At 38.7% G+C, this 576,716-nt stretch overlaps 7 protein-coding genes and 2 long non-coding RNA genes across 20 annotated transcripts; 4 read left to right on the top strand and 5 right to left on the bottom strand.

The window, feature by feature from the left end:
- Nucleotides 1-25,730: 25,730 nt before the first annotated feature.
- Nucleotides 25,731-69,161, top strand: LOC126469975 (serine-rich adhesin for platelets-like). Of its 3 annotated transcripts, none has more exons than XM_050097419.1 (3): nucleotides 25,731-25,742; nucleotides 57,062-57,122; nucleotides 65,769-69,161. In XM_050097419.1, the coding sequence occupies exon 3, from the start codon at nucleotides 65,795-65,797 to the stop codon at nucleotides 68,603-68,605; it is 2,811 nt and encodes a 936-aa protein (XP_049953376.1). In that variant the 5' UTR covers nucleotides 25,731-25,742; nucleotides 57,062-57,122; nucleotides 65,769-65,794; the 3' UTR covers nucleotides 68,606-69,161. The 3 variants fall into 3 exon arrangements, with proteins under 3 accessions (XP_049953376.1, XP_049953375.1, XP_049953374.1); XM_050097418.1 differs by lacking the exon at nucleotides 25,731-25,742 and adding an exon at nucleotides 25,795-25,966; XM_050097417.1 differs by lacking the exon at nucleotides 25,731-25,742 and adding an exon at nucleotides 25,795-26,102.
- A 65,428-nt stretch (nucleotides 69,162-134,589) lies between these two features.
- Nucleotides 134,590-158,132, bottom strand: LOC126469977 (uncharacterized). Of its 3 annotated transcripts, none has more exons than XM_050097423.1 (3): nucleotides 158,014-158,132; nucleotides 152,070-152,155; nucleotides 134,590-135,347 (listed from the first exon to the last, which is right to left on the bottom strand). In XM_050097423.1, exon 3 carries the CDS (start codon nucleotides 135,004-135,006, stop codon nucleotides 134,653-134,655), a length of 354 nt encoding a protein of 117 aa, XP_049953380.1. In that variant the 5' UTR covers nucleotides 135,007-135,347; nucleotides 152,070-152,155; nucleotides 158,014-158,132; the 3' UTR covers nucleotides 134,590-134,652. The 3 variants fall into 3 exon arrangements, with proteins under 3 accessions (XP_049953380.1, XP_049953379.1, XP_049953381.1); XM_050097422.1 differs by lacking the exon at nucleotides 158,014-158,132 and adding an exon at nucleotides 157,899-157,953; XM_050097424.1 differs by lacking the exons at nucleotides 152,070-152,155; nucleotides 158,014-158,132 and adding an exon at nucleotides 157,899-157,953.
- Nucleotides 155,636-326,565, bottom strand: LOC126469976 (uncharacterized). Its single transcript, XM_050097421.1, has 2 exons — nucleotides 324,491-326,565; nucleotides 155,636-155,735 (listed from the first exon to the last, which is right to left on the bottom strand). The coding sequence occupies exon 1, from the start codon at nucleotides 326,429-326,431 to the stop codon at nucleotides 325,688-325,690; it is 744 nt and encodes a 247-aa protein (XP_049953378.1). The 5' UTR covers nucleotides 326,432-326,565; the 3' UTR covers nucleotides 155,636-155,735; nucleotides 324,491-325,687.
- On the top strand, nucleotides 190,921-573,869 carry LOC126469971 (uncharacterized). 6 transcript variants are annotated; one of them, XM_050097412.1, is made up of 3 exons: nucleotides 190,921-191,054; nucleotides 561,692-561,752; nucleotides 570,390-573,869. In XM_050097412.1, exon 3 carries the CDS (start codon nucleotides 570,416-570,418, stop codon nucleotides 573,248-573,250), a length of 2,835 nt encoding a protein of 944 aa, XP_049953369.1. In that variant the 5' UTR covers nucleotides 190,921-191,054; nucleotides 561,692-561,752; nucleotides 570,390-570,415; the 3' UTR covers nucleotides 573,251-573,869. The 6 variants fall into 6 exon arrangements, with proteins under 6 accessions (XP_049953369.1, XP_049953368.1, XP_049953367.1 ...); XM_050097411.1 differs by lacking the exon at nucleotides 190,921-191,054 and adding an exon at nucleotides 364,478-364,611; XM_050097410.1 differs by lacking the exon at nucleotides 190,921-191,054 and adding an exon at nucleotides 375,586-375,707.
- Nucleotides 191,357-408,400, top strand: LOC126469972 (serine-rich adhesin for platelets-like). 3 transcript variants are annotated; one of them, XM_050097413.1, is made up of 4 exons: nucleotides 364,905-365,076; nucleotides 372,970-373,173; nucleotides 396,220-396,280; nucleotides 404,912-408,400. In XM_050097413.1, the coding sequence occupies exon 4, from the start codon at nucleotides 404,938-404,940 to the stop codon at nucleotides 407,758-407,760; it is 2,823 nt and encodes a 940-aa protein (XP_049953370.1). In that variant the 5' UTR covers nucleotides 364,905-365,076; nucleotides 372,970-373,173; nucleotides 396,220-396,280; nucleotides 404,912-404,937; the 3' UTR covers nucleotides 407,761-408,400. The 3 variants fall into 3 exon arrangements, with proteins under 3 accessions (XP_049953372.1, XP_049953370.1, XP_049953371.1); XM_050097415.1 differs by lacking the exons at nucleotides 364,905-365,076; nucleotides 372,970-373,173 and adding an exon at nucleotides 191,357-191,522; XM_050097414.1 differs by lacking the exon at nucleotides 372,970-373,173.
- Nucleotides 191,358-238,576, top strand: LOC126469974 (serine-rich adhesin for platelets-like). The gene is made up of 4 exons (XM_050097416.1): nucleotides 191,358-191,658; nucleotides 202,012-202,141; nucleotides 225,702-225,762; nucleotides 234,403-238,576. Exon 4 carries the CDS (start codon nucleotides 234,429-234,431, stop codon nucleotides 237,246-237,248), a length of 2,820 nt encoding a protein of 939 aa, XP_049953373.1. The 5' UTR covers nucleotides 191,358-191,658; nucleotides 202,012-202,141; nucleotides 225,702-225,762; nucleotides 234,403-234,428; the 3' UTR covers nucleotides 237,249-238,576.
- On the bottom strand, nucleotides 296,926-297,988 carry LOC126470768 (uncharacterized). The gene is made up of 3 exons (XM_050098773.1): nucleotides 297,826-297,988; nucleotides 297,338-297,766; nucleotides 296,926-297,275 (listed from the first exon to the last, which is right to left on the bottom strand). The coding sequence occupies exons 1-3, from the start codon at nucleotides 297,986-297,988 to the stop codon at nucleotides 296,926-296,928; spliced, it is 942 nt and encodes a 313-aa protein (XP_049954730.1).
- LOC126469981 (uncharacterized) lies at nucleotides 302,813-327,211 on the bottom strand. Its single transcript, XR_007586104.1, has 4 exons — nucleotides 327,015-327,211; nucleotides 326,653-326,873; nucleotides 320,825-320,910; nucleotides 302,813-304,148 (listed from the first exon to the last, which is right to left on the bottom strand). It is a non-coding gene; the product is annotated as an uncharacterized LOC126469981 (long non-coding RNA).
- On the bottom strand, nucleotides 473,057-497,632 carry LOC126469980 (uncharacterized). The gene is made up of 4 exons (XR_007586103.1): nucleotides 497,434-497,632; nucleotides 497,072-497,292; nucleotides 491,243-491,328; nucleotides 473,057-474,536 (listed from the first exon to the last, which is right to left on the bottom strand). It is a non-coding gene; the product is annotated as an uncharacterized LOC126469980 (long non-coding RNA).
- Nucleotides 573,870-576,716: the final 2,847 nt, after the last annotated feature.

Raw genomic sequence — 576,716 nt, 5'->3', positions numbered from 1 at the left:
GAGTCGACACATTTTGCTCGTAGTTTGTTTCTCTGTTGTTTCACACAAACAAACCCCCTCTGATATCACGATGTTAACATGAGAATGATCGACATGTAATTATTAAAACCAACTGCTGCTTTAAGTAGTACGGCACTTGTGACCAGATCTGACTAGGTGGACAATGCTAATTCTAATGTCATTTCATATTGGAGACTTTTGAAAAGGCTTAATAATTCTTTCAAGGTAGTCACTGTGAACATCAACTTGTCACTTGAAATAACTGCTCATCGGCTTTGTTTAGCTGAGGAGATGAGAGTTATATAAATAGCGTAAAATGGGAAGGACAGACAAACATTACAAAAGAACAGGCACCACATATATATAATTAATATGCAGATGACCAATGATCCCTTCAGTGTAGATGCACAGCAAGCTCGAACTCTTACGGGAAACGGTGAAATACAGCGAGTAATGAAGATAATGTCCAAACTACATCGGTAGTGTCTTGATGCGTTGAGAATTTGGGTCTGACAGGAGGCGTGCTAGGGTAATCCGTGCAGTTGTATTGATCACTGTGTCTGGACGGCATAGTGCTCGGCGCATCCGCCTAGTAAACAGGAGACCTGGGCTGGAATCCCAGTCCAGCTTAAATTTTCAGCTTTCCCCACTGATATAAATAACTGCTCACTGGCAGTTAATGTCATTAATTCCTTTGTGCGCTGAAAGAAGGTTGCTGCTTTGGTTAATGCACCAAATGTAAACCTGTCATGCTGATGTATTTGGTGCCAAGACACTCCTGAATTCTGTGGATCGCACTAATTGTTTGAGGCTATGTATTCAAAACATTTTTACAGCAATGAGACTGCTGCAACTATTACCCACTGTAATAATGCATCTGTAGTAACTAGATATCCATTTTTTCTAGCATCTGTAAGATCATCGAACACCAACGAATCGATTATTTAATATTTATCCAAAGTTGTTCCTCCCCTTGTCGCTTGTTTCCTCCACTACAACTGTTTTGTACTTGTGTGCCTGTCCACCCATACACATCCCAGTACAGAGTAACACTTTCCGAAAATCCAACAGTTAACAGTTTTTGTTTGTATCCAAGAAGCCAGTAGCAAATTTGGTCCTCGATTCCTAGACATAAACCAGTCAATGGAATGGCGTCATACTGTGTACACAACAGGACAAAATCTGGAAAGCTCACAAAAGATACACATCATCAGTTCCTGGACAAAGTTTTGTGATCTTACATGAAAATGGAGCCGTTTCGGTTCAGTAACGACTCATGGGATGGGAAAGGCTTATCCCTTCTTATACAATGGCGTGGTTGTCGATGAAATTGGAATAGCAAAGTGTTCATTAAAAGTAATTTTGTCAATGTGTGCACCTTACTGTCAAAACTATGACGTAATTTTTACTGACAGGTGAAAAAGTACATTCGCCCTTTACAAAAGTACCCTATTCTCACCCCACAGTAAATGGAAAGCACAAATAAAAATTATGAAATTGATAAAACATACCTTGGGTCCATAATGAATTGGAAGCTCAAGCTTTTGAGAAACTGTTTTGATTTGTTTGGTTTCCCGACAAATTATCACAAGATTGCAAAGTATTTAGAACATTAACGAAGTTGCTTTTTGTAATGACATTCACATTCAAGAATATGATTGTGGCATATATGTCTTTGCATGTTGTTGATGGTGCTTTGATTTATTATAATTTGAACGTTTTTATGATAGACATCATCCTACAGAATACACTAGTCCTCTTGAAGCTGTGGGTTTAATACCAGATGTAGTTATATAATTTTTGCAAAGTTGTTCCTTCTCTCCATTTTTGAATGTGTTTCATCCTCTTCCACTCATGTTGAGAAAACCAATATATCAACCAAGTAACAAAAACAGAACAGAAACTCAACTATTACTGAGCTGACAAAACACTGCCATGTCTAGGCTGGATTTTAACCGATAAGGCATTCACATCAATTCGAAAAGACCAGTGGGTGTAATAACTGCCGTTTTTGGAATGTCATTTGGCGTCACTGGAATCTGGTGTAGCCCTTTATGCAATATATCACAAAAAACGTAGGGGGCATGGGGTATCTATCTGGTGTAGTACAGAAGTTAAGTGATCCGTAACATCTGCTCAGTCTATAAGAACTGTCTTTTTTACGTACTAATGGATCGGTGATGCCCAGCTACTAGCAAAAGGCTAGAGTGCAAAAGTCCGTTTACAATTCGTTTAGCTGCCTGATGTTGATCTGGTGCAAGTCTCGTTGCACTGTCGTTGAATGAGGGACCTTGTAATGTAAGAATGTAACGCTTTCTCCCTTGAGCAATATCTCGAATTTTGTCCGTATTTTGTATTGACCAAGTGTTTCCTTTTGCCGACATAATCAGGTAAAAACTTGGTGGTTTGCACTTCACTGGCCTGCGCATTTTGTCTCTTCCTACTTAGTGTGTCGATATACTGCTGCACCTGAGGTTGAAGCTGCTGCTAGTAATGCTGCTAATCTACTAGTCTCTTGTGTATGCTGTGCAACTGTTCTTAACGATTGCTTGTTGCTTCCAGTATCTCTGAATTTTCTTGACATAGTAATGCTTTCTGCTGTACCACCTCCTGTAATGTGATGTGAGTCCTGGCTGTCTCCTCTTCAAGATCGGCAATAATTTTCGTCAATCGTTTTATTTTATGTGCCCGTACTGTTGTGCCTAAATTGTCCATCTGCCTCTGCACTGAGTGTCCAGTAATAGAACGATTAATCATACCGCTTGCTAAGTATAGAGAAAGTTTGTGGTGGCCAAGAAAATGTGCCCCTATAATTGGCACAGATACATCTGCTATTACAAAATTCCAAAAAAATGGTTCAAATGGCTCTGAGCACTATGGGACTTAACATCTGAGGTCATCAGTCCCCTAGAACTTAGAACTACTTAAACCTAACTAACCTGAGGACATCACAGACATCCATGCCCGAGGCAGGATTTGAACCTGCGACCGTAGCGGTCGTGTGGTTCCAGACTGTAGCCGCGCTAGAACCGCTCGGCCACACTGGCCGGCTACAAAATTCCAGTTAAAAGTGTACCGCAGTCGAAAATGTGTGAAGTGACGTGCTGCACAATGATGCACTGTTGTGTCGTTAATGGCATGTTCCAAAGTCCATATTTTTTCTGACTGAGTGGGAATATTCCTATGGTACAATGCTTACTGCAGAACTAGCAGTAGTACGTTGTTGCTGATATGTGAAATTTCGAGGGGAAACACATTCACTTGTGGTTGCTCCAAATTCCTTATGAAATCAACATACGTCCTTCGGCGATGAGCCGCCATTATGCGAAGTGTTGATATGCTCTCCACTCGAGGTAAACAACCTTGAGTCAATGACACAAGTGACACCCCTCTCACGATGTCTAATGACTACTGAGGTCGCTGTTATCGAGCACCTGGCAGCAGGTGGCAGCACAATGCCCCTAATATGAAAAACGTATGTTTGGGGGGGGGGGGGGGTCCGGATGATATAAACATGCCATTGTGAGCAAACGTCCTGTGGTAGTCCAACCTCGAAAAAAGTTATGAGAAATTCGCGAAGTTGCAGTTACTAGGGTCGAATTACTTATATATACATAAATCTGAACAATCACATTATCACAAGTAATATCAGCATTAACAATTCCAGAGAGCAAGTGCGAGAAACTTCGAAGTTCCACGCCTCGATGCATTTATAAGGAAAAGTCTGCCTGTCGAAAAATCGTTCCCACTTGACTCTGTTATTTCCAACATTAAATGTTATTGCCACTGCAATTGTCACAGGTGTACAAAGTACATATAACTTTGTAAATGTAAAGCATACATTATGCTACATATCTGGTCCTCAAAGGAATAAACACATTAATCAAAACAGGGTCAAGAAACAGATAAAATGCAATAACATCATACACCATTTGACATATTCACTGGGTCGCAACCAATAAACACGTTTCCATTTCTTCGCTAAAATGTGAATACTACAGTATGAGAGCACCAGACACATGGAGCCACACTAACTTGTCACTATATTCACACTTGTTATAAAAATATTCCGTGACATGCATGGCTCACTCGTTTCGACCACGAGTCCCAATGACAGTCGACAATTGCGCATGGCTGATTTTTATACGTCATTTTGAAGACGCATGAGAGGATATGAGCGTCTGAGTAACGCTATCAGTTTAGCTGGTTCTCCCTTTATGATAACAAAATCTTGGGACATTGTGCTATTTGCAGCTGTCTCCTCTGGCTGAAACAAAGTCTCTCCAATTTTGAGAAGGCTTTTAAGAACAGCTAAACGACGTTTTCTCTTACCCTCATTACCTATAATATCCTAATTGTCGTCAAACTTAGCCTGATCCTCAGGCACACAGTCCCGAAAGGATTCAGTCTTGTCAGCTCGATTTTTAGCCTTATAAGTATTTCTCGTTTTTTTCTCTTCCTCCCTCCGGCCTTTGGAGATGGTGGTGACACCCCAAATGGCGACCACTCATCGTTCTTATGTGTCTATACCACATTATTATCCAAACGTTCGCAACACAACTAACATCATTAGTAGTTTCCTGTGCATTCTCGACAGTACCTACCTTGATTCTACCTTTTGCAGTTCTAGTCTGCATGTTATACAAATCAGTGGCACATATACACTCCTGGAAATTGAAATAAGAACACCGTGAATTCATTGTCCCAGGAAGGGGAAACTTTATTGACACATTCCTGGGGTCAGATACATCACATGATCACACTGACAGAACCACAGGCACATAGACACAGGCAACAGAGCATGCACAATGTCGGCACTAGTACAGTGTATATCCACCTTTCGCAGCAATGCAGGCTGCTATTCTCCCATGGAGACGATCGTAGATATGCTGGATGTAGTCCTGTGGAACGGCTTGCCATGCCATTTCCACCTGGCGCCTCAGTTGGACCAGCGTTCGTGCTGGACGTGCAGACCGCATGAGACGACGCTTCATCCAGTCCCAAACATGCTCAATGGGGGACAGATCCGGAGATCTTGCTGGCCAGGGTAGTTGACTTACACCTTCTAGAGCACGTTAGGTGGCACGGGATACATGCGGACGTGCATTGTCCTGTTGGAACAGCAAGTTCCCTTGCCGGTCTAGGAATGGTAGAACGATGGGTTGGATGACGGTTGGATGCACTATTCAGTGTCCCCTCGACGATCACCAGTGGTGTACGGCCAGTGTAGGAGATCGCTCCCCACACCATGATGCCGGGTGTTGGCCCTGTGTGCCTCGGTCGTATGCAGTCCTGATTGTGGCGCTCACCTGCACGGCGCCAAACACGCATACGACCATCATTGGCACCAAGGCAGAAGCGACTCTGATCGCTGAAGACGACACGTCTCCATTCGTCTCTCCATTCACGCCTGTCGCGACACCACTGGAGGCGGGCTGCACAATGTTGGGGCGTGAGCGGAAGACGGCCTAACGGTGTGCGGGACCGTAGCCCAGCTTCATGGAGACGGTTGCGAATGGTCCTCGCCGATACCCCAGGAGCAACAGTGTCCCTAATTTGCTGGGAAGTGGCGGTGCGGTCCCCTACGGCACTGCGTAGGATCCTACGGTCTTGGCGTGCATCCGTGCGTCGCTGCGGTCCGGTCCCAGGTCGACGGGCACGTGCACCTTCCGCCGACCACTGGCGACAACATCGATGTACTGTGGAGACCTCACGCCCCACGTGTTGAGCAATTCGGCGGTACGTCCACCCGGCCTCCCGCATGCCCACTATACGCCCTCGCTCAAAGTCCGTCAACTGCACATACGGTTCACGTCCACGCTGTCGCGGCATGCTACCAGTGTTAAAGACTGCGATGGAGCTCCGTATGCCACGGCAAACTGGCTGACACTGACGGCGGCGGTGCACAAATGCTGCGCAGCTAGCGCCATTCGACGGCCAACACCGCGGTTCCTGGTGTGTCCGCTGTGCCGTGCGTGTGATCATTGCTTGTACAGCCCTCTCGCAGTGTCCGGAGCAAGTATGGTGGGTCTGACACACCGGTGTCAATGTGTTCTTTTTTCCATTTCCAGGAGTGTACTTACTTCTGCACCTGGCCCTCAAAACAACAACCATTATCATCCACTTGCTTAGATGCCACTGTTCCTAAATCAGCATCATCCATGTTGCTACTCGAAAAATTGCAGTCAAGATATATAATGCTGGTACTGAAGAACTCATCTCTGATGTGCTGAAAGTAGAACTCGCAATAGCTAAAAAATATATGAATGACATCGAATCGTTAATTAATTCTTTGAATGCCGATTTTAATCCTTGTGTGAAAAATGTACAAAGTGAAACCTACAACACTCTCAAAGAAACCGTTAATGAAAGTCAAAGTGCTCCAATATCTGCTATAGTTACGAAAAACTTGTTTGCGCCCATCGCACAAGAGAAACACCGACAAATGAAATTATTGAGAGAAGACGAAACAAAACCAGAAGTTTGCCTCTTTGCAGACAGCCATGGACGAGATTTAGCCCCTATTCTTATGAATATGCAATCTAAATTTTCCGTTACTGCCACAGTAAAACCCAGGGCCCCTTTCCAGCAAATAATTAAAGATTTAAACCCTCAACCAAACAATGTTTGCGTAATTATTGCTGGAGCTAACGATGTTTATAAAAATGAGTCGAAAAATTCTATCACAGCATTGCAAAATGCACTGGAAAGAATCTCGCCAAGAAAAACAATCGTCGTTAGCATCCCACACAGACATGACCTAATAAACAGTTCATGTGTAAATAATGAAATCAAATTCACAAACAGAATGTTTCAAAAGGTATGCAAGGCATTCAAGGACGTGAAGTTTTTGGACAGTAATTCCGAAGAGAGAAACCATTTTACTCGACATGGAATGCACAGGAACCGGCTGGGAAAACGTGTACTCGCTAAAGAACTATTAGCAGAAACATTCAAACTATTTGGAAACACCGCTCCTCCAATCATTCTAAAAGCATCTGTGCCCATTGAAACTGTACCATTGGAAGAAATACAGACAGTGTCATCAAAATATTCCTTCAAACCTAATGGAACAGCTGAAGGGAAGACTTCATATGCAGGAGCACCTGTATGTCAATCAAAACAAACAGGTCTTTTATGCAAAAGCAAGACAGCACCAGCAGTTACAACTCAAGTGGGAAACGTTAATCCACTACCAGCTTGTGAAGTAGCAGCATTTAAGGAGGAAGAACAGTCATCAATAGCAGAATCAGCAACACCAACCCCCACAGGATCAAGTGTAAAAGCTGACAGTGTAGAAACCTCACCAACAGGAGATCCCCCCTCTATGGCAAAAAGGAGCACAGTAGTGACTGCAGCTGCTCCACATAGGATGTGCCTGAGATCAAGAAAGTCTTCAGCTGCAAATGGGGATTTTTTTATGGCACTGGGGCAGAAGGGGGAAGGTTCCAATCAGAATGTAAGTAATGTAGTTAATAACAACAAATGTGGGTGTTACCAGCACAAAAGCTCCCTCTTCCCTGCAGAAAACTATTCCTGTAATACTGGTATGTCAAACCAGTCATGTAATTAAAAATAAGCTCAAAATTTTTCACCAAAATATTCAAAACCTGCTCTGTAAGTTAGACCAATTTATTGTAAATATTGATGAACCAACAGGCGCAAATTGTGGTCATATTCTCTGTCTGACAGAACACCATGTCACTTTTGGTATCGAAATGCTCAATATTCCAAACTGTGTTTTAGCTACCTCATTTTGTAGAAACCATATGTGCAAAGGTGGGGCAGTTATTTATGTGAAAAACAGCCTGTCTTTAATAGAATAGATATGGAGAAATATTGTGTAGAGAAAGACTTTGAGGCATGTGTCACAGAAATAGTACAAGCTAACAAGGAACTGGTAATAGTAGCAGTATACAGGGCTCCATCTGGTAACTTTAAAGTAGTCATGAAACAATTAGATTCTGTGCTATTGTATCCCACAAGAAAAAATAGGGACATTATAGTGACTGGAGATTTTAATATAGGTTTCCTAGAAAGCTCATCTTCTAAGACAGAGTTTGCAAATTTAATGCATACCTACAACCTTGTCTCCACTGTCAGTTTTCCCACAAGAACTACTGCCACTTCCAGCACTCTAATAGACAATATCTTTATAGATATGAGTAAAACTCATCACATCAAAGTTGAAAAAGTCATAAATGGTCTCTCTGATCATGATGGGCAAATACTCACAATTGACAACTTTAATACAAATCAGAACAAAGCTAGTGCACAGTGGAAAACCATTAGAAACATGAATGAGGAAAATGTCCAAAAATTAAAATTATGCATTTGGGAGACTGACTGGAGGTATGTTTATCTTGCAAATGATGTTAATACAAAATATAATTTATTTACTGATGAATTGGCAGGTATATTTGAAAGTGTCTTACAAAAAAAGGTCTGTAGACTACAGAACAGGCAATCAAGCAAAAAACCATGGCTCACCAAGGGCATAAAAATATCATGCCAAAGAAAAAGAGAGCTGTATATAATATCCAGGCAATCCAATAATCCCCTCCAGATGAAATATTATAGGACATACTGCAAAATCTTAACTAAAGTCATTAAAAAATCTAAAAGTATGTGCATACAATCTGAAATTAACCGTTCAAATAATAAAATCATAACGATTTGTAATGTAATAAAGAGGGCAACAGGTACTGCACCATCTGACAATGAAAAAACTGCTGTCCTAAAAATGAACGATTTGAAAATAACTGATAGTAAACAGATAGCACACACATTTAACAACCACTTTCTAAGTGTCACCTCTGAAATAGGTTGCACTGGTGACCTAAGGGAAGCTGCAGATATTCTGAAACTTAACCTCCCACAATGTTTTAATGATATTAATGATATTAATGTAACACCTATAACTGTTAATGAAATAAAAGAAATTATTCGCTCATTGAAAAGTAAAGGATCTTCAGGTATAGATAACATCTCTAGTAAACTGTTGAAAGCCTGCACTAATGATGTAAGTGTAGTACTTGCTGACATTTGCAACACGTCTCTTTATGAGGGAGTTGTTCCAGAGAGAATGAAATATGCCATTGTAAGACATCTTTTCAAGTCTGGCGATGCTACAGATGTCAAAAATTATCGTCCTGTCTCTCTCTTAACAACATTTTCAAAGGTTCTTGAAAAGGCAGTGTATAACAGGATTGTGGCACATCTTGATAAACTTAATATTATTAACCACAGACAGTTTGATTTTCAAAAATGGGTTTCCACAGAGCGTGCCATATATTCACTCACAAATGATGTATTGGAGTCTATTAATAGTAAGAAGTTACCAGTTGGTGTCTTGTGTGATATTTCCAAGGCCTTTGAATGTGTAAACCAAAAAATACTCTTGGAGAAGGCCTATCATTAAGGAATCAAAGGGCCTACAGGTAGCTGGCTAAAATCATATCTTGAAGATAGGAAACAAAAGGTGGTTCTAAACGGCTGCAACAAAGGATCTTCCAGTCTAGTGGATTCTGAATGGGGCAAAATTCAACATGGAGTTCCCCAGGGATCTGTCCTTGGACCCTTGCTGTTTTTAATATATGTTAATGATTTACCCCTGTCCATTAATAAAAATTGTGAATTCACAATGTTTGCTGATGATACAAGCATTGTCGTGGATGGTAAGTCTACTGCTGATCTGGAGACTGGTGTTAATGATATACTCAGAGAAGTTACAGCTTGGTTTTCAATTAATTCTCTTTCAGTTAATATTTAAAAAAACTAATTTTATACAGTTGCACACAAAAAATAAAACTCTAGAAAATATAGTAATTGCTCATGACAACCAGGAATTAGAACAGGTGCAATTCACTAAATTCCTGGGGGTTCACATTGACAGTAGGCTCAACTGGGAACAGCATGTGTCCCTTACTCTAAAAAGGCTTTCATCAGCAACTTTTGCTCTAAGAATCATTACTCATTTTGGGGACATCAACATTTTAAAATCAGCTTAATTTGGGTACTTTCACTCATTAATGAGTTACGGGGTAATATTCTAGGGTAATTCACCAGCCTAAAAAAAATCTTAACTGCTCAGAAGAGAGCTGTCAGAATCATGCGTGGGGTTCCTCTACGAACCTCATGTAGAAAACTATTCACACAGTTAGGTATTCTGACCACAACATGTCAGTACATATACTCTCTGATGAATGTAGTTAATAAAGACTATGCTCAGTATGAAACAAATTGTTCATACCATAACTACAATACTAGAGGTAAAGATGATCTATATGTTGAACTAAAAAATTTATCACTTGTACAGAAGGGAGTAAAGTATGCTGCTATAAAGACTTTTCATGCATTGCCTAATTATATGAAATGTACAAGAGAAAATGAAATGCTGTTCAAAGGTACGTTAAAAAAATACCTACTTGACCATCCACTGTACTCCTTAGATGAATTCTTTTCCAGAAGTAATGCCCTCCCTTAATAATAGATGTATTTAGTCTCTTAGTTATTAGATGGACAATACAATATTATGTTAATGTTATAGTTATAATGTTATATTGTGAATTGCTATACTAGTTAAATGACAGCTTGTAAATGAGAAAAAGTGATACTTATTAATATCTGTATCATTGTATTATATTACTATTCTGTAGCATTAATTGTATTTCTACAATTGTATTGACATGTTCCACATCCAGGCGGATCACTCGCATGTACGGATCTATGGAATATGCGTACCAAATGAAAATAAATAAAACACACTCATTTACTTCTATACAGCACACTCTTACTTTGCCTAGCACTTCAGATACTTCGTACTTTGCATTTTCTCAAGGTATTCGAGGTGAGTTAAGCATATTCCTAGTGCTTCCAATTTGCTCTGCACTGCTCTCCTGTAAATGAACTACTCTAGCTGAAAAAATTCTCAGTGTTTCCTTGCAGACAGCTCTCTATGGAATACTAGCTTGTGCATATGACATAACTGAAAATACTTCTTATGCATGGAAGTTTTACAGCCAAACTGTAACTTAAATTTCAGAATTGTCTGCTATTTTATGTTGATTTTAAAAAGTGACACAAACAAATGGAGCTTCCCTATGACTTAATTTTTTCAGAGGTGCACCACTTGCTTAAGATTTTTCTTTTACATGGATTGTGATTGCTGAAAATTTCAAATCTCATTCATCATACCAGATGAAATGCTTCATTGTAATTAATGTGATGTAGCAGTTCTGATTACACATTTGTATTTATAATTTTCTTTACATCTTGTGTGTGTGAGTCACATTAAATTGTGAATTCCCAAAGAATTATCAGAGTTCTACAATTAACCATCTCTATCTGACTAAAGCCCATGAGTTTACGCCAGCCTTATACATCAGTACATTCCACATTGCTCCTGACTCTTTGTTCTACATTCAGTATAACATGTTCATTTGATGTGCATTGAAACTGAAGAAAACGTTTAGTTCATCTGACATGTTGTGTAACTTTGCTGACTTACACCCATCACACACCACTAAAAGACTGAAGGATACTAAAATTGTTCTTGTTATCAATTCTGTCGATACATAATCTGACTTCTAAGAGTAATAGAAAAAGTTTCTCTTTTAAAAGCCTTCAGTTTTAACATCTATACAGGAAAATGTTATTTATTTTATATAACGCAAATATTTACACATTAGAGAACTGGAGTCTTGTATGACTATGGGCTGCAATAGTATTTTAACATAAAGTTCCAAATACTTTTGCTACAATGGCAGAAGCATATAAATTCTAATGACTCTAACATTTTAGTGAATTTATTAAGAAAAGGAAATGTCTACCAGCTTTTTACTAGTGGTCAACAGTTCAGGCTTCAGAGTTTGAAAGAAAGTGAATTTTATATGCACTGGTATACTGTCCTCGCTGCACGGGGTAGCTGCACAGTCTGAGGTGCCTTGTCACTGTCCGAACAGCTGCCCCCATCGGAGGCTCGAATCCTCCCTCGGGTATGGATGTGTGTGTTATCCTTAGCGTAAGTTAGTTTAATTTAGATTAAGTAGTGCATAAACGTAGGGACCGATGACCTCAGCAGTTTGGTCCCATAAGACCTTATCACAAATTTCCAATACTGTCCTCACGTGCATTTGAGTATTTGATGGAAAAGAAACAACAACAACATTATTCACATTTGGATTTCGAAATATTAGGACATTTTCAACTGAATATACTAAATTACAGGAATAAAGCTCTGGAACTTGCATAGACATATTTAGACAAAAACTATGATCCAATATATACTGATAAAAATTGTGACCACTGCCTGATAGAAGATCGAATGTCACCTGGTGGCAATGTGGGCGAGAAAGGCGGAACAGAAACGAATGGGGAATCATTCTAGCAAAGAAACGGACTGTAAATGGGGAAACCCACCGACATAAACCTCACTGACAAAGGGTAGATTGTTATGGCTCAGCGCCTAGGAACAAGTGTCTTGGGTGCTTCTGCCACGAGCATCTATGGAAAGTGGTCAAAGGACAGTGAAACCACGAGAAAGCGACAAGTTAATGCATATTTGCATCTACATCTATGTACATACTCCACAAGCCACCATATGGTGCATGTCAGATGGTACCTTTTATCATTAATAATTATTTCCTTTCCTGTTCCAATCACAAACAGCAAGGGAAAAGCGATTGTCTATATGCTTCTGTACGAGAAGTAACTTCACTTATCTTGTCTTCGTGATCCCCATGCGTAATTTACACTGGAGGTAGTAGAATCATTCTGCAGTCAAGTCAAATGCTGATTCTGTAAATTTTCTATGTAGTGTTTCCCGAAATGAATCTTGTCTTCGCTCCAGGGATTCGCATTTCAGTTCACAAAGCATCTCTGTAACACTCATGTGATAATCGAATCTACTGGTAACAAATCTAGCATCACACTTATCAATTGCTTCGATGTCTTCCTTTAATCTGACCTGACAGGTATCCTAAACACTCGAGCAGCACTGTAAAATGGGTTGCACCAGTGTTCCATATGCGGTCTCCTTTATAGATGAACCATGCTTTCCAAAACTTCTCCCGACAAACCAAAGTCGATAATTCACTTTCCCTGTTACTGTCCTCAGTCTTGCTTCATTTCATATCACTTTGCAACGTTACGCCTAGATATTTAATCCACGTGACAGTGTCAAGCAGCGCACTACTAATGCTGTACTCTAACATTATGGGATTGTTTTTACAACTTATCTATATTAGCTCGCATTTTTCCATATTTAGAGCAAGCTACCATTCATCACACTAACTAGAAATTCTGTCTAAGTTATCTTACATTCTCCTACGGTCACTCAACGGCGACAGAATCCGCCTCACCACGTCACAATCAGAAAACAGCCACTGAGTGCTGCTTGCCCTGTGTGTCAGATCATTTATGAAATAAGAGCAGTCCTATAACACAATAGCAGTCCTATAACACTGTATGTCACTCCTTGCTACACTGTTGCCTCTGATGAACACTCACCATTGAGGACAATGTACTGGGTTCTATTACTTAAGATGTCTTTGAGCCACTCAGAAATATTTGAACCTATTCCGTATGCGCCTGCCTTCATAATAGTCTGCATTGGGGCTCTGTGTTAAACGCATTCCGGAAAATGCTTTCTGTCCACACTTTATCATTGACAGTGGATGCTAAAGGCTTGCTCAGCCTTGAAAAGAGGGTAGACAGGAATCTGTAGCAGATCTGACGATATTGTATAATACTAGTCCAGGCACAAATCTTTCAAAGCACTTTGTTCAGCACACATGGTCGAACATGAGGCCCTGTAGCAGAAGATGCCCATGTTAAGTCGACTTCATCAATTACGAATGCAGTGAGCACATGATCGTCGAGATTAGACCATGCATGATTTGAAACGCATTACCTGATTGGATGAATCACGTGTATTGTTACACCAGGTCTATGATCATGTCAAGGATACACAGTCATCCAAGGAAATGTCTGCTTGAAACATGCAACACGCCATGGACACAGGGCAGTGGGGGCGCTATTATGCTATAATGGGCAGTCATTTGAGCTGCCATGTGATGTGTGGTAGTAATCGAAGGGACAAGGGAGCTGTGCGCCACATGAGAATTATTGTGGACAACTTGTGTCCTTCAAGCACGATGTCTTCCCTGACAGTACACCGATCTTCCAGTAGGATAACCGTTGATGTCACAAGGCCATAATCGTGCTACAGTGATTTGAGGAGCATGATAGTGAACTGACGTTCATGTCTTGGTCACCAATTTCGTCTGATCTGAAACCAATGGAAAACGTATGTCACCTTTATTTATTTATTTATTTACGTCCTGAATCTTTGAGGTATACATATACTATATGAGGTATACATATACTATACCCTTGGATGTTGGACAAAATGACATTACATTAATATACTGTTACATTGATTGTATACATAACATTTATAAATTGTTACATTGTTATATTGCTATATTGTTACATTACATTTTTATATTGTTACAACAGAAATTAACTTATTTTTCAAGATACTGTGTTACTGAGTAAAAACAGTTTTCCAAGAGATATGAAGTTACAGTTTTTTTAAAGCTATGGATTTTGCTTATGGCCTTTAAGTTACTTGGCAGCTTATTAAACAAATGTGAAGCTGAGTGATATACACCTTTCTTGCACAGTGTGGTATAACAGTGATGTCTGTGTATGTCACTATTTGCCTTGTATGGTGTTCATGTACAGATTTATTTTGAATAACTTTATTTCCATTTTTAAGCATGCTTTTTTTAGGTACATGACAACTTCTAGTATATAGATACATGGTAGGGGTAGAATCCCCGGTTCTTTAAAGAATGGTTTGTATGATTTTTTCAGCTGTTAGCATTTTTCATTATCCTCACAAACTTTTTTCCTTTCTGGAATGTTATTATGCTATGAGGAGAATTTCCTCAGAATATTATGCCATATCTCAATAGGCAGTGTACGCAAGTATAATACACTGCTCTAACCATCTCAGGACTTGTGTTGTTCCATATAATCCTCATCGCATAAGTCATTTTCGATAGTTTACAATTTAATGACGTGATGTGGGAATCCCATTTAAGATTGTCTTGTAAGTAGATGCCAAGAAATTTTGTTTCAGTGACACTGTTAATTCTTTGGTTTTCCATGGACATGTTTGGTTTTAATGGGTTTTTATTTTGTTATGTATGTTTATTCCTCATAAACCGCTCTGGACATTTTCATTTGTGACTTTAGCATTTAAACTTAGAGCCATTTCGTTTTCACCTTCAATTAATATGCTTGTGTCATTTGCAAATAGCACTGGTTTGGTGTGTTGAACGTGTAGGGGGAAGTCTATTATGAAAATTAAGAAGAGAAAGGGGCCTAAAATTCAGCCTTGTGGTACACCGTGCGTTAATGTGGAAGGTTTCGATTGATAAGCTTGGAGTTCGTTTTTTACAATGTGTTTTACATCTGTTATCTGAGAGCAATTTTCTAGGTAGGATTTCAGACACTAGCGTGGCAGGCCTCTTACACCATACCACTCTAACTTTCTTGGGAGAATTTCATGGTCTGTTAAACCAAATGCTTTTGTTAAATCCAGGAAAATCCCCAAAACATTTCTGTGTTATCCACTGAATTTAAAATACGATTTATGAGGCTAAAAGTGGCTGTTTCAGTACTGCACTGAGGCCTTAAGCCATGCTGCCATTCTGAGATCATATTTTTTTGTTACAGAAATCAGTTAATTGCGACAGAACTAGTTTTTCAATGATTTTTGAAAAACCTGAGAGGAGTGACATAGGCCTATAGTTGACCATCTGCTGCCGCTCGCCCCTTTTGTAAAGGGGTTCAACTTTTGCAGTTTTTAACTGTTGTGGGAAAATACCTCTTGATAGTGAAAAATTGCATATGTCTAGCAGTGGTGCGAGTATCTGTTCAGCAGATACTTTTATAATATAATCTGGCACATTGTCATTGGACGAAGGAACATGGATGTATTTGTTAAACTATTTCCAGAAATTTCCTATAATATTTTGTTTGATGTTTTTCCCATTTGTTCCTTCACTAGCTCACCAGCAATATTGGTGTAGTAAGTATTGAAGTGGTTAGCAATTAATTTTGGATCAGTGATCTTGTTGCCTGCCTGTGACAACACAATATTCTTGTGTGTTTCCACCTTTCCAGTAAGTCTCTATACCGTGTTCCACATTGTCTTAACTTTGTTTGAGGATTCCATAATAAGTTTGTCATTTTCCCTTAATTTTGTTTCCCTTATTACACGACTCAAAGTTAACTTGTATTTTTTTGAAGTAGTGAGCAAATTCAGGGCTGCTATCTGTTTTTGATAGTGCAAAAAGTTCTCTTTCTCTTCTACACGATACTTTGATCCCTGATGTAATCCAAGTTTTGGGTTTGCTGGGGCCTTTACAAATTATTTTCTTTTTTGGAAATGCAATTTCAAAGCAATGCCTGTAAATTTCCATTCAATTATCCAGATTTTCATCTGTGTTGTAACTGTTGTAGGTTTTATTCCACGAGTGGGTACTTAGCATATGTTTGAAGTGCTCAATATTTTGCATGCTGCATTTTCTCTTGTAGATAACACTTCCATTCCTAGACAAGTCAATACTTCTGCATACGACAAGAAGCTGTGCATTGTGGTCACTGTAGCCAGTATTAAAGTTTTCTGAGGTGTGCATGTTTGTGTTTACAAAGATCTGAGCACTAAGTGTAGCACTACTTTTTGTTATGTGTGTAAGGGAGTTTATTTTAGTGCACAGGTTATATTCGTGAATAATATTAAGAAATTTTTCTCTTTGGGAGCTGTGTGTTAAGAGGTCAATATTAAAATCGCCACACAGAACTATAGTTTTGCAAGAATTTTTAAGTTCCCTAGTGCAAGGTCAAGTATTTTAAAGAAAATGTTTACATTGCTGTTGGGTGATCTGTAAACACACATTATTATAGCTTTTCCTGATGTTATTTCAACATCTGAGGCTTCAAAGTGTTTTTCGCTTCCTAACTGATTTACACAGTCTATTCTCTTATAGTCTATGTTTTCTTTTACATTAAAGCAGCTTCCTCCAAGCTTTGATATTGATCTGCAAAAGTTGTTTGCCAGAGTGAAACCGGTTATGTTTGAATGCTGTAAATGGTCCTTCTCTAGCCATTGCTCACAAAAACATTAAACTGATACCTTCTTCCAATCATTGCTAAGAAGCACATTTATTTCATCAAGTTTGTTTGGTAGGAACTGTACGTTTTGCTGAAAGACTTTTAAAGTGTATGTATAAGTTTGTTCTGTAACACATTCCCCTGAGGAACATGCACTCTTGGTGACCTCTGGTTACATTGTACACTACCAGTGTTTTGTTTGACATGTCATGTTGCCATATGACACACATCATTGGTTGTTTAGAGGTAATATAAACTGTTCCAGCGAGCAGTGGGTCTATAGAAAGCACACGAATTACTACGTAGAGTTAATCACAGACTTGGCTCGTGAAATGGCAGTGTACACAAACGGAGAGATGACAGATGCCCATTTGATGTATGGATTAGCTGAGGGCAATGGCGGTCGCGCTCAACGTTTGTAGCGGGAGATGTTTCCTGTGTGAAGGTGCCGTGACAGGAAAACGTTTAAAGCCATTGTGTGTCGAGTTAGGGTATGTGGGGCTAAATGCCTGATACTCGCGACCGGTGGAGGCCTAGACATATGAGGATACTGCAACAGGAGGTAGTAATTCGTCATGAAGTTGACGACGACCCTATTGCCACTACAAGACATGTAGCTGCAGCACTGAATGTTGACCACATGACTGGTGGGTGTTACAAGAGGACTAGGTGTATCCATACTATTTACAGCATGTCCAGGCACTGTCAGAAACTGATTTTTCTGCCTGGTTACTCTTCTACGAATACTTTATTCAACAAAGTGTCAATCTTATTTTTTGTGTAACGGTGGTGTTCACAGATGAGCCGTCGTTTCAACGAAATCAGATTGTAAATTTTCACAGTCGGTACGTATGGGCAGAAGTCAACCCAGATGCAATTGTTGAAAGCTAGTTATCAACACAGATTTTCTGTGAATGTTGGGGCTGGCCTAGACATATGAGGATACTGCAACAGGAGGTAGTAATTCGTCATGAAGTTGACGACGAACCTATTGCCACTACAAGACATGTAGCTGCAGCACTGAATGTTGACCACATGACTGGTGGGTGTTACAAGAGGACTAGGTGTATCCATACTATTTACAGCATGTCCAGGCACTGTCAGAAACTGATTTTTCTGCCTGGTTACTCTTCTACGAATACTTTATTCAACAAAGTGTCAATCTTATTTTTTGTGTAACGGTGGTGTTCACAGATGAGCCGTCGTTTCAACGAAATCAGATTGTAAATTTTCACAGTCGGTACGTATGGGCAGAAGTCAACCCAGATGCAATTGTTGAAAGCTAGTTATCAACACAGATTTTCTGTGAATGTTGGGGCTGGCCTAGACATATGAGGATACTGCAACAGGAGGTAGTAATTCGTCATGAAGTTGACGACGACCCTATTGCCACTACAAGACATGTAGCTGCAGCACTGAATGTTGACCACATGACTGGTGGGTGTTACAAGAGGACTAGGTGTATCCATACTATTTACAGCATGTCCAGGCACTGTCAGAAACTGATTTATCTGCCTGGTTACTCTTCTACGAATACTTTATTCAACAAAGTGTCAATCTTATTTTTTGTGTAACGGTGGTGTTCACAGATGAGCCGTCGTTTCAACGAAATCAGATTGTAAATTTTCACAGTCGGTACGTATGGGCAGAAGTCAACCCAGATGCAATTGTTGAAAGCTAGTTATCAACACAGATTTTCTGTGAATGTTGGGGCTGGCTTTGTTGGTGAGTGTTTGGTAGGGCCTCACTTTCTTCCACCTAGGCTCAATGGACAAAGCTATCATACTTTCGTAGAGAATATTCTACACGATTTGTTAGCAGATGTGCCTCTAACTGTATGACAAAACAGGTACTTCATGCATGATGGAGCACACCCTATTTTAGCGTTAATGTCAGTTGGCTTCCAGATTCGGTAACAGATGTGTATGAAACCCCAGTACAAGACGTTCGGAGTCTCTGTGCCAGTATTATGGACAGCTGCGAAACCATGCAAATGCTCCAGGTATACATCAGTGCATCTGAGATTCACTATTATGGCAGAGTGATGCTTGTGTAAATGCCCATGGAAAGCATACTAGTTTGAAAAAGAGTTGCATGTGTATGCTGGTGCATTCTGTTTGTGTATGTTTCCCATGTTTAATGAGTTGGAGAAAATGAGTTGTAATGTAGAAACAAAGTTATTCAAGACCCTTTTCATATAACATTATTTCTTCATCTACATGTGGGGAATTTGACCTGCAATTTGTGGCACGTATTTTTGTTGCAACCTGTTTACATATATAAAACATAAAGAAAGTAGGAGAGGATATGACAAGACTCGGGAAGGAAGCACTATCCCACCACACACTTTAGTAAATTGGGAAAACTGTGGGAAACTCAAGTCTGGGTGGCCAGACAGGGAATGAACACCACTCTACCCAAACGCGAGCCAACTTCATGAAGAGTGTCAAAGCCACCTCACTCATTTCATGGTTGGAAGGAAAATTACAAATTCACAATCTACATTGCAACTGCATCATACACGAGAAGTAAATCAATGACATAACTAGGACATGAAATTTTGATATAAAACACCGAAAAAAAATAATAACATTATATAACACTGCTGAAAATTCAATACACAAGAATTTGCTGACATTATATCAGCCATAACTAATGTGGCAGCAGAGCAGGCGCTCTGAGGAGGATATTGCACACCCTTTGAAATGCAGAGATCAGAAAACATATAGCACAAAAGTTCTTTTTCAAACACAAACACAAACACAGTATAGATGGGAAGGCCTAGTGTTCCTATAAGCTAACATATTCACCTACAATGTAGAAACACATTTCAACAAGAAATGATTTTAACTCTGTTGTAAGAGCTGTTTCCTTCTGCAATCTCTTTATGTAAGGTGGCAGGCTATTATCAAGAATGACACCAAAGTGGCTCACATGTCTTTGGGTATGAGTTGTTCCAACTTCTGTATGGAGGAACCCATATTTCTGTGTGTTGTGACTAGCGTAATCATGGTTGGTTTGCAGGTCATCAAGTCTAGCTCTTCTCATCAACACACTTTTGTTTATGAACAGGGAGCATACAGTAAGCAAACAGAACTTTTTAAATACAGGCTTCCAGTGAGACCTAGTAGTGCTGTGTGACAAGATTCAAATACCCCTTTCATGCAATGTAAAAATTTCGTTGAATTGATCATCGATTTTACCCCAAAAACTATTCCATGAATTACAAAGGACTGTAAACAGCGAAAATAAGCTACTATAGCTCCATGTGAGATGCAAACTTTAGAAATAATTCTCAAAGCAAAACAAGCATGAGTTTAGTAACATGATCTTTGGAGTTTAAATCTTGATGAACATGTATCCCTAAAAATTTTGTGCATCATGCCAATTTCTACCCAGTACTAGTTGGAGATCTTGATTTTGATTCATCTTTACAAATTGAATATAATTTGTTTTCTTAGCATTATGGTCGGTCTTTTAACACTGAATGCAAGAACTTGAGGACTTGATCGTTTATTATGGACAGAGATTCCTTAACATTGCTTACTATTCCACTAGCTTCAGTTGCAAACAATATGATCTTGGCTGCAGTTTCTGAAATGTGTATATCATTTAAATAAATAAAGAACAAAAGGGGACCTAACATACAAGACTGTGGTACACCTATTTCGACTTTGTTTGTTTCAGATACTAACCTGATTTTATGATTAGAATCAGTAGATGTGAGCTCCCTAACCAGTGATCTATTTTGCAAATATGACTGAAACCACTTGTTTTATATCCAATTTATCCCCATTGTTTCCAGTTTATCCCAAATAATTTCATGACTAACAGTGCCGAAAGATTTAGAAAGCTCTAAATTAACTCCTACAACAATATTGTTGTTATCCATGTTTCTAGCTGGTCGTCTATGTAAACTATTACCACTCTTTCTATGCTTCTACCCATTCGAAAGACATGGTGATAATTATTCAGAAGACTGTGATCGTTTCAGTTACTTTAGAGAATGCTGAGAGGAGTGAAATGAGTCGATAACTTCCAATCTTATGCCTACTACCACTCTTGAGTAAAGGTATCGCTTTCGATATTTTTGCTCTGTTAGGAAACATTCGCTAACTGAATGATGAATTAACAGTTGTGAGCAAAGGGCTCTGCAATTTGTGAAGGAGTACCGATTATGTCACTGGTACATCATCCACAACCACTGACATTTTGCAGTTCTGTCTTTTAATCACTGTTACTACTTCATGTTAACAAGCTGGAACTAACCTCACGCTGTATGCAGGAGTACGATTTCTAAGTTTGTCCTGATTTCAGAAATTTAAGCTAAGTGTGTGGAAAGCATTTGTTAAGCAATCATTTACGTTATCTGGCTGCTCTGTTTTGCCAATTTTGATATTATCAACGTTTGTAAGTGTTAATTCCTGTTCTTCATGTATCTCACCTCTTTCACTTGGTGCAATATCTTGTACAGATTTTGATTTATTGCCCAACATCCTTACTACACTATTGTTTCTAAGTAGTTTTGGCTTTTCAGTTACCTGTGATATATTGGTTATAAGTCTTTATCTATTTTATAAAGTGGAGCTCTGGCTCTTTTCATTTGACAAATGAACGTTTTTAAACTAGATGTAGTAATCCAGCATGAATGGACTCTAGTCAGTTCCTTTGGAAAACACAATTCAAATTTGACATGAATGTTTAAAAACAATCGTTAGTACATAAGTGTAAAAAATGTCTAAACAGGACTCATTACTCAGATTAACGACAAAGCTTAAGAAATTTTCTGCAGAAAAATCACTTCTGTTGTTTTAGAAAAAAGTATAGTCATTTCCTTCATGGGTTACTGCTGGCTTTTTAAGGATGAGAGCATTATGATCAGATAGCCTTATGTCAGCATTAATAATTTCTCTCTCTGTGGTGTCCATATTTGAAAACGTGTTGTTCCATCTGTTATTCTTATGGAAGTTTGGCCACTGGGTTGCAAGTCTTATTTCAGGTGACGCCACACTGGGTGACTTGCATGTCGGTGATGATTAATGATGATGAGGGCAACACAACATCCAGTACACAAGTGGAGAAAATCTGTAACCTGGCCACAAATCTAAACTGGGCTCCCTGCCTGGGAGGCAAAAATGTAACAACTAAACTAAGCAGGTGGACTTATAAGAGGAAACTCGTTGACAGTCTGCAGTTAATTAAGAAACAGCTTTCTTGATGAAGAATCATTAACAAGGTTTATATTAAAGTCCCCACAGACATTTATAGCGGTTTTTTCAGTAAACATAATGTCCAGCTGAGGCCCCCGTTTGGTAATGATGGAGTCTACATACCCACTAGGTGCCCTATGTACTGAATTAATTATTATGTAAATCAGTTGCCCATGAAACTGAATGGCAGAAGCTTCAAAATGTTTTTCAGTACTCAATGTTGCTGTCTCACACTTCATTTCCTCTTCCACATTAGATTTATGAATAATACAAACTCTACCACACTTTGTATCCTTCCTAAAAATATGACTGGCTAAATAATCATCAGTGTTCCACCGTAAACATACAGCAAGTATTTGCTTCATGAACTGCAACTTCAAGTTCAAGAGATTTAGTTCGCAGACTCTGGATATTATTGCTTAAAATATGGAAACCTCTAGGATATAGACTGGTACAGCTGCACTCAAACTTTGCTGTCAAACAGCTGATGTTGTTTTGAGGTGGGGTACCAAAAACTTTTGAGCACTATGGGTTTTTTGCACCTTGTTTGTCTTTCTTTTGGCTGTATTGAAATGCTCTCTGCAGCAGTTACTGGTGTGAGTGGACCGACTGCTACCAGCAAAAGGTATCCTCCTACTATTGCTAGTGTCTGAATGCTAGCTGCCAGAGAAGCCTGCAGTGAAGTGTCTCCCACACTACTGGTGAACTGCCCTCTGCTGCCAATGAAGTATACTCTGGTACTGAAGCACGGTCCTCCTCCACTACTGATGAAGGTTCCTCTGCTAATTAGGCAGGGTCGTCCGCTGCCTTCTCCAGGATCCTCTGCTGCCAATGTAATGTCTGCTGCTAGAGATGTCCCTGCCTGTCCTGTAGGTGATATGGCCTCTGCTGTGGATGATCTGAGCCCTGCTGCAGGTGTTCTGACATGTGTGTGTGGCCTCACCTCTGCCACAATGGTACAGGATTTCAGAACCCTTAGAATTTAGACTGCCATAGCTTCTTCCCATTTCTATTCCATCGATGTCATGTTAACGCAAATAGTAAATATGCTGTACACTCCTTATTAAACATAGTGGCATCATTACTTAAATGTTTAGCTCTTTCTTTAATTAATATTATTGGAATGTCACTATATATGAACACGTGAATTCACATTGTAACCATGATATCTGTGTGTAGCGTTCTGGGTTTATTGTCAGTTTGGAGCCTTAGATTCCTGTGCCTTGTAGCTATGTACAATGTGACAAAAAGTGAGTCTTGTCTAATAATTCAGATTGTATTTAATGTGCACTATTTTAACTGAACGTCACCCATTGGGATATTTTGTGATCTCTCAAAGGCTTTTGATTGTGTGAATCATGAAATTCTTCTAGATAAGCTTAAGTATTGTGGTATGAGTGGGACAGTGCACAAATGGTTTCATTCCTACTTAACTGGAAGAATGCAGAAGAAAGAGATTAACAGTACAGATAGTCTTCAAAAACCAGCAGAGTCCTCTAACTGGGGAAGTATCAAGAATGGTGTCACACAGGGTTCAGTTTTGGGTCCCATATTGTTCTTAATATATATTAACGACTTGCCACTCTATATTCATGAAGCTGCAAAGCTGGTTATTTTTGCTGATGATACAAGTATAGTAATCACACCCAACAAGCAAGAATCAGCTGAGGAAATTGCAAATAATGTCGTTCAGAAAATTATTAACTGGTTCACTGCAAATGGGCTCTCACTAAATTTTGAGAAAACACAGTTTATACAATTCTGTACAGTAAATAGCATTAAAACCATTGATGAATATATACTATGAACGGAATTCTGTTGGTAAGGCAGAATATTCAGAATTTCTGGGTGTGTGCATTGATGAGAAATTGAATTGGGAGAAACATATCGATGATCTGCTGAAACAGTTAGATTCAGCTACTTATGCAATTAGGGTTATTGCAAATTTTGCTGATAGACGTATCAGTAAATTAGCCTACTATGCCTATTTCCATTCATTGCTTTCATATGGCATCATATTTTGGGGCAATTCGTCATTAAGAGAGAAAGTATTCATTGCAGAAAAGTGTGTAATCAGAATAATTGCTGGAGCCCACCCAAGAGCACCTTGCAGACATTTATTTTAGGAACTCGGGATATTCACAGTACCTTCGCAATATATATATTCACTTATGAAATGAATCATTAATATCCCATCCCCATTCAAAAATAACAGTGAAGTGCATAGCTACAACACTAGAAGAAAGGATTATATTCACTATGTTGGATTAAATCTCACTTTGGCACAGAAAGGGGTGAATTATGCTGCCACAAAGTCTGACAGATAGCCAACCAACATTTAAAAGCTTATTAAAAGAACTTCTGAATGTCAACTCCTTCTTCTCAATAGATTAATTCTTATATATGTTGCAGTAACTGTAAAAAAATAATTAGTTATTTTGTGCAAAGAAAACTTATGTTAAAGTGACACGTTCCATATCATTTCGAAATGTCGTATTCGTGATCAATGGAACAAGGATTAATGTATGTATGTATGTTACAGCTTGTTAAGGATTTATCTTCGTCAGTTTAAATGTGTATACATAACATTTCATTTCCCTACTCTTTTCCAACCACCCTTCTTTGTTTGGAAGTAATGTCCTCCCTATTTTTCAAAATTCGTACCTCCCATTTTCTCCCCTTTGCATAAATACGTAAAGAGATCGAACCATCACAGGATTTGATTGAATAGTCCAGAGAGTACCCGAATGACGGATTTGATAAATAATGTAGTGCTCCTAAAGAGGATGCGTACAAATAAAAAAAAAGCTAGTGAAAACTTTCTTAATTTCGATAAGATAATGGTCTGTTTCGTCTTGTAAAGGGATCTAAAACTCTCCTCAAAACTGGGCACTATTTTAGTACCTTAGGTTTTTCTTCTTTGCTGATTTCCACACAGTTGAACTCTCTGTTTGCTGAACATTACTTCTCGGCAAAGATCGTGTCGAGGGCAGGCGACATTTATGTTAGAGCGAGCTGTGATGATGGTATTTCATATCATTGAAATAATGCTATAATTAGTTGCACTTAAACAAGGGATTCGTCGCAGTTGAAGAAATACGTAGGTAAGAAAAGTTAACATTTAATTTTTTTTTAGGATTTATGTTATGTTAACGTACGTGAAAATCAGGTTTTGGGCTGATCATTGTTGAATACGTTCATAAAATGTTAAATGTGAGTAAGGAAACCAGTTCCGTAATAGTATGGTATGTTTTGTACGAACACATTTAACACATATTTCAAGACTGTGTGTGTAATGTGTGTATGTACGTGCGTGCATTTTGTAATGGCCACCATTACCCGAAGGTTATTTTACATTGCTAATGTTTTTTTTTTCTTTTTAATGGAACTAAATAAATCTGTGTTTGGGGATCTGGTGGCTAATGGTTTGCATCAAAATAGCTCCGTTCCGAACACTGGAAAAATCCTATTAACAAATCTTCACGGTTTTGTGTTGTAGGCGTAGCTTCGGGTATACGTTGCCTTGACTGTCGCTGGATTTGCAACGTTTGAATGACGCTTTGCTGAATGTAAATACGTAGTATGGCTGCTTTAAATGCAGTTGTTTGTGGTTTTGTATCAGTTTAGTAAGCTGTAGCTTTGAAAGCTCGTTTCCTGTATGCGGGATCTTCGTTTTTCGTAAAACTGTGAAGGAAACTGAAAAAAGTGCGAGTATTATTACTGTTAAAAAATAAGAATGTTAAGTGTTCGTCGTACCCATGAAATTCTGTTTGGACGTGGGTTAATTCATTAATGCTTTGTTCCTCTTATTTGTTAGACATTAATTGTCGTTCCTGTCTTGTGTCTTTCACACTCACGAAAATGACGTTGGTCGTGAGTTCTGTAATACCACGAAAAAATTATTTTGCTTTATTTCTTCTTTTCACCGGCGCAGTTGACGCTTGATTACCATATTGTCCAGCATCTATTTAAAGTTGGAAAGACGATGTTTTCTTGTCGTAGCAATAACAGTAATAAAGGAAATTAAAATTTACGTTTATTTATTTATTTATTCACCCATCCTTGATCGTTGTTTGGAGCGGTATTGGATACATAATTAAGCATTTAAAATTTCATGAGCTGTGTAAATTACAGTTTGCGCACATATATTATTTTACAATAGACTTACCCATATATGTAAAATAATTAATGAAAACGTAGGCAAAGCCATTTCTTAATATTAATTTTAATTTACAACATATTGGCAACCAATTACAGTTTCTGCTGCAATGAATGACATAATATATGAAGCACAGTCCTGAAGATATTGGTTTAGTACTGCAAAATCTAATTTTTTTGGAATGGTGCCTGGCGTTATAACATTATTTAATACTTTACAATCATGCTCTTTTGAAGCACATTCTTTCTTTGGTTTTTAAACCTGCTAGTGTGTTAATATTTTTTTAAACTGTTTGCTAATCTGTTGTATAGTAAGCACCCTGCTCTAGTAGAAACTTTATTGGCAAGTTGTAGTTTGGTACAATTGATGTAATAGTCATCTTTTATTCTTGTGCTATAATTGTTTCAATCACTGTTTAGCATTGGTGTATAATTTGTGTTCTAGGAGTGCTGCATTAATTATGTTGTGTGTTCCTGATTGATACGATCGATGCCCAAATCAATCTTTCCCTATGTAGTGATATTACTTGGCATGTAAAAAGAAAAATAAGTTTGTTTAAATATGTCTTAACTGTATCATGTATATGCATATAAGTTACGGTCATAAGTCTATATTCTGTGAATTTAATTTTTTAGGGTGTCACACAATTTAACCAGTAGGCCAAGCTCCAGCTTATAAAAATACACTAGTCAGTTGTAGGGACAGGTTAATGTGCTAAAGTTGATCAAAAGTATGTGAAACTAATAAACATACTGATTTTTTTCCCCTTTACTTGAATATCATGCTGATGTGTTCTTTACTATTCTTTGCATTGGTTGTTACCTGTTATGATGCTAGACTTAGATACTGCCTGTTATTATTCATCCTTATCAATTTTTTCTCCACAGTTACACAGCCCTCTCTTGCACATCACTGCCATAACGATGTTGTCTAGTTTCTGATTATTTGATTGTAGGACTGGCATTTCAGTTATTCCAGAAAATTGTGGTTTCGTTTTACATTACATCTTATTTATTGATGACACGTGAAAGGCCATACAGAACCTGATATATAGGTTTCCACCTATCATCACTAGTCTTTAAGAATTGAAATAGCTTATGCTTCTGAAGTCTAATTTTAACTAATTCAAATAGGGGGTCTCTCTCCTCCGAACTACAATTTTGTCACAAGCTTATCTGACTTCCTGGGCATAAGCATTTTTTTTGTCTCAAAATATGCTATGAATGATTGAGGGTGAGAGGGATTAGTTCTTGGTACTGCATACAGTATCTGCAGAATGAAATGTCCAATGAGCTTTAAGTTACATTATGTCATCATGCTTGTTGGCTAGTTTACTAATCAGGCATAGTATACTGTAAAGCTCGCTGAGAGAACACCCAAATTAAACTATTGCCTCAGTTTATCCTAAATTCTCTAATTTAATGACTCTCAACAATTTTTCAGTTATTAGTGATGTGTGATATATTAAGATATTCACAGAGGATCTCTTTTGGGTGACAGAAATGTGAAGCTGGCAAAAAAGGGCAAAAAGTGATTTTCCAATCTAACATCTGTAAAGTTAGTCACATTTACATGCCCATTGTGACAATGGCAGGAATGTGATTTTGAGGATATGGTGCCAACATTCTTCTATGGAAAATGAATGTTTATTCCTTGTATACGTTTCTCCCATATAAATATTCATTGTCCACTACATGAATAATTCCTTCATCATTCTTCCAGCCTTGAAATTTTGACAAGTAGTGGCACTACACATTACCATTAGTGAGGAAGAGGGGAGGGGGGAATGGAGCAGTTAGAGAGATATGCAACAGGACTGAGTAGCTGTTGTATCCAAAGTTGGCCTAACTTTTTGTGAATGTGAGTTGACTTTAAAATTTATCTTGCAGCTCGATCAAATTTAATTTTTTTGTTGCATTTTTTGCTTTTCTTGTTTGTGAATTACTAAGAAACATCTAACAAACGGATAATCTTTATACTCACTAGCACACTGAACACTGCAATGCTCATTAAGGTGAGAGTTCAGCTCTAGCTTTTATTAGGTGGTCCACACTTACAGACTTATTCTTAAAAAAAAAGATGTGTTTCTCTTACCCTTCTACTTCAGAGCAAATTCATTGGAGGCACATTTAGTTAGGCTACTATCAGATTAATGTTGTTGCTAATTCACCGATGCATATCCATCATATATTGGTTAACACTGATATCCACTATTCATTGTGCCTTCCTTCCGAGTTTCAACATTACTTGGTGGGATGCTGCATCCATATTTGATTGGATTGCATTTCAAATTCGTGTTAAGCCATCCTTACATAAGTTTTTTGTGGTTTCCCTAGGTTTCCTATGACAAATGTCATTTTAAAAGGACTCAACTATTTTCATCCTAGATCGAAATGTTTGCTCCATATCTAACGTCCTTATCATCAGTGGTATTTTAAACTCGCATTCTTCCTTCTGTTGAGATTGATAGTGGAAAAATTCCCCATGTTTGTCATTTACAGCACCACGGTTTTCTGAGAAGTCGTCTTAGTGAAAATTTATGAAGCATAACGAAAAGAAACTGCCACTTATGTGTCTCACAGTAGTATAGAAGATCATTTATTGCTGTCTATAGTTTCCTGTATTTGTATTTCAAATGAAGTTGGTGGATAGTTTTCCGTGCTAATTTCTTGTCACCTGCAGGATACTGAGAAGTTTATTCTTGACAGCTTGTGTATCAACACGTCAGTGTAAAACACCATTCTTTAATTTGGATTCACTAAAATGTAATTTCTACTGCAATCATCTCCTATCTTCTCCATTGTTTGGGGAAAGAAAATAATGCTGAGACCCAGTTTTTGTAAAGAACAAGAGTTTACAACTTTGTGGTATTCTTGAAGTGCTGAATTAATTAATATAGGGTGTTCCAGATTGAGATGATTGATGCCCAAGCAAATCTTTCCCTCTGCAGTGGTATGCCTTGGCATGACCCTCTCTCATAAATATTAAGACAAATAATTTTTTTGTAAATCTATCCCCTAAACGTATCGTATCCCACAGTACATAACAGTTGCTTTATGTTGTGTGTTGTGATCATATCCCCATCATGCAGGCTAAGCGATTGAAACTATTGGGAACAAGCTAGAATTTACGCAGTACAGTCATCAGGTTTTCCACAGGAGTCTGTATATCATTATAAAGTAATTTATATATAAAAAAAAGTGGAAATGAAGTATTACATTAGAAGAGAGAACCACCCAAGAATATATACTGTAAAATTATGAGAGAGAATTGCTGCCTAGTACTTTCCTTCAAGGGGTGAGAGCTAGTTAGTTTAATTTTCCATGGGTCATGTGCACAATAATTAGTAATGATGTGGACTGAGTCTTCCATATTCATATCATTAAGTATTTTCTAAATAGACCTGATCATTGACAACAGTCTTTCTTTTCTTTCCAAAATAATAAAAAGATGACTTAGAGATGGGAGTAATCACCAGCTTTTACAGATTACAATAGCAGATATTATTTCACAGAATAGGAGGAATTAACAAGGTGAAACTTTTTCATTTATTTTCAAATTAAACTTTGTTGTGTGTCGCACACATTTTACATCACTGGGTAAATGATAAAAAATTTTGGGTGCAGCATTGTACAACCCTTTCTGTACTAAAGATAGCCTTAATGTGGTGTATTGAATGTCATTTTTGTTCTGGTACAGTAATTGTGTATATCATTGCTTCTTTTCAACTGCAGTGTATTATTTACAACAAATTTCATGAGAGAATAACTATATCCTGAAGCAGCAGTCCTTAAACAGATGTCTACAGGATAATCATGGGTGAGCACCACACATTATTCTTACAGCCTGTTTTTCAGCAATGAAGGCATTCTTTCATAAAGATGGCAATATTATGAAAAGGATAGGTTGCTATTCCCCATAGAGAGGAGACACTGAGCTACAGGCAGGCACAATGAGAAGACCTGCTATATTTTTAAGCTTTTGGCCAAAAGGTGTTCTTCTGAATTAGAAAACACGCACACATTCACACAGGCACAACTTGCAGGCACATAACTACTGTCTCTGGCCCCTGAGGAAAGTGGGATAGCTCGTGAGAAGTTCAAAAAGGAAGGGTAGGTAACTGTTGCCAACAGGTAGGTCCTTCTTATCCTGGAGTCTGATATACTAACCCTTCATAAATATTTTGGAAATGTAGTATAGTTGTCTCATGTTGTTGTTGTTGTTGTTGTCTTCAGTCCTGAGACTGGTTTGATGCAGCTCTCCATGCTACTCTATCCTGTGCTAGCTGCTTCATCCCCCAGTACGTATTGCAGCCTACATCCTTCTGAATCTGCTTAGTGTATTCCTCTCTTGGTCTCCCTCTACGATTTTTACCCTCCAAGCTGCCCTCCAATACTAAATTGGTGATCCCTTGACGCCTCACAACATGTCCTACCAACCAATCCCTTCTTCTAGTCAAGTTGTGCCAAAAACTCCTCTTCTCACCAATTCTATTCAATACCTCCTCATTAGTTATGTGATCTAACCATCTAATCTTCAGCATTCTTCTGTAGCACCACATTTCGAAAGCTTCCATTCTCTTCTTGTCCAAACTATTTATTGTCCATGTTTCACTTCCATACATGGCTACACTCCATACAAATACTTTCAGAAACGACATCCTGACACTTAAATCTATACTCGATGTTAACAAATTTCTCTTCTTCAGAAACGCTTTCCTTGCCATTGCCAGTCAACATTTTATATCCTCTCTACTTCGACCATCATCAGTTATTTTGCTCCCCAAATAGCAAACTCCTTTACTACTTTAAGTGACTCATTTCCTAATCTAATTCCCTCAGCATCACCCGACTTAATTCGACTACATTCCATTATCCTCGTTTTGCTTTTGTTGATGTTCATCTTATATCCTCCTCTCAAGACACTGTCCATTCCATTCAACTGCTCTTCCAAGTCCTTTGCTGTCTCTTACAGAATTACAATGTCATCTGCGAACCTCAGCGTTTTTATTTCTGCTCCATGGACTTTAATACCTACTCAGAATTTTTCTTTTGTTGCTTTTACTGCTTGCTCAATATACAGATTGAATAACAACATTGAGAGGCTACAACCCTGTCTCACTCCCTTCCCAACCGCTACCTCCCTTTCATGCCCCTCGGCTCTTATAACTGCCATCTGGTTTCTGTACAAATTGTAAATAGCCTTTTGCTCCCTGTATTTTACCTCTGCCACCTTTAGAATTTGAAAGAGAGTATTCCAGTCAACATTGTCAAAAGCTTTCTCTAAGTGCACAAATGCTAGAAATGTAGGTTTGGCTTTCCTTAATCTATTTTCTAAGATAAGTCGTAGGGTCAGAATTGTCTCACGTGTTCCAACATTTCTGCAGAATCCAAACTAATCTTCGCCGAGGTCGGCTTCTACCAGTTTTTCCATTCGTCTGTAAAGAATTCGCGTTAGTATTTTGCAGCTGTGACTTATCAAACTGACAGTTTGGTAATTTTCACATGTGTCAACACCCGCTTTCTTTGGGGTCGGAATTATGATATTCTTCTTGAAGTCTGAGGGTACTTCGCCTGTCTCATACATCTTGCTCACCAGATGGTAGAGTTTTGTCAGGACTGGCTCTCCCAAGGCCGTCAGTAGTTCCAATGAAATGTTGTCTACTCCCGGGGCCTTGTTTCAACTCAGGTCTTTCAGTGCTCTGTCAAACTCTTCACGCAGTATTGTATCTCCTATTTTGTCTTCATCTACATCCTCTTCCATTTCCATAATATTGTCCTCAAGTACATCGCCCTTGTATAGACCCTCTATATACTCCTTCCACCTTTCTGCTTTCCCTTCTTTGCTTAGAACTGGGTTTCCATCTGAGCTCTTGATATTCATACAAGTGGCTCTCTTTTCTCCAAAGGTCTCTTTAATTTTCCTGTAGGCAGTATCTATCATACCCCTAGTGAGATAAGCCTCTACATCCTTACATTTGTCCTCTAGCCATTCCTGCTTAGCCATTTTGCACTTCCTGTCGATCTCATTTTTGAGATGTTTGTATTCTCTTTTGCCTGCTTCATTTAGTGCGTTTTTATATTTTCTCCTTTCATCAATTAAATTCAATATTTCTTCTGTTACCCAAGGGTTTCTACTAGCCGTCGTCTTTTTACCTACTTGATCCTCGGCTGCCTTCACTACTTCATCCCTCAGAGCTACCCATTCTTCTTCTACTGTATTTCTTTCCCCCATTCCTGTTAATTGTTCCCTTATGCTCTCCCTGAAACTCTGTACAACCTCTGGTTCTTTCAGTTTATCCAGGTCCCATCTCCTTAAATTCCTGCCTTTTTGCAGTTTCTTTAGTTTCAATCTGCAGTTCATAACCAATAGATTGTGGTCAGAATCCACATCTGCCCCTGGAAATGTCTTACAATGTAAAACCTGGTTCCTAAATCTCTGTCTTACCATTATGTAGTCTATCTGATACCTTTTAATATCTCCAGGATTCTTCCAGGTATACAACCTTCTTTCATGATTCTTGAACCAAGTGTTAGCTATGATTAAGTTATGCTCTGTGCAAAATTCTACCAGACGGCTTCCTCTTTCATTTCTCTCCCCCAATCCATATTTACCCACTATGTTTCCTTCCCTCCCTTATTCTACTCTCGAATTCCAGTCACCCATGACTATTAAATTTTCGTCTCCCTTCACTACCTGAATAATTTCTTTTATCTCGTCATACAGTTCATCAATTTCATCATCATTTGCAGAGCTAGTTGGCATATAAACTTGTACTACTGTTGTAGGCATGGACTTCGTGTCTATCTTGGCCACAATAATGCATTCACTATGCTGTTTGTAGTAGCTTACCCGCACTCCTATTTTTTTATTCATTATTAAACCGACTCCTGCATTACCCCTATTTGATTTTGTATTTATAACCCTGTATTCACCTGACCAAAAGTCTTGTTCCTCCGGCCACCGAACTTCACTAATTCCCACTATATCTAACTTCAACCTATCCATTTCCCTTTTTAAATTTTCTAACCTACCTGCCTGTTAAGGGAACTGACATTCCACGCTCCGATCCGTAGAACGCCAGTTTTCTTTCTCCTGATAATGACGTCCTGTTGAGTAGTCCCCACCCAGAGATCCGAATGGGGGACTATTTTACCTCCGGAATATTTTACCCAAGAGGAAGCCATCATCATTTAATCATACAGTAAAGCTGCATGCCCTCGGGGAAAAATGACGGCTGTAGTTTCCCCTTGCTTTCAGCCGTTCGCAGTACCACAACAGCAAGGCCATTTTGGTTAGTGTTACAGGGCCACATCAGTCAATCATCCAGACTGTTGCGCCCGCAACTACTGAAAAGGATGCTGCCCCTCTTCAGGAACCACACATATGTCTGGCCTCTCAACAGATACCCCTCCGTTGTGGTTGCACCTACGATACGGCCATCTGTATCGCTGAGGCACGCAAGCCTCCCCACCAACGGCAAGGTCCATGGTTCATGGGGGTAGGAGTTGTCGCATACCAGGTACAATTCCTACGGTAAAGACAGTTCCATTTCACTGTTACTCAGTTTGAGATATTTACCAAATTGTTCAGTTCACAGTGCTCTGTTTTATGATATATAAATTGCTCTTCAGACCCAGATACATTTCCATCACCAACCACACATCATCTTAAAAAGTAGAGTGGATTGGAGATTTTTGTAGTCGTTTTAATAATTAATATGTTGGCCTTAATGGGGAACAACTGTTCTTGTTAAACATATCACTCCACTCTGGTTAAGCTAAATAAATAACCGTACAAGAAGGAAATCTCTCTCTCTCTCTCTCTCTCTCTCTCTCTCTCTCTCTCTCTCTCTCTCTCTCTCTCTCTCTCTCTCTCTAACACCCGCTGTTGGCTTTGGCTTGTTGAGGGAGAGGCCAGTGTCTTAATTACGTATTTGGAACACTTTTATGATTCACAGAAAACTGGTTTTGCTTCCTATTTCAAATTAAATAACATGCCATTCACTTTAACAGCAGTGGGTAATCAATTATTTCATGTGATGGAATTCCCTTTGTGATTTCTCCCTGGCAAATTGTTGATGTCACTCTGCAAATTATTTTTTATTTCTGTTCATTCATCCAAGGATCATCTCGCAATGATACAGGGTTTGTCGAGGTAATACAGTGCCAATCAGCAGAGCAAAATACATCACACAGCACGTATAACATGCTTTAAGAGGATAGGCAGGTAGCATATGGGAATAGGACAGGTGAATGACAGTGGCCTAGTTTAAGGAACCATCATGGCATTTGCCATAGGGATCTAGGAAAACCACATAAAACCCTAATCAGAATGGCTGGACAGAGCAGCTCCATCATCATCAATATGAGGTCAGCATCCTAACAGCTGTATTGCCTCATTTGGCAGACGTAACTGTTATGCTTTATACAGCTTCACACATGATCCTTGTGAAAGCGGTAAACCCTAACCCTGTATTGAAATGTGACAAGGCACCATTCATTACTATCCACTACTCTGTGTCCTCTAAGTAATCTTGAATTGTGCAATATGCATTACTTGTGAAGAACATTTTAGCTGCCTTGTTAAACAAATGTGTTTTAGTAATCTTTTCCGCTACCTTTGGCAATTTGTTACACAATTTTATGCCCTGGTTCACTGCTTTGGGTTTTTGGTTGTTTTTCCTGTTTGAATTTAACTCCAAACTAGCTCTTGTTCCATGATTAGGAATAGAACTATTAGTGCAGTATTTATTAATATTTTGTCCGATATGCGCCACAGATTGATGTACACACTCAATTGGTACAGTAAGGATGCCTAATTTTTTAAGTAGCTCTTTACTCTTTACAGTGGGCCCGACTGCTACTTTCAGTTAAAATTATTATTATTATTATTATTATTATTACTATTATTATGGCCTTTTTTGCAATTGGAAAAACTTGTGTCCTTGTTTTGTGACTTCGATCCCCACAAAAGAATCCCATAGCTAAGAACTGAGTATATGTAGACATAATATGTCACAACATTGGCTGTTACGACCTGACGCTAACACCCCAAAAACATAATATGTTGATGACATTATCTTTGCCAGTATCCTTGTACATACTATAATAGCTGACAATCAATGTCCATCCCTAAAAACTTTGTTGTTTGCTACACAATCTACGTGTTTATTATCCTTAATGTGACAAGAGTTGGTTCCTCTCTTTATGCTCAAATGCATACTGTTTGTTTTCGTTTTGTTGTGCAATAATTTATTACATACTGCCCAATTGTAAACATCATTTAGCATTTCATCCACTTTCTCTAACAGGCGTTCTCATGTCTTATCAGTGACTACGATGTTGATGTCATCAGCAAAGAGAACTTTTTTTCCATGTCTTGCTTATGTGGAATGTGATTTATGTATCTTATCTGAATGTTGTTTTACCAAACATTTATCATCAGCAGATGGTTGAACATTCTTCACCTTTTGCATCTTCTTTTTGAAGTGAGACTAAAACCAGTCATTCGCTGTCCCGCTTATACCTAGCTTGCTCAATAGTATTTTATGGTCAGAGGTGTCAAAAGCCTTGGACAAGTCTAAGAAATTGCCTGTAACACAATCATTGTTTTTGAGAACATCGGGTACCATCTTCATGAATTCTGCAATGGGTGTTGTTATACTTCTTCTACTTCTGAATCTAAACTGTGCTTCATTAAGGATGGTTTGTTTATTCATATAGTTCATCAGTCTATCTTTCGTGATTGTTTCAGTTATTTTTGAGAATAGTGAAAGTGGCTATTAGTTTCCAGTTCTCTCCGCATTACCTTTCTTTAGCAATGGCTCCACCCATGCTTGCTTTAGTTATTCTGGGAAAAAACTCCTGAACTAAAAGCTTCATTTATTGTGTTTGTTAACGGGTGTTGTATGCACACCTTCAGAACAGAGACGGGAACCTCATCTATGCCTGCTGACTATTGTTGTGCTGTATTCCTAACTTCAAAATCTGTTGAGGTAAACATCATGATTGTGAATGCTGTGGAAGCCTTTGTGGGTGCTAAATGTGTTTTAGAAAGATTTTTCTGCACCGTCTTTGCAATGCCAGAGAAATAATCATTTACAAACATTCCTAATTGCTGCGGACTTCCTGTTATTCTGTCCTCATTTTTGATGTGTGTACTATTATCCCTGTGTCTGCCCTCTCAAACTTCATGGTTTATAACCTTCCACACCACTTTGCTTTTATTTACTGAATTACATAATAACTTGTCATTGAATGGTTTTTTCTTTGTTTTTTAAATATAATATATTTTTTAAATACCTGTGATAGTGTTTAAGGATATGTGGGTTAGTGCAATGCTCTTGCAAGGAACTAAGAAAATTGAGTGTCTGTGAGAACTTTCTAAAACCTGCAGTTACCCATCTGTTTTCCTATCTGCAGCAGTAGGAATGTCTACTTTTGTAAGTGTCACCTCAAAAATTAATTTAAATAATGTGCAAAATTTAGAGGTCTTAGCATCTACATTGCTTTCCGTATACATTTCATCTCAGGTTAGATTTGCCAGTATATAGAAAAAGTATCTACCTTATGATTTGAGACGATCCTCTTGTAGGCCTGCAGTTTCACAGGTTTCATTGAGCATGAGATTTTCACTCTGCAGCGGAGTGTGCACTGATATGAAACTTCCTGGCAGATTAAAACTGTATGCCGGACCGAGACTCGAACTCGAGACCTTTGCCTTTTGCGGGAAAGTGCTGTACCAACTGAGCTACCCAAACACGACTCATGCCCGGTACTCACAGCTTTACTTCTGCAGGAGAGCTTCTGTAAAGTTTGGAAGGTAGGAGACGTCGATACTGTCAGAAGTGAAGCTGTGAGGACGGGGCGAGTCGTGTTTGGGTAGCTCAGTTGGTAGAGCACTTTCCCGCGAAAGGCAAAGGTCCAGAGTTCGAGTCTCGGTCCGGCACACAGTTTTAATATGCCAGGAAGTTTCTTTGAGCATGTTTTTAGCTCTATTATCTGACAGTAATAATTTGAAATGCCATGCTCTCTTATAAATACCTTACAGTTTTCCCTGTCAGTGCCCATAAGTACGTGGTCAAAAATTGAAACTGAACTTTTTAAAATCATCGTTGCAGTGTTTACCATTCTTCTCACACCGAAAGTGTTCAAAATGTTTAGGAAGCTGTTGCTAATTTTGCCCTGATCTTCTGTGTTGACATTCATGTCTCCACATATTGTTATGCTAGTTTTCGTGATTGAGACCCTCTCCAGGATTACTGTTATCTGAGGTTTTTTTTTTAAAAAGCAAGCTTCTTACACCCTATATTGTGTGTTTGTTTGCAAGACAGTAAATTGGATGAAGCAGATATTTCACTAGAAAATTGAGAACACGTATTAGAACACATGCAAATTGCTGTATGGCTGTGGACACTTATTAAAACACTATAGATTAAGGTTTGTTTTCCACTCACAGGCTCTATATGGTAATAATTACTGCAAATGCAATTTATTAGTAGTGTAATGTTATCTTGGCAGCCATTGGGGGAATGGTGTTTACAGGGATGAATGATATTCCTAGATTCTTTCTTGGAGTTTCCCAAGTATGTTTCGCGTGAGTTATTTTTAGTATATGTTACCTGAAGCTTCTATATATTTCTGCCATGCTGCAGATTTCATGTTAGTCAGACTTGATGAGAATCTATTGAAATTGAGCTGTGTGCCAGTATAGGTCACTGGGTGACCCACTGATAAACTGAAGCCTGGTCTTTGCTCTACCTCGTATTGAAATTACATGACCCATTGCTCAACTAAAGCCTGGTCTTTGCTGTACCTCCTATTGAAATTACATGAGCACACATTTATAATTAACTGTGAACAATTTCCCTCCAATACATTGTTTGCTCTATGTTTCAGTATGGCCCTGAATGTGCGATACTAGTATCATTTTCAAATGATGAAAAATGGAGTTATCTGTTGCACTGAATAGTGAATTATTGATATGTGTATTGGGAAAACAAATGGAGCAAATGCAGTGGTGGTTCAGTGTTAGACAGACTACTGGGTTAGAAATAGCTAATGAAACATGGCCAGAAATTAAAAACATAGAAAATTCTTTATGGATAAGCTTCTATGAAACAATCTATCCCACTCCCCAATAGTGTAAAGAGTTTGTTACTGACTCATTCATAGTAGATTACAGTGCACTTTGAGGTTTCTCTCAATGGAGAACACTGTACACCTGAGACCTCAGAAAAAAATATAATTTCTTCAGGGTATAGAAAGACATTCATTTACTAAAAGGCTCCTGAAAATTATTTTGACTAGATATCTTAGTTTTACAACAGCACTTGTGAGAGTTCTAAACTTTTTACTCATTTGGAGTATTTAAAGCTCTATTTTCATCTTACCACATTCCAAGGAGGATATATTTCAAACTGTGTGCCGCACTGAAACTTGAACTCAGGACCTTCGTCTTTTGCAGGCAAGTGCTCTACTGTCTGAGCTACCCAAGCACGACTCAGCCCCCCATCATCGCAGCCTTATTTCTGCCAGTATCTTGTCTCCTACCTTCCAATCTTCACAGAAGCTCTCCTGCAAACCTTGTAGAACTGGCACCCCAGAGAGACAGGATATTGCGGAGACACGGCCTAGCCACAGCCTGGACGATGTTTCCAGAATGAGATTTTTACCTCGCAATATCCTTTCCTCTAGGAGTGCTAGTTGTGCAAGGTTCGCAGTAGAGGTTCTGTGAAGTTTCCAAGGCAGGAGATGAGATACTGGCAGAAATCAGTCTGTGAGGATGGAGCGTGAGTCGTGCTTGGATAGCTCAGACTGTAGAGCACCTGCCTGCAAAAGGCAAAGGTCCCGAGTTTGAGTCTCAGTCCGCCGGTGCACAGTGTTAATCTGCCAGGAAGTTTCATAGCAGCGAACACTCCACTGCAGAGTGAAAATCTCATTCTGGAAGGATGTATTTCGTGAGACCTCTGTAGCAATATGTATGGGAACCTTTCAAAGTTGTATACCGGGCAGTGATTAGGTGGCTTGTGAAGTACAAGCAGTCATGAACCTGAGTGAGAATTGTATAACTCTTTTTCACAGCTGCCATTTTTAGAATTCCATGTTTCTGTGCCTATTTATTGATGGGATGCAGCCTCTTTCTGAATGTGGAAGTTTTGGCAATGATATGGAAATTTTGCCAATAATGGTATCTCATATACCTTGTACAGCTGTTTTAAAATGTTAGATCTTTTTATACTGTCATGAATCAATAGTCTAATGAGTTGTACAGTATATCAGTGTGTGATGTGATATGATAAAATACAGACAACCAAAGTTAAAATGATGGTGGTTGTAATATTAGATAGCACCTTCTTATGATTGTAATCATAATAGTTTGTTGAGATGAAAGCTGGATTTTCTCTGTGTATTCTGTAAGTGACTATTTTTGTGTTCAGTTAGTATTATTCTTGATTTGAGGCTGCATTTTGTGTTGGACACATCATAGTTCACTTAGAAGAGCTGGGGAATGGGAAGTAGCTAAAAATCTTACTGATGTCAGTAAAAAAAAAATATTATGTCTGTGTTATGATTATGGTCATAACTTCAAAAATAATGAGCATGTCTATAGTGCTATTTAAGAGGTGTCTGGTTGTCCGAATGATGACCACTTGTGACAGCTACACCATTGTAAATCTGATAAATAAATTTGCCTAAAATATCCAGATTAGCCAGTAAAGTTTCAAAGGGATTTTTCTAAGGCATGGCACTCACAAGAGTGAGAAAAGTTGAAAATCTTCCTTTAGGTTTACACTCAGGGAAAACATATTGTATAAATATGACAAACTGTGAAGTTCTGGAAATCTTTCTAACTTGTTCATGGTAAACACAGAAGTAAATCATTCTGAATATTTTTCAAAGTACCATTTCAACTAACTTCTGTTTATATTTCTTTTATTATACATGGGCACAAACAAGTAAGCAAAATAACATCCATTTTTCAGTTACAGATTCCTCCAAATTGACAATTCTGTCATGATTCACTTCCTAAATAACTTAGCTTCTGGCATTGGTCAGTCAAAGTGTATGACGAGGATCTTGTCTTTGAGCAAGATTTAAGTTAAGTTACTTTACCTAAACAACTGCATTGAATTTTCACACCCCTAAACAACTGCATTGAATTTTCACACTTTTAATCACATGCTAGACATTGCACACATGAAAAATTGTGTTTTCCAACTCTGAAACTCCGTTAAAAAAAAAAATTTGCTCGTGCAAGTTTTGGTGACTTCACTGACACTAACAACAGTAACTCATGTCCATCATTGTAGATTGGAAAATTGTATCATATGATGTTCCTTTCTGCTCGATATTTAACGAATGGTGGTTCATCCTTCGCTGCAACGGGTTAATGAAACCAAATTGAAACATTTGTTCTTGAGAAAATTTGGCACTACATAAAGACTGTAATGTGCTTTTATTTTTTTTCTGTACATTATTGGAAAAGCACTCTCATAAAATTTGAAAATGTCTACAGCAGTGCATTGAATTCACCATCAACAATATGTGCTCTATAAAATCTCTCTTTTTATAATGTTTGCTTATTTTTTATTCTATGAAAGAAGTTCTTAGAACAAGTCAGGCCTCCTCTAGAACTTATTAGCAGAAAAAAAATCACAATAATAAAATATTGAGCTGTGAATTTTTAATATGAAAATTCAATGCAATAATAAAGAAATTAATGCAGCAAAAGAATTTACTGTTTTCGCAACTATTAATAGTGGGCAAGAAAAGAACACTGTAGGGAGTTGATTTATTCCACGCACTACATTTCAAAATATATCTTCCATCTGTGTGTTTAGATGAAGTGTTTATATAATTTCTGTTAAAAACACGTGCAGTTGGAAGGTACCTTCTGAAACATTTATTGTTAGCGGTACGAAGGTGTGCTGAGAAGTAATGTCTCAGTTTTTTTTTTTTATGTGAAAGCCCTTTAAGGTTATTAAATAAAACAAACTTCATTAACATTCTATATCTTTATTCATCATGTCTACATTTTTAGTTTTCACTGTAGTCATCCTGGCAACAAACACATTTCACCCAATGAGAGACCAGTTTGATGATACTCTCACTGTAGAATGTTTGACTTTGTTGGAACCACAGTCTCACCTCTGCTTGCACTGCTTCATCCCTGTCAAAGTGAAGTCCTCCAAGGTAAGGTTTGGAAACAGATGAAAATCAGATGGGGCCAAGTTGGGACTGTACGGAGGATGACAATGAATCCAAGGCATCCAATTGTTGCAGATGTCGCAGTGCACTTGTGTGGTCTGGCATTGTCATGCTGAAGGAGATGGTGCACCATGTGTGAACAAACTCTTCTGCGGTTAGAAATTCAACTACAGAATGCTGTTTCTCACACACCGACATAGTTATGTTAAACGCCACCATGTTACACACTATAGTTGCAATTTGTGTCAGTGAAGTGTGAAAGTTGACAGAGTAAGGTGCATGACATGTAATACCTCAACCAAAATTGCAAACAGAATAAAAAATTCAGAGACATTAATTTTCAGCACACACTAGTAAATCAACCCTAGCAAAGGTTGGACATTTTATCATTGCATACTCATGTTGCCATGGTCATCACCATTTCGTGTGAAGATGGACACGTGTCTAAAGAGGAATGTGTCACCCATGGCCATGACTAAGAACTATTGTGGCATTTGCATGGAATAATTTGAAATTTGAATAAACCTTCAAAGATCCAAATCAGGATGGTCAGATCAAGTAAACACATCTGTATTCTCTGTAAATGCACTTCTTTAAATACTTTTTCACACATTAAAATAAGCTGAAATAACCATAATACAGTTAAGTGGACTCAAAGTAGTAATACGTGCACAATATTATGTAATGCTACATGAGAATTTACCTGTTTCTACAAATCTTATTAGTGTGCTAGGACACAGGAACGTAATTAATAACTTACTTTCTCATAACACAATGAAGCAGGTCTAATGAGTTCCTACAGAGACTAATTTTAGTGGTTTGTAGGAAGTTGAATGGGTAATTCTGTTTCAAATAGCAGGGTTGATCTAATTTCTTGTGTATCTGTGTACTCTTATATCTGCCTTTATGCCATCCATTGTTAAAACCTGTACATAATGAATTGGTAACCCATTTTTAATGTCTGGAAGAGTGAACACATCTACCTAAGAGGTATAAACGAAAATATTTTCTGCTACTGTCCTGTTATTTTCCAGTTGGGAAATTCAATGTGGGAGGCAAATGGAATCCAGAAAGAGGATGTTGGATTTATCTCTTCTTATCATAATCGTAGCGCTAGGATTCTCACATACAACTACAGTCTAGAAAGTCTGCTCATAAATTTTATAAAGTTAAAATTAAGGGTTGTATAATGATTCTTCTTACAAGCAAAAACCCAAAGACAACCGTCATCAGTTATTTTGATCCCCAAATAGCAGAACTCCTTTACTACTTTAAGTGTCTCATTTCCTGATTTAATTCCTTCAGCATCACCCGACTTAATTTGACTACATTCCATTATCCCTGTTTTGCTTTTGTTGATGTTCATCTTATATCCTCCTTTCAAGACACTGTCCATTCCGTTCAACTGCTCTTCCAAGTCCTTTGCTGGTGCTGACCGAATTACAATGTCACACACACAATAAAAACAAATGTCACACCTAAGAATGTATGGTACAGCCTGCATTTATTTGCTCTCAAAGCAAGCTTCCACAGTTCTCACTCCCTTGCAGTTTTGTTCTAGAAACATGTAAATATGTTAGAGAGAAACAAAAACTTTAACATAAATGAGCGTGATACCAGGCAGCCTCTGTGTGGAGTCAGTAAGGACATCAGCCTGTAAAACCTTTACTACAAATAGTGTTACAGAAACTCCAGATAGGAATATCAACAATTTAGGAAAAGACATTGTTACTTAGTTTAAAAAAGACACATGAAGTGAAGTGACAGACAGTTAACAATTAAGACACTTACATAAAGATTTTGGTCACAGCCTTCATCAGCTAAAGAGAAACACACACCATTCATATGCACAAGCAAGCACACCCTATGCGGGCATGACTGCCAACTCCAGCATTCCGGCCAGAGATGATGGAGTCGGCAGTCTTTTGTGCGTAAGATGTGCTAGCTTGTGTGTATGAGTGGTGTGTGTTTCTCTTTTGCTGATAAAGGCTTGTATGTGAGTGTCTTTTTAATTGTGCCTGTATGCAACTTAATGTGTCTGCTTTTTGCTAAGTAGAAATCTGCCTTTTTCTATAATGTTTGTAGAAGTGGACAATGGTCTGCCACAAAAAATAAGTTATTAACCCATTTTCACTTTTTATAAATCTCTAAGACCATTTTTATTAGATCGTGGCTTTTAGTCAGTGACAGAATTTTCAGACCATGTTAAGTGCAGCAGCCCTGAAGCAAGAACATGCAAAAACAGCTAATGCTGCTAAAGCAAGATGTAATAGAATTAATTATGGGAGGGGGAGGTTGGCAAAGCTTATAGGTGACAGCATAGGTGGGGTTGGTGGGATCACTCATGGGAAAATTCCTGCAGTAGTGGGTGTTAGAGCTGCACCTTTTTTGGATTGAAGTCAGCTGATAGGTATTCCTGCTTAAGGGAAGTCTCTCTAACAAGGGAATCACTTTTGACAAAGCTTAGGTATCCGAGTAATGAGGGAATTAGTATATTTCATCAAAATATACAAGGTATTAGAGATAAAGTTAGTGAACTGCTTATAGATGTTGACTCTGAAATTATTGGTATATCTGAACACTTCTTAAATAAGGAGATAATTCAGAGGCTTCCTTTACCAGGATACAGGTTGGCTGGCAGCTTTTCGAGGAGCTCTTTGCTGTGTGGGGGAGTAGCCATGTATGTGAAAAATGGCATCCCATTTGAGTCAATTGACGTTTCAAAGTACTGCACTGAAAAGGTGTTTGAATGTTGTGCAGGTGTGGTTAAATTTAACAGAGCTAAACTTCTAACTGTTGTTATTTATAGATCCCCAGACTCCGATTTCACAACATTTTTGCTAAAGCTAGAGGAGGTTCTTGGTTCACTTTATAGGAAATACAAAAAGTTAGTTATATGTGGTGACTTCAATATTAATTGTATAAGTGATTGTGCAAGGACGAGGATGCTGGTAGACCTCTTTAATTCGTATAATCTTATGCAAACCGTATTCTTTCCAACGAGAGGGCAAGGGAACAGTAGAACAACCATAGACAACATTTTTGTTCATTCCTCATTACTAGAAGGCCATTCTGTTAGCGAAAAGGTGAATGGCCTTTCAGATCATGATGCACAAATTTTAACTTTAAAAGATTTTTGTGCTGCAACACGTGTTAAATATAGTCATCAGCTGTTCAGGAAAGCTGATCCAGTTGCTGTAGAGACCTTTGTAAACCTTATAAAGGAACAAGAGTGGCAAGATGTTTATAGCGCTGATACAGTAGACTATAAATATAATGCTTTTCTCGAGACTTTTCTCATGCTCTTTGAAAGTTGCTTTCCGCTAGAATGTTTAAAACAGGATACTGGCACAAACAGGCAGCCTGGGTGGCTGACTAGATGGATAAGAACATCTTGTAGAACAAAGTGGCAGTTATATCAAAACGTTAGAAACAGTCAAAATCTAAATGCAGCAGCCCATTACAAACAGTATTGTAAGGTGCTTAAAAATGTTATTACGAAGGCAAAAAGTAAGTGGTATGCAGATAGAATAGCTAAGTCTCAGGATAAAATTAAAACCATATGGTCAGTCATAAAGGAAGTTGCTGGTCTGCAGAGACAGGTCGAGGATATAGAATCAGTGCGTAGTGGGAATGTCCGTATTACTGATAAGTCGCATATATGTACAGTATTTAATAATCACTTTCTGAATATAGCAGGTGAACTAAATAGAAACCTAGTCCCAACAGGGAATCATATAGCGCTCTTAGAAAAAAGTGTTCAGAGACTGTTACCTGAAATGCTCCTCCATGATACTGACAAGAGGGAGATTGAGTTAATAATTAAATCACTAGAGACCAAGAACTCTCACTGATATGACGGGGTGCCTAGCAGAATACTGAATTATTGTTCTATGTATGTTAGCCCAGTTCTCAGGCATATCTGTAACTTTTCCTTTAGGAGTGGTCGGTTTCCTGACTGATTAAAGTACTCGGTAGTGAAGCCACTTTATAAAAAGGGAAACATTGATAATGTTGACAATTTTAGACCTATTTCTATTCCATCGGTGTTTGCTAAAGTTATCGAGAAGGTTGTATATTCAAGGTTACGGGAGCATTTAAATTCACATAATTTGCTGTCAAATGTTCAGCTTGGCTTTAGAAATGGTTTAACAACTGAAAATGCTATATTCTCTTTTCTCTGTAAGGTTTTAGATGGATTAAATAAAACGCTAGGTGTTTTCTTTGATTTAACGAAGGCTTTTGACTGTGTTGACCACAAAATATTACTGCAGAAGTTGGACCATTATGGAGTAAGGGGAGTAGCTTACAATTGGTTCGTCTCTTACTTTAAGAACAGAAAGCAGAAGGTAATTCTCTGCAATATTGAGAGTGGTAGTGATGTTCAGTCCCAATGGGGCACTGTTAAGTGGGGCGTTCCCCGAGGGTCGGTGCTGGGGCCACTGCTGTTTCTTATTTATATAAATGATATGCCTTCTAGTATTACAGGTGATTCAAAAATATTTCTGTTTGCTGATGACACCAGCTTGATTGTGAAGGATCTTGTGTGTAATATTGAAACAGTAACAAATAATGTAGTTCATGAAATAAGTTCGTGGCTTGTGGAAAATAATTTGATTCTAAATCACAGTAAGACTCAGTTTTTACAGTTTCTAACTCACAATTCAACAAGAACCAATATTTTGATCAGACAGAATAGGCATATTATAAGCGAGACGGAACAGTTCAAGTTCCTAGGCGTTCGGATAGATAGTAAGCTGTTGTGGAAAGCCCATGTCCAGGATCTTGTTCAGAAGCTTAATGCTGCTTTATTTGCCATTAGAACAGTATCTGAAATAAGTGACACTTCAACACGAAAAGTAGTCTACTTCGCATATTTTCATACGCTTATGTCGCATGGTATTATTTTTTGGGGTAATTCTTCTGATTCAAAAAGGGTATTTTTGGCTCAGAAACAGGCTGTTCGAGCTATATGTGGTGTAAGTTCGAGAACCTCTTGTCGACCCCTATTCAAAAATCTGGGAATTCTGACATTGCCCTCACAGTATATATTTTCTTTAATGTCGTTTGTTGTTAGCAATATTAGCCTATTTCCAAGAGTTAGCAACTTTCACTCAGTTAATACTAGGCAGAAATCAAATCTGCATGTAGAATGCACTTCCTTGACTCTTGTGCAGAAAGGAGTGCAGTATTCTGCTGCATCCATTTTCAATAAGCTACCACAAGAACTCAAAATCTTAGCAGTAGCCCAAACTCTTTTAAGTCTAAACTGAAGAGTTTCCTCATGGCTCACTCCTTCTATTCTGTCAAGGAGCTCCTGGAAGAGCTAAAAAACTAAGCAAATTCCAGTGCTACATTGTTGATTTTCTTCATTTAAACTTAAGACTTCTCCTTAATTTGGCCCCACGGAACAATAAATAAATAAATAATACAATGTATTCTGATTTCTGATGTTACTTAACGTGTGTGTGTGTGGGGGGGAGGGGGGGGGGGGCAGGCATGTGCACGCTAGTGTGCATGCTCTTGCTCAAATGACATCCCACAATCTGTAAACATTTACTGGATTAATAAAGAATTTTAATTTGTACCGGCAAGAATATGCAATGGCAGCATTTATATACAAACAATCATAATTCACATCTGTGTGGCTTGCAGCTGTAGCATTGTGGATCAAATCAGATCAGTAGATTGTAGCTATTCATGTAGATAACTTTGGCTGATGGCATGATATAATTTTCCTGCTAAAATCAGAGATTCATTTACTTCAGCAACAGTTCCGTGGTATCAAAAGGTCGTTGATGGCACTAGTAAACTGTGCTGTGTATCCAGCAGAATTTGGTATGTTGTATGTTTTAAAGTTACTGTTGAATGTCTTCTTCCATCTGCTGAATTGTCCATAGCATATTTATGATGGTTAATGGGTACTGTGAAGAGACTTTAATATCTGGAGGTGTATAAAGACAGCAGCCTACTTCTCTTTAGATATCCCATCAGTGTGGCTTTTCACCAGTTACAAAGTGCAGTGATCCTTTGCAGGAGGACTGGACACATGGTCAGGATGCATATGTTCAAATTCCAGTCAGACTGACCTGTTGCATGTTGTCTGTTTTTGCTCTTACCAGTGCAGGTTAAGTCTGGGACCCTGGGTCAGAGAAAGTATAGTACAAGAAATCTTATACATCAGATTTTATTTTAAACAAGCCATTTACTAATTTTTATATGATTTGTTTACATTCATAGGTCTAAACAGGAATGTACTGTCAGCTGCTCAGTAGTTTACCCTGGCAGTGTCTTTATGAGTTGACTTCCAGATGAAATTACTGTCTTTGACAAAGGAATCTGTACAATCCTAAAGGAGCAGATGATGTGCATTTGTTGGAATAATTTACTCATTTGCTGTGATGCCTTGGGTGATATATAGATCATTCAGCAAATGTACCCAGTAAACAAAGGAGTTAACACATACAAGACACCTTTCACTTAGTACAGTAGCAAGGGAATGAAGTATTATTCGTCTGGGTGTCAGGCCGTGCAGGAATCCATGGAAATGAGCAAGCTTACATGGCAGCAAGGGGTGATGGCAAGTAATCAATGTACTATCCCATGCTGTCCCCTTGGCTGCTGTTACCCATTGAGTAGAAGAGTTAGGTGTCAAAAGGAGACTGAGTGGTTGGCAGTAAAAAGTACAAATTAAGCCTGATAAAGCCAACAATTTTGCCATGATGAACATCGTTGCAGTCACACAGGTAGAAATTAGTGGCCTTAACATGACTGAGAATAGGGCGCTGTACTCTGACACAAAGGCAACTCCAGGAGGACCCACCAGGGTGCATTGCTTGTTGTGTACCAGTGGTGCTATGCCACATTTTCCTTGATTGCACTTTATATTCTGAAAAAAGGGCAGCAGTTTGTCTTGATAATGATTTGTCCACTTAAATACAATGAGATGAGTGTGGAAAAGGGTTTAAGGTCTTGCATGTTGTGTAGATTCCTGTCCAAATTACTGAGTAGATTATTTTAATGTATCTGGTTCATCCTTTTAGAGTTAGTGATCAAAGAAGCAACAATTATCTGACAATAGTTTTACAATTTTTCCTATATGACCATTTTGAGCCACACTTTCTGTCTATATGATCAGACTAATCCCAGGAACCACTGTACAAGATTTGACCCGGTTTTGATCCATGTTGAGCTTGGTGGTCTATCTGACCTAGCTTTCACATTTCAACAATGTAGAGGTGTGCTAGGAATGAAATGTAGATTAGGCTCCTTTCCACAGTAGGATACCTAGCCAGGGACATGCAGGTTTCTGAAGTGATGTTAAATTTGAAGCTCCTACTGCGCTATATGCACATTAGATACCCGTGCAGATGCCTATAAATGAAGTTACTGTTACACCCAGACAACTCATCCATGGTGTCCCTCCTAAGAGTCGTCATGTAAATTTTCTGCTGTGTTTCAGCAGACATTTGCAATTTTGTTTTTGCAGTGTGTAGCTGGAGTCAGCCAAAGCAAATACTGCTCATCACATCTTTCATACAACTCCCTGCATCAATGAAAGCATTGGTTTGTTTCCCTGTTACAAACAAAATTATGTTTAAAGTGAAATTTTACATGCATGTTCAATAGAGTGGTCCCAAATTAGTGTAGCGCAGTACTTATCAATTTGTATTGACAGAAACATTAAAAAATGATGAATAACCAGTACTCCGGCAATGGGGATACACTACACATGGCCTGCACCTGAATAGGATGGGGAAAATATGTTAGCTTCTGTATTACCAGAAACTGTAAGGGGGTCCACAGTCACACAAGGAGTGATACCTGTGGTTAATGGGTCCAGGCAGACAGGTTTTTTAGGTTAAAGCCAAAGTCCAGACAGATGACAATCAAGATAAATAGAATAAAAGAAACTTCATGTACAGTAAATAGGGGTAAAGCTAAGGGCAGTATCAACTTATTTCATCAAAATATCAGGGCAATAAAACATAAAGCCGGCCAGAGTGGCCGAGCGGTTCTAGGCACTACAGTCTGGAACCACTCGACCGCTGGTTCGAATCCTGCCTTGGGCATGGATGTGTGTGATGTCCTTAGATTAGTTAGGTTTAAGTAGTTCTAAGATCTAGGGGACTGATGAACTCAGAAGTTAAGTCCCATAGTGCTCAGAGCCATTTGAACCATTTAAAACATAAAGTAGATGAGCTATTAGTGTGTTTAGATGACCTCAAAAATAAGAGTGATATTGATATACTCTTGTCTGTCTGAACACCATGTAACTGTGGGCATGGATAGTGTCAATATAAGTGGGTATAATTTGGCATCTTACACTTATAGATCTAGGATGGATAAAGGAGGAGTTGCCATTTTCATAAAACAAGGGTATAAATGCAAAACTGTATAAGTAAGCAAATTTTGTGTTGATCGGCACTTTGAGGTTTGTGCATGTGAACTTCTGCTAGATAATGTAGTACTGATATTAGCAACAGTGTATAGGTCCCCATTAGGAGACTGGGAGCTGCTCATAAAAAAAGTGTGACTCCCTATTATGCTGTCTGTCAGACAAAAAGAAATTATTAATCTCTGGTGATTTCAGTGTAAACTTTCTAAGTAACAGGGTGTATACGACCCGGGACTACTGGGAGATCCGGGAAAAACCCGGGAATTTTTTCATCCGGGAGAGAATAAGGATAAACCCGGGAATTTTTCATTGTTTTGGCTTTTGTTTTCAGTTAAATTTTTGTGATTTTGACGGGTAAGAACCAATACTCTAACAAAGGATATTACTGTATCCCGCTTCTGCAGTATTATATTGCAGCAACAAAACATGAACGTGAGAAAAAAAACCGAAAATAAAGCTTAAGTCGCAAAAGAAATACGCCATATAAAACACAGTGCTCATACAAGCGTTTGCCAACTGCAAAGTGTGTCAAAGGCTTTGGGAAGACTATGCAATTCTTCCTAACAACAAATTGCCTCCGATGAGCGTGACGTCACAAGTGTTTACTTTGGATTTGTTTGAGCAGTTGTGGACCGGCCCTTGTGCGTGTGCAGTTTAGTCACGTATGAGAAGAACCAGTCCCCGCTTCTTCGCTACAGACGTGTGGCTGGGCGCTACTATCTAATATTGCCCCGGTTCGGAAATATCGGAGATCCGGGGCTGATTCACAGAGCGGTCTGAGTTCTAGTGGGGAGTCTCCACGTGACCCGTGTTTACGTTTAGTGATTTTGCTGTTTCCTCTTCATTTATTGCTCTCACATTAAACGAAAACAAAACGGATATCTATGGCCGTGAGCTATCAAATGAATTAAAATATGTTCTCGTAATTACGGAAGGCTAAAATGTGTTATTAGTTTCAGGTTTTATCTCCACCTTTCTGACAGTCGGGCATTAATCGCCTTGCAGAACAATGAAGTTATTTTTGTCGGTTTGCTAAAGAAATTTGGCTTTTATTAATCTTTTCCGCTGGGGCAGGCAATTTATTTGAAACGAAGTGCTTAAATCCATACTATGGGCTAGTTTCAACTGTTCGCTGCATTTCAAAAGTGCATGTTTTCATCTTCTAGCACGTATGGCATTATGCCATAATAAAGAACCAAACATGAGATAATACAGTACCGGTACTCAAGATAATTTACGCCCAAATCTGGACATACGAATGTGCACTTTAAGCCGAATTACGCATTGTAGTATGGTTCACGAAATTCCGATGTTCTTGGAGTATCCTGATGATGTTTTGTTTCTTTTATGACACAGTGTAAGATCTTTTAATGTTTTACACTTACGAGCATACGGGCTTCGTGCATAATCGTAGATGCGCAAGCGCGGTGACGCCTGTTTCTGGCACTCTCTGGCAACTACTGAAACGAACCTATTTCTAACAGGTCACGTGATAATATTTCGAATGGTTGTTTGAAAAGCGTTACTTTCAAAGTAAATGTCCGTTTATGCAAGATGAATTATGTGCGAGAATGTACGATGAATTTTTTAAATCGCGGAGCGTTTGACTCTCATTTAAAAATCAAGTCTTTGAGGACATACATTTAGAAAAATTTCGAGCTCAGAAGATCATACATTTATGTCTTTATTAAAAATTTTACTGACGCATTTGTGTGTTGTACCTTAAAGTGTAACACGCGCAAAAAAAATCAACATTATATGTGAAAGCTTAGCTGCTCTTGCAGCTTACTAACCTCAGAGACCAATATTGTATGTGAAAGCTTTGCTTTTCTTGTAGTAACGCTGTGTACGTTAATTTAAACCATTAACTTTTCCTATTTGTGTGTACGCGCTACTTAACACTGATTTTGATATTGGCTGACTATATCACGTATCCTATGCTAGAAGATCCGCTGTCATCGGCTGGTGAGATCCCGTGACGAGCTAGGACTGGCTACAAAAGCGCATTGCAATCTTGATTTCAATGCTTCGGAAAGTAACATGCGGCGTTTGGTGGAATTTAAATTTACACTTTCGTAATATGCAGCGTACATGTTGCTGCACATCAAAGATCTTTCCAAAACGTGTTTTTTTTTTCTATAACCATTCAAAATATTGATAATTTTTACAGTTCTGAGGAAAAGTATACTGTCACTTGACAGGGAAAAAGTGTATTTTCACCTGGGAGAAAGTGTAATTTTTTTTCTTGTCCGCGTATACACCCTGAAGTAATTCTGATAGGAAACGTGAACTAGAAGTGTATATATAACTATAACTTAGAATCAGCGTTCAGTTCCCCTACACATATAGCCCAAGACAGTAGCACACTAATAGATAATGTATTTGTACAGAAAGAGGATGTAAAACAAACACATGCTTTTCCTGTGGTAAATGGATTGTCAGACCATGATTCACAACTGATTAATTTACAAAACCTAACAAGGTTTACAGTTCGGAAACCATTAAGTGTGAGGTCGCTCAACCCGGTATCTATAGAGCACTTCAGAGAGAGCTTAAGAAATGTTAATTGGGGAGATGTATATAATGAGCCAAATGTTAATGATGAATGCAACATATTTCTTGATCAATTTATATTCCTTTTTGAACATTTTTTCCCCAAAGAAAATTACTAAATGTAACACCACACGCTTTTCAAAGAAACCTTGGATTACTACAGGCATTAGTGTCTTCAGAAAGAAAAAGAAAACTGTATGAGACAGCAAGAACTAGTAAAGATCCAGAAGTAGTTTTACACTATAAAATTATTGTGACATACTGAGAAAAGTTGTAAGGAAATCAAGAAATATGTATGTTAGAGAAGAAATTAACAACTCCAGCAATAAAATCAAATTAATATGGAATGTTGTTAGAAGAGAGACAGGAAAAGTAATCACTGGGGTGGGATGTATTACTTCACTTCCGGAAGGTGTTAAATACAGTTCCACGCTATTGCCTGATAAACAAAGTAAGAGCCTACGGAATATCAGACCAGCTGTGTGGCTGGATTGAAGAGTTTTTAGCAAACAGAACACAGCATGTTGTTCTCAATGGAGAGACATCTACAGACGTTAAAGTAACCTCTGGCGTGCCACAGGGGTGTGTTGTGGGGCCATTGCTTTTCACAATATATATATATAAATGACCGAATAGATAGTGTCGGAAGTTCCATGCGGCTTTTCACGGGTGATGCTGCAGTGTACAGAGAAGTTGCAGTATTAGAAAATTGCAGCGAAATGCAGGAAGATCTGCAGTGGATAGGCACATGGTGCAGGGAGTGGCAACTGAACCTTAACATAGACAAATGTAATGAATTGTGAATATGTAGAAAGAAGGGTCATTTATTGTATGATTATATGATAGCAGAACAAACAATGGTAGCAGTTACTTCTGTAAAATATCTAGGAGTATGCGTACGGAACAATTTGAAGTGGAATGATCATATAAAATTAATTGTTTGTAAGGCGGGTGCCAGGTTTAGATTCATTGGGAGAGTCCTTAGAAAATGTAGTCCATGAACAAAGGAGGTGGCTTACAAAACACTCGTTCGACCTATACTTGAGTATTGCTCATCAGTGTGGGATCCGTACCAGGTTGGGTTGACAGAGGAGATAGAGAAGATCCAAAGAAGAGTGGCGTGTTTTGTCACAGGGTTATATGGTAAGTGTGATAGTGTTACGGAGATGTTTAGCAAACTCAAGTGCAGACAAGAGAGGCGCTCTGCATCGCGGTGTAGCTTGCTGTCCAGGTTTCGAGAGGGTGCATTTCTGGATGAGGTATCGAATATATTGCTTCCCCCTACTTATACCTCCTGAGGAGATCACGAATGTAAAATTAGATAGATTCCAGTGCAGGCTTCCAGCAGTCGTTCTTCCCACGAACCATATGCGACTGGAACAGGAAAGGGAGGCAATGACAATGGCATGTAAAGTGCCCTCCACCACACACTGTTGTGTGGCTTGCGGAGTACAAATGTAGATGTAGATGTACTATTAAAGAGAATGAGACCATCCTAACCAACAGTACACAAGTAGCTAATGTATTTAACAACCATTTCTTAAGTGTAGGAGAAAAAATTGGTGGGTGAGAACAGTTCAAAAGAAAACGCCAGGTAATACATGGAAGGGTCTGTTCTGAAAAAATTTTGGCAGATTTTCACCTAAAGTCCCCTTGTGAAATAAGTAAAATTATTAAATCTTTGAAAAATAAATGTTCTGTTATAGTAGATGACATCTCTAATAAGATACAAAAACAATGTAAAACAATTAAAGCTGATATCATATATGTAATGCATCACTAACTCAAGGTATTTTACCAGACAGGTTAAAATACGCCATTGTCAGGCCTCTCTACAAAAAGGGAGACACCACAGATGTCAATAATTATCGGCCAGTATCCTTGCTTACACCATTTTCAAAAATCTTTGATAAAGTAATGTAGTCAAGAGTGGTTAGCCGTCTCAACAGTAATGGGATACTTCGTAAATCACAGTTTGGATTTCAAAAATGCTGTTCCACTGAGACAGCAATGTACAATTTCACTGTCCACATAATAAAGTCTTTAAATAGTGAATTGTCAACAACAGGAATTTTCTGTGACTTGTCCAGAGCATTTGACTGTGTGAACCATGACATTATGTTACAGAAATTACAATTCTATGGTATAAATGGAGTAGCATATGAGTGGTTCAAGTCATATCTACAGAACAGGAAGCAAAAAGTTTCCTTATATGGGTCAAGTGATTTAAATAAGTTTGCCAGTTCATCTAACTGGGGTGAAATTACATTAGGTGTTCCACAGGGTTCAATCATGGGTCTCCTTCTGTTCTTGATATGTGAATGACCTCCCTTCCTATCTGAAACAGGAAGCTGAACTAAATACAACACATCAACAGAAGTCAGTAGACAGGGTAGAGCATTCTAAGTTTTTGGGAGTATGTATAGATGAGAAACTTAATTGGAAAATTTATATTTTGGTTCCTCTAAAGCAAGGTTCAGCAACTTTTGTAATCAGAATAATTGCCAATTTCTGAGGATATAGAAATTCGTAAGCTAACACACTTTGCATACTTTCATCTCTGATGTCATACCGAATAATATTTTGGTGTAACTCAACATTTAGACAAAATTATTCACTGCTCAAAAGAAAGTGGTTAGAATAATGTGTGGGGTTCATAGTTGCACATCTTGTAGGCATCTTTTAAAAAGATTGTGAATTCTTATAACAGCTTCACAGTACATTTACTCACTAATGAAATTTGTTCTCAGCAACATGGACCAGTTTGAAAACAGTGACATTCATGATCATAATACCAGAAAAAAGAAAGATGTTCACTATCCTTTATTCAACTTATCTTTGGCACAGAAAGGGGTAAAATATGCTGCTGTAAAAATTTTTGACAAATAACCAGATGAAATAAAATGTCCGACAGACAGCAGTAACAGCTTCAGAAATTAATTGAAATAATATCTCTTTGACAACTCCTTCTATACCATAGATGAATTCTTGAATAGGAATAAATAAATCTATAAATATAGTATATGCATTTTGTGCCATTTAAGGGAATGGGGTAAATAATAGAAATATTAATCTATGTATTGTAATATCTATATATTAAAAAAATCTTGTTTCATATGTGCATTTCTTGTGCACTTGACATGTTCCACATCATAACAGCTACCGTACCATGCGACTGATCAATGAAACACGCAATCAACTAACTAGCAGTGCTGCTGCATGGTGGTATCAGTCAACACTGGCTAGGGCGATGCGTGAATTACTGTTGGAGTACTGATACTGCTGCTAATAGTTGCACAGCTGACTGAAGATAAATGAACAAGTACTACACACATGCGAACAGAATATTTTAAGTTATTTATCAAAAACAGCTGAATATTTGGTACTAACTTCTATACATGTCTTCCTATATGAGTACTGAACTGCGTAATGCAATTTTCCTGCACTTCGTTTCATTGATGATGACCGCAAAAGAATCCTCTATGGTAGACTGTCTCCTTTTCACATCAGAAAGCAGGCTATGTGAAGGTGTTGAACACAGTTTCGTTGTATTACTTTACTCCTGTTCCCATTTTCTAGGACTAATTGGACATTACAAGTGGTTAAATACTTGTATATCATGTGTGAAGAAAGCTCACTCTCAAGATGATAGATCCTTAGTGCTCTGTTAGTGTTGTTCAGAGATGAACATGAAGATAATGTTGAACAACTCTGCTGACTCACCCTGTTGCTTTCCTTTGTGGGGCATATTTGATTGATTTTACAGGAGAGAAACTGTTGTATAGTTCCTCTCCCACCACCTCTAATACTATTCTGCATGATAAATAGTATGAAATTCACCTTAAAGTTTCAAGTGTGTTTCCCTTCCTTCTGTGGCAAAGTACAGTTATGTGAGAAACTACTTATCACTCTCATTCCAATATTTTCCTTATTCCGAGGTGTGGAAGCGGTGTGTGGCTCAGTGGCTAGATGTCAGATTAAATATCAAAAGGTCCAGGTTTTAATCTGCAGTTGGTCCTTTTCCTATCACTTATTATTTCTTTCACATCTGGCAATGATTCGTTAGTTTGAAAAATGTTGAGATTCACCATGGCTTGGAGTCCACAGTAAACTGTGGGTTGTCGTGTAGTTGTCTGCATACGTCAGCTCAGTGTCAGAGGAAGCAAGGGGATACCACTTCCATTGGGACCATATCCAGTAATGCACTGCAGTGTTCCAAATAACCTTTGGGTTGAGGACAGCTTTATTATGTGGAAATGTCAAAGTGATTATCTGAAAAGTTAACCAAAGCTTGTGTTATCAGCAAACTGATAAATATTTTGAAATTTATGTTTGTTTTTAGGTCATTTACATTTAGGAGGAACGTCTGACTGGTGCTCGGGAACAACATATTTAATCTCTTGGTAAGCTGAGTGTTGGTCTGTAATTGTGTTGCATGCAGTGTGTTGTATTTTCACTATTTGTTTGTGTCTGTAAAGGTATGACATGACCCAACAGTAGGTGTGCCTCTTAAGCCTAGTTTATTTAATTTCTGTAGTAGTGCATCATTATCTATTATACTGAATGCCTTCAACAAGTCAAGGAATCCTCCAATATTATATTCACCATTGTCCACTTTCTGGTAAATTTCACTCAGAAATTCATAGGTAGCAGTGCCGGTCGGCTGTTCATTTTAAACCTGTGTTGCGCTATGAACAGAATTTGATATTTTTGCATAAAGCATGTCAGTCTGTTGTGGAAGACCTACTCAAAAAATTTTGAGAAGCAGGACAATAGGGCAATTGCCCTGTAATTGACAACTTCCTCTGTTTTTTCCTTTTTTTAAATATTAGTTTCAGTTTTGCATTTTTTTGATAGGAAGAGAAGACCTTGATGTCAGTAAACTATTGCATAAATGTGTCAATGGTTTTACAGTGATTCCACTACATCTCTTTATTATTTTATCAGGTATACTATCAACTCTAAATGATTATTAATTTCGTTTTTAAAGTTTTTATTACAGTAAAAATTTCTTCTTTATTCATTTGGTACAGATGTAATGAGGTAGCAGTGTTGTTGATCTTGACTGATGTTGCTGTTGCATTTTGGTTACTTGGGTTAATCTTACTGATTAGTTGCCTACATATGTTTATTAATAGTTGTTGACGATTTTTGCTATATTCCTTGTGTCAGTTATTTTCTCATCATCTTGACATAGCTTGATATTGGCATTTCTGTTAGTGACATTACCTGTCTACTGTTTCACAACTTCTGATGTAGCTTTTGTCTTGTGGCATGTAAAGGTCATTTTCCTTCATTTTTGCTTCTGTAACAACTATTAAAATATTACTTGTATTTTCTGCAGTAAGCATGAAATTCATCACACACCCACAGTGTCCTTAATACAATATAGATTTTCTTTTTTTCTGTGAAAGATTAATTGCAGCTAGACCTGTTTTTATTATTAGACCATAGCCTGTGTTCATTCAGTGGGAATGCAGTTTTATAGTAGTTACTACATATTTCCACAGATTTGTCAGACTTTTGACATGTTCTGCCATGCTGATATACTGCATTCCATGTTTCCTCACCTAACAGTTGTCTGAAGGTATCTATATTTTTTCACTTAGCATTCATTCTTCTGTCATTAATTCTGTTTGCATTGTGGTTTGTGGTATAGAAAACATTACACCGTCCATTATGGGCACAAAACCCTGTATTTATTGTTCTAGCCTGGAATTATTTTCTGCATTTATAATTTTTTTGTTTGAGTTTTCCTGGAAGTTCAATTAATCATCACACACCATTAGATTTTTCTTATTATCTTTAAGCTTATTGAATGCACTGTCTTAGTTTCTATAAGAATATAAGCTAAGATCACATTTGGGCTTCTGTACAGGCAAATTGTAATTGTTTTTAGTGAAGTATAAATTTAGTATAAATTTTGAAGTTTTGTTTTCCTTTCCCATGATTTTAAACAGCAGTGTCTCGTGTTACTTCTAACAAAAATGCGTATCTCACCATGCTCAAAGGATATTGTACAGAATGAGGAGGATTGTGTAAACTGGCAACAATACAGACCTTTATCAGTGTTCACCTAAGCATATAAAAGAAGCTTCCTTCAGATGTTTCTGGTTAATTTTTTTCCTCACTGTGGATCTTTTTTTTTCTGTATCTGTATCTGTATCTGTATCTATCATTTTTGTTTTGTCACCTAAAAATGTCTCTTCTGTTATATTTCTGTGTTTTTGGTAGTTGCACAACTTTCAACACAAACAATTTCTGAGTTTGGTGTTTCAGGTTTGCTCAGCCCGATCGCAATGTGGCTTTTGTCGAAACTGGTTGTTTTTATTTCAATGAGGTCATCTATGTGTATTAATTTTGTTAGTATTTTGCCAATGTATGACTTCCCAGTGTTGTTGTGATGTCTGTGTTTCATAAACAATTCTATTGAAATGGAAAGTTCAAAGAATTTTACATTAGGATAGACCTTGCTCTTTCTTTTTTTTTTTTTTTTTTTTTTTTAAAAAAAAGCTCCAAATTTATGACCGAGTCATCCTGCAGGTCCTATCTGTGAGGCATGCTAGTACTAGTGATGTTGGGCACTTTAAGATCAAGTAGTGTAGAAAAGCGCTGTGTAGTATGCCTACCCTCCTTTCAGTATTCATCATTACTTGCACCCATGATTATGAAAGTATCATTCTTAGATAATTCTCTGAGTGAGTTTGGTGTTTTTTGTTATTTCAGTCAAAGGTGCACTCAATTTCATCATTCCTATAGCCATATGTGATGTATTATACTCATTTATTTTTTCAGATTTCTCATGGTGTGGATGTCACCGAGCATCACAACTCATTTTTTATATTCCTTTGTTTATTGCTTGAATACATTCTCTTGACTTTCTGCACAGAGGTGTTTATAGTGCAGCTGAAGTTAGATTATAATTTACAGAATTTATTTGTTGGCTGTCAGCTTCTTCTGCAACTAATACATTGTAATTATTTTTTGTCACAACTGTTACCGATATATTGCCTGTGTGTGTATTTTCATTTTGCTGTTTGGCACACATACTTCTGTTATTATTGTTTGTATTTGTTTTTAATCTTTTCAGTGCATCTTGTAAGCACTATATATTGTTTAATTGTGTTGCAGTAACTAACTGTTCAGTACCTAAACCTTGGTTTGTAACATCTGGGATATAGGGATGCACTGTTTGTTATCACAAAAACATAACAATTTTTTTGTACTGAGCCACTGGATACAGAAGGGATGAATCTACAGTTGAGATTCTGTGAAAATTTGAAAACATTTTATCACTGTTGCACCACATATATCACTATAAACACCCATGTTTCTGTTCTTAGAATGGAAGCTTACAGGATGACTGCATTGGTGCAATGCCATGAACAGTCTAAATTTTTGTCAGCATGCACACTTAAAAATTAGGTTACAGTTACGCTCTGAATTTGTTTATTTTGTATTGTGAGGTCCAGGTCATGAACTACTCCATCACTGTGCATTGTCTTTTCTTTAATCACTTTCCCATGAATTTTCTTGTATGTCTTATCATATTCTGTGAAGTTGTCTTTTTTGAGGTGATTGAGATGTTTAGTTTCACTAGATACTGTGATAGTAAATGATATCCACTTCATATTTTTCCTTTGTTCAACATTGATTTTTGTAAGGGTTTTTCTTCCTTTTGTGGAAAATGCATCACAACTGTGACACAAAAAGTATGAGAAAAATGCATAGAATGAATTATTGGTTGTTGGTTTTGAAACTATATTTCCCCATGTTTCCTTTGCTAACATTTGTACAAGAATATTCATCTTTTCTTTGTTGAAGTGCCTTTCATATTCCCACTTTTTTTTTTTTTTTACTACTTGCAATATAGAAGAATTTATTAGTGTCAGTAGTGTGTCATGATCTGAAAGACCTAAGTTCACATGTATAGCTTTTAGTAACACAATTTTCAGTATATGTGAAACAGGGAAGATGACACCTCTGTTTTTCTAGTATGGTCTGAATAAAGTTGTTTTCAGATAAAACTGCTTAAAAGTTTTCTTATTTCTCTATTTTCAGTTATCAGGTTATTCCTTTTTCTTCATTTTAAGGTACATGTTTTTATTTTTATTTTTTTTTTTTCAGTTTCAGGTTAATGTTAAAATCAGCATATAATAAATACACTGACAGAAAAAAATGCAACACCAGCAAGGGGTTGTGTGAAATAAACAAAAGTTGTTAGGCATGTTTCTACTTTTGATCGGTGATGTCTGTTTGCAATTTTGTGCCAGTCGCATAAGAGTGGCGCTAGTAGTGACACTATGGGGATGCAAATCAGGTTTTCTTTAAATGCACTCTGTATCATTCATGAGTGTTAATTAGCCTTTAGATTAGACATGGTGAGCTGATGTTAGTCAAGAAAGCCTTTACAGCAACAAAGATGCCATTATCACACCTTACTGAGTTTGTATGAAGTTGTGTAATATGGCTACGAGAAGCTGGATTCTTCTGAGAAAAGTGACTTCCTTCACCACCAGCACTGCTTGCTTTTCAGTTTACAGTCTGACTGTACCTCCCCAGTGTTTCATCTGTGGTTCCCTGATGTAAGTAGACAAAATAACTTCACTGATGTTGTGTTTATATAGTGGAGGTATTTTCAGTTCATTCAGTGAGTACTTCATTGCAGTTGTTAAGTGAGCTTTTATGTAAAATGGATTCCTATAAACAGTGGCTGAGAAATGCTTCATTTGTAAGTATGATGTTGTCATTGGCATATGTGGTGCTAGTGGGAAACAGACTGGATTGGTAAATGTGGTATCTTGCTACTGCTTGTTGTTGGCAACATATTCTAAAGTTGTGTAACTATGTTGTAGTCACTTGCTGGTGAATTAATGATTGACCAGAAAGTTACTGCACTTCCCTCAACTTTGTGTTACTGGTATAGCTAGCACTTGTAATAGAGTGGGCTGCAGTGACTGGAGCCACTTACCATATCTTGCAGGGTGGGTGTCCATATCTCTGATGGAAAAGGACTTACATTCGAATTTAGGACAGTAATGTGCAATAATGCATTGCTTGACTTGTGTTGAAATCTCTGAAGTTCCATAACATTCAGGTGACATACTTCTGTTGCAGAAGGAGGCAGTTTGAGCCTCTGGGCCTCATCAGATGCTGGAAGAGCTGAGGCTGAGGGGGTGCATTTGATACTCCTCATGCTCTGAAAAGTCTTCATCATTGATAGCAGAAACAATATCAACATTGTCAAACACATATTGCCAGCATGCTACAGCTAGGATAGGTTCTTTGATGTGTACACAGTTGATAGCTCTAGCTGTGGACCTTTTTGACATAATAGCTCACTTAACAATTGCAAATAAATACTCGTGTAATAAAACTGAAAATAACTATATAAACATGGGCCCAGTGAAGTTATTTTGCCTGCTCATATGCACTACATGATTGAAAGTACCCGGACAACCCAAAAACATATATTTTTCATATTAGGTGCATTGTGCTGCCAGGTACTCCATATCAGTGACCTCAGTAGTCATTAGACATTGTGAGAGAGCAGAATGGGACACTCCGCGGATCTCACGGACTTCAAACGTGGTCAGTTGATTGGGTGTCACTTGGCATATGCCTGTACGAGAGATTTCCACACTCCTAAACATCCCTAGGTCCACTGTTTCTGATGTGATAGCGAAGTGGAAATACGAAGAGACATGTACAGCACAAAAGCGTACAGGCCGATCTTGTCTGTTGACTGACAGAGACCGCTGACAGTTGAAGAGTGTTGTAATGTGTAATAGGCAGACATATATTCAGACCATCACACAAACTGCACGAGGATCCACTGGAAGTACTGTGACAGTTAGGCAGGAGGTAAGAAAACTTGGATTTCATGATCGAATGACTGCTCATAAGCCACACATCATGGCAGTAAATGCCAAACAATGCCTCGCTTGGTGTAAGGAGCATAAACATTGGATGATTGAACAGTGGAAAAACATTGTGTGGAGTGACAAATCATGGTACACACTATAGCGATCCGATGGCAGGGTGTGGGTATGGTGAATGCCCAGCGAACGTAATCTGCCAGCGTGTGTAGTGCCAACAATAAAATTCGGAGGCAGTGGTGTTATGGTGTGGTCATGTTTTTCATGGAGGGTGGCTTGCACCCATTGTTGTTTTGCATGGCACTATCACAGCACATGCCTCCAATGATGTTTTAAGCACCTTCTTGCAATTCTGTTAAGGCGATTGCATGTTTCAACAGGATTGAGCACCTGATCATAATGCACGGCCTGTGGCAAAGTGGTTACATGAGAATAACATCCCTGTAATGGACTAGCCTGCACAGAGTCTTGACCTGAATCCTATAAAACACCTTTGCAATGTTTTGGAATGCTGACTTCGTGCCGGGCCTCACCAACTGACATCGATACCTCTCCCTAGTGCAGCACTCTGTGAAGAATGGGCTGCCATTCCCCAAGAAACCTTCTAGCACCTGATAGAACACATGCCTGCAGAAGTGGAAGCTGTCATCAAGACTAAGGATGGGTCAACACCATATTGAATTCCAGCATTACTGATGAAGGGTGCCATGAACTTGTAAGTCATTTTCAGCCAGGTGTCAGGATACTTTTGATCACATAGTGGAAATGCTGGGGGAGGTATAGTCTGTCTGTAAACTGAAAAGCAAGCCATGGAGTTGTTGCCTTTGCCTGCAGAATGCTACAGTGTCATAGAGGGTGAATAAGAATAAATTTCCCTGTAGCAGTGTAGAACAGTATGCAGAGATTTACATACAGTTTGCCCATATATATTTCTTGTGTTACTATTATTAGAGAGTCATATCTGTATTCCATGTAGTGACATAGTGGGATAGAGAGTTGGGACTCGTCCACTCGCTGTTCAGTTGGCAGACCTAGAAAGGAGGGAAGTGCATGACCACGATCTGGTGACCTGCCTCATCCATCATGCATTCACCCTCCAGCCCCCATACTCCCTCTCTCCCCTCCCCCCTCCCTCTCTGCACAGCCCTTCAACTCATCACACCCTCGTATCTCAGATTATCCCTTAATACAATTGTATGTAGTTAAGACACTGTTTTTAATAATTGCTATTTTTCCATCCCCTGTAATGTGGTAATTATCAGTCCTAGAGAAAAAATGAAGACCTTTCATGTAGGAAATTTAATGTAGTTTAAATTCATACTGGGAAACATTTTTGCTAGAAATTGCAATTTTTGAGATATTCAAGAGAACCATGAAAACGTGACCTTTAAACGCCCCTTCATCCCCACACTCACACCACACTGGTCACAATTTTTGGGACGTTGTTCATGTCACTTCCTCCTACTACTGTACAAAAAATGGTGACAGCACAATTTTTTTGCCAAATTTTGCTTCACTGACTTGGCTACAAGAATAATATGCAGATACGGTGTACATTTATGACATTTGCATTGGTAGTGCTCCTGCTACTGTTGAAGACTACAGGCAGCACTTTTTAACCAGTCACGTTACTGATTGTAGAGAGTTTTCAGCATATTGTGAAACAGGTATTCTTCCAATAATTATTCTTCTGACCATGTGAATTCTTCTGACCTGTGCAGGAACGGCAACACATTGTTGAAATGGTTCAGTGTAGTCCTACTGCCAGCACATGGCAGCTTTTTGCACGTATCTGTGACCCACAAACACACATTTGGTGAAATTAGATGTGGGAAACTTATGTCCACATTCTTCACATTCGTTCAGTGCCACACTACTTGAATTTAGTTACTGGTTAAATATCAACTGACCATTAATACTGTTCACTGGTGAAGCCACATTTATGTGCTATGGAATCAACAACATGCATAATAATCATCGATGTTCACAGGAAAATCTATATGCTACTGTGGAAACCAATATCCAACTTTATTTTTTGATCAGTGCTTGATGTGGCATGGCTGGTAACCTGTTGATAGGTCCAGTCATTTTAGAAGAGTGAATTATGGGACAGAATTACTTGCATTTTTTGGAAATTTGATTCCTTTGTTCCTTAAGCCACATGGACTGCAGTGTACTTCCAGCATGATGGGGCCCCTCCACATTTTACCTGACATGTTAGGGAACATCCCAACCACACTTACCTGAATCACGGAACTGGTAGAGGTAGAAGAATTAACTGGCCACCAAGGTCACCAGACGTTGCAGCATTAGATTTTTGTTTACGGGCTTAGATGAAGTTGGAGGAGAACAAACAAATGATGAATATGGAAGATGAACTGCTTGGTCTTAATCATGGACATTGATGCTCTCATTGCAAAACGTGTAGAGGCACTCAGACAAACAAAATAATCTATTTTCCTAAAAATGCGCAAATTCATTGAAGTTGGTGGAGTATCCAAGTATTTTTTGTGAATTGTACAACAGCTGTAAACAGACATGTGTGGTAATGCTTAGAGGTGAATGTGTTAAAAATGTTATTTTTCAGTTGATACTTTTAAATCAAATATTGTTTTTATTACTAACTGTTGTGCATGTGCATGTTTAACCTTAACAATGTATTGAATAATATACAAAATAAATAACAGTACACATTAAATGTGTGCTATCTATGAAACCATTTGGAATAGGGCATATATACATATGCAACTTTTTGCTTCAGACAATTGTTCCTTTCGTTTCCCTGACTATTGACCATTTCTCTTGGGACACCCTGTGTAAGTACATATGTGAAGTATCACTCCATGTTTTTACTGATCTGAGTACAGGAGTATTACAAGTACACTGAAAAGTGAAAAGGCACGGGGGGGGGGGGGGGGGGGGTTTGCAGAGTTTTTCTGAATCACTATTTATTAGTTTGACAATTTCATGGTTCTGTTAAACTTGGTTGGTTGTGATGAATATGACATCTTTTTGATTGTAAAAATTCCTGGCATTTTGTGCATATTCCACGAGGGTTTATTATTATTTTTTTTCTTTTTAAACTGAAATCTGTTGCAGTTGTTTTAAGATTTGTTTGTTAATAGTGCTTCTGGCTCACATGGTAATCTGATATTTAATTTGTCTTTACAGAGTCTGCCTGAGAGTGAATAGCCAGCATGAAAACCAGATCTAGTAGCAGAGGCAGAGGGGAAAGCTGTTCACTCAAGAGGACGAATGAATCAAGAGGATGTGCATCAGACACCAGTCAAAGTGCACAGCATGATAATACAAATTCTAATAGAAGTTTTATAGAATTGACCAAAAACAGCAGGAAAAGAAGGCATTCTGATGTTACTTGTAGCAGTAAGAAGGCAGCGACTAACTACCACGAAGAATTGGAACATTCCAGTAAGCAGGACCAGCTTACAAATGTTCTAAATAAAACAGTGTCAGTGGTGCTAGAGCCATTTGATATGGAGAAGCATATGCAGGCTAAAGTTTCAAATCGCAATAAAAAGAAATGCATCAGAGATGTCAAAATAACTACTAAGAGTTCAAATGGTTGCAGCACAAAAAATCAAGAGAACTCGACAACAAGAAGCAGACAAAGATGCTTGCAGAAATCCACTCATCATGATGGCAAAGAACTACATAATAGTGATCAGAAGAATGTAGCATCCCTCAGCTTGAGTCATGATGATGACCAGGGGTTGTTGGAGAGTTCGACCCATCAGAGCAGAAGACAGTTGTGGGATGCTTCCCACAAAATGAGTTCAGAATTTCGTCAAGAACGCCGTAAAATATATAAGAAGTCAGTTTGTATATGTTGTGTAGGAAAAGATAACAACAGTGGAAATGAAATAAGAGTTCCATGTGATGGCTTGAAGGCAAAACATAACAAACATATGGAGAAGAGCATCAGAAATAGTGATGTAAATAGAGCAGCCAGTAGTACCCAAAAAAGAAAAGCTGTTGTGGGTGCTTCTCACAGCGAAGTAAAAGATGCTGATTATCAGTATGGAGGCAGACCACTAACTACAGAACACAGCAGTACAAGCTCTGAAACTATCACAACTCTCAAGATGATGAGTGAAGTATTTAAAGATGGCCAGTCATCCAGAAACAGAGAGATTATTAACAGCCACGGTAGTAGGAGGTCATTCACACCAACTTCATGTTCTGTAGCCACAGCACCTTTGCAGATGAGAGACAATGCAGCTTCACAACCTGCACATGCACTTACGCATTTAGAAATGCACCCATACTTGCGTCGACGGTCAGCATCAGCGCCTCCTCAGTTACAGTTGGGTGACACTTTTCGAAAAACTGTTGATGAGTTTGTGCATGTACTTCAGGATGTGGCAGCACATCTGCAGAAATGTGCTAATAGAGTTGGTGATACATTAAGTGACCAAAGTTTTGAGCATATGGTAGCTAGCGTTTCTCACTCGGTGTCCAGCTGCACATGCCATTCACCTATCGGATGTTTACTATGTAGCATTCATATTATGAATGCATTAAAAAGTAGACTGTCTGCAGAATTAAATGTGATTTCACTATCCAATGGTGATGCAGTACAGCCAGCAGCAGCAGGCATGCAATCAAATGGGAATTTAATGGGAAGATTCCATCTAGAAGCAAGCATCAAAGAGAAGACCAATACAGAAGCCAGTGTAGAAGGAGGTAGTATATCTGAGTCTGCACCACAGTGTGATGCCACAACATTAACAACGAAATCCAGAAACGTATTGTCGACTGCTGAGACCTGCATAAGCACATCACACAGCACTTCTCTCACTGAAGAGACAAACGTCACACCATCACCAGTAGGTAGCACTGATAATGCACATATTGAAGCAAGTATCAGAGAAACAGCCCAACTGGAAGCAAACACAAAAGAGAGTACCAGCACGATAACATGTATAACAGAAGACAGTGTCTCAAAGTCAGCACCAGAATATGGTGCAACGTCGTCATCAGTTGAGCCCATAATCATGATGTCAGCTGCTGGGACATTTACTAGTACTAGTTCTTCACCCACTGGAGGCCCAAAAGAAATCCTGGACCTACATGAAGTGGATACTGTAGTTTCTGATCAGAATAATGTAAATGACGGAGTGGATGATAGAACAGGGTGTGCCAGCTCCAAGAGTAATTTAATGTGTGGGAGTGCAGAACGAGAACAAGATGGTGAACAGAATACTTTTGACTCTGTCTCTCTCTCTATGGAAGAGATTGAAATAAAGGAAGAAGTTGAAACCTCAGAAAGTGACAGTGAATCAGAGTTGTCTGAAAAACAGTACTCACAAAATGGGACAGAATCTGACGCTGCTGGATTTGGTCCTGAAGGGGATGAGACAGATAGGGATGAAAATATGGTTGAAGTTGAGTGTAACGTTGATGTGGTCTCAGATCTAAGTAACCACACAGGAAGTGTATCACATGAGGTAGATCTGGGATTAGAGGCACAGTATGAACATTACGACGACAGCACTGGGAATGTCGCTGAGGATGCTGCTAGTAATGCAGCCAGCATTGGTCCTGTTGTTGACTGTAGGGATGACACTTGTGGAGTCAACAATACTGCATGCAATGGAAATCAGGACATTGATGGTGACATGGGTTATGGTGGCAACAGAAATGAAGATGGTGTTGGGGACAACACTGCTGAATCTACTCAAGACCACAGTAATGAAGATGCTGGTGCCACCAAGGAGGGTGACAACAGAAATGAAGAAAACGTTGGAGATGCCAACAAGAATACTGGTGCTCGGAGTAATGGTTATGCATGGCTCTTTGAAGGGCAGCATTCTGGTCCAGGCTTTGCAGGGCCTGACTACCGCCTATATCGGGACCCAAACATCATCCATGTCCAAGCTTTGATATGCACTGTTCGATCAATAAGATATGGTGGACGTAAGGAGACGAATGTAATTTATGAAGTAAGAACATTCGAGAATGGTGCCTGGCAGGTGGAGCGCATATGATCATTTTAAATGTACCTTCTTTTTGTGAACATTCTCTTGAAGCAGAAAAAGATGTTTGCAGAAATCCTCTCATCATAACAGCAAAGAACTACGTCATAGTGTTCAGAAGAATATAGCATCCCTCAGCTTAAGTCATGATGGTGACCAGGGGTTGTTGAAGAGTTCGACACATCAGAGCAGAAGACAGTTGTGGGATGCTTCCCACAAAATGAGTTCAGAAATTTGAGGAGAGTGCCATGAAGTATATAAGAAGCCAGTTTGTATATGTTGTGCAGAAAAAGATAACAACATTGTAAATGACATGAATTCTGTGACAGTTTCAAGTGGACAGTCTGTGTTTCTAAGACAGTCTGTGAATATCCTAATACATTCCCCTCTCTGACCTCTAACCCATGTTATGCTTGGCTTTTTATTTGTAGTCACATAATAATTATCTAGCTGTGAAAAGGAGTAGTGGATCATGATGTGCAAAACATACTTCTGCTATGCTAACAGTGTCAGAAAATACTGTATTGTTTCTAATGCAATTAAAAAGAATTTCTATAAATTAAAACATTATGACAACAAGTAATACATTATAGTGAATTTGAAGATGTATGTATTTTACTGACACATGAACATAGTTACTAATATTGATTCTGAATATTTGTATGCCTTATTTGAATATATCGGTACTTGATACCTATTACAACCCTACAAAATGATTGCATACATTTAACTTAAATAAAATCTTTACAATTTTTTTAGAAATGAAATTATAATAAAGGCTTTGACTTTCACAAAGGTTCTAGAAATTTAAAATGTAGACAGGAGGCTGAAATACAGCACAGGATAAATAGTGGATGGATGAACTGGAGGAAACTGAGTGGAGTACTATGATAAGAAGGTTAGCTGCAGAATGAAAGGAAAGCTTTACAAGTCTGTGGTGAGGCCTGTGATGCCGTATAGTGCAGAAACTTGACCAATTACAAAAGCCCGAGAGAAAAAGACGGAACTGGCAGAAATGAGAATGTTAAGGTGGATAAGTGGGGTGATGCGAAAGGATAGATAAAAATGAGTACGTCAAGGAAACAGTGAAAGTGGGGCCCATAGGGAAGAAGATCCAAGAAAGTAGGCTAAGATGGTATGGACATGTGCAGAGAAGAGGGGAGTACTATTTAGGGAGAAGACCTGGGAATCGAAGGATCAAGGAAAAGAGGGAGACTGAAACTGAGATGGAAAAACAAGGTAACAGGGGACCTACGGGAGAAAGGATGGCTCAGAGGAGAAGCACTGGGTAGGCATTTATGGAAGAGTAGGATGCAGCAAAGCAACTCCGAGCCCACATGACGTGGGAAAAGGCTGAAATGGTGATGAGGAGGAGGAGGAGGAGGAGGAGGAGGAGGAGGAGGAGGAGGAGGACGACGATGATGAGGACGAGGAAGACGACGTGCCTCAGCAAACAACAGAAATTTCTTATTTTGATACATTTACAGCGGGCAAAACATCAGTGCATCATGTGACCAAGCAGTGCTCATTTGCCGTATAACCATCGGATGCAAAATAAAACCATAGGATTGTGCAGTTGGCCAACTGATGCAAAATTTAATAGTTGAGGTGAAGTGTTCGGTACTTGGTTCAGATTAACTTCCTGTCAAAAAATCGACCACACTGATGTCAAACAATTTTTTTGTGGATAGTTTACACCTTAACACACGACTGGATGCAAAAATCTGAAAAAATAAAAAAATCATACTTGGTCAATTGATGCATAACACTATCCAATTGTGGATGTCTCTATCCATTACATTCAGTTAATCATTCTCTTTTACAAACATAATTATCTTAAGAACATACAGTGAATGAACAGTCAGTAAATTATAATTTTTAAAGTAGTGTCTACATAATTCACATTTACTTATATTGGGAATTATCATAACTGATCTATTTCGAAGCCTGAATTTCCTGCCCATGTACACTTTGGGGGCTCCTCCCGAAATTTCAGTCCCATATTGCAAATGCAAGTGAATTAATCACTGTACACTTGTGTAAGTCCATGTAAGATGTTTGTCAATCACAACGCCGAAAAACTTATATTTAACAGATGTTTCAACAGAAGAAAGTGATTCAGTATGAAATTGGTTATAATTTAACTAGAACTTCATTACAACGGTCTTGTCCTTATTCGATGTAAGTTTGCTTATTGTTGGATATTCCATGATCAGTACAGAGTTCTCTTTATTGCTTTATGATGCTAGCTGCTCAGTATGACCCCAGCTAATAAATACTATGTTATCATCATAATTCACTAGTTTTGAGGTTTTCAGCTTGTTATGTCATTAATATATACAATAAACAAAAATCGTCCAAGAATACTTCATTGGGGAATTCCGCAGTTAAGAGTTTTGTATGCTGATTTTACTGTTAAGATTTTTACTTACATTGTTGCGACAGTTTAGTACATGGTCTTGTATCTTGGTGACACAGACTGAAGTACTTTAGTGCTACTCCTCTTAGGCCATAAGTTTCTAATTTGGATAATTGTACTGCATCATTCATAGAATTGAAAGCCTTAGACAAATCAAGGAAAGTCACAATGACTTTGTTTCCTTTGTTCAGTCTGTTTAACAGTTCGTGAATAAAAGTTGCTACTGTGGTCTTTGCGGATCTTCCTTTTTGAAACCCATGCTCCTAGTTATTTGAACTACTCATTTTTACTGAGTTTATTTGTAGTGTGGTTCAGTTTCTTCTTTACTTCTCTTATCAAAATGTTTTATGAAGGCCTCGCACACTGTCTTTTGCTCACTCACCAATTTCCTTCTAGTGCTATATTACTGCATCTTGGATTCTCTTTATTTTCACATTCTTTGCTTACTATATTCTAAGCTGTTTCATTAACATTACTGGAGTCACTTATCTGTTCAGCATAATATTGTGCTTCTAGAATCTCCAGGGATTTCTTGTATGTTTTTCTGGTGTTTATGTACCTTAGGAAGTACTGTGTACCTTAGGAAGTACTGGTATTTCGTATCTATGAACAGCACATATAGGTTTTTTGTATTTTCCTTTTATTTGTGGATTTCTGGCTCAATTTTAAGATTCTTTGTGTACTTTGATTTCACTAGTTTATTACTAGACATGTCTAATTAAAACTGTGGTTAAAAATTTCATAGAACTGGCTGTACTTTTCATTAATATCAGCTGATTTGTTTATCTTGTACCAGTCTCTGCATGCAATGTCCTCCTCAAGTTACAACACAGTTAGTACCAGATTGTGGGTCAGGTGTTATTATCATTGGTAACAAATTTATATGGATATGGCTGTAGCAATGTAACAAGTCAGAATACCGAAGATAATTTACATTATAGTTTAAAGAGACTATGTTGACATCTCCTATTATTATAATCTGCTTTTTGTTTGTTAATAGTTGTAAGTCATCTACACCACTATTTGGTGATCTATATAGGCTTATGATTATGAAGTTGATTTTGCCTGTCTTTATTTTTATTGCTGGTGATTGAAAGGACATCTCCACAGTGAGTTCACGAAGATGATCAGTGTTTTCACACTGGTTGTTATTTCTAGCATCGTGCCTGCACCACCACCCTTGTACATCTTACTCACAGATTTGTAATTATTGAAGTTAAAACTATGAATCTCTTTCATCTTGCATCCAGGTTGATTCACAATATATAAGTAAGGTTTACTCTCTCCTAGAAATTCATCAACTTGTTCTATTTACTTTGTGGTGTACTGGACATCCTGGAATATTATTTTAAATTTTTCATCGTTTTTAGTTCTGTCTGTGGTGTTTTGCTTTTTTGTGTGCACACTGGAGGCTGATTTGCACTAAAAAAGTTCACTCGCTGTTGAACTATTTTCACATATTAAACTACTCAGTTCAATCTTTTCTGTACTCAATCTTTGTAATTTTTCACAAAAAAAAAAAAAAAGTTTACTCTCATAGTTCAAATGTAATCCATGTTTAGTGTGCATGCTTGTATCTAATGTATCAATATCCAGAATCAAACATTTTTCATATCTTGATCATAATAACTTAGTTCTTGCAACTGTTTTTCTTATTTCTTTCTTAACACACAATTTGTGTGCTAAATCATGAAGATGTGGAACTGTAGCAACAATGGTATTTTTGTGTTTGTTTTGTTCTAGAAACTTAGTCAGACCTCCAATACAAATATTGGCTTCACTACATGCCACTTCATTTGTACCTGTTATACTAACAACAAAATCATGGTCATGCAACATTGTGCATCTAAATCTGTGTCCACTGTGATGTTTTTCATTCTCACACCTGGCTCCACCACACTGCTAACTTGGATGTTATGGTTCAAGCTTTGTACACCATCAGCTAGCTTTCTTCCATTTCTATAAGCTAACTAAAGTACATTGCACTTCATTGTTGATTTCCAAGTAAGTTGCCATTAAATTCACATTGCTTACATGGTTTGTTGACTTCGCTGATTCTCTTTTTTCCATCTGATTCTACAACTTCACTACTGTTAGGCGCCGAATATTGATTTCAGTTGTATTATTCTTTTGTGGACTGGTTTGTTCTTCTATTCACACACTATTTACAAAGTCTGTCATCCTTATTGTAACCACCACTATTTGTTGTCAGTACATTGTACCTGTTTATATCTGTGAACATAATTCCATTTGCTAAGTTTGTTACCTGTTGGACACTTTGCTTCAGTTACTCATAACTCTCCAGATTATCATTCTGCAATTACCGTGTTTTATCGTTTGTAACATGATGGAATTTCTTCAGCTTACAGTTTTTATTTGTTAGTTGCAAAATGTCATGCCTTAGGACATACATGATTTTTTTTGTAGACTTGAAAGGTCTTTGTTTAGTTACACAATTTCAGTATTACAGTTCCCACAGATTCCTTTTTTCACAGCAGAACTGTATCTTTTATTGACTCAATTACTACTTATAACTTCACTAGACGTCATCTTGAACTACATGATTATTGGTTTTCCTGTATGTTAATGGTTTTGAGTCTGATGAAGACACCCATAATCAGCGTCGGCACCAGATCACATTAAATGTTATTTCAACCGGTTGGCTATATTATACAAATCATATCCTTGTATGATTTCTGGCTCACAGCCATGTTTAAAATTGTAAAAAAATCATAATTTGAATGTTAGTAACATGTTGGAAATGTATGGTGCTGAAAATAGGAGGGGACACCAAAAAGTAAGTTACATATTTGGCAGGCCAAATATCTGTTATTGACTGTTATTCTTCAAAGTGATACAGATACATGACAATATTTTTCAACATAGTCATAAAAATTACATAAACAGTAATTGGAATGTTCTACCAGTCATTCAGTTCCTCGACAATAGGATTTTGCACGTTGGTCATGGAGACATTCGAGAATCACTGTGTGAAAGTCTTCATCATTGGAAAATCTCTTTCCTTCAATATGTTCTTTTCGCTTGCCAAAAAGATGGAAATCACGTGGTGCAAGATAATGACTCTACAGTCGGCGTCATCCCATCTGTGTGGCCATGGTTAAATAATTGGTTTCATTTCACTGTGGCTGGGTGTGACATTGACATTGCATTTGGTCTGTATACAGCCTGAATTTTGTGCTGAATCTATGGGCAGTTTAGACATTTTGCTCGTGATTATTGCACTGTCCAGTGTGCTTCAAATTTTGAATACATTTATAGTTGCTGTACCACTGCTGTACTACACCAAGATTCATCTGTTATCCATACTGCAAGAGACCCAGAATGTTCGCTCTCTTCTGACAGTGCACCAGTTTTGGTGCACAGTGGTCTTTGCGTTGGTTGACATGTGTAACTGACTTTCCAAAGTCCCTGTGGACTGTGTTAATGTGCCAACTAAAAACAAATTGTTTAGCTCTTCCATTTTTTGTGATGCACACAACTAAATTTCTTCAACTTTTTAAAATGTGGCATTCATATGGAACTTAAATGGAACATTATATGAATTCTCCTTCCTTGGACAATAATCTCCTCACATATTTTCTGTGACAGTCTTAGCTTAATGTTATATAATACCCATTCTGCAACAGTTTTCTTGTATTCTAAGTATTGTTTCCTCTTCAGTTTTTTCAGCAGTCATTTGAAACCACATGGTTTTCATTGCTTTGTTTAACTTCTGGATATTGTATTGAATATGAATGTTATCCATTGTTGTTGGATTTGAAACATGTGCAATATAACTTCCCCTCTTCTCCCCTCCCTCCCTCCCTCCCTCCCTTGTCACATCAATGAAACATGGCTCTTACAGATCTTTGATTGTTTCTTTCCATTACTGAATGAACTTCAGTTTTGTATGGCATTTTGTTTGTCTCAACAATCATGCATCTCGGTATTGTTGTAAGGTGCTGTGACACTCAATGAGAATTTCATTTACTTATGTTCCAGGTATTCATATTGTTTACCGTGGGAAGAGACCAGTTTCCATATCTTTCACAATCTTTATATTAAATCATAACTTACTGAGTTTCACAAATAATGTGATGCTATAATAATTTACAAAATTGATATTTCCTATATACTTATTTTTTTTATACTCCTATTTTTGGTGCCATAAATATTTCTCCTTTTTATTTTGATTTCTCATTTTCTTTCCATACAATACTAAAGTAGTGTTCTCTCAGTGTCACTTGGAAGAAGTCTTAAAGAAGTTTCCACAACAATTGTCACAGCCAGTAAAATTCTTTGTTTATTGAAAGAAGTAAGCAATTCATGAAAATATAAGGAACAAATACTTAGACAGATGCATATATATTTATGAAATATCTGTATCATATTAGTGTGTTTTTTATTATTACATGTGTCACTGTTCTTTACCAAAAATGTGAATAAATCGTAATAAAACTGATTTATTGTAAGAAAAATTATTCTTTCCAATGATTTATCTCAAATCTTGGAAAAAAAAATCAATAGTTTTTATGATTACTATAATTTCCAAAGTATTGTTTTATTAAACACTTTGGGTCTAATCATTGATAAAAGGCTGCTAACTATTAAAATTGTCAATCGGACATTTTATGTCATTGGATAAGTAATGAAAAATTTTGATGGCAGCATTGTGCATCACCATATTTTACTAGGTATGGTAGCATCGGAGATGGTATGATCTAGACCTTTGAAAGGGCTGATCCTGCCACTCATGCTGGGACCTACAGTTTAACATGGATTCTGAACCATGATGCAGCTTGGCATTTTTCATGCTAATGTATACTTGGCAGTGCTGAAAGAAGTAAGAGAAAACATCTTAGGGCTGACTGTGAATTGTAGCCAGGGCCTGACATCTGTATTCTGGCATTAACCTACTGAGCCACGAAGCTGTTATTCAGAATAAATCTCACTGAGAATTTACTGCAGATATTTTGTAATAGTTGTACACTTCAATATCTGTGATAATTTCCATCACTGACATTTCAGTTTATTTTTGTCCTTCAAATAATTGAGGCTTAAGATCAATTATTTAAGCTGTACAATAGCACTTGGAAATATCTTAGTGAGTTGCTAAACTTCTACGTTATTTGGCACTTAGTACACAATAACCAAACATTCTGCTGTGTACCATAATATGATGATTCACTGGAGAATGCGAAAAGAACAGTTCACTATATGGGAAACAGGAGTTGGCAGATGACACATATTTAATCAGTGTCCCAAACTTAACCATATTAGACAGAACATAAATGTAGTGTTTTGGAGCAATGCAGTTACTCAGTAAAACATTTATTTAGCAGAAGTGACCAATGCGAATATTGTGTGAAATAGACAGTTGCACATCATGCTGAGACAAGAGGAATTCTTACACTTACTCCTCAATACATTTACTTCTTGAGGGTGTTGATAATTAATAATAAATTAATTTCTAGTGGAACTGAAACCCACACAACAACACTAGAAAAATACAGAAATAATATCAATGTAGGTTATGTTTCCTTGCATATTATCAACTTCATGCTGATTGAACATTCACTTTGAACTTATTTTGTCCCTCTGTCATACTGGAAATCAGCATGTAGACTTAATCAGAATTGTGGAAGTGTGTTCTAATGTCTTTTAGTTTAGAAGTGGATGAAGTTCAGAAATATTTTGAGATAGTATGTCTTTTACAAATTTTGTTTTAATTTGAGAATTATCAGTTTTGAAGAACTGCATTAGCTGAACATTATTAAAATGCAGCTCTACGCTATTTACTGGCAGATTTTAGTTATCTTTTGATCTGTTATTTTGTAGTAAAAATGTCAAATGCAAAACACTGTTGTTGGACTTCTTGTTTAGGTGTTGTGATGAGAAAACTTAGCTGTAATCCTTGAATTTATGTTGGCAACATCCTTGGTCATTACTTATGAATAACAACCATGTTGAGTTTACAAAGCAATAGCTCACTGGCTGAAATCTACGTGGGACTGCAATCCACAGCAGGCATCAAATCAGGATTCTGTTACTGCTGTGTTGTTGGATAAATTCCTGTTCCATCGCAAAAGTATGCCAGCTTTGTCCTTGTGGAGCACTGCTGCATTCAACTGTTGTGTTGACCAAGAGAAATGTAGCTTTTGAGGAGTAGTAAAATGGGACATATAATACTGTGCGAACATTCATACATGCTGCTCTCTGGCAGTGAATGACAAAATGTCTAGTGCAACAGTAAATGAAAATTCAAACTATGATGTGTAAAAATTATATGCAATAAGTTTTGGATAACAGAATGCTGATTTTAAGGAATATCATCTTTGAATGCTTTCAGTGTTACCTATCATTTAGCTTCCACTGTGGTCATTTCTCAGCAAGTGTTCAGTTGCCTGTGTTGCCTGTCCAAACAATAAGCTCTTTTAACATGTGTGTTTTTGAGTTAGTGCATAAGTCTGATGAGGTAGTCCAGACACTTCAAGAATGCTTAAAGTGTTTTTTTCCTCCTGCGCCACCACATTTTTGATGAATACATAAGTAAGTTGGATTATGAACGTTTCTGATGAATGCCTAAATAAGTTAGATTACTATGTGTTCACAATGTCCAGAGAAAAATACAGCAGTTTGATTTGTCTCTTAACTGAGTGCAAGAACACACTCCAAAAGGAATTCTGATCACCTTCAATTTGGCTGTTCACATTTCAGTAGAGTTGTTCTCAGATGTTTGTCATAAGATGTGGCAGCAGATGGAAGTTTCAGATTGTTATTTTGCAGCCATTCAGTGTCAGAGCCTTTAACCCACCCCCTTGCTCTAGTGACTTCAGTTGCCTAATGACAAACAAATATTTGCAAGACAGGCACCTAAAAACAATGTGACCATTTGTGTGATAATAGAAAATGTGCAGGTGGATGTTAAAAACAATAAAAGTTACTTAAATTTTGTGTTGTTGATGTAGAATTCTACTTTGGTGGGTTGTATAGATCGATTACCTTGCTTCCGAAGAGAGGAATGGGTTGCTGTCTTTGACATAAGTACTGTGAAATTATTGTATGGTACAAAACTCTGTTTTCACTTTAGATGTTATGTTCCACATAACATCAACAAAAACATTTCCCATGAAGTAAATTACAGAAATCAGTATGCAGTACAGCTTGTCATGGCTGCTTGTATCTCATTCTATCTTCATTGCACTGCCCCAGGCTCAAGACTTGACCATAGAGTATGTACTCAAGAACTTGTTCTACAGTTCTGCACACAAATCAACAAGTACAGTGATACAGGAAGCCACAGTTCAGAGATTTTTGAATACATCGATCTTTCTTGTTACAAAGATATGTGTACAGTATCAATATGACCAAAATTACTTCCAAAGAGATACAGTCACATTTAATATTTCATTATCAAAAGCATCAGATCTCTTTTTGAATGATTATAAGAATAATGACAGTTATATAAACTGTGTATCAAGAAGGTGAATACTTATGCATTTGATGTATCATACTTTGTGAAAAAACAAGGTGTCTTTCCCCCATTTCACAAATGGGATTACTGATATGGGATTAAAAGTTGTATACTACATAGTTTACACACGGGGGGGGGGGATCAAGCAATATGATGTAGTGGCAAGGCACTGGACTCATATTTGGTAGGATGGTGGCTCAAATCCTTGTCTGGCCATCCAGTCTTAGGTGATTTCCCTAAAAGGAAAAACGATGGGCTGGTTCCTTTGAGGATGTCAGGAACAATTTCCTTCCCTATATTCTACAATCTGAGCTTGTATGTCATTTCCATTGACGACATCATCAATGGAACAATTTATCATAATCTTCTTTCCTTCCTTTTATCATCATAGATGTATTATGTAACATTTTAGGAAGCCTCTAAACCACTCTCTGGTATATCAAGATCATCTTCAAATGGTACCATCTGTGGTACATTATGACCAACATTCCCTAACTGAGTACTGTGTGTGTTCTAATTTTACAGTAATTCTGTGTCTCAACACATTTTATCTAATAATCATACCATTTCCTGATGGCTTAGGCAATTATTGTTTGTGCCTTCCAAACTCCCTGGAATGATCTGTTGCACACGAAGTTTCATCAGCATACAAAAATCCATCCACTCTTTTGTGTGTATCTTATGTTCCTTGAGAACTAACCACCGTTTTGCTGTTACCTGTTTATTTTCCATAATGTAACTTTCTTTGAACTTTTTCTACATTAATTTCAGTTTTAGAATAACATGTGAAAGGAGTGTTTCATTTATACCAAGGAAATCATTCATTTCTGTTCTCAATGTTTGTAATATATCAGGGATGTCATTCCAGTCACCTATTGTTTTGTTGTATTCAGTTTTTAAGGGTCTTGGTGTCTTATATCTTGTTGAACAGAAATATTGTATTGAGAAGTGATGTCAAGTAAGAGAGATCCAAATGCTGTGAACTACACACAAAATTAGTTTTAAAGGTTGTTCATTCCAAAATATTTACACTGTTTCGTAGTTGGTGGCCAGTTCCAGTTCTGCAGTTCTCAGTATGTACAGGTAAATGGGAGCACATTTCATTCTGTGTGATCTTGTAAGGAAGGAGACTCACCTGACTACTAAGCAGTGTCACAGACTTGGTTAAAGTTCAAAGTAGCAGAACATAGAATGACAGAAATATGATTGCATCAGTCCACTTGAAAAGATTTACAGTATGGTTACAAGTATACATAACACTATCCAGCACACATAGTTTGCAGATCATTAACACTTTCAGAATGGATGTCATCTAGTTCACCTGAGATTCATTTGATGCCACCATAAATTCCACAAATTTCGTAATCTTTACAGACATATTAGTCACTTGTATTATTTTGTGTCACAGGATTTCACTGTAAGCGACCCAAACTTGTGATGGTCAGATTAACAATATTCAGATTTTCAGCCAAGCCAACACTTTAATGTTCTCTCTGTGCTTGTTGGCTCCAAACTTTTAACATGAACTGACACATACATGTTGTCTGTGCACTAGTCTAATACAAGCCAACATAGAGATCTTACCAGTGTACTGTTTAGGGGCGGACTGCAGATTTTGGGGTAGGGGTAGCTATATAAAGAAAGGTGAGAGAATATGATGTGGATTCTGAAATTACATAATGCTTTGAATTTCTGTAAGGTTAGATTTGACTGTTTGGCATGGAGCTTAAGACTTTACTATTCTTTGGTTTGTAAAATATGTTTCAGGTTAATAATCCACAAAAGTATCTGCAACATTATTACATGGTTTCTGAAATCCCCTAATTACTAGAATGGCATACATCTTGAAATACATATTTTATGATTCTGAATCATTTGACATCTTAATTACTGATTGAATTAAGTAGCGAGACTTGTTGTCTCATTCACAAAAAATACTGCAGTAAACTTATATTTTCAAAGTTCAGAATCTTGAAGTCATTAAAGCAAAACAGGTGACTGAAATTTTGTGGGTCTGAGCTTTTAATGTTAATTATATCTCGAGTGAATTAATTTGAGATAATTCTAAGAATGTTCTCAGAAAGTTGGGAGTGTCTGATTTTGAAAAAAAAAAAAAAAAAAAAAAAAACCACCACTGCTGCTTGTTAGTTCACCATGTTTTTCCTATTATATGACCTTGTCATAACTTTGATTAGGTGTCAGTTTGTTTTTTTCTTACAAACTAAGGATGGGATAGTTAGAGAACAGAGTGATTGTAGGAAGGAAGTACAGAATCACTCATCTCTTGGTAGCACTATGTGCCATATAGTGTGCTCAATAAAGTGTAGTGAACCCCCTACTGACTGGTGGATTCACTGTGAATCTGAGCCAATGCTCCATCATCTATTTTTACCCCTTGATGTGTAATTTCAACCGCCTACTTTAAAAAATTTGCAATTTAAGACTTCATAACAAAAACAACTGTTGTCAGTTTTTTTCATTTTCACGATTTCAGCTCAATCTTGTAGCCGTCCCCAAGACTCACAATTTGTTCAACTGAGACACGGCAGAAATGTCCCTTGTACTGAGTTATTGCGGCTCAGAAATGTGATGGTTCTACAAAAACAGCCTTTAGCGAAACAAAATAATTTACGATAAAAACAGTCTTTGTCATTTGACAAGGGCTATTTTTGTATGAAAGCAGGTGACAATGCAACCTGAATGTTCATTGTCACCTTCGTAGAAATTGTTGGATTATTTCTACTCTTTGGCAAGTGACAGTTCTGCGTCAGTAAAGAATTCCAAAGACTGTGTTCAATAGCATAAACATCAGAAACACCAAGAAAGAATCAAAAAGGTAATGAAGAAGAAAAATCTGATAGGCAAGGAACACATGAAAGTGTTGGTTAAAGTGTTATCGTGAAATAATGTTTTGGAGAAGATTGCAGGTAAGCACTGTTTACATTCTTTATTTCCACCAGTAAATTTTTCCATCTGCTTTTCTTTATGGGTAGCTGGGTATGTGACCTTTGGTTGCAGATGCAAATGACTGCAGTGCTTTCAAACAACAACAACTGAACAAAGCAACAGCTTTTCTCAGACCTTGTATAGCAAGTAGTCAAAAATGCACAAGACTCCTATTTGGCTGGTCTTATCACTATTAATAATGCGAAACAAAGAAGATCACACAAAGTAGTGTGTGAAGAGGGTGCAAGTTGTGATGATGGCATTTGTTCACTGTCCAGTACCCCTTTTAGACACACAATTTCCTTTTATTATAAAGTCTGACAGACTGGTGATGTTACTACAACAGAGTTATCTGTTTGTAGAGAGGTATTCATGGCTTTTCACACTATCTCTGAAGGTTGACTATGCACTTTCCAATGGCATCTGCTCACAAACAACAGTTCTGCAAAGGATATTAAAGGTAGGCATCAGAACAGTCCTTGTGCAGTTCATGGGCTACTTGGAGTCCTTGTTGAAAATTACATACCTTTATTTAAACCAATGGTTTCTCATTACTCATTCCATAAGAATTTGTCCAATAGGTACCTGCCTGAAACCTTGTGAAGAAAACACACTAAGTTTTTCTGGACGAACATCATAATAATGTATCCCATAAATTCTACTAAGAAGTGTTCAGTACCTTCAGTATATCATTTGGGTATCCTCAGTCTGACACTTCTTCTATCTGTGATGGTTTAGAGAAGCAGATACCTGCTGCTACTCGAATCCACATTGATAGTTCAAAAAAGAAGTTCACTTCAGAAAAGTGAAAGCCTTTTATGTACTAAAAGACGCTTCATGCAGAAATCTCAAAAGGGGTTAGTGAAAGTTGTATCTTTCAGTAACATGCAAAACATTCCTGTACCTCAGCTAACAACTAATGCAATATTTCATGCAAAACAGCTATGGTATTATGTTTTTGGCACTTGCAACCTTGACAATGATGAAGTAATAATGCTTACATGTCACGAATGAGTTACCAAGAGAGGGCAGAATGAAATGACCTCTTAATTGTTTCGTTACTTGAACAGCAAGCAACATCTGAAGAGAGATTCAGTTTTTATTTACGTTTTTTCGCTCTCCTGAAAAATGAAGATTTTTGACAAGGGTCGTTTTTGTTATGAAGTCTTCAATTGAGGAGTGTGATGGACTATGAGCCTAATTGTGCTTTACACACTTTTTTTCTGTCAAAGTGCTAAATTGATACCCCCCACATTTGAATTACTGACTCTGAAAATTTCGTCTCACAACTTTCGGGTAAGCTGAGGAGTCATCTTAAGAAGGCAGTGCATAACAGGCAGTTGTCACCTTGTTTACTGTGTATAGCTCATGTGTCGACTGTGAGTTGCATTGATTGTTAAGTTGTATGATATAATGAGTGAAGTGAGTGGTAATGAAGTTGAAAATGACTTTACAGACAAAAAGAAGAGAATAAACAATGTGGAAAGCTATAGAAACAAGAAAGGAATGGTTGTGGGAGCAAAAAGATTTAAGCCTGTAGATCGGTGTTGTCCAAAAGAGTGTAGTGCAATAGTGACGGATGAGATCCAAGGAACATTATTAAATCTCTTTTATCATTGTGGTAATAAATCTCAACAGGATGTGTGGAGAGAAAGGATGTTAAAGAAATAAAGAAGATGCCCAGAACCAAGAACAGAGTAAATGTATGGGTGTATTCATTTTATGACTGAGGTTGTAAAGTGCCTATGTTCAGAAATTTGCTCCTTCATGTGCTGAACATTTCTGAAAAGCGTTTAAGGATTGTGCAGAAGAAGGTTCTGCAAGGTGATAGCTTTGAAGAAAGAATGGGTAAGCATGAAAATAGACCCCATAAAATAGGGAAGGAGATTTGGGAATGTATTAAGGAGCACTCTGTAACAATTCCTTACACAAATTCACATTATGCAGCATCAAAATTAAGCAAGTTGTATTTTGAGAACCCAAATTTAAGTATCAGTATATTATTCACCCTCTTTAAAGAGTACAACTGGGCAAAATACGGTAGTCAAGTTAGTATGAAGTATCATGCACATTATAAGTTCTTCAAAACATTGAACTTTGCATTCAAACAACCTAGGTCAGACATTTGTGACATTTGTTCTGAAACTACTACAAGGCTTAAATGTGATAAAAACAAGGAGCTTGAATGTAGATTAGAGTTGCACAAACAATATGTTGAGGGCTATTATGCAGAAAAAAAGCAGCTTATAGCACATTGTAAATCAGATGACTGCTGTGCTTAGAATGTGATTATGCACAGAACCTTCCATTACCAAAACTGGGAGTAAATCCACAGTTTCATAAATGACTCCTCTGGATGTTTGTTCTTAAAGTACACTGCCATAATGAAGGTTCAAGTGCTTATTACTATTTTATGGAGTTCTAAGGAAAGAAGGATCCAAACTAAGTTTGCTCATTAATCCATGACTTTATGTTCAAGAAGCTTGAAGTCTTCAAGAATATTATGAAAACATTATTTTTTCTGATGCTGCAGGAGGGCAAAACACAAACTTTGTTATGATCACTTTTTGCACATGGTTAGCAAAATCACTTTGAATATGTTTCTCACACATTTTGCTGAAAAAAAGTTGAAGAAGAGGGAAACTGTACATTCAAAGGAAGAGAATGTCCTAGTCATTAAACAATGCAGGGAGAAACCAGAGCCATTTCAAGTCATTGGCGGAAGTGAGATTATTAAAGATTGGAATTAAAGTTTAATGAACTTCTCATCAAAGCCACAAGGGAAATTTCGTTTCCAGTTGCAGTCATTTGTGAGGATGCACTTTGGCAGTGATGGGTCAATCAAAGCTTCAAAATCATATTTTAAGGTCTTTATACTCTTTAAGTTCATTAAAAAATCAACAAGACTCCCTGAAGATATTTCATTTTTGTCAATAATAGAGAAACCAACTGTAGCAGCAGCAAACTTCTAGAGAGACTTAAACAGTGAAGAAGCTACTGATCCTGAACAGGAACATAAACTATAATGGTCATGAACACATATTGTTTGTTACTATACAGCTTAACAGGATTATAAAATAATAAAAGCAATAATTCAACTCAGCTCTCAATGAGGTCCTATTACGTCTTCGAATGTAACGACTAAATTCACAATTTCCAGAGATTTATGGTGCTATACGACAAGCTCGTTTATTTAGATAGATGTGTATGGGGGCTGAAGATAGCATAATGAAATGCAGAAACTGGTAGTCTTCACAATAAAATAAAATAATATCTTAAAGTACATGGTGTTGGTGAATTTTATTGTCATTGGAAATTACTTAACCAGCCAATTTCCCCTGGCCATGATGGACCAACAGAGATTTAATAGCATCTGGCAATGCTAAAGAAGGGAATTGCTTCCTGTGAATTAGTTTTGTAGTTTGCAATTTCCTTAATGCAGAAAAACAAAAATATCTATGACATTTGTTAATGAGGGTAACCGATGAAATAATTTTCTCTGGTCTCCGTTTATGATGTTCGAGATGCGATCAGTATATCTGGATATTATTCATAACTATGGTTTAGTCCCAAATCATAGTTACAGATATGCAAATAAATCTCATTAACCTATACTTGGAATTTTGGCTGCCAGTCAATGCAATAGGAGTAAGTGGCACTGCATCTCCTAAAGGCACACTTCTCCGATGATAGCCAACTCAAGATTTGTACCAGCTGAGCTAAAGTAGTCTGCCTATCACTAGTCTAATGGAGAACTGGCAACATTGTAGAACATATTTGACAACTATACAACTGTCAGTTTACTTCCTGGGTTGGTTCAGAATTATCCTGGTGAAATAACTCGATATTTCCTTGTAATTTAAATTAAATATTCTGAATTATTCTCACTTAAGGGATGATATAGAGGTAGCAGATTTATGGTTTTCTGTCCAGGAAGCTCTTTCCAAAACGAGCTGCAGCTTACTTTGCCGGGTACATTTTGCATTCTTTGTGTTAGCCATTAGTGGGGTGACAATGGAGCACTGCATGATGCACGTGTGTGCTAACTTAGGGGTAAAGTGTACACCCTTTAAGCTGAAGAGTCCATTAGTTTTCAGTTCTAATCTCACTGGAGATAAAATTTTTACCTCTTCTGTGAAAGAACCACTAGCATTCAGAGGAACCATCAGTAAAGAAATCCTAGGATAAAATCTGCCCCGTAAATTGTGACGCTACCTTGATTTTGTACCCTTTACATCTAAAGATGAGAAATTTGATCTGCACTCTTGTTAATGCCTGCTTTCTTTGCTTTTGTCAATTGTATTGACTTGATTGTGGCACTGAATGTTTTGTTAACTGGATTTTGTTATGTATCTACACCTATTGCTTGCTACTTTTGCATACTTTTATGGTAATCCTGTAATGCTCCTTCAGTACAACTGTGGACTGAATGTAGACACAGACCATTTTGACTCTAAAAGTGCATTTTATCCTGCTAATTCATGAGAATTATGGTTATTTTGTTTTATTAAAAAATACTTGTTTTGTAGTGTCATCATTTTAAGACGCAACTCATTTCTATTAGTACAGTGCATACTAAATAGTGTTTTTTCTTTAGTTTATTGACATAGCAGATAAATGTAAGAGATAAATAAATCATCAGCAGTATTGTCTCCCATGTTATCTAAAACAGTCTCACAATTTTCTGGTAATTTTTCGACTTCATGCCTATAGACAATGCTTTGGTGGCAGTTCGCCTCATTGCATGTCATGCTGTTTCAAGAGACAGCAGCACCAGAACTGTTAGAACTGTGCAGTTCAGCATAATAATGAGTCAGTTGGTCTCATGAATTCTGTAACCAATTCCACAGAGTGTAGAAATAAATAAAGTCAACAACAGTTTGCAAAGAGTAGTATTTGGTGAGGACATCAAAAAGGATATTGAGAGTATACAATGACAGTTTCCATTACTGGGGTGGAAATTAAAGTTTTCAGTGAGAATGTAGCAATAATGTCAAGGGAATAAACTCCAATGTACAATGATGAGACAAAACATTATGACCACTTGCCCCCCCGCACTGTTGGATGCTGCCTGGTGACGTTGCGGGCATGTGACGTGCAGCGAAAAGTATGTAAGCACAAGAGAGATGGATGGGGATCACCCTAGCAAAGATATGGGTTCAAAATGGGAAAACCCATTGAGATCAGGGGCTTCACAAAGAACAGATTATTATTACACAAAGCTTGTAAATGAATATCTCAAAAACGGCGAAACTGGTCAAATGTTCATGTGCTACTTCATGAACATCTATGAAAAGAGGTAAAAGGATGGTGAAACTACCACTGCTTGAACATTCATGACTCTACACAAAATGTGAGGTTCAGAGGCTTGTCTGCTCTGTAAAGTTGGCTAGATGGTGATCTGTGCTGAAAGAGCATAATGCTGGTGCACACACAGGTGTTTCGGAGCACACCATTCATTGTACACTGTTGAACATGGAGTTCCACAGCAGACCATCCCTATGTGATCACGTGTTGACCCAACGACATGGTCAGTTACATTTGCAGTGGACACAGGACCATCGGGATTCAACCATTGATCATTGTAAACGTGTCAGCTCTTTGACTGAATCACCCCTTAGCGACATCAGGCTGATATTCGTCTCCACAACTGCTTAAATCAAGGTGCATGGCAGCTCGAAACATGCAGCGTGACACAGATGCAGGCTAGTGAGGTCGGTTTTACACTACAGGAGACATTTTCCTGCACTTGCATGGGACCTGTGGCAGTAATCAAAGACACGCTGACAGCTGTGAGTCACTTGCAGCTCTTCATGCTTGATGTCTCCCCCGATGGCTTTGTCATTTTGCAACAGTATAGTTGTCCTTGTCTTGGAGCCAGAACCGTGCTACAGTGGTTTGAGGAGCATTATAGTGAATTCACGTTGATGTCTCGGCGACCAAATTAGCCAGATGTAAATCCTATGGGACCTATCTGGGTGATCACCGGGCACCATCACCACACACGCAAATCAGCGTCCCGTTATTTACATGAATTATGTGACCTGTGAGTAGCCATCTAATGCCACTTACCTCCACAAACCAATCAACAAACTGTTGGATTCATGATCTGCCAAATCAGTGATGTATTTCGTTCCAAAGATGGAGAAACAAGCTATCAAGCAAATGGTCATAATATTTTTCACTCATCAGTGTAAATACAATGTGTAAAGTAATTGTATTTGGTTGGGCGTCGAATATTCAATGATTTTGTCATGTTCTTTAGTTAAATTGAGGAGTTTGATGGACTTTGGGCATAAATCCGAAAAATGCATTTCCGGTAAAAGTGAGTTGAAGATTTGTGTATTTATACCATATTGAAAAACGATGATATTTGAATGATGTAATAATTCTGTCTTAGACCATACTTTTAACATATAGAATCATTCCCTGCAACTGAAGATATTTCTTCTATTTGTGATAAACTATCCAAAATGTAATTAGTGGTTTATGGTCTTTTTCCATCAGACCATGTTACCTCCGTTGTTTCACACAAGCGAACGCCCTACGATATCACAATGTTAACATGAGAATTATCGACGTGTAATTATTGAAACAAACTGGTACTTTAAGTAGTACGGCACTTGTTGCGAAATCTGACTAGGTGGACAACGCCAATTCTAATGTCATTTCATGTTGGAGACTTTTGGAAAGGCTTAATAACTCTTTCAAAATATTCACTGTGCACATCAGCTTGTCACTTGAGTCAACTGCTCATCAGCTCTCAGTAAGCTAAAGAGATGACGATCATATAAATAGTGTAAAATGAGAGAGACAGACAGATGTGCAAAAGAACAGATACAGCATATATATAATTAAGGTGAGGATGGGCAATGATCCCTTCAGTGTAGATGCACACCAAGCTCGAACTTTAATGGGAAACAGCAAAATAACATGGGTAATGAAGATAATGGTCAAGGAGCACTACATCTGTAGTGTGTTGATGAGTTATGAATTTGGATCTGATGGGAGGTGTGGTAGGGTAGCCCATGCAGTTGCATTGACAACTATGTCTGGATGGCTCAGTGATTGGCGCATCTGCCTAATAAACAGGAGACCTGTGTTTGAATCCCAGTCCAGCACAAATTTCCAGCTTTCCCCATTTATATAAATCATTGACCACTGACAGCTAATGTTTTTAATTCCATTACACCTTGAAAGAAGGTTGCTGTTTTCAGTGTTTCCAATAAAGCATGAAATGTAAACCTATCATTCATGCTGATGTATTTGCTGACAAGATGCTTCTGCATTCTGTGGATCGCACCAGTTGTTTGAGGCTATGTATTCAAAACCTTCTGGCAGCAATGAGGCTGCTGCAACCATTACCCACTGTCACAATGCTTGTGTAGTAACTAGATATCCATTTTTTTTTCTAGTCTCTGTAAATTAATCGAACGCCAATGAATTGATCATTTAATATTTATCTTTAATCATTTCTCTGCTTCTCACTTGGTCCCTCTACTGTGATAACTGTTTTGTAATTGTGTGCCTGTGCACCCATACCCATCCCAGTACAGAGTAACACTTTCTGAAAAACTAGCAGTTTTTGTTTGTATCCATGAAGCCTGTGGCAGATTTGGTCTTTGATTCCAAGACATAAATCCGTCAATGGAATGACATCATAATGTGTACACATCAGCACAAAGTATGGACAGCTGACAAAAGATACACATCATCATATTTGGAAAAAGTTTTTTCACCCTAGATGGAAATGGAGCCATTTCTGTACAGTAATGACTCATGGGATGGAGATGGCTTATCACTTCTTATACAATGGTGTGGTTGTTGATGAAATTGGAATACCAACGTGTTCATTACAAGTAATTTCGCTAAAGTGTACTCCATTCTGTCAACCATACAACATATACTTTTTCTGACAGGTAAAAAAAATAACATTCACGCTTTACAAAAGTGCCCTATTCTCATCGCACAGTAAATGGAAAGCACAAGTAAAAGTGACGAAATTGATAAGACTTATACTTGGATCCATAATACAGGCCAAAAATGTTTTTTGGAAATCTTTTTGTACTATATTGATTTTTTATGAGCTGAATCCAAATACAGCCTCAGTTTTTTTGTAACACCCATAGTTTTTTATCAATAAACTTTTTATTATATAGTATGAAAAACCTATGCTGTATGGTCAGTGGGGAAATTAATGAAACGCTTTGTTAAAACAAAAGCACGGTTTGTATTTACAGCCCACCGTCGCCCATCACAGCAGCCATTGCTGAGGGGCCTACGCCGTGTACCAGTCAGCACAGCATCGCCTGCCGCGATCGCATTGGCCGCAGCCTGTGGATCCAGCAGCCGCCAGTCTGTACTGATGACCACCGCCGGCACGTCACCCGCTGCCGCCACTCCACACACCGTCGCCGCCACCAATGCGTTGCACCAACCCCACTACTATGTAAGTCACAGCGTGGCTTCAAACAGTAATGTCATGAGTCATCCGCCGCTGGATTAGCAAAACTTTGTGACCATTATTTTTTGTAGCAATTATGTTTTCTTTTGGTCAGTAGCGTCCCTTAAATTTGTAAACATGCCAAAGGAAAAACCTCAAGGGAGAGATCCTCCTGAAGAGGCAGCTGTCTCACAAGACCCGCTCAAAGCCATAAATGCACAAATGCACCAATTGTTCACACAAAATCAAGAATTACTTGAGCAAAACCGCGTCTTGAAATAGACACTGGAAGCCAGTACCTGTGGCTAGTTCCACGCCTGTAACCAATGTGCCATCAGTGACACCTAATACTGACTCTGTCACTAATGTGACTGCGACAGTCTCAGCTAACATGGCAACTGTAAGTAATTTTCCTGCAGCTGATTTCATTCCCACCTTTTCCGTGAAGTCCCACAAAAATGTGGCTATGTTCATACAGAACATTCGTGATGTGGGTCACACTTGTGCCTGGCCAGATGATCTACTGCTCAACATAGCCAGATTAAAGTTGATAGGGGAACCCTGAATGTTTATAGAAACATTGCGCAATACGCGTGGCTTTGAAGTTTTGCCTATGGACTAACTATGCATTATACCGATACCAGAGGTACCGGATACTATAGAGATCAATCATCAACCCTTAGGCAGAAGCCAAATGAAGATTTTGATGCCTTTGCAGATCACATACGAGCCGTATCTTGTCGTACCTACAAGCCAGGTGAAAATGCCAGTGAAAATAGAATATTGCACTCAGAAGCAGAAGTGCATGCAATTGATGTGTTTGTTCGCGGTATTGATCCCCACATCGGAGGAGAAGTTAAAGCAGCCTCCCCCACCTCACTGTTTGAAGCTGTTTGTTTCCCAATAGTGCACAAAGATGTATTGCACTTCTGTGCTGCTGCACTGCATCCGCTGGACCCAGTACCGGTTTCAGCAAGGGAAGTATTTTGTTAGCATTGTGGGAGACCCAACCACATGGCAGTGCACTGTCATGCACCTTTCTGCACTATGTGCCAGAGTGTAGGCCATACCAATAATGTTTGCCCCACAAAGTCACTATTTTCTCAAAAGATGCACAGCCAATGCCGCAACGAGGGCACAAGCTAGGGAAATGCGTGGGGGGCAGGCTTCGCCACCCACCCATGCCCCTGATGAAAATAATACACCTGGTGAGGACCGGAAAATGCCAAGAGGTGGCATATGTTAGTTTAAATGGCATACTCGGGAACAAAGTAGTTAGAATTTTGGTTGATACTGGTGCACAAATTAGTGTATTATTTGTAGATAAAAACGACCAAAGGGTGTTACAGCCACCCCGATTCCATATCAGTGGCCTTGGAGAGGAAGTAATCGTCCCTGCAGGTTCGTGTGTAGTGAATCTGCAAATAGACAAGGGTAAATACAGTCAAGAAATGGAAGTAGTAAGGTTAAAGAAAGGTGATTTTGACATCATATTAGGGAATGACTTCTTGCACCGTTATCAGGGGACAGTGAATTATTGAACGCGCTGTTCACTTTGGTGAAGCAATTCATCATTTCGGCAGTGCACCATCCCAACAGCCATGAGGAAGCTGTGAAAGGCACCGTTCACAGTCTCCCATAAAACCTCGGACGTGGACGATAAAAATCACTGACCCTGTAATGATAAGAAGTGGAAGCAGAAAGATTCTTTGGATAGATGTCAAAAATCGTATGCAACTGAAGACAGACATTCTGGTGGATCCGCTCACCCAGAATGATGTATTAGATCATCAATCAGTACATATAAATAGAATTATTTGTTGACTAGAAAGAAAACAGAAAGGTTTTGCCATACTGGTGAGTACAGATAATTTTGGTCTGAAAGATGTTGTGATACCAAAAGGTACTATTGTTGCTAGTGGACAGGAAATTTTTGAAGAAGTAGAAGGAGCTGAGATGCAGCAAAGTAAAGAGGAGAAGGGACGGAGGAGAAGGAAGTATTCAGTTAGAGAAGTGTGCTATGTCGTGTCATCATTAGGGAGTCAATTGTCAGAGAAATTAAGTCATTTAAATGTTGAGGAGAAGAAGATGTTACAGCCAGTGTTAGAGGAATTTTCTTGGTTGTTTGAAGAAAGGCAATTCTTACCGGCCATGGATTTGGTTCAGCATGAAATTCCAACCAGTGAAGCACAGCTGATTGCACAAAAACCATATTGTATACCATATCATTTGCAATCTGTAGTCAAAGATACAATTCAGCAGCAATTAGCTGCAGGAATCATTCAGCCTTCCTCAAGTTCGTGGGTGTGCCCCGTGGTCATCATGCCAAAAAAAATCAATGAATGGAGAGTAAGCCTATTGTCTGTGTGTCGATATGTGGGCAGTTAACCAAGTAATGACACCAGACACGTATCCGTTACCACACACTGATGAGAAATTAGACCGCCAAGGCAAATGCAAGTATTTCACCACTCTTGACTTACGCTCCGGATATCATCAAATCCCTGTTGCACCCCATAACCACCATAGAACTGATATTGGTGTACCTACAGGGCAATACAAATTTGTAAGAATGCCTTTTGGTCTGAGGAATGCGCCCACGTATCTCGTGGTCGTGCGGTAGCGTTCTCGCTTCCCACGCCCGGGTTCCCGGGTTCGATTCCCGGCGGGGTCAGGGATTTTCTCTGCCTCGTGATGGCTGGGTGTTGTGTGATGTCCTTAGGTTAGTTAGGTTTAAGTAGTTCTAAGTTCTAGGGGACTGATGACCATAGATGTTAAGTCCCATAGTGCTCAGAGCCATTTGAACCATTTGAATGCGCCCAACTTTTCAAAGATTTGCAGATTTCTTGTTGCACGGATAGAAATCCACTACATGCTTGGTATAATTAGATGACATTGTTATTTTTTCTAAATCTATCAAAGAACATGCAGAAAGGCTGAGGGATGTTTTGGAAAGGTTGAAAGGAACTAACTTGAGTGTGAAACTGGAAAAGTGTGCCTTTGCTCAAATGTAGGTACAATATTTGGGGCATATAATAAGTGAAGAAGGTGTCAAACCAGATTCCCGTTTGACCACAGCAGTAAAGGAATATCCAACACCAACAAATGTCAAAGAATTATAGTTATTTCTAGGCCTTGCAAATTATTACAGATGTTTTGTGAACAATTATGCTACCATTGCGAAGCCCTTCACTAAATTATTGAAAAAAGTAGCTAGTTTTATCAGGACCAAGGAATGTGATGAAGCAATGCAACAAATCCAACATGTTTTAACTAGAGCCCCTGTACTAGCATACCCAGATCTTGAAAAGCCATTCATTCTGTCAGTAGAAGCCTCTGATTATGCTGTAGGAGCCATCCTGTCACAAGAAATGGATGGAGAAGAACGACCAATTGGTTACGCATCTCGGCAGCTTAACAAAACAGAATCGAATTACAGTACCACTATGAAGGAGCTTTTAGCGCTCATGTTTGGTGGAACCTATTTCCGATGTTATTTGTATGGGAGAAAATTTACTGTCATCACTGATCGTGCCACATTACAGTGGTTGCTAAGCTTAAAAGACCCAAGCAGCAGGTTAAACATAGGTAAAACACAAACCTGACAAGTTGTATCAAAATGCCGATGCATGAAGTTGGAAAGTCAGAGTGATTGTAACTAATGATGTTTCTATTGAAGATTTGAGGGAAGCACGGCAAAGAGATGTTGAATATCAGAATTATGAAGCTTTGCCTGAATTTTCTGTTGAAGATGGAATTTTATATCGAAGGACCCCCTTGGGTAAATGAGTGGTAATTCCGAAAGAACTATGTCCCAAAATAATAGCACAATGTCATGATAGTCTGCAAGCATGTCATAATGGTTTTCATGCCACGAATTGCCGAATAGCTGCCCATTACTTCTGGGAAGGCAGACGACGAGACGTGCAAAGGTATATACAAAATTGTTTGCCTTGTGTTAAGAGGTCATTGCCACCATGGACGAAAGTGCCCTTACAGCAAGTACCAGAAGCCACTTGTCCTTGGGCTTTAGTAGCCACAGATATCATTAGTCCTTTCCATCTGAATCCACAGAATAACAAATATATATTGTCCATCATAGATCATTTTTCCAGCTTCTTAATTCTAGTTCCCATACCGGATATGTCCGCAGAAACAGTAGCTCATGCATTTGTCACCCATTTGGTGTTACGCTGTGGAAGTCCTGAAGCTGTACTTACAGATCAAGGCACAAATTTTATGTCCACATTGTTCACAGTAGTCTGTCGATTGTTGCAAATCAAAAAGTGGAGAACAACACTGTTTCATCCAAAAGCGAACGGATGCCTGGAGCAGGTCCATTGCACCATTACATGCATACTTTCTTACTATGTCAATAAAAATCACACTGACTGGGACAGGTATGTTCAGTAGGTCACATCAGCATATAATGGTCATGTCCATGAAGCTATAGGATATTCCCCTTATGAATCAGTATATGGCTGCCCTATGAATTCGCCTTTTGAGATTGACAAAGTGCCCCCTGGAATTAAATCGAAAGGCGTGAGAGGTTTGGCCCAATGTCTAAAAGCCATTTGGAAAAAAGTGAGAGGGAATAATGCAAAAGCCAGTGCTCAACAGTTAAAGAGGGATAATCTGAAAGCAAAAATGCCCACATACAAGGTAGAAGACTTAGTTATGTTGAGCAATCCAGCAGTAAAAAAGGGACGAACCAAGAAGTTTACACCTACTTATGAAGGACCATACCATATCATCTGGCTTACTTCACCAGTAAATGCAGAAATTCAGTTAGCAGGATGTACAGTGATCATTCATTTCGACAGGTTAAAGTTGTACAAAGGTTCCGAGCCATCCCCACCCGATAGTGAAACAGGGCCTATTACGCCAGTAGTTCCACCCAAGACATCAAGAAAGAAGGTAATACAACTGCCTAGACCACAACGTAAATATGTTCTAAGGTCAAAACACCCCTGTGATTTACATTCCAGGAGTTTGATCTGAGTTGACATGTAAACAGTTGGAAAACTCCTGTGTGCAGCAAGAGAATTAATTAACGGAAAACACCATTGTTACTATATATTTATTTAAGTTCTGCATGTTAGTTATAAGTAGACATAAGAATTGGCAATCATTGGTAATAGAATTTAGGATATCACATGTTAATGCAAGAGATTGAAGTTTTTGTAATCATTTTGCCTTGTGCCAATTAATGCTTCCAGTAATATTGTCTTAGCAGCCAAGAACTGAAAACACAAATACTTATTGGTAATGGAATTAAGGGGAAAATTGTCCTTGCCAATAGAACATGCTGAGCTAAGGATTAGTTAATCTTCTATACATAAAAGGGATTCACACTTCCTCTGTTGATTTAGTGACTACTGTTAAAGCTTTACCATAAAAACATGATAGTAACACGTGTTCATAAGTGCCAGTAGACCAGTGACAATATGCTGCCATCTACCTGCTATTTCAAATATGCCCTATTACATGTATGTTTTGCTAAATGATCACACAATGATAATAACAAGAATATGTGTGTCCAAGTTAAACAACAAATATGTTACTCTATAGTCACAAGAGTCTTCCTTAAGTGCTATTTTATTGTTTTCATAATGCGATGTTGAAGAGACAACAAGGTAAGTTTTTATGATGATACGTGCTTCAGTATATTAAATTATTAAATGCCAAAGAAGAAATCGCTCAGTTAACGCCAGTCGAGGTAGTCGCTGCAGTTTGTTTACATACAGGAGGCCCTGCCCCCACTCCTCTTTCTACTCCCCACATGCCTTCTCACTGAGTGAGCGGCCATTACAGTTCCCCTTCCCCAGCCCCCACCTCTGCCGTTGGCACAAACAGTATCTGCACCTCTCCCCTTGCCCCCCCTCGCCACCCTCCTTCGCCCTGCAGGCCCTGTGCCTCAGCCATGCTGAGTCCAGCACCTGCACTACATTCATACCATAGCAGCGTAACCAGTAAATCCAAGAAGATAGTTATGAAAATAAATCCACCAGCCTATTATTGCTCTACAGACTTTACTGGTCTTACCCAATAATGGAAATCTATTCATGACGTTTATTTGAATCTTCAGTAAAGAATAAAACCTAGGGTGAAAAGAAAACTTTTTCCTTATAAACACTGTACACAATGCCAAAAGGTTGGAGACATTGAAATTTCAGACTGTCTCCAGCTGTGTTGTATTACCACTCTTGTGGTTAATAAACAGGTCTATATGGCGTCAAGGAAGCCGGCCCTTGCTGTGATATTTATTCTGTGAGCAACCACTGTGTGGGAAACACGTCAGTCAAAGGATCGAATTCGAAATGCCAATGTGCAATACAGTAAAGTCAAGTAACAACCAAGTCAATGTTAGTTCCAAATAAGAACCCTAACATTAGTGTCCAGTTCAGAAGTTATTGGCCACTAGTTTCGAGTAAGTGATCTCTAAGAGAGCCAAGTCATCTTCACAATTCATACAGAAGTGTAAAAATTCATAAATTACGTACATTTTAGAAAAACAGAGTATCCAAGCAAATTAATGAGTCATCATAATTTTGCGAATTTTAACAATTGAGTTATCTGAGTTCCTTAAAAACATCCTCCATGAATAACTGTCATGAACAACATAAGCTATCTCTGGAAGGAACTTTTTGTGACCGTCCCGAAGAACTAAACTCAACGCATAGCAAGAAGACCACCCAGGCACCCACATACAAAGGCCTATTCAGTTCTATGCCACCGTCGCCACCCCTGACCTGGACCAGGCCTGGCCATGTGCATTGTCTCCAGCTGCAGGCACAAAGAGACAACAGCTGCACCCTCTGCATTCCTGAGGCATGTGACCGTGTCACTTAGTGCAGTATACGATGATAGCAAAAGCGGGAAGTAACTGAAATATCTACACTAAATAAGGGATCATTTTTACTTTCATTATCACTACTACTATTGAAATTAAGGTTTAATCTGTTGTGACAGCAAGATTGGGAATACTTTATGTACGTGTTAATCAGAAGTTATAAAGAAGAGAGAAATAAAAGTTCTATGACCTGTAAAAGAGCTACTTAAGAAGCCATCTACGCCTCTATTTAAGATATTAAGTACATGGCACATTGGTAGCTGCAGTAAGTGCCATAAAACAATCACTGAACTCAACTTCCATAAGGCTTAATTCCACCCGCAGCATAGTGCAGTAGCACTGACAAATGTGGGTGAGGATGTCAGCATTGCTGCCGAGCCAGTTGGAACCAGTTGCAACCGCTGTGTCAGCGACTTACAATCTCATGAGTGCGACACCTGTCGCCTCTTACCACTCCAAGCAGCACTGGATCTCAACACAGAATTCTTAACCATTATATAATGAACAACTTTATACACATTTTCAATACTAAGGAACTTACTTTCCTTCCTCTACAGTTTACACATGACAACTGGACTCTAATTTTATTAAAAACAAAAGTGCCAACAGGTAAGTAGTATCGACGTCTTCGAGATGCAACTAGCTTCGTCGAGCCGCCAGAATTAACAAAAGGAACAACAACCATAGCCTAGAACAATTGACTGGGAGACTGATAACCACCAATATTAGCAATTAGGAGAAAAGGAGTTCAAATCAACACAGGGAATATCATGCAAAATGTTTAATGATTATTGGTCTGTTACCTGAAGGAGACATAAAACTACTTTAAATTAAACCACACTAAAGAGAGTATTAACGAAACACTGCATTCTTCCACAGCATTGCTCGTAACGTTGACATAACTCGACAACAGTTTTCCTGTAGGTAGACATACTAAAGCCATGTCAATCTGTATGGAAATATAAACAAGAGCATAAGGGAATAACAGAGAATACTTACACTTATTTTGCTGTGAATTGTAACTGGAGAATAGAGGAGTTTTGTTTAAGGGAAATGATATCTTGTACTTCGCTTCTGTCGCAGTTTTGCTACCGCTTGGGTCACTATGATGGGTTCCCAATTACTTATGTTGATGTGTTATTTTTACTATTCTTCATTTTGTCCCTGTCTTATTTATGTTATTATCAGTTTATTGGAGAGACTTGCTAGAGTTTTGCCAGCACAAGTAATTTAGTATTTGTATCAACGTAGTTTTCCATGTGTCACTGTGTTACTAGAATGATGAGAATAATTATTTTTGTGGGATTTCAAGTATGCTAGAATAAGTTCCTGAGTATTGCCAATTATTTAAGTGTTTAGTAATAATGATGTCTTAGGTAAGAAATGATTTTGGAAGTGTAATTTAAGATGTAACCATGCTTTATTTCATTTGTATTTGAATGTTTATCTGGAGGGACATGCCACATACCTACCCCTATGATAGATAACATAAACAGAATGAATCACACCCACAGAACGAGCAAGCTTTGGCCATATACCTAGTCTGTTGGATGAACCACACCCGCAAGGGCACGTACCTCACATGACGTGGCTGGCACCCGCACGGACCCTTAGCTGTCTGTGCCATTCCTTAACTTTAAGTTTCGCGGCATAGTCCATCCTACCCACTTTCATCTTTCTTCTCTCAACAGAACAACACATGAAGAGTCATGCAACTGCTGCAAGGGTACGCACCTGGCATAACATGATGCAATCGCTCGGACCCCTAGCCGTCTGTGTCATTTCTTCACTTTTCACTTTCGTGACATAGTCTGTTCTACCCACTGTTATCTATCAACTTTCAGCTGAGCAACATTTTTTGGAGTTTATTATCCGGGCATATTCTAACACAAAACTATTCAGCCCATGTGCACTAACACAGTTAGACTTTAATCTTTCATGTCAAAGAAGAGTTCACAAGAACAGTGTTCTGTGCTCTCTGACGACAACTTATCAGGCATCATCAGACGCAAACCACGTCTAGCCCACAGCTAAACCGCCAGTAAGTGGAAATCTCTGTTCAAAACCTGTGCCTTCTTTGATATTATTCTTCCATTGTATTTTCTGAAGGATCTCTGACTACTGAAGTAGTATCATTTAACTGTATGACGTCTCGCAGGACACTGCGATATACCCAAGAATAGATGGAGTCTTAAGCAACAAGCTGGGCCCAATGAAGCTAGCACCTAGGAGCTACAGAGATGGTGAGTTTAGTTGCAAATGGTGAGAGGATGAAGATGGCAAATTTGGTCATACAGTTAAGTTTCTTTTATGTGAGAGACGTCGAGTTTTAAGAAGAAGTAGGTATCAGCTATCTTGGAATTGCAGAATTGTCGTATACACAGTTAAGTAGGTGATACCGTCGTATCAACGATGTGCTGTATACTCTACCTTCATAAAGAAGAAATCCCTCAGAAATTACACTCAATGTACTTGTTTCTAATTCAATTCCTTATGCTTTCTGTGTCCACTGTGGAAATCTCTAGACTCTTGTCAAGTTGTGTTTTCCTCCTGTAGTTATCAACAGCATTGATGTTGAATGACACAATCTATGTATCTGAGAATAGGAACCCAACTCTCATAGTCCCGGGCAATGAGATGCCCCACCTGCACCAAACTGGTGTCATTTTTCTTCGACATTTTCACACATGACTTTATGGTGTTTAGCAAATATAATGATGCATGAGAAACTTCTTCTCACAAGGTGAACGTTATTACACTTGAATGGTCAGCCCAAAGAGGCATTTAACTTTGTTTACTTATTGATATAGCATATGCAGCAATGTAATATGATATTTGTGTACCTCATTTTTATATTTTCATGTTTATGCAACAATTATGTTTGAGCTAAAATGGATTTCATAGGAACTTTTTTATGAGATGTAACTGACATTATGTTAAAAACTTTAATTACTTTGTCTTGAAGAATGTTAATTGTTTACCCTTCATTGATCAGTTAATAGGGAGTGTTGGGGTTAATTTTCGGGTGACTGGGAAGGTGAAGCTGTGGCAAGTCTGTTCTGTAGGGAATGCTGAACACACTTCTCCCTCCAGCACCACAGTGAAGTACTGGAACAGTAGGGGATCTTGGGGTGGGGGGTAGGGGGATTTTCCTGTCTTTGGGGTGTCATCTTTTCTTCTTCAACTCCAACATTCCGAATCATCTACTTCATTTCTTACTTCTCGTCAGAGTACCAAGCTAATCTTCCCTCTGTCCACATGCATATGTCTCTATTGCTGAGACCCTTCTCAATTACTGTGTCAACACTTGTCATTGTTGACTGAAGCCTATTATACAGGAGGATCTGGATAACAAGATAACACTCCTGCACTAGTGAAGATATTGAATTTATTTGAATATGTTTTATGTATAACGCCTAACTACGTAATTGTTGTGACGTACCTGTCACTTATGAACCAATTTACTAATACATAACATAATTTTAAACAGAACCCACTGTAACAACGCATCTAGCATGATGTCACGTGTAAACTCACATCTGACGCATGCCGCTCTGACGTAGCACCATAATTATTGTTTTGTTGATCATCGTTGAGTAAATGATATTGATTATGCACTTCTATTCCCCTATATTCAGTAATGCTATACCCCCTTTTTGCGACATTTGTATTCATCACTGCCCATTCTGAATCCCATAAATCTCTAATCAAATCCAGAAGTTTTTGTGCAGCATTGTGTTGTGCTCATCGATCTTGCACATTCAGTAACAGTGTACCCCCTTTGTGACATTAATATTCGTCACTTCTCACTTTGAAGCACATAAATACGCTCATTGGACGCAGAAGCCCTAGAACGTGTGGAGAGAGTGTAAAGTAGAGACAGCACAGTGAACAGCGTCGGTATGCTTTTTCTCCCCCTCGCTCTTAAACCTGACACTTGCTTCCTGCGCAGCGCATGTGTGCACTGCGCGCCGCATTTGACAGTTGCAGCCAGTTCAACTCCACTTCTCAGCTACCACGTGCTGCTCTGATGTAGTGTGGCTCTGAAGTTATCTGCCACGTGCCTTTCTGACATAGCTCGAGATTCGGCCTTGCAGCCAGCTGCCGCCCTGACATAGCATAGCCTTGAAGTCATCTATAGTGCACCGCTCTATCGTAGGCGCCACGCTGACTCCTGCTGCATTAGTAGTGCTACCACGATAATAATGCTTCATCCTAGAAATCTGAAACAGTAGATTTCTAGCAAACCATTCTTATTGTGATATTATTACACCACTAATAACCTTTCATGCCACTATAGCACATTTGTAATTCACTTGTCAACTGATTTGCCTGCTTTATCCAATATATCAAATGATCACCTTTTAACATCAATTGATGACCTTTTAAAACATGAGCAAGGACAAATTTCTTACGATTGCTTGTTAGCACACCTAAATGAATGGCAAACGGCCACTAAACTATATGCAACCATTATACCCAGTGCCACAGTAACCCCGGTCACTGTTATTCTTATTTTTGTACTGATATGGACCTAAAAAAGAAGAGGAAACAAAGAACCTATCAGGCATGTGCCCTCCCTTCGTTTTAAGAGTCCAGTTGTGATACCAACAAATGTGGAAAAACTAGTGTAGTGTAGTGAAGTGCTCCCCGAGTGTTAACTCCCTTTTTAAATGTGTTTGAAACGTGTGAACCTCCCCTAATACCCCACTGTGCTGAGTTGCAGTGAACAGGCTTGGCCACAGCCACGCCCCCTTCTCGCCTGCAGCTTGCGCGCTGCCCGCTGAGGACAACACACCATGCCGCCTCGCACCACTCACCCTGCATGTGACTCCTTTGGTGATACGAATATGTTAATTTTATTTAAAAAGAGAGAGAACATTTGGCATGTATGCCACATTCAAACCACACTTGTGCGCTCATTTAATTATGTTCTGATGTTTTGCAACTAATGTGATTTTGTTCTGATGTTTTGTAATGTTTATGTCTTGTTTTTGTATGCACACAATATTGTTGACATGTGTAAGTCCTTTTGTGACCCCTAGGAGGTCTTTAGAGTCTCTACACCCTCCCTTAGGTTATGGCCCCTGCCGTCTTCTGTGGGTGCTTTTAATAATCGAGTAATGACTACTTTGTTTGTTTTGCAACCTAAAATGATCTACATCTAAATAACTCACTTTTTAAACGAATTCTCTTACATTCTTCACTCCCACAGAAGGTGAAGGAGTGTAAGGATGAGCCATGCAGTAGGGGATTTTACTTTATTATATTAGCTTTCAAAAGGAAACTTTATTTTTCTTGTTATGGCCAAGCGTCAGCTGGCAGCGTCGGCTACCCATAATTTTTCCGTTCCCTGGTCCAGCAACAGGAAGTCAGCACCAAGGTAGGCAATCTCGATCACAGGCCTCCCTCGTGTGCTGACGAAGTAACATCATCTCTGTGTCACTGACCAGAGCACACACTGGAAAGTTCAATTGCCACCCCCCCAGGTTTCTCAGTCCTGACCAATTAGGGCAGAGGAAGCCGCATGGCGTGTTGAATGTATCTGACCGCCCGCCATTGGGACCCCTCTCTTGGATGTGTGCCTTGTAACAGTGAACATCTTCCGCTTCTCCCGGTGCTGCGGCAACATGGACTTAGTTTTTGCAGCTGGCATGTCACTTTAACTTACCCGATTGGCAGACACCAACTTTTGTTAGCTTCACGAACTATGTTTCGCCAAACTCTACACTCTGGCTCACCCTCACCTCCCTAGGCCTGGCTATGTGACCCCTTTTTAACACTCTTTCGCCTTTAAATGGCCTTTGTCTAAATATTATCCTGATGATTTAATTACACCACCACATTCCCATCCGCCCATCCTGTACAACAGTAAGCTACTTAAAACAATGATATATGTTAATAGCGGTTTCACTTGTCAGATGGAATTGGTTTGTATTTTCTTTCTCTTTTTTCTTTGAAGCTTCTTGTGTAGTTTTATGTACAATGAGTCACTTGCTGAACTTCTCGGTGAAGTGACCAACAGTAATCCCCCATCGTGTTGGTATTCCAGCAGCCTTGGTAGCGTTTTTCCACCACTTTAATGTTCTGGTGAAAATGATCTCCTTGCACATCACTATCATCTCCCATATTGTCCGTGAAGTAACCTAGGTGACTGTTCATAAAGTGAACTTTCAGGCTCATTAATCATCCTAAAGTTTTAAGCTTCTTTAACATTGTAGCTATAATAGAAACATATTCTGGGTGTTTTTCATGCCCTAAGAACTTTGTAACTACTTGCTTGTATGATACTCATGCTTCCTTCTCATTTAAGGTCATTGTGGATTCAAAATTAACATCAAACATCAATTTTCTAATGTCAGGTCCGACAAAGACGCCTTCTTTTAGTTTAGCTTTTGAAAGGTGTCGAAACTTTTGGCAGAGATACTTAAGACATGGTCCATCTTTAAGCAAAGCCTTTACTAACTGTTTCATTGGGCCTAACTTTATATGTAAAGTTGGTAGGAGTACGTTTTTTTGGATCTACAAGGTTTTTGCATAGTATCTTCATGTCACCAGGTTTTAAAGACACGAAAATTTGGTAAAGCCACCTTGCTGACCAAGGAGCATGCATGTTACTTTTAGATCACCACGTCATCCAACTATGAGCAGAATAGCTTATTTTATTTAGCACTATTTCTAGGTTTTCATTGCTTTCTTTCATATGCACAAATGTCCAACAGGTATAGATGCATACATGTTACCATTGTGTAATAATAGAGTGTTTAAACTAGTTTTGGATGAATCAATAAATGGCCTCCAGCATTCCTATTTGTATTCAATACCAAACTCATTCATCAGACTGGGAATGTCTGAACAGTACGGCACACTAAATCACCTTCTTGTTGAAAAAGCTTGGAAAATTGCTGCTCTCTCTTTCTATACATGTATATGCTGGTTCCAACTGCCAATAAGTTCTTTTCTTTTAATCTAGAACCAAGCATTTCAGCTTTTTCTTTCATTACGCCCAGATCCCTAACCAAATTGTTAAGCTTGGTCTGAGTAAACAATTTGGGCTCTAGATTTTCTGTATTACAATGGAATTCATCATCATCTGGTTCATCTAAATCACATTGTACACCAGAAAATACTTCTATTGAAATAGAATTTAAATCATCTGGTGGTTCAGGAACTGGCAAATCTACACCATGCCCTACCGGTCAGATGGTGGATGGAAGGTTAGGGTAGCTTATTACCTTTTTGTTTTTCGAATTATGACCAGTAATATCAACACTGCAAAAGTGGCAATCATCGGAATGGTTTCTTGGCTCCCTCTATGTCGTAGGACAGCAAATCTAAAGGCTTTTCTCTCCTTTTTGGACCATTTTCTCAGATCTTCAACACACACATAACATACCTCACGCGGCACCCAAGTTTTATCTTGATCACGAAGTTTAGATCCAAAGTATGATAGATAAGTCTTTTTCACAAAGTCTGTAATGTTTCTTTGGTGTTTTTTAGTCACAAATTCACTACAAATGTAACAAAAATTGTCAGCAGAGTTTTTAGAACCGTGATTAGACGTTGTACTGAGCACATGTGTAGGAAACGAGAAAGTCAGGTTAGGTTGACAGTAAACAAAACACCATATGTTAACACTAAAATAGAATCAATCTTTTTTGCCAGCAAATGTTTTCAGTAGTGCTACTAATGTCATCTACACTCGTTACACCCCCTTTTTAAATTATTTTAAATATATAAAAGCTGTTAAATTCTTTAAAAAATTGCTTAATTTAATAAATTGAACTGAAAAATGTGAAGAAATGGTGGGTGATACAGTTTTTTAAGTATCATATTTGGATTTCCCACCCTAAAAAACATAAGAATAAAGGTGAAACTTCCTGGCAGATTAAAACTGTGTGCCCGACCGAGACTCGAACTCGGGACCTTTGCCTTTCGCGGGCAAGTGCTCTACCATCTGAGCTACCGAAGCACGACTCACGCCTGGTACTCACAGCTTTACTTCTGCCAGTATCTCGTCTCCTACCTTCCAAACTTCACAGAAGCTTTCCTGCGAACCTTGCAGAACTAGCACTCCTGAAAGAAAGGATATAGCGGAGACATGGCTTAGCCACAGCCTGGGGGATGTTTCCAGAATGAGATTTTCACTCTGCAGTGGAGTGTGCGCTGATATGAAACTTCATATATGAAACTTCATATCAGCGCACACTCCACTGCAGAGTGAAAATCTCATTCGGGATAAGAATAAGGTATTTTCAGCAAAAAAGTTTTTCCATCATTGGCCTGTGTGAGAAACTCTTTGATTTGCTTCGTTTGCCGACAAATTACCACCTGACTGTGAAGTATTTAGAACATTAATGAAGTTTCTTTTTCTAATGATATTCACATTCAAGAATATGCTTTTAGCATATGTATCTGTGCATGTTCCTGATGGTTCTTTGATTTATTATGCTTTGAACGTTTTTATGATAGACATCATCCTACTGAATACACTGGTTCTCTTGAAGCTGTGAGTCTAATACCAGATGTAGTTACAGAATTGTTGCAAAGTTATTGCTTCTCTCCATTTTTTAATGTGTTTCATGCTCTTCCACTCATTTTGAGAAAACCGCTATATCAACCAAGTAACAAAAACAAAACAGAAACTCAACTAATACTGAGCTGACAAAACACTGCCATGTTTAGGCTACATTTTTAACCCATAAGGCATTCACATCAGTTCAAAAATATCAGTGGGTGTAATAACTGCTGTTTCTGGAATGTCATTTGGTGCCACTGGTAATTGATGTAGGCCCTTTTGCAATCTATCACACAAAACATATTTGCGTTCGATGTAGTACAGAAGTTAAGGGATCCGTATTCTCTGCTCAGTTTATAAGAACTGTCTTTTTTACATAATAAATGGATCAGTGACGCCCAGTTCCTAGCTAAAGGCCGAACTATATCTGAGTGCAAAAGTCCATTTACAATTTGTTTAGCTGCCCCATGTCCATCTGGTGCAAGTCTCGTTGCACTGGCATAGATTGAGAGACCTTGTAATGTATTAATGTAATGCTTTTTCCCTTGAACAACATCTCAAAATGCATTTTGTCTGTATTTTGTATTGATCATGTGTTTCCTTTTGCTGACATAATCAGGTAAAAACTTGGTGGTTTGCACTCCACTGACTTGTGCATTTTGTCTCTTCTGACCTAGTATGTCGATATGCTGCTGCACCCGAGGTTGAGGCTGCTGCCTGTGATGCTGCTAAGCTGCTAGTCTCTTGTGTATGCTGCCCAACTGTTCTTAATGATTGCCTGTTGCTTCCAGTAACTCTGAATTTTCTTGACATATTAATACTTTCTGCTGTACTGTGGTGGCCGCACCGTTCAAACATGCGAAGGGCTGAACTATAGCACAGCGGACACAAGTAAGCAACGCTCGGCATTCATGAGTGCAGCTATACCGTTACGTCAAATTTTGGCAACGGTGCATCGCGCACCAGACCGCACGAGACAAAGCAGGCAGACAGTGCTAGCTGGTCAACATGACGCAGCACACGTCTCCGATTTCTCCCACTGCTGACCATGTGCGTTGAGTTAACATGACTCCCCTGCAAACGCATACGTACACTCTTAAAAGTATTCGCCTGTTTCGCGGTATCCACCCTTCCATTTGGCAGTGCCTTTCTCCCTTTTGCAGACACTGCGGCACCTCCAGTCACGCCAGGAGCTGAAAATTTGGCAACACGGCTTTTGTCTCGCTCAGTCCACGTGGTTGCCCCACAGCTCATCACTGGAGTGTATACCCTTCGGGGTCAGTGATAAGCCATGCTGCCAGTGCAATGTGCCTGTACATATGAGCATTAGTGATGAATTGTATTTGTAACTTAGTGTAAGACTTGTGAAGAATAAATGTGTCACGACCAAAACTGCTCTAGTCGTTTCTGCCACAAAGCCTCCCCCTTGAACATAGTGCATGGGCACAGCAATAAAGCTGGTTCGCTGCACATTAATGACTGTAAGCGGTAATACCACATGTCTCCGCTTCAGTGCCACCACCTGTGATATGGTGTGAGACCTGGCTGTCTCCTCTTCAGGATCGGCTGTAATTTTTGTCAATTGTTTTCTTTTAAGTGCCCATACTGTGTCACCTAAATTGTCAATGTGCCTCTGCACTGAGTGTACAGTAATAGAACAACTAAGTATATCATCAGCTAAGTATAGAGAAAGTTTGTGGTGGCGAAGAAAATGCACCCCTATAATTGGCACAGATACATCTGCTATCACAAAATTCCAGTTGAAAGTCTGCTGCAGTCAAAAATGTGTGAAGTGTCGTGTTCCACAATGATGCATTGTTGTGTCGCTAATGGCATGTTCTAAAGTCCTTTTTTTCTGCCTGAGTGGAAGTATTTCTATGGCACAGTGCATACTGTAGAACCAGCAGTAGTATGTTGTTGCTGATTCATGAAATTTCAAGGGGAAACACATTCACGTGTGGTTGCTCCAAATTCCTCATGAAATGTATGCTAGATGGGTCAGATCGCTGTTGTAGATGCAGCAAAAAAAAGTATGCCAAATTTAAAAGATTGCAAAATCCCCAAGACTGGCAAAGTTTTGCAGAAGTTCAAAATATAGTGCGTACTTTAATGCGAGATGCTTTCAATAATTTCCACAATGAAGCTCTGTCTCAAAATCTGGTGGAAAATCCAAAGAGATTCTGGTCAAACATAAAGCACACCAGTGGCAAGAAGCAAACAATACCTTCACTGTGCAATAACAACAGCGAAGTCACTGATGACAGTGCCACTAAAGCAGAGTTATTAAACACAATTTTCCGAAACTCCTTCACCAAAGAAGATGAAGTAAATATTCCTAAATTCCAATCTAGAACAACTGCCAAGATGAGAAACATAGAAATAGATATCCTCGGTTTTGCAAAGCAGCTTAAATCAGGTAATAAAACCAAGGCTTCTGGTCCAGATTGTATACCAGTCAGGTTTCTTTCAGGGTATGCTGATACAATAGCTCCATATTTAGCAATTATATACAACTGCTCGCTCACAGAAAGATCCGTACCCAAAGACTGGAAAATTGCTCAAGTCACACCAATATCCAAAAAGGGAACTAGTAATAATCTGTTGAATTTCAGCCCATATCGCTAATGTCGATTTGCAGTATGGTTTTGGAACATATACTGTATTCGAACATTATGAAGTAGCTTGAAGAAAATGATTTATTGACGCATAGTCAGCATGGATTCAGAAAATATCATTCTTGCAAAACACAACTAGCTGTTTATACTCATGAAGCAATGAGTGCTACTGACAGGGGATGTCAAATTGATTCCATATTTTTAGATTTCCAGACGGCTTTTGACACTGTTCCTCACAAGCGTCTTCTAACCTAACTACGTGTCTAGGGAATATTGCCTCAGTTGTGTGACTGGATTCGTGATTTTCTGTTAGAAAGGCCGCAGTTCATAGTAATAGATGGAAAGTCATCGAGTAAAACAGAAATAACATCTGGCGTTCCCCAAGGAAGTTCCTCTATTGTTCCTGATCTATATTAATGATGTAGGAGACAATCTCAGGAGCCGTCTTAAGATTGTTTGCAGATGATGCTGTCATTTACCATGTTGTAAAGTCATCAGATGACCAAAACGAATTGCAAAATGATTTAGATAAGATATCTGTATGGTGCAAAAAGTGGCATTTGACCCTGAATAAAGAAAAGTGTGAAGCTATTCACACGAGTACTAAAATAAATCTGCTAAATTTCGATTATGCGATAAGTCACACAAATCTGAAGGCTGTAAATTCAACTAAATATTTAGGGATTACAATTACAAATACCCTAAATTGGAATGATCATATAGATAATGTTGTGGGTAGAGCCAACCAAAGACTGTGATTCATTGGCAGAACACTTAGGAGGTGCAACAGGTCTACTAAAGAGACTGCCTACACCACACTTGTCTGCCCTATTCTGGAATATTGCTGTGCAGTGTGGGATCCGCATCAGGTGGGACTGACAGATGACATCGAAAAAGTACAAAGAAGATGAGCTCGTTTTGTATTATCACGAAATAGGGGAGATAGTGTCACAGACATGATATGTGAATTGGAGTGGCAATCATTAAAACAAAGGCATTTTTCATTGCGATGGGATCTTCTCATTCTTTATACCAGATGGGACGATTCATTGTAATTGATGTGATGTGATAGTTCTGATTACGCATTTACACATTTGTATTTATAATTTTCTTTACATCTTCTGTCTGTGAGTCTCATTAAACTGTGAATTTCCAAAGAATTATCAGAGTTCTGTAATTAATGTCTCTGTCTGTCGAAGGCCCATGTGTTACATCAGCCTTATACATCAGTATATCACAGACTGCTCCTGACTCCTTGTTGTGCATTTAGTATAATTAGTTCATTTTTATATACATTAAAATCAAACAAAACTTTTAGTTCATCTGACATGTTGTATAACTTTGCTGACTTATAACCGTCACATATCACTAACAGATTTAAGGATACTAAAATGTTTCTTGTTATCAAGTCTGTCAATACATAATCTGACATCATAAAGTTCCAAATACTTTTGCTACAATGGCAGAAGCAAATAAATTCTTAATGACTCTAACATTTTAGTGAATTTATTAAGAAAAGAAACTGGCTACCTGCTTTTCACTAGTGGTCAACAGTTCAGGCTCCAGAGTTTGAAAGTAATTGAATTTTAAATGCGCTGGTATACAGTCATGAGATAATTTGAATATTTGATGGAAAAGAATCAGCAAAAACATTCATATCTGGATTTCGAATTTTCAGGACTTCTTAATCTGAATTTAGCTAAATTACAAAGTATTGAGCTCTGGAGCCTGCAGAGGCATACTTAGACGACAACTATGATCCAGTATGCACTTGACTTATCTTAACATTATGACCACTTGCAGATACAAGACTGAATGTCACCTGATGACATTGTGAGCAAGTGAGGTGGAACAGAAATGAATGGGAATCATTGTAGCAAATAAACGGACTGTAAATGTGGAAACCCACTAGCATAAATGACACTTACAAAGGGCAGATTGTTATGGCTCAGTGCCTAGGAGAACTGTCTTGTGTGCTACTGCCATGATCATCTATGGAAAATGGTTGAAGGACAGTGAAACCACAAGAAAGCGACAAGTTAATGTATGTCTACATCTACGTTTATGTACATATGCTACAAGCCACCATATGGGGCATGTCTGAAGTTACCTCGTATCATTAATAATCATTTACTTTCTTGTTCCGCTCGCAAACAGAGCGAGGGGAAAGCAACTGCTTCTATACAAGAACTAACTTCTTTCATCTTGTCTTCATGGTCGTTATGCGAAATTTGTGGTGGTGGTAGCAGAATTAGTCTGCAGTCAACTTCAAATGCTGGTTCTGTAAATTTTCTCCATAGAGTTTTGTGAATCCCTTCAGAGATTCCCATTTGAGTTCACAAGTATCTGTAACACTCCTGTGATAATCGAATCTACTGGTAACAAATCTAGCATCACACTTTAAAACTGCCTCCATGTGTTCCTTTAATCTGACCTGACAAAGATTCTAAGCACTCAAGCAGTACTCAAGAATGCGTCACACCAGTGTTCCATATGCGATCTCCCCTTACAGAAAAACCACTCTTTCCTAAAATTCTCCCAACAAACCTAAGTCGATCATTTACTTTCCCTGCTACAGTCCTTACAGTCTTGTTTCATTTCATATCACTTTGCAACATTATGCCTACGTGACAGTGTCAAGCAGTGCACTACTAATGATGTACTCTAACATTATGGGATTGTTTTTTACAACTTACCTGTGTTAACTTACATTTTTTCTACATTTAGAGCAAGCTGACATTCATCACACAATTAGAAATTTTGTCTAAGTTATCTTTTGTCCTCCTACAGTCACTCAATGGTGATAGCTCCCACTCCACCATGACACCAGCAGCAGACAGCCACTGACTGCTGCTCACCCTGTCTGTCAGATTATTTATGTATATAGGAAATAAGAGCAGTTCTATAACACTTCCCCACGACACTCCTAGCTATACCGTTGTCTCTGATGAACACTCACCATTGAGGACAACATACTGGGTTCTATTACTTAAGAAGTCTTTGTGCCACTCAATATTTTAACCTATTCTGTATGCTCCTACCTTCATAATAGTCTGCATTGGGGTGCTGTGTCATACAATTTCTGGAAAATGATTTCTGTCCACACTTTATCACATAATGCAGAGGTTGAAGACTTGCTCAGTCTGGAAAGTAGGGTAAGTGGAAATCTGTAGCAGATCTGACAATACAGTCCAATGCTAGTCCAGCCACAAACCTTTCAAAGCACTTTGTTTAGCACACACAGTCAAACATTAGGCTCCATAGCATATGACCCCTAAGTGTTCCAATGTTGAGTCGACTACATCATCAATGATGAATGCAGAGAGCACAGGATCATTGAGGTTGGGCCTTGTATTAATTAAAATGTATTGCCTGATTGGATGAATCATGTTTATTGCAACACCAGATCCATGATCATGTCAGGATACACAGTCATCCAATGGAATGGCTGCTTGAGACATGCAATGTACCATGGACACAGAGCAGTGGGAGCAGTATTATACTATGATGGACAGTCATCTGGGCTATCATGTGATATGTGGTAGTAATCAAAGGCACAAGAGAGCTGTGCACTACATGAGAATTATTGTGGACCACTTGTGTCCTTCAAGCTCGATGTCTTCCCTGACAGCGGATGCATCTTCCAGTAGGATAACTGTTCATGTCACATGGCCATAATCGTGCTACGGTGATTTGAGGAGCATGATAGTGAACTGATGCTGATGTCTTGGCCACCAAATTCGTCTGAACTGAATCCAATGTAACACATATGACACTTCCAGGCACTAATTCTGCGCCCACAAACCATTGACACGTAATTTACACTGTGTGACCTGTGCATAGAAGTCCAGTGTCATACACAGCTAGAACCCTATCAAGAACTTTTCGAATTCATACCATGCAGAATTGCTAATTTATTGTGTTTCAAAGATGTACCAACATATAATTAAACAGGTTGTCATAATGTTTCGGCTCATAAGTGAATGTGGTGTATTAGAAAGATACCGACAAACTTTGAGAGATTGCAGAGGATGGCTTGAGAGTGGGAATCCCCTTCCAGAACCATCATCTGGTGACAGTGAAGACCAGAGAAGTTACGTGGGCCAACACTTGCTTCTAGGCCAACCTTTCACTAGTAACTGTGAGTTAGTATGCTCTAAAGTTTTTTAGAGAGAGGGTTGGATGCTTTCATTGCTATCTAACATCTTAAATGCTTTGCTTGCAGTACACCAGTGTACAAATTACCAAAGTGACTAATTTTGATTGCCATGCTTTTAGCTGTTCAGCGTCAACATTTTGGTGAAACAATCTCTTTCTTCAAGAATATCTGCCTCATTAATCATTTTTTAACCATGAATCCAATAGATTCAAAACCCTTTGTCCAGGTTAGAGCTAGCTGGTGTTGTGTCACTGTAATATGGTTTTCTATTGTTTAGTAGAAAATCTAATACTTTATTTTTATTGTATTTCATAATTAATAATTCATCTTTAGACCCTTCAGTACAACAGTATCAGAAATGTCAGATACAGTACAGAAATAATATACACTATGTAACAAAAATGTATGGCACAAATTGCAGGATAAATTCCTCACACAAAGACAAACAAATTATGTTATAGGAACAAGAATCTGAAAACTCTTTGTTTTCATGGTAAAATTCATTTTCTTCAAGTCATTAATCATGAGAAACACACAAGAACAGAGCGTTAGAATTGTGGAGAACATGCACTCTTGGTAACCTCTTGTTACATGTGCACTGCCAGTGTTTTGTTTTACATGTCCCTGTTGACATGAGACATACGTCATAGCTTGTTTACAGGTAACATCAACTGTTCCAGTGATAAGTACGACCATTGGTGCCACACAGATTGCTACATCGAATTAATCACTGACTTGGGTCATGAAATGGCCATGTACACAAATGCAGAGATGGCAGATGCGTGTTTGAAGATTGAATGATGGCAATGGTGCTGGCATTTGACGTTTGTACTGGGAGAGATTTCTAAAGTGAAGGTGCCCAAACAGGAAAATGTTTGAAGCCACTGATTGTCAACTTAGTGTACTTGGTTCTAAATGCCTGATACTCACGACCAGTGGAGGCCTAGAAGGACGAGGACACTGCAACAGGAGGCGGCAATTTGTGATGGTGTTGACGACAACCCTAATGTCAGTACAAGACATATAGCTGCAACACTGAATGTTGACCACATGACTGACGGGTGTTACATGAGAACCAACTATATATTTTACCAGATATGTGAAAAGACATGCCTCTAGCTGTATGATTAAACATGTACTTCATGCATGATGGAGCACCCTGTCTTTTAATGTTAATGATCATTGGCTTCTAAATAACATATTCGGTGACAGATGGATAGGTAGAGATGGACCAATTGCATGGCCTTCACGCTCTCTGGGCATAAAACCACTGGACTTTTACTTGTTGGGGCATTTGAAAGCTCTTGTGTATGGAACCCCTATATGAGATGTTCAAATTCTCCGTGCCAGTATTATGGAAGGCTGCTGAACCATACACATACTCCAGGGATACATCAACGCATGCGACATTCACTGTGATGGCATGTTGATGCATGTATGTATCAATGCCCACGGAAGGTATACTCCTTTGAGAAAGTGCTGCATGTGTATGCTGGTGCATTCTGTTTGTATGGGTTTTCACATGCTTGATGAGTTGGAGAAAATGAGTTAGTACATCGAAACAAAGTGTTTCAAGACTCATGTTCATATAACATAATTTCTTTGTCTACATGTGAGGAATGTGTCCTGCTGTTTGTGCTGTACATTTTTGTTACACCCTATGTATGTGTATAGAACACAAACAAAGTAGGAGAGGATATGGGGAGAATTGGGCAGGTCGTGAGCCATGGCCTAATCAAAGCACTACTCCACCATTCACCTTAGCAACTTAACAAAACTGTGGGAAACCCAAACCAGCGTGGCCTGAGGGGGAATGAATTCCACTCTTCCCAAATGTGAGTCCACTTTATGAAGACTGTCAAAGCCACCTCGCTCAGAACATGGTTGGAAGGAAAATGACAAATACAGATTTTACATTGCAACTGCAACATACATGAGAAGTAAATCAATGACATAAGTAGGACATGAATTTTTGATATAAAACACTGCCAAAAAATAAAATGAAAATATTATATAATGCTGCTGAAAAGTACAACACAAGAAAAATGCTGACATTATATCCGTCACAACCAATGTAGCACCAAATGCCTCTTCCGAGGACCGTATTGCACAGCGTCTGAAAAACAGGAAACATAAAACCAGTAGCACAAACATTCTTTTGCAAAGACATCTACATCTGCATCTACATAGATACTCTGCAAGTCACAGTATAGATGGTACATCAGTTAACAAAATCAGAAGAACACAACAGTAAATGAAGGGCTAGTGTTTCTGTTATGGCTATGGTAATCACGATTGGTTTGCTGTTCATCAAGTCTAGCTCTTCTCATCAACACACATTTATGTATGAACCCAGAGGGCACAATAAGCAAACAGAACTGTTTAAATAGGGGCTTCCAGTGAGACTTAGTAGAGCTGTGTGACAAGATTCGAATAGCCCTTTCCAGTAATGTATAAATTTCACTGAATTGATTATCAATTTTACCCCAAAAAACAACTCCATGACTTACAAGGGACTGGAAACAACAAAAATAAGCCATTATAGACCCACATGAGAAGCAGACTTTAGAAATAATTCTCATATGATCAAATTAGAGGTTACACATTTTTCTACTACATTTAGTCGTGATCTAGCACCCCCCCTCCCCCCCGCCATTCCCACCAGCCCTAGAATGCTGCACGAATAGTCACGTGACTCTGTGTAAGAAAATTGTGGGAAAGATAGGACACTTGTACTCACCTCAGCCACTTCCTTCCTTCCTTCTAGGATCCGGCGCCAAGTGTGAAATCTGCCAGTAAACAAAGCTCACTTGCGTTTTCTCTACAAATGTAAGAAAATTGCTACAAACGTAGCTCACCACCACCACCAACCTAAGTTGATAGACCGCCACCTCATCCTAGGAGCAGGTGGTAAAAGGACTCAGTCCACACTAGGCTGATGGAGAGAGGAAGGAGTGTGCTTCATTTATTTGGGAGCAATTTATTTAGGGATGGAGTATATATATCACAGAACACATGCTCTGACATGCCTCACAGCATACAGACCTGCTAACTGCTCTGACATAACTCATGTATAAGGCTCTACACACACACTCTTGCTAATTGTAAACCATCAAAAGTAACACATTTCACAACCTATAGACATGCCAACCACTCATAAACAACACAGGGCATTCACGTCCAAATTGCCAAACAACTCGTAAATTGTCAAAATAATAATCCATGTAAAAGACTCTGCTTGCAAATCGCCAACTGTCTGAATCATACACCAGCCTTTGTTTAAACAATTAGAGGCACACCACCACCAAGTGTATTCGCCACTGAGTCTATAGCCCAATTGACTTAGTTCATATCGATGTCACTAGAGGATGCTGTAGTGACGCATGTACCGTAATCTAAGATGGCTGCACCTAGTGGATTCACCACGAGCTCCAGACCCCAACTGGCTTAGTACATTTCCCCACCATCAGAGGACGCCACAGTGACACCAACTGATGATGCAAGTACAGTTGTCCATGACTGCAGCAAACCGTGTGTTCTCCATGAGGTCTAATACTCAGTACAACCAGCAGAGGACACTGTCGCCCGTTTCGTGACATAAACCAAGATGGTGAGAGAAAATGACTCAGCCTGCTATGGGCTGCTGGGGAGAGTAAGGATGGAGTGCACTCTATTTATTTTCAAACAACTTATTTAATGATAGAGTATATCTATCACACTGATACAATAGATCCACCCTAATGTGCTTGGCGTCATGTTACACAGCCCACAGACACACAACCAACCCTTAATTTCATTACACAATAGCAAACTGCTCCTAAATAATACAGCACAGTGATGTGTAGACACGCTAAGCACTCATAAACTGTCCAAATTGCACATATCACAGCTCACAGACCCACTCCCGAAATAATGCAATCAACGCGTGCAAGCACAGTCCACCGCCCCCTGTCCATTAGAGTACATAGGAGGTAGCGATAAGTAATGTATCCCTCAGATGTCAAACCGCCCACAGGCCCCTGCTGGGCTTCTGGAAGCAAGAGGTGGCGGCACCCCCATTCATATGTAACACCGATGATGATGCGTCAGCCGTCAAAGCTCTCACAGACCTCCATTTAGGGCCACTTGCCACAGCACCCGCAAAGTGAGGCAGTCGCAGCTCGAGTCCCACATCGTCGTTGAACGCCAGTGAAAGCTAAATGCCTCTATACAGTCACCATTGTACTTTCATAGCATTCCAGTTCACGTTCACGACAGTCACATATTCAAGGCATCTCCAGGTGCCACTTGTCTTTACCATTGAAGGCATGATGCACTAAGCCTGTTGGGACACGCGTTCAACTGCACGTATCTGACCCCAGATTGACTGACACATCACCATCTAAAATGTTCTCAATCTTATTCTTATGTCATATCGCTTTGTGAAAAATAACAGCAAACTTCAGCTCTCCATAATTTTATAGTGCCCCAGAAATAGTTAACGCTTGCTTTCTTGTTGTCTCAGCTTGTATCCACCAAAATTCCTGCCCTAACAGAACCTGTTTACCAAAATATCGCCCAATCCAGTCTTCCTCCCGGACATAACGTGATAGCCTTCCTACTCCCAACATACGCAAATGTTCTCATGCTCCTATACCGCACCACAATCAATCAAGCATTATTATTTGCTCTTATCGAATTTTCCCTTCGAATTATTGATACGTCTGATATCGAAGCACTGTCCGCCTTCTCTTTCTCGGGCTTCCTGTCATTATTTTGCACAGATTACTAAATTGCACTGACAGTTAAACACGCAAAGTTGCCTACAAATTATCAAATACATACCAGATTCACAAGAATCTTGGAAGTGAGGAATATATTTACCAGTTTAACTAAATTTAAAAATATTACCATTGCTGCTACATTCTGACACCAGACAATGTACAGTTAGTGTCTGCTCTTGACGACTGTGCCTCAGTATCTATAGCACATATAACTTTCCATGTAAAAAATCGCTCACCACCATCGATGTATTCAATCTATACGTCCCTCATGATAGGACACACACTCATCCTCTCTAGTCACCCCATAACATAAACAATATTAACTTTACAATCCAATATATAGACAATTTACACAATGTAAGCCACACTAACTTTAAAATACAGTATATGCACATTTTACACAAACAACGTAATTATCTTTTGTATCTGAACAGCACCCAAAAATCTTATTTTATGCCCACACTCCCACCGCCTATATGTCATGATGCTCTCCCAGTTGTAGGGAAGCTCTGTCATCCTGTTCTTTCTCTCTACAGATGCTACACTCAACCATAATAAACTATTTTACACTGATCACCATTTTACACTGACAACTAAACGTCACAATATTGTCTACAGGTCATCAAATACATACCAGACTCACAGGAATATTGGTGTGTCAATCCGATCTCTCACCAGGGAATATATCACCGAGTACCATCTCAATCTACTAAGCATGCAGTTCATATCCCCCACCATACCAGATCATCCTCTTTACAACAGCGAACCGAAGTCACTCCCAGAACTCAAGTGCAAAGAGAGGCTCATCTCCCTCGGCACAAACCCGTTACTCTTTCCGCTTTCTTGCTCGCATTTCTAAGTATTAGTTTGCTATTCATTCGTCTAGAAGATGGTAAAGTTAACTCTAATACATTCCTACATTCCAACAGGCCTCTGCGTTCGGAAGACTGCTACAATTAACATGGGAACCCAAATCAATACCACCACAGACTTTGCATACACGGACACAGTCCAGAAAACCCCACACATATATCGTCTATCATTAAACGTACAATTAAATCTTACAACCACAGTCTCAACTGAATGGTATTCGGCAATGACTGAAGTATCAGAAATACACTCTGTTAAATGCTGTGGCTCTGGAAATATGTGGACCTTCCTTACCTCTAGACGTACTCCTCCCTTCACTATCACAGTACCCCAAGTCAAATCCATACCCTCCCTACAACAGCACATAGACATTTCCTTTACGCAAACAGATATACTTTATAAGCCTGATTCTCAAATTCGAACATATCACACACCTGGCACTAATATTAAGTATAATAATACCTCCTCAATAACTGGATGCACACGACACCAAATAATACTGACCGAAAATCAACGACAGGTGTGCATGTCTCTTACGTTCTTCCTGCGAGTCATATCACCGTGTCATAGGCGTAATCAAGCATATGTTAAAGAAAAAATCCCGATCCAACAGCTACTGCATGTTACTCTCAGAAGCACTCATCGTTCTACAGGTATCCATGTTAAAAGTTATATACTTGCTTTAGAAATCTAGGTATGAATGAGGTGGTATTTTGGCCAGACAAATACCGAAACCGTAATCGTAGGAATGTGTATTATCAGACCAACACGTAGCCCACAATACAACCTCATGATAAAATTGGTGAATTTGGAAAGTTATTCGGCTAAGGAACGCAGAATGTGATGGGTATTTGCAACTCACTCAAGCCACTAGATATTTATCCAGTATGTGTAACGTATTCTGTCTCGATATCATGTCACAGGTTCCATTATATATCCACTCAGTTAAATGCGATGACTGATTGAGAAGGATCACAGCCACAAGTGAATCATATCTCTAAACGAGTCACCTTTCTCGAACCTATCTGCTACAGTGAAAATCAACATGGTCTCAATTGGTCCCTACACATCTTGCAACCGATTCCATTTCTACAGCTTTGCGCATGTGATAATTCCATTTTAAGACGGGACTGAGCAGAAGTCAGACAAAGCCATATCCACCACCTTCTACAACCCGTCTAGAAACAAAGCGAATTTTCTGCATAGCTCCCTTAATTTCCTCACTTGGATCAGGTACTTATATCTCCAGTCAATTATATCCGTACTCTCTACCAGAATCTTTCGTTTACTTACAGATCTTTTCCAGGTAAATCCCATTTCACACAGTGCCTTCTGTAAAACATCTTTCTGCCAAGGAAAATCTATTCTTTGTTTCATGGCAAACAGATATACTTTATAAGCCTGATTCTCAAATGTGAACAAATCACACACCTGGCACTAATACTAAGTATAATATTACCTCCTCAATAACTGGATGCACACGACACCAAATAATACTGACCGATAATCAACGACAGGTGTGCATGTCTCCTACGTTCTTCCTGCAAGTCATACCACCGTGTCATAGGCATAATCAAGCATATGTTAAAGAAAAAATCTTTCATTTACTTACAGATATTTTCCAGGTAAATCCCATTTCACACAGTGCCTTGTGTAAAACATCTTTCTGCCAAGGAAAATCTAGTCTTTGTTTCATGGCAGTAAGCAAATTCCGTAATGTCGGCACTAGTTTTTGGTTTGTCCTCCATCGTTTGTCGTATGACCGACTTTGTGAAACTGTCTATAATGATGGGTTTCCTCCCGAAATTATTAGTTTCCTTTTGTGGCGATTCCAGTAAACCATTCGCGTTCCTTCTTTATGTGTTCTATTGTGGCGAGGCTGACGTTTGCATAAATTGCAGTGCTTTGATTGGGACTGGTAAAATTAGCAAACAGTTCATTTTGTGTCGCCTCCTTTACACACGCTGTTATAACATTAGAGACAACTGAACTCTCATTACTCTACAGATACCTCCTCTTTGTATTCTGCACGTTTTATTGCAATAAAGGGCAATTATCCATCACTTCCGGATACCTAAGTATATCAGTGAGTATATAAAGTTAACTGACTGACATTGGAAACTACAATCCCCAAACAGAAACAACGTATATCACTGCACACCGATCTACACTGCTGGACAGGTAACGGGCAACTGATTTTGGGTGCCCCTGTAGGCCAGTGACAGGGTTCTTCCGGGAAAGGCCACTTCCCCCACCAAACGCGCTGCTCGCTCGTGAGTTTACAGACAGACTATAAACGGTCAGTTATGCCCCGGGTCTGCCCCAGGCCTGGGGCTACCAGCCATTGGCATTGGCTAATGCCAATTCCTGATCACCTCCCAAGCCCAATCTAATTTGTTCAGTAAAGTTAATGAGAGCTAATGACTGAAAACAAAATCAGTTGAATTATGTATTTTAAATGAATATAAAAAATCAAAAAATTTCATGCGCAAAAAAAGAAAATTAGGACTGAGAATAAAGGAATAAAAATAGTTCGTATATCAGTGTTTGATTTTTTTGTTTTTTATGACTCCTAGTATTGCTTTGTAGTATGTCTTTTTTCCAAAATTTATTTTTAAAAGTAAAAAAGAATTGTTTTTCGTTATCAATGAGTGCTCAAATAAAAATCTTGTATGAGGTTCGAGAATACTTTAAAAAAATCTCTCCATACTGGTCCTTGAGAATATTGTAAATTAAATTATTTAAAAGGGTGTTATAAATTAAATAAAAATGATTTGATTGCATAAATAATGAAATACTTAATAAGAAACAAAATAAAGTCAAGAAACATTACTTCATGATAAAATAGAAAGTAATAATGATGTTTTTAAAAATGACAAGGATGAACCATTAAAAGAAATATTCCAATTTTCTGCCAATATGTTAATGAAACAAGAGGATCAACCATTAATAGGAATATTTCCATTTTCTACCAATCTCTTTAAGGAGCAAAAAATAATGAAGATAATCCGTTTAAAAAATGTTTCCATTTTCTGCAAATGTGTTGGGGAATTTAAGAAATAGAAACACAGTTTATGGACTTTTAGTTGGTACAACATTTAAAAAAAGACTGCAGAGATTAAGTTTCGAAAATAATAAAGGATTGCTCAATCCGAGTCATTTCTTAAACACAACAAAACCGAAATTATGAAAGTAGTTAAAGAAAATCTTAAATTATTTATTTGTTTGGAAACAAGTTTTAATTTATTTCTTGAGTACACAATACAGACAAATATTAAAATTATAGAATATGGACTTCAAACTGAAAATTTTAGGATTCTTAGAGAAAAAAATTTAGGAATGGGGAAAAAGTTATTTTAGTAAAAATCACTAATTTTCAGACTGAAAGATCAGGATGGACATTAAACAGAATTATTGGATTGCAATCAACAATTAATAAATATGTTTCATTAAGAGTTTTGTCTTCAACAAACTGACAGAAACAAGAAAAGAAAGCTTGCATTAATGCGAAAAATGATCATCAAAGATGCTTCCTATAGGCAGTACTTCTTACATTAAAACCAGTAGATAGTCAGAACTGTAAAAATGGCAACACAGTGAGTACTTACAAAGATTTTGCTAACAAACTTGAAGAAAAAATACTGGATATTTTGTTCCCTGCTGAAATTAATGATATCTCAAGAATCCAGACTAAAACTGATGTGTCTGTTAGTGTTTATTCCTTTGAAGAAACAGTTCTGCCAATGATGTATATTATGATGTATATCCATTAAAAAGAAAAAAAGAAAAAATGTATTAATTTACCATATCTTAAAAAAAATAAATTACCATACTCTGTGATAAAAGATTTGTCTCGACTAGTATCTACTCAAATTAATAAGAAACAGCATGAAAAATTTATTTGTGTTTTGTGTTTATTACACTTTAATAATAAAAACTTAGATGAGCATGAAAATAATTGTTTAATTAATAAGCCATCAAAAGTAGAACTATCAGAAAAAGGTCACTAAACAGGATTTAAGAATTATAAATTTACTCAAAAAGTTTGTTTTGTTATTTACACAGAATCTAGACTCAATAAATCTAAAACATGTTATTTATGTAAGAAATATTATCAACAAAAATAAAAAAGTTTGGCATCATGATCATTTAACAGCAAAATACATAAATCCGTTATGTAATAAATGTAATTTACAATTAAATTACCCTAGTTCTGTACCGATTTCTATTCTAAATTTATGAGGATATGACTCTCATTTGTTCGTGAAAGAATTCAGTTATGATGAGGGGAGAAGAAAAAAAAAAAAAAAAAAAAAAAGGTAATTTAAAATTGAGATTTATTGATACATTTCAATTAATAGCTTTAAACCTTTATGTTCTTTCTTTGAATTTAAGCAAGAATCAAATGAAAAACATTAACAAATCGTTTCCACAACAAGAGCTAAAAAATTTACTAACTTTAAAAGGAGTTTATCCTTATGATTATTTTGATAATTGGGAAAAAAATCTGAAGAAATAATACTTCCAGCAAAAAAGGAATTTTACAACAAAATGGAAGATTATGAAATTAATATAATCACACTAAATTAACTAGACAAAAAATTAATGTAAAAATGGCGGCAAATATTGTGATTTATGCAAGTGTATCAAAAAGAATCATCTGATTTTTAAAAAATCATAACTATTATTTTATTTGAGATATGTGCCTGAAGAATGTACTGTTGGAAAGAGCAAACTCTCATGGTTCCTGCTAAGCAGCAGCTGTCTGCACCCACTTCAGTTCTAGTAAAAATGGTGTCGACACAACAATAAGCGTTTTGTGTTCTACATTTTGCCCAGTGCGGCTCAATAATAACTGCTCAGTGTGACTTTCGTACCAGGTATGGTGTGGTTCCTCCTACAGCTGAAAGCATTAGATGATGGCATGAATAACTCCAAGAAACAGAAGTGTACAGGAAAATTACCAGACCGTCCCTGAATGTCTGACACAGACGTTGAATGTGTCCACCATAGTTTCAGAAAGGAGCCTGGAGAAATCCATTTGCTGTAAAGTAAGACAGCTTAATATTCCCCCGATGTTCATCTGGCATGTGTTATGATGATGTTTACACACGAAACCAATTAGCTTTATAATCCCTTAAGGTTACTAATCCTGGCCTCATTACCAAATTTATGTTTAGGCTTATCATTAGATATAAAGCCGGCTGGCTTAAAATTTTTGTCATGAACTTCGATTGGCTTCATTTTTATTGTTGTATGCTTTCTATTATTGCATTCATTGACTAATTTTGGGACCATATATACCCATTTATAATGTCCTTGACACACACATCTATTCCACATTTATTCTTTTAATGTTTCAATCTTTTTACCACAAATGATGTTAATTCCACAGAAATAAATTAGTGGTTCATGATATGTAGAGTTTTGGGTGGTATTGAGTCACATAAACCAACTTCTTACAGCACAATAACGATTTATTCAGATAATATTCACAGGTTAACATCACAGTACAATAGTAAACACTTGACTTCTCTCACTCTCAGGCAAAGCAGACCCAAAGATCTTAAATATAGGAAAGACATATACAGGGTTATTACAAATGATTGAAGCGATTTCGCAGCTCTACAATAACTTTATTATTTGAGATATTTTCACAATGCTTTGCACACACATACAAAAACTCAAAAAGTTTTTTTTAGGCATTCACAAATGTTCGATATGTGCCCCATTAGTGATTCGGCAGACATTAAGCCGATAATCAAGTTCCTCCGACACTCGGTGCGGCATGTCCCCATCAATGAGTTCGAAAGCATCGTTGATGCGAGCTTGCAGTTCTGGCACGTTTTTTGTTAGAGGAGGTTTAAACACTGAATCTTTCACATAACCCCACAGAAAGAAATCGCATGGGGTTAAGTCGGGAGAGCGTGGAGGCCATGACATGAATTGCTGATCATGATCTCCACCACGACCGATCCATCGGTTTTCCAATCTCCTGTTTAAGAAATGCTTCTGCTTTAGCCTTTTCCGTAAGATTTTCCAAACCGTCGGCTGTGGTACGTTTAGCTCCCCGCTTGCTTTATTCGTCGACTTCTGCGGGCTACGCATGAAACTTGCCCGCACGCGTTCAACCGTTTCTTCGCTCACTGCAGGCCGACCCATTGATTTCCCCTTACAGAGGCATCCAGAAGCTTTAAACTGCGCATACCATCGCCGAATGGAGTTAGCAGTTGGTGGATCTTTGTTGAACTTCGTCCTGAAGTGTCATTGCACTGTTATGACTGACTGATGTGAGTGCATTTCAAGCACGACATACGCTTTCTCGGCTCCTGTCGCCATTTTGTCTCACTGCGCTCTCAAGCGCTCTGTCGGCAGAAACCTGAAGTGCGGCTTCAGCCGAACAAAACTTTATGAGTTTTTCTACGTATCTGTAGTGTGTCGTGACCATATGTTAATGAATGGAGCTACAGTGAATTTATGAAATCGCTTCAATTATTTGTAATAGCCCTGTACATAGGTATGCACGGAAGTCCAGGTTATTACTGTACCATCGCTACAGAGGCCCCCCCTCCAGCACGGAGTGAGAGGAATGCCAGAGAGTGACATACAGAACAAACAAGAGAAAAAAATACATGTACATTAAGAAAGCAAAAGGTACACATCGGTACATTGTGAAAAATGTCAAAATTAGTGGTAATCAATGCACAGTCACTGAGTGTCAAGTAATGCTGAAAAGGATAGTACAAGAAATATACACAAAAAACTGTCTAATTGCAGTCATAATCCTCTAGGTAGCGCGGGGGAACGAGGAGGCGGCCAGCCCACGATCGTCGTTTGGCATCGTGCACTAGGGAGGGGGAGACATCGTCACATGCAGTATGGCCTCCCGCATGCATCATCATTGTCACATGCAGTATCATCACCTGAATACTCATTACACACATCATCGTAGGTCGTGTCAGAGTGAGCAACAGGCGAAGTGTGCAGGGCGGCAGCTGGGACAGGTTCATCCGATTGTTCGGAGAGTGTCCAGGCTGGTTTCATGTGATGTGTCGAAACAGTAACTGTTTTATGATTAATATCAATGTCCATGGTATTTACACCCTGTAGGACCACCCGGTGTGGGCCTGAATAAGGTGGATGTAAAGCTCCGCGAATTGTGTCGTTGCGTAACATGACATGTGTGCAGGTTGCCAACTGTCTGTGGACGAAAACTCGTGGCGCCGAGTGCGTCATGGGAGCTGGCACGCTGAGTTTCGAGATAACGGATCGTACTCGCTCCAATAAAGGGGGTAAGTCAACAGTTGGCAACGGAGGTGAGTCGTCGACGTATTCGGCGGGGAGGACGAGTGGTTCCCCGTACAACACCTCTGCAAGTGAAGCATTTAGATCCTCCTTGACTGCAGTTCGCAAGCCCAGTAAAACCCACGGGAGGGTTTCTATCCACTGGCACCCATGTGCCATGATTGCTGCTTTTAAGGTGCGGTGAAACCTCTCCACCAGGCCATTGCTCTGAGGGTGGTAAGCTGTCGTACGGAATCTGTCTACACCACACAGTTGACAGAGCCGTGCAAAGAGGTTCGCTTCAAACTGGCGCCCCTGGTCCGTTGTTATAGAGGAGGGACAACAAAAACGTGAGATCCACGACTCGATAAAGGTGCGGACTATTGTTGTGGCGGAACCGTCGGTGATGGGCATGGCCTCGACCCAGCAGGTCGCTCTGGCTATCATTGTGAATAAGTAGTTAAATGGGCCCGCAGGGGGTAGGGGTCCCACGATGTCAATGTGGACGTGGTGAAAACATCCAGTACGTACATCAAAGGGGGCGAGAGGAGGGTGGGTGTGACGGGAAACCTTGCTACGTTGGCACGCCACACATGCTTGTGCCCACCGTTTGCAGTCCTGATGTACGTCAGGCCACACAAAACGTTCAGTCACAAGGCGGATCGTGGCCCGGATGCCTGGGTGTGCTAAATCATGGAGTGCATGGAAAATGGGTTGTTGCATCGATGGCGGGACACATGGTCGAGGTTGTCCGGTTGAAATGTCACACCTTAGTGTAAAGTCTGAGTCCAGGAGCAGACAGTTTTCAAATCAAAGAGTTGAGGTTGAGCTATCAAACAGCATGAGTTTCATGTTCAGTCTGCTGGTGGTGTGCAAGTTCGGTGAGGGATATGTCAGCTGAGACCACTGCGATCCTTGACCAAAAATCAGCGACCACATTATCGGAACCGCGAACATGTCATGCATCGGTTGAAAACTGTGAAATGTGTGGAGTGCATTGGCGCTCAGATTGCGGATCGCCTCTGCAAGGGTTTTGTGGTTGGTATAAATGACAATGGCACGTTCCTTGAGGTCATCCTGAAAGTGGCGAATGGCGGCGTAAACCGCGAAAAGTTCTCTATCAAAAGCTGACCATTTAGTCTGAGCAGGTGACAGTTTTTGCGAAAAGAAGTGTATCGGTTCGACAGAACTGCCTAAATGTTGGTGGAGCATGGTGCCGACTGCTGAGTCACTTGCATCTGTTGTAAGCGAAAGCTATGCATCCAGCATAGGGTGTGAAAGAGTCACTGCTGTCTGAATGGCCGTTTTGAGTTTGTCGAAAGCCGTCATCGTTTCATCTGTCCATTGAACTTTGCACGTGCCTTAAGTATTCTTCCTGCGAAGTGCATCGGTAAGCGGAAGTTGTAATGCTGCGGCATGGGGAATGTGTCTTCTATAAAAATTAACCATGCCAAGGAACCGTCGTTACCCTTGAAAGTCATTCGGTCGTGGGACGTTGGTAATTACCTCCACGCGAGGGGTGGTGGAGCGATACCTGCAGCGGAAACCACATGTCCAAGGAAAGTTACTTGTGAAAGCCCAAGTTGCGATTCGTCCTGGTTGATTTCAACACTTGCACTTGACAAAGCGGCTGTGACAGCAGGTAGATGGGATTGATGATCCTCGCTAGAGGGTGAGAAGATTAAAATGTCATCTAAATATGCATATGCAAAAAGGAAAGGTCGTAACACCTCGTCAATAAATCTCTGCCCGGTTTGCGCGGCATTTTTTAACCCGATGGGTGTGATAATTGCCGTCTTTTCGATATCGTCTGGTGCCGTCGGCATCTGGTGGTACACTTTTTTTACAGTCTATCACTGAGAAAACCTGAGAGCCATGTAACCACTGTGTGAATTCCTGAATATGTGCCACCGGATAGTTATCCATGATTGTTCTGGAATTCAAAGTGTGGTAGTCACCGCAAAGTCTGTACGTGCCATCAGGTTTATCTACTAAATGAATAGGAGACGACCAATTGCTACTAGAGCATCTGATGATGTTGGCGTCTAAGAGTTAGGATATGATGGCACGAGCACTCAGGAGTTTTTCTGGATTAAGCCTGCGGGCTTTGTGTCTCATCAGCGGTCCCGGTGTCGTGAAAATATGATGTACAGTACCCGTTGTTACTTTGCACACTGACGTGTGGAGTTGTTGACCTGACCGTCCTCGCGGGGCAACACAGGGAGATGCTGGACTGACCTGTATGTGGCGCCCCGAGGGCGTCGGTGTGGATGTGGTGGCGGCGGCAGCATGTGTGGCAGCAGAGCTCAGAACGGGCGTCGTTACTGCAACCGCCGCCTCGTAGGTCAGTGGTGGAGGCGTTGTGGTGACAGCTACAGGCAACGAGGGCATGTGTAAGGCATGTCCGGTGTTGTGGCAGTGTGGTGGGGTTTTGGTGGCAACCGGTCGCCGCTCGATAACCCTTGGCACCGTGGCGTCATGCTGGGTCGGCGAGGTGTCAGCCACGGGCGCTGCGTCCGTGGCATTGGTAGCTCCAGCGTCGTGTTGAACACAGCAACCAGAAAAGGAGAGGTCCGGCGGAAAACAACGTTGTGGGGCAGAGTAAGAGATGCAATTGTGCAGTCACAGGAGTCGATTTCAGCCTGTAATTCACAAAGATGGCGCCGAAGAATGCTGTTGTCAACGATGAGGGCTGAGGATTCACGTTGGAGGCGGTTGAGAGAAGACGTGGTTGTAGCCAAATCGATGGAGAGTGCTGCACAAAGGCAACATTCCTCGATGATAGAGGATGAGGTGTCGGTGGTGCGTGTCGAGAATGGAATGCGAATGCCTGATTTTGAGAGTAAAGAAGAATCGTCAATGTCCACTGATAGCTTGTAGTGACGGAGGAAGTCTATACCAATGACGGGTTCATCAACTGAAGCTACGCAGAAGGACCATGGGAATGAAATCAAGCTGGACGAGAGCTGTGCCGGTGACAGGAATGCGTGTGCGGTTAGCCGCAAAAAGCTTAACAGGTGGAGCAGAGTCAGTGGCAGGGGTCATAGAGGCACGTAATATACTTATGATCATATACATACCGGCGTGCAGATGGCGTTGTAAGGCTCGAAAAATTAGAGCATAATTGTAGGCGCAGAGGCTCATTAGGACAGAGTGGCGCACCTAAACCGCTCCGTCCGCGGAGTTTTAAGTGTAGCAGGGCGTGCGGCACTTCGTGGCTTTATCACCGAATGTTGCATGGTACCAGCAGATTGATGACAGAGCCCTGTTGCTGTTGGTAGAAGCCGTGGAGTCATCTGTCTGCCGGGCGGATGACCCGGTACCGGGCGCGGTCGGTTTGGTGTGTGGTTTAATGCTGGCACATGTAGCCGGTTGTGTGGCTGCGTGTGCAGAGTTCCCAACCTCAGTTGGCGAAGAGTGCATCACGTCCTGTAGGAAGATGTAATGATTGTTCGATGAAACTCTGTTGGAACCAGCAACTGGTTGATGGGATTTGAATAGGACATAAGCTTCATCTGCTAGGAGCAGCTTAGCATCTAGGGAAAGGTGTCTCTGTGGCAAGAGCATTAACTGCAAGGTTAAAGGGAATTTATCAAACCAATAGTCCAAAGGGAGTAGTCTGGCAGGGCTTCTTTAGGAACCATAGCTCGTAAGTATCGCCAGTACTGGGACAGCGACTGGTCTCCGGGTGGTTTGTGATAAATTGCTTGGCGTAACAATTCATTTTTGGAGCATGCAGCACGCTCACTAATAGCTTGTTTAAGTGCAACATATTTGTCATGTGCAGGTGGGTCAAGTATAATGTCAGAAAATAACTCCGTGAAATTATGGAGGTGACTGACGAGGAGAGCAAATTTTGTGTCATTCTCGTGAATTCGGAGAAAATGAAAAATACTGTCCACAATGGCGAACCATATGCATGGGTTAGCCTGATTAAATGGCGGTAAGTCAGGCTTTTGAGCTGGTGGATAGTACAGTGCAGCAGCAGACAAGGGTGGGCCACAGGATGGGGGTACCATAAACTGGGCTGAGGAAACGAGGGCAGAACCCACGTTAGCAGTGGGCAATGACTGACCTGTACTCAACGGCGCAGAGATGTGTGAAACAGGTTGGTTGTAGAGCCACTTGAGACGTTGCTGCGGTGCAGGAAGAGCCGTTGAGGCGATGTTGTCCCACGTAGCCAGGCTGGAGTCCGACACGGCAGTGGTGACCGATTGCAATGGAATTGTGGGCGGCGGTGGGGATGCATGAAAAGTACCCGAGTCAGGCACAAAATACACTGAAACGTCACCGCCAAAGCGCGGCGCAGTTGCAACCGTCACGGTTGTCATGTTAGCGGGCGGAATCGTTCCCCGAACACGCGGTGCAGCAGGCATGGCAAAAACCATGGTTGGCAGTTGCAGCGGGAAAGTTTGGTCTTGAATAGCCTTCTGAGCCATACAGAACTGGTTTGGCATTGAGTCCAGTGAAGGTAGTGCACTGCACTGTCCACGATCAGCGGTACACACAAATTGGTCCGTTGAGCACATTGTGCAACATTTAGTGATATATCACAATTCGGTTCAAACAGCGAAAAATGTTGTACCATGGAGTCAGGAAAACCGCAGAACTGTGATTGTGACATGCCTGAGTTGAAAGCACTGTCTGTAGCACTGTTAACACTGTAACGATTAATGGTCACACGAGGCGTCGAAGAATTCCATGTGGGTAAACACACATTCGGAGCACTATTATGCGGAAGCACTGTGGAAAGAAAACCTGATTCTAAGTCAATTAAAACGTCCGTAGAAGGCGGAACCGATAATCTGGTGGTTGGCACAGTATTGTTGTTCGGATGCATTGTCGGTAACATACTTTGTTCAAAAATTCCGTAACTGAGCGGCAATAACTCGCGTTATGCGGAATTAACTTGTCTGGGGTCACCAATGTAGAGTTTTGATAGCTATTGAGTCTCATAAACCAACTTCTTACAGCACAATAACGATTTATTTGGATAACGTTCACAGGTTAACATCACAGTGCAAGACTAAACACCCAAGTTCTCTTACTCTCTGGTGAAGCAGACCCAAAGATCGTAAATATAGCAAAGACATATATATAGGTATGCACGGAAGTACAGGTTATTACTGTACAATCGCTACAGATACATATTTTTAAGTTCTTGAAAAATCTATATTACAAAATTCTTTATCTCTTTGTAAAATTTTTAGAATTTGGTCTCTAAATGTTTTTTGAAAATCATCAATTACATTTCTGCCTGTCTTGTCTTTAGCTGGAATAGCCAAAACAAATTTTGAAAAAAATCTCATTAAAGATCAATATTTATATCCTTTGTTTATTTTCCAAATTCCTTTTATTTTTCCAGAATCCATTGCCACTAGATCTGCTTGCCATAAATCATCAACTCCAAAAGAAACATTTTTTATCAATTTATTGTATTTAATACATTACTTGACTTTATTTGATTTGGATTTTTATCAGAATATAATGCTCCTGAATGGCACAAATAATATGCATAATTTGATAAATCAACATCATCAAATTTTTCACCCATAACTCCCATACTAATCTGTTTTTTTAAGAGATTCATTTATCCATTTGTACCTCCATATTCTTATGCTTATTTTATTTCTATCACATTTTAGTGTTAATTTACTAACAAAATTAAATGTGCCAACAGGTCTTAATCCAAAAACTTGATCTTCACTATGATTAATATATTCTATCATTCATTCACTTATGTTTACATTTTTAGTGGATTGCTTGTCTCTGTTTTTAACCTCTTCTTGATATTTTTTCAATAAATCTTGTATTTCTTTTTTTGCTTAATATTTAATGTCTTTTATCAGTATCATAGTGTCAGTTGCTAGTATGTTATTAAATTCTTCAAAATATTTATAAGGAACCATCTGCTTTTCGACTTACCTGTTTTCTTCTATAGCTTTCAGAATATCATCATCTAAACCTTCAATCATTGTTTTACTTTTTAGATTGAATCAATAACCGGCTGATCTTTTTTATTGTTTTCGTATTCTGTTCTGGGATGCTTCTTTGATTTTTTAAATTTGTCTTTTATTTGCTCATTTATCTTTCTATTTCCTTTAGCCTTTTTAACAACTTCTGGATCATACAGGACCGTTGTACTAAGTCCTTTCGGATGATTATATTTAGCAAACGTTTATTAAGGTCAAAAAACATTAATAATATATTTTTTAATTTCTAACACTTACCTTTAACGTTTATTGTTATGTTTAACTTTTATTTTTTATGCCTATGTTTTCAAACAATTTTTATCTTATCTCTGTACTTACAATGATTAATTTTTCATGTCATATCTATTGTAATAAAACCAAATTTATCTTCATTCCAGCATTTACTACACATTTCTTTAAAAACACATTTCTTTAAAAACTTGAAATCACCACCGACAACTTGTGATAAATATGATTTAAATTTGTGTCATCTTGTCTAAAATTATTTTTAAAAATTCTATTGTATCTTACTAATTCTTTTGATATCTTTGAGTATGATTGGGCTAAATAAAAACAATCTATTCTTTTGTGTTTTCCTCTAGTAAAATATTCTCTAACTACATCCTGATTTTCATGACTCAAATCATCTAACACTACAACTGAAGTATCGTGATATCCATCCAGTGGTTTAATTTCATCATTATTTTTGATAAATTTGTTGAGCTTCTCATTATTTTTCTCTTCTGCTTTTTGTTCACATTTTTATAAATTATGAATATTTTGGTTGATCCAAGATTTCAGAATAAACATACAAATGAGTTATTTTATTCCACTTTGGGCATCCTGGAGCTAGAATATAATTGTAATTCATCAGTGTTTTCCCACATTTGCTTAGACCTATTATTGCACATTGAATAGAGCCAGGCAAGAGCTTGCCACGCTTATTCTTCAGTTTCTTCTCTGCTATTCTTATTTTTGGATCCCAGACAGTTTATTCACTTAATTATTTAATTTTTTTTATTCATATAAATGAGTCTCCTATTTAAGTTGAGTAGTATGTCATCTGCACTCAAAACAAGACTGTCAGTACCTATAGCTATGGTAATGTGTCACTAGTTGGTTTTTATACAACATTTCTAATTACACATATCACATCAGAAAATAATAAAATGTATTGTGAGGGGGAAATGATATAAATTCCCATTGGACAATATAACTTGAAAAATTTAGAAAAATTTACTTACACAAAAAAATCCTATATTCACATTAAAGCTGATGAAATTTTAAATAAAGTTATTATTGAGAGTGATGTGAAATAATATATGGACATAAAGGATAGCATTGAAGTGTATTAGAATGCAACAACTAATTTATTGAAGCCAATGAAAAAACTATTGGCAATTATGGGCCTAAAATTATTCCATTCTATTCCAAAATAAATTTTAATTTGGCTGATGGAATGCATGTAAACAGAGTGGCCACTTTTATAGAAAAACTAATATTATTGTTTCATTGAAACCCAATACAGAATTTGGTGCACCATTATTTCACAACCCACATTATTCCGTACATATGCCAATTTTTGATTCTATACACAATTTAGAAATAGCTGTAACAGAAGAAAATGAAAATTTGATTGACTTCCATGGTGATTATGTAACAGTTGTTTTAGAAATGTCTTAGTAAATTTTATCCTTTATAAATGAATAAGATTGAGACCCACCAATTTTACTCATTCCCTGTAGATGAGAAGACTAAAAATAATTTAAATATTCGTAGTAAGGAGACAGAGATTTATATTCATATTGGTGATGGTTAAAGTCATCTTAATGGTGCAAAGTTGTATAGGAACTTCAGTATTAGTGGAGCTGATGGTACAGATTATCCAACATATGATGAAAAATTCAATAAAAAATTGATTGATGGCTATGTGGCAAAGCTATTCCATGTTATCACCATAAAGAAAGGTAACATTATTTTGTCTAGGATGGACTACCCTTTCTTTTCTTCATCTGTTCTTATCCAGTTGACTTCATCTCTAGCCCATGAGTTAACCATGGAAGGTCATATCCTCAATAATGGGAAGATAAAGAGTAAGAAAAATGAACTACTCTTTCCACTAGATTTGTTTGGTGGGTTCCTTAAAGACTGCAAGGAAGTTATGTGGGAAGGAGCTTTGGCTGTACTTTTTCCCTGGAGTTCTAGTGCAAACAGTACCATTCTTTGATGGTCTGACTGAAATCAAGCTGGAGTTGAAATAAAAGATACAACTCCTTAGGAAGGTGAAAATGTTGTGGAATCAATGGAAATTCATGTTTCTGTAGTCAGGTACGAGCCAGAGTATTCACTCGAGTTGCAACAAGAAAGAGTAAAAAATCCAAAAATTCTAATTTCGTTCTTTTAATCATGAACCACCGAAATTGCAGGATTAAGTGCAAAAAGAAATTTTGAATAAATATCACCAGTTACCATAATTCTGAAGAATTTGATATGCATTATTTTAGGTTTGTGATTTTTCAAACTAATCGAAAAAATAATCAGCTGACTGATTCTTCTTTATTTGATCATGTTAAATTACAGAATATCTCTATAAAGAATGCTAAAAATGAAGTTTCTACTCAAGTAATGTGGAATGTAGGTCAACCAAATCATTTTCTAAATGCTTATGATGTTTTCCAAGATTTTAAGTAAGTCACACAACTAAACAGCAATGTCGATGTAAATCCATTCATTTTCATAGAGAATTATCCTATTTTTGATATAGATATGTCTAGGAGAATGAATGTGTTAGCTATCCAAGAAACTAGTATGAAATTATGTTTCACATTAAGTGATAAAATTTCTAATCATACTATCATTTATAAAATAATGTGTGGCAAGAAAAATATAACATTTGATACTCAACACAGGATATTAACTGAAAATCATTAAATCAATACAAAAATTATCTTCTATTTTTTGGTTATTGAGTGAGAAACTTGTAAAAATACTATATAAAATTTTATATAATCTTTAATTACATTTGCAAATCACAATATTCACAAGAGTTTTTGATAAACAAATATAATTATCACAATAAATGTATAATAATAAATCACCAATATCTTTCTGATAGTTCTCAAATTCTTTTAAAGTTACAAAAAAGAAAAAAAATTGATTTTTCTCGTGTTCACAAATATCTATAATACATTCTTTATAATTAAAAACAAATTCCTGATCTTCATACCAATTATCATCACTATAATTTAGTATATATTCAGTACTCTGTGTTCCTTGCTTTTAAAATATTCTATAATTAAAGATGGTTTAAAAATGGTTTTGTAAATATTAGTTTTGACTTTTTTCTCTCTTGGTTTGTTAAAAATATTTTTCCCTCATTAAAAATATTTTAGTCAAACTTAAATTCTTATCATATGTTAGTCATATTCTGTGGTTTAATTTATAGGAAAAGGTTTTATTACATTTTTAAAAAGTAAGAATATTTTTAGAATTTTTTAAAAAATTTTATCCCTTTACTCACAAATCTAAATTTTTTCTCATGCTTGAGATTTTATTTTTATTTTATTTTATTTCTTTTATAATCAGTTAAAATATGTAATTATTTTGATTTCCTTTTCAGTCATTACATTTGGTTAAATTTGATGAATAAATTATATCAGGACTGAGGAGGTGACTGGGAATCAGCTTCAGCAGATGGAGATGGCTGGTATTCACAGGCATGGGGTAGATTCAGCCATTTCCATCTACTGGGTGCATTCAAAATATATCCAACACTGGAAATGGAAATGAGCGTATGGCATCAGTGGCCGGGAGTTCCCAGTCGAGAAGTTTGACTGCCAACTGCAAGTCTTATTGAGTGCAATGCCACATTGGGCGACTAGCACATCGACAGTGGGCATGAAATGATGATGAGGACAGCACAACACCCAGTCTCTGGGGGGAGAAAATCTCCCTCCCCAGCCGGTCACCAAACCCGGGCCCCTGTGTGTGGCAATCCAACGTGCTGACTGTTCAGCTATTGGGCCGGATATGTCCAATACTTTGATGTTGATAATGTTAATTAAGGTATCAGACTTGATGGCATCATTTTGGACCATTAATTATCGTAATATTGGCTACCACTTTTAACTTTGATGACATTCCAACACACATAATTACCATAAAGGAGTGGAAGAACAAATGTTTTCCACCCCTTGCAGAATGTGCCATGACATTATAAAATGCTAGTGAAACAGTTACACACTGTAACATCAATTTTATGTCATAAATTACGTTAAAATTAACCACCATTTTGCAGACTATGCCATAATGTCATTAATTTCTACACATAGTGTAACATCAAAATGTCATTCCTCATAAACACTGGTAATGTTTGCCGCCGTTTTTGAGAAGAATGACTCTGCTGATACTGATGGGTCTCTCACTACAGCATACAGACCTGGAATGATGAAACTCAAGTAATTGGAATAATAATGAAATTAATTTTTATTACTATTGAATATACCATGTAGCATTGCACGGTCAGGATGAATGGCTCCCACGGGGAGGGGAAGGGGGGGGGGGGTAAGGGGCAAGACAATACTGATTATACACATAGAATCTGCTTAAAAATAAGTACAGGCATATCCCTAGTTGGGAATAGATCAAAAAGTCAAATATGACCCAGGTGTGTCTGACATCATTGCAGGTTATGATCTCTGGATAAATAAATGGCTACTACTACTACTACTACTACTAGCACAACTATTTCTGCTACTGAATCATCCTGAAAGCCATGGACCAAGGGTGTCAAGGAGGGGCAATATTTCTTGATCCCCAAAAAGCAACTGACCATGTTGAATAATGCTTTTTGTGCAGCCACAGGGCATCGTGTTACGACTCAAACTGTGCACAATAGGCTGCATGATGCACAATTTCACTCCCGACGTTTAGGGCAAGGTCCATCTTTGCAACCATGACATCATGCAGCGCAATACAGATGGGCCCAACAACATGCTGAATGGACCGTTCAGGATTGGCATCACATTCTCTTCACCAATGAGTGTTGCATATGAATTCAACCAGACAACCATCAGAGATGTGTTTGGAGGCAACCTCATCAGGCTGAACGCCTTAGACACACTGCCCAGCGAGTGCAGCAAGGTGGAGGTTCAATGATATTTTGGGTGGCATTATGTGGGGCCGACGTATGCTGCTGGTGGTAATGGAAGACATCGTAATGGCTGTACGATACATGAATGCCATACTCCGACCGATAGTGCAACCATATTGGCACCATATTGGTGAGGCATTCATCTTCAGGGATGACAATTTGCGCCCCCACATCGTCCACATCTTGTGAATGACTTCCTTCCTGATAATGACATCGATCCACTAGAGTGGCCAGCATGTTCTCCAGACATGAACCCTGTCGAAAATGCCTGGGATAGATTGAAAAGGGCTGTTTATGGACAATGTGAGCCACCAACCACTCTGAGGGATCTACGTCGAATCGCCATTGAGGAGTGGGACAATCTGGACAAACAGTGCCTTGATGAACTTGTGGATAGTATGCCACGATGAATACAGGCATGCATCAATAAAAGAGGGTGTGCTACTGGGTATTAGAGGTACCGGTGTGTACAGCAATCTGGACAACCATCTGTGAAGATCTCGCTGTATGGTCGTACAACACATAATATGTGGTTTTCGTGAGCAATGAAAAGGGTTGAAATGATGTTTATGTTGATCTCTATTCCAATTTTCTGTACAGTTTCCAGAACTCTCAGAACCAAGATGATGCAAGACTTTTTTAGATCTGTGTATAAGTAGAAATGGAAGCAAAATGTAGACAGACTGCAACAAGGCATGTATATCAGCTCAGGAAGCGATGGAGTGAAGATGCCAAAGCTAGAACATGTTCCTGGAGCCTAATTGGTGAATGTAAATGATACACAGGCAGAAAAAAGAAAAAAACAGAGAAGGATTAGTTGTATGTAGGGCAAAATGCCATTTGGAACATACTAAAATTCCTCATTCTTTACTCATCCAGTAAATCCCTACAGACTGTGGGATGTTAACAAATTAACTCTATTTGGTCTTCCATTAGCAGCAGTGGAAATTGTCTTAGTTTTGCTTGAAGGCTCTGTGCCCGGCTGTGGTGGCCGAGCAGTTCTAGGCGCTTTATTCTGGAACTGTGCGACCGCTACGGTCGCAGGTTCGAATGCTGCCTCGGGCATGAATGTGTGTGTAGAACCTTAGGTTAGTTAGGTTTAAGTAGTTCTAAGTTCTAGGGGACTCATGACCTCAGATGTTAAGTACCATAGTCCATAAAGCCATTTGAAGTCTCTGTACTACACGCCATCTAAAAATTCTGCCACTGAATAAAAGTAGAGATCTACTAACAACTTAGGGATTTATAAAACAATGAAAATGAGAAAATAATTTTCATTTTAAGTGGGAGACCATGGTACATGTCTATAGCACTTTTCATAATGGATATTTTAAACATTGTTGTCTACAGTGGCTGGACATGGGGTTTGCCTTTTGGCTGGTATAATGTTCATGACATTAAAGTTTTTTATCTCTTTTAAATTCTCCCTCATACATTTAAATGTTTCTAGAATAAAAATACAGGGGAGAGAGCAAAAACTACTGAAAGAGTGGCCTGCAGGAATCTGTTTGTCACGCTTGATGCACTGTTCTTACAGTTCGTTTTTGGCTCAGGAAGATGAGTTGTGTTACACCACACTGTGACCCCATACTGTAGAATGCTGTGGAACTGGATAAAGTACGCAACTCCAACAGTGTGGAAGCTTGCTTTGTGTAAAAGTAAATGTAGGCTGTGGCATACTTTCTTAAGTGTCACATTTGATTTTGTTATGTGAGTCTGCCATTTGAAATCATGTTGAAGCCACACGCCTAAAAATTTTGCTTCCAGTGAGAGTGTAATTCTACTGGCGTTTGTGTCACAAAGGTGTTGGGTGCTACCCTATTTAAACAAAAGCATAGAAAAGTTATTTTGGATGGATTTATTCTTATCTTATTTGCTTCAAAACGGTCATTTAGCTGATAGGTGGCTTTATTTATGTTTGCTTGTAGTTGTCTTGGGCCATTTGCTCCAAGAAAGATATGAGCGTCATCTGTAAATTAGGTATTTATTTGTGATTCAATGCTGAGATTTATGTCATTTATTTCAGAAGGAAAACAATAGGCTCAAGAATGGATCCTTGGGAGACTCCACATATTATTGCTGCCTCTGAAAAATATGTTCCAGTACTATCATTTAGTTCATGTGTTAATACTACTTTCCGTTTCCAATTTGTGAAGTACTTTTGAGCTTTTCCCACAGGATTCTGTGGTCCAAGATGTAAAAAGCTTTGCTAAACTCTAAGAAAATATTAGCAGCATTTTGCTTTATGCTCATTGCTTCTAAGGCATTTTGTAAAAAATTATAGATGGCATTAATAATGGATTTATTTTTCTGGAAACCATACTGGATATCAGATAGGATTTTCTTCTTGTCCAGGAATTTCATTAATCTCTTAGACATGAATCTTTCAGTGAGTTTGCCAAAAGCTGATAATAAAAAGAAAAGTCTATAATTTCCTAAATTAGCTTTGTCACCTTTTTTGTGAACAGCTGTCATTTTTGTAGCTTCAGGACAGCCAGCAAAGCTTCCTGTTGAATAGGATGAGTTGATTATTTCTGCAAGGAGTGTTGCAGTGTTTATAATATATTCCTTTATGATGAAGTCTAGAATCCCCTCAGTTCCCAAGGACTTTTTTGAAGATTTTTGCTATATGACTGATTTCATTCAGGGTAGTATCAAAGAGATAAACAGAGTGGAGGTAAGAATTTACTTTGCTCTGTTGATTGTTTTTGCTGTCTTCTCATTATTGATTGTTATATTTTTTGTGTTGTTTGCATAGTGCTGCCTGAAGAGATTTTCAGTCTGCTGGGGGTCAGTAACTACTTGTTGTCACAGTTCAGGGTGATATTTTCCTTTCTACTATTTCCTCTCTACGCTATTACTTTCTTTGTTGCCCTTGAAAGATATCACTTCTGTTACCACACACTTCTTATTCACAGAATTAAACACATCACTTTTGTTGTTGAGAGGTAAGGCTTTTGAGATGTCATACTTCAGATTTAATTTTATACCTATGGTTTTTAAACTCTTGTAAGTAATAAATTTCTTTCTCACTCTGTTGAGGCTAGGCCATGAGTAGTGTGAAACCTTCTTCCATGTTCACTTATATCCACGAATGTTGCATTCTTAAATTGGAGGAGATATTTTGAACCTCTTTGATTGCTTTTTGTACTTCTTGATTTATAGAGTACCATTTTGGTAACCCATGGCAATAAGCCATCTTTGTTCTTTTGTATTGTTTGTTCATTGCTATATCATGTGCTCCAATGAGGAAAACATAAAAATCATTTGTGTTCAGCACCAATAATTTTCCATGGCTGACTTCAGTCACAACTTTCAAATTGGTGTTTCAAAAAGCCGTTGAATTCATAAACACTTCTGTTGCTTAATCCAGTGACTATTCCTCATCCTTAACTATCCATAAAAAATAAATTTTAGCTGTGCTTGTTAAAAGAAGTTTACATGTTCCAAATATACTATTGTGGTGTGTTACATTTTCTCTTGTACTAGTGTCCCCAATCACTTTTCCCATGAGGTTCAACAACATCCCAGTTTGATTACTGGAGGTCGGCACCTTTTTATTGTTCACAGTCACTTTTGTCCATTTTCTTTTTACAGTGCAGTTAGCCTATCTCCTTTGCTCAGTCCTTTTTATCTCCAGATGGTTCATTAGTAACTTTACCAATACAGGTCTTAACTAAAAGTACTTCATATGGATTTTCGTGCACAAAATTTACACTGTTCACACGATCTATCACTATGTGAATACTGTGTTTGTTTGAAAGTTTAATCCACTTATTTGCAGGGTATATGATTTCTTGTGCATATCTCGGCGTGTTTTTATGTGGCATCAGTTAATGATTTCATGATTTAAGTTGATTTATTTCCATACGTTGTGTACTGATTATGAATTGCATACTAGATAAGCATTCCTTCAGTCTCATAGTTTAGACATTACATTTTTGTCATGCTTTTTTACCACTGAAATTAAAGCTTTCTTTTCCACTTGCCACCATGTTTGCAAACAACTTAATTCCTAAACAGAGAATAAGGGTGATCTGGAAATACATTCAGATGGCTCATTCCCAGTACAGCTTAGAAGAACATATAAAAACAGGTAACAGCACTCCTAGATTCAGAATGATAGGTTCTTTTTTAAGGGAGGAAAGATGAATTGCTTGGAAAGGTTAGTCCAGGAAATGAGGGACCACTGTAAGAACCTTCTGTTTGGATTTTCCTTGCTTTCCTAGAGAGCGTTGCGGATTCTCCGTGAGCGCACTGCTAGCACACCCGATGGGAGGAGGCGCTGTGTGCCATGCCGAGGGCGGATAGAGGAGTTGGACGAGTGTTTGGTCCTGGACAACCGTTCTGCAGCGGAACGTTCGGTCCCTCTATGCTAAGTCTGGATGGGCTCAAAAACCTGGGGCGTGAGGACACAAGAGACCGTAAATCTGTGGACAATGTTTGGTTTCCGTTCATGGACTGGGGAAGCTATGAAGTCCATCTGCGGCTGCCAGTAACCTCCACAAGGTGGTGTCATCAATTAAAGTAAGATTTTGCATCTAGTTAGTGCAATGGTCGTCGTCTGGCAGGGCCAATCTCCCAGTGTTGTGGGAGCTATTAATAACTGTGCGGCAAAGTTTCTCTGATTTGAGTTTGTGATCGGAAATTACTGCCCTCTTCCATGATCGTGCATTTGAAAGCCATGCTGACTTGCTTAAGGTGGGCGTCAAAAAGAAAAAGAAAAGGAAAAAAAAGAAAAAAAGGAAAGGAAAAGGAAGAAAAAGAAAAAAAGGGGAAAAAAGGAAAAGAAGAAAGAAAAGGAAATAAGTAAAAAAGGAAAAGAAGAAAAAAGGAAAACAGGAAAAGGAAATGGAAAACGAAAACGCCGCTGTTATTGTGTACGTATTCTTGTGTTAAGGAGCTTGGTCCCCGTGGCATTTAAGTGCTCTATTTAGTTATATTTAAGGTATTGCTAGAGGTTCTATTTGGTAATACACCTATCCACGACTGATGTCGGTTGCTTGGTCTGTCTGAAATGTTGGGTCTATTGGGCAGAGACCGTTGTTGACTTGCTCTCCTCAGTCCCGAATTACTGTGTTGATACTATTGCGGTAGTTCTGCCGGAATCTCATTTGCAGAAGTTATCTGTTCTTGTGAATACAAATATAGCTACCTTTGGCTCTGTAATTTTCATCCGCTTGCCAGCAAGCTTTGGGTAATAATTCAAAATCGCCAACCGGTCTTCGTCCAACTTAGTGGTTCGTGTTAGACGAGTTCCGTTTCCAGTTCGGGTAAATGTTTCCACCTCCTGGTGGAGCCATCCTCTTTCCTGAGCTGCGCTGGGGTAAGAGTTGCTTCTATTGCCTCTCAATGTTCCAGGAGAATGAAGTAAGAGGTTAATTATCCACTCCACCGTTATGCCCAAGAAAGGCGAATTAGAGTAGTTGTGGATAAGGATTGTACACTATTAAGATATTTCTAGGTTTGGAGAAATTGCTGTTTGGTAAAATTTAGCCTTCTGTGTCGGTAGTCCAGCGTATCAACGATCCAACATTGTTATAGAACTGAAAGACTTGGTTTTGATGCATTTGCTGAGAGGTGACTTAATTATTTGCTATTGACGTTAATTGCTTTAGATGAACTTTCTTTAATCTGTGGTTATAATTCTTAATGACTGATCGTCCTTAACGGTGTAACACTTAATGTACGTCTGATTGTCCCATATGTCACATACCGACTTCATTCGGAGACTGAAAAGGTGATCCTTGCTCTAGTTCTATGGGACCTTATTAACTGTTGATCCTTATCGTTTATGGTCTTAAATATGTTTATTTAAAGGAGTAATCATTGATTCCTAGTGTTTATTAAGTAATTCATAAGTTATATACCAAATATTACGAGTGCATATAGTCTCTCATTGTCACACTTGCGGGTTCTGTGGTTTGCACTGAAGGGTGTGATAATAAATGCAATATCTCAAGTGAAGCGTTCGGGCGAATTAATCCTTTCCCTTATCATTACCTTTAAAGATAACTAATTGTTTGTCGTTTGTTATTGAAATTGGTTGGGAGAATAGTTTATTGATAGACCCCGTATAAACACTATATCAGTATGGAATAGAGAGCCCTCCCTATCGAAGAATATTTGCGGTGCCTGTACAGTGGTGTTCGTGGTGCTACACCGCAGCTGTTGCATATGGTATGGCAAACTAGTATTTGATGGACAGGACACGAGGTGTACACTGTGCTGCAGCCTAAAATCGGCCTGTCACCTCATGATGATAAAAGGGCCATTTGTGATGACGGGACTGAAACTCTCCCATACTCACACTACCCACCTGTAGCGAGAAAAGGGGTGGGGGACTCTGATTGAATGAGAAGGAGAGAATGAGAGAGAGAGAGACAGAGAGAGAGAAGCGTGTTATGTGTGACTTAAAGCATTAGCTACCTGCGATCGTTGACAGAAAACCTCTCCATACCACAGTCATCAGGGGACTTCCAACTTATGTGTGATGAAAGATGTCCATCGGTGGAAAATGTGTTTCAGTACCTCCTCTAGACGAACGAAGATGTAAGTGATGTAGCCCATTTCTCTGCTACATCTTGGGCTTAAATCGAGTCTCCAGTATAGGGGAGGAGTGCAAGTCTCATACATCTACTGTAAGCAGGCAGTGCAGGCAAGAGAAACTTGTGTTTTGAACTTCCATGAGCTCCTGCTAGCCGGTTTCATTTTCCAAACTGAAGTAAAAGGTCCCCCTGTGATGTGCCAGCTCCAGATTATCAGTCATTTTTGAAAAATCACAATGAGAATAGCGCTACAAAACAGACAGTGAGAGCACAGCTCAGCAACAAAGCAAACGAACACATGACAATGCAGTCAAGACCGGCTAATGGTAGCCGCACAGTTGGCAACAAACATCTGCAGATCACTACGTCACGAAGTCTCCTGACTGCTGCTGACTATTACCAATCATGTCAATTTATAGTTCCCACATAGTAAAGAATCGTTTATAATCAAAACTGCGCTCGAAAACCAAATATACACAGGGAAAGACGTAACAGCATCCAAAAGAGTATCTTCTAACAGGGTTGCCAACAGGAAAAATCTTCGTGTAGTATATCTTTCTCGAATGGGAGTCGAATGATAACATCTGGTGTGTGAAAACAGCAAAACATGGGTTTGATGCACACCGAAAGATCTTTAAGTAGGTTTTTGAAAAAATTCCAATGTACAATTCAATTATTTTTGCTACCATTTACAAGCAAGTGTCTTAATGTGTAACGCTTATTGATCCAACGTCTATTGTCCTCACTTTTTGTCTTCAGGAACTGTGCTTCTGTACTATCTGTATTAAGTTCGATACAACCTCCAACTGTCGTTGGCCTTTCACAACATCATCTGTCTATTATTTCCTGTTCTACCAAGCGAATGTGTTTCAACCTTCACATCACAGATTCTACATCTACATTCATACTCCATAAACCAATATGAAGTGAATGGCAAAGGGTATATCCCCTTGTACCAGTCGTTAGAACTTTCTCCTGTTCCAGTCAAGTATGGAACATGGCAAGAAATGTTGCTTAAATATCACTATATGCATTGTAATTAATCTAATCTTGTCTTCACTATCTCTATAGGAGCAATACGTAGGTTGTTGTAATATATTCCTAAATTCATTACTGACAGTTGGTTCTAAAAACTATCTAAGTAGGTTTTCAGGGAATAGTTCACATTTATCTTCAAATGCCTGTCACTTCAGTTCTTTCAACGTCTTCGTTACACTTTCCCACAGGTTGGACAATCCTGTGAATATTTGTGCTGTACAATGGAAATGCCATGTGGCTAGGGCCTCCCGTCGGGTAGACCATTCGCCTGGTGCAAGTCCTTCGAGTTGACGTCCCTTCGGCAACTTGCGCCTCGATGGCGATGAAATGATGATGATATGGACAACACAACACCCAGTCCCTGAGCGGAGAAACTCTCAGACCCAGCCAGGAGTAGAACCCGGGCTGTTAGGTATGACATTCCGTCGCGCTGACCACTCAGCTACCAGTGGCGGACATTTGTGCAGTCATTATTTGTATCCATTCAATATCCCCTGTGAGTCCAATGTAGTATGGGCACCGCACTCTTCAGCAGTATTCCAGGATGGGCTGCACAAGTAATTTGAATCCATTCTCCTTTGCAGATTGACTGAAATTCCCTAGCATTGTACCAAACAATCGCAGTCTGCCACCTGCTTTACCTATGACTGAGACTATGTGATCGCCCAATTTACTATTCCTCCAAACTGTTACACCCAGGTATCTGTATGAGTTGGCCAATTCCTGCAGTGATTCAGTTATATTATAACCATATCATAACATGCGTTTTCGTTTAGTGAAGTGTATAATTTTACATTCATGGCCATTTAAAGCAAGTTGCCAATCTCTGCACTACTTTGAAATCTCATCAAGATTTGACTGAAGCAGCTTCTTTTAGACAATACTTCACTACAGATAGCTGCATCATCTGAGAAAAGTCTCGTGTTGGTACTAATATTGTTCACAAGATCATTAATATAAATGCATCATAAACGACAATGGTCCCAACACACTTCGCTGCAGCAGACCCAAACTCATTTCTGCATCTGTCGATTCTGTAGAAGAATTCCTATCCTCATGATGGGTTAAAGGTGATGGGTAGGGATTACTAACAGCTGTATATTTAATAATAATAATAAATAAATAAAAGAAATAAAAATCAAAAATAACTTATAACTGTTCAGCATGTAGCCATATTTACAAATTAATTTGCGGTATGAATGTAAAACGGTTCGTTCCACATTATTATGATTTATCGTGCAAATGATCCATGGAACATGAAACTACGTGTAAGACACTGATAGATAGCTACCTAGGAACGTGTTCCTTTTTAACCAGTGCAAAAATGAGAAATTTTTGACCGAGAAAAGTAAATGTTCAGTTTAAGAAATGTAAAAAGATTTTCATTACTATCGGCACTATTTCAGTGACAACAGATTTTGCTTCTTTTCGCTTTTAGTTACTGTAAACAGCGCGTAAAATTTCTGCAGCTTCCAATTTTTGCATCACGAGTGAAAAATACGGACAAAATACTTTAATTAAAATGAAGATGCAAACAGATGCGTCAGAGTCCAGCTATGGAAGTGCAGTAACACTTGGATATGAAAACAATGTAATGTATACTCCATATCAGATGAGAAAATACGGTCAGGATCCATACCATTGAAATATAACACATAAAAGATTTATGTTTACGACTACAGAGGAAAATCGAACAGAAAATCATAATCTAAAGCGAATGAACGAAGAAGTATTATGTCTCAAATATTTACACTCCTGGAAATGGAAAAAAGAACACATTGACACCGGTGTGTCAGACCCACTATACTTGCTCCGGACACTGCGAGAGGGCTGTACAAGCAATGATCACACGCACGGCACAGCGGACACACCAGGAACCGCGGTGTTGGCCGTCGAATGGCGCTAGCTGCGCAGCATTTGTGCACCGCCGCCGTCAGTGTCAGCCAGTTTGCTGTGGCATATGGAGCTCCATCGCAGTCTTTAACACTGGTAGCATGCCGCGACAGCGTGGACGTGAACCGTATGTGCAGTTGACGGACTTTGAGCGAGGGCGTATAGTGGGCATGCGGGAGGCCGGGTGGACGTACCGCCGAATTGCTCAACACGTGGGGCGTGAGGTCTCCACAGTACATCGATGTTGTCGCCAGTGGTCGGCGGAAGGTGCACGTGCCCGTCGACTTGGGACCGGACCGCAGCGACGCACGGATGCACGCCAAGACCGTAGGATCCTACGCAGTGCCGTAGGGGACCGCACCGCCACTTCCCAGCAAATTAGGGACACTGTTGCTCCTGGGGTATCGGCGAGGACCATTCGCAACCGTCTCCATGAAGCTGGGCTACGGTCCCGCACACCGTTAGGCCGTCTTCCGCTCACGCCCCAACATCGTGCAGCCCGCCTCCAGTGGTGTCGCGACAGGCGTGAATGGAGGGACGAATGGAGACGTGTCGTCTTCAGCGATGAGAGTCGCTTCTGCCTTGGTGCCAATGATGGTCGTATGCGTGTTTGGCGCCGTGCAGGTGAGCGCCACAATCAGGACTGCATACGACCGAGGCACACAGGGCCAACACCCGGCATCATGGTGCGGGGAGCGATCTCCTACACTGGCCGTACACCACTGGTGATCGTCGAGGGGACACTGAATAGTGCACGGTACATCCAAACCGTCATCGAACCCATCATTCTACCATTCCTAGACCGGCAAGGGAACTTGCTGTTCCAACAGGACAATGCACGTCCGCATGTATCCCGTGCCACCTAACATGCTCTAGAAGGTGTAAGTCAACTACCCTGGCCAGCAAGATCTCCAGATCTGTCCCCCATTGAGCATGTTTGGGACTGGATGAAGCGTCGTCTCACGTGGTCTGCACGTCCAGCACGAACGCTGGTCCAACTGAGGCGCCAGGTGAAAATGGCATGGCAAGCCGTTCCACAGGACTACATCCAGCATCTCTACGATCGTCTCCATGGGAGAATAGCAACCTGCATTGCTGCGAAAGGTGGATATACACTGTACTAGTGCCGACATTGTGCATGCTCTGTTGCCTGTGTCTATGTGCCTGTGGTTCTGTCAGTGTGATCATGTGATGTATCTGACCCCAGGAATGTGTCAATAAAGTTTCCCCTTCCTGGGACAATGAATTCACGGTGTTCTTATTTCAATTTCCAGGAGTGTATTTAACAGCTCCAGTAGTGACTTAATGTTTTGGAAGAAGATTTCTGTCATGTGGATTTTCGCAACCATTGCCATGGTCTTATAAAAATACAGAACAACACCAGATTAGAAAATGAGGAGTTCTATGACAAGTACGCCAGTCTGAAACAGCCATAACACATGCTTGGAAGAAATGACGAAATTCGATTGCCGAAGACTATAAAACCCAAGGACGTATACCGGTACCGAGACTCAAACGAAGCGAATCCGCTTAAACAAGATGAATAAAGCTTGTGCCCAAAATGGGTAGTACTTTCACTAAGCGACAATCGTGGTAGCAGTGCACAAAGCTTCTGAATAATATTCTAGAAAAGAAATATACAGTGACTTCAGTTTTAAAACAAGGTTCACATAATTCCATAGTTCAAAAGTGACGTGCCGCGCGGAGTGGCCAAGCGATTAGAGGCGCCATGTCACTGACTGAGCGGCCCCTCCCGCCTGAGATTCGAGTCCTCCCTCAGGCATGGGTGTGTGTTGTTCCTGGTATAGGTTAGTTTAAGTTAGTTTAAGTAGTGTGTAAGTCTAGGGACCGATGACCTCTACAGTTTGGTCCCTTATGAACTAACATACATTTGAACAAAAGTTACATTAATGAAAAGACCAAACACTGCAGTGAAACCTACAGTCTAGTAGTCATTGCCGGAACAAACGACAGCTATAAAGAAGAGAAACCGTACCTATTTCGAAAATCTGTTCATAAAGTAAAACTAAACATAGTTCACACGAAATTATTATTTTTTGCAATCCCATACAGATACGACATTCAAAGCAAAAACCACATTGTTTGTAAATTTAACAGCCAAATAATAAAAGCAACAGCTCAGCATGATCATGGTACAGTAATTGACTTAAACATATTCCTCATTGGAAATGACTATACAAGGGGCAGGCTGCAAATTGTATTAAAAGGAAAAATAGCTTTATGTAACAGTCTGAAAGCACAACTGATGAGTGAGACAGAGAAAAATTCATTATCAGGAGCAACAAACATACCTATGGCAGACAAAATTGTTATACAAGTTTATCTGAGAATAATCAGCTGGACAATGATATCCTCACAGTAGAAATGATGAAACCAAACCAAAATCCAAATTCTGTTCAGGAAGAAGACGTCCAGGAAGTCCAGGAAGAAGAAACAACATCACTGCAAATTAATCCAACAGACAAACGCAGAGATGAAGAGCAGTAACAAATAGCTATTACCTAATGAGACTGAGCTGAATTGTAACACATCACCAATAGAAATGGAGACATAAATAAAATCGCAGAACTCTCTGCAGAAGAAGAGCATATGTTACTGGAAGAAAGTCCAAAAAACAAAAACAAAAAATCTGATGAGGAGCAGCAAGCAGCAGTTGCACAAAGGAAGAAAGAAAAGCCACCTGAAACAGTGCCTACTAGAACTTTAATATGAAAAAGAACGACATCTCAACATTTGCCCTGTGATTTCTTATGGTATAGCCAGAGAAAGAAAAAAATTGGAAGTTAAATATTAGAGGCAACATATATGACAATGATAATCAAATAAAGACTAAGAACTATATCATTAAGGAAAAAGAAATAAAGTTCAGAATTCTGCATAAAAATATGCAATATATGAGCAATAAAGAATTAGAAGTACTTACAAATGAAACACGCCCAGACATAATGTGTATAAGTGTACATGGATTTGAAAAGAATGAAATATGCAGATTTGCTGTAAAAGATTATGTTCCTCTAATTACCCCTGCAGATCGGAATATAAAGGTGGAGGAGTAGCAATATTTGTTAAAATAGAATCATGACAGCAGTATGCATGATACATAAAAAAATTTACCCAGAAGTAAAGATAGAGATTTTGAAACTACAGACATTGTGCATAATGAGTTAAGCATATTCTGTGTGCACTGATCATCAAGCAGCAAAACAATATTTTCCTTAAAAAACTTTCCACTCTACTAGAAAAAAAGAAAGATTGTGTAATATGTGATGATTTTAATATTGATATGGAAAGAGAAACACAGAGAAGGAAAAACTTTGAGGAGATGCTAATACAGTACAACATGAAGGCAACTGTAACGGAACTTACATGTGTAACTTTGGAAACTGAGTCAGTTATTGATAATATTTTCAGTAATACAGACAGCAATGAACATACAACAAAGGTTCTACAAACAGGATTTTCTTATCATTTTCAATAGCTAAATGAATTAGATGGAAATCTAAGCTCACAAAAGGAAAGAAAAACGTAGAAAGAGGTATTAGGCTATTTGACCGATGAAACATCAACATAGTTAATCGCAATATTGAGAAAAGAACACTTTGCAGATGTTCCTCAAGCTCAGGGAACAGATGAAACATACAACGATTTTCAAGAAACCATAACACATACTCTTCAGTATAGCATTTCCAAAAACCAAGAGGAAAAGAAAAATCCTTTAAAACAAGCACTGGATCACAAAAGAAATAATAGAACAGAAGGCTACCCTAAGCATGACGAAACAGAGGGAAAGTATTGAAATGTACAAAAAGCACCAATAGAAGTACAGGCAGTTGATAAGATAAGAATGAGCTAAATCAGATAAGGAGATTATTTCAAAATCAACAAACAAGATGAAAACAGACTGGGAAAAAACTTAAATCTGAAAGCCACGGCAAAAAGCACAGTGTAAACTAACGAAATAGAAAGTACGAATTTCAGTTAAGAAATCATTACATACAAAACAGAAATTGTCAACATCCTGAATAATAATGACATAGATGCTGTAGAAAATCTAAAGCCTACATGCAATAACCAAGGAACTAATCAGTTCACAGTAACACGTAAGCCAAGCCACTCTATGTTCCTGAAGCCAGCATTTAAAGAGGAAGTGACAAAGGTTATTAAAAAGGTTAAGGGGAAAAACGTCTGCTGAATATGATGATGCGTCAAATTACCTAATCAAACAAGTGGTAGCACAAATAATTACACCACTGTTGGATATTGTCAATTGCTCATTTCAAGAAGGAATACTTCCCAATCAACTTAAAATAGTGAAGGCAATACTTGTATAAAAATGTAAAAGATGATTATCTTAAAATTGCAGATCAGTATCCTTAGAAACAGGCTTCTCCAAAATATTAGAAATACTCATGCTCAACAGACTAACTGCTTATCTAGAAAAGCATAATACACTAACTCCAGAAAGCACAGATACCAGAAAGGGAAGTAAATGAAAACAGCAACTGAATCTTTCATAAAATTTATTGTACAGGCCTTAGACGACCTCATGATAGTGTCTGGGGTTTTACTTGACGTATCCAAAGCGTTGAACACAATTAATCATTCAGTCCTGGTAAAGAACCTAGAGAATACTGATATTCGTCGACAAGCAACAGATTGAATAACATTTTATCTCTGTAACAGGAGGCAATATGTAAACATTAACAACTGAAACAGATCAGGTGATGGTGTATCTCAAGTATCTGTTATAGGTCCTATTATTTTCAATTTATTTGTAAATAATGTACAAACATTGTTGTTGTTGTTGTTGTGGTCTTCAGTCTAGAGACTGGTTTGATGCAGCTCTCCATGCTACTCTATCCTGTCCATGCTTCTTCATCTTCCACTACCTACTGCAACCTACATCCTTCTGAATCTGCTTCGTGTATTCATCTCTTGGTCTCCCTCCACGATTTTTACCCTCCATACTACCCTCCAATACTAAATTGGTGATCCCCTGATGCCGCAGAACATGTCCTACCAACCGATTCCTTCTTCTAGTCAATTTGTGCTACAAATTTCTCTTCTCCCCAATTCTATTCAATACCTCCTCATTAGTTATGTGATCTACCCATGTAATCTTCAGCATTCTTCTGTAGCACCACATTTCGAAAGCTTCTCTTCTCTTCTTGTCTAAACTATTTATCGTCCACGTTTCACTTCCATACATGATTACACTCCATACAAATACTTTCAGAAACGACTTACTAACACTTAAATCTATACTTGATGTTAGCAAACCTATCTTCTTCAGAAATGCTTTCCTTGCCATTGCCAGTCAACATTTTATATCCCCTCTACTTTGACCATCATCAGTTATTTTGCTCCCCAAATAGCTAAATTCATTTACTATTTTAAGTGTCTCATTTCCTAATCTAATTCCCTCAGCATCCACCAATTTAATTCGACTACATTCCATTATCCTCATTTTGCTTTTGTTGATGTTCATCTTATATCCTTCTTTCAAGACGCTGCCTATTCCGTTCAACTGCTCTTCCAGGTCCTTTGCTGTCTCTGACAAAATTACTATGTCACTTTTTATTTCTTCTCCGTGGATTTTAATTCCTACTTCGAATATTTCTTTCGTTTCCTTCACTGCTTGCTCAATACACAGATTGAATAATATCGGGGATAAGCTACAACCCTGTCTCACTCCGTTCCCAACCACTGCTTCCCTTTTATGCCCCTCGACTCTTATAACTGCCATCTGGTTTCTGTACAAATTGTAAATAGCCTTTCGCTCCCTGTATTTTACCCCAGCCACCTTCAGAATTTGAAAGAGAGTATTCTACTCAACATTATCAAAAGGTTTCTCTAAGTCTACAAATGCTAGAAACGTAGGTTTGCCTTTCCTTAATCTATCTTGTAAGATAAGTCGTTGGGTCAGTATTGCCTGACGTGTTCCAACATATCTACTATCCAAACTGAACTTCCCCAAGGTCGGCTTCTACCAGTTTTTCCATTCCTCTGAAAAGAATTCATGTTAGTATTTTGCAGCCAGGACTTATTAAACTGAGAGTTCGGTAATTTTCACATCTGTCAACACCTGCTTTCTTTGGGATTGGAATTATTCTTCTTGAAGTCTGGGGGTATTTCGCTTGTATCATGCATTTTGCTCAGCAGAAGGTGAGTTTTGTCAGGGCTGGCTCTCCCAAGGCTATCAGTAGTTCTAATGGAATGCTGTCTACTCCCAGGGCCTTGTTTCGACTTAAGTCTTTCAGTGCTCTGTCAAACTCTTCATGCAATGTCATATCTCCTATTTCCTCTTCATCTACATCCTCTTCCATTTCCATAATATTGTCCTCAAGTACATTGCCCTTGTATAGACCCTCTATATACTCCTTCCACCTTTCTACTTTCACTTGTTTGCTTAGAACTGGGTTTCCATCTGAGCTCTTGATATTCATACAAGTGGTTCTCTTTTCTCCAAATGTCTCTTTAATTTTCCTGTATGCAGTATCTATCTTACCTGTTGTCGATTGGCAAGAGAGCCAACCCGGTTTTGAGAGGAAGCCGAAAGGCATGCGTTTTAGCTCACGCAGGCTGGCGTGAGGTCTGGAACAGGACAAGGAAATTAGACTAGCAAAAAAGGACGTAGCTGTGGAATACTTAAGTTTAAACCATAAATGGTGAACATCGCTCTTGATGGTACATTATTCATAATCTCAATAGTAACTGGCAATGGCGCCTTGCTAGGTCGTAGCAAATGACGTAGCTGAAGGCTATGCTAACTATCGTCTCAGCAAATAAGAGCGTATTTTGTCAGTGAACCATCGCTAGCAAAGTCGGTTGTACCACTGGGGCGAGTGCTAGGAAGCCTCTCTAGACCTGCCGTGTGGCGGCTCTCGGTCTGCAATCACTGATAGTGGCGACACGCGGGTCCGACGTATACTAACGGACCGCGGCCGATTTAACGGCTACCACCTAGCAAGTGTGGTGTCTGGTGGTGACACCACATTACCCCTAGTGATATATGCCTCTACGTCCTTACAAACACATGAAAATAAAAATAAGATCTGTGTGCAGATGATATGGCTATGCTAAATCTTTCCAACAACTTCGAGGCGTTTGAGAAAAACACTTTCATATCAGCCAATAAAGCAGCACAATGGTTCTTGGACAATGCGTTAATTATTAATCTGAAAAAAAAAACGGTGTGCATGGTTTTCAACACTAAACAAAAGGAAGAACACATAGACACATCGCTGACTCTATTTCAATGGTTCAGAAACTAACATGCTGTGTTGGGTTGATTTCGTATTTATACTTCTTTAATACCAAAAATGCAATGTATTTGTTGCTGCAACTCAAAGATCTGACCAAAATGTGTATTTTTTGTTGTTGTTGGTTTCATTTCCTAAAGTGCCGAGGTGTTCTGTGCCAATGTATAAAACATTTATCATTCAAAAGACTGAAAAGTTTCCTTGATCTGAGGGAAAGTATACTGTCACTTGAAACAGAAAAAGTGTCTTTCCACCTGAGAAAAATTGTTTTCTTTACTGAGTTATCTGAGAAAAAGCCAGGAATTTATTTTTCCTTGTCTACATATAATTCCTGAAAGACAAATTTCCTATATTAGTGCTATAGCAATTCTTATATTTAAATCTGCAATAAAGATGCTTTCTCATTAGATACACATTTCTTACTCATTATGGATTTATACAATTAGTAGTGTAACAGAAAAAAGAGAATTTATAATGAAATATGTAGAGAACGAAAATGGAAGCTCTTTGATTTATTCAATTGGTCATCCATGAACTTTGATCAATATACTTGGTTCAAAAATGTAAAACTGCATTAGTGAAATTGTCAGCAATTTCTAACTTCTGTCAGAAAAACAATCACACTACATTAGATGTAAACAGTGCAGTGTCATTGAAGTAAACATAGCAGCAGTTTATATACATCAAGTTATTACATAAATTAGCATTTCATTTAGCTTGACTAAGTAATTTTCCAACAGACTTCAACACTATTATCATTTTTCTTCAAAACATCACATTGTTACTACATACAGTATCATATTTCTAGGTAGTTTTTCAGTAGGTTACATCATATTACTTGTGTGAGTCGTTACAACAAAACACAACGCTCTTGCACATTTTCAAACTTTACCATTTATCAGTGCCTCTTATTCCACTTGCTTCTCTCCATACAAATATGTTCACTGAATAATTACATTCACTAAAAGGAGCTACTATGAAGATAGGGTCGCTAACCGTTGCTGTCTCAAGTATACCATTTAATATTCCCTTCAGTTTGTCATGTAATATCCCTCTCTGTGCTCTGTCAACTCATTACCATACACCTTACCATTGCATAACATGTCACTGCTTCTCATACTTCAGTATGTTACTAGTTACACATCAAAATTCCTGCTTTGCTTATTCACAAGAAATGACTCTACTGATTGACACTCAACATCAACAAACCAAACTACTGACAAGACCTTACCTTCTATTACACAACAGGCAAAAAACTTATATAAATAAACATTTAACTTTTGTTGTGCCTGAAAGGCAAATCCATGACATTTTGTTCTCAGTACACTTTACTGAAAACAACAATATTTTCTTTTTAATGCAATGTTCTTTAACTTGGCCCAAAAGGCTTATAACATGGCACATACTCACAAAAATATGAACATTTGAACTTAACACCACATCAAACTAAATCAATGACTTTCTCAATACCATATAACCAACCATGCAGTTGGAACTAAATTACACATACTCTAAAGATCTTCCATTATGTTTGATATTTATATTTCCTCATTACTTTCTGACAATTAGTATTTTCTTATACCTACCTCTTACTTTAAATTTCATATTTACCGGAAATACATAAATTATTATTGATATACAAATTTCATTGTTACAGAGGATCACAATATATCACAGGACACTTCATTATAAACTTTATCAGAGCTGGTTCACTTTCCCATTCTCTTATCTTCTATCAAAATGCATTAATATACAATGCTTTTAACTTAAAAGCACATTAAAATTCTGACAATTGACATAATGCATTCATATTTACGTTTGTGGATAGTAGGAGGTAACTGCCTTTTTCTTCTTACAAACTAAGGGTGGGATAGAGAACAGAGTGATTCTAGAAAGGACATACAGAATCAACCATTTCTTGGCAGCACTACATGCCAAATAGCGTTCTCATTAAAGTGTAATGAACACCCTACTAACTGGTGGACTCACTATGAAGCTGATCATCATCTATTTTTGCCCCTTGATGTTTAATTTCAACCTCATACTTCAAACATTTGCAAATGAAAACTTCATAAAAAACAATAGTTATCTATTTTTTTTTTTTTGTTTTCGCAGCTTCAGCTCAATCTTGTAGCTATCCCCAACACTCACGATTTGTTCAAGTGAGATATGGCAGAAGCGTCCCTTGTTCTGAGTTATTGCGGCTCAGAAATGTAATGGTTCTACAAAAACAGCTTTTATCAAAAAATTTATGATAAAATCAGCCTTTGTCAATTGACAAGGACTATTTTTGTGTGAAAGCAGGCAACAATGCAACCTTAATGTTCATTGTCACCTTCATAGGACTTGTTGAATTCATTCTATTTTTTCACAAGTGACAGTTCTGTGTTAGTGATTAGATTAGATTAGATTTTCTCGTTCCATAGATCCTTGCCGAGGAGATCCTCGTGGATGTAGAACATGTGTTTTTTTTAAGCTCAAACAACAATACTCATAGTATGAATATGTACAATACATCATTTGTTTCTATTAAAAAATTCGTCAATGGAGTAGAAGGAGTTGGCCACTAATAAGTCTTTCAGGCTCCTTTTAAACTAATCTTTATTTGTAATTAATTTTTTTATGTTTGCTGGTAAATTATTGAAGATGAGCGTTCCTGAGTAGTGGACCCCTTTTTGAACTAAAGTAAGTGCTTTTAAGTCCTTGTGCAGATCATTTTTGTTCCTGGTATTGTATGTATGAACTGAATTGTTTGTTGGAAAAAGAGATATTATTTAATACAAATTTCATTAAGGAGTAAATATACTGAGAGGCAGTAGTTAGTATACCCAGTTCTTTGAAGAGATTTCTACAGGACGTCCGTGAATTTACTCCACAAATAATATGTATTACACGCTTTTGGACTCTGAAAACTTTTGTTTTACTTGAAGAGTTACCCCAAAATATTATACCATATGACATTATGGAATGAAAGTAGGGAGAGCATGCAAGCTTTCTCATTTTTATGTCGCCTATGTCTGCTAACACTCGAATTGCAAATATAGATTTGTTAATGCGTTTCTGCAGTTCTGTGGTGTGCTCCTCCCAACTGAATTTATTATCAAGTTGTAATCCAAGGAATTTAAGGCTGTCAACCTCTTCTATCTGCTCTTCTTCATACTTTATGCATATGCTGGGTGGAAAACTCTTACATGTTCTGAATTGCATATAGTGAGTCCTTTCGAAGTTTAATGTCAGTGAGTTGGCTTTAAACTATTTATTAATATCCATGAAAATATCATTAGCAGATCTTTCTAGAACTACACTCGACATACTATTTATTGCAATACTTGTGTCATCTGCAAACAAAACGAACTCTGCTTCTGGCAGTGTAACTGATGAGAGATCATTAATGTACACAAGAAAAAGCAATGGCCCTAAGATGGATCCTTGAGGGACACCACATGTAATTTCTTCCCATTCTGATGATGACTGATGACTTAATTCACTAGCACCTTGCACTGACACCCTTTGTTTCCTGTTAGCGAGGTATGACTTGAACCATTTTGCGGCACTGCCCGTGACACCACAGAATTCTAATTTATTTAAAAGGATGTTGTGGTTCACACAATCGTATGCCTTTGACAAATCACAGAAAATACCTGATGCTTGTAACTTGTTATTTAATGAATTAAGTACATTTTCAATGTAGGTGTAAATAGCCTTCTGGCAGTTTCTGATTACTTTCTGTTAAACATTGTTTAAATGGAGGCTGTATGCTAAAATCTGACTCCTGTTCATCTGTTTTCTCAAACTGAGTGTGTCTGCCAATCTCTCTTAAAACTAGTTTTCTTTCTCCCTTCCCTATCGTAAAAAAGGCATCCCTCTGACACCCGTGAGCACTGGTATTTTACTACTTGTGACAGTGTCCCCCCTTAAGTTTTCTGCAATCAACCCGGACAGTTTTCCCTTTCCTATTGAGGTGAAGGCCATGCCTAGTGTAGTCCCACCTATCAATAGCATCCACAGGAATCAAACCAATATGGGATCCTATATCCGTCCTAAGCAGCCACTCCAACTCCAAGTTCACTCTCCCTACAGAAGAGTTCAAATGAGGCCGATCATGGTGTCTCAAGACGACACAAATCCAACACTCGTATGCTTCGTTGCTGATGCTATCTTCACCAGGTCACTCTCTTTGGAATATTCAGAGTCTCTGTCAATGCTATTTCCAGGACCACCCACTATAACCACGACATCCTCCTTTGTGAAATCCTTGCATAGAGAACCTACATCCTCTGTTACCTGACCCAGATCTGCACTAGGCTTGAAAAAGTTTCTGACCTGGTACTCTGGACCTACATTTTCCTGCAGTAGTTGGCCAACACATCTACCATGGGAACTACCTAACAACAGAACTTTCTTTCTCTTTACAAATTTCCCTACCTTTTTCAAGTCCTTGAAAGCTTGTTGTGCCCTTTCTACAGCTTCAGCTACATGAGGCTCATCCAATTCTGACTGAGGCAACAGGTCAAATCTATTTTCAAGATTTATGACAAAGCTGTCTGATGCTCTCCTTTGCCTGTTCCCCCTATTACCTGTTGCCACTTCCCACCTCTGTTCACCTTTCTCCCTCTTTAAACTGTCCAGATCCTCCCTTGCCTTGTCTAGGTCAGCTTGAAGAGCTGCAATTTTCCCTTCCTGTTCCAATATTTTCCTATCTCTACTGCAGATCCTACAATACCACTGGTGAGCCTCATCTATGTCCCCATTTCCCACGCCACTACATTCGCCCCAATGAAAGAAACCACAGCACCTATCACACCATACCACAGAACTAACGATCCTACGGCATGTCACACACTTCTCACTCATGCTAAAAACAGAAAGGGCATAAACTGATTTAAGTACTGACTAAAACGTAAACGAAGGACCCTAGAAACTATTCAAGCAGATATAAATAAATTGAGAGATTACTGAATAAAAAAACTGGTAATTACGTATAAGTTTAAGTCACTATTTACTTATGATACGCGCGCGTGAAATTAAGCCTAAAATCCGTGCTATAGGCGCGAGAAGGAAAATAAACTTCTTACCCCGTTTAATCTTGTTTAACACTTCACTAACACTTCCACTAATGTGACAACACTTTTATTATATTTATACCAACTGGAAATGTTTGCCTATAAGTTTAATTCACTGCTTACTTACGATTCGCGCGCGTGAAATTAGGCCTAGGATTCGTGCTACAGGCGCGAGAAGAAAAATACGCTTCTTACACAGTTTAATCTTGTTTTATACTTCACTAACACTTCCACTAATTTAACAACACTTATATTATATTTATAACACCTGCAAACATTTAAAAATAGCTTAATAACAACACTTTTTATAATTATTTAGAGCAGCAAATACTCGAAGAGTCCGCGTCGGCGCAATGTGTGTGTGTGTTGTACTCGCCTGTTCTGCTGCAGGAATTCCAAAGACTGTGTTCAATAGCCTAAACAGCAGAAACGTCAAGAAAGAATCAAAAAGGTAATGAAGAAGAAAAATCTGATAGGCGAGGAACACATGAATTCCTTGGTTAAAGTGTTATCGTGAAATAATGTGTTGGAGAAGACTTCCAGTAACCACTGCTTACATTCTTTATTTCCACCAGTCAATTTTTCCATCTGCTTTTCATGACGGGTAGCTATGTAGGTGACTTGATCTCCACTCCCTTGGGTTGCTGATGCAAAAGATTGCAGTGGTTTCGAACGACAACAACCGAACAAAGCAACAGCTTTTCTCATAGCTGTATAGAAAGTAGTCAAAAATGCACAATACTCCTATTTGGCTGGTCTTATCACTCTTGATAACGTGAAACAAAGAAGGTCGCGCACAAGTGTGTGAAGAGGGAAAAAGTTGTGATGACGGCACCGGCTCACTTTCCAGTATCCCTTTTAGATACAAAGTTTCTTTTTATTATAAAGTCCGAGAGATTCGTGATGCTACTGCAACAGAGTTACCTGTTTCTAGAGAGGTATTGGTGGCTTTTCACAGAATCTCTCAAGGTCGACTATGCACTTTCTAAGAGCTTCTAATCACAAACAACAGTGCGCCAACTGATATTACAGGCAGTCTATATAAAAGACCTTGTTCAGTTCTGGGGTACTCGGAGACCTTGTTGAACATCGCATATAGTTATTTAAACCAAGGGTTTCTCATTACTCATTTCCCAAGAATTTATCCAATACGTATCTGCCTGAAACCCTGTGAAGAAAATGCACAAAGTTTTTCTCGGCGAATATCATATTAACGTGCCCTAAAAAACTCTACTTGGAAGTGTTCAGTACCTTCAGTAAATCATTTGGATATCCCCGGATGACACTAGTTCTATCTGTGACGGTTTAGAGAAGCAGATGCCTGCTGCTATTATCCGTTAATCATAAGAATAAACCTGATGTAAACATTGCACTATGTATTCTTCCGCGTTTGCTGGAACATCATTGAATTTCAGTTTCACGTTGGACTGCAGCCAAGCTTTCTCGAGTACTGTCAAGTACGATACACAACCACAGGTGGACGCACAAGCGGCCAAAGACACTGCTAGCTAGGGCATAGCCACCTATGGTAAACTAACATACGCAAACAGCGACAAACGTCGGTAAGCCACTGCATATCAGCAACACTGACTGGCAACTACCAGCTGCTATTAGAGCCGACCAACAGGCCACAGCAGGGACACCGACGAGCTCGCCCACAGACGCACAAACAATCTGCCAACATTCCGTCACACTGTGCTTCCGGTATATGACCTATCGGACACAAGATCGATAACAAACCTAACTGTTGCAGGTTGCTGACGCTGAACGAGGACTCTGCACCAGCACCCAGCGCCAGCCGCCGAGCAGCACAAACGCACGACGTCAAGGTATCGACATGCATGATACCCACTACTAACAAAGCCTATCCTTGCACAACCTATCGCAGGCAGCAAGACAACCGCTACTGCTCTTTCCACCCGACCTAACTTTCGCAGAGGTTTTTTTCCCTTGGCTCTTGCCTTGGCACTTTTTTTCCTCTGCCCTTCAAACCGCTACCCTTCGTCAGATTTTGACCAATCTATCTCCAGATGAGCGCGTATTAATGGTTAATCCTAACCAGACGTACGCAAACATCGCAGTACCCAGATCCCGCGACACCTCACTTTAGTGAATACTAACCCTTATGCAGAGATGGCAGTAGACCATTTGTGTTGGCCATCATGCCGGTGTGGCCGTGGAGGGGCTCCACCTCTATCTAAAAAAAAAAAAAAGGTACGATAATAAGGGTACGTTTTGTGCTCAGCGTTACGCGCACATCGACTTAGCGATAATACGGGACAACAGCTTTATCGGCGCATATAACTTGGACAGCATTGGCCGGTCAGCTGGTACAGCTAGCTTGCAGTGACGTGGCCAGCTGCAGTTCACACGTAAAAAGAGACGAGCAGAGGAGCAATACAGCTTCGAATGTTATTTAATTTTTAAGCAGAACGAAATAATAAACTGCAAGTCTCCCACATTCGCTCCTTAGACGACTAGACGAAAACCGAACCACGTTATCGTTTTTAGCTAACGTACTATTGTAATTAAAAACAAGGATGATGAAAATTCTTGACTTAACCACAGAGTAATTTTTCTGCATAAGCTATGTGTAACGTAAGAGGGTATTGAAGGATTTCACCGTATAGTTAAATATTGAAGCCACTGAAGGTATAAGCTACAGGCTGTCGTCTGGTAATCTCTTAGCTCCTTCCTTATTCGAATCCGAGAAATACATTTCAGTTCTGGAAGTATCACCTGCTATGCTGATAACGAGCCTATCGACAACAGAATCCACGAAGCCAACCAGGTGCAGCATTTTCTCTTCTTCTTATATGACGAGACGTGCTATATCCCGGTAGCGTTCGGCAGTGACGTGTGAAAAAGCTGCGTGTGTTAGTTTCAGTACGTCTGGCAATCTTGTTACTTCTCTGTCCAAATCCCGCAACTTGGCTCCAGATCAGTTCTGTTGGGTTCATACTGTAATGGTACAGTAGCATATGTAAAAATGTATCATTTGTATGATGTGGTCGATGCTGTCAAAATGATTGTTTTTCATGTTTCTACGATACTCATCTACCTCTATGGTATAAAACAATGGACATAGTCCAAATAAAGAGGATTTGGTTTTTCATTTTTGCCCTAAAAATTAAATTGTTATGTATCCTTAATTTAAACAACTTTTATGAACAGTCGTTCATAAAACATCGATAATTAAGAATTTGTATTTGAAATGGAAATAGGAATTTCGCGTCCAATATGTACTTAGAAACAAGAAGACGGGCATTAGTCATAAAAAAGATGATGAGTTTTATAATTACGAGATGTAGGTATTTCAAATTGAACGAGGAAAAAATTGACACTGAGGAAGAATGAACCACCTCACGATCACAGTCCAATACGCTACCTCCTATACTACACGTTCAATCGAGATTTGTGAGTCAACTGGATTATATACGAAGCTGGGAAAACTTCAAAGCCGACTATCTCCATAAATTTACGAGAAACATTAAGAACAGCCTACTTCTCGGCACTTTTTAACCGTGTTTCACTACGGAACAGAAAGCAGCCTCAAACATTTTCATACTGCGCATTAACAGTGCGACAATCAGAGCACAACGCTGTAGAAGCTGTGACGATTTTTGGAATAAAAACTACGTAGCTAAAGCGTGATTAAGAAAAATGTTGATGGATGTTAATATATTTGAATATCTTAAAATTTCATTTAACGTAACTTAGTAATAAGACATCTAGTACGTAAGTAGGACCTGCTTCCAAGAGCGTAACAACACCAGTGTACATGTGCTACGGCTTCTAACCAATCATCATGTTCGTGTTTGTTTACTTCAGGTTTATTCTTATGATGAACGGATTATATTGCAAGTGACACATCCGGATTAATTGTTCAAAATCACTTAAGAAAAGCGAAAGCCTCTTATGTACTAAAAGACGCTTCAAGCACAAAACTCGAAAGGGGTTAGTGAAAGTTGTATCTTTCAATTACATGCAAAACCTTCCTGTACCTCAGCTAAGAACTAACGCAATATTTTATGCGGGACAGCTATGGTATTATGTTTTTGGAATTTGCAACCTCGCCAGTGATGAAGTAGTAAAGTTTACATGTCATGACGGAGTTGCCTAGTGAGGGCAGAATGAAATGACCTCTTTATTGTTTCATTACTTGAACAGTAGGCAACATCTGAAGAGAGATTTAGTTTTGATTTACATTTCTTCGCTCTCATGAAAAACCAACATTTTTGACAAGGGTCGTTTTTGTTATAAAGTCTTCAATTTCAAGAACACAACAAAATCCTTGAATATTCGACCCCCAGCAAATAGAGTTACTTTACACATAATATTTACTCTGATGAGTAAAATGTTATGACCCCCTACTTAATAGCTTGTTTGTCCGTCTTTGGAATGAAACACAGCACTGATCCTTCAGATCATGGATCCGACAGTTTGTAGGTAGTTTTGTGGTGGTACCTGGCATTAGATGTCTCATCATTTAAGACTGATTATGCCTTTCAGCGTTCAGTCTGGAGCATAATCCCCTTTATAAAATTCCTCCATGATCCCCTATTCAGTGCTAACATTGGCGCCTCTTCTGATGTTAAGCCTGTTACTTCAAAATCATTCTTAACCGAATCCAGGTACCTTCTCCTTGGTCTATCTCGACTCCTCCTACCTTCTACTGCTGAACCCATGAGTCTCTTGGGTAACCTTGCTTCTCCCATGCGTGTAACATCACCCCACCATCTAAACCTGTTCACCCTGACTGCTACATCTATAGAATTCATTCCCAGTTTTTCTTTGATTTCCTCATTGTGGACACCCTCCTGCCATTGTTCCCATCTACAAGTACCCGCAATCATCCTAGCTACTTTCATATCTGTTGGTTGGTTGGTTTGGGGGATTAAAGGGACCAGACTGCTATGGTCATCGGTCCTTTCATATCTGTAACCTCAACCTTATTGATAAGGTAACCTGACTCCACCCAGCTTTCGCTCCCGTACAACAAAGCTGGTCGAAAGATTGAACGGTGCACATTACATGTCTACCGGCCGGCCGAAGTGGCCGTGCGGTTAAAGGCGCTGCAGTCTGGAACCGCAAGACCGCTACGGTCGCAGGTTCGAATCCTGCCTCGGGCATGGATGTTTGTGATGTCCTTAGGTTAGTTAGGTTTAACTAGTTCTAAGTTCTAGGGGACTAATGACCTCAGCAGTTGAGTCCCATAGTGCTCAGAGCCATTTGAACCATTTTGAACATGTCTACCTGCACGTAATTTGCGTAAATAACGGCACCCGCCAGCGACCCAGATAGGTGACACAGGATTTACATCGGGCGAATTTGGTCCTCGAGACATCAATATGAGTTCACTGTAATGCTCTTCAAATCACTGTAGCACAGTTCTGGCTCCGAGACACGGACAACTGTACTGCTGAAAGATGATATCGCCATTGGGGAAGACATAAAGCATGAAGGGATGGAGATGGTTCGCAGCTGTCAGCGTGTCTTCGATTACTGCCACAGGTCTCATGCAAGTGCAGGAAAAGTCTCCTCTAGCATAAAACCGATCTCACTGGCCTGCATCTGTGTCGCGTCGCACGTTTCGAGCCGCCATGCACCTTGATTTAAGCGGTTGTGGAGACGAACATCGGCATGATATTGCTAAGGGGTGAATCAGTCAAAGAACTGACACGTTTACAATGATCTATGGTTGAATTTCGATGGTCCTGTGTCCACTGCTGATGTAAGTGACCATGTCGTTGGGTCAACACGTGATCACATAGGGATGGTCTGCTGTGGAACTCCATGTTCAACAGTGTACAATGAATGGTGTGCTCCGAAACACCTGTGTGTGCACCAGCATTATGCTCTTTCAGCGCAGATCACCATGTAGCCAGCTTTACAGAGCAGGCAAGCCTCCGAACCTCACGTTTTGTGAAGAGTTGTGAACGTTCAATCATTTAGTGCTTAGTGGTAGTTTCACTGTCCTTCTACTTCTTTCTATAGATGTTCATGAAGTAGCACGTGAACATTCGCCCAGCTTCGCCGTTTTTGAGATACTCGTTCACAAACTTTGCCTAATAATAATCTGTTCTTTGCGAAGCCCCTGATCTCAATGGGTTTTCCCATTTTGAGTCCATGTCTTCGCTAGGGTGATCCCCATCCGTCTCTGCTGTGCTTACATACTTTTCATTGCGCGTCACATGCCCGCAATGTCACCAGGCAACGTCCAACAGCGCGGTGGGCAGTGGTCATAATGCTTTGTCCCATCATTGCACATTGGAGTTTATTCCCATAATATTATTACTACATTCTCATTGAAAATGGTTATTTCCACCAAAGTACTGGACACTGTCCTTGTATACTCTCAATATCCTTTTTGATACCCTCACCAAATACTATTCTTTGGAAACTGTTCATTACTTTCTTTATTTCTACACTCTGTGAAGCTGGTTACAGAATCCGTGAGACCCATCGACTCATCGTTATGCTGAACTGCGCAGCTCTGCCAGTGCAGGCTCTGCTGTCTCTTGAAATAGCATGATATTCAAGGAGACGAAGTGCTACCAACATATTATCTATAGACATTAAGTCGGAAAGCCATCAAAAAATTGTGAGACTGTTTTAGATACTGCGGAAGACAATACTGCTGCTGATTTATTTAGCTCTAACGTTTATCAGCTGTGTCACCAAACTAACGAAAATACTAATATACATGAATTACATCTTAAGATGATCACATTACAAAAAACGTATTTTTTTTAAGAAAACGAAATATCAGAAATTGTCACGAATTAGCAAGATAAAGTGCACGTTTAGATTCAAAATGGTCTGTGTCTACACTCTGTCCGCTGTCGTATTGAACGAGCGTTACAGGATTACCACAAAAGTATGCAAATGTAGCATGCAATAGGTGTAGATACAAAACAAAATCCTGTTAACAAAATATTCAGTGCCACCATCAAGTCAGTACAATTGACAAAAGCAAAGAAAGCGGGCACTAACAAGTATGCAGTTCACATTTCTCACTTTTGGATCCACAGGGTACAAAATCAAGGTAGTATCAAAACTTATGGCGCAGATACTGATTTTCTCTCTAAAAGATAGTGGTTCTTCCACAGAAGACGTAAAAATATGGTCCCCAGCTAGATTAGAACCGAACACAATGGCCTCTTCTACCTGAAGGGTGGACACTTTACCACTAAGTTAGGACACAGCTGCATCAAACAGCGCTCCCATTTTGCCCCACTAACGGTTAACACAAAGAATGCACAATACAAATGGCAAAGTAAGCTGCAGTAGCTGTTGGAAGGAGCTTCCTGCACAGAAAACAGTAAATTTGCTACCTCAGTGTTATCCATTAAGTGAGAATAATTCAGAATATGTATGTAATCTAATTTTAAAGGAAATATAGAGTGATTTTACTAGGATAATTCTTAACCAACTCAGGAAGTAAGCTGATAGCACATAGTTGCCAAATATATTCTGCAATGTTGCCAACTCTCCATTAGACTAGTGATAGGTAGCTCAGTTGATACGAATCTTGAGCTGGCTGTAGCGACCCACAGCAGCCTACTGTTGTGTGTGTGTGTGTGTGTGTGTGTGTGTGTGTGTTTGTACAGGTACATTTTTACTAGCGGCATGGCAGAATCGCAGGACCTAATTTATTTACACTGCGGCTAAATGGCTATCACTGGAAAAGCTTGCCTTTTGAAGATGCAATGTCGCTGACTGCTAGTGCATTGACTGGGAGAAAAAATTCCTAGTATAGGCCAATGACTTTTATTCACATATCTGTAACTATTATTTGGGACTAAAGTTTAGTTATGAATAATATCCAGATATACCGACTGCTTCTCGAACATCATAAACGGCAGCCAGATAAAGTTATTTCATCAGTTAAAATACTCTATTCACAAAATGTCATAGGTACAGGTATGACCAGATGCTATTAAAGTTATGAGTCAATAGCATTCGTTTTAATAATTGAGCTTTCCTTATGAATGCTCGCATTGTTACCACCTTTAATACTTAATAACACAAATAAAAAGAGACATTGCACTGTTGATGAATGTTCACCCTTTGTAATCAGACTTCGTGCACTGCGTATAACATATAGAAACAAAACACAAAAGCAAACCGTGCAAGGAAATTTTTCTCAATGATCAAAAAATAGGATTCAAAAAAAGCGAAGATAATTAAACAAGTGATTCATTACAAAGTAAGGTCGATTCCAGTGTCTGATAATATGACAGAAGAAGCAGTTGTGACGAGAATGTGAAACAATGAACAAAAAGTGCTAACAGTAATGTGTCAAATACATCATTCTCAATCAAAATTATCTTCATTCCCTAAAAACCAATGAGTCGAGATGTATTGTCTGCTCGTAATGATCACAATATATATGCTCGTGGTGCATTTTAATAACAGTGAAAAGCACCTGATGAATGAAGACATAGGGGAACCGAAGTAACAAGAAAAGGTTAACCCTAGATGAGCAGAGGACGGAATTCCTGTGCAATATGTTTGAGTCGACACATTTTGCTCGTAGTTTGTTTCTCTGTTGTTTCACACAAACAAACCCCCTCTGATATCACGATGTTAACATGAGAATGATCGACATGTAATTATTAAAACCAACTGCTGCTTTAAGTAGTACGGCACTTGTGACCAGATCTGACTAGGTGGACAATGCTAATTCTAATGTCATTTCATATTGGAGACTTTTGAAAAGGCTTAATAATTCTTTCAAGGTAGTCACTGTGAACATCAACTTGTCACTTGAAATAACTGCTCATCGGCTTTGTTTAGCTGAGGAGATGAGAGTTATATAAATAGCGTAAAATGGGAAGGACAGACAAACATTACAAAAGAACAGGCACCACATATATATAATTAATATGCAGATGACCAATGATCCCTTCAGTGTAGATGCACAGCAAGCTCGAACTCTTACGGGAAACGGTGAAATACAGCGAGTAATGAAGATAATGTCCAAACTACATCGGTAGTGTCTTGATGCGTTAAGAATTTGGGTCTGACAGGAGGCGTGCTAGGGTAATCCGTGCAGTTGTATTGATCACTGTGTCTGGACGGCATAGTGCTCGGCGCATCCGCCTAGTAAACAGGAGACCTGGGCTGGAATCCCAGTCCAGCTTAAATTTTCAGCTTTCCCCACTGATATAAATAACTGCTCACTGGCAGTTAATGTCATTAATTCCTTTGTGCGCTGAAAGAAGGTTGCTGCTTTGGTTAATGCACCAAATGTAAACCTGTCATGCTGATGTATTTGGTGCCAAGACACTCCTGAATTCTGTGGATCGCACTAATTGTTTGAGGCTATGTATTCAAAACATTTTTACAGCAATGAGACTGCTGCAACTATTACCCACTGTAATAATGCATCTGTAGTAACTAGATATCCATTTTTTCTAGCATCTGTAAGATCATCGAACACCAACGAATCGATTATTTAATATTTATCCAAAGTTGTTCCTCCCCTTGTCGCTTGTTTCCTCCACTACAACTGTTTTGTACTTGTGTGCCTGTCCACCCATACACATCCCAGTACAGAGTAACACTTTCCGAAAATCCAACAGTTAACAGTTTTTGTTTGTATCCAAGAAGCCAGTAGCAAATTTGGTCCTCGATTCCTAGACATAAACCAGTCAATGGAATGGCGTCATACTGTGTACACAACAGGACAAAATCTGGAAAGCTCACAAAAGATACACATCATCAGTTCCTGGACAAAGTTTTGTGATCTTACATGAAAATGGAGCCGTTTCGGTTCAGTAACGACTCATGGGATGGGAAAGGCTTATCCCTTCTTATACAATGGCGTGGTTGTCGATGAAATTGGAATAGCAAAGTGTTCATTAAAAGTAATTTTGTCAATGTGTGCACCTTACTGTCAAAACTATGACGTAATTTTTACTGACAGGTGAAAAAGTACATTCGCCCTTTACAAAAGTACCCTATTCTCACCCCACAGTAAATGGAAAGCACAAATAAAAATTATGAAATTGATAAAACATACCTTGGGTCCATAATGAATTGGAAGCTCAAGCTTTTGAGAAACTGTTTTGATTTGTTTGGTTTCCCGACAAATTATCACAAGATTGCAAAGTATTTAGAACATTAACGAAGTTGCTTTTTGTAATGACATTCACATTCAAGAATATGATTGTGGCATATATGTCTTTGCATGTTGTTGATGGTGCTTTGATTTATTATACTTTGAACGTTTTTATGATAGACATCATCCTACAGAATACACTAGTCCTCTTGAAGCTGTGGGTTTAATACCAGATGTAGTTATATAATTTTTGCAAAGTTGTTCCTTCTCTCCATTTTTGAATGTGTTTCATCCTCTTCCACTCATGTTGAGAAAACCAATATATCAACCAAGTAACAAAAACAGAACAGAAACTCAACTATTACTGAGCTGACAAAACACTGCCATGTCTAGGCTGGATTTTAACCGATAAGGCATTCACATCAATTCGAAAAGACCAGTGGGTGTAATAACTGCCATTTTTGGAATGTCATTTGGCGTCACTGGAATCTGGTGTAGCCCTTTATGCAATATATCACACAAAACGTAGGGGGCATGGGGTATCTATCTGGTGTAGTACAGAAGTTAAGTGATCCGTAACATCTGCTCAGTCTATAAGAACTGTCTTTTTTACGTACTAATGGATCGGTGATGCCCAGCTACTAGCAAAAGGCTAGAGTGCAAAAGTCCGTTTACAATTCGTTTAGCTGCCTGATGTTGATCTGGTGCAAGTCTCGTTGCACTGTCGTTGAATGAGGGACCTTGTAATGTAAGAATGTAACGCTTTCTCCCTTGAGCAATATCTCGAATTTTGTCCGTATTTTGTATTGACCAAGTGTTTCCTTTTGCCGACATAATCAGGTAAAAACTTGGTGGTTTGCACTTCACTGGCCTGCGCATTTTGTCTCTTCCTACTTAGTGTGTCGATATGCTGCTGCACCTGAGGTTGAAGCTGCTGCTAGTAATGCTGCTAATCTACTAGTCTCTTGTGTATGCTGTGCAACTGTTCTTAACGATTGCTTGTTGCTTCCAGTATCTCTGAATTTTCTTGACATAGTAATGCTTTCTGCTGTACCACCTCCTGTAATGTGATGTGAGTCCTGGCTGTCTCCTCTTCAAGATCGGCAATAATTTTCGTCAATCGTTTTATTTTATGTGCCCGTACTGTTGTGCCTAAATTGTCCATCTGCCTCTGCACTGAGTGTCCAGTAATAGAACGATTAATCATACCGCTTGCTAAGTATAGAGAAAGTTTGTGGTGGCCAAGAAAATGTGCCCCTATAATTGGCACAGATACATCTGCTATTACAAAATTCAAAAAAAATGGTTCAAATGGCTCTGAGCACTATGGGACTTAACATCTGAGGTCATCAGTCCCCTAGAACTTAGAACTACTTAAACCTAACTAACCTGAGGACATCACAGACATCCATGCCCGAGGCAGGATTTGAACCTGCGACCGTAGCGGTCGTGTGGTTCCAGACTGTAGCCGCGCTAGAACCGCTCGGCCACACTGGCCGGCTACAAAATTCCAGTTAAAAGTGTACCGCAGTCGAAAATGTGTGAAGTGACGTGTTGCACAATGATGCACTGTTGTGTCGTTAATGGCATGTTGCAAAGTCCATATTTTTTCTGACTGAGTGGGAATATTCCTATGGTACAATGCTTACTGCAGAACTAGCAGTAGTACGTTGTTGCTGATATGTGAAATTTCGAGGGGAAACACATTCACTTGTGGTTGCCCCAAATTCCTTATGAAATCAACATACGTCCTTCGGCGATGAGCCGCCATTATGCGAAGTGTTGATATGCTCTCCACTCGAGGTAAACAACCTTGAGTCAATGACACAAGTGACACCCCTCTCACGATGTCTAATGACTACTGAGGTCGCTGTTATCGAGCACCTGGCAGCAGGTGGCAGCACAATGCCCCTAATATGAAAAACGTATGTTTGGGGGGGGGGGGGGGTCCGGATGATATAAACATGCCATTGTGAGCAAACGTCCCGTGGTAGTCCAACCTCGAAAAAAGTTATGAGAAATTCGCGAAGTTGCAGTTACTAGGGTCGAATTACTTATATATACATAAATCTGAACAATCACATTATCACAAGTAATATCAGCATTAACAATTCCAGAGAGCAAGTGCGAGAAACTTCGAAGTTCCACGCCTCGATGCATTTATAAGGAAAAGTCTGCCTGTCGAAAAATCGTTCCCACTTGACTCTGTTATTTCCAACATTAAATGTTATTGCCACTGCAATTGTCACAGGTGTACAAAGTACATATAACTTTGTAAATGTAAAGCATACATTATGCTACATATCTGGTCCTCAAAGGAATAAACACATTAATCAAAACAGGGTCAAGAAACAGATAAAATGCAATAACATCATACACCATTTGACATATTCACTGGGTCGCAACCAATAAACACGTTTCCATTTCTTCGCTAAAATGTGAATACTACAGTATGAGAGCACCAGACACATGGAGCCACACTAACTTGTCACTATATTCACACTTGTTATAAAAATATTCCGTGACATGCATGGCTCACTCGTTTCGACCACGAGTCCCAATGACAGTCGACAATTGCGCATGGCTGATTTTTATACGTCATTTTGAAGACGCATGAGAGGATATGAGCGTCTGAGTAACGCTATCAGTTTAGCTGGTTCTCCCTTTATGATAACAAAATCTTGGGACATTGTGCTATTTGCAGCTGTCTCCTCTGGCTGAAACAAAGTCTCTCCAATTTTGAGAAGGCTTTTAAGAACAGCTAAACGACGTTTTCTCTTACCCTCATTACCTATAATATCCTAATTGTCGTCAAACTTAGCCTGATCCTCAGGCACACAGTCCCGAAAGGATTCAGTCTTGTCAGCTCGATTTTTAGCCTTATAAGTATTTCTCGTTTTTTTCTCTTCCTCCCTCCGGCCTTTGGAGATGGTGGTGACACCCCAAATGGCGACCACTCATCGTTCTTATGTGTCTATACCACATTATTATCCAAACGTTCGCAACACAACTAACATCATTAGTAGTTTCCTGTGCATTCTCGACAGTACCTACCTTGATTCTACCTTTTGCAGTTCTAGTCTGCATGTTATACAAATCAGTGGCACATATACACTCCTGGAAATTGAAATAAGAACACCGTGAATTCATTGTCCCAGGAAGGGGAAACTTTATTGACACATTCCTGGGGTCAGATACATCACATGATCACACTGACAGAACCACAGGCACATAGACACAGGCAACAGAGCATGCACAATGTCGGCACTAGTACAGTGTATATCCACCTTTCGCAGCAATGCAGGCTGCTATTCTCCCATGGAGACGATCGTAGATATGCTGGATGTAGTCCTGTGGAACGGCTTGCCATGCCATTTCCACCTGGCGCCTCAGTTGGACCAGCGTTCGTGCTGGACGTGCAGACCGCATGAGATGATGCTTCATCCAGTCCCAAACATGCTCAATGGGGGACAGATCCGGAGATCTTGCTGGCCAGGGTAGTTGACTTACACCTTCTAGAGCACGTTGGGTGGCACGGGATACATGCGGACGTGCATTGTCCTGTTGGAACAGCAAGTTCCCTTGCCGGTCTAGGAATGGTAGAATGATGGGTTCGATGACGGTTTGGATGTACCGTGCACTATTCAGTGTCCCCTCGACGATCACCAGTGGTGTACGGCCAGTGTAGGAGATCGCTCCCCACACCATGATGCCGGGTGTTGGCCCTGTGTGCCTCGGTCGTATGCAGTCCTGATTGTGGCGCTCACCTGCACGGCGCCAAACACGCATACGACCATCATTGGCACCAAGGCAGAAGCGACTCTGATCGCTGAAGACGACACGTCTCCATTCGTCTCACCATTCACGCCTGTCGCGACACCACTGGAGGCGGGCTGCACAATGTTGGGGCGTGAGCGGAAGACGGCCTAACGGTGTGCGGGACCGTAGCCCAGCTTCATGGAGACGGTTGCGAATGGTCCTCGCCGATACCCCAGGAGCAACAGTGTCCCTAATTTGCTGGGAAGTGGCGGTGCGGTCCCCTACGGCACTGCGTAGGATCCTACGGTCTTGGCGTGCATCCGTGCGTCGCTGCGGTCCGGTCCCAGGTCGACGGGCACGTGCACCTTCCGCCGACCACTGGCGACAACATCGATGTACTGTGGAGACCTCACGCCCCACGTGTTGAGCAATTCGGCGGTACGTCCACCCGGCCTCCCGCATGCCCACTATACGCCCTCGCTCAAAGTCCGTCAACTGCACATACGGTTCACGTCCACGCTGTCGCGGCATGCTACCAGTGTTAAAGACTGCGATGGAGCTCCGTATGCCACGGCAAACTGGCTGACACTGACGGCGGCGGTGCACAAATGCTGCGCAGCTAGCGCCATTCGACGGCCAACACCGCGGTTTCTGGTGTGTCCGCTGTGCCGTGCGTGTGATCATTGCTTGTACAGCCCTCTCGCAGTGTCCGGAGCAAGTATGGTGGGTCTGACACACCGGTGTCAATGTGTTCTTTTTTCCATTTCCAGGAGTGTACTTACTTCTGCACCTGGCCCTCAAAACAACAACCATTATCATCCACTTGCTTAGATGCCACTGTTCCTAAATCAGCATCATCCATGTTGCTACTCGAAAAATTGCAGTCAAGATATATAATGCTGGTACTGAAGAACTCATCTCTGATGTGCTGAAAGTAGAACTCGCAATAGCTAAAAAATATATGAATGACATCGAATCGTTAATTAATTCTTTGAATGTCGATTTTAATCCTTGTGTGAAAAATGTACAAAGTGAAACCTACAACACTCTCAAAGAAACCGTTAATGAAAGTCAAAGTGCTCCAATATCTGCTATAGTTACGAAAAACTTGTTTGCGCCCATCGCACAAGAGAAACACCGACAAATGAAATTATTGAGAGAAGACGAAACAAAACCAGAAGTTTGCCTCTTTGCAGACAGCCATGGACGAGATTTAGCCCCTATTCTTATGAATATGCAATCTAAATTTTCCGTTACTGCCACAGTAAAACCCAGGGCCCCTTTCCAGCAAATAATTAAAGATTTAAACCCTCAACCAAACAATGTTTGCGTAATTATTGCTGGAGCTAACGATGTTTATAAAAATGAGTCGAAAAATTCTATCACAGCATTGCGAAATGCACTGGAAAGAATCTCGCCAAGAAAAACAATCGTCGTTAGCATCCCACACAGACATGACCTAATAAACAGTTCATGTGTAAATAATGAAATCAAATTCACAAACAGAATGTTTCAAAAGGTATGCAAGGCATTCAAGGACGTGAAGTTTTTGGACAGTAATTCCGAAGAGAGAAACCATTTTACTCGACATGGAATGCACAGGAACCGGCTGGGAAAACGTGTACTCGCTAAAGAACTATTAGCAGAAACATTCAAACTATTTGGAAACACCGCTCCTCCAATCATTCTAAAAGCATCTGTGCCCATTGAAACTGTACCATTGGAAGAAATACAGACAGTGTCATCAAAATATTCCTTCAAACCTAATGGAACAGCTGAAGGGAAGACTTCATATGCAGGAGCACCTGTATGTCAATCAAAACAAACAGGTCTTTTATGCAAAAGCAAGACAGCACCAGCAGTTACAACTCAAGTGGGAAACGTTAATCCACTACCAGCTTGTGAAGTAGCAGCAATTAAGGAGGAAGAACAGTCATCAATAGCAGAATCAGCAACACCAACCCCCACAGGATCAAGTGTAAAAGCTGACAGTGTAGAAACCTCACCAACAGGAGATCCCCCCTCTATGGCAAAAAGGAGCACAGTAGTGACCGCAGCTGCTCCACATAGGATGTGCCTGAGATCAAGAAAGTCTTCAGCTGCAAATGGGGATTTTTTTATGGCACTGGGGCAGAAGGGGGAAGGTTCCAATCAGAATGTAAGTAATGTAGTTAATAACAACAAATGTGGGTGTTACCAGCACAAAAGCTCCCTCTTCCCTGCAGAAAACTATTCCTGTAATACTGGTATGTCAAACCAGTCATGTAATTAAAAATAAGCTCAAAATTTTTCACCAAAATATTCAAAACCTGCTCTGTAAGTTAGACCAATTTATTGTAAATATTGATGAACCAACAGGCGCAAATTGTGGTCATATTCTCTGTCTGACAGAACACCATGTCACTTTTGGTATCGAAATGCTCAATATTCCAAACTGTGTTTTAGCTACCTCATTTTGTAGAAACCATATGTGCAAAGGTGGGGCAGTTATTTATGTGAAAAACAGCCTGTCTTTAATAGAATAGATATGGAGAAATATTGTGTAGAGAAAGACTTTGAGGCATGTGTCACAGAAATAGTACAAGCTAACAAGGAACTGGTAATAGTAGCAGTATACAGGGCTCCATCTGGTAACTTTAAAGTAGTCATGAAACAATTAGATTCTGTGCTATTGTATCCCACAAGAAAAAATAGGGACATTATAGTGACTGGAGATTTTAATATAGGTTTCCTAGAAAGCTCATCTTCTAAGACAGAGTTTGCAAATTTAATGCATACCTACAACCTTGTCTCCACTGTCAGTTTTCCCACAAGAACTACTGCCACTTCCAGCACTCTAATAGACAATATCTTTATAGATATGAGTAAAACTCATCACATCAAAGTTGAAAAAGTCATAAATGGTCTCTCTGATCATGATGGGCAAATACTCACAATTGACAACTTTAATACAAATCAGAACAAAGCTAGTGCACAGTGGAAAACCATTAGAAACATGAATGAGGAAAATGTCCAAAAATTAAAATTATGCATTTGGGAGACTGACTGGAGGTATGTTTATCTTGCAAATGATGTTAATACAAAATATAATTTATTTACTGATGAATTGGCAGGTATATTTGAAAGTGTCTTACAAAAAAAGGTCTGTAGACTACAGAACAGGCAATCAAGCAAAAAACCATGGCTCACCAAGGGCATAAAAATATCATGCCAAAGAAAAAGAGAGCTGTATATAATATCCAGGCAATCCAATAATCCCCTCCAGATGAAATATTATAGGACATACTGCAAAATCTTAACTAAAGTCATTAAAAAATCTAAAAGTATGTGCATACAATCTGAAACTAACCGTTCAAATAATAAAATCAGAACGATTTGTAATGTAATAAAGAGGGCAACAGGTACTGCACCATCTGACAATGAAAAAACTGCTGTCCTAAAAATGAACGATTTGAAAATAACTGATAGTAAACAGATAGCACACACATTTAACAACCACTTTCTAAGTGTCACCTCTGAAATAGGTTGCACTGGTGACCTAAGGGAAGCTGCAGATATTCTGAAACTTAACCTCCCACAATGTTTTAATGATATTAATGATATTAATGTAACACCTATAACTGTTAATGAAATAAAAGAAATTATTCGCTCATTGAAAAGTAAAGGATCTTCAGGTATAGATAACATCTCTAGTAAACTGTTGAAAGCCTGCACTAATGATGTAAGTGTAGTACTTGCTGACATTTGCAACACGTCTCTTTATGAGGGAGTTGTTCCAGAGAGAATGAAATATGCCATTGTAAGACATCTTTTCAAGTCTGGCGATGCTACAGATGTCAAAAATTATCGTCCTGTCTCTCTCTTAACAACATTTTCAAAGGTTCTTGAAAAGGCAGTGTATAACAGGATTGTGGCACATCTTGATAAACTTAATATTATTAACCACAGACAGTTTGATTTTCAAAAATGGGTTTCCACAGAGCGTGCCATATATTCACTCACAAATGATGTATTGGAGTCTATTAATAGTAAGAAGTTACCAGTTGGTGTCTTGTGTGATATTTCCAAGGCCTTTGAATGTGTAAACCAAAAAATACTCTTGGAGAAGGCCTATCATTAAGGAATCAAAGGGCCTACAGGTAGCTGGCTAAAATCATATCTTGAAGATAGGAAACAAAAGGTGGTTCTAAACGGCTGCAACAAAGGATCTTCCAGTCTAGTGGATTCTGAATGGGGCAAAATTCAACATGGAGTTCCCCAGGGATCTGTCCTTGGACCCTTGCTGTTTTTAATATATGTTAATGATTTACCCCTGTCCATTAATAAAAATTGTGAATTCACAATGTTTGCTGATGATACAAGCATTGTCGTGAATGGTAAGTCTACTGCTGATCTGGAGACTGGTGTTAATGATATACTCAGAGAAGTTACAGCTTGGTTTTCAATTAATTCTCTTTCAGTTAATATTTAAAAAAACTAATTTTATACAGTTGCACACAAAAAATAAAACTCTAGAAAATATAGTAATTGCTCATGACAACCAGGAATTAGAACAGGTGCAATTCACTAAATTCCTGGGGGTTCACATTGACAGTAGGCTCAACTGGGAACAGCATGTGTCCCTTACTCTAAAAAGGCTTTCATCAGCAACTTTTGCTCTAAGAATCATTACTCATTTTGGGGACATCAACATTTTAAAATCATCTTAATTTGGGTACTTTCACTCATTAATGAGTTACGGGGTAATATTCTAGGGTAATTCACCAGCCTAAAAAAAATCTTAACTGCTCAGAAGAGAGCTGTCAGAATCATGCGTGGGGTTCCTCTACGAACCTCATGTAGAAAACTATTCACACAGTTAGGTATTCTGACCACAACATGTCAGTACATATACTCTCTGATGAATGTAGTTAATAAAGACTATGCTCAGTATGAAACAAATTGTTCATACCATAACTACAATACTAGAGGTAAAGATGATCTATATGTTGAACTAAAAAATTTATCACTTGTACAGAAGGGAGTAAAGTATGCTGCTATAAAGACTTTTCATGCATTGCCTAATTATATGAAATGTACAGGAGAAAATGAAATGCTGTTCAAAGGTACGTTAAAAAAATACCTACTTGACCATCCACTGTACTCCTTAGATGAATTCTTTTCCAGAAGTAATGCCCTCCCTTAATAATAGATGTATTTAGTCTCTTAGTTATTAGATGGACAATACAATATTATGTTAATGTTATAGTTATAATGTTATATTGTGAATTGCTATACTAGTTAAATGACAGCTTGTAAATGAGAAAAAGTGATACTTATTAATATCTGTATCATTGTATTATATTACTATTCTGTAGCATTAATTGTATTTCTACAATTGTATTGACATGTTCCACATCCAGGCGGATCACTCGCATGTACGGATCTATGGAATATGCGTACCAAATGAAAATAAATAAAACACACTCATTTACTTCTATACAGCACACTCTTACTTTGCCTAGCACTTCAGATACTTCGTACTTTGCATTTTCTCAAGGTATTCGAGGTGAGTTAAGCATATTCCTAGTGCTTCCAATTTGCTCTGCACTGCTCTCCTGTAAATGAACTACTCTAGCTGAAAAAATTCTCAGTGTTTCCTTGCAGACAGCTCTCTATGGAATACTAGCTTGTGCATATGACATAACTGAAAATACTTCTTATGCATGGAAGTTTTACAGCCAAACTGTAACTTAAATTTCAGAATTGTCTGCTATTTTATGTTGATTTTAAAAAGTGACACAAACAAATGGAGCTTCCCTATGACTTAATTTTTTCAGAGGTGCACCACTTGCTTAAGATTTTTCTTTTACATGGATTGTGATTGCTGAAAATTTCAAATCTCATTCGTCATACCAGATGAAATGCTTCATTGTAATTAATGTGATGTAGCAGTTCTGATTACACATTTGTATTTATAATTTTCTTTACATCTTGTGTGTGTGAGTCACATTAAATTGTGAATTCCCAAAGAATTATCAGAGTTCTACAATTAACCATCTCTATCTGACTAAAGCCAATGAGTTTACGCCAGCCTTATACATCAGTACATTCCACATTGCTCCTGACTCTTTGTTCTACATTCAGTATAACATGTTCATTTGATGTGCATTGAAACTGAAGAAAACGTTTAGTTCATCTGACATGTTGTGTAACTTTGCTGACTTACACCCATCACACACCACTAAAAGACTGAAGGATACTAAAATTGTTCTTGTTATCAATTCTGTCGATACATAATCTGACTTCTAAGAGTAATAGAAAAAGTTTCTCTTTTAAAAGCCTTCAGTTTTAACATCTATACAGGAAAATGTTATTTATTTTATATAACGCAAATATTTACACATTAGAGAACTGGAGTCTTGTATGACTATGGGCTGCAATAGTATTTTAACATAAAGTTCCAAATACTTTTGCTACAATGGCAGAAGCATATAAATTCTAATGACTCTAACATTTTAGTGAATTTATTAAGAAAAGGAAATGTCTACCAGCTTTTTACTAGTGGTCAACAGTTCAGGCTTCAGAGTTTGAAAGAAAGTGAATTTTATATGCACTGGTATACTGTCCTCGCTGCACGGGGTAGCTGCACAGTCTGAGGTGCCTTGTCACTGTCTGAACAGCTGCCCCCATCGGAGGCTCGAATCCTCCCTCGGGTATGGATGTGTGTGTTATCCTTAGCGTAAGTTAGTTTAATTTAGATTAAGTAGTGCATAAACGTAGGGACCGATGACCTCAGCAGTTTGGTCCCATAAGACCTTATCACAAATTTCCAATACTGTCCTCACGTGCATTTGAGTATTTGATGGAAAAGAAACAACAACAACATTATTCACATTTGGATTTCGAAATATTAGGACATTTTCAACTGAATATACTAAATTACAGGAATAAAGCTCTGGAACTTGCATAGACATATTTAGACAAAAACTATGATCCAATATATACTGATAAAAATTGTGACCACTGCCTGATAGAAGATCGAATGTCACCTGGTGGCAATGTGGGCGAGAAAGGCGGAACAGAAACGAATGGGGAATCATTCTAGCAAAGAAACGGACTGTAAATGGGGAAACCCACCGACATAAACCTCACTGACAAAGGGTAGATTGTTATGGCTCAGCGCCTAGGAACAAGTGTCTTGGGTGCTTCTGCCACGAGCATCTATGGAAAGTGGTCAAAGGACAGTGAAACCACGAGAAAGCGACAAGTTAATGCATATTTGCATCTACATCTATGTACATACTCCACAAGCCACCATATGGTGCATGTCAGATGGTACCTTTTATCATTAATAATTATTTCCTTTCCTGTTCCAATCACAAACAGCAAGGGAAAAGCGATTGTCTATATGCTTCTGTACGAGAAGTAACTTCACTTATCTTGTCTTCGTGATCCCCATGCGTAATTTACACTGGAGGTAGTAGAATCATTCTGCAGTCAAGTCAAATGCTGATTCTGTAAATTTTCTATGTAGTGTTTCCCGAAATGAATCTTGTCTTCGCTCCAGGGATTCGCATTTCAGTTCACAAAGCATCTCTGTAACACTCATGTGATAATCGAATCTACTGGTAACAAATCTAGCATCACACTTATCAATTGCTTCGATGTCTTCCTTTAATCTGACCTGACAGGTATCCTAAACACTCGAGCAGCACTGTAAAATGGGTTGCACCAGTGTTCCATATGCGGTCTCCTTTATAGATGAACCATGCTTTCCAAAACTTCTCCCGACAAACCAAAGTCGATAATTCACTTTCCCTGTTACTGTCCTCAGTCTTGCTTCATTTCATATCACTTTGCAACGTTACGCCTAGATATTTAATCCACGTGACAGTGTCAAGCAGCGCACTACTAATGCTGTACTCTAACATTATGGGATTGTTTTTACAACTTATCTATATTAGCTCGCATTTTTCCATATTTAGAGCAAGCTACCATTCATCACACTAACTAGAAATTCTGTCTAAGTTATCTTACATTCTCCTACGGTCACTCAACGGCGACAGAATCCGCCTCACCACGTCACAATCAGAAAACAGCCACTGAGTGTTGCTTGCCCTGTGTGTCAGATCATTTATGAAATAAGAGCAGTCCTATAACACAATAGCAGTCCTATAACACTGTATGTCACTCGTCTTTGAGCCACTCAGAAATATTTGAACCTATTCCGTATGCGCCTGCCTTCATAATAGTCTGCATTGGGGCTCTGTGTTAAACGCATTCCGGAAAATGCTTTCTGTCCACACTTTATCATTGACAGTGGATGCTAAAGGCTTGCTCAGCCTTGAAAAGAGGGTAGACAGGAATCTGTAGCAGATCTGACGATATTGTATAATACTAGTCCAGGCACAAATCTTTCAAAGCACTTTGTTCAGCACACATGGTCGAACATGAGGCCCTGAAGCAGAAGATGCCCATGTTAAGTCGACTTCATCAATTACGAATGCAGTGAGCACATGATCGTCGAGATTAGACCATGCATGATTTGAAACGCATTACCTGATTGGATGAATCACGTGTATTGTTACACCAGGTCTATGATCATGTCAAGGATACACAGTCATCCAAGGAAATGTCTGCTTGAAACATGCAACACGCCATGGACACAGGGCAGTGGGGGCGCTATTATGCTATAATGGGCAGTCATTTGAGCTGCCATGTGATCTGTGGTAGTAATCGAAGGGACAAGGGAGCTGTGCGCTACATGAGAATTATTGTGGACAACTTGTGTCCTTCAAGCACGATGTCTTCCCTGACAGTACACCGATCTTCCAGTAGGATAACCGTTGATGTCACAAGGCCATAATCGTGCTACAGTGATTTGAGGAGCATGATAGTGAACTGACGTTCATGTCTTGGTCACCAATTTCGTCTGATCTGAAACCAATGGAAAACGTATGTCACATTTATTTATTTATTTATTTACGTCCTGAATCTTTGAGGTATACATATACTATATGAGGTATACATATACTATACCCTTGGATGTTGGACAAAATGACATTACATTAATATACTGTTACATTGATTGTATACATAACATTTATAAATTGTTACATTGTTATATTGCTATATTGTTACATTACATTTTTATATTGTTACAACAGAAATTAACTTATTTTTCAAGATACTGTGTTACTGAGTAAAAACAGTTTTCCAAGAGATATGAAGTTACAGTTTTTTTAAAGCTATGGATTTTGCTTATGGCCTTTAAGTTACTTGGCAGCTTATTAAACAAATGTGAAGCTGAGTGATATACACCTTTCTTGCACAGTGTGGTATAACAGTGATGTCTGTGTATGTCACTATTTGCCTTGTATGGTGTTCATGTACAGATTTATTTTGAATAACTTTATTTCCATTTTTAAGCATGCTTTTTTTAGGTACATGACAACTTCTAGTATATAGATACATGGTAGGGGTAGAATCCCCGGTTCTTTAAAGAATGGTTTGTATGATTTTTTCAGCTGTTAGCATTTTTCATTATCCTCACAAACTTTTTTCCTTTCTGGAATGTTATTATGCTATGAGGAGAATTTCCTCAGAATATTATGCCATATCTCAATAGGCAGTGTACGCAAGTATAATACACTGCTCTAACCATCTCAGGACTTGTGTTGTTCCATATAATCCTCATCGCATAAGTCATTTTCGATAGTTTACAATTTAATGACGTGATGTGGGAATCCCATTTAAGATTGTCTTGTAAGTAGATGCCAAGAAATTTTGTTTCAGTGACACTGTTAATTCTTTGGTTTTCCATGGACATGTTTGGTTTTAATGGGTTTTTATTTTGTTATGTATGTTTATTCCTCATAAACCGCTCTGGACATTTTCATTTGTGACTTTAGCATTTAAACTTAGAGCCATTTCGTTTTCACCTTCAATTAATATGCTTGTGTCATTTGCAAATAGCACTGGTTTGGTGTGTTGAACGTGTAGGGGGAAGTCTATTATGAAAATTAAGAAGAGAAAGGGGCCTAAAATTCAGCCTTGTGGTACACCGTGCGTTAATGTGGAAGGTTTCGATTGATAAGCTTGGAGTTCGTTTTTTACTATGTGTTTTACATCTGTTATCTGAGAGCAATTTTCTAGGTAGGATTTCAGACACTAGCGTGGCAGGCCTCTTACACCATACCACTCTAACTTTCTTGGGAGAATTTCATGGTCTGTTAAACCAAATGCTTTTGTTAAATCCAGGAAAATCCCCAAAACATTTCTGTGTTATCCACTGAATTTAAAATACGATTTATGAGGCTAAAAGTGGCTGTTTCAGTACTGCACTGAGGCCTTAAGCCATGCTGCCATTCTGAGATCATATTTTTTTGTTACGGAAATCAGTTAATTGCGACAGAACTAGTTTTTCAATGATTTTTGAAAAACCTGAGAGGAGTGACATAGGCCTATAGTTGACCATCTGCTGCCGCTCGCCCTTTTTGTAAAGGGGTTCAACTTTTGCAGTTTTTAACTGTTGTGGGAAAATACCTCTTGATAGTGAAAAATTGCATATGTCTAGCAGTGGTGCGAGTATCTGTTCAGCAGATACTTTTATAATATAATCTGGCACATTGTCATTGGACGAAGGAACATGGATGTATTTGTTAAACTATTTCCAGAAATTTCCTATAATATTTTGTTTGATGTTTTTCCCATTTGTTCCTTCACTAGCTCACCAGCAATATTGGTGTAGTAAGTATTGAAGTGGTTAGCAATTAATTTTGGATCAGTGATCTTGTTGCCTGCCTGTGACAACACAATATTCTTGTGTGTTTCCACCTTTCCAGTAAGTCTCTATACCGTGTTCCACATTGTCTTAACTTTGTTTGAGGATTCCATAATAAGTTTGTCATTTTCCCTTAATTTTGTTTCCCTTATTACACGACTCAAAGTTAACTTGTATTTTTTTGAAGTAGTGAGCAAATTCAGGGCTGCTATCTGTTTTTGATAGTGCAAAAAGTTCTCTTTCTCTTCTACACGATACTTTGATCCCTGATGTAATCCAAGTTTTGGGTTTGCTGGGGCCTTTACAAATTATTTTCTTTTTTGGAAATGCAATTTCAAAGCAATGCCTGTAAATTTCCATTCAATTATCCAGATTTTCATCTGTGTTGTAACTGTTGTAGGTTTTATTCCACGAGTGGGTACTTAGCATATGTTTGAAGTGCTCAATATTTTGCATGCTGCATTTTCTCTTGTAGATAACACTTCCATTCCTAGACAAGTCAATACTTCTGCATACGACAAGAAGCTGTGCATTGTGGTCACTGTAGCCAGTATTAAAGTTTTCTGAGGTGTGCATGTTTGTGTTTACAAAGATCTGAGCACTAAGTGTAGCACTACTTTTTGTTATGTGTGTAAGGGAGTTTATTTTAGTGCACAGGTTATATTCGTGAATAATATTAAGAAATTTTTCTCTTTGGGAGCTGTGTGTTAAGAGGTCAATATTAAAATCGCCACACAGAACTATAGTTTTGCAAGAATTTTTAAGTTCCCTAGTGCAAGGTCAAGTATTTTAAAGAAAATGTTTACATTGCTGTTGGGTGATCTGTAAACACACATTATTATAGCTTTTCCTGATGTTATTTCAACATCTGAGGCTTCAAAGTGTTTTTCGCTTCCTAACTGATTTACACAGTCTATTCTCTTATAGTCTATGTTTTCTTTTACATTAAAGCAGCTTCCTCCAAGCTTTGATATTGATCTGCAAAAGTTGTTTGCCAGAGTGAAACCGGTTATGTTTGAATGCTGTAAATGGTCCTTCTCTAGCCATTGCTCACAAAAACATTAAACTGATACCTTCTTCCAATCATTGCTAAGAAGCACATTTATTTCATCAAGTTTGTTTGGTAGGAACTGTACGTTTTGCTGAAAGACTTTTAAAGTGTATGTATAAGTTTGTTCTGTAACACATTCCCCTGAGGAACATGCACTCTTGGTGACCTCTGGTTACATTGTACACTACCAGTGTTTTGTTTGACATGTCATGTTGCCATATGACACACATCATTGGTTGTTTAGAGGTAATATAAACTGTTCCAGCGAGCAGTGGGTCTATAGAAAGCACACGAATTACTACGTAGAGTTAATCACAGACTTGGCTCGTGAAATGGCAGTGTACACAAACGCAGAGATGACAGATGCCCATTTGATGTATGGATTAGCTGAGGGCAATGGCGGTCGCGCTCAACGTTTGTAGCGGGAGATGTTTCCTGTGTGAAGGTGCCGTGACAGGAAAACGTTTAAAGCCATTGTGTGTCGAGTTAGGGTATGTGGGGCTAAATGCCTGATACTCGCGACCGGTGGAGGCCTAGACATATGAGGATACTGCAACAGGAGGTAGTAATTCGTCATGAAGTTGACGACGACCCTATTGCCACTACAAGACATGTAGCTGCAGCACTGAATGTTGACCACATGACTGGTGGGTGTTACAAGAGGACTAGGTGTATCCATACTATTTACAGCATGTCCAGGCACTGTCAGAAACTGATTTTTCTGCCTGGTTACTCTTCTACGAATACTTTATTCAACAAAGTGTCAATCTTATTTTTTGTGTAACGGTGGTGTTCACAGATGAGCCGTCGTTTCAACGAAATCAGATTGTAAATTTTCACAGTCGGTACGTATGGGCAGAAGTCAACCCAGATGCAATTGTTGAAAGCTAGTTATCAACACAGATTTTCTGTGAATGTTGGGGCTGGCTTTGTTGGTGAGTGTTTGGTAGGGCCTCACTTTCTTCCACCTAGGCTCAACGGACAAAGCTATCATACTTTCGTAGAGAATATTCTACACGATTTGTTAGCAGATGTGCCTCTAACTGTATGACAAAACAGGTACTTCATGCATGATGGAGCACACCCTATTTTAGCGTTAATGTCAGTTGGCTTCCAGATTCGGTAACAGATGTGTATGAAACCCCAGTACAAGACGTTCGGAGTCTCTGTGCCAGTATTATGGACAGCTGCGAAACCATGCAAATCCTCCAGGTATACATCAGTGCATCTGAGATTCACTATTATGGCAGAGTGATGCTTGTGTAAATGCCCATGGAAAGCATCCTAGTTTGAAAAAGAGTTGCATGTGTATGCTGGTGCATTCTGTTTGTGTATGTTTCCCATGTTTAATGAGTTGGAGAAAATGAGTTGTAATGTAGAAACAAAGTTATTCAAGACCCTTTTCATATAACATTATTTCTTCATCTACATGTGGGGAATTTGACCTGCAATTTGTGGCACGTATTTTTGTTGCAACCTGTTTACATATATAAAACATAAAGAAAGTAGGAGAGGATATGACAAGAATCGGGAAGGAAGCACTATCCCACCACACACTTTAGTAAATTGGGAAAACTGTGGGAAACTCAAGTCTGGGTGGCCAGACAGGGAATGAACACCACTCTACCCAAACGCGAGCCAACTTCATGAAGAGTGTCAAAGCCACCTCACTCATTTCATGGTTGGAAGGAAAATTACAAATTCACAATCTACATTGCAACTGCATCATACACGAGAAGTAAATCGATGACATAACTAGGACATGAAATTTTGATATAAAACACCGAAAAAAAATAATGACATTATATAACACTGCTGAAAATTCAATACACAAGAATTTGCTGACATTATATCAGCCATAACTAATGTGGCAGCAGAGCAGGCGCTCTGAGGAGGATATTGCACACCCTTTGAAATGCAGAGATCAGAAAACATATAGCACAAAAGTTCTTTTTCAAACACAAACACAAACACAGTATAGATGGGAAGGCCTAGTGTTCCTATAAGCTAACATATTCACCTACAATGTAGAAACACATTTCAACAAGAAATGATTTTAACTCTGTTGTAAGAGCTGTTTCCTTCTGCAATCTCTTTATGTAAGGTGGCAGGCTATTATCAAGAATGACACCAAAGTGGCTCACATGTCTTTGGGTATGAGTTGTTCCAACTTCTGTATGGAGGAACCCATATTTCTGTGTGTTGTGACTAGCGTAATCATGGTTGGTTTGCAGGTCATCAAGTCTAGCTCTTCTCATCAACACACTTTTGTTTATGAACAGGGAGCATACAGTAAGCAAACAGAACTTTTTAAATACAGGCTTCCAGTGAGACCTAGTAGTGCTGTGTGACAAGATTCAAATACCCCTTTCATGCAATGTAAAAATTTCGTTGAATTGATCATCGATTTTACCCCAAAAACTATTCCATGAATTACAAAGGACTGTAAACAGCGAAAATAAGCTACTATAGCTCCATGTGAGATGCAAACTTTAGAAATAATTCTCAAAGCAAAACAAGCATGAGTTTAGTAACATGATCTTTGGAGTTTAAATCTTGATGAACATGTATCCCTAAAAATTTTGTGCATCATGCCAATTTCTACCCAGTACTAGTTGGAGATCTTGATTTTGATTCATCTTTACAAATTGAATATAATTTGTTTTCTTAGCATTATGGTCGGTCTTTTAACACTGAATGCAAGAACTTGAGGACTTGATCGTTTATTATGGACAGAGATTCCTTAACATTGCTTACTATTCCACTAGCTTCAGTTGCAAACAATATGATCTTGGCTGCAGTTTCTGAAATGTGTATATCATTTAAATAAATAAAGAACAAAAGGGGACCTAACATACAAGACTGTGGTACACCTATTTCGACTTTGTTTGTTTCAGATACTAACCTGATTTTATGATTAGAATCAGTAGATGTGAGCTCCCTAACCAGTGATCTATTTTGCAAATATGACTGAAACCACTTGTTTTATATCCAATTTATCCCCATTGTTTCCAGTTTATCCCAAATAATTTCATGACTAACAGTGCCGAAAGATTTAGAAAGCTCTAAATTAACTCCTACAACAATATTGTTGTTATCCATGTTTCTAGCTGGTCGTCTATGTAAACTATTACCACTCTTTCTATGCTTCTACCCATTCGAAAGACATGGTGATAATTATTCAGAAGACTGTGATCGTTTCAGTTACTTTAGAGAATGCTGAGAGGAGTGAAATGAGTCGATAACTTCCAATCTTATGCCTACTACCACTCTTGAGTAAAGGTATCGCTTTCGATATTTTTGCTCTGTTAGGAAACATTCGCTAACTGAATGATGAATTAACAGTTGTGAGCAAAGGGCTCTGCAATTTGTGAAGGAGTACCGATTATGTCACTGGTACATCATCCACAACCACTGACATTTTGCAGTTCTGTCTTTTAATCACTGTTACTACTTCATGTTAACAAGCTGGAACTAACCTCACGCTGTATGCAGGAGTACGATTTCTAAGTTTGTCCTGATTTCAGAAATTTAAGCTAAGTGTGTGGAAAGCATTTGTTAAGCAATCATTTACGTTATCTGGCTGCTCTGTTTTGCCAATTTTGATATTATCAACGTTTGTAAGTGTTAATTCCTGTTCTTCATGTATCTCACCTCTTTCACTTGGTGCAATATCTTGTACAGATTTTGATTTATTGCCCAACATCCTTACTACACTATTGTTTCTAAGTAGTTTTGGCTTTTCAGTTACCTGTGATATATTGGTTATAAGTCTTTATCTATTTTATAAAGTGGAGCTCTGGCTCTTTTCATTTGACAAATGAACGTTTTTAAACTAGATGTAGTAATCCAGCATGAATGGACTCTAGTCAGTTCCTTTGGAAAACACAATTCAAATTTGACATGAATGTTTAAAAACAATCGTTAGTACATAAGTGTAAAAAATGTCTAAACAGGACTCATTACTCAGATTAACGACAAAGCTTAAGAAATTTTCTGCAGAAAAATCACTTCTGTTGTTTTAGAAAAAAGTATAGTCATTTCCTTCATGGGTTACTGCTGGCTTTTTAAGGATGAGAGCATTATGATCAGATAGCCTTATGTCAGCATTAATAATTTCTCTCTCTGTGGTGTCCATATTTGAAAACGTGTTGTTCCATCTGTTATTCTTATGGAAGTTTGGCCACTGGGTTGCAAGTCTTATTTCAGGTGACGCCACACTGGGTGACTTGCATGTCGGTGATGATTAATGATGATGAGGGCAACACAACATCCTGTACACAAGTGGAGAAAATCTGTAACCTGGCCACAAATCTAAACTGGGCTCCCTGCCTGGGAGGCAAGAATGTAACAACTAAACTAAGCAGGTGGACTTATAAGAGGAAACTCGTTGACAGTCTGCAGTTAATTAAGAAACAGCTTTCTTGATGAAGAATCATTAACAAGGTTTATATTAAAGTCCCCACAGACATTTATAGCGGTTTTTTCAGTAAACATAATGTCCAGCTGAGGCCCCCGTTTGGTAATGATGGAGTCTACATACCCACTAGGTGCCCTATGTACTGAATTAATTATTATGTAAATCAGTTGCCCATGAAACTGAATGGCAGAAGCTTCAAAATGTTTTTCAGTACTCAATGTTGCTGTCTCACACTTCATTTCCTCTTCCACATTAGATTTATGAATAATACAGACTCTACCACACTTTGTATCCTTCCTAAAAATATGACTGGCTAAATAATCATCAGTGTTCCACCGTAAACATACAGCAAGTATTTGCTTCATGAACTGCAACTTCAAGTTCAAGAGATTTAGTTCGCAGACTCTGGATATTATTGCTTAAAATATGGAAACCTCTAGGATATAGACTGGTACAGCTGCACTCAAACTTTGCTGTCAAACAGCTGATGTTGTTTTGAGGTGGGGTACCAAAAACTTTTGAGCACTATGGGTTTTTTGCACCTTGTTTGTCTTTCTTTTGGCTGTATTGAAATGCTCTCTGCAGCAGTTACTGGTGTGAGTGGACCGACTGCTACCAGCAAAAGGTATCCTCCTACTATTGCTAGTGTCTGAATGCTAGCTGCCAGAGAAGCCTGCAGTGAAGTGTCTCCCACACTACTGGTGAACTGCCCTCTGCTGCCAATGAAGTATACTCTGGTACTGATGCACGGTCCTCCTCCACTACTGATGAAGGTTCCTCTGCTAATTAGGCAGGGTCGTCCGCTGCCTTCTCCAGGATCCTCTGCTGCCAATGTAATGTCTGCTGCTAGAGATGTCCCTGCCTGTCCTGTAGGTGATATGGCCTCTGCTGTGGATGATCTGAGCCCTGCTGCAGGTGTTCTGACATGTGTGTGTGGCCTCACCTCTGCCACAATGGTACAGGATTTCAGAACCCTTAGAATTTAGACTGCCATAGCTTCTTCCCATTTCTATTCCATCGATGTCATGTTAACGCAAATAGTAAATATGCTGTACACTCCTTATTAAACATAGTGGCATCATTTCTTAAATGTTTAGCTCTTTCTTTAATTAATATTATTGGAATGTCACTATATATGAACACGTGAATTCACATTGTAACCATGATATCTGTGTGTAGCGTTCTGGGTTTATTGTCAGTTTGGAGCCTTAGATTCCTGTGCCTTGTAGCTATGTACAATGTGACAAAAAGTGAGTCTTGTCTAATAATTCAGATTGTATTTAATGTGCACTATTTTAACTGAACGTCACCCATTGGGATATTTTGTGATCTCTCAAAGGCTTTTGATTGTGTGAATCATGAAATTCTTCTAGATAAGCTTAAGTATTGTGGTATGAGTGGGACAGTGCACAAATGGTTTCATTCCTACTTAACTGGAAGAATGCAGAAGAAAGAGATTAACAGTACAGATAGTCTTCAAAAACCAGCAGAGTCCTCTAACTGGGGAAGTATCAAGAATGGTGTCACACAGGGTTCAGTTTTGGGTCCCATATTGTTCTTAATATATATTAACGACTTGCCACTCTATATTCATGAAGCTGCAAAGCTGGTTATTTTTGCTGATGATACAAGTATAGTAATCACACCCAACAAGCAAGAATCAGCTGAGGAAATTGCAAATAATGTCGTTCAGAAAATTATTAACTGGTTCACTGCAAATGGGCTCTCACTAAATTTTGAGAAAACACAGTTTATACAATTCTGTACAGTAAATAGCATTAAAACCATTGATGAATATATACTATGAACGGAATTCTGTTGGTAAGGCAGAATATTCAGAATTTCTGGGTGTGTGCATTGATGAGAAATTGAATTGGGAGAAACATATCGATGATCTGCTGAAACAGTTAGATTCAGCTACTTATGCAATTAGGGTTATTGCAAATTTTGCTGATAGACGTATCAGTAAATTAGCCTACTATGCCTATTTCCATTCATTGCTTTCATATGGCATCATATTTTGGGGCAATTCGTCATTAAGAGAGAAAGTATTCATTGCAGAAAAGTGTGTAATCAGAATAATTGCTGGAGCCCACCCAAGAGCACCTTGCAGACATTTATTTTAGGAACTCGGGATATTCACAGTACCTTCGCAATATATATATTCACTTATGAAATTTATCATTAATATCCCATCCCCATTCAAAAATAACAGTGAAGTGCATAGCTACAACACTAGAAGAAAGGATTATATTCACTATGTTGGATTAAATCTCACTTTGGCACAGAAAGGGGTGAATTATGCTGCCACAAAGTCTGACAGATAGCCAACCAACATTTAAAAGCTTATTAAAAGAACTTCTGAATGTCAACTCCTTCTTCTCAATAGATTAATTCTTATATATGTTGCAGTAACTGTAAAAAAATAATTAGTTATTTTGTGCAAAGAAAACTTATGTTAAAGTGACACATTCCATATCATTTCGAAATGTCGTATTCGTGATCAATGGAACAAGGATTAATGTATGTATGTATGTTACAGCTTGTTAAGGATTTATCTTCGTCAGTTTAAATGTGTATACATAACATTTCATTTCCCTACTCTTTTCCAATCACCCTTCTTTGTTTGGAAGTAATGTCCTCCCTATTTTTCAAAATTCGTACCTCCCATTTTCTCCCCTTTGCATAAATACGTAAAGAGATCGAACCATCACAGGATTTGATTGAATAGTCCAGAGAGTACCCGAATGACGGATTTGATAAATAATGTAGTGCTCCTAAAGAGGATGCGTACAAATAAAAAAAAAGCTAGTGAAAACTTTCTTAATTTCGATAAGATAATGGTCTGTTTCGTCTTGTAAAGGGATCTAAAACTCTCCTCAAAACTGGGCACTATTTTAGTACCTTAGGTTTTTCTTCTTTGCTGATTTCCACACAGTTGAACTCTCTGTTTGCTGAACATTACTTCTCGGCAAAGATCGTGTCGAGGGCAGGCGACATTTATGTTAGAGCGAGCCGTGATGATGGTATTTCATATCATTGAAATAATGCTATAATTAGTTGCACTTAAACAAGGGATTCGTCGCAGTTGAAGAAATACGTAGGTAAGAAAAGTTTACATTTAATTTTTTTTGAGGATTTATGTTATGTTAACGTACGTGAAAATCAGGTTTTGGGCTGATCATTGTTGAATACGTTCATAAAATGTTAAATGTGAGTAAGGAAACCAGTTCCGTAATAGTATGGTATGTTTTGTACGAACACATTTAACACATATTTCAAGACTGTGTGTGTAATGTGTGTATGTACGTGCGTGCATTTTGTAATGGCCACCATTACCCGAAGGTTATTTTACATTGCTAATGTTTTTTTTTTTTTCTTTTTAATGGAACTAAATAAATCTGTGTTTGGGGATCTGGTGGCTAATGGTTTGCATCAAAATAGCTCCGTTCCGAACACTGGAAAAATCCTATTAACAAATCTTCACGGTTTTGTGTTGTAGGCGTAGCTTCGGGTATACGTTGCCTTGACTGTCGCTGGATTTGCAACGTTTGAATGACGCTTTGCTGAATGTAAATACGTAGTATGGCTGCTTTAAATGCAGTTGTTTGTGGTTTTGTATCAGTTTAGTAAGCTGTAGCTTTGAAAGCTCGTTTCCTGTATGCGGGATCTTCGTTTTTCGTAAAACTGTGAAGGAAACTGAAAAAAGTGCGAGTATTATTACTGTTAAAAAATAAGAATGTTAAGTGTTCGTCGTACCCATGAAATTCTGTTTGGACGTGGGTTAACTCATTAATGCTTTGTTCCTCTTATTTGTTAGACATTAATTGTCGTTCCTGTCTTGTGTCTTTCACACTCACGAAAATGACGTTGGTCGTGAGTTCTGTAATACCACGAAAAAATTATTTTGCTTTATTTCTTCTTTTCACCGGCGCAGTTGACGCTTGATTACCATATTGTCCAGCATCTATTTAAAGTTGGAAAGACGATGTTTTCTTGTCGTAGCAATAACAGTAATAAAGGAAATTAAAATTTACGTTTATTTATTTATTTATTCACCCATCCTTGATCGTTGTTTGGAGCGGTATTGGATACATCAGTAAGCATTTAAAATTTCATGAGCTGTGTAAATTACAGTTTGCGCACATATATTATTTTACAATAGACTTACCCATATATGTAAAATAATTAATGAAAACGTAGGCAAAGCCATTTCTTAATATTAATTTTAATTTACAACATATTGGCAACCAATTACAGTTTCTGCTGCAATGAATGACATAATATATGAAGCACAGTCCTGAAGATATTGGTTTAGTACTGCAAAATCTAATTTTTTTGGAATGGTGCCTGGCGTTATAACATTATTTAACACTTTACAATCATGCTCTTTTGAAGCACATTCTTTCTTTGGTTTTTAAACCTGCTAGTGTGTTAATATTTTTTTAAACTGTTTGCTAATCTGTTGTATAGTAAGCACCCTGCTCTAGTAGAAACTTTATTGGCAAGTTGTAGTTTGGTACAATTGATGTAATAGTCATCTTTTATTCTTGTGCTATAATTGTTTCAATCACTGTTTAGCATTGGTGTATAATTTGTGTTCTAGGAGTGCTGCATTAATTATGTTGTGTGTTCCTGATTGATACGATCGATGCCCAAATCAATCTTTCCCTATGTAGTGATATTACTTGGCATGTAAAAAGAAAAAGAAGTTTGTTTAAATATGTCTTAACTGTATCATGTATATGCATAGAAGTTACGGTCATAAGTCTATATTCTGTGAATTTAATTTTTTAGGGTGTCACACAATTTAACCAGTAGGCCAAGCTCCAGCTTATAAAAATACACTAGTCAGTTGTAGGGACAGGTTAATGTGCTAAAGTTGATCAAAAGTATGTGAAACTAATAAACATACTGATTTTTTTCCCCTTTACTTGAATATCATGCTGATGTGTTCTTTACTATTCTTTGCATTGGTTGTTACCTGTTATGATGCTAGACTTAGATACTGCCTGTTATTATTCATCCTTATCAATTTTTTCTCCACAGTTACACAGCCCTCTCTTGCACATCACTGCCATAACGATGTTGTCTAGTTTCTGATTATTTGATTGTAGGACTGGCATTTCAGTTATTCCAGAAAATTGTGGTTTCGTTTTACATTACATCTTATTTATTGATGACACGTGAAAGGCCATACAGAACCTGATATATAGGTTTCCACCTATCATCACTAGTCTTTAAGAATTGAAATAGCTTATGCTTCTGAAGTCTAATTTTAACTAATTCAAATAGGGGGTCTCTCTCCTCCGAACTACAATTTTGTCACAAGCTTATCTGACTTCCTGGGCATAAGCATTTTTTTTGTCTCAAAATATGCTATGAATGATTGAGGGTGAGAGGGATTAGTTCTTGGTACTGCATACAGTATCTGCAGAATGAAATGTCCAATGAGCTTTAAGTTACATTATGTCATCATGCTTGTTGGCTAGTTTACTAATCAGGCATAGTATACTGTAAAGCTCGCTGAGAGAACACCCAAATTAAACTATTGCCTCAGTTTATCCTAAATTCTCTAATTTAATGACTCTCAACAATTTTTCAGTTATTAGTGATGTGTGATATATTAAGATATTCACAGAGGATCTCTTTTGGGTGACAGAAATGTGAAGCTGGCAAAAAAGGGCAAAAAGTGATTTTCCAATCTAACATCTGTAAAGTTAGTCACATTTACATGCCCATTGTGACAATGGCAGGAATGTGATTTTGAGGATATGGTGCAAACATTCTTCTATGGAAAATGAATGTTTATTCCTTGTATACGTTTCTCCCATATAAATATTCATTGTCCACTACATGAATAATTCCTTCATCATTCTTCCAGCCTTGAAATTTTGACAAGTAGTGGCACTACACATTACCATTAGTGAGGAAGAGGGGAGGGGGGAATGGAGCAGTTAGAGAGATATGCAACAGGACTGAGTAGCTGTTGTATCCAAAGTTGGCCTAACTTTTTGTGAATGTGAGTTGACTTTAAAATTTATCTTGCAGCTCGATCAAATTTAATTTTTTTGTTGCATTTTTTGCTTTTCTTGTTTGTGAATTACTAAGAAACATCTAACAAACAGATAATCTTTATACTCACTAGCACACTGAACACTGCAATGCTCATTAAGGTGAGAGTTCAGCTCTAGCTTTTATTAGGTGGTCCACACTTACAGACTTATTCTTAAAAAAAAAGATGTGTTTCTCTTACCCTTCTACTTCAGAGCAAATTCATTGGAGGCACATTTAGTTAGGCTACTATCAGATTAATGTTGTTGCTAATTCACCGATGCATATCCATCATATATTGGTTAACACTGATATCCACTATTCATTGTGCCTTCCTTCCGAGTTTCAACATTACTTGGTGGGATGCTGCATCCATATTTGATTGGATTGCATTTCAAATTCGTGTTAAGCCATCCTTACATAAGTTTTTTGTGGTTTCCCTAGGTTTCCTATGACAAATGTCATTTTAAAAGGACTCAACTATTTTCATCCTAGATCGAAATGTTTGCTCCATATCTAACGTCCTTATCATCAGTGGTATTTTAAACTCGCATTCTTCCTTCTGTTGAGATTGATAGTGGAAAAATTCCGCATGTTTGTCATTTACAGCACCACGGTTTTCTGAGAAGTCGTCTTAGTGAAAATTTATGAAGCATAACGAAAAGAAACTGCCACTTATGTGTCTCACAGTAGTATAGAAGATCATTTATTGCTGTCTATAGTTTCCTGTATTTGTATTTCAAATGAAGTTGGTGGATAGTTTTCCGTGCTAATTTCTTGTCACCTGCAGGATACTGAGAAGTTTATTCTTGACAGCTTGTGTATCAACACGTCAGTGTAAAACACCATTCTTTAATTTGGATTCACTAAAATGTAATTTCTACTGCAATCATCTCCTATCTTCTCCATTGTTTGGGGAAAGAAAATAATGCTGAGACCCAGTTTTTGTAAAGAACAAGAGTTTACAACTTTGTGGTATTCTTGAAGTGCTGAATTAATTAATATAGGGTGTTCCAGATTGAGATGATTGATGCCCAAGCAAATCTTTCCCTCTGCAGTGGTATGCCTTGGCATGACCCTCTCTCATAAATATTAAGACAAATAATTTTTTTGTAAATCTATCCCCTAAACGTATCGTATCCCACAGTACATAACAGTTGCTTTATGTTGTGTGTTGTGATCATATCCCCATCATGCAGGCTAAGCGATTGAAACTATTGGGAACAAGCTAGAATTTACGCAGTACAGTCATCAGGTTTTCCACAGGAGTGTGTATATCATTATAAAGTAATTTATATATAAAAAAAAGTGGAAATGAAGTATTACATTAGAAGAGAGAACCACCCAAGAATATATACTGTAAAATTATGAGAGAGAATTGCTGCCTAGTACTTTCCTTCAAGGGGTGAGAGCTAGTTAGTTTAATTTTCCATGGGTCATGTGCACAATAATTAGTAATGATGTGGACTGAGTCTTCCATATTCATATCATTAAGTATTTTCTAAATAGACCTGATCATTGACAACAGTCTTTCTTTTCTTTCCAAAATAATAAAAAGATGACTTAGAGATGGGAGTAATCACCAGCTTTTACAGATTACAATAGCAGATATTATTTCACAGAATAGGAGGAATTAACAAGGTGAAACTTTTTCATTTATTTTCAAATTAAACTTTGTTGTGTGTCGCACACATTTTACATCACTGGATAAATGATAAAAAATTTTGGGTGCAGCATTGTACAACCCTTTCTGTACTAAAGATAGCCTTAATGTGGTGTATTGAATGTCATTTTTGTTCTGGTACAGTAATTGTGTATATCATTGCTTCTTTTCAACTGCAGTGTATTATTTACAACAAATTTCATGAGAGAATAACTATATCCTGAAGCAGCAGTCCTTAAACAGATGTCTACAGGATAATCATGGGTGAGCACCACACATTATTCTTACAGCCTGTTTTTCAGCAATGAAGGCATTCTTTCATAAAGATGGCAATATTATGAAAAGGATAGGTTGCTATTCCCCATAGAGAGGAGACACTGAGCTACAGGCAGGCACAATGAGAAGACCTGCTATATTTTTAAGCTTTTGGCCAAAAGGTGTTCTTCTGAATTAGAAAACACGCACACATTCACACAGGCACAACTTGCAGGCACATAACTACTGTCTCTGGCCCCTGAGGAAAGTGGGATAGCTTGTGAGAAGTTCAAAAAGGAAGGGTAGGTAACTGTTGCCAACAGGTAGGTCCTTCTTATCCTGGAGTCTGATATACTAACCCTTCATAAATATTTTGGAAATGTAGTATAGTTGTCTCATGTTGTTGTTGTTGTTGTTGTTGTCTTCAGTCCTGAGACTGGTTTGATGCAGCTCTCCATGCTACTCTATCCTGTGCTAGCTGCTTCATCCCCCAGTACGTATTGCAGCCTACATCCTTCTGAATCTGCTTAGTGTATTCCTCTCTTGGTCTCCCTCTACGATTTTTACCCTCCAAGCTGCCCTCCAATACTAAATTGGTGATCCCTTGACGCCTCACAACATGTCCTACCAACCAATCCCTTCTTCTAGTCAAGTTGTGCCAAAAACTCCTCTTCTCACCAATTCTATTCAATACCTCCTCATTAGTTATGTGATCTAACCATCTAATCTTCAGCATTCTTCTGTAGCACCACATTTCGAAAGCTTCCATTCTCTTCTTGTCCAAACTATTTATTGTCCATGTTTCACTTCCATACATGGCTACACTCCATACAAATACTTTCAGAAACGACATCCTGACACTTAAATCTATACTCGATGTTAACAAATTTCTCTTCTTCAGAAACGCTTTCCTTGCCATTGCCAGTCAACATTTTATATCCTCTCTACTTCGACCATCATCAGTTATTTTGCTCCCCAAATAGCAAACTCCTTTACTACTTTAAGTGACTCATTTCCTAATCTAATTCCCTCAGCATCACCCGACTTAATTCGACTACATTCCATTATCCTCGTTTTGCTTTTGTTGATGTTCATCTTATATCCTCCTCTCAAGACACTGTCCATTCCATTCAACTGCTCTTCCAAGTCCTTTGCTGTCTCTTACAGAATTACAATGTCATCTGCGAACCTCAGCGTTTTTATTTCTGCTCCATGGACTTTAATACCTACTCAGAATTTTTCTTTTGTTGCTTTTACTGCTTGCTCAATATACAGATTGAATAACAACGGTGAGAGGCTACAACCCTGTCTCACTCCCTTCCCAACCGCTACCTCCCTTTCATGCCCCTCGGCTCTTATAACTGCCATCTGGTTTCTGTACAAATTGTAAATAGCCTTTTGCTCCCTGTATTTTACCTCTGCCACCTTTAGAATTTGAAAGAGAGTATTCCAGTCAACATTGTCAAAAGCTTTCTCTAAGTGCACAAATGCTAGAAATGTAGGTTTGGCTTTCCTTAATCTATTTTCTAAGATAAGTCGTAGGGTCAGAATTGTCTCACGTGTTCCAACATTTCTGCAGAATCCAAACTAATCTTCGCCGAGGTCGGCTTCTACCAGTTTTTCCATTCGTCTGTAAAGAATTCGCGTTAGTATTTTGCAGCTGTGACTTATCAAACTGACAGTTTGGTAATTTTCACATGTGTCAACACCCGCTTTCTTTGGGGTCGGAATTATTATATTCTTCTTGAAGTCTGAGGGTACTTCGCCTGTCTCATACATCTTGCTCACCAGATGGTAGAGTTTTGTCAGGACTGGCTCTCCCAAGGCCGTCAGTAGTTCCAATGAAATGTTGTCTACTCCCGGGGCCTTGTTTCAACTCAGGTCTTTCAGTGCTCTGTCAAACTCTTCACGCAGTATTGTATCTCCTATTTTGTCTTCATCTACATCCTCTTCCATTTCCATAATATTGTCCTCAAGTACATCGCCCTTGTATAGACCCTCTATATACTCCTTCCACCTTTCTGCTTTCCCTTCTTTGCTTAGAACTGGGTTTCCATCTGAGCTCTTGATATTCATACAAGTGGCTCTCTTTTCTCCAAAGGTCTCTTTAATTTTCCTGTAGGCAGTATCTATCATACCCCTAGTGAGATAAGCCTCTACATCCTTACATTTGTCCTCTAGCCATTCCTGCTTAGCCATTTTGCACTTCCTGTCGATCTCATTTTTGAGATGTTTGTATTCTCTTTTGCCTGCTTCATTTAGTGCGTTTTTATATTTTCTCCTTTCATCAATTAAATTCAATATTTCTTCTGTTACCCAAGGGTTTCTACTAGCCGTCGTCTTTTTACCTACTTGATCCTCGGCTGCCTTCACTACTTCATCCCTCAGAGCTACCCATTCTTCTTCTACTGTATTTCTTTCCCCCATTCCTGTTAATTGTTCCCTTATGCTCTCCCTGAAACTCTGTACAACCTCTGGTTCTTTCAGTTTATCCAGGTCCCATCTCCTTAAATTCCTGCCTTTTTGCAGTTTCTTTAGTTTCAATCTGCAGTTCATAACCAATAGATTGTGGTCAGAATCCACATCTGCCCCTGGAAATGTCTTACAATGTAAAACCTGGTTCCTAAATCTCTGTCTTACCATTATGTAGTCTATCTGATACCTTTTAATATCTCCAGGATTCTTCCAGGTATACAACCTTCTTTCATGATTCTTGAACCAAGTGTTAGCTATGATTAAGTTATGCTCTGTGCAAAATTCTACCAGACGGCTTCCTCTTTCATTTCTCTCCCCCAATCCATATTTACCCACTATGTTTCCTTCCCTCCCTTATTCTACTCTCGAATTCCAGTCACCCATGACTATTAAATTTTCGTCTCCCTTCACTACCTGAATAATTTCTTTTATCTCGTCATACAGTTCATCAATTTCATTATCATTTGCAGAGCTAGTTGGCATATAAACTTGTACTACTGTTGTAGGCATGGGCTTCGTGTCTATCTTGGCCACAATAATGCATTCACTATGCTGTTTGTAGTAGCTTACCCGCACTCCTATTTTTTTATTCATTATTAAACCGACTCCTGCATTACCCCTATTTGATTTTGTATTTATAACCCTGTATTCACCTGACCAAAAGTCTTGTTCCTCCGGCCACCGAACTTCACTAATTCCCACTATATCTAACTTCAACCTATCCATTTCCCTTTTTAAATTTTCTAACCTACCTGCCTGTTAAGGGAACTGACATTCCACGCTCCGATCCGTAGAACGCCAGTTTTCTTTCTCCTGATAATGACGTCCTGTTGAGTAGTCCCCGCCCAGAGATCCGAATGGGGGACTATTTTACCTCCGGAATATTTTACCCAAGAGGAAGCCATCATCATTTAATCATACAGTAAAGCTGCATGCCCTCGGGGAAAAATGACGGCTGTAGTTTCCCCTTGCTTTCAGCCGTTCGCAGTACCACAACAGCAAGGCCATTTTGGTTAGTGTTACAGGGCCACATCAGTCAATCATCCAGACTGTTGCCCCCGCAACTACTGAAAAGGATGCTGCCCCTCTTCAGGAACCACACATATGTCTGGCCTCTCAACAGATACCCCTCCGTTGTGGTTGCACCTACGATACGGCCATCTGTATCGCTGAGGCACTCAAGCCTCCCCACCAACGGCAAGGTCCGTGGTTCATGGGGGTAGGAGTTGTCGCATACCAGGTACAATTCCTACGGTAAAGACAGTTCCATTTCACTGTTACTCAGTTTGAGATATTTACCAAATTGTTCAGTTCACAGTGCTTTGTTTTATGATATATAAATTGCTCTTCAGACCCAGATACATTTCCATCACCAACCACACATCATCTTAAAAAGTAGAGTGGATTGGAGATTTTTGCAGTCGTTTTAATAATTAATATGTTGGCCTTAATGGGGAACAACTGTTCTTGTTAAACATATCACTCCACTCTGGTTAAGCTAAATAAATAACCGTACAAGAAGGAAATCTCTCTCTCTCTCTCTCTCTCTCTCTCTCTCTCTCTCTCTCTCTCTCTCTCTCTCTCTCTCTAACACCCGCTGTTGGCTTTGGCTTGTTGAGGGAGAGGCCAGTGTCTTAATTACGTATTTGGAACACTTTTATGATTCACAGAAAACTGGTTTTGCTTCCTATTTCAAATTAAATAACATGCCATTCACTTTAACAGCAGTGGGTAATCAATTATTTCACGTGATGGAATTCCCTTTGTGATTTCTCCCTGGCAAATTGTTGATGTCACTCTGCAAATTATTTTTTATTTCTGTTCATTCATCCAAGGATCATCTCGCAATGATACAGGGTTTGTCGAGGTAATACAGTGCCAATCAGCAGAGCAAAATACATCACACAGCACGTATAACATGCTTTAAGAGGATAGGCAGGTAGCATATGGGAATAGGACAGGTGAATGACAGTGGCCTAGTTTAAGGAACCATCATGGCATTTGCCATAGGGATCTAGGAAAACCACATAAAACCCTAATCAGAATGGCTGGACAGAGCAGCTCCATCATCATCAATATGAGGTCAGCATCCTAACAGCTGTATTGCCTCATTTGGCAGACGTAACTGTTATGCTTTATACAGCTTCACACATGATCCTTGTGAAAGCGGTAAACCCTAACCCTGTATTGAAATGTGACAAGGCACCATTCATTACTATCCACTACTCTGTGTCCTCTAAGTAATCTTGAATTGTGCAATATGCATTACTTGTGAAGAACATTTTAGCTGCCTTCTTAAACAAATGTGTTTTAGTAATCTTTTCCGCTACCTTTGGCAATTTGTTACACAATTTTATGCCCTGGTTCACTGCTTTGGGTTTTTGGTTGTTTTTCCTGTTTGAATTTAACTCCAAACTAGCTCTTGTTCCATGATTAGGAATAGAACTATTAGTGCAGTATTTATTAATATTTTGTCCGATATGCGCCACAGATTGATGTACACACTCAATTGGTACAGTAAGGATGCCTAATTTTTTAAGTAGCTCTTTACTCTTTACAGTGGGGCCCGACTGCTACTTTCAGTTAAAATTATTATTATTATTATTATTATTATTACTATTATTATGGCCTTTTTTGCAATTGGAAAAACTTGTGTCCTTGTTTTGTGACTTCGATCCCCACAAAAGAATCCCATAGCTAAGAACTGAGTATATGTAGACATAATATGTCACAACATTGGCTGTTACGACCTGACGCTAACACCCCAAAAACATAATATGTTGATGACATTATCTTTGCCAGTATCCTTGTACATACTATAATAGCTGACAATCAATGTCCATCCCTAAAAACCTTGTTGTTTGCTACACAATCTACGTGTTTATTACCCTTAATGTGACAAGAGTTGGTTCCTCTCTTTATGCTCAAATGCATACTGTTTGTTTTCGTTTTGTTGTGCAATAATTTATTACATACTGCCCAATTGTAAACATCATTTAGCATTTCATCCACTTTCTCTAACAGGCGTTCTCATGTCTTATCAGTGACTACGATGTTGATGTCATCAGCAAAGAGAACTTTTTTTCCATGTCTTGCTTATGTGGAATGTGATTTATGTATCTTATCTGAATGTTGTTTTACCAAACATTTATCATCAGCAGATGGTTGAACATTCTTCACCTTTTGCATCTTCTTTTTGAAGTGAGACTAAAACCAGTCATTCGCTGTCCCGCTTATACCTAGCTTGCTCAATAGTATTTTATGGTCAGAGGTGTCAAAAGCCTTGGACAAGTCTAAGAAATTGCCTGTAACACAATCATTGTTTTTGAGAACATCGGGTACCATCTTCATGAATTCTGCAATGGGTGTTGTTATACTTCTTCTACTTCTGAATCTAAACTGTGCTTCATTAAGGATGGTTTGTTTATTCATATAGTTCATCAGTCTATCTTTCGTGATTGTTTCAGTTATTTTTGAGAATAGTGAAAGTGGCTATTAGTTTCCAGTTCTCTCCGCATTACCTTTCTTTAGCAATGGCTCCACCCATGCTTGCTTTAGTTATTCTGGGAAAAAACTCCTGAACTAAAAGATTCATTTATTGTGTTTGTTAACAGGTGTTGTATGCACGCCTTCAGAACAGAGACGGGAACCTCATCTATGCCTGCTGACTATTGTTGTGCTGTATTCCTAACTTCAAAATCTGTTGAGGGAAACATCATGATTGTGAATGCTGTGGAAGCCTTTGTGGGTGCTAAATGTGTTTTAGAAAGATTTTTCTGCACCGTCTTTGCAATGCCAGAGAAATAATCATTTACAAACATTCCTAATTGCTGCGGACTTCCTGTTATTCTGTCCTCATTTTTGATGTGTGTACTATTATCCCTGTGTCTGCCCTCTCCAACTTCATGGTTTATAACCTTCCACACCACTTTGCTTTTATTTACTGAATTACATAATAACTTGTCATTGAATGGTTTTTTCTTTGTTTTTTAAATATAATATATTTTTTAAATACCCGTGATAGTGTTTAAGGATATGTGGGTTAGTGCAATGCTCTTGCAAGGAACTAAGAAAATTGAGTGTCTGTGAGAACTTTCTAAAACCTGCAGTTACCCATCTGTTTTCCTATCTGCAGCAGTAGGAATGTCTACTTTTGTAAGTGTCACCTCAAAAATTAATTTAAATAATGTGCAAAATTTAGAGGTCTTAGCATCTACATTGCTTTCCGTATACATTTCATCTCAGGTTAGATTTGCCAGTATATAGAAAAAGTATCTACCTTATGATCTGAGACGATCCTCTTGTAGGCCTGCAGTTTCACAGGTTTCATTGAGCATGAGATTTTCACTCTGCAGCGGAGTGTGCACTGATATGAAACTTCCTGGCAGATTAAAACTGCATGCCGGACCGAGACTCGAACTCGAGACCTTTGCCTTTTGCGGGAAAGTGCTGTACCAACTGAGCTACCCAAACACGACTCATGCCCGGTACTCACAGCTTTACTTCTGCAGGAGAGCTTCTGTAAAGTTTGGAAGGTAGGAGACGTCGATACTGTCAGAAGTGAAGCTGTGAGGACGGGGCGAGTCGTGTTTGGGTAGCTCAGTTGGTAGAGCACTTTCCCGCGAAAGGCAAAGGTCCAGAGTTCGAGTCTCGGTCCGGCACACAGTTTTAATATGCCAGGAAGTTTCTTTGAGCATGTTTTTAGCTCTATTATCTGACAGTAATAATTTGAAATGCCATGCTCTCTTATAAATACCTTACAGTTTTCCCTGTCAGTGCCCATAAGTATGTGGTCAAAAATTGAAACTGAACTTTTTAAAATCATCGTTGCAGTGTTTACCATTCTTCTCACACCGAAAGTGTTCAAAATGTTTAGGAAGCTGTTGCTAATTTTGCCCTGATCTTCTGTGTTGACATTCATGTCTCCACATATTGTTATGCTAGTTTTCGTGATTGAGACCCTCTCCAGGATTACTGTTATCTGAGGTTTTTTTTTAAAAAAGCAAGCTTCTTACACCCTATATTGTGTGTTTGTTTGCAAGACAGTAAATTGGATGAAGCAGATATTTCACTAGAAAATTGAGAACACATATTAGAACACATGCAAATTGCTGTATGGCTGTGGACACTTATTAAAACACTATAGATTAAGGTTTGTTTTCCACTCACAGGCTCTATATGGTAATAATTACTGCAAATGCAATTTATTAGTAGTGTAATGTTATCTTGGCAGCCATTGGGGGAATGGTGTTTACAGGGATGAATGATATTCCTAGATTCTTTCTTGGAGTTTCCCAAGTATGTTTCGCGTGAGTTATTTTTAGTATATGTTACCTGAAGCTTCTATATATTTCTGCCATGCTGCAGATTTCATGTTAGTCAGACTTGATGAGAATCTATTGAAATTGAGCTGTGTGCCAGTATAGGTCACTGGGTGACCCAATGATAAACTGAAGCCTGGTCTTTGCTCTACCTCGTATTGAAATTACATGACCCATTGCTCAACTAAAGCCTGGTCTTTGCTGTACCTCCTATTGAAATTACATGAGCACACATTTATAATTAACTGTGAACAATTTCCCTCCAATACATTGTTTGCTCTATGTTTCAGTATGGCCCTGAATGTGCGATACTAGTATCATTTTCAAATGATGAAAAATGGAGTTATCTGTTGCACTGAATAGTGAATTATTGATATGTGTATTGGGAAAACAAATGGAGCAAATGCAGTGGTGGTTCAGTGTTAGACAGACTACTGGGTTAGAAATAGCTAATGAAACATGGCCAGAAATTAAAAACATAGAAAATTCTTTATGGATAAGCTTCTATGAAACAATCTATCCCACTCCCCAATAGTGTAAAGAGTTTGTTACTGACTCATTCATAGTAGATTACAGTGCACTTTGAGGTTTCTCTCAATGGAGAACACTGTACACCTGAGACCTCAGAAAAAAATATAATTTCTTCAGGGTATAGAAAGACATTCATTTACTAAAAGGCTCCTGAAAATTATTTTGACTAGATATCTTAGTTTTACAACAGCACTTGTGAGAGTTCTAAACTTTTTACTCATTTGGAGTATTTAAAGCTCTATTTTCATCTTACCACATTCCAAGGAGGATATATTTCAAACTGTGTGCCGCACTGTAACTTGAACTCAGGACCTTCGTCTTTTGCAGGCAAGTGCTCTACTGTCTGAGCTACCCAAGCACGACTCAGCCCCCCATCATCGCAGCCTTATTTCTGCCAGTATCTTGTCTCCTACCTTCCAATCTTCACAGAAGCTCTCCTGCAAACCTTGTAGAACTGGCACCCCAGAGAGACAGGATATTGCGGAGACACGGCCTAGCCACTGCCTGGACGATGTTTCCAGAATGAGATTTTTACCTCGCAATATCCTTTCCTCTAGGAGTGCTAGTTGTGCAAGGTTCGCAGTAGAGGTTCTGTGAAGTTTCCAAGGCAGGAGATGAGATACTGGCAGAAATCAGTCTGTGAGGATGGAGCGTGAGTCGTGCTTGGATAGCTCAGACTGTAGAGCACCTGCCTGCAAAAGGCAAAGGTCCCGAGTTTGAGTCTCAGTCCTCCGGTGCACAGTGTTAATCTGCCAGGAAGTTTCATAGCAGCGAACACTCCACTGCAGAGTGAAAATCTCATTCTGGAAGGATGTATTTCGTGAGACCTCTGTAGCAATATGTATGGGAACCTTTCAAAGTTGTATACCGGGCAGTGATTAGGTGGCTTGTGAAGTACAAGCAGTCATGAACCTGAGTGAGAATTGTATAACTCTTTTTCACAGCTGCCATTTTTAGAATTCCATGTTTCTGTGCCTATTTATTGATGGGATGCAGCCTCTTTCTGAATGTGGAAGTTTTGGCAATGATATGGAAATTTTGCCAATAATGGTATCTCATATACCTTGTACAGCTGTTTTAAAATGTTAGATCTTTTTATACTGTCATGAATCAATAGTCTAATGAGTTGTACAGTATATCAGTGTGTGATGTGATATGATAAAATACAGACAACCAAAGTTAAAATGATGGTGGTTGTAATATTAGATAGCACCTTCTTATGATTGTAATCATAATAGTTTGTTGAGATGAAAGCTGGATTTTCTCTGTGTATTCTGTAAGTGACTATTTTTGTGTTCAGTTAGTATTATTCTTGATTTGAGGCTGCATTTTGTGTTGGACACATCATAGTTCACTTAGAAGAGCTGGGGAATGGGAAGTAGCTAAAAATCTTACTGATGTCAGTAAAAAAAAAATATTATGTCTGTGTTATGATTATGGTCATAACTTCAAAAATAATGAGCATGTCTATAGTGCTATTTAAGAGGTGTCTGGTTGTCCGAATGATGACCACTTGTGACAGCTACACCATTGTAAATCTGATAAATAAATTTGCCTAAAATATCCAGATTAGCCAGTAAAGTTTCAAAGGGATTTTTCTAAGGCATGGCACTCACAAGAGTGAGAAAAGTTGAAAATCTTCCTTTAGGATTACACTCAGGGAAAACATATTGTATAAATATGACAAACTGTGAAGTTCTGGAAATCTTTCTAACTTGTTCATGGTAAACACAGAAGTAAATCATTCTGAATATTTTTCAAAGTACCATTTCAACTAACTTCTGTTTATATTTCTTTTATTATACATGGGCACAAACAAGTAAGCAAAATAACATCCATTTTTCAGTTACAGATTCCTCCAAATTGACAATTCTGTCATGATTCACTTCCTAAATAACTTAGCTTCTGGCATTGGTCAGTCAAAGTGTATGACGAGGATCTTGTCTTTGAGCAAGATTTAAGTTAAGTTACTTTACCTAAACAACTGCATTGAATTTTCACACCCCTAAACAACTGCATTGAATTTTCACACTTTTAATCACATGCTAGACATTGCACACATGAAAAATTGTGTTTTCCAACTCTGAAACTCCGTTAAAAAAAAAATTTGCTCGTGCAAGTTTTGGTGACTTCACTGACACTAACAACAGTAACTCATGTCCATCATTGTAGATTGGAAAATTGTATCATATGATGTTCCTTTCTGCTCGATATTTAACGAATGGTGGTTCATCCTTCGCTGCAACGGGTTAATGAAACCAAATTGAAACATTTGTTCTTGAGAAAATTTGGCACTACATAAAGACTGTAATGTGCTTTTATTTTTTTTCTGTACATTATTGGAAAAGCACTCTCATAAAATTTGAAAATGTCTACAGCAGTGCATTGAATTCACCATCAACAATATGTGCTCTATAAAATCTCTCTTTTTATAATGTTTGCTTATTTTTTATTCTATGAAAGAAGTTCTTAGAACAAGTCAGGCCTCCTCTAGAACTTATTAGCAGAAAAAAATCACAATAATAAAATATTGAGCTGTGAATTTTTAATATGAAAATTCAATGCAATAATAAAGAAATTAATGCAGCAAAAGAATTTACTGTTTTCGCAACTATTAATAGTGGGCAAGAAAAGAACACTGTAGGGAGTTGATTTATTCCACGCACTACATTTCAAAATATATCTTCCATCTGTGTGTTTAGATGAAGTGTTTATATAATTTCTGTTAAAAACACGTGCAGTTGGAAGGTACCTTCTGAAACATTTATTGTTAGCGGTACGAAGGTGTGCTGAGAAGTAATGTCTCAGTTTTTTTTTTTTTTTTTATGTGAAAGCCCTTTAAGGTTATTAAATAAAACAAACTTCATTAACATTCTATATCTTTATTCATCATGTCTACATTTTTAGTTTTCACTGTAGTCATCCTGGCAACAAACACATTTCACCCAATGAGAGACCAGTTTGATGATACTCTCACTGTAGAATGTTTGACTTTGTTGGAACCACAGTCTCACCTCTGCTTGCACTGCTTCATCCCTGTCAAAGTGAAGTCCTCCAAGGTAAGGTTTGGAAACAGATGAAAATCAGATGGGGCCAAGTTGGGACTGTACGGAGGATGACAATGAATCCAAGGCATCCAATTGTTGCAGATGTCGCAGTGCACTTGTGTGGTCTGGCATTGTCATGCTGAAGGAGATGGTGCACCATGTGTGAACAAACTCTTCTGCGGTTAGAAATTCAACTACAGAATGCTGTTTCTCACACACCGACATAGTTATGTTAAACGCCACCATGTTACACACTATAGTTGCAATTTGTGTCAGTGAAGTGTGAAAGTTGACAGAGTAAGGTGCATGACATGTAATACCTCAACCAAAATTGCAAACAGAATAAAAAATTCAGAGACATTAATTTTCAGCACACACTAGTAAATCAACCCTAGCAAAGGTTGGACATTTTATCATTGCATACTCATGTTGCCATGGTCATCACCATTTCGTGTGAAGATGGACACGTGTCTAAAGAGGAATGTGTCACCCATGGCCATGACTAAGAACTATTGTGGCATTTGCATGGAATAATTTGAAATTTGAATAAACCTTCAAAGATCCAAATCAGGATGGTCAGATCAAGTAAACACATCTGTATTCTCTGTAAATGCACTTCTTTAAATACTTTTTCACACATTAAAATAAGCTGAAATAACCATAATACAGTTAAGTGGACTCAAAGTAGTAATACGTGCACAGTATTATGTAATGCTACATGAGAATTTACCTGTTTCTACAAATCTTATTAGTGTGCTAGGACACAGGAACGTAATTAATAACTTACTTTCTCATAACACAATGAAGCAGGTCTAATGAGTTCCTACAGAGACTAATTTTAGTGGTTTGTAGGAAGTTGAATGGGTAATTCTGTTTCAAATAGCAGGGTTGATCTAATTTCTTGTGTATCTGTGTACTCTTATATCTGCCTTTATGCCATCCATTGTTAAAACCTGTACATAATGAATTGGTAACCCATTTTTAATGTCTGGAAGAGTGAACACATCTACCTAAGAGGTATAAACGAAAATATTTTCTGCTACTGTCCTGTTATTTTCCAGTTGGGAAATTCAATGTGGGAGGCAAATGGAATCCAGAAAGAGGATGTTGGATTTATCTCTTCTTATCATAATCGTAGCGCTAGGATTCTCACATACAACTACAGTCTAGAAAGTCTGCTCATAAATTTTATAAAGTTAAAATTAAGGGTTGTATAATGATTCTTCTTACAAGCAAAAACCCAAAGACAACCGTCATCAGTTATTTTGATCCCCAAATAGCAGAACTCCTTTACTACTTTAAGTGTCTCATTTCCTGATTTAATTCCTTCAGCATCACCCGACTTAATTTGACTACATTCCATTATCCCTGTTTTGCTTTTGTTGATGTTCATCTTATATCCTCCTTTCAAGACACTGTCCATTCCGTTCAACTGCTCTTCCAAGTCCTTTGCTGGTGCTGACCGAATTACAATGTCACACACACAATAAAAACAAATGTCACACCTAAGAATGTATGGTACAGCCTGCATTTATTTGCTCTCAAAGCAAGCTTCCACAGTTCTCACTCCCTTGCAGTTTTGTTCTAGAAACATGTAAATATGTTAGAGAGAAACAAAAACTTTAACATAAATGAGCGTGATACCAGGCAGCCTCTGTGTGGAGTCAGTAAGGACATCAGCCTGTAAAACCTTTACTACAAATAGTGTTACAGAAACTCCAGATAGGAATATCAACAATTTAGGAAAAGACATTGTTACTTAGTTTAAAAAAGACACATGAAGTGAAGTGACAGACAGTTACAATTAAGACACTTACATAAAGATTTTGGTCACAGCCTTCATCAGCTAAAGAGAAACACACACCATTCATATGCACAAGCAAGCACACCCTATGCGGGCATGACTGCCAACTCCAGCATTCCGGCCAGAGATGATGGAGTCGGCAGTCTTTTGTGCGTAAGATGTGCTAGCTTGTGTGTATGAGTGGTGTGTGTTTCTCTTTTGCTGATAAAGGCTTGTATGTGAGTGTCTTTTTAATTGTGCCTGTATGCAACTTAATGTGTCTGCTTTTTGCTAAGTAGAAATCTGCCTTTTTCTATAATGTTTGTAGAAGTGGACAATGGTCTGCCACAAAAAATAAGTTATTAACCCATTTTCACTTTTTATAAATCTCTAAGACCATTTTTATTAGATCGTGGCTTTTAGTCAGTGACAGAATTTTCAGACCATGTTAAGTGCAGCAGCCCTGAAGCAAGAACATGCAAAAACAGCTAATGCTGCTAAAGCAAGATGTAATAGAATTAATTATGGGAGGGGGAGGTTGGCAAAGCTTATAGGTGACAGCATAGGTGGGGTTGGTGGGATCACTCATGGGAAAATTCCTGCAGTAGTGGGTGTTAGAGCTGCACCTTTTTTGGATTGAAGTCAGCTGATAGGTATTCCTGCTTAAGGGAAGTCTCTCTAACAAGGGAATCACTTTTGACAAAGCTTAGGTATCCGAGTAATGAGGGAATTAGTATATTTCATCAAAATATACAAGGTATTAGAGATAAAGTTAGTGAACTGCTTATAGATGTTGACTCTGAAATTATTGGTATATCTGAACACTTCTTAAATAAGGAGATAATTCAGAGGCTTCCTTTACCAGGATACAGGTTGGCTGGCAGCTTTTCGAGGAGCTCTTTGCTGTGTGGGGGAGTAGCCATGTATGTGAAAAACGGCATCCCATTTGAGTCAATTGACGTTTCAAAGTACTGCACTGAAAAGATGTTTGAATGTTGTGCAGGTGTGGTTAAATTTAACAGAGCTAAACTTCTAACTGTTGTTATTTATAGATCCCCAGACTCCGATTTCACAATATTTTTGCTAAAGCTAGAGGAGGTTCTTGGTTCACTTTATAGGAAATACAAAAAGTTAGTTATATGTGGTGACTTCAATATTAATTGTATAAGTGATTGTGCAAGGAAGAGGATGCTGGTAGACCTCTTTAATTCGTATAATCTTATGCAAACCGTATTCTTTCCAACGAGAGGGCAAGGGAACAGTAGAACAACCATAGACAACATTTTTGTTCATTCCTCATTACTAGAAGGCCATTCTGTTAGCGAAAAGGTGAATGGCCTTTCAGATCATGATGCACAAATTTTAACTTTAAAAGATTTTTGTGCTGCAACACGTGTTAAATATAGTCATCAGCTGTTCAGGAAAGCTGATCCAGTTGCTGTAGAGACCTTTGTAAACCTTATAAAGGAACAAGAGTGGCAAGATGTTTATAGCGCTGATACAGTAGACTATAAATATAATGCTTTTCTCAAGACTTTTCTCATGCTCTTTGAAAGTTGCTTTCCGCTAGAATGTTTAAAACAGGATACTGGCACAAACAGGCAGCCTGGGTGGCTGACTAGATGGATAAGAACATCTTGTAGAACAAAGTGGCAGTTATATCAAAACGTTAGAAACAGTCAAAATCTAAATGCAGCAGCCCATTACAAACAGTATTGTAAGGTGCTTAAAAATGTTATTACGAAGGCAAAAAGTAAGTGGTATGCAGATAGAATAGCTAAGTCTCAGGATAAAATTAAAACCATATGGTCAGTCATAAAGGAAGTTGCTGGTCTGCAGAGACAGGTCGAGGATATAGAATCAGTGCGTAGTGGGAATGTCCGTATTACTGATAAGTCGCATATATGTACAGTATTTAATAATCACTTTCTGAATATAGCAGGTGAACTAAATAGAAACCTAGTCCCAACAGGGAATCATATAGCGCTCTTAGAAAAAAGTGTTCAGAGACTGTTACCTGAAATGCTCCTCCATGATACTGACAAGAGGGAGATTGAGTTAATAATTAAATCACTAGAGACCAAGAACTCTCACTGATATGACGGGGTGCCTAGCAGAATACTGAATTATTGTTCTATGTATGTTAGCCCAGTTCTCAGGCATATCTGTAACTTTTCCTTTAGGAGTGGTCGGTTTCCTGACTGATTAAAGTACTCGGTAGTGAAGCCACTTTATAAAAAGGGAAACATTGATAATGTTGACAATTTTAGACCTATTTCTATTCCATCGGTGTTTGCTAAAGTTATCGAGAAGGTTGTATATTCAAGGTTACGGGAGCATTTAAATTCACATAATTTGCTGTCAAATGTTCAGCTTGGTTTTAGAAATGGTTTAACAACTGAAAATGCTATATTCTCTTTTCTCTGTAAGGTTTTAGATGGATTAAATAAAAGGTTGCAAACGCTAGGTGTTTTCTTTGATTTAACGAAGGCTTTTGACTGTGTTGACCACAAAATATTACTGCAGAAGTTGGACCATTATGGAGTAAGGGGAGTAGCTTACAATTGGTTCGTCTCTTACTTTAAGAACAGAAAGCAGAAGGTAATTCTCTGCAATATTGAGAGTGGTAGTGATGTTCAGTCCCAATGGGGCACTGTTAAGTGGGGCGTTCCCCGAGGGTCGGTGCTGGGGCCACTGCTGTTTCTTATTTATATAAATGATATGCCTTCTAGTATTACAGGTGATTCAAAAATATTTCTGTTTGCTGATGACACCAGCTTGATTGTGAAGGATCTTGTGTGTAATATTGAAACAGTAACAAATAATGTAGTTCATGAAATAAGTTCGTGGCTTGTGGAAAATAATTTGATTCTAAATCACAGTAAGACTCAGTTTTTACAGTTTCTAACTCACAATTCAACAAGAACCAATATTTTGATCAGACAGAATAGGCATATTATAAGCGAGACGGAACAGTTCAAGTTCCTAGGCGTTCGGATAGATAGTAAGCTGTTGTGGAAAGCCCATGTCCAGGATCTTGTTCAGAAGCTTAATGCTGCTTTATTTGCCATTAGAACAGTATCTGAAATAAGTGACACTTCAACACGAAAAGTAGTCTACTTCGCATATTTTCATACGCTTATGTCGCATGGTATTATTTTTTGGGGTAATTCTTCTGATTCAAAAAGGGTATTTTTGGCTCAGAAACAGGCTGTTCGAGCTATATGTGGTGTAAGTTCGAGAACCTCTTGTCGACCCCTATTCAAAAATCTGGGAATTCTGACATTGCCCTCACAGTATATATTTTCTTTAATGTCGTTTGTTGTTAGCAATATTAGCCTATTTCCAAGAGTTAGCAACTTTCACTCAGTTAATACTAGGCAGAAATCAAATCTGCATGTAGAATGCACTTCCTTGACTCTTGTGCAGAAAGGAGTGCAGTATTCTGCTGCATCCATTTTCAATAAGGTACCACAAGAACTCAAAAATCTTAGCAGTAGCCCAAACTCTTTTAAGTCTAAACTGAAGAGTTTCCTCATGGCTCACTCCTTCTATTCTGTCAAGGAGCTCCTGGAAGAGCTAAAAAATTAAGCAAATTCCAGTGCTACATTGTTGATTTTCTTCATTTAAACTTAAGACTTCTCCTTAATTTGGTCCCACGGAACAATAAATAAATAAATAATACAATGTATTCTGATTTCTGATGTTACTTAACGTGTGTGTGTGTGGTGGGGGGGGGGGGGGGGGGGGGCGGGCATGTGCACGCTAGTGTGCATGCTCTTGCTCAAATGACATCCCACAATCTGTAAACATTTACTGGATTAATAAAGAATTTTAATTTGTACCGGCAAGAATATGCAATGGCAGCATTTATATACAAACAATCATAATTCACATCTGTGTGGCTTGCAGCTGTAGCATTGTGGATCAAATCAGATCAGTAGATTGTAGCTATTCATGTAGATAACTTTGGCTGATGGCATGATATAATTTTCCTGCTAAAATCAGAGATTCATTTACTTCAGCAACAGTTCCGTGGTATCAAAAGGTCGTTGATGGCACTAGTAAACTGTGCTGTGTATCCAGCAGAATTTGGTATGTTGTATGTTTTAAAGTTACTGTTGAATGTCTTCTTCCATCTGCTGAATTGTCCATAGCATATTTATGATGGTTAATGGGTACTGTGAAGAGACTTTAATATCTGGAAGTGTATAAAGACAGCAGCCTACTTCTCTTTAGATATCCCATCAGTGTGGCTTTTCACCAGTTACAAAGTGCAGTGATCCTTTGCAGGAGGACTGGACACATGGTCAGGATGCATATGTTCAAATTCCAGTCAGACTGACCTATTGCATGTTGTCTGTTTTTGCTCTTACCAGTGCAGGTTAAGTCTGGGACCCTGGGTCAGAGAAAGTATAGTACAAGAAATCTTATACATCAGATTTTATTTTAAACAAGCCATTTACTAATTTTTATATGATTTGTTTACATTCATAGGTCTAAACAGGAATGTACTGTCAGCTGCTCAGTAGTTTACCCTGGCAGTGTCTTTATGAGTTGACTTCCAGATGAAATTACTGTCTTTGACAAAGGAATCTGTACAATCCTAAAGGAGCAGATGATGTGCATTTGTTGGAATAATTTACTCATTTGCTGTGATGCCTTGGGTGATATATAGATCATTCAGCAAATGTACCCAGTAAACAAAGGAGTTAACACATACAAGACACCTTTCACTTAGTACAGTAGCAAGGGAATGAAGTATTATTCGTCTGGGTGTCAGGCCGTGCAGGAATCCATGGAAATGAGCAAGCTTACATGGCAGCAAGGGGTGATGGCAAGTAATCAATGTACTATCCCATGCTGTCCCCTTGGCTGCTGTTACCCATTGAGTAGAAGAGTTAGGTGTCAAAAGGAGACTGAGTGGTTGGCAGTAAAAAGTACAAATTAAGCCTGATAAAGCCAACAATTTTGCCATGATGAACATCGTTGCAGTCACACAGGTAGAAATTAGTGGCCTTAACATGACTGAGAATAGGGCGCTGTACTCTGACACAAAGGCAACTCCAGGAGGACCCACCAGGGTGCATTGCTTGTTGTGTACCAGTGGTGCTATGCCACATTTTCCTTGATTGCACTTTATATTCTGAAAAAAGGGCAGCAGTTTGTCTTGATAATGATTTGTCCACTTAAATACAATGAGATGAGTGTGGAAAAGGGTTTAAGGTCTTGCATGTTGTGTAGATTCCTGTCCAAATTACTGAGTAGATTATTTTAATGTATCTGGTTCATCCTTTTAGAGTTAGTGATCAAAGAAGCAACAATTATCTGACAATAGTTTTACAATTTTTCCTATATGACCATTTTGAGCCACACTTTCTGTCTATATGATCAGACTAATCCCAGGAACCACTGTACAAGATTTGACCCGGTTTTGATCCATGTTGAGCTTGGTGGTCTATCTGACCTAGCTTTCACATTTCAACAATGTAGAGGTGTGCTAGGAATGAAATGTAGATTAGGCTCCTTTCCACAGTAGGATACCTAGCCAGGGACATGCAGGTTTCTGAAGTGATGTTAAATTTGAAGCTCCTACTGCGCTATATGCACATTAGATACCCGTGCAGATGCCTATAAATGAAGTTACTGTTACACCCAGACAACTCATCCATGGTGTCCCTCCTAAGAGTCGTCATGTAAATTTTCTGCTGTGTTTCAGCAGACATTTGCAATTTTGTTTTTGCAGTGTGTAGCTGGAGTCAGCCAAAGCAAATACTGCTCATCACATCTTTCATACAACTCCCTGCATCAATGAAAGCATTGGTTTGTTTCCCTGTTACAAACAAAATTATGTTTAAAGTGAAATTTTACATGCATGTTCAATAGAGTGGTCCCAAATTAGTGTAGCGCAGTACTTATCAATTTGTATTGACAGAAACATTAAAAAATGATGAATAACCAGTACTCCGGCAATGGGGATACACTACACATGGCCTGCACCTGAATAGGATGGGGAAAATATGTTAGCTTCTGTATTACCAGAAACTGTAAGGGGGTCCACAGTCACACAAGGAGTGATACCTGTGGTTAATGGGTCCAGGCAGACAGGTTTTTTAGGTTAAAGCCAAAGTCCAGACAGATGACAATCAAGATAAATAGAATAAAAGAAACTTCATGTACAGTAAATAGGGGTAAAGCTAAGGGCAGTATCAACTTATTTCATCAAAATATCAGGGCAATAAAACATAAAGCCGGCCAGAGTGGCCGAGCGGTTCTAGGCACTACAGTCTGGAACCACTCGACCGCTGGTTCGAATCCTGCCTTGGGCATGGATGTGTGTGATGTCCTTAGATTAGTTAGGTTTAAGTAGTTCTAAGATCTAGGGGACTGATGAACTCAGAAGTTAAGTCCCATAGTGCTCAGAGCCATTTGAACCATTTAAAACATAAAGTAGATGAGCTATTAGTGTGTTTAGATGACCTCAAAAATAAGAGTGATATTGATATACTCTTGTCTGTCTGAACACCATGTAACTGTGGGCATGGATAGTGTCAATATAAGTGGGTATAATTTGGCATCTTACACTTATAGATCTAGGATGGATAAAGGAGGAGTTGCCATTTTCATAAAACAAGGGTATAAATGCAAAACTGTATAAGTAAGCAAATTTTGTGTTGATCGGCACTTTGAGGTTTGTGCATGTGAACTTCTGCTAGATAATGTAGTACTGATATTGTTGTTGTTGTTGTGGTCTTCAGTCCTGAGACTGGTTTGATGCAGCTCTCCATGCTACTCTATCCTGTGCAAGCTTTTTCATCTCCCAGTACCTACTGCAACCTACATCCTTCTGAATCTGCTTAGTGTATTCATCTCTTGGTCTCCCTCTACGATTTTTACCCTCCACGCTGCCCTCCAATACTAAATTGGTGATCCCTTGATGCCTCAGAACATGTCCTACCAACCGATCCCTTCTTCTGGTCAAGTTGTGCCACAAACTTCTCTTCTCCCCAATCCTATTCAATACTTCCTCATTAGTTATGTGATCTACCCATCTAATCTTCAGCATTCTTCTGTAGCACCACATTTCGAAAGCTTCTATTCTCTTCTTGTCCAAACTATTTATCGTCCATGTTTCACTTCCATACATGGCTACACTCCATACGAATACTTTCAGAAATGACTTCCTGACACTTAAATCAATACTGGATGTTAACAAATTTCTCTTCTTCAGAAACGCTTTCCTTGCCATTGCCAGCCTACATTTTATATCCTCTCTACTTCGACCATCATCAGTTATTTTGCTCCCCAAATAGCAGAACTCCTTTACTACTTTAAGTGCCTCATTTCCTAATCTAATTCCCTCAGCATCACCCGACTTAATTAGACTACATTCCATTATCCTTGTTTTGCTTTTGTTGATGTTCATCTTATATCCTCCTTTCAAGACACTGTCCATTCCGTTCAACTGCTCTTCCAAGTCCTTTGCTGTCTCTGACAGAATTACAATGTCATCGGCGAACCTCAAAGTTTTTATTTCTTCTCCATGAATTTTAATACCTACTCCGAATTTTTCTTTTGTTTCCTTTACTGCTTGCTCAATATACAGATTGAATAACATCGGGGAGAGGCTACAACCCTGTCTTACTCCCTTCCCAACCACTGCTTCCCTTTCATGTCCCTCGACTCTTATAACTGCCATCTGGTTTCTGTACAAATTATAAATAGCCTTTCGCTCCCTGTATTTTACCCCTGCCACCTTTAGAATTTGAAAGAGAGTATTCCAGTCAACATTGTCAAAAGCTTTCTCTAAATCTACAAATGCTAGAAACGTAGGTTTGCCTTTCCTTAATCTTTCTTCTAAGATAAGTCGTAAGGTCAGTATTGCCTCACGTGTTCCAGTGTTTCTACGGAATCCAAACTGATCTTCCCCGAGGTTGGCTTCTACTAGTTTTTCCATTCGTCTGTAAAGAATTCGTGTTAGTATTTTGCAGCTGTGACTTATTAAGCTGATAGTTCGGTAATTTTCACATCTGTCAACACCTGCTTTCTTTGGGATTGGAATTATTATATTCTTCTTGAAGTCTGAGGGTATTTCGCCTGTTTCATACATCTTGCTCACCAGATGGTAGAGTTTTGTCAGGACTGGCTCTCCCACGGCCGTCAGTAGTTCCAATGGAATATTGTCTACTCCGGGGGCGTTGTTTCGACTCAGGTCTTTCAGTGCTCTGTCAAACTCTTCACGCAGTATCATATCTCCCATTTCATCTTCATCTACATCCTCTTCCATTTCCATAATATTGTCCTCAAGTACATCGCCCTTGTATAGACCTTCTATATACTCCTTCCACCTTTCTGCTTTCCCTTCTTTGCTTAGAACTGGGTTTCCATCTGAGCTCTTGATATTCATACAAGTCGTTCTCTTATCTCCAAAGGTCTCTTTAATTTTCCTGTAGGCGGTATCTATCTTACCCCTACTGAGATAGGCCTCTACATCCTTACATTTGTCCTCTAGCCATCCCTGCTTAGCCATTTTGCACTTCCTGTCGATCTCATTTTTGAGACGTTTGTATTCCTTTTTGCCTGTTTCACTTACTGCATTTTTATATTTTCTCCTTTCATCAATTAAATTCAATATTTCTTCTGTTACCCAAGGATTTCTACTAGCCCTCGTCTTTTTACCTACTTGATCCTCTGCTGCCTTCACTACTTCATCCCTCAAAGCTACCCATTCTTCTTCTACTGTATTTATTTCCCCCATTCCTGTCAATTGCTCCCTTATGCTCTCCCTGAATCTCTGTACAACCTCTGGTTCTTTTTGTTTATCCAGGTCCCATTTCCTTAAATTCCCACCTTTTTGCAGTTTCTTCAGTTTTAATCTACAGGTCATAACCAATAGATTGTGGTCAGAGTCCACATCTGCCCCTGGAAATGTCTTACAATTTAAAACCTGGTTCCTAAATCTCTGTCTTACCATTATATAATCTATCTGATACCTTTTAGTATCTCCAGGGTTATTCCATGTATACAACCTTCTTTCATGATTCTTAAACCAAGTGTTAGCTATGATTATGTTGTGCTCTGTGCAAAATTCTACCAGGCGGCTTCCTCTTTCATTTCTGTCCCCCAATCCATATTCACCTACTATGTTTCCTTCTCTCCCTTTTCCTACACTCGAATTCCAGTCACCCATGACTATTAAATTTTCGTCTCCCTTCACAATCTGAATAATTTCTTTTATTTCATCATACATTTCTTCAATTTCTTCGTCATCTGCAGAGCTAGTTGGCATATAAACTTGTACTACTGTAGTAGGTGTGGGCTTCGTATCTATCTTGGCCACAATAATGCATTCACTATGCTGTTTGTAGCAGCTTACCCGCATTCCTATTTTCCTATTCATTATTAAACCTACTCCTGCATTACCCCTATTTGATTTTGTGTTTATAACCCTGTAGTCACCTGACCAGAAGTCTTGTTCCTCCTGCCACCGAACTTCACTAATTCCCACTATATCTAACTTCAACCTATCCATTTCCCTTTTCAAATTTTCTAACCTACCTGCCCGATTAAGGGATCTGACATTCCACGCTCCGATCCGTAGAACGCCAGTTTTCTTTCTCCTGATAACGACATCCTCTTGAGTAGTCCCCGCCCGGAGATCCGAATGGGGGACTATTTTACCTCCGGAATATTTTACCCAAGAGGACGCCATCATCATGTAATCATACAGTAAAGCTGCATGCCCTCGGGAAAAATTACGGCTGTAGTTTCCCCTTGCTTTCAGCCGTTGTACTGATATTAGCAACAGTGTATAGGTCCCCATTAGGAGACTGGGAGCTGCTCATAAAAAAAGTGTGACTCCCTATTATGCTGTCTGTCAGACAAAAAGAAATTATTAATCTCTGGTGATTTCAGTGTAAACTTTCTAAGTAACAGGGTGTATACGACCCGGGACTACTGGGAGATCCGGGAAAAACCCGGGAATTTTTTCATCCGGGAGAGAATAAGGATAAACCCGGGAATTTTTCATTGTTTTGGCTTTTGTTTTCAGTTAAATTTTTGTGATTTTGACGGGTAAGAACCAATACTCTAACAAAGGATATTACTGTATCCCGCTTCTGCAGTATTATATTGCAGCAACAAAACATGAACGTGAGAAAAAAAAACCGAAAATAAAGCTTAAGTCGCAAAAGAAATACGCCATATAAAACACAGTGCTCATACAAGCGTTTGCCAACTGCAAAGTGTGTCAAAGGCTTTGGGAAGACTATGCAATTCTTCCTAACAACAAATTGCCTCCGATGAGCGTGACATCACAAGTGTTTACTTTGGATTTGTTTGAGCAGTTGTGGACCGGCCCTTGTGCGTGTGCAGTTTAGTCACGTATGAGAAGAACCAGTCCCCGCTTCTTCGCTACAGACGTGTGGCTGGGCGCTACTATCTAATATTGCCCCGGTTCGGAAATATCGGAGATCCGGGGCTGATTCACAGAGCGGTCTGAGTTCTAGTGGGGAGTCTCCACGTGACCCGTGTTTACGTTTAGTGATTTTGCTGTTTCCTCTTCATTTATTGCTCTCACATTAAACGAAAACAAAACGGATATCTATGGCCGTGAGCTATCAAATGAATTAAAATATGTTCTCGTAATTACGGAAGGCTAAAATGTGTTATTAGTTTCAGGTTTTATCTCCACCTTTCTGACAGTCAGGCATTAATCGCCTTGCAGAACAATGAAGTTATTTTTGTCGGTTTGCTAAAGAAATTTGGCTTTTATTAATCTTTTCCGCTGGGGCAGGCAATTTATTTGAAACGAAATGCTTAAATCCATACTATGGGCTAGTTTCAACTGTTCGCTGCATTTCAAAAGTGCATGTTTTCATCTTCTAGCACGTATGGCATTATGCCATAATAAAGAACCAAACATGAGATAATACAGTACCGGTACTCAAGATAATTTACGCCCAAATCTGGACATACGAATGTGCACTTTAAGCCGAATTACGCATTGTAGTATGGTTCACGAAATTCCGATGTTCTTGGAGTATCCTGATGATGTTTTGTTTCTTTTATGACACAGTGTAAGATCTTTTAATGTTTTACACTTACGAGCATACGGGCTTCGTGCATAATCGTAGATGCGCAAGCGCGGTGACGCCTGTTTCTGGCACTCTCTGGCAACTACTGAAACGAACCTATTTCTAACAGGTCACGTGATAATATTTCGAATGGTTGTTTGAAAAGCGTTACTTTCAAAGTAAATGTCCTTTTATGCAAGATGAATTATGTGCGAGAATGTACGATGAATTTTTTAAATCGCGGAGTGTTTGACTCTCATTTAAAAATCAAGTCTTTGACGACATACATTTAGAAAAATTTCGAGCTCAGAAGATCATACATTTATGTCTTTATTAAAAATTTTACTGACGCATTTGTGTGTTGTACCTTAAAGTGTAACACGCGCAAAAAAAATCAACATTATATGTGAAAGCTTAGCTGCTCTTGCAGCTTACTAACCTCAGAGACCAATATTGTATGTGAAAGCTTTTCTTTTCTTGTAGTAACGCTGTGTATGTTAATTTAAACCATTAACTTTTCCTATTTGTGTGTACGCGCTACTTAACACTGATTTTGATATTGGCTGACTATATCACGTATCCTATGCTAGAAGATCCGCTGTCATCGGCTGGTGAGATCCCGTGACGAGCTAGGACTGGCTACAAAAGCGCATTGCAATCTTGATTTCAATGCTTCGGAAAGTAACATGCGGCGTTTGGTGGAATTTAAATTTACACTTTCGTAATATGCAGCGTACATGTTGCTGCACATCAAAGATCTTTCCAAAACGTGTTTTTTTTTTCTATAACCATTCAAAATATTGATAATTTTTACAGTTCTGAGGAAAAGTATACTGTCACTTGACAGGGAAAAAGTGTATTTTCACCTGGGAGAAAGTGTAATTTTTTTTCTTGTCCGCGTATACACCCTGAAGTAATTCTGATAGGAAACGTGAACTAGAGGTGTATATATAACTATAACTTAGAATCAGCGATCAGTTCCCCTACACATATAGCCCAAGACAGTAGCACACTAATAGATAATGTATTTGTACAGAAAGAGGATGTAAAACAAACACATGCTTTTCCTGTGGTAAATGGATTGTCAGACCATGATTCACAACTGATTAATTTACAAAACCTAACAAGGTTTACAGTTCGGAAACCATTAAGTGTGAGGTCGCTCAACCCGGTATCTATAGAGCACTTCAGAGAGAGCTTAAGAAATGTTAATTGGGGAGATGTATATAATGAGCCAAATGTTAATGATGAACGCAACATATTTCTTGATCAATTTATATTCCTTTTTGAACATTTTTTCCCCAAAGAAAATTACTAAATGTAACACCACACGCTTTTCAAAGAAACCTTGGATTACTACAGGCATTAAAGTGTCTTCAGAAAGAAAAAGAAAACTGTATGAGACAGCAAGAACTAGTAAAGATCCAGAAGTAGTTTTACACTATAAAATTATTGTAACATACTGAGAAAAGTTGTAAGGAAATCAAGAAATATGTATGTTAGAGAAGAAATTAACAACTCCAGCAATAAAATCAAATTAATATGGAATGTTGTTAGAAGAGAGACAGGAAAAGTAATCACTGGGGTGGGATGTATTACTTCACTTCCGGAAGGTGTTAAATACAGTTCCACGCTATTGCCTGATAAACAAAGTAAGAGCCTACGGAATATCAGACCAGCTGTGTGGCTGGATTGAAGAGTTTTTAGCAAACAGAACACAGCATGTTGTTCTCAATGGAGAGACATCTACAGACGTTAAAGTAACCTCTGGCGTGCCACAGGGGTGTGTTGTGGGGCCATTGCTTTTCACAATATATATATATATAAATGACCGAATAGATAGTGTCGGAAGTTCCATGCGGCTTTTCACGGGTGATGCTGCAGTGTGCAGAGAAGTTGCAGTATTAGAAAATTGCAGCGAAATGCAGGAAGATCTGCAGTGGATAGGCACATGGTGCAGGGAGTGGCAACTGAACCTTAACATAGACAAATGTAATGAATTGTGAATACGTAGAAAGAAGGGTCATTTATTGTATGATTATATGATAGCAGAACAAACAATGGTAGCAGTTACTTCTGTAAAATATCTAGGAGTATGCGTACGGAACAATTTGAAGTGGAATGATCATATAAAATTAATTGTTTGTAAGGCGGGTGCCAGGTTTAGATTCATTGGGAGAGTCCTTAGAAAATGTAGTCCATGAACAAAGGAGGTGGCTTACAAAACACTCGTTCGACCTATACTTGAGTATTGCTCATCAGTGTGGGATCCGTACCAGGTTGGGTTGACAGAGGAGATAGAGAAGATCCAAAGAAGAGTGGCGTGTTTCGTCACAGGGTTATATGGTAAGTGTGATAGTGTTACGGAGATGTTTAGCAAACTCAAGTGCAGACAAGAGAGGCGCTCTGCATCGCGGTGTAGCTTGCTGTCCAGGTTTCGAGAGGGTGCATTTCTGGATGAGGTATCGAATATATTGCTTCCCCCTACTTATACCTCCTGAGGAGATCACGAATGTAAAATTAGATAGATTCCAGTGCAGGCTTCCAGCAGTCGTTCTTCCCACGAACCATATGCGACTGGAACAGGAAAGGGAGGCAATGACAATGGCATGTAAAGTGCCCTCCACCACACACTGTTGTGTGGCTTGCGGAGTACAAATGTAGATGTAGATGTACTATTAAAGAGAATGAGACCATCCTAACCAACAGTACACAAGTAGCTAATGTATTTAACAACCATTTCTTAAGTGTAGGAGAAAAAATTGGTGGGTGAGAACAGTTCAAAAGAAAACGCCAGGTAATACATGGAAGGGTCTGTTCTGAAAAAATTTTGGCAGATTTTCACCTAACGTCCCCTTGTGAAATAAGTAAAATTATTAAATCTTTGAAAAATAAATGTTCTGTTATAGTAGATGACATCTCTAATAAGATACGAAAACAATGTAAAACAATTAAAGCTGATATCACATATGTAATGCATCACTAACTCAAGGTATTTTACCAGACAGGTTAAAATACGCCATTGTCAGGCCTCTCTACAAAAAGGGAGACACCACAGATGTCAATAATTATCGGCCAGTATCCTTGCTTACACCATTTTCAAAAATCTTTGATAAAGTAATGTAGTCAAGAGTGGTTAGCCGTCTCAACAGTAATGGGATACTTCGTAAATCACAGTTTGGATTTCAAAAATGCTGTTCCACTGAGACAGCAATGTACAATTTCACTGTCCACATAATAAAGTCTTTAAATAGTGAATTGTCAACAACAGGAATTTTCTGTGACTTGTCCAGAGCATTTGACTGTGTGAACCATGATATTATGTTACAGAAATTACAATTCTATGGTATAAATGGAGTAGCATATGAGTGGTTCAAGTCATATCTACAGAACAGGAAGCAAAAAGTTTCCTTATATGGGTCAAGTGATTTAAATAAGTTTGCCAGTTCATCTAACTGGGGTGAAATTACATTAGGTGTTCCACAGGGTTCAATCATGGGTCTCCTTCTGTTCTTGATATATGTGAATGACCTCCCTTCCTATCTGAAACAGGAAGCTGAACTAAATACAACACATCAACAGAAGTCAGTAGACAGGGTAGAGCATTCTAAGTTTTTGGGAGTATGTATAGATGAGAAACTTAATTGGAAAATTTATATTTTGGTTCCTCTAAAGCAAGGTTCAGCAACTTTTGTAATCAGAATAATTGCCAATTTCTGAGGATATAGAAATTCGTAAGCTAACACACTTTGCATACTTTCATCTCTGATGTCATACCGAATAATATTTTGGTGTAACTCAACATTTAGACAAAATTATTCACTGCTCAAAAGAAAGTGGTTAGAATAATGTGTGGGGTTCATAGTTGCACATCTTGTAGGCATCTTTTAAAAAGATTGTGAATTCTTATAACAGCTTCACAGTACATTTACTCACTAATGAAATTTGTTCTCAGCAACATGGACCAGTTTGAAAACAGTGACATTCATGATCATAATACCAGAAAAAAGAAAGATGTTAACTATCCTTTATTCAACTTATCTTTGGCACAGAAAGGGGTAAAATATGCTGCTGTAAAAATTTTTGACAAATAACCAGATGAAATAAAATGTCCGACAGACAGCAGTAATAGCTTCAGAAATTAATTGAAATCATATCTCTTTGACAACTCCTTCTATACCATAGATGAATTCTTGAATAGGAATAAATAAATCTATAAATATAGTATATGCATTTTGTGCCATTTAAGGGAATGGGGTAAATAATAGAAATATTAATCTATGTATTGTAATATCTATATATTAAAAAAATCTTGTTTCATATGTGCATTTCTTGTGCACTTGACATGTTCCACATCATAACAGCTACCGTACCATGCGACTGATCAATGAAACACGCAATCAACTAACTAGCAGTGCTGCTGCATGGTGGTATCAGTCAACACTGGCTAGGGCGATGCGTGAATTACTGTTGGAGTACTGATACTGCTGCTAATAGTTGCACAGCTGACTGAAGATAAATGAACAAGTACTACACACATGCGAACAGAATATTTTAAGTTATTTATCAAAAACAGCTGAATATTTGGTACTAACTTCTATACATGTCTTCCTATATGAGTACTGAACTGCGTAATGCAATTTTCCTGCACTTCGTTTCATTGATGATGACCGCAAAAGAATCCTCTATGGTAGACTGTCTCCTTTTCACATCAGAAAGCAGGCTATGTGAAGGTGTTGAACACAGTTTCGTTGTATTACTTTACTCCTGTTCCCATTTTCAAGGACTAATTGGACATTACAAGTGGTTAAATACTTGTATATCATGTGTGAAGAAAGCTCACTCTCAAGATGATAGATCCTTAGTGCTCTGTTAGTGTTGTTCAGAGATGAACATGAAGATAATGTTGAACAACTCTGCTGACTCACCCTGTTGCTTTCCTTTGTGGGGCATATTTGATTGATTTTACAGGAGAGAAACTGTTGTATAGTTCCTCTCCCACCACCTCTAATACTATTCTGCATGATAAATAGTATGAAATTCACCTTAAAGTTTCAAGTGTGTTTCCCTTCCTTCTGTGGCAAAGTACAGTTATGTGAGAAACTACTTATCACTCTCATTCCAATATTTTCCTTATTCCGAGGTGTGGAAGCGGTGTGTGGCTCAGTGGCTAGATGTCAGATTAAATATCAAAAGGTCCAGGTTTTAATCTGCAGTTGGTCCTTTTCCTATCACTTATTATTTCTTTCACATCTGGCAATGATTCGTTAGTTTGAAAAATGTTGAGATTCACCATGGCTTGGAGTCCACAGTAAACTGTGGGTTGTCGTGTAGTTGTCTGCATACGTCAGCTCAGTGTCAGAGGAAGCAAGGGGATACCACTTCCATTGGGACCATATCCAGTAATGCACTGCAGTGTTCCAAATAACCTTTGGGTTGAGGACAGCTTTATTATGTGGAAATGTCAAAGTGATTATCTGAAAAGTTAACCAAAGCTTGTGTTATCAGCAAACTGATAAATATTTTGAAATTTATGTTTGTTTTTAGGTCATTTACATTTAGGAGGAACGTCTGACTGGTGCTCGGGAACAACATATTTAATCTCTTGGTAAGCTGAGTGTTGGTCTGTAATTGTGTTGCATGCAGTGTGTTGTATTTTCACTATTTGTTTGTGTCTGCAAAGGTATGACATGACCCAACAGTAGGTGTGCCTCTTAAGCCTAGTTTATTTAATTTCTGTAGTAGTGCATCATTATCTATTATACTGAATGCCTTCAACAAGTCAAGGAATCCTCCAATATTATATTCACCATTGTCCACTTTCTGGTAAATTTCACTCAGAAATTCATAGGTAGCAGTGCCGGTCGGCTGTTCATTTTAAACCTGTGTTGCGCTATGAACAGAATTTGATATTTTTGCATAAAGCATGTCAGTCTGTTGTGGAAGACCTACTCAAAAAATTTTGAGAAGCAGGACAATAGGGCAATTGCCCTGTAATTGACAACTTCCTCTGTTTTTCCTTTTTTTAAATATTAGTTTCAGTTTTGCATTTTTTTGATAGGAAGAGAAGACCTTGATGTCAGTAAACTATTGCATAAATGTGTCAATGGTTTTACAGTGATTCCACTACATCTCTTTATTATTTTATCAGGTATACTATCAACTCTAAATGATTATTAATTTCGTTTTTAAAGTTTTTATTACAGTAAAAATTTCTTCTTTATTCATTTGGTACAGATGTAATGAGGTAGCAGTGTTGTTGATCTTGACTGATGTTGCTGTTGCATTTTGGTTACTTGGGTTAATCTTACTGATTAGTTGCCTACATATGTTTATTAATAGTTGTTGACGATTTTTGCTATATTCCTTGTGTCAGTTATTTTCTCTTCATCTTGACATAGCTTGATATTGGCATTTCTGTTAGTGACATTACCTGTCTACTGTTTCACAACTTCTGATGTAGCTTTTGTCTTGTGGCATGTAAAGGTCATTTTCCTTCATTTTTGCTTCTGTAACAACTATTAAAATATTACTTGTATTTTCTGCAGTAAGCATGAAATTCATCACACACCCACAGTGTCCTTAATACAATATAGATTTTCTTTTTTTCTGTGAAAGATTAATTGCAGCTAGACCTGTTTTTATTATTAGACCATAGCCTGTGTTCATTCAGTGGGAATGCAGTTTTATAGTAGTTACTACATATTTCCACAGATTTGTCAGACTTTTGACATGTTCTGCCATGCTGATATACTGCATTCCATGTTTCCTCACCTAACAGTTGTCTGAAGGTATCTATATTTTTTCACTTAGCATTCATTCTTCTGTCATTAATTCTGTTTGCATTGTGGTTTGTGGTATAGAAAACATTACACCGTCCATTATGGGCACAAAACCCTGTATTTATTGTTCTAGCCTGGAATTATTTTCTGCATTTATAATTTTTTTGTTTGAGTTTTCCTGGAAGTTCAATTAATCATCACACACCATTAGATTTTTCTTATTATCTTTAAGCTTATTGAATGCACTGTCTTAGTTTCTATAAGAATATAAGCTAAGATCACATTTGGGCTTCTGTACAGGCAAATTGTAATTGTTTTTAGTGAAGTATAAATTTAGTATAAATTTTGAAGTTTTGTTTTCCTTTCCCATGATTTTAAACAGCAGTGTCTCGTGTTACTTCTAACAAAAATGCGTATCTCACCATGCTCAAAGGATATTGTACAGAATGAGGAGGATTGTGTAAACTGGCAACAATACAGACCTTTATCAGTGTTCACCTAAGCATATAAAAGAAGCTTCCTTCAGATGTTTCTGGTTAATTTTTTTCCTCACTGTGGATCTTTTTTTTTCTGTATCTGTATCTGTATCTGTATCTATCATTTTTGTTTTGTCACCTAAAAATGTCTCTTCTGTTATATTTCTGTGTTTTTGGTAGTTGCACAACTTTCAACACAAACAATTTCTGAGTTTGGTGTTTCAGGTTTGCTCAGCCCGATCGCAATGTGGCTTTTGTCGAAACTGGTTGTTTTTATTTCAATGAGGTCATCTATGTGTATTAATTTTGTTAGTATTTTGCCAATGTATGACTTCCCAGTGTTGTTGTGATGTCTGTGTTTCATAAACAATTCTATTGAAATGGAAAGTTCAAAGAATTTTACATTAGGATAGACCTTGCTCTTTCTTTCTTTTTTTTTTTTTTAAAAAAAAGCTCCAAATTTATGACCGAGTCATCCTGCAGGTCCTATCTGTGAGGCATGCTAGTACTAGTGATGTTGGGCATTTTAAGATCAAGTAGTGTAGAAAAGCACTGTGTAGTATGCCTACCCTCCTTTCAGTATTCATCATTACTTGCACCCATGATTATGAAAGTATCATTCTTAGATAATTCTCTGAGTGAGTTTGGTGTTTTTTGTTATTTCAGTCAAAGGTGCACTCAATTTCATCATTCCTATAGCCATATGTGATGTATTATACTCATTTATTTTTTCAGATTTCTCATGGTGTGGATGTCACCGAGCATCACAACTCATTTTTTATATTCCTTTGTTTATTGCTTGAATACATTCTCTTGACTTTCTGCACAGAGGTGTTTATAGTGCAGCTGAAGTTAGATTATAATTTACAGAATTTATTTGTTGGCTGTCAGCTTCTTCTGCAACTAATACATTGTAATTATTTTTTGTCACAACTGTTACCGATATATTGCCTGTGTGTGTATTTTCATTTTGCTGTTTGGCACACATACTTCTGTTATTATTGTTTGTATTTGTTTTTAATCTTTTCAGTGCATCTTGTAAGCACTATATATTGTTTAATTGTGTTGCAGTAACTAACTGTTCAGTACCTAAACCTTGGTTTGTAACATCTGGGATATAGGGATGCACTGTTTGTTATCACAAAAACATAACAATTTTTTTGTACTGAGCCACTGGATACAGAAGGGATGAATCTACAGTTGAGATTCTGTGAAAATTTGAAAACATTTTATCACTGTTGCACCACATATATCACTATAAACACCCATGTTTCTGTTCTTAGAATGGAAGCTTACAGGATGACTGCATTGGTGCAATGCCATGAACAGTCTAAATTTTTGTCAGCATGCACACTTAAAAATTAGGTTACAGTTACGCTCTGAATTTGTTTATTTTGTATTGTGAGGTCCAGGTCATGAACTACTCCATCACTGTGCATTGTCTTTTCTTTAATCACTTTCCCATGAATTTTCTTGTATGTCTTATCATATTCTGTGAAGTTGTCTTTTTTGAGGTGATTGAGATGTTTAGTTTCACTAGATACTGTGATAGTAAATGATATCCACTTCATATTTTTCCTTTGTTCAACATTGATTTTTGTAAGGGTTTTTCTTCCTTTTGTGGAAAATGCATCACAACTGTGACACAAAAAGTATGAGAAAAATGCATAGAATGAATTATTGGTTGTTGGTTTTGAAACTATATTTCCCCATGTTTCCTTTGCTAACATTTGTACAAGAATATTCATCTTTTCTTTGTTGAAGTGCCTTTCATATTCCCACTTTTTTTTTTTTTTTACTACTTGCAATATAGAAGAATTTATTAGTGTCAGTAGTGTGTCATGATCTGAAAGACCTAAGTTCACATGTATAGCTTTTAGTAACACAATTTTCAGTATATGTGAAACAGGGAAGATGACACCTCTGTTTTTCTAGTATGGTCTGAATAAAGTTGTTTTCAGATAAAACTGCTTAAAAGTTTTCTTATTTCTCTATTTTCAGTTATCAGGTTATTCCTTTTTCTTCATTTTAAGGTACATGTTTTTATTTTTATTTTTTTTTTTTCAGTTTCAGGTTAATGTTAAAATCAGCATATAATAAATACACTGACAGAAAAAAATGCAACACCAGCAAGGGGTTGTGTGAAATAAACAAAAGTTGTTAGGCATGTTTCTACTTTTGATCGGTGATGTCTGTTTGCAATTTTGTGCCAGTCGCATAAGAGTGGCGCTAGTAGTGACACTATGGGGATGCAAATCAGGTTTTCTTTAAATGCACTCTGTATCATTCATGAGTGTTAATTAGCCTTTAGATTAGACATGGTGAGCTGATGTTAGTCAAGAAAGCCTTTACAGCAACAAAGATGCCATTATCACACCTTACTGAGTTTGTATGAAGTTGTGTAATATGGCTACGAGAAGCTGGATTCTTCTGAGAAAAGTGACTTCCTTCACCACCAGCACTGCTTGCTTTTCAGTTTACAGTCTGACTGTACCTCCCCAGTGTTTCATCTGTGGTTCCCTGATGTAAGTAGACAAAATAACTTCACTGATGTTGTGTTTATATAGTGGAGGTATTTTCAGTTCATTCAGTGAGTACTTCATTGCAGTTGTTAAGTGAGCTTTTATGTAAAATGGATTCCTATAAACAGTGGCTGAGAAATGCTTCATTTGTAAGTATGATGTTGTCATTGGCATATGTGGTGCTAGTGGGAAACAGACTGGATTGGTAAATGTGGTATCTTGCTACTGCTTGTTGTTGGCAACATATTCTAAAGTTGTGTAACTATGTTGTAGTCACTTGCTGGTGAATTAATGATTGACCAGAAAGTTACTGCACTTCCCTCAACTTTGTGTTACTGGTATAGCTAGCACTTGTAATAGAGTGGGCTGCAGTGACTGGAGCCACTTACCATATCTTGCAGGGTGGGTGTCCATATCTCTGATGGAAAAGGACTTACATTCGAATTTAGGACAGTAATGTGCAATAATGCATTGCTTGACTTGTGTTGAAATCTCTGAAGTTCCATAACATTCAGGTGACATACTTCTGTTGCAGAAGGAGGCAGTTTGAGCCTCTGGGCCTCATCAGATGCTGGAAGAGCTGAGGCTGAGGGGATGCATTTGATACTCCTCATGCTCTGAAAAGTCTTCATCATTGATAGCAGAAACAATATCAACATTGTCAAACACATATTGCCAGCATGCTACAGCTAGGATAGGTTCTTTGATGTGTACACAGTTGATAGCTCTAGCTGTGGACCTTTTTGACATAATAGCTCACTTAACAATTGCAAATAAATACTCGTGTAATAAAACTGAAAATAACTATATAAACATGGGCCCAGTGAAGTTATTTTGCCTGCTCATATGCACTACATGATCGAAAGTACCCGGACAACCCAAAAACATATATTTTTCATATTAGGTGCATTGTGCTGCCAGGTACTCCATATCAGTGACCTCAGTAGTCATTAGACATTGTGAGAGAGCAGAATGGGACACTCCGCGGATCTCACGGACTTCAAACGTGGTCAGTTGATTGGGTGTCACTTGGCATATGCCTGTACGAGAGATTTCCACACTCCTAAACATCCCTAGGTCCACTGTTTCTGATGTGATAGTGAAGTGGAAATACGAAGAGACATGTACAGCACAAAAGCGTACAGGCCGATCTTGTCTGTTGACTGACAGACCGCTGACAGTTGAAGAGTGTTGTAATGTGTAATAGGCAGACATATATTCAGACCATCACACAAACTGCACGAGGATCCACTGGAAGTACTGTGACAGTTAGGCAGGAGGTAAGAAAACTTGGATTTCATGATCGAATGACTGCTCATAAGCCACACATCATGGCAGTAAATGCCAAACAATGCCTCGCTTGGTGTAAGGAGCATAAACATTGGATGATTGAACAGTGGAAAAACATTGTGTGGAGTGACAAATCATGGTACACACTATAGCGATCCGATGGCAGGGTGTGGGTATGGTGAATGCCCAGCGAACGTAATCTGCCAGCGTGTGTAGTGCCAACAATAAAATTCGGAGGCAGTGGTGTTATGGTGTGGTCATGTTTTTCATGGAGGGTGGCTTGCACCCATTGTTGTTTTGCATGGCACTATCACAGCACATGCCTCCAATGATGTTTTAAGCACCTTCTTGCAATTCTGTTAAGGCGATTGCATGTTTCAACAGGATTGAGCACCTGATCATAATGCACGGCCTGTGGCAAAGTGGTTACATGAGAATAACATCCCTGTAATGGACTAGCCTGCACAGAGTCTTGACCTGAATCCTATAAAACACCTTTGCAATGTTTTGGAATGCTGACTTCGTGCCGGGCCTCACCAACTGACATCGATACCTCTCCCTAGTGCAGCACTCTGTGAAGAATGGGCTGCCATTCCCCAAGAAACCTTCTAGCACCTGATAGAACACATGCCTGCAGGAGTGGAAGCTGTCATCAAGACTAAGGATGGGTCAACACCATATTGAATTCCAGCATTACTGATGAAGGGTGCCATGAACTTGTAAGTCATTTTCAGCCAGGTGTCAGGATACTTTTGATCACATAGTGGAAATGCTGGGGGAGGTATAGTCTGTCTGTAAACTGAAAAGCAAGCCATGGAGTTGTTGCCTTTGCCTGCAGAATGCTACAGTGTCATAGAGGGTGAATAAGAATAAATTTCCCTGTAGCAGTGTAGAACAGTATGCAGAGATTTACATACAGTCTGCCCATATATATTTCTTGTGTTACTATTATTAGAGAGTCATATCTGTATTCCATGTAGTGACATAGTGGGATAGAGAGTTGGGACTCGTCCACTCGCTGTTCAGTTGGCAGACCTAGAAAGGAGGGAAGTGCATGACCACGATCTGGTGACCTGCCTCATCCATCATGCATTCACCCTCCAGCCCCCATACTCCCTCTCCCCCCTCCCCCCTCCCTCTCTGCACAGCCCTTCAACTCATCACACCCTCGTATCTCAGATTATCCCTTAATACAATTGTATGTAGTTAAGACACTGTTTTTAATAATTGCTATTTTTCCATCCCCTGTAATGTGGTAATTATCAGTCCTAGAGAAAAAATGAAGACCTTTCATGTAGGAAATTTAATGTAGTTTAAATTCATACTGGGAGACATTTTTGCTAGAAATTGCAATTTTTGAGATATTCAAGAGAACCATGAAAACGTGACCTTTAAACGCCCCTTCATCCCCACACTCACACCACACTGGTCACAATTTTTGGGACGTTGTTCATGTCACTTCCTCCTACTACTGTACAAAAAATGGTGACAGCACAATTTTTTTGCCAAATTTTGCTTCACTGACTTGGCTACAAGAATAATATGCAGATACGGTGTACATTTATGACATTTGCATTGGTAGTGCTCCTGCTACTGTTGAAGACTACAGGCAGCACTTTTTAACCAGTCACATTACTGATTGTAGAGAGTTTTCAGCATATTGTGAAACAGGTATTCTTCCAATAATTATTCTTCTGACCATGTGCATTCTTCTGACCTGTGCAGGAACGGCAACACATTGTTGAAATGGTTCAGTGTAGTCCTACTGCCAGCACATGGCAGCTTTTTGCACGTATTTGTGACCCACAAACACACATTTGGTGAAATTAGATGTGGGAAACTTATGTCCACATTCTTCACATTCGTTCAGTGCCACACTACTTGAATTTAGTTACTGGTTAAATATCAACTGACCATTAATACTGTTCACTGGTGAAGCCACATTTATGTGCTATGGAATCAACAACATGCATAATAATCATCGATGTTCACAGGAAAATCCATATGCTACTGTGGAAACCAATATCCAACTTTATTTTTTGATCAGTGCTTGATGTGGCATGGCTGGTAACCTGTTGATAGGTCCAGTCATTTTAGAAGAGTGAATTATGGGACAGAATTACTTGCATTTTTTGGAAATTTGATTCCTTTGTTCCTTAAGCCACATGGACTGCAGTGTACTTCCAGCATGATGGGGCCCCTCCACATTTTACCTGACATGTTAGGGAACATCCCAACCACACTTACCTGAATCACGGAACTGGTAGAGGTAGAAGAATTAACTGGCCACCAAGGTCACCAGACGTTGCAGCATTAGATTTTTGTTTACGGGCTTAGATGAAGTTGGAGGAGAACAAACAAATGATGAATATGGAAGATGAACTGCTTGGTCTTAATCATGGACATTGATGCTCTCATTGCAAAACGTGTAGAGGCACTCAGACAAACAAAATAATCTATTTTCCTAAAAATGCGCAAATTCATTGAAGTTGGTGGAGTATCCAAGTATTTTTTGTGAATTGTACAACAGCTGTAAACAGACATGTGTGGTAATGCTTAGAGGTGAATGTGTTAAAAATGTTATTTTTCAGTTGATACTTTTAAATCAAATATTGTTTTTATTACTAACTGTTGTGCATGTGCATGTTTAACCTTAACAATGTATTGAATAATATACAAAATAAATAACAGTACACATTAAATGTGTGCTATCTATGAAACCATTTGGAATAGGGCATATATACATATGCAACTTTTTGCTTCAGACAATTGTTCCTTTCGTTTCCCTGACTATTGACCATTTCTCTTGGGACACCCTGTGTAAGTTCATATGTGAAGTATCACTCCATGTTTTTACTGATCTGAGTACAGGAGTATTACAAGTACACTGAAAAGTGAAAAGGCACGGGGGGGGGGGGGGGGGGGGGGGTTTGCAGAGTTTTTCTGAATCACTATTTATTAGTTTGACAATTTCATGGTTCTGTTAAACTTGGTTGGTTGTGATGAATATGACATCTTTTTGATTGTAAAAATTCCTGGCATTTTGTGCATATTCCACGAGGGTTTATTATTATTTTTTTTCTTTTTAAACTGAAATCTGTTGCAGTTGTTTTAAGATTTGTTTGTTAATAGTGCTTCTGGCTCACATGGTAATCTGATATTTAATTTGTCTTTACAGAGTCTGCCTGAGAGTGAATAGCCAGCATGAAAACCAGATCTAGTAGCAGAGGCAGAGGGGAAAGCTGTTCACTCAAGAGGACGAATGAATCAAGAGGATGTGCATCAGACACCAGTCAAAGTGCACAGCATGATAATACAAATTCTAATAGAAGTTTTATAGAATTGACCAAAAACAGCAGGAAAAGAAGGCATTCTGATGTTACTTGTAGCAGTAAGAAGGCAGCGACTAACTACCACGAAGAATTGGAACATTCCAGTAAGCAGGACCAGCTTACAAATGTTCTAAATAAAACAGTGTCAGTGGTGCTAGAGCCATTTGATATGGAGAAGCATATGCAGGCTAAAGTTTCAAATCGCAATAAAAAGAAATGCATCAGAGATGTCAAAATAACTACTAAGAGTTCAAATGGTTGCAGCACAAAAAATCAAGAGAACTCGACAACAAGAAGCAGACAAAGATGCTTGCAGAAATCCACTCATCATGATGGCAAAGAACTACATAATAGTGATCAGAAGAATGTAGCATCCCTCAGCTTGAGTCATGATGATGACCAGGGGTTGTTGGAGAGTTCGACCCATCAGAGCAGAAGACAGTTGTGGGATGCTTCCCACAAAATGAGTTCAGAATTTCGTCGAGAACGCCGTAAAATATATAAGAAGTCAGTTTGTATATGTTGTGTAGGAAAAGATAACAACAGTGGAAATGAAATAAGAGTTCCATGTGATGGCTTGAAGGCAAAACATAACAAACATATGGAGAAGAGCATCAGAAATAGTGATGTAAATAGAGCAGCCAGTAGTACCCAAAAAAGAAAAGCTGTTGTGGGTGCTTCTCACAGCGAAGTAAAAGATGCTGATTATCAGTATGGAGGCAGACCACTAACTACAGAACACAGCAGTACAAGCTCTGAAACTATCACAACTCTCAAGATGATGAGTGAAGTATTTAAAGATGGCCAGTCATCCAGAAACAGAGAGATTATTAACAGCCACGGTAGTAGGAGGTCATTCACACCAACTTCATGTTCTGTAGCCACAGCACCTTTGCAGATGAGAGACAATGCAGCTTCACAACCTGCACATGCACTTACGCATTTAGAAATGCACCCATACTTGCGTCGACGGTCAGCATCAGCGCCTCCTCAGTTACAGTTGGGTGACACTTTTCGAAAAACTGTTGATGAGTTTGTGCATGTACTTCAGGATGTGGCAGCACATCTGCAGAAATGTGCTAATAGAGTTGGTGATACATTAAGTGACCAAAGTTTTGAGCATATGGTAGCTAGCGTTTCTCACTCGGTGTCCAGCTGCACATGCCATTCACCTATCGGATGTTTACTATGTAGCATTCATATTATGAATGCATTAAAAAGTAGACTGTCTGCAGAATTAAATGTGATTTCACTATCCAATGGTGATGCAGTACAGCCAGCAGCAGCAGGCATGCAATCAAATGGGAATTTAATGGGAAGATTCCATCTAGAAGCAAGCATCAAAGAGAAGACCAATACAGAAGCCAGTGTAGAAGGAGGTAGTATATCTGAGTCTGCACCACAGTGTGATGCCACAACATTAACAACGAAATCCAGAAACGTATTGTCGACTGCTGAGACCTGCATAAGCACATCACACAGCACTTCTCTCACTGAAGAGACAAACGTCACACCATCACCAGTAGGTAGCACTGATAATGCACATATTGAAGCAAGTATCAGAGAAACAGCCCAACTGGAAGCAAACACAAAAGAGAGTACCAGCACGATAACATGTATAACAGAAGACAGTGTCTCAAAGTCAGCACCAGAATATGGTGCAACGTCGTCATCAGTTGAGCCCATAATCATGATGTCAGCTGCTGGGACATTTACTAGTACTAGTTCTTCACCCACTGGAGGCCTAAAAGAAATCCTGGACCTACATGAAGTGGATACTGTAGTTTCTGATCAGAATAATGTAAATGACGGAGTGGATGATAGAACAGGGTGTGCCAGCTCCAAGAGTAATTTAATGTGTGGGAGTGCAGAACGAGAACAAGATGGTGAACAGAATACTTTTGACTCTGTCTCTCTCTCTATGGAAGAGATTGAAATAAAGGAAGAAGTTGAAACCTCAGAAAGTGACAGTGAATCAGAGTTGTCTGAAAAACAGTACTCACAAAATGGGACAGAATCTGACGCTGCTGGATTTGGTCCTGAAGGGGATGAGACAGATAGGGATGAAAATATGGTTGAAGTTGAGTGTAACGTTGATGTGGTCTCAGATCTAAGTAACCACACAGGAAGTGTATCACATGAGGTAGATCTGGGATTAGAGGCACAGTATGAACATTACAACGACAGCACTGGGAATGTCGCTGAGGATGCTGCTAGTAATGCAGCCAGCATTGGTCCTGTTGTTGACTGTAGGGATGACACTTGTGGAGTCAACAATACTGCATGCAATGGAAATCAGGACATTGATGGTGACATGGGTTATGGTGGCAACAGAAATGAAGATGGTGTTGGGGACAACACTGCTGAATCTACTCAAGACCACAGTAATGAAGATGCTGGTGCCATCAAGGAGGGTGACAACAGAAATGAAGAAAACGTTGGAGATGCCAACAAGAATACTGGTGCTCGGAGTAATGGTTATGCATGGCTCTTTGAAGGGCAGCATTCTGGTCCAGGCTTTGCAGGGCCTGACTACCGCCTATATCGGGACCCAGACATCATCCATGTCCAAGCTTTGATATGCACTGTTCGATCAATAAGATATGGTGGACGTAAGGAGACGAATGTAATTTATGAAGTAAGAACGTTCGAGAATGGTGCCTGGCAGGTGGAGCGCATACGATCATTTTAAATGTACCTTCTTTTTGTGAACATTCTCTTGAAGCAGAAAAAGATGTTTGCAGAAATCCTCTCATCATAACAGCAAAGAACTACGTCATAGTGTTCAGAAGAATATAGCATCCCTCAGCTTAAGTCATGATGGTGACCAGGGGTTGTTGAAGAGTTCGACACATCAGAGCAGAAGACAGTTGTGGGATGCTTCCCACAAAATGAGTTCAGAAATTTGAGGAGAGTGCCGTGAAGTATATAAGAAGCCAGTTTGTATATGTTGTGCAGAAAAAGATAACAACATTGTAAATGACATAAAGAATTCTGTGACAGTTTCAAGTGGACAGTCTGTGTTTCTAAGACAGTCTGTGAATATCCTAATACATTCCCCTCTCTGACCTCTAACCCATGTTATGCTTGGCTTTTTATTTGTAGTCACATAATAATTATCTAGCTGTGAAAAGGAGTAGTGGATCATGATGTGCAAAACATACTTCTGCTATGCTAACAGTGTCAGAAAATACTGTATTCTTTCTAATGCAATTAAAAAGAATTTCTATAAATTAAAACATTATGACAACAAATAATACATTATAGTGAATTTGAAGATGTATGTATTTTACTGACACATGAACATAGTTACTAATATTGATTCTGAATATTTGTATGCCTTATTTGAATATATCGGTACTTGATACCTATTACAACCCTACAAAATGATTGCATACATTTAACTTAAATAAAATCTTTACAATTTTTTTAGAAATGAAATTATAATAAAGGCTTTGACTTTCACAAAGGTTCTAGAAATTTAAAATGTAGACAGGAGGCTGAAATACAGCACAGGATAAATAGTGGATGGATGAACTGGAGGAAACTGAGTGGAGTACTATGATAAGAAGGTTAGCTGCAGAATGAAAGGAAAGCTTTACAAGTCTGTGGTGAGGCCTGTGATGCTGTATAGTGCAGAAACTTGACCAATTACAAAAGCCCGAGAGAAAAAGACGGAACTGGCAGAAATGAGAATGTTAAGGTGGATAAGTGGGGTGATGCGAAAGGATAGATAAAAATGAGTACGTCAAGGAAACAGTGAAAGTGGGGCCCATAGGGAAGAAGATCCAAGAAAGTAGGCTAAGATGGTATGGACATGTGCAGAGAAGAGGGGAGTACTATTTAGGGAGAAGACCTGGGAATCGAAGGATCAAGGAAAAGAGGAAGACTGAAACTGAGATGGAAAAACAAGGTAACAGGGGACCTACGGGAGAAAGGATGGCTCAGAGGAGAAGCACTGGGTAGGCATTTATGGAAGAGTAGGATGCAGCAAAGCAACTCCGAGCCCACATGACGTGGGAAAAGGCTAAAATGGTGATGAGGAGGAGGAGGAGGAGGAGGAGGAGGAGGAGGAGGGCGACGATGATGAGAACGAGGAAGACGACGTGCCTCAGCAAACAACAGAAATTTCTTATTTTGATACATTTACTGCGGGCAAAACATCAGTGCATCATGTGACCAAGCAGTGCTCATTTGCCGTATAACCATCGGATGCAAAATAAAACCATAGGATTGTGCAGTTGGCCAACTGATGCAAAATTTAATAGTTGAGGTGAAGTGTTCGGTACTTGGTTCAGATTAACTTCCTGTCAAAAAATCGACCACACTGATGTCAAACAATTTTTTTGTGGATAGTTTACACCTTAACACACGACTGGATGCAAAAATCTGAAAAAATAAAAAATCATACTTGGTCAATTGATGCATAACACTATCCAATTGTGGATGTCTCTATCCATTACATTCAGTTAATCATTCTCTTTTACAAACATAATTATCTTAAGAACATACAGTGAATGAACAGTCAGTAAATTATAATTTTTAAAGTAGTGTCTACATAATTCACATTTACTTATATTGGGAATTATCATAACTGATCTATTTCGAAGCCTGAATTTCCTGCCCATGTACACTTTGGGGGCTCCTCCCCAAATTTCAATCCCATATTGCAAATGCAAGTGAATTAATCACAGTACACTTGTGTAAGTCCATGTAAGATGTTTGTCAATCACAACGCCGAAAAACTTATATTTAACAGATGTTTCAACAGAAGAAAGTGATTCAGTATGAAATTGGTTATAATTTAACTAGAACTTCATTACAACAGTCTTGTCCTTATTCGATGTAAGTTTGCTTATTGTTGGATATTCCACGATCAGTACAGAGTTCTCTTTATTGCTTTATGATGCTAGCTGCTCAGTATGACCCCAGCTAATAAATACTGTGTTATCATCATAATTCACTAGTTTTGAGGTTTTCAGCTTGTTATGTCATTAATATATACAATAAACAAAAATCGTCCAAGAATACTTCATTGGGGAATTCCGCAGTTAAGAGTTTTGTATGCTGATTTTACTGTTAAGATTTTTACTTACATTGTTGCGACAGTTTAGTACATGGTCTTGTATCTTGGTGACACAGACTGAAGTACTTTAGTGCTACTCCTCTTAGGCCATAAGTTTCTAATTTGGATAATTGTACTGCATCATTCATAGAATTGAAAGCCTTAGACAAATCAAGTAAAGTCACAATGACTTTGTTTCCTTTGTTCAGTCTGTTTAACAGTTCGTGAATAAAAGTTGCTACTGTGGTCTTTGCGGATCTTCCTTTTTGAAACCCATGCTCCTAGTTATTTGAACTACTCATTTTTACTGAGTTTATTTGTAGTGTGGTTCAGTTTCTTCTTTACTTCTCTTATCAAAATGTTTTATGAAGGCCTCGCACACTGTCTTTTGCTCACTCACCAATTTCCTTCTAGTGCTATATTACTGCATCTTGGATTCTCTTTATTTTCACATTCTTTGCTTACTATATTCTAAGCTGTTTCATTAACATTACTGGAGTCACTTATCTGTTCAGCATAATATTGTGCTTCTAGAATCTCCAGGGATTTCTTGTATGTTTTTCTGGTGTTTATGTACCTTAGGAAGTACTGGTATTTCGTATCTATGAACAGCACATATAGGTTTTTTGTATTTTCCTTTTATTTGTGGATTTCTGGCTCAATTTTAAGATTCTTTGTGTACTTTGATTTCACTAGTTTATTACTAGACATGTCTAATTAAAACTGTGGTTAAAAATTTCATAGAACTGGCTGTACTTTTCATTAATATCAGCTGATTTGTTTATCTTGTACCAGTCTCTGCATGCAATGTCCTCCTCAAGTTACAACACAGTTAGTACCAGATTGTGGGTCAGGTGTTATTATCATTGGTAACAAATTTATATGGATATGGCTGTAGCAATGTAACAAGTCAGAATACCAAAGATAATTTACATTATAGTTTAAAGAGTCTATGTTGACATCTCCTATTATTATAATCTGCTTTTTGTTTGTTAATAGTTGTAAGTCATCTACACCACTATTTGGTGATCTATATAAGCTTATGATTATGAAGTTGATTTTGCCTGTCTTTATTTTTATTGCTGGTGATTGAAAGGACATCTCCACAGTGAGTTCACGAAGATGATCAGTGTTTTCACACTGGTTGTTATTTCTAGCATCGTGCCTGCACCACCACCCTTGTACATCTTACTCACAGATTTGTAATTATTGAAGTTAAAACTATGAATCTCTTTCATCTTGCATCCAGGTTGATTCACAATATATAAGTAAGGTTTACTCTCTCCTAGAAATTCATCAACTTGTTCTATTTACTTTGTGGTGTACTGGACATCCTGGAATATTATTTTAAATTTTTCATCGTTTTTAGTTCTGTCTGTGGTGTTTTGCTTTTTTGTGTGCACACTGAAGGCTGATTTGCACTAAAAAAGTTCACTCGCTGTTGAACTATTTTCACATATTAAACTACTCAGTTCAATCTTTTCTGTAATCAATCTTTGTAATTTTTCACAAAAAAAAAAAAAAAAAGTTTACTCTCATAGTTCAAATGTAATCCATGTTTAGTGTGCATGCTTGTATCTAATGTATCAATATCCAGAATCAAACATTTTTCATATCTTGATCATAATAACTTAGTTCTTGCAACTGTTTTTCTTATTTCTTTCTTAACACACAATTTGTGTGCTAAATCATGAAGATGTGGAACTGTAGCAACAATGGTATTTTTGTGTTTGTTTTGTTCTAGAAACTTAGTCAGACCTCCAATACAAATATTGGCTTCACTACATGCCACTTCATTTGTACCTGTTATACTAACAACAAAATCATGGTCATGCAACATTGTGCATCTAAATCTGTGTCCACTATGATGTTTTTCATTCTCACACCTGGCTCCACCACACTGCTAACTTGGATGTTATGGTTCAAGCTTTGTACACCATCAGCTAGCTTTCTTCCATTTCTATAAGCTAACTAAAGTACATTGCACTTCATTGTTGATTTCCAAGTAAGTTGCCATTAAATTCACATTGCTTACATGGTTTGTTGACTTCGCTGATTCTTTTTTTTCCATCTGATTCTACAACTTCACTACTGTTAGGCGCCGTATATTGATTTCAGTTGTATTATTCTTTTGTGGACTGGTTTGTTCTTCTATTCACACACTATTTACAAAGTCTGTCATCCTTATTGTAACCACCACTATTTGTTGTCAGTACATTGTACCTGTTTATATCTGTGAACATAATTCCATTTGCTAAGTTTGTTACCTGTTGGACACTTTGCTTCAGTTACTCATAACTCTCCAGATTATCATTCTGCAATTACTGTGTTTTATCGTTTGTAACATGATGGAACTTCTTCAGCTTACAGTTTTTATTTGTTAGTTGCAAAATGTCATGCCTTAGGACATACATGATTTTTTTGTAGACTTGAAAGGTCTTTGTTTAGTTACACAATTTCAGTATTACAGTTCCCACAGATTCCTTTTTTCACAGCAGAACTGTATCTTTTATTGACTCAATTACTACTTATAACTTCACTAGACGTCATCTTGAACTACATGATTATTGGTTTTCCTGTATGTTAATGGTTTTGAGTCTGATGAAGACACCCATAATCAGCGTCGGCACCAGATCACATTAAATGTTATTTCAACCGGTTGGCTATATTATACAAATCATATCCTTGTATGATTTCTGGCTCACAGCCATGTTTAAAATTGTAAAAAAATCATAATTTGAATGTTAGTAACATGTTGGAAATGTATGGTGCTGAAAATAGGAGGGGACACCAAAAAGTAAGTTACATATTTGGCAGGCCAAATATCTGTTATTGACTGTTATTCTTCAAAGTGATACAGATACATGACAATATTTTTCAACATAGTCATAAAAATTACATAAACAGTAATTGGAATGTTCTACCAGTCATTCAGTTCCTCGACAATAGGATTTTGCACGTTGGTCATGGAGACATTCGAGAATCACTGTGTGAAAGTCTTCATCATTGGAAAATCTCTTTCCTTCAATATGTTCTTTTCGCTTGCCAAAAAGATGGAAATCACATGGTGCAAGATAATGACTCTACAGTCGGCGTCATCCCATCTGTGTGGCCATGGTTAAATAGTTGGTTTCATTTCACTGTGGCTGGGTGTGATATTGACATTGCATTTGGTCTGTATACAGCCTGAATTTTGTGCTGAATCTATGGGCAGTTTAGACATTTTGCTCGTGATTATCGCACTGTCCAGTGTGCTTCAAATTTTGAATACATTTATAGTTGCTATACCACTGCTGTACTACACCAAGATTCATCTGTTATCCATACTGCAAGAGACCCAGAATGTTCGCTCTCTTCTGACAGTGCACCAGTTTTGGTGCACAGTGGTCTTTGCGTTGGTTGACATGTGTAACTGACTTTCCAAAGTCCCTGTGGACTGTGTTAATGTGCGAACTAAAAACAAATTGTTTAGCTCTTCCATTTTTTGTGATGCACACAACTAAATTTCATCAACTTTTTAAAATGTGGCATTCATATGGAACTTAAATGGAACATTATATGAATTCTCCTTCCTTGGACAATAATCTCCTCACATATTTTCTGTGACAGTCTTAGCTTAATGTTATATAATACCCATTCTGCAACAGTTTACTTGTATTCTAAGTATTGTTTCCTCTTCAGTTTTTTCAGCAGTCATTTGAAACCACATGGTTTTCATTGCTTTGTTTAACTTCTGGATATTGTATTGAATATGAATGTTATCCATTGTTGTTAGATTTGAAACATGTGCAATATAACTTCCCCTCTTCTCCCCTCCCTCCCTCCCTCCCTCCCTTGTCACATCAATGAAACATGGCTCTTACAGATCTTTGATTGTTTCTTTCCATTACTGAATGAACTTCAGTTTTGTATGGCATTTTGTTTGTCTCAACAATCATGCATCTCGGTATTGTTGTAAGGTGCTGTGACACTCAATGAGAATTTCATTTACTTATGTTCCAGGTATTCATATTGTTTACCGTGGGAAGAGACCAGTTTCCATATCTTTCACAATCTTTATATTAAATCATAACTTACTGAGTTTCACAAATAATGTGATGCTATAATAATTTACAAAATTGATATTTCCCATATACTTATTTTTTTTATACTCCTATTTTTGGTGCCATAAATATTTCTCCTTTTTATTTTGATTTCTCATTTTCTTTCCATACAATACTAAAGTAGTGTTCTCCCAGTGTCACTTGGAAGAAGTCTTAAAGAAGTTTCCACAACAATTGTCACAGCCAGTAAAATTCTTTGTTTATTGAAAGAAGTAAGCAATTCATGAAAATATAAGGAACAAATACTTAGACAGATGCATATATATTTATGAAATATCTGTATCATATTAGTGTGTTTTTTATTATTACATGTGTCACTGTTCTTTACCAAAAATGTGAATAAATCGTAATAAAACTGATTTATTGTAAGAAAAATTATTCTTTCCAATGATTTATCTCAAATCTTGGAAAAAAAATCAATAGTTTTTATGATTACTATAATTTCCAAAGTATTGTTTTATTAAACACTTTGGGTCTAATCATTGATAAAAGGCTGCTAACTATTAAAATTGTCAATCGGACATTTTATGTCATTGGATAAGTAATGAAAAATTTTGATGGCAGCATTGTGCATCACCATATTTTACTAGGTATGGTAGCATCGGAGATGGTATGATCTAGACCTTTGAAAGGGCTGATCCTGCCACTCATGCTGGGACCTACAGTTTAACATGGATTCTGAACCATGATGCAGCTTGGCATTTTTCATGTTAATGTATACTTGGCAGTGCTGAAAGAAGTAAGAGAAAACATCTTAGGGCTGACTGTGAATTGTAGCCAGGGCCTGACATCTGTATTCTGGCATTAACCTACTGAGCCACGAAGCTGTTATTCAGAATAAATCTCACTGAGAATTTACTGCAGATATTTTGTAATAGTTGTACACTTCAATATCTGTGATAATTTCCATCACTGACATTTCAGTTTATTTTTGTCCTTCAAATAATTGAGGCTTAAGATCAATTATTTAAGCTGTACAATAGCACTTGGAAATATCTTAGTGAGTTGCTAAACTTCTACGTTATTTGGCACTTAGTACACAATAACCAAACATTCTGCTGTGTACCATAATATGATGATTCACTGGAGAATGCGAAAAGAACAGTTCACTATATGGGAAACAGGAGTTGGCAGATGACACATATTTAATCAGTGTCCCAAACTTAACCATATTAGACAGAACATAAATGTAGTGTTTTGGAGCAATGCAGTTACTCAGTAAAACATTTATTTAGCAGAAGTGACCAATGCGAATATTGTGTGAAATAGACAGTTGCACATCATGCTGAGACAAGAGGAATTCTTACACTTACTCCTCAATACATTTACTTCTTGAGGGTGTTGATAATTAATAATAAATTAATTTCTAGTGGAACTGAAACCCACACAACAACACTAGAAAAATACAGAAATAATATCAATGTAGGTTATGTTTCCTTGCATATTATCAACTTCATGCTGATTGAACATTCACTTTGAACTTATTTTGTCCCTCTGTCATACTGGAAATCAGCATGTAGACTTAATCAGAATTGTGGAAGTGTGTTCTAATGTCTTTTAGTTTAGAAGTGGATGAAGTTCAGAAATATTTTGAGATTGTATGTCTTTTACAAATTTTGTTTTAATTTGAGAATTATCAGTTTTGAAGAACTGCATTAGCTGAACATTATTAAAATGCAGCTCTACGCTATTTACTGGCAGATTTTAGTTATCTTTTGATCTGTTATTTTGTAGTAAAAATGTCAAATGCAAAACACTGTTGTTGGACTTCTTGTTTAGGTGTTGTGATGAGAAAACTTAGCTGTAATCCTTGAATTTATGTTGGCAACATCCTTGGTCATTACTTATGAATAACAACCATGTTGAGTTTACAAAGCAATAGCTCACTGGCTGAAATCTACGTGGGACTGCAATCCACAGCAGGCATCAAATCAGGATTCTGTTACTGCTGTGTTGTTGGATAAATTCCTGTTCCATCGCAAAAGTATGCCAGCTTTGTCCTTGTGGAGCACTGCTGCATTCAACTGTTGTGTTGACCAAGAGAAATGTAGCTTTTGAGGAGTAGTAAAATGGGACATATAATACTGTGCGAACATTCATACATGCTGCTCTCTGGCAGTGAATGACAAAATGTCTAGTGCAACAGTAAATGAAAATTCAAACTATGATGTGTAAAAATTATATGCAATAAGTTTTGGATAACAGAATGCTGATTTTAAGGAATATCATCTTTGAATGCTTTCAGTGTTACCTATCATTTAGCTTCCACTGTGGTCATTTCTCAGCAAGTGTTCAGTTGCCTGTGTTGCCTGTCCAAACAATAAGCTCTTTTAACATGTGTGTTTTTGAGTTAGTGCATAAGTCTGATGAGGTAGTCCAGACACTTCAAGAATGCTTAAAGTGTTTTTTTCCTCCTGCGCCACCACATTTTTGATGAATACATAAGTAAGTTGGATTATGAACGTTTCTGATGAATGCCTAAATAAGTTAGATTACTATGTGTTCACAATGTCCAGAGAAAAATACAGCAGTTTGATTTGTCTCTTAACTGAGTGCAAGAACACACTCCAAAAGGAATTCTGATCACCTTCAATTTGGCTGTTCACATTTCAGTAGAGTTGTTCTCAGATGTTTGTCATAAGATGTGGCAGCAGATGGAAGTTTCAGATTGTTATTTTGCAGCCATTCAGTGTCAGAGCCTTTAACCCACCCCCTTGCTCTAGTGACTTCAGTTGCCTAATGACAAACAAATATTTGCAAGACAGGCACCTAAAAACAATGTGACCATTTGTGTGATAATAGAAAATGTGCAGGTGGATGTTAAAAACAATAAAAGTTACTTAAATTTTGTGTTGTTGATGTAGAATTCTACTTTGGTGGGTTGTATAGATCGATTACCTTGCTTCCGAAGAGAGGAATGGGTTGCTGTCTTTGACATAAGTACTGTGAAATTATTGTATGGTACAAAACTCTGTTTTCACTTTAGATGTTTAATGAATGTCAATTTCTTCCACATAACATCAACAAAAACATTTCCCATGAAGTAAATTACAGAAATCAGTATGCAGTACAGCTTGTCATGGCTGCTTGTATCTCATTCTATCTTCATTGCACTGCCCCAGGCTCAAGACTTGACCATAGAGTATGTACTCAAGAACTTGTTCTACAGTTCTGCACACAAATCAACAAGTACAGTGATACAGGAAGCCACAGTTCAGAGATTTTTGAATACATCGATCTTTCTTGTTACAAAGATATGTGTACAGTATCAATATGACCAAAATTACTTCCAAAGAGATACAGTTACATTTAATATTTCATTATCAAAAGCATCAGATCTCTTTTTGAATGATTATAAGAATAATGACTGTTATATAAACTGTGTATCAAGAAGGTGAATACTTATGCATTTGATGTATCACACTTTGTGAAAAAACAAGGTGTCTTTCCCCCATTTCACAAATGGGATTACTGATATGGGATTAAAAGTTGTATACTACATAGTTTACACACGGGGGGGGGGGGGGGGTATCAAGCAATATGATGTAGTGGCAAGGCACTGGACTCATATTTGGTAGGATGGTGGCTCAAATCCTTGTCTGGCCATCCAGTCTTAGGTGATTTCCCTAAAAGGAAAAACGATGGGCTGGTTCCTTTGAGGATGTCAGGAACAATTTCCTTCCCTATATTCTACAATCTGAGCTTGTATGTCATTTCCATTGACGACATCATCAATGGAACAATTTATCATAATCTTCTTTCCTTCCTTTTATCATCATAGATGTATTACGTAACATTTTAGGAAGCCTCTAAACCACTCTCTGGTATATCAAGATCATCTTCAAATGGTACCATTTGTGATACATTATGACCAACATTCCCTAACTGAGTACTGTGTGTGTTCTAATTTTACAGTAATTCTATGTCTCAACACATTTTATCTAATAATCATACCATTTCCTGATGGCTTAGGCAATTATTGTTTGTGCCTTCCAAACTCCCTGGAATGATCTGTTGCACACAAAGTTTCATCAGCATACAAAAATCCATCCACTCTTTTGTGTGTATCTTATGTTCCTTGAGAACTAACCACCGTTTTGCTGTTACCTGTTTATTTTCCATAATGTAACTTTCTTTGAACTTTTTCTACATTAATTTCAGTTTTAGAATAACATGTGAAAGGAGTGTTTCATTTATACCAAGGAAATCATTCATTTCTGTTCTCAATGTTTGTAATATATCAGGGATGTCATTCCAGTCACCTATTGTTTTGTTGTATTCAGTTTTTAAGGGTCTTGGTGTCTTATATCTTGTTGAACAGAAATATTGTATTGAGAAGTGATGTCAAGTAAGAGAGATCCAATTGCTGTGAACTACACACAAAATTAGTTTTAAAGGTTGTTCATTCCAAAATATTTACACTGTTTCGTAGTTGGTGGCCAGTTCCAGTTCTGCAGTTCTCAGTATGTACAGGTAAATGGGAGCACATTTCATTCTGTGTGATCTTGTAAGGAAGGAGACTCACCTGACTACTAAGCAGTGTCACAGACTTGGTTAAAGTTCAAAGTAGCAGAACATAGAATGACAGAAATATGATTGCATCAGTCCACTTGAAAAGATTTACAGTATGGTTACAAGTATACATAACACTATCCAGCACACATAGTTTGCAGATCATTAACACTTTCAGAATGGATGTCATCTAGTTCACCTGAGATTCATTTGATGCCACCATAAATTCCACAAATTTCGTAATCTTTACAGACATATTAGTCACTTGTATTATTTTGTGTCACAGGATTTCACTGTAAGCGACCCAAACTTGTGATGGTCAGATTAACAATATTCAGATTTTCAGCCAAGCCAACACTTTAATGTTCTCTCTGTGCTTGTTGGCTCCAAACTTTTAACATGAACTGACACATACATGTTGTCTGTGCACTAGTCTAATACAATCCAACATAGAGATCTTACCAGTGTAATGTTTAGGGGCGGACTGCAGATTTTGGGGTAGGGGTAGCTATATAAAGACAGGTGAGAGAATATGATGTGGATTCTGAAATTACATAATGCTTTGAATTTCTGTAAGGTTAGATTTGACTGTTTGGCATGGAGCTTAAGACTTTACTATTCTTTGGTTTGTAAAATATGTTTCAGGTTAATAATCCACAAAAGTATCTGCAACATTATTACATGGTTTCTGAAATCCCCTAATTACTAGAATGGCATACATCTTGAAATACATATTTTATGATTCTGAATCATTTGACATCTTAATTACTGATTGAATTGAGTAGCGAGACTTGTTGTCTCATTCACAAAAAATACTGCAGTAAACTTATATTTTCAAAGTTCAGAATCTTGAAGTCATTAAAGCAAAACAGGTGACTGAAATTTTGTGGGTCTGAGCTTTTAATGTTAATTATATCTCGAGTGAATTAATTTGAGATAATTCTAAGAATGTTCTCAGAAAGTTGGGAGTGTCTGATTTTGAAGAAAAAAAAAAAAAAAAAAAACCACCACTGCTGCTTGTTAGTTCACTATGTTTTTCCTATTATATGACCTTGTCATAACTTTGATTAGGTGTCAGTTTGTTTTTTTCTTACAAACTAAGGATGGGATAGTTAGAGAACAGAGTGATTGTAGGAAGGAAGTACAGAATCACTCATCTCTTGGTAGCACTATGTGCCATATAGTGTGCTCAATAAAGTGTAGTGAACCCCCTACTGACTGGTGGATTCACTGTGAATCTGAGCCAATGCTCCATCATCTATTTTTACCCCTTGATGTGTAATTTCAACCGCCTACTTTAAAAAATTTGCAATTTAAGACTTCATAACAAAAACAACTGTTGTCAGTTTTTTTCATTTTCACGATTTCAGCTCAATCTTGTAGCCGTCCCCAAGACTCACAATTTGTTCAACTGAGACACGGCAGAAATGTCCCTTGTACTGAGTTATTGCGGCTCAGAAATGTGATGGTTCTACAAAAACAGCCTTTAGCGAAACAAAATAATTTACGATAAAAACAGTCTTTGTCATTTGACAAGGGCTATTTTTGTATGAAAGCAGGTGACAATGCAACCTGAATGTTCATTGTCACCTTCGTAGAAATTGTTGGATTATTTCTAGTCTTTGGCAAGTGACAGTTCTGCGTCAGTAAAGAATTCCAAAGACTGTGTTCAATAGCATAAACATCAGAAACACCAAGAAAGAATCAAAAAGGTAATGAAGAAGAAAAATCTGATAGGCAAGGAACACATGAAAGTGTTGGTTAAAGTGTTATCGTGAAATAATGTTTTGGAGAAGATTGCAGGTAAGCACTGTTTACATTCTTTATTTCCACCAGTAAATTTTTCCATCTGCTTTTCTTTATGGGTAGCTGGGTATGTGACCTTTGGTTGCAGATGCAAATGACTGCAGTGCTTTCAAACAACAACAACTGAACAAAGCAACAGCTTTTCTCAGACCTTGTATAGCAAGTAGTCAAAAATGCACAAGACTCCTATTTGGCTGGTCTTATCACTATTAATAATGCGAAACAAAGAAGATCACACAAAGTAGTGTGTGAAGAGGGTGCAAGTTGTGATGATGGCATTTGTTCACTGTCCAGTACCCCTTTTAGACACACAATTTCCTTTTATTATAAAGTCTGACAGACTGGTGATGTTACTACAACAGAGTTATCTGTTTGTAGAGAGGTATTCATGGCTTTTCACACTATCTCTGAAGGTTGACTATGCACTTTTCAATGGCATCTGCTCACAAACAACAGTTCTGCAAAGGATATTAAAGGTAGGCATTAGAACAGTCCTTGTGCAGTTCATGGGCTACTTGGAGTCCTTGTTGAAAATTACATACCTTTATTTAAACCAATGGTTTCTCATTACTCATTCCATAAGAATTTGTCCAATAGGTACCTGCCTGAAACCTTGTGAAGAAAACACACTAAGTTTTTCTGGACGAACATCATAATAATGTATCCCATAAATTCTACTAAGAAGTGTTCAGTACCTTCAGTATATCATTTGGGTATCCTCAGTCTGACACTTCTTCTATCTGTGATGGTTTAGAGAAGCAGATACCTGCTGCTACTCGAATCCACATTGATAGTTCAAAAAAGAAGTTCACTTCAGAAAAGTGAAAGCCTTTTATGTACTAAAAGACGCTTCATGCAGAAATCTCAAAAGGGGTTAGTGAAAGTTGTATCTTTCAGTAACATGCAAAACATTCCTGTACCTCAGCTAACAACTAATGCAATATTTCATGCAAAACAGCTATGGTATTATGTTTTTGGCACTTGCAACCTTGACAATGATGAAGTAATAATGCTTACATGTCACGAATGAGTTACCAAGAGAGGGCAGAATGAAATGACCTCTTAATTGTTTCGTTACTTGAACAGCAAGCAACATCTGAAGAGAGATTCAGTTTTTATTTACATTTTTTCGCTCTCCTGAAAAATGAAGATTTTTGACAAGGGTCATTTTTGTTATGAAGTCTTCAATTGAGGAGTGTGATGGACTATGAGCCTAATTGTGCTTTACACCCTTTTCTTCTGTCAAAGTGCTAAATTGATACCCCCCACATTTGAATTACTGACTCTGAAAATTTCGTCTCACAACTTTCGGGTAAGCTGAGGAGTCATCTTAAGAAGGCAGTGCATAACAGGCAGTTGTCACCTTGTTTACTGTGTATAGCTCATGTGTCGACTGTGAGTTGCATTGATTGTTAAGTTGTATGATATAATGAGTGAAGTGAGTGGTAATGAAGTTGAAAATGACTTTACAGACAAAAAGAAGAGAATAAACAATGTGGAAAGCTATAGAAACAAGAAAGGAATGGTTGTGGGAGCAAAAAGATTTAAGCCTGTAGATCGGTGTTGTCCAAAAGAGTGTAGTGCAATAGTGACGGATGAGATCCAAGGAACATTATTAAATCTCTTTTATCATTGTGGTAATAAATCTCAACAGGATGTGTGGAGAGAAAGGATGTTAAAGAAATAAAGAAGATGCCCAGAACCAAGAACAGAGTAAATGTATGGGTGTATTCATTTTATGACTGAGGTTGTAAAGTGCCTATGTGCAGAAATTTGCTCCTTCATGTGCTGAACATTTCTGAAAAGCGTTTAAGGATTGTGCAGAAGAAGGTTCTGCAAGGTGATAGCTTTGAAGAAAGAATGGGTAAGCATGAAAATAGACCCCATAAAATAGGGAAGGAGATTTGGGAATGTATTAAGGAGCACTCTGTAACAATTCCTTACACAAATTCACATTATGCAGCATCAAAATTAAGCAAGTTGTATTTTGAGAACCCAAATTTAAGTATCAGTATATTATTCACCCTCTTTAAAGAGTACAACTGGGCAAAATACGGTAGTCAAGTTAGTATGAAGTATCATGCACATTATAAGTTCTTCAAAACATTGAACTTTGCATTCAAACAACCTAGGTCAGACATTTGTGACATTTGTTCTGAAACTACTACAAGGCTTAAATGTGATAAAAACAAGGAGCTTGAATGTAGATTAGAGTTGCACAAACAATATGTTGAGGGCTATTATGCAGAAAAAAAGCAGCTTATAGCACATTGTAAATCAGATGACTGCTGTGCTTAGAATGTGATTATGCACAGAACCTTCCATTACCAAAACTGGGAGTAAATCCACAGTTTCATAAATGACTCCTCTGGATGTTTGTTCTTAAAGTACACTGCCATAATGAAGGTTCAAGTGCTTATTACTATTTTATGGAGTTCTAAGGAAAGAAGGATCCAAACTAAGTTTGCTCATTAATCCATGACTTTATGTTCAAGAAGCTTGAAGTCTTCAAGAATATTATGAAAACATTTTTTTTTTCTGATGCTGCAGGAGGGCAAAACACAAACTTTGTTATGATCACTTTTTGCACATGGTTAGCAAAATCACTTTGAATATGTTTGTCACACATTTTGCTGAAAAAAAGTTGAAGAAGAGGGAAACTGTACATTCAAAGGAAGAGAATGTCCTAGTCATTAAACAATGCAGGGAGAAACCAGAGCCATTTCAAGTCATTGGCGGAAGTGAGATTATTAAAGATTGGAATTAAAGTTTAATGAACTTCTCATCAAAGCCACAAGGGAAATTTCGTTTCCAGTTGCAGTCATTTGCGAGGATGCACTTTGGCAGTGATGGGTCATTCAAAGCTTCAAAATCATATTTTAAGGTCTTTATACTCTTTAAGTTCATTAAAAAATCAACAAGACTCCCTGAAGATATTTCATTTTTGTCAATAATAGAGAAACCAACTGTAGCAGCAGCAAACTTCTAGAGAGACTTAAACAGTGAAGAAGCTACTGATCCTGAACAGGAACATAAACTATAATGGTCATGAACACATATTTTTTGTTACTATACAGCTTAACAGGATTATAAAATAATAAAAGCAATAATTCAACTCAGCTCTCAATGAGGTCCTATTACGTCTTCGAATGTAACGACTGAATTCACAATTTCCAGAGATTTATGGTGCTATACGACAAGCTCGTTTATTTAGATAGATGTGTATGGGGGCTGAAGATAGCATAATGAAATGCAGAAACTGGTAGTCTTCACAATAAAATAAAATAATATCTTAAAGTACATGGTGTTGGTGAATTTTATTGTCATTGGAAATTACTTAACCAGCCAATTTCCCCTGGCCATGATGGACCAACAGAGATTTAATAGCATCTGGCAATGCTAAAGAAGGGAATTGCTTCCTGTGAATTAGTTTTGTAGTTTGCAATTTCCTTAATGCAGAAAAACAAAAATATCTATGACATTTGTTAATGAGGGTAACCGATGAAATAATTTTCTCTGGTCTCCGTTTATGATGTTCGAGATGCGATCAGTATATCTGGATATTATTCATAACTATGGTTTAGTCCCAAATCATAGTTACAGATATGCAAATAAATCTCATTGACCTATACTTGGAATTTTGGCTGCCAGTCAATGCAATAGGAGTAAGTGGCACTGCATCTCCTAAAGGCACACTTCTCCGATGATAGCCAACTCAAGATTTGTACCAGCTGAGCTAAAGTAGTCTGCCTATCACTAGTCTAATGGAGAACTGGCAACATTGTAGAACATATTTGACAACTATACAACTGTCAGTTTACTTCCTGGGTTGGTTCAGAATTATCCTGGTGAAATAACTCGATATTTCCTTGTAATTTAAATTAAATATTCTGAATTATTCTCACTTAAGGGATGATATAGAGGTAGCAGATTTATGGTTTTCTGTCCAGGAAGCTCTTTCCAAAACGAGCTGCAGCTTACTTTGCCGGGTACATTTTGCATTCTTTGTGTTAGCCATTAGTGGGGTGACAATGGAGCACTGCATGATGCACGTGTGTGCTAACTTAGGGGTAAAGTGTACACCCTTTAAGCTGAAGAGTCCATTAGTTTTCAGTTCTAATCTCACTGGAGATAAAATTTTTACCTCTTCTGTGAAAGAACCACTAGCATTCAGAGGAACAATCAGTAAAGAAATCCTAGGATAAAATCTGCCCCGTAAATTGTGACGCTACCTTGATTTTGTACCCTTTACATCTAAAGATGAGAAATTTGATCTGCACTCTTGTTAATACCTGCTTTCTTTGCTTTTGTCAATTGTATTGACTTGATTGTGGCACTGAATGTTTTGTTAACTGGATTTTGTTATGTATCTACACCTATTGCTTGCTACTTTTGCATACTTTTATGGTAATCCTGTAATGCTCCTTCAGTACAACTGTGGACTGAATGTAGACACAGACCATTTTGACTCTAAAAGTGCATTTTATCCTGCTAATTCATGAGAATTATGGTTATTTTGTTTTATTAAAAAATACTTGTTTTGTAGTGTCATCATTTTAAGACGCAACTCATTTCTATTAGTACAGTGCATACTAAATAGTGTTTTTTCTTTAGTTTATTGACATAGCAGATAAATGTAAGAGATAAATAAATCAGCAGCAGTATTGTCTCCCATGTTATCTAAAACAGTCTCACAATTTTCCGGTAATTTTTCGACTTCATGCCTATAGACAATGCTTTGGTGGCAGTTCGCCTCATTGCATGTCATGCTGTTTCAAGAGACAGCAGCACCAGAACTGTTAGAACTGTGCAGTTCAGCATAATAATGAGTCAGTTGGTCTCATGAATTCTGTAACCAATTCCACAGAGTGTAGAAATAAATAAAGTCAACAACAGTTTGCAAAGAGTAGTATTTGGTGAGGACATCAAAAAGGATATTGAGAGTATACAATGACAGTTTCCATTACTGGGGTGGAAATTAAAGTTTTCAGTGAGAATGTAGCAATAATGTCAAGGGAATAAACTCCAATGTACAATGATGAGACAAAACATTATGACCACTCGCCCTCCCGGACTGTTGGATGCTGCCTGGTGACGTTGCGGGCATGTGACGTGCAGCGAAAAGTATGTAAGCACAAGAGAGATGGATGGGGATCACCCTAGCAAAGATATGGGTTCAAAATGGGAAAACCCATTGAGATCAGGGGCTTCACAAAGAACAGATTATTATTACACAAAGCTTGTAAACGAATATCTCAAAAACGGCGAAACTGGTCAAATGTTCATGTGCTACTTCATGAACATCTATGAAAAGAGGTAAAAGGATGGTGAAACTACCACTGCTTGAACATTCATGACTCTACACAAAATGTGAGGTTCAGAGGCTTGTCTGCTCTGTAAAGTTGGCTAGATGGTGATCTGTGCTGAAAGAGCATAATGCTGGTGCACACACAGGTGTTTCGGAGCACACCATTCATTGTACACTGTTGAACATGGAGTTCCACAGCAGACCATCCCTATGTGATCACGTGTTGACCCAACGACATGGTCAGTTACATTTGCAGTGGACACAGGACCATCGGGATTCAACCATTGATCATTGTAAACGTGTCAGCTCTTTGACTGAATCACCCCTTAGCGACATCAGGCTGATGTTCGTCTCCACAACTGCTTAAATCAAGGTGCATGGCAGCTCGAAACATGCAGCGTGACACAGATGCAGGCTAGTGAGGTCGGTTTTACACTACAGGAGACATTTTCCTGCACTTGCATGGGACCTGTGGCAGTAATCGAAGACACGCTGACAGCTGTGAATCACTTGCAGCTCTTCATGCTTGATGTCTCCCCCGATGGCTTTGTCATTTTGCAACAGTATAGTTGTCCTTGTCTTGGAGCCAGAACCGTGCTACAGTGGTTTGAGGAGCATTATAGTGAATTCACGTTGATGTCTCGGCGACCAAATTAGCCAGATGTAAATCCTATGGGACCTATCTGGGTGATCATCGGGCACCATCACCACACACGCAAATCAGCGTCCCGTTATTTACATGAATTATGTGACCTGTGAGTAGCCATCTAATGCCACTTACCTCCACAAACCAATCAACAAACTGTTGGATTCATGATCTGCCAAATCAGTGATGTATTTCGTTCCAAAGATGGAGAAACAAGCTATCAAGCAAATGGTCATAATATTTTTCACTCATCAGTGTAAATACAATGTGTAAAGTAATTGTATTTGGTTGGGCGTCGAATATTCAATGATTTTGTCATGTTCTTTAGTTAAATTGAGGAGTTTGATGGACTTTGGGCATAAATCCGAAAAATGCATTTCCGGTAAAAGTGAGTTGAAGATTTGTGTATTTATACCATATTGAAAAACGATGATATTTGAATGATGTAATAATTCTGTCTTAGACCATACTTTTAACATACAGAATCATTCCCTGCAACTGAAGATATTTCTTCTATTTGTGATAAACTATCCAAAATGTAATTAGTGGTTTATGGTCTTTTTCCATCTGACCATGTTACCTCCGTTGTTTCACACAAGCGAACGCCCTACGATATCACAATGTTAACATGAGAATTATCGACGTGTAATTATTGAAACAAACTGGTACTTTAAGTAGTACGGCACTTGTTGCGAAATCTGACTAGGTGGACAACGCCAATTCTAATGTCATTTCATCTTGGAGACTTTTGGAAAGGCTTAATAACTCTTTCAAAATATTCACTGTGCACATCAGCTTGTCACTTGAGTCAACTGCTCATCAGCTCTCAGTAAGCTAAAGAGATGACGATCATATAAATAGTGTAAAATGAGAGAGACAGACAGATGTGCAAAAGAACAGATACAGCATATATATAATTAAGGTGAGGATGGGCAATGATCCCTTCAGTGTAGATGCACACCAAGCTCGAACTTTTATGGGAAACAGCAAAATAACATGGGTAATGAAGATAATGGTCAAGGAGCACTACATCTGTAGTGTGTTGATGAGTTATGAATTTGGATCTGATGGGAGGTGTGGTAGGGTAGCCCATGCAGTTGCGTTGACAACTATGTCTGGATGGCTCAGTGATTGGCGCATCTGCCTAATAAACAGGAGACCTGTGTTTGAATCCCAGTCCAGCACAAATTTCCAGCTTTCCCCATTTATATAAATCATTGACCACTGACAGCTAATGTTTTTAATTCCATTACACCTTGAAAGAAGGTTGCTGTTTTCAGTGTTTCCAATAAAGCATGAAATGTAAACCTATCATTCATGCTGATGTATTTGCTGACAAGATGCTTCTGCATTCTGTGGATCGCACCAGTTGTTTGAGGCTATGTATTCAAAACCTTCTGGCAGCAATGAGGCTGCTGCAACCATTACCCACTGTCACAATGCTTGTGTAGTAACTAGATATCCATTTTTTTTTCTAGTCTCTGTAAATTAATCGAACGCCAATGAATTGATCATTTAATATTTATCTTTAATCATTTCTCTGCTTCTCAATTGGTCCCTCTACTGTGATAACTGTTTTGTAATTGTGTGCCTGTGCACCCATACCCATCCCAGTACAGAGTAACACTTTCTGAAAAACTAGCAGTTTTTGTTTGTATCCATGAAGCCTGTGGCAGATTTGGTCTTTGATTCCAAGACATAAATCCGTCAATGGAATGACATCATAATGTGTACACATCAGCACAAAGTATGGACAGCTCACAAAAGATACACATCATCATATTTGGAAAAAGTTTTTTCACCCTAGATGGAAATGGAGCCATTTCTGTACAGTAATGACTCATGGGATGGAGATGGCTTATCACTTCTTATACAATGGTGTGGTTGTTGATGAAATTGGAATACCAACGTGTTCATTAAAAGTAATTTTGCTAAAGTGTACTCCATTCTGTCAACCATACAACATATACTTTTTCTGACAGGTAAAAAAAATAACATTCACGCATTACAAAAGTGCCCTATTCTCATCACACAGTAAATGGAAAGCACAAGTAAAAGTGACGAAATTGATAAGACATATACTTGGATCCATAATACAGGCCAACAAAAAATGTTTTTTGGAAATCTTTTTGTACTATATTGATTTTTATGAGCTGAATCCAAATACAGCCTCAGTTTTTTTGTAACATCCATAGTTTTTGATCAATAAACTTTTTATTATATAGTATGAAAAACCTATGCTGTGTGGTCAGTGGGGAAATTAATGAAACGCTTTGTTAAAACAAAAGCACGGTTTGTATTTACAGCCCACCGTCGCCCATCACAGCAGCCATTGCTGAGGGGCCTACGCCGTGTACCAGTCAGCACAGCATCGCCTGCCGTGATCGCATTGGCCGCAGCCTGTGGATCCAGCAGCCGCCAGTCTGTACTGATGACCACCGCCGGCACGTCACCCGCTGCCGCCACTCCACACACCGTCGCCGCCACCAATGCGTTGCACCAACCCCACTACTATGTAAGTCACAGCGTGGCTTCAAACAGTAATGTCATGAGTCATCCGCCGCTGGATTAGCAAAACTTTGTGACCATTATTTTTTGTAGCAATTATGTTTTCTTTTGGTCAGTAGCGTCCCTTAAATTTGTAAACATGCCAAAGGAAAAACCTCAAGGGAGAGATCCTCCTGAAGAGGCAGCTGTCTCACAAGACCCGCTCAAAGCCATAAATGCACAAATGCACCAATTGTTCACACAAAATCAAGAATTACTTGAGCAAAACCGCGTCTTGAAATAGACACTGGAAGCCAGTACCTGTGGCTAGTTCCACGCCTGTAACCAATGTGCCATCAGTGACACCTAATACTGACTCTGTCACTAATGTGACTGCGACAGTCTCAACTAACATGGCAACTGTAAGTAATTTTCCTGCAGCTGATTTCATTCCCACCTTTTCCGTGAAGTCCCACAAAAATGTGGCTATGTTCATACAGAACATTCGCGATGTGAGTCACACTTGTGCCTGGCCAGATGATCTACTGCTCAACATAGCCAGATTAAAGTTGATAGGGGAACCCTGAATGTTTATAGAAACATTGCGCAATACGCGTGGCTTTGAAGTTTTGCCTATGGACTAACTATGCATTATACCGATACCAGAGGTACCGGATACTATAGAGATCAATCATCAACCCTTAGGCAGAAGCCAAATGAAGATTTTGATGCCTTTGCAGATCACATACGGGCCGTATCTTGTCGTACCTACAAGCCAGGTGAAAATGCCAGTGAAAATAGAATATTGCACTCAGAAGCAGAAGTGCATGCAATTGATGTGTTTGTTCGCGGTATTGATCCCCACATCGGAGGAGAAGTTAAAGCAGCCTCCCCCACCTCACTGTTTGAAGCTGTTTGTTTCCCAATAGTGCACAAAGATGTATTGCACTTCTGTGCTGCTGCACTGCATCCGCTGGACCCAGTACCGGTTTCAGCAGGGGAAGTATTTTGTTAGCATTGTGGGAGACCCAACCACATGGCAGTGCACTGTCATGCACCTTTCTGCACTATGTGCCAGAGTGTAGGCCATACCAATAATGTTTGCCCCACAAAGTCACTATTTTCTCAAAAGATGCACAGCCAATGCCGCAACGAGGGCACAAGCTAGGGAAATGCGTGGGGGGCAGGCTTCGCCACCCACCCATGCCCCTGATGAAAATAATACACCTGGTGAGGACCGGAAAATGCCAAGAGGTGGCATATGTTAGTTTAAATGGCATACTCGGGAAAAAAGTTGTTAGAATTTTGGTTGATACTGGTGCACAAATTAGTGTATTATTTGTAGATAAAAACGACCAAAGGGTGTTACAGCCAGCCCGATTCCATATCAGTGGCCTTGGAGAGGAAGTAATCGTCCCTGCAGGTTCGTGTGTAGTGAATCTGCAAATAGACAAGGGTAAATACAGTCAAGAAATGGAAGTAGTAAGGTTAAAGAAAGGTGATTTTGACATCATATTAGGGAATGACTTCTTGCACCGTTATCAGGGGACAGTGAATTATTGAACGCGCTGTTCACTTCGGTGAAGCAATTCATCATTTCGGCAGTGCACCATCCCAACAGCCATGAGGAAGCTGTGAAAGGCACCGTTCACAGTCTCCCATAAAACCTCGGACGTGGACGATAAAAATCACTGACCCTGTAATGATAAGAAGTGGAAGCACAAAGATTCTTTGGATAGATGTCAAAAATCGTATGCAACTGAAGACAGACATTCTGGTGGATCCGCTCACCCAGAATGATGTATTAGATCATCAATCAGTACATATAAATAGAATTATTTGTTGACTGGAAAGAAAACAGAAAGGTTTTGCCATACTGGTGAGTACAGATAATTTTGGTCTGAAAGATGTTGTGATACCAAAAGGTACTATTGTTGCTAGTGGACAGGAAATTTTTGAAGAAGTAGAAGGAACTGAGATGCAGCAAAGTAAAGAGGAGAAGGGACGGAGGAGAAGGAAGTATTCAGTTAGAGAAGTGTGCTATGTCGTGTCATCATTAAGGAGTCAATTGTCAGAGAAATTAAGTCATTTAAATGTTGAGGAGAAGAAGATGTTACAGCCAGTGTTAGAGGAATTTTCTTGGTTGTTTGAAGAAAGGCAATTCTTACCGGCCATGGATTTGGTTCAGCATGAAATTCCAACCAGTGAAGCACAGCTGATTGCACAAAAACCATATTGTATACCATATCATTTGCAATCTGTAGTCAAAGATACGATTCAGCAGCAATTAGCTGCAGGAATCATTCAGCCTTCCTCAAGTTCGTGGGTGTGCCCCGTGGTCATCATGCCAAAAAAAATCAATGAATGGAGAGTAAGCCTATTGTCTGTGTGTCGATATGTGGGCAGTTAACCAAGTAATGACACCAGACACGTATCCGTTACCACACACTGATGAGAAATTAGACCGCCAAGGCAAATGCAAGTATTTCACCACTCTTGACTTACGCTCCGGATATCATCAAATCCCTGTTGCACCCCATAACCACCATAGAACTGATATTGGTGTACCTACAGGGCAATACAAATTTGTAAGAATGCCTTTTGGTCTGAGAAATGCGCCCACGCATCTCGTGGTCGTGCGGTAGCGTTCTCGCTTCCCACGCCCGGGTTCCCGGGTTCGATTCCCGGCGGGGTCAGGGATTTTCTCTGCCTCGTGATGGCTGGGTGTTGTGTGATGTCCTTAGGTTAGTTAGGTTTAAGTAGTTCTAAGTTCTAGGGGACTGATGACCATAGATGTTAAGTCCCATAGTGCTCAGAGCCATTTGAACCATTTGAATGCGCCCAACTTTTCAAAGATTTGCAGATTTCTTGTTGCACGGATAGAAATCCACTACATGCTTGGTATAATTAGATGACATTGTTATTTTTTCTAAATCTATCAAAGAACATGCAGAAAGGCTGAGGGATGTTTTGGAAAGGTTGAAAGGAACTAACTTGAGTGTGAAACTGGAAAAGTGTGCCTTTGCTCAAATGTAGGCACAATATTTGGGGCATATAATAAGTGAAGAAGGTGTCAAACCAGATTCCCGTTTGACCACAGCAGTAAAGGAATATCCAACACCAACAAATGTCAAAGAATTATAGTTATTTCTAGGCCTTGCAAATTATTACAGATGTTTTGTGAACAATTATGCTACCATTGCGAAGCCCTTCACTAAATTATTGAAAAAAGTAGCTAGTTTTATCAGGACCTAGGAATGTGATGAAGCAATGCAACAAATCCAACATGTTTTAACTAGAGCCCCTGTACTAGCATACCCAGATCTTGAAAAGCCATTCATTCTGTCAGTAGAAGCCTCTGATTATGCTGTAGGAGCCATCCTGTCACAAGAAATGGATGGAGAAGAACGACCAATTGGTTACGCATCTCGGCAGCTTAACAAAACAGAATCGAATTACAGTACCACTATGAAGGAGCTTTTAGCGCTCATGTTTGGTGGAACCTATTTCCGATGTTATTTGTATGGGAGAAAATTTACTGTCATCACTGATCGTGCCACATTACAGTGGTTGCTAAGCTTAAAAGACCCAAGCAGCAGGTTAAACATAGGTAAAACACAAACCTGGCAAGTTGTATCAAAATGCCGATGCATGAAGTTGGAAAGTCAGAGTGATTGTAACTAATGATATTTCTATTGAAGATTTGAGGGAAGCACGGCAAAGAGATGTTGAATATCAGAATTATGAAGCTTTGCCTGAATTTTCTGTTGAAGATGGAATTTTATATCGAAGGACCCCCTTGGGTAAATGAGTGGTAATTCCGAAAGAACTATGTCCCAAAATAATAGCACAATGTCACGATAGTCTGCAAGCATGTCATAATGGTTTTCATGCCACGAATTGCCGAATAGCTGCCCGTTACTTCTGGGAAGGCAGACGACGAGACGTGCAAAGGTATATACAAAATTGTTTGCCTTGTGTTAAGAGGTCATTGCCACCATGGACGAAAGTGCCCTTACAGCAAGTACCAGAAGCCACTTGTCCTTGGGCTTTAGTAGCCACAGATATCATTGGTCCTTTCCATCTGAATCCACAGAATAACAAATATATATTGTCCATCATAGATCATTTTTCCAGCTTCTTAATTCTAGTTCCCATACCGGATATGTCCGCAGAAACAGTAGCTCATGCATTTGTCACCCATTTGGTGTTACGCTGTGGAAGTCCTGAAGCTGTACTTACAGATCAAGGCACAAATTTTATGTCCACATTGTTCACAGTAGTCTGTCGATTGTTGCAAATCAAAAAGTGGAGAACAACACTGTTTCATCCAAAAGCGAACGGATGCCTGGAGCAGGTCCATTGCACCATACGCTGTGGAAGTCCTGAAGCTGTACTTACAGATCAAGGCACAAATTTTATGTCCACATTGTTCACAGTAGTCTGTCGATTGTTGCAAATCAAAAAGTGGAGAACAACACTGTTTCATCCAAAAGCGAACGGATGCCTGGAGCAGGTCCATTGCACCATTACATGCATACTTTCTTACTATGTCAATAAAAATCACACTGACTGGGACAGGTATGTTCAGTAGGTCACATCAGCATATAATAGTCATGTCCATGAAGCTATAGGATATTCCCCTTATGAATCAGTATATGGCTGCCCTATGAATTCGCCTTTTGAGATTGACAAAGTGCCCCCTGGAATTAAATCGAAAGGCGTGAGAGGTTTGGCCCAATGCCTAAAAGCCATTTGGAAAAAAGTGAGAGGGAATAATGCAAAAGCCAGTGCTCAACAGTTAAAGAGGGATAATCTGAAAGCAAAAATGCCCACATACAAGGTAGAAGACTTAGTTATGTTGAGCAATCCAGCAGTAAAAAAGGGACGAACCAAGAAGTTTACACCTACTTATGAAGGACCATACCATATCATCTGGCTTACTTCACCAGTAAATGCAGAAATTCAGTTAGCAGGATGTACAGTGATCATTCATTTCGACAGGTTAAAGTTGTACAAAGGTTCCGAGCCATCCCCACCCGATAGTGAAACAGGGCCTATTACGCCAGTAGTTCCACCCAAGAAATCAAGAAAGAAGGTAATACAACTGCCTAGACCACAACGTAAATATGTTCTAAGGTCAAAACACCCCTGTGATTTACATTCCAGGAGTTTGATCTGAGTTGACATGTAAACAGTTGGAAAACTCCTGTGTGCAGCAAGAGAATTAATTAACGGAAAACACCGTTGTTACTATATATTTATTTAAGTTCTGCATGTTAGTTATAAGTAGACATAAGAATTGGCAATCATTGGTAATAGAATTTAGGATATCACATGTTAATGCAAGAGACTGAAGTTTTTGTAATCATTTTGCCTTGTGCCAATTAATGCTTCCAGTAATATTGTCTTAGCAGCCAAGAACTGAAAACACAAATACTTATTGGTAATGGAATTAAGGGGAAAATTGTCCTTGCCAATAGAACATGCTGAGCTAAGGATTAGTTAATCTTCTATACATAAAAGGGATTCACACTTCCTCTGTTGATTTAGTGACTACTGTTAAAGCTTTACCATAAAAACATGATAGTAACACGCGCTCATAAGTGCCAGTAGACCAGTGACAATATGCTGCCATCTACCTGCTATTTCAAATATGCCCTATTACATGTATGTTTTGCTAAATGATCACACAATGATAATAACAAGAATATGTGTGTCCAAGTTAAACAACAAATATGTTACTCTATAGTCACAAGAGTCTTCCTTAAGTGCTATTTTAGTGTTTTCATAATGCGATGTTGAAGAGACAACAAGGTAAGTTTTTATGATGATACGTGCTTCAGTATATTAAATTATTAAATGCCAAAGAAGAAATCGCTCAGTTAACGCCAGTCGAGGTAGTCGCTGCAGTTTGTTTACATACAGGAGGCCCTGCCCCCACTCCTCTTTCTACTCCCCACATGCCTTCTCACTGAGTGAGCGGCCATTACAGTTCCCCTTCCCCAGCCCCCACCTCTGCCGTTGGCACAAACAGTATCTGCACCTCTCCCCTTGCCCCCCCTCGCCACCCTCCTTCGCCCTGCAGGCCCTGTGCCTCAGCCATGCTGAGTCCAGCACCTGCACTACATTCATACCATAGCAGCGTAACCAGTAAATCCAAGAAGATAGTTATGAAAATAAATCCACCAGCCTATTATTGCTCTACAGACTTTACTGGTCTTACCCAATAATGGAAATCTATTCATGACGTTTATTTGAATCTTCAGTAAAGAATAAAACCTAGAGTGAAAAGAAAACTTTTTCCTTATAAACACTGTATACAACGCCAAAAGGTTGGAGACATTGAAATTTCAGACTGTCTCCAGCTGTGTTGTATTACCACTCTTGTGGTTAATAAACAGGTCTATATGGCGTCAAGGAAGCCGGCCCTTGCTGTGATATTTATTCTGTGAGCAACCACTGTGTGGGAAACACGTCAGTCAAAGGATCGAATTCGAAATGCCAATGTGCAATACAGTAAAGTCAAGTAACAACCAAGTCAATGTTAGTTCCAAATAAGAACCCTAACATTAGTGTCCAGTTCAGAAGTTATTGGCCACTAGTTTCGAGTAAGTGATCTCTAAGAGAGCCAAGTCATCTTCACAATTCATACAGAAGTGTAAAAATTCATAAATTACGTACATTTTAGAAAAACAGAGTATCCAAGCAAATTAATGAGTCATCATAATTTTGCGAATTTTAACAATTGAGTTATCTGAGTTCCTTAAAAACATCCTCCATGAATAACTGTCATGAACAACATAAGCTATCTCTGGAAGGAACTTTTTGTGACCGTCCCGAAGAACTAAACTCAACGCATAGCAAGAAGACCACCCAGGCACCCACATACAAAGGCCTATTCAGTTCTATGCCACCGTCGCCACCCCTGACCTGGACCAGGCCTGGCCATGTGCATTGTCTCCAGCTGCAGGCACAAAGAGACAACAGCTGCACCCTCTGCATTCCTGAGGCATGTGACCGTGTCACTTAGTGCAGTATACGATGATAGCAAAAGCGGGAAGTAACTGAAATATCTACACTAAATAAGGGATCATTTTTACTTTCATTATCACTACTACTATTGAAATTAAGGTTTAATCTGTTGTGACAGCAAGATTGGGAATACTTTATGTATGTGTTAATCAGAAGTTATAAAGAAGAGAGAAATAAAAGTTCTATGACCTGTAAAAGAGCTACTTAAGAAGCCATCTACGCCTCTATTTAAGATATTAAGTACATGGCACATTGGTAGCTGCAGTAAGTGCCATAAAACAATCACTGAACTCAACTTCCATAAGGCTTAATTCCACCCGCAGCATAGTGCAGTAGCACTGACAAATGTGGGTGAGGATGTCAGCATTGCTGCCGAGCCAGTTGGAACCAGTTGCAACCGCTGTGTCAGCGACTTACAATCTCATGAGTGCGACACCTGTCGCCTCTTACCACTCCAAGCAGCACTGGATCTCAACACAGAATTCTTAACCATTATATAATGAACAACTTTATACACATTTTCAATACTAAGGAACTTACTTTCCTTCCTCTACAGTTTACACATGACAACTGGACTCTAATTTTATTAAAAACAAAAGTGCCAACAGGTAAGTAGTATCGACGTCTTCGAGATGCAACTAGCTTCGTCGAGCCGCCACTACTGATTATATGGAAGCAGGTAGGTGAGAGAATTAACAAAAGGAACAACAACCATAGCCTAGAACAATTGACTGGGAGACTGATAACCACCAATATTAGCAATTAGGAGAAAAGGAGTTCAAATCAACACAGGGAATATCATGCAAAATGTTTAATGATTATTGGTCTGTTACCTGAAGGAGACATAAAACTACTTTAAATTAAACCACACTAAAGAGAGTATTAACGAAACACTGCATTCTTCCACAGCATTGCTCGTAACGTTGACATAACTCGACAACAGTTTTCCTGTAGGTAGACATACTAAAGCCATGTCAATCTGTATGGAAATATAAACAAGAGCATAAGGGAATAACAGAGAATACTTACACTTATTTTGCTGTGAATTGTAACTGGAGAATAGAGGAGTTTTGTTTAAGGGAAATGATATCTTGTACTTCGCTTCTGTCGCAGTTTTGCTACCGCTTGGGTCACTATGATGGGTTCCCAATTACTTATGTTGATGTGTTATTTTTACTATTCTTCATTTTGTCCCTGTCTTATTTATGTTATTATCAGTTTATTGGAGAGACTTGCTAGAGTTTTGCCAGCACAAGTAATTTAGTATTTGTATCAACGTAGTTTTCCATGTGTCACTGTGTTACTAGAATGATGAGAATAATTATTTTTGTGGGATTTCAAGTATGCTAGAATAAGTTCCTGAGTATTGCCAATTATTTAAGTGTTTAGTAATAATGATGTCTTAGGTAAGAAATGATTTTGGAAGTGTAATTTAAGATGTAACCATGCTTTATTTCATTTGTATTTGAATGTTTATCTGGAGGGACATGCCACATACCTACCCCTATGATAGATAACATAAACAGAATGAATCACACCCACAGAACGAGCAAGCTTTGGCCATATACCTAGTCTGTTGGATGAACCACACCCGCAAGGGCACGTACCTCACATGACATGGCTGGCACCCGCACGGACCCTTAGCTGTCTATGCCATTCCTTAACTTTAAGTTTCGCGGCATAGTCCATCCTACCCACTTTCATCTTTCTTCTCTCAACAGAACAACACATGAAGAGTCATGCAACTGCTGCAAGGGTACGCACCTGGCATAACATGACGCAATCGCTCGGACCCCTAGCCGTCTGTGTCATTTCTTCACTTTTCACTTTCGTGACATAGTCTGTTCTACCCACTGTTATCTATCAACTTTCAGCTGAGCAACATTTTTTGGAGTTTATTATCCGGGCATATTCTAACACAAAACTATTCAGCCCATGTGCACTAACACAGTTAGACTTTAATCTTTCATGTCAAAGAAGAGTTCACAAGAACAGTGTTCTGTGCTCTCTGACGACAACTTATCAGGCATCATCAGACGCAAACCACGTCTAGCCCACAGCTAAACCGCCAGTAAGTGGAAATCTCTGTTCAAAACCTGTGCCTTCTTTGACATTATTCTTCCATTGTATTTTCTGAAGGATCTCTGACTACTGAAGTAGTATCATTTAACTGTATGACGTCTCGCAGGACACTGCGATATACCCAAGAATAGATGGAGTCTTAAGCAACAAGCTGGGCCCAATGAAGCTAGCACCTAGGAGCTACAGAGATGGTGAGTTTAGTTGCAAATGGTGAGAGGATGAAGATGGCAAATTTGGTCATACAGTTAAGTTTCTTTTATGTGAGAGATGTCGAGTTTTAAGAAGAAGTAGGTATCAGCTATCTTGGAATTGCAGAATTGTCGTATACACAGTTAAGTAGGTGATACCGTCGTATCAACGATGTGCTGTATACTCTACCTTCATAAAGAAGAAATCCCTCAGAAATTACACTCAATGTACTTGTTTCTAATTCAATTCCTTATGCTTTCTGTGTCCACTGTGGAAATCTCTAGACTCTTGTCAAGTTGTGTTTTCCTCCTGTAGTTATCAACAGCATTGATGTCGAATGACACAATCTATGTATCTGAGAATAGGAACCCAACTCTCATAGTCCCGGGCAATGAGATGCCCCACCTGCACCAAACTGGTGTCATTTTTCTTCGACATTTTCACACATGACTTTATGGTGTTTAGCAAATATAATGATGCATGAGAAACTTCTTCTCACAAGGTGAACGTTATTACACTTGAATGGTCAGCCCAAAGAGGCATTTAACTTTGTTTACTTATTGATATAGCATATGCAGCAATGTAATATGATATTTGTGTACCTCATTTTTATATTTTCATGTTTGTGCAACAATTATGTTTGAGCTAAAATGGATTTCATAGGAACTTTTTTATGAGATGTAACTGACATTATGTTAAAAACTTTAATTACTTTGTCTTGAAGAATGTTAATTGTTTACCCTTCATTGATCAGTTAATAGGGAGTGTTGGGGTTAATTTTCGGGTGACTGGGAAGGTGAAGCTGTGGCAAGTCTGTTCTGTAGGGAATGCTGAACACACTTCTCCCTCCAGCACCACAGTGAAGTACTGGAACAGTAGGGGATCTTGGGGTGGGGGGTAGGGGGATTTTCCTGTCTTTGGGGTGTCATCTTTTCTTCTTCAACTCCAACATTCCGAATCATCTACTTCATTTCTTACTTCTCGTCAGAGTACCAAGCTAATCTTCCCTCTGTCCACATGCATATGTCTCTATTGCTGAGACCCTTCTCAATTACTGTGTCAACACTTGTCATTGTTGACTGAAGCCTATTATACAGGAGGATCTGGATAACAAGATAACACTCCTGCACTAGTGAAGATATTGAATTTATTTGAATATGTTTTATGTATAACGCCTAACTACGTAATTGTTGTGACGTACCTGTCACTTATGAACCAATTTACTAATACATAACATAATTTTAAACAGAACCCACTGTAACAACGCATCTAGCATGATGTCACGTGTAAACTCACATCTGACGCATGCCGCTCTGACGTAGCACCATAATTATTGTTTTGTTGATCATCGTTGAGTAAATGATATTGATTATGCACTTCTATTCCCCTATATTCAGTAATGCTGTACCCCCTTTTTGCGACATTTGTATTCATCACTGCCCATTCTGAATCCCATAAATCTCTAATCAAATCCAGAAGTTTTTGTGCAGCATTGTGTTGTGCTCATCGATCTTGCACATTCAGTAACAGTGTACCCCCTTTGTGACATTAATATTCGTCACTTCTCACTTTGAAGCACATAAATACGCTCATTGGGCGCAGAAGCCCTAGAACGTGTGGAGAGAGTGTAAAGTAGAGACAGCACAGTGAACAGCGTCGGTATGCTTTTTCTCCCCCTCGCTCTTAAACCTGACACTTGCTTCCTGCGCAGCGCATGTGTGCACTGCGCGCCGCATTTGACAGTTGCAGCCGGTTCAACTCCACTTCTCAGCTACCACGTGCTGCTCTGATGTAGTGTGGCTCTGAAGTTATCTGCCACGTGCCTTTCTGACATAGCTCGAGATTCGGCCTTGCAGCCAGCTGCCGCCCTGACATAGCATAGCCTTGAAGTCATCTATAGTGCACCGCTCTATCGTAGGCGCCACGCTGACTCCTGCTGCATTAGTAGTGCTACCACGATAATAATGCTTCATCCTAGAAATCTGAAACAGTAGATTTCTAGCAAACCATTCTTATTGTGATATTATTACACCACTAATAACCTTTCATGCCACTATAGCACATTTGTAATTCACTTGTCAACTGATTTGCCTGCTTTATCCAATATATCAAATGATCACCTTTTAACATCAATTGATGACCTTTTAAAACATGAGCAAGGACAAATTTCTTACGATTGCTTGTTAGCACACCTAAATGAATGGCAAACAGCCACTAAACTATATGCAACCATTATACCCAGTGCCACAGTAACCCCGGTCACTGTTATTCTTATTTTTGTACTGATATGGACCTAAAAAAGAAGAGGAAACAAAGAACCTATCAGGCATGTGCCCTCCCTTAGTTTTAAGAGTCCAGTTGTGATACCAACAAATGTGGAAAAACTAGTGTAGTGTAGTGAAGTGCTCCCCGAGTGTTAACTCCCTTTTTAAATGTGTTTGAAACGTGTGAACCTCCCCGAATACCCCACTGTGCTGAGTTGCAGTGAACAGGCTTGGCCACAGCCACGCCCCCTTCTCGCCTGCAGCTTGCGCGCTGCCCGCTGAGGACAACACACCATGCCGCCTCGCACCACTCACCCTGCATGTGACTCCTTTGGTGATACGAATATGTTAATTTTATTTAAAAAGAGAGAGAACATTTGGCATGTATGCCACATTCAAACCACACTTGTGCGCTCATTTAATTATGTTCTGATGTTTTGCAACTAATGTGATTTTGTTCTGATGTTTTGTAATGTTTATGTCTTGTTTTCGTATGCACACAATATTGTTGACATGTGTAAGTCCTTTTGTGACCCCTAAGAGGTCTTTAGAGTCTCTACACCCTCCCTTAGGTTATGGCCCCTGCCGTCTTCTGTGGGTGCTTTTAATAATCGAGTAATGACTACTTTGTTTGTTTTGCAACCTAAAATGATCTACATCTAAATAACTCACTTTTTAAACGAATTCTCTTACATTCTTCACTCCCACAGAAGGGGAAGGAGTGTAAGGATGAGCCATACAGTAGGGGATTTTACTTTATTATATTAGCTTTCAAAAGGAAACTTTATTTTTCTTGTTATGGCCAAGCGTCAGCTGGCAGCGTCGGCTACCCATAATTTTTCCGTTCCCTGGTCCAGCAACAGGAAGTCAGCACCAAGGTAGGCAATCTCGATCACAGGCCTCCCTCGTGTGCTGACGAAGTAACATCATCTCTGTGTCACTGACCAGAGCACACACTGGAAACTTCAATTGCCACCCCCCCAGGTTTCTCAGTCCTGACCAATTAGGGCAGAGGAACCCGCATGGCGTGTTGAATGTATCTGACCGCCCGCCATTGGGACCCCTCTCTTGGATGTGTGCCTTGTAACAGTGAACATCTTCCGCTTCTCCCGGTGCTGCGGCAACATGGACTTAGTTTTTGCAGCTGGCATGTCACTTTAACTTACCCGATTGGCAGACACCAACTTTTGTTAGCTTCACGAACTATGTTTCGCCAAACTCTACACTCTGGCTCACCCTCACCTCCCTAGGCCTGGCTATGTGACCCCTTTTTAACACTCTTTCGCCTTTAAATGGCCTTTGTCTAAATATTATCCTGATGATTTAATTACACCACCACATTCCCATCCGCCCATCCTGTACAACAGTAAGCTACTTAAAACAATGATATATGTTAATAGCGGTTTCACTTGTCAGATGGAATTGGTTTGTATTTTCTTTCTCTTTTTTCTTTGAAGCTTCTTGTGTAGTTTTATGTACAATGAGTCACTTGCTGAACTTCTCGGTGAAGTGACCAACAGTAATCCCCCATCGTGTTGGTATTCCAGCAGCCTTGGTAGCGTTTTTCCACCACTTTAATGTTCTGGTGAAAATGATCTCCTTGCACATCACTATCATCTCCCATATTGTCCGTGAAGTAATCTAGGTGACTGTTCATAAAGTGAACTTTCAGGCTCATTAATCATCCTAAAGTTTTAAGCTTCTTTAACATTGTAGCTATAATAGAAACATATTCTGGGTGTTTTTCATGCCCTAAGAACTTTGTAACTACTTGCTTGTATGATACCCATGCTTCCTTCTCATTTAAGGTCATTGTGGATTCAAAATTAACATCAAACATCAATTTTCTAATGTCAGGTCCGACAAAGACGCCTTCTTTTAGTTTAGCTTTTGAAAGGTGTCGAAACTTTTGGCAGAGATACTTAAGACATGGTCCATCTTTAAGCAAAGCCTTTACTAACTGTTTCATTGGGCCTAACTTTATATGTAGAGTTGGTAGGAGTACGTTTTTTTGGATCTACAAGGTTTTTGCATAGTATCTTCATGTCACCAGGTTTTAAAGACACGAAAATTTGGTAAAGCCACCTTGCTGACCAAGGAGCATGCATGTTACTTTTAGATCACCACGTCATCCAACTATGAGCAGAATAGCTTATTTTATTTAGCACTATTTCTAGGTTTTCATTGCTTTCTTTCATATGCACAAATGTCCAACAGGTATAGATGCATACAATTTACCATTGTGTAATAATAGAGTGTTTAAACTAGTTTTGGATGAATCAATAAATGGCCTCCAGCATTCCTATTTGTATTCAATACCAAACTCATTCATCAGACTGGGAATGTCTGAACAGTACGGCACACTAAATCACCTTCTTGTTGAAAAAGCTTGGAAAATTGCTGCTCTCTCTTTCTATACATGTATATGCTGGTTCCAACTGCCAATAAGTTCTTTTCTTTTAATCTAGAACCAAGCATTTCAGCTTTTTCTTTCATTACGCCCAGATCCCTAACCAAATTGTTAAGCTTGGTCTGAGTAAACAATTTGGGCTCTAGATTTTCTGTATTACAATGGAATTCATCATCATCTGGTTCATCTAAATCACATTGTACACCAGAAAATACTTCTATTGAAATAGAATTTAAATCATCTGGTAGTTCAGGAACTGGCAAATCTACACCATGCCCTACCGGTCAGATGGTGGATGGAAGGTTAGGGTAGCTTATTACCTTTTTGTTTTTCGAATTATGACCAGAAATATCAACACTGCAAAAGTGGCAATCATCGGAATGGTTTCTTGGCTCCCTCTATGTTGTAGGACAGCAAATCTAAAGGCTTTTCTCTCCTTTTTGGACCATTTTCTCAGATCTTCAACACACACATAACATACCTCACGCGGCACCCAAGTTTTATCTTGATCACGAAGTTTAGATCCAAAGTATGATAGATAAGTCTTTTTCACAAAGTCTGTAATGTTTCTTTGGTGTTTTTTAGTCACAAATTCACTACAAATGTAACAAAAATTGTCAGCAGAGTTTTTAGAACCGTGATTGACGTTGTACTGAGCACATGTGTAGGAAACGAGAAAGTCAGGTTAGGTTGACAGTAAACAAAACACCATATGTTAACACTAAAATAGAATCAATCTTTTTTGCCAGCAAATGTTTTCAGTAGTGCTACTAATGTCATCTACACTCGTTACACCCCCTTTTTAAATTATTTTAAATATATAAAAGCTGTTAAATTCTTTAAAAAATTGCTTAATTTAATAAATTGAACTGAAAAATGTGAAGAAATGGTGGGTGATACAGTTTTTTAAGTATCATATTTGGATTTCCCACCCTAAAAAACATAAGAATAAAGGTGAAACTTCCTGGCAGATTAAAACTGTGTGCCCGACCGAGACTCGAACTCGGGACCTTTGCCTTTCGCGGGCAAGTGCTCAACCATCTGAGCTACCGAAGCACGACTCACGCCTGGTACTCACAGCTTTACTTCTGCCAGTATCTCATCTCCTACCTTCCAAACTTTACAGAAGCTTTCCTGCGAACCTTGCAGAACTAGCACTCCTGAAAGAAAGGATATAGCGGAGACATGGCTTAGCCACAGCCTGGGGGATGTTTCCAGAATGAGATTTTCACTCTGCAGTGGAGTGTGCGCTGATATGAAACTTCATATCAGCGCACACTCCGCTGCAGAGTGAAAATCTCATTCGGGATAAGAATAAGGTATTTTCAGCAAAAAAGTTTTTCCATCATTGGCCTGTGTGAGAAACTCTTTGATTTGCTTCGTTTGCCGACAAATTACCACCTGACTGTGAAGTATTTAGAACATTAATGAAGTTTCTTTTTCTAATGATATTCACATTCAAGAATATGCTTTTAGCATATGTATCTGTGCATGTTCCTGATGGTTCTTTGATTTATTATGCTTTGAACGTTTTTATGATAGACATCATCCTACTGAATACACTGGTTCTCTTGAAGCTGTGAGTCTAATACCAGATGTAGTTACAGAATTGTTGCAAAGTTATTGCTTCTCTCCATTTTTCAATGTGTTTCATGCTCTTCCACTCATTTTGAGAAAACCGCTATATCAACCAAGTAACAAAAACAAAACAGAAACTCAACTAATACTGAGCTGACAAAACACTGCCATGTTTAGGCTACATTTTTAACCCATAAGGCATTCACATCAGTTCAAAAATATCAGTGGGTGTAATAACTGCTGTTTCTGGAATGTCATTTGGTGCCACTGGTAATTGATGTAGGCCCTTTTGCAATCTATCACACAAAACATATTTGCGTTCGATGTAGTACAGAAGTTAAGGGATCCGTATTCTCTGCTCAGTTTATAAGAACTGTCTTTTTTACATAATAAATGGATCAGTGATGCCCAGTTCCTAGCTAAAGGCCGAACTATATCTGAGTGCAAAAGTCCATTTACAATTTGTTTAGCTGCCCCATGTCCATCTGGTGCAAGTCTCGTTGCACTGGCATAGATTGAGAGACCTTGTAATGTATTAATGTAATGCTTTTTCCCTTGAACAACATCTCGAAATGCATTTTGTCTGTATTTTGTATTGACCATGTGTTTCCTTTTGCTGACATAATCAGGTAAAAACTTGGTGGTTTGCACTCCACTGACTTGTGCATTTTGTCTCTTCTGACCTAGTATGTCGATATGCTGCTGCACCCGAGGTTGAGGCTGCTGCCTGTGATGCTGCTAAGCTGCTAGTCTCTTGTGTATGCTGCCCAACTGTTCTTAATGATTGCCTGTTGCTTCCAGTAACTCTGAATTTTCTTGACATATTAATACTTTCTGCTGTACTGTGGTGGCCGCACCGTTCAAACATGCGAAGGGCTGAACTACAGCACAGCGGACACAAGTAAGCAACGCTCGGCATTCATGAGTGCAGCTATACCGTTACGTCAAATTTTGGCAACGGTGCATCGCGCACCAGACCGCACGAGACAAAGCAGGCAGACAGTGCTAGCTGGTCAACATGACGCAGCACACGTCTCCGATTTCTCCCACTGCTGACCATGTGCGTTGAGTTAACATGACTCCCCTGCAAACGCATACGTACACTCTTAAAAGTATTCGCCTGTTTCGCGGTATCCACCCTTCCATTTGGCAGTGCCTTTCTCCCTTTTGCAGACACTGCGGCACCTCCAGTCACGCCAGGAGCTGAAAATTTGGCAACACGGCTTTTGTCTCGCTCAGTCCACGTGGTTGCCCCACAGCTCATCACTGGAGTGTATACCCTTCGGGGTCAGTGATAAGCCATGCTGCCAGTGCAATGTGCCTGTACATATGAGCATTAGTGATGAATTGTATTTGTAACTTAGTGTAAGACTTGTGAAGAATAAATGTGTCACGACCAAAACTGCTCTAGTCGTTTCTGCCACAAAGCCTCCCCCTTGAACATAGTGCATGGGCACAGCAATAAAGCTGGTTTGCTGCACATTAATGACTGTAAGCGGTAATACCACATGTCTCCGCTTCAGTGCCACCACCTGTAATATGGTGTGAGACCTGGCTGTCTCCTCTTCAGGATCGGCTGTAATTTTTGTCAATTGTTTTCTTTTAAGTGCCCATACTGTGTCACCTAAATTGTCAATGTGCCTCTGCACTGAGTGTACAGTAATAGAACAACTAAGTATATCATCAGCTAAGTATAGAGAAAGTTTGTGGTGGCGAAGAAAATGCACCCCTATAATTGGCACAGATACATCTGCTATCACAAAATTCCAGTTGAAAGTCTGCTGCAGTCAAAAATGTGTGAAGTGTCGTGTTCCACAATGATGCATTGTTGTGTCGCTAATGGCATGTTCTAAAGTCCATTTTTTCTGCCTAAGTGGGAGTATTTCTATGGCACAGTGCATACTGTAGAACCAGCAGTAGTATGTTGTTGCTGATTCATGAAATTTCAAGGGGAAACACATTCACGTGTGGTTGCTCCAAATTCCTCATGAAATGTATGCTAGATGGGTCAGATCGCTGTTGTAGATGCAGCAAAAAAAAGTATGCCAAATTTAAAAGATTGCAAAATCCCCAAGACTGGCAAAGTTTTGCAGAAGTTCAAAATATAGTGCGTACTTTAATGCGAGATGCTTTCAATAATTTCCACAATGAAGCTCTGTCTCAAAATCTGGTGGAAAATCCAAAGAGATTCTGGTCAAACATAAAGCACACCAGTGGCAAGAAGCAAACAATACCTTCACTGTGCAATAACAACAGCGAAGTCACTGATGACAGTGCCACTAAAGCAGACAATTTTCCGAAACTCCTTCACCAAAGAAGATGAAGTAAATATTCCTAAATTCCAATCTAGAACAACTGCCAAGATGAGAAACATAGAAATAGATATCCTCGGTTTTGCAAAGCAGCTTAAATCAGGTAATAAAACCAAGGCTTCTGGTCCAGATTGTATACCAGTCAGGTTTCTTTCAGGGTATGCTGATACAATAGCTCCATATTTAGCAATTATATACAACTGCTTGCACACAGAAAGATCCGTACCCAAAGACTGGAAAATTGCTCAAGTCACACCAATATCCAAAAAGGGAACTAGTAATAATCTGTTGAATTTCAGCCCATATCGCTAATGTCGATTTGCAGTATGGTTTTGGAACATATACTGTATTCGAACATTATGAAGTAGCTTGAAGAAAATGATTTATTGACGCATAGTCAGCATGGATTCAGAAAATATCATTCTTGCAAAACACAACTAGCTGTTTATACTCATGAAGCAATGAGTGCTACTGACAGGGGACGTCAAATTGATTCCATATTTTTAGATTTCCAGACGGCTTTTGACACTGTTCCTCACAAGCGTCTTCTAACCTAACTACGTGTCTAGGGAATATTGCCTCAGTTGTGTGACTGGATTCGTGATTTTCTGTTAGAAAGGCCGCAGTTCATAGTAATAGATGGAAAGTCATCGAGTAAAACAGAAATAACATCTGGCGTTCCCCAAGGAAGTTCCTCTATTGTTCCTGATCTATATTAATGATGTAGGAGACAATCTCAGGAGCCGTCTTAGATTGTTTGCAGATGATGCTGTCATTTACCATGTTGTAAAGTCATCAGATGACCAAAATGAATTGCAAAATGATTTAGATAAGATATCTGTATGGTGCAAAAAGTGGCATTTGACCCTGAATAAAGAAAAGTGTGAAGCTATTCACATGAGTACTAAAATAAATCTGCTAAATTTCGATTATGCGATAAGTCACACAAATCTGAAGGCTGTAAATTCAACTAAATATTTAGAGATTACAATTACAAATACCCTAAATTGGAATGATCATATAGATAATGTTGTGGGTAGAGCCAACCAAAGACTGTGATTCATTGGCAGAACACTTAGGAGGTGCAACAGGTCTACTAAAGAGACTGCCTACACCACACTTGTCTGCCCTATTCTGGAATATTGCTGTGCAGTGTGGGATCCGCATCAGGTGGGACTGACAGATGACATCGAAAAAGTACAAAGAAGATGAGCTCGTTTTGTATTATCACAAAATAGGGGAGATAGTGTCACAGACATGATATGTGAATTGGAGTGGCAATCATTAAAACAAAGGCATTTTTCATTGCGATGGGATCTTCTCATTCTTTATACCAGATGAAACGATTCATTGTAATTGATGTGATGTGATAGTTCTGATTACGCATTTACACATTTGTATTTATAATTTTCTTTAGATCTTCTGTCTGTGAGTCTCATTAAACTGTGAATTTCCAAAGAATTATCAGAGTTCTGTAATTAATGTCTCTGTCTGTCGAAGGCCCATGTGTTACATCAGCCTTATACATCAGTATATCACAGACTGCTCCTGACTCCTTGTTGTGCATTTAGTATAATTAGTTCATTTTTATATACATTAAAATCAAACAAAACTTTTAGTTCATCTGACATGTTGTATAACTTTGCTGACTTATAACCGTCACATATCACTAACAGATTTAAGGATACTAAAATGTTTCTTGTTATCAAGTCTGTCAATACATAATCTGACATCATAAAGTTCCAAATACTTTTGCTACAATGGCAGAAGCAAATAAATTCTTAATGACTCTAACATTTTAGTGAATTTATTAAGAAAAGAAACTGGCTACCTGCTTTTCACTAGTGGTCAACAGTTCAGGCTCCAGAGTTTGAAAGTAATTGAATTTTAAATGCGCTGGTATACAGTCATGAGATAATTTGAATATTTGATGGAAAAGAATCAGCAAAAACATTCATATCTGGATTTCGAATTTTCAGGACTTCTTAATCTGAATTTAGCTAAATTACAAAGTATTGAGCTCTGGAGCCTGCAGAGGCATACTTAGACGACAACTATGATCCAGTATGCACTTGACTTATCTTAACATTATGACCACTTGCAGATACAAGACTGAATGTCACCTGATGACATTGTGAGCAAGTGAGGTGGAACAGAAATGAATGGGAATCATTGTAGCAAATAAACGGACTGTAAATGTGGAAACCCACTAGCATAAATGACACTTACAAAGGGCAGATTGTTATGGCTCAGTGCCTAGGAGAACTGTCTTGTGTGCTACTGCCATGATCATCTATGGAAAATGGTTGAAGGACAGTGAAACCACAAGAAAGCGACAAGTTAATGTATGTCTACATCTACGTTTATGTACATATGCTACAAGCCACCATATGGGGCATGTCTGAAGTTACCTCGTATCATTAATAATCATTTACTTTCTTGTTCCGCTCGCAAACAGAGCGAGGGGAAAGCAACTGCTTCTATACAAGAACTAACTTCTTTCATCTTGTCTTCATGGTCGTTATGCGAAATTTGTGGTGGTGGTAGCAGAATTAGTCTGCAGTCAACTTCAAATGCTGGTTCTGTAAATTTTCTCCATAGAGTTTCGTGAATCCCTTCAGAGATTCCCATTTGAGTTCACAAGTATCTGTAACACTCCTGTGATAATCGAATCTACTGGTAACAAATCTAGCATCACACTTTAAAACTGCCTCCATGTGTTCCTTTAATCTGACCTGACAAAGATTCTAAGCACTCAAGCAGTACTCAAGAATGCGTCACACCAGTGTTCCATATGCGATCTCCCCTTACAGAAAAACCACTCTTTCCTAAAGTTCTCCCAACAAACCTAAGTCGATCATTTACTTTCCCTGCTACAGTCCTTACAGTCTTGTTTCATTTCATATCACTTTGCAACATTATGCCTACGTGACAGTGTCAAGCAGTGCACTACTAATGATGTACTCTAACATTATGGGATTGTTTTTACAACTTACCTGTGTTAACTTACATTTTTTCTACATTTAGAGCAAGCTGACATTCATCACACAATTAGAAATTTTGTCTAAGTTATCTTTTGTCCTCCTACAGTCACTCAATGGTGATAGCTCCCACTCCACCATGACACCAGCAGCAGACAGCCACTGACTGCTGCTCACCCTGTCTGTCAGATTATTTATGTATATAGGAAATAAGAGCAGTTCTATAACACTTCCCCACGACACTCCTAGCTATACCGTTGTCTCTGATGAACACTCACCATTGAGGACAACATACTGGGTTCTATTACTTAAGAAGTCTTTGTGCCACTCAATATTTTAACCTATTCTGTATGCTCCTACCTTCATAATAGTCTGCATTGGGGTGCTGTGTCATACAATTTCTGGAAAATGATTTCTGTCCACACTTTATCACATAATGCAGAGGTTGAAGACTTGCTCAGTCTGGAAAGTAGGGTAAGTGGAAATCTGTAGCAGATCTGACAATACAGTCCAATGCTAGTCCAGCCACAAACCTTTCAAAGCACTTTGTTTAGCACACACAGTCAAACATTAGGCTCCATAGCATATGACCCCTAAGTGTTCCAATGTTGAGTCGACTACATCATCAATGATGAATGCAGAGAGCACAGGATCATTGAGGTTGGGCCTTGTATTAATTAAAATGTATTGCCTGATTGGATGAATCATGTTTATTGCAACACCAGATCCATGATCATGTCAGGATACACAGTCATCCAATGGAATGGCTGCTTGAGACATGCAATGTACCATGGACACAGAGCAGTGGGAGCAGTATTATACTATGATGGACAGTCATCTGGGCTATCATGTGATATGTGGTAGTAATCAAAGGCACAAGAGAGCTGTGCACTACATGAGAATTATTGTGGACCACTTGTGTCCTTCAAGCTCGATGTCTTCCCTGACAGCGGATGCATCTTCCAGTAGGATAACTGTTCATGTCACATGGCCATAATCGTGCTACGGTGATTTGAGGAGCATGATAGTGAACTGATGCTGATGTCTTGGCCACCAAATTCGTCTGAACTGAATCCAATGTAACACATATGGCACTTCCAGGCACTAATTCTGCGCCCACAAACCATTGACACGTAATTTACACTGTGTGACCTGTGCATAGAAGTCCAGTGTCATACACAGCTAGAAACCTATCAAGAACTTTTCGAATTCATACCATGCAGAATTGCTAATTTATTGTGTTTCAAAGATGTACCAACATATAATTAAACAGGTTGTCATAATGTTTCGGCTCATAAGTGAATGTGGTGTATTAGAAAGATACCGACAAACTTTGAGAGATTGCAGAGGATGGCTTGAGAGTGGGAATCCCCTTCCAGAACCATCATCTGGTGACAGTGAAGACCAGAGAAGTTACGTGGGCCAACACTTGCTTCTAGGCCAACCTTTCACTAGTAACTGTGAGTTAGTATGCTCTAAAGTTTTTTAGAGAGAGGGTTGGATGCTTTCATTGCTATCTAACATCTTAAATGCTTTGCTTGCAGTACACCAGTGTACAAATTACCAAAGTGACTAATTTTGATTGCCATGCTTTTAGCTGTTCAGCGTCAACATTTTGGTGAAACAATCTCTTTCTTCAAGAATATCTGCCTCATTAATCATTTTTTAACCATGAATCCAATAGATTCAAAACCCTTTGTCCAGGTTAGAGCTAGCTGGTGTTGTGTCACTGTAATATGGTTTTCTATTGTTTAGTAGAAAATCTAATACTTTATTTTTATTGTATTTCATAATTTATTAATTCATCTTTAGACCCTTCAGTACAACAGTATCAGAAATGTCAGATACAGTACAGAAATAATATACACTATGTAACAAAAATGTATGGCACAAATTGCAGGATAAATTCCTCACACAAAGACAAACAAATTATGTTATAGGAACAAGAATCTGAAAACTCTTTGTTTTCATGGTAAAATTCATTTTCTTCAAGTCATTAATCATGAGAAACACACAAGAACAGAGCGTTAGAATTGTGGAGAACATGCACTCTTGGTAACCTCTTGTTACATGTGCACTGCCAGTGTTTTGTTTTACATGTCCCTGTTGACATGAGACATACGTCATAGCTTGTTTACAGGTAACATCAACTGTTCCAGTGATAAGTATGACCATTGGTGCCACACAGATTGCTACATCGAATTAATCACTGACTTGGGTCATGAAATGGCCATGTACACAAATGCAGAGATGGCAGATGCGTGTTTGAAGATTGAATGATGGCAATGGTGCTGGCATTTGACGTTTGTACTGGGAGAGATTTCTAAAGTGAAGGTGCCCAAACAGGAAAATGTTTGAAGCCACTGATTGTCAACTTAGTGTACTTGGTTCTAAATGCCTGATACTCACGACCAGTGGAGGCCTAGAAGGACGAGGACACTGCAACAGGAGGCGGCAATTTGTGATGGTGTTGACGACAACCCTAATGTCAGTACAAGACATATAGCTGCAACACTGAATGTTGACCACATGACTGGCGGGTGTTACATGAGAACCAACTATATATTTTACCAGATATGTGAAAAGACATGCCTCTAGCTGTATGATTAAACATGTACTTCATGCATGATGGAGCACCCTGTCTTTTAATGTTAATGATCATTGGCTTCTAAATAACATATTCGGTGACAGATGGATAGGTAGAGATGGACCAATTGCATGGCCTTCACGCTCTCTGGGCATAAAACCACTGGACTTTTACTTGTTGGGGCATTTGAAAGCTCTTGTGTATGGAACCCCTATATGAGATGTTCAAATTCTCCGTGCCAGTATTATGGAAGGCTGCTGAACCATACACATACTCCAGGGATACATCAACGCATGCGACATTCACTGTGATGGCATGTTGATGCATGTATGTATCAATGCCCACGGAAGGTATACTCCTTTGAGAAAGTGCTGCATGTGTATGCTGGTGCATTCTGTTTGTATGGGTTTTCACATGCTTGATGAGTTGGAGAAAATGAGTTAGTACATCGAAACAAAGTGTTTCAAGACTCATGTTCATATAACATAATTTCTTTGTCTACATGTGAGGAATGTGTCCTGCTGTTTGTGCTGTACATTTTTGTTACACCCTATGTATGTATATAGAACACAAACAAAGTAGGAGAGGATATGGGGAGAATTGGGCAGGTCGTGAGCCATGGCCTAATCAAAGCACTACTCCACCATTCACCTTAGCAACTTAACAAAACTGTGGGAAACCCAAACCAGCGTGGCCTGAGGGGGAATGAATTCCACTCTTCCCAAATGTGAGTCCACTTTATGAAGACTGTCAAAGCCACCTCGCTCAGTACATGGTTGGAAGGAAAATGACAAATACAGATTTTACATTGCAACTGCAACATACATGAGAAGTAAATCAATGACATAAGTAGGACATGAATTTTTGATATAAAACACTGCCAAAAAATAAAATGAAAATATTATATAATGCTGCTGAAAAGTACAACACAAGAAAAATGCTGACATTATATCCGTCACAACCAATGTAGCACCAAATGCCTCTTCCGAGGACCGTATTGCACAGCGTCTGAAAAACAGGAAACATAAAACCAGTAGCACAAACATTCTTTTGCAAAGACATCTACATCTGCATCTACATAGATACTCTGCAAGTCACAGTATAGATGGTACATCAGTTAACAAAATCAGAAGAACACAACAGTAAATGAAGGGCTAGTGTTTCTGTTATGGCTATGGTAATCACGATTGGTTTGCTGTTCATCAAGTCTAGCTCTTCTCATCAACACACATTTATGTATGAACCCAGAGGGCACAATAAGCAAACAGAACTGTTTAAATAGGGGCTTCCAGTGAGACTTAGTAGAGCTGTGTGACAAGATTCGAATAGCCCTTTCCAGTAATGTATAAATTTCACTGAATTGATTATCAATTTTACCCCAAAAAACAACTCCATGAGTTACAAGGGACTGGAAACAACAAAAATAAGCCATTATAGACCCACATGAGAAGCAGACTTTAGAAATAATTCTCATATGATCAAATTAGAGGTTACACATTTTTCTACTACATTTAGTCGTGACCTAGCACCCCCCCCCCCCCCCCCCCCCCGCCCTTCCCACCAGCCCTAGAATGCTGCACGAATAGTCACATGACTCTGTGTAAGAAAATTGTGGGAAAGATAGGACACTTGTACTCACCTCAGCCACTTCCTTCCTTCCTTCTAGGATCCGGCACCAAGTGTGAAATCTGCCAGTAAACAAAGCTCACTTGCGTTTTCTCTACAAATGTAAGAAAATTGCTACAAACGTAGCTCACCACCACCACCAACCTAAGTTGATAGACCGCCACCTCATCCTAGGAGCAGGTGGTAAAAGGACTCAGTCCACACTAGGCTGATGGAGAGAGGAAGGAGTGTGCTTCATTTATTTGGGAGCAATTTATTTAGGGATGGAGTATATATATCACAGAACACACGCTCTGACATGCCTCACAGCATACAGACCTGCTAACTGCTCTGACATAACTCATGTATAAGGCTCTACACACACACACTCTTGCTAATTGTAAACCATCAAAAGTAACACATTTCACAACCTATAGACATGCCAACCACTCATAAACAACACAGGGCATTCACGTCCAAATTGCCAAACAACTCGTAAATTGTCAAAATAATAATCCATGTAAAAGACTCTGCTTGCAAATCGCCAACTGTCTGAATCATACACCAGCCTTTGTTTAAACAATTAGAGGCACACCACCACCAAGTGTATTCGCCACTGAGTCTATAGCCCAATTGACTTAGTTCATATCGATGTCACTAGAGGATGCTGTAGTGACGCATTTACCGTAATCTAAGATGGCTGCACCTAGTGGATTCACCACGAGCTCCAGACCCCAACTGGCTTAGTACATTTCCCCACCATCAGAGGACGCCACAGTGACACCAACTGATGATGCAAGTACAGTTGTCCATGACTGCAGCAAACCGTGTGTTCTCCATGAGGTCTAATACTCAGTACAACCAGCAGAGGACACTGTCGCCCGTTTCGTGACATAAACCAAGATGGTGAGAGAAAATGACTCAGCCTGCTATGGGCTGCTGGGGAGAGTAAGGATGGAGTGCACTCTATTTATTTTCAAACAACTTATTTAATGATAGAGTATATCTATCACACTGATACAATAGATCCACCCTAACGTGCTTGGCGTCATGTTACACAGCCCACAGACACGCAACCAACCCTTAATTTCATTACACAATAGCAAACTGCTCCTAAATAATACAGCACAGTGATGTGTAGACACGCTAAGCACTCATAAACTGTCCAAATTGCACATATCACAGCTCACAGACCCACTCCCGAAATAATGCAATCAACGCGTGCAAGCACAGTCCACCGCCCCCTGTCCATTAGAGTACATAGGAGGTAGCGATAAGTAATGTATCCCTCAGATGTCAAACCGCCCACAGGCCCCTGCTGGGCTTCTGGAAGCAAGAGGTGGCGGCACCCCCATTCATATGTAACACCGATGATGATGCGTCAGCCGTCAAAGCTCTCACAGACCTCCATTTAGGGCCACTTGCCACAGCACCCGCAAAGTGAGGCAGTCGCAGCTCGAGTCCCACATCGTCGTTGAACGCCAGTGAAAGCTAAATGCCTCTATACAGTCACCATTGTACTTTCATAGCATTCCAGTTCACGTTCACGACAGTCACATATTCAAGGCATCTCCAGGTGCCACTTGTCTTTACCATTGAAGGCATGATGCACTAAGCCTGTTGGGACATGCGTTCAACTGCACGTACCTGACCCCAGATTGACTGACACATCACCATCTAAAATGTTCTCAATCTTATTCTTATGTCATATCGCTTTGTGAAAAATAACAGCAAACTTCAGCTCTCCATAATTTTATAGTGCCCCAGAAATAGTTAACGCTTGCTTTCTTGTTGTCTCAGCTTGTATCCACCAAAATTCCTGCCCTAACAGAACCTGTTTACCAAAATATCGCCCAATCCAGTCTTCCTCCCGGACATAACGTGATAGCCTTCCTACTCCCAACATACGCAAATGTTCTCATGCTCCTATACCGCACCACAATCAATCAAGCATTATTATTTGCTCTTATCGAATTTTCCCTTCGAATTATTGATACGTCTGATATCGAAGCACTGTCCGCCTTCTCTTTCTCGGGCTTCCTGTCATTATTTTGCACAGATTACTAAATTGCACTGACAGTTAAACACGCAAAGTTGCCTACAAATTATCAAATACATACCAGATTCACAAGAATCTTGGAAGTGAGGAATATATTTACCAGTTTAACTAAATTTAAAAATATTACCATTGCTGCTACATTCTGACACCAGACAATGTACAGTTAGTGTCTGCTCTTGACGACTGTGCCTCAGTATCTATAGCACATATAACTTTCCATGTAAAAAATCGCTCACCACCATCGATGTATTCAATCTATACGTCCCTCATGATAGGACACACACTCATCCTCTCTAGTCACCCCATAACATAAACAATATTAACTTTACAATCCAATATATAGACAATTTACACAATGTAAGCCACACTAACTTTAAAATACAGTATATGCACATTTTACACAAACAACGTAATTATCTTTTGTATCTGAACAGCACCCAAAAATCTTATTTTATGCCCACACTCCCACCGCCTATATGTCATGATGCTCTCCCAGTTGTAGGGAAGCTCTGTCATCCTGTTCTTTCTCTCTACAGATGCTACACTCAACCATAATAAACTATTTTACACTGATCACCATTTTACACTGACAACTAAACGTCACAATATTGTCTACAGGTCATCAAATACATACCAGACTCGCAGGAATATTGGTGTGTCAATCCGATCTCTCACCAGGGAATATATCACCGAGTACCATCTAAATCTACTAAGCATGCAGTTCATATCCCCCACCATACCAGATCATCCTCTTTACAACAGCGAACCGAAGTCACTCCCAGAACTCAAGCGCAAAGAGAGGCTCATCTCCCTCGGCACAAACCCGTTACTCTTTCCGCTTTCTTGCTTGCATTTCTAAGTATTAGTTTGTTATTCATTCGTCTAGAAGATGGTAAAGTTAACTCTAATACATTCCTACATTCCAACAGGCCTCTGCGTTCGGAAGACTGCTACAATTAACATGGGAACCCAAATCAATACCACCACAGACTTTGCATACACGGACACAGTCCAGAAAATCCCACACATATATCGTCTATCATTAAACGTACAATTAAATCTTACAACCACAGTCTCAACTGAATGGTATTCGGCAATGACTGAAGTATCAGAAATACACTCTGTTAAATGCTGTGGCTCTGGAAATATGTGGACCTTCCTTACCTCTAGACGTACTCCTCCCTTCACTATCACAGTACCCCAAGTCAAATCCATACCCTCCCTACAACAGCACATAGACATTTCCTTTACGCAAACAGATATACTTTATAAGCCTGATTCTCAAATTCGAACATATCACACACCTGGCACTAATATTAAGTATAATAATACCTTCTCAATAACTGGATGCACACGACACCAAATAATACTGACCGAAAATCAACGACAGGTGTGCATGTCTCTTACGTTCTTCCTGCGAGTCATATCACCGTGTCATAGGCGTAATCAAGCATATGTTAAAGAAAAAATCCCGATCCAACAGCTACTGCATGTTACTCTCAGAAGCACTCATCGTTCTACAGGTATCCATGTTAAAAGTTATATACTTGCTTTAGAAATCTAGGTATGAATGAGGTGGTATTTTGGCCAGACAAATACCGAAACCGTAATCGTAGGAATGTGTATTATCAGACCAACACGTAGCCCACAATACAACCTCATGATAAAATTGGTGAATTTGGAAAGTTATTCGGCTAAGGAACGCAGAATGTGATGGGTATTTGCAACTCACTCAAGCCACTAGATATTTATCCAGTATGTGTAACGTATTCTGTCTCGATATCATGTCACAGGTTCCATTATATATCCACTCAGTTAAATGCGATGACTGATTGAGAAGGATCACAGCCACAAGTGAATCATATCTCTAAACGAGTCACCTTTCTCGAACCTATCTGCTACAGTGAAAATCAACATGGTCTCAATTGGTCCCTACACATCTTGCAACCGATTCCATTTCTACAGCTTTGCGCATGTGATAATTCCATTTTAAGACGGGACTGAGCAGAAGTCAGACAAAGCCATATCCACCACCTTCTACAACCCGTCTAGAAACAAAGCGAATTTTCTGCATAGCTCCCTTAATTTCCTCACTTGGATCAGGTACTTATATCTCCAGTCAATTATATCCGTACTCTCTACCAGAATCTTTCGTTTACTTACAGATCTTTTCCAGGTAAATCCCATTTCACACAGTGCCTTCTGTAAAACATCTTTCTGCCAAGGAAAATCTATTCTTTGTTTCATGGCAAACAGATATACTTTATAAGCCTGATTCTCAAATGTGAACAAATCACACACCTGGCACTAATACTAAGTATAATATTACCTCCTCAATAACTGGATGCACACGACACCAAATAATACTGACCGATAATCAACGACAGGTGTGCATGTCTCCTACGTTCTTCCTGCAAGTCATACCACCGTGTCATAGGCATAATCAAGCATATGTTAAAGAAAAAATCTTTCATTTACTTACAGATATTTTCCAGGTAAATCCCATTTCACACAGTGCCTTGTGTAAAACATCTTTCTGCCAAGGAAAATCTAGTCTTTGTTTCATGGCAGTAAGCAAATTCCATAATGTCGGCACTAGTTTTTGGTTTGTCCTCCATCGTTTGTCGTATGACCGACTTTGTGAAACTGTCTATAATGATGGGTTTCCTCCCGAAATTATTAGTTTCCTTTTGTGGCGATTCCAGTAAACCATTCGCGTTCCTTCTTTATGTGTCCTATTGTGGCGAGGCTGACGTTTGCATAAATTGCAGTGCTTTGATTGGGACTGGTAAAATTAGCAAACAGTTCATTTTGTGTCGCCTCCTTTACACATGCTGTTATAACATTAGAGACAACTGAACTCTCATTACTCTACAGATACCTCCTCTTTGTATTCTGCACGTTTTATTGCAATAAAGGGCAATTATCCATCACTTCCGGATACGTAAGTATATCAGTGAGTATATAAAGTTAACTGACTGACATTGGAAACTACGATCCCCAAACAGAAACAGCGTATATCACTGCACACCGATCTACACTGCTGGACAGGTAACGGGCAACTGATTTTGGGTGCCCCTGTAGGCCAGTGACAGGGTTCTTCCGGGAAAGGCCACTTCCCCCACCAAACGCGCTGCTCGCTCGTGAGTTTACAGACAGACTATAAACGGTCAGTTATGCCCCGGGTCTGCCCCAGGCCTGGGGCTACCAGCCATTGGCATTGGCTAATGCCAATTCCTGATCACCTCCCAAGCCCAATCTAATTTGTTCAGTAAAGTTAATGAGAGGTAATGACTGAAAACAAAATCAGTTGAATTATGTATTTTAAATGAATATAAAAAATCAAAAAATTTCATGCGCAAAAAAAGAAAATTAGGACTGAGAATAAAGGAATAAAAATAGTTCGTATATCAGTGTTTGATTTTTTTGTTTTTTATGTCTCCTAGTATTGCTTTGTAGTATGTCTTTTTTCCAAAATTTATTTTTAAAAGTAAAAAAGAATTGTTTTTCGTTATCAATGAGTGCTCAAATAAAAATCTTGTATGAGGTTCGAGAATACTTTAAAAAAATCTCTCCATACTGGTCCTTGAGAATATTGTAAATTAAATTATTTAAAAAGGTGTTATAAATTAAATAAAAATGATTTGATTGCATAAATAATGAAATACTTAATAAGAAACAAAATAAAGTCAAGAAACATTACTTCATGATAAAATAGAAAGTAATAATGATGTTTTTAAAAATGACAAGGATGAACCATTAAAAGAAATATTCCAATTTTCTGCCAATATGTTAATGAAACAAGAGGATCAACCATTAATAGGAATATTTCCATTTTCTACCAATCTCTTTAAGGAGCAAAAAATAATGAAGATAATCCGTTTAAAAAATGTTTCCATTTTCTGCAAATGTATTGGGGAATTTAAGAAACAGAAACACAGTTTATGGACTTTTAGTTGATACAACATTTAAAAAAAGACTGCAGAGATTAAGTTTCGAAAATAATAAAGGATTGCTCAATCCGAGTCATTTCTTAAACACAACAAAACCGAAATTATGAAAGTAGTTAAAGAAAATCTTAAATTATTTATTTGTTTGGAAACAAGTTTTAATTTATTTCTTGAGTACACAATACAGACAAATATTAAAATTATAGAATATGGACTTCAAACTGAAAATTTTAGGATTCTTAGAGAAAAAAATTTAGGAATGGGGAAAAAGTTATTTTAGTAAAAATCACTAATTTTCAGACTGAAAGATCAGGATGGACATTAAACAGAATTATTGGATTGCAATCAACAATTAATAAATATGTTTCATTAAGAGTTTTGTCTTCAACAAACTGACAGAAACAAGAAAAGAAAGCTTGCATTAATGCGAAAAATGATCATCAAAGATGCTTCCTATAGGCAGTACTTCTTACATTAAAACCAGTAGATAGTCAGAACTGTAAAAATGGCAACACAGTGAGTACTTACAAAGATTTTGCTAACAAACTTGAAGAAAAAATACTGGATATTTTGTTCCCTGCTGAAATTAATGATATCTCAAGAATCCAGACTAAAACTGATGTGTCTGTTAGTGTTTATTCCTTTGAAGAAACAGTTCTGCCAATGATGTATATTATGATGTATATCCATTAAAAAGAAAAAAAGAAAAAATGTATTAATTTACCATATCTTAAAAAAAATAAATTACCATACTCTGTGATAAAAGATTTGTCTCGACTAGTATCTACTCAAATTAATAAGAAACAGCATGAAAAATTTATTTGTGTTTTGTGTTTATTACACTTTAATAATAAAAACTTAGATGAGCATGAAAATAATTGTTTAATTAATAAGCCATCAAAAGTAGAACTATCAGAAAAAGGTCACTAAACAGGATTTAAGAATTATAAATTTACTCAAAAAGTTTGTTTTGTTATTTACACAGAATCTAGACTCAATAAATCTAAAAAATGTTATTTATGTAAGAAATATTATCAACAAAAATAAAAAAGTTTGGCATCATGATCATTTAACAGCAAAATACATAAATCCGTTATGTAATAAATGTAATTTACAATTAAATTACCCTAGTTCTGTACCGATTTCTATTCTAAATTTATGAGGATATGACTCTCATTTGTTCGTGAAAGAATTCAGTTATGATGAGGGGGGAAGGAAAAAAAAAAAAAAAAAAAAAGGTAATTTAAAATTGAGATTTATTGATACATTTCAATTAATAGCTTTAAACCTTTATGTTCTTTCTTTGAATTTAAGCAAGAATCAAATGAAAAACATTAACAAATCGTTTCCACAACAAGAGCTAAAAAATTTACTAACTTTAAAAGGAGTTTATCCTTATGATTATTTTGATAATTGGGAAAAAAATCTGAAGAAATAATACTTCCAGCAAAAAAGGAATTTTACAACAAAATGGAAGATTATGAAATTAATATAATCACACTAAATTAACTAGACAAAAAATTAATGTAAAAATGGTGGCAAATATCGTGATTTATGCAAGTGTATCAAAAAGAATCATCTGATTTTTAAAAAATCATAACTATTATTTTATTTGAGATATGTGCCTGAAGAATGTACTGTTGGAAAGAGCAAACTCCCATGGTTCCTGCTAAGCAGCAGCTGTCTGCACCCACTTCAGTTCTAGTAAAAATGGTGTAGACACAACAATAAGCGTTTTGTGTTCTACATTTTGCCCAGTGCGGCTCAATAATAACTGCTCAGTGTGACTTTCGTACCAGGTATGGTGTGGTTCCTCCTACAGCTGAAAGCATTAGATGATGGCATGAATAACTCCAAGAAACAGAAGTGTACAGGAAAATTACCAGACCGTCCCTGAATGTCTGACACAGACGTTGAATGCATCCACCATAGTTTCAGAAAGGAGCCTGGAGAAATCCATTTGCTGTAAAGTAAGACAGCTTAATATTCCCCCGATGTTCATCTGGCATGTGTTATGATGATGTTTACACACGAAACCAATTAGCTTTATAATCCCTTAAGGTTACTAATCCTGGCCTCATTACCAAATTTATGTTTAGGCTTATCATTAGATATAAAGCCGGCTGGCTTAAAATTTTTGTCATGAACTTCGATTGGCTTCATTTTTATTGTTGTATGCTTTCTATTATTGCATTCATTGACTAATTTTGGGACCATATATACCCATTTATAATGTCCTTGACACACACATCTATTCCACATTTATTCTTTTAATGTTTCAATCTTTTTACCACAAATGATGTTAATTCCACAGAAATAAATTAGTGGTTCATGATATGTAGAGTTTTGGGTGGTATTGAGTCACATAAACCAACTTCTTACAGCACAATAACGATTTATTCAGATAACATTCACAGGTTAACATCACAGTACAATAGTAAACACTTGACTTCTCTCACTCTCAGGCAAAGCAGACCCAAAGATCTTAAATATAGGAAAGACATATACAGGGTTATTACAAATGATTGAAGCGATTTCGCAGCTCTACAATAACTTTATTATTTGAGATATTTTCACAATGCTTTGCACACACATACAAAAACTCAAAAAGTTTTTTTTAGGCATTCACAAATGTTCGATATGTGCCCCATTAGTGATTCGGCAGACATTAAGCCAATAATCAAGTTCCTCCGACACTCGGTGCGGCATGTCCCCATCAATGAGTTCGAAAGCATCGTTGATGCGAGCTTGCAGTTCTGGCACGTTTTTTGTTACAGGAGGTTTAAACACTGAATCTTTCACATAACCCCACAGAAAGAAATCGCATGGGGTTAAGTCGGGAGAGCGTGGAGGCCATGACATGAATTGCTGATCATGATCTCCACCACGACCGATCCATCGGTTTTCCAATCTCCTGTTTAAGAAATGCTTCTGCTTTAGCCTTTTCCGTAAGATTTTCCAAACCGTCGGCTGTGGTACGTTTAGCTCCCCGCTTGCTTTATTCGTCGACTTCTGCGGGCTACGCATGAAACTTGCCCGCACGCGTTCAACCGTTTCTTCGCTCACTGCAGGCCGACCCGTTGATTTCCCCTTACAGAGGCATCCAGAAGCTTTAAACTGCGCATACCATCGCTGAATGGAGTTAGCAGTTGGTGGATCTTTGTTGAACTTCGTCCTGAAGTGTTGTTGCACTGTTATGACTGACTGATGTGAGTGAATTTCAAGCACGACATACGCTTTCTCGGCTCCTGTCGCCATTTTGTCTCACTGCGCTCTCAAGCGCTCTGTCGGCAGAAACCTGAAGTGCGGCTTCAGCCGAACAAAACTTTATGAGTTTTTCTACGTATCTGTAGTGTGTCGTGACCATATGTTAATGAATGGAGCTACAGTGAATTTATGAAATCGCTTCAATCATTTGTAATAGCCCTGTACATAGGTATGCACGGAAGTCCAGGTTATTACTGTACCATCGCTACAGAGGCCCCCCCTCCAGCACGGAGTGAGAGGAATGCCGGAGAGTGACATACAGAACAAACAAGAGAAAAAAATACATGTACATTAAGAAAGCAAAAGGTACACATCGGTACATTGTGAAAAATGTCAAAATTAGTGGTAATCAATGCACAGTCACTGAGTGTCAAGTAATGCTGAAAAGGATAGTACAAGAAATATACACAAAAAACTGTCTAATTGCAGTCATAATCCTCTAGGTAGCGCGGGGGAACGAGGAGGCGGCCAGCCCACGATCGTCGTTTGGCATCGTGCACTAGGGAGGGGGAGACATCGTCACATGCAGTATGGCCTCCCGCATGCATCATCATTGTCACATGCAGTATCATCACCTGAATACTCATTACACACATCATCGTAGGTCGTGTCAGAGTGAGCAACAGGCGAAGTGTGCAGGGCGGCAGCTGGGACAGGTTCATCCGATTGTTCGGAGAGTGTCCAGGCTGGTTTCATGTGATGTGTCGAAACAGTAACTGTTTTATGATTAATATCAATGTCCATGGTATTTACACCCTGTAGGACCACCCGGTGTGGGCCTGAATAAGGTGGATGTAAAGCTCCGCGAATTGTGTCGTTGCGTAACATGACATGTGTGCAGGTTGCCAACTGTCTGTGGACGAAAACTCGTGGCGCCGAGTGCGTCATGGGAGCTGGCACGCTGAGTTTCGAGATAACGGATCGTACTCGCTCCCATGAAGGGGGTAAGTCAACAGTTGGCAACGGAGGTGAGTCGTCGACGTATTCGGCGGGGAGGACGAGTGGTTCCCCGTACAACACCTCTGCAAGTGAAGCATTTAGATCCTCCTTGACTGCAGTTCACAAGCCCAGTAAAACCCACGGGAGGGTTTCTATCCACTGGCACCCATGTGCCATGATTGCTGCTTTTAAGGTGCGGTGAAACCTCTCCACCAGGCCATTGCTCTGAGGGTGGTAAGCTGTCGTACGGAATCTGTCTACACCGCACAGTTGACAGAGCCGTGCAAAGAGGTTTGCTTCAAACTGGCGCCCCTGGTCCGTTGTTATAGAGGAGGGACAACAAAAACGTGAGATCCACGACTCGATAAAGGTGCGGACTATTGTTGTGGCGGAACCGTCGGTGATGGGCATGGCCTCGACCCAGCAGGTCGCTCTGGCTATCATTGTGAATAAGTAGTTAAATGGGCCCGCAGGGGGTAGGGGTCCCACGATGTCAATGTGGACGTGGTGAAAACATCCGGTACGTACATCAAAGGGGGCGAGAGGAGGGTGGGTGTGACGGGAAACCTTGCTACGTTGGCACGCCACACATGCTTGTGCCCACCGTTTGCAGTCCTGATGTACGTCAGGCCACACAAAACGTTCAGTCACAAGGCGGATCGTGGCCCGGATGCCTGGGTGTGCTAAATCATGGAGTGCATGGAAAATGGGTTGTTGCATCGATGGCGGGACACATGGTCGAGGTTGTCCGGTTGAAATGTCACACCTTAGTGTAAAGTCTGAGTCCAGGAGCAGACAGTCTTCAAATCGAAGAGCTGAGGTTGAGCTATCAAACAGCATTAGTTTCATGTTCAGTCTGCTGGTGGTGTGCAAGTTCGGTGAGGGATATGTCAGCTGAGACCACTGCGATCCTTGACCAAAAATCAGCGACCACATTATCGGAACCGCGAACATGTCATGCATCAGTTGAAAACTGTGAAATGTGTGGAGTGCATTGGCGCTCAGATTGCGGATCGCCTCTGCAAGGGTTTTGTGGTTGGTATAAATGACAATGGCACGTTCCTTGAGGTCATCCTGAAAGTGGCGAATGGCGGCGTAAACCGCGAAAAGTTCTCTATCAAAAGCTGACCATTTAGTCTGAGCAGGTGACAGTTTTTGCGAAAAGAAGTGTATCGGTTCGACAGAACTGCCTAAATGTTGGTGGAGCATGGTGCCGACTGCTGAGTCACTTGCATCTGTTGTAAGCGAAAGCTATGCATCCAGCATAGGGTGTGAAAGAGTCACTGCTGTCTGAATGGCCGTTTTGAGTTTGTCGAAAGCCGTCATCGTTTCATCTGTCCATTGAACTTTGCGCGTGCCTTAAGTATTCTTCCTGCGAAGTGCATCAGTAAGCGGAAGTTGTAATGCTGCGGCATGGGGAATGTGTCTTCTATAAAAATTAACCATGCCAAGGAACCGTCGTTACCCTTGAAAGTCATTCGGTCGTGGGACGTTGGTAATTACCTCCACGCGAGGGGGTGGTGGAGCGATACCTGCAGCGGAAACCACATGTCCGAGGAAAGTTACTTGTGAAAGCCCAAGTTGCGATTCGTCCTGGTTGATTTCAACACCTGCACTTGACAAAGCGTCTGTGACAGCAGGTAGATGGGATTGATGATCCTCGCTAGAGGGTGAGAAGATTAAAATGTCATCTAAATATGCATATGCAAAAAGGAAAGGTCGTAACACCTCGTCAATAAATCTCTGCCCGGTTTGCGCGGCATTTTTTAACCCGATGGGTGTGATAATTGCCGTCTTTTCGATATCGTCTGGTGCCGTCGGCATCTGGTGGTACACCTTTTTTACAGTCTATCACTGAGAAAACCTGAGAGCCATGTAACCACTGTGTGAATTCCTGAATATGTGGCACCAGATAGTTATCCATGATTGTTCTGGAATTCAAAGTGTGGTAGTCACCGCAAAGTCTGTACGTGCCATCGGGTATATCTACTAAATGAATAGGAGACGACCAATTGCTACTAGAGCATCTGATGATGTTGGCGTCTAAGAGTTAGGATATGATGGCACGAGCACTCAGGAGTTTTTCTGGATTAAGCCTGCGGGCTTTCTGTCTCATCAGCGGTCCCGGTGTCGTGAAAATATGATGTACAGTACCCGTTGTTACTTTGCACACTGACGTGTGGAGTTGTTGACCTGACCGTCCTCGCGGGGCAACACAGGGAGATGCTGGACTGACCTGTATGTGGCGCCCCGAGGGCGTCGGTGTGGATGTGGTGGCGGCGGCAGCATGTGTGGCAGCAGAGCTCAGAACGGGCGTCGTTACTGCAACCGCCGCCTCGTAGGTCAGTGGTGGAGGCGTTGTGGTGACAGCTACAGGCAACGAGGGCATGTGTAAGGCATGTCCGGTGTTGTAGCAGTGTGGTGGGGTTTTGGTGGCAACCGGTCGCCGCTCGATAACCCTTGGCACCGTGGCGTCATGCTGGGTCGGCGAGGTGTCAGCCACGGGCGCTGCGTCCGTGGCATTGGTAGCTCCAGCGTCGTGTTGAACACAGCAACCAGAAAAGGAGAGGTCCGGCGGAAAACAACGTTGTGGGGCAGAGTAAGAGATGCAATTGTGCAGTCGCAGGAGTCGATTTCAGCCTGTAATTCACAAAGATGGCGCCGAAGAATGCTGTTGTCAACGATGAGGGCTGAGGATTCACGTTGGAGGCGGTTGAGAGAAGACGTGGTTGTAGCCAAATCGATGGAGAGTGCCGCACTAAGGCAACATTCCTCGATGATAGAGGATGAGGTGTCGGTGGTGCGTGTCGAGAATGGAATGCGAATGCCTGATTTTGAGAGTAAAGAAGAATCGTCAATGTCCACTGATAGCTTGTAGTGACGGAGGAAGTCTATACCAATGACGGGTTCATCAACTGAAGCTACGCAGAAGGACCATGGGAATGAAATCAAGCTGGACGAGAGCTGTGCCGGTGACAGGAATGCATGTGCGGTTAGCCGCAAAAAGCTTAACAGGTGGAGCAGAGTCAGTGGCAGGGGTCATAGAGGCACGTAATATACTTATGATCATATACATACCGGCGTGCAGATGGCGTTGTAAGGCTCGAAAAATTAGAGCATAATTGTAGGCGCAGAGGCTCATTAGGACAGAGTGGCGCACCTAAACCGCTCCGTCCGCGGAGTTTTAAGTGTAGCAGGGCGTGCGGCACTTCGTGGCTTTATCACCGAATGTTGCATGGTACCAGCAGATTGATGACAGAGCCCTGTTGCTGTTGGTAGAAGCCGTGGAGTCATCTGTCTGCCGGGCGGATGACCCGGTACCGGGTGCGGTCGGTTTGGTGTGTGGTTTAATGCTGGCACATGTAGCCGGTTGTGTGGCTGCGTGTGCAGAGTTCCCAACCTCAGTTGGCGAAGAGTGCATCACGTCCTGTAGGAAGATGTAATGATTGTTCGATGAAACTCTGTTGGAACCAGCAACTGGTTGATGGGATTTGAATAGGACATAAGCTTCATCTGCTAGGAGCAGCTTAGCATCTAGGGAAAGGTGTCTCTGTGGCAAGAGCATTAACTGCAAGGTTAAAGGGAATTTATCAAACCAATAGTCCAAAGGGAGTAGTCTGGCAGGGCTTCTTTAGGAACCATAGCTCGTAAGTATCGCCAGTACTGGGACAGCGACTGGTCTCCGGGTGGTTTGTGATAAATTGCTTGGTGTAACAATTCATTTTTGGAGCATGCAGCACGCTCACTAATAGCTTGTTTAAGTGCAACATATTTGTCATGTGCAGGTGGGTCAAGTATAATGTCAGAAAATAACTCCGTGAAATTATGGAGGTGACTGACGAGGAGAGCAAATTTTGTGTCATTCTCGTGAATTCGGAGAAAATGAAAAATACTGTCCACAATGGCGAACCATATGCATGGGTTAGCCTGATTAAATGGCGGTAAGTCAGGCTTTTGAGCTGGTGGATAGTACAGTGCAGCAGCAGACAAGGGTGGGCCACAGGATGGGGGTACCATAAACTGGGCTGAGGAAACGAGGGCAGAACCCACGTTAGCAGTGGGCAATGACTGACCTGTACTCAACGGCGCAGAGATGTGTGAAACAGGTTGGTTGTAGAGCCACTTGAGACGTTGCTGCGGTGCAGGAAGAGCCGTTGAGGCGATGTTGTCCCACGTAGCCAGGTTGGAGTCCGACACGGCAGTGGTGACCGATTGCAATGGAATTGTGGGCGGCGGTGGGGATGCATGAAAAGTACCCGAGTCAGGCACAAAATACACTGAAACGTCACCGCCAAAGCGCGGCGCAGTTGCAACCGTCACGGTTGTCATGTTAGCGGGCGGAATCGTTCCCCGAACACGCGGCGCAGCAGGCATGGCAAAAACCATGGTTGGCAGTTGCAGCGGGAAAGTTTGGTCTTGAATAGCCTTCTGAGCCATACAGAACTGGTTTGGCATTGAGTCCAGTGAAGGTAGGGCACTGCACTGTCCACGATCAGCGGTACACACAAATTGGTCCGTTGAGCACATTGTGCAACATTTAGTGATATATCACAATTCGGTTCAAACAGCGAAAAATGTTGTACCATGGAGTCAGGAAAACCGCAGAACTGTGATTGTGACATGCCTGAGTTGAAAGCACTGTCTGTAGCACTGTTAACACTGTAACGATTAATGGTCACACGAGGCGTCGAAGAATTCCATGTGGGTAAACACACATTCGGAGCACTATTATGCGGAAGCACTGTGGAAAGAAAACCTGATTCTAAGTCAATTAAAACGTCCGTAGAAGGCGGAACCGATAATCTGGTGGTTGGCACAGTATTGTTGTTCGGATGCATTGTCGGTAACATACTTTGTTCAAAAATTCCGTAACTGAGCGGCAATAACTCGCGTTATGCGGAATTAACTTGTCTGGGGTCACCAATGTAGAGTTTTGATAGCTATTGAGTCTCATAAACCAACTTCTTACAGCACAATAACGATTTATTTGGATAACGTTCACAGGTTAACATCACAGTGCAAGACTAAACACCCAAGTTCTCTTACTCTCTGGTGAAGCAGACCCAAAGATCGTAAATATAGCAAAGACATATATATAGGTATGCACGGAAGTACAGGTTATTACTGTACAATCGCTACAGATACATATTTTTAAGTTCTTGAAAAATCTATATTACAAAATTCTTTATCTCTTTGTAAAATTTTTAGAATTTGGTCTCTAAATGTTTTTTGAAAATCATCAATTACATTTCTGCCTGTCATGTCTTTAGCTGGAATAGCCAAAACAAATTTTGAAAAAAATCTCATTAAAGATCAATATTTATATCCTTTGTTTATTTTCCAAATTCCTTTTATTTTTCCAGAATCCATTGCCACTAGATCTGCTTGCCATAAATCATCAACTCCAAAAGAAACATTTTTTATCAATTTATTGTATTTAATACATTACTTGACTTTATTTGATTTGGATTTTTATCAGAATATAATGCTCCTGAATGGCACAAATAATATGCATAATTTGATAAATCAACATCATCAAATTTTTCACCCATAACTCCCATACTAATCTGTTTTTTTAAGAGATTCATTTATCCATTTGTACCTCCATATTCTTATGCTTATTTTATTTCTATCACATTTTAGTGTTAATTTACTAACAAAATTAAATGTGCCAACAGGTCTTAATCCAAAAACTTGATCTTCACTATGATTAATATATTCTATCATTCATTCACTTATGTTTACATTTTTAGTGGATTGCTTGTCTCTGTTTTTAACCTCTTCTTGATATTTTTTCAATAAATCTTGTATTTCTTTTTTTGCTTAATATTTAATGTCTTTTATCAGTATCATATTGTCAGTTGCTAGTATGTTATTAAATTCTTCAAAATATTTATAAGGAACCATCTGCTTTTCGACTTACCTGTTTTCTTCTATAGCTTTCAGAATATCATCATCTAAACCTTCAATCATTGTTTTACTTTTTAGATTGAATCAATAACCGGCTGATCTTTTTTATTGTTTTCGTATTCTGTTCTGGGATGCTTCTTTGATTTTTTAAATTTGTCTTTTATTTGCTCATTTATCTTTCTATTTCCTTTAGCCTTTTTAACAACTTCTGGATCATACAGGACCGTTGTACTAAGTCCTTTCGGATGATTATATTTAGCAAACGTTTATTAAGGTCAAAAAACATTAATAATATATTTTTTAATTTCTAACACTTACCTTTAACGTTTATTGTTATGTTTAACTTTTATTTTTTATGCCTATGTTTTCAAACAATTTTTATCTTATCTCTGTACTTACAATGATTAATTTTTCATGTCATATCTATTGTAATAAAACCAAATTTATCTTCATTCCAGCATTTACTACACATTTCTTTAAAAACACATTTCTTTAAAAACTTGAAATCACCACCGACAACTTGTGATAAATATGATTTAAATTTGTGTCATCTTGTCTAAAATTATTTTTAAAAATTCTATTGTATCTTACTAATTCTTTTGATATCTTTGAGTATGACTGGGCTAAATAAAAACAATCTATTCTTTTGTGTTTTCCTCTAGTAGAATATTCTCTAACTACATCCTGATTTTCATGACTCAAATCATCTAACACTACAACTGAAGTATCGTGATATCCATCCAATGGTTTAATTTCATCATTATTTTTGATAAATTTGTTGAGCTTCTCATTATTTTTCTCTTCTGCTTTTTGTTCACATTTTTATAAATTATGAATATTTTGGTTGATCCAAGATTTCAGAATAAACATACAAATGAGTTATTTTATTCCACTTTGGGCATCCTGGAGCTAGAATATAATTGTAATTCATCAGTGTTTTCCCACATTTGCTTAGACCTATTATTGCACATTGAATAGAGCCAGGCAAGAGCTTGCCACGCTTATTCTTCAGTTTCTTCTCTGCTATTCTTATTTTTGGATCCCAGTCAGTTTATTCACTTAATTATTTAATTTTTTTTATTCATATAAATGAGTCTCCTATTTAAGTTGAGTAGTATGTCATCTGCACTCAAAACAAGACTGTCAGTACCTATAGCTATGGTAATGTGTCACTAGTTGGTTTTTATACAACATTTCTAATTACACATATCACATCAGAAAATAATAAAATGTATTGTGAGGGGGAAATGATATAAATTCCCATTGGACAATATAACTTGAAAAATTTAGAAAAATTTACTTACACAAAAAAATCCTATATTCACATTAAAGCTGATGAAATTTTAAATAAAGTTATTATTGAGAGTGATGTGAAATAATATATGGACATAAAGGATAGCATTGAAGTGTATTAGAATGCAACAACTAATTTATTGAAGCCAATGAAAAAACTATTGGCAATTATGGGCCTAAAATTATTCCATTCTATTCCAAAATAAATTTTAATTTGGCTGATGGAATGCATGTAAACAGAGTGGCCACTTTTATAGAAAAACTAATATTATTGTTTCATTGAAACCCAATACAGAATTTGGTGCACCATTATTTCACAACCCACATTATTCCGTACATATGCCAATTTTTGATTCTATACACAATTTAGAAATAGCTGTAACAGAAGAAAATGAAAATCTGATTGACTTCCATGGTGATTATGTAACAGTTGTTTTAGAAATGTCTTAGTAAATTTTATCCTTTATAAATGAATAAGATTGAGACCCACCAATTTTACTCATTCCCTGTAGATGAGAAGACTAAAAATAATTTAAATATTCGTAGTAAGGAGACAGAGATTTATATTCATATTGGTGATGGTTAAAGTCATCTTAATGGTGCAAAGTTGTATAGGAGCTTCAGTATTAGTGGAGCTGATGGTACAGATTATCCAACATATGATGAAAAATTCAATAAAAAATTGATTGATGGCTATGTGGCAAAGCTATTCCATGTTATCACCATAAAGAAAGGTAACATTATTTTGTCTAGGATGGACTACCCTTTCTTTTCTTCATCTGTTCTTATCCAGTTGACTTCATCTCTAGCCCATGAGTTGACCATGGAAGGTCATATCCTCAATAATGGGAAGATAAAGAGTACGAAAAATGAACTACTCTTTCCACTAGATTTGTTTGGTGGGTTCCTTAAAGACTGCAAGGAAGTTATGTGGGAAGGAGCTTTGGCTGTACTTTTTCCCTGGAGTTCTAGTGCAAACAGTACCATTCTTTGATGGTCTGACTGAAATCAAGCTGGAGTTGAAATAAAAGATACACCTCCTTAGGAAGGTGAAAATGTTGTGGAATCAATGGAAATTCGTGTTTCTGTAGTCAGGTACAAGCCAGAGTATTCACTCGAGTTGCAACAAGAAAGAGTAAAAAATCCAAAAATTCTAATTTCGTTCTTTTAATCATGAACCACCGAAATTGCAGGATTAAGTGCAAAAAGAAATTTTGAATAAATATCACCAGTTACCATAATTCTGAAGAATTTGATATGCATTATTTTAGGTTTGTGATTTTTCAAACTAATCGAAAAAATAATCAGCTGACTGATTCTTCTTTATTTGATCATGTTAAATTACAGAATATCTCTATAAAGAATGCTAAAAATGAAGTTTCTACTCAAGTAATGTGGAATGTAGGTCAACCAAATCATTTTCTAAATGCTTATGATGTTTTCCAAGATTTTAAGTAAGTCACACAACTAAACAGCAATGTCGATGTAAATCCATTCATTTTCATAGAGAATTATCCTATTTTTGATATAGATATGTCTAGGAGAATGAATGTGTTAGCTATCCAAGAAACTAGTATGAAATTATGTTTCACATTAAGTGATAAAATTTCTAATCATACTATCATTTATAAAAAAATGTGTGGCAAGAAAAATATAACATTTGATACTCAACACAGGATATTAACTGAAAATCATTAAATCAATACAAAAATTATCTTCTATTTTTTGGTTATGGAGTGAGAAACTTGTAAAAATACTATATAAAATTTTATATAATCTTTAATTACATTTGCAAATCACAATATTCACAAGAGTTTTTGATAAACAAATATAATTATCACAATAAATGTATAATAATAAATCACCAATATCTTTCTGATAGTTCTCAAATTCTTTTAAAGTTACAAAAAAGAAAAAAAATTGATTTTTCTCGTGTTCACAAATATCTATAATACATTCTTTATAATTAAAAACAAATTCCTGATCTTCATACCAATTATCATCACTATAATTTAGTATATATTCAGTACTCTGTGTTCCTTGCTTTTAAAATATTCTATAATTAAAGATGGTTTAAAAATGGTTTTGTAAATATTAGTTTTGACTTTTTTCTCTCTTGATTTGTTAAAAATATTTTTCCCTCATTAAAAATATTTTAGTCAAACTTAAATTCTTATCATATGTTAGTCATATTCTGTGGTTTAATTTATAAGAAAGGTTTTATTACATTTTTAAAAAGTAAGAATATTTTTAGAATTTTTTAAAAAATTTTATCCCTTTACTCACAAATCTAAATTTTTTCTCATGCTTGAGATTTTATTTTTATTTTATTTTATTTCTTTTATAATCAGTTAAAATATGTAATTATTTTGATTTCCTTTTCAGTCATTACATTTGGTTAAATTTGATGAATAAATTATATCGGGACTGAGGAGGTGATTGGGAATCAGCTTCAGCAGATGGAGATGGCTGGTATCCACAGGCATGGGATAGATTCAGCCATTTCCATCTACTGGGTGCATTCAAAATATATCCAACACTGGAAATGGAAATGAGCGTATGGCATCAGTGGCCGGGAGTTCCCAGTCGAGAAGTTTGACTGCCAACTGCAAGTCTTATTGAGTGCAATGCCACATTGGGCGACTAGCACATCGACAGTGGGCATGAAATGATGATGAGGACAGCACAACACCCAGTCTCTGGGGGGAGAAAATCTCCCTCCCCAGCCGGTCACCAAACCCGGGCCCCTGTGTGTGGCAATCCAACGTGCTGACTGTTCAGCTATTGGGCCGGATATGTCCAATACTTTGATGTTGATAATGTTAATTAAGGTATCAGACTTGATGGCATCATTTTGGACCATTAATTATCGTAATATTGGCTACCACTTTTAACTTTGATGACATTCCAACACACATAATTACCATAAAGGAGTGGAAGAACAAATGTTTTCCACCCCTTGCAGAATGTGCCATGACATTATAAAATGCTAGTGAAACAGTTACACACTGTAACATCAATTTTATGTCATAAATTATGTTAAAATTAACCACCATTTTGCAGACTATGCCATAATGTCATTAATTTCTACACATAGTGTAACATCAAAATGTCATTCCTCATAAACACTGGTAATGTTTGCCGCCGTTTTTGAGAAGAATGACTCTGCTGATACTGATGGGTCTCTCACTACAGCATACAGACCTGGAATGATGAAACTCAAGTAATTGGAATAATAATGAAATTAATTTTTATTACTATTGAATATACCATGTAGCATTGCACGGTCAGGATGAATGGCTCCCACGGGGAGGGGAAGGGGGGGGGGGGTAAGGGGCAAGACAATACTGATCATACACATAGAATCTGCTTAAAAATAAGTACAGGCATATCCCTAGTTGGGAATAGATCAAAAAGTCAAATATGACCCAGGTGTGTCTGACATCATTGCAGGTTATGATCTCTGGATAAATAAATGGCTACTACTACTACTAGCACAACTATTTCTGCTACTGAATCATCCTGAAAGCCATGGACCAAGGGTGTCAAGGAGGGGCAATATTTCTTGATCCCCAAAAAGCAACTGACCATGTTGAATAATGCTTTTTGTGCAGCCACAGGGCATCGTGTTACGACTCGAACTGTGCACAATAGGCTGCATGATGCACAATTTCACTCCCGACGTTTAGGGCAAGGTCCATCTTTGCAACCATGACATCATGCAGCGCAATACAGATGGGCCCAACAACATGCTGAATGGACCGTTCAGGATTGGCATCACATTCTCTTCACCAATGAGTGTTGCATATGAATTCAACCAGACAACCATCAGAGATGTGTTTGGAGGCAACCTCATCAGGCTGAACGCCTTAGACACACTGCCCAGTGAGTGCAGCAAGGTGGAGGTTCAATGATATTTTGGGTGGCATTATGTGGGGCCGACGTATGCTGCTGGTGGTAATGGAAGACATCGTAATGGCTGTACGATACATGAATGCCATACTCCGACCGATAGTGCAACCATATTGGCACCATATTGGTGAGGCATTCATCTTCAGGGATGACAATTTGCGCCCCCACATCGTCCACATCTTGTGAATGACTTCCTTCCTGATAATGACATCGATCCACTAGAGTGGCCAGCATGTTCTCCAGACATGAACCCTGTCGAAAATGCCTGGGATAGATTGAAAAGGGCTGTTTATGGACAATGTGAGCCACCAACCACTCTGAGGGATCTACGTCGAATCGCCATTGAGGAGTGGGACAATCTGGACAAACAGTGCCTTGATGAACTTGTGGATAGTATGCCACGATGAATACAGGCATGCATCAATGAAAGAGGGTGTGCTACTGGGTATTAGAGGTACCGGTGTGTACAGCAATCTGGACAACCATCTGTGAAGATCTCGCTGTATGGTCGTACAACACATAATATGTAGTTTTCGTGAGCAATGAAAAGGGTGGAAATGATGTTTATGTTGATCTCTATTCCAATTTTCTGTACAGTTTCCAGAACTCTCAGAACCAAGATGATGCAAGACTTTTTTAGATCTGTGTATAAGTAGAAATGGAAGCAAAATGTAGACAGACTGCAACAAGGCATGTATATCAGCTCAGGAAGCGATGGAGTGAAGATGCCAAAGCTAGAACATGTTCCTGGAGCCTAATTGGTGAATGTAAATGATACACAGGCAGAAAAAAGAAAAAAACAGAGAAGGATTAGTTGTATGTAGGGCAAAATGCCATTTGGAACATACTAAAATTCCTCATTCTTTACTCATCCAGTAAATCCCTACAGACTGTGGGATGTTAACACATTAACTCTATTTGGTCTTCCATTAGCAGCAGTGGAAATTGTCTTAGTTTTGCTTGAAGGCTCTGTGCCCGGCTGTGGTGGCCGAGCAGTTCTAGGCGCTTTATTCTGGAACTGTGCGACCGCTACGGTCGCAGGTTCGAATGCTGCCTCGGGCATGAATGTGTGTGTAGAACCTTAGGTTAGTTAGGTTTAAGTAGTTCTAAGTTCTAGGGGACTCATGACCTCAGATGTTAAGTACCATAGTCCATAAAGCCATTTGAAGTCTCTGTACTACACGCCATCTAAAAATTCTGCCACTGAATAAAAGTAGAGATCTACTAACAACTTAGGGATTTATAAAACAATGAAAATGAGAAAATAATTTTCATTTTAAGTGGGAGACCGTGGTACATGTCTATAGCACTATTCATAATGGATATTTTAAACATTGTTGTCTACAGTGGCTGGACATGGGGTTTGCCTTTTGGCTGGTATAATGTTCATGACATTAAAGTTTTTTATCTCTTTTAAATTCTCCCTCATACATTTAAATGTTTCTAGAATAAAAATACAGGGGAGAGAGCAAAAACTACTGAAAGAGTGGCCTGCAGGAATCTGTTTGTCACGCTTGATGCACTGTTCTTACAGTTCGTTTTTGGCTCAGGAAGATGAGTTGTGTTACACCACACTGTGACCCCATACTGTAGAATGCTGTGGAACTGGATAAAGTACGCAACTCCAACAGTGTGGAAGCTTGCTTTGTGTAAAAGTAAATGTAGGCTGTGGCATACTTTCTTAAGTGTCACATTTGATTTTGTTATGTGAGTCTGCCATTTGAAATCATGTTGAAGCCACACGCCTAAAAATTTTGCTTCCAGTGAGAGTGTAATTCTACTGGCGTTTGTGTCACAAAGGTGTTGGGTGCTACCCTATTTAAACAAAAGCATAGAAAAGTTATTTTGGATGGATTTATTCTTATCTTATTTGCTTCAAAACGGTCATTTAGCTGATAGGTGGCTTTATTTATGTTTGCTTGTAGTTGTCTTGGGCCATTTGCTCCAAGAAAGATATGAGCGTCATCTGTAAATTAGGTATTTATTTGTGATTCAATGCTGAGATTTATGTCATTTATTTCAGAAGGAAAACAATAGGCTCAAGAATGGATCCTTGGGAGACTCCACATATTATTCCTGCCTCTGAAAAATATGTTCCAGTACTATCATTTAGTTCATGTGTTAGTACTACTTTCCGTTTCCAATTTGTGAAGTACTTTTGAGCTTTTCCCACAGGATTCTGTGGTCCAAGATGTAAAAAGCTTTGCTAAACTCTAAGAAAATATTAGCAGCATTTTGCTTTATGCTCATTGCTTCTAAGGCATTTTGTAAAAAATTATAGATGGCATTAATAATGGATTTATTTTTCTGGAAACCATACTGGATATCAGTGAGGATTTTCTTCTTGTCCAGGAATTTCATTAATCTCTTAGACATGAATCTTTCATTGAGTTTGCCAAAAGCTGATAATAATAAGAAAAGTCTATAATTTCCTAAATTAGCTTTGTCACCTTTTTTGTGAACAGCTGTCATTTTTGTAGCTTCAGGACAGCCAGCAAAGCTTCCTGTTGAATAGGATGAGTTGATTATTTCTGCAAGGAGTGTTGCAGTGTTTATAATATATTCCTTTATGATGAAGTCTAGAATCACCTCAGTTCCCAAGGACTTTTTTGAAGATTTTTGCTATATGACTGATTTCATTCAGGGTAGTATCAAAGAGATAAACAGAGTGGAGGTAAGAATTTACTTTGCTCTGTTGATTGTTTTTGCTGTCTTCTCATTATTGATTGTTATATTTTTTGTGTTGTTTGCATAGTGCTGCCTGAAGAGATTTTCAGTCTGCTGGGGGTCAGTAACTACTTGTTGTCACAGTTCAGGGTGATATTTTCCTTTCTACTATTTCCTCTCTACGCTATTACTTTCTTTGTTGCCCTTGAAAGATATCACTTCTGTTACCACACACTTCTTATTCACAGAATTAAACACATCACTTTTGTTGTTGAGAGGTAAGGCTTTTGAGATGTCATACTTCAGATTTAATTTTATACCTATGGTTTTTAAACTCTTGTAAGTAATAAATTTCTTTCTCACTCTGTTGAGGCTAGGCCATGAGTAGTGTGAAACCTTCTTCCATGTTCACTTATATCCACGAATGTTGCATTCTTAAATTGGAGGAGATATTTTGAACCTCTTTGATTGCTTTTTGTACTTCTTGATTTATAGAGTACCATTTTGGTAACCCATGGCAATAAGCCATCTTTGTTCTTTTGTATTGTTTGTTCATTGCTATATCATGTGCTCCAATGAGGAAAACATAAAAATCATTTGTGTTCAGCACCAATAATTTTCCATGGCTGACTTCAGTCACAACTTTCAAATTGGTGTTTCAAAAAGCCGTTGAATTCATAAACACTTCTGTTGCTTAATCCAGTGACTATTCCTCATCCTTAACTATCCATAAAAAATAAATTTTAGCTGTGCTTGTTAAAAGAAGTTTACATGTTCCAAATATACTATTGTGGTGTGTTACATTTTCTCTTGTACTAGTGTCCCCAATCACTTTTCCCATGAGGTTCAACAACATCCCAGTTTGATTACTGGAGGTCGGCACCTTTTTATTGTTCACAGTCACTTTTCTCCATTTTCTTTTTACAGTGCAGTTAGCCTATCTCCTTTGATCAGTCCTTTTTATCTCCAGATGGTTCATTAGTAACTTTACCAATACAGGTCTTAACTAAAAGTACTTCATATGGATTTTCGTGCACAAAATTTACACTGTTCACACGATCTATCACTATGTGAATACTGTGTTTGTTTGAAAGTTTAATCCACTTATTTGCAGGGTATATGATTTCTTGTGCATATCTCGGCGTGTTTTTATGTGGCATCAGTTAATGATTTCATGATTTAAGTTGATTTATTTCCATACGTTGTGTACTGATTATGAATTGTATACTAGATAAGCATTCCTTCAGTCTCATAGTTTAGACATTACATTTTTGTCATGCTTTTTTACCACTGAAATTAAAGCTTTCTTTTCCACTTGCCACCATGTTTGCAAACAACTTAATTCCTAAACAGAGAATAAGGGTGATCTGAAAATACATTCAGATGGCTCATTCCCAGTACAGCTTAGAAGAACATATAAAAACAGGTAACAGCACTCCTAGATTCAGAATGATAGGTTCTTTTTTAAGGGAGGAAAGATGAATTGCTTGGAAAGGTTAGTCCAGGAAATGAGGGACCACTGTAAGAACCTTCTGTTTGGATTTTCCTTGCTTTCCTAGAGAGCGTTGAGGATTCTCCGTGAGCGCACTGCTAGCACACCCGATGGGAGGAGGCGCTGTGTGCCGTGCCGAGGGCGGATAGAGGAGTTGGACGAGTGTTTGGTCCTGGACAACCGTTCTGCAGCGGAACGTTCGGTCCCTCTATGCTAAGTCTGGATGGGCTCAAAAACCTGGGGCGTGAGGACACAAGAGACCGTAAATCTGTGGACAATGTTTGGTTTCCTTTCATGGACTGGGGAAGCTATGAAGTCCATCTGCAGCTGCCAGTAACCTCCACAAGGTGGTGTCATCAATTAAAGTAAGATTTTGCATCTAGTTAGTGCAATGGTCGTCGTCTGGCAGGGCCAATCTCCCAGTGTTGTGGGAGCTATTAATAACTGTGCGGCAAAGTTTCTCTGATTTGAGTTTGTGATCGGAAATTACTGCCCTCTTCCATGATCGTGCATTTGAAAGCCATGCTGACTTGCTTAAGGTGGGCGTCAAAAAGAAAAAGAAAAGGAAAAAAAAGAAAAAAAGGAAAGGAAAAGGAAGAAAAAGAAAAAAAGGGGGGAAAAGGAAAAGAAGAAAGAAAAGGAAATAAGTAAAAAAGGAAAAGAAGAAAAAAGGAAAACAGGAAAAGGAAATGGAAAACGAAAATGCCGCTGTTATTGTGTACGTATTCTTGTGTTAAGGAGCTTGGTCCCCGTGGCATTTAAGTGCTCTATTTAGTTATATTTAAGGTATTGCTAGAGTTTCTATTTGGTAATACACCTATCCACGACTGATGTCGGTTGCTTGGTCTGTCTGAAATGTTGGGTCTATTGGGCAGAGACCGTTGTTGACTTGCTCTCCTCAGTCCCGAATTATTGTGTTGATACTATTGCGGTAGTTCTGCCGGAATCTCATTTGCAGAAGTTATCTGTTCTTGTGAATACAAATATAGCTACCTTTGGCTCTGTAATTTTCATCCGCTTGCCAGCAAGCTTTGGGTAATAATTCAAAATCGCCAACCGGTCTTCGTCCAACTTAGTGGCTCGTGTTAGACGAGTTCCGTTTCCAGTTCGGGTAAATGTTTCCACCTCCTGGTGGAGCCATCCTCTTTCCTGAGCCGCGCTGGGGTAAGAGTTGCTTCTATTGCCTCTCAATGTTCCAGGAGAATGAAGTAAGAGGTTAATTATCCACTCCACCGTTATGCCCAAGAAAGGCGAATTAGAGTAGTTGTGGATAAGGATTGTACACTATTAAGATATTTCTAGGTTTGGAGAAATTGCTGTTTGGTAAAATTTAGCCTTCTGTGTCGGTAGTCCAGCGTATCAACGATCCAACATTGTTATAGAACTGAAAGACTTGGTTTTGATGCATTTGCTGAGAGGTGACTTAATTATTTGCTATTGACGTTAATTGCTTTAGATGAACTTTCTTTAATCTGTGGTTATAATTCTTAATGACTGATCGTCCTTAACGGTGTAACACTTAATGTACTTCTGATTGTCCCATATGTCACATACCGACTTCATTCGGAGACTGAAAAGGTGATCCTTGCTCTAGTTCTATGGGACCTTATTAACTGTTGATCCTTATCGTTTATGGTCTTAAATATATGTTTATTTAAAGGAGTAATCATTGATTCCTAGTGTTTATTAAGTAATTCTTAAGTTATATACCAAATATTACGAGTGCATATAGTCTCTCATTGTCACACTTGCGGGTTATGTGGTTTGCACTGAAGGGTGTGATAATAAATGCAATATCTCAAGTGAAGCGTTCGGGTGAATTAATCCTTTCCCTTATCATTACCTTTAAAGATAACTAATTGTTTGTCGTTTGTTATTGAAATTGGTTGGGAGAATAGTTTATTGATAGACCCCGTATAAACACTATATCAGTATGGAATAGAGAGCCCTCCCTATCGAAGAATATTTGCGGTGCCTGTACAGTGGTGTTCGTGGTGCTACACCGCAGCTGTTGCATATGGTATGGCAAACTAGTATTTGATGGACAGGACACGAGGTGTACACTGTGCTGCAGTCTAAAATCGGCCTGTCACCTCATGATGATAAAAGGGCCATTTGTGATGACGGGACAAACTCTCCCATACTCACACTACCCACCTGTAGCGAGAGAAGGGGTGGGGGACTCTGATTGAATGAGAAGGAAAGAATGAGAGAGAGAGAGACAGAGAGAGAGAAGCGTGTTATGTGTGACTTAAAGCATTAGCTACCTGCGATCGTTGACAGAAAACCTCTCCATACCACAGTCATCAGGGGACTTCCAACTTATGTGTGATGAAAGATGTCCATCGGTGGAAAATGTGTTTCAGTACCTCCTCTAGACGAACGAAGATGTAAGTGATGTAGCCCATTTCTCTGCTACATCTTGGGCTTAAATCGAGTCTCCAGTATGGGGGAGGAGTGCAAGCCTCATACATCTACTGTAAGCAGGCAGTGCAGGCAAGAGAAACTTGTGTTTTGAACTTCCATGAGCTCCTGCTAGCCGGTTTCATTTTCCAAACTGAAGTAAAAGGTCCCCCTGTGATGTGCCAGCTCCAGATTATCAGTCATTTTTGAAAAATCACAATGAGAATAGCGCTACAAAACAGACAGTGAGAGCACAGCTCAGCAACAAAGCAAACGAACACATGACAATGCAGTCAAGACCGGCTAATGGTAGCCGCACAGTTGGCAACAAACATCTGCAGATCACTACGTCACGAAGTCTCCTGACTGCTGCTGACTATTACCAATCATGTCAATTTATAGTTCCCACATAGTAAAGAATCGTTTATAATCAAAACTGCGCTCGAAAACCAAATATACACAGGGAAAGACGTAACAGCATCCAAAAGAGTATCTTCTAACAGGGTTGCCAACAGGAAAAATCTTCGTGTAGTATATGTTTCTCGAATGGGAGTCGAATGATAACATCTGGTGTGTGAAAACAGCAAAACATGGGTTTGATGCACACCGAAAGATCTTTAAGTAGGTTTTTGAAAAAATTCCAATGTACAATTCAATTATTTTTGCTACCATTTACAAGCAAGTGTCTTAATGTGTAACGCTTATTGATCCAACGTCTATTGTCCTCACTTTTTGTCTTCAGGAACTGTGCTTCTGTGCTATCTGTATTAAGTTCGATACAACCTCCAACTGTCGTTGGCCTTTCACAACATCATCTGTCTATTATTTCCTGTTCTACCAAGCGAATGTGTTTCAACCTTCACATCACAGATTCTACATCTACATTCATACTCCATAAACCAATATGAAGTGAATGGCAAAGGGTATATCCCCTTGTACCAGTCGTTAGAACTTTCTCCTGTTCCAGTCAAGTATGGAACATGGCAATAAATGTTGCTTAAATATCACTATATGCATTGTAATTAATCTAATCTTGTCTTCACTATCTCTATAGGAGCAATACGTAGGTTGTTGTAATATATTCCTAAATTCATTACTGACAGTTGGTTCTAAAAACTATCTAAGTAGGTTTTCAGGGAATAGTTCACATTTATCTTCAAATGCCTGTCACTTCAGTTCTTTCAACGTCTTCGTTACACTTTCCCACAGGTTGGACAATCCTGTGAATATTTGTGCTGTACAATGGAAATGCCATGTGGCTAGGGCCTCCCGTCGGGTAGACCATTCGCCTGGTGCAAGTCTTTCGAGTTGACGTCCCTTCGGCAACTTGCGCCTCGATGGGGATGAAATGATGATGATGTGGACAACACAACACCCAGTCCCTGAGCGGAGAAACTCTCAGACCCAGCCAGGAGTAGAACCCGGGCCGTTAGGTATGACATTCCGTCGCGCTGACCACTCAGCTACCAGTGGCGGACATTTGTGCAGTCATTATTTGTATCCATTCAATATCCCCTGTGAGTCCAATGTAGTATGGGCACCGCACTCTTCAGCAGTATTCCAGGATGGGCTGCACAAGTAATTTGAATCCATTCTCCTTTGCAGATTGACTGAAATTCCCTAGCATTGTACCAAACAATCGCAGTCTGCCACCTGCTTTACCTATGACAGACTATGTGATCGCCCAATTTACTATTCCTCCAAACTGTTACACCCAGGTATCTGTATGAGTTGGCCAATTCCTGCAGTGATTCAGTTATATTATAACCATATCATAACATGCGTTTTCGTTTAGTGAAGTGTATAATTTTACATTCATGGCCATTTAAAGCAAGTTGCCAATCTCTGCACTACTTTGAAATCTCATCAAGATTTGACTGAAGCAGCTTCTTTTAGACAGTACTTCACTACAGATAGCTGCATCATCTGAGAAAAGTCTCGTGTTGGTACTAATATTGTTCACAAGATCATTAATATAAATGCATCATAAACAACAATGGTCCCAACACACTTCGCTGCAGCAGACCCAAACTCATTTCTGCATCTGTCGATTCTGTAGAAGAATTCCTATCCTCATGATGGGTTAAAGGTGATGGGTAGGGATTACTAACAGCTGTATATTTAATAATAATAATAAATAAATAAAAGAAATAAAAATCAAAAATAACTTATAACTGTTCAGCATGTAGCCATATTTACAAATTAATTTGCGGTATGAATGTAAAACGGTTCGTTCCACATTATTATGATTTATCGTGCAAATGATCCATGGAACATGAAACTACGTGTAAGACACTGATAGATAGCTACCTAGGAACGTGTTCCTTTTTAACCAGTGCAAAAATGAGAAATTTTTGACCGAGAAAAGTAAATGTTCAGTTTAAGAAATGTAAAAAGATTTTCATTACTATCGGCACTATTTCAGTGACAACAGATTTTGCTTCTTTTCGCTTTTAGTTACTGTAAACAGCGCGTAAAATTTCTGCAGCTTCCAATTTTTGCATCACGAGTGAAAAATACGGACAAAATACTTTAATTAAAATGAAGATGCAAACAGATGCGTCAGAGTCCAGCTATGGAAGTGCAGTAACATTTGGATATGAAAACAATGTAATGTATACTCCATATCAGATGAGAAAATACGGTCAGGATCCATACCATTGAAATATAACACATAAAAGATTTATGTTTACGACTACAGAGGAAAATCTAAAGCGAATGAACGAAGAAGTATTATGTCTCAAATATTTACAATCCTGGAAATGGAAAAAAGAACACATTGACACCGGTGTGTCAGACCCACTATACTTGCTCCGGACACTGCGAGAGGGCTGTACAAGCAATGATCACACGCACGGCACAGCGGACACACCAGGAACCGCGGTGTTGGCCGTCGAATGGCGCTAACTGCGCAGCATTTGTGCACCGCCGCCATCAGTGTCAGCCAGTTTGCTGTGGCATACGGAGCTCCATCGCAGTCTTTAACACTGGTAGCATGCCGCGACAGCGTGGACGTGAACCGTATGTGCAGTTGACGGACTTTGAGCGAGGGCGTATAGTGGGCATGCGGGAGGCCGGGTGGACGTACCGCCGAATTGCTCAACACGTGGGGCATGAGGTCTCCACAGTACATCGATGTTGTCGCCAGTGGTCGGCGGAAGGTGCACGTGCCCGTCGACTTGGGACCGGACCGCAGCGACGCACGGATGCACGCCAAGACCGTAGGATCCTACGCAGTGCCGTAGGGGACCGCACCGCCACTTCCCAGCAAATTAGGGACACTGTTGCTCCTGGGGTATCGGCGAGGACCATTCGCAACCGTCTCCATGAAGCTGGGCTACGGTCCCGCACACCGTTACGCCGTCTTCCGCTCACGCCCCAACATCGTGCAGCCCGCCTCCAGTGGTGTCGCGACAGGCGTGAATGGAGGGACGAATGGAGACGTGTCGTCTTCAGCGATGAGAGTCGCTTCTGCCTTGGTGCCAATGATGGTCGTATGCGTGTTTGGCGCCGTGCAGGTGAGCGCCACAATCAGGACTGCATACGACCGAGGCACACAGGGCCAACACCCGGCATCATGGTGCGGGGAGCGATCTCCTACACTGGCCGTACACCACTGGTGATCGTCGAGGGGACACTGAATAGTGCACGGTACATCCAAACCGTCATCGAACCCATCATTCTACCATTCCTAGACCGGCAAGGGAACTTGCTGTTCCAACAGGACAATGCACGTCCGCATGTATCCCGTGCCACCTAACATGCTCTAGAAGGTGTAAGTCAACTACCCTGGCCAGCAAGATCTCCAGATCTGTCCCCCATTGAGCATGTTTGGGACTGGATGAAGCGTCGTCTCACGTGGTCTGCACGTCCAGCACGAACGCTGGTCCAACTGAGGCGCCAGGTGAAAATGGCATGGCAAGCCGTTCCACAGGACTACATCCAGCATCTCTACGATCGTCTCCATGGGAGAATAGCAACCTGCATTGCTGCGAAAGGTGGATATACACTGTACTAGTGCCGACATTGTGCATGCTCTGTTGCCTGTGTCTATGTGCCTGTGGTTCTGTCAGTGTGATCATGTGATGTATCTGACCCCAGGAATGTGTCAATAAAGTTTCCCCTTCCTGGGACAATGAATTCACGGTGTTCTTATTTCAATTTCCAGGAGTGTATTTAACAGCTCCAGTAGTGACTTAATGTTTTGGAAGAAGATTTCTGTCATGTGGATTTTCGCAACCATTGCCATGGTCTTATAAAAATACAGAACAACACCAGATTAGAAAATGAGGAGTTCTATGACAAGTACGCCAGTCTGAAACAGCCATAACACATGCTTGGAAGAAATGACGAAATTCGATTGCCGAAGACTATAAAACCCAAGGACGTATACCGGTACCGAGACTCAAACGAAGCGCATCCGCTTAAACAAGATGAATAAAGCTTGTGCCCAAAATGGGTAGTACTTTCACTAAGCGACAATCGTGGTAGCAGTGCACAAAGCTTCTGAATAATATTCTAGAAAAGAAATATACAGTGACTTCAGTTTTAAAACAAGGTTCACATAATTCCATAGTTCAAAAGTGACGTGCCGCGCGGAGTGGCGCCATGTCACTGACTGAGCGGCCCCTCCCGCCTGAGATTCGAGTCCTCCCTCAGGCATGGGTGTGTGTTGTTCCTGGTATAGGTTAGTTTAAGTTAGTTTAAGTAGTGTGTAAGTCTAGGGACCGATGACCTCTACAGTTTGGTCCCTTATGAACTAACACACATTTGAACAAAAGTTACATTAATGAAAAGACCAAACACTGCAGTGAAACCTACAGTCTAGTAGTCATTGCCGGAACAAACGACAGCTATAAAGAAGAGAAACCGTACCTATTTCGAAAATCTGTTCATAAAGTAAAACTAAACATAGTTCACACGAAATTATTATTTTTTGCAATCCCATACAGATACGACATTCAAAGCAAAAACCACTTTGTTTGTAAATTTAACAGCCAAATAATAAAAGCAACAGCTCAGCATGATCATGGTACAGTAATTGACTTAAACATATTCCTCATTGGAAATGACTATACAAGGGGCAGGCTGCAAATTGTATTAAAAGGAAAAATAGCTTTATGTAACAGTCTGAAAGCACAACTGATGAGTGAGACAGAGAAAAATTCATTATCAGGAGCAACAAACATACCTATGGCAGACAAAATTGTTATACAAGTTTATCTGAGAATAATCAGCTGGACAATGATATCCTCACAGTAGAAATGATGAAACCAAACCAAAATCCAAATTCTGTTCAGGAAGAAGACGTCCAGGAAGTCCAGGAAGAAGAAACAACATCACTGCAAATTAATCCAACAGACAAACCCAGAGATGAAGAGCAGTAACAAATAGCTATTACCTAATGAGACTGAGCTGAATTGTAACACATCACCAATAGAAATGGAGACATAAATAAAATCGCAGAACTCTCTGCAGAAGAAGAGCATATGTTACTGGAAGAAAGTCCAAAAAACAAAAACAAAAAATCTTATGAGGAGCAGCAAGCAGCAGTTGCACAAAGGAAGAAAGAAAAGCCACCTGAAACAGTGCCTACTAGAACTTTAATATGAAAAAGAACGACATCTCAACATTTGCCCTGTGATTTCTTATGGTATAGCCAGAGAAAGAAAAAAATTGGAAGTTAAATATTAGAGGCAACATATATGACAATGATAATCAAATAAAGACTAAGAACTATATCATTAAGGAAAAAGAAATAAAGTTCAGAATTCTGCATAAAAATATGCAATATATGAGCAATAAAGAATTAGAAGTACTTACAAATGAAACACGCCCAGACATAATGTGTATAAGTGTACATGGATTTGAAAAGAATGAAATATGCAGATTTGCTGTAAAAGATTATGTTCCTCTAATTACCCCTGCAGATCGGAATATAAAGGTGGAGGAGTAGCAATATTTGTTAAAATAGAATCATGACAGCAGTATGCATGATACATAAAAAAATTTACCCAGAAGTAAAGATAGAGATTTTGAAACTACAGGCATTGTGCATAATGAGTTAAGCATATTCTGTGTGCACTGATCATCAAGCAGCAAAACAATATTTTCCTTAAAAAACTTTCCACTCTACTAGAAAAAAAGAAAGATTGTGTAATATGTGATGATTTTAATATTGATATGGAAAGAGAAACACAGAGAAGGAAAAACTTTGAGGAGATGCTAATACAGTACAACATGAAGGCAACTGTAACGGAACTTACATGTGTAACTTTGGAAACTGAGTCAGTTATTGATAATATTTTCAGTAATACAGACAGCAATGAACATACAACAAAGGTTCTACAAACAGGATTTTCTTATCATTTTCAATAGCTAAGTGAATTAGATGGAAATCTAAGCTCACAAAAGGAAAGAAAAACGTAGAAAGAGGTATTAGGCTATTTGACCGATGAAACATCAACATAGTTAATCGCAATATTGAGAAAAGAACACTTTGCAGATGTTCCTCAAGCTCAGGGAACAGATGAAACATACAACGATTTTCAAGAAACCATAACACATACTCTTCAGTATAGCATTTCCAAAAACCAAGAGGAAAAGAAAAATCCTTTAAAACAAGCACTGGATCACAAAAGAAATAATAGAACAGAAGGCTACCCTAAGCATGACGAAACAGAGGGAAAGTATTGAAATGTACAAAAAGCACCAATAGAAGTACAGGCAGTTGATAAGATAAGAATGAGCTAAATCAGATAAGGAGATTATTTCAAAATCAACAAACAAGATGAAAACAGACTGGGAAAAAACTTAAATCTGAAAGCCACGGCAAAAAGCACAGTGTAAACTAACGAAATAGAAAGTACGAATTTCAGTTAAGAAATCATTACATACAAAACAGAAATTGTCAACATCCTGAATGATAATGACATAGATGCTGTAGAAAATCTAAAGCCTACATGCAATAACCAAGGAACTAATCAGTTCACAGTAACACGTAAGCCAAGCCACTCTATGTTCCTGAAGCCAGCATTTAAAGAGGAAGTGACAAAGGTTATTAAAAAGGTTAAGGGGAAAAACGTCTGATGAATATGATGATGCGTCAAATTACCTAATCAAACAAGTGGTAGCACAAATAATTACACCACTGTTGGATATTGTCAATTGCTCATTTCAAGAAGGAATACTTCCCAATCAACTTAAAATAGTGAAGGCAATACTTGTATAAAAATGTAAAAGATGATTATCTTAAAATTGCAGATCAGTATCCTTAGAAACAGGCTTCTCCAAAACATTACAAATACTCATGCTCAACAGACTAACTGCTTATCTAGAAAAGCATAATACACTAACTCCAGAAAGCACAGATACCAGAAAGGGAAGTAAATGAAAACAGCAACTGAATCTTTCATAAAATTTATTGTACAGGCCTTAGACGACCTCATGATAGTGTCTGGGGTTTTACTTGACGTATCCAAAGCGTTGAACACAATCATTCAGTCCTGGTAAAGAACCTAGAGAATACTGATATTCGTCGACAAGCAACAGATTGAATAACATTTTATCTCTGTAACAGGAGGCAATATGTAAACATTAACAACTGAAACAGATCAGGTGATGGTGTATCTCAAGTATCTGTTATAGGTCCTATTATTTTCAATTTATTTGTAAATAATGTACAAACATTGTTGTTGTTGTTGTTGTTGTGGTCTTCAGTCTAGAGACTGGTTTGATGCAGCTCTCCATGCTACTCTATCCTGTCCATGCTTCTTCATCTTCCACTACCTACTGCAACCTACATCCTTCTGAATCTGCTTCGTGTATTCATCTCTTGGTCTCCCTCCACGATTTTTACCCTCCATACTACCCTCCAATACTAAATTGGTGATCCCCTGATGCCGCAGAACATGTCCTACCAACCGATTCCTTCTTCTAGTCAATTTGTGCTACAAATTTCTCTTCTCCCCAATTCTATTCAATACCTCCTCATTAGTTATGTGATCTACCCATCTAATCTTCAGCATTCTTCTGTAGCACCACATTTCGAAAGCTTCTCTTCTCTTCTTGTCTAAACTATTTATCGTCCACGTTTCACTTCCATACATGATTACACTCCATACAAATACTTTCAGAAACGACTTACTAACACTTAAATCTATACTTGATGTTAACAAACCTATCTTCTACAGAAATGCTTTCCTTGCCATTGCCAGTCAACATTTTATATCCTCTCTACTTCGACCATCATCAGTTATTTTGCTCCCCAAATAGCTAAATTCATTTACTATTTTAAGTGTCTCATTTCCTAATCTAATTCCCTCAGCATCAACCAATTTAATTCGACTACATTCCATTATCCTCATTTTGCTTTTGTTGACGTTCATCTTATATCCTCCTTTCAAGACGCTGCCTATTCCGTTCAACTGCTCTTCCAGGTCCTTTGCTGTCTCTGACAAAATTACAATGTCACTTTTTATTTCTTCTCCGTGGATTTTAATTCCTACTTCGAATATTTCTTTCGTTTCCTTCACTGCTTGCTCAATACACAGATTGAATAATATCGGGGATAAGCTACAACCCTGTCTCACTCCGTTCCAACCACTGCTTCCCTTTTATGCCCCTCGACTCTTATAACTGCCATCTGGTTTCTGTACAAATTGTAAATAGCCTTTCGCTCCCTGTATTTTACCCCAGCCACCTTCAGAATTTGAAAGAGAGTATTCTACTCAACATTATCAAAAGGTTTCTCTAAGTCTACAAATGCTAGAAACGTAGGTTTGCCTTTCCTTAATCTATCTTGTAAGATAAGTCGTTGGGTCAGTATTGCCTGACGTGTTCCAACATATCTACTATCCAAACTGAACTTCCCCAAGGTCGGCTTCTACCAGTTTTTCCATTCCTCTGAAAAGAATTCATGTTAGTATTTTGCAGCCAGGACTTATTAAACTGAGAGTTCGGTAATTTTCACATCTGTCAACACCTGCTTTCTTTGGGATTGGAATTATTCTTCTTGAAGTCTGGGGGTATTTCGCTTGTATCATGCATTTTGCTCAGCAGAAGGTGAGTTTTGTCAGGGCTGGCTCTCCCAAGGCTATCAGTAGTTCTAATGGAATGCTGTCTACTCCCGGGGCCTTGTTTCGACTTAAGTCTTTCAGTGCTCTGTCAAACGCTTCATGCAATGTCATATCTCCCATTTCCTCTTCATCTACATCCTCTTCCATTTCCATAATATTGTCCCGAAGTACATTGCCCTTGTATAGACCCTCTATATACTCCTTCCACCTTTCTACTTTCACTTGTTTGCTTAGAACTGGGTTTCCATCTGAGCTCTTGATATTCATACAAGTGGTTCTCTTTTCTCCAAATGTCTCTTTAATTTTCCTGTATGCAGTATCTATCTTACCTGTTGTCGATTGGCAAGAGAGCCAACCCGGTTTTGAGAGGAAGCCGAAAGGCATGCGTTTTAGCTCACGCAGGCTGGCGTGAGGTCTGGAACAGGACAAGGAAATTAGACTAGCAAAAAAGGACGTAGCTGTGGAATACTTAAGTTTAAACCATAAATGGTGAACATCGCTCTTGATGGTACATTATTCATAATCTCAATAGTAACTGGCAATGGCGCCTTGCTAGGTCGTAGCAAATGACGTAGCTGAAGGCTATGCTAACTATCGTCTCAGCAAATAAGAGCGTATTTTGTCAGTGAACCATCGCTAGCAAAGTCGGTTGTACCACTGGGGCGAGTGCTAGGAAGCCTCTCTAGACTTGCCGTGTGGCGGCTCTCGGTCTGCAATCACTGATAGTGGCGACACGCGGGTCCGACGTATACTAACGGACCGCGGCCGATTTAACGGCTACCACCTAGCAAGTGTGGTGTCTGGTGGTGACACCACATTACCCCTAGTGATATATGCCTCTACATCCTTACAAACACATGAAAATAAAAACAAGATCTGTGTGCAGATGATATGGCTATGCTAAATCTTTCCAACAACTTCGAGGCGTTTGAGAAAAACACTTTCATATCAGCCAATAAAGCAGCACAATGGTTCTTGGACAATGCGTTAATTATTAATCTGAAAAAAAAAAAACGGTGTGCATGGTTTTCAACACTAAACAAAAGGAAGAACACAGACACATCGCTGACTCTATTTCAATGGTTCAGAAACTAACATGCTGTGTTGGGTTGATTTCGTATTTATACTTCTTTAATACCAAAAATGCAATGTATTTGTTGCTGCAACTCAAAGATCTGACCAAAATGTGTATTTTTTTGTTGTTGTTGGTTTCGTTTCCTAAAGTGCCGAGGTGTTCTGTGCCAATGTATAAAACATTTATCATTCAAAAGACTGAAAAGTTTCCTTGATCTGAGGGAAAGTATACTGTCACTTGAAACAGAAAAAGTGTCTTTCCACCTGAGAAAAATTGTTTTCTTTACTGAGTTATCTGAGAAAAAGCCAGGAATTTATTTTTCCTTGTCTACATATAATTCCTGAAAGACAAATTTCCTATATTAGTGCTATAGCAATTCTTATATTTAAATCTGCAATAAAGATGCTTTCTCATTAGATACACATTTCTTACTCATTATGGATTTATACAATTAGTAGTGCAACAGAAAAAAGAGAATTTATAATGAAATATGTAGAGAACAAAAATGGAAGCTCTTTGATTTATTCAATTGGTCATCCATGAACTTTGATCAATATACTTGGTTCAAAAATGTAAAACTGCATTAGTGAAATTGTCAGCAATTTCTAACTTCTGTCAGAAAAACAATCACACTACATTAGATGTAAACAGTACAGTGTCATTGAAGTAAACATAGCAGCAGTTTATATACATCAAGTTATTACATAAATTAGCATTTCATTTAGCTTGACTAAGTAATTTTCCAACAGACTTCAACACTATTATCATTTTTCTTCAAAACATCACATTGTTACTACATACAGTATCATATTTCTAGGTAGTTTTTCAGTAGGTTACATCATATTACTTGTGTGAGTCGTTACAACAAAACACAACGCTCTTACACATTTTCAAACTTTACCATTTATCAGTGCCTCTTATTCCACTTGCTTCTCTCCATACAAATATGTTCACTGAATAATTACATTCACTAAAAGGAGCTACTATGAAGATAGGGTCGCTAACCGTTGCTGTCTCAAGTATACCATTTAATATTCCCTTCAGTTTGTCATGTAATATCCCTCTCTGTGCTCTGTCAACTCATTACCATACACCTTACCATTGCATAACATGTCACTGCTTCTCATACTTCAGTATGTTACTAGTTACACATCAAAATTCCTGCTTTGCTTATTCACAAGAAATGACTCTACTGATTGACACTCAACATCAACAAACCAAACTACTGACAAGACCTTACCTTCTATTACACAACAGGCAAAAAACTTATATAAATAAACATTTAACTTTTGTTGTGCCTGAAAGGCAAATCCATGACATTTTGTTCTCAGTACACTTTACTGAAAACAACAATATTTTCTTTTTAATGCAATGTTCTTTAACTTGGCCCAAAAGGCTTATAACATGGCACATACTCACAAAAATATGAACATTTGAACTTAACACCACATCAAACTAAATCAATGACTTTCTCAATACCATATAACCAACCATGCAGTTGGAACTAAATTACACATACTCTAAAGATCTTCCATTATGTTTGATATTTATATTTCCTCATTACTTTCTGACAATTAGTATTTTCTTATACTTACCTCTTACTTTAAATTTCATATTTACCAGAAATACATAAATTATTATTGATATACAAATTTCATTGTTACAGAGGATCACAATATATCACAGGACACTTCATTATAAACTTTATCAGAGCTGGTTCACTTTCCCATTCTCTTATCTTCTATCAAAATGCATTAATATACAATGCTTTTAACTTAAAAGCACATTAAAATTCTGACAATTGACATAATGCATTCATATTTACGTTTGTGGATAGTAGGAGGTAACTGCCTTTTTCTTCTTACAAACTAAGGGTGGGATAGAGAACAGAGTGATTCTAGAAAGGACATACAGAATCAACCATTTCTTGGCAGCACTACATGCCAAATAGCATTCTCATTAAAGTGTAATGAACACCCTACTAACTGGTGGACTCACTATGAAGCTGATCATCATCTATTTTTGCCCCTTGATGTTTAATTTCAACCTCATACTTTAAACATTTGCAAATGAAAACTTCATAAAAAACAATAGTTATCTATTTTTTTTTTGTTTTCGCAGCTTCAGCTCAATCTTGTAGCTATCCCCAACACTCACGATTTGTTCAAGTGAGATATGGCAGAAGTGTCCCTTGTTCTGAGTTATTGCGGCTCAGAAATGTAATGGTTCTACAAAAACAGCTTTTATCAAAAAATTTATGATAAAATCAGCCTTTGTCAATTGACAAGGACTATTTTTGTGTGAAAGCAGGCAACAATGCAACCTTAATGTTCATTGTCACCTTCATAGGACTTGTTGAATTCATTCTATTTTTTCACAAGTGACAGTTCTGTGTTAGTGATTAGATTAGATTAGATTTTCTCGTTCCATAGATCCTTGCCGAGGAGATCCTCGTCGATGCAGAACATGTGTTTTTTTTTAAGCTCAAACAACAATACTCATAGTATGAATATGTACAATACATCATTTGTTTCTATTAAAAAATTCGTCAATGGAGTAGAAGGAGATGGCCACTAATAAGTCTTTCAGGCTCCTTTTAAACTGATCTTTATTTGTAATTAATTTTTTTATGTTTGCTGGTAAATTATTGAAGATGAGCGTTCCTGAGTAGTGGACCCCTTTTTGAACTAAAGTAAGTGCTTTTAAGTCCTTGTGCAGATCATTTTTGTTCCTGGTATTGTATGTATGAACTGAATTGTTTGTTGGAAAAAGAGATATTATTTAATACAAATTTCATTAAGGAGTAAATATACTGAGAGGCAGTAGTTAGTATACCCAGTTCTTTGAAGAGATTTCTACAGGACGTCCGTGAATTTACTCCACAAATAATATGTATTACACGCTTTTGGACTCTGAAAACTTTTGTTTTACTTGAAGAGTTACCCCAAAATATTATACCATATGACATTATGGAATGAAAGTAGGGAGAGCATGCAAGCTTTCTCATTTTTATGTCGCCTATGTCTGCTAACACTCGAATTGCAAATATAGATTTGTTAATGCGTTTCTGCAGTTCTGTGGTGTGCTCCTCCCAACTGAATTTATTATCAAGTTGTAATCCAAGGAATTTAAGGCTGTCAACCTCTTCTATCTGCTCTTCTTCATACTTTATGCATATGCTGGGTGGAAAACTCTTACATGTTCTGAATTGCATATAGTGAGTCCTTTCGAAGTTTAATGTCAGTGAGTTGGCTTTAAACTATTTATTAATATCCATGAAAATATCATTAGCAGATCTTTCTAGAACTACACTCAACATACTATTTATTGCAATACTTGTGTCATCTGCAAACAAAACGAACTCTGCTTCTGGCAGTGTAACTGATGAGAGATCATTAATGTACACAAGAAAAAGCAATGGCCCTAAGATGGATCCTTGAGGGACACCACATGTAATTTCTTCCCATTCTGATGATGACTGATGACTTAATTCACTAGCACCTTGCACTGACACCCTTTGTTTCCTGTTAGCGAGGTATGACTTGAACCATTTTGCGGCACTGCCCGTGACACCACAGAATTCTAATTTATTTAAAAGGATGTTGTGGTTCACACAATCGTATGCCTTTGACAAATCACAGAAAATACCTGATGCTTGTAACTTGTTATTTAATGAATTAAGTACATTTTCAATGTAGGTGTAAATAGCCTTCTGGCAGTTTCTGATTACTTTCTGTTAAACATTGTTTAAATGGAGGCTGTATGCTAAAATCTGACTCCTGTTCATCTGTTTTCTCAAACTGAGTGTGTCTGCCAATCTCTCTTAAAACTAGTTTTCTTTCTCCCTTCCCTATCGTAAAAAAGGCATCCCTCTGACACCCGTGAGCACTGGTATTTTACTACTTGTGACAGTGTCCCCCCTTAAGTTTTCTGCAATCAACCCGGACAGTTTTCCCTTTCCTATTGAGGTGAAGGCCATGCCTAGTGTAGTCCCACCTATCAATAGCATCCACAGGAATCAAACCAATATGGGATCCTATATCCGTCCTAAGCAGCCACTCCAACTCCAAGTTCACTCTCCCTACAGAAGAGTTCAAATGAGGCCGATCATGGTGTCTCAAGACGACACAAATCCAACACTCGTATGCTTCGTTGCTGATGCTATCTTCACCAGGTCACTCTCTATGGAATATTCAGAGTCTCTGTCAATGCTATTTCCAGGACCACCCACTATAACCACGACATCCTCCTTTGTGAAATCCTTGCATAGAGAACCTACATCCTCTGTTACCTGACCCAGATCTGCACTAGGCTTGAAAAAGTTTCTGACCTGGTACTCTGGACCTACATTTTCCTGCAGTAGTTGGCCAACACATCTACCATGGGAACTACCTAACAACAGAACTTTCTTTCTCTTTACAAATTTCCCTACCTTTTTCAAGTCCTTGAAAGCTTGTTGTGCCCTTTCTACAGCTTCAGCTACATGAGGCTCATCCAATTCTGACTGAGGCAACAGGTCAAATCTATTTTCAAGATTTATGACAAAGCTGTCTGATGCTCTCCTTTGCCTGTTCCCCCTATTACCTGTTGCCACTTCCCACCTCTGTTCACCTTTCTCCCTCTTTAACCTGTCCAGATCCTCCCTTGCCTTGTCTAGGTCAGCTTGAAGAGCTGCAATTTTCCCTTCCTGTTCCAATATTTTCCTATCTCTACTGCAGATCCTACAATACCACTGGTGAGCCTCATCTATGTCCCCATTTCCCACGCCACTACATTCGCCCCAATGAAAGAAACCACAGCACCTATCACACCATACCACAGAACTAACGATCCTACGGCATGTCACACACTTCTCACTCATGCTAAAAACAGAAAGGGCATAAACTGATTTAAGTACTGACTAAAACGTAAACGAAGGACCCTAGAAACTATTCAAGCAGATATAAATAAATTGAGAGAGTACTGAATAAAAAAACTGGTAATTACGTATAAGTTTAAGTCACTATTTACTTATGATACGCGCGCGTGAAATTAAGCCTAAAATCCGTGCTATAGGCGCGAGAAGGAAAATAAACTTCTTACCCCGTTTAATCTTGTTTAACACTTCACTAACACTTCCACTAATTTAACAACACTTATATTATATTTATAACACCTGCAAACATTTAAAAATAGGTTAATAACAACACTTTTTATAATTATTTAGAGCAGCAAATACTCGAAGAGTCCGCGTCGGCGCAATGTGTGTGTGTGTTGTACTCGCCTGTTCTGCTGCAGGAATTCCAAAGACTGTGTTCAATAGCCTAAACAGCAGAAACGTCAAGAAAGAATCAAAAAGGTAATGAAGAAGAAAAATCTGATAGGCGAGGAACACATGAATTCCTTGGTTAAAGTGTTATCGTGAAATAATGTGTTGGAGAAGACTTCCAGTAACCACTGCTTACATTCTTTATTTCCACCAGTCAATTTTTCCATCTGCTTTTCATGACGGGTAGCTATGTAGGTGACTTGATCTCCACTCCCTTGGGTTGCTGATGCAAAAGATTGCAGTGGTTTCGAACGACAACAACCGAACAAAGCAACAGCTTTTCTCATAGCTGTATAGAAAGTAGTCAAAAATGCACAATACTCCTATTTGGCTGGTCTTATCACTCTTGATAACGTGAAACAAAGAAGGTCGCGCACAAGTGTGTGAAGAGGGAAAAAGCTGTGATGACGGCACCGGCTCACTTTCCAGTATCCCTTTTAGATACAAAGTTTCTTTTTATTATAAAGTCCGAGAGATTCGTGATGCTACTGCAACAGAGTTGCCTGTTTCTAGAGAGGTATTGGTGGCTTTTCACAGAATCTCTCAAGGTCGACTATGCACTTTCTAAGAGCTTCTAATCACAAACAACAGTGCGCCAACTGATATTACAGGCAGTCTATATAAAAGACCTTGTTCAGTTCTGGGGTACTCGGAGACCTTGTTGAACATCGCATATAGTTATTTAAACCAAGGGTTTCTCATTACTCATTCCCCAAGAATTTATCCAATACGTATCTGCCTGAAACCCTGTGAAGAAAATGCACAAAGTTTTTCTCGGCGAATATCATATTAACGTGCCCTAAAAAACTCTACTTGGAAGTGTTCAGTACCTTCAGTAAATCATTTGGATATCCCCGGATGACACTAGTTCTATCTGTGACGGTTTAGAGAAGCAGATGCCTGCTGCTATTATCCGTTAATCATAAGAATAAACCTGATGTAAACATTGCACTATGTATTCTTCCGCGTTTGCTGGAACATCATTGAATTTCAGTTTCACGTTGGACTGCAGCCAAGCTTTCTCGAGTACTGTCAAGTACGATACACAACCACAGGTGGACGCACAAGCGGCCAAAGACACTGCTAGCTAGGGCATAGCCACCTATGGTAAACTAACATACGCAAACAGCGACAAACGTCGGTAAGCCACTGCATATCAGCAACACTGACTGGCAACTACCAGCTGCTATTAGAGCCGACCAACAGGCCACAGCAGGGACACCGACGAGCTCGCCCACAGACGCACAAACAATCTGCCAACATTCCGTCACACTGTGCTTCCGGTATATGACCTATCGGACACAAGATCGATAACAAACCTAACTGTTGCAGGTTGCTGACGCTGAACGAGGACTCTGCACCAGCACCCAGCGCCAGCCGCCGAGCAGCACAAACGCACGACGTCAAGGTATCGACATGCATGATACCCACTACTAACAAAGCCTATCCTTGCACAACCTATCGCAGGCAGCAAGACAACCGCTACTGCTCTTTCCACCCGACCTAACTTTCGCAGAGGTTTTTTTCCCTTGGCTCTTGCCTTGGCACTTTTTTTCCTCTGCCCTTCAAACCGCTACCCTTCGTCAGATTTTGACCAATCTATCTCCAGATGAGCGCGTATTAATGGTTAATCCTAACCAGACGTACGCAAACATCGCAGTACCCAGATCCTGCGACACCTCACTTTAGTGAATACTAACCCTTATGCAGAGATGGCAGTAGACCTTTTGTGTTGGCCATCATGCCGGTGTGGCCGTGGAGGGACTCCACCTCTATCTAAAAAAAAAAGGTACGATAATAAGGGTACGTTTTGTGCTCAGCGTTACGCGCACATCGACTTAGCGATAATACGGGACAACAGCTTTATCGGCGCATATAACTTGGACAGAGCACAACATAATCATAACTAACACTTGGTTTAAGAATCATGAAAGAAGGTTGTATACATGGAAGAACCCTGGAGATACTAAAAGGTATCAGATAGATTATATAATGGTAAGACAGAGATTTAGGAACCAGGTTTTAAATTGTAAGACATTTCCAGGGGCAGATGTGGACTCTGACCACAATCTATTGGTTATGACCTGTAGATTAAAACTGAAGAAACTGCAAAAAGGTGGGAATTTAAGGAGATGGGACCTGGATAAACTAAAAGAACCAGAGGTTGTACAGAGATTCAGGGAGAGCATAAGGGAGCAATTGACAGGAATGGGGGAAATAAATACAGTAGAAGAAGAATGGGTAGCTTTGAGGGATGAAGTAGTTAAGGCAGCAGAGGATCAAGTAGGTAAAAAGACGAGGGCTAGTAGAAATCCTTGGGTAACAGAAGAAATATTGAATTTAATTGATGAAAGGAGAAAATATAAAAATGCAGTAAGTGAAACAGGCAAAAAGGAATACAAACGTCTCAAAAATGAGATCGACAGGAAGTGCAAAATGGCTAAGCAGGGATGGCTAGAGGACAAATGTAAGGATGTAGAGGCCTATCTCACTAGAGGTAAGATAGATACCGCCTACAGGAAAATTAAAGAGACCTTTGGAGATAAGAGAACGACTTGTATGAATATCAAGAGCTCAGATGGAAACCCAGTGCTAAGCAAAGAAGGGAAAGCAGAAAGGTGGAAGGAGTATATAGAGGATCTATACAAGGGCGATGTACTTGAGGACAATATTATGGAAATGGAAGAGGATGTAGATGAAGATGAAATGGGAGATACGATACTGCGTGAAGAGTTTGACAGAGCACTGAAAGACCTGAGTCGAAACAAGGCCCCCGGAGTAGACAATATTCCATTGGAACTACTGACGGCCGTGGGAGAGCCAGTCCTGACAAAACTCTACCATCTGGTGAGCAAGATGTATGAAACAGGCGAAATACCCTCAGACTTCAAGAAGAATATAATAATTCCAATCCCAAAGAAAGCAGGTGTTGACAGATGTGAAAATTACCGAACTATCAGCTTAATAAGTCACAGCTGCAAAATACTAACACGAATTCTTTACAGACGAATGGAAAAACTAGTAGAAGCCAACCTCGGGGAAGATCAGTTTGGATTCCGTAGAAACACTGGAACACGTGAGGCAATACTGACCTTACGACTTATCTTAGAAGAAAGATTAAGGAAAGGCAAACCTACGTTTCTAGCATTTGTAGACTTAGAGAAAGCTTTTGACAATGTTGACTGGAATACTCTCTTTCAAATTCTAAAGGTGGCAGGGGTAAAATACAGGGAGCGAAAGGCAATTTACAATTTGTACAGAAACCAGATGGCAGTTATAAGAGTCGAGGGACATGAAAGGGAAGCAGTGGTTGGGAAGGGAGTAAGACAGGGTTGTAGCCTCTGCCCGATGTTGTTCAATCTGTATATTGAGCAAGCAGTAAAGGAAACAAAAGAAAAATTCGGAGTAGGTATTAAAATTCATGGAGAAGAAATAAAAACTTTGAGGTTCGCCGATGACATTGTAATTCTGTCAGAGACAGCAAAGGACTTGGAAGAGCAGTTGAATGGAATGGACAGTGTCTTGAAAGGAGGATATAAGATGAACATCAACAAAAGCAAAACAAGGATAATGGAATGTAGTCTAATTAAGTCGGGTGATGCTGAGGGAATTAGATTAGGAAATGAGGCACTTAAAGTAGTAAAGGAGTTTTGCTATTTGGGGAGCAAAATAACTGATGATGGTCGAAGTAGAGAGGATATAAAATGTAGACTGGCAATGGCAAGGAAATCGTTTCTGAAGAAGAGAAATTTGTTAACATCCAGTATTGATTTAAGTGTCAGGAAGTCATTTCTGAAAGTATTCGTATGGAGTGTAGCCATGTATGGAAGTGAAACATGGACGATAAATACTTTAGACAAGAAGAGAATAGAAGCTTTCGAAATATGGTGCTACAGAAGAATGCTGAAGATTAGATGGGTAGATCATGTAACTAATGAGGAAGTATTGAATAGGATTGGGGAGAAGAGAAGTTTGTGGCACAACTTGACCAGAAGAAGGGATCGGTTGGTAGGGCATGTTCTGAGGCATCAAGGGATCACCAATTTAGTATTGGAGGGCAGCGTGGAGGGTAAAAATCGTAGAGGGAGACCACGAGATGAATACACTAAGCAGATTCAGAAGGATGTAGGTTGCAGTAGGTACTGGGAGATGAAAAAGCTTGCACAGGATAGAGTAGCATGGAGAGCTGCATCAAACCAGTCTCAGGACTGAAGACCACAACACAACAACACAACTTGGACAGCATTGGCCGGTCAGCTGGTACAGCTAGCTTGCAGTGACGTGGCCAGCTGCAGTTCACACGTAAAAAGAGACGAGCAGAGGAGCAATACAGCTTCGAATGTTATTTAATTTTTAAGCAGAACGAAATAATAAACTGCAAGTCTCCCACATTCGCTCCTTAGACGACTAGACGAAAACCGAACCACGTTATCGTTTTTAGCTAACGTACTATTGTAATTAAAAACAAGGATGATGAAAATTCTTGACTTAACCACAGAGTAATTTTTCTGCATAAGCTATGTGTAACGTAAGAGGGTATTGAAGGATTTCACCGTATAGTTAAATATTGAAGCCACTGAAGGTATAAGCTACAGGCTGTCGTCTGGTAATCTCTTAGCTCCTTCCTTATTCGAATCCGAGAAATACATTTCAGTTCTGGAAGTATCACCTGCTATGCTGATAACGAGCCTATCGACAACAGAATCCACGAAGCCAACCAGGTGCAGCATTTTCTCTTCTTCTTATATGACGAGACGTGCTATATCCCGGTAGCGTTCGGCAGTGACGTGTGAAAAAGCTGCGTGTGTTAGTTTCAGTACGTCTGGCAATCTTGTTACTTCTCTGTCCAAATCCCGCAACTTGGCTCCAGATCAGTTCTGTTGGGTTCATACTGTAATGGTACAGTAGCATATGTAAAAATGTATCATTTGTATGATGTGGTCGATGCTGTCAAAATGATTGTTTTTCATGTTTCTACGATACTCATCTACCTCTATGGTATAAAACAATGGACATAGTCCAAATAAAGAGGATTTGGTTTTTCATTTTTGCCCTAAAAATTAAATTGTTATGTATCCTTAATTTAAACAACTTTTATGAACAGTCGTTCATAAAACATCGATAATTACGAATTTGTATTTGAAATGGAAATAGGAATTTCGCGTCCAATATGTACTTAGAAACAAGAAGACGGGCATTAGTCATAAAAAAGATGATGAGTTTTATAATTACGAGATGTAGGTATTTCAAATTGAACGAGGAAAAAATTGACACTGAGGAAGAATGAACCACCTCACGATCACAGTCCAATACGCTACCTCCTATACTACACGTTCAATCGAGATTTGTGAGTCAACTGGATTATATACGAAGCTGGGAAAACTTCAAAGCCGACTATCTCCATAAATTTACGAGAAACATTAAGAACAGCCTACTTCTCGGCACTTTTTAACCGTGTTTCACTACGGAACAGAAAGCAGCCTCAAACATTTTCATACTGCGCATTAACAGTGCGACAATCAGAGCACAACGCTGTAGAAGCTGTGACGATTTTTGGAATAAAAACTACGTAGCTAAAGCGTGATTAAGAAAAATGTTGATGGATGTTAATATATTTGAATATCTTAAAATTTCATTTAACGTAACTTAGTAATAAGACATCTAGTACGTAAGTAGGACCTGCTTCCAAGAGCGTAACAACACCAGTGTACATGTGCTACGGCTTCTAACCAATCATCATGTTCGTGTTTGTTTACTTCAGGTTTATTCTTATGATGAACGGATTATATTGCAAGTGACACATCCGGATTAATTGTTCAAAATCACTTAAGAAAAGCGAAAGCCTCTTATGTACTAAAAGACGCTTCAAGCACAAAACTCGAAAGGGGTTAGTGAAAGTTGTATCTTTCAATTACATGCAAAACCTTCCTGTACCTCAGCTAAGAACTAACGCAATATTTTATGCGGGACAGCTATGGTATTATGTTTTTGGAATTTGCAACCTCGCCAGTGATGAAGTAGTAAAGTTTACATGTCATGACGGAGTTGCCTAGTGAGGGCAGAATGAAATGACCTCTTTATTGTTTCATTACTTGAACAGTAGGCAACATCTGAAGAGAGATTTAGTTTTGATTTACATTTCTTCGCTCTCATGAAAAACCAACATTTTTGACAAGGGTCGTTTTTGTTATAAAGTCTTCAATTTCAAGAACACAACAAAATCCTTGAATATTCGACCCCCAGCAAATAGAGTTACTTTACACATAATATTTACTCTGATGAGTAAAATGTTATGACCCCCTACTTAATAGCTTGTTTGTCCGTCTTTGGAATGAAACACAGCACTGATCCTTCAGATCATGGATCCGACAGTTTGTAGGTAGTTTTGTGGTGGTACCTGGCATTAGATGTCTCATCATTTAAGACTGATTATGCCTTTCAGCGTTCAGTCTGGAGCATAATCCCCTTTATAAAATTCCTCCATGATCCCCTATTCAGTGCTAACATTGGCGCCTCTTCTGATGTTAAGCCTATTACTTCAAAATCATTCTTAACCGAATCCAGGTACCTTCTCCTTGGTCTATCTCGACTCCTCCTACCTTCTACTGCTGAACCCATGAGTCTCTTGGGTAACCTTGCTTCTCCCATGCGTGTAACATCACCCCACCATCTAAACCTGTTCACCCTGACTGCTACATCTATAGAATTCATTCCCAGTTTTTCTTTGATTTCCTCATTGTGGACACCCTCCTGCCATTGTTCCCATCTACAAGTACCCGCAATCATCCTAGCTACTTTCATATCTGTTGGTTGGTTGGTTTGGGGGATTAAAGGGACCAGACTGCTATGGTCATCGGTCCTTTCATATCTGTAACCTCAACCTTATTGATAAGGTAACCTGACTCCACCCAGCTTTCGCTCCCGTACAACAAAGCTGGTCGAAAGATTGAACGGTGCACATTACATGTCTACCGGCCGGCCGAAGTGGCCGTGCGGTTAAAGGCGCTGCAGTCTGGAACCGCAAGACCGCTACGGTCGCAGGTTCGAATCCTGCCTCGGGCATGGATGTTTGTGATGTCCTTAGGTTAGTTAGGTTTAACTAGTTCTAGGGGACTAATGACCTCAGCAGTTGAGTCCCATAGTGCTCAGAGCCATTTGAACCATTTTGAACATGTCTACCTGCACGTAATTTGCGTAAATAACGGCACCCGCCAGCGACCCAGATAGGTGACACAGGATTTACATCGGGCGAATTTGGTCCTCGAGACATCTATATGAGTTCACTGTAATGCTCTTCAAATCACTGTAGCACAGTTCTGGCTCCGAGACACGGACAACTGTACTGCTGAAAGATGATATCGCCATTGGGGAAGACATAAAGCATGAAGGGATGGAGATGGTTCGCAGCTGTCAGCGTGTCTTCGATTACTGCCACAGGTCTCATGCAAGTGCAGGAAAATGTCTCCTCTAGCATAAAACCGATCTCACTGGCCTGCATCTGTGTCGCGTCGCACGTTTCGAGCCGCCATGCACCTTGATTTAAGCGGTTGTAGAGACGAACATCGGCCTGATATTGCTAAGGGGTGAATCAGTCAAAGAGCTGACACGTTTACAATGATCTATGGTTGAATTTCGATGGTCCTGTGTCCACTGCTGATGTAAGTGACCATGTCGTTGGGTCAACACGTGATCACATAGGGATGGTCTGCTGTGGAACTCCATGTTCAACAGTGTACAATGAATGGTGTGCTCCGAAACACCTGTGTGTGCACCAGCATTATGCTCTTTCAGCGCAGATCACCATGTAGCCAGCTTTACAGAGCAGGCAAGCCTCCGAACCTCACGTTTTGTGAAGAGTCGTGAACGTTCAATCATTTAGTGCTTAGTGGTAGTTTCACTGTCCTTCTACTTCTTTCTATAGATGTTCATGAAGTAGCACGTGAACATTCGCCCAGCTTCGCCGTTTTTGAGATACTCGTTCACAAGCTTTGCCTAATAATAATCTGTTCTTTGCGAAGCCCCTGATCTCAATGGGTTTTCCCATTTTGAGTCCATGTCTTCGCTAGGGTGATCCCCATCCGTCTCTGCTGTGCTTACATACTTTTCATTGCGCGTCACATGCCCGCAATGTCACCAGGCAACGTCCAACAGCGCGGTGGGCAGTGGTCATAATGCTTTGTCCCATCATTGCACATTGGAGTTTATTCCCATAATATTATTACTACATTCTCATTGAAAATGGTTATTTCCACCAAAGTACTGGACACTGTCCTTGTATACTCTCAATATCCTTTTTGATACCCTCACCAAATACTACTCTTTGGAAACTGTTCATTACTTTCTTTATTTCTACACTCTGTGAAGCTGGTTACAGAATCCGTGAGACCCATCGACTCATCGTTATGCTGAACTGCGCAGCTCTGCCAGTGCAGGCTCTGCTGTCTCTTGAAATAGCATGATATTCAAGGAGACGAAGTGCTACCAACATATTATCTATAGGCATTAAGTCGGAAAGCCATCAAAAAATTGTGAGACTGTTTTAGATACTGCGGAAGACAATACTGCTGCTGATTTATTTAGCTCTAACGTTTATCAGCTGTGTCACCAAACTAACGAAAATACTAATATACATGAATTACATCTTAAGATGATCACATTACAAAAAACGTATTTTTTTTAAGAAAACGAAATATCAGAAATTGTCACGAATTAGCAAGATAAAGTGCACGTTTAGATTCAAAATGGTCTGTGTCTACACTCTGTCCGCTGTCATATTGAACGAGCGTTACAGGATTACCACAAAAGTATGCAAATGTAGCATGCAATAGGTGTAGATACAAAACAAAATCCTGTTAACAAAATATTCAGTGCCACCATCAAGTCAGTACAATTGACAAAAGCAAAGAAAGCGGGCACTAACAAGTATGCAGTTCACATTTCTCACTTTTGGATCCACAGGGTACAAAATCAAGGTAGTATCAAAACTTATGGCGCAGATACTGATTTTCTCTCTAAAAGATAGTGGTTCTTCCACAGAAGACGTAAAAATATGGTCCCCAGCTAGATTAGAACCGAAAACAATGGCCTCTTCTACCTGAAGGGTGGACACTTTACCACTAAGTTAGGACACAGCTGCATCAAACAGCGCTCCCATTTTGCCCCACTAACGGTTAACACAAAGAATGCACAATACAAATGGCAAAGTAAGCTGCAGTAGCTGTTGGAAGGAGCTTCCTGCACAGAAAACAGTAAATTTGCTACCTCAGTGTTATCCATTAAGTGAGAATAATTCAGAATATGTATTTAATCTAATTTTAAAGGAAATATCGAGTGATTTTACTAGGATAATTCTTAACCAACTCAGGAAGTAAGCTGATAGCACATAGTTGCCAAATATATTCTGCAATGTTGCCAACTCTCCATTAGACTAGTGATAGGTAGCTCAGTTGATACGAATCTTGAGCTGGCTGTAGCGACCCACAGCAGCCTACTGTTGTGTGTGTGTGTGTGTGTGTGTGTGTGTGTGTGTGTGTGTGTTTGTACAGGTACATTTTTACTAGCGGCATGGCAGAATCGCAGGACCTAATTTATTTACACTGCGGCTAAATGGCTATCAGTGGAAAAGCTTGCCTTTTGAAGATGCAATGTCGCTGACTGCTAGTGCATTGACTGGGAGAAAAAATTCCTAGTATAGGCCAATGACTTTTATTCACATATCTGTAACTATTATTTGGGACTAAAGTTTAGTTATGAATAATATCCAGATATACCGACTGCTTCTCGAACATCATAAACGGCAGCCAGATAAAGTTATTTCATCAGTTAAAATACTCTATTCACAAAATGTCATAGGTACAGGTATGACCAGATGCTATTAAAGTTATGAGTCAATAGCATTCGTTTTAATAATTGAGCTTTCCTTATGAATGCTCGCATTGTTACCACCTTTAATACTTAATAACACAAATAAAAAGAGACATTGCACTGTTGATGAATGTTCACCCTTTGTAATCAGACTTCGTGCACTGCGTATAACATATAGAAACAAAACACAAAAGCAAACCGTGCAAGGAAATTTTTCTCAATGATCAAAAAATAGGATTCAAAAAAAGCGAAGATAATTAAACAAGTGATTCATTACAAAGTAAGGTCGATTCCAGTGTCTGATAATATGACAGAAGAAGCAGTTGTGACGAGAATGTGAAACAATGAACAAAAAGTGCTAACAGTAATGTGTCAAATACATCATTCTCAATCAAAATTATCTTCATTCCCTAAAAACCAATGAGTCGAGATGTATTGTCTGCTCGTAATGATCACAATATATATGCTCGTGGTGCATTTTAATAACAGTGAAAAGCACCTGATGAATGAAGACATAGGGGAACCGAAGTAACAAGAAAAGGTTAACCCTAGATGAGCAGAGGACGGAATTCCTGTGCAATATGTTTGAGTCGACACATTTTGCTCGTAGTTTGTTTCTCTGTTGTTTCACACAAACAAACCCCCTCTGATATCACGATGTTAACATGAGAATGATCGACATGTAATTATTAAAACCAACTGCTGCTTTAAGTAGTACGGCACTTGTGACCAGATCTGACTAGGTGGACAATGCTAATTCTAATGTCATTTCATATTGGAGACTTTTGAAAAGGCTTAATAATTCTTTCAAGGTAGTCACTGTGAACATCAACTTGTCACTTGAAATAACTGCTCATCGGCTTTGTTTAGCTGAGGAGATGAGAGTTATATAAATAGCGTAAAATGGGAAGGACAGACAAACATTACAAAAGAACAGGCACCACATATATATAATTAATATGCAAATGACCAATGATCCCTTCAGTGTAGATGCACAGCAAGCTCGAACTCTTATGGGAAACGGTGAAATACAGCGAGTAATGAAGATAATGTCCAAACTACATCGGTAGTGTCTTGATGCGTTGAGAATTTGGGTCTGACAGGAGGCGTGCTAGGGTAATCCGTGCAGTTGTATTGATCACTGTGTCTGGACGGCATAGTGCTCGGCGCATCCGCCTAGTAAACAGAAGACCTGGGCTGGAATCCCAGTCCAGCTTAAATTTTCAGCTTTCCCCACTGATATAAATAACTGCTCACTGGCAGTTAATGTCATTAATTCCTTTGTGCGCTGAAAGAAGGTTGCTGCTTTGGTTAATGCACCAAATGTAAACCTGTCATGCTGATGTATTTGGTGCCAAGACACTCCTGAATTCTGTGGATCGCACCAATTGTTTGAGGCTATGTATTCAAAACATTTTTACAGCAATGAGACTGCTGCAACTATTACCCACTGTAATAATGCATCTGTAGTAACTAGATATCCATTTTTTCTAGCATCTGTAAGATCATCGAACACCAACGAATCGATTATTTAATATTTATCCAAAGTTGTTCCTCCCCTTGTCGCTTGTTTCCTCCACTACAACTGTTTTGTACTTGTGTGCCTGTCCACCCATACACATCCCAGTACAGAGTAACACTTTCCGAAAATCCAACAGTTAACAGTTTTTGTTTGTATCCAAGAAGCCAGTAGCAAATTTGGTCCTCGATTCCTAGACATAAACCAGTCAATGGAATGGCGTCATACTGTGTACACAACAGGACAAAATCTGGAAAGCTCACAAAAGATACACATCATCAGTTCCTGGACAAAGTTTTGTGATCTTACATGAAAATGGAGCCGTTTCGGTTCAGTAACGACTCATGGGATGGGAAAGGCTTATCCCTTCTTATACAATGGCGTGGTTGTCGATGAAATTGGAATAGCAAAGTGTTCATTAAAAGTAATTTTGTCAATGTGTGCACCTTACTGTCAAAACTATGACGTAATTTTTACTGACAGGTGAAAAAGTACATTCGCCCTTTACAAAAGTACCCTATTCTCACCCCACAGTAAATGGAAAGCACAAATAAAAATTATGAAATTGATAAAACATACCTTGGGTCCATAATGAATTGGAAGCTCAAGCTTTTGAGAAACTGTTTTGATTTGTTTGGTTTCCCGACAAATTATCACAAGATTGCAAAGTATTTAGAACATTAACGAAGTTGCTTTTTGTAATGACATTCACATTCAAGAATATGATTGTGGCATATATGTCTTTGCATGTTGTTGATGGTGCTTTGATTTATTATACTTTGAACGTTTTTATGATAGACATCATCCTACAGAATACACTGGTCCTCTTGAAGCTGTGGGTTTAATACCAGATGTAGTTATATAATTTTTGCAAAGTTGTTCCTTCTCTCCATTTTTGAATGTGTTTCATCCTCTTCCACTCATGTTGAGAAAACCAATATATCAACCAAGTAACAAAAACAGAACAGAAACTCAACTATTACTGAGCTGACAAAACACTGCCATGTCTAGGCTGGATTTTAACCGATAAGGCATTCACATCAATTCGAAAAGACCAGTGGGTGTAATAACTGCCGTTTTTGGAATGTCATTTGGCGTCACTGGAATCTGGTGTAGCCCTTTATGCAATATATCACACAAAACGTAGGGGGCATGGGGTATCTATCTGGTGTAGTACAGAAGTTAAGTGATCCGTAACATCTGCTCAGTCTATAAGAACTGTCTTTTTTACGTACTAATGGATCGGTGATGCCCAGCTACTAGCAAAAGGCTAGAGTGCAAAAGTCCGTTTACAATTCGTTTAGCTGCCTGATGTTGATCTGGTGCAAGTCTCGTTGCACTGTCGTTGAATGAGGGACCTTGTAATGTAAGAATGTAACGCTTTCTCCCTTGAGCAATATCTCGAATTTTGTCCGTATTTTGTATTGACCAAGTGTTTCCTTTTGCCGACATAATCAGGTAAAAACTTGGTGGTTTGCACTTCACTGGCCTGCGCATTTTGTCTCTTCCTACTTAGTGTGTCGATATGCTGCTGCACCTGAGGTTGAAGCTGCTGCTAGTAATGCTGCTAATCTACTAGTCTCTTGTGTATTCTGTGCAACTGTTCTTAACGATTGCTTGTTGCTTCCAGTATCTCTGAATTTTCTTGACATAGTAATGCTTTCTGCTGTACCACCTCCTGTAATGTGATGTGAGTCCTGGCTGTCTCCTCTTCAAGATCGGCAATAATTTTCGTCAATCGTTTTATTTTATGTGCCCGTACTGTTGTGCCTAAATTGTCCATCTGCCTCTGCACTGAGTGTCCAGTAATAGAACGATTAATCATACCGCTTGCTAAGTATAGAGAAAGTTTGTGGTGGCCAAGAAAATGTGCCCCTATAATTGGCACAGATACATCTGCTATTACAAAATTCCAAAAAATGGTTCAAATGGCTCTGAGCACTATGGGACTTAACATCTGAGGTCATCAGTCCCCTAGAACTTAGAACTACTTAAACCTAACTAACCTGAGGACATCACAGACATCCATGCCCGAGGCAGGATTTGAACCTGCGACCGTAGCGGTCGTGTGGTTCCAGACTGTAGCCGCGCTAGAACCGCTCGGCCACACTGGCCGGCTACAAAATTCCAGTTAAAAGTGTACCGCAGTCGAAAATGTGTGAAGTGACGTGTTGCACAATGATGCACTGTTGTGTCGTTAATGGCATGTTCCAAAGTCCATATTTTTTCTGACTGAGTGGGAATATTCCTATGGTACAATGCTTACTGCAGAACTAGCAGTAGTACGTTGTTGCTGATATGTGAAATTTCGAGGGGAAACACATTCACTTGTGGTTGCTCCAAATTCCTTATGAAATCAACATACGTCCTTCGGCGATGAGCCGCCATTATGCGAAGTGTTGATATGCTCTCCACTCGAGGTAAACAACCTTGAGTCAATGACACAAGTGACACCCCTCTCACGATGTCTAATGACTACTGAGGTCGCTGTTATCGAGCACCTGGCAGCAGGTGGCAGCACAATGCCCCTAATATGAAAAACGTATGTTTGGGGGGGGGGGGGGTCCGGATGATATAAACATGCCATTGTGAGCAAACGTCCCGTGGTAGTCCATCCTCGAAAAAAGTTATGAGAAATTCGCGAAGTTGCAGTTACTAGGGTCGAATTACTTATATATACATAAATCTGAACAATCACATTATCACAAGTAATATCAGCATTAACAACTCCAGAGAGCAAGTGCGAGAAACTTCGAAGTTCCACGCCTCGATGCATTTATAAGGGAAAGTCTGCCTGTCGAAAAATCGTTCCCACTTGACTCTGTTATTTCCAACATTAAATGTTATTGCCACTGCAATTGTCACAGGTGTACAAAGTACATATAACTTTGTAAATGTAAAGCATACATTATGCTACATATCTGGTCCTCAAAGGAATAAACACATTAATCAAAACAGGGTCAAGAAACAGATAAAATGCAATAACATCATACACCATTTGACATATTCACTGGGTCGCAACCAATAAACACGTTTCCATTTCTTCGCTAAAATGTGAATACTACAGTATGAGAGCACCAGACACATGGAGCCACACTAACTTGTCACTATGTTCACACTTGTTATAAAAATATTCCGTGACATGCATGGCTCACTCGTTTCGACCACGAGTCCCAATGACAGTCGACAATTGCGCATGGCTGATTTTTATACGTCATTTTGAAGACGCATGAGAGGATATGAGCGTCTGAGTAACGCTATCAGTTTAGCTGGTTCTCCCTTTATGATAACAAAATCTTGGGACATTGTGCTATTTGCAGCTGTCTCCTCTGGCTGAAACAAAGTCTCTCCAATTTTGAGAAGGCTTTTAAGAACAGCTAAACGACGTTTCCTCTTACCCTCATTACCTATAATATCCTAATTGTCGTCAAACTTAGCCTGATCCTCAGGCACACAGTCCCGAAAGGATTCAGTCTTGTCAGCTCGATTTTTAGCCTTATAAGTATTTCTCGTTTTTTTCTCTTCCTCCCTCCGGCCTTTGGAGATGGTGGTGACACCCCAAATGGCGACCACTCATCGTTCTTATGTGTCTATACCACATTATTATCCAAACGTTCGCAACACAACTAACATCATTAGTAGTTTCCTGTGCATTCTCGACAGTACCTACCTTGATTCTACCTTTTGCAGTTCTAGGCTGCATGTTGCACAAATCAGTGGCACATATACACTCCTGGAAATTGAAATAAGAACACCGTGAATTCATTGTCCCAGGAAGGGGAAACTTGATTGACACATTCCTGGGGTCAGATACATCACATGATCACACTGACAGAACCACAGGCACATAGACACAGGCAACAGAGCATGCACAATGTCGGCACTAGTACAGTGTATATCCACCTTTCGCAGCAATGCAGGCTGCTATTCTCCCATGGAGACGATCGTAGAGATGCTGGATGTAGTCCTGTGGAACGGCTTGCCATGCCATTTCCACCTGGCGCCTCAGTTGGACCAGCGTTCGTGCTGGACGTGCAGACCGCATGAGACGACGCTTCATCCAGTCCCAAACATGCTCAATGGGGGACAGATCCGGAGATCTTGCTGGCCAGGGTAGTTGACTTACACCTTCTAGAGCACGTTAGGTGGCACGGGATACATGCGGACGTGCATTGTCCTGTTGGAACAGCAAGTTCCCTTGCCGGTCTAGGAATGGTAGAACGATGGGTTCGATGACGGTTTGGAAGTACCGTGCACTATTCAGTGTCCCCTCGACGATCACCAGTGGTGTACGGCCAGTGTAGGAGATCGCTCCCCACACCATGATGCCGGGTGTTGGCCCTGTGTGCCTCGGTCGTATGCAGTCCTGATTGTGGCGCTCACCTGCACGGCGCCAAACACGCATACGACCATCATTGGCACCAAGGCAGAAGCGACTCTCATCGCTGAAGACGACACGTCTCCATTCGTCTCTCCATTCACGCCTGTCGCGACACCACTGGAGGCGGGCTGCACGATGTTGGGGCGTGAGCGGAAGACGGCCTAACGGTGTGCGGGACCGTAGCCCAGCTTCATGGAGACGGTTGCGAATGGTCCTCGCCGATACCCCAGGAGCAACAGTGTCCCTAATTTGCTGGGAAGTGGCGGTGCGGTCCCCTACGGCACTGCGTAGGATCCTACGGCCTTGGCGTGCATCTGTGCGTCGCTGCGGTCCGGTCCCAGGTCGACGGGCATGTGCACCTTCCGCCGACCACTGGCGACAACATCGATGTACTGTGGAGACCTCACGCCCCACGTGTTGAGCAATTCGGCGGTACGTCCACCCGGCCTCCCGCATGCCCACTATACGCCCTCGCTCAAAGTCCGTCAACTGCACATACGGTTCACGTCCACGCTGTCGCGGCATGCTACCAGTGTTAAAGACTGCGATGGAGCTCCGTATGCCACGGCAAACTGGCTGACACTGACGGCGGCGGTGCACAAATGCTGCGCAGCTAGCGCCATTCGACGGCCAACACCGCGGTTCCTGGTGTGTCCGCTGTGCCGTGCGTGTGATCATTGCTTGTACAGCCCTCTCGCAGTGTCCGGAGCAAGTATGGTGGGTCTGACACACCGGTGTCAATGTGTTCTTTTTTCCATTTCCAGGAGTGTACTTACTTCTGCACCTGGCCCTCAAAACAACAACCATTATCATCCACTTGCTTAGATGCCACTGTTCCTAAATCAGCATCATCCATGTTGCTACTCGAAAAATTGCAGTCAAGATATATAATGCTGGTACTGAAGAACTCATCTCTGATGTGCTGAAAGTAGAACTCGCAATAGCTAAAAAATATATGAATGACATCGAATCGTTAATTAATTCTTTGAATGTCGATTTTAATCCTTGTGTGAAAAATGTACAAAGTGAAACCTACAACACTCTCAAAGAAACCGTTAATGAAAGTCAAAGTGCTCCAATATCTGCTATAGTTACGAAAAACTTGTTTGCGCCCATCGCACAAGAGAAACACCGACAAATGAAATTATTGAGAGAAGACGAAACAAAACCAGAAGTTTGCATCTTTGCAGACAGCCATGGACGAGATTTAGCCCCTATTCTTATGAATATGCAATCTAAATTTTCCGTTACTGCCACAGTAAAACCCAGGGCCCCTTTCCAGCAAATAATTAAAGATTTAAACCCTCAACCAAACAATGTTTGCGTAATTATTGCTGGAGCTAACGATGTTTATAAAAATGAGTCGAAAAATTCTATCACAGCATTGCGAAATGCACTGGAAAGAATCTCGCCAAGAAAAACAATCGTCGTTAGCATCCCACACAGACATGACCTAATAAACAGTTCATGTGTAAATAATGAAATCAAATTCACAAACAGAATGTTTCAAAAGGTATGCAAGGCATTCAAGGACGTGAAGTTTTTGGACAGTAATTCCGAAGAGAGAAACCATTTTACTCGACATGGAATGCACAGGAACCGGCTGGGAAAACGTGTACTCGCTAAAGAACTATTAGCAGAAACATTCAAACTATTTGGAAACACCGCTCCTCCAATCATTCTAAAAGCATCTGTGCCCATTGAAACTGTACCATTGGAAGAAATACAGACAGTGTCATCAAAATATTCCTTCAAACCTAATGGAACAGCTGAAGGGAAGACTTCATATGCAGGAGCACCTGTATGTCAATCAAAACAAACAGGCCTTTTATGCAAAAGCAAGACAGCACCAGCAGTTACAACTCAAGTGGGAAACGTTAATCCACTACCAGCTTGTGAAGTAGCAGCATTTAAGGAGGAAGAACAGTCATCAATAGCAGAATCAGCAACACCAACCCCCACAGGATCAAGTGTAAAAGCTGACAGTGTAGAAACCTCACCAACAGGAGATCCCCCCTCTATGGCAAAAAGGAGCACAGTAGTGACTGCAGCTGCTCCACATAGGATGTGCCTGAGATCAAGAAAGTCCTCAGCTGCAAATGGGGATTTTTTTATGGCACTGGGGCAGAAGGGGGAAGGTTCCAATCAGAATGTAAGTAATGTAGTTAATAACAACAAATGTGGGTGTTACCAGCACAAAAGCTCCCTCTTCCCTGCAGAAAACTATTCCTGTAATACTGGTATGTCAAACCAGTCATGTAATTAAAAATAAGCTCAAAATTTTTCACCAAAATATTCAAAACCTGCTCTGTAAGTTAGACCAATTTATTGTAAATATTGATGAACCAACAGGTGCAAATTGTGGTCATATTCTCTGTCTGACAGAACACCATGTCACTTTTGGTATCGAAATGCTCAATATTCCAAACTGTGTTTTAGCTACCTCATTTTGTAGAAACCATATGTGCAAAGGTGGGGCAGTTATTTATGTGAAAAACAGCCTGTCTTTAATAGAATAGATATGGAGAAATATTGTGTAGAGAAAGACTTTGAGGCATGTGTCACAGAAATAGTACAAGCTAACAAGGAACTGGTAATAGTAGCAGTATACAGGGCTCCATCTGGTAACTTTAAAGTAGTCATGAAACAATTAGATTCTGTGCTATTGTATCCCACAAGAAAAAATAGGGACATTATAGTGACTGGAGATTTTAATATAGGTTTCCTAGAAAGCTCATCTTCTAAGACAGAGTTTGCAAATTTAATGCATACCTACAACCTTGTCTCCACTGTCAGTTTTCCCACAAGAACTACTGCCACTTCCAGCACTCTAATAGACAATATCTTTATAGATATGAGTAAAACTCATCACATCAAAGTTGAAAAAGTCATAAATGGTCTCTCTGATCATGATGGGCAAATACTCACAATTGACAACTTTAATACAAATCAGAACAAAGCTAGTGCACAGTGGAAAACCATTAGAAACATGAATGAGGAAAATGTCCAAAAATTAAAATTATGCATTTGGGAGACTGACTGGAGGTATGTTTATCTTGCAAATGATGTTAATACAAAATATAATTTATTTACTGATGAATTGGCAGGTATATTTGAAAGTGTCTTTCAAAGAAAGGTCTGTAGACTACAGAACAGGCAATCAAGCAAAAAACCATGGCTCACCAAGGGCATAAAAATATCATGCCAAAGAAAAAGAGAACTGTATATAATATCCAGACAATCCAATAATCCCCTCCAGATGAAATATTATAGGACATACTGCAAAATCTTAACTAAAGTCATTAAAAAATCTAAAAGTATGTGCATACAATCTGAAATTAACCGTTCAAATAATAAAATCAGAACGATTTGTAATGTAATAAAGAGGGCAACAGGTACTGCACCATCTGACAATGAAAAAACTGCTGTCCTAAAAATGAACGATATGAAAATAACTGATAGTAAACAGATAGCACACACATTTAACAACCACTTTCTAAGTGTCACCTCTGAAATAGGTTGCAGTGGTGACCTAAGGGAAGCTGCAGATATTCTGAAACTTAACCTCCCACAATGTTTTAATGATATTAATGTAACACCTATAACTGTTAATGAAATAAAAGAAATTATTCGCTCATTGAAAAGTAAAGGATCTTCAGGTATAGATAACATCTCTAGTAAACTGTTGAAAGCCTGCACTAATGATGTAAGTGTAGTACTTGCTGACATTTGCAACACGTCTCTTTATGAGGGAGTTGTTCCAGAGAGAATGAAATATGCCATTGTAAGACATCTTTTCAAGTCTGGCGATGCTACAGATGTCAAAAATTATCGTCCTGTCTCTCTCTTAACAACATTTTCAAAGGTTCTTGAAAAGGCAGTGTATAACAGGATTGTGGCACATCTTGATAAACTTAATATTATTAACCACAGACAGTTTGATTTTCAAAAATGGGTTTCCACAGAGCGTGCCATATATTCACTCACAAATGATGTATTGGAGTCTATTAATAGTAAGAAGTTACCAGTTGGTGTCTTGTGTGATATTTCCAAGGCCTTTGAATGTGTAAACCAAAAAATACTCTTGGAGAAGGCCTATCATTAAGGAATCAAAGGGCCTACAGGTAACTGGCTAAAATCATATCTTGAAGATAGGAAACAAAAGGTGGTTCTAAACGGCTGCAACAAAGGATCTTCCAGTCTAGTGCATTCTGAATGGGGCAAAATTCAACATGGAGTTCCCCAGGGATCTGTCGTTGGACCCTTGCTGTTTTTAATATATGTTAATGATTTACCCCTGTCCATTAATAAAAATTGTGAATTCACAATGTTTGCTGATGATACAAGCATTGTCGTGGATGGTAAGTCTACTGCTGATCTGGAGACTGGTGTTAATGATATACTCAGAGAAGTTACAGCTTGGTTTTCAATTAATTCTCTTTCAGTTAATATTTAAAAAAACTAATTTTATACAGTTGCACACAAAAAATAAAACTCTAGAAAATATAGTAATTGCTCATGACAACCAGGAATTAGAACAGGTGCAATTCACTAAATTCCTGGGGGTTCACATTGACAGTAGGCTCAACTGGGAACAGCATGTGTCCCTTACTCTAAAAAGGCTTTCATCAGCAACTTTTGCTCTAAGAATCATTACTCATTTTGGGGACATCAACATTTTAAAATCAGCTTAATTTGGGTACTTTCACTCATTAATGAGTTACGGGGTAATATTCTAGGGTAATTCACCAGCCTAAAAAAAATCTTAACTGCTCAGAAGAGAGCTGTCAGAATCATGTGTGGGGTTCCTCTACGAACCTCATGTAGAAAACTATTCACACAGTTAGGTATTCTGACCACAACATGTCAGTACATATACTCTCTGATGAATGTAGTTAATAAAGACTATGCTCAGTATGAAACAAATTGTTCATACCATAACTACAATACTAGAGGTAAAGATGATCTATATGTTGAACTAAAAAATTTATCACTTGTACAGAAGGGAGTAAAGTATGCTGCTATAAAGACTTTTCATGCATTGCCTAATTATATGAAATGTACAAGAGAAAATGAAATGCTGTTCAAAGGTACGTTAAAAAAATACCTGCTTGACCATCCACTGTACTCCTTAGATGAATTCTTTTCCAGAAGTAATGCCCTCCCTTAATAATAGATGTATTTAGTCTCTTAGTTATTAGATGGACGATACAATATTATGTTAATGTTATAGTTATAATGTTATATTGTGAATTGCTATACTAGTTAAATGACAGCTTGTAAATGAGAAAAAGTGATACTTATTAATATCTGTATCATTGTATTATATTACTATTCTGTAGCATTAATTGTGTTTCTACAATTGTATTGACATGTTCCACATCCAGGCGGATCACTCGCATGTACGGATCTATGGAATATGCGTACCAAATGAAAATAAATAAAACACACTCATTTACTTCTATACAGCACACTCTTACTTTGCCTAGCACTTCAGATACTTCGTACTTTGCATTTTCTCAAGGTATTCGAGGTGAGTTAAGCATATTCCTAGTGCTTCCAATTTGCTCTGCACTGCTCTCCTGTAAATGAACTACTCTAGCTGAAAAAATTCTCAGTGTTTCCTTGCAGACAGCTCTCTATGGAATACTAGCTTGTGCATATGACATAACTGAAAATACTTCTTATGCATGGAAGTTTTACAGCCAAACTGTAACTTAAATTTCAGAATTGTCTGCTATTTTATGTTGATTTTAAAAAGTGACACAAACAAATGGAGCTTCCCTATGACTTAATTTTTTCAGAGGTGCACCACTTGCTTAAGATTTTTCTTTTACATGGATTGTGATTGCTGAAAATTTCAAATCTCATTCGTCATACCAGATGAAATGCTTCATTGTAATTAATGTGATGTAGCAGTTCTGATTACACATTTGTATTTATAATTTTCTTTACATCTTGTGTGTGTGAGTCACATTAAATTGTGAATTCCCAAAGAATTATCAGAGTTCTACAATTAACCATCTCTATCTGACTAAAGCCCATGAGTTTACGCCAGCCTTATACATCAGTACATTCCACATTGCTCCTGATTCTTTGTTCTACATTCAGTATAACATGTTCATTTGATGTGCATTGAAACTGAAGAAAACGTTTAGTTCATCTGACATGTTGTGTAACTTTGCTGACTTACACCCATCACACACCACTAAAAGACTGAAGGATACTAAAATTGTTCTTGTTATCAATTCTGTCGATACATAATCTGACTTCTAAGAGTAATAGAAAAAGTTTCTCTTTTAAAAGCCTTCAGTTTTAACATCTATACAGGAAAATGTTATTTATTTTATATAACGCAAATATTTACACATTAGAGAACTGGAGTCTTGTATGACTATGGGCTGCAATAGTATTTTAACATAAAGTTCCAAATACTTTTGCTACAATGGCAGAAGCATATAAATTCTAATGACTCTAACATTTTAGTGAATTTATTAAGAAAAGGAAATGTCTACCAGCTTTTTACTAGTGGTCAACAGTTCAGGCTTCAGAGTTTGAAAGAAAGTGAATTTTATATGCACTGGTATACTGTCCTCGCTGCACGGGGTAGCTGCATAGTCTGAGGTGCCTTGTCACTGTCCGAACAGCTGCCCCCATCGGAGGCTCGAATCCTCCCTCGGGTATGGATGTGTGTGTTATCCTTAGCGTAAGTTAGTTTAATTTAGATTAAGTAGTGCATAAACGTAGGGACCGATGACCTCAGCAGTTTGGTCCCATAAGACCTTATCACAAATTTCCAGTACTGTCCTCACGTGCATTTGAGTATTTGATGGAAAAGAAACAACAACAACATTATTCACATTTGGATTTCGAAATATTAGGACATTTTCAACTGAATATACTAAATTACAGGAATAAAGCTCTGGAACTTGCATAGACATATTTAGACAAAAACTATGATCCAATATATACTGATAAAAATTGTGACCACTGCCTGATAGAAGATCGAATGTCACCTGGTGGCAATGTGGGCGAGAAAGGCGGAACAGAAACGAATGGGGAATCATTCTAGCAAAGAAACGGACTGTAAATGGGGAAACCCACCGACATAAACCTCACTGACAAAGGGTAGATTGTTATGGCTCAGCGCCTAGGAACAAGTGTCTTGGGTGCTTCTGCCACGAGCATCTATGGAAAGTGGTCAAAGGACAGTGAAACCACGAGAAAGCGACAAGTTAATGCATATTTGCATCTACATCTATGTACATACTCCACAAGCCACCATATGGTGCATGTCAGATGGTACCTTTTATCATTAATAATTATTTCCTTTCCTGTTCCAATCACAAACAGAGCAAGGGAAAAGCGATTGTCTATATGCTTCTGTACGAGAAGTAACTTCACTTATCTTGTCTTCGTGATCCCCATGCGTAATTTACACTGGAGGTAGTAGAATCATTCTGCAGTCAAGTCAAATGCTGATTCTGTAAATTTTCTATGTAGTGTTTCCCGAAATGAATCTTGTCTTCGCTCCAGGGATTCGCATTTCAGTTCACAAAGCATCTCTGTAACACTCATGTGATAATCGAATCTACTGGTAACAAATCTAGCATCACACTTATCAATTGCTTCGATGTCTTCCTTTAATCTGACCTGACAGGTATCCTAAACACTCGAGCAGCACTGAAAAATGGGTTGCACCAGTGTTCCATATGCGGTCTCCTTTATAGATGAACCATGCTTTCCAAAACTTCTCCCGACAAACCAAAGTCGATAATTCACTTTCCCTGTTACTGTCCTCAGTCTTGCTTCATTTCATATCACTTTGCAACGTTACGCCTAGATATTTAATCCACGTGACAGTGTCAAGCAGCGCACTACTAATGCTGTACTCTAACATTATGGGATTGTTTTTACAACTTATCTATATTAGCTCGCATTTTTCCATATTTAGAGCAAGCTACCATTCATCACACTAACTAGAAATTCTGTCTAAGTTATCTTACATTCTCCTACGGTCACTCAACGGCGACAGAATCCGCCTCACCACGTCACAATCAGAAAACAGCCACTGAGTGCTGCTTGCCCTGTGTGTCAGATCATTTATGAAATAAGAGCAGTCCTATAACACAATAGCAGTCCTATAACACTGTATGTCACTCCTTGCTACACTGTTGCCTCTGATGAACACTCACCATTGAGGACAATGTACTGGGTTCTATTACTTAAGATGTCTTTGAGCCACTCAGAAATATTTGAACCTATTCCGTATGCGCCTGCCTTCATAATAGTCTGCATTGGGCTCTGTGTTAAACGCATTCCGGAAAATGCTTTCTGTCCACACTTTATCATTGACAGTGGATGCTAAAGGCTTGCTCAGCCTTGAAAAGAGGGTAGACAGGAATCTGTAGCAGATCTGACGATATAGTATAATACTAGTCCAGGCACAAATCTTTCAAAGCACTTTGTTCAGCACACATGGTCGAACATGAGGCCCTGTAGCAGAAGATGCCCATGTTAAGTCGACTTCATCAATTACGAATGCAGTGAGCACATGATCGTCGAGATTAGACCATGCATGATTTGAAACACATTACCTGATTGGATGAATCACGTGTATTGTTACACCAGGTCTATGATCATGTCAAGGATACACAGTCATCCAAGGAAATGTCTGCTTGAAACATGCAACACGCCATGGACACAGGGCAGTGGGGGCGCTATTATGCTATAATGGGCAGTCATTTGAGCTGCCATGTGATCTGTGGTAGTAATCGAAGGGACAAGGGAGCTGTGCGCTACATGAGAATTATTGTGGACAACTTGTGTCCTTCAAGCACGATGTCTTCCCTGACAGTACACCGATCTTCCAGTAGGATAACCGTTGATGTCACAAGGCCATAATCGTGCTACAGTGATTTGAGGAGCATGATAGTGAACTGACGTTCATGTCTTGGTCACCAATTTCGTCTGATCTGAAACCAATGGAAAACGTATGTCACATTTATTTATTTATTTATTTACGTCCTGAATCTTTGAGGTATACATATACTATATGAGGTATACATATACTATACCCTTGGATGTTGGACAAAATGACATTACATTAATATACTGTAACATTGATTGTATACATAACATTTATAAATTGTTACATTGTTATATTGCTATATTGTTACATTACATTTTTATATTGTTACAACAGAAATTAACTTATTTTTCAAGATACTGTGTTACTGAGTAAAAACAGTTTTCCAAGAGATATGAAGTTACAGTTTTTTTAAAGCTATGGATTTTGCTTATGGCCTTTAAGTTACTTGGCAGCTTATTAAACAAATGTGAAGCTGAGTGATATACACCTTTCTTGCACAGTGTGGTATAACAGTGATGTCTGTGTATGTCACTATTTGCCTTGTATGGTGTTCATGTACAGATTTATTTTGAATAACTTTATTTCCATTTTTAAGCATGCTTTTTTTAGGTACATGACAACTTCTAGTATATAGATACATGGTAGGGGTAGAATCCCCGGTTCTTTAAAGAATGGTTTGTATGATTTTTTCAGCTGTTAGCATTTTTCATTATCCTCACAAACTTTTTTCCTTTCTGGAATGTTATTATGCTATGAGGAGAATTTCCTCAGAATATTATGCCATATCTCAATAGGCAGTGTATGCAAGTATAATACACTGCTCTAACCATCTCAGAACTTGTGTTGTTCCATATAATCCTCATCGCATAAGTCATTTTCGATAGTTTACAATTTAATGGCGTGATGTGGGAATCCCATTTAAGATTGTCTTGTAAGTAGATGCCAAGAAATTTTGTTTCAGTGACACTGTTAATTCTTTGGTTTTCCATGGACATGTTTGGTTTTAATGGGTTTTTATTTTGTTATGTATGTTTATTCCTCATAAACCGCTCTGGACATTTTCATTTGTGACTTTAGCATTTAAACTTAGAGCCATTTCGTTTTCACCTTCAATTAATATGCTTGTGTCATCTGCAAATAGCACTGGTTTGGTGTGTTGAACGTGTAGGGGGAAGTCTATTATGAAAATTAAGAAGAGAAAGGGGCCTAAAATTGAGCCTTGTGGTACACCGTGCGTTAATGTGGAAGGTTTCGATTGATAAGCTTGGAGTTCGTTTTTTACAATGTGTTTTAAATCTGTTATCTGAGAGCAATTTTCTACGTAGGATTTCAGACACTAGCGTGGCAGACCTCTTACACCATACCACTCTAACCTTCTTGGGAGAATTTCATGGTCTGTTAAACCAAATGCTTTTTTTAAATCCAGGAAAATCCCCAAAACATTTCTGTGTTATCCACTGAATTTAAAATACGATTTATGAGGCTAAAAGTGGCTGTTTCAGTACTGCACTGAGGCCTTAAGCCATGCTGCCATTCTGAGATCATATTTTTTTGTTACAGAAATCAGTTAATTGCGACAGAACTAGTTTTTCAATGATTTTTGAAAAACCTGAGAGGAGTGACATAGGCCTATAGTTGACCATCTGCTGCCGCTCGCCCTTTTTGTAAAGGGGTTCAACTTTTGCAGTTTTTAACTGTTGTGGGAAAATACCTCTTGATAGTGAAAAATTGCATATGTCTAGCAGTGGTGCGAGTATCTGTTCAGCAGATACTTTTATAATATAATCTGGCACATTGTCATTGGACGAAGGAACATGGATGTATTTGTTAAACTATTTCCAGAAATTTCCTATAATATTTTGTTTGATGTTTTTCCCATTTGTTCCTTCACTAGCTCACCAGCAATATTGGTGTAGTAAGTATTCAAGTGGTTAGCAATTAATTTTGGATCAGTGATCTTGTTGCCTGCCTGTGACAATACAATATTCTTGTGTGTTTCCACCTTTCCAGTAAGTCTCTATACCGTGTTCCACATTGTCTTAACTTTGTTTGAGGATTCCGTAATAAGTTTGTCATTTTCCCTTAATTTTGTTTCCCTTATTACACGACTCAAAGTTAACTTGTATTTTTTTGAAGTAGTGAGCAAATTCAGGGCTGCTGTCTGTTTTTGATAGTGCAAAAAGTTCTCTTTCTCTTCTACACGATACTTTGATCCCTGATGTAATCCAAGTTTTGGGTTTGCTGGGGCCTTTACAAATTATTTTCTTTTTTGGAAATGCAATTTCAAAGCAATGCCTGTAAATTTCCATTCAATTATCCAGATTTTCATCTGTGTTGTAACTGTTGTAGGTTTTATTCCACGAGTGGGTACTTAGCATATGTTTGAAGTGCTCAATATTTTGCATGCTGCATTTTCTCTTGTAGATAACACTTCCATTCCTAGACAAGTCAATACTTCTGCATACGACAAGAAGCTGTGCATTGTGGTCACTGTAGCCAGTATTAAATTTTTCTGAGGTGTGCATGTTTGTGTTTACAAAGATCTGAGCACTAAGTGTAGCACTACATTTTGTTATGTGTGTAAGGGAGTTTATTTTAGTGCACAGGTTATATTCGTGAATAATATTAAGAAATTTTTCTCTTTGGGAGCTGTGTGTTAAGGGGATACGGAATCACCTATCCCCGCAATGTTAATATATGCCTACTATAGGGAACATTTTCTCACAAACTACTGGAGACAGAGAGGTAAAAATTTTACTGTATGTGCATTCATATGTTACAACAATACTGAAACAACAGTTTATTGTCAAAGTATTTTCTTACAGAGATATTGTACATTTATTTTTAAGTAAATTTTTTCCATCGCTTTTTACTAGACTATCACCCCTAAGTCTTTTGTAAATCAAGTAATTAAAAAATCGTTGTTTCAGTATGTAATAGGGACCTATGTCACTACGTCATAAAAATTTCAGACTTCTAGGTTGACCAGTACCTGAGATAATGTTCCTAGATGAAGTAAAAAGTAAACTTACGGGAAACGGAGAAAGAAGATTAAAACATTCCTGATCCGTAGCTAATACCCCCTTCACAGTCTTCATAATCATCTTCAAGTCTTCTTTTGGCACCCCTCTGCACCTGTCTTGCTTTTTTCACTAATGTCTTGATTATATTATCAGCATGCCTTAGTCTGTGCTGATCTAAAAAGAACATAGCACGTACCGTACGGGAACCAACACACATACCCAACTTTTGAAGGACCTGGCATTTAGTTATATTTCCAAGATTGAAGGTTGCCACAGCATCATACACACCAAAATGTAGTGTATTAATTCCGACAAACACTGTTTTTGGGAGACGATGCCATATCACACTATTCAAGCACTCGTTGGGGTTCTGCGTTTTTCCGTGAAGACATTTCATCAGAAGACTTCTGTCAGCCAGATCTCTGAAAATGGGCTTTATTTCTGCCATGATGGCTGATGGTAGACTGTGGTGGTGAATGTATTTCTCTCCTGTTGTTAGTCCCCTATTGTATTTACACCAGCTGTTTTCACCTTTGGGGCACAAACCATGTTGTGTATGCTCATCCGTGGATGCGGTGTGGAAATATAAAGCCCATATAGCTCTCCTCATTTCTTCAAGATTGCCTGTATTTTGCCTGATTGCAAGGCCATAGCAGTTCTGAATGTGGTCTATTATGGAATCAGTCAATCTTCCTCTGCCATCCAAGGTTTTCCCATCATCTAGTTTTTTCCCTTTCATAACTGATTTTAACCTTCTCAGCCTGGCACCCATTCTCTTCTGCACATGTCCTATACATTCAAGTTTGCTTATATTTACACTGTTCCCATATGGTTTGCTTTCCAAAACTTCTTTGAATGCTTTAGAGTCACCATCTCCCAGATATTTGACATAGCGAACATTATACCACTGTGAAGAGCGATGAAAAATTTTCTTCACCCCAGCAACCTCCATGCCACCACTACTACCATAATAATTAGCAATACAGTCATCACTGTGTTCATTTTTCAGCCTGCCTGTGCACCTACAGTATTTAGACATTATTGCAACATCAATAACCTTGCCAGTATCAACACTAGTTGCTGTTACAACACCATTGTTGGAGGTGTGGCCCCTTTTCTGCCACGTGCCATCAAACGCCACTGTGAGGTCACGACTGCCGTCATTTTCTTCCACTGCTTCTTCCACAGCAACCTGCATTGACTTCTGTGCTACATCTTCAACTGCAGATCCTAGTACATAATTATAAGTTTCAAACTTTGAAGGTGCACTTGGAAGATTTAGAACACCACATAGCATATCACCAGCTGCTTTGCCCTTACCAATTGCTCGCAATCCATAAACTAACCTAATATTTACACTATAAAGTTCAGTTTTCTTGTATCCATTATTTACAGTTACTGAAACCGAACTTGGAAACTTACAGCTGTATTTACAAACACTGCATATTAAATTAAACTGGGCAGCCAGGCCAACATGGGATTCTACTTTCAGAGAAACGTTTCCATGACATTTTTTGCAGCAAAAACTGTTTTCAAGAGCTTCACACAATATATTCGTATCAATGAGTTCAAAAACTTCATTCCCTCTATCAAGTAAATTATATTTCTCTTCCAAATCTCTTAGTTTTTTATGAGAAGCACTGTTTTCATTTGGTGTAAGTTCGTTCGGCAAATCAGTAATAAGTGGATTCACATTTTCCAACAGTGATGATGATGAACTGCTTTGCTTTGCTAATGAATCATTATTTCTTTTCTTTTGCCAGTTCACACGCTTTTTAAATACTTTTGCTTTAGCTCTAGGCATTTTCACTGCGAAAAATGAAGCACTAAATACGAAATAACTCAACAACAACTACTTTCTTATATCACACTGTTTACAAAACAGTCCCGCCACAAAGTCAAAGAGTAACTTGAGGAAACCAGAGAGAAACATTTTCGGGCAACTAGTGTATAAATAGTCGCTGGAAACCGGGATATTTGAATTCATGTCACTTTAAAGGTACTGCCAAAAAGTTCATGGTCAGCCACGAGAGACGTGTATAACTAAAGCGCAATACCCGATCTCACAAATATATAAAAATAAAATAGTTATAATTGTAGTAGAGCTATGTATGATACGTCATTTTAAAGAGGAAACATGGCAGAATATAATACGCCAATAAAAAAAAATTCGATTTTTTAACCCAAAATCCGATTCCGTATCCCCTTAAGAGGTCAATATTAAAATCGCCACACAGAACTATAGTTTTGCAAGAATTTTTAAGTTCCCTAGTGCAAGGTCAAGTATTTTAAAGAAAATGTTTACATTGCTGTTGGGTGATCTGTAAACACACATTATTATGGCTTTTCCTGATGTTATTTCAACATCTGAGGCTTCAAAGTGTTTTTCGCTTCCTAACTGATTTACACAGTCTATTCTCTTATAGTCTATGTTTTCTTTTACATTAAAGCAGCTTCCTCCAAGCTTTGATATTGATCTGCAAAAGTTGTTTGCCAGAGTGAAACCGGTTATGTTTGAATGCTGTAAATGGTCCTTCTCTAGCCATTGCTCACAAAAACATTAAACTGATACCTTCTTCCAATCATTGCTAAGAAGCACATTTATTTCATCAAGTTTGTTTGGTAGGAACTGTACGTTTTGCTGAAAGACTTTTAAAGTGTATGTATAAGTTTGTTCTGTAACACATTCCCCTGAGGAACATGCACTCTTGGTGACCTCTGGTTACATTGTACACTACCAGTGTTTTGTTTGACATGTCATGTTGCCATATGACACACATCATTGGTTGTTTAGAGGTAATATAAACTGTTCCAGCGAGCAGTGGGTCTATAGAAAGCACACGAATTACTACGTAGAGTTAATCACAGACTTGGCTCGTGAAATGGCAGTGTACACAAACGCAGAGATGACAGATGCCCATTTAATGTATGGATTAGCTGAGGGCAATGGCGGTCGCGCTCAACGTTTGTAGCGGGAGATGTTTCCTGTGTGAAGGTGCCGTGACAGGAAAACGTTTAAAGCCATTGTGTGTCGAGTTAGGGTACGTGGGGCTAAATGCCTGATACTCGCGACCGGTGGAGGCCTAGACATATGAGGATACTGCAACAGGAGGTAGTAATTCGTCATGAAGTTGACGACGACCCTATTGCCACTACAAGACATGTAGCTGCAGCACTGAATGTTGACCACATGACTGGTGGGTGTTACAAGAGGACTAGGTGTATCCATACTATTTACAGCATGTCCAGGCACTGTCAGAAACTGATTTTTCTGCCTGGTTACTCTTCTACGAATACTTTATTCAACAAAGTGTCAATCTTATTTTTTGTGTAACGGTGGTGTTCACAGATGAGCCGTCGTTTCAACGAAATCAGATTGTAAATTTTCACAGTCGGTACGTATGGGCAGAAGTCAACCCAGATGCAATTGTTGAAAGCTAGTTATCAACACAGATTTTCTGTGAATGTTGGGGCTGGCTTTGTTGGTGAGTGTTTGGTAGGGCCTCACTTTCTTCCACCTAGGCTCAACGGACAAAGCTATCATACTTTCGTAGAGAATATTCTACACGATTTGTTAGCAGATGTGCCTCTAACTGTATGACAAAACAGGTACTTCATGCATGATGGAGCACACCCTATTTTAGCGTTAATGTCCGTTGGCTTCCAGATTCGGTAACAGATGTGTATGAAACCCCAGTACAAGACGTTCGGAGTCTCTGTGCCAGTATTATGGACAGCTGCGAAACCATGCAAATGCTCCAGGTATACATCAGTGCATCTGAGATTCACTATTATGGCAGAGTGATGCTTGTGTAAATGCCCATGGAAAGCATACTAGTTTGAAAAAGAGTTGCATGTGTATGCTGGTGCATTCTGTTTGTGTATGTTTCCCATGTTTAATGAGTTGGAGAAAATGAGTTGTAATGTAGAAACAAAGTTATTCAAGACCCTTTTCATATAACATTATTTCTTCATCTACATGTGGGGAATTTGACCTGCAATTTGTGGCACGTATTTTTGTTGCAACCTGTTTACATATATAAAACATAAAGAAAGTAGGAGAGGATATGACAAGAATCGGCAAGGAAGCACTATCCCACCACACACTTTAGTAAATTGGGAAAACTGTGGGAAACTCAAGTCTGGGTGGCCAGACAGGGAATGAACACCACTCTACCCAAACGCGAGCCAACTTCATGAAGAGTGTCAAAGCCACCTCACTCATTTCATGGTTGGAAGGAAAATTACAAATTCACAATCTACATTGCAACTGCATCATACACGAGAAGTAAATCAATGACATAACTAGGACATGAAATTTTGATATAAAACACCGAAAAAAATAATAACATTATATAACACTGCTGAAAATTCAATACACAAGAATTTGCTGACATTATATCAGCCATAACTAATGTGGCAGCAGAGCAGGCGCTCTGAGGAGGATATTGCACACCCTTTGAAATGCAGAGATCAGAAAACATATAGCACAAAAGTTATTTTTCAAACACAAACACAGTATAGATGGGAAGGCCTAGTGTTCCTATAAGCTAACATATTCACCTACAATGTAGAAACACATTTCATAAAGAAATGATTTTAACTCTGTTGTAAGAGCTGTTTCCTTCTGCAATCTCTTTATGTAAGGTGGCAGGCTATTATCAAGAATGACACCAAAGTGGCTCACATGTCTTTGGGTATGAGTTGTTCCAACTTCTGTATGGAGGAACCCATATTTCTGTGTGTTGTGACTAGCGTAATCATGGTTGGTTTGCAGGTCATCAAGTCTAGCTCTTCTCATCAACACACTTTTGTTTATGAACAGGGAGCATACAGTAAGCAAACAGAACTTTTTAAATACAGGCTTCCAGTGAGACCTAGTAGTGCTGTGTGACAAGATTCAAATACCCCTTTCATGCAATGTAAAAATTTCGTTGAATTGATCATCGATTTTACCCCAAAAACTATTCCATGAATTACAAAGGACTGTAAACAGCGAAAATAAGCTACTATAGCTCCATGTGAGATGCAAACTTTAGAAATAATTCTCAAAGCAAAACAAGCATGAGTTTAGTAACATGATCTTTGGAGTTTAAATCTTGATGAACATGTATCCCTAAAAATTTTGTGCATCATGCCAATTTCTACCCAGTACTAGTTGGAGATCTTGATTTTGATTCATCTTTACAAATTGAATATAATTTGTTTTCTTAGCATTATGGTCGGTCTTTTAACACTGAATGCAAGAACTTGAGGACTTGATCGTTTATTATGGACAGAGATTCCTTAACATTGCTTACTATTCCACTAGCTTCAGTTGCAAACAATATGATCTTGGCTGCAGTTTCTGAAATGTGTATATCATTTAAATAAATAAAGAACAAAAGGGGACCTAACATACAAGACTGTGGTACACCTATTTCGACTTTGTTTGTTTCAGATACTAACCTGATTTTATGATTAGAATCAGTAGATGTGAGCTCCCTAACCAGTGATCTATTTTGCAAATATGACTGAAACCACTTGTTTTATATCCAATTTATCCCCATTGTTTCCAGTTTATCCCAAATAATTTCATGACTAACAGTGCCGAAAGATTTAGAAAGCTCTAAATTAACTCCTACAACAATATTGTTGTTATCCATGTTTCTAGCTGGTCGTCTATGTAAACTATTACCACTCTTTCTATGCTTCTACCCATTCGAAAGACATGGTGATAATTATTCAGAAGACTGTGATCGTTTCAGTTACTTTAGAGAATGCTGAGAGGAGTGAAATGAGTCGATAACTTCCAATCTTATGCCTACTACCACTCTTGAGTAAAGGTATCGCTTTCGATATTTTTGCTCTGTTAGGAAACATTCGCTAACTGAATGATGAATTAACAGTTGTGAGCAAAGGGCTCTGCAATTTGTGAAGGAGTACCGATTATGTCACTGGTACATCATCCACAACCACTGACATTTTGCAGTTCTGTCTTTTAATCACTGTTACTACTTCATGTTAACAAGCTGGAACTAACCTCACGCTGTATGCAGGAGTACGATTTCTAAGTTTGTCCTGATTTCAGAAATTTAAGCTAAGTGTGTGGAAAGCATTTGTTAAGCAATCATTTACGTTATCTGGCTGCTCTGTTTTGCCAATTTTGATATTATCAACGTTTGTAAGTGTTAATTCCTGTTCTTCATGTATCTCACCTCTTTCACTTGGTGCAATATCTTGTACAGATTTTGATTTATTGCCCAACATCCTTACTACACTATTGTTTCTAAGTAGTTTTGGCTTTTCAGTTACCTGTGATATATTGGTTATAAGTCTTTATCTATTTTATAAAGTGGAGCTCTGGCTCTTTTCATTTGACAAATGAACGTTTTTAAACTAGATTTAGTAATCCAGCATGAATGGAATCTAGTCAGTTCCTTTGGAAAACACAATTCAAATTTGACATGAATGTTTAAAAACAATCGTTAGTACATAAGTGTAAAAAATGTCTAAACAGGACTCATTACTCAGATTAACGACAAAGCTTAAGAAATTTTCTGCAGAAAAATCACTTCTGTTGTTTTAGAAAAAAGTATAGTCATTTCCTTCATGGGTTACTGCTGGCTTTTTAAGGATGAGAGCATTATGATCAGATAGCCTTATGTCAGCATTAATAATTTCTCTCTCTGTGGTGTCCATATTTGAAAACGTGTTGTTCCATCTGTTATTCTTATGGAAGTTTGGCCACTGGGTTGCAAGTCTTATTTCAGGTGACGCCACACTGGGTGACTTGCATGTCGGTGATGATTAATGATGATGAGGGCAACACAACATCCAGTACACAAGTGGAGAAAATCTGTAACCTGGCCACAAATCTAAACTGGGCTCCCTGCCTGGGAGGCAAGAATGTAACAACTAAACTAAGCAGGTGGACTTATAAGAGGAAACTCGTTGACAGTCTGCAGTTAATTAAGAAACAGCTTTCTTGATGAAGAATCATTAACAAGGTTTATATTAAAGTCCCCACAGACATTTATAGCGGTTTTTTCAGTAAACATAATGTCCAGCTGAGGCCCCCGTTTGGTAATGATGGAGTCTACATACCCACTAGGTGCCCTATGTACTGAATTAATTATTATGTAAATCAGTTGCCCATGAAACTGAATGGCAGAAGCTTCAAAATGTTTTTCAGTACTCAATGTTGCTGTCTCACACTTCATTTCCTCTTCCACATTAGATTTATGAATAATACAAACTCTACCACACTTTGTATCCTTCCTAAAAATATGACTGGCTAAATAATCATCAGTGTTCCACCGTAAACATACAGCAAGTATTTGCTTCATGAACTGCAACTTCAAGTTCAAGAGATTTAGTTCGCAGACTCTGGATATTATTGCTTAAAATATGGAAACCTCTAGGATATAGACTGGTACAGCTGCACTCAAACTTTGCTGTCAAACAGCTGATGTTGTTTTGAGGTGGGGTACCAAAAACTTTTGAGCACTATGGGTTTTTTGCACCTTGTTTGTCTTTCTTTTGGCTGTATTGAAATGCTCTCTGCAGCAGTTACTGGTGTGAGTGGACCGACTGCTACCAGCAAAAGGTATCCTCCTACTATTGCTAGTGTCTGAATGCTAGCTGCCAGAGAAGCCTGCAGTGAAGTGTCTCCCACACTACTGGTGAACTGCCCTCTGCTGCCAATGAAGTATACTCTGGTACTGATGCACGGTCCTCCTCCACTACTGATGAAGGTTCCTCTGCTAATTAGGGAGGATCGTCCGCTGCCTTCTCCAGGATCCTCTGCTGCCAATGTAATGTCTGCTGCTAGAGATGTCCCTGCCTGTCCTGTAGGTGATATGGCCTCTGCTGTGGATGATCTGAGCCCTGCTGCAGGTGTTCTGACATGTGTGTGTGGCCTCACCTCTGCCACAATGGTACAGGATTTCAGAACCCTTAGAATTTAGACTGCCATAGCTTCTTCCCATTTCTATTCCATCGATGTCGTGTTAACGCAAATAGTAAATATGCTGTACACTCCTTATTAAACATAGTGGCATCATTACTTAAATGTTTAGCTCTTTCTTTAATTAATATTATTGGAATGTCACTATATATGAACACGTGAATTCACATTGTAACCATGATATCTGTGTGTAGCGTTCTGGGTTTATTGTCAGTTTGGAGCCTTAGATTCCTGTGCCTTGTAGCTATGTACAATGTGACAAAAAGTGAGTCTTGTCTAATAATTCAGATTGTATTTAATGTGCACTATTTTAACTGAACGTCACCCATTGGGATATTTTGTGATCTCTCAAAGGCTTTTGATTGTGTGAATCATGAAATTCTTCTAGATAAGCTTAAGTATTGTGGTATGAGTGGGACAGTGCACAAATGGTTTCATTCCTACTTAACTGGAAGAATGCAGAAGAAAGAGATTAACAGTACAGATAGTCTTCAAAAACCAGCAGAGTCCTCTAACTGGGGAAGTATCAAGAATGGTGTCACACAGGGTTCAGTTTTGGGTCCCATATTGTTCTTAATATATATTAACGACTTGCCACTCTATATTCATGAAGCTGCAAAGCTGGTTATTTTTGCTGATGATACAAGTATAGTAATCACACCCAACAAGCAAGAATCAGCTGAGGAAATTGCAAATAATGTCGTTCAGAAAATTATTAACTGGTTCACTGCAAATGGGCTCTCACTAAATTTTGAGAAAACACAGTTTATACAATTCTGTACAGTAAATAGCATTAAAACCATTGATGAATATATACTATGAACGGAATTCTGTTGGTAAGGCAGAATATTCAGAATTTCTGGGTGTGTGCATTGATGAGAAATTGAATTGGGAGAAACATATCGATGATCTGCTGAAACAGTTAGATTCAGCTACTTATGCAATTAGGGTTATTGCAAATTTTGCTGATAGACGTATCAGTAAATTAGCCTACTATGCCTATTTTCATTCATTGCTTTCATATGGCATCATATTTTGGGGCAATTCGTCATTAAGAGAGAAAGTATTCATTGCAGAAAAGTGTGTAATCAGAATAATTGCTGGAGCCCACCCAAGAGCACCTTGCAGACATTTATTTTAGGAACTCGGGATATTCACAGTACCTTCGCAATATATATATTCACTTATGAAATTTATCATTAATATCCCATCCCCATTCAAAAATAACAGTGAAGTGCATAGCTACAACACTAGAAGAAAGGATTATATTCACTATGTTGGATTAAATCTCACTTTGGCACAGAAAGGGGTGAATTATGCTGCCACAAAGTCTGACAGATAGCCAACCAACATTTAAAAGCTTATTAAAAGAACTTCTGAATGACAACTCCTTCTTCTCAATAGATTAATTCTTATATATGTTGCAGTAACTGTAAAAAAATAATTAGTTATTTTGTGCAAAGCAAACTTATGTTAAAGTGACACGTTCCATATCATTTCGAAATGTCGTATTCGTGATCAATGGAACAAGGATTAATGTATGTATGTATGTATGTTACAGCTTGTTAAGGATTTATCTTCGTCAGTTTAAATGTGTATACATAACATTTCATTTCCCTACTCTTTTCCAACCACCCTTCTTTGTTTGGAAGTAATGTCCTCCCTATTTTTCAAGATTCGTACCTCCCATTTTCTCCCCTTTGCATAAATACGTAAAGAGATCGAACCATCACAGGATTTGATTGAATAGTCCAGAGAGTACCCGAATGACGGATTTGATAAATAATGTAGTGCTCCTAAAGAGGATGCGTACAAATAAAAAAAAAAAAGCTAGTGAAAACTTTCTTAATTTCGATAAGATAATGGTCTGTTTCGTCTTGTAAAGGGATCTAAAACTCTCCTCAAAACTGGGCACTATTTTAGTACCTTAGGTTTTTCTTCTTTGCTGATTTCCACACAGTTGAACTCTCTGTTTGCTGAACATTACTTCTCGGCAAAGATCGTGTCGAGGGCAGGCGACATTTATGTTAGAGCGAGCCGTGATGATGGTATTTCATATCATTGAAATAATGCTATAATTAGTTGCACTTAAACAAGGGATTCGTCGCAGTTGAAGAAATACGTAGGTAAGAAAAGTTAACATTTAATTTTTTTTGAGGATTTATGTTATGTTAACGTACGTGAAAATCAGGTTTTGGGCTGATCATTGTTGAATACGTTCATAAAATGTTAAATGTGAGTAAGGAAACCAGTTCCGTAATAGTATGGTATGTTTTGTACGAACACATTTAACACATATTTCAAGACTGTGTGTGTAATGTGTGTATGTACGTGCGTGCATTTTGTAATGGCCACCATTACCCGAAGGTTATTTTACATTGCTAATGTTTTTTTTTTCTTTTTAATGGAACTAAATAAATCTGTGTTTGGGGATCTGGTGGCTAATGGTTTGCATCAAAATAGCTCCGTTCCGAACACTGGAAAAATCCTATTAACAAATCTTCACGGTTTTGTGTTGTAGGCGTAGCTTCGGGTATACGTTGCCTTGACTGTCGCTGGATTTGCAACGTTTGAATGACGCTTTGCTGAATGTAAATACGTAGTATGGCTGCTTTAAATGCAGTTGTTTGTGGTTTTGTATCAGTTTAGTAAGCTGTAGCTTTGAAAGCTCGTTTCCTGTATGCGGGATCTTCGTTTTTCGTAAAACTGTGAAGGAAACTGAAAAAAGTGCGAGTATTATTACTGTTAAAAAATAAGAATGTTAAGTGTTCGTCGTACCCATGAAATTCTGTTTGGACGTGGGTTAACTCATTAATGCTTTGTTCCTCTTATTTGTTAGACATTAATTGTCGTTCCTGTCTTGTGTCTTTCACACTCACGAAAATGACGTTGGTCGTGAGTTCTGTAATACCACGAAAAAATTATTTTGCTTTATTTCTTCTTTTCACCGGCGCAGTTGACGCTTGATTACCATATTGTCCAGCATCTATTTAAAGTTGGAAAGACGATGTTTTCTTGTCGTAGCAATAACAGTAATAAAGGAAATTAAAATTTACGTTTATTTATTTATTTATTTATTTATTTATTCACCCATCCTTGATCGTTGTTTGGAGCGGTATTGGATACATCATTAAGCATTTAAAATTTTATCAGCTGTGTAAATTACAGTTTGCGCACATATATTATTTTACAATAGACTTACCCATATATGTAAAATAATTAATGAAAACGTAGGCAAAGCCATTTCTTAATATTAATTTTAATTTACAACATATTGGCAACCAATTACAGTTTCTGCTGCAATGAATGACATAATATATGAAGCACAGTCCTGAAGATATTGGTTTAGTACTGCAAAATCTAATTTTTTTGGAATGGTGCCTGGCGTTATAACATTATTTAACACTTTACAATCATGCTCTTTTGAAGCACATTCTTTCTTTGGTTTTTAAACCTGCTAGTGTGTTAATATTTTTTTAAACTGTTTGCTAATCTGTTGTATAGTAAGCACCCTGCTCTAGTAGAAACTTTATTGGCAAGTTGTAGTTTGGTACAATTGATGTAATAGTCATCTTTTATTCTTGTGCTATAATTGTTTCAATCACTGTTTAGCATTGGTGTATAATTTGTGTTCTAGGAGTGCTGCATTAATTATGTTGTGTGTTCCTGATTGATACGATCGATGCCCAAATCAATCTTTCCCTATGTAGTGATATTACTTGGCATGTAAAAAGAAAAATAAGTTTGTTTAAATATGTCTTAACTGTATCATGTATATGCATAGAAGTTACGGTCATAATTCTATATTCTGTGAATTTAATTTTTTAGGGTGTCACACAATTTAACCAGTAGGCCAAGCTCCAGCTTATAAAAATACACTAGTCAGTTGTAGGGACAGGTTAATGTGCTAACGTTGATCAAAAGTATGTGAAACTAATAAACATACTGATTTTTTTCCCCTTTACTTGAATATCATGCTGATGTGTTCTTTACTATTCTTTGCATTGGTTGTTACCTGTTATGATGCTAGACTTAGATACTGCCTGTTATTATTCATCCTTATCAATTTTTTCTCCACAGTTACACAGCCCTCTCTTGCACATCACTGCCATAACGATGTTGTCTAGTTTCTGATTATTTGATTGTAGGACTGGCATTTCAGTTATTCCAGAAAATTGTGGTTTCGTTTTACATTACATCTTATTTATTGATGACACGTGAAAGGCCATACAGAACCTGATATATAGGTTTCCACCTATCATCACTAGTCTTTAAGAATTGAAATAGCTTATGCTTCTGAAGTCTAATTTTAACTAATTCAAATAGGGGGTCTCTCTCCTCCGAACTACAATTTTGTCACAAGCTTATCTGACTTCCTGGGCATAAGCATTTTTTTTGTCTCAAAATATGCTATGAATGATTGAGGGTGAGAGGGATTAGTTCTTGGTACTGCATACAGTATCTGCAGAATGAAATGTCCAATGAGCTTTAAGTTACATTATGTCATCATGCTTGTTGGCTAGTTTACTAATCAGGCATAGTATACTGTAAAGCTCGCTGAGAGAACACCCAAATTAAACTATTGCCTCAGTTTATCCTAAATTCTCTAATTTAATGACTCTCAACAATTTTTCATTTATTAGTGATGTGTGATATATTAAGATATTCACAGAGGATCTCTTTTGGGTGACAGAAATGTGAAGCTGGCAAAAAAGGGCAAAAAGTGATTTTCCAATCTAACATCTGTAAAGTTAGTCACATTTACATGCCCATTGTGACAATGGCAGGAATGTGATTTTGAGGATATGGTGCCAACATTCTTCTATGGAAAATGAATGTTTATTCCTTGTATACGTTTCTCCCATATAAATATTCATTGTCCACTACATGAATAATTCCTTCATCATTCTTCCAGCCTTGAAATTTTGACAAGTAGTGGCACTACACATTACCATTAGTGAGGAAGAGGGGAGGGGGGAATGGAGCAGTTAGAGAGATATGCAACAGGACTGAGTAGCTGTTGTATCCAAAGTTGGCCTAACTTTTTGTGAATGTGAGTTGACTTTAAAATTTATCTTGCAGCTCGATCAAATTTCATTTTTTTGTTGCATTTTTTGCTTTTCTTGTTTGTGAATTACTAAGAAACATCTAACAAACAGATAATCTTTATACTCACTAGCACACTGAACACTGCAATGCTCATTAAGGTGAGAGTTCAGCTCTAGCTTTTATTAGGTGGTCCACACTTACAGACTTATTCTTAAAAAAAAAGATGTGTTTCTCTTACCCTTCTACTTCAGAGCAAATTCATTGGAGGCACATTTAGTTAGGCTACTATCAGATTAATGTTGTTGCTAATTCACCGATGCATATCCATCATATATTGGTTAACACTGATATCCACTATTCATTGTGCCTTCCTTCCGAGTTTCAACATTACTTGGTGGGATGCTGCATCCATATTTGATTGGATTGCATTTCAAATTCGTGTTAAGCCATCCTTACAGAAGTTTTTTGTGGTTTCCCTAGGTTTCCTATGACAAATGTCATTTTAAAAGGACTCAACTATTTTCATCCTAGATCGAAATGTTTGCTCCATATCTAACGTCCTTATCATCAGTGGTATTTTAAACTCGCATTCTTCCTTCTGTTGAGATTGATAGTGGAAAAATTCCCCATGTTTGTCATTTACAGCACCACGGTTTTCTGAGAAGTCGTCTTAGTGAAAATTTATGAAGCATAACGAAAAGAAACTGCCACTTATGTGTCTCACAGTAGTATAGAAGATCATTTATTGCTGTCTATAGTTTCCTGTATTTGTATTTCAAATGAAGTTGGTGGATAGTTTTCCGTGCTAATTTCTTGTCACCTGCAGGATACTGAGAAGTTTATTCTTGACAGCTTGTGTATCAACACGTCAGTGTAAAACACCATTCTTTAATTTGGATTCACTAAAATGTAATTTCTACTGCAATCATCTCCTATCTTCTCCATTGTTTGGGGAAAGAAAATAATGCTGAGACCCAGTTTTTGTAAAGAACAAGAGTTTACAACTTTGTGGTATTCTTGAAGTGCTGAATTAATTAATATAGGGTGTTCCAGATTGAGATGATTGATGCCCAAGCAAATCTTTCCCTCTGCAGTGGTATGCCTTGGCATGACCCTCTCTCATAAATATTAAGACAAATAATTTTTTTGTAAATCTATCCCCTAAACGTATCGTATCCCACAGTACATAACAGTTGCTTTATGTTGTGTGTTGTGATCATATCCCCATCATGCAGGCTAAGCGATTGAAACTATTGGGAACAAGCTAGAATTTACGCAGTACAGTCATCAGGTTTTCCACAGGAGTCTGTATATCATTATAAAGTAATTTATATATAAAAAAAAGTGGAAATGAAGTATTACATTAGAAGAGAGAACCACCCAAGAATATATACTGTAAAATTATGAGAGAGAATTGCTGCCTAGTACTTTCCTTCAAGGGGTGAGAGCTAGTTAGTTTAATTTTCCATGGGTCATTTGCACAATAATTAGTAATGATGTGGACTGAGTCTTCCATATTCATATCATTAAGTATTTTCTAAATAGACCTGATCATTGACAACAGTCTTTCTTTTCTTTCCAAAATAATAAAAAGATGACTTAGAGATGGGAGTAATCACCAGCTTTTACAGATTACAATAGCAGATATTATTTCACAGAATAGGAGGAATTAACAAGGTGAAACTTTTTCATTTATTTTCAAATTAAACTTTGTTGTGTGTCGCACACATTTTACATCACTGGGTAAATGATAAAAAATTTTGGGTGCAGCATTGTACAACCCTTTCTGTACTAAAGATAGCCTTAATGTGGTGTATTGAATGTCATTTTTGTTCTGGTACAGTAATTGTGTATATCATTGCTTCTTTTCAACTGCAGTGTATTATTTACAACAAATTTCATGAGAGAATAACTATATCCTGAAGCAGCAGTCCTTAAACAGATGTCTACAGGATAATCATGGGTGAGCACCACATATTATTCTTACAGCCTGTTTTTCAGCAATGAAGGCATTCTTTCATAAAGATGGCAATATTATGAAAAGGATAGGTTGCTATTCCCCATAGAGAGGGGACACTGAGCTACAGGCAGGCACAATGAGAAGACCTGCTATATTTTTAAGCTTTTGGCCAAAAGGTGTTCTTCTGAATTAGAAAACATGCACACATTCACACAGGCACAACTTGCAGGCACATAACTACTGTCTCTGGCCCCTGAGGAAAGTGGGATAGCTCGTGAGAAGTTCAAAAAGGAAGGGTAGGTAACTGTTGCCAACAGGTAGGTCCTTCTTATCCTGGAGTCTGATATACTAACCCTTCATAAATATTTTGGAAATGTAGTATAGTTGTCTCATGTTGTTGTTGTTGTTGTCTTCAGTCCTGAGACTGGTTTGATGCAGCTCTCCATGCTACTCTATCCTGTGCTAGCTGCTTCATCCCCCAGTACGTATTGCAGCCTACATCCTTCTGAATCTGCTTAGTGTATTCCTCTCTTGGTCTCCCTCTATGGTTTTTACCCTCCAAGCTGCCCTCAAATACTAAATTGGTGATCCCTTGACGCCTCACAACATGTCCTACCAACCAATCCCTTCTTCTAGTCAAGTTGTGCCAAAAACTCCTCTTCTCACCAATTCTATTCAATACCTCCTCATTAGTTATGTGATCTAACCATCTAATCTTCAGCATTCTTCTGTAGCACCACATTTCGAAAGCTTCCATTCTCTTCTTGTCCAAACTATTTATTGTCCATGTTTCACTTCCATACATGGCTACACTCCATACAAATACTTTCAGAAACGACATCCTGACACTTAAATCTATACTCGATGTTAACAAATTTCGTTTCTTCAGAAACGCTTTCCTTGCCATTGCCAGTCAACATTTTATATCCTCTCTACTTCGACCATCATCAGTTATTTTGCTCCCCAAATAGCAAACTCCTTTACTACTTTAAGTGACTCATTTCCTAATCTAATTCCCTCAGCATCACCCGACTTAATTCGACTACATTCCATTATCCTCGTTTTGCTTTTGTTGATGTTCATCTTATATCCTCCTCTCAAGACACTGTCCATTCCATTCAACTGCTCTTCCAAGTCCTTTGCTGTCTCTTACAGAATTACAATGTCATCTGCGAACCTCAGCGTTTTTATTTCTGCTCCATGGACTTTAATACCTACTCAGAATTTTTCTTTTGTTGCTTTTACTGCTTGCTCAATATACAGATTGAATAACAACGGTGAGAGGCTACAACCCTGTCTCACTCCCTTCCCAACCGCTACCTCCCTTTCATGCCCCTCGGCTCTTATAACTGCCATCTGGTTTCTGTACAAATTGTAAATAGCCTTTTGCTCCCTGTATTTTACCTCTGCCACCTTTAGAATTTGAAAGAGAGTATTCCAGTCAACATTGTCAAAAGCTTTCTCTAAGTGCACAAATGCTAGAAATGTAGGTTTGGCTTTCCTTAATCTATTTTCTAAGATAAGTCGTAGGGTCAGAATTGTCTCACGTGTTCCAACATTTCTGCAGAATCCAAACTAATCTTCGCCGAGGTCGGCTTCTACCAGTTTTTCCATTCGTCTGTAAAGAATTCGCGTTAGTATTTTGCAGCTGTGACTTATCAAACTGACAGTTTGGTAATTTTCACATCTGTCAACACCCGCTTTCTTTGGGGTCGGAATTATTATATTCTTCTTGAAGTCTGAGGGTACTTCGCCTGTCTCATACATCTTGCTCACCAGATGGTAGAGTTTTGTCAGGACTGGCTCTCCCAAGGCCGTCAGTAGTTCCAATGAAATGTTGTCTACTCCCGGGGCCTTGTTTCGACTCAGGTCTTTCAGTGCTCTGTCAAACTCTTCACGCAGTATTGTATCTCCTATTTTGTCTTCATCTACATCCTCTTCCATTTCCATAATATTGTCCTCGAGTACATCGCCCTTGTATAGACCCTCTATATACTCCTTCCACCTTTCTGCTTTCCCTTCTTTGCTTAGAACTGGGTTTCCATCTGAGCTCTTGATATTCATACAAGAGGCTCTCTTTTCTCCAAAGGTCTCTTTAATTTTCCTGTAGGCAGTATCTATCATACCCCTAGTGAGATAAGCCTCTACATCCTTACATTTGTCCTCTAGCCATTCCTGCTTAGCCATTTTGCACTTCCTGTCGATCTCATTTTTGAGATGTTTGTATTCCCTTTTGCCTGCTTCATTTAGTGCGTTTTTATATTTTCTCCTTTCATCAATTAAATTCAATATTTCTTCTGTTACCCAAGGGTTTCTACTAGCCCTCGTCTTTTTACCTACTTGATCCTCGGCTGCCTTCACTACTTCATCCCTCAGAGCTACCCATTCTTCTTCTACTGTATTTCTTTCCTTCCTATCAATTGTTCCCTTATGCTCTCCCTGAAACTCTGTACAGCCTCTGGTTCTTTCAGTTTATCCAGGTCCCATCTCCTTAAATTCCCACCTTTTACCAGTTTCTTCAGTTTTAATCTAAAGTTCATAACCAATAGATTGTGGTCAGAGTCCACGTCTGCCCCTGGAAATGTCTAACAATTTAAAACCTGGTTCCTAAATCTCTGTCTTACCATTATATGATCTATCTGATACCTACTAGTATCTCCAGGATTCTTCCATGTATATACCTTCTTTCATGATTCTTGAACCAAGTGTTAGCTATGATTAAGTTATGCTCTGTGCAAAATTCTACCAGACGGCTTCCTCTTTCATTTCTCTCACCCAATCCATATTTACCCACTATGTTTCCTTCCCTCCCTTATCCTACTCTCGAATTCCGGTCACCCATGACTATTAAATTTTCGTCTCCCTTCACTACCTGAATAATTTCTTTTATCTCGTCATACAGTTCATCAATTTCATCATCATTTGCAGAGCTAGTTGGCATATAAACTTGTACTACTGTTGTAGGCATGGGCTTCGTGTCTATCTTGGCCACAATAATGCATTCACTATGCTGTTTGTAGTAGCTTACCCGCACTCCTATTTTTTTATTCATTATTAAACCGACTCCTGCATTACCCCTATTTGATTTTGTATTTATAACCCTGTATTCACCTGACCAAAAGTCTTGTTCCTCCGGCCACCGAACTTCACTAATTCCCACTATATCTAACTTCAACCTATCCATTTCCCTTTTTAAATTTTCTAACCTACCTGCCTGTTAAGGGAACTGACATTCCACGCTCCGATCCGTAGAACGCCAGTTTTCTTTCTCCTGATAATGACGTCCTGTTGAGTAGTCCCCGCCCAGAGATCCGAATGGGGGACTATTTTACCTCCGGAATATTTTACCCAAGAGGAAGCCATCATCATTTAATCATACAGTAAAGCTGCATGCCCTCGGGGAAAAATGACGGCTGTAGTTTCCCCTTGCTTTCAGCCGTTCGCAGTACCACAACAGCAAGGCCATTTTGGTTAGTGTTACAGGGCCACATCAGTCAATCATCCAGACTGTTGCCCCCGCAACTACTGAAAAGGATGCTGCCCCTCTTCAGGAACCACACATATGTCTGGCCTCTCAACAGATACCTACGATACGGCCATCTGTATCGCTGAGGCACGCAAGCCTCCCCACCAACGGCAAGGTCCGTGGTTCATGGGGGTAGGAGTTGTCGCATACCAGGTACAATTCCTACGGTAAAGACAGTTCCATTTCACTGTTACTCAGTTTAAGATATTTACCAAATTGTTCAGTTCACAGTGCTTTGTTTTATGATATATAAATTGCTCTTCAGACCCAGATACATTTCCATCACCAACCACACATCATCTTAAAAAGTAGAGTGGATTGGAGATTTTTGTAGTCGTTTTAATAATTAATATGTTGGCCTTAATGGGGAACAACTGTTCTTGTTAAACATATCACTCCACTCTGGTTAAGCTAAATAAATAACCGTACAAGAAGGAAATCTCTCTCTCTCTCTCTCTCTCTCTCTCTCTCTCTCTTTCTCTCTCTCTCTCTCTCTCTCTCTCTCTCTCTTTCTCTCTAACACCCGCTGTTGGCTTTGGCTTGTTGAGGGAGAGGCCAGTGTCTTAATTACGTATTTGGAACACTTTTATGATTCACAGAAAACTGGTTTTGCTTCCTATTTCAAATTAAATAACATGCCATTCACTTTAACAGCAGTGGGTAATCAATTATTTCATGTGATGGAATTCCCTTTGTGATTTCTCCCTGGCAAATTGTTGATGTCACTCTGCAAATTATTTTTTATTTCTGTTCATTCATCCAAGGATCATCTCGCAATGATACAGGGTTTGTCGAGGTAATACAGTGCCAATCAGCAGAGCAAAATACATCACACAGCACGTATAACATGCTTCAAGAGGATAGGCAGGTAGCATATGGGAATAGGACAGGTGAATGACAGTGGCCTAGTTTAAGGAACCATCATGGCATTTGCCATAGGGATCTAGGAAAACCACATAAAACCCTAATCAGAATGGCTGGACAGAGCAGCTCCATCATCATCAATATGAGGTCAGCATCCTAACAGCTGTATTGCCTCATTTGGCAGACGTAACTGTTATGCTTTATACAGCTTCACACATGATCCTTGTGAAAGCGGTAAACCCTAACCCTGTATTGAAATGTGACAAGGCACCATTCATTACTATCCACTACTCTGTGTCCTCTAAGTAATCTTGAATTGTGCAATATGCATTACTTGTGAAGAACATTTTAGCTGCCTTGTTAAACAAATGTGTTTTAGTAATCTTTTCCGCTACCTTTGGCAATTTGCTACACAATTTTATGCCCTGGTTCACTGCTTTGGGTTTTTGGTTCTTTTTCCTGTTTGAATTTAACTCCAAACTAGCTCTTGTTCCATGATTAGGAATAGAACTATTAGTGCAGTATTTATTAATATTTTGTCCGATATGCGCCACAGATTGATGTACACACTCAATTGGTACAGTAAGGATGCCTAATTTTTTAAGTAGCTCTTTACTCTTTACAGTGGGCCCGACTGCTACTTTCAGTTAAAATTATTATTATTATTATTATTATTATTATTATTATTATTATTACTATTATTATGGCCTTTTTTGCAATTGGAAAAACTTGTGTCCTTGTTTTGTGACTTCGATCCCCACAAAAGAATCCCATAGCTAAGAACTGAGTATATGTAGACATAATATGTCACAACATTGGCTGTTACGACCTGACGCTAACACCCCAAAAACATAATATGTTGATGACATTATCTTTGCCAGTATCCTTGTACATACTATAATAGCTGACAATCAATGTCCATCCCTAAAAACTTTGTTGTTTGCTACACAATCTACGTGTTTATTATCCTTAATGTGACAAGAGTTGGTTCCTCTCTTTATGCTCAAATGCATACTGTTTGTTTTCGTTTTGTTGTGCAATAATTTATTACATACTGCCCAATTGTAAACATCATTTAGCATTTCATCCACTTTCTCTAACAGGCGTTCTCATGTCTTATCAGTGACTACGATGTTGATGTCATCAGCAAAGAGAACTTTTTTTCCATGTCTTGCTTATGTGGAATGTGATTTATGTATCTTATCTGAATGTTGTTTTACCAAACATTTATCATCAGCAGATGGTTGAACATTCTTCACCTTTTGCATCTTCTTTTTGAAGTGAGACTAAAACCAGTCATTCGCTGTCCCGCTTATACCTAGCTTGCTCAATAGTATTTTATGGTCAGAGGTGTCAAAAGCCTTGGACAAGTCTAAGAAATTGCCTGTAACACAATCATTGTTTTTGAGAACATCGGGTACCATCTTCATGAATTCTGCAATGGGTGTTGTTATACTTCTTCTACTTCTGAATCTAAACTGTGCTTCATTAAGGATGGTTTGTTTATTCATATAGTTCATCAGTCTATCTTTCGTGATTGTTTCAGTTATTTTTGAGAATAGTGAAAGTGGCTATTAGTTTCCAGTTCTCTCCGCATTACCTTTCTTTAGCAATGGCTCCACCCATGCTTGCTTTAGTTATTCTGGGAAAAAACTCCTGAACTAAAAGATTCATTTATTGTGTTTGTTAACGGGTGTTGTATGCACGCCTTCAGAACAGAGACGGGAACCTCATCTATGCCTGCTGACTATTGTTGTGCTGTATTCCTAACTTCAAAATCTGTTGAGGGAAACATCATGATTGTGAATGCTGTGGAAGCCTTTGTGGGTGCTAAATGTGTTTTAGAAAGATTTTTCTGCACCGTCTTTGCAATGCCAGAGAAATAATCATTTACAAACATTCCTAATTGCTGCGGACTTCCTGTTATTCTGTCCTCATTTTTGATGTGTGTACTATTATCCCTGTGTCTGCCCTCTCCAACTTCATGGTTTATAACCTTCCACACCACTTTGCTTTTATTTACTGAATTACATAATAACTTGTCATTGAATGGTTTTTTCTTTGGTTTTTTAAATATAATATATTTTTTAAATACCCGTGATAGTGTTTAAGGATATGTGGGTTAGTGCAATGCTCTTGCAAGGAACTAAGAAAATTGAGTGTCTGTGAGAACTTTCTAAAACCTGCAGTTACCCATCTGTTTTCCTATCTGCAGCAGTAGGAATGTCTACTTTTGTAAGTGTCACCTCAAAAATTAATTTAAATAATGTGCAAAATTTAGAGGTCTTAGCATCTACATTGCTTTCCGTATACATTTCATCTCAGGTTAGATTTGCCAGTATATAGAAAAAGTATCTACCTTATGATCTGAGACGATCCTCTTGTAGGCCTGCAGTTTCACAGGTTTCATTGAGCATGAGATTTTCACTCTGCAGCAGAGTGTGCACTGATATGAAACTTCCTGGCAGATTAAAACTGTATGCCGGACCGAAACTCGAACTCGAGACCTTTGCCTTTTGCGGGAAAGTGCTGTACCAACTGAGCTACCCAAACACGACTCATGCCCGGTACTCACAGCTTTACTTCTGCAGGAGAGCTTCTGTAAAGTTTGGAAGGTAGGAGACGTCGATACTGTCAGAAGTGAAGCTGTGAGGACGGGGCGAGTCGTGTTTGGGTAGCTCAGTTGGTAGAGCACTTTCCCGCGAAAGGCAAAGGTCCAGAGTTCGAGTCTCGGTCCGGCACACAGTTTTAATATGCCAGGAAGTTTCTTTGAGCATGTTTTTAGCTCTATTATCTGACAGTAATAATTTGAAATGCCATGCTCTCTTATAAATACCTTACAGTTTTCCCTGTCAGTGCCCATAAGTACGTGGTCAAAAATTGAAACTGAACTTTTTAAAATCATCGTTGCAGTGTTTACCATTCTTCTCACACCGAAAGTGTTCAAAATGTTTAGGAAGCTGTTGCTAATTTTGCCCTGATCTTCTGTGTTGACATTCATGTCTCCACATATTGTTATGCTAGTTTTCGTGATTGAGACCCTCTCCAGGATTACTGTTATCTGAGTTTTTTTTTAAAAAAGCAAGCTTCTTACACCCTATATTGTGTGTTGGTTTGCGAGACAGTAAATTGGAGGAAGCAGATATTTCAATAGAAAATTGAGAACACGTATTAGAACACATGCAAATTGCTGTATGGCTGTGGACACTTATTAGAACACTATAGATTAAGGTTTGTTTTCCACTCACAGGCTCTATATGGTAATAATTACTGCAAATGCAATTTATTAGTAGTGTAATGTTAACTTGGCAGCCATTGGGGGAATGGTGTTTACAGGGCTGAATGATATTCCTAGATTCTTTCTTGGAGTTTCCCAAGTATGTTTCGCGTGAGTTATTTTTAGTATATGTTACCTGAAGCTTCTATATATTTCTGCCATGCTGCAGATTTCATGTTAGTCAGACTTGATGAGAATCTATTGAAACTGAGCTGTGTGCCAGTATAGGTCACTGGGTGACCCACTGGTAAACTGAAGCCTGGTCTTTGCTCTACCTCGTATTGAAATTACATGACCCATTGCTCAACTAAAGCCTGGTCTTTGCTGTACCTCATATTGAAATTACATGAGCACACATTTATAATTAACTGTGAACAATTTCCCTCCAATACATTGTTTGCTCTATGTTTCAGTATGGCCCTGAATGTGCGATACTAGTATCATTTTCAAATGATGAAAAATGGAGTTATCTGTTGCACTGAATAGTGAATTATTGATATGTGTATTGGGAAAACAAATGGAGCAAATGCAGTGGTGGTTCAGTGTTAGACAGACTACTGGGTTAGAAATAGCTAATGAAACATGGCCAGAAATTAAAAACATAGAAAATTCTTTATGGATAAGCTTCTATGAAACAATCTATCCCACTCCCCAATAGTGTAAAGAGTTTGTTACTGACTCATTCATAGTAGATTACAGTGCACTTTGAGGTTTCTCTCAATGGAGAACACTGTACACCTGAGACCTCAGAAAAAAATATAATTTCTTCAGGGTATAGAAAGACATTCATTTACTAAAAGGCTCCTGAAAATTATTTTGACTAGATATCTTAGTTTTACAACAGCACTTGTGAGAGTTCTAAACTTTTTACTCATTTGGAGTATTTAAAGCTCTATTTTCATCTTACCACATTCCAAGGAGGATATATTTCAAACTGTGTGCCGCACTGAAACTTGAACTCAGGACCTTCGTCTTTTGCAGGCAAGTGCTCTACTGTCTGAGCTACCCAAGCACGACTCAACCCCCCATCATCGCAGCCTTATTTCTGCCAGTATCTTGTCTCCTACCTTCCAATCTTCACAGAAGCTCTCCTGCAAACCTTGTAGAACTGGCACCCCAGAGAGACAGGATATTGCGGAGACACGGCCTAGCCACAGCCTGGACGATGTTTCCAGAATGAGATTTTTACCTCGCAATATCCTTTCCTCTAGGAGTGCTAGTTGTGCAAGGTTCGCAGTAGAGGTTCTGTGAAGTTTCCAAGGCAGGAGATGAGATACTGGCAGAAATCAGTCTGTGAGGATGGAGCGTGAGTCGTGCTTGGATAGCTCAGACTGTAGAGCACCTGCCTGCAAAAGGCAAAGGTCCCGAGTTTGAGTCTCAGTCCGTCGGTGCACAGTGTTAATCTGCCAGGAAGTTTCATAGCAGCGAACACTCCACTGCAGAGTGAAAATCTCATTCTGGAAGGATGTATTTCGTGAGACCTCTGTAGCAATATGTATGGGAACCTTTCAAAGTTGTATACCGGGCAGTGATTAGGTGGCTTGTGAAGTACAAGCAGTCATGAACCTGAGTGAGAATTGTATAACTCTTTTTCACAGCTGCCATTTTTAGAATTCCATGTTTCTGTGCCTATTTATTGATGGGATGCAGCCTCTTTCTGAATGTGGAAGTTTTGGCAATGATATGGAAATTTTGCCAATAATGGTATCTCATATACCTTGTACAGCTGTTTTAAAATGTTAGATCTTTTTATACTGTCATGAATCAATAGTCTAATGAGTTGTACAGTATATCAGTGTGTGATGTGATATGATAAAATACAGACAACCAAAGTTAAAATGATGGTGGTTGTAATATTAGATAGCACCTTCTTATGATTGTAATCATAATAGTTTGTTGAGATGAAAGCTGGATTTTCTCTGTGTATTCTGTAAGTGACTATTTTTGTGTTCAGTTAGTATTATTCTTGATTTGAGGCTGCATTTTGTGTTGGACACATCATAGTTCACTTAGAAGAGCTGGGGAATGGGAAGTAGCTAAAAATCTTACTGATGTCAGTAAAAAAAAAATATTATGTCTGTGTTATGATTATGGTCATAACTTCAAAAATAATGAGCATGTCTATAGTGCTATTTAAGAGGTGTCTGGTTGTCCGAATGATGACTACTTGTGACAGCTACACCATTGTAAATCTGATAAATAAATTTGCCTAAAATATCCAGATTAGCCAGTAAAGTTTCAAAGGGATTTTTCTAAGGCATGGCACTCACAAGAGTGAGAAAAGTTGAAAATCTTCCTTTAGGTTTACACTCAGGGAAAACATATTGTATAAATATGACAAACTGTGAAGTTCTGGAAAGCTTTCTAACTTGTTCATGGTAAACACAGAAGTAAATCATTCTGAATATTTTTCAAAGTACCATTTCAACTAACTTCTGTTTATATTTCTTTTATTATACATGGGCACAAACAAGTAAGCAAAATAACATCCATTTTTCAGTTACAGATTCCTCCAAATTGACAATTCTGTCATGATTCACTTCCTAAATAACTTAGCTTCTGGCATTGGTCAGTCAAAGTGTATGACGAGGATCTTGTCTTTGAGCAAGATTTAAGTTAAGTTACTTTACCTAAACAACTGCATTGAATTTTCACACCCCTAAACAACTGCATTGAATTTTCACACTTTTAATCACATGCTAGACATTGCACACATGAAAAATTGTGTTTTCCAACTGTGAAACTCCGTTAAAAAAAAAATTTGCTCGTGCAAGTTTTGGTGACTTCACTGACACTAACAACAGTAACTCATGTCCATCATTGTAGATTGGAAAATTGTATCATATGATGTTCCTTTCTGCTCGATATTTAACGAATGGTGGTTCATCCTTCGCTGCAATGGGTTAATGAAACCAAATTGAAACATTTGTTCTTGAGAAAATTTGGCACTACATAAAGACTGTAATGTGCTTTTATTTTTTTTCTGTACATTATTGGAAAAGCACTCTCATAAAATTTGAAAATGTCTACAGCAGTGCATTGAATTCACCATCAACAATATGTGCTCTATAAAATCTCTCTTTTTATAATGTTTGCTTATTTTTTATTCTATGAAAGAAGTTCTTAGAACAAGTCAGGCCTCCTCTAGAACTTATTAGCAGAAAAAAATCACAATAATAAAATATTGAGCTGTGAATTTTTAATATGAAAATTCAATGCAATAATAAAGAAATTAATGCAGCAAAAGAATTTACTGTTTTCGCAACTATTAATAGTGGGCAAGAAAAGAACACTGTAGGGAGTTGATTTATTCCACGCACTACATTTCAAAATATATCTTCCATCTGTGTGTTTAGGTGAAGTGTTTATATAATTTCTGTTAAAAACACGTGCAGTTGGAAGGTACCTTCTGAAACATTTATTGTTAGCGGTACGAAGGTGTGCTGAGAAGTAATGTCTCAGTTTTTTTTTTTTTTATGTGAAAGCCCTTTAAGGTTATTAAATAAAACAAACTTCATTAACATTCTATATCTTTATTCATCATGTCTACATTTTTAGTTTTCACTGTAGTCATCCTGGCAACAAACACATTTCACCCAATGAGAGACCAGTTTGATGATACTCTCACTGTAGAATGTTTGACTTTGTTGGAACCACAGTCTCACCTCTGCTTGCACTGCTTCATCCCTGTCAAAGTGAAGTCCTCCAAGGTAAGGTTTGGAAACAGATGAAAATCAGATGGGGCCAAGTTGGGACTGTACGGAGGATGACAATGAATCCAAGGCATCCAATTGTTGCAGATGTCGCAGTGCACTTGTGTGGTCTGGCATTGTCATGCTGAAGGAGATGGTGCACCATGTGTGAACAAACTCTTCTGCGGTTAGAAATTCAACTACAGAATGCTGTTTCTCACACACCGACATAGTTATGTTAAACGCCACCATGTTACACACTATAGTTGCAATTTGTGTCAGTGAAGTGTGAAAGTTGACAGAATAAGGTGCATGACATGTGATACCTCAACCAAAATTGCAAACAGAATAAAAAATTCAGAGACATTAATTTTCAGCACACACTAGTAAATCAACCCTAGCAAAGGTTGGAAATTTTATCATTGCATACTCATGTTGCCATGGTCATCACCATTTCCTGTGAAGATGGACACGTGTCTAAAGAGGAATGTGTCACCCATGGCCATGACTAAGAACTATTGTGGCATTTGCATGGAATAATTTGAAATTTGAATAAACCTTCAAAGATCCAAACCAGGATGGTCAGATCAAGTAAACACATCTGTATTCTCTGTAAATGCACTTCTTTAAATACTTTTTCACACATTAAAATAAGCTGAAATAACCATAATACAGTTAAGTGGACTCAAAGTAGTAATACGTGCACAGTATTATGTAATGCTACATGAGAATTTACCTGTTTCTACAAATCTTATTAGTGTGCTAGGACACAGGAACGTAATTAATAACTTACTTTCTCATAACACAATGAAGCAGGTCTAATGAGTTCCTACAGAGACTAATTTTAGTGGTTTGTAGGAAGTTGAATGGGTAATTCTGTTTCAAATAGCAGGGTTGATCTAATTTCTTGTGTATCTGTGTACTCTTATATCTGCCTTTATGCCATCCATTGTTAAAACCTGTACATAATGAATTGGTAACCCATTTTTAATGTCTGGAAGAGTGAACACATCTACCTAAGAGGTATAAACGAAAATATTTTCTGCTACTGTCCTGTTATTTTCCAGTTGGGAAATTCAATGTGGGAGGCAAATGGAATCCAGAAAGAGGATGTTGGATTTATCTCTTCTTATCATAATAGCGCTAGGATTCTCACATACAACTACAGTCTAGAAAGTCTGCTCATAAATTTTATAAAGTTAAAATTAAGGGTTGTATAATGATTCTTCTTACAAGCAAAAACCCAAAGACAACTGTCATCAGTTATTTTGATCCCCAAATAGCAAAACTCCTTTACTACTTTAAGTGTCTCATTTCCTGATTTAATTCCTTCAGCATCACCCGACTTAATTTGACTACATTCCATTATCCCTGTTTTGCTTTTGTTGATGTTCATCTTATATCCTCCTTTCAAGACACTGTCCATTCCGTTCAACTGCTCTTCCAAGTCCTTTGCTGGTGCTGACCGAATTACAATGTCACACACACAATAAAAACAAATGTCACACCTAAGAATGTATGGTACAGCCTGCATTTATTTGCTCTCAAAGCAAGCTTCCACACTTCTCACTCCCTTGCAGTTTTGTTCTAGAAACATGTAAATATGTTAGAGAGAAACAAAAACTTTAACATAAATGAGCGTGATACCAGGCAGCCTCTGTGTGGAGTCAGTAAGGACATCAGCCTGTAAAACCTTTACTACAAATAGTGTTACAGAAACTCCAGATAGGAATATCAACAATTTAGGAAAAGACATTGTTACTTAGTTTAAAAAAGACACATGAAGTGAAGTGACAGACAGTTACAATTAAGACACTTACATAAAGATTTTGGTCACAGCCTTCATCAGCTAAAGAGAAACACACACCATTCATATGCACAAGCAAGCACACCCTATGCGGGCATGACTGCCAACTCCAGCATTCCGGCCAGAGATGATGGAGTCGGCAGTCTTTTGTGCGTAAGATGTGCTAGCTTGTGTGTATGAGTGGTGTGTGTTTCTCTTTTGCTGATAAAGGCTTGTATGTGAGTGTCTTTTTAATTGTGCCTGTATGCAACTTAATGTGTCTGCCTTTTGCTAAGTACAAATCTGCCTTTTTCTATAATGTTTGTAGAAGTGGACAATGGTCTGCCACAAAAAATAAGTTATTAACCCATTTTCACTTTTTATAAATCTCTAAGACCATTTTTATTAGATCGTGGCTTTTAGTCAGTGACAGAATTTTCAGACCATGTTAAGTGCAGCAGCCCTGAAGCAAGAACATGCAAAAACAGCTAATGCTGCTAAAGCAAGATGTAATAGAATTAATTATGGGAGGGGGAGGTTGGCAAAGCTTATAGGTGACAGCATAGGTGGGGTTGGTGGGATCACTCATGGGAAAATTCCTGCAGTAGTGGGTGTTAGAGCTGCACCTTTTTTGGATTGAAGTCAGCTGATAGGTATTCCTGCTTAAGGGAAGTCTCTCTAACAAGGGAATCACTTTTGACAAAGCTTAGGTATCCGAGTAATCAGGGAATTAGTATATTTCATCAAAATATACAAGGTATTAGAGATAAAGTTAGTGAACTGCTTATAGATGTTGACTCTGAAATTATTGGTATATCTGAACACTTCTTAAATAAGGAGATAATTCAGAGGCTTCCTTTACCAGGATACAGGTTGGCTGGCAGCTTTTCGAGGAGCTCTTTGCTGTGTGGGGGAGTAGCCATGTATGTGAAAAACGGCATCCCATTTGAGTCAATTGACGTTTCAAAGTACTGCACTGAAAAGGTGTTTGAATGTTGTGCAGGTGTGGTTAAATTTAACAGAGCTAAACTTCTAACTGTTGTTATTTATAGATCCCCAGACTCCGATTTCACAACATTTTTGCTAAAGCTAGAGGAGGTTCTTGGTTCACTTTATAGGAAATACAAAAAGTTAGTTATATGTGGTGACTTCAATATTAATTGTATAAGTGATTGTGCAAGGAAGAGGATGCTGGTAGACCTCTTTAATTCGTATAATCTTATGCAAACCGTATTCTTTCCAACGAGAGGGCAAGGGAACAATAGAACAACCATAGACAACATTTTTGTTCATTCCTCATTACTAGAAGGCCATTCTGTTAGCGAAAAGGTGAATGGCCTTTCAGAGCATGATGCACAAATTTTAACTTTAAAAGATTTTTGTGCTGCAACACGTGTTAAATATAGTCATCAGCTGTTCAGGAAAGCTGATCCAGTTGCTGTAGAGACCTTTGTAAACCTTATAAAGGAACAAGAGTGGCAAGATGTTTATAGCGCTGATACAGTAGACTATAAATATAATGCTTTTCTCAAGACTTTTCTCATGCTCTTTGAAAGTTGCTTTCCGCTAGAATGTTTAAAACAGGATACTGGCACAAACAGGCAGCCTGGGTGGCTGACTAGATGGATAAGAACATCTTGTAGAACAAAGTGGCAGTTATATCAAAACGTTAGAAACAGTCAAAATCTAAATGCAGCAGCCCATTACAAACAGTATTGTAAGGTGCTTAAAAATGTTATTACGAAGGCAAAAAGTAAGTGGTATGCAGATAGAATAGCTAAGTCTCAGGATAAAATTAAAACCATATGGTCAGTCGTAAAGGAAGTTGCTGGTCTGCAGAGACAGGTCGAGGATATAGAATCAGTGCGTAGTGGGAATGTCCGTATTACTGATAAGTCACATATATGTACAGTATTTAATAATCACTTTCTGAATATAGCAGGTGAACTAAATAGAAACCTAGTCCCAACAGGGAATCATATAGCGCTCTTAGAAAAAAGTGTTCAGAGACTGTTACCTGAAATGCTCCTCCATGATACTGACAAGAGGGAGATTGAGTTAATAATTAAATCACTAGAGACCAAGAACTCTCACTGATATGACGGGGTGCCTAGCAGAATACTGAATTATTGTTCTATGTATGTTAGCCCAGTTCTCAGGCATATCTGTAACTTTTCCTTCAGGAGTGGTCGGTTTCCTGACTGATTAAAGTACTCGGTAGTGAAGCCACTTTATAAAAAGGGAAACATTGATAATGTTGACAATTTTAGACCTATTTCTATTCCATCGGTGTTTGCTAAAGTTATCGAGAAGGTTGTATATTCAAGGTTACGGGAGCATTTAAATTCACATAATTTGCTGTCAAATGTTCAGCTTGGTTTTAGAAATGGTTTAACAACTGAAAATGCTATATTCTCTTTTCTCTGTAAGGTTTTAGATGGATTAAATAAAAGATTGAAAACGCTAGGTGTTTTCTTTGATTTAACGAAGGCTTTTGACTGTGTTGACCACAAAATATTACTGCAGAAGTTGGACCATTATGGAGTAAGGGGAGTAGCTTACAATTGGTTCGTCTCTTACTTTAAGAACAGAAAGCAGGAGGTAATTCTCTGCAATATTGAGAGTGGTAGTGATGTTCAGTCCCAATGGGGCACTGTTAAGTGGGGCGTTCCCCGAGGGTCGGTGCTGGGGCCACTGCTGTTTCTTATTTATATAAATGATATGCCTTCTAGTATTACAGGTGATTCAAAAATATTTCTGTTTGCTGATGACACCAGCTTGATTGTGAAGGATCTTGTGTGTAATATTGAAACAGTAACAAATAATGTAGTTCATGAAATAAGTTCGTGGCTTGTGGAAAATAATTTGATTCTAAATCACAGTAAGACTCAGTTTTTACAGTTTCTAACTCACAATTCAACAAGAACCAATATTTTGATCAGACAGAATAGGCATATTATAAGCAAGACGGAACAGTTCAAGTTCCTAGGCGTTCGGATAGATAGTAAGCTGTTGTGGAAAGCCCATGTCCAGGATCTTGTTCAGAAGCTTAATGCTGCTTTATTTGCCATTAGAACAGTATCTGAAATAAGTGACACTTCAACACGAAAAGTAGTCTACTTCGCATATTTTCATACGCTTATGTCGCATGGTATTATTTTTTGGGGTAATTCTTCTGATTCAAAAAGGGTATTTTTGGCTCAGAAACAGGCTGTTCGAGCTATATGTGGTGTAAGTTCGAGAACCTCTTGTCGACCCCTATTCAAAAATCTGGGAATTCTGACATTGCCCTCACAGTATATATTTTCTTTAATGTCGTTTGTTGTTAGCAATATTAGCCTATTTCCAAGAGTTAGCAACTTTCACTCAGTTAATACTAGGCAGAAATCAAATCTGCATGTAGAATGCACTTCCTTGACTCTTGTGCAGAAAGGAGTGCAGTATTCTGCTGCATCCATTTTCAATAAGCTACCACAAGAACTCAAAAATCTTAGCAGTAGCCCAAACTCTTTTAAGTCTAAACTGAAGAGTTTCCTCATGGCTCACTCCTTCTATTCTGTCGAGGAGCTCCTGGAAGAGCTAAAAAATTAAGCAAATTCCAGTGCTACATTGTTGATTTTCTTCATTTAAACTTAAGACTTCTCCTTAATTTGGTCCCACGGAACAATAAATAAATAAATAATACAATGTATTCTGATTTCTGATGTTACTTAACGTGTGTGTGTGTGTGGGGGGGGGGGGGGGGGGTGGGGGCGGGCATGTGCACGCTAGTGTGCATGCTCTTGCTCAAATGACATCCCACAATCTGTAAACATTTACTGGATTAATAAAGAATTTTAATTTGTACCGGCAAGAATATGCAATGGCAGCATTTATATACAAACAATCATAATTCACATCTGTGTGGCTTGCAGCTGTAGCATTGTGGATCATATCAGATCAGTAGATTGTAGCTATTCATGTAGATAACTTTGGCTGATGGCATGATATAATTTTCCTGCTAAAATCAGAGATTCATTTACTTCAGCAACAGTTCCGTGGTATCAAAAGGTCGTTGATGGCACTAGTAAACTGTGCTGTGTATCCAGCAGAATTTGGTATGTTGTATGTTTTAAAGTTACTGTTGAATGTCTTCTTCCATCTGCTGAAGTGTCCATAGCATATTTATGATGGTTAATGGGTACTGTGAAGAGACTTTAATATCTGGAGGTGTATAAAGACAGCAGCCTACTTCTCTTTAGATATCCCATCAGTGTGGCTTTTCACCAGTTACAAAGTGCAGTGATCCTTTGCAGGAGGACTGGACACATGGTCAGGATGCATATGTTCAAATTCCAGTCAGACTGACCTGTTGCATGTTGTCTGTTTTTGCTCTTACCAGTGCAGGTTAAGTCTGGGACCCTGGGTCAGAGAAAGTATAGTACAAGAAATCTTATACATCAGATTTTATTTTAAACAAGCCATTTACTAATTTTTATATGATTTGTTTACATTCATAGGTCTAAACAGGAATGTACTGTCAGCTGCTCAGTAGTTTACCCTGGCAGTGTCTTTATGAGTTGACTTCCAGATGAAATTACTGTCTTTGACAAAGGAATCTGTACAATCCTAAAGGAGCAGATGATGTGCATTTGTTGGAATAATTTACTCATTTGCTGTGATGCCTTGGGTGATATATAGATCATTCAACAAATGTACCCAGTAAACAAAGGAGTTAACACATACAAGACACCTTTCACTTAGTACAGTAGCAAGGGAATGAAGTATTATTCGTCTGGGTGTCAGGCCGTGCAGGAATCCATGGAAATGAGCAAGCTTACATGGCAGCAAGGGGTGATGGCAAGTAATCAATGTACTATCCCATGCTGTCCCCTTGGCTGCTGTTACCCATTGAGTAGAAGAGTTAGGTGTCAAAAGGAGACTGAGTGGTTGGCAGTAAAAAGTACAAATTAAGCCTGATAAAGCCAACAATTTTGCCATGATGAACATCGTTGCAGTCACACAGGTAGAAATTAGTGGCCTTAACATGACTGAGAATAGGGCGCTGTACTCTGACACAAAGGCAACTCCAGGAGGACCCACCAGGGTGCATTGCTTGTTGTGTACCAGTGGTGCTATGCCACATTTTCCTTGATTGCACTTTATATTCTGAAAAAAGGGCAGCAGTTTGTCTTGATAATGATTTGTCCACTTAAATACAATGAGATGAGTGTGGAAAAGGGTTTAAGGTCTTGCATGTTGTGTAGATTCCTGTCCAAATTACTGAGTAGATTATTTTAATGTATCTGGTTCATCCTTTTAGAGTTAGTGATCAAAGAAGCAACAATTATCTGACAATAGTTTTACAATTTTTCCTATATGACCATTTTGAGCCACACTTTCTGTCTATATGATCAGACTAATCCCAGGAACCACTGTACAAGATTTGACCCGGTTTTGATCCATGTTGAGCTTGGTGGTCTATCTGACCTAGCTTTCACATTTCAACAATGTAGAGGTGTGCTAGGAATGAAATGTAGATTAGGCTCCTTTCCACAGTAGGATACCTAGCCAGGGACATGCAGGTTTCTGAAGTGATGCTAAATTTGAAGCTCCTACTGCGCTATATGCACATTAGATACCCGTGCAGATGCCTATAAATGAAGTTACTGTTACACCCAGACAACTCATCCATGGTGTCCCTCCTAAGAGTCGTCATGTAAATTTTCTGCTGTGTTTCAGCAGACATTTGCAATTTTGTTTTTGCAGTGTGTAGCTGGAGTCAGCCAAAGCAAATACTGCTCATCACATCTTTCATACAACTCCCTGCATCAATGAAAGCATTGGTTTGTTTCCCTGTTACAAACAAAATTATGTTTAAAGTGAAATTTTACATGCATGTTCAATAGAGTGGTCCCAAATTAGTGTAGCGCAGTACTTATCAATTTGTATTGACAGAAACATTAAAAAATGATGAATAACCAGTACTCCGGCAATGGGGATACACTACACATGGCCTGCACCTGAATAGGATGGGGAAAATATGTTAGCTTCTGTATTACCAGAAACTGTAAGGGGGTCCACAGTCACACAAGGAGTGATACCTGTGGTTAATGGGTCCAGGCAGACAGGTTTTTTAGGTTAAAGCCAAAGTCCAGACAGATGACAATCAAGATAAATAGAATAAAAGAAACTTCATGTACAGTAAATAGGGGTAAAGCTAAGGGCAGTATCAACTTATTTCATCAAAATATCAGGGCAATAAAACATAAAGCCGGCCAGAGTGGCCGAGCGGTTCTAGGCACTACAGTCTGGAACCACTCGACCGCTGGTTCGAATCCTGCCTTGTGCATGGATGTGTGTGATGTCCTTAGATTAGTTAGGTTTAAGTAGTTCTAAGATCTAGGGGACTGATGAACTCAGAAGTTAAGTCCCATAGTGCTCAGAGCCATTTGAACCATTTAAAACATAAAGTAGATGAGCTATTAGTGTGTTTAGATGACCTCAAAAATAAGAGTGATATTGATATACTCTTGTCTGTCTGAACACCATGTAACTGTGGGCATGGATAGTGTCAATATAAGTGGGTATAATTTGGCATCTTACACTTATAGATCTAGGATGGATAAAGGAGGAGTTGCCATTTTCATAAAACAAGGGTATAAATGCAAAACTGTATAAGTAAGCAAATTTTGTGTTGATCGGCACTTTGAGGTTTGTGCATGTGAACTTCTGCTAGATAATGTAGTACTGATATTAGCAACAGTGTATAGGTCCCCATTAGGAGACTGGGAGCTGCTCATAAAAAAAGTGTGACTCCCTATTATGCTGTCTGTCAGACAAAAAGAAATTATTAATCTCTGGTGATTTCAGTGTAAACTTTCTAAGTAACAGGGTGTATACGACCCGGGACTACTGGGAGATCCGGGAAAAACCCGGGAATTTTTTCATCCGGGAGAGAATAAGGATAAACCCGGGAATTTTTCATTGTTTTGGCTTTTGTTTTCAGTTAAATTTTTGTGATTTTGACGGGTAAGAACCAATACTCTAACAAAGGATATTACTGTATCCCGCTTCTGCAGTATTATATTGCAGCAACAAAACATGAACGTGAGAAAAAAAAAACCGAAAATAAAGCTTAAGTCGCAAAAGAAATACGCCATATAAAACACAGTGCTCATACAAGCGTTTGCCAACTGCAAAGTGTGTCAAAGGCTTTGGGAAGACTATGCAATTCTTCCTAACAACAAATTGTCTCCGATGAGCGTGACGTCACAAGTGTTTACTTTGGATTTGTTTGAGCAGTTGTGGACCGGCCCTTGTGCGTGTGCAGTTTAGTCACGTATGAGAAGAACCAGTCCCCGCTTCTTCGCTACAGATGTGTGGCTGGGCGCTACTATCTAATATTGCCCCGGTTCGGAAATATCGGAGATCCGGGGCTGATTCACAGAGCGGTCTGAGTTCTAGTGGGGAGTCTCCACGTGACCCGTGTTTACGTTTAGTGATTTTGCTGTTTCCTCTTCATTTATTGCTCTCACATTAAACGAAAACAAAACGGATATCTATGGCCGTGAGCTATCAAATGAATTAAAATATGTTCTCGTAATTACGGAAGGCTAAAATGTGTTATTAGTTTCAGGTTTTATCTCCACCTTTCTGACAGTCAGGCATTAATCGCCTTGCAGAACAATGAAGTTATTTTTGTCGGTTTGCTAAAGAAATTTGGCTTTTATTAATCTTTTCCGCTGGGGCAGGCAATTTATTTGAAACGAAGTGCTTAAATCCATACTATGGGCTAGTTTCAACTGTTCGCTGCATTTCAAAAGTGCATGTTTTCATCTTCTAGCACGTATGGCATTATGCCATAATAAAGAACCAAACATGAGATAATACAGTACCGGTACTCAAGATAATTTACGCCCAAATCTGGACATACGAATGTGCACTTTAAGCCGAATTACGCATTGTAGTATGGTTCACGAAATTCCGATGTTCTTGGAGTATCCTGATGTTTTGTTTCTTTTATGACACAGTGTAAGATCTTTTAATGTTTTACACTTACGAGCATACGGGCTTCGTGCATAATCGTAGATGCGCATGCGCGGTGACGCCTGTTTCTGGCACTCTCTGGCAACTACTGAAACGAACCTATTTCTAACAGGTCACGGGAAAATATTTCGAATGGTTGTTTGAAAAGCGTTACTTTCAAAGTAAATGTCCTTTTATGCAAGATGAATTATGTGCGAGAATGTACGATGAATTTTTTAAATCGCGGAGCGTTTGACTCTCATTTAAAAATCAAGTCTTTGAGGACATACATTTAGAAAAATTTCGAGCTCAGAAGATCATACATTTATGTCTTTATTAAAAATTTTACTGATGCATTTGTGTGTTGTACCTTAAAGTGTAACACGCGCAAAAAAAATCAATATTATATGTGAAAGCTTAGCTGCTCTTGCAGCTTACTAACCTCAGAGACCAATATTGTATGTGAAAGCTTTGCTTTTCTTGTAGTAACGATGTGTATGTTAATTTAAACCATTAACTTTTCCTATTTGTGTGTACGCGCTACTTAACACTGATTTTGATATTGGCTGACTATATCACGTATCCTACGCTAGAAGATCCGCTGTCATCGGCTGGTGAGATCCCGTGACGAGCTAGGACTGGCTACAAAAGCGCATTGCAATCTTGATTTCAATGCTTCGGAAAGTAACATGCGGCGTTTGGTGGAATTTAAATTTACACTTTCGTAATATGCAGCGTACATGTTGCTGCACATCAAAGATCTTTCCAAAACGTGTTTTTTTTTTCTATAACCATTCAAAATATTGATAATTTTTACAGTTCTGAGGAAAAGTATACTGTCACTTGACAGGGAAAAAGTGTATTTTCACCTGGGAGAAAGTGTAATTTTTTTTCTTGTCCGCGTATACACCCTGAAGTAATTCTGATAGGAAACGTGAACTAGAAGTGTATATATAACTATAACTTAGAATCAGCGATCAGTTCCCCTACACATATAGCCCAAGACAGTAGCACACTAATAGATAATGTATTTGTACAGAAAGAGGATGTAAAACAAACACATGCTTTTCCTGTGGTAAATGGATTGTCAGACCATGATTCACAACTGATTAATTTACAAAACCTAACAAGGTTTACAGTTCGGAAACCATTAAGTGTGAGGTCGCTCAACCCGGTATCTATGGAGCACTTCAGAGAGAGCTTAAGAAATGTTAATTGGGGAGGTGTATATAATGAGCCAAATGTTAATGATGAATGCAACATATTTCTTGATCAATTTATATTCCTTTTTGAATATTTTTTCCCCAAAGAAAATTACTAAATGTAACACCACACGCTTTTCAAAGAAACCTTGGATTACTACAGTCATTAAAGTGTCTTCAGAAAGAAAAAGAAAACTGTATGAGACAGCAAGAACTAGTAAAGATCCAGAAGTAGTTTTACACTATAAAATTATTGTAACATACTGAGAAAAGTTGTAAGGAAATCAAGAAATATGTATGTTAGAGAAGAAATTAACAACTCCAGCAATAAAATCAAATTAATATGGAATGTTGTTAGAAGAGAGACAGGAAAAGTAATCACTGGGGTGGGATGTATTACTTCACTTCCGGAAGGTGTTAAATACAGTTCCACGCTATTGCCTGATAAACAAAGTAAGAGCCTACGGAATATCAGACCAGCTGTGTGGCTGGATTGAAGAGTTTTTAGCAAACAGAACACAGCATGTTGTTCTCAATGGAGAGACATCTACAGACGTTAAAGTAACCTCTGGCGTGCCACAGGGGTGTGTTGTGGGGCCATTGCTTTTCACAATATATATATATAAATGACCGAATAGATAGTGTTGGAGGTTCCATGCGGCTTTTCACGGATGATGCTGCAGTGTACAGAGAAGTTGCAGTATTAGAAAATTGCAGCGAAATGCAGGAAGATCTGCAGTGGATAGGCACATGGTGCAGGGAGTGGCAACTGAACCTTAACATAGACAAATGTAATGAATTGTGAATACGTAGAAAGAAGGGTCATTTATTGTATGATTATATGATAGCAGAACAAACAATGGTAGCAGTTACTTCTGTAAAATATCTAGGAGTATGCGTACGGAACAATTTGAAGTGGAATGATCATATAAAATTAATTGTTTGTAAGGCGGGTGCCAGGTTTAGATTCATTGGGAGAGTCCTTAGAAAATGTAGTCCATGAACAAAGGAGGTGGCTTACAAAACACTCGTTCGACCTATACTTGAGTATTGCTCATCAGTGTGGGATCCGTACCAGGTTGGGTTGACAGAGGAGATAGAGAAGATCCAAAGAAGAGTGGCGTGTTTCGTCACAGGGTTATATGGTAAGCGTGATAGTGTTACGGAGATGTTTAGCAAACTCAAGTGCAGACAAGAGAGGCGCTCTGCATCGCGGTGTAGCTTGCTGTCCAGGTTTCGAGAGGGTGCATTTCTGGATGAGGTATCGAATATATTGCTTCCCCCTACTTATACCTCCTGAGGAGATCACGAATGTAAAATTAGATAGATTCCAGTGCAGGCTTCCAGCAGTCGTTCTTCCCACGAACCATATGCGACTGGAACAGGAAAGGGAGGCAATGACAATGGCATGTAAAGTGCCCTCCACCACACACTGTTGTGTGGCTTGCGGAGTACAAATGTAGATGTAGATGTGGAGTACAAATATAGATGTAGATGTACTATTAAAGAGAATGAGACCATCCTAACCAACAGTACACAAGTAGCTAATGTATTTAACAACCATTTCTTAAGTGTAGGAGAAAAAATTGGTGGGTGAGAACAGTTCAAAAGAAAACGCCAGGTAATACATGGAAGGGTCTGTTCTGAAAAAATTTTGGCAGATTTTCACCTAACGTCCCCTTGTGAAATAAGTAAAATTATTAAATCTTTGAAAAATAAATGTTCTGTTATAGTAGATGACATCTCTAATAAGATACGAAAACAATGTAAAACAATTACAGCTGATGTCACATATGTATTGCATCACTAACTCAAGGTATTTTACCAGACAGGTTAAAATATGCCATTGTCAGGCCTCTCTACAAAAAGGGAGACACCACAGATGTCAATAATTATCGGCCAGTATCCTTGCTTACACCATTTTCAAAAATCTTTGATAAAGTAATGTAGTCAAGAGTGGTTAGCCGTCTCAACAGTAATGGGATACTTCGTAAATCACAGTTTGGATTTCAAAAATGCTGTTCCACTGAGACAGCAATGTACAATTTCACTGTCCACATAATAAAGTCTTTAAATAGTGAATTGTCAACAACAGGAATTTTCTGTGACTTGTCCAGAGCATTTGACTGTGTGAACCATGACATTATGTTACAGAAATTACAATTCTATGGTATAGATGGAGTAGCATATGAGTGGTTCAAGTCATATCTACAGAACAGGAAGCAAAAAGTTTCCTTATATGGGTCAAGTGATTTAAATAAGTTTGCCAGTTCATCTAACTGGGGTGAAATTACATTAGGTGTTCCACAGGGTTCAATCATGGGTCTCCTTCTGTTCTTGATATATGTGAATGACCTCCCTTCCTATCTGAAACAGGAAGCTGAACTAAATACAACACATCAACAGAAATCAGTAGACAGGGTAGAGCATTCTAAGTTTTTGGGAGTATGTATAGATGAGAAACTTAATTGGAAAATTTATATTTTGGTTCCTCTAAAGCAAGGTTCAGCAACTTTTGTAATCAGAATAATTGCCAATTTCTGAGGATATAGAAATTCGTAAGCTAACACACTTTGCATACTTTCATCTCTGATGTCATACCGAATAATATTTTGGTGTAACTCAACATTTAGACAAAATTATTCACTGCTCAAAAGAAAGTGGTTAGAATAATGTGTGGGGTTCATAGTTGCACATCTTGTAGGCATCTTTTAAAAAGATTGTGAATTCTTATAACAGCTTCACAGTACATTTACTCACTAATGAAATTTGTTCTCAGCAACATGGACCAGTTTGAAAACAGTGACATTCATGATCATAATACCAGAAAAAAGAAAGATGTTCACTATCCTTTATTCAACTTATCTTTGGCACAGAAAGGGGTAAAATATGCTGCTGTAAAAATTTTTGACAAATAACCAGATGAAATAAAATGTCCGACAGACAGCAGTAATAGCTTCAGAAATAAATTGAAATCATATCTCTTTGACAACTCCTTCTATACCATAGATGAATTCTTGAATAGGAATAAATAAATCTATAAATATAGTATATGCATTTTGTGCCATTTAAGGGAATGGGGTAAATAATAGAAATATTAATCTATGTATTGTAATATCTATATATTAAAAAAATCTTGTTTCATATGTGCATTTCTTGTGCACTTGACATGTTCCACATCATAACAGCTACCGTACCATGCGACTGATCAATGAAACACGCAATCAACTAACTAGCAGTGCTGCTGCATGGTGGTATCAGTCAACACTGGCTAGGGCGATGCGTGAATTACTGTTGGAGTACTGATACTGCTGCTAATAGTTGCACAGCTGACTGAAGATAAATGAACAAGTACTACACACATGCGAACAGAATATTTTAAGTTATTTATCAAAAACAGCTGAATATTTGGTACTAACTTCTATACATGTCTTCCTATATGAGTACTGAACTGTGTAATGCAATTTTCCTGCACTTCGTTTCATTGATGATGACCCCAAAAGAATCCTCTATGGTAGACTGTCTCCTTTTCACATCAGAAAGCAGGCTATGTGAAGGTGTTGAACACAGTTTCGTTGTATTACTTTACTCCTGTTCCCATTTTCTAGGACTAATTGGACATTACAAGTGGTTAAATACTTGTATATCATGTGTGAAGAAAGCTCACTCTCAAGATGATAGATCCTTAGTGCTCTGTTAGTGTTGTTCAGAGATGAACATGAAGATAATGTTGAACAACTCTGCTGACTCACCCTGTTGCTTTCCTTTGTGGGGCATATTTGATTGATTTTACAGGAGAGAAACTGTTGTATAGTTCCTCTCCCACCACCTCTAATACTATTCTGCGTGATAAATAGTATGAAATTCACCTTAAAGTTTCAAGTGTGTTTCCCTTCCTTCTGTGGCAAAGTACAGTTATGTGAGAAACTACTTATCACTCTCATTCCAATATTTTCCTTATTCCGAGGTGTGGAAGCGGTGTGTGGCTCAGTGGCTAGATGTCAGATTAAATATCAAAAGGTCCAGGTTTTAATCTGCAGTTGGTCCTTTTCCTATTACTTATTATTTCTTTCACATCTGGCAATGATTCGTTAGTTTGAAAAATGTTGAGATTCACCATGGCTTGGAGTCCACAGTAAACTGTGGGTTGTCGTGTAGTTGTCTGCATACGTCAGCTCAGTGTCAGAGGAAGCAAGGGGATACCACTTCCATTGGGACCATATCCAGTAATGCATTGCAGTGTTCCAAATAACCTTTGGGTTGAAGACAGCTTTATTATGTGGAAATGTCAAAGTGATTATCTGAAAAGTTAACCAAAGCTTGTGTTATCAGCAAACTGATAAATATTTTGAAATTTATGTTTGTTTTTAGGTCATTTACATTTAGGAGGAACGTCTGACTGGTGCTCGGGAACAACATATTTAATCTCTTGGTAAGCTGAGTGTTGGTCTGTAATTGTGTTGCATGCAGTGTGTTGTATTTTCACTATTTGTTTGTGTCTGCAAAGGTATGACATGACCCAACAGTAGGTGTGCCTCTTAAGCCTAGTTTATTTAATTTCTGTAGTAGTGCATCATTATCTATTATACTGAATGCCTTCAACAAGTCAAGGAATCCTCCAATATTATATTCACCATTGTCCACTTTCTGGTAAATTTCACTCAGAAATTCATAGGTAGCAGTGCCGGTCGGCTGTTCATTTTAAACCTGTGTTGCGCTATGAACAGAATTTGATATTTTTGCATAAAGCATGTCAGTCTGTTGTGGAAGACCTACTCAAAAAATTTTGAGAAGCAGGACAATAGGGCAATTGCCCTGTAATTGACAACTTCCTCTGTTTTTCCTTTTTTTAAATATTAGTTTCAGTTTTGCATATTTTTGATAGGAAGAGAAGACCTTGATGTCAGTAAACTATTGCATAAATGTGTCAATGGTTTTACAGTGATTCCACTACATCTCTTTATTATTTTATCAGGTATACTATCAACTCTAAATGATTATTAATTTCGTTTTTAAAGTTTTTATTACAGTAAAAATTTCTTCTTTATTCATTTGGTACAGATGTAATGAGGTAGCAGTGTTGTTGATCTTGACTGATGTTGCTGTTGCATTTTGGTTACTTGGGTTAATCTTACTGATTAGTTGCCTACATATGTTTATTAATAGTTGTTGACGATTTTTGCTATATTCCTTGTGTCAGTTATTTTCTCTTCATCTTGACATAGCTTGATATTGGCATTTCTGTTAGTGACATTACCTGTCTACTGTTTCACAACTTCTGATGTAGCTTTTGTCTTGTGGCATGTAAAGGTCATTTTCCTTCATTTTTGCTTCTGTAACAACTATTAAAATATTACTTGTATTTTCTGCAGTAAGCATGAAATTCATCACACACCCACAGTGTCCTTAATACAATATAGATTTTCTTTTTTTCTGTGAAAGATTAATTGCAGCTAGACCTGTTTTTATTATTAGACCATAGCCTGTGTTCATTCAGTGGGAATGCAGTTTTATAGTAGTTACTACATATTTCCACAGATTTGTCAGACTTTTGACATGTTCTGCCATGCTGATATACTGCATTCCATGTTTCCTCACCTAACAGTTGTCTGAAGGTATCTATATTTTTTCACTTAGCATTCATTCTTCTGTCATTAATTCTGTTTGCATTGTGGTTTGTGGTATAGAAAACATTACACCGTCCATTATGGGCACAAAACCCTGTATTTATTGTTCTAGCCTGGAATTATTTTCTGCATTTATAATTTTTTTGTTTGAGTTTTCCTGGAAGTTCAATTAATCATCACACACCATTAGATTTTTCTTATTATCTTTAAGCTTATTGAATGCACTGTCTTAGTTTCTATAAGAATATAAGCTAAGATCACATTTGGGCTTCTGTACAGGCAAATTGTAATTGTTTTTAGTGAAGTATAAATTTAGTATAAATTTTGAAGTTTTGTTTTCCTTTCCCATGATTTTAAACAGCAGTGTCTCGTGTTACTTCTAACAAAAATGCGTATCTCACCATGCTCAAAGGATATTGTACAGAATGAGGAGGATTGTGTAAACTGGCAACAATACAGTCCTTTATCAGTGTCCACCTAAGCATATAAAAGAAGCTTCCTTCAGATGTTTCTGGTTAATTTTTTTCCTCACTGTGGATCTTTTTTTTTCTGTATCTGTATCTATCATTTTTGTTTTGTCACCTAAAAATGTCTCTTCTGTTATATTTCTGTGTTTTTGGTAGTTGCACAACTTTCAACACAAACAATTTCTGAGTTTGGTGTTTCAGGTTTGCTCAGCCCGATCGCAATGTGGCTTTTGTCGAAACTGGTTGTTTTTATTTCAATGAGGTCATCTATGTGTATTAATTTTGTTAGTATTTTGCCAATGTATGACCTCCCAGTGTTGTTGTGATGTCTGTGTTTCATAAACAATTCTATTGAAATGGAAAGTTCAAAGAATTTTACATTAGGATAGACCTTGCTTTTTTTTCTTTTTTCTTTTTTTTTTTTTTTTTTTTTTTTAAAAAAAGCTCCAAATTTATGACCGAGTCATCCTGCAGGTCCTATCTGTGAGGCATGCTAGTACTAGTGATGTTGGGCACTTTAAGATCAAGTAGTGTAGAAAAGCACTGTGTAGTATGCCTACCCTCCTTTCAGTATTCATCATTACTTGCACCCATGATTATGAAAGTATCTTTCTTAGATAATTCTCTGAGTGAGTTTGGTGTTTTTTGTTATTTCAGTCAAAGGTGCACGCAATTTCATCATTCCTATAGCCATATGTGATGTATTATACTCATTTATTTTTTCAGATTTCTCATGGTGTGGATGTCACCGAGCATCACAACTCATTTTTTATATTCCTTTGTTTATTGCTTGAATACATTCTCTTGACTTTCTGCACAGAGGTGTTTATAGTGCAGCTGAAGTTAGATTATAATTTACAGAATTTATTTGTTGGCTGTCAGCTTCTTCTGCAACTAATACATTGTAATTATTTTTTGTCACAACTGTTACCGATATATTGCCTGTGTGTGTATTTTCATTTTGCTGTTTGGCACACATACTTCTGTTATTATTGTTTGTATTTGTTTTTAATCTTTTCAGTGCATCTTGTAAGCACTATATATTGTTTAATTGTGTTGCAGTAACTAACTGTTCAGTACCTAAATCTTGGTTTGTAACATCTGGGATATAGGGATGCACTGTTTGTTATCACAAAAACATAACAATTTTTTTGTACTGAGGCACTGGATACAGAAGGGATGAATCTACAGTTGAGATTCTGTGAAAATTTGAAAACATTTTATCACTGTTGCACCACATATATCACTATAAACACCCATGTTTCTGTTCTTAGAATGGAAGCTTACAGGATGACTGCATTGGTGCAATGCCATGAACAGTCTAAATTTTTGTCAGCATGCACACTTAAAAATTAGGTTACAGTTACGCTCTGAATTTGTTTATTTTGTATTGTGAGGTCCAGGTCATGAACTACTCCATCACTGTGCATTGTCTTTTCTTTAATCACTTTCCCATGAATTTTCTTGTATGTCTTATCATATTCTGTGAAGTTGTCTTTTTTGAGGTGATTGAGATGTTTAGTTTCACTAGATACTGTGATAGTAAATGATATCCACTTCATATTTTTCCTTTGTTCAACATTGATTTTTGTAAGGGTTTTTCTTCCTTTTGTGGAAAATGCATCACAACTGTGACACAAAAAGTATGAGAAAAATGCATAGAATGAATTATTGGTTGTTGGTTTTGAAACTATATTTCCCCATGTTTCCTTTGCTAACATTTGTACAAGAATATTCATCTTTTCTTTGTTGAAGTGCCTTTCATATTCCCACTTTTTTTTTTTTACTACTTGCAATATAGAAGAATTTATTAGTGTCAGTAGTGTGTCATGATCTGAAAGACCTAAGTTTACATGTATAGCTTTTAGTAACACAATTTTCAGTATATGTGAAACAGGGAAGATGACACCTCTGTTTTTCTAGTATGGTCTGAATAAAGTTGTTTTCAGATAAAACTGCTTAAAAGTTTTCTTATTTCTCTATTTTCAGTTATCAGGTTATTCCTTTTTCTTCATTTTAAGGTACATGTTTTTATTATTATTTTTTTTTTTTTCAGTTTCAGGTTAATGTTAAAATCAGCATATAATAAATACACTGACAGAAAAAAATGCAACACCAGCAAGGGGTTGTGTGAAATAAACAAAAGTTGTTAGGCATGTTTCTACTTTTGATCGGTGATGTCTGTTTGCAATTTTGTGCCAGTCGCATAAGAGTGGCGCTAGTAGTGACACTATGGGGATGCAAATCAGGTTTTCTTTAAATGCACTCTGTATCATTCATGAGTGTTAATTAGCCTTTAGATTAGACATGGTGAGCTGATGTTAGTCAAGAAAGCCTTTACAGCAACAAAGATGCCATTATCACACCTTACTGAGTTTGTATGAAGTTGTGTAATATGGCTACGAGAAGCTGGATTCTTCTGAGAAAAGTGACTTCCTTCACCACCAGCACTGCTTGCTTTTCAGTTTACAGTCTGACTGTACCTCCCCAGTGTTTCATCTGTGGTTCCCTGATGTAAGTAGACAAAATAACTTCACTGATGTTGTGTTTATATAGTGGAGGTATTTTCAGTTCATTCAGTGAGTACTTCATTGCAGTTGTTAAGTGAGCTTTTATGTAAAATGGATTCCTATAAACAGTGGCTGAGAAATGCTTCATTTGTAAGTATGATGTTGTCATTGGCATATGTGGTGCTAGTGGGAAACAGACTGGGTTGGTAAATGTGGTATCTTGCTACTGCTTGTTGTTGGCAACATATTCTAAAGTTGTGTAACTATGTTGTAGTCACTTGCTGGTGAATTAATGATTGACCAGAAAGTTACTGCACTTCCCTCAACTTTGTGTTACTGGTATAGCTAGCACTTGTAATAGAGTGGGCTGCAGTGACTGGAGCCACTTACCATATCTTGCAGGGTGGGTGTCCATATCTCTGATGGAAAAGGACTTACATTCGAATTTAGGACAGTAATGTGCAATAATGCATTGCTTGACTTGTGTTGAAATCTCTGAAGTTCCATAACATTCAGGTGACATACTTCTGTTGCAGAAGGAGGCAGTTTGAGCCTCTGGGCCTCATCAGATGCTGGAAGAGCTGAGGCTGAGGGGGTGCATTTGATACTCCTCATGCTCTGAAAAGTCTTCATCATTGATAGCAGAAACAATATCAACATTGTCAAACACATATTGCCAGCATGCTACAGCTAGGATAGGTTCTTTGATGTGTACACAGTTGATAGCTCTAGCTGTGGACCTTTTTGACATAATAGCTCACTTAACAATTGCAAATAAATACTCGTGTAATAAAACTGAAAATAACTATATAAACATGGGCCCAGTGAAGTTATTTTGCCTGCTCATATGCACTACATGATCGAAAGTACCCGGACAACCCAAAAACATATATTTTTCATATTAGGTGCATTGTGCTGCCAGGTACTCCATATCAGTGACCTCAGTAGTCATTAGACATTGTGAGAGAGCAGAATGGGACACTCCGCGGATCTCACGGACTTCAAACGTGGTCAGTTGATTGGGTGTCACTTGGCATATGTCTGTACGAGAGATTTCCACACTCCTAAACATCCCTAGGTCCACTGTTTCTGATGTGATAGTGAAGTGGAAATATGAAGAGACATGTACAGCACAAAAGCGTACAGGCCGATCTTGTCTGTTGACTGACAGAGACCGCTGACAGTTGAAGAGTGTTGTAATGTGTAATAGGCAGACATATATTCAGACCATCACACAAACTGCACGAGGATCCACTGGAAGTACTGTGACAGTTAGGCAGGAGGTAAGAAAACTTGGATTTCATGATCGAATGACTGCTCATAAGCCACACATCATGGCAGTAAATGCCAAACAATGCCTCGCTTGGTGTAAGGAGCATAAACATTGGATGATTGAACAGTGGAAAAACATTGTGTGGAGTGACAAATCATGGTACACACTATAGCGATCCGATGGCAGGGTGTGGGTATGGTGAATGCCCAGCGAACGTAATCTGCCAGCGTGTGTAGTGCCAACAATAAAATTCGGAGGCAGTGGTGTTATGGTGTGGTCATGTTTTTCATGGAGGGTGGCTTGCACCCATTGTTGTTTTGCATGGCACTATCACAGCACATGCCTCCAATGATGTTTTAAGCACCTTCTTGCAATTCTGTTAAGGCGATTGCATGTTTCAACAGGATTGAGCACCTGATCATAATGCACGGCCTGTGGCAAAGTGGTTACATGAGAATAACATCCCTGTAATGGACTAGCCTGCACAGAGTCTTGACCTGAATCCTATAGAACACCTTTGCAATGTTTTGGAATGCTGACTTCGTGCCGGGCCTCACCAACTGACATCGATACCTCTCCCTAGTGCAGCACTCTGTGAAGAATGGGCTGCCATTCCCCAAGAAACCTTCTAGCACCTGATAGAACACATGCCTGCAGGAGTGGAAGCTGTCATCAAGGCTAAGGATGGGTCAACACCATATTGAATTCCAGCATTACTGATGAAGGGTGCCATGAACTTGTAAGTCATTTTCAGCCAGGTGTCAGGATACTTTTGATCACATAGTGGAAATGCTGGGGGAGGTATAGTCCGTCTGTAAACTGAAAAGCAAGCCATGGAGTTGTTGCCTTTGCCTGCAGAATGCTACAGTGTCATAGAGGGTGAATAAGAATAAATTTCCCTGTAGCAGTGTAGAACAGTATGCAGAGATTTACATACAGTCTGCCCATATATATTTCTTGTGTTACTATTATTAGAGAGTCATATCTGTATTCCATGTAGTGACATAGTGGGATAGAGAGTTGGGACTCGTCCACTCGCTGTTCAGTTGGCAGACCTAGAAAGGAGGGAAGTGCATGACCACGATCTGGTGACCTGCCTCATCCATCATGCATTCACCCTCCAGCCCCCATACTCCCTCTCTCCCCTCCCCCCTCCCTCTCTGCACAGCCCTTCAACTCATCACACCCTCGTATCTCAGATTATCCCTTAATACAATTGTATGTAGTTAAGACACTGTTTTTAATAATTGCTATTTTTCCATCCCCTGTAATGTGGTAATTATCAGTCCTAGAGAAAAAATGAAGACCTTTCATGTAGGAAATTTAATGTAGTTTAAATTCATACTGGGAAACATTTTTGCTAGAAATTGCAATTTTTGAGATATTCAAGAGAACCATGAAAATGTGACCTTTAAACGCCCCTTCATCATCACACTGGTCACAATTTTTGGGACGTTGTTCATGTCGCTTCCTCCTACTACTGTACAAAAAATGGTGACAGCACAATTATTTTGCCAAATTTTGCTTCACTGACTTGGCTACAAGAATAATATGCAGATACGGTGTACATTTATGACATTTGCATTGGTAGTGCTCCTGCTACTGTTGAAGACTACAGGCAGCACTTTCTAACCAGTCACATTACTGATTGTAGAGAGTTTTCAGCATATTGTGTGAAACAGGTATTCTTCCAATAATTATTCCTCTGACCATGTGCATTCTTCTGACCTGTGCAGGAACGGCAACACATTGTTGAAATGGTTCAGTGTAGTCCTACTGCCAGCACATGGCAGCTTTTTGCACGTATCTGTGACCCACAAACACACATTTGGTGAAATTAGATGTGGGAAACTTATGTCCACATTCTTCACATTCGTTCAGTGCCACACTACTTGAATTTAGTTACTGGTTAAATATCAACTGACCATTAATACTGTTCACTGGTGAAGCCACATTTATGTGCTATGGAATCAACAACATGCATAATAATCATCGATGTTCACAGGAAAATCCATATGCTACTGTGGAAACCAATATCCAACTTTATTTTTTGATCAGTGCTTGATGTGGCATGGCTGGTAACCTGTTGATAGGTCCAGTCATTTTAGAAGAGTGAATTATGGGACAGAATTACTTGCATTTTTTGGAAATTTGATTCCTTTGTTCCTTAAGCCACATGGACTGCAGTGTACTTCCAGCATGATGGGGCCCCTCCACATTTTACCTGACATGTTAGGGAACATCCCAACCACACTTACCTGAATCACGGAACTGGTAGAGGTAGAAGAATTAACTGGCCACCAAGGTCACCAGACGTTGCAGCATTAGATTTTTGTTTACGGGCTTAGATGAAGTTGGAGGAGAACAAACAAATGATGAATATGGAAGATGAACTGCTTGGTCTTAATCATGGACATTGATGCTCTCATTGCAAAACGTGTAGAGGCACTCAGACAAACAAAATAATCTATTTTCCTAAAAATGCGCAAATTCATTGAAGTTGGTGGAGTATCCCAGTATTTTTTGTGAATTGTACAACAGCTGTAAACAGACATGTGTGGTAATGCTTAGAGGTGATTGTGTTAAAAATGTTATTTTTCAGTTGATACTTTTAAATCAAATATTGTTTTTATTACTAACTGTTGTGCATGTGCATGTTTAACCTTGACAATGTATTGAATAATATACAAAATAAATAACAGTACACATTAAATGTGTGCTATCTATGAAACCATTTGGAATAGGGCATATATACATATGCAACTTTTTGCTTCAGACAATTGTTCCTTTCGTTTCCCTGACTATTGACCATTTCTCTTTGGACACCCTGTGTAAGTACATATGTGAAGTATCACTCCATGTTTTTACTGATCTGAGTACAGGAGTATTACAAGTACACTGAAAAGTGAAAAGGCACGGGGGGGGGGGGGGGGGGGGTTTGCAGAGTTTTTCTGAATCACTATTTATTAGTTTGACAATTTCATGGTTCTGTTAAACTTGGTTGGTTGTGATGAATATGACATCTTTTTGATTGTAAAAATTCCTGGCATTTTGTGCATATTCCACGAGGGTTTATTATTATTTTTTTTCTTTTTAAACTGAAATCTGTTGCAGTTGTTTTAAGATTTGTTTGTTAATAGTGCTTCTGGCTCACATGGTAATCTGATATTTAATTTGTCTTTACAGAGTCTGCCTGAGAGTGAATAGCCAGCATGAAAACCAGATCTAGTAGCAGAGGCAGAGGGGAAAGCTGTTCACTCAAGAGGACGAATGAATCAAGAGGATGTGCATCAGACATCAGTCAAAGTGCACAGCATGATAATACAAATTCTAATAGAAGTTTTATAGAATTGACCAAAAACAGCAGGAAAAGAAGGCATTCTGATGTTACATGTAGCAGTAAGAAGGCAGCGACTAACTACCACGAAGAATTGGAACATTCCAGTAAGCAGGACCAGCTTACAAATGTTCTAAATAAAACAGTGTCAGTGGTGCTAGAGCCATTTGATATGGAGAAGCATATGCAGGCTAAAGTTTCAAATCGCAATAAAAAGAAATGCATCAGAGATGTCAAAATAACTACTAAGAGTTCAAATGGTTGCAGCACAAAAAATCAAGAGAACTCGACAACAAGAAGCAGACAAAGATGCTTGCAGAAATCCACTCATCATGATGGCAAAGAACTACATAATAGTGATCAGAAGAATGTAGCATCCCTCAGCTTGAGTCATGATGATGACCAGGGGTTGTTGGAGAGTTCGACCCATCAGAGCAGAAGACAGTTGTGGGATGCTTCCCACAAAATGAGTTCAGAATTTCGTCGAGAACGCCGTAAAATATATAAGAAGTCAGTTTGTATATGTTGTGTAGGAAAAGATAACAACAGTGGAAATGAAATAAGAGTTCCATGTGATGGCTTGAAGGCAAAACATAACAAACATATGGAGAAGAGCATCAGAAATAGTGATGTAAATAGAGCAGCCAGTAGTACCCAAAAAAGAAAAGCTGTTGTGGGTGCTTCTCACAGCGAAGTAAAAGATGCTGATTATCAGTATGGAGGCAGACCACTAACTACAGAACACAGCAGTACAAGCTCTGAAACTATCACAACTCTCAAGATGATGAGTGAAGTATTTAAAGATGGCCAGTCGTCCAGAAACAGAGAGATTATTAACAGCCACGGTAGTAGGAGGTCATTCACACCAACTTCATGTTCTGTAGCCACAGCACCTTTGCAGATGAGAGACAATGCAGCTTCACAACCTGCACATGCACTTACGCATTTAGAAATGCACCCATACTTGCGTCGACGGTCAGCATCAGCGCCTCCTCAGTTACAGTTGGGTGACACTTTTCGAAAAACTGTTGATGAGTTTGTGCATGTACTTCAGGATGTGGCAGCACATCTGCAGAAATGTGCTAATAGAGTTGGTGATACATTAAGTGACCAAAGTTTTGAGCATATGGTAGCTAGCGTTTCTCACTCGGTGTCCAGCTGCACATGCCATTCACCTATCGGATGTTTACTATGTAGCATTCATATTATGAATGCATTAAAAAGTAGACTGTCTGCAGAATTAAATGTGATTTCACTATCCAATGGTAATGCAGTACAGCCAGCAGCAGCAGGCATGCAATCAAATGGGAATTTAATGGGAAGATTCCATCTAGAAGCAAGCATCAAAGAGAAGACCAATACAGAAGCCAGTGTAGAAGGAGGTAGTATATCTGAGTCTGCACCACAGTGTGATGCCACAACATTAACAACGAAATCCAGAAACGTATTGTCGACTGCTGAGACCTGCATAAGCACATCACACAGCACTTCTCTCACTGAAGAGACAAACGTCACACCATCACCAGTAGGTAGCACTGATAATGCACATATTGAAGCAAGTATCAGAGAAACAGCCCAACTGGAAGCAAACACAAAAGAGAGTACCAGCACGATAACATGTATAACAGAAGACAGTGTCTCAAAGTCAGCACCAGAATATGGTGCAACGTCGTCATCAGTTGAGCCCATAATCATGATGTCAGCTGCTGGGACATTTACTAGTACTAGTTCTTCACCCACTGGAGGCCCAAAAGAAATCCTGGACCTACATGAAGTGGATACTGTAGTTTCTGATCAGAATAATGTAAATGACGGAGTGGATGATAGAACAGGGTGTGCCAGCTCCAAGAGTAATTTAATGTGTGGGAGTGCAGAACGAGAACAAGATGGTGAACAGAATACTTTTGACTCTGTCTCTCTCTCTATGGAAGAGATTGAAATAAAGGAAGAAGTTGAAACCTCAGAAAGTGACAGTGAATCAGAGTTGTCTGAAAAACAGTACTCACAAAATGGGACAGAATCTGACGCTGCTGGATTTGGTCCTGAAGGGGATGAGACAGATAGGGATGAAAATATGGTTGAAGTTGAGTGTAACGTTGATGTGGTCTCAGATCTAAGTAACCACACAGGAAGTGTATCACATGAGGTAGATCTGGGATTAGAGGCACAGTATGAACATTACAACGACAGCACTGGGAATGTAGTTGCTGAGGATGCTGCTAGTAATGCAGCCAGCATTGGTCCTGTTGTTGACTGTAGGGATGACACTTGTGGAGTCAACAATACTGCATGCAATGGAAATCAGGACATTGATGGTGACATGGGTTATGGTGGCAACAGAAATGAAGATGGTGTTGGGGACAACACTGCTGAATCAACTCAAGACCACAGTAATGAAGATGCTGGTGCCACCAAGGAGGGTGACAACAGAAATGAAGAAAACGTTGGAGATGCCAACAAGAATACTGGTGCTCGGAGTAATGGTTATGCATGGCTCTTTGAAGGGCAGCATTCTGGTCCAGGCTTTGCAGGGCCTGACTACCGCCTATATCGGGACCCAGACATCATCCATGTCCAAGCTTTGATATGCACTGTTCGATCAATAAGATATGGTGGACGTAAGGAGACGAATGTAATTTATGAAGTAAGAACATTCGAGAATGGTGCCTGGCAGGTGGAGCGCATACGATCATTTTAAATGTACCTTCTTTTTGTGAACATTCTTTTGAAGCAGAAAAAGATGTTTGCAGAAATCCTCTCATCATAACAGCAAAGAACTACGTCATAGTGTTCAGAAGAATATAGCATCCCTCAGCTTAAGTCATGATGGTGACCAGGGGTTGTTGAAGAGTTCGACACATCAGAGCAGAAGACAGTTGTGGGATGCTTCCCACAAAATGAGTTCAGAAATTTGAGGAGAGTGCCGTGAAGTATATAAGAAGCCAGTTTGTATATGTTGTGCAGAAAAAGATAACAACATTGTAAATGACATAAAGAATTCTGTGACAGTTTCAAGTGGACAGTCTGTGTTTCTAAGACAGTCTGTGAATATCCTAATACATTCCCCTCTCTGACCTCTAACCCATGTTATGCTTGGCTTTTTATTTGTAGTCACATAATAATTATCTAGCTGTGAAAAGGAGTAGTGGATCATGATGTGCAAAACATACTTCTGCTATGCTAACAGTGTCAGAAAATACTGTATTCTTTCTAATGCAATTAAAAAGAATTTCTATAAATTAAAACATTATGACAACAAATAATACATTATAGTGAATTTGAAGATGTATGTATTTTACTGACACATGAACATAGTTACTAATATTGATTCTGAATTTTTGTATGCCTTATTTGAATATATCGGTACTTGATACCTATTACAACCCTACAAAATGATTGCATACATTTAACTTAAATAAAATCTTTACAATTTTTTTAGAAATGAAATTATAATAAAGGCTTTGACTTTCACAAAGGTTCTAGAAATTTAAAATGTAGACAGGAGGCTGAAATACAGCACAGGATAAATAGTGGATGGATGAACTGGAGGAAACTGAGTGGAGTACTATGATAAGAAGGTTAGCTGCAGAATGAAAGGAAAGCTTTACAAGTCTGTGGTGAGGCCTGTGATGCTGTATAGTGCAGAAACTTGACCAATTACAAAAGCCCGAGAGAAAAAGACGGAACTGGCAGAAATGAGAATGTTAAGGTGGATAAGTGGGGTGATGCGAAAGGATAGATAAAAATGAGTACGTCAAGGAAACAGTGAAAGTGGGGCCCATAGGGAAGAAGATCCAAGAAAGTAGGCTAAGATGGTATGGACATGTGCAGAGAAGAGGGGAGTACTATTTAGGGAGAAGACCTGGGAATCGAAGGATCAAGGAAAAGAGGAAGACTGAAACTGAGATGGAAAAACAAGGTAACAGGGGACCTACGGGAGAAAGGATGGCTCAGAGGAGAAGCACTGGGTAGGCATTTATGGAAGAGTAGGATGCAGCAAAGCAACTCCGAGCCCACATGACGTGGGAAAAGGCTGAAATGGTGATGAGGAGGAGGAGGACGACGACGATGATGAGGACGAGGAAGACGACGTGCCTCAGCAAACAACAGAAATTTCTTATTTTGATACATTTACAGCGGGCAAAACATCAGTGCATCATGTGACCAAGCAGTGCTCATTTGCCGTATAACCATCGGATGCAAAATAAAACCATAGGATTGTGCAGTTGGCCAACTGATGCAAAATTTAATAGTTGAGGTGAAGTGTTCGGTACTTGGTTCAGATTAACTTCCTGTCAAAAAATCGACCACACTGATGTCAAACAATTTTTTTGTGGATAGTTTACACCTTAACACACGACTGGATGCAAAAATCTGAAAAAATAAAAAATCATACTTGGTCAATTGATGCATAACACTATCCAATTGTGGATGTCTCTATCCATTACATTCAGTTAATCATTCTCTTTTACAAACATAATTATCTTAAGAACATACAGTGAATGAACAGTCAGTAAATTATAATTTTTAAAGTAGTGTCTACATAATTCACATTTACTTATATTGGGAATTATCATAACTGATCTATTTCGAAGCCTGAATTTCCTGCCCATGTACACTTTGGGGGCTCCTCCCCAAATTTCAATCCCATATTGCAAATGCAAGTGAATTAATCACTGTACACTTGTGTAAGTCCATGTAAGATTTTTGTCAATCGCAACGCCGAAAAACTTATATTTAACAGATGTTTCAACAGAAGAAAGTGATTCAGTATGAAATTGGTTATAATTTAACTAGAACTTCATTACAACGGTCTTGTCCTTATTCGATGTAAGTTTGCTTATTGTTGGATATTCCATGATCAGTACAGAGTTCTCTTTATTGCTTTATGATGCTAGCTGCTCAGTATGACCCCAGCTAATAAATACTATGTTATCATCATAATTCACTAGTTTTGAGGTTTTCAGCTTGTTATGTCATTAATATATACAATAAACAAAAATCGTCCAAGAATACTTCATTGGGGAATTCCGCAGTTAAGAGTTTTGTATGCTGATTTTACTGTTAAGATTTTTACTTACATTGTTGCGACAGTTTAGTACATGGTCTTGTATCTTGGTGACACAGACTGAAGTACTTTAGTGCTACTCCTCTTAGGCCATAAGTTTCTAATTTGGATAATTGTACTGCATCATTCATAGAATTGAAAGCCTTAGACAAATCAAGTAAAGTCACAATGACTTTGTTTCCTTTGTTCAGTCTGTTTAACAGTTCGTGAATAAAAGTTGCTACTGTGGTCTTTGCGGATCTTCCTTTTTGAAACCCATGCTCCTAGTTATTTGAACTACTCATTTTTACTGAGTTTATTTGTAGTGTGGTTCAGTTTCTTCTTTACTTCTCTTATCAAAATGTTTTATGAAGGCCTCGCACACTGTCTTTTGCTCACTCACCAATTTCCTTCTAGTGCTATATTACTGCATCTTGGATTCTCTTTATTTTCACATTCTTTGCTTACTATATTCTAAGCTGTTTCATTAACATTACTGGAGTCACTTATCTGTTCAGCATAATATTGTGCTTCTAGAATCTCCAGGGATTTCTTGTATGTTTTTCTGGCGTTTATGTACCTTAGGAAGTACTGGTATTTCGTATCTATGAACAGCACATATAGGTTTTTTGTATTTTCCTTTTATTTGTGGATTTCTGGCTCAATTTTAAGATTCTTTGTGTACTTTGATTTCACTAGTTTATTACTAGACATGTCTAATTAAAACTGTGGTTAAAAATTTCATAGAACTGGCTGTACTTTTCGTTAATATCAGCTGATTTGTTTATCTTGTACCAGTCTCTGCATGCAATGTCCTCCTCAAGTTACAACACAGTTAGTACCAGATTGTGGGTCAGGTGTTATTATCATTGGTAACAAATTTATATGGATATGGCTGTAGCAATGTAACAAGTCAGAATACCGAAGATAATTTACATTATAGTTTAAAGAGTCTATGTTGACATCTCCTATTATTATAATCTGCTTTTTGTTTGTTAATAGTTGTAAGTCATCTACACCACTATTTGGTGATCTATATAGGCTTATGATTATGAAGTTGATTTTGCCTGTCTTTATTTTTATTGCTGGTGATTGAAAGGACATCTCCACAGTGAGTTCACGAAGATGATCAGTGTTTTCACACTGGTTGTTATTTGTAGCATCATGCCTGCACCACCACCCTTGTACATCTTACTCACAGATTTGTAATTATTGAAGTTAAAACTATGAATCTCTTTCATCTTGCATCCAGGTTGATTCACAATATATAAGTAAGGTTTACTCTCTCCTAGAAATTCATCAACTTGTTCTATTTACTTTGTGGTGTACTGGACATCCTGGAATATTATTTTAAATTTTTCATCGTTTTTAGTTCTGTCTGTGGTGTTTTGCTTTTTTGTGTGCACACTGAAGGCTGATTTGCACTAAAAAAGTTCACTCGCTGTTGAACTATTTTCACATATTAAACTACTCAGTTCAATCTTTTCTGTAATCAATCTTTGTAATTTTTCACAAAAAAAAAAAAAAAGTTTACTCTCATAGTTCAAATGTAATCCATGTTTAGTGTGCATGCTTGTATCTAATGTATCAATATCCAGAATCAAACATTTTTCATATCTTGATCATAATAACTTAGTTCTTGCAACTGTTTTTCTTATTTCTTTCTTAACACACAATTTGTGTGCTAAATCATGAAGATGTGGAACTGTAGCAACAATGGTATTTTTGTGTTTGTTTTGTTCTAGAAACTTAGTCAGACCTCCAATACAAATATTGGCTTCACTACATGCCACTTCATTTGTACCTGTTATACTAACAACAAAATCATGGTCATGCAACATTGTGCATCTAAATCTGTGTCCACTATGATGTTTTTCATTCTCACACCTGGCTCCACCACACTGCTAACTTGGATGTTATGGTTCAAGCTTTGTACACCATCAGCTAGCTTTCTTCCATTTCTATAAGCTAACTAAAGTACATTGCACTTCATTGTTGATTTCCAAGTAAGTTGCCATTAAATTCACATTGCTTACATGGTTTGTTGACTTCGCTGATTCTCTTTTTTCCATCTGATTCTACAACTTCACTACTGTTAGGCGCCGTATATTGATTTCAGTTGTATTATTCTTTTGTGGACTGGTTTGTTCTTCTATTCACACACTATTTACAAAGTCTGTCATCCTTATTGTAACCACCACTATTTGTTGTCAGTACATTGTACCTGTTTATATCTGTGAACATAATTCCATTTGCTAAGTTTGTTACCTGTTGGACACTTTGCTTCAGTTACTCATAACTCTCCAGATTATCATTCTGCAATTACCGTGTTTTATCGTTTGTAACATGATGGAATTTCTTCAGCTTACAGTTTTTATTTGTTAGTTGCAAAATGTCATGATTTTTTTGTAGACTTGAAAGGTCTTTGTTTAGTTACACAATTTCAGTATTACAGTTCCCACAGATTCCTTTTTTCACAGCAGAACTGTATCTTTTATTGACTCAATTACTACTTATAACTTCACTAGACGTCATCTTGAACTACATGATTATTGGTTTTCCTGTATGTTAAGGGTTTTGAGTCTGATGAAGACACCCATAATCAGCGTCGGCACCAGATCACATTAAATGTTATTTCAACCGGTTGGCTATATTATACAAATCATATCCTTGTATGATTTCTGGCTCACAGCCATGTTTAAAATTGTAAAAAAATCATAATTTGAATGTTAGTAACATGTTGGAAATGTATGGTGCTGAAAATAGGGGGGGACACCAAAAAGTAAGTTACATATTTGGCAGGCCAAATATCTGTTATTGACTGTTATTCTTCAAAGTGATACAGATACATGACAATATTTTTCAACATAGTCATAAAAATTACATAAACAGTAATTGGAATGTTCTACCAGTCATTCAGTTCCTCGACAATAGGATTTTGCACCTTGGTCATGGAGACATTCGAGAATCACTGTGTGAAAGTCTTCATCATTGGAAAATCTCTTTCCTTCAATATGTTCTTTTCGCTTGCCAAAAAGATGGAAATCACATGGTGCAAGATAATGACTCTACAGTCGGCGTCATCCCATCTGTGTGGCCATGGTTAAATAGTTGGTTTCATTTCACTGTGGCTGGGTGTGACATTGACATTGCATTTGGTCTGTATACAGCCTGAATTTTGTGCTGAATCTATGGGCAGTTTAGACATTTTGCTCGTGATTATCGCACTGTCCAGTGTGCTTCAAATTTTGAATACATTTATAGTTGCTGTACCACTGCTGTACTACACCAAGATTCATCTGTTATCCATACTGCAAGAGACCCAGAATGTTCGCTCTCTTCTGACAGTGCACCAGTTTTGGTGCACAGTGGTCTTTGCGTTGGTTGACATGTGTAACTGACTTTCCAAAGTCCCTGTGGACTGTGTTAATGTGCCAACTAAAAACAAATTGTTTAGCTCTTCCATTTTTTGTGATGCACACAACTAAATTTCATCAACTTTTTAAAATGTGGCATTCATATGGAACTTAAATGGAACATTATATGAATTCTCCTTCCTTGGACAATAATCTCCTCACATATTTTCTGTGACAGTCTTAGCTTAATGTTATATAATACCCATTCTGCAACAGTTTACTTGTATTCTAAGTATTGTTTCCTCTTCAATTTTTTCAGCAGTCATTTGAAACCACATGGTTTTCATTGCTTTGTTTAACTTCTGGATATTGTATTGAATATGAATGTTATCCATTGTTGTTGGATTTGAAACATGTGCAATATAACTTCCCCTCTTCTCCCCTCCCTCCCTCCCTCCCTCCCTTGTCACATCAATGAAACATGGCTCTTACAGATCTTTGATTGTTTCTTTCCATTACTGAATGAACTTCAGTTTTGTATGGCATTTATTTTGTCTCAACAATCATGCATCTCGGTATTGTTGTAAGGTGCTGTGACACTCAATGAGAATTTCATTTACTTATGTTCCAGGTATTCATATTGTTTACCGTGGGAAGAGACCAGTTTCCATATCTTTCACAATCTTTATATTAAATCATAACTTACTGAGTTTCACAAATAATGTGATGCTATAATAATTTACAAAATTGATATTTCCCATATACTTATTTTTTTTATACTCCTATTTTTGGTGCCATAAATATTTCTCCTTTTTATTTTGATTTCTCATTTTCTTTCCATACAATACTAAAGTAGTGTTATCTCAGTGTCACTTGGAAGAAGTCTTAAAGAAGTTTCCACAACAATTGTCACAGCCAGTAAAATTCTTTGTTTATTGAAAGAAGTAAGCAATTCATGAAAATATAAGGAACAAATACTTAGACAGATGCATATATATTTATGAAATATCTGTATCATATTAGTGCGTTTTTTATTATTACATGTGTCACTGTTCTTTACCAAAAATGTGAATAAATCGTAATAAAACTGATTTATTGTAAGAAAAATTATTCTTTCCAATGATTTATCTCAAATCTTGGAAAAAAAATCAATAGTTTTTATGATTACTATAATTTCCAAAGTATTGTTTTATTAAACACTTTGGGTATAATCATTGATAAAAGGCTGCTAACTATTAAAATTGTCAATCGGACATTTTATGTCATTGGATAAGTAATGAAAAATTTTGATGGCAGCATTGTGCATCACCATATTTTACTAGGTATGGTAGCATCGGAGATGGTATGATCTAGACCTTTGAAAGGGCTGATCCTGCCACTCATGCTGGGACCTACAGTTTAACATGGATTCTGAACCATGATGCAGCTTGGCATTTTTCATGTTAATGTATACTTGGCAGTGCTGAAAGAAGTAAGAGAAAACATCTTAGGGCTGACTGTGAATTGTAGCCAGGGCCTGACATCTGTATTCTGGCATTAACCTACTGAGCCACGAAGCTGTTATTCAGAATAAATCTCACTGAGAATTTACTGCAGATATTTTGTAATAGTTGTACACTTCAATATCTGTGATAATTTCCATCACTGACATTTCAGTTTATTTTTGTCCTTCAAATAATTGAGGCTTAAGATCAATTATTTAAGCTGTACAATAGCACTTGGAAATATCTTAGTGAGTTGCTAAACTTCTACGTTATTTGGCACTTAGTACACAATAACCAAACATTCTGCTGTGTACCATAATATGATGATTCACTGGAGAATGCGAAAAGAACAGTTCACTATATGGGAAACAGGAGTTGGCAGATGACACATATTTAATCAGTGTCCCAAACTTAACCATATTAGACAGAACATAAATGTAGTGTTTTGGAGCAATGCAGTTACTCAGTAAAACATTTATTTAGCAGAAGTGACCAATGCGAATATTGTGTGAAATAGACAGTTGCACATCATGCTGAGACAAGAGGAATTCTTACACTTACTCCTCAATACATTTACTTCTTGAGGGTGTTGATAATTAATAATAAATTAATTTCTAGTGGAACTGAAACCCACACAACAACACTAGAAAAATACAGAAATAATATCAATGTAGGTTATGTTTCCTTGCATATTATCAACTTCATGCTGATTGAACATTCACTTTGAACTTATTTTGTCCCTCTGTCATACTGGAAATCAGCATGTAGACTTAATCAGAATTGTGGAAGTGTGTTCTAATGTCTTTTAGTTTAGAAGTGGATGAAGTTCAGAAATATTTTGAGATTGTATGTCTTTTACAAATTTTGTTTTAATTTGAGAATTATCAGTTTTGAAGAACTGCATTAGCTGAACATTATTAAAATGCAGCTCTATGCTATTTACTGGCAGATTTTAGTTATCTTTTGATCTGTTATTTTGTAGTAAAAATGTCAAATGCAAAACACTGTTGTTGGACTTCTTGTTTAGGTGTTGTGATGAGAAAACTTAGCTGTAATCCTTGAATTTATGTTGGCAACATCCTTGGTCATTACTTATGAATAACAACCATGTTGAGTTTACAAAGCAATAGCTCACTGGCTGAAATCTACGTGGGACTGCAATCCACAGCAGGCATCAAATCAGGATTCTGTTACTGCTGTGTTGTTGGATAAATTCCTGTTCCATCGCAAAAGTATGCCAGCTTTGTCCTTGTGGAGCACTGCTGCATTCAACTGTTGTGTTGACCAAGAGAAATGTAGCTTTTGAGGAGTAGTAAAATGGGACATATAATACTGTGCGAACATTCATACATGCTGCTCTCTGGCAGTGAATGACAAAATGTCTAGTGCAACAGTAAATGAAAATTCAAACTATGATGTGTAAAAATTATATGCAATAAGTTTTGGATAACAGAATGCTGATTTTAAGGAATATCATCTTTGAATGCTTTCAGTGTTACCTATCATTTAGCTTCCACTGTGGTCATTTCTCAGCAAGTGTTCAGTTGCCTGTGTTGCCTGTCCAAACAATAAGCTCTTTTAACATGTGTGTTTTTGAGTTAGTGCATAAGTCTGATGAGGTAGTCCAGACACTTCAAGAATGCTTAAAGTGTTTTTTTCCTCCTGCGCCACCACATTTTTGATGAATACATAAGTAAGTTGGATTATGAACGTTTCTGATGAATGCCTAAATAAGTTAGATTACTATGTGTTCACAATGTCCAGAGAAAAATACAGCAGTTTGATTTGTCTCTTAACTGAGTGCAAGAACACACTCCAAAAGGAATTCTGATCACCTTCAATTTGGCTGTTCACATTTCAGTAGAGTTGTTTGCAGATGTTTGTCATAAGATGTGGCAGCAGATGGAAGTTTCAGATTGTTATTTTGCAGCCATTCAGTGTCAGAGCCTTTAACCCACCCCCTTGCTCTAGTGACTTCAGTTGCCTAATGACAAACAAATATTTGCAAGACAGGCACCTAAAAACAATGTGACCATTTGTGTGATAATAGAAAATGTGCAGGTGGATGTTAAAAACAATAAAAGTTACTTAAATTTTGTGTTGTTGATGTAGAATTCTACTTTGGTGGGTTGTATAGATCGATTACCTTGCTTCCGAAGAGAGGAATGGGTTGCTGTCTTTGACATAAGTACTGTGAAATTATTGCATGGTACAAAACTCTGTTTTCACTTTAGATGTTTAATGAATGTCAATTTCTTCCACATAACATCAACAAAAACATTTCCCATGAAGTAAATTACAGAAATCAGTATGCAGTACAGCTTGTCATGGCTGCTTGTATCTCATTCTATCTTCATTGCACTGCCCCAGGCTCAAGACTTGACCATAGAGTATGTACTCAAGAACTTGTTCTACAGTTCTGCACACAAATCAACAAGTACAGTGATACAGGAAGCCACAGTTCAGAGATTTTTGAATACATCGATCTTCGTGTTACAAAGATATGTGTACAGTATCAATATGACCAAAATTACTTCCAAAGAGATACAGTTACATTTAATATTTCATTATCAAAAGCATCAGATCTCTTTTTGAATGATTATAAGAATAATGACTGTTATATAAACTGTGTATCAAGAAGGTGAATACTTATGCATTTGATGTATCATACTTTGTGAAAAAACAAGGTGTCTTTCCCCCATTTCACAAATGGGATTACTGATATGGGATTAAAAGTTGTATACTACATAGTTTACACATGGGGGGGGGGGGGGGGGGTATCAAGCAATATGATGTAGTGGCAAGGCACTGGACTCATATTTGGTAGGATGGTGGCTCAAATCCTTGTCTGGCCATCCAGTCTTAGGTGATTTCCCTAAAAGGAAAAACGATGGGCTGGTTCCTTTGAGGATGTCAGGAACAATTTCCTTCCCTATATTCTACAATCTGAGCTTGTATGTCATTTCCATTGACGACATCATCAATGGAACAATTTATCATAATCTTCTTTCCTTCCTTTTATCATCATAGATGTATTATGTAACATTTTAGGAAGCCTCTAAACCACTCTCTGGTATATCAAGATCATCTTCAAATGGTACCATCTGTGATACATTATGACCAACATTCCCTAACTGAGTACTGTGTGTGTTCTAATTTTACAGTAATTCTATGTCTCAACACATTTTATCTAATAATCATACCATTTCCTGATGGCTTAGGCAATTATTGTTTGTGCCTTCCAAACTCCCTGGAATGATCTGTTGCACACGAAGTTTCATCAGCATACAAAAATCCATCCACTCTTTTGTGTGTATCTTATGTTCCTTGAGAACTAACCACCGTTTTGCTGTTACCTGTTTATTTTCCATAATGTAACTTTCTTTGAACTTTTTCTACATTAATTTCAGTTTTAGAATAACATGTGAAAGGAGTGTTTCATTTATACCAAGGAAATCATTCATTTCTGTTCTCAATGTTTGTAATATATCAGGGATGTCATTCCAGTCACCTATTGTTTTGTTGTATTCAGTTTTTAAGGGTCTTGGTGTCTTATATCTTGTTGAACAGAAATATTGTATTGAGAAGTGATGTCAAGTAAGAGAGATCCAAATGCTGTGAACTACACACAAAATTAGTTTTAAAGGTTGTTCATTCCAAAATATTTACACTGTTTCGTAGTTGGTGGCCAGTTCCAGTTCTGCAGTTCTCAGTGTGTACAGGTAAATGGGAGCACATTTCATTCTGTGTGATCTTGTAAGGAAGGAGACTCACCTGACTACTAAGCAGTGTCACAGACTTGGTTAAAGTTCAAAGTAGCAGAACATAGAATGACAGAAATATGATTGCATCAGTCCACTTGAAAAGATTTACAGTATGGTTACAAGTATACATAACACTATCCAGCACACATAGTTTGCAGATCATTAACACTTTCAGAATGGATGTCATCTAGTTCACCTGAGATTCATTTGATGCCACCATAAATTCCACAAATTTCGTAATCTTTACAGACATATTAGTCACTTGTATTATTTTGTGTCACAGGATTTCACTGTAAGCGACCCAAACTTGTGATGGTCAGATTAACAATATTCAGATTTTCAGCCAAGCCAACACTTTAATGTTCTCTCTGTGCTTGTTGGCTCCAAACTTTTAACATGAACTGACACATACATGTTGTCTGTGCACTAGTCTAATACAATCCAACATAGAGATCTTACCAGTGTACTGTTTAGGGGCGGACTGCAGATTTTGGGGTAGGGGTAGCTATATAAAGACAGGTGAGAGAATATGATGTGGATTCTGAAATTACATAATGCTTTGAATTTCTGTAAGGTTAGATTTGACTGTTTGGCATGGAGCTTAAGACTTTACTATTCTTTGGTTTGTAAAATATGTTTCAGGTTAATAATCCACAAAAGTATCTGCAACATTATTACATGGTTTCTGAAATCCCCTAATTACTAGAATGGCATACATCTTGAAATACATATTTTATGATTCTGAATCATTTGACATCTTAATTACTGATTGAATTAAGTAGCGAGACTTGTTGTCTCATTCACAAAAAATACTGCAGTAAACTTATATTTTCAAAGTTCAGAATCTTGAAGTCATTAAAGCAAAACAGGTGACTGAAATTTTGTGGGTCTGAGCTTTTAATGTTAATTATATCTCGAGTGAATTAATTTGAGATAATTCTAAGAATGTTCTCAGAAAGTTGGGAGTGTCTGATTTTGAAGAAAAAAAAAAAAAAACCACCACTGCTGCTTGTTAGTTCACCATGTTTTTCCTATTATATGACCTTGTCATAACTTTGATTAGGTGTCAGTTTGTTTTTTTCTTACAAACTAAGGATGGGATAGTTAGAAAACAGAGTGATTGTAGGAAGGAAGTACAGAATCACTCATCTCTTGGTAGCACTATGTGCCATATAGTGTGCTCAATAAAGTGTAGTGAACCCCCTACTGACTGGTGGATTCACTGTGAATCTGAGCCAATGCTCCATCATCTATTTTTACCCCTTGATGTGTAATTTCAACCGCCTACTTTAAAAAATTTGCAATTTAAGACTTCATAACAAAAACAACTGTTGTCAGTTTTTTTCATTTTCACGATTTCAGCTCAATCTTGTAGCTGTCCCCAAGACTCACAATTTGTTCAACTGAGACACGGCAGAAATGTCCCTTGTACTGAGTTATTGCGGCTCAGAAATGTGATGGTTCTACAAAAACAGCCTTTAGTGAAACAAAATAATTTACGATAAAAACAGTCTTTGTCATTTGACAAGGGCTATTTTTGTATGAAAGCAGGTGACAATGCAACCTGAATGTTCATTGTCACCTTCGTAGAAATTGTTGGATTATTTCTAGTCTTTGGCAAGTGACAGTTCTGCGTCAGTAAAGAATTCCAAAGACTGTGTTCAATAGCATAAACATCAGAAACACCAAGAAAGAATCAAAAAGGTAATGAAGAAGAAAAATCTGATAGGCAAGGAACACATGAAAGTGTTGGTTAAAGTGTTATCGTGAAATAATGTTTTGGAGAAGATTGCAGGTAAGCACTGTTTACATTCTTTATTTCCACCAGTAAATTTTTCCATCTGCTTTTCTTTATGGGTAGCTGGGTATGTGACCTTTGGTTGCAGATGCAAATGACTGCAGTGCTTTCAAACAACAACAACTGAACAAAGCAACAGCTTTTCTCAGACCTTGTATAGCAAGTAGTCAAAAATGCACAAGACTCCTATTTGGCTGGTCTTATCACTATTAATAATGCAAAACAAAGAAGATCACACAAAGTAGTGTGTGAAGAGGGTGCAAGTTGTGATGATGGCATTTGTTCACTGTCCAGTACCCCTTTTAGACACACAATTTCCTTTTATTATAAAGTCTGACAGACTGGTGATGTTACTACAACAGAGTTATCTGTTTGTAGAGAGGTATTCATGGCTTTTCACACTATCTCTGAAGGTTGACTATGCACTTTTCAATGGCATCTGCTCACAAACAACAGTTCTGCAAAGGATATTAAAGGTAGGCATTAGAACAGTCCTTGTGCAGTTCATGGGCTACTTGGAGTCCTTGTTGAAAATTACATACCTTTATTTAAACCAATGGTTTCTCATTACTCATTCCATAAGAATTTGTCCAATAGGTACCTGCCTGAAACCTTGTGAAGAAAACACACTAAGTTTTTCTGGACGAACATCATAATAATGTATCCCATAAATTCTACTAAGAAGTGTTCAGTACCTTCAGTATATCATTTGGGTATCCTCAGTCTGACACTTCTTCTATCTGTGATGGTTTAGAGAAGCAGATACCTGCTGCTACTCGAATCCACATTGATAGTTCAAAAAAGAAGTTCACTTCAGAAAAGTGAAAGCCTTTTATGTACTAAAAGACGCTTCATGCAGAAATCTCAAAAGGGGTTAGTGAAAGTTGTATCTTTCAGTAACATGCAAAACATTCCTGTACCTCAGCTAACAACTAATGCAATATTTCATGCAAAACAGCTATGGTATTATGTTTTTGGCACTTGCAACCTTGACAATGATGAAGTAATAATGCTTACATGTCACGAATGAGTTACCAAGAGAGGGCAGAATGAAATGACCTCTTAATTGTTTCGTTACTTGAACAGCAAGCAACATCTGAAGAGAGATTCAGTTTTTATTTACATTTTTTCGCTCTCCTGAAAAATGAAGATTTTTGACAAGGGTCATTTTTGTTATGAAGTCTTCAATTGAGGAGTGTGATGGACTATGAGCCTAATTGTGCTTTACACCCTTTTCTTCTGTCAAAGTGCTAAATTGATACCCCCCACATTTGAATTACTGACTCTGAAAATTTCGTCTCACAACTTTCGGGTAAGCTGAGGAGTCATCTTAAGAAGGCAGTGCATAACAGGCAGTTGTCACCTTGTTTACTGTGTATAGCTCATGTGTCGACTGTGAGTTGCATTGATTGTTAAGTTGTATGATATAATGAGTGAAGTGAGTGGTAATGAAGTTGAAAATGACTTTACAGACAAAAAGAAGAGAATAAACAATGTGGAAAGCTATAGAAACAAGAAAGGAATGGTTGTGGGAGCAAAAAGATTTAAGCCTGTAGATCGGTGTTGTCCAAAAGAGTGTAGTGCAATAGTGACGGATGAGATCCAAGGAACATTATTAAATCTCTTTTATCATTGTGGTAATAAATCTCAACAGGATGTGTGGAGAGAAAGGATGTTAAAGAAATAAAGAAGATGCCCAGAACCAAGAACAGAGTAAATGTATGGGTGTATTCATTTTATGACTGAGGTTGTAAAGTGCCTATGTGCAGAAATTTGCTCCTTCATGTGCTGAACATTTCTGAAAAGCGTTTAAGGATTGTGCAGAAGAAGGTTCTGCAAGGTGATAGCTTTGAAGAAAGAATGGGTAAGCATGAAAATAGACCCCATAAAATAGGGAAGGAGATTTGGGAATGTATTAAGGAGCACTCTGTAACAATTCCTTACACAAATTCACATTATGCAGCATCAAAATTAAGCAAGTTGTATTTTGAGAACCCAAATTTAAGTATCAGTATATTATTCACCCTCTTTAAAGAGTACAACTGGGCAAAATACGGTAGTCAAGTTAGTATGAAGTATCATGCACATTATAAGTTCTTCAAAACATTGAACTTTGCATTCAAACAACCTAGGTCAGACATTTGTGACATTTGTTCTGAAAGTACTACAAGGCTTAAATGTGATAAAAACAAGGAGCTTGAATGTAGATTAGAGTTGCACAAACAATATGTTGAGGGCTATTATGCAGAAAAAAAGCAGCTTATAGCACATTGTAAATCAGATGACTGCTGTGCTTAGAATGTGATTATGCACAGAACCTTCCATTACCAAAACTGGGAGTGAATCCACAGTTTCATAAATGACTCCTCTGGATGTTTGTTCTTAAAGTACACTGCCATAATGAAGGTTCAAGTGCTTATTACTATTTTATGGAGTTCTAAGGAAAGAAGGATCCAAACTAAGTTTGCTCATTAATCCATGACTTTATGTTCAAGAAGCTTGAAGTCTTCAAGAATATTATGAAAACATTTTTTTTTTCTGATGCTGCAGGAGGGCAAAACACAAACTTTGTTATGATCACTTTTTGCACATGGTTAGCAAAATCACTTTGAATATGTTTGTCACACATTTTGCTGAAAAAAAGTTGAAGAAGAGGGAAACTGTACATTCAAAGGAAGAGAATGTCCTAGTCATTAAACAATGCAGGGAGAAACCAGAGCCATTTCAAGTCATTGGCGGAAGTGAGATTATTAAAGATTGGAATTAAAGTTTAATGAACTTCTCATCAAAGCCACAAGGGAAATTTCGTTTCCAGTTGCAGTCATTTGCGAGGATGCACTTTGGCAGTGATGGGTCAATCAAAGCTTCAAAATCATATTTTAAGGTCTTTATACTCTTTAAGTTCATTAAAAAATCAACAAGACTCCCTGAAGATATTTCATTTTTGTCAATAATGGAGAAACCAACTGTAGCAGCAGCAAACTTCTAGAGAGACTTAAACAGTGAAGAAGCTACTGATCCTGAACAGGAACATAAACTATAATGGTCATGAACACATATTTTTTGTTACTATACAGCTTAACAGGATTATAAAATAATAAAAGCAATAATTCAACTCAGCTCTCAATGAGGTCCTATTACGTCTTCGAATGTAACGACTGAATTCACAATTTCCAGAGATTTATGGTGCTATACGACAAGCTCGTTTATTTAGATAGATGTGTATGGGGGCTGAAGATAGCATAATGAAATGCAGAAACTGGTAGTCTTCACAATAAAATAACATAATATCTTAAAGTACATGGTGTTGGTGAATTTTATTGTCATTGGAAATTACTTAACCAGCCAATTTCCCCCGGCCATGATGGACCAACAGAGATTTAATAGCATCTGGCAATGCTAAAGAAGGGAATTGCTTCCTGTGAATTAGTTTTGTAGTTTGCAATTTCCTTAATGCAGAAAAACAAAAATATCTATGACATTTGTTAATGAGGGTAACCGATGAAATAATTTTCTCTGGTCTCCGTTTATGATGTTCGAGATGCGATCAGTATATCTGGATATTATTCATAACTATGGTTTAGTCCCAAATCATAGTTACAGATATGCAAATAAATCTCATTGACCTATACTTGGAATTTTGGCTGCCAGTCAATGCAATAGGAGTAAGTGGCACTGCATCTCCTAAAGGCACACTTCTCCGATGATAGCCAACTCAAGATTTGTACCAGCTGAGCTAAAGTAGTCTGCCTATCACTAGTCTAATGGAGAACTGGCAACATTGTAGAACATATTTGACAACTATACAACTGTCAGTTTACTTCCTGGGTTGGTTCAGAATTATCCTGGTGAAATAACTCGATATTTCCTTGTAATTTAAATTAAATATTCTGAATTATTCTCACTTAAGGGATGATATAGAGGTAGCAGATTTATGGTTTTCTGTCCAGGAAGCTCTTTCCAAAACGAGCTGCAGCTTACTTTGCCGGGTACATTTTGCATTCTTTGTGTTAGCCATTAGTGGGGTGACAATGGAGCACTGCATGATGCACGTGTGTGCTAACTTAGGGGTAAAGTGTACACCCTTTAAGCTGAAGAGTCCATTAGTTTTCAGTTCTAATCTCACTGGAGATAAAATTTTTACCTCTTCTGTGAAAGAACCACTAGCATTCAGAGGAACAATCAGTAAAGAAATCCTAGGATAAAATCTGCCCCGTAAATTGTGACGCTACCTTGATTTTGTACCCTTTACATCTAAAGATGAGAAATTTGATCTGCACTCTTGTTAATGCCTGCTTTCTTTGCTTTTGTCAATTGTATTGACTTGATTGTGGCACTGAATGTTTTGTTAACTGGATTTTGTTATGTATCTACACCTATTGCTTGCTACTTTTGCATACTTTTATGGTAATCTTGTAATGCTCCTTCAGTACAACTGTGGACTGAATGTAGACACAGACCATTTTGACTCTAAAAGTGCATTTTATCCTGCTAATTCATGAGAATTATGGTTATTTTGTTTTATTAAAAAATACTTGTTTTGTAGTGTCATCATTTTAAGATGCAACTCATTTCTATTAGTACAGTGCATACTAAATAGTGTTTTTTCTTTAGTTTATTGACATAGCAGATAAATGTAAGAGATAAATAAATCAGCAGCAGTATTGTCTCCCATGTTATCTAAAACAGTCTCACAATTTTCCGGTAATTTTTCGACTTCATGCCTATAGACAATGCTTTGGTGGCAGTTCGCCTCATTGCATGTCATGCTGTTTCAAGAGACAGCAGCACCAGAACTGTTAGAACTGTGCAGTTCAGCATAATAATGAGTCAGTTGGTCTCATGAATTCTGTAACCAATTCCACAGAGTGTAGAAATAAATAAAGTCAACAACAGTTTGCAAAGAGTAGTATTTGGTGAGGACATCAAAAAGGATATTGAGAGTATACAATGACAGTTTCCATTACTGGGGTGGAAATTAAAGTTTTCAGTGAGAATGTAGCAATAATGTCAAGGGAATAAACTCCAATGTACAATGATGAGACAAAACATTATGACCACTCGCCCTCCCGGACTGTTGGATGCTGCCTGGTGACGTTGCGGGCATGTGACGTGCAGCGAAAAGTATGTAAGCACAAGAGAGATGGATGGGGATCACCCTAGCAAAGATATGGGTTCAAAATGGGAAAACCCATTGAGATCAGGGGCTTCACAAAGAACAGATTATTATTACACAAAGCTTGTAAACGAATATCTCAAAAACGGCGAAACTGGTCAAATGTTCATGTGCTACTTCATGAACATCTATGAAAAGAGGTAAAAGGATGGTGAAACTACCACTGCTTGAACATTCATGACTCTACACAAAATGTGAGGTTCAGAGGCTTGTCTGCTCTGTAAAGTTGGCTAGATGGTGATCTGTGCTGAAAGAGCATAATGCTGGTGCACACACAGGTGTTTCGGAGCACACCATTCATTGTACACTGTTGAACATGGAGTTCCACAGCAGACCATCCCTATGTGATCACGTGTTGACCCAACGACATGGTCAGTTACATTTGCAGTGGACACAGGACCATCGGGATTCAACCATTGATCATTGTAAACGTGTCAGCTCTTTGACTGAATCACCCCTTAGCGACATCAGGCTGATGTTCGTCTCCACAACTGCTTAAATCAAGGTGCATGGCAGCTCGAAACATGCAGCGTGACACAGATGCAGGCTAGTGAGGTCGGTTTTACACTACAGGAGACATTTTCCTGCACTTGCATGGGACCTGTGGCAGTAATCGAAGACACGCTGACAGCTGTGAATCACTTGCAGCTCTTCATGCTTGATGTCTCCCCCGATGGCTTTGTCATTTTGCAACAGTATAGTTGTCCTTGTCTTGGAGCCAGAACCGTGCTACAGTGGTTTGAGGAGCATTATAGTGAATTCACGTTGATGTCTCGGCGACCAAATTAGCCAGATGTAAATCCTATGGGACCTATCTGGGTGATCATCGGGCACCATCACCACACACGCAAATCAGCGTCCCGTTATTTACATGAATTATGTGACCTGTGAGTAGCCATCTAATGCCACTTACCTCCACAAACCAATCAACAAACTGTTGGATTCATGATCTGCCAAATCAGTGATGTATTTCGTTCCAAAGATGGAGAAACAAGCTATCAAGCAAATGGTCATAATATTTTTCACTCATCAGTGTAAATACAATGTGTAAAGTAATTGTATTTGGTTGGGCGTCGAATATTCAATGATTTTGTCATGTTCTTTAGTTAAATTGAGGAGTTTGATGGACTTTGGGCATAAATCCGAAAAATGCATTTCCGGTAAAAGTGAGTTGAAGATTTGTGTATTTATACCATATTGAAAAACGATGATATTTGAATGATGTAATAATTCTGTCTTAGACCATACTTTTAACATACAGAATCATTCCCTGCAACTGAAGATATTTCTTCTATTTGTGATAAACTATCCAAAATGTAATTAGTGGTTTATGGTCTTTTTCCATCTGACCATGTTACCTCCGTTGTTTCACACAAGCGAACGCCCTACGATATCACAATGTTAACATGAGAATTATCGACGTGTAATTATTGAAACAAACTGGTACTTTAAGTAGTACGGCACTTGTTGCGAAATCTGACTAGGTGGACAACGCCAATTCTAATGTCATTTCATCTTGGAGACTTTTGGAAAGGCTTAATAACTCTTTCAAAATATTCACTGTGCACATCAGCTTGTCACTTGAGTCAACTGCTCATCAGCTCTCAGTAAGCTAAAGAGATGACGATCATATAAATAGTGTAAAATGAGAGAGACAGACAGATGTGCAAAAGAACAGATACAGCATATATATAATTAAGGTGAGGATGGGCAATGATCCCTTCAGTGTAGATGCACACCAAGCTCGAACTTTTATGGGAAACAGCAAAATAACATGGGTAATGAAGATAATGGTCAAGGAGCACTACATCTGTAGTGTGTTGATGAGTTATGAATTTGGATCTGATGGGAGGTGTGGTAGGGTAGCCCATGCAGTTGCGTTGACAACTATGTCTGGATGGCTCAGTGATTGGCGCATCTGCCTAATAAACAGGAGACCTGTGTTTGAATCCCAGTCCAGCACAAATTTCCAGCTTTCCCCATTTATATAAATCATTGACCACTGACAGCTAATGTTTTTAATTCCATTACACCTTGAAAGAAGGTTGCTGTTTTCAGTGTTTCCAATAAAGCATGAAATGTAAACCTATCATTCATGCTGATGTATTTGCTGACAAGATGCTTCTGCATTCTGTGGATCGCACCAGTTGTTTGAGGCTATGTATTCAAAACCTTCTGGCAGCAATGAGGCTGCTGCAACCATTACCCACTGTCACAATGCTTGTGTAGTAACTAGATATCCATTTTTTTTTTTCTAGTCTCTGTAAATTAATCGAACGCCAATGAATTGATCATTTAATATTTATCTTTAATCATTTCTCTGCTTCTCAATTGGTCCCTCTACTGTGATAACTGTTTTGTAATTGTGTGCCTGTGCACCCATACCCATCCCAGTACAGAGTAACACTTTCTGAAAAACTAGCAGTTTTTGTTTGTATCCATGAAGCCTGTGGCAGATTTGGTCTTTGATTCCAAGACATAAATCCATCAATGGAATAACATCATAATGTGTACACATCAGCACAAAGTATGGACAGCTCACAAAAGATACACATCATCATATTTGGAAAAAGTTTTTTCACCCTAGATGGAAATGGAGCCATTTCTGTACAGTAATGACTCATGGGATGGAGATGGCTTATCACTTCTTATACAATGGTGTGGTTGTTGATGAAATTGGAATACCAACGTGTTCATTAAAAGTAATTTCGCTAATGTGTACTCCATTCTGTCAACCATACAACATATACTTTTTCTGACAGGTAAAAAAAATAACATTCACGCTTTACAAAAGTGCCCTATTCTCATCGCACAGTAAATGGAAAGCACAAGTAAAAGTGACGAAATTGATAAGACATATACTTGGATCCATAATACAGGCCAACAAAAAATGTTTTTTGGAAAACTTTTTGTACTATATTGCTTTTTATGAGCTGAATCCAAATACAGCCTCAGTTTTTTTGTAACACCCATAGTTTTTGATCAATAAACTTTTTATTATATAGTATGAAAAACCTATGCTGTATGGTCAGTGGGGAAATTAATGAAACGCTTTGTTAAAACAAAAGCACGGTTTGTATTTACAGCCCACCGTCGCCCATCACAGCAGCCATTGCTGAGGGGCCTACGCCGTGTATCAGTCAGCACAGCATCGCCTGCCGCGATCGCATTGGCCGCAGCCTGTGGATCCAGCAGCCGCCAGTCTGTACTGATGACCACCGCCGGCACGTCACCCGCTGCCGCCACTCCACACACCGTCGCCGCCACCAATGCGTTGCACCAACCCCACTACTATGTAAGTCACAGCGTGGCTTCAAACAGTAATGTCATGAGTCATCCGCCGCTGGATTAGCAAAACTTTGTGACCATTATTTTTTGTAGCAATTATGTTTTCTTTTGGTCAGTAGCGTCCCTTAAATTTGTAAACATGCCAAAGGAAAAACCTCAAGGGAGAGATCCTCCTGAAGAGGCAGCTGTCTCACAAGACCCGCTCAAAGCCATAAATGCACAAATGCACCAATTGTTCACACAAAATCAAGAATTACTTGAGCAAAACCGCGTCTTGAAATAGACACTGGAAGCCAGTACCTGTGGCTAGTTCCACGCCTGTAACCAATGTGCCATCAGTGACACCTAATACTGACTCTGTCACTAATGTGACTGCGACAGTCTCAGCTAACATGGCAACTGTAAGTAATTTTCCTGCAGCTGATTTCATTCCCACCTTTTCCGTGAAGTCCCACAAAAATGTGGCTATGTTCATACAGAACATTCGCGATGTGGGTCACACTTGTGTCTGGCCAGATGATCTACTGCTCAACATAGCCAGATTAAAGTTGATAGGGGAACCCTGAATGTTTATAGAAACATTGCGCAATACGCGTGGCTTTGAAGTTTTGCCTATGGACTAACTATGCATTATACCGATACCAGAGGTACCGGATACTATAGAGATCAATCATCAACCCTTAGGCAGAAGCCAAATGAAGATTTTGATGCCTTTGCAGATCACATACGAGCCGTATCTTGTCGTACCTACAAGCCAGGTGAAAATGCCAGTGAAAATAGAATATTGCACTCAGAAGCAGAAGTGCATGCAATTGATGTGTTTGTTCGCGGTATTGATCCCCACATCGGAGGAGAAGTTAAAGCAGCCTCCCCCACCTCACTGTTTGAAGCTGTTTGTTTCCCAATAGTGCACAAAGATGTATTGCACTTCTGTGCTGCTGCACTGCATCTGCTGGACCCAGTACCGGTTTCAGCAGGGGAAGTATTTTGTTAGCATTGTGGGAGACCCAACCACATGGCAGTGCACTGTCATGCACCTTTCTGCACTATGTGCCAGAGTGTAGGCCATACCAATAATGTTTGCCCCACAAAGTCACTATTTTCTCAAAAGATGCACAGCCAATGCCGCAACGAGGGCACAAGCTAGGGAAATGCGTGGGGGGCAGGCTTCGCCACCCACCCATGCCCCTGATGAAAATAATACACCTGGTGAGGACCGGAAAATGCCAAGAGGTGGCATATGTTAGTTTAAATGGCATACTCGGGAACAAAGTAGTTAGAATTTTGGTTGATACTGGTGCACAAATTAGTGTATTATTTGTAGATAAAAACGACCAAAGGGTGTTACAGCCAGCCCGATTCCATATCAGTGGCCTTGGAGAGGAAGTAATCGTCCCTGCAGGTTCGTGTGTAGTGAATCTGCAAATAGACAAGGGTAAATACAGTCAAGAAATGGAAGTAGTAAGGTTAAAGAAAGGTGATTTTGACATCATATTAGGGAATGACTTCTTGCACCGTTATCAGGGGACAGTGAATTATTGAAGGCGCTGTTCACTTCGGTGAAGCAATTCATCATTTCGGCAGTGCACCATCCCAACAGCCATGAGGAAGCTGTGAAAGGCACCGTTCACAGTCTCCCATAAAACCTCGGACGTGGACGATAAAAATCACTGACCCTGTAATGATAAGAAGTGGAAGCACAAAGATTCTTTGGATAGATGTCAAAAATCGTATGCAACTGAAGACAGACATTCTGGTGGATCCGCTCACACAGAATGATGTATTAGATCATCAATCAGTACATATAAATAGAATTATTTGTTGACTAGAAAGAAAACAGAAAGGTTTTGCCATACTGGTGAGTACAGATAATTTTGGTCTGAAAGATGTTGTGATACCAAAAGGTACTATTGTTGCTAGTGGACAGGAAATTTTTGAAGAAGTAGAAGGAGCTGAGATGCAGCAAAGTAAAGAGGAGAAGGGACGGAGGAGAAGGAAGTATTCAGTTAGAGAAGTGTGCTATGTCGTGTCATCATTAAGGAGTCAATTGTCAGAGAAATTAAGTCATTTAAATGTTGAGGAGAAGAAGATGTTACAGCCAGTGTTAGAGGAATTTTCTTGGTTGTTTGAAGAAAGGCAATTCTTACCGGCCATGGATTTGGTTCAGCATGAAATTCCAACCAGTGAAGCACAGCTGATTGCACAAAAACCATATTGTATACCATATCATTTGCAATCTGTAGTCAAAGATATGATTCAGCAGCAATTAGCTGCAGGAATCATTCAGCCTTCCTCAAGTTCGTGGGTGTGCCCCGTGGTCATCATGCCAAAAAAAATCAATGAATGGAGAGTAAGCCTATTGTCTGTGTGTCGATATGCGGGCAGTTAACCAAGTAATGACACCAGACACGTATCCGTTACCACACACTGATGAGAAATTAGACCGCCAAGGCAAATGCAAGTATTTCACCACTCTTGACTTACGCTCCGGATATCATCAAATCCCTGTTGCACCCCATAACCACCATAGAACTGATATTGGTGTACCTACAGGGCAATACAAATTTGTAAGAATGCCTTTTGGTCTGAGGAATGCGCCCACGCATCTCGTGGTCGTGCGGTAGCGTTCTCGCTTCCCACGCCCGGGTTCCCGGGTTCGATTCCCGGCGGGGTCAGGGATTTTCTCTGCCTCGTGATGGCTGGGTGTTGTGTGATGTCCTTAGGTTAGTTAGGTTTAAGTAGTTCTAAGTTCTAGGGGACTGATGACCATAGATGTTAAGTCCCATAGTGCTCAGAGCCATTTGAACCATTTGAATGCGCCCAACTTTTCAAAGATTTGCAGATTTCTTGTTGCACGGATAGAAATCCACTACATGCTTGGTATAATTAGATGACATTGTTATTTTTTCTAAATCTATCAAAGAACATGCAGAAAGGCTGAGGGATGTTTTGGAAAGGTTGAATGGAACTAACTTGAGTGTGGAACTGGAAAAGTGTGCCTTTGCTCAAATGTAGGTACAATATTTGGGGCATATAATAAGTGAAGAAGGTGTCAAACCAGATTCCCGTTTGACCACAGCAGTAAAGGAATATCCAACACCAACAAATGTCAAAGAATTATAGTTATTTCTAGGCCTTGCAAATTATTACAGATGTTTTGTGAACAATTATGCTACCATTGCGAAGCCCTTCACTAAATTATTGAAAAAAGTAGCTAGTTTTATCAGGACCAAGGAATGTGATGAAGCAATGCAACAAATCCAACATGTTTTAACTAGAGCCCCTGTACTAGCATACCCAGATCTTGAAAAGCCATTCATTCTGTCAGTAGAAGCCTCTGATTATGCTGTAGGAGCCATCCTGTCACAAGAAATGGATGGAGAAGAACGACCAATTGGTTACGCATCTCGGCAGCTTAACAAAACAGAATCGAATTACAGTACCACTATGAAGGAGCTTTTAGCGCTCATGTTTGGTGGAACCTATTTCCGATGTTATTTGTATGGGAGAAAATTTACTGTCATCACTGATCGTGCCACATTACAGTGGTTGCTAAGCTTAAAAGACCCAAGCAGCAGGTTAAACATAGGTAAAACACAAACCTGGCAAGTTGTATCAAAATGCCGATGCATGAAGTTGGAAAGTCAGAGTGATTGTAACTAATGATGTTTCTATTGAAGATTTGAGGGAAGCACGGCAAAGAGATGTTGAATATCAGAATTATGAAGCTTTGCCTGAATTTTCTGTTGAAGATGGAATTTTATATCGAAGGACCCCCTTGGGTAAATGAGTGGTAATTCCGAAAGAACTATGTCCCAAAATAATAGCACAATGTCACGATAGTCTGCAAGCATGTCATAATGGTTTTCATGCCACGAATTGCCGAATAGCTGCCCATTACTTCTGGAAAGGCAGACGACGAGACGTGCAAAGGTATATACAAAATTGTTTGCCTTGTGTTAAGAGGTCATTGCCACCATGGACGAAAGTGCCCTTACAGCAAGTACCAGAAGCCACTTGTCCTTGGGCTTTAGTAGCCACAGATATCATTGGTCCTTTCCATCTGAATCCACAGAATAACAAATATATATTGTCCATCATAGATCATTTTTCCAGCTTCTTAATTCTAGTTCCCATACCGGATATGTCCGCAGAAACAGTAGCTCATGCATTTGTCACCCATTTGGTGTTACGCTGTGGAAGTCCTGAAGCTGTACTTACAGATCAAGGCACAAATTTTATGTCCACATTGTTCACAGTAGTCTGTCGATTGTTGCAAATCAAAAAGTGGAGAACAACACTGTTTCATCCAAAAGCGAACGGATGCCTGGAGCAGGTCCATTGCACCATTACATGCATACTTTCTTACTATGTCAATAAAAATCACACTGACTGGGACAGGTATGTTCAGTAGGTCACATCAGCATATAATAGTCATGTCCATGAAGCTATAGGATATTCCCCTTATCAGTATATGGCTGCCCTATGAATTCGCCTTTTGAGATTGACAAAGTGCCCCCTGGAATTAAATCGAAAGGCGTGAGAGGTTTGGCCCAATGTCTAAAAGCCATTTGGAAAAAAGTGAGAGGGAATAATGCAAAAGCCAGTGCTCAACAGTTAAAGAGGGATAATCTGAAAGCAAAAATGCCCACATACAAGGTAGAAGACTTAGTTATGTTGAGCAATCCAGCAGTACAAAAGGGACGAACCAAGAAGTTTACACCTACTTATGAAGGACCATACCATATCATCTGGCTTACTTCACCAGTAAATGCAGAAATTCAGTTAGCAGGATGTACAGTGATCATTCATTTCGACAGGTTAAAGTTGTACAAAGGTTCCGAGCCATCCCCACCCGATAGTGAAACAGGGCCTATTACGCCAGTAGTTCCACCCAAGAAATCAAGAAAGAAGGTAATACAACTGCCTAGACCACAACGTAAATATGTTCTAAGGTCAAAACACCCCTGTGATTTACATTCCAGGAGTTTGATCTGAGTTGACATGTAAACAGTTGGAAAACTCCTGTGTGCAGCAAGAGAATTAATTAACGGAAAACACCGTTGTTACTATATATTTATTTAAGTTCTGCATGTTAGTTATAAGTAGACATAAGAATTGGCAATCATTGGTAATAGAATTTAGGATATCACATGTTAATGCAAGAGATTGAAGTTTTTGTAATCATTTTGCCTTGTGCCAATTAATGCTTCCAGTAATATTGTCTTAGCAGCCAAGAACTGAAAACACAAATACTTATTGGTAATGGAATTAAGGGGAAAATTGTCCTTGCCAATAGAACATGCTGAGCTAAGGATTAGTTAATCTTCTATACATAAAAGGGATTCACACTTCCTCTGTTGATTTAGTGACTACTGTTAAAGCTTTACCATAAAAACATGATAGTAACACGCGTTCATAAGTGCCAGTAGACCAGTGACAATATGCTGCCATCTACCTGCTATTTCAAATATGCCCTATTACATGTATGTTTTGCTAAATGATCACACAATGATAATAACAAGAATATGTGTGTCCAAGTTAAACAACAAATACGTTACTCTATAGTCACAAGAGTCTTCCTTAAGTGCTATTTTATTGTTTTCATAATGCGATGTTGAAGAGACAACAAGGTAAGTTTTTATGATGATACGTGCTTCAGTATATTAAATTATTAAATGCCAAAGAAGAAATCGCTCAGTTAACGCCAGTCGAGGTAGTCGCTGCAGTTTGTTTACATACAGGAGGCCCTGCCCCCACTCCTCTTTCTACTCCCCACATGCCTTCTCACTGAGTGAGCGGCCATTACAGTTCCCCTTCCCCAGCCCCCACCTCTGCCGTTGGCACAAACAGTATCTGCACCTCTCCCCTTGCCCCCCCTCGCCACCCTCCTTCGCCCTGCAGGCCCTGTGCCTCAGCCATGCTGAGTCCAGCACCTGCACTACATTCATACCATAGCAGCGTAACCAGTAAATCCAAGAAGATAGTTATGAAAATAAATCCACCAGCCTATTATTGCTCTACAGACTTTACTGGTCTTACCCAATAATGGAAATCTATTCATGACGTTTATTTGAATCTTCAGTAAAGAATAAAACCTAGAGTGAAAAGAAAACTTTTTCCTTATAAACACTGTATACAACGCCAAAAGGTTGGAGACATTGAAATTTCAGACTGTCTCCAGCTGTGTTGTATTACCACTCTTGTGGTTAATAAACAGGTCTATATGGCATCAAGGAAGCCGGCCCTTGCTGTGATATTTATTCTGTGACCAACCACTGTGTGGGAAACACGTCAGTCAAAGGATCGAATTCGAAATGCCAATGTGCAATACAGTAAAGTCAAGTAACAACCAAGTCAATGTTAGTTCCAAATAAGAACCCTAACATTAGTGTCCAGTTCAGAAGTTATTGGCCACTAGTTTCGAGTAAGTGATCTCTAAGAGAGCCAAGTCATCTTCACAATTCATACAGAAGTGTAAAAATTCATAAATTACATACATTTTAGAAAAACAGAGTATCCAAGCAAATTAATGAGTCATCATAATTTTGCGAATTTTAACGATTGAGTTATCTGAGTTCCTTAAAAACATCCTCCATGAATAACTGTCATGAACAACATAAGCTATCTCAGGAAGGAACTTTTTGTGACCGTCCCGAAGAACTAAACTCAACGCATAGCAAGAAGACCACCCAGGCACCCACATACAAAGGCCTATTCAGTTCTATGCCACCGTCGCCACCCCTGACCTGGACCAGGCCTGGCCATGTGCATTGTCTCCAGCTGCAGGCACAAAGAGACAACAGCTGCACCCTCTGCATTCCTGAGGCATGTGACCGTGTCACTTAGTGCAGTATATGATGATAGCAAAAGCGGGAAGTAACTGAAATATCTACACTAAATAAGGGATCATTTTTACTTTCATTATCACTACTACTATTGAAATTAAGGTTTAATCTGTTGTGACAGCAAGATTGGGAATACTTTATGTACGTGTTAATCAGAAGTTATAAAGAAGAGAGAAATAAAAGTTCTATGACCTGTAAAAGAGCTACTTAAGAAGCCATCTACGTCTCTATTTAAGATGTTAAGTACATGGCACATTGGTAGCTGCAGTAAGTGCCATAAAACAATCACTGAACTCAACTTCCATAAGGCTTAATTCCACCCGCAGCATAGTGCAGTAGCACTGACAAATGTGGGTGAGGATGTAAGCATTGCTGCCGAGCCAGTTGGAACCAGTTGCAACCGCTGTGTCAGCGACTTACAATCTCATGAGTGCGACACCTGTTGCCTCTTACCACTCCAAGCAGCACTGGATCTCAACACAGAATTCTTAACCATTATATAATGAACAACTTTATACACATTTTCAATACTAAGGAACTTACTTTCCTTCCTCTACAGTTTACACATGACAACTGGACTCTAATTTTATTAAAAACAAAAGTGCCAACAGGTAAGTAGTATCGACGTCTTCGAGATGCAACTAGCTTCGTCGAGCCGCCACTACTGATTATATGGAAGCAGGTAGGTGAGAGAATTAACAAAAGGAACAACAACCATAGCCTAGAACAATTGACTGGGAGACTGATAACCACCAATATTAGCAATTAGGAGAAAAGGAGTTCAAATCAACACAGGGAATATCATGCAAAATGTTTAATGATTATTGGTCTGTTACCTGAAGGAGACATAAAACTACTTTAAATTAAACCACACTAAAGAGAGTATTAACGAAACACTGCATTCTTCCACAGCATTGCTCGTAACGTTGACATAACTCGACAACAGTTTTCCTGTAGGTAGACATACTAAAGCCATGTCAATCTGTATGGAAATATAAACAAGAGCATAAGGGAATAACAGAGAATACTTACACTTATTTTGCTGTGAATTGTAACTGGAGAATAGAGGAGTTTTGTTTAAGGGAAATGATATCTTGTACTTCGCTTCTGTCGCAGTTTTGCTACCGCTTGGGTCACTATGATGGGTTCCCAATTACTTATGTTGATGTGTTATTTTTACTATTCTTCATTTTGTCCCTGTCTTATTTATGTTATTATCAGTTTATTGGAGAGACTTGCTAGAGTTTTGCCAGCACAAGTAATTTAGTATTTGTATCAACGTAGTTTTCCATGTGTCACTGTGTTACTAGAATGATGAGAATAATTATTTTTGTGGGATTTCAAGTATGCTAGAATAAGTTCCTGAGTATTGCCAATTATTTAAGTGTTTAGTAATAATGATGTCTTAGGTAAGAAATGATTTTGGAAGTGTAATTTAAGATGTAACCATGCTTTATTTCATTTGTATTTGAGTGTTTATCTGGAGGGACATGCCACATACCTACCCCTATGATAGATAACATAAACAGAATGAATCACACCCACAGAACGAGCAAGCTTTGGCCATATACCTAGTCTGTTGGATGAACCACACCCGCAAGGGCACGTACCTCACATGACGTGGCTGGCACCCGCACGGACCCTTAGCTGTCTGTACCATTCCTTAACTTTAAGTTTCGCGGCATAGTCCATCCTACCCACTTTCATCTTTCTTCTCTCAACAGAACAACACATGAAGAGTCATGCAACTCCTGCAAGGGTACGCACCTGGCATAACATGACGCAATCGCTCGGACCCCTAGCCGTCTGTGTCATTTCTTCACTTTTCACTTTCGTGACATAGTCTGTTCTACCCACTGTTATCTATCAACTTTCAGCTGAGCAACATTTTTTGGAGTTTATTATCCGGGCATATTCTAACACAAAACTATTCAGCCCATGTGCACTAACACAGTTAGACTTTAATCTTTCATGTCAAAGAAGAGTTCACAAGAACAGTGTTCTGTGCTCTCTGACGACAACTTATCAGGCATCATCAGACGCAAACCACGTCTAGCCCACAGCTAAACCGCCAGTAAGTGGAAATCTCTGTTCAAAACCTGTGCCTTCTTTGACATTATTCTTCCATTGTATTTTCTGAAGGATCTCTGACTACTGAAGTAGTATCATTTAACTGTATGACGTCTCGCAGGACACTGCGATATACCCAAGAATAGATGGAGTCTTAAGCAACAAGCTGGGCCCAATGAAGCTAGCACCTAGGAGCTACAGAGATGGTGAGTTTAGTTGCAAATGGTGAGAGGATGAAGATGGCAAATTTGGTCATACAGTTAAGTTTCTTTTATGTGAGAGATGTCGAGTTTTAAGAAGAAGTAGGTATCAGCTATCTTGGAATTGCAGAATTGTCGTATACACAGTTAAGTAGGTGATACCGTCGTATCAACGATGTGCTGTATACTCTACCTTCATAAAGAAGAAATCCCTCAGAAATTACACTCAATGTACTTGTTTCTAATTCAATTCCTTATGCTTTCTGTGTCCACTGTGGAAATCTCTAGACTCTTGTCAAGTTGTGTTTTCCTCCTGTAGTTATCAACAGCATTGATGTCGAATGACACAATCTATGTATCTGAGAATAGGAACCCAACTCTCATAGTCCCGGGCAATGAGATGCCCCACCTGCACCAAACTGGTGTCATTTTTCTTCGACATTTTCACACATGACTTTATGGTGTTTAGCAAATATAATGATGCATGAGAAACTTCTTCTCACAAGGTGAACGTTATTACACTTGAATGGTCAGCCCAAAGAGGCATTTAACTTTGTTTACTTATTGATATAGCATATGCAGCAATGTAATATGATATTTGTGTACCTCATTTTTATATTTTCATGTTTATGCAACAATTATGTTTGAGCTAAAATGGATTTCATAGGAACTTTTTTATGAGATGTAACTGACATTATGTTAAAAACTTTAATTACTTTGTCTTGAAGAATGTTAATTGTTTACCCTTCATTGATCAGTTAATAGGGAGTGTTGGGGTTAATTTTCGGGTGACTGGGAAGGTGAAGCTGTGGCAAGTCTGTTCTGTAGGGAATGCTGAACACACTTCTCCCTCCAGCACCACAGTGAAGTACTGGAACAGTAGGGGATCTTGGGGTGGGGGGTAGGGGGATTTTCCTGTCTTTGGGGTGTCATCTTTTCTTCTTCAACTCCAACATTCCGAATCATCTACTTCATTTCTTACTTCTCGTCAGAGTACCAAGCTAATCTTCCCTCTGTCCACATGCATATGTCTCTATTGCTGAGACCCTTCTCAATTACTGTGTCAACACTTGTCATTGTTGACTGAAGCCTATTATACAGGAGGATCTGGATAACAAGATAACACTCCTGCACTAGTGAAGATATTGAATTTATTTGAATATGTTTTATGTATAACGCCTAACTACGTAATTGTTGTGACGTACCTGTCACTTATGAACCAATTTACTAATACATAACATAATTTTAAACAGAACCCACTGTAACAACGCATCTAGCATGATGTCACGTGTAAACTCACATCTGACGCATGCCGCTCTGACGTAGCACCATAATTATTGTTTTGTTGATCATCGTTGAGTAAATGATATTGATTATGCACTTCTATTCCCCTATATTCAGTAATGCTGTACCCTCTTTTTGCGACATTTGTATTCATCACTGCCCATTCTGAATCCCATAAATCTCTAATCAAATCCAGAAGTTTTTGTGCAGCATTGTGTTGTGCTCATCGATCTTGCACATTCAGTAACAGTGTACCCCCTTTGTGACATTAATATTCGTCACTTCTCACTTTGAAGCACATAAATACGCTCATTGGACGCAGAAGCCCTAGAACGTGTGGAGAGAGTGTAAAGTAGAGACAGCACAGTGAACAGCATCAGTATGCTTTTTCTCCCCCTCGCTCTTAAACCTGACACTTGCTTCCTGCGCAGCGCATGTGTGCACTGCGCGCCGCATTTGACAGTTGCAGCCGGTTCAACTCCACTTCTCAGCTACCACGTGCTGCTCTGATGTAGTGTGGCTCTGAAGTTATCTGCCACGTGCCTTTCTGACATAGCTCGAGATTCGGCCTTGCAGCCAGCTGCCGCCCTGACATAGCATAGCCTTGAAGTCATCTATAGTGCACCGCTCTATCGTAGGCGCCACGCTGACTCCTGCTGCATTAGTAGTGTTACCACGATAATAATGCTTCATCCTAGAAATCTGAAACAGTAGATTTCTAGCAAACCATTTTTATTGTGATATTATTACACCACTAATAACCTTTCATGCCACTATAGCACATTTGTAATTCACTTGTCAACTGATTTGCCTGCTTTATCCAATATATCAAATGATCACCTTTTAACATCAATTGATGACCTTTTAAAACATGAGCAAGGACAAATTTCTTACGATTGCTTGTTAGCACACCTAAATGAATGGCAAACAGCCACTAAACTATATGCAACCATTATACCCAGTGCCACAGTAATCCCGGTCACTGTTATTCTTATTTTTGTACTGATATGGACCTAAAAAAGAAGAGGAAACAAAGAACCTATCAGGCATGTGCCCTCCCTTAGTTTTAAGAGTCCAGTTGTGATACCAACAAATGTGGAAAAACTAGTGTAGTGTAGTGAAGTGCTCCCCGAGTGTTAACTCCCTTTTTAAATGTGTTTGAAACGTGTGAACCTCCCCGAATACCCCACTGTGCTGAGTTGCAGTGAACAGGCTTGGCCACAGCCACGCCCCCTTCTCGCCTGCAGCTTGCGCGCTGCCCGCTGAGGACAACACACCATGCCGCCTCGCACCACTCACCCTGCATGTGACTCCTTTGGTGATACGAATATGTTAATTTTATTTAAAAAGAGAGAGAACATTTGGCATGTATGCCACATTCAAACCACACTTGTGCGCTCATTTAATTATGTTCTGATGTTTTGCAACTAATGTGATTTTGTTCTGATGTTTTGTAATGTTTATGTCTTGTTTTTGTATGCACACAATATTGTTGACATGTGTAAGTCATTTTGTGACCCCTAGGAGGTCTTTAGAGTCTCTACACCCTCCCTTAGGTTATGGCCCCTGCCGTCTTCTGTGGGTGCTTTTAATAATCGAGTAATGACTACTTTGTTTGTTTTGCAACCTAAAATGATCTACATCTAAATAACTCACTTTTTAAACGAATTCTCTTACATTCTTCACTCCCACAGAAGGGGAAGGAGTGTAAGGATGAGCCATACAGTAGGGGATTTTACTTTATTATATTAGCTTTCAAAAGGAAACTTTATTTTTCTTGTTATGGCCAAGCGTCAGCTGGCAGCGTCGGCTACCCATAATTTTTCCGTTCCTTGGTCCAGCAACAGGAAGTCAGCACCAAGGTAGGCAATCTCGATCACACGCCTCCCTCGTGTGCTGACGAAGTAACATCATCTCTGTGTCACTGACCAGAGCACACACTGGAAAGTTCAATTGCCACCCCCCCAGGTTTCTCGGTCCTGACCAATTAGGGCAGAGGAAGCCGCATGGCGTGTTGAATGTATCTGACCGCCTGCCATTGGGACCCCTCTCTTGGATGTGTGCCTTGTAACAGTGAACATCTTCCGCTTCTCCCGGTGCTGCGGCAACATGGACTTAGTTTTTGCAGCTGGCATGTCACTTTAACTTACCCGATTGGCAGACACCAACTTTTGTTAGCTTCACGAACTATGTTTCGTCAAACTCTACACTCTGGCTCACCCTCACCTCCCTAGGCCTGGCTATGTGACCCCTTTTTAACACTCTTTCGCCTTTAAATGGCCTTTGTCTAAATATTATCCTGATGATTTAATTACACCACCACATTCCCATCCGCCCATCCTGTACAACAGTAAGCTACTTAAAACAATGATATATGTTAATAGCGGTTTCACTTGTCAGATGGAATTGGTTTGTATTTTCTTTCTCTTTTTTCTTTGAAGCTTCTTGTGTAGTTTTATGTACAATGAGTCACTTGCTGAACTTCTCGGTGAAGTGACCAACAGTAATCCCCCATCGTGTTGGTATTCCAGCAGCCTTGGTAGCGTTTTTCCACCACTTTAATGTTCTGGTGAAAATGATCTCCTTGCACATCACTATCATCTCCCATATTGTCCGTGAAGTAATCTAGGTGACTGTTCATAAAGTGAACTTTCAGGCTCATTAATCATCCTAAAGTTTTAAGCTTCTTTAACATTGTAGCTATAATAGAAACATATTCTGGGTGTTTTTCATGTCCTAAGAACTTTGTAACTACTTGCTTGTATGATACCCATGCTTCCTTCTCATTTAAGGTCATTGTGGATTCAAAATTAACATCAAACATCAATTTTCTAATGTCAGGTCCGACAAAGACGCCTTCTTTTAGTTTAGCTTTTGAAAGGTGTCGAAACTTTTGGCAGAGATACTTAAGACATGGTCCATCTTTAAGCAAAGCCTTTACTAACTGTTTCATTAGGCCTAACTTTATATGTAGAGTTGGTAGGAGTACGTTTTTTTGGATCTACAAGGTTTTTGCCTAGTATCTTCATGTCACCAGGTTTTAAAGACACGAAAATTTGGTAAAGCCACCTTGCTGACCAAGGAGCATGCATGTTACTTTTAGATCACCACGTCATCCAACTATGAGCAGAATAGCTTATTTTATTTAGCACTACTTCTAGGTTTTCATTGCTTTCTTTCATATGCACAAATGTCCAACAGGTATAGATGCATACAATTTACCATTGTGTAATAATAGAGTGTTTAAACTAGTTTTGGATGAATCAATAAATGGCCTCCAGCATTCCTATTTGTATTCAATACCAAACTCATTCATCAGACTGGGAATGTCTGAACAGTACGGCACACTAAATCACCTTCTTGTTGAAAAAGCTTGGAAAATTGCTGCTCTCTCTTTCTATACATGTATATGCTGGTTCCAACTGCCAATAAGTTCTTTTCTTTTAATCTAGAACCAAGCATTTCAGCTTTTTCTTTCGTTACGCCCAGATCCCTTACCAAATTGTTAAGCTTGGTCTGAGTAAACAATTTGGGCTCTAGATTTTCTGTATTACAATGGAATTCATCATCATCTGGTTCATCTAAATCACATTGTACACCAGAAAATACTTCTATTGAAATAGAATTTAAATCATCTGGTGGTTCAGGAACTGGCAAATCTACACCATGCCCTACCGGTCAGATGGTGGATGGAAGGTTAGGGTAGCTTATTACCTTTTTGTTTTTCGAATTATGACCAGTAATATCAACACTGCAAAAGTGGCAATCATCGGAATGATTTCTTGGCTCCCTCTATGTCGTAGGACAGCAAATCTAAAGGCTTTTCTCTCCTTTTTGGACCATTTTCTCAGATCTTCAACACACACATAACATACCTCACGCGGCACCCAAGTTTTATCTTGATCACGAAGTTTAGATCCAAAGTATGATAGATAAGTCTTTTTCACAAAGTCTGTAATGTTTCTTTGGTGTTTTTTAGTCACAAATTCACTACAAATGTAACAAAAATTGTCAGCAGAGTTTTTAGAACCGTGATTAGACGTTGTACTGAGCACATGTGTAGGAAACGAGAAAGTCAGGTTAGGTTGACAGTAAACAAAACACCATATGTTAACACTAAAATAGAATCAATCTTTTTTGCCAGCAAATGTTTTCAGTAGTGCTACTAATGTCATCTACACTCGTTACACCCCCTTTTTAAATTATTTTAAATATATAAAAGCTGTTAAATTCTTTAAAAAATTGCTTAATTTAATAAATTGAACTGAAAAATGTGAAGAAATGGTGGGTGATACAGTTTTTTAAGTATCATATTTGGATTTCCCACCCTAAAAAACATAAGAATAAAGGTGAAACTTCCTGGCAGATTAAAACTGTGTGCCCGACCGAGACTCGAACTTGGGACCTTTGTCTTTCGTGGGCAAGTGCTCTACCATCTGAGCTACCAAAGCACGACTCACGCCTGGTACTCACAGCTTTACTTCTGCCAGTATCTCGTCTCCTACCTTCCAAACTTTACAGAAGCATTCCTGCGAACCTTGCAGAACTAGCACTCCTGAAAGAAAGGATATAGCGGAGACATGGCTTAGCCACAGCCTGGGGGATGTTTCCAGAATGAGATTTTCACTCTGCAGTGGAGTGTGCGCTGATATGAAACTTCATATCAGCGCACACTCCGCTGCAGAGTGAAAATCTCATTCGGGATAAGAATAAGGTATTTTCAGCAAAAAAGTTTTTCCATAATTGGCCTGTGTTGTTAATTGGAAGCTCCAGCTTTTGAGAAACTCTTTGATTTGCTTCGTTTGCCGACAAATTACCACCTGACTGTGAAGTATTTAGAACATTAATGAAGTTTCTTTTTCTAATGATATTCACATTCAAGAATATGCTTTTAGCATATGTATCTGTGCATGTTCCTGATGGTTCTTTGATTTATTATGCTTTGAACGTTTTTATGATAGACATCATCCTACTGAATACACTGGTTCTCTTGAAGCTGTGAGTCTAATACCAGATGTAGTTACAGAATTGTTGCAAAGTTATTGCTTCTCTCCATTTTTTAATGTGTTTCATGCTCTTCCACTCATTTTGAGAAAACCGCTATATCAACCAAGTCACAAAAACAAAACAGAAACTCAACTAATACTGAGCTGACAAAACACTGCCATGTTTAGGCTACATTTTTAACCCATAAGGCATTCACATCAGTTCAAAAATATCAGTGGGTGTAATAACTGCTGTTTCTGGAATGTCATTTGGTGCCACTGGTAATTGATGTAGGCCCTTTTGCAATCTATCACACAAAACATATTTGCGTTCGATGTAGTACAGAAGTTAAGGGATCCGTATTCTCTGCTCAGTTTATAAGAACTGTCTTTTTTACATAATAAATGGATCAGTGACGCCCAGTTCCTAGCTAAAGGCCGAACTATATCTGAGTGCAAAAGTCCATTTACAATTTGTTTAGCTGCCCCATGTCCATCTGGTGCAAGTCTCGTTGCACTGGCATAGATTGAGAGACCTTGTAATGTATTAATGTAATGCTTTTTCCCTTGAATAACATCTCGAAATGCATTTTGTCTGTATTTTGTATTGACCATGTGTTTCCTTTTGCTGACATAATCAGGTAAAAACTTGGTGGTTTGCACTCCACTGACTTCTGCATTTTGTCTCTTCTGACCTAGTATGTCGATATGCTGCTGCACCCGAGGTTGAGGCTGCTGCCTGTGATGCTGCTAAGCTGCTAGTCTCTTGTGTATGCTGCCCAACTGTTCTTAATGATTGCCTGTTGCTTCCAGTAACTCTGAATTTTCTTGACATATTAATACTTTCTGCTGTACTGTGGTGGCCGCACCGTTCAAACATGCGAAGGGCTGAACTACAGCACAGCGGACACAAGTAAGCAACGCTCGACATTCATGAGTGCAGCTATACCGTTACGTCAAATTTTGGCAATGGTGCATCGCGCTCCAGACCACACGAGACAAAGCAGGCAGACAGTGCTAGCTGGTCAACATGACGCAGCACACGTCTCCGATTTCTCCCACTGCTGACCATGTGCGTTGAGTTAACGTGACTCCCCTGCAAACGCATACATACACTCTTAAAAGTATTCGCCTGTTTCGCGGTATCCACCCTTCCATTTGGCAGTGCCTTTCTCCCTTTTGCAGACACTGCGGCACCTCCAGTCACGCCAGGAGCTGAAAATTTGGCAACACGGCTTTTGTCTCGCTCAGTCCACGTGGTTGCCCCACAGCTCATCACTGGAGTGTATACCCTTCGGGGTCAGTGATAAGCCATGCTGCCAGTGCAATGTGCCTGTACATATGAGCATTAGTGATGAATTGTATTTGTAACTTAGTGTAAGACTTGTGAAGAATAAATGTGTCACGACCAAAACTGCTCTAGTCGTTTCTGCCACAAAGCCTCCCCCTTGAACATAGTGCATGGGCACAGCAATAAAGCTGGTTTGCTGCACATTAATGACTGTAAGCGGTAATACCACATGTATCCGCTTCAGTGCCACCACCTGTAATATGGTGTGAGACCTGGCTGTCTCCTCTTCAGGATCGGCTGTAATTTTTGTCAATTGTTTTCTTTTAAGTGCCCATACTGTGTCACCTAAATTGTCAATGTGCCTCTGCACTGAGTGTACAGTAATAGAACAACTAAGTATATCATCAGCTAAGTATAGAGAAAGTTTGTGGTGGCGAAGAAAATGCACCCCTATAATTGGCACAGATACATCTGCTATCACAAAATTCCAGTTGAAAGTCTGCTGCGGTCAAAAATGTGTGAAGTGTCGTGTTCCACAATGATGCATTGTTGTGTCGCTAATGGCATGTTCTAAAGTCCTTTTTTCTGCCTGAGTGGGAGTATTTCTATGGCACAGTGCATACTGTAGAACCAGCAGTAGTATGTTGTTGCTGATTCATGAAATTTCAAGGGGAAACACATTCACGTGTGGTTGCTCCAAATTCCTCATGAAATGTATGCTAGATGGGTCAGATCGCTGTTGTAGATGCAGCAAAAAAAAGTATGCCAAATTTAAAAGATTGCAAAATCCCCAAGACTGGCAAAGTTTTGCAGAAGTTCAAAATATAGTGCGTACTTTAATGCGAGATGCTTTCAATAATTTCCACAATGAAGCTCTGTCTCAAAATCTGGTGGAAAATCCAAAGAGATTCTGGTCAAACATAAAGCACACCAGTGGCAAGAAGCAAACAATACCTTCACTGTGCAATAACAACAGCGAAGTCACTGATGACAGTGCCACTAAAGCAGAGTTATTAAACACAATTTTCCGAAACTCCTTCACCAAAGAAGATGAAGTAAATATTCCTAAATTCCAATCTAGAACAACTGCCAAGATGAGAAACATAGAAATAGATATCCTCGGTTTTGCAAAGCAGCTTAAATCAGGTAATAAAACCAAGGCTTCTGGTCCAGATTGTATACCAGTCAGGTTTCTTTCAGGGTATGCTGATACAATAGCTCCATATTTAGCAATTATATACAACTGCTCGCTCACAGAAAGATCCGTACCCAAAGACTGGAAAATTGCTCAAGTCACACCAATATCCAAAAAGGGAACTAGTAATAATCTGTTGAATTTCAGCCCATATCGCTAATGTCGATTTGCAGTATGGTTTTGGAACATATACTGTATTCGAACATTATGAAGTAGCTTGAAGAAAATGATTTATTGACGCATAGTCAGCATGGATTCAGAAAATATCATTCTTGCAAAACACAACTAGCTGTTTATACTCATGAAGCAATGAGTGCTACTGACAGGGGATGTCAAATTGATTCCATATTTTTAGATTTCCAGACGGCTTTTGACACTGTTCCTCACAAGCGTCTTCTAACCTAACTACGTGTCTAGGGAATATTGCCTCAGTTGTGTGACTGGATTCGTGATTTTCTGTTAGAAAGGCCACAGTTCATAGTAATAGATGGAAAGTCATCGAGTAAAACAGAAATAACATCTGGCGTTCCCCAAGGAAGTTCCTCTATTGTTCCTGATCTATATTAATGATGTAGGAGACAATCTCAGGAGCCATCTTAGATTGTTTGCAGATGATGCTGTCATTTACCATGTTGTAAAGTCATCAGATGACCAAAACGAATTGCAAAATGATTTAGATAAGATATCTGTATGGTGCAAAAAGTGGCATTTGACCCTGAATAAAGAAAAGTGTGAAGCTATTCACATGAGTACTAAAATAAATCTGCTAAATTTCGATTATGCGATAAGTCACACAAATCTGAAGGCTGTAAATTCAACTAAATATTTAGGGATTACAATTACAAATACCCTAAATTGGAATGATCATATAGATAATGTTGTGGGTAGAGCCAACCAAAGACTGTGATTCATTGGCAGAACACTTAGGAGGTGCAACAGGTCTACTAAAGAGACTGCCTACACCACACTTGTCTGCCCTATTCTGGAATATTGCTGTGCAGTGTGGGATCCGCATCAGGTGGGACTGACAGATGACATCGAAAAAGTACAAAGAAGATGAGCTCGTTTTGTATTATCACGAAATAGGGGAGATAGTGTCACAGACATGATATGTGAATTGGAGTGGCAATCATTAAAACAAAGGCATTTTTCATTGCGATGGGATCTTCTCATTCTTTATACCAGATGAGACGATTCATTGTAATTGATGTGATGTGATAGTTCTGATTACGCATTTACACATTTGTATTTATAATTTTCTTTAGATCTTCTGTCTGTGAGTCTCATTAAACTGTGAATTTCCAAAGAATTATCAGAGTTCTGTAATTAATGTCTCTGTCTGTCGAAGGCCCATGTGTTACATCAGCCTTATACATCAGTATATCACAGACTGCTCCTGACTCCTTGTTGTGCATTTAGTATAATTAGTTCATTTTTATATACATTAAAATCAAACAAAACTTTTAGTTCATCTGACATGTTGTATAACTTTGCTGACTTATAACCGTCACATATCACTAACAGATTTAAGGATACTAAAATGTTTCTTGTTATCAAGTCTGTCAATACATAATCTGACATCATAAAGTTCCAAATACTTTTGCTACAATGGCAGAAGCAAATAAATTCTTAATGACTCTAACATTTTAGTGAATTTATTAAGAAAAGAAACTGGCTACCTGCTTTTCACTAGTGGTCAACAGTTCAGGCTCCAGAGTTTGAAAGTAATTGAATTTTAAATGCGCTGGTATACAGTCATGAGATAATTTGAATATTTGATGGAAAAGAATCAGCAAAAACATTCATATCTGGATTTCGAATTTTCAGGACTTCTTAATCTGAATTTAGCTAAATTACAAAGTATTGAGCTCTGGAGCCTGCAGAGGCATACTTAGACGACAACTATGATCCAGTATGCACTTGACTTATCTTAACATTATGACCACTTGCAGATACAAGACTGAATGTCACCTGATGACATTGTGAGCAAGTGAGGTGGAACAGAAATGAATGGGAATCATTGTAGCAAATAAACGGACTGTAAATGTGGAAACCCACTAGCATAAATGACACTTACAAAGGGCAGATTGTTATGGCTCAGTGCCTAGGAGAACTGTCTTGTGTGCTACTGCCATGATCATCTATGGAAAACGGTTGAAGGACAGTGAAACCACAAGAAAGCGACAAGTTAATGTATGTCTACATCTACGTTTATGTACATATGCTACAAGCCACCATATGGGGCATGTCTGAAGTTACCTCGTATCATTAATAATCATTTACTTTCTTGTTCCGCTCGCAAACAGAGCGAGGGGAAAGCAACTGCTTCTATACAAGAACTAACTTCTTTCATCTTGTCTTCATGGTCGTTATGCGAAATTTATGGTGGTGGTAGCAGAATTAGTCTGCAGTCAACTTCAAATGCTGGTTCTGTAAATTTTCTCCATAGAGTTTCGTGAATCCCTTCAGAGATTCCCATTTGAGTTCACAAGTATCTGTAACACTCCTGTGATAATCGAATCTACTGGTAACAAATCTAGCATCACACTTTAAAACTGCCTCCATGTGTTCCTTTAATCTGACCTGACAAAGATTCTAAGCACTCAAGCAGTACTCAAGAATGCGTCACACCAGTGTTCCATATGCGATCTCCCCTTACAGAAAAACCACTCTTTCCTAAAATTCTCCCAACAAACCTAAGTTGATCATTTACTTTCCCTGCTACAGTCCTTACAGTCTTGTTTCATTTCATATCACTTTGCAACATTATGCCTACGTGACAGTGTCAAGCAGTGCACTACTAATGATGTACTCTAACATTATGGGATTGTTTTTACAACTTACCTGTGTTAACTTACATTTTTTCTACATTTAGAGCAAGCTGACATTCATCACACAATTAGAAATTTTGTCTAAGTTATCTTTTGTCCTCCTACAGTCACTCAATGGTGATAGCTCCCACTCCACCATGACACCAGCAGCAGACAGCCACTGACTGCTGCTCACCCTGTCTGTCAGATTATTTATGTATATAGGAAATAAGAGCAGTTCTATAACACTTCCCCACGACACTCCTAGCTATACCATTGTCTCTGATGAACACTCACCATTGAGGACAACATACTGGGTTCTATTACTTAAGAAGTCTTTGTGCCACTCAATATTTTAACCTATTCTGTATGCTCCTACCTTCATAATAGTCTGCATTGGGGTGCTGTGTCATACAATTTCTGGAAAATGATTTCTGTCCACACTTTATCACATAATGCAGAGGTTGAAGACTTGCTCAGTCTGGAAAGTAGGGTAAGTGGAAATCTGTAGCAGATCTGACAATACAGTCCAATGCTAGTCCAGCCACAAACCTTTCAAAGCACTTTGTTTAGCACACACAGTCAAACATTAGGCTCCATAGCATATGACCCCTAAGTGTTCCAATGTTGAGTCGACTACATCATCAATGATGAATGCAGAGAGCACAGGATCATTGAGGTTGGGCCTTGTATTAATTAAAATGTATTGCCTGATTGGATGAATCATGTTTATTGCAACACCAGATCCACGATCATGTCAGGATACACAGTCATCCAATGGAATGGCTGCTTGAGACATGCAATGTACCATGGACACAGAGCAGTGGGAGCAGTATTATACTATGATGGACAGTCATCTGGGCTATCATGTGATATGTGGTAGTAATCAAAGGCACAAGAGAGCTGTGCACTACATGAGAATTATTGTGGACCACTTGTGTCCTTCAAGCTCGATGTCTTCCCTGACAGCGGATGCATCTTCCAGTAGGATAACTGTTCATGTCACATGGCCATAATCGTGCTACGGTGATTTGAGGAGCATGATAGTGAACTGATGCTGATGTCTTGGCCACCAAATTCGTCTGAACTGAATCCAATGTAACACATATGGCACTTCCAGGCACTAATTCTGCGCACACAAACCACTGACACGTAATTTACACTGTGTGACCTGTGCATAGAAATCCAGTGTCACACACAGCTAGAAACCTATCAAGAACTTTTCGAATTCATACCATGCAGAATTGCTAATTTATTGTGTTTCAAAGATGTACCAACATATAATTAAACAGGTTGTCATAATGTTTCGGCTCATAAGTGAATGTGGTGTATTAGAAAGATACCGACAAACTTTGAGAGATTGCAGAGGATGGCTTGAGAGTGGGAATCCCCTTCCAGAACCATCATCTGGTGACAGTGAAGACCAGAGAAGTTACGTGGGCCAACACTTGCTTCTAGACCAACCTTTCACTAGTAACTGTGAGTTAGTATGCTCTAAAGTTTTTTAGAGAGAGGGTTGGATGCTTTCATTGCTATCTAACATCTTAAATGCTTTGCTTGCAGTACACCAGTGTACAAATTACCAAAGTGACTAATTTTGATTGCCATGCTTTTAGCTGTTCAGCGTCAACATTTTGGTGAAACAATCTCTTTCTTCAAGAATATCTGCCTCATTAATCATTTTTTGACCATGAATCCAATAGATTCAAAACCCTTTGTCCAGGTTAGAGCTAGCTGGTGTTGTGTCACTGTAATATGGTTTTCTATTGTTTAGTAGAAACTCTAATACTTTATTTTTATTGTATTTCATAATTTATTAATTCATCTTTAGACCCTTCAGTACAACAGTATCAGAAATGTCAGATACAGTACAGAAATAATATACACTATGTAACAAAAATGTATGGCACAAATTGCAGGATAAATTCCTCACACAAAGACAAACAAATTATGTTATAGGAACAAGAATCTGAAAACTCTTTGTTTTCATGGTAAAATTCATTTTCTTCAAGTCATTTATCATGAGAAACACACAAGAACAGAGCGTTAGAATTGTGGAGAACATGCACTCTTGGTAACCTCTTGTTACATGTGCACTGCCAGTGTTTTGTTTTACATGTCCCTGTTGACATGAGACATACGTCATAGCTTGTTTACAGGTAACATCAACTGTTCCAGTGATAAGTACGACCATTGGTGCCACACAGATTGCTACATCGAATTAATCACTGACTTGGGTCATGAAATGGCCATGTACACAAATGCAGAGATGGCAGATGCGTGTTTGAAGATTGAATGATGGCAATGGTGCTGGCATTTGACGTTTGTACTGGGAGAGATTTCTGAAGTGAAGGTGCCCAAACAGGAAAATGTTTGAAGCCACTGATTGTCAACTTAGTGTACTTGGTTCTAAATGCCTGATACTCATGACCAGTGGAGGCCTAGAAGGACGAGGACACTGCAACAGGAGGCGGCAATTTGTGATGGTGTTGACGACAACCCTAATGTCAGTACAAGACATATAGCTGCAACACTGAATGTTGACCACATGACTGGCGGGTGTTACATGAGAACCAACTATATATTTTACCAGATATGTGAAAAGACATGCCTCTAGCTGTATGATTAAACACGTACTTCATGCATGATGGAGCACCCTGTCTTTTAATGTTAATGATCATTGGCTTCTAAATAACATATTCGGTGACAGATGGATAGGTAGAGATGGACCAATTGCATGGCCTTCACGCTCTCTGGGCCTAAAACCACTGGACTTTTACTTGTTGGGGCATTTGAAAGCTCTTGTGTATGGAACCCCTATATGAGATGTTCAAATTCTCCGTGCCAGTATTATGGAAGGCTGCTGAACCATACACATACTCCAGGGATACATCAACGCATGCGACATTCACTGTGATGGCATGTTGATGCATGTATGTATCAATGCCCACGGAAGGTATACTCCTTTGAGAAAGTGCTGCATGTGTATGCTGGTGCATTCTGTTTGTATGGGTTTTCACATGCTTGATGAGTTGGAGAAAATGAGTTAGTACATCGAAACAAAGTGTTTCAAGACTCATGTTCATATAACATAATTTCTTTGTCTACATGTGAGGAATGTGTCCTGCTGTTTGTGCTGTACATTTTTGTTACACCCTATGTATGTATATAGAACACAAACAAAGTAGGAGAGGATATGGGGAGAATTGGGCAGGTCGTGAGCCATGGCCTAATCAAAGCACTACTCCACCATTCACCTTAGCAACTTAACAAAACTGTGGGAAACCCAAACCAGCGTGGCCTGAGGGGGAATGAATTCCACTCTTCCCAAATGTGAGTCCACTTTATGAAGACTGTCAAAGCCACCTCGCTCAGAACATGGTTGGAAGGAAAATGACAAATACAGATTTTACATTGCAACTGCAACATACATGAGAAATAAATCAATGACATAAGTAGGACATGAATTTTTGATATAAAACACTGCCAAAAAATAAAATGAAAATATTATATAATGCTGCTGAAAAGTACAACACAAGAAAAATGCTGACATTATATCCGTCACAACCAATGTTCTTCCGAGGACCGTATTGCACAGCGTCTGAAAAACAGGAAACATAAAACCAGTAGCACAAACATTCTTTTGCAAAGACATCTACATCTGCATCTACATAGATACTCTGCAAGTCACAGTACGGTGCGTGGCGGAGGGTACTTTGTACCACTACATGCACTAACACAGTATAGATGGTACATCAGTTAACAAAATCAGAAGAACACAACAGTAAATGAAGGGCTAGTGTTTCTGTTATGGCTATGGTAATCACGATTGGTTTGCTGTTCATCAAGTCTAGCTCTTCTCATCAACACACATTTATGTATGAACCCAGAGGGCACAATAAGCAAACAGAACTGTTTAAATAGGGGCTTCCAGTGAGACTTAGTAGAGCTGTGTGACAAGATTCGAATAGCCCTTTCCATTAATGTATAAATTTCACTGAATTGATTATCAATTTTACCCCAAAAAACAACTCCATGAGTTACAAGGGACTGGAAACAACAAAAATAAGCCATTATAGACCCACATGAGAAGCAGACTTTTAGAAATAATTCTCATATGATCAAATTAGAGGTTACACATTTTTCTACTACATTTAGTCGTGACCTAGCACCCCCCCCCCCCCCCCCCGCCCTCCCCACCAGCCCTAGAATGCTGCACGAATAGTCACGTGACTCTGTGTAAGAAAATTGTGGGAAAGATAGGACACTTGTACTCACCTCAGCCACTTCCTTCCTTCCTTCTAGGATCCGGCGCCAAGTGTGAAATCTGCCAGTAAACAAAGCTCACTTGCGTTTTCTCTACAAATGTAAGAAAATTGCTACAAACGTAGCTCACCACCACCACCAACCTAAGTTGATAGACCGCCACCTCATCCTAGGAGCAGGTGGTAAAAGGACTCAGTCCACACTAGGCTGATGGAGAGAGGAAGGAGTGTGCTTCATTTATTTGGGAGCAATTTATTTAGGGATGGAGTATATATATCACAGAACACGCGCTCTAACATGCCTCACAGCATACAGACCTGCTAACTGCTCTGACATAACTCATGTATAAGGCTCTACACACACACTCTTGCTAATTGTAAACCATCAAAAGTAACACATTTCACAACCTATAGACATGCCAACCACTCATAAACAACACAGGGCATTCACGTCCAAATTGCCAAACAACTCGTAAATTGTCAAAATAATAATCCATGTAAAAGACTCTGCTTGCAAATCGCCAACTGTCTGAATCATACACCAGCCTTTGTTTAAACAATTAGAGGCACACCACCACCAAGTGTATTCGCCACTGAGTCTATAGCCCAATTGACTTAGTTCATATCGATGTCACTAGAGGATGCTGTAGTGACGCAAGTACCGTAATCTAAGATGGCTGCACCTAGTGGATTCACCACGAGCTCCAGACCCCAACTAGCTTAGTACATTTCCCCACCATCAGAGGACGCCACAGTGACACCAACTGATGATGCAAGTACAGTTGTCCATGACTGCAGCAAACCGTGTGTTCTCCATGAGGTCTAATACTCAGTACAACCAGCAGAGGACACTGTCGCCCGTTTCGTGACATAAACCAAGATGGTGAGAGAAAATGACTCAGCCTGCTATGGGCTGCTGGGGACAGTAAGGATGGAGTGCACTCTATTTATTTTCAAACAACTTATTTAATGATAGAGTATATCTATCACACTGATACAATAGATCCACCCTAACGTGCTTGGCGTCATGTTACACAGCCCACAGACACGCAACCAACCCTTAATTTCATTACACAATAGCAAACTGCTCCTAAATAATACAGCACAGTGATGTGTAGACACGCTAAGCACTCATAAACTGTCCAAATTGCACATATCACAGCTCACAGACCCACTCCCGAAATAATGCAATCAACGCGTGCAAGCACAGTCCACCGCCCCCTGTCCATTAGAGTACATAGGAGGTAGCGATAAGTAATGTATCCCTCAGATGTCAAACCGCCCACAGGCCCCTGCTGGGCTTCTGGAAGCAAGAGGTGGCGGCACCCCCATTCATATGTAACACCGATGATGATGCGTCAGCCGTCAAAGCTCTCACAGACCTCCATTTAGGGCCACTTGCCACAGCACCCGCAAAGTGAGGCAGTCGCAGCTCGAGTCCCACATCGTCGTTGAACGCCAGTGAAAGCTAAATGCCTCTATACAGTCACCATTGTACTTTCATAGCATTCCAGTTCACGTTCACGACAGTCACATATTCAAGGCATCTCCAGGTGCCACTTGTCTTTACCATTGAAGGCATGATGCACTAAGCCTGTTGGGACACGCGTTCAACTGCACGTACCTGACCCCAGATTGACTGACACATCACCATCTAAAATGTTCTCAATCTTATTCTTATGTCATATCGCTTTGTGAAAAATAACAGCAAACTTCAGCTCTCCATAATTTTATAGTGCCCCAGAAATAGTTAACGCTTGCTTTCTTGTTGTCTCAGCTTGTATCCACCAAAATTCCTGCCCTAACAGAACCTGTTTACCAAAATATCGCCCAATCCAGTCTTCCTCCCGGACATAACGTGATAGCCTTCCTACTCCCAACATACGCAAATGTTCTCATGCTCCTATACCGCACCACAATCAATCAAGCATTATTATTTGCTCTTATCGAATTTTCCCTTAGAATTATTGATACGTCTGATATCGAAGCACTGTCCGCCTTCTCTTTCTCGGGCTTCCTGTCATTATTTTGCACAGATTACTAAATTGCACTGACAGTTAAACACGCAAAGTTGCCTACAAATTATCAAATACATACCAGATTCACAAGAATCTTGGAAGTGAGGAATATATTTACCAGTTTAACTAAATTTAAAAATATTACCATTGCTGCTACATTCTGACACCAGACAATGTACAGTTAGTGTCTGCTCTTGACGACTGTGCCTCAGTATCTATAGCACATATAACTTTCCATGTAAAAAATCGCTCACCACCATCGATGTATTCAATCTATACGTCCCTCATGATAGGACACACACTCATCCTCTCTAGTCACCCCATAACATAAACAATATTAACTTTACAATCCAATATATAGACAATTTACACAATGTAAGCCACACTAACTTTAAAATACAGTATATGCACATTTTACACAAACAACGTAATTATCTTTTGTATCTGAACAGCACCCAAAAATCTTATTTTATGCCCACACTCCCACCGCCTATATGTCATGATGCTCTCCCAGTTGTAGGGAAGCTCTGTCATCCTGTTCTTTCTCTCTACAGATGCTACACTCAACCATAATAAACTATTTTACACTGATCACCATTTTACACTGACAACTAAACGTCACAATATTGTCTACAGGTCATCAAATACATACCAGACTCGCAGGAATATTGGTGTGTCAATCCGATCTCTCACCAGGGAATATATCACCGAGTACCATCTCAATCTACTAAGCATGCAGTTCATATCCCCCACCATACCAGATCATCCTCTTTACAACAGCGAACCGAAGTCACTCCCAGAACTCAAGTGCAAAGAGAGGCTCATCTCCCTCGGCACAAACCCGTTACTCTTTCCGCTTTCTTGCTCGCATTTCTAAGTATTAGTTTGCTATTCATTCGTCTAGAAGATGGTAAAGTTAACTCTAATACATTCCTACATTCCAACAGGCCTCTGCATTCGGAAGACTGCTACAATTAACATGGGAACCCAAATCAATACCACCACAGACTTTGCATACACGGACACAGTCCAGAAAACCCCACACATATATCGTCTATCATTAAACGTACAATTAAATCTTACAACCACAGTCTCAACTGAATGGTATTCGGCAATGACTGAAGTATCAGAAATACACTCTGTTAAATGCTGTGGCTCTGGAAATATGTGGACCTTCCTTACCTCTAGACGTACTCCTCCCTTCACTATCACAGTACCCCAAGTCAAATCCATACCCTCCCTACAACAGCACATAGACATTTCCTTTACGCAAACAGATATACTTTATAAGCCTGATTCTCAAATTCGAACATATCACACACCTGGCACTAATATTAAGTATAATAATACCTCCTCAATAACTGGATGCACACAACACCAAATAATACTGACCGAAAATCAACGACAGGTGTGCATGTCTCTTACGTTCTTCCTGCGAGTCATATCACCGTGTCATAGGCGTAATCAAGCATATGTTAAAGAAAAAATCCCGATCCAACAGCTACTGCATGTTACTCTCAGAAGCACTCATCGTTCTACAGGTATCCATGTTAAAAGTTATATACTTGCTTTAGAAATCTAGGTATGAATGAGGTAGTATTTTGGCCAGACAAATACCGAAACCGTAATCGTAGGAATGTGTATTATCAGACCAACACGTAGCCCACAATACAACCTCATGATAAAATTGGTGAATTTGGAAAGTTATTCGGCTAAGGAACGCAGAATGTGATGGGTATTTGCAACTCACTCAAGCCACTAGATATTTATCCAGTATGTGTAACGTATTCTGTCTCGATATCATGTCACAGGTTCCATTATATATCCACTCAGTTAAATGCGATGACTGATTGAGAAGGATCACAGCCACAAGTGAATCATATCTCTAAACGAGTCACCTTTCTCGAACCTATCTGCTACAGTGAAAATCAACATGGTCTCAATTGGTCCCTACACATCTTGCAACCGATTCCATTTCTACAGCTTTGCGCATGTGATAATTCCATTTTAAGACGGGACTGAGCAGAAGTCAGACAAAGCCATATCCACCACCTTCTACAACCCGTCTAGAAACAAAGCGAATTTTCTGCATAGCTCCCTTAATTTCCTCACTTGGATCAGGTACTTATATCTCCAGTCAATTATATCCGTACTCTCTACCAGAATCTTTCGTTTACTTACAGATCTTTTCCAGGTAAATCCCATTTCACACAGTGCCTTCTGTAAAACATCTTTCTGCCAAGGAAAATCTATTCTTTGTTTCATGGCAAACAGATATACTTTATAAGCCTGATTCTCAAATGTGAACAAATCACACACCTGGCACTAATACTAAGTATAATATTACCTCCTCAATAACTGGATGCACACGACACCAAATAATACTGACCGATAATCAACGACAGGTGTGCATGTCTCCTACGTTCTTCCTGCAAGTCATACCACCGTGTCATAGGCATAATCAAGCATATGTTAAAGAAAAAATCTTTCATTTACTTACAGATATTTTCCAGGTAAATCCCATTTCACACAGTGCCTTGTGTAAAACATCTTTCTGCCAAGGAAAATCTAGTCTTTGTTTCATGGCAGTAAGCAAATTCCGTAATGTCGGCACTAGTTTTTGGTTTGTCCTCCATCGTTTGTCGTATGACCGACTTTGTGAGACTGTCTATAATGATGGGTTTCCTCCCGAAATTATTAGTTTCCTTTTGTGGCGATTCCAGTAAACCATTCGCGTTCCTTCTTTATGTGTCCTATTGTGGCGAGGCTGACGTTTGCATAAATTGCAGTGCTTTGATTGGGACTGGTAAAATTAGCAAACAGTTCATTTTGTGTCGCCTCCTTTACACACGCTGTTATAACATTAGAGACAACTGAACTCTCATTACTCTACAGATACCTCCTCTTTGTATTCTGCACGTTTTATTGCAATAAAGGGCAATTATCCATCACTTCCGGATACGTAAGTATATCAGTGAGTATATAAAGTTAACTGACTGACATTGGAAACTACGATCCCCAAACAGAAACAGCGTATATCACTGCACACCGATCTACACTGCTGGACAGGTAACGGGCAACTGATTTTGGGTGCCCCTGTAGGCCAGTGACAGGGTTCTTCCGGGAAAGGCCACTTCCCCCACCAAACGCGCTGCTCGCTCGTGAGTTTACAGACAGACTATAAACGGTCAGTTATGCCCCGGGTCTGCCCCAGGCCTGGGGCTACCAGCCATTGGCATTGGCTAATGCCAATTCCTGATCACCTCCCAAGCCCAATCTAATTTGTTCAGTAAAGTTAATGAGAGCTAATGACTGAAAACAAAATCAGTTGAATTATGTATTTTAAATGAATATAAAAAATCAAAAAATTTCATGCGCAAAAAAAGAAAATTAGGACTGAGAATAAAGGAATAAAAATAGTTCCTATATCAGTGTTTGATTTTTTTGTTTTTTATGACTCCTAGTATTGCTTTGTAGTATGTCTTTTTTCCAAAATTTATTTTTAAAAGTAAAAAAGAATTGTTTTTCGTTATCAATGAGTGCTCAAATAAAAATCTTGTATGAGGTTCGAGAATACTTTAAAAAAATCTCTCCATACTGGTCCTTGAGAATATTGTAAATTAAATTATTTAAAAGGGTGTTATAAATTAAATAAAAATGATTTGATTGCATAAATAATGAAATACTTAATAAGAAACAAAATAAAGTCAAGAAACATTACTTCATGATAAAATAGAAAGTAATAATGATGTTTTTAAAAATGACAAGGATGAACCATTAAAAGAAATATTCCAATTTTCTGCCAATATGTTAATGAAACAAGAGGATCAACCATTAATAGGAATATTTCCATTTTCTACCAATCTCTTTAAGGAGCAAAAAATAATGAAGATAATCCGTTTAAAAAATGTTTCCATTTTCTGCAAATGTGTTGGGGAATTTAAGAAATAGAAACACAGTTTATGGACTTTTAGTTGATACAACATTTAAAAAAAGACTGCAGAGATTAAGTTTCGAAAATAATAAAGGATTGCTCAATCCGAGTCATTTCTTAAACACAACAAAACCGAAATTATGAAAGTAGTTAAAGAAAATCTTAAATTATTTATTTGTTTGGAAACAAGTTTTAATTTATTTCTTGAGTACACAATACAGACAAATATTAAAATTATAGAATATGGACTTCAAACTGAAAATTTTAAGATTCTTAGAGAAAAAAATTTAGGAATGGGGAAAAAGTTATTTTAGTAAAAATCACTAATTTTCAGACTGAAAGATCAGGATGGACATTAAACAGAATTATTGGATTGCAATCAACAATTAATAAATATGTTTCATTAAGAGTTTTGTCTTCAACAAACTGACAGAAACAAGAAAAGAAAGCTTGCATTAATGCGAAAAATGATCATCAAAGATGCTTCCTATAGGCAGTACTTCTTACATTAAAACCAGTAGATAGTCAGAACTGTAAAAATGGCAACACAGTGAGTACTTACAAAGATTTTGCTAACAAACTTGAAGAAAAAATACTGGATATTTTGTTCCCTGCTGAAATTAATGATATCTCAAGAATCCAGACTAAAACTGATGTGTCTGTTAGTGTTTATTCCTTTGAAGAAACAGTTCTGCCAATGATGTATATTATGATGTATATCCATTAAAAAGAAAAAAAGAAAAATGTATTAATTTACCATATCTTAAAAAAAATAAATTACCATACTCTGTGATAAAAGATTTGTCTCGACTAGTATCTACTCAAATTAATAAGAAACAGCATGAAAAATTTATTTGTGTTTTGTGTTTATTACACTTTAATAATAAAAACTTAGATGAGCATGAAAATAATTGTTTAATTAATAAGCCATCAAAAGTAGAACTATCAGAAAAAGGTCACTAAACAGGATTTAAGAATTATAAATTTACTCAAAAAGTTTGTTTTGTTATTTACACAGAATCTAGACTCAATAAATCTAAAAAATGTTATTTATGTAAGAAATATTATCAACAAAAATAAAAAGTTTGGCATCATGATCATTTAACAGCAAAATACATAAATCCGTTATGTAATAAATGTAATTTACAATTAAATTACCCTAGTTCTGTACCGATTTCTATTCTAAATTTATGAGGATATGACTCTCATTTGTTCGTGAAAGAATTCAGTTATGATGAGGGGGGAAGAAGAAGAAAAAAAAAAAAAAAAAAAAAAAAAAAAAAAGGTAATTTAAAATTGAGATTTATTGATACATTTCAATTAATAGCTTTAAACCTTTATGTTCTTTCTTTGAATTTAAGCAAGAATCAAATGAAAAACATTAACAAATCGTTTCCACAACAAGAGCTAAAAAATTTACTAACTTTAAAAGGAGTTTATCCTTATGATTATTTCGATAATTGGGAAAAAAATCTGAAGAAATAATACTTCCAGCAAAAAAGGAATTTTACAACAAAATGGAAGATTATGAAATTAATATAATCACACTAAATTAACTAGACAAAAAATTAATGTAAAAATGGTGGCAAATATCGTGATTTATGCAAGTGTATCAAAAAGAATCATCTGATTTTTAAAAAATCATAACTATTATTTTATTTGAGATATGTGCCTGAAGAATGTACTGTTGGAAAGAGCAAACTCCCATGGTTCCTGCTAAGCAGCAGCTGTCTGCACCCACTTCAGTTCTAGTAAAAATGGTGTAGACACAACAATAAGCGTTTTGTGTTCTACATTTTGCCCAGTGCGGCTCAATAATAACTGCTCAGTGTGACTTTCGTACCAGGTATGGTGTGGTTCCTCCTACAGCTGAAAGCATTAGATGATGGCATGAATAACTCCAAGAAACAGAAGTGTACAGGAAAATTACCAGACCGTCCCTGAATGTCTGACACAGACGTTGAATGCATCCACCATAGTTTCAGAAAGGAGCCTGGAGAAATCCATTTGCTGTAAAGTAAGACAGCTTAATATTCCCCCGATGTTCATCTGGCATGTGTTATGATGATGTTTACACACGAAACCAATTAGCTTTATAATCCCTTAAGGTTACTAATCCTGGCCTCATTACCAAATTTATGTTTAGGCTTATCATTAAATATAAAGCCGGCTGGCTTAAAATTTTTGTCATGAACTTCGATTGGCTTCATTTTTATTGTTGTATGCTTTCTATTATTGCATTCATTGACTAATTTTGGGACCATATATACCCATTTATAATGTCCTTGACACACACATCTATTCCACATTTATTCTTTTAATGTTTCAATCTTTTTACCACAAATGATGTTAATTCCACAGAAATAAATTAGTGGTTCATGATATGTAGAGTTTTGGGTGGTATTGAGTCACATAAACCAACTTCTTACAGCACAATAACGATTTATTCAGATAATATTCACAGGTTAACATCACAGTACAATAGTAAACACTTGACTTCTCTCACTCTCAGGCAAAGCAGACCCAAAGATCTTAAATATAGGAAAGACATATACAGGGTTATTACAAATGATTGAAGCGATTTCGCAGCTCTACAATAACTTTATTATTTGAGATATTTTCACAATGCTTTGCACACACATACAAAAACTCAAAAAGTTTTTTTTAGGCATTCACAAATGTTCGATATGTGCCCCATTAGTGATTCGGCAGACATTAAGCCAATAATCAAGTTCCTCCGACACTCGGTGCGGCATGTCCCCATCAATGAGTTCGAAAGCATCGTTGATGCGAGCTTGCAGTTCTGGCACATTTTTTGTTAGAGGAGGTTTAAACACTGAATCTTTCACATAACCCCACAGAAAGAAATCGCATGGGGTTAAGTCGGGAGAGCGTGGAGGCCATGACATGAATTGCTGATCATGATCTCCACCACGACCGATCCATCGGTTTTCCAATCTCCTGTTTAAGAAATGCTTCTGCTTTAGCCTTTTCCGTAAGATTTTCCAAACCGTCGGCTGTGGTACGTTTAGCTCCCCGCTTGCTTTATTCGTCGACTTCTGCGGGCTACGCATGAAACTTGCCCGCACGCGTTCAACCGTTTCTTCGCTCACTGCAGGCCAACCCGTTGATTTCCCCTTACAGAGGCATCCAGAAGCTTTAAACTGCGCATACCATCGCCGAATGGAGTTAGCAGTTGGTGGATCTTTGTTGAACTTCGTCCTGAAGTGTCGTTGCACTGTTATGACTGACTGATGTGAGTGAATTTCAAGCACGACATACGCTTTCTCGGCTCCTGTCGCCATTTTGTCTCACTGCGCTCTCAAGCGCTCCGTCGGCGGAAACCTGAAGTGCGGCTTCAGCCGAACAAAACTTTATGAGTTTTTCTACGTATCTGTAGTGTGTCGTGACCATATGTTAATGAATGGAGCTACAGTGAATTTATGAAATCGCTTCAATCATTTGTAATAGCCCTGTACATAGGTATGCACGGAAGTCCAGGTTATTACTGTACCATCGCTACAGAGGCCCCCCCTCCAGCACGGAGTGAGAGGAATGCCGGAGAGTGACATACAGAACAAACAAGAGAAAAAAACACATGTACATTAAGAAAGCAAAAGGTACACATCGGTACATTGTGAAAAATGTCAAAAGTAGTGGTAATCAATGCACAGTCACTGAGTGTCAAGTAATGCTGAAAAGGATAGTACAAGAAATATACACAAAAAACTGTCTAATTGCAGTCATAATCCTCTAGGTAGCGCGGGGGAACGAGGAGGCGGCCAGCCCACGATCGTCGTTTGGCATCGTGCACTAGGGAGGGGGAGACATTGTCACATGCAGTATGGCCTCCCGCATGCATCATCATTGTCACATGCAGTATCATCACCTGAATACTCATTACACACATCATCGTAGGTCGTGTCAGAGTGAGCAACAGGCGAAGTGTGCAGGGCGGCAGCTGGGACAGGTTCATCCGATTGTTCGGAGAGTGTCCAGGCTGGTTTCATGTGATGTGTCGAAACAGTAACTGTTTTATGATTAATATCAATGTCCATGGTATTTACACCCTGTAGGACCACCCGGTGTGGGCCTGAATAAGGTGGATGTAAAGCTCCGCGAATTGTGTCGTTGCGTAACATGACATGTGTGCAGGTTGCCAACTGTCTGTGGACGAAAACTCGTGGCGCCGAGTGCGTCATGGGAGCTGGCACGCTGAGTTTCGAGATAACGGATCGTACTCGCTCCAATAAAGGGGGTAAGTCAACAGTTGGCAACGGAGGTGAGTCGTCGACGTATTCGGCGGGGAGGACGAGTGGTTCCCCGTACAACACCTCTGCAAGTGAAGCATTTAGATCCTCCTTGACTGCAGTTCGCAAGCCCAGTAAAACCCACGGGAGGGTTTCTATCCACTGGCACCCATGTGCCATGATTGCTGCTTTTAAGGTGCGGTGAAACCTCTTCACCAGGCCATTGCTCTGAGGGTGGTAAGCTGTCGTACGGAATCTGTCTACACCGCACAGTTGACAGAGCCGTGCAAAGAGGTTCGCTTCAAACTGGCGCCCCTGGTCCGTTGTTATAGAGGAGGGACAACAAAAACGTGAGATCCACGACTCGATAAAGGTGCGGACTATTGTTGTGGCAGAACCGTCGGTGATGGGCATGGCCTCGACCCAGCAGGTCGCTCTGGCTATCATTGTGAATAAGTAGTTAAATGGGCCCGCAGGGGGTAGGGGTCCCACGATGTCAATGTGGACGTGGTGAAAACATCCAGTACGTACATCAAAGGGGGCGAGAGGAGGGTGGGTGTGACGGGAAACCTTGCTACGTTGGCACGCCACACATGCTTGTGCCCACCGTTTGCAGTCCTGATGTACGTCAGGCCACACAAAACGTTCAGTCACAAGGCGGATCGTGGCCCGGATGCCTGGGTGTGCTAAATCATGGAGTGCATGGAAAATGGGTTGTTGCATCGATGGCGGGACACATGGTCGAGGTTGTCCGGTTGAAATGTCACACCTTAGTGTAAAGTCTGAGTCCAGGAGCAGACAGTCTTCAAATCGAAGAGTTGAGGTTGAGCTATCAAACAGCATGAGTTTCATGTTCAGTCTGCTGGTGGTGTGCAAGTTCGGTGAGGGATATGTCAGCTGAGACCACTGCGATCCTTGACCAAAAATCAGCGACCACATTATCGGAACCACGAACATGTCATGCATCGGTTGAAAACTGTGAAATGTGTGGAGTGCATTGGCGCTCAGATTGCGGATCGCCTCTGCAAGGGTTTTGTGGTTGGTATAAATGACAATGGCACGTTCCTTGAGGTCATCCTGAAAGTGGCGAATGGCGGTGTAAACCGCGAAAAGTTCTCTATCAAAAGCTGACCATTTAGTCTGAGCAGGTGACAGTTTTTGCGAAAAGAAGTGTATCGGTTCGACAGAACTGCCTAAATGTTGGTGGAGCATGGTGCCGACTGCTGAGTCACTTGCATCTGTTGTAAGCGAAAGCTATGCATCCAGCATAGGGTGTGAAAGAGTCACTGCTGTCTGAATGGCCGTTTTGAGTTTGTCGAAAGCCGTCATCGTTTCATCTGTCCATTGAACTTTGCGCGTGCCTTAAGTATTCTTCCTGCGAAGTGCATCGGTAAGCAGAAGTTGTAATGCTGCGGCATGGGGAATGTGTCTTCTATAAAAATTAACCATGCCAAGGAACCGTCGTTACCCTTGAAAGTCATTCGGTCGTGGGACGTTGGTAATTACCTCCACGCGAGGGGGTGGTGGAGCGATACCTGCAGCGGAAACCACATGTCCGAGGAAAGTTACTTGTGAAAGCCCAAGTTGCGATTCGTCCTGGTTGATTTCAACACCTGCACTTGACAAAGCGTCTGTGACAGCAGGTAGATGGGATTGATGATCCTCGCTAGAGGGTGAGAAGATTAAAATGTCATCTAAATATGCATATGCAAAAAGGAAAGGTCGTAACACCTCGTCAATAAATCTCTGCCCGGTTTGCGCGGCGTTTTTTAACCCGATGGGTGTGATAATTGCCGTCTTTTCGATATCGTCTGGTGCCGTCGGCATCTGGTGGTACACTTTTTTTACAGTCTATCACTGAGAAAACCTGAGAGCCATGTAACCACTGTGTGAATTCCTGAATATGTGCCACCGGATAGTTATCCATGATTGTTCTGGAATTCAAAGTGTGGTAGTCACCGCAAAGTCTGTACGTGCCATCGGGTTTATCTACTAAATGAATAGGAGACGACCAATTGCTACTAGAGCATCTGATGATGTTGGCGTCTAAGAGTTAGGATATGATGGCACGAGCACTCAGGAGTTTTTCTGGATTAAGCCTGCGGGCTTTGTGTCTCATCAGCGGTCCCGGTGTCATGAAAATATGATGTACAGTACCCGTTGTTACTTTGCACACTGACGTGTGGAGTTGTTGACCTGACCATCCTCGCGGGGCAACACAGGGAGATGCTGGACTGACCTGTATGTGGCGCCCCGAGGGCGTCGGTGTGGATGTGGTGGCGGCGGCAGCATGTGTGGCAGCAGAGCTCAGAACGGGCGTCGTTACTGCAACCGCCGCCTCGTAGGTCAGTAGTGGAGGCGTTGTGGTGACAGCTACAGGCAACGAGGGCATGTGTAAGGCATGTCCGGTGTTGTGGCAGTGTGGTGGGGTTTTGGTGGCAACCGGTCGCCGCTCGATAACCCTTGGCACCGTGGCGTCATGCTGGGTCGGCGAGGTGTCAGCCACGGGCGCTGCGTCCGTGGCATTGGTAGCTCCAGCGTCGTGTTGAACACAGCAACCAGAAAAGGAGAGGTCCGGCGGAAAACAACGTTGTGGGGCAGAGTAAGAGATGCAATTGTGCAGTCGCAGGAGTCGATTTCAGCCTGTAATTCACAAAGATGGCGCCGAAGAATGCTGTTGTCAACGATGAGGGCTGAGGATTCACGTTGGAGGCGGTTGAGAGAAGACGTGGTTGTAGCCAAATCGATGGAGAGTGCCGCACAAAGGCAACATTCCTCGATGATAGAGGATGAGGTGTCGGTGGTGCGTGTCGAGAATGGAATGCGAATGCCTGATTTTGAGAGTAAAGAAGAATCGTCAATGTCCACTGATAGCTTGTAGTGACGGAGGAAGTCTATACCAATGACGGGTTCATCAACTGAAGCTACGCAGAAGGACCATGGGAATGAAATCAAGCTGGACGAGAGCTGTGCCGGTGACAGGAATGCGTGTGCGGTTAGCCGCAAAAAGCTTAACAGGTGGAGCAGAGTCAGTGGCAGGGGTCATAGAGGCACGTAATATACTTATGATCATATACATACCGGCGTGCAGATGGCGTTGTAAGGCTCGAAAAATTAGAGCATAATTGTAGGCGCAGAGGCTCATTAGGACAGAGTGGCGCACCTAAACCGCTCCGTCCGCGGAGTTTTAAGTGTAGCAGGGCGTGCGGCACTTCGTGGCTTTATCACCGAATGTTGCATGGTACCAGCAGATTGATGACAGAGCCCTGTTGCTGTTGGTAGAAGCCGTGGAGTCATCTGTCTGCCGGGCGGATGACCCGGTACCGGGCGCGGTCGGTTTGGTGTGTGGTTTAATGCTGGCACATGTAGCCGGTTGTGTGGCTGCGTGTGCAGAGTTCCCAACCTCAGTTGGCGAAGAGTGCATCACGTCCTGTAGGAAGATGTAATGATTGTTCGATGAAACTCTGTTGGAACCAGCAACTGGTTGATGGGATTTGAATAGGACATAAGCTTCATCTGCTAGGAGCAGCTTAGCATCTAGGGAAAGGTGTCTCTGTGGCAAGAGCATTAACTGCAAGGTTAAAGGGAATTTATCAAACCAATAGTCCAAAGGGAGTAGTCTGGCAGGGCTTCTTTAGGAACCATAGCTCGTAAGTATCGCCAGTACTGGGACAGCGACTGGTCTCCGGGTGGTTTGTGATAAATTGCTTGGCGTAACAATTCATTTTTGGAGCATGCAGCACGCTCACTAATAGCTTGTTTAAGTGCAACATATTTGTCATGTGCAGGTGGGTCAAGTATAATGTCAGAAAATAACTCCGTGAAATTATGGAGGTGACTGACGAGGAGAGCAAATTTTGTGTCATTCTCGTGAATTCGGAGAAAATGAAAAATACTGTCCACAATGGCGAACCATATGCATGGGTTAGCCTGATTAAATGGCGGTAAGTCAGGCTTTTGAGCTGGTGGATAGTACAGTGCAGCAGCAGACAAGGGTGGGCCACAGGATGGGGGTACCATAAACTGGGCTGAGGAAACGAGGGCAGAACCCACGTTAGCAGTGGGCAATGACTGACCTGTACTCAACGGCGCAGAGATGTGTGAAACAGGTTGGTTGTAGAGCCACTTGAGACGTTGCTGCGGTGCAGGAAGAGCCGTTGAGGCGATGTTGTCCCACGTAGCCAGGCTGGAGTCCGACACGGCAGTGGTGACCGATTGCAATGGAATTGTGGGCGGCGGTGGGGATGCATGAAAAGTACCCGAGTCAGGCACAAAATACACTGAAACGTCACCGCCAAAGCGCGGCGCAGTTGCAACCGTCACGGTTGTCATGTTAGCGGGCGGAATCGTTCCCCGAACACGCGGCGCAGCAGGCATGGCAAAAACCGTGGTTGGCAGTTGCAGCGGGAAAGTTTGGTCTTGAATAGCCTTCTGAGCCATACAGAACTGGTTTGGCATTGAGTCCAGTGAAGGTAGTGCACTGCACTGTCCACGATCAGCGGTACACACAAATTGGTCCGTTGAACACATTGTGCAACATTTAGTGATATATCACAATTCGGTTCAAACAGCGAAAAATGTTGTACCATGGAGTCAGGAAAACCGCAGAACTGTGATTGTGACATGCCTGAGTTGAAAGCACTGTCTGTAGCACTGTTAACACTGTAACGATTAATGGTCACACGAGGCGTCGAAGAATTCCATGTGGGTAAACACACATTCGGAGCACTATTATGCGGAAGCACTGTGGAAAGAAAACCTGATTCTAAGTCAATTAAAACGTCCGTAGAAGGCGGAACCGATAATCTGGTGGTTGGCACAGTATTGTTGTTCGGATGCATTGTCGGTAACATACTTTGTTCAAAAATTCCGTAACTGAGCGGCAATAACTCGCGTTATGCGGAATTAACTTGTCTGGGGTCACCAATGTAGAGTTTTGATAGCTATTGAGTCTCATAAACCAACTTCTTACAGCACAATAACGATTTATTTGGATAACGTTCACAGGTTAACATCACAGTGCAAGACTAAACACCCAAGTTCTCTTACTCTCTGGTGAAGCAGACCCAAAGATCGTAAATATAGCAAAGACATATATATAGGTATGCACGGAAGTACAGGTTATTACTGTACAATCGCTACAGATACATATTTTTAAGTTCTTGAAAAATCTATATTACAAAATTCTTTATCTCTTTGTAAAATTTTTAGAATTTGGTCTCTAAATGTTTTTTGAAAATCATCAATTACATTTCTGCCTGTCATGTCTTTAGCTGGAATAGCCAAAACAAATTTTGAAAAAAATCTCATTAAAGATCAATATTTATATCCTTTGTTTATTTTCCAAATTCCTTTTATTTTTCCAGAATCCATTGCCACTAGATCTGCTTGCCATAAATCATCAACTCCAAAAGAAACATTTTTTATCAATTTATTGTATTTAATACATTACTTGACTTTATTTGATTTGGATTTTTATCAGAATATAATGCTCCTGAATGGCACAAATAATATGCATAATTTGATAAATCAACATCATCAAATTTTTCACCCATAACTCCCATACTAATCTGTTTTTTTAAGAGATTCATTTATCCATTTGTACCTCCATATTCTTATGCTTATTTTATTTCTATCACATTTTAGTGTTAATTTACTAACAAAATTAAATGTGCCAACAGGTCTTAATCCAAAAACTTGATCTTCACTATGATTAATATATTCTATCATTCATTCACTTATGTTTACATTTTTAGTGGATTGCTTGTCTCTGTTTTTAACCTCTTCTTGATATTTTTTCAATAAATCTTGTATTTCTTTTTTTGCTTAATATTTAATGTCTTTTATCAGTATCATATTGTCAGTTGCTAGTATGTTATTAAATTCTTCAAAATATTTATAAGGAACCATCTGCTTTTCGACTTACCTGTTTTCTTCTATAGCTTTCAGAATATCATCATCTAAACCTTCAATCATTGTTTTACTTTTTAGATTGAATCAATAACCGGCTGATCTTTTTTATTGTTTTCGTATTCTGTTCTGGGATGCTTCTTTGATTTTTTAAATTTGTCTTTTATTTGCTCATTTATCTTTCTATTTCCTTTAGCCTTTTTAACAACTTCTGGATCATACAGGACCGTTGTACTAAGTCCTTTCGGATGATTATATTTAGCAAACGTTTATTAAGGTCAAAAAACATTAATAATATATTTTTTAATTTCTAACACTTACCTTTAACGTTTATTGTTATGTTTAACTTTTATTTTTTATGCCTATGTTTTCAAACAATTTTTATCTTATCTCTGTACTTACAATGATTAATTTTTCATGTCATATCTATTGTAATAAAACCAAATTTATCTTCATTCCAGCATTTACTACACATTTCTTTAAAAACACATTTCTTTAAAAACTTGAAATCACCACCGACAACTTGTGATAAATATGATTTAAATTTGTGTCATCTTGTCTAAAATTATTTTTAAAAATTCTATTGTATCTTACTAATTCTTTTGATATCTTTGAGTATGACTGGGCTAAATAAAAACAATCTATTCTTTTGTGTTTTCCTCTAGTAGAATATTCTCTAACTACATCCTGATTTTCATGACTCAAATCATCTAACACTACAACTGAAGTATCGTGATATCCATCCAATGGTTTAATTTCATCATTATTTTTGATAAATTTGTTGAGCTTCTCATTATTTTTCTCTTCTGCTTTTTGTTCACATTTTTATAAATTATGAATATTTTGGTTGATCCAAGATTTCAGAATAAACATACAAATGAGTTATTTTATTCCACTTTGGGCATCCTGGAGCTAGAATATAATTGTAATTCATCAGTGTTTTCCCACATTTGCTTAGACCTATTATTGCACATTGAATAGAGCCAGGCAAGAGCTTGCCACGCTTATTCTTCAGTTTCTTCTCTGCTATTCTTATTTTTGGATCCCAGTCAGTTTATTCACTTAATTATTTAATTTTTTTTATTCATATAAATGAGTCTCCTATTTAAGTTGAGTAGTATGTCATCTGCACTCAAAACAAGACTGTCAGTACCTATAGCTATGGTAATGTGTCACTAGTTGGTTTTTATACAACATTTCTAATTACACATATCACATCAGAAAATAATAAAATGTATTGTGAGGGGGAAATGATATAAATTCCCATTGGACAATATAACTTGAAAAATTTAGAAAAATTTACTTACACAAAAAAATCCTATATTCACATTAAAGCTGATGAAATTTTAAATAAAGTTATTATTGAGAGTGATGTGAAATAATATATGGACATAAAGGATAGCATTGAAGTGTATTAGAATGCAACAACTAATTTATTGAAGCCAATGAAAAAACTATTGGCAATTATGGGCCTAAAATTATTCCATTCTATTCCAAAATAAATTTTAATTTGGCTGATGGAATGCATGTAAACAGAGTGGCCACTTTTATAGAAAAACTAATATTATTGTTTCATTGAAACCCAATACAGAATTTGGTGCACCATTATTTCACAACCCACATTATTCCGTACATATGCCAATTTTTGATTCTATACACAATTTAGAAATAGCTGTAACAGAAGAAAATGAAAATCTGATTGACTTCCATGGTGATTATGTAACAGTTGTTTTAGAAATGTCTTAGTAAATTTTATCCTTTATAAATGAATAAGATTGAGACCCACCAATTTTACTCATTCCCTGTAGATGAGAAGACTAAAAATAATTTAAATATTCGTAGTAAGGAGACAGAGATTTATATTCATATTGGTGATGGTTAAAGTCATCTTAATGGTGCAAAGTTGTATAGGAGCTTCAGTATTAGTGGAGCTGATGGTACAGATTATCCAACATATGATGAAAAATTCAATAAAAAATTGATTGATGGCTATGTGGCAAAGCTATTCCATGTTATCACCATAAAGAAAGGTAACATTATTTTGTCTAGGATGGACTACCCTTTCTTTTCTTCATCTGTTCTTATCCAGTTGACTTCATCTCTAGCCCATGAGTTGACCATGGAAGGTCATATCCTCAATAATGGGAAGATAAAGAGTACGAAAAATGAACTACTCTTTCCACTAGATTTGTTTGGTGGGTTCCTTAAAGACTGCAAGGAAGTTATGTGGGAAGGAGCTTTGGCTGTACTTTTTCCCTGGAGTTCTAGTGCAAACAGTACCATTCTTTGATGGTCTGACTGAAATCAAGCTGGAGTTGAAATAAAAGATACACCTCCTTAGGAAGGTGAAAATGTTGTGGAATCAATGGAAATTCGTGTTTCTGTAGTCAGGTACAAGCCAGAGTATTCACTCGAGTTGCAACAAGAAAGAGTAAAAAATCCAAAAATTCTATTTTCGTTCTTTTAATCATGAACCACCGAAATTGCAGGATTAAGTGCAAAAAGAAATTTTGAATAAATATCACCAGTTACCATAATTCTGAAGAATTTGATATGCATTATTTTAGGTTTGTGATTTTTCAAACTAATCGAAAAAATAATCAGCTGACTGATTCTTCTTTATTTGATCATGTTAAATTACAGAATATCTCTATAAAGAATGCTAAAAATGAAGTTTCTACTCAAGTAATGTGGAATGTAGGTCAACCAAATCATTTTCTAAATGCTTATGATGTTTTCCAAGATTTTAAGTAAGTCACACAACTAAACAGCAATGTCGATGTAAATCCATTCATTTTCATAGAGAATTATCCTATTTTTGATACAGATATGTCTAGGAGAATGAATGTGTTAGCTATCCAAGAAACTAGTATGAAATTATGTTTCACATTAAGTGATAAAATTTCTAATCATACTATCATTTATAAAATAATGTGTGGCAAGAAAAATATAACATTTGATACTCAACACAGGATATTAACTGAAAATCATTAAATCAATACAAAAATTATCTTCTATTTTTTGGTTATTGAGTGAGAAACTTGTAAAAATACTATATAAAATTTTATATAATCTTTAATTACATTTGCAAATCACAATATTCACAAGAGTTTTTGATAAACAAATATAATTATCACAATAAATGTATAATAATAAATCACCAATATCTTTCTGATAGTTCTCAAATTCTTTTAAAGTTACAAAAAAGAAAAAAAATTGATTTTTCTCGTGTTCACAAATATCTATAATACATTCTTTATAATTAAAAACAAATTCCTGATCTTCATACCAATTATCATCACTATAATTTAGTATATATTCAGTACTCTGTGTTCCTTGCTTTTAAAATATTCTATAATTAAAGATGGTTTAAAAATGGTTTTGTAAATATTAGTTTTGACTTTTTTCTCTCTTGGTTTGTTAAAAATATTTTTCCCTCATTAAAAATATTTTAGTCAAACTTAAATTCTTATCATATGTTAGTCATATTCTGTGGTTTAATTTATAAGAAAAGGTTTTATTACATTTTTAAAAAGTAAGAATATTTTTAGAATTTTTTAAAAAATTTTATCCCTTTACTCACAAATCTAAATTTTTTCTCATGCTTGAGATTTTATTTTTATTTTATTTTATTTCTTTTATAATCAGTTAAAATATGTAATTATTTTGATTTCCTTTTCAGTCATTACATTTGGTTAAATTTGATGAATAAATTATATCGGGACTGAGGAGGTGATTGGGAATCAGCTTCAGCAGATGGAGATGGCTGGTATTCACAGGCATGGGGTAGATTCAGCCATTTCCATCTACTGGGTGCATTCAAAATATATCCAACACTGGAAATGGAAATGAGCGTATGGCATCAGTGGCCGGGAGTTCCCAGTCGAGAAGTTTGACTGCCAACTGCAAGTCTTATTGAGTGCAATGCCACATTGGGCGACTAGCACATCGACAGTGGGCATGAAATGATGATGAGGACAGCACAACACCCAGTCTCTGGGGGGAGAAAATCTCCCTCCCCAGCCGGTCACCAAACCCGGGCCCCTGTGTGTGGCAATCCAACGTGCTGACTGTTCAGCTATTGGGCCGGATATGTCCAATACTTTGATGTTGATAATGTTAATTAAGGTATCAGACTTGATGGCATCATTTTGGAACATTAATTATCGTAATATTGGCTACCACTTTTAACTTTGATGACATTCCAACACACATAATTACCATAAAGGAGTGGAAGAACAAATGTTTTCCACCCCTTGCAGAATGTGCCATGACATTATAAAATGCTAGTGAAACAGTTACACACTGTAACATCAATTTTATGTCATAAATTACGTTAAAATTAACCACCATTTTGCAGACTATGCCATAATGTCATTAATTTCTACACATAGTGTAACATCAAAATGTCATTCCTCATAAACACTGGTAATGTTTGCCGCCGTTTTTGAGAAGAATGACTCTGCTGATACTGATGGGTCTCTCACTACAGCATACAGACCTGGAATGATGAAACTCAAGTAATTGGAATAATAATGAAATTAATTTTTATTACTATTGAATATACCATGTAGCACTGCACGGTCAGGATGAATGGCTCCCACGGGGAGGGGAAGGGGGGGGGGGGGGGGGTAAGGGGCAAGACAATACTGATCATACACATAGAATCTGCTTAAAAATAAGTACAGGCATATCCCTAGTTGGGAATAGATCAAAAAGTCAAATATGACCCAGGTGTGTCTGACATCATTGCAGGTTATGATCTCTGGATAAATAAATGGCTACTACTACTACTACTATTACTACTACTAGCACAACTATTTCTGCTACTGAATCATCCTGAAAGCCATGGACCAAGGGTGTCAAGGAGGGGCAATATTTCTTGATCCCCAAAAAGCAACTGACCATGTTGAATAATGCTTTTTGTGCAGCCACAGGGCATCGTGTTACGACTCAAACTGTGCACAATAGGCTGCATGATGCACAATTTCACTCCCGACGTTTAGGGCAAGGTCCATCTTTGCAACCATGACATCATGCAGCGCAATACAGATGGGCCCAACAACATGCTGAATGGACCGTTCAGGATTGGCATCACATTCTCTTCACCAATGAGTGTTGCATATGAATTCAACCAGACAACCATCAGAGATGTGTTTGGAGGCAACCTCATCAGGCTGAACGCCTTAGACACACTGCCCAGCGAGTGCAGCAAGGTGGAGGTTCAATGATATTTTGGGTGGCATTATGTGGGGCCGACGTATGCTGCTGGTGGTAATGGAAGACATCGTAATGGCTGTACGATACATGAATGCCATACTCCGACCGATAGTGCAACCATATTGGCACCATATTGGTGAGGCATTCATCTTCAGGGATGACAATTTGCGCCCCCACATCGTCCACATCTTGTGAATGACTTCCTTCCTGATAATGACATCGATCCACTAGAGTGGCCAGCATGTTCTCCAGACATGAACCCTGTCGAAAATGCCTGGGATAGATTGAAAAGGGCTGTTTATGGACAATGTGAGCCACCAACCACTCTGAGGGATCTACGTCGAATCGCCATTGAGGAGTGGGACAATCTGGACAAACAGTGCCTTGATGAACTTGTGGATAGTATGCCACGATGAATACAGGCATGCATCAATGAAAGAGGGTGTGCTACTGGGTATTAGAGGTACCGGTGTGTACAGCAATCTGGACAACCATCTGTGAAGATCTCGCTGTATGGTCGTACAACACATAATATGTGGTTTTCGTGAGCAATGAAAAGGGTGGAAATGATGTTTATGTTGATCTCTATTCCAATTTTCTGTACAGTTTCCAGAACTCTCAGAACCAAGATGATGCAAGACTTTTTTAGATCTGTGTATAAGTAGAAATGGAAGCAAAATGTAGACAGACTGCAACAAGGCATGTATATCAGCTCAGGAAGCGATGGAGTGAAGATGCCAAAGCTAGAACATGTTCCTGGAGCCTAATTGGTGAATGTAAATGATACACAGGCAGAAAAAAGATAAAAACAGAGAAGGATTAGTTGTATGTAGGGCAAAATGCCATTTGGAACATACTAAAATTCCTCATTCTTTACTCATCCAGTAAATCCCTACAGACTGTGGGATGTTAACAAATTAACTCTATTTGGTCTTCCATTAGCAGCAGTGGAAATTGTCTTAGTTTTGCTTGAAGGCTCTGTGCCCGGCTGTGGTGGCCGAGCAGTTCTAGGCGCTTTATTCTGGAACTGTGCGACCGCTACGGTCGCAGGTTCGAATGCTGCCTCGGGCATGAATGTGTGTGTAGAACCTTAGGTTAGTTAGGTTTAAGTAGTTCTAAGTTCTAGGGGACTCATGACCTCAGATGTTAAGTACCATAGTCCATAAAGCCATTTGAAGTCTCTGTACTACACGCCATCTAAAAATTCTGCCACTGAATAAAAGTAGAGATCTACTAACAACTTAGGGATTTATAAAACAATGAAAATGAGAAAATAATTTTCATTTTAAGTGGGAGACCATGGTACATGTCTATAGCACTTTTCATAATGGATATTTTAAACATTGTTGTCTACAGTGGCTGGACATGGGGTTTGCCTTTTGGCTGGTATAATGTTCATGACATTAAAGTTTTTTATCTCTTTTAAATTCTCCCTCATACATTTAAATGTTTCTAGAATAAAAATACAGGGGAGAGAGCAAAAACTACTGAAAGAGTGGCCTGCAGGAATCTGTTTGTCACGCTTGATGCACTGTTCTTACAGTTCGTTTTTGGCTCAGGAAGATGAGTTGTGTTACACCACACTGTGACCCCATACTGTAGAATGCTGTGGAACTGGATAAAGTACGCAACTCCAACAGTGTGGAAGCTTGCTTTGTGTAAAAGTAAATGTAGGCTGTGGCATACTTTCTTAAGTGTCACATTTGATTTTGTTATGTGAGTCTGCCATTTGAAATCATGTTGAAGCCACACGCCTAAAAATTTTGCTTCCAGTGAGAGTGTAATTCTACTGGCGTTTGTGTCACAAAGGTGTTGGGTGCTACCCTATTTAAACAAAAGCATAGAAAAGTTATTTTGGATGGATTTATTCTTATCTTATTTGCTTCAAAACGGTCATTTAGCTGATAGGTGGCTTTATTTATGTTTGCTTGTAGTTGTCTTGGGCCATTTGCTCCAAGAAAGATATGAGCGTCATCTGTAAATTAGGTATTTATTTGTGATTCAATGCTGAGATTTATGTCATTTATTTCAGAAGGAAAACAATAGGCTCAAGAATGGATCCTTGGGAGACTCCACATATTATTCCTGCCTCTGAAAAATATGTTCCAGTACTATCATTTAGTTCATGTGTTAGTACTACTTTCCGTTTCCAATTTGTGAAGTACTTTTGAGCTTTTCCCACAGGATTCTGTGGTCCAAGATGTAAAAAGCTTTGCTAAACTCTAAGAAAATATTAGCAGCATTTTGCTTTATGCTCATTGCTTCTAAGGCATTTTGTAAAAAATTATAGATGGCATTAATAATGGATTTATTTTTCTGGAAACCATACTGGATATCAGTGAGGATTTTCTTCTTGTCCAGGAATTTCATTAATCTCTTAGACATGAATCTTTCAGTGAGTTTGCCAAAAGCTGATAATAAAAAGAAAAGTCTATAATTTCCTAAATTAGCTTTGTCACCTTTTTTGTGAACAGCTGTCATTTTTGTAGCTTCAGGACAGCCAGCAAAGCTTCCTGTTGAATAGGATGAGTTGATTATTTCTGCAAGGAGTGTTGCAGTGTTTATAATATATTCCTTTATGATGAAGTCTAGAATCCCCTCAGTTCCCAAGGACTTTTTTGAAGATTTTTGCTATATGACTGATTTCATTCAGGGTAGTATCAAAGAGATAAACAGAGTGGAGGTAAGAATTTACTTTGCTCTGTTGATTGTTTTTGCTGTCTTCTCATTATTGATTGTTATATTTTTTGTGTTGTTTGCATAGTGCTGCCTGAAGAGATTTTCAGTCTGCTGGGGGTCAGTAACTACTTGTTGTCACAGTTCAGGGTGATATTTTCCTTTCTACTATTTCCTCTCTACGCTATTACTTTCTTTGTTGCCCTTGAAAGATATCACTTCTGTTACCACACACTTCTTATTCACAGAATTAAACACATCACTTTTGTTGTTGAGAGGTAAGGCTTTTGAGATGTCATACTTCAGATTTAATTTTATACCTATGGTTTTTAAACTCTTGTAAGTAATAAATTTCTTTCTCACTCTGTTGAGGCTAGGCCATGAGTAGTGTGAAACCTTCTTCCATGTTCACTTATATCCACGAATGTTGCATTCTTAAATTGGAGGAGATATTTTGAACCTCTTTGATTGCTTTTTGTACTTCTTGATTTATAGAGTACCATTTTGGTAACCCATGGCAATAAGCCATCTTTGTTCTTTTGTATTGTTTGTTCATTGCTATATCATGTGCTCCAATGAGGAAAACATAAAAATCATTTGTGTTCAGCACCAATAATTTTCCATGGCTGACTTCAGTCACAACTTTCAAATTGGTGTTTCAAAAAGCCGTTGAATTCATAAACACTTCTGTTGCTTAATCCAGTGACTATTCCTCATCCTTAACTATCCATAAAAAATAAATTTTAGCTGTGCTTGTTAAAAGAAGTTTACATGTTCCAAATATACTATTGTGGTGTGTTACATTTTCTCTTGTACTAGTGTCCCCAATCACTTTTCCCATGAGGTTCAACAACATCCCAGTTTGATTACTGGAGGTCGGCACCTTTTTATTGTTCACAGTCACTTTTGTCCATTTTCTTTTTACAGTGCAGTTAGCCTATCTCCTTTGCTCAGTCCTTTTTATCTCCAGATGGTTCATTAGTAACTTTACCAATACAGGTCTTAACTAAAAGTACTTCATATGGATTTTCGTGCACAAAATTTACACTGTTCACACGATCTATCACTATGTGAATACTGTGTTTGTTTGAAAGTTTAATCCACTTATTTGCAGGGTATATGATTTCTTGTGCATATCTCGGCGTGTTTTTATGTGGCATCAGTTAATGATTTCATGATTTAAGTTGATTTATTTCCATACGTTGTGTACTGATTATGAATTGCATACTAGATAAGCATTCCTTCAGTCTCATAGTTTAGACATTACATTTTTGTCATGCTTTTTTACCACTGAAATTAAAGCTTTCTTTTCCACTTGCCACCATGTTTGCAAACAACTTAATTCCTAAACAGAGAATAAGGGTGATCTGGAAATACATTCAGATGGCTCATTCCCAGTACAGCTTAGAAGAACATATAAAAACAGGTAACAGCACTCCTAGATTCAGAATGATAGGTTCTTTTTTAAGGGAGGAAAGATGAATTGCTTGGAAAGGTTAGTCCAGGAAATGAGGGACCACTGTAAGAACCTTCTGTTTGGATTTTCCTTGCTTTCCTAGAGAGCGTTGCGGATTCTCCGTGAGCGCACTGCTAGCACACCCGATGGGAGGAGGCGCTGTGTGCCGTGCCGAGGGCGGATAGAGGAGTTGGACGAGTGTTTGGTCCTGGACAACCGTTCTGCAGCGGAACGTTCGGTCCCTCTATGCTAAGTCTGGATGGGCTCAAAAACCTGGGGCGTGAGGACACAAGAGACCGTAAATCTGTGGACAATGTTTGGTTTCCGTTCATGGACTGGGGAAGCTATGAAGTCCATCTGCGGCTGCCAGTAACCTCCACAAGGTGGTGTCATCAATTAAAGTAAGATTTTGCATCTAGTTAGTGCAATGGTCGTCGTCTGGCAGGGCCAATCTCCCAGTGTTGTGGGAGCTATTAATAACTGTGCGGCAAAGTTTCTCTGATTTGAGTTTGTGATCGGAAATTACTGCCCTCTTCCATGATCGTGCATTTGAAAGCCATGCTGACTTGCTTAAGGTGGGCGTCAAAAAGAAAAAGAAAAGGAAAAAAAAGAAAAAAAGGAAAGGAAAAGGAAGAAAAAGAAAAAAAGGGGAAAAAAGGAAAAGAAGAAAGAAAAGGAAATAAGTAAAAAAGGAAAAGAAGAAAAAAGGAAAACAGGAAAAGGAAATGGAAAACGAAAACGCCGCTGTTATTGTGTACGTATTCTTGTGTTAAGGAGCTTGGTCCCCGTGGCATTTAAGTGCTCTATTTAGTTATATTTAAGGTATTGCTAGAGGTTCTATTTGGTAACACACCTATCCACGACTGATGTCGGTTGCTTGGTCTGTCTGAAATGTTGGGTCTATTGGGCAGAGACCGTTGTTGACTTGCTCTCCTCAGTCCCGAATTACTGTGTTGATACTATTGCGGTAGTTCTGCCGGAATCTCATTTGCAGAAGTTATCTGTTCTTGTGAATACAAATATAGCTACCTTTGGCTCTGTAATTTTCATCCGCTTGCCAGCAAGCTTTGGGTAATAATTCAAAATCGCCAACCGGTCTTCGTCCAACTTAGTGGTTCGTGTTAGACGAGTTCCGTTTCCAGTTCGGGTAAATGTTTCCACCTCCTGGTGGAGCCATCCTCTTTCCTGAGCCGCGCTGGGGTAAGAGTTGCTTCTATTGCCTCTCAATGTTCCAGGAGAATGAAGTAAGAGGTTAATTATCCACTCCACCGTTATGCCCAAGAAAGGCGAATTAGAGTAGTTGTGGATAAGGATTGTACACTATTAAGATATTTCTAGGTTTGGAGAAATTGCTGTTTGGTAAAATTTAGCCTTCTGTGTCGGTAGTCCAGCGTATCAACGATCCAACATTGTTATAGAACTGAAAGACTTGGTTTTGATGCATTTGCTGAGAGGTGACTTAATTATTTGCTATTGACGTTAATTGCTTTAGATGAACTTTCTTTAATCTGTGGTTATAATTCTTAATGACTGATCGTCCTTAACGGTGTAACACTTAATGTACGTCTGATTGTCCCATATGTCACATACCGACTTCATTCGGAGACTGAAAAGGTGATCCTTGCTCTAGTTCTATGGGACCTTATTAACTGTTGATCCTTATCGTTTATGGTCTTAAATATGTTTATTTAAAGGAGTAATCATTGATTCCTAGTGTTTATTAAGTAATTCTTAAGTTATATACCAAATATTACGAGTGCATATAGTCTCTCATTGTCACACTTGCGGGTTCTGTGGTTTGCACTGACGGGTGTGATAATAAATGCAATATCTCAAGTGAAGCGTTCGGGCGAATTAATCCTTTCCCTTATCATTACCTTTAAAGATAACTAATTGTTTGTCGTTTGTTATTGAAATTGGTTGGGAGAATAGTTTATTGATAGACCCCGTATAAACACTATATCAGTATGGAATAGAGAGCCCTCCCTATCGAAGAATATTTGCGGTGCCTGTACAGTGGTGTTCGTGGTGCTACACCGCAGCTGTTGCATATGGTATGGCAAACTAGTATTTGATGGACAGGACACGAGGTGTACACTGTGCTGCAGTCTAAAATCGGCCTGTCACCTCATGATGATAAAAGGGCCATTTGTGATGACGGGACTGAAACTCTCCCATACTCACACTACCCACCTGTAGCGAGAGAAGGGGTGGGGGACTCTGATTGAATGAGAAGGAGAGAATGAGAGAGAGAGAGACAGAGAGAGAGAAGCGTGTTATGTGTGACTTAAAGCATTAGCTACCTGCGATCGTTGACAGAAAACCTCTCCATACCACAGTCATCAGGGGACTTCCAACTTATGTGTGATGAAAGATGTCCATCGGTGGAAAATGTGTTTCAGTACCTCCTCTAGACGAACGAAGATGTAAGTGATGTAGCCCATTTCTCTGCTACATCTTGGGCTTAAATCGAGTCTCCAGTATGGGGGAGGAGTGCAAGCCTCATACATCTACTGTAAGCAGGCAGTGCAGGCAAGAGAAACTTGTGTTTTGAACTTCCATGAGCTCCTGCTAGCCGGTTTCATTTTCCAAACTGAAGTAAAAGGTCCCCCTGTGATGTGCCAGCTCCAGATTATCAGTCATTTTTGAAAAATCACAATGAGAATAGCGCTACAAAACAGACAGTGAGAGCACAGCTCAGCAACAAAGCAAACGAACACATGACAATGCAGTCAAGACCGGCTAATGGTAGCCGCACAGTTGGCAACAAACATCTGCAGATCACTACGTCACGAAGTCTCCTGACTGCTGCTGACTATTACCAATCATGTCAATTTATAGTTCCCACATAGTAAAGAATCGTTTATAATCAAAACTGCGCTCGAAAACCAAATATACACAGGGAAAGACGTAACAGCATCCAAAAGAGTATCTTCTAACAGGGTTGCCAACAGGAAAAATCTTCGTGTAGTATATGTTTCTCGAATGGGAGTCGAATGATAACATCTGGTGTGTGAAAACAGCAAAACATGGGTTTGATGCACACCGAAAGATCTTTAAGTAGGTTTTTGAAAAAATTCCAATGTACAATTCAATTATTTTTGCTACCATTTACAAGCAAGTGTCTTAATGTGTAACGCTTATTGATCCAACGTCTATTGTCCTCACTTTTTGTCTTCAGGAACTGTGCTTCTGTACTATCTGTATTAAGTTCGATACAACCTCCAACTGTCGTTGGCCTTTCACAACATCATCTGTCTATTATTTCCTGTTCTACCAAGCGAATGTGTTTCAACCTTCACATCACAGATTCTACATCTACATTCATACTCCATAAACCAATATGAAGTGAATGGCAAAGGGTATATCCCCTTGTACCAGTCGTTAGAACTTTCTCCTGTTCCAGTCAAGTATGGAACATGGCAATAAATGTTGCTTAAATATCACTATATGCATTGTAATTAATCTAATCTTGTCTTCACTATCTCTATAGGAGCAATACGTAGGTTGTTGTAATATATTCCTAAATTCATTACTGACAGTTGGTTCTAAAAACTATCTAAGTAGGTTTTCAGGGAATAGTTCACATTTATCTTCAAATGCCTGTCACTTCAGTTCTTTCAACGTCTTCGTTACACTTTCCCACAGGTTGGACAATCCTGTGAATATTTGTGCTGTACAATGGAAATGCCATGTGGCTAGGGCCTCCCGTCGGGTAGACCATTCGCCTGGTGCAAGTCTTTCGAGTTGACGTCCCTTCGGCAACTTGCGCCTCGATGGGGATGAAATGATGATGATGTGGACAACACAACACCCAGTCCCTGAGCGGAGAAACTCTCAGACCCAGCCAGGAGTAGAACCCGGGCCGTTAGGTATGACATTCCGTCGCGCTGACCACTCAGCTACCAGTGGCGGACATTTGTGCAGTCATTATTTGTATCCATTCAATATCCCCTGTGAGTCCAATGTAGTATGGGCACCGCACTCTTCAGCAGTATTCCAGGATGGGCTGCACAAGTAATTTGAATCCATTCTCCTTTGCAGATTGACTGAAATTCCCTAGCATTGTACCAAACAATCGCAGTCTGCCACCTGCTTTACCTATGACTGAGACTATGTGATCGCCCAATTTACTATTCCTCCAAACTGTTACACCCAGGTATCTGTATGAGTTGGCCAATTCCTGCAGTGATTCAGTTATATTATAACCATATCATAACATGCGTTTTCGTTTAGTGAAGTGTATAATTTTACATTCATGGCCATTTAAAGCAAGTTGCCAATCTCTGCACTACTTTGAAATCTCATCAAGATTTGACTGAAGCAGCTTCTTTTAGACAGTACTTCACTACAGATAGCTGCATCATCTGAGAAAAGTCTCGTGTTGGTACTAATATTGTTCACAAGATCATTAATATAAATGCATCATAAACAACAATGGTCCCAACACACTTCGCTGCAGCAGACCCAAACTCATTTCTGCATCTGTCGATTCTGTAGAAGAATTCCTATCCTCATGATGGGTTAAAGGTGATGGGTAGGGATTACTAACAGCTGTATATTTAATAATAATAATAAATAAATAAAAGAAATAAAAATCAAAAATAAGTTATAACTGTTCAGCATGTAGCCATATTTACAAATTAATTTGCGGTATGAATGTAAAACGGTTCGTTCCACATTATTATGATTTATCGTGCAAATGATCCATGGAACATGAAACTACGTGTAAGACGCTGATAGATAGCTACCTAGGAACGTGTTCCTTTTTAACCAGTGCAAAAATGAGAAATTTTTGACCGAGAAAAGTAAATGTTCAGTTTAAGAAATGAAAAAAGATTTTCATTACTATCGGCACTATTTCAGTGACAACAGATTTTGCTTCTTTTCGCTTTTAATTACTGTAAACAGCGCGTAAAATTTCTGCAGCTTCCAATTTTTGCATCACGAGTGAAAAATACGGACAAAATACTTTAATTAAAATGAAGATGCAAACAGATGCGTCAGAGTCCAGCTATGGAAGTGCAGTAACACTTGGATATGAAAACAATGTAATGTATACTCCATATCAGATGAGAAAATACGGTCAGGATCCATACCATTGAAATATAACACATAAAAGATTTATGTTTACGACTACAGAGGAAAATCTAAAGCGAATGAACGAAGAAGTATTATGTCTCAAATATTTACACTCCTGGAAATGGAAAAAAGAGCACATTGACACCGGTGTGTCAGACCCACTATACTTGCTCCGGACACTGCGAGAGGGCTGTACAAGCAATGATCACACGCACGGCACAGCGGACACACCAGGAACCGCGGTGTTGGCCGTCGAATGGCGCTAGCTGCGCAGCATTTGTGCACCGCCGCCGTCAGTGTCAGCCAGTTTGCTGTGGCATATGGAGCTCCATCGCAGTCTTTAACACTGGTAGCATGCCGCGACAGCATGGACGTGAACTGTATGTGCAGTTGACGGACTTTGAGCGAGGGCGTATAGTGGGCATGCGGGAGGCCGGGTGGACGTACCGCCGCATTGCTCAACACGTGGGGCGTGAGGTCTCCACAGTACATCGATGTTGTCGCCAGTGGTCGGCGGAAGGTGCACGTGCCCGTCGACTTGGGACCGGACCGCAGCGACGCACGGATGCACGCCAAGACCGTAGGATCCTACGCAGTGCCGTAGGGGACCGCACCGCCACTTCCCAGCAAATTAGGGACACTGTTGCTCCTGGGGTATCGGCGAGGACCATTCGCAACCGTCTCCATGAAGCTGGGCTACGGTCCCGCACACCGTTAGGCCGTCTTCCGCTCACGCCCCAACATCGTGCAGCCCGCCTCCAGTGGTGTCGCGACAGGCGTGAATGGAGGGACGAATGGAGACGTGTCGTCTTCAGCGATGAGAGTCGCTTCTGCCTTGGTGCCAATGATGGTCGTATGCGTGTTTGGCGCCGTGCAGGTGAGCGCCACAATCAGGACTGCATACGACCGAGGCACACAGGGCCAACACCCGGCATCATGGTGCGGGGAGCGATCTCCTACACTGGCCGTACACCACTGGTGATCGTCGAGGGGACACTGAATAGTGCACGGTACATCCAAACCGTCATCGAACCCATCATTCTACCATTCCTAGACCGGCAAGGGAACTTGCTGTTCCAACAGGACAATGCACGTCCGCATGTATCCCGTGCCACCTAACATGCTCTAGAAGGTGTAAGTCAACTACCCTGGCCAGCAAGATCTCCAGATCTGTCCCCCATTGAGCATGTTTGGGACTGGATGAAGCGTCGTCTCACGTGGTCTGCACGTCCAGCACGAACGCTGGTCCAACTGAGGTGCCAGGTGAAAATGGCATGGCAAGCCGTTCCACAGGACTACATCCAGCATCTCTACGATCGTCTCCATGGGAGAATAGCAACCTGCATTGCTGCGAAAGGTGGATATACACTGTACTAGTGCCGACATTGTGCATGCTCTGTTGCCTGTGTCTATGTGCCTGTGGTTCTGTCAGTGTGATCATGTGATGTATCTGACCCCAGGAATGTGTCAATAAAGTTTCCCCTTCCTGGGACAATGAATTCACGGTGTTCTTATTTCAATTTCCAGGAGTGTATTTAACAGCTCCAGTAGTGACTTAATGTTTTGGAAGAAGATTTCTGTCATGTGGATTTTCGCAACCATTGCCATGGTCTTATAAAAATACAGAACAACACCAGATTAGAAAATGAGGAGTTCTATGACAAGTACGCCAGTCTGAAACAGCCATAACATATGCTTGGAAGAAATGACGAAATTCGATTGCCGAAGACTATAAAACCCAAGGACGTATACCAGTACCGAGAGTCAAACGAAGCGAATCCGCTTAAACAAGATGAATAAAGCTTGTGCCCAAAATGGGTAGTACTTTCACTAAGCGACAATCGTGGTAGCAGTGCACAAAGCTTCTGAATAATATTCTAGAAAAGAAATATACAGTGACTTCAGTTTTAAAACAAGGTTCACATAATTCCATAGTTCAAAAGTGACGTGCCGCGCGGAGTGGCCAAGCGATTAGAGGCGCCATGTCACTGACTGAGCGGCCCCTCCCGCCTGAGATTCGAGTCCTCCCTCAGGCATGGGTGTGTGTTGTTCCTGGTATAGGTTAGTTTAAGTTAGTTTAAGTAGTGTGTAAGTCTAGGGACCGATGACCTCTACAGTTTGGTCCCTTATGAACTAACACACATTTGAACAAAAGTTACATTAATGAAAAGACCAAACACTGCAGTGAAACCTACAGTCTAGTAGTCATTGCCGGAACAAACGACAGCTATAAAGAAGAGAAACCGTACCTATTTCGAAAATCTGTTCATAAAGTAAAACTAAACATAGTTCACACGAAATTATTATTTTTTGCAATCCCATACAGATACGACATTCAAAGCAAAAACCACTTTGTTTGTAAATTTAACAGCCAAATAATAAAAGCAACAGCTCAGCATGATCATGGTACAGTAATTGACTTAAACATATTCCTCATTGGAAATGACTATACAAGGGGCAGGCTGCAAATTGTATTAAAAGGAAAAATAGCTTTATGTAACAGTCTGAAAGCACAACTGATGAGTGAGACAGAGAAAAATTCATTATTAGGAGCAACAAACATACCTATGGCAGACAAAATTGTTATACAAGTTTATCTGAGAATAATCAGCTGGACAATGATATCCTCACAGTAGAAATGATGAAACCAAACCAAAATCCAAATTCTGTTCAGGAAGAAGACGTCCAGGAAGTCCAGGAAGAAGAAACAACATCACTGCAAATTAATCCAACAGACAAACCCAGAGATGAAGAGCAGTAACAAATAGCTATTACCTAATGAGACTGAGCTGAATTGTAACACATCACCAATAGAAATGGAGACATAAATAAAATCGCAGAACTCTCTGCAGAAGAAGAGCATATGTTACTGGAAGAAAGTCCAAAAAACAAAAACAAAAAATCTGATGAGGAGCAGCAAGCAGCAGTTGCACAAAGGAAGAAAGAAAAGCCACCTGAAACAGTGCCTACTAGAACTTTAATATGAAAAACAACGACATCTCAACATTTGCCCTGTGATTTCTTATGGTATAGCCAGAGAAAGAAAAAAATTGGAAGTTAAATATTAGAGGCAACATATATGACAATGATAATCAAATAAAGACTAAGAACTATATCATTAAGGAAAAAGAAATAAAGTTCAGAATTCTGCATAAAAATATGCAATATATGAGCAATAAAGAATTAGAAGTACTTACAAATGAAACACGCCCAGACATAATGTGTATAAGTGTACATGGATTTGAAAAGAATGAAATATGCAGATTTGCTGTAAAAGATTATGTTCCTCTAATTACCCCTGCAGATCGGAATATAAAGGTGGAGGAGTAGCAATATTTGTTAAAATAGAATCATGACAGCAGTATGCATGATACATAAAAAAATTTACCCAGAAGTAAAGATAGAGATTTTGAAACTACAGGCATTGTGCATAATGAGTTAAGCATATTCTGTGTGCACTGATCATCAAGCAGCAAAACAATATTTTCCTTAAAAAACTTTCCACTCTACTAGAAAAAAAGAAAGATTGTGTAATATGTGATGATTTTAATATTGATATGGAAAGAGAAACACAGAGAAGGAAAAACTTTGAGGAGATGCTAATACAGTACAACATGAAGGCAACTGTAACGGAACTTACATGTGTAACTTTGGAAACTGAGTCAGTTATTGATAATATTTTCAGTAATACAGACAGCAATGAACATACAACAAAGGTTCTACAAACAGGATTTTCTTATCATTTTCAATAGCTAAGTGAATTAGATGGAAATCTAAGCTCACAAAAGGAAAGAAAAACGTAGAAAGAGGTATTAGGCTATTTGACCGATGAAACATCAACATAGTTAATCGCAATATTGAGAAAAGAACACTTTGCAGATGTTCCTCAAGCTCAGGGAACAGATGAAACATACAACGATTTTCAAGAAACCATAACACATACTCTTCAGTATAGCATTTCCAAAAACCAAGAGGAAAAGAAAAATCCTTTAAAACAAGCACTGGATCACAAAAGAAATAATAGAACAGAAGGCTACCCTAAGCATGACGAAACAGAGGGAAAGTATTGAAATGTACAAAAAGCACCAATAGAAGTACAGGCAGTTGATAAGATAAGAATGAGCTAAATCAGATAAGGAGATTATTTCAAAATCAACAAACAAGATGAAAACAGACTGGGAAAAAACTTAAATCTGAAAGCCACGGCAAAAAGCACAGTGTAAACTAACGAAATAGAAAGTACGAATTTCAGTTAAGAAATCATTACATACAAAACAGAAATTGTCAACATCCTGAATAATAATGACATAGATGCTGTAGAAAATCTAAAGCCTACATGCAATAACCAAGGAACTAATCAGTTCACAGTAACACGTAAGCCAAGCCACTCTATGTTCCTGAAGCCAGCATTTAAAGAGGAAGTGACAAAGGTTATTAAAAAGGTTAAGGGGAAAAACGTCTGCTGAATATGATGATGCGTCAAATTACCTAATCAAACAAGTGGTAGCACAAATAATTACACCACTGTTGGATATTGTCAATTGCTCATTTCAAGAAGGAATACTTCCCAATCAACTTAAAATAGTGAAGGCAATACTTGTATAAAAATGTAAAAGATGATTATCTTAAAATTGCAGATCAGTATCCTTAGAAACAGGCTTCTCCAAAATATTAGAAATACTCATGCTCAACAGACTAACTGCTTATCTAGAAAAGCATAATACACTAACTCCAGAAAGCACAGATACCAGAAAGGGAAGTAAATGAAAACAGCAACTGAATCTTTCATAAAATTTATTGTACAGGCCTTAGACGACCTCATGATAATGTCTGGGGTTTTACTTGACGTATCCAAAGCGTTGAACACAATCATTCAGTCCTGGTAAAGAACCTAGAGAATACTGATATTCGTCGACAAGCAACAGATTGAATAACATTTTATCTCTGTAACAGGAGGCAATATGTAAACATTAACAACTGAAACAGATCAGGTGATGGTGTATCTCAAGTATCTGTTATAGGTCCTATTATTTTCAATTTATTTGTAAATAATGTACAAACATTGTTGTTGTTGTTGTTGTGGTCTTCAGTCTAGAGACTGGTTTGATGCAGCTCTCCATGCTACTCTATCCTGTCCATGCTTCTTCATCTTCCACTACCTACTGCAACCTACATCCTTCTGAATCTGCTTCGTGTATTCATCTCTTGGTCTCCCTCCACGATTTTTACCCTCCATACTACCCTCCAATACTAAATTGGTGATCCCCTGATGCCGCAGAACATGTCCTACCAACCGATTCCTTCTTCTAGTCAATTTGTGCTACAAATTTCTCTTCTCCCCAATTCTATTCAATACCTCCTCATTAGTTATGTGATCTACCCATCTAATCTTCAGCATTCTTCTGTAGCACCACATTTCGAAAGCTTCTCTTCTCGTCTAAACTATTTATCGTCCACGTTTCACTTCCATACATGATTACACTCCATACAAATACTTTCAGAAACGACTTACTAACACTTAAATCTATACTTGATGTTAGCAAACCTATCTTCTTCAGAAATGCTTTCCTTGCCATTGCCAGTCAACATTTTATATCCCCTCTACTTCGACCATCATCAGTTATTTTGCTCCCCAAATAGCTAAATTCATTTACTATTTTAAGTGTCTCATTTCCTAATCTAATTCCCTCAGCATCCACCAATTTAATTCGACTACATTCCATTATCCTCATTTTGCTTTTGTTGATGTTCATCTTATATCCTCCTTTCAAGACGCTGCCTATTCCGTTCAACTGCTCTTCCAGGTCCTTTGCTGTCTCTGACAAAATTACTATGTCACTTTTTATTTCTTCTCCGTGGATTTTAATTCCTACTTCGAATATTTCTTTCGTTTCCTTCACTGCTTGCTCAATACACAGATTGAATAATATCGGGGATAAGCTACAACCCTGTCTCACTCCGTTCCCAACCACTGCTTCCCTTTTATGCCCCTCGACTCTTATAACTGCCATCTGGTTTCTGTACAAATTGTAAATAGCCTTTCGCTCCCTGTATTTTACCCCAGCCACCTTCAGAATTTGAAAGAGAGTATTCTACTCAACATTATCAAAAGGTTTCTCTAAGTCTACAAATGCTAGAAACGTAGGTTTGCCTTTCCTTAATCTATCTTGTAAGATAAGTCGTTGGGTCAGTATTGCCTGACGTGTTCCAACATATCTACTATCCAAACTGAACTTCCCCAAGGTCGGCTTCTACCAGTTTTTCCATTCCTCTGAAAAGAATTCATGTTAGTATTTTGCAGCCAGGACTTATTAAACTGAGAGTTCGGTAATTTTCACATCTGTCAACACCTGCTTTCTTTGGGATTGGAATTATTCTTCTTGAAGTCTGGGGGTATTTCGCTTGTATCATGCATTTTGCTCAGCAGAAGGTGAGTTTTGTCAGGGCTGGCTCTCCCAAGGCTATCAGTAGTTCTAATGGAATGCTGTCTACTCCCGGGGCCTTGTTTCGACTTAAGTCTTTCAGTGCTCTGTCAAACGCTTCATGCAATGTCATATCTCCCATTTCCTCTTCATCTACATCCTCTTCCATTTCCATAATATTGTCCCGAAGTACATTGCCCTTGTATAGACCCTCTATATACTCCTTCCACCTTTCTACTTTCACTTGTTTGCTTAGAACTGGGTTTCCATCTGAGCTCTTGATATTCATACAAGTGGTTCTCTTTTCTCCAAATGTCTCTTTAATTTTCCTGTATGCAGTATCTATCTTACCTGTTGTCGATTGGCAAGAGAGCCAACCCGGTTTTGAGAGGAAGCCGAAAGGCATGCGTTTTAGCTCACGCAGGCTGGCGTGAGGTCTGGAACAGGACAAGGAAATTAGACTAGCAAAAAAGGACGTAGCTGTGGAATACTTAAGTTTAAACCATAAATGGTGAACATCGCTCTTGATGGTACATTATTCATAATCTCAATAGTAACTGGCAATGGCGCCTTGCTAGGTCGTAGCAAATGACGTAGCTGAAGGCTATGCTAACTATCGTCTCAGCAAATAAGAGCGTATTTTGTCAGTGAACCATCGCTAGCAAAGTCGGTTGTACCACTGGGGCGAGTGCTAGGAAGCCTCTCTAGACCTGCCGTGTGGCGGCTCTCGGTCTGCAATCACTGATAGTGGCGACACGCGGGTCCGACGTATACTAACGGACCGCGGCCGATTTAACGGCTACCACCTAGCAAGTGTGGTGTCTGGTGGTGACACCACATTACCCCTAGTGATATATGCCTCTACATCCTTACAAACACATGAAAATAAAAATAAGATCTGTGTGCAGATGATATGGCTATGCTAAATCTTTCCAACAACTTCGAGGCGTTTGAGAAAAACACTTTCATATCAGCCAATAAAGCAGCACAATGGTTCTTGGACAATGCGTTAATTATTAATCTGAAAAAAAAAAACGGTGTGCATGGTTTTCAACACTAAACAAAAGGAAGAACACATAGACACATCGCTGACTCTATTTCAATGGTTCAGAAACTAACATGCTGTGTTGGGTTGATTTCGTATTTATACTTCTTTAATACCAAAAATGCAATGTATTTGTTGCTGCAACTCAAAGATCTGACCAAAATGTGTATTTTTTGTTGTTGTTGGTTTCGTTTCCTAAAGTGCCGAGGTGTTCTGTGCCAATGTATAAAACATTTATCATTCAAAAGACTGAAAAGTTTCCTTGATCTGAGGGAAAGTATACTGTCACTTGAAACAGAAAAAGTGTCTTTCCACCTGAGAAAAATTGTTTTCTTTACTGAGTTATCTGAGAAAAAGCCAGGAATTTATTTTTCCTTGTCTACATATAATTCCTGAAAGACAAATTTCCTATATTAGTGCTATAGCAATTCTTATATTTAAATCTGCAATAAAGATGCTTTCTCATTAGATACACATTTCTTACTCATTATGGATTTATACAATTAGTAGTGTAACAGAAAAAAGAGAATTTATAATGAAATATGTAGAGAACGAAAATGGAAGCTCTTTGATTTATTCAATTGGTCATCCATGAACTTTGATCAATATACTTGGTTCAAAAATGTAAAACTGCATTAGTGAAATTGTCAGCAATTTCTAACTTCTGTCAGAAAAACAATCACACTACATTAGATGTAAACAGTGCAGTGTCATTGAAGTAAACATAGCAGCAGTTTATATACATCAAGTTATTACATAAATTAGCATTTCATTTAGCTTGACTAAGTAATTTTCCAACAGACTTCAACACTATTATCATTTTTCTTCAAAACATCACATTGTTACTACATACAGTATCATATTTCTAGGTAGTTTTTCAGTAGGTTACATCATATTACTTGTGTGAGTCGTTACAACAAAACACAACGCTCTTGCACATTTTCAAACTTTACCATTTATCAGTGCCTCTTATTCCACTTGCTTCTCTCCATACAAATATGTTCATTGAATAATTACATTCACTAAAAGGAGCTACTATGAAGATAGGGTCGCTAACCGTTGCTGTCTCAAGTATACTATTTAATATTCCCTTCAGTTTGTCATGTAATATCCCTCTCTGTGCTCTGTCAACTCATTACCATACACCTTACCATTGCATAACATGTCACTGCTTCTCATACTTCAGTATGTCACTAGTTACACATCAAAATTCCTGCTTTGCTTATTCACAAGAAATGACTCTACTGATTGACACTCAACATCAACAAACCAAACTACTGACAAGACCTTACCTTCTATTACACAACAGGCAAAAAACTTATATAAATAAACATTTAACTTTTGTTGTGCCTGAAAGGCAAATCCATGACATTTTGTTCTCAGTACACTTTACTGAAAACAACAATATTTTCTTTTTAATGCAATGTTCTTTAACTTGGCCCAAAAGGCTTATAACATGGCACATACTCACAAAAATATGAACATTTGAACTTAACACCACATCAAACTAAATCAATGACTTTCTCAATACCATATAACCAACCATGCAGTTGGAACTAAATTACACATACTCTAAAGATCTTCCATTATGTTTGATATTTATATTTCCTCATTACTTTCTGACAATTAGTATTTTCTTATACTTACCTCTTACTTTACATTTCATATTTACCAGAAATACATAAATTATTATTGATATACAAATTTCATTGTTACAGAGGATCACAATATATCACAGGACACTTCATTATAAACTTTATCAGAGCTGGTTCACTTTCCCATTCTCTTATCTTCTATCAAAATGCATTAATATACAATGCTTTTAACTTAAAAGCACATTAAAATTCTGACAATTGACATAATGCATTCATATTTACGTTTGTGGATAGTAGGAGGTAACTGCCTTTTTCTTCTTACAAACTAAGGGTGGGATAGAGAACAGAGTGATTCTAGAAAGGACATACAGAATCAACCATTTCTTGGCAGCACTACATGCCAAATAGCGTTCTCATTAAAGTGTAATGAACACCCTACTAACTGGTGGACTCACTATGAAGCTGATCATCATCTATTTTTGCCCCTTGATGTTTAATTTCAACCTCATACTTCAAACATTTGCAAATGAAAACTTCATAAAAAACAATAGTTATCTATTTTTTTGTTTTGTTTTCGCAGCTTCAGCTCAATCTTGTAGCTATCCCCAACACTCACGATTTGTTCAAGTGAGATATGGCAGAAGCGTCCCTTGTTCTGAGTTATTGCGGCTCAGAAATGTAATGGTTCTACAAAAACAGCTTTTATCAAAAAATTTATGATAAAATCAGCCTTTGTCAATTGACAAGGACTATTTTTGTGTGAAAGCAGGCAACAATGCAACCTTAATGTTCATTGTCACCTTCATAGGACTTGTTGAATTCATTCTATTTTTTCACAAGTGACAGTTCTGTGTTAGTGATTAGATTAGATTAGATTTTCTCGTTCCATAGATCCTTGCCGAGGAGATCCTCGTGGATGTAGAACATGTGTTTTTTTTAAGCTCAAACAACAATACTCATAGTATGAATATGTACAATACATCATTTGTTTCTATTAAAAAATTCGTCAATGGAGTAGAAGGAGTTGGCCACTAATAAGTCTTTCAGGCTCCTTTTAAACTAATCTTTATTTGTAATTAATTTTTTTATGTTTGCTGGTAAATTATTGAAGATGAGCGTTCCTGAGTAGTGGACCCCTTTTTGAACTAAAGTAAGTGCTTTTAAGTCCTTGTGCAGATCATTTTTGTTCCTGGTATTGTATGTATGAACTGAATTGTTTGTTGGAAAAAGAGATATTATTTAATACAAATTTCATTAAGGAGTAAATATACTGAGAGGCAGTAGTTAGTATACCCAGTTCTTTGAAGAGATTTCTACAGGACGTCCGTGAATTTACTCCACAAATAATATGTATTACACGCTTTTGGACTCTGAAAACTTTTGTTTTACTTGAAGAGTTACCCCAAAATATTATACCATATGACATTATGGAATGAAAGTAGGGAGAGCATGCAAGCTTTCTCATTTTTATGTCGCCTATGTCTGCTAACACTCGAATTGCAAATATAGATTTGTTAATGCGTTTCTGCAGTTCTGTGGTGTGCTCCTCCCAACTGAATTTATTATCAAGTTGTAATCCAAGGAATTTAAGGCTGTCAACCTCTTCTATCTGCTCTTCTTCATACTTTATGCATATGCTGGGTGGAAAACTCTTACATGTTCTGAATTGCATATAGTGAGTCCTTTCGAAGTTTAATGTCAGTGAGTTGGCTTTAAACTATTTATTAATATCCATGAAAATATCATTAGCAGATCTTTCTAGAACTACACTCGACATACTATTTATTGCAATACTTGTGTCATCTGCAAACAAAACGAACTCTGCTTCTGGCAGTGTAACTGATGAGAGATCATTAATGTACACAAGAAAAAGCAATGGCCCTAAGATGGATCCTTGAGGGACACCACATGTAATTTCTTCCCATTCTGATGATGACTGATGACTTAATTCACTAGCACCTTGCACTGACACCCTTTGTTTCCTGTTAGCGAGGTATGACTTGAACCATTTTGCGGCACTGCCCGTGACACCACAGAATTCTAATTTATTTAAAAGGATGTTGTGGTTCACACAATCGTATGCCTTTGACAAATCACAGAAAATACCTGATGCTTGTAACTTGTTATTTAATGAATTAAGTACATTTTCAATGTAGGTGTAAATAGCCTTCTGGCAGTTTCTGATTACTTTCTGTTAAACATTGTTTAAATGGAGGCTGTATGCTAAAATCTGACTCCTGTTCATCTGTTTTCTCAAACTGAGTGTGTCTGCCAATCTCTCTTAAAACTAGTTTTCTTTCTCCCTTCCCTATCGTAAAAAAGGCATCCCTCTGACACCCGTGAGCACTGGTATTTTACTACTTGTGACAGTGTCCCCCCTTAAGTTTTCTGCAATCAACCCGGACAGTTTTCCCTTTCCTATTGAGGTGAAGGCCATGCCTAGTGTAGTCCCACCTATCAATAGCATCCACAGGAATCAAACCAATATGGGATCCTATATCCGTCCTAAGCAGCCACTCCAACTCCAAGTTCACTCTCCCTACAGAAGAGTTCAAATGAGGCCGATCATGGTGTCTCAAGACGACACAAATCCAACACTCGTATGCTTCGTTGCTGATGCTATCTTCACCAGGTCACTCTCTATGGAATATTCAGAGTCTCTGTCAATGCTATTTCCAGGACCACCCACTATAACCACGACATCCTCCTTTGTGAAATCCTTGCATAGAGAACCTACATCCTCTGTTACCTGACCCAGATCTGCACTAGGCTTGAAAAAGTTTCTGACCTGGTACTCTGGACCTACATTTTCCTGCAGTAGTTGGCCAACACATCTACCATGGGAACTACCTAACAACAGAACTTTCTTTCTCTTTACAAATTTCCCTACCTTTTTCAAGTCCTTGAAAGCTTGTTGTGCCCTTTCTACAGCTTCAACTACATGAGGCTCATCCAATTCTGACTGAGGCAACAGGTCAAATCTATTTTCAAGATTTATGACAAAGCTGTCTCATGCTCTCCTTTGCCTGTTCCCCCTATTACCTGTTGCCACTTCCCACCTCTGTTCACCTTTCTCCCTCTTTAACCTGTCCAGATCCTCCCTTGCCTTGTCTAGGTCAGCTTGAAGAGCTGCAATTTTCCCTTCCTGTTCCAATATTTTCCTATCTCTACTGCAGATCCTACAATACCACTGGTGAGCCTCATCTATGTCCCCATTTCCCACGCCACTACATTCGCCCCAATGAAAGAAACCACAGCACCTATCACACCATACCACAGAACTAACGATCCTACGGCATGTCACACACTTCTCACTCATGCTAAAAACAGAAAGGGCATAAACTGATTTAAGTACTGACTAAAACGTAAACGAAGGACCCTAGAAACTATTCAAGCAGATATAAATAAATTGAGAGAGTACTGAATAAAAAAACTGGTAATTACGTATAAGTTTAAGTCACTATTTACTTATGATACGCGCGCGTGAAATTAAGCCTAAAATCCGTGCTATAGGCGCGAGAAGGAAAATAAACTTCTTACCCCGTTTAATCTTGTTTAACACTTCACTAACACTTCCACTAATGTGACAACACTTATATTATATTTATAACACCTGCAAACATTTAAAAATAGCTTAATAACAACACTTTTTATAATTATTTAGAGCAGCAAATACTCGAAGAGTCCGCGTCGGCGCAATGTGTGTGTGTGTTGTACTCGCCTGTTCTGCTGCAGGAATTCCAAAGACTGTGTTCAATAGCCTAAACAGCAGAAACGTCAAGAAAGAATCAAAAAGGTAATGAAGAAGAAAAATCTGATAGGCGAGGAACACATGAATTCCTTGGTTAAAGTGTTATCGTGAAATAATGTGTTGGAGAAGACTTCCAGTAACCACTGCTTACATTCTTTATTTCCACCAGTCAATTTTTCCATCTGCTTTTCATGACGGGTAGCTATGTAGGTGACTTGATCTCCACTCCCTTGGGTTGCTGATGCAAAAGATTGCAGTGGTTTCGAACGACAACAACCGAACAAAGCAACAGCTTTTCTCATAGCTGTATAGAAAGTAGTCAAAAATGCACAATACTCCTATTTGGCTGGTCTTATCACTCTTGATAACGTGAAACAAAGAAGGTCGCGCACAAGTGTGTGAAGAGGGAAAAAGTTGTGATGACGGCACCGGCTCACTTTCCAGTATCCCTTTTAGATACAAAGTTTCTTTTTATTATAAAGTCCGAGAGATTCGTGATGCTACTGCAACAGAGTTACCTGTTTCTAGAGAGGTATTGGTGGCTTTTCACAGAATCTCTCAAGGTCGACTATGCACTTTCTAAGAGCTTCTAATCACAAACAACAGTGCGCCAACTGATATTACAGGCAGTCTATATAAAAGACCTTGTTCAGTTCTGGGGTACTCGGAGACCTTGTTGAACATCGCATATAGTTATTTAAACCAAGGGTTTCTCATTACTCATTCCCCAAGAATTTATCCAATACGTATCTGCCTGAAACCCTGTGAAGAAAATGCACAAAGTTTTTCTCGGCGAATATCATATTAACGTGCCCTAAAAAACTCTACTTGGAAGTGTTCAGTACCTTCAGTAAATCATTTGGATATCCCCGGATGACACTAGTTCTATCTGTGACGGTTTAGAGAAGCAGATGCCTGCTGCTATTATCCGTTAATCATAAGAATAAACCTGATGTAAACATTGCACTATGTATTCTTCCGCGTTTGCTGGAACATCATTGAATTTCAGTTTCACGTTGGACTGCAGCCAAGCTTTCTCGAGTACTGTCAAGTACGATACACAACCACAGGTGGACGCACAAGCGGCCAAAGACACTGCTAGCTAGGGCATAGCCACCTATGGTAAACTAACATACGCAAACAGCGACAAACGTCGGTAAGCCACTGCATATCAGCAACACTGACTGGCAACTACCAGCTGCTATTAGAGCCGACCAACAGGCCACAGCAGGGACACCGACGAGCTCGCCCACAGACGCACAAACAATCCGCCAACATTCCGTCACACTGTGCTTCCGGTATATGACCTATCGGACACAAGATCGATAACAAACCTAACTGTTGCAGGTTGCTGACGCTGAACGAGGACTCTGCACCAGCACCCAGCGCCAGCCGCCGAGCAGCACAAACGCACGACGTCAAGGTATCGACATGCATGATACCCACTACTAACAAAGCCTATCCTTGCACAACCTATCGCAGGCAGCAAGACAACCGCTACTGCTCTTTCCACCCGACCTAACTTTCGCAGAGGTTTTTTTCCCTTGGCTCTTGCCTTGGCACTTTTTTTCCTCTGCCCTTCAAACCGCTACCCTTCGTCAGATTTTGACCAATCTATCTCCAGATGAGCGCGTATTAATGGTTAATCCTAACCAGACGTACGCAAACATCGCAGTACCCAGATCCCGCGACACCTCACTTTAGTGAATACTAACCCTTATGCAGAGATGGCAGTAGACCTTTTGTGTTGGCCATCATGCCGGTGTGGCCGTGGAGGGGCTCCACCTCTATCTAAAAAAAAAAAGGTACGATAATAAGGGTACGTTTTGTGCTCAGCGTTACGCGCACATCGACTTAGCGATAATACGGGACAACAGCTTTATCGGCGCATATAACTTGGACAGCATTGGCCGGTCAGCTGGTACAGCTAGCTTGCAGTGACGTGGCCAGCTGCAGTTCACACGTAAAAAGAGACGAGCAGAGGAGCAATACAGCTTCGAATGTTATTTAATTTTTAAGCAGAACGAAATAATAAACTGCAAGTCTCCCACATTCGCTCCTTAGACGACTAGACGAAAACCGAACCACGTTATCGTTTTTAGCTAACGTACTATTGTAATTAAAAACAAGGATGATGAAAATTCTTGACTTAACCACAGAGTAATTTTTCTGCATAAGCTATGTGTAACGTAAGAGGGTATTGAAGGATTTCACCGTATAGTTAAATATTGAAGCCACTGAAGGTATAAGCTACAGGCTGTCGTCTGGTAATCTCTTAGCTCCTTCCTTATTCGAATCCGAGAAATACATTTCAGTTCTGGAAGTATCACCTGCTATGCTGATAACGAGCCTATCGACAACAGAATCCACGAAGCCAACCAGGTGCAGCATTTTCTCTTCTTCTTATATGACGAGACGTGCTATATCCCGGTAGCGTTCGGCAGTGACGTGTGAAAAAGCTGCGTGTGTTAGTTTCAGTACGTCTGGCAATCTTGTTACTTCTCTGTCCAAATCCCGCAACTTGGCTCCAGATCAGTTCTGTTGGGTTCATACTGTAATGGTACAGTAGCATATGTAAAAATGTATCATTTGTATGATGTGGTCGATGCTGTCAAAATGATTGTTTTTCATGTTTCTACGATACTCATCTACCTCTATGGTATAAAACAATGGACATAGTCCAAATAAAGAGGATTTGGTTTTTCATTTTTGCCCTAAAAATTAAATTGTTATGTATCCTTAATTTAAACAACTTTTATGAACAGTCGTTCATAAAACATCGATAATTAAGAATTTGTATTTGAAATGGAAATAGGAATTTCGCGTCCAATATGTACTTAGAAACAAGTAGACGGGCATTAGTCATAAAAAAGATGATGAGTTTTATAATTACGAGATGTAGGTATTTCAAATTGAACGAGGAAAAAATTGACACTGAGGAAGAATGAACCACCTCACGATCACAGTCCAATACGCTACCTCCTATACTACACGTTCAATCGAGATTTGTGAGTCAACTGGATTATATACGAAGCTGGGAAAACTTCAAAGCCGACTATCTCCATAAATTTACGAGAAACATTAAGAACAGCCTACTTCTCGGCACTTTTTAACCGTGTTTCACTACGGAACAGAAAGCAGCCTCAAACATTTTCATACTGCGCATTAACAGTGCGACAATCAGAGCACAACGCTGTAGAAGCTGTGACGATTTTTGGAATAAAAACTACGTAGCTAAAGCGTGATTAAGAAAAATGCTGATGGATGTTAATATATTTGAATATCTTAAAATTTCATTTAACGTAACTTAGTAATAAGACATCTAGTACGTAAGTAGGACCTGCTTCCAAGAGCGTAACAACACCAGTGTACATGTGCTACGGCTTCTAACCAATCATCATGTTCGTGTTTGTTTACTTCAGGTTTATTCTTATGATGAACGGATTATATTGCAAGTGACACATCCGGATTAATTGTTCAAAATCACTTAAGAAAAGCGAAAGCCTCTTATGTACTAAAAGACGCTTCAAGCACAAAACTCGAAAGGGGTTAGTGAAAGTTGTATCTTTCAATTACATGCAAAACCTTCCTGTACCTCAGCTAAGAACTAACGCAATATTTTATGCGGGACAGCTATGGTATTATGTTTTTGGAATTTGCAACCTCGCCAGTGATGAAGTAGTAAAGTTTACATGTCATGACGGAGTTGCCTAGTGAGGGCAGAATGAAATGACCTCTTTATTGTTTCATTACTTGAACAGTAGGCAACATCTGAAGAGAGATTTAGTTTTGATTTACATTTCTTCGCTCTCATGAAAAACCAACATTTTTGACAAGGGTCGTTTTTGTTATAAAGTCTTCAATTTCAAGAACACAACAAAATCCTTGAATATTCAACCCCCAGCAAATACAGTTACTTTACACATAATATTTACTCTGATGAGTAAAATGTTATGACCCCCTACTTAATAGCTTGTTTGTCCGTCTTTGGAATGAAACACAGCACTGATCCTTCAGATCATGGATCCGACAGTTTGTAGGTAGTTTTGTGGTGGTACCTGGCATTAGATGTCTCATCATTTAAGACTGATTATGCCTTTCAGCGTTCAGTCTGGAGCATAATCCCCTTTATAAAATTCCTCCATGATCCCCTATTCAGTGCTAACATTGGCGCCTCTTCTGATGTTAAACCTGTTACTTCAAAATCATTCTTAACCGAATCCAGGTACCTTCTCCTTGGTCTATCTCGACTCCTCCTACCTTCTACTGCTGAACCCATGAGTCTCTTGGGTAACCTTGCTTCTCCCATGCGTGTAACATCACCCCACCATCTAAACCTGTTCACCCTGACTGCTACATCTATAGAATTCATTCCCAGTTTTTCTTTGATTTCCTCATTGTGGACACCCTCCTGCCATTGTTCCCATCTACAAGTACCCGCAATCATCCTAGCTACTTTCATATCTGTTGGTTGGTTGGTTTGGGGGATTAAAGGGACCAGACTGCTATGGTCATCGGTCCTTTCATATCTGTAACCTCAACCTTATTGATAAGGTAACCTGACTCCACCCAGCTTTCGCTCCCGTACAACAAAGCTGGTCGAAAGATTGAACGGTGCACATTACATGTCTACCGGCCGGCCGAAGTGGCCGTGCGGTTAAAGGCGCTGCAGTCTGGAACCGCAAGACAGCTACGGTCGCAGGTTCGAATCCTGCCTCGGGCATGGATGTTTGTGATGTCCTTAGGTTAGTTAGGTTTAACTAGTTCTAAGTTCTAGGGGACTAATGACCTCAGCAGTTGAGTCCCATAGTGCTCAGAGCCATTTGAACCATTTTGAACATGTCTACCTGCACGTAATTTGCGTAAATAACGGCACCCGCCAGCGACCCAGATAGGTGACACAGGATTTACATCGGGCGAATTTGGTCCTCGAGACATCAATATGAGTTCACTGTAATGCTCTTCAAATCACTGTAGCACAGTTCTGGCTCCGAGACACGGACAACTGTACTGCTGAAAGATGATATCGCCATTGGGGAAGACATAAAGCATGAAGGGATGGAGATGGTTCGCAGCTGTCAGCGTGTCTTCGATTACTGCCACAGGTCTCATGCAAGTGCAGGAAAATGTCTCCTCTAGCATAAAACCGATCTCACTGGCCTGCATCTGTGTCGCGTCGCACGTTTCGAGCCGCCATGCACCTTGATTTAAGCGGTTGTGGAGACGAACATCGGCCTGATATTGCTAAGGGGTGAATCAGTCAAAGAGCTGACACGTTTACAATGATCTATGGTTGAATTTCGATGGTCCTGTGTCCACTGCTGATGTAAGTGACCATGTCGTTGGGTCAACACGTGATCACATAGGGATGGTCTGCTGTGGAACTCCATGTTCAACAGTGTACAATGAATGGTGTGCTCCGAAACACCTGTGTGTGCACCAGCATTATGCTCTTTCAGCGCAGATCACCATGTAGCCAGCTTTACAGAGCAGGCAAGCCTCCGAACCTCACGTTTTGTGAAGAGTTGTGAACGTTCAATCATTTAGTGCTTAGTGGTAGTTTCACTGTCCTTCTACTTCTTTCTATAGATGTTCATGAATTAGCACGTGAACATTCGCCCAGCTTCGCCGTTTTTGAGATACTCGTTCACAAGCTTTGCCTAATAATAATCTGTTCTTTGCGAAGCCCCTGATCTCAATGGGTTTTCCCATTTTGAGTCCATGTCTTCGCTAGGGTGATCCCCATCCGTCTCTGCTGTGCTTACATACTTTTCATTGCGCGTCACATGCCCGCAATGTCACCAGGCAACGTCCAACAGCGCGGTGGGCAGTGGTCATAATGCTTTGTCCCATCATTGCACATTGGAGTTTATTCCCATAACATTATTACTACATTCTCATTGAAAATGGTTATTTCCACCAAAGTACTGGACACTGTCCTTGTATACTCTCAATATCCTTTTTGATACCCTCACCAAATACTATTCTTTGGAAACTGTTCATTACTTTCTTTATTTCTACACTCTGTGAAGCTGGTTACAGAATCCGTGAGACCCATCGACTCATTGTTATGCTGAACTGCGCAGCTCTGCCAGTGCAGGCTCTGCTGTCTCTTGAAATAGCATGATATTCAAGGAGACGAAGTGCTACCAACATATTATCTATAGACATTAAGTCGGAAAGCCATCAAAAAATTGTGAGACTGTTTTAGATACTGCGGAAGACAATACTGCTGCTGATTTATTTAGCTCTAACGTTTATCAGCTGTGTCACCAAACTAACGAAAATACTAATATACATGAATTACATCTTAAGATGATCACATTACAAAAAACGTATTTTTTTTAAGAAAACGAAATATCAGAAATTGTCACGAATTAGCAAGATAAAGTGCACGTTTAGATTCAAAATGGTCTGTGTCTACACTCTGTCCGCTGTCATATTGAACGAGCGTTACAGGATTACCACAAAAGTATGCAAATGTAGCATGCAATAGGTGTAGATACAAAACAAAATCCTGTTAACAAAATATTCAGTGCCACCATCAAGTCAGTACAATTGACAAAAGCAAAGAAAGCGGGCACTAACAAGTATGCAGTTCACATTTCTCACTTTTGGATCCACAGGGTACAAAATCAAGGTAGTATCAAAACTTATGGCGCAGATACTGATTTTCTCTCTAAAAGATAGTGGTTCTTCCACAGAAGACGTAAAAATATGGTCCCCAGCTAGATTAGAACCGAAAACAATGGCCTCTTCTACCTGAAGGGTGGACACTTTACCACTAAGTTAGGACACAGCTGCATCAAACAGCGCTCCCATTTTGCCCCACTAACGGTTAACACAAAGAATGCACAATACAAATGGCAAAGTAAGCTGCAGTAGCTGTTGGAAGGAGCTTCCTGCACAGAAAACAGTAAATTTGCTACCTCAGTGTTATCCATTAAGTGAGAATAATTCAGAATATGTATTTAATCTAATTTTAAAGGAAATATAGAGTGATTTTACTAGGATAATTCTTAACCAACTCAGGAAGTAAGCTGATAGCACATAGTTGCCAAATATATTCTGCAATGTTGCCAACTCTCCATTAGACTAGTGATAGGTAGCTCAGTTGATACGAATCTTGAGCTGGCTGTAGCGACCCACAGCAGCCTACTGTTGTGTGTGTGTGTGTGTGTGTGTGTGTGTGTGTGTGTGTGTGTGTTTGTACAGGTACATTTTTACTAGCGGCATGGCAGAATCGCAGGACCTAATTTATTTACACTGCGGCTAAATGGCTATCACTGGAAAAGCTTGCCTTTTGAAGATGCAATGTCGCTGACTGCTAGTGCATTGACTGGGAGAAAAAATTCCTAGTATAGGCCAATGACTTTTATTCACATATCTGTAACTATTATTTGGGACTAAAGTTTAGTTATGAATAATATCCAGATATACCGACTGCTTCTCGAACATCATAAACGGCAGCCAGATAAAGTTATTTCATCAGTTAAAATACTCTATTCACAAAATGTCATAGGTACAGGTATGACCAGATGCTATTAAAGTTATGAGTCAATAGCATTCGTTTTAATAATTGAGCTTTCCTTATGAATGCTCGCATTGTTACCACCTTTAATACTTAATAACACAAATAAAAAGAGACATTGCACTGTTGATGAATGTTCACCCTTTGTAATCAGACTTCGTGCACTGCGTATAACATATAGAAACAAAACACAAAAGCAAACCGTGCAAGGAAATTTTTCTCAATGATCAAAAAATAGGATTCAAAAAAAGCGAAGATAATTAAACAAGTGATTCATTACAAAGTAAGGTCGATTCCAGTGTCTGATAATATGACAGAAGAAGCAGTTGTGACGAGAATGTGAAACAATGAACAAAAAGTGCTAACAGTAATGTGTCAAATACATCATTCTCAATCAAAATTATCTTCATTCCCTAAAAACCAATGAGTCGAGATGTATTGTCTGCTCGTAATGATCACAATATATATGCTCGTGGTGCATTTTAATAACAGTGAAAAGCACCTGATGAATGAAGACATAGGGGAACCGAAGTAACAAGAAAAGGTTAACCCTAGATGAGCAGAGGACGGAATTCCTGTGCAATATGTTTGAGTCGACACATTTTGCTCGTAGTTTGTTTCTCTGTTGTTTCACACAAACAAACCCCCTCTGATATCACGATGTTAACATGAGAATGATCGACATGTAATTATTAAAACCAACTGCTGCTTTAAGTAGTACGGCACTTGTGACCAGATCTGACTAGGTGGACAATGCTAATTCTAATGTCATTTCATATTGGAGACTTTTGAAAAGGCTTAATAATTCTTTCAAGGTAGTCACTGTGAACATCAACTTGTCACTTGAAATAACTGCTCATCGGCTTTGTTTAGCTGAGGAGATGAGAGTTATATAAATAGCGTAAAATGGGAAGGACAGACAAACATTACAAAAGAACAGGCACCACATATATATAATTAATATGCAGATGACCAATGATCCCTTCAGTGTAGATGCACAGCAAGCTCGAACTCTTATGGGAAACGGTGAAATACAGCGAGTAATGAAGATAATGTCCAAACTACATCGGTAGTGTCTTGATGCGTTGAGAATTTGGGTCTGACAGGAGGCGTGCTAGGGTAATCCGTGCAGTTGTATTGATCACTGTGTCTGGACGGCATAGTGCTCGGCGCATCCGCCTAGTAAACAGGAGACCTGGGCTGGAATCCCAGTCCAGCTTAAATTTTCAGCTTTCCCCACTGATATAAATAACTGCTCACTGGCAGTTAATGTCATTAATTCCTTTGTGCGCTGAAAGAAGGTTGCTGCTTTGGTTAATGCACCAAATGTAAACCTGTCATGCTGATGTATTTGGTGCCAAGACACTCCTGAATTCTGTGGATCGCACCAATTGTTTGAGGCTATGTATTCAAAACATTTTTACAGCAATGAGACTGCTGCAACTATTACCCACTGTAATAATGCATCTGTAGTAACTAGATATCCATTTTTTCTAGCATCTGTAAGATCATCAAACACCAACGAATCGATTATTTAATATTTATCCAAAGTTGTTCCTCCCCTTGTCGCTTGTTTCCTCCACTACAACTGTTTTGTACTTGTGTGCCTGTCCACCCATACACATCCCAGTACAGAGTAACACTTTCCGAAAATCCAACAGTTAACAGTTTTTGTTTGTATCCAAGAAGCCAGTAGCAAATTTGGTCCTCGATTCCTAGACATAAACCAGTCAATGGAATGGCGTCATACTGTGTACACAACAGGACAAAATCTGGAAAGCTCACAAAAGATACACATCATCAGTTCCTGGACAAAGTTTTGTGATCTTACATGAAAATGGAGCCGTTTCGGTTCAGTAACGACTCATGGGATGGGAAAGGCTTATCCCTTCTTATACAATGGCGTGGTTGTCGATGAAATTGGAATAGCAAAGTGTTCATTAAAAGTAATTTTGTCAATGTGTGCACCTTACTGTCAAAACTATGACGTAATTTTTACTGACAGGTGAAAAAGTACATTCGCCCTTTACAAAAGTACCCTATTCTCACCCCACAGTAAATGGAAAGCACAAATAAAAATTATGAAATTGATAAAACATACCTTGGGTCCATAATGAATTGGAAGCTCAAGCTTTTGAGAAACTGTTTTGATTTGTTTGGTTTCCCGACAAATTATCACAAGATTGCAAAGTATTTAGAACATTAACGAAGTTGCTTTTTGTAATGACATTCACATTCAAGAATATGATTGTGGCATATATGTCTTTGCATGTTGTTGATGGTGCTTTGATTTATTGTACTTTGAACGTTTTTATGATAGACATCATCCTACAGAATACACTGGTCCTCTTGAAGCTGTGGGTTTAATACCAGATGTAGTTATATAATTTTTGCAAAGTTGTTCCTTCTCTCCATTTTTGAATGTGTTTCATCCTCTTCCACTCATGTTGAGAAAACCAATATATCAACCAAGTAACAAAAACAGAACAGAAACTCAACTATTACTGAGCTGACAAAACACTACCATGTCTAGGCTGGATTTTAACCGATAAGGCATTCACATCAATTCGAAAAGACCAGTGGGTGTAATAACTGCCGTTTTTGGAATGTCATTTGGCGTCACTGGAATCTGGTGTAGCCCTTTATGCAATATATCACACAAAACGTAGGGGGCATGGGGTATCTATCTGGTGTAGTACAGAAGTTAAGTGATCCGTAACATCTGCTCAGTCTATAAGAACTGTCTTTTTTACGTACTAATGGATCGGTGATGCCCAGCTACTAGCAAAAGGCTAGAGTGCAAAAGTCCGTTTACAATTCGTTTAGCTGCCTGATGTTGATCTGGTGCAAGTCTCGTTGCACTGTCGTTGAATGAGGGACCTTGTAATGTAAGAATGTAACGCTTTCTCCCTTGAGCAATATCTCGAATTTTGTCCGTATTTTGTATTGACCAAGTGTTTCCTTTTGCCGACATAATCAGGTAAAAACTTGGTGGTTTGCACTTCACTGGCCTGCGCATTTTGTCTCTTCCTACTTAGTGTGTCGATATGCTGCTGCACCTGAGGTTGAAGCTGCTGCTAGTAATGCTGCTAATCTACTAGTCTCTTGTGTATGCTGTGCAACTGTTCTTAACGATTGCTTGTTGCTTCCAGTATCTCTGAATTTTCTTGACATAGTAATGCTTTCTGCTGTACCACCTCCTGTAATGTGATGTGAGTCCTGGCTGTCTCCTCTTCAAGATCGGCAATAATTTTCGTCAATCGTTTTATTTTATGTGCCCGTACTGTTGTGCCTAAATTGTCCATCTGCCTCTGCACTGAGTGTCCAGTAATAGAACGATTAATCATACCGCTTGCTAAGTATAGAGAAAGTTTGTGGTGGCCAAGAAAATGTGCCCCTATAATTGGCACAGATACATCTGCTTTACAAAATTCCAAAAAATGGTTCAAATGGCTCTGAGCACTATGGGACTTAACATCTGAGGTCATCAGTCCCCTAGAACTTAGAACTACTTAAACCTAACTAACCTGAGGACATCACAGACATCCATGCCCGAGGCAGGATTTGAACCTGCGACCGTAGCGGTTGTGTGGTTCCAGACTGTAGCCGCGCTAGAACCGCTCGGCCACACTGGCCGGCTACAAAATTCCAGTTAAAAGTGTACCGCAGTCGAAAATGTGTGAAGTGACGTGTTGCACAATGATGCACTGTTGTGTCGTTAATGGCATGTTCCAAAGTCCATATTTTTTCTGACTGAGTGGGAATATTCCTATGGTACAATGCTTACTGCAGAACTAGCAGTAGTACGTTGTTGCTGATATGTGAAATTTCGAGGGGAAACACATTCACTTGTGGTTGCTCCAAATTCCTTATGAAATCAACATACGTCCTTCGGCGATGAGCCGCCATTATGCGAAGTGTTGATATGCTCTCCACTCGAGGTAAACAACCTTGAGTCAATGACACAAGTGACACCCCTCTCACGATGTCTAATGACTACTGAGGTCGCTGTTATCGAGCACCTGGCAGCAGGTGGCAGCACAATGCCCCTAATATGAAAAACGTATGTTTGGGGGGGGGGGGGGGGTCCGGATGATATAAACATGCCATTGTGAGCAAACGTCCCGTGGTAGTCCAACCTCGAAAAAAGTTATGAGAAATTCGCGAAGTTGCAGTTACTAGGGTCGAATTACTTATATATACATAAATCTGAACAATCACATTATCACAAGTAATATCAGCATTAACAATTCCAGAGAGCAAGTGCGAGAAACTTCGAAGTTCCACGCCTCGATGCATTTATAAGGGAAAGTCTGCCTGTCGAAAAATCGTTCCCACTTGACTCTGTTATTTCCAACATTAAATGTTATTGCCACTGCAATTGTCACAGGTGTACAAAGTACATATAACTTTGTAAATGTAAAGCATACATTATGCTACATATCTGGTCCTCAAAGGAATAAACACATTAATCAAAACAGGGTCAAGAAACAGATAAAATGCAATAACATCATACACCATTTGACATATTCACTGGCTCGCAACCAATAAACACGTTTCCATTTCTTCGCTAAAATGTGAATACTACAGTATGAGAGCACCAGACACATGGAGCCACACTAACTTGTCACTATGTTCACACTTGTTATATAAATATTCCGTGACATGCATGGCTCACTCGTTTCGACCACGAGTCCCAATGACAGTCGACAATTGCGCTTGGCTGATTTTTATACGTCATTTTGAAGACGCATGAGAGGATATGAGCGTCTGAGTAAGGCTATCAGTTTAGCTGGTTCTCCCTTTATGATAACAAAATCTTGGGACATTGTGCTATTTGCAGCTGTCTCCTCTGGCTGAAACAAAGTCTCTCCAATTTTGAGAAGGCTTTTAAGAACAGCTAAACGACGTTTTCTCTTACCCTCATTACCTATAATATCCTAATTGTCGTCAAACTTAGCCTGATCCTCAGGCACACAGTCCCGAAAGGATTCAGTCTTGTCAGCTCGATTTTTAGCCTTATAAGTATTTCTCGTTTTTTTCTCTTCCTCCCTCCGGCCTTTGGAGATGGTGGTGACACCCCAAATGGCGACCACTCATCGTTCTTATGTGTCTATACCACATTATTATCCAAACGTTCGCAACACAACTAACATCATTAGTAGTTTCCTGTGCATTCTCCACAGTACCTACCTTGATTCTACCTTTTGCAGTTCTAGTCTGCATGTTGCACAAATCAGTGGCACATATACACTCTTGGAAATTGAAATAAGAACACCGTGAATTCATTGTCCCAGGAAGGGGAAACTTTATTGACACATTCCTGGGGTCAGATACATCACATGATCACACTGACAGAACCACAGGCACATAGACACAGGCAACAGAGCATGCACAATGTCGGCACTAGTACAGTGTACATCCACCTTTCGCAGCAATGCAGGCTGCTATTCTCCCATGGAGACGATCGTAGAGATGCTGGATGTAGTCCTGTGGAACGGCTTGCCATGCCATTTCCACCTGGCGCCTCAGTTGGACCAGCGTTCGTGCTGGACGTGCAGACCGCATGAGACGACGCTTCATCCAGTCCCAAACATGCTCAATGGGGGACAGATCCGGAGATCTTGCTGGCCAGGGTAGTTGACTTACACCTTCTAGAGCACGTTAGGTGGCACGGGATACATGCGGACGTGCATTGTCCTGTTGGAACAGCAAGTTCCCTTGCCGGTCTAGGAATGGTAGAACGATGGGTTGGATGACGGTTTGGATGTACCGTGCACTATTCAGTGTCCCCTCGACGATCACCAGTGGAGTACGGCCAGTGTAGGAGATCGCTCCCCACACCATGATGCCGGGTGTTGGCCCTGTGTGCCTCGGTCGTATGCAGTCCTGATTGTGGCGCTCACCTGCACGGCGCCAAACACGCATACGACCATCATTGGCACCAAGGCAGAAGCGACTCTCATCGCTGAAGACGACACGTCTCCATTCGTCTCTCCATTCACGCCTGTCGCGACACCACTGGAGGCGGGCTGCACAATGTTGGGGCGTGAGCGAAAGACGGCCTAACGGTGTGCGGGACCGTAGCCCAGCTTCATGGAGACGGTTGCGAATGGTCCTCGCCGATACCCCAGGAGCAACAGTGTCCCTAATTTGCTGGGAAGTGGCGGTGCGGTCCCCTACGGCACTGCGTAGGATCCTACGGTCTTGGCGTGCATCCGTGCGTCGCTGCGGTCCGGTCCCAGGTCGACGGGCACGTGCACCTTCCGCCGACCACTGGCGACAACATCGATGTACTGTGGAGACCTCACGCCCCACGTGTTGAGCAATTCGGCGGTACGTCCACCCGGCCTCCCGCATGCCCACTATACGCCCTCGCTCAAAGTCCGTCAACTGCACATACGGTTCACGTCCACGCTGTCGCGGCATGCTACCAGTGTTAAAGACTGCGATGGAGCTCCGTATGCCACGGCAAACTGGCTGACACTGACGGCGGCGGTGCACAAATGCTGCGCAGCTAGCGCCATTCGACGGCCAACACCGCGGTTCCTGGTGTGTCCGCTGTGCCGTGCGTGTGATCATTGCTTGTACAGCCCTCTCGCAGTGTCCGGAGCAAGTATGGTGGGTCTGACACACCGGTGTCAATGTGTTCTTTTTTCCATTTCCAGGAGTGTACTTACTTCTGCACCTGGCCCTCAAAACAACAACCATTATCATCCACTTGCTTAGATGCCACTGTTCCTAAATCAGCATCATCCATGTTGCTACTCGAAAAATTGCGGTCAAGATGTATAATGCTGGTACTGAAGAACTCATCTCTGATGTGCTGAAAGTAGAACTCGCAATAGCTAAAAAATATATGAATGACATCGAATCGTTAATTCATTCTTTGAATGTCGATTTTAATCCTTGTGTGAAAAATGTACAAAGTGAAACCTACAACACTCTCAAAGAAACCGTTAATGAAAGTCAAAGTGCTCCAATATCTGCTATAGTTACGAAAAACTTGTTTGCGCCCATCGCACAAGAGAAACACCGACAAATGAAATTATTGAGAGAAGACGAAACAAAACCAGAAGTTTGCCTCTTTGCAGACAGCCATGGACGAGATTTAGCCCCTATTCTTATGAATATGCAATCTAAATTTTCCGTTACTGCCACAGTAAAACCCAGGGCCCCTTTCCAGCAAATAATTAAAGATTTAAACCCTCAACCAAACAATGTTTGCGTAATTATTGCTGGAGCTAACGATGTTTATAAAAATGAGTCGAAAAATTCTATCACAGCATTGCGAAATGCACTGGAAAGAATCTCGCCAAGAAAAACAATCGTCGTTAGCATCCCACACAGACATGACATAATAAACAGTTCATGTGTAAATAATGAAACCAAATTCACAAACAGAATGTTTCAAAAGGTATGCAAGGCATTCAAGGACGTGAAGTTTTTGGACAGTAATTCCGAAGAGAGAAACCATTTTACTCGACATGGAATGCACAGGAACCGGCTGGGAAAACGTGTACTCGCTAAAGAACTATTAGCAGAAACATTCAAACTATTTGGAAACACCGCTCCTCCAATCATTCTAAAAGCATCTGTGCCCATTGAAACTGTACCATTGGAAGAAATACAGACAGTGTCATCAAAATATTCCTTCAAACCTAATGGAACAGCTGAAGGGAAGACTTCATATGCAGGAGCACCTGTATGTCAATCAAAACAAACAGGTCTTTTATGCAAAAGCAAGACAGCACCAGCAGTTACAACTCAAGTGGGAAACGTTAATCCACTACCAGCTTGTGAAGTAGCAGCATTTAAGGAGGAAGAACAGTCATCAATAGCAGAATCAGCAACACCAACCCCCACAGGATCAAGTGTAAAAGCTGACAGTGTAGAAACCTCACCAACAGGAGATCCCCCCTCTATGGCAAAAAGGAGCACAGTAGTCACTGCAGCTGCTCCACATAGGATGTGCCTGAGATCAAGAAAGTCTTCAGCTGCAAATGGGGATTTTTTTATGGCACTGGGGCAGAAGGGGGAAGGTTCCAATCAGAATGTAAGTAATGTAGTTAATAACAACAAATGTGGGTGTTACCAGCACAAAAGCTCCCTCTTCCCTGCAGAAAACTATTCCTGTAATACTAGTATGTCAAACCAGTCATGTAATTAAAAATAAGCTCAAAATTTTTCACCAAAATATTCAAAACCTGCTCTGTAAGTTAGACCAATTTATTGTAAATATTGATGAACCAACAGGCGCAAATTGTGGTCATATTCTCTGTCTGACAGAACACCATGTCACTTTTGGTATCGAAATGCTCAATATTCCAAACTGTGTTTTAGCTACCTCATTTTGTAGAAACCATATGTGCAAAGGTGGGGCAGTTATTTATGTGAAAAACAGCCTGTCTTTAATAGAATAGATATGGAGAAATATTGTGTAGAGAAAGACTTTGAGGCATGTGTCACAGAAATAGTACAAGCTAACAAGGAACTGGTAATAGTAGCAGTATACAGGGCTCCATCTGGTAACTTTAAAGTAGTCATGAAACAATTAGATTCTGTGCTATTGTATCCCACAAGAAAAAATAGGGACATTATAGTGACTGGAGATTTTAATATAGGTTTCCTAGAAAGCTCATCTTCTAAGACAGAGTTTGCAAATTTAATGCATACCTACAACCTTGTCTCCACTGTCAGTTTTCCCACAAGAACTACTGCCACTTCCAGCACTCTAATAGACAATATCTTTATAGATATGAGTAAAACTCATCACATCAAAGTTGAAAAAGTCATAAATGGTCTCTCTGATCATGATGGGCAAATACTCACAATTGACAACTTTAATACAAATCAGAACAAAGCTAGTGCACAGTGGAAAACCATTAGAAACATGAATGAGGAAAATGTCCAAAAATTAAAATTATGCATTTGGGAGACTGACTGGAGGTATGTTTATCTTGCAAATGATGTTAATACAAAATATAATTTATTTACTGATGAATTGGCAGGTATATTTGAAAGTGTCTTTCAAAGAAAGGTCTGTAGACTACAGAACAGGCAATCAAGCAAAAAACCATGGCTCACCAAGGGCATAAAAATATCATGCCAAAGAAAAAGAGAACTGTATATAATATCCAGACAATCCAATAATCCCCTCCAGATGAAATATTATAGGACATACTGCAAAATCTTAACTAAAGTCATTAAAAAATCTAAAAGTATGTGCATACAATCTGAAATTAACCGTTCAAATAATAAAATCAGAACGATTTGTAATGTAATAAAGAGGGCAACAGGTACTGCACCATCTGACAATGAAAAAACTGCTGTCCTAAAAATGAACGATATGAAAATAACTGATAGTAAACAGATAGCACACACATTTAACAACCACTTTCTAAGTGTCACCTCTGAAATAGGTTGCAGTGGTGACCTAAGGGAAGCTGCAGATATTCTGAAACTTAACCTCCCACAATGTTTTAATGATATTAATGTAACACCTATAACTGTTAATGAAATAAAAGAAATTATTCGCTCATTGAAAAGTAAAGGATCTTCAGGTATAGATAACATCTCTAGTAAACTGTTGAAAGCCTGCACTAATGATGTAAGTGTAGTACTTGCTGACATTTGCAACACGTCTCTTTATGAGGGAGTTGTTCCAGAGAGAATGAAATATGCCATTGTAAGACATCTTTTCAAGTCTGGCGATGCTACAGATGTCAAAAATTATCGTCCTGTCTCTCTCTTAACAACATTTTCAAAGGTTCTTGAAAAGGCAGTGTATAACAGGATTGTGGCACATCTTGATAAACTTAATATTATTAACCACAGACAGTTTGATTTTCAAAAATGGGTTTCCACAGAGCGTGCCATATATTCACTCACAAATGATGTATTGGAGTCTATTAATAGTAAGAAGTTACCAGTTGGTGTCTTGTGTGATATTTCCAAGGCCTTTGAATGTGTAAACCAAAAAATACTCTTGGAGAAGGCCTATCATTAAGGAATCAAAGGGCCTACAGGTAGCTGGCTAAAATCATATCTTGAAGATAGGAAACAAAAGGTGGTTCTAAACGGCTGCAACAAAGGATCTTCCAGTCTAGTGCATTCTGAATGGGGCAAAATTCAACATGGAGTTCCCCAGGGATCTGTCGTTGGACCCTTGCTGTTTTTAATATATGTTAATGATTTACCCCTGTCCATTAATAAAAATTGTGAATTCACAATGTTTGCTGATGATACAAGCATTGTCGTGGATGGTAAGTCTACTGCTGATCTGGAGACTGGTGTTAATGATATACTCAGAGAAGTTACAGCTTGGTTTTCAATTAATTCTCTTTCAGTTAATATTTAAAAAAACTAATTTTATACAGTTGCACACAAAAAATAAAACTCTAGAAAATATAGTAATTGCTCATGACAACCAGGAATTAGAACAGGTGCAATTCACTAAATTCCTGGGGGTTCACATTGACAGTAGGCTCAACTGGGAACAGCATGTGTCCCTTACTCTAAAAAGGCTTTCATCAGCAACTTTTGCTCTAAGAATCATTACTCATTTTGGGGACATCAACATTTTAAAATCAGCTTAATTTGGGTACTTTCACTCATTAATGAGTTACGGGGTAATATTCTAGGGTAATTCACCAGCCTAAAAAAAATCTTAACTGCTCAGAAGAGAGCTGTCAGAATCATGTGTGGGGTTCCTCTACGAACCTCATGTAGAAAACTATTCACACAGTTAGGTATTCTGACCACAACATGTCAGTACATATACTCTCTGATGAATGTAGTTAATAAAGACTATGCTCAGTATGAAACAAATTGTTCATACCATAACTACAATACTAGAGGTAAAGATGATCTATATGTTGAACTAAAAAATTTATCACTTGTACAGAAGGGAGTAAAGTATGCTGCTATAAAGACTTTTCATGCATTGCCTAATTATATGAAATGTACAAGAGAAAATGAAATGCTGTTCAAAGGTACGTTAAAAAAATACCTACTTGACCATCCACTGTACTCCTTAGATGAATTCTTTTCCAGAAGTAATGCCCTCCCTTAATAATAGATGTATTTAGTCTCTTAGTTATTAGATGGACAATACAATATTATGTTAATGTTATAGTTATAATGTTATATTGTGAATTGCTATACTAGTTAAATGACAGCTTGTAAATGAGAAAAAGTGATACTTATTAATATCTGTATCATTGTATTATATTACTATTCTGTAGCATTAATTGTATTTCTACAATTGTATTGACATGTTCCACATCCAGGCGGATCACTCGCATGTACGGATCTATGGAATATGCGTACCAAATGAAAATAAATAAAACACACTCATTTACTTCTATACAGCACACTCTTACTTTGCCTAGCACTTCAGATACTTCGTACTTTGCATTTTCTCAAGGTATTCGAGGTGAGTTAAGCATATTCCTAGTGCTTCCAATTTGCTCTGCACTGCTCTCCTGTAAATGAACTACTCTAGCTGAAAAAATTCTCAGTGTTTCCTTGCAGACAGCTCTCTATGGAATACTAGCTTGTGCATATGACATAACTGAAAATACTTCTTATGCATGGAAGTTTTACAGCCAAACTGTAACTTAAATTTCAGAATTGTCTGCTATTTTATGTTGATTTTAAAAAGTGACACAAACAAATGGAGCTTCCCTATGACTTAATTTTTTCAGAGGTGCACCACTTGCTTAAGATTTTTCTTTTACATGGATTGTGATTGCTGAAAATTTCAAATCTCATTCGTCATACCAGATGAAATGCTTCATTGTAATTAATGTGATGTAGCAGTTCTGATTACACATTTGTATTTATAATTTTCTTTACATCTTGTGTGTGTGAGTCACATTAAATTGTGAATTCCCAAAGAATTATCAGAGTTCTACAATTAACCATCTCTATCTGACTAAAGCCCATGAGTTTACGCCAGCCTTATACATCAGTACATTCCACATTGCTTCTGTTCTACATTCAGTATAACATGTTCATTTGATGTGCATTGAAACTGAAGAAAACGTTTAGTTCATCTGACATGTTGTGTAACTTTGCTGACTTACACCCATCACACACCACTAAAAGACTGAAGGATACTAAAATTGTTCTTGTTATCAATTCTGTCGATACATAATCTGACTTCTAAGAGTAATAGAAAAAGTTTCTCTTTTAAAAGCCTTCAGTTTTAACATCTATACAGGAAAATGTTATTTATTTAATATAACGCAAATATTTACACATTAGAGAACTGGAGTCTTGTATGACTATGGGCTGCAATAGTATTTTAACATAAAGTTCCAAATACTTTTGCTACAATGGCAGAAGCATATAAATTCTAATGACTCTAACATTTTAGTGAATTTATTAAGAAAAGGAAATGTCTACCAGCTTTTTACTAGTGGTCAACAGTTCAGGCTTCAGAGTTTGAAAGAAAGTGAATTTTATATGCACTGGTATACTGTCCTCGCTGCACGGGGTAGCTGCACAGTCTGAGGTGCCTTGTCACTGTCCGAACAGCTGCCCCCATCGGAGGCTCGAATCCTCCCTCGGGTATGGATGTGTGTGTTATCCTTAGCGTAAGTTAGTTTAATTTAGATTAAGTAGTGCATAAACGTAGGGACCGATGACCTCAGCAGTTTGGTCCCATAAGACCTTATCACAAATTTCCAATACTGTCCTCGCGTGCATTTGAGTATTTGATGGAAAAGAAACAACAACAACATTATTCACATTTGGATTTCGAAATATTAGGACATTTTCAACTGAATATACTAAATTACAGGAATAAAGCTCTGGAACTTGCATAGACATATTTAGACAAAAACTATGATCCAATATATACTGATAAAAATTGTGACCACTGCCTGATAGAAGATCGAATGTCACCTGGTGGCAATGTGGGCGAGAAAGGCGGAACAGAAACGAATGGGGAATCATTCTAGCAAAGAAACGGACTGTAAATGGGGAAACCCACCGACATAAACCTCACTGACAAAGGGTAGATTGTTATGGCTCAGCGCCTAGGAACAAGTGTCTTGGGTGCTTCTGCCACGAGCATCTATGGAAAGTGGTCAAAGGACAGTGAAACCACGAGAAAGCGACAAGTTAATGCATATTTGCATCTACATCTATGTACATACTCCACAAGCCACCATATGGTGCATGTCAGATGGTACCTTTTATCATTAATAATTATTTCCTTTCCTGTTCCAATCACAAACAGAGCAAGGGAAAAGCGATTGTCTATATGCTTCTGTACGAGAAGTAACTTCACTTATCTTGTCTTCGTGATCCCCATGCGTAATTTACACTGGAGGTAGTAGAATCATTCTGCAGTCAAGTCAAATGCTGATTCTGTAAATTTTCTATGTAGTGTTTCCCGAAATGAATCTTGTCTTCGCTCCAGGGATTCGCATTTCAGTTCACAAAGCATCTCTGTAACACTCAAGTGATAATTGAATCTACTGGTAACAAATCTAGCATCACACTTATCAATTGCTTCGATGTCTTCCTTTAATCTGACCTGACAGGTATCCTAAACACTCGAGCAGCACTGAAAAATGGGTTGCACCAGTGTTCCATATGCGGTCTCCTTTATAGATGAACCATGCTTTCCAAAACTTCTCCCGACAAACCAAAGTCGATAATTCACTTTCCCTGTTACTGTCCTCAGTCTTGCTTCATTTCATATCACTTTGCAACGTTACGCCTAGATATTTAATCCACGTGACAGTGTCAAGCAGCGCACTACTAATGCTGTACTCTAACATTATGGGATTGTTTTTACAACTTATCTATATTAGCTCGCATTTTTCCATATTTAGAGCAAGCTACCATTCATCACACTAACTAGAAATTCTGTCTAAGTTATCTTACATTCTCCTACGGTCACTCAACGGCGACAGAATCCGCCTCACCCCGTCACAATCAGAAAACAGCCACTGAGTGCTGCTTGCCCTGTGTGTCAGATCATTTATGAAATAAGAGCAGTCCTATAACACAATAGCAGTCCTATAACACTGTATGTCACTCCTTGCTACACTGTTGCCTCTGATGAACACTCACCATTCAGGACAATGTACTGGGTTCTATTACTTAAGATGTCTTTGAGCCACTCAGAAATATTTGAACCTATTCCGTATGCGCCTGCCTTCATAATAGTCTGCATTGGGGCTCTGTGTTAAACGCATTCCGGAAAATGCTTTCTGTCCACACTTTATCATTGACAGTGGATGCTAAAGGCTTGCTCAGCCTTGAAAAGAGGGTAGACAGGAATCTGTAGCAGATCTGACGATATAGTATAATACTAGTCCAGGCACAAATCTTTCAAAGCACTTTGTTCAGCACACATGGTCGAACATGAGGCCCTGTAGCAGAAGATGCCCATGTTAAGTCGACTTCATCAATTACGAATGCAGTGAGCACATGATCGTCGAGATTAGACCATGCATGATTTGAAACGCATTACCTGATTGGATGAATCACGTGTATTGTTACACCAGGTCTATGATCATGTCAAGGATACACAGTCATCCAAGGAAATGTCTGCTTGAAACATGCAACACGCCATGGACACAGGGCAGTGGGGGCGCTATTATGCTATAATGGGCAGTCATTTGAGCTGCCATGTGATCTGTGGTAGTAATCGAAGGGACAAGGGAGCTGTGCGCTACATGAGAATTATTGTGGACAACTTGTGTCCTTCAAGCACGATGTCTTCCCTGACAGTACACCGATCTTCCAGTAGGATAACCGTTGATGTCACAAGGCCATAATCGTGCTACAGTGATTTGAGGAGCATGATAGTGAACTGACGTTCATGTCTTGGTCACCAATTTCGTCTGATCTGAAACCAATGGAAAACGTATGTCACATTTATTTATTTACGTCCTGAATCTTTGAGGTATACATATACTATATGAGGTATACATATACTATACCCTTGGATGTTGGACAAAATGACATTACATTAATATACTGTTACATTGATTGTATACATAACATTTATAAATTGTTACATTGTTATATTGCTATATTGTTACATTACATTTTTATATTGTTACAACAGAAATTAACTTATTTTTCAAGATACTGTGTTACTGAGTAAAAACAGTTTTCCAAGAGATATGAAGTTACAGTTTTTTTAAAGCTATGGATTTTGCTTATGGCCTTTAAGTTACTTGGCAGCTTATTAAACAAATGTGAAGCTGAGTGATATACACCTTTCTTGCACAGTGTGGTATAACAGTGATGTCTGTGTATGTCACTATTTGCCTTGTATGGTGTTCATGTACAGATTTATTTTGAATAACTTTATTTCCATTTTTAAGCATGCTTTTTTTAGGTACATGACAACTTCTAGTATATAGATACATGGTAGGGGTAGAATCCCCGGTTCTTTAAAGAATGGTTTGTATGATTTTTTCAGCTGTTAGCATTTTTCATTATCCTCACAAACTTTTTTCCTTTCTGGAATGTTATTATGCTATGAGGAGAATTTCCTCAGAATATTATGCCATATCTCAATAGGCAGTGTACGCAAGTATAATACACTGCTCTAACCATCTCAGGACTTGTGTTGTTCCATATAATCCTCATCGCATAAGTCATTTTCGATAGTTTACAATTTAATGACGTGATGTGGGAATCCCATTTAAGATTGTCTTGTAAGTAGATGCCAAGAAATTTTGTTTCAGTGACACTGTTAATTCTTTGGTTTTCCATGGACATGTTTGGTTTTAATGGGTTTTTATTTTGTTATGTATGTTTATTCCTCATAAACCGCTCTGGACATTTTCATTTGTGACTTTAGCATTTAAACTTAGAGCCATTTCGTTTTCACCTTCAATTAATATGCTTGTGTCATCTGCAAATAGCACTGGTTTGGTGTGTTGAACGTGTAGGGGGAAGTCTATTATGAAAATTAAGAAGAGAAAGGGGCCTAAAATTCAGCCTTGTGGTACACCGTGCGTTAATGTGGAAGGTTTCGATTGATAAGCTTGGAGTTCGTTTCTTACAATGTGTTTTACATCTGTTATCTGAGAGCAATTTTCTAGGTAGGATTTCAGACACTAGCGTGGCAGGCCTCTTACACCATACCACTCTAACTTTCTTGGGAGAATTTCATGGTCTGTTAAACCAAATGCTTTTGTTAAATCCAGGAAAATCCCCAAAACATTTCTGTGTTATCCACTGAATTTAAAATACGATTTATGAGGCTAAAAGTGGCTGTTTCAGTACTGCACTGAGGCCTTAAGCCATGCTGCCATTCTGAGATCATATTTTTTTGTTACAGAAATCAGTTAATTGCGACAGAACTAGTTTTTCAATGATTTTTGAAAAACCTGAGAGGAGTGACATAGGCCTATAGTTGACCATCTGCTGCCGCTCGCCCTTTTTGTAAAGGGGTTCAACTTTTGCAGTTTTTAACTGTTGTGGGAAAATACCTCTTGATAGTGAAAAATTGCATATGTCTAGCAGTGGTGCGAGTATCTGTTCAGCAGATACTTTTATAATATAATCTGGCACATTGTCATTGGACGAAGGAACATGGATGTATTTGTTAAACTATTTCCAGAAATTTCCTATAATATTTTGTTTGATGTTTTTCCCATTTGTTCCTTCACTAGCTCACCAGCAATATTGGTGTAGTAAGTATTGAAGTGGTTAGCAATTAATTTTGGATCAGTGATCTTGTTGCCTGCCTGTGACAATACAATATTCTTGTGTGTTTCCACCTTTCCAGTAAGTCTCTATACCGTGTTCCACATTGTCTTAACTTTGTTTGAGGATTCCATAATAAGTTTGTCATTTTCCCTTAATTTTGTTTCCCTTATTACACGACTCAAAGTTAACTTGTATTTTTTTGAAGTAGTGAGCAAATTCAGGGCTGCTATCTGTTTTTGATAGTGCAAAAAGTTCTCTTTCTCTTCTACACGATACTTTGATCCCTGATGTAATCCAAGTTTTGGGTTTGCTGGGGCCTTTACAAATTATTTTCTTTTTTGGAAATGCAATTTCAAAGCAATGCCTGTAAATTTCCATTCAATTATCCAGATTTTCATCTGTGTTGTAACTGTTGTAGGTTTTATTCCACGAGTGGGTACTTAGCATATGTTTGAAGTGCTCAATATTTTGCATGCTACATTTTCTCTTGTAGATAACACTTCCATTCCTAGACAAGTCAATACTTCTGCATACGACAAGAAGCTGTGCATTGTGGTCACTGTAGCCAGTATTAAATTTTTCTGAGGTGTGCATGTTTGTGTTTACAAAGATCTGAGCACTAAGTGTAGCACTACTTTTTGTTATGTGTGTAAGGGAGTTTATTTTAGTGCACAGGTTATATTCGTGAATAATATTAAGAAATTTTTCTCTTTGGGAGCTGTGTGTTAAGAGGTCAATATTAAAATCGCCACACAGAACTATAGTTTTGCAAGAATTTTTAAGTTCCCTAGTGCAAGGTCAAGTATTTTAAAGAAAATGTTTACATTGCTGTTGGGTGATCTGTAAACACACATTATTATAGCTTTTCCTGATGTTATTTCAACATCTGAGGCTTCAAAGTGTTTTTCGCTTCCTAACTGATTTACACAGTCTATTCTCTTATAGTCTATGTTTTCTTTTACATTAAAGCAGCTTCCTCCAAGCTTTGATATTGATCTGCAAAAGTTGTTTGCCAGAGTGAAACCGGTTATGTTTGAATGCTGTAAATGGTCCTTCTCTAGCCATTGCTCACAAAAACATTAAACTGATACCTTCTTCCAATCATTGCTAAGAAGCACATTTATTTCATCAAGTTTGTTTGGTAGGAACTGTACGTTTTGCTGAAAGACTTTTAAAGTGTATGTATAAGTTTGTTCTGTAACACATTCCCCTGAGGAACATGCACTCTTGGTGACCTCTGGTTACATTGTACACTACCAGTGTTTTGTTTGACATGTCATGTTGCCATATGACACACATCATTGGTTGTTTAGAGGTAATATAAACTGTTCCAGCGAGCAGTGGGTCTATAGAAAGCACACGAATTACTACGTAGAGTTAATCACAGACTTGGCTCGTGAAATGGCAGTGTACACAAACGCAGAGATGACAGATGCCCATTTGATGTATGGATTAGCTGAGGGCAATGGCGGTCGCGCTCAACGTTTGTAGCGGGAGATGTTTCCTGTGTGAAGGTGCCGTGACAGGAAAACGTTTAAAGCCATTGTGTGTCGAGTTAGGGTATGTGGGGCTAAATGCCTGATACTCGCGACCAGTGGAGGCCTAGACATATGAGGATACTGCAACAGGAGGTAGTAATTCGTCATGAAGTTGACGACGACCCTATTGCCACTACAAGACATGTAGCTGCAGCACTGAATGTTGACCACATGACTGGTGGGTGTTACAAGAGGACTAGGTGTATCCATACTATTTACAGCATGTCCAGGCACTGTCAGAAACTGATTTTTCTGCCTGGTTACTCTTCTACGAATACTTTATTCAACAAAGTGTCAATCTTATTTTTTGTGTAACGGTGGTGTTCACAGATGAGCCGTCGTTTCAACGAAATCAGATTGTAAATTTTCACAGTCGGTACGTATGGGCAGAAGTCAACCCAGATGCAATTGTTGAAAGCTAGTTATCAACACAGATTTTCTGTGAATGTTGGGGCTGGCTTTGTTGGTGAGTGTTTGGTAGGGCCTCACTTTCTTCCACCTAGGCTCAACGGACAAAGCTATCATACTTTCGTAGAGAATATTCTACACGATTTGTTAGCAGATGTGCCTCTAACTGTATGACAAAACAGGTACTTCATGCATGATGGAGCACACCCTATTTTAGCGTTAATGTCAGTTGGCTTCCAGATTCGGTAACAGATGTGTATGAAACCCCAGTACAAGACGTTCGGAGTCTCTGTGCCAGTATTATGGACAGCTGCGAAACCATGCAAATGCTCCAGGTATACATCAGTGCATCTGAGATTCACTATTATGGCAGAGTGATGCTTGTGTAAATGCCCATGGAAAGCATACTAGTTTGAAAAAGAGTTGCATGTGTATGCTGGTGCATTCTGTTTGTGTATGTTTCCCATGTTTAATGAGTTGGAGAAAATGAGTTGTAATGTAGAAACAAAGTTATTCAAGACCCTTTTCATATAACATTATTTCTTCATCTACATGTGGGGAATTTGACCTGCAATTTGTGGCACGTATTTTTGTTGCAACCTGTTTACATATATAAAACATAAAGAAAGTAGGAGAGGATATGACAAGAATCGGGAAGGAAGCACTATCCCACCACACACTTTAGTAAATTGGGAAAACTGTGGGAAACTCAAGTCTGGGTGGCCAGACAGGGAATGAACACCACTCTACCCAAACGCGAGCCAACTTCATGAAGAGTGTCAAAGCCACCTCACTCATTTCATGGTTGGAAGGAAAATTACAAATTCACAATCTACATTGCAACTGCATCATACACGAGAAGTAAATCAATGACATAACTAGGACATGAAATTTTGATATAAAACACCGAAAAAAAATAATAACATTATATAACACTGCTGAAAATTCAATACACAAGAATTTGCTGACATTATATCAGCCATAACTAATGTGGCAGCAGAGCAGGCGCTCTGAGGAGGATATTGCACACCCTTTGAAATGTAGAGATCAGAAAACATATAGCACAAAAGTTCTTTTTCAAACACAAACACAAACACAGTATAGATGGGAAGGCCTAGTGTTCCTATAAGCTAACATATTCACCTACAATGTAGAAACACATTTCAACAAGAAATGATTTTAACTCTGTTGTAAGAGCTGTTTCCTTCTGCAATCTCTTTATGTAAGGTGGCAGGCTATTATCAAGAATGACACCAAAGTGGCTCACATGTCTTTGGGTATGAGTTGTTCCAACTTCTGTATGGAGGAACCCATATTTCTGTGTGTTGTGACTAGCGTAATCATGGTTGGTTTGCAGGTCATCAAGTCTAGCTCTTCTCATCAACACACTTTTGTTTATGAACAGGGAGCATACAGTAAGCAAACAGAACTTTTTAAATACAGGCTTCCAGTGAGACCTAGTAGTGCTGTGTGACAAGATTCAAATACCCCTTTCATGCAATGTAAAAATTTCGTTTAATTGATCATCGATTTTACCCCAAAAACTATTCCATGAATTACAAAGGACTGTAAACAGCGAAAATAAGCTACTATAGCTCCATGTGAGATGCAAACTTTAGAAATAATTCTCAAAGCAAAACAAGCATGAGTTTAGTAACATGATCTTTGGAGTTTAAATCTTGATGAACATGTATCCCTAAAAATTTTGTGCATCATGCCAATTTCTACCCAGTACTAGTTGGAGATCTTGATTTTGATTCATCTTTACAAATTGAATATAATTTGTTTTCTTAGCATTATGGTCGGTCTTTTAACACTGAATGCAAGAACTTGAGGACTTGATCGTTTATTATGGACAGAGATTCCTTAACATTGCTTACTATTCCACTAGCTTCAGTTGCAAACAATATGATCTTGGCTGCAGTTTCTGAAATGTGTATATCATTTAAATAAATAAAGAACAAAAGGGGACCTAACATACAAGACTGTGGTACACCTATTTCGACTTTGTTTGTTTCAGATACTAACCTGATTTTATGATTAGAATCAGTAGATGTGAGCTCCCTAACCAGTGATCTATTTTGCAAATATGACTGAAACCACTTGTTTTATATCCAATTTATCCCCATTGTTTCCAGTTTATCCCAAATAATTTCATGACTAACAGTGCCGAAAGATTTAGAAAGCTCTAAATTAACTCCTACAACAATATTGTTGTTATCCATGTTTCTAGCTGGTCGTCTATGTAAACTATTACCACTCTTTCTATGCTTCTACCCATTCGAAAGACATGGTGATAATTATTCAGAAGACTGTGATCGTTTCAGTTACTTTAGAGAATGCTGAGAGGAGTGAAATGAGTCGATAACTTCCAATCTTATGCCTACTACCACTCTTGAGTAAAGGTATCGCTTTCGATATTTTTGCTCTGTTAGGAAACATTCGCTAACTGAATGATGAATTAACAGTTGTGAGCAAAGGGCTCTGCAATTTGTGAAGGAGTACCGATTATGTCACTGGTACATCATCCACAACCACTGACATTTTGCAGTTCTGTCTTTTAATCACTGTTACTACTTCATGTTAACAAGCTGGAACTAACCTCACGCTGTATGCAGGAGTACGATTTCTAAGTTTGTCCTGATTTCAGAAATTTAAGCTAAGTGTGTGGAAAGCATTTGTTAAGCAATCATTTACGTTATCTGGCTGCTCTGTTTTGCCAATTTTGATATTATCAACGTTTGTAAGTGTTAATTCCTGTTCTTCATGTATCTCACCTCTTTCACTTGGTGCAATATCTTGTACAGATTTTGATTTATTGCCCAACATCCTTACTACACTATTGTTTCTAAGTAGTTTTGGCTTTTCAGTTACCTGTGATATATTGGTTATAAGTCTTTATCTATTTTATAAAGTGGAGCTCTGGCTCTTTTCATTTGACAAATGAACGTTTTTAAACTAGATTTAGTAATCCAGCATGAATGGACTCTAGTCAGTTCCTTTGGAAAACACAATTCAAATTTGACATGAATGTTTAAAAACAATCGTTAGTACATAAGTGTAAAAAATGTCTAAACAGGACTCATTACTCAGATTAACGACAAAGCTTAAGAAATTTTCTGCAGAAAAATCACTTCTGTTGTTTTAGAAAAAAGTATAGTCATTTCCTTCATGGGTTACTGCTGGCTTTTTAAGGATGAGAGCATTATGATCAGATAGCCTTATGTCAGCATTAATAATTTCTCTCTCTGTGGTGTCCATATTTGAAAACGTGTTGTTCCATCTGTTATTCTTATGGAAGTTTGGCCACTGGGTTGCAAGTCTTATTTCAGGTGACGCCACACTGGGTGACTTGCATGTCGGTGATGATTAATGATGATGAGGGCAACACAACATCCAGTACACAAGTGGAGAAAATCTGTAACCTGGCCACAAATCTAAACTGGGCTCCCTGCCTGGGAGGCAAGAATGTAACAACTAAACTAAGCAGGTGGACTTATAAGAGGAAACTCGTTGACAGTCTGCAGTTAATTAAGAAACAGCTTTCTTGATGAAGAATCATTAACAAGGTTTATATTAAAGTCCCCACAGACATTTATAGCGGTTTTTTCAGTAAACATAATGTCCAGCTGAGGCCCCCGTTTGGTAATGATGGAGTCTACATACCCACTAGGTGCCCTATGTACTGAATTAATTATTATGTAAATCAGTTGCCCATGAAACTGAATGGCAGAAGCTTCTAAATGTTTTTCAGTACTCAATGTTGCTGTCTCACACTTCATTTCCTCTTCCACATTAGATTTATGAATAATACAAACTCTACCACACTTTGTATCCTTCCTAAAAATATGACTGGCTAAATAATCATCAGTGTTCCACCGTAAACATACAGCAAGTATTTGCTTCATGAACTGCAACTTCAAGTTCAAGAGATTTAGTTCGCAGACTCTGGATATTATTGCTTAAAATATGGAAACCTCTAGGATATAGACTGGTACAGCTGCACTCAAACTTTGCTGTCAAACAGCTGATGTTGTTTTGAGGTGGGGTACCAAAAACTTTTGAGCACTATGGGTTTTTTGCACCTTGTTTGTCTTTCTTTTGGCTGTATTGAAATGCTCTCTGCAGCAGTTACTGGTGTGAGTGGACCGACTGCTACCAGCAAAAGGTATCCTCCTACTATTGCTAGTGTCTGAATGCTAGCTGCCAGAGAAGTCTGCAGTGAAGTGTCTCCCACACTACTGGTGAACTGCCCTCTGCTGCCAATGAAGTATACTCTGGTACTGATGCACGGTCCTCCTCCACTACTGATGAAGGTTCCTCTGCTAATTAGGCAGGGTCGTCCGCTGCCTTCTCCAGGATCCTCTGCTGCCAATGTAATGTCTGCTGCTAGAGATGTCCCTGCCTGTCCTGTAGGTGATATGGCCTCTGCTGTGGATGATCTGAGCCCTGCTGCAGGTGTTCTGACATGTGTGTGTGGCCTCACCTCTGCCACAATGGTACAGGATTTCAGAACCCTTAGAATTTAGACTGCCATAGCTTCTTCCCATTTCTATTCCATCGATGTCATGTTAACGCAAATAGTAAATATGCTGTACACTCCTTATTAAACATAGTGGCATCATTACTTAAATGTTTAGCTCTTTCTTTAATTAATATTATTGGAATGTCACTATATATGAACACGTGAATTCACATTGTAACCATGATATCTGTGTGTAGCGTTCTGGGTTTATTGTCAGTTTGGAGCCTTAGATTCCTGTGCCTTGTAGCTATGTACAATGTGACAAAAAGTGAGTCTTGTCTAATAATTCAGATTGTATTTAATGTGCACTATTTTAACTGAACGTCACCCATTGGGATATTTTGTGATCTCTCAAAGGCTTTTGATTGTGTGAATCATGAAATTCTTCTAGATAAGCTTAAGTATTGTGGTATGAGTGGGACAGTGCACAAATGGTTTCATTCCTACTTAACTGGAAGAATGCAGAAGAAAGAGATTAACAGTACAGATAGTCTTCAAAAACCAGCAGAGTCCTCTAACTGGGGAAGTATCAAGAATGGTGTCACACAGGGTTCAGTTTTGGGTCCCATATTGTTCTTAATATATATTAACGACTTGCCACTCTATATTCATGAAGCTGCAAAGCTGGTTATTTTTGCTGATGATACAAGTATAGTAATCACACCCAACAAGCAAGAATCAGCTGAGGAAATTGCAAATAATGTCGTTCAGAAAATTATTAACTGGTTCACTGCAAATGGGCTCTCACTAAATTTTGAGAAAACACAGTTTATACAATTCTGTACAGTAAATAGCATTAAAACCATTGATGAATATATACTATGAACGGAATTCTGTTGGTAAGGCAGAATATTCAGAATTTCTGGGTGTGTGCATTGATGAGAAATTGAATTGGGAGAAACATATCGATGATCTGCTGAAACAGTTAGATTCAGCTACTTATGCAATTAGGGTTATTGCAAATTTTGCTGATAGACGTATCAGTAAATTAGCCTACTATGCCTATTTCCATTCATTGCTTTCATATGGCATCATATTTTGGGGCAATTCGTCATTAAGAGAGAAAGTATTCATTGCAGAAAAGTGTGTAATCAGAATAATTGCTGGAGCCCACCCAAGAGCACCTTGCAGACATTTATTTTAGGAACTCGGGATATTCACAGTACCTTCGCAATATATATATTCACTTATGAAATTTATCATTAATATCCCATCCCCATTCAAAAATAACAGTGAAGTGCATAGCTACAACACTAGAAGAAAGGATTATATTCACTATGTTGGATTAAATCTCACTTTGGCACAGAAAGGGGTGAATTATGCTGCCACAAAGTCTGACAGATAGCCAACCAACATTTAAAAGCTTATTAAAAGAACTTCTGAATGACAACTCCTTCTTCTCAATAGATTAATTCTTATATATGTTGCAGTAACTGTAAAAAAATAATTAGTTATTTTGTGCAAAGCAAACTTATGTTAAAGTGACACGTTCCATATCATTTCGAAATGTCGTATTCGTGATCAATGGAACAAGGATTAATGTATGTATGTATGTATGTTACAGCTTGTTAAGGATTTATCTTCGTCAGTTTAAATGTGTATACATAACATTTCATTTCCCTACTCTTTTCCAACCACCCTTCTTTGTTTGGAAGTAATGTCCTCCCTATTTTTCAAAATTCGTACCTCCCATTTTCTCCCCTTTGCATAAATACGTTAAGAGATCGAACCATCACAGGATTTGATTGAATAGTCCAGAGAGTACCCGAATGACGGATTTGATAAATAATGTAGTGCTCCTAAAGAGGATGCGTACAAATAAAAAAAAGCTAGTGAAAACTTTCTTAATTTCGATAAGATAATGGTCTGTTTCGTCTTGTAAAGGGATCTAAAACTCTCCTCAAAACTGGGCACTATTTTAGTACCTTAGGTTTTTCTTCTTTGCTGATTTCCACACAGTTGAACTCTCTGTTTGCTGAACATTACTTCTCGGCAAAGATCGTGTCGAGGGCAGGCGACATTTATGTTAGAGCGAGCCGTGATGATGGTATTTCATATCATTGAAATAATGCTATAATTAGTTGCACTTAAACAAGGGATTCGTCGCAGTTGAAGAAATACGTAGGTAAGAAAAGTTAACATTTAATTTTTTTTTGAGGATTTATGTTATGTTAACGTACGTGAAAATCAGGTTTTGGGCTGATCATTGTTGAATACGTTCATAAAATGTTAAATGTGAGTAAGGAAACCAGTTCCGTAATAGTGTGGTATGTTTTGTACGAACACATTTAACACATATTTCAAGACTGTGTGTGTAATGTGTGTATGTACGTGCGTGCATTTTGTAATGGCCACCATTACCCGAAGGTTATTTTACATTGCTAATGTTTTTTTTTTCTTTTTAATGGAACTAAATAAATCTGTGTTTGGGGATCTGGTGGCTAATGGTTTGCATCAAAATAGCTCCGTTCCGAACACTGGAAAAATCCTATTAACAAATCTTCACGGTTTTGTGTTGTAGGCGTAGCTTCGGGTATACGTTGCCTTGACTGTCGCTGGATTTGCAACGTTTGAATGACGCTTTGCTGAATGTAAATACGTAGTATGGCTGCTTTAAATGCAGTTGTTTGTGGTTTTGTATCAGTTTAGTAAGCTGTAGCTTTGAAAGCTCGTTTCCTGTATGCGGGATCTTCGTTTTTCGTAAAACTGTGAAGGAAACTGAAAAAAGTGCGAGTATTATTACTGTTAAAAAATAAGAATGTTAAGTGTTCGTCGTACCCATGAAATTCTGTTTGGACGTGGGTTAACTCATTAATGCTTTGTTCCTCTTATTTGTTAGACATTAATTGTCGTTCCTGTCTTGTGTCTTTCACACTCACGAAAATGACGTTGGTCGTGAGTTCTGTAATACCACGAAAAAATTATTTTGCTTTATTTCTTCTTTTCACCGGCGCAGTTGACGCTTGATTACCATATTGTCCAGCATCTATTTAAAGTTGGAAAGACGATGTTTTCTTGTCGTAGCAATAACAGTAATAAAGGAAATTAAAATTTACGTTTATTTATTTATTTATTCACCCATCCTTGATCGTTGTTTGGAGCGGTATTGGATACATCATTAAGCATTTAAAATTTTATCAGCTGTGTAAATTACAGTTTGCGCACATATATTATTTTACAATAGACTTACCCATATATGTAAAATAATTAATGAAAACGTAGGCAAAGCCATTTCTTAATATTAATTTTAATTTACAACATATTGGCAACCAATTACAGTTTCTGCTGCAATGAATGACATAATATATGAAGCACAGTCCTGAAGATATTGGTTTAGTACTGCAAAATCTAATTTTTTTGGAATGGTGCCTGGCGTTATAACATTATTTAACACTTTACAATCATGCTCTTTTGAAGCACATTCTTTCTTTGGTTTTTAAACCTGCTAGTGTGTTAATATTTTTTTAAACTGTTTGCTAATCTGTTGTATAGTAAGCACCCTGCTCTAGTAGAAACTTTATTGGCAAGTTGTAGTTTGGTACAATTGATGTAATAGTCATCTTTTATTCTTGTGCTATAATTGTTTCAATCACTGTTTAGCATTGGTGTATAATTTGTGTTCTAGGAGTGCTGCATTAATTATGTTGTGTGTTCCTGATTGATACGATCGATGCCCAAATCAATCTTTCCCTATGTAGTGATATTACTTGGCATGTAAAAAGAAAAATAAGTTTGTTTAAATATGTCTTAACTGTATCATGTATATGCATAGAAGTTACGGTCATAATTCTATATTCTGTGAATTTAATTTTTTAGGGTGTCACACAATTTAACCAGTAGGCCAAGCTCCAGCTTATAAAAATACACTAGTCAGTTGTAGGGACAGGTTAATGTGCTAACGTTGATCAAAAGTATGTGAAACTAATAAACATACTGATTTTTTTCCCCTTTACTTGAATATCATGCTGATGTGTTCTTTACTATTCTTTGCATTGGTTGTTACCTGTTATGATGCTAGACTTAGATACTGCCTGTTATTATTCATCCTTATCAATTTTTTCTCCACAGTTACACAGCCCTCTCTTGCACATCACTGCCATAACGATGTTGTCTAGTTTCTGATTATTTGATTGTAGGACTGGCATTTCAGTTATTCCAGAAAATTGTGGTTTCGTTTTACATTACATCTTATTTATTGATGACACGTGAAAGGCCATACAGAACCTGATATATAGGTTTCCACCTATCATCACTAGTCTTTAAGAATTGAAATAGCTTATGCTTCTGAAGTCTAATTTTAACTAATTCAAATAGGGGGTCTCTCTCCTCCGAACTACAATTTTGTCACAAGCTTATCTGACTTCCTGGGCATAAGCATTTTTTTTGTCTCAAAATATGCTATGAATGATTGAGGGTGAGAGGGATTAGTTCTTGGTACTGCATACAGTATCTGCAGAATGAAATGTCCAATGAGCTTTAAGTTACATTATGTCATCATGCTTGTTGGCTAGTTTACTAATCAGGCATAGTATACTGTAAAGCTCGCTGAGAGAACACCCAAATTAAACTATTGCCTCAGTTTATCCTAAATTCTCTAATTTAATGACTCTCAACAATTTTTCAGTTATTAGTGATGTGTGATATATTAAGATATTCACAGAGGATCTCTTTTGGGTGACAGAAATGTGAAGCTGGCAAAAAAGGGCAAAAAGTGATTTTCCAATCTAACATCTGTAAAGTTAGTCACATTTACATGCCCATTGTGACAATGGCAGGAATGTGATTTTGAGGATATGGTGCCAACATTCTTCTATGGAAAATGAATGTTTATTCCTTGTATACGTTTCTCCCATATAAATATTCATTGTCCACTACATGAATAATTCCTTCATCATTCTTCCAGCCTTGAAATTTTGACAAGTAGTGGCACTACACATTACCATTAGTGAGGAAGAGGGGAGGGGGGAATGGAGCAGTTAGAGAGATATGCAACAGGACTGAGTAGCTGTTGTATCCAAAGTTGGCCTAACTTTTTGTGAATGTGAGTTGACTTTAAAATTTATCTTGCAGCTCGATCAAATTTCATTTTTTTGTTGCATTTTTTGCTTTTCTTGTTTGTGAATTACTAAGAAACATCTAACAAACAGATAATCTTTATACTCACTAGCACACTGAACACTGCAATGCTCATTAAGGTGAGAGTTCAGCTCTAGCTTTTATTAGGTGGTCCACACTTACAGACTTATTCTTAAAAAAAAGGATGTGTTTCTCTTACCCTTCTACTTCAGAGCAAATTTATTGGAGGCACATTTAGTTAGGCTACTATCAGATTAATGTTGTTGCTAATTCACCGATGCATATCCATCATATATTGGCTAACACTGATATCCACTATTCATTGTGCCTTCCTTCCGAGTTTCAACATTACTTGGTGGGATGCTGCATCCATATTTGATTGGATTGCATTTCAAATTCGTGTTAAGCCATCCTTACAGAAGTTTTTTGTGGTTTCCCTAGGTTTCCTATGACAAATGTCATTTTAAAAGGACTCAACTATTTTCATCCTAGATCGAAATGTTTGCTCCATATCTAACGTCCTTATCATCAGTGGTATTTTAAACTCGCATTCTTCCTTCTGTTGAGATTGATAGTGGAAAAATTCCCCATGTTTGTCATTTACAGCACCACGGTTTTCTGAGAAGTCGTCTTAGTGAAAATTTATGAAGCATAACGAAAAGAAACTGCCACTTATGTGTCTCACAGTAGTATAGAAGATCATTTATTGCTGTCTATAGTTTCCTGTATTTGTATTTCAAATGAAGTTGGTGGATAGTTTTCCGTGCTAATTTCTTGTCACCTGCAGGATACTGAGAAGTTTATTCTTGACAGCTTGTGTATCAACACGTCAGTGTAAAACACCATTCTTTAATTTGGATTCACTAAAATGTAATTTCTACTGCAATCATCTCCTATCTTCTCCATTGTTGGGGGAAAGAAAATAATGCTGAGACCCAGTTTTTGTAAAGAACAAGAGTTTACAACTTTGTGGTATTCTTGAAGTGCTGAATTAATTAATATAGGGTGTTCCAGATTGAGATGATTGATGCCCAAGCAAATCTTTCCCTCTGCAGTGGTATGCCTTGGCATGACCCTCTCTCATAAATATTAAGACAAATAATTTTTTTGTAAATCTATCCCCTAAACGTATCGTATCCCACAGTACATAACAGTTGCTTTATGTTGTGTGTTGTGATCATATCCCCATCATGCAGGCTAAGCGATTGAAACTATTGGGAACAAGCTAGAATTTACGCAGTACAGTCATCAGGTTTTCCACAGGAGTCTGTATATCATTATAAAGTAATTTATATATAAAAAAAAGTGGAAATGAAGTATTACATTAGAAGAGAGAACCACCCAAGAATATATACTGTAAAATTATGAGAGAGAATTGCTGCCTAGTACTTTCCTTCAAGGGGTGAGAGCTAGTTAGTTTAATTTTCCATGGGTCATGTGCACAATAATTAGTAATGATGTGGACTGAGTCTTCCATATTCATATCATTAAGTATTTTCTAAATAGACCTGATCATTGACAACAGTCTTTCTTTTCTTTCCAAAATAATAAAAAGATGACTTAGAGATGGGAGTAATCACCAGCTTTTACAGATTACAATAGCAGATATTATTTCACAGAATAGGAGGAATTAACAAGGTGAAACTTTTTCATTTATTTTCAAATTAAACTTTGTTGTGTGTCGCACACATTTTACATCACTGGGTAAATGATAAAAAATTTTGGGTGCAGCATTGTACAACCCTTTCTGTACTAAAGATAGCCTTAATGTGTTGTATTGAATGTCATTTTTGTTCTGGTACAGTAATTGTGTATATCATTGCTTCTTTTCAACTGCAGTGTATTATTTACAACAAATTTCATGAGAGAATAACTATATCCTGAAGCAGCAGTCCTTAAACAGATGTCTACAGGATAATCATGGGTGAGCACCACATATTATTCTTACAGCCTGTTTTTCAGCAATGAAGGCATTCTTTCATAAAGATGGCAATATTATGAAAAGGATAGGTTGCTATTCCCCATAGAGAGGAGACACTGAGCTACAGGCAGGCACAATGAGAAGACCTGCTATATTTTTAAGCTTTTGGCCAAAAGGTGTTCTTCTGAATTAGAAAACACGCACACATTCACACAGGCACAACTTGCAGGCACATAACTACTGTCTCTGGCCCCTGAGGAAAGTGGGATAGCTCGTGAGAAGTTCAAAAAGGAAGGGTAGGTAACTGTTGCCAACAGGTAGGTCCTTCTTATCCTGGAGTCTGATATACTAACCCTTCATAAATATTTTGGAAATGTAGTATAGTTGTCTCATGTTGTTGTTGTTGTTGTTGTCTTCAGTCCTGAGACTGGTTTGATGCAGCTCTCCATGCTACTCTATCCTGTGCTAGCTGCTTTATCCCCCAGTACGTATTGCAGCCTACATCCTTCTGAATCTGCTTAGTGTATTCCTCTCTTGGTCTCCCTCTACGATTTTTACCCTCCAAGCTGCCCTCCAATACTAAATTGGTGATCCCTTGACGCCTCACAACATGTCCTACCAACCAATCCCTTCTTCTAGTCAAATTGTGCCAAAAACTCCTCTTCTCACCAATTCTATTCAATACCTCCTCATTAGTTATGTGATCTAACCATCTAATCTTCAGCATTCTTCTGTAGCACCACATTTCGAAAGCTTCCATTCTCTTCTTGTCCAAACTATTTATTGTCCATGTTTCACTTCCATACATGGCTACACTCCATACAAATACTTTCAGAAACGACATCCTGACACTTAAATCTATACTCGATGTTAACAAATTTCTCTTCTTCAGAAACGCTTTCCTTGCCATTGCCAGTCAACATTTTATATCCTCTCTACTTCGACCATCATCAGTTATTTTGCTCCCCAAATAGCAAACTCCTTTACTACTTTAAGTGACTCATTTCCTAATCTAATTCCCTCAGCATCACCCGACTTAATTCGACTACATTCCATTATCCTCGTTTTGCTTTTGTTGATGTTCATCTTATATCCTCCTCTCAAGACACTGTCCATTCCATTCAACTGCTCTTCCAAGTCCTTTGCTGTCTCTTACAGAATTACAATGTCATCTGCGAACCTCAGCGTTTTTATTTCTGCTCCATGGACTTTAATACCTACTCAGAATTTTTCTTTTGTTGCTTTTACTGCTTGCTCAATATACAGATTGAATAACAACGGTGAGAGGCTACAACCCTGTCTCACTCCCTTCCCAACCGCTACCTCCCTTTCATGCCCCTCGGCTCTTATAACTGCCATCTGGTTTCTGTACAAATTGTAAATAGCCTTTTGCTCCCTGTATTTTACCTCTGCCACCTTTAGAATTTGAAAGAGAGTATTCCAGTCAACATTGTCAAAAGCTTTCTCTAAGTGCACAAATGCTAGAAATGTAGGTTTGGCTTTCCTTAATCTATTTTCTAAGATAAGTCGTAGGGTCAGAATTGTCTCACGTGTTCCAACATTTCTGCAGAATCCAAACTAATCTTCGCCGAGGTCGGCTTCTACCAGTTTTTCCATTCGTCTGTAAAGAATTCGCGTTAGTATTTTGCAGCTGTGACTTATCAAACTGACAGTTTGGTAATTTTCACATGTGTCAACACCCGCTTTCTTTGGGGTCGGAATTATTATATTCTTCTTGAAGTCTGAGGGTACTTCGCCTGTCTCATACATCTTGCTCACCAGATGGTAGAGTTTTGTCAGGACTGGCTCTCCCAAGGCCGTCAGTAGTTCCAATGAAATGTTGTCTACTCCCGGGGCCTTGTTTCGACTCAGGTCTTTCAGTGCTCTGTCAAACTCTTCACGCAGTATTGTATCTCCTATTTTGTCTTCATCTACATCCTCTTCCATTTCCATAATATTGTCCTCAAGTACATCGCCCTTGTATAGACCCTCTATATACTCCTTCCACCTTTCTGCTTTCCCTTCTTTGCTTAGAACTGGGTTTCCATCTGAGCTCTTGATATTCATACAAGTGGCTCTCTTTTCTCCAAAGGTCTCTTTAATTTTCCTGTAGGCAGTATCTATCATACCCCTAGTGAGATAAGCCTCTACATCCTTACATTTGTCCTCTAGCCATTCCTGCTTAGCCATTTTGCACTTCCTGTCGATCTCATTTTTGAGATGTTTGTATTCTCTTTTGCCTGCTTCATTTAGTGCGTTTTTATATTTTCTCCTTTCATCAATTAAATTCAATATTTCTTCTGTTACCCAAGGGTTTCTACTAGCCCTCGTCTTTTTACCTACTTGATCCTCGGCTGCCTTCACTACTTCATCCCTCAGAGCTACCCATTCTTCTTCTACTGTATTTCTTTCCCCCATTCCTGTTAATTGTTCCCTTATGCTCTCCCTGAAACTCTGTACAACCTCTGGTTCTTTCAGTTTATCCAGGTCCCATCTCCTTAAATTCCTGCCTTTTTGCAGTTTCTTTAGTTTCAATCTGCAGTTCATAACCAATAGATTGTGGTCAGAATCCACATCTGCCCCTGGAAATGTCTTACAATGTAAAACCTGGTTCCTAAATCTCTGTCTTACCATTATGTAGTCTATCTGATACCTTTTAATATCTCCAGGATTCTTCCAGGTATACAACCTTCTTTCATGATTCTTGAACCAAGTGTTAGCTATGATTAAGTTATGCTCTGTGCAAAATTCTACCAGACGGCTTCCTCTTTCATTTCTCTCCCCCAATCCATATTTACCCACTATGTTTCCTTCCCTCCCTTATTCTACTCTCGAATTCCAGTCACCCATGACTATTAAATTTTCGTCTCCCTTCACTACCTGAATAATTTCTTCTATCTCGTCATACAGTTCATCAATTTCATTATCATTTGCAGAGCTAGTTGGCATATAAACTTGTACTACTGTTGTAGGCATGGGCTTCGTGTCTATCTTGGCCACAATAATGCATTCACTATGCTGTTTGTAGTAGCTTACCCGCACTCCTATTTTTTTATTCATTATTAAACCGACTCCTGCATTACCCCTATTTGATTTTGTATTTATAACCCTGTATTCACCTGACCAAAAGTCTTGTTCCTCCGGCCACCGAACTTCACTAATTCCCACTATATCTAACTTCAACCTATCCATTTCCCTTTTTAAATTTTCTAACCTACCTGCCTGTTAAGGGAACTGACATTCCACGCTCCGATCCGTAGAACGCCAGTTTTCTTTCTCCTGATAATGACGTCCTGTTGAGTAGTCCCCGCCCGGAGATCCGAATGGGGGACTATTTTACCTCCGGAATATTTTACCCAAGAGGAAGCCATCATCATTTAATCATACAGTAAAGCTGCATGCCCTCGGGGAAAAATGACGGCTGTAGTTTCCCCTTGCTTTCAGCCGTTCGCAGTACCACAACAGCAAGGCCATTTTGGTTAGTGTTACAGGGCCACATCAGTCAATCATCCAGACTGTTGCCCCCGCAACTACTGAAAAGGATGCTGCCCCTCTTCAGGAACCACACATATGTCTGGCCTCTCAACAGATACCTACGATACGGCCATCTGTATCGCTGAGGCACGCAAGCCTCCCCACCAACGGCAAGGTCCGTGGTTCATGGGGGTAGGAGTTGTCGCATACCAGGTACAATTCCTACGGTAAAGACAGTTCCATTTCACTGTTACTCAGTTTGAGATATTTACCAAATTGTTCAGTTCACAGTGCTTTGTTTTATGATATATAAATTGCTCTTCAGACCCAGATACATTTCCATCACCAACCACACATCATCTTAAAAAGTAGAGTGGATTGGAGATTTTTGTAGTCGTTTTAATAATTAATATGTTGGCCTTAATGGGGAACAACTGTTCTTGTTAAACATATCACTCCACTCTGGTTAAGCTAAATAAATAACCGTACAAGAAGGAAATCTCTCTCTCTCTCTCTCTCTCTCTCTCTCTCTCTCTCTCTCTCTCTCTCTCTCTCTCTCTCTCTCTCTCTCTCTAACACCCGCTGTTGGCTTTGGCTTGTTGAGGGAGAGGCCAGTGTCTTAATTACGTATTTGGAACACTTTTATGATTCACAGAAAACTGGTTTTGCTTCCTATTTCAAATTAAATAACATGCCATTCACTTTAACAGCAGTGGGTAATCAATTATTTCATGTGATGGAATTCCCTTTGTGATTTCTCCGTGGCAAATTGTTGATGTCACTCTGCAAATTATTTTTTATTTCTGTTCATTCATCCAAGGATCATCTCGCAATGATACAGGGTTTGTCGAGGTAATACAGTGCCAATCAGCAGAGCAAAATACATCACACAGCACGTATAACATGCTTTAAGAGGATAGGCAGGTAGCATATGGGAATAGGACAGGTGAATGACAGTGGCCTAGTTTAAGGAACCATCATGGCATTTGCCATAGGGATCTAGGAAAACCACATAAAACCCTAATCAGAATGGCTGGACAGAGCAGCTCCATCATCATCAATATGAGGTCAGCATCCTAACAGCTGTATTGCCTCATTTGGCAGACGTAACTGTTATGCTTTATACAGCTTCACACATGATCCTTGTGAAAGCGGTAAACCCTAACCCTGTATTGAAATGTGACAAGGCACCATTCATTACTATCCACTACTCTGTGTCCTCTAAGTAATCTTGAATTGTGCAATATGCATTACTTGTGAAGAACATTTTAGCTGCCTTGTTAAACAAATGTGTTTTAGTAATCTTTTCCGCTACCTTTGGCAATTTGTTACACAATTTTATGCCCTGGTTCACTGCTTTGGGTTTTTGGTTGTTTTTCCTGTTTGAATTTAACTCCAAACTAGCTCTTGTTCCATGATTAGGAATAGAACTATTAGTGCAGTATTTATTAATATTTTGTCCGATATGCGCCACAGATTGATGTACACACTCAATTGGTACAGTAAGGATGCCTAATTTTTTAAGTAGCTCTTTACTCTTTACAGTGGGCCCGACTGCTACTTTCAGTTAAAATTATTATTATTATTATTATTATTACTATTATTATGGCCTTTTTTGCAATTGGAAAAACTTGTGTCCTTGTTTTGTGACTTCGATCCCCACAAAAGAATCCCATAGCTAAGAACTGAGTATATGTAGACATAATATGTCACAACATTGGCTGTTACGACCTGACGCTAACACCCCAAAAACATAATATGTTGATGACATTATCTTTGCCAGTATCCTTGTACATACTATAATAGCTGACAATCAATGTCCATCCCTAAAAACTTTGTTGTTTGCTACACAATCTACGTGTTTATTATCCTTAATGTGACAAGAGTTGGTTCCTCTCTTTATGCTCAAATGCATACTGTTTGTTTTCGTTTTGTTGTGCAATAATTTATTACATACTGCCCAATTGTAAACATCATTTAGCATTTCATCCACTTTCTCTAACAGGCGTTCTCATGTCTTATCAGTGACTACGATGTTGATGTCATCAGCAAAGAGAACTTTTTTTCCATGTCTTGCTTATGTGGAATGTGATTTATGTATCTTATCTGAATGTTGTTTTACCAAACATTTATCATCAGCAGATGGTTGAACATTCTTCACCTTTTGCATCTTCTTTTTGAAGTGAGACTAAAACCAGTCATTCGCTGTCCCGCTTATACCTAGCTTGCTCAATAGTATTTTATGGTCAGAGGTGTCAAAAGCCTTGGACAAGTCTAAGAAATTGCCTGTAACACAATCATTGTTTTTGAGAACATCGGGTACCATCTTCATGAATTCTGCAATGGGTGTTGTTATACTTCTTCTACTTCTGAATCTAAACTGTGCTTCATTAAGGATGGTTTGTTTATTCATATAGTTCATCAGTCTATCTTTCGTGATTGTTTCAGTTATTTTTGAGAATAGTGAAAGTGGCTATTAGTTTCCAGTTCTCTCCGCATTACCTTTCTTTAGCAATGGCTCCACCCATGCTTGCTTTAGTTATTCTGGGAAAAAACTCCTGAACTAAAAGATTCATTTATTGTGTTTGTTAACGGGTGTTGTATGCACGCCTTCAGAACAGAGACGGGAACCTCATCTATGCCTGCTGACTATTGTTGTGCTGTATTCCTAACTTCAAAATCTGTTGAGGGAAACATCATGATTGTGAATGCTGTGGAAGCCTTTGTGGGTGCTAAATGTGTTTTAGAAAGATTTTTCTGCACCGTCTTTGCAATGCCAGAGAAATAATCATTTACAAACATTCCTAATTGCTGCGGACTTCCTGTTATTCTGTCCTCATTTTTGATGTGTGTACTATTATCCCTGTGTCTGCCCTCTCCAACTTCATGGTTTATAACCTTCCACACCACTTTGCTTTTATTTACTGAATTACATAATAACTTGTCATTGAATGGTTTTTTCTTTGGTTTTTTAAATATAATATATTTTTTAAATACCCGTGATAGTGTTTAAGGATATGTGGGTTAGTGCAATGCTCTTGCAAGGAACTAAGAAAATTGAGTGTCTGTGAGAACTTTCTAAAACCTGCAGTTACCCATCTGTTTTCCTATCTGCAGCAGTAGGAATGTCTACTTTTGTAAGTGTCACCTCAAAAATTAATTTAAATAATGTGCAAAATTTAGAGGTCTTAGCATCTACATTGCTTTCCGTATACATTTCATCTCAGGTTAGATTTGCCAGTATATAGAAAAAGTATCTACCTTATGATCTGAGACGATCCTCTTGTAGGCCTGCAGTTTCACAGGTTTCATTGAGCATGAGATTTTCACTCTGCAGCGGAGTGTGCACTGATATGAAACTTCCTGGCAGATTAAAACTGTATGCCGGACCGAGACTCGAACTCGAGACCTTTGCCTTTTGCGGGAAAGTGCTGTACCAACTGAGCTACCCAAACACGACTCATGCCCGGTACTCACAGCTTTACTTCTGCAGGAGAGCTTCTGTAAAGTTTGGAAGGTAGGAGACGTCGATACTGTCAGAAGTGAAGCTGTGAGGACGGGGCGAGTCGTGTTTGGGTAGCTCAGTTGGTAGAGCACTTTCCCGCGAAAGGCAAAGGTCCAGAGTTCGAGTCTCGGTCCGGCACACAGTTTTAATATGCCAGGAAGTTTCTTTGAGCATGTTTTTAGCTCTATTATCTGACAGTAATAATTTGAAATGCCATGCTCTCTTATAAATACCTTACAGTTTTCCCTGTCAGTGCCCATAAGTACGTGGTCAAAAATTGAAACTGAACTTTTTAAAATCATCGTTGCAGTGTTTACCATTCTTCTCACACCGAAAGTGTTCAAAATGTTTAGGAAGCTGTTGCTAATTTTGCCCTGATCTTCTGTGTTGACATTCATGTCTCCACATATTGTTATGCTAGTTTTCGTGATTGAGACCCTCTCCAGGATTACTGTTATCTGAGTTTTTTTTTAAAAAAAGCAAGCTTCTTACACCCTATATTGTGTGTTTGTTTGCAAGACAGTAAATTGGATGAAGCAGATATTTCACTAGAAAATTGAGAACACGTATTAGAACACATGCAAATTGCTGTATGGCTGTGGACACTTATTAGAACACTATAGATTAAGGTTTGTTTTCCACTCACAGGCTCTATATGGTAATAATTACTGCAAATGCAATTTATTAGTAGTGTAATGTTATCTTGGCAGCCATTGGGGGAATGGTGTTTACAGGGATGAATGATATTCCTAGATTCTTTCTTGGAGTTTCCCAAGTATGTTTCGCGTGAGTTATTTTTAGTATATGTTACCTGAAGCTTCTATATATTTCTGCCATGCTGCAGATTTCATGTTAGTCAGACTTGATGAGAATCTATTGAAATTGAGCTGTGTGCCAGTATAGGTCACTGGGTGACCCACTGATAAACTGAAGCCTGGTCTTTGCTCTACCTCGTATTGAAATTACATGACCCATTGCTCAACTAAAGCCTGGTCTTTGCTGTACCTCCTATTGAAATTACATGAGCACACATTTATAATTAACTGTGAACAATTTCCCTCCAATACATTGTTTGCTCTATGTTTCAGTATGGCCCTGAATGTGCGATACTAGTATCATTTTCAAATGATGAAAAATGGAGTTATCTGTTGCACTGAATAGTGAATTATTGATATGTGTATTGGGAAAACAAATGGAGCAAATGCAGTGGTGGTTCAGTGTTAGACAGACTACTGGGTTAGAAATAGCTAATGAAACATGGCCAGAAATTAAAAACATAGAAAATTCTTTATGGATAAGCTTCTATGAAACAATCTATCCCACTCCCCAATAGTGTAAAGAGTTTGTTACTGACTCATTCATAGTAGATTACAGTGCACTTTGAGGTTTCTCTCAATGGAGAACACTGTACACCTGAGACCTCAGAAAAAAATATAATTTCTTCAGGGTATAGAAAGACATTCATTTACTAAAAGGCTCCTGAAAATTATTTTGACTAGATATCTTAGTTTTACAACAGCACTTGTGAGAGTTCTAAACTTTTTACTCATTTGGAGTATTTAAAGCTCTATTTTCATCTTACCACATTCCAAGGAGGATATATTTCAAACTGTGTGCCGCACTGAAACTTGAACTCAGGACCTTCGTCTTTTGCAGGCAAGTGCTCTACTGTCTGAGCTACCCAAGCACGACTCAACCCCCCATCATCGCAGCCTTATTTCTGCCAGTATCTTGTCTCCTACCTTCCAATCTTCACAGAAGCTCTCCTGCAAACCTTGTAGAACTGGCACCCCAGAGAGACAGGATATTGCGGAGACACGGCCTAGCCACAGCCTGGACGATGTTTCCAGAATGAGATTTTTACCTCGCAATATCCTTTCCTCTAGGAGTGCTAGTTGTGCAAGGTTCGCAGTAGAGGTTCTGTGAAGTTTCCAAGGCAGGAGATGAGATACTGGCAGAAATCAGTCTGTGAGGATGGAGCGTGAGTCGTGCTTGGATAGCTCAGACTGTAGAGCACCTGCCTGCAAAAGGCAAAGGTCCCGAGTTTGAGTCTCAGTCCGCCGGTGCACAGTGTTAATCTGCCAGGAAGTTTCATAGCAGCGAACACTCCACTGCAGAGTGAAAATCTCATTCTGGAAGGATGTATTTCGTGAGACCTCTGTAGCAATATGTATGGGAACCTTTCAAAGTTGTATACCGGGCAGTGATTAGGTGGCTTGTGAAGTACAAGCAGTCATGAACCTGAGTGAGAATTGTATAACTCTTTTTCACAGCTGCCATTTTTAGAATTCCATGTTTCTGTGCCTATTTATTGATGGGATGCAGCCTCTTTCTGAATGTGGAAGTTTTGGCAATGATATGGAAATTTTGCCAATAATGGTATCTCATATACCTTGTACAGCTGTTTTAAAATGTTAGATCTTTTTATACTGTCATGAATCAATAGTCTAATGAGTTGTACAGTATATCAGTGTGTGATGTGATATGATAAAATACAGACAACCAAAGTTAAAATGATGGTGGTTGTAATATTAGATAGCACCTTCTTATGATTGTAATCATAATAGTTTGTTGAGATGAAAGCTGGATTTTCTCTGTGTATTCTGTAAGTGACTATTTTTGTGTTCAGTTAGTATTATTCTTGATTTGAGGCTGCATTTTGTGTTGGACACATCATAGTTCACTTAGAAGAGCTGGGGAATGGGAAGTAGCTAAAAATCTTACTGATGTCAGTAAAAAAAAAATATTATGTCTGTGTTATGATTATGGTCATAACTTCAAAAATAATGAGCATGTCTATAGTGCTATTTAAGAGGTGTCTGGTTGTCCGAATGATGACTACTTGTGACAGCTACACCATTGTAAATCTGATAAATAAATTTGCCTAAAATATCCAGATTAGCCAGTAAAGTTTCAAAGGGATTTTTCTAAGGCATGGCACTCACAAGAGTGAGAAAAGTTGAAAATCTTCCTTTAGGTTTACACTCAGGGAAAACATATTGTATAAATATGACAAACTGTGAAGTTCTGGAAAGCTTTCTAACTTGTTCATGGTAAACACAGAAGTAAATCATTCTGAATATTTTTCAAAGTACCATTTCAACTAACTTCTGTTTATATTTCTTTTATTATACATGGGCACAAACAAGTAAGCAAAATAACATCCATTTTTCAGTTACAGATTCCTCCAAATTGACAATTCTGTCATGATTCACTTCCTAAATAACTTAGCTTCTGGCATTGGTCAGTCAAAGTGTATGACGAGGATCTTGTCTTTGAGCAAGATTTAAGTTAAGTTACTTTACCTAAACAACTGCATTGAATTTTCACACCCCTAAACAACTGCATTGAATTTTCACACTTTTAATCACATGCTAGACATTGCACACATGAAAAATTGTGTTTTCCAACTGTGAAACTCCGTTAAAAAAAAAATTTGCTCGTGCAAGTTTTGGTGACTTCACTGACACTAACAACAGTAACTCATGTCCATCATTGTAGATTGGAAAATTGTATCATATGATGTTCCTTTCTGCTCGATATTTAACGAATGGTGGTTCATCCTTCGCTGCAATGGGTTAATGAAACCAAATTGAAACATTTGTTCTTGAGAAAATTTGGCACTACATAAAGACTGTAATGTGCTTTTATTTTTTTTCTGTACATTATTGGAAAAGCACTCTCATAAAATTTGAAAATGTCTACAGCAGTGCAATGAATTCACCATCAACAATATGTGCTCTATAAAATCTCTCTTTTTATAATGTTTGCTTATTTTTTATTCTATGAAAGAAGTTCTTAGAACAAGTCAGGCCTCCTCTAGAACTTATTAGCAGAAAAAAATCACAATAATAAAATATTGAGCTGTGAATTTTTAATATGAAAATTCAATGCAATAATAAAGAAATTAATGCAGCAAAAGAATTTACTGTTTTCGCAACTATTAATAGTGGGCAAGAAAAGAACACTGTAGGGAGTTGATTTATTCCACGCACTACATTTCAAAATATATCTTCCATCTGTGTGTTTAGGTGAAGTGTTTATATAATTTCTGTTAAAAACACGTGCAGTTGGAAGGTACCTTCTGAAACATTTATTGTTAGCGGTACGAAGGTGTGCTGAGAAGTAATGTCTCAGTTTTTTTTTTTTATGTGAAAGCCCTTTAAGGTTATTAAATAAAACAAACTTCATTAACATTCTATATCTTTATTCATCATGTCTACATTTTTAGTTTTCACTGTAGTCATCCTGGCAACAAACACATTTCACCCAATGAGAGACCAGTTTGATGATACTCTCACTGTAGAATGTTTGACTTTGTTGGAACCACAGTCTCACCTCTGCTTGCACTGCTTCATCCCTGTCAAAGTGAAGTCCTCCAAGGTAAGGTTTGGAAACAGATGAAAATCAGATGGGGCCAAGTTGGGACTGTACGGAGGATGACAATGAATCCAAGGCATCCAATTGTTGCAGATGTCGCAGTGCACTTGTGTGGTCTGGCATTGTCATGCTGAAGGAGATGGTGCACCATGTGTGAACAAACTCTTCTGCAGTTAGAAATTCAACTACAGAATGCTGTTTCTCACACACCGACATAGTTATGTTAAACGCCACCATGTTACACACTATAGTTGCAATTTGTGTCAGTGAAGTGTGAAAGTTGACAGAGTAAGGTGCATGACATGTAATACCTCAACCAAAATTGCAAACAGAATAAAAAATTCAGAGACATTAATTTTCAGCACACACTAGTAAATCAACCCTAGCAAAGGTTGGACATTTTATCATTGCATACTCATGTTGCCATGGTCATCACCATTTCGTGTGAAGATGGACACGTGTCTAAAGAGGAATGTGTCACCCATGGCCATGACTAAGAACTATTGTGGCATTTGCATGGAATAATTTGAAATTTGAATAAACCTTCAAAGATCCAAATCAGGATGGTCAGATCAAGTAAACACATCTGTATTCTCTGTAAATGCACTTCTTTAAATACTTTTTCACACATTAAAATAAGCTGAAATAACCATAATACAGTTAAGTGGACTCAAAGTAGTAATACGTGCACAGTATTATGTAATGCTACATGAGAATTTACCTGTTTCTACAAATCTTATTAGTGTGCTAGGACACAGGAACGTAATTAATAACTTACTTTCTCATAACACAATGAAGCAGGTCTAATGAGTTCCTACAGAGACTAATTTTAGTGGTTTGTAGGAAGTTGAATGGGTAATTCTGTTTCAAATAGCAGGCTTGATCTAATTTCTTGTGTATCTGTGTACTCTTATATCTGCCTTTATGCCATCCATTGTTAAAACCTGTACATAATGAATTGGTAACCCATTTTTAATGTCTGGAAGAGTGAACACATCTACCTAAGAGGTATAAACGAAAATATTTTCTGCTACTGTCCTGTTATTTTCCAGTTGGGAAATTCAATGTGGGAGGCAAATGGAATCCAGAAAGAGGATGTTGGATTTATCTCTTCTTATCATAATCGTAGCGCTAGGATTCTCACATACAACTACAGTCTAGAAAGTCTGCTCATAAATTTTATAAAGTTAAAATTAAGGGTTGTATAATGATTCTTCTTACAAGCAAAAACCCAAAGACAACCGTCATCAGTTATTTTGATCCCCAAATAGCAGAACTCCTTTACTACTTTAAGTGTCTCATTTCCTGATTTAATTCCTTCAGCATCACCCGACTTAATTTGACTACATTCCATTATCCCTGTTTTGCTTTTGTTGATGTTCATCTTATATCCTCCTTTCAAGACACTGTCCATTCCGTTCAACTGCTCTTCCAAGTCCTTTGCTGGTGCTGACCGAATTACAATGTCACACACACAATAAAAACAAATGTCACACCTAAGAATGTATGGTACAGCCTGCATTTATTTGCTCTCAAAGCAAGCTTCCACACTTCTCACTCCCTTGCAGTTTTGTTCTAGAAACATGTAAATATGTTAGAGAGAAACAAAAACTTTAACATAAATGAGCGTGATACCAGGCAGCCTCTGTGTGGAGTCAGTAAGGACATCAGCCTGTAAAACCTTTACTACAAATAGTGTTACAGAAACTCCAGATAGGAATATCAACAATTTAGGAAAAGACATTGTTACTTAGTTTAAAAAAGACACATGAAGTGAAGTGACAGACAGTTACAATTAAGACACTTACATAAAGATTTTGGTCACAGCCTTCATCAGCTAAAGAGAAACACACACCATTCATATGCACAAGCAAGCACACCCTATGCGGGCATGACTGCCAACTCCAGCATTCCGGCCAGAGATGATGGAGTCGGCAGTCTTTTGTGCGTAAGATGTGCTAGCTTGTGTGTATGAGTGGTGTGTGTTTCTCTTTTGCTGATAAAGGCTTGTATGTGAGTGTCTTTTTAATTGTGCCTGTATGCAACTTAATGTGTCTGCTTTTTGCTAAGTAGAAATCTGCCTTTTTCTATAATGTTTGTAGAAGTGGACAATGGTCTGCCACAAAAAATAAGTTATTAACCCATTTTCACTTTTTATAAATCTCTAAGACCATTTTTATTAGATCGTGGCTTTTAGTCAGTGACAGAATTTTCAGACCATGTTAAGTGCAGCAGCCCTGAAGCAAGAACATGCAAAAACAGCTAATGCTGCTAAAGCAAGATGTAATAGAATTAATTATGGGAGGGGGAGGTTGGCAAAGCTTATAGGTGACAGCATAGGTGGGGTTGGTGGGATCACTCATGGGAAAATTCCTGCAGTAGTGGGTGTTAGAGCTGCACCTTTTTTGGATTGAAGTCAGCTGATAGGTATTCCTGCTTAAGGGAAGTCTCTCTAACAAGGGAATCACTTTTGACAAAGCTTAGGTATCCGAGTAATCAGGGAATTAGTATATTTCATCAAAATATACAAGGTATTAGAGATAAAGTTAGTGAACTGCTTATAGATGTTGACTCTGAAATTATTGGTATATCTGAACACTTCTTAAATAAGGAGATAATTCAGAGGCTTCCTTTACCAGGATACAGGTTGGCTGGCAGCTTTTCGAGGAGCTCTTTGCTGTGTGGGGGAGTAGCCATGTATGTGAAAAACGGCATCCCATTTGAGTCAATTGACGTTTCAAAGTACTGCACTGAAAAGGTGTTTGAATGTTGTGCAGGTGTGGTTAAATTTAACAGAGCTAAACTTCTAACTGTTGTTATTTATAGATCCCCAGACTCCGATTTCACAACATTTTTGCTAAAGCTAGAGGAGGTTCTTGGTTCACTTTATAGGAAATACAAAAAGTTAGTTATATGTGGTGACTTCAATATTAATTGTATAAGTGATTGTGCAAGGAAGAGGATGCTGGTAGACCTCTTTAATTCGTATAATCTTATGCAAACCGTATTCTTTCCAACGAGAGGGCAAGGGAACAGTAGAACAACCATAGACAACATTTTTGTTCATTCCTCATTACTAGAAGGCCATTCTGTTAGCGAAAAGGTGAATGGCCTTTCAGAGCATGATGCACAAATTTTAACTTTAAAAGATTTTTGTGCTGCAACACGTGTTAAATATAGTCATCAGCTGTTCAGAAAAGCTGATCCAGTTGCTGTAGAGACCTTTGTAAACCTTATAAAGGAACAAGAGTGGCAAGATGTTTATAGCGCTGATACAGTAGACTATAAATATAATGCTTTTCTCAAGACTTTTCTCATGCTCTTTGAAAGTTGCTTTCCGCTAGAATGTTTAAAACAGGATACTGGCACAAACAGGCAGCCTGGGTGGCTGACTAGATGGATAAGAACATCTTGTAGAACAAAGTGGCAGTTATATCAAAACGTTAGAAACAGTCAAAATCTAAATGCAGCAGCCCATTACAAACAGTATTGTAAGGTGCTTAAAAATGTTATTACGAAGGCAAAAAGTAAGTGGTATGCAGATAGAATAGCTAAGTCTCAGGATAAAATTAAAACCATATGGTCAGTCATAAAGGAAGTTGCTGGTCTGCAGAGACAGGTCGAGGATATAGAATCAGTGCGTAGTGGGAATGTCCGTATTACTGATAAGTCGCATATATGTACAGTATTTAATAATCACTTTCTGAATATAGCAGGTGAACTAAATAGAAACCTAGTCCCAACAGGGAATCATATAGCGCTCTTAGAAAAAAGTGTTCAGAGACTGTTACCTGAAATGCTCCTCCATGATACTGACAAGAGGGAGATTGAGTTAATAATTAAATCACTAGAGACCAAGAACTCTCACTGATATGACGGGGTGCCTAGCAGAATACTGAATTATTGTTCTATGTATGTTAGCCCAGTTCTCAGGCATATCTGTAACTTTTCCTTTAGGAGTGGTCGGTTTCCTGACTGATTAAAGTACTCGGTAGTGAAGCCACTTTATAAAAAGGGAAACATTGATAATGTTGACAATTTTAGACCTATTTCTATTCCATCGGTGTTTGCTAAAGTTATCGAGAAGGTTGTATATTCAAGGTTACGGGAGCATTTAAATTCACATAATTTGCTGTCAAATGTTCAGCTTGGTTTTAGAAATGGTTTAACAACTGAAAATGCTATATTCTCTTTTCTCTGTAAGGTTTTAGATGGATTAAATAAAAGGTTGCAAACGCTAGGTGTTTTCTTTGATTTAACGAAGGCTTTTGACTGTGTTGACCACAAAATATTACTGCAGAAGTTGGACCATTATGGAGTAAGGGGAGTAGCTTACAATTGGTTCGTCTCTTACTTTAAGAACAGAAAGCAGAAGGTAATTCTCTGCAATATTGAGAGTGGTAGTGATGTTCAGTCCCAATGGGGCACTGTTAAGTGGGGCGTTCCCCGAGGGTCGGTGCTGGGGCCACTGCTGTTTCTTATTTATATAAATGATATGCCTTCTAGTATTACAGGTGATTCAAAAATATTTCTGTTTGCTGATGACACCAGCTTGATTGTGAAGGATCTTGTGTGTAATATTGAAACAGTAACAAATAATGTAGTTCATGAAATAAGTTCGTGGCTTGTGGAAAATAATTTGATTCTAAATCACAGTAAGACTCAGTTTTTACAGTTTCTAACTCACAATTCAACAAGAACCAATATTTTGATCAGACAGAATAGGCATATTATAAGCGAGACGGAACAGTTCAAGTTCCTAGGCGTTCGGATAGATAGTAAGCTGTTGTGGAAAGCCCATGTCCAGGATCTTGTTCAGAAGCTTAATGCTGCTTTATTTGCCATTAGAACAGTATCTGAAATAAGTGACACTTCAACACGAAAAGTAGTCTACTTCGCATATTTTCATACGCTTATGTCGCATGGTATTATTTTTTGGGGTAATTCTTCTGATTCAAAAAGGGTATTTTTGGCTCAGAAACAGGCTGTTCGAGCTATATGTGGTGTAAGTTCGAGAACCTCTTGTCGACCCCTATTCAAAAATCTGGGAATTCTGACATTGCCCTCACAGTATATATTTTCTTTAATGTCGTTTGTTGTTAGCAATATTAGCCTATTTCCAAGAGTTAGCAACTTTCACTCAGTTAATACTAGGCAGAAATCAAATCTGCATGTAGAATGCACTTCCTTGACTCTTGTGCAGAAAGGAGTGCAGTATTCTGCTGCATCCATTTTCAATAAGCTACCACAAGAACTCAAAAATCTTAGCAGTAGCCCAAACACTTTTAAGTCTAAACTGAAGAGTTTCCTCATGGCTCACTCCTTCTATTCTGTCGAGGAGCTCCTGGAAGAGCTAAAAAATTAAGCAAATTCCAGTGCTACATTGTTGATTTTCTTCATTTAAACTTAAGACTTCTCCTTAATTTGGTCCCACGGAACAATAAATAAATAAATAATACAATGTATTCTGATTTCTGATGTTACTTAACGTGTGTGTGTGTGTGGGGGGGGGGGGGGGGGGGGTGGGGGCGGGCATGTGCACGCTAGTGTGCATGCTCTTGCTCAAATGACATCCCACAATCTGTAAACATTTACTGGATTAATAAAGAATTTTAATTTGTACCGGCAAGAATATGCAATGGCAGCATTTATATACAAACAATCATAATTCACATCTGTGTGGCTTGCAGCTGTAGCATTGTGGATCAAATCAGATCAGTAGATTGTAGCTATTCATGTAGATAACTTTGGCTGATGGCATGATATAATTTTCCTGCTAAAATCAGAGATTCATTTACTTCAGCAACAGTTCCGTGGTATCAAAAGGTCGTTGATGGCACTAGTAAACTGTGCTGTGTATCCAGCAGAATTTGGTATGTTGTATGTTTTAAAGTTACTGTTGAATGTCTTCTTCCATCTGCTGAATTGTCCATAGCATATTTATGATGGTTAATGGGTACTGTGAAGAGACTTTAATATCTGGAGGTGTATAAAGACAGCAGCCTACTTCTCTTTAGATATCCCATCAGTGTGGCTTTTCACCAGTTACAAAGTGCAGTGATCCTTTGCAGGAGGACTGGACACATGGTCAGGATGCATATGTTCAAATTCCAGTCAGACTGACCTATTGCATGTTGTCTGTTTTTGCTCTTACCAGTGCAGGTTAAGTCTGGGACCCTGGGTCAGAGAAAGTATAGTACAAGAAATCTTATACATCAGATTTTATTTTAAACAAGCCATTTACTAATTTTATTTTAAACAAGCCATTTACTAATTTTTATATGATTTGTTTACATTCATAGGTCTAAACAGGAATGTACTGTCAGCTGCTCAGTAGTTTACCCTGGCAGTGTCTTTATGAGTTGACTTCCAGATGAAATTACTGTCTTTGACAAAGGAATCTGTACAATCCTAAAGGAGCAGATGATGTGCATTTTTTGGAATAATTTACTCATTTGCTGTGATGCCTTGGGTGATATATAGATCATTCAGCAAATGTACCCAGTAAACAAAGGAGTTAACACATACAAGACACCTTTCACTTAGTACAGTAGCAAGGGAATGAAGTATTCTTCGTCTGGGTGTCAGGCCGTGCAGGAATCCATGGAAATGAGCAAGCTTACATGGCAGCAAGGGGTGATGGCAAGTAATCAATGTACTATCCCATGCTGTTCCCTTGGCTGCTGTTACCCATTGAGTAGAAGAGTTAGGTGTCAAAAGGAGACTGAGTGGTTGGCAGTAAAAAGTACAAATTAAGCCTGATAAAGCCAACAATTTTGCCATGATGAACATCGTTGCAGTCACACAGGTAGAAATTAGTGGCCTTAACATGACTGAGAATAGGGCGCTGTACTCTGACACAAAGGCAACTCCAGGAGGACCCACCAGGGTGCATTGCTTGTTGTGTACCAGTGGTGCTATGCCACATTTTCCTTGATTGCACTTTATATTCTGAAAAAAGGGCAGCAGTTTGTCTTGATAATGATTTGTCCACTTAAATACAATGAGATGAGTGTGGAAAAGGGTTTAAGGTCTTGCATGTTGTGTAGATTCCTGTCCAAATTACTGAGTAGATTATTTTAATGTATCTGGTTCATCCTTTTAGAGTTAGTGATCAAAGAAGCAACAATTATCTGACAATAGTTTTACAATTTTTCCTATATGACCATTTTGAGCCACACTTTCTGTCTATATGATCAGACTAATCCCAGGAACCACTGTACAAGATTTGACCCGGTTTTGATCCATGTTGAGCTTGGTGGTCTATCTGACCTAGCTTTCACATTTCAACAATGTAGAGGTGTGCTAGGAATGAAATGTAGATTAGGCTCCTTTCCACAGTAGGATACCTAGCCAGGGACATGCAGGTTTCTGAAGTGATGTTAAATTTGAAGCTCCTACTGCGCTATATGCACATTAGATACCCGTGCAGATGCCTATAAATGAAGTTACTGTTACACCCAGACAACTCATCCATGGTGTCCCTCCTAAGAGTCGTCATGTAAATTTTCTGCTGTGTTTCAGCAGACATTTGCAATTTTGTTTTTGCAGTGTGTAGCTGGAGTCAGCCAAAGCAAATACTGCTCATCACATCTTTCATACAACTCCCTGCATCAATGAAAGCATTGGTTTGTTTCCCTGTTACAAACAAAATTATGTTTAAAGTGAAATTTTACATGCATGTTCAATAGAGTGGTCCCAAATTAGTGTAGCGCAGTACTTATCAATTTGTATTGACAGAAACATTAAAAAATGATGAATAACCAGTACTCCGGCAATGGGGATACACTACACATGGCCTGCACCTGAATAGGATGGGGAAAATATGTTAGCTTCTGTATTACCAGAAACTGTAAGGGGGTCCACAGTCACACAAGGAGTGATACCTGTGGTTAATGGGTCCAGGCAGACAGGTTTTTTAGGTTAAAGCCAAAGTCCAGACAGATGACAATCAAGATAAATAGAATAAAAGAAACTTCATGTACAGTAAATAAGGGTAAAGCTAAGGGCAGTATCAACTTATTTCATCAAAATATCAGGGCAATAAAACATAAAGCCGGCCAGAGTGGCCGAGCGGTTCTAGGCACTACAGTCTGGAACCACTCGACCGCTGGTTCGAATCCTGCCTTGGGCATGGATGTGTGTGATGTCCTTAGATTAGTTAGGTTTAAGTAGTTCTAAGATCTAGGGGACTGATGAACTCAGAAGTTAAGTCCCATAGTGCTCAGAGCCATTTGAACCATTTAAAACATAAAGTAGATGAGCTATTAGTGTGTTTAGATGACCTCAAAAATAAGAGTGATATTGATATACTCTTGTCTGTCTGAACACCATGTAACTGTGGGCATGGATAGTGTCAATATAAGTGGGTATAATTTGGCATCTTACACTTATAGATCTAGGATGGATAAAGGAGGAGTTGCCATTTTCATAAAACAAGGGTATAAATGCAAAACTGTATAAGTAAGCAAATTTTGTGTTGATCGGCACTTTGAGGTTTGTGCATGTGAACTTCTGCTAGATAATGTAGTACTGATATTAGCAACAGTGTATAGGTCCCCATTAGGAGACTGGGAGCTGCTCATAAAAAAAGTGTGACTCCCTATTATGCTGTCTGTCAGACAAAAAGAAATTATTAATCTCTGGTGATTTCAGTGTAAACTTTCTAAGTAACAGGGTGTATACGACCCGGGACTACTGGGAGATCCGGGAAAAACCCGGGAATTTTTTCATCCGGGAGAGAATAAGGATAAACCCGGGAATTTTTCATTGTTTTGGCTTTTGTTTTCAGTTAAATTTTTGTGATTTTGACGGGTAAGAACCAATACTCTAACAAAGGATATTACTGTATCCCGCTTCTGCAGTATTATATTGCAGCAACAAAACATGAACGTGAGAAAAAAAAACCGAAAATAAAGCTTAAGTCGCAAAAGAAATACGCCATATAAAACACAGTGCTCATACAAGCGTTTGCCAACTGCAAAGTGTGTCAAAGGCTTTGGGAAGACTATGCAATTCTTCCTAACAACAAATTGTCTCCGATGAGCGTGACGTCACAAGTGTTTACTTTAGATTTGTTTGAGCAGTTGTGGACCGGCCCTTGTGCGTGTGCAGTTTAGTCACGTATGAGAAGAACCAGTCCCCGCTTCTTCGCTACAGACGTGTGGCTGGGCGCTACTATCTAATATTGCCCCGGTTCGGAAATATCGGAGATCCGGGGCTGATTCACAGAGCGGTCTGAGTTCTAGTGGGGAGTCTCCACGTGACCCGTGTTTACGTTTAGTGATTTTGCTGTTTCCTCTTCATTTATTGCTCTCACATTAAACGAAAACAAAACGGATATCTATGGCCGTGAGCTATCAAATGAATTAAAATATGTTCTCGTAATTACGGAAGGCTAAAATGTGTTATTAGTTTCAGGTTTTATCTCCACCTTTCTGACAGTCAGGCATTAATCGCCTTGCAGAACAATGAAGTTATTTTTGTCGGTTTGCTAAAGAAATTTGGCTTTTATTAATCTTTTCCGCTGGGGCAGGCAATTTATTTGAAACGAAATGCTTAAATCCATACTATGGGCTAGTTTCAACTGTTCGCTGCATTTCAAAAGTGCATGTTTTCATCTTCTAGCACGTATGGCATTATGCCATAATAAAGAACCAAACATGAGATAATACAGTACCGGTACTCAAGATAATTTACGCCCAAATCTGGACATACGAATGTGCACTTTAAGCCGAATTACGCATTGTAGTATGGTTCACGAAATTCCGATGTTCTTGGAGTATCCTGATGATGTTTTGTTTCTTTTATGACACAGTGTAAGATCTTTTAATGTTTTACACTTACGAGCATACGGGCTTCGTGCATAATCGTAGATGCGCAAGCGCGGTGACGCCTGTTTCTGGCACTCTCTGGCAACTACTGAAACGAACCTATTTCTAACAGGTCACGTGATAATATTTCGAATGGTTGTTTGAAAAGCGTTACTTTCAAAGTAAATGTCCTTTTATGCAAGATGAATTATGTGCGAGAATGTACGATGAATTTTTTAAATCGCGGAGTGTTTGACTCTCATTTAAAAATCAAGTCTTTGAGGACATACATTTAGAAAAATTTCGAGCTCAGAAGATCATACATTTATGTCTTTATTAAAAATTTTACTGACGCATTTGTGTGTTGTACCTTAAAGTGTAACACGCGCAAAAAAAATCAACATTATATGTGAAAGCTTAGCTGCTCTTGCAGCTTACTAACCTCAGAGACCAATATTGTATGTGAAAGCTTTTCTTTTCTTGTAGTAACGCTGTGTATGTTAATTTAAACCATTAACTTTTCCTATTTGTGTGTACGCGCTACTTAACACTGATTTTGATATTGGCTGACTATATCACGTATCCTATGCTAGAAGATCCGCTGTCATCGGCTGGTGAGATCCCGTGACGAGCTAGGACTGGCTACAAAAGCGCATTGCAATCTTGATTTCAATGCTTCGGAAAGTAACATGCGGCGTTTGGTGGAATTTAAATTTACACTTTCGTAATATGCAGCGTACGTGTTGCTGCACATCAAAGATCTTTCCAAAACGTGTTTTTTTTTCTATAACCATTCAAAATATTGATAATTTTTACAGTTCTGAGGAAAAGTATACTGTCACTTGACAGGGAAAAAGTGTATTTTCACCTGGGAGAAAGTGTAATTTTTTTTCTTGTCCGCGTATACACCCTGAAGTAATTCTGATAGGAAACGTGAACTAGAAGTGTATATATAACTATAACTTAGAATCAGCGATCAGTTCCCCTACACATATAGCCCAAGACAGTAGCACACTAATAGATAATGTATTTGTACAGAAAGAGGATGTAAAACAAACACATGCTTTTCCTGTGGTAAATGGATTGTCAGACCATGATTCACAACTGATTAATTTACAAAACCTAACAAGGTTTACAGTTCGGAAACCATTAAGTGTGAGGTCGCTCAACCCGGTATCTATAGAGCACTTCAGAGAGAGCTTAAGAAATGTTAAATGGGGAGATGTATATAATGAGCCAAATGTTAATGATGAATGCAACATATTTCTTGATCAATTTATATTCCTTTTTGAACATTTTTTCCCCAAAGAAAATTACTAAATGTAACACCACACGCTTTTCAAAGAAACCTTGGATTACTACAGGCATTAAAGTGTCTTCAGAAAGAAAAAGAAAACTGTATGAGACAGCAAGAACTAGTAAAGATCCAGAAGTAGTTTTACACTATAAAATTATTGTAACATACTGAGAAAAGTTGTAAGGAAATCAAGAAATATGTATGTTAGAGAAGAAATTAACAACTCCAGCAATAAAATCAAATTAATATGGAATGTTGTTAGAAGAGAGACAGGAAAAGTAATCACTGGGGTGGGATGTATTACTTCACTTCCGGAAGGTGTTAAATACAGTTCCACGCTATTGCCTGATAAACAAAGTAAGAGCCTACGGAATATCAGACCAGCTGTGTGGCTGGATTGAAGAGTTTTTAGCAAACAGAACACAGCATGTTGTTCTCAATGGAGAGACATCTACAGACGTTAAAGTAACCTCTGGCGTGTCACAGGGGTGTGTTGTGGGGCCATTGCTTTTCACAATATATATATATAAATGACCGAATAGATAGTGTCGGAAGTTCCATGCGGCTTTTCACGGGTGATGCTGCAGTGTACAGATAAGTTGCAGTATTAGAAAATTGCAGCGAAATGCAGGAAGATCTGCAGTGGATAGGCACATGGTGCAGGGAGTGGCAACTGAACCTTAACATAGACAAATGTAATGAATTGTGAATACGTAGAAAGAAGGGTCATTTATTGTATGATTATATGATAGCAGAACAAACAATGGTAGCAGTTACTTCTGTAAAATATCTAGGAGTATGCGTACGGAACAATTTGAAGTGGAATGATCATATAAAATTAATTGTTTGTAAGGCGGGTGCCAGGTTTAGATTCATTGGGAGAGTCCTTAGAAAATGTAGTCCATGAACAAAGGAGGTGGCCTACAAAACACTCGTTCGACCTATACTTGAGTATTGCTCATCAGTGTGGGATCCGTACCAGGTTGGGTTGACAGAGGAGATAGAGAAGATCCAAAGAAGAGTGGCGTGTTTTGTCACAGGGTTATATGGTAAGTGTGATAGTGTTACGGAGATGTTTAGCAAACTCAAGTGCAGACAAGAGAGGCGCTCTGCATCGCGGTGTAGCTTGCTGTCCAGGTTTCGAGAGGGTGCATTTCTGGATGAGGTATCGAATATATTGCTTCCCCCTACTTATACCTCCTGAGGAGATCACGAATGTAAAATTAGATAGATTCCAGTGCAGGCTTCCAGCAGTCGTTCTTCCCACGAACCATATGCGACTGGAACAGGAAAGGGAGGCAATGACAATGGCATGTAAAGTGCCCTCCACCACACACTGTTGTGTGGCTTGCGGAGTACAAATGTAGATGTAGATGTACTATTAAAGAGAATGAGACCATCCTAACCAACAGTACACAAGTAGCTAATGTATTTAACAACCATTTCTTAAGTGTAGGAGAAAAAATTGGTGGGTGAGAACAGTTCAAAAGAAAACGCCAGGTAATACATGGAAGGGTCTGTTCTGAAAAAATTTTGGCAGATTTTCACCTAACGTCCCCTTGTGAAATAAGTAAAATTATTAAATCTTTGAAAAATAAATGTTCTGTTATAGTAGATGACATCTCTAATAAGATACGAAAACAATGTAAAACAATTAAAGCTGATATCACATATGTAATGCATCACTAACTCAAGGTATTTTACCAGACAGGTTAAAATACGCCATTGTCAGGCCTCTCTACAAAAAGGGAGACACCACAGATGTCAATAATTATCGGCTAGTATCCTTGCTTACACCATTTTCAAAAATCTTTGATAAAGTAATGTAGTCAAGAGTGGTTAGCCGTCTCAACAGTAATGGGATACTTCGTAAATCACAGTTTGGATTTCAAAAATGCTGTTCCACTGAGACAGCAATGTACAATTTCACTGTCCACATAATAAAGTCTTTAAATAGTGAATTGTCAACAACAGGAATTTTCTGTGACTTGTCCAGAGCATTTGACTGTGTGAACCATGACATTATGTTACAGAAATTACAATTCTATGGTATAAATGGAGTAGCATATGAGTGGTTCAAGTCATATCTACAGAACAGGAAGCAAAAAGTTTCCTTATATGGGTCAAGTGATTTAAATAAGTTTGCCAGTTCATCTAACTGGGGTGAAATTACATTAGGTGTTCCACAGGGTTCAATCATGGGTCTCCTTCTGTTCTTGATATATGTGAATGACCTCCCTTCCTATCTGAAACAGGAAGCTGAACTAAATACAACACATCAACAGAAATCAGTAGACAGGGTAGAGCATTCTAAGTTTTTGGGAGTATGTATAGATGAGAAACTTAATTGGAAAATTTATATTTTGGTTCCTCTAAAGCAAGGTTCAGCAACTTTTGTAATCAGAATAATTGCCAATTTCTGAGGATATAGAAATTCGTAAGCTAACACACTTTGCATACTTTCATCTCTGATGTCATACCGAATAATATTTTGGTGTAACTCAACATTTAGACAAAATTATTCACTGCTCAAAAGAAAGTGGTTAGAATAATGTGTGGGGTTCATAGTTGCACATCTTGTAGGCATCTTTTAAAAAGATTGTGAATTCTTATAACAGCTTCACAGTACATTTACTCACTAATGAAATTTGTTCTCAGCAACATGGACCAGTTTGAAAACAGTGACATTCATGATCATAATACCAGAAAAAAGAAAGATGTTCACTATCCTTTATTGAACTTATCTTTGGCACAGAAAGGGGTAAAATATGCTGCTGTAAAAATTTTTGACAAATAACCAGATGAAATAAAATGTCCGACAGACAGCAGTAATAGCTTCAGAAATTAATTGAAATCATATCTCTTTGACAACTCCTTCTATACCATAGATGAATTCTTGAATAGGAATAAATAAATCTATAAATATAGTATATGCATTTTGTGCCATTTAAGGGAATGGGGTAAATAATAGAAATATTAATCTATGTATTGTAATATCTATATATTAAAAAAATCTTGTTTCATATGTGCATTTCTTGTGCACTTGACATGTTCCACATCATAACAGCTACCGTACCATGCGACTGATCAATGAAACACGCAATCAACTAACTAGCAGTGCTGCTGCATGGTGGTATCAGTCAACACTGGCTAGGGCGATGCGTGAATTACTGTTGGAGTACTGATACTGCTGCTAATAGTTGCACAGCTGACTGAAGATAAATGAACAAGTACTACACACATGCGAACAGAATATTTTAAGTTATTTATCAAAAACAGCTGAATATTTGGTACTAACTTCTATACATGTCTTCCTATATGAGTACTGAACTGCGTAATGCAATTTTCCTGCACTTCGTTTCATTGATGATGACCGCAAAAGAATCCTCTATGGTAGACTGTCTCCTTTTCACATCAGAAAGCAGGCTATGTGAAGGTGTTGAACACAGTTTCGTTGTATTACTTTACTCCTGTTCCCATTTTCTAGGACTAATTGGACATTACAAGTGGTTAAATACTTGTATATCATGTGTGAAGAAAGCTCACTCTCAAGATGATAGATCCTTAGTGCTCTGTTAGTGTTGTTCAGAGATGAACATGAAGATAATGTTGAACAACTCTGCTGACTCACCCTGTTGCTTTCCTTTGTGGGGCATATTTGATTGATTTTACAGGAGAGAAACTGTTGTATAGTTCCTCTCCCACCACCTCTAATACTATTCTGCATGATAAATAGTATGAAATTCACCTTAAAGTTTCAAGTGTGTTTCCCTTCCTTCTGTGGCAAAGTACAGTTATGTGAGAAACTACTTATCACTCTCATTCCAATATTTTCCTTATTCCGAGGTGTGGAAGCGGTGTGTGGCTCAGTGGCTAGATGTCAGATTAAATATCAAAAGGTCCAGGTTTTAATCTGCAGTTGGTCCTTTTCCTATCACTTATTATTTCTTTCACATCTGGCAATGATTCGTTAGTTTGAAAAATGTTGAGATTCACCATGGCTTGGAGTCCACAGTAAACTGTGGGTTGTCGTGTAGTTGTCTGCATACGTCAGCTCAGTGTCAGAGGAAGCAAGGGGATACCACTTCCATTGGGACCATATCCAGTAATGCACTGCAGTGTTCCAAATAACCTTTGGGTTGAGGACAGCTTTATTATGTGGAAATGTCAAAGTGATTATCTGAAAAGTTAACCAAAGCTTGTGTTATCAGCAAACTGATAAATATTTTGAAATTTATGTTTGTTTTTAGGTCATTTACATTTAGGAGGAACGTCTGACTGGTGCTCGGGAACAACATATTTAATCTCTTGGTAAGCTGAGTGTTGGTCTGTAATTGTGTTGCATGCAGTGTGTTGTATTTTCACTATTTGTTTGTGTCTGTAAAGGTATGACATGACCCAACAGTAGGTGTGCCTCTTAAGCCTAGTTTATTTAATTTCTGTAGTAGTGCATCATTATCTATTATACTGAATGCCTTCAACAAGTCAAGGAATCCTCCAATATTATATTCACCATTGTCCACTTTCTGGTAAATTTCACTCAGAAATTCATAGGTAGCAGTGCCGGTCGGCTGTTCATTTTAAACCTGTGTTGCGCTATGAACAGAATTTGATATTTTTGCATAAAGCATGTCAGTCTGTTGTGGAAGACCTACTCAAAAAATTTTGAGAAGCAGGACAATAGGGCAATTGCCCTGTAATTGACAACTTCCTCTGTTTTTCCTTTTTTTAAATATTAGTTTCAGTTTTGCATTTTTTTGATAGGAAGAGAAGACCTTGATGTCAGTAAACTATTGCATAAATGTGTCAATGGTTTTACAGTGATTCCACTACATCTCTTTATTATTTTATCAGGTATACTATCAACTCTAAATGATTATTAATTTCGTTTTTAAAGTTTTTATTACAGTAAAAATTTCTTCTTTATTCATTTGGTACAGATGTAATGAGGTAGCAGTGTTGTTGATCTTGACTGATGTTGCTGTTGCATTTTGGTTACTTGGGTTAATCTTACTGATTAGTTGCCTACATATGTTTATTAATAGTTGTTGACGATTTTTGCTATATTCCTTGTGTCAGTTATTTTCTCTTCATCTTGACATAGCTTGATATTGGCATTTCTGTTAGTGACATTACCTGTCTACTGTTTCACAACTTCTGATGTAGCTTTTGTCTTGTGGCATGTAAAGGTCATTTTCCTTCATTTTTGCTTCTGTAACAACTATTAAAATATTACTTGTATTTTCTGCAGTAAGCATGAAATTCATCACACACCCACAGTGTCCTTAATACAATATAGATTTTCTTTTTTTCTGTGAAAGATTAATTGCAGCTAGACCTGTTTTTATTATTAGACCATAGCCTGTGTTCATTCAGTGGGAATGCAGTTTTATAGTAGTTACTACATATTTCCACAGATTTGTCAGACTTTTGACATGTTCTGCCATGCTGATATACTGCATTCCATGTTTCCTCACCTAACAGTTGTCTGAAGGTATCTATATTTTTTCACTTAGCATTCATTCTTCTGTCATTAATTCTGTTTGCATTGTGGTTTGTGGTATAGAAAACATTACACCGTCCATTATGGACACAAAACCCTGTATTTATTGTTCTAGCCTGGAATTATTTTCTGCATTTATAATTTTTTTGTTTGAGTTTTCCTGGAAGTTCAATTAATCATCACACACCATTAGATTTTTCTTATTATCTTTAAGCTTATTGAATGCACTGTCTTAGTTTCTATAAGAATATAAGCTAAGATCACATTTGGGCTTCTGTACAGGCAAATTGTAATTGTTTTTAGTGAAGTATAAATTTAGTATAAATTTTGAAGTTTTGTTTTCCTTTCCCATGATTTTAAACAGCAGTGTCTCGTGTTACTTCTAACAAAAATGCGTATCTCACCATGCTCAAAGGATATTGTACAGAATGAGGAGGATTGTGTAAACTGGCAACAATACAGTCCTTTATCAGTGTCCACCTAAGCATATAAAAGAAGCTTCCTTCAGATGTTTCTGGTTAATTTTTTTCCTCACTGTGGATCTTTTTTTTTCTGTATCTGTATCTATCATTTTTGTTTTGTCACCTAAAAATGTCTCTTCTGTTATATTTCTGTGTTTTTGGTAGTTGCACAACTTTCAACACAAACAATTTCTGAGTTTGGTGTTTCAGGTTTGCTCAGCCCGATCGCAATGTGGCTTTTGTCGAAACTGGTTGTTTTTATTTCAATGAGGTCATCTATGTGTATTAATTTTGTTAGTATTTTGCCAATGTATGACTTCCCAGTGTTGTTGTGATGTCTGTGTTTCATAAACAATTCTATTGAAATGGAAAGTTCAAAGAATTTTACATTAGGATAGACCTTGCTCTTTCTTTCTTTTTTTTTTTTTTTTTTTTTTTTTTTAAAAGCTCCAAATTTATGACCGAGTCATCCTGCAGGTCCTATCTGTGAGGCATGCTAGTACTAGTGATGTTGGGCATTTTAAGATCAAGTAGTGTAGAAAAGCACTGTGTAGTATGCCTACCCTCCTTTCAGTATTCATCATTACTTGCACCCATGATTATGAAAGTATCATTCTTAGATAATTCTCTGAGTGAGTTTGGTGTTTTTTGTTATTTCAGTCAAAGGTGCACTCAATTTCATCATTCCTATAGCCATATGTGATGTATTATACTCATTTATTTTTTCAGATTTCTCATGGTGTGGATGTCACCGAGCATCACAACTCATTTTTTATATTCCTTTGTTTATTGCTTGAATACATTCTCTTGACTTTCTGCACAGAGGTGTTTATAGTGCAGCTGAAGTTAGATTATAATTTACAGAATTTATTTGTTGGCTGTCAGCTTCTTCTGCAACTAATACATTGTAATTATTTTTTGTCACAACTGTTACCGATATATTGCCTGTGTGTGTATTTTCATTTTGCTGTTTGGCACACATACTTCTGTTATTATTGTTTGTATTTGTTTTTAATCTTTTCAGTGCATCTTGTAAGCACTATATATTGTTTAATTGTGTTGCAGTAACTAACTGTTCAGTACCTAAACCTTGGTTTGTAACATCTGGGATATAGGGATGCACTGTTTGTTATCACAAAAACATAACAATTTTTTTGTACTGAGCCACTGGATACAGAAGGGATGAATCTACAGTTGAGATTCTGTGAAAATTTGAAAACATTTTATCACTGTTGCACCACATATATCACTATAAACACCCATGTTTCTGTTCTTAGAATGGAAGCTTACAGGATGACTGCATTGGTGCAATGCCATGAACAGTCTAAATTTTTGTCAGCATGCACACTTAAAAATTAGGTTACAGTTACGCTCTGAATTTGTTTATTTTGTATTGTGAGGTCCAGGTCATGAACTACTCCATCACTGTGCATTGTCTTTTCTTTAATCACTTTCCCATGAATTTTCTTGTATGTCTTATCATATTCTGTGAAGTTGTCTTTTTTGAGGTGATTGAGATGTTTAGTTTCACTAGATACTGTGATAGTAAATGATATCCACTTCATATTTTTCCTTTGTTCAACATTGATTTTTGTAAGGGTTTTTCTTCCTTTTGTGGAAAATGCATCACAACTGTGACACAAAAAGTATGAGAAAAATGCATAGAATGAATTATTGGTTGTTGGTTTTGAAACTATATTTCCCCATGTTTCCTTTGCTAACATTTGTACAAGAATATTCATCTTTTCTTTGTTGAAGTGCCTTTCATATTCCCACTTTTTTTTTTTTTTTTTACTACTTGCAATATAGAAGAATTTATTAGTGTCAGTAGTGTGTCATGATCTGAAAGACCTAAGTTCACATGTATAGCTTTTAGTAACACAATTTTCAGTATATGTGAAACAGGGAAGATGACACCTCTGTTTTTCTAGTATGGTCTGAATAAAGTTGTTTTCAGATAAAACTGCTTAAAAGTTTTCTTATTTCTCTATTTTCAGTTATCAGGTTATTCCTTTTTCTTCATTTTAAGGTACATGTTTTTATTTTTATTTTTTTTCAGTTTCAGGTTAATGTTAAAATCAGCATATAATAAATACACTGACAGAAAAAAATGCAACACCAGCAAGGGGTTGTGTGAAATAAACAAAAGTTGTTAGGCATGTTTCTACTTTTGATCGGTGATGTCTGTTTGCAATTTTGTGCCAGTCGCATAAGAGTGGCGCTAGTAGTGACACTATGGGGATGCAAATCAGGTTTTCTTTAAATGCACTCTGTATCATTCATGAGTGTTAATTAGCCTTTAGATTAGACATGGTGAGCTGATGTTAGTCAAGAAAGCCTTTACAGCAACAAAGATGCCATTATCACACCTTACTGAGTTTGTATGAAGTTGTGTAATATGGCTACGAGAAGCTGGATTCTTCTGAGAAAAGTGACTTCCTTCACCACCAGCACTGCTTGCTTTTCAGTTTACAGTCTGACTGTACCTCCCCAGTGTTTCATCTGTGGTTCCCTGATGTAAGTAGACAAAATAACTTCACTGATGTTGTGTTTATATAGTGGAGGTATTTTCAGTTCATTCAGTGAGTACTTCATTGCAGTTGTTAAGTGAGCTTTTATGTAAAATGGATTCCTATAAACAGTGGCTGAGAAATGCTTCATTTGTAAGTATGATGTTGTCATTGGCATATGTGGTGCTAGTGGGAAACAGACTGGGTTGGTAAATGTGGTATCTTGCTACTGCTTGTTGTTGGCAACATATTCTAAAGTTGTGTAACTATGTTGTAGTCACTTGCTGGTGAATTAATGATTGACCAGAAAGTTACTGCACTTCCCTCAACTTTGTGTTACTGGTATAGCTAGCACTTGTAATAGAGTGGGCTGCAGTGACTGGAGCCACTTACCATATCTTGCAGGGTGGGTGTCCATATCTCTGATGGAAAAGGACTTACATTCGAATTTAGGACAGTAATGTGCAATAATGCATTGCTTGACTTGTGTTGAAATCTCTGAAGTTCCATAACATTCAGGTGACATACTTCTGTTGCAGAAGGAGGCAGTTTGAGCCTCTGGGCCTCATCAGATGCTGGAAGAGCTGAGGCTGAGGGGGTGCATTTGATACTCCTCATGCTCTGAAAAGTCTTCATCATTGATAGCAGAAACAATATCAACATTGTCAAACACATATTGCCAGCATGCTACAGCTAGGATAGGTTCTTTGATGTGTACACAGTTGATAGCTCTAGCTGTGGACCTTTTTGACATAATAGCTCACTTAACAATTGCAAATAAATACTCGTGTAATAAAACTGAAAATAACTATATAAACATGGGCCCAGTGAAGTTATTTTGCCTGCTCATATGCACTACATGATCGAAAGTACCCGGACAACCCAAAAACATATATTTTTCATATTAGGTGCATTGTGCTGCCAGGTACTCCATATCAGTGACCTCAGTAGTCATTAGACATTGTGAGAGAGCAGAATGGGACACTCCGCGGATCTCACGGACTTCAAACGTGGTCAGTTGATTGGGTGTCACTTGGCATATGTCTGTACGAGAGATTTCCACACTCCTAAACATCCCTAGGTCCACTGTTTCTGATGTGATAGTGAAGTGGAAATACGAAGAGACATGTACAGCACAAAAGCGTACAGGCCGATCTTGTCTGTTGACTGACAGAGACCGCTGACAGTTGAAGAGTGTTGTAATGTGTAATAGGCAGACATATATTCAGACCATCACACAAACTGCACGAGGATCCACTGGAAGTACTGTGACAGTTAGGCAGGAGGTAAGAAAACTTGGATTTCATGATCGAATGACTGCTCATAAGCCACACATCATGGCAGTAAATGCCAAACAATGCCTCGCTTGGTGTAAGGAGCATAAACATTGGATGATTGAACAGTGGAAAAACATTGTGTGGAGTGACAAATCATGGTACACACTATAGCGATCCGATGGCAGGGTGTGGGTATGGTGAATGCCCAGCGAACGTAATCTGCCAGCGTGTGTAGTGCCAACAATAAAATTCGGAGGCAGTGGTGTTATGGTGTGGTCATGTTTTTCATGGAGGGTGGCTTGCACCCATTGTTGTTTTGCATGGCACTGTCACAGCACATGCCTCCAATGATGTTTTAAGCACCTTCTTGCAATTCTGTTAAGGCGATTGCATGTTTCAACAGGATTGAGCACCTGATCATAATGCACGGCCTGTGGCAAAGTGGTTACATGAGAATAACATCCCTGTAATGGACTAGCCTGCACAGAGTATTGACCTGAATCCTATAAAACACCTTTGCAATGTTTTGGAATGCTGACTTCGTGCCGGGCCTCACCAACTGACATCGATACCTCTCCCTAGTGCAGGACTCTGTGAAGAATGGGCTACCATTCCCCAAGAAACCTTCTAGCACCTGATAGAACACATGCCTGCAGGAGTGGAAGCTGTCATCAAGACTAAGGATGGGTCAACACCATATTGAATTCCAGCATTACTGATGAAGGGTGCCATGAACTTGTAAGTCATTTTCAGCCAGGTGTCAGGATACTTTTGATCACATAGTGGAAATGCTGGGGGAGGTATAGTCTGTCTGTAAACTGAAAAGCAAGCCATGGAGTTGTTGCCTTTGCCTGCAGAATGCTACAGTGTCATAGAGGGTGAATAAGAATAAATTTCCCTGTAGCAGTGTAGAACAGTATGCAGAGATTTACATACAGTCTGCCCATATATATTTCTTGTGTTACTATTATTAGAGAGTCATATCTGTATTCCATGTAGTGACATAGTGGGATAGAGAGTTGGGACTCGTCCACTCGCTGTTCAGTTGGCAGACCTAGAAAGGAGGGAAGTGCATGACCACGATCTGGTGACCTGCCTCATCCATCATGCATTCACCCTCCAGCCCCCATACTCCCTCTCTCCCCTCCCCCCTCCCTCTCTGCACAGCCCTTCAACTCATCACACCCTCGTATCTCAGATTATCCCTTAATACAATTGTATGTAGTTAAGACACTGTTTTTAATAATTGCTATTTTTCCATCCCCTGTAATGTGGTAATTATCAGTCCTAGAGAAAAAATGAAGACCTTTCATGTAGGAAATTTAATGTAGTTTAAATTCATACTGGGAAACATTTTTGCTAGAAATTGCAATTTTTGAGATATTCAAGAGAACCATGAAAACGTGACCTTTAAACGCCCCTTCATCCCCACACTCACACCACACTGGTCACAATTTTTGGGACGTTGTTCATGTCACTTCCTCCTACTACTGTACAAAAAATGGTGACAGCACAATTTTTTTGCCAAATTTTGCTTCACTGACTTGGCTACAAGAATAATATGCAGATACGGTGTACATTTATGACATTTGCATTGGTAGTGCTCCTGCTACTGTTGAAGACTACAGGCAGCACTTTTTAACCAGTCACATTACTGATTGTAGAGAGTTTTCAGCATATTGTGAAACAGGTATTCTTCCAATAATTATTCTTCTGACCATGTGCATTCTTCTGACCTGTGCAGGAACGGCAACACATTGTTGAAATGGTTCAGTGTAGTCCTACTGCCAGCACATGGCAGCTTTTTGCACGTATCTGTGACCCACAAACACACATTTGGTGAAATTAGATGTGGGAAACTTATGTCCACATTCTTCACATTCGTTCAGTGCCACACTACTTGAATTTAGTTACTGGTTAAATATCAACTGACCATTAATACTGTTCACTGGTGAAGCCACATTTATGTGCTATGGAATCAACAACATGCATAATAATCATCGATGTTCACAGGAAAATCCATATGCTACTGTGGAAACCAATATCCAACTTTATTTTTTGATCAGTGCTTGATGTGGCATGGCTGGTAACCTGTTGATAGGTCCAGTCATTTTAGAAGAGTGAATTATGGGACAGAATTACTTGCATTTTTTGGAAATTTGATTCCTTTGTTCCTTAAGCCACATGGACTGCAGTGTACTTCCAGCATGATGGGGCCCCTCCACATTTTACCTGACATGTTAGGGAACATCCCAACCACACTTACCTGAATCACGGAACTGGTAGAGGTAGAAGAATTAACTGGCCACCAAGGTCACCAGACGTTGCAGCATTAGATTTTTGTTTACGGGCTTAGATGAAGTTGGAGGAGAACAAACAAATGATGAATATGGAAGATGAACTGCTTGGTCTTAATCATGGACATTGATGCTCTCATTGCAAAACGTGTAGAGGCACTCAGACAAACAAAATAATCTATTTTCCTAAAAATGTGCAAATTCATTGAAGTTGGTGGAGTATCCAAGTATTTTTTGTGAATTGTACAACAGCTGTAAACAGACATGTGTGGTAATGCTTAGAGGTGAATGTGTTAAAAATGTTATTTTTCAGTTGATACTTTTAAATCAAATATTGTTTTTATTACTAACTGTTGTGCATGTGCATGTTTAACCTTGACAATGTATTGAATAATAAACAAAATAAATAACAGTACACATTAAATGTGTGCTATCTATGAAACCATTTGGAATAGGGCATATATACATATGCAACTTTTTGCTTCAGACAATTGTTCCTTTCGTTTCCCTGACTATTGACCATTTCTCTTTGGACACCCTGTGTAAGTACATATGTGAAGTATCACTCCATGTTTTTACTGATCTGAGTACAGGAGTATTACAAGTACACTGAAAAGTGAAAAGGCACGGGGGGGGGGGGGGGGGGGGGGGTTTGCAGAGTTTTTCTGAATCACTATTTATTAGTTTGACAATTTCATGGTTCTGTTAAACTTGGTTGGTTGTGATGAATATGACATCTTTTTGATTGTAAAAATTCCTGGCATTTTGTGCATATTCCACGAGGGTTTATTATTATTTTTTTTCTTTTTAAACTGAAATCTGTTGCAGTTGTTTTAAGATTTGTTTGTTAATAGTGCTTCTGGCTCACATGGTAATCTGATATTTAATTTGTCTTTACAGAGTCTGCCTGAGAGTGAATAGCCAGCATGAAAACCAGATCTAGTAGCAGAGGCAGAGGGGAAAGCTGTTCACTCAAGAGGACGAATGAATCAAGAGGATGTGCATCAGACACCAGTCAAAGTGCACAGCATGATAATACAAATTCTAATAGAAGTTTTATAGAATTGACCAAAAACAGCAGGAAAAGAAGGCATTCTGATGTTACTTGTAGCAGTAAGAAGGCAGCGACTAACTACCACGAAGAATTGGAACATTCCAGTAAGCAGGACCAGCTTACAAATGTTCTAAATAAAACAGTGTCAGTGGTGCTAGAGCCATTTGATATGGAGAAGCATATGCAGGCTAAAGTTTCAAATCGCAATAAAAAGAAATGCATCAGAGATGTCAAAATAACTACTAAGAGTTCAAATGGTTGCAGCACAGAAAATCAAGAGAACTCGACAACAGGAAGCATGGACTCTCGAAGCAGTGAAAGATGTTTGCAGAAATCTACTCATCATGATGGCAAAGAACTACATAATAGTGATCAGAAGAATGTAGCATCCCTCAGCTTGAGTCATGATGATGACCAGGGGTTGTTGGAGAGTTCGACCCATCAGAGCAGAAGACAGTTGTGGGATGCTTCCCACAAAATGAGTTCAGAATTTCGTCGAGAACGCCGTAAAATATATAAGAAGTCAGTTTGTATATGTTGTGTAGGAAAAGATAACAACAGTGGAAATGAAATAAGAGTTCCATGTGATGGCTTGAAGGCAAAACATAACAAACATATGGAGAAGAGCATCAGAAATAGTGATGTAAATAGAGCAGCCAGTAGTACCCAAAAAAGAAAAGCTGTTGTGGGTGCTTCTCACAGCGAAGTAAAAGATGCTGATTATCAGTATGGAGGCAGACCACTAACTACAGAACACAGCAGTACAAGCTCTGAAACTATCACAACTCTCAAGATGATGAGTGAAGTATTTAAAGATGGCCAGTCGTCCAGAAACAGAGAGATTATTAACAGCCACGGTAGTAGGAGGTCATTCACACCAACTTCATGTTCTGTAGCCACAGCACCTTTGCAGATGAGAGACAATGCAGCTTCACAACCTGCACATGCACTTACGCATTTAGAAATGCACCCATACTTGCGTCGACGGTCAGCATCAGCGCCTCCTCAGTTACAGTTGGGTGACACTTTTCGAAAAACTGTTGATGAGTTTGTGCATGTACTTCAGGATGTGGCAGCACATCTGCAGAAATGTGCTAATAGAGTTGGTGATACATTAAGTGACCAAAGTTTTGAGCATATGGTAGCTAGCGTTTCTCACTCGGTGTGCAGCTGCACATGCCATTCACCTATCGGATGTTTACTATGTAGCATTCATATTATGAATGCATTAAAAAGTAGACTGTCTGCAGAATTAAATGTGATTTCACTATCCAATGGTGATGCAGTACAGCCAGCAGCAGCAGGCATGCAATCAAATGGGAATTTAATGGGAAGATTCCATCTAGAAGCAAGCATCAAAGAGAAGACCAATACAGAAGCCAGTGTAGAAGGAGGTAGTATATCTGAGTCTGCACCACAGTGTGATGCCACAACATTAACAACGAAATCCAGAAACGTATTGTCGACTGCTGAGACCTGCATAAGCACATCACACAGCACTTCTCTCACTGAAGAGACAAACGTCACACCATCACCAGTAGGTAGCACTGATAATGCACATATTGAAGCAAGTATCAGAGAAACAGCCCAACTGGAAGCAAACACAAAAGAGAGTACCAGCACGATAACATGTATAACAGAAGACAGTGTCTCAAAGTCAGCACCAGAATATGGTGCAACGTCGTCATCAGTTGAGCCCATAATCATGATGTCAGCTGCTGGGACATTTACTAGTACTAGTTGTTCACCCACTGGAGGCCCAAAAGAAATCCTGGACCTACATGAAGTGGATACTGTAGTTTCTGATCAGAATAATGTAAATGACGGAGTGGATGATAGAACAGGGTGTGCCAGCTCCAAGAGTAATTTAATGTGTGGGAGTGCAGAACGAGAACAAGATGGTGAACAGAATACTTTTGACTCTGTCTCTCTCTCTATGGAAGAGATTGAAATAAAGGAAGAAGTTGAAACCTCAGAAAGTGACAGTGAATCAGAGTTGTCTGAAAAACAGTACTCACAAAATGGGACAGAATCTGACGCTGCTGGATTTGGTCCTGAAGGGGATGAGACAGATAGGGATGAAAATATGGTTGAAGTTGAGTGTAACGTTGATGTGGTCTCAGATCTAAGTAACCACACAGGAAGTGTATCACATGAGGTAGATCTGGGATTAGAGGCACAGTATGAACATTACAACGACAGCACTGGGAATGTCGCTGAGGATGCTGCTAGTAATGCAGCCAGCATTGGTCCTGTTGTTGACTGTAGGGATGACACTTGTGGAGTCAACAATACTGCATGCAATGGAAATCAGGACATTGATGGTGACATGGGTTATGGTGGCAACAGAAATGAAGATGGTGTTGGGGACAACACTGCTGAATCTACTCAAGACCACAGTAATGAAGATGCTGGTGCCACCAAGGAGGGTGACAACAGAAATGAAGAAAACGTTGGAGATGCCAACAAGAGTACTGGTGCTCGGAGTAATGGTTATGCATGGCTCTTTGAAGGGCAGCATTCTGGTCCAGGCTTTGCAGGGCCTGACTACCGCCTATATCGGGACCCAGACATCATCCATGTCCAAGCTTTGATATGCACTGTTCGATCAATAAGATATGGTGGACGTAAGGAGACGAATGTAATTTATGAAGTAAGAACATTCGAGAATGGTGCCTGGCAGGTGGAGCGCATACGATCATTTTAAATGTACCTTCTTTTTGTGAACATTCTCTTGAAGCAGAAAAAGATGTTTGCAGAAATCCTCTCATCATAACAGCAAAGAACTACGTCATAGTGTTCAGAAGAATATAGCATCCCTCAGCTTAAGTCATGATGGTGACCAGGGGTTGTTGAAGAGTTCGACACATCAGAGCAGAAGACAGTTGTGGGATGCTTCCCACAAAATGAGTTCAGAAATTTGAGGAGAGTGCCGTGAAGTATATAAGAAGCCAGTTTGTATATGTTGTGCAGAAAAAGATAACAACATTGTAAATGACATAAAGAATTCTGTGACAGTTTCAAGTGGACAGTCTGTGTTTCTAAGACAGTCTGTGAATATCCTAATACATTCCCCTCTCTGACCTCTAACCCATGTTATGCTTGGCTTTTTATTTGTAGTCACATAATAATTATCTAGCTGTGAAAAGGAGTAGTGGATCATGATGTGCAAAACATACTTCTGCTATGCTAACAGTGTCAGAAAATACTGTATTGTTTCTAATGCAATTAAAAAGAATTTCTATAAATTAAAACATTATGACAACAAATAATACATTATAGTGAATTTGAAGATGTATGTATTTTACTGACACATGAACATAGTTACTAATATTGATTCTGAATATTTGTATGCCTTATTTGAATATATCGGTACTTGATACCTATTACAACCCTACAAAATGATTGCATACATTTAACTTAAATAAAATCTTTACAATTTTTTTAGAAATGAAATTATAATAAAGGCTTTGACTTTCACAAAGGTTCTAGAAATTTAAAATGTAGACAGGAGGCTGAAATACAGCACAGGATAAATAGTGGATGGATGAACTGGAGGAAACTGAGTGGAGTACTATGATAAGAAGGTTAGCTGCAGAATGAAAGGAAAGCTTTACAAGTCTGTGGTGAGGCCTGTGATGCTGTATAGTGCAGAAACTTGACCAATTACAAAAGCCCGAGAGAAAAAGACGGAACTGGCAGAAATGAGAATGTTAAGGTGGATAAGTGGGGTGATGCGAAAGGATAGATAAAAATGAGTACGTCAAGGAAACAGTGAAAGTGGGGCCCATAGGGAAGAAGATCCAAGAAAGTAGGCTAAGATGGTATGGACATGTGCAGAGAAGAGGGGAGTACTATTTAGGGAGAAGACCTGGGAATTGAAGGATCAAGGAAAAGAGGGAGACTGAAACTGAGATGGAAAAACAAGGTAACAGGGGACCTACGGGAGAAAGGATGGCTCAGAGGAGAAGCACTGGGTAGGCATTTATGGAAGAGTAGGATGCAGCAAAGCAACTCCGAGCCCACATGACGTGGGAAAAGGCTGAAATGGTGATGAGGAGGAGGAGGAGGAGGAGGAGGACGACGACGATGATGAGGACGAGGAAGACGACGTGCCTCAGCAAACAACAGAAATTTCTTATTTTGATACATTTACAGCGGGCAAAACATCAGTGCATCATGTGACCAAGCAGTGCTCATTTGCCGTATAACCATCGGATGCAAAATAAAACCATAGGATTGTGCAGTTGGCCAACTGATGCAAAATTTAATAGTTGAGGTGAAGTGTTCGGTACTTGGTTCAGATTAACTTCCTGTCAAAAAATCGACCACACTGATGTCAAACAATTTTTTTGTGGATAGTTTACACCTTAACACACGACTGGATGCAAAAATCTGAAAAAATAAAAAATCATACTTGGTCAATTGATGCATAACACTATCCAATTGTGGATGTCTCTATCCATTACATTCAGTTAATCATTCTCTTTTACAAACATAATTATCTTAAGAACATACAGTGAATGAACAGTCAGTAAATTATAATTTTTAAAGTAGTGTCTACATAATTCACATTTACTTATATTGGGAATTATCATAACTGATCTATTTCGAAGCCTGAATTTCCTGCCCATGTACACTTTGGGGGCTCCTCCCCAAATTTCAATCCCATATTGCAAATGCAAGTGAATTAATCACTGTACACTTGTGTAAGTCCATGTAAGATGTTTGTCAATCACAACGCCGAAAAACTTATATTTAACAGATGTTTCAACAGAAGAAAGTGATTCAGTATGAAATTGGTTATAATTTAACTAGAACTTCATTACAACGGTCTTGTCCTTATTCGATGTAAGTTTGCTTATTGTTGGATATTCCATGATCAGTACAGAGTTCTCTTTATTGCTTTATGATGCTAGCTGCTCAGTATGACCCCAGCTAATAAATACTATGTTATCATCATAATTCACTAGTTTTGAGGTTTTCAGCTTGTTATGTCATTAATATATACAATAAACAAAAATCGTCCAAGAATACTTCATTGGGGAATTCCGCAGTTAAGAGTTTTGTATGCTGATTTTACTGTTAAGATTTTTACTTACATTGTTGCGACAGTTTAGTACATGGTCTTGTATCTTGGTGACACAGACTGAAGTACTTTAGTGCTACTCCTCTTAGGCCATAAGTTTCTAATTTGGATAATTGTACTGCATCATTCATAGAATTGAAAGCCTTAGACAAATCGAGGAAAGTCACAATGACTTTGTTTCCTTTGTTCAGTCTGTTTAACAGTTCGTGAATAAAAGTTGCTACTGTGGTCTTTGCGGATCTTCCTTTTTGAAACCCATGCTCCTAGTTATTTGAACTACTCATTTTTACTGAGTTTATTTGTAGTGTGGTTCAGTTTCTTCTTTACTTCTCTTATCAAAATGTTTTATGAAGGCCTCGCACACTGTCTTTTGCTCACTCACCAATTTCCTTCTAGTGCTATATTACTGCATCTTGGATTCTCTTTATTTTCACATTCTTTGCTTACTATATTCTAAGCTGTTTCATTAACATTACTGGAGTCACTTATCTGTTCAGCATAATATTGTGCTTCTAGAATCTCCAGGGATTTCTTGTATGTTTTTCTGGTGTTTATGTACCTTAGGAAGTACTGGTATTTCGTATCTATGAACAGCACATATAGGTTTTTTGTATTTTCCTTTTATTTGTGGATTTCTGGCTCAATTTTAAGATTCTTTGTGTACTTTGATTTCACTAGTTTATTACTAGACATGTCTAATTAAAACTGTGGTTAAAAATTTCATAGAACTGGCTGTACTTTTCGTTAATATCAGTTGATTTGTTTATCTTGTACCAGTCTCTGCATGCAATGTCCTCCTCAAGTTACAACACAGTTAGTACCAGATTGTGGGTCAGGTGTTATTATCATTGGTAACAAATTTATATGGATATGGCTGTAGCAATGTAACAAGTCAGAATACCGAAGATAATTTACATTATAGTTTAAAGAGTCTATGTTGACATCTCCTATTATTATAATCTGCTTTTTGTTTGTTAATAGTTGTAAGTCATCTACACCACTATTTGGTGATCTATATAAGCTTATGATTATGAAGTTGATTTTGCCTGTCTTTATTTTTATTGCTGGTGATTGAAAGGACATC

This window comes from Schistocerca serialis, chromosome 3 (genome assembly GCF_023864345.2).
Source record: "Schistocerca serialis cubense isolate TAMUIC-IGC-003099 chromosome 3, iqSchSeri2.2, whole genome shotgun sequence".
Taxonomy (NCBI): Eukaryota; Metazoa; Arthropoda; class Insecta; order Orthoptera; family Acrididae; genus Schistocerca; species Schistocerca serialis.
The sequence above is the reverse complement of the archived record's forward strand: the minus strand, read 5'-3'. Positions and strand labels throughout refer to the sequence as shown.

Coding starts and splice junctions, on each gene's coding strand:
- LOC126470768 (XM_050098773.1), bottom strand. CDS start 297,988: ATGCATCCCCACCGCCGCCCACAATTCCATTGCAATCGGTCACCACTG. Junction 297,767..297,825: donor GTTTCACACATCTCTGCGCC/GTTGAGTACAGG, acceptor TCGTTTCCTCAG/CCCAGTTTATGGTACCCCCA. Junction 297,276..297,337: donor CTACTCCCTTTGGACTATTG/GTTTGATAAATT, acceptor ACCTTTCCCTAG/ATGCTAAGCTGCTCCTAGCA.
- LOC126469972 (XM_050097415.1), top strand. CDS start 404,938: ATGAAAACCAGATCTAGTAGCAGAGGCAGAGGGGAAAGCTGTTCACTC.
- LOC126469975 (XM_050097419.1), top strand. CDS start 65,795: ATGAAAACCAGATCTAGTAGCAGAGGCAGAGGGGAAAGCTGTTCACTC.
- LOC126469977 (XM_050097423.1), bottom strand. CDS start 135,006: ATGGTCCAAAATGATGCCATCAAGTCTGATACCTTAATTAACATTATC.
- LOC126469976 (XM_050097421.1), bottom strand. CDS start 326,431: ATGAGTGAGAAGTGTGTGACATGCCGTAGGATCGTTAGTTCTGTGGTA.
- LOC126469974 (XM_050097416.1), top strand. CDS start 234,429: ATGAAAACCAGATCTAGTAGCAGAGGCAGAGGGGAAAGCTGTTCACTC.
- LOC126469971 (XM_050097412.1), top strand. CDS start 570,416: ATGAAAACCAGATCTAGTAGCAGAGGCAGAGGGGAAAGCTGTTCACTC.